We start from the raw sequence: 576,716 nt of genomic DNA, 5'->3' as shown, positions 1-576,716 counted from the left end.
CACCCCAGGTACTACATAGCTGTCAAAATGGTTTTTCTTAAGTGAAGATCAGTCCCTGTCATTCTCTTATTCAAAAAACTCCAGTTCTTCCCTACTACCTCTAGTATAAAATAAAAAGTCCTTTATAATCTTAATTCATCCCATATTTCCAGCTTCATTATATATTCCTGTACTCTATGATCCAATCAAACGTGCTTTGTCTCATTTTCTTATACATGGCACCCTACCTCTCTTCTTTGTGCCCTTATACTAGTTGTTCCTGAAACCTAGAATGTAACCATTTCTGAGCTCCACTTTCATGAATTAACTCTCTTCTTTCAAGATGCAGCTCAAATATTGCCTTCTGCATGATATCTTTCCTCTACCAGTTGCTAGTGCCCTTCTTTCTTTATTGCTTTGTTTTTGTTTGGTGCTTATCCTATTGATATTTATTAGGCACATATATATAATATATATGTAGTTTGTTTCTCCTGTTAAAGTATAAGCTCCCTGAGAGTAGAGATTATTTAATGCTTTGCTTTTGTATTCCAGGACCTAGCAGAATGAACGACACATAATAAGAAGATTATTAAATGCTTGTTAATTGATTAACAGATTGTCATTGGCCTCCACATATCTTGGATCATCAAGTATGCCAAGTATTTTTTGACTGAGGCTTTTCTTTTGGTCCTCTCATCATGGCAACTAATCTATGTCAGTCAACTTTCTGTATTACATCAGTTAGTTTTACTGTAATCAGTGTCTATGTCCTTTCTTACCTCTATACCATATTTTTTACATCATTAACTTATGTAAACAAGTCATGTTGGAGTTGCTTTAGGTACATCTCATTTCCTTTCCTCATTTTTATCCTGCCTTCTAATTTTGTTCTAACAGAGATATTTTCTTTGATAAGTTGGTGGGATGACAGTATGCAAAGATCTGATTTTGAAATGACTCCCACATTAGTAATGAGTCATTTCCTATCTGCTAAAATATAATAAATATATTTTATGGTATTACTCAGATATGGATGAAATTCAAAATCACTCAAACGAGTTCAGCCTAACCATCCCCACAAGAAAATCTGAGTAGATCAAAGAATGCCTACTATTCAATAATAATTGTCCTTACATACAACAAGAACAAACTGTAAAGTTTGTCTAAGAGTACATATACCTTGGACACACATTGTGAATAGACAATGAGTCTGGCCTAGAAATGAGCAAGAGAAAGGTAGTGGGCTCTATTGCCTTTTGGAAATTGCGAAATTCTTTTAATGGCTTCAAACTGCTCTCTGAAGCAAGATTTACCTTTTTTTAGTAGCTAGCCTGCATTAACATGGCCAACAGAGAGACAAAAAACTGTGTTAAACTGAACAAATGCAGTATTGTCATTGCTGAATATCTTCTGCATGCTATTATTAAGTAAACCTCTTCTTGCTAAGAGAACCAGTGTTTCATGACAACAATAATCTCTAAGGAACTAAAAATGAACACCAGTCAGTAGGCAGTGGAAAGGGGTAGGGCAGGCATGAGCAGACTGTAACACATAGAACTATATAGTAAATTCTGTAACTATATGTAATTCTAGAGAAACAAGATCTATATAGTAAAGGATATAAAATGCATGAGAAAAAAAAAATGGACTGATTTTGAAGAAAAGGAAGCAATAATTTATGAACATTCCCTGTGTGCCATTATTATTCTAGTGATGTCAGTATTAAAGTGAAAAAATCCTTCAGCCCATTAGATGGATCTCTGCAGTGAGTGGGAAGATAAAGACAAGAGTCCAATGAAAAAGGCAGATGTGAGTGAGTGGAGATCTGCATTGCTGGGGGCAATACCTGCACCAATGAGGTCACAGATCCATTTTAGAACTCAAATCCTCTTTTTTCCTAGTTATCTCTAGGGGCTTCTGAGAAGGCCTACAGTTTTGGGAAGTGAAACACAACACAGTCTTTGCAGTATATTTTTACCTGTTGTTCTTCCTTCTGTTTTTGAAGAGGACCAATGACATCATGAATCTTGACTTGAGGGTGAATTGGAGGGAAGCAGAGTTGCTCAAAGTCATCAGTCACACACTCTTTTTCTGAATCATTGAAGTCCAGAAGCAAGAAAAACATCAGGGAGTACTGGGGATGGTCCAGGATGCAGTGGATGACATTGGTGTCTTCCATGCCTTCCCAAGCTCTAAGCATTCCGCATGTGGTACCTGCTTTACTCTTCTCCATGGCCAGTGCAACAAACTATTCTCATATGCCCATTCTTCAAGGGGAAGTCTTTACATTCTTGGGTTAGACATCACCCTAACTCACCAAGTGATCTGAGGTCCATGAGCTCATTTACCAAGATAATTTTATTAGATGTGGCTAATGTCCATTCCTACCTGTATGCTTTTACTGGCCCAGTACAGTGTCTTTTTTGTAGTGTTTTTAAATTAATTTTTATTAAAGGTTTTTAATTTTCAAAACATATGCAAGGATAATATTTCAATATTAACCCTTGCAAAATCTTGTGTTCCAATTTCCCCCCACTTCCCCTCATCCCCTCCCCTATATGGCAAATAATACAATATATGTTAAACATGATAAAATATATTTTAAATCCAATATATGCATACATATTTATACAATTATCTTGCTACACAAGAAAAATCAAATAAAAAGAAAAAATGAAAAAAATAAAATAAAATGTAAGCAAGCAGCAACAAAAAAAGTGAAAAGCTATGTTGTGATTCACACTCGGTTCCCACAGTTCTCTCTGTGGGTGTAGATGACTCTCTTCATCACAAGATCATTAGAATTGGTCTGGATCATCTCATTGTTGAAAAGAGCCACATTCATCAGAATTGATCAACCTATAATCTTGTTGGTACTGTGTACAGTGATTGCTGGTTTTCCTCATTTCACTCTGTAATCATTCTGCTAATCATTTCTTATAGAGCAATAATATTCCATAACATTCATATACTATAACTTATTCAGCCATTCTCCAACTGATGGGCATGCACTCAGTTTCCAGTTTTTTGCCACTACAGAAAAGGGCTTCCACAAACATTTTTTGTACATATTGGTCCTTCCCTCCTTCAAGATCTCTTTGGGATATAATCCCAGGATCAAAGGGCATGCACAGTTTGACAGCCCTTTGGGCATAGTTTCAAACTGCTCTCCAGAATGGTTGGATCACTTCACAATTCTACCAACAATGTATCAGTGTCCCAGTTTTCCTGTATCCTCTCCAACAATTATCATTATCTTCTCCTGTCATCTTAGCCAATCTAAGAGGTGTGTAGTGGTATCTCTGAGTTTTAATTTGCATTTCTCTGACCAATAGTGATTTAGAGCATCTTTTCATATGACTAGAATTGGTTTTAATTTCTTCATCTTCATATTGCCTATTCATATCCTTCGACCATTTATCAATTGGAGAATGGCTTGAATTTTTATAATTTTGTGTCAATTCTCTATATATTTTAGAAATGAGGCCTTTATCAGAACCTTTGAATGTAAAAATGTTTTCCCAACTTATTGCTTTCCTTCTAATCTTATCTGCATTAGTTTTGCTTAGTATAGTACCTTTTAATACAGCATTATATAAAGTTCTTTTGCTATTGCCTTTGGATTAGCACATAGGCAGCTCCAAATTTAACAGTTCTTGATGAGGATCTATTGTTTGTCCTTTTTGAAAAGGACCGTGACATAAGGGAGGTGATGCCATGACATGCAAGTTAGTCAGATTTAAGTGGAGGGCTGGGCAAGGTCACCTGCTTCATTTTCTCCTCCAGACCCAACTGGGTCCAGTGGCAAAATGTAAAACAAGATGAGTGGAGATGGCCCTGGAGAGAGAGACCTTGCCCTTTTAAAGGTAAAGGTCTTTCCCAGGTTTAAGTTTGACTGAAGCAACACCCAATCAGTAATTAAACCTAGTTAAGAAATCAGGCAGAGAATGGTCTCTTTTATCTAATCAAAAACAAAACAGAACAAAAAATCCTGCAAAACCAAAAAACACACTCTGGGAGGGTAAAATCCTCAGGGTTTCTGGCCCAAATAGAAACAAATGCTATTTACATTTATTCTGGCCCAATCTGGCCCAAACAATGACAGAGTGGGCTTGTCTAGGGCCTATTATTGACCAATCAATGAGAATCAGGGTGATTTGGGTTTAAGGCATGGTTCTTAAGTAAGAACTCTAAATCCAAAGATATCTTGGGAGGTTTCAGTGATCTAAATTTATGTTCCTTTGGACAAGCATCTTCAGGTTAGGGTATGATGTACTATGTGAACATAAAGTAGGGAAGGGAAAAAAGAAAAAGAAAAGGAATAGAGTGTAACTTATTTCAAGACCAAATTTGCTTCTTTTCAACTTTTGTTCATTGCTGCCAGTTCTGACCTAAACAAAATAAGTGTAAGTCTTCCTATCTATGTGGACATAACAGCCCTTCCCATTTCTGAGGATGGCTATGAGGTTTCCTTAAATCTTTTTTTCTTCAAACTATATATTCCTAGTTCCTTCAATCAATCCTCATGTGATATGGATTCAGCAACATTCAGCATGCTGGCTGACATCCTCTAGACACTCTCCACACTATCAGTGGTGAGGCTGATACGAGTTACTTTAAGGTGATATGTATACCTGTTGATTTCCTCTGGATAAACTCATATTTGGAATGTCAATAATCAGATTAATGTTTATAAATGATGTAGAACTGACTCTTAACATTACTTGTCCATTTGCCATTGTGAGGAGTATGAGAATTTAGGTTTCTACAAATATTATCAAAACAGGATGAAAGGAGGGGTGAAGTATTTTTCTAAAATAGCTCTAACCTCTAACCACTATGCCCATGATGATTGTTGGAGAGAATGTGGGAAAACTGGGACACTAATACATTGTTGTTAGAGTTGTGAGCTGATCCAACTATTCTGGAGAGCAAATTGGAATTATGTCCAAAGGGTTATCAAAATGTGCATGTTCTTTGACTCATCGGTGTTTCTACTGGGATTATATCCCAAAGAGATCTTAAAGGAGAGAAAGGGATCCACGTGTGCAAAAATGTTTGTGGCAGCCCTTTCTGTAGTGACTAGAAACTGGAAACTGAATAGATGCCCATCAGTTGGAGACTGGCTGAATAAGTTATGGTATATGAACGCTATGGAATATCATTGTTCTATAAGAAATGATCAGCAGATGATTTCAGAAAGGCCTGGAGGGACTTACATGAACTGATGCTGAGTGAAATGAGTAGAACCAGGAGATCATTATACCGGCAACAAGAAGATTATACAATGATCAATTTTGATGGATGTAGCTCTTTTCAACAATGAGATCTATACCCAGAGAGAGGACTGTGGGAACTGAGTATGGATCACAACATAGCATTTTCACTCTTTTTGTTGTTGTTTGCTTGCATTTTATTTTCTTTCTCATTTTTTCCTTTTTGATTTGATTTTCCTTGTGCAGCAAGATAACTGTATAAATATGTATGCATATATTGGATTTAACATATATTTTACCATGTTTAACATATATTGGGTTATTTGCCATCTAGAGGAGGGCATGAGAGGAAGCAGGGTAAAAATTGGAACACAAGGTTTTGCAAGGATTAATGTTGAAAAATTATCCATGCATATGTTTTTAAAATAAAATGCTTTAATTAAAAAAAATAGCTCCAACTAATCACTGTATGAGTCAAAGAACTGGCTAAACAACAAAGTTCCTGACAAAGGAGTCCAGGCCTAAACTGGCCCAAACTGGCTAATATCAATGACAAGGCACAAGCTTTTTGCCATATGGAATGGGTGAATAAAGAGGATTATAAATCCAACCAATTGTAACTCAGATTGTAAATCTGACAAATTGTAACTCGGATTGTAAATCCAATTAGTTGTAACTTTGTAAATCCAACCAGTTGTAACTAACTCTAATTGTAAATCTGATCAATCCAAACCTTGAAGGGAGGTGTAAGGAACTGAGCTAATAATATACTCCTACTTCAGTATTCAATGTGTCTCATCTATCAGCACACCTACTTCTCATGAGAATCACTGAATAAAGGATTCTTCTCTTACTCTAGAAGTAACACTACTCTTGGACTAGCTTGCAACTAAGGAAGCAGTGAGCAGTGGTAGCTTGTCCTGGGCTGACTCCCCAACTCTGCTGAGTTACATGGAACCTTTTGATAACCCCATCATCATTGTAAAAGGAGAAGGAGGCCCATGAGACTATCACAACTTCTCTGGACCTCAGCTCTAAAATGAAGCGTTTGGACCTACCACTTTAAATCTGTGATCCTGTAGATAGCACAATGGATAGAATCCTGGATCTAGAGTCAGAAAGACCTGAATTCAAATGCAGCACCAGATACTTATTACCTGTATGACCCTGAATGAATCACTTAAACCTATTTCAGTTTCTTCATTTGCAAAGTGGGGATAATGATAGTACCTTCTTCCCAAGGCTGTGAAGATCAAATGAGATAATTGTGAAGTGCTTTGCAAATCTTAAAATTCTACAACTAGTTGTTATTGTTATTATTGTGGTTATGAATATCTGGTGACAGGGCTATTTTGTCTTTTTTTAAAAAATAGGTTCCTTGGCTAAAAGTCATTACGAAACGGCCAGTCTACGCATGATGAGCCTTTCTGGACTTAGTCTATTCCTCAGAAAGTAGTTGCTATAAATTTGTTGTTCTGTTGTTTCAGCCATGTCCAGTTCTTCATGACCCTACTTGAGGTTTTCTTGGCACAGATACAGGTTTGCCTTTTCCTTCTCCAATTTATTTTACAGATGAGGAAATGGAAGCAAACAGGGTGAAGTGACTTATCCAGGGTCACATAGCTGTGTCTGAGGTTGACTTTGAACTTGGCAATTTGAGTCTTCCTGACTTCAGGCCTAGCACTCTATTTACCTTGCCTAACTACACCTTATCTCCTATCTGCTACAGGTTCAGCCACACTGCTCTAATAACATATTATAGAAATGATCTCTGAAGGTAGAGTCTATAGGTTACCAACAGTCAGTGAATTTCTGAATAGATTTTTTTTAAATTGCCAAGAAAAGTCAATGTTTAAAAAAAACCCACAAATTACACTACTGTATTTAATGATACATTTAATTATCCTAAATTGTGAAGTACTTTAAGGTAATATTGTGGTTTACGTACACTGTTTCATCTGATCCTTCCTCTTTAAGGTTACTTTGTATTACAGAGAGCCAGATCTATCACATTGTTCAAAAACTATCTTATGAAGAACTTGCACAAAGCAACTGAAGTCAGAAGTGACATAAAGACACTCTCAAGTTCCCTCTAAACTACTTTGGAATCAGTTTTGAATGGGAAATGGGAAATACTAGCACAGGACCATCCAGTATGGCATATTCACATCAAAGAAAATAGTTACTGCTATAATTGCAGTAGTTAAAAAAAAAAGATAAAGAACCAAACCAAACAAAAAACACGAGATGCTCAAAGTTAGAGATATATCCATTCCAAATGTTCATGTGAACAGTTACTTATGCCCAACCTATGGTAGAACCTTGCAAACTTGTATTGTTCTGATGAGTCACAGTTGGATACATTATACATTGACCCCCACATAAAGGTGTAATTTTAGTCTTTCTCAGTATCGAAGGCCAACAATCAACCTTGTAGCTACTCTGTATCTTAGTTGAGATTCATTGTGCTCTGAGGTTATTACTCCTAGCAGTATATCTCTTACTCCATAAATGATTCAGAGAAGCAAAGAAACGTGTACATTGTTATAGAGCTAGTAAAGCAAGTCAGTAAGATTTGAACCCAAAATTTCCTGTCTTTATTATTTTACTTGGTGCTATCTCTCATTTCATTCTGCCAAGGGTGAGCACTATAAATGAGTGAGTGATTTTCCTATTGCATTGCAATACACCCTAAAAAATTTTTATGTGACCCAGGGTATATCGATATATAAAATAGACATACAAATCAAACATTTACTGATAATAAATCATAATTCTGCAACCTCTACATTCAGTTACAAGGTCTATATGGGGTCATGAACCAGTTTAAGAAATTGGAATTTAGGGATAAAGAACTATTGAATCAGGAACACCTGGGTTCAAATAATTGGCTGTAGGACCCTTAACAGTTCATTGAACCTCTTAGTGTCCCAGGTGACTCCTTATCACTATGTTCCAAAGAAAGTGTTTATCACCTTAATAAAGCAATAAGCCTTTTTCTAGAAAGTCCTAAATCCAATGACATCACAGGTTCAGTCCCTACCTTGGAAGTCTATAGCCAAAGTTATTCCCATGAGCCTCCATTCTAGGCAAAAACCCCAGGGCCCCATCAATAACCACTCCAATTTTTGGCACTGATCTTTTCCCAGGAAGATATTTTGTCCTATATCCTTCCTTTTACCTTAAAAAACAAAACCAAATAGAAGGGCTATTTCCTTCTGCATAATTTAGGTGAGTTCAGCTCTTCTATTTTGAAAGTCTTATTCCCAGAGTTTTCTTAGCCATAAACAACATCTTGACTGTACCAGAGAAGAGTCATTGTTCTTATAAAGTATCTCCTGATAAAGTCCCTTTGGCCATTGGAAGAGGAAAAAAAGTAATGGATGGTGAATGGGTTGCTGCTAGTTCCCCCCAAAGAGATTCTTTTTCTCCCTAAGAAAAGGCAAAGATGAAATCAAGAGGAAATATAGTGCCCAACTAGAGAGGTTTTTAATAAGGTGTTTCACTCAAAAGAGGCTTAAATGAGACAAGCAAAATTAATACCACAAATATACAAGGAACAGCATTAACAAAGTGAAATCCCTCTTGGGTCCCCATAGCCAATTCAGAGAACAGCTCTATGAAATATTGAAAACACACTCAAACATCGTAAACTAGGAGGAATGTATCAATAATTCACGCCAACAATAACCAGTGCTGAGGAGTAGAGCACAGGGGATTTAATAAGTCCAAGAGAATAATTATAGTTTCACAAGCCATTTAAGGGGAATTGGAATTTTAGTATGAACTAGAAAGGAAATGGAAGTCTGGATAATTCTTTCTATTAGAAAAATTCCAAAGGATGACACAAGACAGACTAGATTCATTCTTCCTTTGTTCTAATATAATTTGTCCCTCATGCCTAGGCAACTCCTTTCTCACCTCTTCCTCTTAGAATCCCCAAATTTTCTTCAAAGCTAAATTCAGTGTTGCCTTTTTTACATAGTATTATGAAAGTCTTAGTATAGTTTAAAACTTTATAAAGCTTAAAAACTGATATATATAGATATAGATATTTAAATATATATATATGTATATATATATATATATATATATATATTTAAATCACTCTGTATGTGTGTGTCTGGAGAGAGAGAGAGAGAGAGAGAGAGAGAGAGAGAGAGAGAGAGAGAGAGAGAATCTTATAACTGGGTATAGATTTAAGTTGTGTTTTTTTTTTTTTTTTTTTTTTTTTTTTACTGCAGTAAGACTTTTGGGATATCCTATATGAGCCCTTTCTTAATCCACTAAGCTGTTAGTACCTCCTCCTTTAAGTTATTCTGCCATAATTTACTTTGCCTATATTCTGCATTTATTTGTAGAATCATTTCTCTAATAGAATATAAATCCCTTGAGAGCAGGACTGTTTCATTTCTGTCATTGTACCCTATGTGCCTGGTTTGATAAATCACCCATGCTTGATAAATATCAATTTATTTTTTATCAGTTAAATGGATCATCATTATTATTACCATCTAATGTGTAATAATAGTAATAATAGCATGTGACATTTTATGGCATTTTAAGATTTTAAAATGCTTTTTTATATATTATCTCATTAGAACCTCATTAGTATCCTTATTATAAAGATAAGAAGAGATTACATAACTTATTCAAGGACATATAGATATGTAAGAGACTCAGTGGGAACCTGTTATTCTAAGTCTAGTAGTTTCCCATACTGCCTTGCACTGGGGCTTGTTTCTCATTGGGGAAAGTAGAATGCTCTCCTGAATAATTTTTTAATGGATTTTATCCATTTCCCTAAAGGTACACCAACTGGATCCTAGTATGTACTGTCAGATTCAGTAGATGCATTGGTGATGTAGCACTCTCTCTGGGTCATCTCTCTAAACTCCACTTGAATAGATTTATAGGGTGAATTCCCAAAGGAGGAATATTCTCACAGGTTCCAAGTGAATCTGTAGTCCTAAAAATATAGTTTGTGAAGACCCTATTGAGACCTTTGATAATAAGTCAGTAGAAACAATCAGCTCAAAGCAAAGGTATTTTCTAAGATGCCATGGCGGGGGTGGGGGGCGGGGGGGAGGAAACCCTTTCCCACAAAAAGCCTGACTCTTACAAAAATATATCAGGTATCAGGAAGAAGTGTAGGAATAAATTTAAAAGTACACAAGTAATGAGGCAAATATTTGGGAAATATATTTTACCCAAAGCAGTTCACACCTTTGGTACTTCTTATGTCCTCTATTTTCTTGTGATATCCCTCAATGCTTTTTTCTGGCTACAGAGCCTCAGCTGGACTCTGTGAGTCTCCTCCCTTTCACAGCTCAATTCTCAAGAATTAGTAGTCTCTCCTATGCCAAAGGTTATGATCCTTGAAATTGTTGCTCGCCTCTGAGTATGACTGAGTGTTTATGTGTATGTATCTCTGCTTCCTACTAGATATGGTGTCTCTCACATTGGGGAAATAGTTGTGGTACAAGACACAAAGGCACATTGAAGGGAGAAGGATCAAACTTCCATCTCTACCTCTTAGAAATAAAAAGCTGCTTCCTAAGCATCCACGTGTGCAAAATTGTTTATAAAAGCCTTTTTTGTAGTGGCAAAGACCTGGAAACTGAATGGATGCTCATCAATTGGAGAATAGTTGAATAAGTTATGATATATGAATGTTATGGAATATTATTATTCTATAAGAAATGATCAACAGGATAATTGCAGAGAGGCCTGGAGAGACTTACATGAACTAATGCTAAGTGAAGTAAGTAGAACTCAAACAACATTGTACGAACAACAGCAAGATTATACGATGATCAATTCTGATGAATGTGACTCTTTTCAGCAGGGAGGTGATTCAGGCCAGTTTCAATGATTTTGTGATGAAGAGAGCCATCTGCACTCAGAGAGAGGACTATGGGGACTGAGTGTGGACCACAACATTAGCATTTTCACTCTTTTTGTTGTTGTTTGCTTGCATTTTGTTTTTTCCCTCTCTTTTTCTTTTTGATCTGATTTTTATTGAGCAGCAAGATCATTGTGGAAGCATGTATAGAAGAATTGCACATGTTTAACATATTGGATTACTTGCTGTCTGAAATGGGGTGAAGAGAAAGGAGGGAGAAAAAAATAGAACACAAGCTTGTGCAAGGTGAATACTGAAAATTATCTATGCATATGTTTTGAAAATAAAAAGCTTTAATGAAATAAAATAAAAAGCTCTTTCCTGCTGTGAATGCTCTTTCAGGCTGGCTGGCTGAATTTTTTAAGGCTTATCAAAATTATGGCCAATCTTTCCACAGCCAATGGCAAGTGCCCCTTCTGTGCCAATCTGGGTAACTTTTTTCACACCCTGTAAAGAGTTTCCCGGGTATATGCACATTTTTTGCACATAACCTTTGTCATATACCATAATATGACAAAATTGGGGAAAGGAGGGATCATCCCCATTAGCTTCACTAATTTTTTTCCCTCTGTTTTTTATTCTTTGTTATAAGAAATGGTTTGCTGAGGAGAGGAAAAGTACATATTGAGAAATGAAAGTGATGTAAAAACAAAAGATATCAACAAAAGTCTTAAAATAATTTACGAAAGTTGTATTGTGAGGTGAAATATATAGTACCAAATAGAGAAAGGGCAAGTAGAAAGATTCTAAGGACAAATTTAACTGTTTTCACAATTTTGCCCAAGGTTGGTTCTGAAATTCATAGTAGTCTAAGCTATTTGTCTCTTTCATATAATAAGTACATAAGCAAAATGAAAAATGTCAGGACACCTAAGGACTTGTGGTTTTATGGAGTTGAACATGATGTAAATTTTATGTATGTATAGAGACATGAGTAAATGATAGAGTGTCAGCCTTAGGGTAAGGACAACCTGGGTTTAAATCTTCTCTCTGATTCTGAGTGACCCAGGGAGTCCAGATAACCTCTGTGTATTCCACTCAGTTGGCCACATTATTCGAATGTCCTCCCCTCAAGCTTTATAAAACCTTATCTGGGAACCTATTTCTATATTGTTTTCATTGTTACAGAGTAATACACACACACACACATATGTGTATATATATATATATATATATATATATATATATATATATATATCCAGTTCTTTTTTCCTTTTTGTTTTAAAGATTTGGTCTTCCCATCTTCTTAGGTTAGAAGTACAGGAGCTTATCCATGATTCCATCCTACTATTGATTAATGTAGGAATTCTGTTATATTCCATTTCCAACTTGGACCTTCTTTTAGAGGCTCATCATAATAACAACAAACTCAGTATAGACACCCAATTGGCATAACTCATTGCAACTCAGAACTCCCAAGCTCAAGAGATCTGTCAACCTCAGCATCCTCAGGAACTAGAATTACAAGGATTTACTGCTATGGTGGGTCATATTATAATAATGATAATATAAAAATAATAAGGCAGTCAGGGGTGTCATAGTGTATAGAGTATCAGTAGTCAGGAAAACCTGAATTCAAATATGGTCTCAGACACTTACTAGTTGTGTGACTCAGGGCAATTCATATAATCCTATTTATCTCAATTTCCTCATTTATAAAATGTGCTGGAGAAAGAAAAGGTAAACCACTCCCCAAAAACCTCTAAATGAAGTCATGAAGAGTCACACATGATCTATACAACTAACAAACAACAAATAATACTAATAAGGTTTGTAAATCTCATTTTAGCCTCTCAACAATATTAGGAGATAGGTGCCATTATTATTATTATTTTACAGGTGAAGAAACTGAGACAGTAGTTAAATGACTTGCCCAGAATCACAAGCCAGTAAATGTTTGAGGCCACATTTGAACTCAGGACTTGATGTGTTTGTTTTGGTAAGGAGAAGGACTATCTCATTATGTGAGAGAGAGGTAAAGAAGAAAACATGACAGATATTCCTCCAATTACTCTGTGATTTAGGGGTTCTTAAGTTTTCTGTGTGTCCTGAACTCCTCTGGCAGACTTGTGGAGCCTATGGACATCCTTCTGAAAAGAATGATCCTAAATACATAAAATCAAATATATATAGTATGCCAAAGAAAGTCACTTGTATTGAAATACAGTTACCAGAATATTTTAAAAAACAAGTTCACATAGTCTTAGCTGCCTGCAACATTAGAGACTAAATCATTTGCGCATGTAACCATAACTAAAGTAAACTTGAACTCGTTTTCTCATTTCTAAGTCTACATCTCAATCCACAAAACAATGTTATCACCTATTTTGCAGGTGTGCAATCAATGCTAGTAGATTGGAGTGGGTTACTAAGTAGACCTCAATTAGCCCACATTTTTACAAAGCTAAAAGGAAAATAGTCCCTACTGACCCTGTAGACGACCAATACCTTCTCACCAGAAGTTTAGCCAATTAGAGAAGCAATGTGGCAAAGGCAAATCATGAAAACGTTTACTGAGTTGTGGAAGGATCATGACCTTCACTAATAGAAATGATACCCAGAGGTGAATCATTCTACTGAAGTGTTGATTCAGAAGCATTGGTGGGTTAATAAAGGTCTAGTATGACTTCAAAGAAAAATGAAATAATTTTCAAACCTGTTTTAGCATTCATTATAGCACACTATGTTCTCAGCCTATTCCTGTATGTGTGTGTATATGTATGCACATGTATTTGTATATGTATACATGCATATATATGCACATATATGTCACAGACATATATAAATATATTTCCCAGAGTAATATACATATCTTCATATTTTCAAATTTATCTTTCTTGCCTTGAAAACTATTATTTTTTCAAATGGGGACATTTCTGCCGAGGATGCTATCCCTGTTTTCAACACACACACACATACACATACACATCCCTTTTCTATGAGAGATTTCAGAGAACTCTGTAGAAAAAGATGCCATAAGTACAGCACATATGTGTGTATCTATACACATATAAACATATCTGTAGCTAAACATATCTTTCTATATCTATGGATATAGCAGTCCATCAGTGCACAATTATTAAGCCTAGTTTTTGGACAACAGACAAATTGTGTTTATTCCCTGACCCATACATAAAGCATGTTCAGGTCTGCTGAAATAACTTAGACCCAGAACTTTTAATAATAGAAAAGACATTTGTTGAACCTAAAAGATGTTCAGGTCTTCCTAAATAGCCTAAATCTAAATGAATCTAGAATTTTTAATAATAAAATAAATATTTATTAAATACCTATTATGTATCAGGCACTGTGCTAAGAACTGGTAATATAAAATAGGCAAAAGATAGTGCCCACTCTCAAAGAGCTTATGATTTAAAGGGGAGAACACACATACACACACATATGTGAAGCATTAGCTCCCAACCAGACTACTCAATAAGATAGACTAACTTTCATCAGAGTTGGATAACAGAATTTACTGGAATAATAGAAAGGAAAAAACAGCTGGGGAGGCTGTTTTTCCTAGAGTGACATACACATCATCTTCATATTTTCAAATGTATCTTTTGCTTTGCAAACTATTATCTTTTCATATAGGGACATTTCTGCCAAGGATGCCATCCTTGTTTTCAATATACGACTTCTCATTAACTTTTCACAGTCCTTTTCTTAGCTGTTAAAATGCTGCTCTTATCCACACATTTACTTCTTTTGTCAGTTCCAGCCATGTGGAAACACCACAGAGACAAATGAACAGTTCTTTCTAGCCTATTCCCACCCAACACCTCAGTTCCACTCAGGATAAGAGGTCTTCCCTGTTCGGAAGAAGAGATACTTAGAAATCTTCCCTCCCCCTCCTGTGCACCTCTCCTCCGCCCCCCACATCTTCCAGTTCCAGGTACATTGGTTTCTGATGCTTTCAATACCCTGTCATACATTTACTGCACCGTCTGGCTGCTTGGACCATAACCAGTACCTGTTACAATTTGACAGGCAATTATCTCTCATATGGAGTCTGTGAGATCTCATCTCTGCAATCATAGTAAATGGCTTCAACTACTGTAGGGTGGTGTTTAAATCGTTTCAGGCCATAAAGAGTCAGCCAAGAATAAGGATAAAGGATATTGCCAAGTAGAACAACGTAATGGGCCTCAGATTCCACACACACTAATTGGGTTTAGAATTATAAGAGAAACAGGGTCAGAGAAATTAAATGATTATGTTCACATAGCTAGTAGGTATTCCATATGTGGAATCATCAGTTACAGTAAATGGTGAAGTTTTGAATGCTGTGGATAAATTCAGTTACCTTGGCAGTATACTTTCCAGGGTTATACACATTGATAATAAGGACTCACACATTGCCAGAGTTAGCTCAGTGTCTGGGAGGCTCTGAAGGAAAGTGTGGGAGAGGAGAGGGATTAGACTAACTACCAATCTGAAGTTCTATATAGCTCATTGTTGTCTGCCTGTGTAACCTGGACAATAAACCAACACCATGCCAGGAAACTGAACTGAGCTCCTTTGTCAAACTAAACTGCCAAGCATTACAACTCTACTGCAGAGAGCACAACTATCAGGCTGGCCAATTGTTTGAAGACCAAATATATGCTTGCAAAAAAAATTATTTTGTGGAGAAGTCCCACAGAGCAAGTGCTCACAAGGTGATAAGAAAAGGGATTCAAGGACACTCTCAAGGTCTCGCTTAAGAACTTTAATATTGATGGAGCCAAGATGGTGGAGAGTAGACAGGTCTTTGTCTGAGCTCTTCCTGGCTTCTCTCAGAATCAACACCAGATCAAGCTTCTGAATGAGTTTTGGAATTACAGAACCCACAAGTATTTGAAATGTAATAAATTTCTAGAAGAAGATATTTTGGAAGAACTTCAGAAGAAGTTTGTCTCAATCAGGCTGGGGTGGGTGCGAGGGGAGGTGGGCCAGTATAGGCACAGCACAGGGAAGCCCAGGGCAGAGAGGCCTTGGAAGAAATCTACTGGAAGGCCCTTAGTCAAAATACAGGGTTGTCTATTCTGTCCTGGTTCAGAAGTCAGTGGGTCAGCAGAGTAGCTGTGAGACCTCTAACACATCTACAGAAAATAAATAATGAGCCCCTGAACCCCCAGCATAACAAGAAGGACTTGTCTCCACCCACCCATCATGGCAGCATTGACTCCAGGGCTGCATGAAACCACTGTTTCCTGTAGAAGAAACTTGGGACAATCTCCCTTTTGCCCTAAGAGCAGACCTTAACCTTTAAAAATGAGCAAAAAAGCAAAAACAGCTCTGACTATTGATAGCTATAATGGAGACAAGGAAGCACAGATCTCAAATCTTGAGAACGCTAAAGGCAACACTTCTCTAGATGAAGCCTTAAAGGCTGATATGAAACTCAACTCAAAAGGCTCCCTTGGTAGAATTCAAAAAGGATTTTAAAAGAGAGTTAGAAGAAAATGAGGAAAGCAATTCAAAGCTTTGGAAAAAGGAAACATAGAAATTGAAGAAAATCATTCCTTAAAAAATAGATTTAGCAAAATGGAAAAAGAAAACAACTCCTTGAAAAACAGAATTGGTGAAATGGGGAAAAAAAATCCAATGAACAAAACTATTCATTTAGAAATTCAATTGGCCAAATGGAAAAGGAAATAAAAAAGCTAAAAAAATTCAGTAAAAATTAGAATTGAACAAATAAAAGTGAATAATATCAAAAATCAGTCAAACAAAACTAAAAAATGAAAAAAATAGAAGAAATTGTAAAACACCTCCTCAAAAGACCAAACTAAACCAAAACAAAACCAACAACTGAACTGGAAAATAGTTCCAGGAGAGACAATCTAAGAATTACTGGACTACTTGAAAACCATGATAAAAAAAAAAAAAAAAAAAAAAAAAGAGCCTTGACAACATCTTTTGAGAAATCATCAAGGAAAATTGCCCTGATGTCCTAGAACCAGAGGGCAAAATAGCCATTGAAAGAATCCACTGATCACCTCCTATAAGAGACCCCAAGGTCTCTCCTTGGGACTCCAAGGACTATTGTAGTTAAATTCTAGAATTATCAGATCAAGAGAAAATACTGCAAGTAGTCAGAAAGAAACAATTCAGATATGGAGGAGCCACAGCCAAGATTATCCATAACATAGCAGGTTCCACTTTAAAGTATCAAAGAGCCTGGAATAGGATATCCTGGGGGGGCAAAGGAGTTTGAATTTCAGTCAAGAATCAACTATCCAGCAAAATTAAGCATTATCTTTCAGGGGAAAAGATGGATATTCAATTAAATAGGAGCTTTTCATTTATTTTTGATGAAAAGACCAGAACTGAACAAAAAATTTGATCTTCAAATAAAGAATTCAAGAGAAGCATTAAAAAAGGGGGAAAAAAGGAAGAGAAAAATCTATATTTTTTAAAGGTTAAAATGTTTACATCCCTATATGGGAAGATGATATGTTTAACTTGAGAAATGTGTGTTAGTTAGGGATGTACTTAGAGGGTGCAGGTATAATTTGACTTTATTGTGATGATATAAAAAAGAAAGGAGGGGTGGAAAAGGCTCTAAATCACTATTTATCAGAGAAATGCAAATTAAGACAACTCTGAGGTACCATTACATACCTCTCAGATTGACTAAGATGACAGAAAAAGATAATGATAAATGTTGGAGATGATGTGAGAAAACTGGGACACTAATACATTGTTGGTGGAGTTGTGAACTTACCCAACCATTTTTTTAGAACAATTTGGAACTGTGCCCAAAGGGCTATTAAACTGTGCACACCCTTTTGTAGCAGTCTCTTTATTGGGCCTGTATCCCAAAGACATCATAAAAAAGGAAAAGGAGCCACATATGAAAAAATGTATGTAGCAGTTCTTTTTGTAGTGTCAAGGAACTGAAAACTGAGTGGATACCCATCAGCTGGAGAATGGCTGAATAAGTTATGGCATATGAATGTTATGGAATATTATTATTCTGTAAGAAATGACTAGCAGGATGATTTCAGAGAAGCCTGGAGGGACTTGCATGAATTGCTGATGCTAAGTGAAGTAAACAGAATCAGGGAGAACATTGTGCACAATAATAACAAGATTATGTGATGATCAATTTTGATGGATTTGGCTTTTTTCAACAATGAGATGATTCAGGACAATTCCAATAGACTTGTGATGGAGAGAACCATCCTGCATCTATAAAGAAGACCACAGGTACTGAATGTGGATCACAACATACTAATTTCCTTTTTTTGTTGTTGCTTCCTTTTTTCTTCCTCATTTTTTTCTTTTTGATCTTTCTTGTGTAGCAGAATAACTGTGGAAATATGTATAGAAGAATTGTACATGTTTAACATATATTGAATTACTTGCTGTCTAGGGGTGGAGGTGGGAGGGAAAAAATTTGGAGCACAAGGTTTTGCAAGAGTGAATGTTGAAAACTATTTGTGTAAATGTTTTGAAAATAAAAAAGCTATTTAAAAATTTTTAGAATTGATTGTATGACATGGGAAGACACTGGCACAGGACCATCCAGCATGGAATGCCTTCATCAGAGGTGCTATGCTCTGTGAGCTAAGCAGAATCAAATTAGCTCAGAAGAAACACAAGATACACAAAGTTAGAGAATCCACCCCAAATGTTCACAGGGACTATTTGTATCTGACTTGTGGCAAAGCATTCTGAGATCATATTGGTGTGATCAGTCATACTTGCACACACTTAACTGGATTCTAAAACATGTCACTTTTGTTCTCTTCAAGAATGAAGGACAACAACTAACCAGGTGTTAGGGGCCTTTGAATCTAGGTTTCATACTTTGTAGCTGTGTGACCTCTTACAATTCTTTGACCTAAGCCTCAGTTTCTGTGTAAAATGGAAGAAATTCTGTTCCATATATATATATATATATATATATATATATATATATATATATATAATTGTATCTACCTATCCTCAAAGGATTGCTGTGATTCTCAAGGAAGATAAAGTACTTTGCAAAATATAAAGTGCTATATAAATATCATTTATCATTATCATCATCTAGTCCAACCACTTCATTTTACAGTTGAAGAAACTGAAACCTGGAGGGGTAAAAGTGCCTAAGATCATATAGATAGCAGGTGGCAGGGTCCTGATTGGCCAAAAACTGAATGTGGAACTGAATGTGACAATATTCAATTGACCTAATTCATCCTTTCAAATATTGAAGATTTTTTGAAAATAAAATTTTGATATGTCCTGTTTTTATATCTATTTTTTTCTCTGTATTCTCCTCTCTTCTCCCCTCTTTATAGAGAACATTTTTCTTGACATATAACTGGGAAAAAATTCTATGTCAAAAAAACCTTTGACCATTTTATCAATTGGGAAATTGCAATTCTTTTGATAACTGTTCATATCCTTTGATATGACAGCCAGGATTAGGACATGCATAGACATTCTGTGTTGACCTACTATGTGATTGTATGCAGTCTTTTCTATTGCTTGTAAGGTTACAGCTAACTATCTTTAAACTGCCTATCTGAACATTATTATTTGATATTTTATCAGTTGTGTGCAACTCTTTCTGTTCCCACTCACGATTTTTTTGGAAGAGAAACTTTAGTGATTTTCCATTTCCTTCTCCCCCTCATTTTACAGAGGAGGAAACTGAGGTAAACAAGATTGAGTGATTTATCCAGTGTCATATGACTAGCAAATTTCTGAAGCCAGGTTTGAATTCAAGAAGAATTCTCTTGACTCCAAGTCTGGTACTGTGCCACCTAGATACTCTATCTAAACATAGGACTCTTCCCTAAAATCGGGGTAAAAATTGTTCACAGCATCAAGTGATACTCTGCTATAAAGGGGAAAAACCAGGGCCACTCCAGGGGCATCCTGGAGCCAGCTCAAACCAGTCATGAATTTTCTGAATATTCACACCTTGGACATATATCGATATGATAATACTGATGTATATACTGATCAAACCCTGATTTATTGTCTTGTTGATAATCTAGACTTTCAGAAAGTGAGGGAAAAAATAATAATGCAGATTATTATAATGCAGATTAAGAGAATCCTGGGTACATTCCCTCTCCTCAGCTGATTGTTAAATAATTGCTCCATCATTCCTTACCTGGTGGGTACCTTGATATTCAGTTCTGTGTCACTATAAAAAAAAAAGCTGTGAATATTTCCATATATATGGTATCTTCCTCTTAATTTCCACTCCTCCTTGTGGTTTTAGAAAAGCATTAAGAGCAGACCAAAAATATTTTCCTATTATGTTGGGGAAGAGGGGAGGGATTACAGTTTATCTCTCAGATATCTACGAACAGAAAGACCTATTATTTTTCACAAGTTGCTGGATTTATTGCCACAGACCACATTTGGCTATTATCTTTGCTTGGCTTCCCTTCTTGGGGATAGTTCTTCTTTCAAATCACTGCTTTTCTTATTGAATCTTCTTACTTTGTCACAGCAGACTCATATCTTGCTTTACATTTTACTTTAAATTGAACCAAATAATAATTTAAAAAAAAACCTCCCTGGAAATGATTGAAGAAACAAAACCCCATCTACAGGCATTTGTGAGTGAAATCAAAATTTCTTGACAAGTTATAGTGAATACTCCTGTCAATTGTGGAGTTTTTTGGCCTACATGAGCGGGCAAAAATAGAAACAGAACCATAACTAGGCTGAGGTCAATGAGAACTTTGTCCCAGGTTGGGGAATTAAACAGATATATTCTTTCAAGAGAGGTTGAGGTGGGGAGGGAAGAATGAGACCACTCTCTGGACAAAGGACAAGGAAGAAGAGTTTCAGACTCTAAGCAAGCTGGAAAACAACAATCTCTTTCTCTCTTTCTGGATCCCATAAAGAAATTAATTCCCAAATTGCCAGAGAAATTACCAATTACTGGTCATTTCTTCCTCCCTTTCCCAGGGCTTCCTCTTTCCTTCCATCTAGCTTCCCTCAATTAATACCTTAGTTAAAATTTTCTCTCAGACATTAATTCTGTAACCCTACATTTAATTCATTGTTCCTTAATTTCTTCATCTGTAAAATGGGGATTATAACACCTACCTCACAGGCTTATTTTGGAGATCACATGAGATGTGTTAAATATTTTGGAAACTTTTAAGTCCTATATAGATGCTAACTATAACCAGCATACATTTATTAAACACTACTCTATGCCAGACATTGTTCTAGACACTGGTAATGCAAAGGATGAAGCAATTTCTACTTGCATTGATATCATACCACCTTTCTTCTGCTTCTCTTTGGCAAGTACAGAAATTTTTTATCTTTGAGAATGAGTATTAATTCCAAGGCTACCTTTGCCCCTACACATTGTGTAGAAGGGACCCTTGCTGAATTTCATAGTTGAACGAAAAGAACCTGGGACCCCAGATCCCATGGGTTTAACAGGATGACTTCTGACGTTCTTTCTAGCTCTCAAAAGTCAATCCCCTATAATAGAGTCAAAAGAGTCAAACCACTATAGTAGCTAATTTTCCCTCTCTGATCTTATTTTTGCCATTTTCACATCATGACTTAGTTGTTTCATGTCACATTGACTCACTGTGTCCATAGTTGGCAACCATGTGATCTGAGATGCATGGTATGGGGATGAATCAAAGCTTTCTACTTGTTCATGCAGGTAAACATAGGCTAAAATGAAGAGTGAGGGAAGCCCCAAGTGAGGGAAAATAAGTGAAAGATTCCAGAAGATCCATCTACAATCAGTCCCCCTTGCAGGGGGACTCCTGGAAGGAGTTTCTTGAGAAAGAGATATTGTCTCTAGGAAGTCAACTCTATTCTCTTACATAGGTCATTAGGGACTGATTAGAGATGTGTCATTTATTCCAGGCTAGCTCCATCTTCCTCTACTATTCATGTCTGATGACCTGGTCCTGGCAACAGCTCAGGATCCCACAAAAGGCAATGACTCTTTCTAAATTGCCCTAATTGTCTCTACCTGGAAACAGTTCTGGTTTCAGATTTAGATTAAATTGTTTATTTGGAATGATCATATTCATGGGCCTGATATTTCAATTCCAATTGCAGTCATATAGAGTTTGTTTTCACATCTTGGACAGCAAATCCTCAAAACCTGAACTGCATCTTCTTTATTGCACATCAATTACATCCTGCCCTTGGTGCTCAATAGTCTACAAGAGGAAATTAACCAGGTCCTCTTTCCACAGAACTCTGTGGTTATCTCATCAGTCCACTAGGTGGTGCTTCATTATAACATTTTTGTTTTATCTGAAAGTGAAACTGACTGTCCAGCTTCATTCCTGTGAATAAAAGAGGAGAGTTTCTCTTCTACATATTTCATCTCAGAGATCACCTAACATGTCCACTACAGACTTAATTTCTCATTAACTACACAAAAGTGCTATCATAGACATATAAAAAAAATTTTAGGCGTTTAATTCCTGCCCTAATTCAAGTTGGTCCTTCCCTTCCTTTCCTTTCCTTTTTCCTTTTTCCTATCCTTTTTCTTTTCCTTTTTTCCTTTCCTTTCCTTTTTCCTTTCCTTTTCCTTTTCCTTTTCCTTTTCCTTTCCCTTTCCCTTTCCTTTTCCCTTTCCCTTTCCCTTTCCCTTCCTTTCCTTTCCTTTCTTTTCTCCTTTCCTTTCCTTTCCTTTCTCCTTTCCTTTCCTTTTTCCTTTCCTTAAAATGTAAGCAAATAAGTAAATACATTGTAATTGAGGGTGAAGATAGGAAGAGCCCTAATATGTTTCACAGAAGAAATAGCATCTGAAAACAGCCTTGAAGGATTCTAAAAAATAGTATTAAAGAGGAAAAATATATTCAATGAATGGCGGTCTACACGTCAGAAAAGTTTAGATAGGATGTGAAATCCTGAATTCATGGAAGTTGGTAGTTTTTCTTGGTGGGCTGCCTGGGATGACTTGAAGAACCATGTGGTCAGTCACAGGAGAATGGCAGAGTCCCTGATTTCAGTTCCCAGGGCAAAGGCATGAGCTGAAGCTTGTAATCATGGGAGGTACCACAGGGAATCAGAACATTTTTGGTAAGTGTTGCTAGGATTCCTGGTCCTGGTTCAGGAGTGGAAAGGAATACCTGATGTCAGGCTCTCATGTAGAGTTAAGAAAACAAAAGCATGAAAACCTAAACCTTGAGACATTATCCCCTATACTGCAAGACTAGAGATGAAACCTAACACAAAGTTATCAGCCAAGAAATAAGCTGCTTAGATAAGAAGTAAGCAAAAAAGAAAGAACTTAACCATAGATAGCTACTATGGTGATAGAGAAGATCTGGGAACAAACAGAAGAAGACAACCAAATCAAAACAGTTACTTCTACTTCAGAGAAAAATGTAAAATGGCCACAAGCCCCAAAAGACTTCTTGGAAGAATTTTAAAAGGACTTTAAAAATCAGAGAGGCTAGTGGATAGAGCATCAAAAACCTGAAGTCAGGTGACCTGAGTACAAATCTGGTCTCAAGACACAACACTTTCTAGCTGTGACTCTGAGCAAATCACTTAACCCCAATTGCCTCAGCAAAAAAAAAAATAAAAAAAATAAATAAATCAGAGAGGCTGAGGAAAAGTTAAAAGAAAAAAACAAGAGCAATGCTAGAAGATCAAGAAAATTATAAGAAGAAAAGCAACCAATTGGAAAAAAGAGAAATAAAAGCTTACAGAAGAAATTAAGTCCTTAAAAATTAGAATTGGACAAGAGGAAGCTAATAACTTTATAAGAAATAATAAAACAAAATTTAAAAAATGAAAATATATAGAAATATTAGAAAAACAACTGACCTAGAAAACAGATCAAGGAGAGACAATATAGAATCATTGAACTACCTGAGAGTTGTGATTTTAAGAGAGTTTAGACACTATACTGAAAATTGCTTTAAAGTTTTAGAACTGGAGGGTAAAATAGAAATTGAAAAAAAAATCCACTGATCACCATATGAAAGAGATCTCAAGATGAAAACTTACAGGAATATTATAGCTAAGTTTTGAAGCTCCTAGGTCAAAAAGAAAATACTACAAGCAACTAAAAAGAAACAATTTAAATACTATGAAGTTATAATCAGGGTAGCACAAGATTTAGCATCTTGTGTATTATAAGACCAAATGGCATGGAAACATGATATTCCAAAGAGAAAAAGAACTGGGTTTGCAACTAAGAATAACTTACCTAACAAAGCTGAGTATAATCCTGAATGGGAAAAATGGATACCATGAATTTCAGGTTATTTGTAAGGAAAATACCAGAACTGAGAGGAAAATTTGTCCTATAAGAATCAGTAGAAATATAAGAAGGTAAACAATGAAAGATCATTATAATGGCTTTAATAAAGCCAAACTATTTACTTCCCATATGGAAAAGTTATCTGTAATTCTTAAGAATATTATCATTAATAGGGTAGTATGAAACAACATACAAAAGAAAGAAGACTTGGGTTTAGTATAATGGGATCATCCTAAAAAGTAAAATTGAGTAGGGCGGGGTAAAACAGAGCAATTATCACATACAAATGATGTGTAAATGCAAGAACTATTACAGTGAAAAGCAGGAGAGGGTGGAGGACTGGTAGTGTCAGGACCTTATTCTCATCAGAACTGGGTTAAAGAGGAAATAGCATATACATCTAGAAAGGTTAAAAAAAAAAAAAAAACTTAATTTACAGAGAAATAAGGTGAGGGGATAGGATAAATGGAGGATTCTTAGAAGAGTGTAGAATAAGAAATGAGAGGGAAGGGAATAAAATAAAGGAAGGCAAGGGGAAGGGATAAGGGAAAATCCAGATTCTTTAAAGGGGTGTGATTAGGGAGGCAGTAGTCAGAAGCAAATTATATGTTTGAGGAGAAATAAAATAAAAATAGAAGGAGAAAAGGATAAACAAAGGAAAAAGGATATAGGGGAAATGCATAATAAATAATTTTAATTTTGAATGTGAAAGGTATAAACTTACCCATAAAACAGATGATAATAGGAAAGTGGTTTAAAAAGCAGAATCTAAGTTGTTTAGAAGAAACATATTTTTTTAAAATGGTACACATAAAGTAAAAACAAAGCACTAGAGTAGAACTTATGCTTCAGCTGATAAAAAAAAAAGATATCATGATCTCAGAAAAAGTTAAAGCTAAAATAATTAAAAGAAGAAATAGAGAAGCTACATTATGATAAAAGATATTATAATGAAGTAATAGCAATGCCTATGTGCACCAAATGCTATAGCATTCAAATTTTTAAAGGGAAAGATAAATAAATTACAGGTGGAAATAGATAGCAAAACTGTAATAGAGGAGAACTTCAATCTTCCCCTCTTAGGACCAGATAAATTTCACCCAAAAATAAGAGGTCAAGTAGATGAATAGAATCATAGATAAGCTAGATATGATAAAATATCTAGAGTTAGGGTTAGGATTAGAAAGGAATATATCTTTTTTTTTTTTTTTTACAAAAATTGACCATATATTAGAGCACATAAATGTTATAGTTAATGCAGAAAAGTAGAAATATTGGATACTTTTCAGAACATAATGCAAAACAATAATGCAGTAAGAGACAATGGAAACACAGATTAAAAACTAACCTAATCTTAAAGAATGAGTAGATTAAAGACAGTCATATAAATAATTAGTAAATTTACTAAAGATAATGGTAGTAATGAGACAATGTACCAAAACCTATGGGATGTGACAAAAGCAGTAATCAGAGAAAAATTTATAACTCTTAAGGACTTATATTAGTAAAATAGAAAGGGAGCAGATCAATGAATTGAAGGATTAAAAAAACTAGAAAATAAAATTTAAAAACCCCAGTTAAGCATCAAATTGGAAATCCTAAAAATTAAAGATGATATTGATAAAATTAAATGTAAGAAAAACATTTATTAATTAATAAAACTAAGAGTTGGCTTATATTGAAAAAAACACAATAAAAGAGATAAACCATTGGTTAATATGTATTTTTAAAGAGAAAAAAAACAAACTGCATCAAAAAATGAAAAAAGTGAATAAACCAAGAAATCTAAGTATTAGGAGTTATTAAGCTCAATGACATGCCAAATACTTACAAAAATACAAACTGCCTAGATTAACAGAAGAAGTAGGATATAAACCTATTTTAGAAAAAAGAAATTGAATAGGCCATAAGTGAGATTGCTAATAAAAAAGGATTAGGACCAGATGGGTTTAAAAGTGAATTCTACCAAGTATTAAAAATCAACTAATTCCAATATTAAATAGATGATTTGGAATAATAGACAAAGATGGAGTCCTAAACCTGAAAGAGAAAAAAACAAAACAAAAAAATTATAGACCAATTTCATTAATGAATATGGATACAAAAATAATTTTATTTAAAAATACTAGCTAGGAGATTATAATAATATATCACAAAGATTATACATTGAGACCAAGTGGGATAAATATACCAGAAAAGTAAAAATGGTTTAACATAAGGAAAATTATTAACATAATTGATTATATGAATAACAAAAGTAACAAAAATCATATAGGTTATCAATAGATTTAGGAAAAGCTTTGAAAACATAGCTATAAATGAATCTTTTCCTTAAAATGTTAAGAAGCATTTTCCCAAAACCATCAACAAGCATTATTTGCAATGAGCATAAACTAGAAGCATTCCCGATAAGATTAGGAATGAAATAAGAATGCTCATTATCACCAATATTATTTAGAAATCCTAGCAATAGTAATAAAAGAAGAAAAAAAAACTGAAGGAATCAGAATGGGCAATGGGGTAATAAAATTGTCTCTTTTTGAAGATGTCCTGATGACATACTTGTAAAATCCTTGAGATTCAACTGAAAAAATAGTCAAAACAATGAATAGGTTTAGCAAAATAACAGGATACAAAATAAACCCATGTAACTAATGCATTTCTATATGTCATTAACAAAACTCTATAAGACTAAATCATAAGGGATACTCAATTATAAATAATTGTAGACAGCATAAAATACCTAGGAGTATGCCTGCAAAGATAAAACCTGGAACTCCATGGACACTAATTATAAAAATACTTTTTATGCAAATGAAGTCAGATTTAAATAATTGGAGAAATATTGTTTATGGGTGGGCAGAGCCAATATAGTAGAAGTAACAATTCTATCCAAACTAATTTACTTATTTAATGCCATCCCAATTAAATTACCAATAATTTTTTTATTGAGATGGAAAAAATAATAGCAAAATTCATTTAGAAGAACAAAAGGTCAAGAAAGGAGTTAATGAAAAAATGTAAAGGAAGGAGGTTTTACAGTGCCAGATATTAAACTATATTATAAGCCAGTAATTATCAAAATTATCTGACTGGTTAAGAAGTACAAAAGTGAATCAATGAAACAGAGTTGACTTACAATAACCCAGTAGTAATTGATTATTGTAACCTTTTGTTTGACAAATGTAAAAATGTAAGCTTTGGGAGTATATACTATTTGGTAAAATAATAATAAAAATAATAATTGGTGGGAAAACTGGAAAGCAGTATGGCAGATATATTGGGTTTAAACCAATTACCTTACACCATCTCACCATAAAATGAAAATGACTACATGGCCTAGATATAAAAAGAGATATCGTAGAAAGCATTGTAAGATATAAAATTAATAATTTTGATTACACAAAATTTTAAAAGTTTTTATATCAATAAAAAGCAGCAGAAGAAATTTGGGGCAAAATTTTAATAGAGAAGTTTCTTGGACAAAGGTTTTATATCTCAAATACAGAGAGTACTTTGCCAAATTTTTAAGATTATTTGGCATTCCCCAACTGATAAATGGTGAAAGAAAATGAACAGGAAGTTCTGGGGTGAAGAAATCAAAGCTATATATAGTCATGTGAAAAAATCAATACTGGTTAGAGAAATGTAAATTAAAACAACTTGTCTAAAATGATAGGAGAAAAAGACCAATGTTGGAGGATATGTGGAAAAATTGAGACACTGATACATTGTTGGCATTGTTGTAAACTAATTCAACCATTTTGGAGAGCAATTTGAACTTATGCCCAAAGAGTTTTAAAACTGCATATACCCTTTTGAACCAGCAATAACACTATTAGACTTGTTTCCCCAAGTAATCAGAAAAAAGGAAAAGAATCTAAGTGGTCTAAAATATTTAAATCAGCTCTCTTTGTGGTGGCAAAAAACTGGAAGTTGGGGGGATGCCCATCAAATGGGGAATGGCTAAACAAATAGTGGTACATTATTATGCTATTAGAAATAAACTGGTTGATTCTAGAAAAACACGGAAAAACTTGTATGAAATAATGAAGAGTGAAATGAGCAGAATAAGAGAACATTGTTTATAGTAACAGCAATATTGTTTGAATAACTTAACTAAGTTATTTTGAATATTATAAATACTTGAATCAATTAAAAGATCTATAAAAGATGCTATCCCTTGCCAGAGAAAGAATTATAGAAGTATGCACAGTGCACATACACACACATACACACATATGTATATATGTGTGTGTGCGTGTGTGTGTGTGTGCATGCTAAATGATGAACTCAAGTGCAGGATGGGGAAGAAGAAATTTTGGACCTTAAAATGTAACAAAAAATTAAATTAAAAGAAAGAAAATCAATTTACAGCATAAAAATTAAAAGTTGTTATACATTTGGCCACCCTCCTGTACTATTCGGAATAATTCAGAATTTCAGAGATTATCATCTATGAAAGACTTCGTTATATTCACCATAGTGTTCTTAACTAAGACAGGAAAGTAGATTAAAACATTTTAGAAAAGAGTTGAAGCAAAGAGGTCTTTTTTAGCTTAAATTAATAAGATGAATTAACTAAAACACTTTATTCCCCAAGTATTTAGGTAAATCAATATTTGTGGTACAGAAGCTTAAATTTATATGACTATTTTCAAAAGTCCAACTGAGTACATCTTTTAACCATATTCTAATAACCCTGTTTCCACTTAAGGCTATACTAAATAGGACATTCTTGTTACTAGTTTTCTTTCTTAAAGAAGTGTTATTTGTATTCTATGCAAGGAACTGGTCATCTAGAGAGAGCAACAAATAACAAGGGGATCATAGGATCCTAAACTTAAGAGCTACAAATGACACTAAAGACAACTAGGTGGCACAGTGGATAGAGTTCTGGGCCTGAATACCTGGATTCAAATTTGACCTCAGATACTTATTTGTGTGATCTAAGGAAAGTCACTTAAATCTATGCCTCAGTTTCCTGAACTGCAAAATTAATAGCACCTATATCCTCAGGGTTCTTGTGAGGATCAAATGTGATAATGTTTGTAAAGTGCTTAGTATATTAATCAATAAACATTTAAGTACCTTCTATGTGTCAGACATTCAGGAAACTGAGGAACTGAGATGGACAAGTCACAAACTTTGCCTCAGTGTCTCCAGCTGTAGAATGAGGATAATAGCATGTTAAATCCTAGGGTTGTTATAAAGATAAAATGATATTTGTAAAGGACAGCACCTGCCATATCTGGGAACTTAATAAATCCTTTTTCCCTATCCCCTTTCCCTTATTCACATCATTTGCCTCCTTTGTTCCTACTCATGCACATGAATTAAATGGGAGAAAAACATGAAACCCAACTGTTTGGGTCCACTATAAATTGATGCTACGTAATCCACCTGGACATTCACTATATTGCAAGGCAATCCTACAACTCTTCCTTAATTTATTCCCTGTCACACTCGCTATAGAGCTGTTCCAAACCTCCTCTCCAAGTCTTTCCTTCTCTCTCATTCCCCTTTTCTCTCCCTCTTTGATTCTGTCTCCATCTTTCTCTCTTCTCTCTCACCTTTGTTTCTATTTCTCCCACTCTCTCCCCCCTCCTTTTACTCTCTCCTCCCTCCTTCTTTACTGATAACTTTCCATCATTGTTCAACAAAAACGTCTTTCATTTTAAATTTGCTCTTCTCTCCATCTCACATCCCTCTAACATTTCTTTCTTCATTCCAGTTTTTGATGTATTAGCCCTTCTGTTTGCCAAAGTCAATACGCCTATATTCACCCTTGATTCTATCCCCTCCTTTCTCCAGCAGATTGCCCTCAGCATCTTTCTCATTCTCTGTAATCTTAAGTTTCTCCCTATCTATTGATTCTTACCCAGTTACCTAAAAACAGGCCTATGTCTTCCTTATTGTTAAAAAAAATCAATCCTAACTAGATTCTGGTACGCCTGAAAGCTATCATTCCCTTCCAAGAAAAACTTAGAAAAACCATATAATCCCGAGTACCTCCTTTTCCTCTCCTCTTCCTCTCTTCTAAACCACTGCAATCTGGCTGACAAACTCACCATCAACATATTTGGTCTCTCCAAAGTTGCCAATAATCTCCTAATTGCCAAATTGAATAGCTTTTGCTCCATCTTTTCTTGACTTCTCTGCTGCATATGCTGTTAATCACCTTCTCAATACTCACTTTGGATTTTAATGTCTCTGTTCTCTCAGTTCTCTTACCTTTCTGAGCCTTCATTGTTTCTTTTCTGAATCTTCATTGATGTCATATCCATTTATTGTCTCCCAAGTTTTTTCTCTTTTCTAGCCTCTCTCCTGAGCTTCAGTCACTCATTATCAACTGCCTAATGTCTAATGACATTTTAGACAATATAGCCTATAGGTATCTGAAAATCATGTCCAAAACTGAACTCATTACCTTTTCTCTCAAACCTTTCCCTCCTCCCAATGTTCCTGTTACTATTAGAATACCACCATCCTCCTAGTCACCCAGGTTCCCAACCTCAGTGCTCTCCTTGACTTTGTTCTCTTAATCAACCTACACATTTAAATAGTTGCCAAATCTTATAATTTCTCTACATTTCATAATATCTATATGCGTGTATGTACTCCTCTCTCTCTCTCTCTCTCTCTCTCTCTCTCACTGAACCATCACACTAGTTCAGTTTCTAATCATTTCACCCCAATACTATTGCAGTTGTCTTCTAATTGGTCTCCCTGATTGAAGTGTTTGTCTTCAATCCATTGTCCATTCCGCTGCCAAAATAATTGGGTTTTGGCTAATTAAAAATGTTCCTTTCCCCCCCCCCCAGTTTATTTAACATGTTGAGTGACTGATGAGTTCCAAATTTTCTTTCTCCCTCCTTGCACCTACTGAGAAGGCAAGCAATATGATATTATATACATGAAGTCATATAAAACATATTTCTATATTAGCCCTGTTGCCAAAAAAACCCAAATCATAAACCAACAACAATAAAAAGCAAAACAAAAGCAAGAAAAATAAAGTGAAAGACAATTGCAAATGATCTGTGGTGAAAAATGCTATGCACCTCCAGAGAAAGAACTGATGAAGTCTGAGTATAGATTGAAGCATATTTTTTTCACTTTATTTTTCTTGCTTTTGTTTGGTTTTTGTTGCTTTTTGATGCTAATTACAACCTGGTCTCTACCAGTCCAGTCTTCCTAAATTCTATTAATAGTCACTTACTGTATGATCCAGTGGCCTACTTTTTCACGTATGATATATTGTTCATTTTTGTGCCTTAATGTTGGCTGTTCTCCACGTTTGGAATGTTCTCCTTCCTCACCTTAGTTTCCCAGGCTTCCTTCAAGACTCAGCCCCAAACCCTACCTTACAAAGGAGTCCTTAACATTACCAAGACCCATGCCCTTCTGTTTGTTCTTTTTATTTTTTTTAAGTCTTTTGATTTTACATGTCTCTTCAAATATTTTCTAAACTCCTAAAGAGTTGGGACTGTTATTGTCTCTCCTTTCATTTTTACGCATCATAAATGTTTTGTATTTCAGTGAAAACTCTTTAACAAGATAAAATTTTGTAGCAAACCGCTAAATTAGAGGATTGACCCATATACATTTCATTAGTAAGAAGATTAGTGATATACTTAAAACTATGCTCATATTTGTGTTTTACTTATGAACTATTTAGCAACTGTGGATATCACAAATGATTGAACATTTTCCAAGATCTTTAAGTCTTTTTTCTGATTATATTCTTCTAGACCTGGGTTTGAAACATTTATATGAAACAAGCCTATTGAAATCACTCATGGAGTTGTATATTTCCCAGAACTTACTTTCAATCATTTGTTAAACTTTGATGATTATCACTTTATAAAATAGTTTGAGATCTGATATGGCTAGACTACTTTCCTTCACATTTTTTTTTCCATTAATTCCCTTGGTATTCTTAACCTTTGGTTCTTCCAAATAAATTTTTCTATTTTTTTTCTAGCTCTACCAAATAATTTTTGGTAATTTGGTATGGCACTGAATAAATAAATTAATTTAGTTAGAATTGTCATTTTTATTAAATTGGCTCAGCTTACCCATGAGCAACTGATATTTCCCAGTTGTTTAGACCTGACTTTGTGTAAAGCATTTTGTAATTCTGTTCATGTAGTTCCTGAGTTTGTTTTGGCAGGTAGACTCCCAAGTATTGTTGACAGTTATTTTAAATTGAATTTCTTTTCCCAGTTCTTGCTGTGGGACTTTGTTGGAATTACATAGAAATATTGATCAATTGTGTGAGTTTATTAATTTGTTAAACTCTGAAGCAGTATTTGATCTTGCAAGATTTTAACATAGATATTGGTTATCATCTGGGCTTCTTCCCAAGTAAACTCTTCCCTTTTGCTTTTGCTTTTTCAAGATGCTTAAAAGAGGTTAAATATAGAGCTTACTTTTTGTTATTGGGAGAGTCCTGGTCAATGTTTACTAGGTACTCTTCCAAGTCCACATTCCCTGTCTGCCGTGGTAGTCACTATCTTCACTGTCTTCATCCTTCTCACCTACTCTTTCCTGATATTTTTCCTCTTCCTCTTGTGTGATTATAGTTTCATCCAAGCTAGAATATTCTTCATCAAAAGCATCTTCTTTTGGCAGATTTGTTGTTGAGGGTAATTCTGTAGCTCCCTGCAAAATAGTAAAGGAAACATGTCGAGAAAGATGCATCTTTGCAACTGCTTCAATGTCTTCTTTTAGCTCCTGAAGAAGTTCTGAGCTCTTTTTGTTTTCTTGCATTAAAGTCTGCCTCTTTTCTAATTCAAGTTCATCTGTGCTTTTCTTTTTTTTAAATGGGCTTAAAATGATGCTTTTCAACTTTGTTTCTGAATGAATTAGGCTTATTCTTCCTGGGATTTTATTGCTCTGTATTGGCTTTGCTTCTAGTGAAGCTGAGTCTAAGATCCATCTTTCTGATGTTTCTCCTTTAGATCCAGTGTTTTCACATACTAGTTCATCATTTCTTCCATCTATATATTCTGCAGAAATGTCTTTTTCTCTTGATGAAAAAGAAGGTAAAGGAGTCCTCTCCTCAGAAGGAAGGCTTTCCTTTTTTGTTTCAGCATCTTGAAGAATCAAACATGAATCTGGAGATTCCTGTTTCACTTCTATCAAGGATGGGTTCTTTTTAACTTCAAGTGTTTCGACAGGAAACTCACATGGAAGAGGTTGATCTTGCTTTTTTAAGGGCAATTCTGATGACTGAGAGAAATTTGATAAAGGTGGAGAATCACACTTCATAAATAAGGTATCACTGCCATCAGTATCACTAGAGTCAGTATTTTCTTTCACTTCTGTTTTCATGCGAAGAATTTGGTCTAAATACCTGGATTTTTCTTCCCATGTTTTCAAATTTCTGTATTCTTTTTTCATTCTGTCAAGCCTGTCCCGAGGTTGTTGCTGAAGTTTTTCAAGTCTTACGGGAGATGATGGGTGACTCTGTTTTTGTTGTGTCCCAACAGTAACATTCAAGTCTGGAGATAGGAACGCTGGATATTCTATTAGTTGTGGTGTGATAACATTTGTTAGAGGGTCTGTTCTTTCTACAGGTGGGGGGACGTGCATAAACATGGATGGCTGAATAAATTTCTGAAGTGGTTTTAACTGATGTGAAAAGCCATAACCAAAGTTTCCATAGGAAAACATAAACTCCACTTCAACCTTGCAGACAACCAGGTTTCTGATCTTCATAAAAAATTCTTCTGTGAAGCATCCTTTCTGAATTATTTCATAAAGATGTAAGCTAAAACTTCCCAACACTATAGGATATGCTTCCAAGTGACCAAATTTCATGAGTTCCAAATAAATCATATTCCTTCCATCATCTTGACGTCTTGGAACCTGTACAGAGAAGTATTTTACTTCTTCAAATTTAATTCCAGGTCTCCTTTCATTATTCTTCCAATTCAAGGAATGAGCTTTAGTGTATTTCATGATCTTGTTTACAGTGATGCGAATAAACACATTTGAGTAATACTGTAAGTTGATCCTAGATGAAAAATGTCGGCATCTCTTTATATGAACAGCCAGGCAGCCAACCACATCACCAAATGGAACCAAAGCTGGCATGTCCTGCACTGCCTCCAATTCTTTACTCTCACTCCCTTTAAGAGTTTTTCTTAGCATGTTCAACAGCTTTCGGCCTGTCCCCTCCTTGTTCCCATCTCTAGATGGATCAATCCTCGATGAGAATAGCCGAGTGGAGGAGGCCTGAGAGATGGAGTCCAAGTTTCTTGTTTCCATCATCTTGTCGTTAACCTGGGGTTCGCTCCTGCGAAGAAAAGGAACTCTGAACAGCGAGTGGATTTTGGTTCGCTGAGATTGATTAAGCTCAGAAAGCCTTTTTTCCATTTGGCTTGGCTCCATCCCGGTCCCTCCCACCCCGCGTCCCCTCAACCGACTGCAGCGGCTCGAGTCATTCTTAGTTACTGAAGTTGCGCTGGGGTACTTGGTACGAGGTGGGGAGGGGGAGGGGGGAGAAAGGGGGAGCTGGGAGTCTGCGCACACGCGCACGGCTAGCAGATTATTCCCCGTGGCTGGGGCTGGTGTGAGGGAGTCGTTTCTATAATACAATATCTGGCACATAGAACAAATAAATGCTGATTGATTTTTGGACTGAGAAGCATAACACTTGGTTTCTAATTCTGATTCTGGCTCTGATTTGTGTCCTATTATCCTATAAGGTCCACGGGGAAAGGGCTCTTGTCTTATTCTTCTTTGTAATTCCCACAGTGCCTTAAAGACTCCATAAATTTTTATTAATTTATGACTTTAGGCAAATTGTGTATCCTTGTATTTTTGTATAAATCCCTTGTATTTTATTTTTTGTTCCTAGTTTGTATGTAAGAGGGCCAGTTAGTCCCCATCTGAGATGATAAGGTATTAATATGTTAAGAAGGTATAACTGTTCCATAATTCTTCTTTGGAGTGTGAACATCTTTCTCAGACTGAATTAAAAGGAGACAATGTCTTTGAGTAAAAATTGACCACAATCCCAAGAATCAATAAAAATCTGAATTCAGTTAAGTCAAGGCCTAGAGCACCTTTGTGGAATGTGATCCTTGACTTCTACCAGAAAACTGCAGTGAGGCAGAGGCAGGGATTTCTCTGTTCTCCTTACCTTCTGTCAGCCATGGAGCCTGGCAATAATGTGCCCAATAGGAGATGTCCTATCTATCACTTCCACAGTTGTTCAGTTTGAGAGAGGATTCAAAACATAGTTGAGTGAACAGAGACTCTCCATGGAGACATGGGCACAGAGATGCAGCAGCTCTCAGGCAAAAAGTATATTCAATGACAGCAGTGAAGAGGGCCATCCTTAGATTCAAGGGAGAACGAACCCGGCAGTCAGGAACAAGCTACGAAGACTATAACTCCATGGGGAGAGAAAGGATATCAAGTGCTACAGGGATGGGCAACAGGCACCCTGAAGGCATGAAGTGCCTTGACCATATGTTGCATGTGAGGCCCATATGTGCTTATCACTGAACTCAACATTTGTGCTCACTCTTCTCATAGATGCTGTATGTACCTGTGGGAAAATGTGCTTCAAATTTGTGAGGAAAAGTTAAGGGGAAATGATTTGTAGCTACTACTTTTACAAGGTCACATTAACAAATATCTTTGCTTTGAGTTAATTGTGCCTACCAGTTATTCATCCGAAGCACACTGATGGTGACTCATGAACTACAGCTTTAGAAGTGTAGACTACTTATGTGCAAGCTACCTGTCACCTGAGAGGAGCAGACATCTTCTAGGATGAGAGGATTCAAGTTGAGGAAGTATCTTAGAAGGGATGCTATAAAACTAAATGGTTAAACTTAGTAATTTTTAAATTCCATCATAACTCAGCGATCCTATGAATGCCTTTGTTGTTGTTTTTGAGTACTGTGTGATTCTTCATGATGCCATAGTGCCATGAACCATGGGGTTTGCTTGGTAAAGATACTGGAATAGTTTATCATTTCTCTCTCCAATGGATTGGGGCAAGTCACTTAACTTGCCCAGGTAGTAAATGTCTGAAGCTAGATTTGAACTCAGGGCTTCCTAACTCCAAATCTTGCACCTATCCACTGTCTAGGTACCTTCCTATCAATGCTTAATAATACTTATATCATGGTTGATTCAAATCTGAGGCAGGATGAAATAATTTGGTGAACTAAACTTGCCTAGGGTTGACATACTAATACATGTGGAATAAAACGGGAGATCTTGGGTCGCTAACACTTAAGTTTCTCAGAAAATATGCAACAAATAGAATCAGAACCTAGATGACTCAATGGATAGAGTGCTGGGCCTAGAGTCAGAAAGAATCGATTTCAAATCTGAGGTCAGAGGCTTACTAGTTTGTGTGATCCTGAGCAATGCACTTAAATCTTTCTGTGCCTTAGTTTCCCTACCTATAACATGGGGATGGTAAATAGCATCTACTTCCTTCATAAGGTTGTTGTGAGGATCAAAAGAGTATTATTTGGAAAACACTCAGCATTGTCTCTGGCTTATAGTAATTACTCAATTAATACTTATTCCCTTCATTATACAGTTGCATTTAATTTTACTTTCTGTGAGAATGGTATTGATTAGAAAACCTGTTTTAAAACTCCATTTTTTGTCAAGAATATCAAGGGAGTGTGTGTGTGTGTGTGTGTGTGTGTGTGTGTGTGAAGGTAGTCTAGCAATACCAGATCTCAAACTGTATAACAAAGTGATGTATGCATTGCACTTTGCTCTAACTCATGGATCATGTGATTGCACGCAACCAATTGATTCCCAAATGAATGTTTCATCTATAACTAGTTGTTTCTGTTAAAATAAAATTTTACTATTTGTGATGTGATTCAATGCCTTCTGACCCTTTCTTTTTGAAGTATTCATGGTATAGCTAAGAGCATTTGGTATCTTTCATTTCTTAATCTCAAACCATATTTTCTTTCTTTATAGTTTTTAAAAATTTAATTTGAGAAATTCTGTACTTAACACTAAATAAAATAGACATTTCCATATACATCTAACAGAAGAGGAAAAACTGCAAGTCTCTATTATATAGAATTAGCTTTTAAGTATATGATATAAATTAAATATGTAATTTTAAAGACTGTTTTAACGTCATTCTTTCCTCTTTCCTTTCCCTTACCCACTTTCCTAAATCACACAACATATGTGTTAACTTTATTTGTGAAGGCAGCTAGGTAGCATCGCAGATAGGATGTTGACCCTGGAGTAAGGAAGCTTTGAGTATAAAACCAGCCTTAGATATTTAACTAGTTATATGACCCTAAAAAAGTTACTTAAAACTTTATCTGCCTCAACTTTCTCATACATAAAATGGGGATAACAGCACTTACTTTCCAGGTTTTTTGGTGAGGTTTTATATATGTAATTTCTATAATTAATAAATATAATATTTATGTTTTAATAATATATTCATAAATTACACATGTGTGTGCATATATATTTTAATAAATATGACCATATTTGTAAAGTGCTTTACAAGCCTTAAAATGCTACATAAATGTTATCTTTCATTACTATTATTATATTTCTCTCTCTTATTTAGCCCATCCATTTTGACTCTCAGAATAGGCCATCTGAGATTTATTCATTCCCTTCTTTAGAGCTCTTACTTCTTCAGAGTGATGAACACATTTCCCAATGAATGGGCAGCATTTCTGTAAGAGCCTGGTCAGTTCCATTAGAAGGAACTGGTTCCTTTCCAGAAGCACTATCTATCACTCTACTTCTTGCTCTGCTCCATGAACCAAATGCCATGGGAGTTCAGAAAAGGGAGTTTTGCAAAACAGAATAATTTGGGAAGGCTTCACATAGCAGCTAAAAAATTAATAGGCTTTGGAGAGGGGTAAAAAGGGTAAATAAGAATGGTCTGGACCTGCAAAGTATTCTGGGAATTTGGAGATATTTACTCATTTCCTGAGGCAAGGCTTTGGGAATGGGTGGAACTCAAAAGGAATGTCCAAGATAAAGAAGGGGGGAGCACACCTGGGAGGAGAGTGTGACTAAACTCCCCAACTGGTCGGGTTAGAATTAGAAAGCATTTATTTCAGAGAGCATAATCATAGAGCTATTCATATGTTCCATAACACTAGCTTTCTTGATGTTCATGGTACCCAACACTTCATCTCCTTATTGAATGGGACTGCCTGGATGAAGTTTTCTCAGTTTATGAGACGAGACCCTAAGTCACATGATCCCTATTCCCAGAGCTGGAAGATCAGGCCTTGGACTCTGGGTCCAAGAAGGACCCTGGGAAATCACATGATCTCTAAAAGGTCAGACAGAAAGTGATGTGACCTGTGGGAAGCCGACAATACTGGTGACCATTGGTTAATGATGGTTACATCCTTTTAGTCTGTCCAATGAAAAGGTTTGGGTCTTTTCCTTTTTAAATATCGACAAGCAGGAAGCTGGTTCAGGAGCACATGGCGGGAGCTGGGATGGCTCCTGGGTGTGTCTGGGCTTCTCCCTGCAGGGACTAAATAAATGCTTTCTCTTTGTACCTGAAGATGTCTCTGATTAGTTAATTTGGGGAAGGGAGTCTAACACCTGTTCCAGACAATATTTTTTACTGACACTCTCTCTCTCTCACTGCCCTCCTCCATGGCCCCTCACCCTTCCCTTCCTCTTGCCTTTTCCAGCTACTTTCAAAGCTTATTTCAAGTTTCAACTTTTTCTACAAACTATTCCCTGTCCCTCCACCTTCTGAGATTATTTCGTGGCACTTATGTATTCTGTGTGTGTACACACATGTGAATATGTATAAATATACATAAGTTATTTGCATGTTGCCTGCCCTATTTAAATTTGATGAGCTGTGTGATTATGAGTAAATCATAAATCTCACAGTTTCAGTTTTCTCATCTATAAAATAACAACACTAATAATGCTATTGCGATGTTTAAAGGAAACTTAGAGCACTCTTTAAATGCCAATTATTATTATTAATGAAAAGTAACATAACAAAATGGAGAGAACTTGCTTTAGATACCATTCTCACCTCTGACACTTTAATTAGCTTATGTGATCCTGTGCAAGCCATCTATCCTTTCAATGATCTAGGCAAATCCCTTAAGACAAGAAATTGCAGAGAAGATGCTGACCTGTACTGGTAGAAAGAGTGTCCTTATCTGGGAGTTGTTTATAGCAATGAAATCATAGATTAATACATGATGATGATGATGGTGCAGTTATTTGGATCTTTACCTCCTAAGAAATTTGAAATCTTTGGAACTATTTCTTGTAGCCCTGAGGGCTACATGTGTGGTTTTCTCTTGACAACAGACAAACTGCTTAAGAAATTACCTTTTCTCAGTAGAAGGTTAGATTTTTTAATTCTTTTGAGTTATCTATGAAGCAAGTCCTAAGACAAGTGCTATCAAGGAAATCCCCCATTCTCTAACTGGAGTTGGGATTCAGAATGACATAGTCTGAAACCTTCACTTTCCTTTTTCTAGAAGTTTGGAGGTCAAGAAGGCTCATACAATTTCAGAAATCAAAGTAGATGTCTACTGATTAAAGAATGGCTAAACAAAATGGAGTACATGAGTACAATTGAATGTTCCTGTACTATAAAAAATAGGGAATATGATGAATACTGAGAAGTTCAGAAAAATCTACATGAACCATTGCAGAATAAGTAAACAGAGCCAGTAAAATAATATATTCAGCAACATAAATGAGGAAGAATTTTAACAACAAAACAATCAAAACTGAATGCTGTTATAATGACCAAGTCAGGCATCAAAAAAGGAGATAATTCTCCCTCCTTTTTTGCAGAAGTTGGGAACCATGGATGGGGAACATTCAGTATGACACAGAATTTTTGGATATGTGGCCTAGTTTTTTTAAGTCTTTTTTTCTTCCTTTTAAAAAAGTTCCTTATTGCAAGAGATGGCTCTCAAAACAGGGTAAGGGATATTGTGGAAAATTTAAGTAATATAAAACCAAAATATATCATTAAAGATAATTTTTAAATATATTCTTCTAAAATTCAAGGTTTAACTTTCCACACAAAAAAAGTTAGAGCTAAACAACTGAAAGAATATCAAATACTCATGAGTAGGCCAAGCTAATATAATAAAAATGACAATTCTACCTAAATTATTCTACTTATTCCGTGCCATATCAAACTATCAAGAAATTACTTTATAGAGCTAGAAAAAAAAATAACAAAATCATCTGGAAGAACAAAGGTCAAGAATTTCAAGGAAATGAAGAAAAATGCTAATGAAGGTGGCTTAGTTGTACTAGACCTAAAACTATATTATAAAGGAGCAGTCATCAAAACCACTTGGTACTGGCTAAGAAATAGAGTAGTCCATAAGTGAAATAAGTTAGGTTCATAAGACACAATAGTCAATGACTTTAGTAATCTAGTGTTTGACAAATGCAAAGATTCCAGCTTCTGGAACAAAAACTATTTGACAAAAATTGTTGGGAACATTGGAAAATACTATGGCAGAAAGTAGGCATTGACCAACACTTAGGAACCTATATCTTATCTTAGGATAAGGTTGAAATGGGTTCATGATTTAGATGTAAAAAATGATACTGTAAGCAAATTAGAAGAACAAATAATAATCTATTTCTCAGATCTGTGGAGAAGGAAGAAATTTAAGGCCAAAGAAAAACTAGAGTACATTATGATATGCATAATAGATTATTTTGATTACATTAAGTTAAAAGGTTTTGTACAAACAATGCAGACAATATTAGAAGGGAAGCAGAAAACTGGAAAAAAAAACACTTTTAAATTCAAAGGTTCTGATAATGGTTCCATTTCTAAAACATATAGAGAATTGACTCAAAATTTCTAAGAGTATAAGCCATTCTCCAATTGATATATGGTCAAAGGATATGAGCAGACAATTTGCAGATAAAGAAATTGAAACCATTTCTAGTCATATGAAAAAGTGTTCTAAACCATTATTGATCAGAGAAATGCAAATTAAGACAACTCTGAGGAGTTGCCACATGCCTAAGATTGATTAAGATGACAGGAAAAAATAACAAAGAATGTTGGAGAGGATGTGGGAAAACTGGGGTGCTAATACATTTGTTGGTGGAGTTGTGAACTGATTAATGTTCAGAATTACCATTCTGGAGAGCAATTTGAAACTATGCCCAAAGGGCTATCAACTGTGCATATACCCTTTGATATTTCAGTGCCTCTACTCGGTCTGTAGCCCAAAGAGATCATAAAGAAAGGAAAGGGACCCACATGGGCAAGAAATGTTTGTGGCAGCTCTTTTCATAGTGGCAAGAAACTGGAAACTGAGTGGATGCCCATAAGTTGGAGAATGGCTGAATAATGAATGCTATGGAATATTATTGTTCTGTAATAAATGACCAGCAGGATGATTTCAGAAAGGCCTGGAGAGACTTACATGAACTGATGCTGAGTGAAGTGAGTAGAAGCAAGAGAACATTGTACACGGCAACAACAAGATTATACGATGATCAATTCTGATGGACGTGGCTCTCTTCAACAATGAGATGATTCAGACCAATTCCAATGATCTTGTGATGAAGAGAGCCGTCTGCATTCAGAGACAGGATTGTGGGGACTGAATGTGGATTACAACATAGCATTTTCACCTTTTTGTCATTGTTTGCTTACTTTTTGCTTTCTTTCTTTTTCCTTTTTGATATTTTTCTTGTGCAGCATGGGAAATATGTTTAGAGGGGAGGGGTTCGGGGGAAAGGAAAGAGAAAAATTTGGAACACAAGGTTTTACAAGGGTAAATGTTGAAAACTACCTTTGCATACATTTTGAAAACAAACAATATTATTAAAAAATAAAATTCAAGGTTTAGGGAAATCTCCTTTTGGGCTATATGTGAGTGAGTACATATTTACCTCTACTATGTTGCCTCTACCTCATGTTGGCCATAATTCTAAACTTCCTTTTTTATTCTCTATTCTCCATGAACCAGGTCTAATGAGTTTTCAGTCACCTATTCAATCATCTATCCAGCTATATTATAATTAAGGAGATTCCTTTTCTCCCTTACTTCTTAATTCCAACTTCCAATCTCTTGGCTAGTAAACAGTAACAAGGAAATGCAAAATTTTGTACTACATTAAACTATAAAGTCAATTAATTTAAGAAGACCTTGGAATACCAAGTTGCATCAGTTGATCCAGAATATATATAGTTAAATACTTAGGATGAAACTTTTTGTTTCAAAGTAAAACTATAATAATATCTGGTAGATTTGGTTCTTGGCAATTCAGTGATCCAATGCGAGCTCAATAAATTTGGATGGAAAACTCCATCTGCATCCAGAGAAATACCTATGAAGACTGAATATGAATCAAAGCCCATTATTTTCACCCTTTTTTCCCCTTTTTCATGGTTTTTCCCTTTTTTTCTGATTTTTCTCTCTCAACCTAACTCATATGAAACTCAAAAACTCATATGTAAAAAATGAAAGTACATATATAACCTTAAAAATAAATAAAATTACAATATCTGGTTATAATTATTTGTATTTAAAGTACATATATACAGATAGGAGAAAATATACTAAATTATTATTTTAAAAATATATTTGTTTTATTTGATATTTTCCCCAGTTACATTCAAAACAACAAAAAATTACATTTTTTTTTTTTTGAGTTTTAGATTCTCTCATCCCCAGTCACAATTAAGAAACCACTTGTGAAGTTATACAAAACATTTCCATAAAAGTCAAATTGTGAAAAAAATCATAGCTCTTCCACCCTAATGGAAATAAAAACCCTCAAAAAAAATTAAGGGTTTTTTGTTTTGTTTTGTTTTTTAGAGAGAGAGAATGCTTCAATCTGTATTCTGACATAATCAGTTTCTTCTCTGAGTATGGATAGGATTTTCATCATAAATTCTTCAGAGTAGTCATGGATGACTGAACTACTGAGAACAGCAGTCTTTGCAGCTGGTCATTCCAGAATATTGCTATTGTGTACAGTAATTTCACTTGACTTCATGGAGGATTTTCCAGGTTTTTTTTTTTTTTCCTGAGAGCAAAATAGATCAAGGAGAGATAATTTTAAAATTATTGGTTTACCTGAAAGTTATGATCAAAAAAAGAGCCTGGACATCATCTTTCAAGACATTATTAAAAAAAAAAAAAAAAAAAGACATTATCAAGGAAAACTGTTCTGATATTCTAAATCAGAGTAAAACAGAAATTAAAAGAATCTACTGATCATCTCCTAAAGAAGATCCCAAAATGAAAACTTCCAAAAATATTATAATTAAGTTCCAGAACTCTCAAATTCTGGAATTGCAAGCATCCAGAAACAATTCAAGTATGGTGGAACTATAGTCATGATAGCACAAGATTTAACAACTTCTACATTAAAGGACTGGAGGGATTGGTATATGATATTCTAGAGAGTAATGGAGATATGATTGCATCCAAGAATAATCTACCCAGCAAAACTGAGTATAATACTTCAGAGGAAAAAATGAGAAAGAGTGAAAGAGAAGATTTTCAAGCATTTGTGAAAATGCTATGGTAAGACCAGAGATGAATGGATGAAAAAGATTTTCAAATACAGGACTGTGAAGAGGCATAAGAAGGTAATCAGGAAAGTGATATGAAGGATCTTCATAAGGTTTATCTGTTTACATTCCCACGTGGGAGGATGATACTGGTAACTCATTAGAATTTTGTCATTATTATGAGTTAGAAGGAGTATATAGAGACAAAGAGCACAGGTAGGGGTTGAATATGAGGGGATAACATCTTTTTTTAAAATGATGAAATTAAGGGGAGAGGAATGTAATGGGAGAAAGAGAAAGAGAGAAGTGAAATGTTGCAAGTTATTTGCCATAAAAAAGAGACAAGAAAAAAGCTTTTATAGTGGAGGGGAAGAAAGGAAGGAGAGCTTGAGAGAATAAACCTTATTCTCATCAGAACTGACTCAAAGAGGAAAATATACTCAATAGGGATCTATCTTATCCTGCAGAAAAACAGGAGGGGAATGGGATATAAGAGTGAGAGAAAGGTGATAAAAGAGAGAGCATATTGGGAGATAGGTGATTAGTACCAAAACACTTGAGGGACACGATGAAAGGAGAGAGAATAAATGGGGGGAAATTACAGTTAGCAATAATAAGTGTAAAAAACATTTGAAGGAAGATTTTCTGATAAGACCTCATTTCTCAAATGTAGAAGGAACTGAGTCAAATTTATACAAAATAAAAGAGTCATGCCCAAGTTGATAAATGATCAGAAGATATGATCTGTGCTCAAAGGGCTATAAACTATTCATGCACATCCTTTGACTTAACACTACTACTTGACATAAATACCAAAAGAGATTTGAAAAAAAGAAAATTACTTATATATGTACACAAAAATATTCATAGCAACTTTCAGGGTAAAAAAAAAAATTGGAAATTGAGGAGATGACCATCAATTGGATGAAGGCTCTTCTAATGATAGAATATCATTGTTCTATAGGAAATGGTGAGTAGGATGCTCTCAGGAAAAAACTAACAAACCTGGAAAATCCTCCATGAAGTCAAGCAAAGTGAAATTACTGTACATAATAGCAATGTTCTAGAATGACCAGCTGCAAATGACTTTGCTATTCATAGAGCATCTTCTTATGCTTAGAAGGTGCTTCCCTTCTCTTGGAACTGAGTATCCAACAAAAATCAACTCAAGCATCATCTTCTGCTAGAGGCCATTGCAGTTAACACCCCACCCCAGCCCATTATTTTCTATTTTTATATTATATACTTTGGGTATAGTTTCTACTGTTTTTCAGCAAAGTACTGGTTTGGACTCCAAGGAATGGTACCCCACCCAAAATAAACTGATCATCTGAAATCTCATCTTCATGTTGATTAACTCAGGTTTGGATCCTCCACACCTCCTCCATCTCAACAACTTCCTCAGCCTTCTTTCCTTTCTGACTGGAGCGTAGAGCACCAAACTTTTCCCAAAGCTTTCCTTTATGCAAGAGAGGGATCTGGACCTCAGCCAGCTCTCTACTAATAATTTTGCTTAGTATGGACTGATGCCACACTGGCACGGCTGACATGGTGAGGTAGGAGACAAATTCCTTGCCTTTTACCACTAGTAAAGTTTATACCAAAAGCAGAGGAATAAACAAAGATGAAGCTGTATTTCATCCAGCCTAAAATTATATCAAGTGAAGTATATTCCCAAATCCCACTTACAGAGAAAGGGCATCTAGAAGCAGACTAATCAATTAAAGGGGCAAAATATTGCACTTAATCAAGTATTATGGATATGTTACCGGGCAGACTGTATATACTCAAATACTGGTGAGGAAAAATATGAAAAGATATCACCATTATAACATTTTGTTTTTGACAGAGAATTTGATGTAACAATGCTGAGATAAGATTTACAGAAGTTTCTATAAAAGTAAAACAATATGATTTTATTATGTTGATGAAGTCCCAGATGTTCTATTTTTCAATAAGTGAAAATAGACAAGTTTTAAAATATTGGTCTAACTTTATAAAGGCTGAGACAAATAGCTGAATTATTTGGAAACATATCTAGAATCTGCAAATTATCATAACTGAAAAATGTAGACAAAAATTTCTCACTTTTTGTATTTTTTTCACTTTAATCAAAAAAGATACACATTTCTGCACAGTGAAGAAAATATTCTGTAGGCAAATTGCATTTTTATTTTCTGATAAGAGCTGTATAGACAACTTTGTAGTCATTTAGTTAAATCAAAAATATATTAATAATACTCTTATTAAAATTATAGATTGGTAGATATAAAAGCCATCTATTTACAAACATTTCTATCAAATCACATATATTCTTATATTTACATTATGTGCCAATAATTGGAATGAAGAAAGGCCCATGTTTTGGCAAAAACAAAAATCCTCCCATCCAATCCCATACCTTTTTTAGGCAAGCCTCTAAAAAAAGATATTTTTACCAAATGACAACAATAAAAGAGTAAATGTATTTTATGAAAGTAAGCATTTTTCCTAACTTTGGTTCATGTCAGAATTAGACTCTTACCCATAGACTGACATTAGCAATACATGGGTAACATCATTTTGATTTCTTGTCCCTGACTTATTCAAAGTGAATATTGAAAAAAGAGAATCCTCTAAAACAAAGTACCTTTCCTAAGTTAAGATTTTAATATCCATCATGTCAAACATTAATCTCTCATAGATGGTAGGAAGAATTAAAGAAGAGAAAGAATGTACAATATATACCACTACAGAGGATTCCTGTTAGAAGCAATTCAATTGTTTTCTTCTCGTTCCAAGTTCTTTTTTGTTTCTGATTTTTCATCCATTAGATCTTTAAATCCCAGCTTTTCCAGTGATTCTTGTGCCATTAGCTGCCTAAAAAACAAACAAAAAAAGATTTTGAAAACTTTTAAACTTTAAAACTTTTCTGATATAGTGCCACAATTGGTTGTGTATTTGATGGATGTAGTTCCAAGCAATTTATAAAGCCTGATAAATGATGAGCGCCGGGTTGTAGTCAAATAAAACTCATGCTTTCTCCCTTTTCCATGTTACTTAACCTAGCAAATTAAGAGATTTTGCAAGTAGTTTTAGATCAGCTACTTCCCTGAATGTCTCTTGTGTTTCAAGTTTGAATTTATTATTTTGTGCTGTTTACTTATTTCAGTCATGTCCAATTCTTCACGATCCCATTTGGGGTTTTCTTGGCAAAGACACTACAATGGTTTGCCATTTCTTCTCCAGCTCATTTTACAGATGAGGAAACTGAGGGTCACACAGTTAGTAAATGAGGCCAAACTTGAATTCAGATCTTTCTTGACTCTTTAACCACAGCAAAGTGCTTTACATTATCTTATCTGAACCAATCCTATTAAATAGATACTACAGGATTGTAATCCCTATATTACTGATGAGGATGACAAGACATAAAACAGATAAGTGGCATACAGTCACACAGTTTATCACAGCTGAAGAAGGGGACCAGTGCACTCCCGACTCTAAGGAAGAATACAGTTCACTAGGGGTATAAGACACAATAGATAGATATAATTTGAAATACATTGTCTTAGAAAAATGATAAAGTGCTGTAGGACTTCTACTAGGGGAAATTGTGACTAAATGGGGAGATCAGGGAAGGCTGCCTGGAGTGACACTGACTTTAATGGGCTTTAATGGATAAACATAAATCAAACAAATAAAGAAGAAAAAATGTATTCTGGGGTAGAGAATAGCATAAGAAAGCCCATCAGAATAACAACTTCGGGTCTATCTAGGGGTTTGAATTGAATATATGACAGAATAACATCAAGATTTGGAGGCGATTGTGCCAGCCTGTGGAGATCCTTGTTAGGAGGCAAAGGAATCTGAACTTGGAAGATAACATAAGCCACTAGAGAGACATGACAGAATCTATATAAGATTGGTAAGAATTCAAAAAGGACACATGAAATCAGGAAAAGGTGAGAAAAGAAAACCTCTAACAAGACTGTTGTATGTATACAGAGTGGTAGTAGTGGGAGCTGGATTTAAAAGATGTTTCTCCTAGGGGAGGTTGTGACTACATGGGGAGACTAGGGAAGGCTGCTGAGGAGTCTAATTTATAAAAACAAGAGCATGCCCCAGTTGATAAATGTTCAAAGGATATGAAAAGGCAATTTTTAGAAGAAGAAATCAAAGCTACCTATTTTTGTTGTTGACTTGGTTTTTAGTCATGTTTGATTCTTCCTGACCCCATTTGGGGTTTTCTTGACAGAGATATATTGGAGTGGTTTGCCATTTGCTTCTTCAGCTCATTTTACAGATGAGAAAGCTGAGACAGTCAGAATTAAGTGACTTGCTCAGGGTCATAAAGCTAGTAAGTGTCCTGAGGACAGATTCAAACTTGGGTCTTCCTGCCTCCAGACCCAGCACTCCATCCACAGTACCACTTAGCTGCCCATATTTAAAATTCCAAGGACACTAGAAAAACCAGTCAATTAGTCAATAAACATCTATTAAATGCCTACAGTGCTCCAGGCCATGTGCTAACAGTCTTTTGTACAAGGATACTCCTCCCCCTTCAAGCTCAGAAAGCCTCACTAATAGGACTTTTTTTTTTCTTTTTGCCTGCAGCAATTCTACAAGACTGTTCACTAAAACATAAAGAGATGTGATTTGTTTGGTGGGCCATAATGCAATGAAATCATGGATTTTAGAAGTGTTGAAGAACTGCATCTAGAACCACACTTCAGAGCCCTGGTATATTTGATGTATTTAATACATTTATAGTAACAATGTGCATTTATGTAATGCTTTCAAACCATTTTCCTTATAAAAAAACCTTTGAGGAAGGCAGTATAAGGATTATCAGGTGTACTTAACAGATGAGGAAACGGGTTCTTGGGAGTGAAATGACTTGCTCAATGTCAAGTATGTCCTAAGTAGTTGTGTCAGGATTCAAACCCAGATCTTCAGACTCTCAGTCAGAGTGTTCTCCTATGTCACTGGATTTACAGCATAATTTTTTAAAGTGATTTATAATTGTGGACTTGTGGAACAGTCTGAAGGCTAAGGTCTAACTCTTGTCTTTGCCCCTTCCTAGCTTTGTGCAGCACAATGGAGATTTAGAAACCTGGTTCTAGCTTCTGAAAAGATCCATGTAAGAAAAGCATCAATCAGTCTGTGTAAATGTAAGCTATTATTTTTGGTTAGAGAAACAGTCCCTCATTTTAACATTGTTCCTATGAGAAAGGACTCTATAACTGCTTTATAAAATGGTTTCTATATATGCAGTAAGATTAAAAAGTTAGGAGTGCCTGGGCCAGGGAACTGCCCCAAAGTAACACAGCATGAGTTCTCACTGAAACAACTTTTAAAATTCAGGACTTCTTTCATCTCTTTTAAAATAAGTTACTACTTTCTTCTTCACATACCAAACAGTTTTAACTCTTAGTAGATCAAAACAAATTGTGTATTTTTAAGTATGGGAATAAGACAGAAACTTTCTGCCCACAATTTTCAAATCTTTTGTGCAGTCAGCATTTATTTTTTTTTGGTTGAGGCAATTGGGTTAAGTGACTTGCCCAGGGTCACATAGCTAGGAAGAGTTAAGTGTCTGAGACCAGATTTGAACTCAGGTCCTCCTGACATTAAGGCTGGTGCTCTATCCACAGTGTCACCAAGCTGCCCCGATGTCAGCATTTAAAAAAAAAAAAAAAACTATACATTAAAAAACCTGAATGACTGAAAGCACTGTCTACATTTGGAAAGCAAACATAATAAACTCCATCCCAAACTCCACATAATTCTATCATTCAATAAATGGTCTCAGGATTGTTAAGTATTCTTTAGTACAATTTAATACGATAATCCTCAATTTCACGGGCAAACAATTCAATAGCTGTGCACATTGGTTATGCCAAAGGTCCAGATTAGGTTCACTGCAATGAACTCCCAGGAGAAAATGCTCTAAGTGCAGAGATGTTAAAAGCTGACATGTACTTGCCTCTCCATTCTGCATTCCAAATATTCTTTTGATTCATTTCTACACAAAGCATTTTCAAAATTCTTAACACGAAGACACTTCATGAATTTGTCTTTAAAAGCTTTACATTCACCTGAAATAAAAAAAAAAAATCTCTTAAAAAATGAAAACCTGTTACCAAAAAATAAAATCATTACTTGTGAAAAATTTCTCCCAGCAACAAGTATATACAAAGCTGAAAAAATTACTTACAAATGTATTTGCTAAGATTAAAATTTTATTCATACTCAACTATTATTGAACACTCAAATTAGAATGCTAGTCACAAACATACATATTTTGGTAACATTTATAAAGCTCGTACTAAGTATAGTAGAAGGCTTCATTTTTCACTCAAAGCCATACTGCTACAAATTGTAATTTTTTATAATTAGCAAAAATAATTATGTATGTGTCATTTCTCCAAAGAACTGAAGTTCCTAATCTACCATTTTTGGGGCACGAGATCCCATAATTCAATCAATATAAAAATACTATAAATCTATACAAAGATAATGGTACATATCTTAGGTAATTACAATACATAATAATTTGTAAAGACTCGTTACAAAAAAGAAGTAAATATCACAAAATGAAGCAATGCCAAAATGAAAAGAGGTCTGCCTTCACTTTAGAGAAACTTAGAAGAAAAAAACTCCTGATAAAGTAGAGGTTATTTGCATTATAAAATGGATCACAGCACATTTCTATAGACACCAAGACTTAGTATATATTTATCTGATTTGTGTATAAATTTATGGTAATATATTCATTAAAATATTCATATTCAGAGACACAAAAAATTCTGATAACTGTCCAATAAATTATACAGAACTTGAAAAACTGATTTTCCTATCCTATTTTTATTAAATCTAATCTTGAGGAACTTGAAAAAAATTGCTTGGTATTAAAAGTAGGGGCTAATTTATACAAATTCTTTCTAATTCAACCTAAGTGACTTCTTCACTAAAAAAAATTATCCATTTCTACCAATATTCTAATAAATATTATTTTACTAGTTATAACCTCAAAATGCTTAATGAAAATACTAAAAATCCATTTTTAGAGCCCCTATATACATTATATTAGCTGTTTTTAAGATTCCATGAGTATGTATATATATGACAAAGGACAAGAGATGAGCTAAAAGGAATGGGCTGAAATCTGCATAGTGGAGGACCCAAAACAATCACAGTTCCAAGTATCAAAGTTTCAAAATATTTCTTAAAGGGAAGCTTGGCTGTTGATTTTTTTTTTAGAGTAAATCAGTAGTTTAAAAAAATATTTTTGGTCTGCCTTACTCATTCAGATAGCCTAATTAAATTCCTACTCATTTTATTCTTTTTTCAACAAATACTTTACATTGTCCACCATTCTAAATTATAGAATTTCTAACACAAAAAGTTAGCAAATTAAGACCAAGCTTTTTATATTCATATCCCCTCTTTGTATTTTTGGCTTAACTATAGGGAATAAATCAAAACAGTTCTTTTTAAAGGAATTGCAGATATTAAGTAAGTTTCCTAATCTGTTTAGAAAAAAAGACTAAAAATAACTAAAAGCTGACATTTAAAGTAGGTTATATGTATATAATATTTGCACCATGATATATGTGACCCTAGTAGCTTTTGTTGACAAGAAAAGATATCTTCCTAATCATTTTAAGAGAAAAAAGTGTGAATGTGACTTTTAGGAAGGTAGTCCCTTGTCTATCTTAAAGCTGAAATTTTGGTAAAATCTCAAATGCTTTAAAAACCTATCATAAAGTACTTGCTAAGCAGGACATCCCCAAAGTCTTATTAGTACACTAAGTCTTTTGAATACTGATTGTATCTTCTCTATAGTCTTCTAAAGTAGCATTTGTAAAACTGGAACTCTGGTTTACAGGCTTATGCAGCAATGAATAGAGGAATTCCATTAGCATATATTGAAACGGGTGATATTTCTCTAAAACATTAAATATAAAATTGGGTTAAAAGTACTCAAAACATTTTCCTCCATCATTGAGAAGAAATGAAATCTTTTATAATCCAAGATTTTTCCAACGCTGCCCCCTCTCACCTACCTACCTAAGAATTCCAGGACAATTAGGGGTTTTGTTAAGATATTTTAAGTTCAAAATTGTTCCCTGGATAAAGTAGTTTGGGACATAGAGTTGCAATGCACTTAATATTAAAAATGGTGTGTGTGTGTGTTGTGTGTGTGTGTGTGTGTGATAAGAAGAAACAGGTAATTAAAATTGTAACTACTCTTCACTGGGTTAAAGAGGAAGAAAGCCTAGATTATTCTTAAACTCTCCTTGGGTATACAGTATCTTCTTTATTTTATATCTGTTCATTTTAAGGCAACCAACCTCTGGGAAGGGGTAAGAGAAAAAATTGTGGCAAAGTAATAAGGGACAAAGATCTAGCTGAAAATTAAACAGGATAGAAATCACTTCACTCTCTGGACCACACTCCAGCACCCGCTGGGAACTGAAACTTTTGTGTGCCCCTTCCTTCTATCAGAGACTTTTTTTCCTTCTCAAATCCTCAGCATCCTTAAAGTGGATTGGAAGGTGGGGAAGAGGAGCTGTTAAGCAGCAGTCGTAGCTTTTGGAGGACCCCTCTTGCGAGGCTTAGTAAAGGACTGGGGTATTCAGGGTTGGAAGGGGAGAGGATAAGACAAAAGAAAAGGAAAGATGATGTAGGTAAAGAAAGGAGGGGAGGAAGGTCAAAGGGAGAAGAGGAGAAGGGGAAAGGGAGTAAGAGATGGGCTGAAGGAGAGAAAAGAGAAAGGGAAAGGAGAGAGGAAAGGGAGAGGGAGGAAAGAAGGTGGAAGGTACAAGGAGAATTGAGAAAAAGGGAGAGATGAAAAGTGGAATGAAAGAGAGAAGGGGGAGGGGCTAGGAGAAAGAAAGGAAAAGGAAAGGTGGGGAGAGAGAAGGAAAAGAAGAAATAGGATGAGGAAAGGGAGAGAAGAGGGAAGGGGAGGAACGAGGAGAAAGGAAGGGGGATAAGCGATGACTAGAGGGAAAGGACATAATGCAGGAGAATGGGAGAAAGGAAAAGGAGGAGGAAGCACAGTAGAGGGTATGGGAGAGAGGGGGAAAGAGAGGAGAAAAGAGAGAGGGGAACAGGAAGAGACGACAGGGAGAGAGAGGGAAAAAGGGAGAACAGAAGGAGCGGAGGGAGGAGGAAGAGAAGGGAAGAGAGGAAGAAGAGAAAGGGTGACAGGGAAGAGGATGGAGAAAGTCGAGAGAAGTGAGGGAAAATGACAGCAGCGGAGGGAGGGGGGGAGGGGGGGAGGAAAGGGGAGGGAACGGAAGCTGGGCCCTCAAACCACGCCCCCTCCCGCCAGCCGCCCCTCCCCCTACAGACCCTTCTTCCCCCACTACATCCGCTCCCCGCCGACCCCGGCGGCAGCATACTCACCGAAATGGTCCAGCGGGAAGCTGCCCTTCTCCGGGGGCCGGGGCTGGAAACTCTTGGTCCCGAAGTTCATGGCAGTAGACATGGCGGACAGCGGCTTCTTAGGCCAGGCCGGGAGGCCGTCCCGCCGACTGAGGAGCGCTGAGCGGATGATGGGCGGCACGCGGGCAACCGCAGCCGAGCGCAGAGATGATCGAGCCTGGCCAATCAGTACCTGCCGCCTTGTCCCCGCCTTTTCCAGGCCCCGCCCCGTTTGTCTGCCTTTTCCTTCCCACCGTTATTCTCGTTATTGTTTAGCTTCCTGGCTGCGGGGCGGGCGCGCGGGCGGCTGCTCTTGGGCGAAGTGCGCAGGAGCTTAGATTTAGCGGCCGTCTAGCTCACCCTCCCCGACTTATCGGTGAGGGAGCTCAGAGACAGGCTGGTCCGAAAGTCAGGTAACATGGACGTTTTATTGAGAAAGTGGGAGGAACTGGACGTTTCTGGCCAGAAGCGGCTCCTCCTTCCGATGGGAAGAGGGAAAACTAGGCCTGGCCGCAGAAAAGCTCCGTGCTCCCTCCCGAACATGGATTGGTCGCTTCCCTTAGAGTTACGTCATCCTAAACATGTCTCCCCTTCCCCCCCAATACATCCCACGTTTTATTAATAAGATGCTGGTTCTTACCCCCCCCCCCCCCCCCAACTAGATGCCCCTTCCCCCCCCCCCCCCCAAAAAAAAAAAAAAAAAAAAAAAGCTTTTTATTTTTAAAATACACGCAAAGATAACTTTTAACATTCCCCCTTGCAAAACTTTAGTGTTCCAGATTTCTCTCCCTCCCTTCCCTCCATCCCCAAGTCATCCAATATATGCTAAACTTGTCCAAATTTTCTGTACATGTTTCCACATTTATCATGTTGTACAAGAAAAATAAGATCAAAAAGGGAAAAAGCGAACAAAAAAGGTGGAAATACTATGTCGTGCTCCACATTCAGCCCCCACAATCCTCTGCGTGCCGACGCCTCTCTCTGTACAAGTCTATGGAAACTGGTCTAAACACGAGGTTCTAATTCTATCTGGGGTGTCAGCTTATATGCATAAGGCTTATTAATAAACAAGGTGCTTTCCCAGGTTCTTGACCCTGGTCATTTTAAACTAGTTTCTAGCCTAGATATATTTATCAAAAATTTGGAGCCAAAAGAAACTGGAAACAGAGAGGATGCCCATCAGTTGGAGATTGGCTGATTGGAGATTAGTTGGAGAAAAATTTGCAACACAAAAGCTTTGCAAGGGGGAATGTTAAAAATTATCTTTGATGCTATATGAATGTTATGGAATATTACTGTTCTGTAAGAAATGACCAACGGGATGATTTCAGAAAGGCCTGGAGAGACTTACACGAACTGATGATGAGTGAAATGAGCAGGACCAGGAGATCATTATATTCTTCAACAACAATACTATATGATGATCAATTCTGATGGGTGTGGCTCTTTTCAACAGTAAGATGATTCAGGCCAGTTCCAAAGATTCTACACCCAGAGAGAGGATTGTGGGAACCGAGTATGGTTCAGAACGTAACATTTTCACTTTTTGTTGTTGTTTGCTTGCATTTTATTTTTTTTCTCTTTTGATCTGATTTTTCTTGTTCAGAAAGATAATTGTATAAATATATATGCATGTATTATATCTAACGTATTTTACTATGTTTTATATATATTGGATTATTTGCCATCTAGGGGAAGGTGTGGGGGGAAAAGGAGGGGGACTTGGAACACAAGGTTTTGCAAGAATCAATATTGAAAATTTATCTATGCATATGTTTTGAAAATAAAAGGTTTTAATAAAAAAAATAAAAAATAAATGTGGAGCCAAGCAAGTTTCTTATTCTGAGAAAGCTCATTGGTCAGTGATAGTTATTATTTTGTATTATCTTGAGGCTTATAACATTCTGTGGAAATTTATCTGCTCAAGGGTTTGGAGGAATGGAAACAACCGTTCTAATTTTAAGTTGTCTCTCACAGAGGCTTGATCTCTAACTCAGTGTCTGTCACATACCTAAAAATCTAAAGTGAGATTTGAAATCAATTCTTTGTGATTCCTAGCCCCCAAAAGTAGATAGGATTCTACTTCTTTATTTGGGTTATCCACTCTTATCCCTAGTGCTTTCTTTTCAAAAGTTATCTTTCATTTAAATTCTATATAACTTTCATTCAACAACTTTTTGCATGTTTTTTCATCTGACTCTCCCAGAATGTGAGTTTCCTGAGGGCAGGTACCCTGTTTGTGACTTTCTTTGATTCCTCAGTGCTTAGCATGCACACATATATCCAGGTACCTAGTAGTAGACCCATTTAGGCAGCAGTGGATCCATTCCTAGCATTTATTAGTGGCCTTGGGCCACTTTGGGCCAGGCCTTGTGGACTTTGGAGACAGAGTTAGTAACAAAGACCTCTCAGAAGTACAGAATAGAATTGGATCTCAGCTGCCTAATCATATAATCCAAACTCAAAAAAACTTCTTCTGCAACATACCCTATGAATAGTCATTCCCCAGCTCCTCTATCATTCTTCCTCCCAACCCTTTATCCTTCATTTGAGCAGCTATGGTTACTAATCACCTATTATATATTAATGTGCTTGATATTAAGATTACAAAGAGTCCAAACATAATCTGTTCTCAAGAAGCTAACATTAATGGGAGAGACAACTAGTAAATATAAAGCAAGCTTATATAGAAGAAAAATGTAAAATAATCAGGAAGGTGCTAGAACTAAGAAGGATTGTGAAGTTTCTTGTAGTGGATAGGAAAAACCCTTAGTTTCCCAATTTCACTTTGAGACAACAATCATTATTTTATTTATCCTGCTAATATTAACTCTACTTTACAGAAGAAGAACTAAGGCAAATAGAGCCACCCTTACATAAATTAAAATCAAAAACTGTCAAGGTAAAAAGCAAAAAGATTTATTATGATCTCTAGAGAAAGGGCAACTCCCAATAGAGGGGAGTGCAAAGCACAAACTGAAAAACATAAGATTATATAGACCCTAACACAGAAATCCCCACCTTCTTCTAACCTTTTTTCCCCTTGGCTAGGGGAGTCCAGGCTTACTCCTAAAACCCAAATCCCTCTTTATGGTGCTAGGTATTTAAATGCTAATAAAAAGGTCAAAAGGAGGGAAATATTTATTTAAGATAATGGAACATAGTATAAAATATTTGGGAATCTACCTTCCAAGGGAAAGTCAAGAACTATGGTGAGCAAAACTACAAAACAGTTTCCACACAAATAAAATCAGATCTAAACAATTGGAAAAATATCAAGCGCTCTTGGGTGGGTCGAGTGAATATACCAAAGATAACAATATTACCTAAACTAATCTATTACTTAGTGCTATACCAATCAAACTTCTAAGAAACTATTTTTACTGAAATAAAATAAAATACAATAAATAAATAAAATAAAATACAAAAAATGAAATAAAATAAAATAAAAGGTAATGGAATACCTGCAGTTTTTAGCTATGACTCAACTTGTTATTGCATGGGTCTAGATTGAGTGACAGGTCTTCACTCAATTCATTCCATTCAGTATTTACACACACACACACACACACACACACACACACCCTATCTGGGTTTAAATTTGAACTCAGATCTTATCTGCAAATCACCGTCTATCCCCAGTGCCACTTAGCTCCTTTATAGTCCAAAAGAATTTCTGTGAGAGAGATGCCAGAGAGCCTAATAGCTAATATTTGTAAAGCTTTTGAGATTTTCTAGAGCTCTTGGTAAGCTAAGACATGGTGACATGATCCTTACTAGTTCTAACTAACACTATCTGTGTCTTTGGATCATTTTAGCTTTCTGAGACCTCAGTTTCTTCCCCTGTAAGATGAGGGGTTGGATTAAGTGAACTCCAAGTTTCTCTCCTACTTTAATCCATGATCCTATGATCCTGATTAGTTTGTAATTTTGGACAAATCACTTATTTTCCCAGGATATCTATTTCCTTCTCTGTAAAGTGAGAAGATTAAGCTAAAATAGATGATCTGTAAGGCTTGGGCAGTTCATGAACTGGGTTGTCTGAAAAATAAAATATTGTCTGAAAAATAAAAATCAACAGCTCACTTTTTGCTGATAAACAGTGGGTGGGATGTTTCTCTGGTATATAAAGGAAAGGGAGAAGTTGTTAAGATGGAAGATGCCCCAACAGTATTAAAGTTCTCAGGTCAATGTTGTGGGTATGGCAAAAGAATTTGCAAACTCAGTTTGTCTCCAAGTTAAGGGGCAAAGATTTATTCCACAGCTAACAGCAGGCTAAGTTCCAAAAAGAATTTAGCAAAGAACCACAAGCAAAAAGATAATTCTATAGGAAAAGAAAGATCAGGTTCTTCAAGTCACTAATATACAAATTTTATGACTTAAAGATTGAATTGAGGAGTAGTAGAGGTGGAGTTGCACCCTTAATGATTTCTATGGTTTAGAGGAAAAACTGAGGAGTGGTCTTAGAGGTGAAATTGAGCAGTATTGAGTTCTAGGGCTTAGAGGTGGAGTTGTACCCCACTATTGAATTTTGTGGGTTAGGTGGTCTCAGAAACTTTGTTATTACTGACCAACAGGTTGTTATCTAACAGCTAACGTTGTTCCTGGAACTACAGCAGTCCCAAGGCCAGGTAACCTTAGGGTTATTACTATATCCACCCTAGTAGCTACTCCACATCACAGTGAGTTCCAGGACAAGGTAATAAAAGAGAGAGAGAGCAAGCAAGAGAAGACCATCAGAAGTATATACAGCTCTCCTTAGGGTTAGGGACTATTTCCATTTTTGTTTTTATAACCTCAGTGCCTAGTATTGTGCCTAATACATAGTGGGTGTTTAATAAATGTTTATTAATTGAATTTGAAAGATATTGATCCTCAATTTGAAGACTGGGGATCAAAGCTTTAAAATTTTAATTTTAATTGTTATTGCTATCTTTTATTTTTATATTACCTTCATTTCCCACTCTCATCTCCTACCACATAGTTTCATCCCTTCAAAAAAAAAAAGAAATAAAAGAGAGAGGAAAAATCATTTCAATAAAATTAACCAGCACATCAATCCAGGCTAACAGTATGTAATGTTTCAAATCCATAGTCCCACACATCTCCAAAGAAGGGTCTGAAATCAATACTTTGTAGAGGTCCTAACTCCAAGCAGCTGCTAAGTCACCATGGGAGTGGGGCTAGAAAGGGAAGAGGTATTGTTTTTTGTTTGGAGAATGAATTTGCAGGACTCATATAAAACCACAAATGGAAAATGACACCTTGTCCTTATTATACAAACAACTGTTTTATACAGCTTGAAATAGGAGCGTGAGCATCCTCTGTTTTATTCATTAATATATTTCCGGGACTGTGAACAATAGATATTTTATTACAAAGCAAATACCATTTTTCCACTTGACTTCATTATATCACTTAGTAATAAAAGCCACAGCCCACTCCCCAAGTGGACCTAGATAGCACACCCAACTCCTCCTCTTCTCCACCTCTTCCTCTTTCTCATCCATTGGAATGATGAATGATGAACAATGCAATAGCCCTGCTCTATCTGAATTGTTTTAATGGAAATAGCTGCTTCTACAAAGCACTTCAGTTTATTTCGTGTCTAGGACTGAATTTTAATCTGTACATGGAAAAGAAACCTTGACAGAGGGTTGAGCTATGGATATGGATGTAAAACAACTTGTCTCCCAGAACTATGTAGTTTGTGATGTATATTATGTGTTTCTCTTTGCCCACCTCACCCACCATTCAGGACCTTAGCAGTTTGCATTATATTTCAGTCCATGTAAAGAATTTTTCTTTTTTTTTTTTTTTATCACATTCTATACCTACTACCTTCCACTTTCCACTAAAGAAAATTGTGCAATTTCTCATCTCTTCTCATGTTCAACATTGGCTATTATAACTTCTCAGAGAAACATTACTGAACTAATGTCATTAGTCATTGTATGTGAGCATTTCCAGCTTCAAAAACTTACTGTGTGTCTGTGGGACAAATCCCTTAATTTCTGCCTGCCTCAGTTTCCTCATCTATAAAATGGGGATAATAATAGCACCCATGATGCTATTGTATTGATCTAATTAAATGTTTATATAGTGCTTTGTGAATTTAAATGCATTATATAAATGCTAGATGTTATTTCTACCTCTGAGAATCTAATATTTTGGTGAAGTTTTCAGTAAATATTTTTTCACATAGGCTACAATGACGTGCCTCATCAGGTAATTCAATATATGTAAAACTGATAGAAGATTAAAATCACCTTTCTTGTTCAGTTGAATCCCTTTTTTCATGGCTCCATTTGGGGTTTTCTTGGCAAAGATCCTTGGAGTGGTTTACCATTTCCTTCTCCAACTCATTTTACAGATGAGAAAACTGAGGGATATAGGGTTATGTGACTTGCCCAGGGTCACAGATTTGAACTCAGGAAGATGAGTCTTCCCAGCTCCACACCCTGAGCTCTATTTACTTCACCACCTAGAATCAAACCTCTGTGGCAGCTCTTATTGAGGGTATAGCAAACCCACTCTAGTCTGGAATTATTTTTTTTCTTTTTTAGTTTGGACATCATTTAACAAGTGTGGTTATATTACTGGAAGAAAAGAAAAAAAATTTTGGTTTCCCATTTCACATCAGATTAAAGAATTAGGGAGGAGTAGAATAGGGCAACTGGATCTTTGTCTCAGGGAAAAACCTGGGATTTCTACCTTTTTTTCCCTTTAGGGACACAGTGTCCTGTTCTTGGTGAATTGGACCCAACACACACACCCTCTCAACTTCTACCCATTCACCACCCCTTCTCCAGACCAGTCCCTGTCTCATTTATGGAGTTCACTCAAAAGGCCAAAGTACTCCCTCTTGACCTGATGGAGAAAAGCAACTTTCACTGGCTAGAGAAGCAGATACTTTCACCAGGCCTGGTGGCCTCTTTAGGACCTTCTCCCATAGGGAGGAATGAGCTCAGGAGAGCTTTTGAGCTTCTGTTCTAGAGGAGCTAGACTTTCATTCTATCAGAAGTATAGAACTAGAAAAGGACCTTAGTCAAACATTTATTTAACTCTTACCATATGCCAGGTATTGTGCCAAAGGCTGGAGATACAGATATAAAAAGCTAAAGACTATTCTTGCCCTCAAGAAGCTTATAATCTAATAGAGGAAAACAAAATACAAAAAGAAGCTGAAAAGGGGGAAGGAAAAGGTAAACAAACTGAGGGAACAGGGTCAGAATGGTGGAGAAACAGGAAAGTCTCCAAGTAGTAAAGTTAGGTGAGAAATAGATTTCTGAGCTAGGCTTTCTCCTTAAATGAAGTTTGTATTTCATGGCTCTATCCTCCAAACAGAGAAGCACTGGTGGTGGGAGTACTGTGATAATGACAAAGGAAAGGAAATGGAGGATTGAAGAATTGAGGATGAGGAAAATGAGGACATTATAGATGAGGAAATTGAGACCCAATGAATTAAAATGATTTTCCAATAGTTATAGAAGTAGAAATTATCACAGGCAGAATATGAAACCAAGTTGTCTTTTTCCAGAGTGTTTTTTCTCTCATTTTCTGTCTTCTAGTATCCCTGTCTGTGTGTCTCTGCCTCTCTCTGTGCCCTTGTCTTTCTGTTTTTTTGTCTCTCTATCACTGTATTTGCTTCTCTTTCTCTTGTCCATCTATCTTTTTCTCTATATGTCCCTTTCTCTGTGTCTCTATCTCATCTACTTACCCATTAATCTGTATCTCGTCCTTTCTATCATTCTTTGTGTTTTGACATCCTCATTTCTCCATTGTTTCATCTCTATCTCTGTATGTCTTTCATTTTTCTCCCAATTCCCTTCTTCCCCAGTCTGTTTTTGTATTAGGTGAAAAAAATATCCTACTCAATCCATTCTATGAAAAGGGTTGCTCTCTTTAGTGGAAGGATTTGTTTGTCCTTGTTCTTTTGGTACTTCAAAGCCAAAGCAGTGCAAGGGGAGTGGTTTTATACTTTTTCATGGAATCATAAATTGTCACAGCTGAGAGGGAGCTTGGAGATCAGAAGTCTTTTCCTCTGCATTTTACATATTAGAAACCTGAATTCCATAGAGATAAAGGGTCACATTATGATTTAATAGCTGAGCTAGAAGCAGAACCCAAAGCCATGTGATTACTTGTTCCGTGTTCTTAATTCTCCACTTTATGAAACAAGCAAAATTTTGTTTTAAAAAAATTTATTGTCAAATTTATGATTTAAAAAGAAATAGTATTATATTCTTATTAATATAAAAAAACCTAAAAGTGTTTCTTCTGTCCACATGAATTCCATGTGCTTATTTTAACCAATTCCACGTTTTAAATTTCTCAATAACCTTCTTACGTAACTTTATACATATAGCTGAGTCCAAGTCATGGTGTATTCATTTTCTTTGATTTGTCCTATAATTTCATTGGTGTAATTTGCCTCATAGCAAAATACCCAAGTATGGTCAAAAATAAATAAAATATAATTGGAAAGTGCTTAGCAAAATAAATAAAAATACAACACACACATACACACAGAGATCATTTAAAAGAAAGACAATACTAACCCCTATCTTATTGCACTGTCCATTTCCCCATTGGCCTTGTACAAGAAGGGGTGTGGGGCGGAGGAAGGGAGGGACATTGCTGTCAGAAATACTTCCTGACTACAGATCAAACCTTATTAAAATGTAATTGGGAAATATTTAACAAAATAAAATGCAATAAAACAGAGATAATGTTCATTTGTGGTTTTCTAAGTCAATATGTGACTGTCAAAGTATAGATTTCTTATATTTTAGTGACTCCCAGCTTCTATTAGAGTTTGATATACATCACACAGACACATCCTGTGGTGTCCAGATAGCACACTTCAGAGAGAACCAGCAGGGCTCAAAATGCTAATTACCTTGCTCCTGCTTTGAAGAAGAAGTAGTGGCTGCTTTCCTGCTGAAAGAGAAAGGTCATAGATTTCCTTTTTTCCCTCCTTCCCTCCTATCCTTCCTTCTCTCCTTCTCTTCCTTCCTTTTTCCCCTCCCTCCTATTCTTCGTTTCCTTCCTCTCTTCTCTCCTTCCTTCCTTCCTTCCTTCCTTCCTTCCTTCCTTCCTTCCTCTCTCCCTTCCTTCTTTCTTTCTTTCCTTCTCTTCCTTCCTTCTTTCTTTCTTTCCTTCTCTTCCTTCCTTCCTTCCTTCTTTCTTTCTTTCCTTCTCTTCCTTCCTTCCTTCCTTCTTTCTTTCTTTCCTTCTCTTCCTTCCTTTCTCTACACACACACCAAACATTGCCATTCTGATTCTTATTTAATCTGGCTCCAGCAAAATATGTGTCATGATTGGGATAATAAATAAGCTGACAAATATTGAATGGGAAATATGCCTCGCCTGTATTTCAATCAATAAATATTAAGTGCTTATTCTGTGCTAAGTGGTGCTAAGTGCTTTATAAATATTATCTCATTTCATCCTTATGACAACCCTGGGAGGTAGATGCTGTTATTATCCCCATTTTACAGATGAAGAAACTGAGGCAAATAGAGGTGAAATGACATGCCTAGAGTCACACAACTAGTAAATGTTTGGGGTTGGATTTGAATTCCAGGCCCACCACTTTCTCTACCTACTAAGCCCCCTATATCAGTATATCACTCTCTTCCATATGTATGCAGATGCCATCATAATTGATAAAATACAAACTCATCTAAAAGTATTAATAAATACATAGTAGCTTTTCATCATTATGAATTTTCAATCAATGAATAATAATAGTGAGTGCCATTTCTATCGTGGGTGGGGGTGATTCATAAAGGTTTTTCACAGTAAAATGAGATTCTCATATTTAAAAGGGTGGGAATCATTACTCCATTTTTTAAATTTAATTTTTTAAAACTAAAAGTTTTATTTTTTTTCTTCTTCCTATGCCACCCTTTCTTCCTTTGGAAAAAACAAAAACAAGATTCTTATAACAAATATGCATAGTCAAGCCAAACAAATCCCACACTGGCTATGTCCAAAAAATTACATAATTCATTCTGCACCCCAAGTCCATCACCTCTATTAAGAGGTGTTAACATTCTTTATCCTTAGTCCTATGGGATTGTGTTTGGGCATTGTGATAATCTGAGTTCTTAAATCTTTCAAAGTTATTTGTCTTTACAAAACTGTTATTGTTCAAATAATTCTTCTGATTCTATTCACTTTATTCCCAATCTGTTAATACAAGTCTTTCCAGGTTTCTCTGAAACCATAATTTTCTCCATTTTTATGGCAAAAAAGGCTATTATATTTGTATTCCATAATCTGTTTAGCCATTTCACAATTGGTAGATACCCCTTTAGTTTCCTATACTTCACACTTAAAAATAAATCCTATAAAGAAACTAGAATTTCACTGAAATGCTATTCCTGTTATCAGGACTGATTTGTTATCTATCAGGCAACTGGACAGTTGAACCTAAGAATTAGAACTTGTATTATTTTTCTTTCCCCTTCTAGATTCTTTACTGTCTGAATAGGATTTGGATTTCAGAGTTCCTTATAATGAAATAATCTCAGAGCTCAATGTTCCATAGAGATGTCTTCATAGCACTGTGAGTATTTTTGGAAACTTTTAGATGTTAATATAAAAGGTCAGCCTACAAAAGTAGACAAAGACAACTCAGATGGCTACTTTGGATAATTTGGATCCAAATTATTCCCATCAATTGCTTGGAGGAATCTACATTTTTTGGGTAATCTGATCAACCATTCATTTCACTTTGACAGCAGAGACCCCTTTTAAGTCCCCAATTTAATAAATGTCAGTTTGCAAAGGGTAAAGGTTAGGGTTAGAAATGGAAATAGAAAGAAAATTAAGAATGGAACTAAGTTAGTCTGTCTACCTTCTGCACAACACTGACACGAAATAATGTGTTGTAATTTAAATTCCATGGAATTGCATCAAGTTCCATGGAAAATGTATTATTGTAGCCCAATTCAAACTAAAGAGGAGTTTCTTGTTTCTTTTTTCCTCCAAAATGCCTGGTTCTTTGTTGGACTACAAAATTCTCAATGATATATTAAGAGTTATTCCCAGCCTCGGCCTATCTACCTGCTTCTTGAACCCTTTTATTATTATTATTATTATTTTAATATCAGCTTCTTTCTTTTAGAGGTCAAGTTATCTATCAGCTTTTATGGAGGCCTCATAATATAATGAGAAAGAATTCTGAGTGAGAAAGCAAGACAAGCAGGTTCTGCTGCTAACTTATTGTGTGATCTTTAGCAAAGTTGTTTACCTTCTTTAGGTCTCGGTTTCTTCCCTGAAAAATGAAAGGGTCGAAATAAATGATCTCCGAAATCCCTTCTGGCCCTGTGATTCTTCAAGCAGAATTGTGGCAGCTCGATGAGAATACATTCAGTCATGTGCTTTGCTTTGTTTTTTCAAAATGTGAGGCCTTGGGATGTGGCCTAAAATCACCCAGAAGGCCACAAAACTGAGTGGACAGCTCAAAAATCTAATGTCTCCTTTCATGGCCTCAGGTAATACTCAGCAGAGGAGCACAGGCTTCTGGAAGAGCCTGGCATTTCTGGTAAATAGATCAGCCTATTACAAAGTCCTGAATTTATGGGCTTCAAAAGTCTGCCTGGCCCTGGAGGCTCTTGGTATTTTCAGCTACATCAGGCCCATAATGATCACACTGCAGCGTTGGGGCAGGAGGTTATGATAAATGGCTATTTTCCTATCCCATTTGTTTTTCGTACAATCACATCCATGCACCACCAGGTAGAGCCATGATTGCAAATGCCCGTTACTGCTGTGTCAGGCTAGGACTGTAAAATGCATGATTTATTCCTTTGATTTTTTACTCTTTAAGAACAACAAAAAAAAATTCTTTAAAGAGACTTATTTTACTTTTAAAATTACAGGTTATGAGCGACAGGTTCTGGAAGAGTTAGGAAAGCAAGAAAATATATATCCTCATCTTATGCTGGACTCTAGTCATCATAAATACTGAGATATAAGAGCAAGAGAACAGAGAAAAAAAGGGGAATGGTAAAGACTATCCAAATTCATTGTCAAAGAGGCCCAAGCTAATGCTACAGAATAGATGGGCTATAGACATTAGGAACCCAATCTCTAATTTTCCCAAATTGGACCACTCAAATTTGGCATAACTGGTTTGGAGAACTTTTGGGGGAAACAGTAATAACAGAAAATAAATACTTTAAATAAATCACTTCCATAAGACTACACAGACAAAATCTGATTTTCTTGAGTTGAGGGAGGGAGATGCTTTGCTGGACAATATACTAGCTTTTGTAGCAGACAGTTTAGTGGTAGGAAAAAGCTTAGGGGAGAACTTAAAATATTGGGGAACATCTGCTGAGTCCTTTCTGCTTCCTTATACCAGTAGCCTTCAAATATTTGATTGTACATGCATAATAGTAACACATTTTTGGAGCATTCATCTCCAATATACAAAAATATTTATTTATAAATGACCATATTTAGAGTCAGGAAGACCTCAGTTTGTAGAAAATGAGTGGATGGCATCAGTGGGGGAATGGCTGAATAAGCTATGGTATATGAATATAATGGAATATTATTGTTCTATAAGAAATGATGAGCAGGCTGATTTCAGAAAAGTCTGGAAAGACTAAGATGAACTGATGCTGAGTGAAGTGAGCAAAACCAAGAGAACATTATACACAATAACAATAAGATTATGTGCCAGTCAACTGTGATAGACTTGGCTCTTCTCAACAATGCAGTGATTCAAGGAAATGCTAATAGACTTCGGATAGAAAATGCCATACCCATCCCAAGAAAGAACTATGAAAACTGAATATGGATCAGAACAAAGTATTTTCACCTTTTGGGGAGGTTATTTTTGTTGTTTCTTGTTTTGTTTTTTTTCTTTCTCCTGGTTTTTTCCCTTTTGATTTGATTTTTCTTGCACAACATGACAAATATGGAAATGTATTTAAAAGATTTATACATATTTAACTTATATCAGATTGCTTATTGTCTTAGGGAGGGACAAGGTAAGGGAGAGAGAGGGGAAAATTTAGAACATAAAGTTTTATAAAAAATGAATGTTGAAAATGATATTTATTTACATGTAAATAAAATACTATTGAAAGTTTTTTTTTTTTTTTAAAAAAGGAAGACCTCAGTTCAAATACCACTTCAGATAGTTACTAGTCAAGTCACCTGACTTCTTTGGGCCTCAGTTTATTCATCTGGAAAATGAGGGTCTTGTAAGGTCTTGTCTAACTTTCAGTCTCTGATCCTAACCCTGAATTGTGATCATCATGGGGATGTCCTTCCCAAACCTATCAGCCACTGACATTGTGGGATTCAGGTAAGGGTTTTTAACCTTTTCTGAGTCACAGATACATTTAGCAGTCTTGTGAAGTCTATGGATGGTCTCCTTCTCAGAATAATGCTTTTATGTGCATTCAACAAAATACATAGAATTACAAAGGAAACCAATGATATTGAAATATTTTTATCAAAATATTAAAAAGGAAAACCAGTTCATTAACCTCAGATTAAGAACCCAGGTATTAAAGTATCTGGCACTGTTTGCAAAGAATGTGAGAAGAAAGACACTGAAAAGGAAGGAATAAAGATTTAGGTTTGGAGTGTGTGCAGTAGCCTTTATCCATATAGGAAACTCCAGGTATCCAGGTGTTTTGACCTTTTCAGCCTTACATGTAGGTGCTCTGTCCAAAAGACTAATGTTATGCCTCAGTTTCCCTGAATTGTTCTGCCTCAGTTTCCTCGGTGGCAACCCCCCTTCCTAGCCATTAGGACTGAGACAATTAAGGCTGCAGAGCTCTGGCCCCTCTGGCATTCCAAAGAGTCATAAAATTCCAGATGGCTTATCTCAAATACCTAGATGGCACCCCCTATCTTTTTAGTTTCAGACTTCCTGTTGTTATGCCACAGTCTCCTAGAACTGTTCTACTTCAGTTTCCCTGCATTCCCTGAATTATACCTCCATTTCTCTGAGTTAGTGTGCAACACCCCCTTTTTTTGTCCATTAGGGCTGTACTACCTCTTCTAAACATTCCAAAAGATAATACTATCTCAGATACTTAATTGACATCTTTTCTTCTGTTTTTTCAGACATCCTGTTTCTAGCCAGACACTTTCCTACCTCCCAGTTTGTAGTTTTCATCCCCATCCTGTCAGAATTTATGGTCCATCCCTGAAAATTCCTGCTGTTTGCTTCCTGCCTTTGTTTCTCTTCTCACTAGAGTCCTATTAAAAAAACCTTGGAGTCTCACATTCACCACTGGATTCTTGGAGATTGTAGTCTCATTCAGCCCTGGATCTAAATTATGGATCCATTTGGTCCCAGTAAATCTCTCCCTTTCAAATAAAATATAATAACTCTCTAGTCTCTATTTTGCCTCAGTTTCTAGGCATTACACTGTAAATTTTCATAAGATAAAATCTTGTGTTTTTGGAGGCTAGATTTTTTTTTCTTCTCTACTTATTGATTCTAACATTTTTCTAAACAATTAACTCTCATCTTTTGTGGTTTTCATTATGATTTCTTGAAATAAAGCTCTGAAAAACCAGGTTTTGATAAAGCTTAATGAAATTCAAATGGAGCTACTTGACTACTCTCAAACCCCAATCACTCTGGCTCTCACCGATCGGCCAGTAATGGGCCCTAGTCCAAGCCTCATTTTCTCATTATTTGGATTTTGATAGCTACCAGTGAATGTTAATTGTTTCTGTTCTGACCATAAACTTTAAGAGTCTTCTTCTTCCTGATTTTTTTTGTGAAGGCAAAGTCGGATATCTTTTACCTCAGTTCTTATCTAGCCTTTAAATACTGAATGGATATTGCCTCAGACAGACTGGGACCTGTGATAGACCTGAGCCATCACCAGTAATCCTGGCCTATGTCTTACCACTGGACTTTGTTGACTCTGAAGGAAGAGTGGGCTGATGCCTTTGCACACTCTGCCTCACTTAAATCTAATTCATTCTCAAATCAAGATATCATCCTTCTGATGTCATTATGGATCCTCTTCCAGAAGAAAGTATGAACAACAACAATCCCAAACACATCTCTTTCCTTCAAAGAGAATTGGATGGGCTATTGCACTGATAAGGACAATGATTGATGAGCTAACTCAAGTGTCTTTAGAGACATAACCTTTTAATTCCCAGTGGGGAAAACATTCCACCTCTCTAACTGAGAAATTCATCTGAGATCTATCTTACCCTCCTGGATAGGCAGTGGGTTGGGGAGAACAAATATAATTTGAAAATCAATTTTTGTTCAGTACATGGTGCTAGCTGCTGTATAACTAACAAATTGTTTTTCTTTCATCCTTTTATTTTCTTCCCTGCTACTGCATTATAGTTCCCTGATTAAAAAATAAAATAGTGGTCTCTAATTTTGCTTGGAATTTGTAAGTCAAATGAGTGGATATTGGAGTATGGATTGGGGGAGGGGGGAATTGGTCCATCCAAAATCAATTTTCCACTTGGGGATACAGTGAAAGACAAAAGAAAATTATGACCCTTAAAGAAATCATTGCAAGGCAATTAGGGTCAAGTGACTTGTTCAGGTTCACACAACTAGGAAGTATTAAATATCTGAGGCCATATTTGACCTTAGGTCCTTTTGACTCTAGGGCCAGTGTGTTGAGGGATGAGAAATGAGGAGTGAGAAATATCCTAACAGGGATGGGGATGGGGTTCCCAGGCTGGTGTTGCAGATTTTTACGAATTTTCGCAGTCCTGATCTTCAGGGGAGGTTTTTGGCCAAAAAAAAAAAAAAAAAAAAAAAAAATTCACACTGAGAAGTTATCTAGCAAGCTAGCTCCAAATAGGAATTGGCAAAGGTTTGGGATATATTAGCCTTCTATTGTTTGGGGCTAGAAAGAGATTAAGGGCTAATTTTCAAATCAATAAGGGTGGTGATTATTTCCCAGACCAAAGTGATTCTCAGATTAATTGGAGGTGGGAGATTCCCGGAACCAGGTAGGAAGATGAGGATCATTTTTAGGAATTTCCCCAGGCCAAGTGGCCCTTCCTCCACAAAGATCAGGGAGACACAGAGTCTTATTACAAGTGCTCTACTTATCCCACCATCTAGCTGCCACAAAGAGCTCTTACATTCTAAAGCAAATATGCAAAAATTTGCACAAAACATAAACAAGAATGTACAAATCAGTTATATACAGGAGAGGTTTGGAGATCCTCTTATGTAATGCCAGAGAAACTGAGGCAAGATAGAGATTAGAGAGTTTTAATATTTTATTTATTGGAGAGCTTAATTGATTGACTGGACAGGACTCTCATCTCAAAGTATCCAGTGGTGAATGTGAGTTCTCAATGACATATATACACACATGTCTCAGCTATAGGGGTAGACCAAGGGAAGGGTGGAATCAGAACAAGTAGTGGGAACTGACTATCAATCTGGTTCTGACAGGGTGGTGGGAGACACTAGATATTCTGGCAAATTGGGATAAAGAAGAACAATGACAGGATGGGAGGTAGGACCATAAAATCTTGATGACAAAAGGAGTTAGAAGCCAGGAAGTCTGAACTCCCCCTTATCTTGAGTCTCACATTGACAATTTATAACCTTAGAGCAAGTGGCCCTCAGGCTCAATGAATCCGAGGCAGGGTTTGCAACTAAGGGGATTGAGGCAGAACAATTAAGGAAACTGAGGCAGAACAATTTAGGGAAACTAAGGACAATTAGAAGAGAACTGTGGCAAAACATTTAGAGAAAGCCAGTAACACTAGGAAAGGCCTGGAAAGGTTTCTTGCAGAAGGTAGGATTTTACTTAAGATTTGAAAGAAGTCAGGGGAGCCAGCCGGTATAGAGGAGGAGGGAAATGGGAAATCCAGACCCATCTAGCACCTCAGGTGTTAATAATGTTTACTCTGGGAGTAGAAGCCATTCTTGGGCTCTGTTCAGCATTAGTCTTCCTAAACAGTTCAAGGTGATAAGCAGAAGTAGTACATAAAGATAGAGAGATTTCCAATCTGAAGCACCACAACCTGCTAGGCTGCAGTTGAACCTGACCTCAACAAGAGATGGAGTGAGGTTCTATTGATTCCTCTTATCTGTTTGTGAATACTTGAATTTTCCTTATACCTTCAATCCTTGGAATTTTTATGTCTGTCTATCTGTCTCTCTATGTCTCTTTCTCTGTGTGTCTCTGTCTCTCTCTTCTCTGTCTCTATGTCTCTCTGTCTCTCTATGTCTGTCTCTGTTTCTGTGTCTCTGTCTCTCTCTGTTTCTCTCTCTCTGTCTCTCTCTCTGTGTCTCTCTGTCTCTGTTTTTCTGTCTCTCTCTCTCTCTTTCTCCCCTCTCCCCTTCATACACACTTTACAGATAAATGGTGGAAGAGTGAGGGAGGCAACAGAGCCTGAAGCCTATTCTCTTTATTCTCCATTTCATATTACAGCTGAGAAATCAGCTACCTCTTATCCCTTGATTATATTTTTGCTGAGGCAATTGGGGTTAAGTGACTTGCCCAGGGTCACACAGCTAGGAAGTGTTAAGTGTCTGAGGTCAGATTTGAACTCGGGTCCCCCTGACTTCAGGATCAGTGCTCTATCCCCTGCACCATCTATCTGCCCCATTCTTTTTCTTATTGCACAGGTACAACTGTGCAACTCACTCTGTCCAACCCCATACAGAAACCTGGAGATGCTCCATGAGGCTCTTATTCATGGTCACTGTTCCAGGATGCTGAAAGTAAATGGACAGTGTATCACTGTATCAGCTGCTGTGGATGCTTAAGGAGCAGTCAGGTCATAGCTGCCTGGAGGGACTGACACTGGACTCAGAAAGGGGAAAGTTGTGAACTTAGACAGGAGAGGGAATAATGGGGCCATATGAGGAAAAGAGAGGATTTTGGTAGGTGTAGTTAAGGAGCCACTAGGTGGCTGGTACTGTGGATAGAGCGGCCTGGAATGGGAAGACTGAAATTCTGGCTCACTTGAATCGAATTCGTGCTAGAGTCAACATGTAACCCTGAAATGCCCTTAGTCCTTTTGAAGGACAAACATCAAGTGCTGGAAATTTAAATATGAGTAAAAAGAAAGAAGTCTCTGATTTCAAAGTTCTTGTTATCTATTGGGGGAAGACAGCACATAAAAGAAGAGCTGAAAAGGGTATCCACGGGGGCTTGGTGGTAAAGTCCAGAGAATGCAGAATGATGAGTTGGGGCCATTTATGGAGATTCTGAGAGGATTTCACCAATGATAAAAGGCAGCTGAAGCACAGTAGGCAAAGTGAAACACAGAAAGACTGGGACCTTTCTCAAAATAGCGGTTCCAACTCTAACTATCCAATGGAGAAAAGAATCTCAAGGTAGGAGAAACGAAAGATAAGTTGTTGCTGTTGTTATTATCATTACTCAGAACAAAACACTAAGAATCAGTGACCATGAATTTTAACTGATTCTGACTCTAGGTTGATATTTTCTCCCCTTTTATTAAAAATGAAGAATCGCAGACAGAAAAACAATTGAAATGGTAAGTTGCTGAGGAAAACTAAGCACAAATCAGATCCTTATCAATTAATTCCTCACTTAGAATTAAGTTTTCTGAACAAATGGTTTTCCAGCTGTTTCCTGCCCTCAATTCAACTTCAAAAAAGAAAAAATCTCTTTGAAAAAGTCTAAGCAATTTGTCAAAAACATAATACATAGTACAAACACAGAGTATGCTAGACAGTATCTTGAGAAAGTATAGGGGCCAGTTGCCAGGGCCAATCCTAGTGGGTATAGATAAGGTACAGGGCAAATCAAAGTTAGCATCAATTGTCTTTCATATCACAAGAGTCTAGAAAAATCTCTTCTTTGGAGGTAAGTAGTGGTTTCTGTTCCCACCTGATCATGATGTCCTTTTTGTATAACTTGTTACTTGATTCCGACTGAATTCTTATAAGATTAGATTTAGTTTCCTGGTAGGGTAGTCACCTCAATGATTAAAGAAATAAACACATTAAGAAATTAGATCTTTAGTTGAAAAACATCAATATAATCCACACATTCTGCACTGGATATGTTTCAGCTGGCTGTTTTCCAAAGGCATGGATGTGGATAACAGTTGAAGGCACCAGAGCCAAGGGGATTTGAACATACCTCCAACAGAGGTGAGGATCTTCCTATAAAGGTAGTGCCTTTGGCTCTCTCCACCTCCAGATGCCACAGTGCAGGAAAAGCTCATTGAAGGAAGATGACAGCATACAAGGTTTTGCTGCAGGATCTGACTATCTCATCTTTGGTCTATGGGGCACTAGGCTTGGTGGCTATCTTTTATTTGATAAGTTTGCTTGAGAGATACAAGAGCAAGTTGCCTCCTGGCCCTTTTCCCATGCCCTTTATAGGTAACCTGAATTTGGTGGATCTGAATAAGCTGTATCTATCCCTGACAGAGGTAGGGTTTTATATTTGTAAGAGGGGGTGGTGGTGGTGCTATACTTATGGATTATGGTACATTCCTATGAATAATCATATTTGGTAAATTGGCTTCTTCATCTTCAATATGTTTGTGGGTCAATGGTCTTTTGGGGTGGGTGGGCTGATATTCTCAAATATCATGGATTTAAAACAACAGAGAGGGTTAAGGTTAAACATGCAATGGACACACTCACAATTAAGAAACATCTACTTTCAAAAAAATTGGTAATTAATGCATTGTTAGAAGAATTATAACTGATCCAGTAATTCTGGAGAACAATTTGGAACCATGCCTATAAGGCTAGAAAACTGTGCATACCTTTTGATCGAGCAATACCATTACTATGTCTCAACCCCAAAGAGATCAAAGAAAAAGGACTTCTATGTATAAAAATATTTACATGAGGTTTTTTTTTTAATGGTAGCTAAGAATTGGAAATTGAAGGAATGTCCATCAATTGGGGAATGGCTGAACAACTTGTGATACATGATTGTGATGGAATACCTTTGTGCTATAAGAAATGATGAGCAGGATGGTTTCAGAAAAGCCTGACAAGACTTGTATGAATTAATGCAAAGTGAAGTGAGCAGAGCCAGGACATCTTTATACAGAGGAATAGCAATATTGGACAATGATCGATTGTGAATGACTTAGCTATTCTCAGCAATACAATGATATGAGACAATGCCAAAGGATTTATAATGAAAAATAATATCTACCTTTGGAGAAAGAATTTATGAAGTCTGAATGCAGATGGAAGCATTCTTTTTTTAATTAAAGCTTTTTATTTACAAAGCATATGCATGGGTAATTTTTCAACATTGACCCTTGCAAAGCTTTCTGTTCCAAATTATCCCCTTTTCTCCCCCACCCTGTCCCCTAGATGGCAGGTAGTCCAATACATGTTAAATATGTTAAAATATATGTTAAATCCAATATATGTATAAATATTTATATAGTTATCTTGCTGCACAAGAAAAATCAGATCAAGAAGAAAGAAAAAACTGGGAAAGAAAACAAAATGCAAGCAAACAACAGCAGAAAGAGTGAGAATGATATGTTGTGATCCACACTCAGTTCTGGGTGTAGATGGTTCTCTTTATCACAGAACAAGTAGAACTGGTTTGTATCCTCTCATTGTTGAAGAGAGCCACGTCCATCAGAATTGATCATTGCATAATCTTGCTGTTACCATGTACAATGATCTCCTAGTTCTGCTCATTTCACTCAGCATCAGTTTATGCAGGTCTCTCTAAGCCTCTCTGAAATCATCCTGCTGGTCATTTCTTATAGGACAATAATATTCACAAACATTCATATACCATAACTTACTCAGCCATTCTCCAATTGATGGGCATCCACTTTCCAGTTTCTTGCCACTACAAAGAGGGCTGCCACAAGCATTTTTGCACATGTGGGTCCCTTTCCTTCCTTTAAGATCTCTCTGGGATATAAGCCCAGTAGAAACACTGCTGGGTCAAAGGATATGCACAATTTGATAGCTCTTTGGGCATAGTTCCAAATTGCTCTCTAGAGCAATGGATCTGTTCACAGTCCACCAGCAATGTATCAGTGTCCCTGTTTTCCCACATCCCCTCCAACATTGGTAATTATCTTTTTCTGTCATCTTAGTCAATCTGACAGGTGTGTAGTGGTATCTCAGAGTTGTCTTAATTTGTATTTCTCTGATCAATAGTGATTTGGAGCACCTTTTCATATGACTACAAATAGTTTCAATTTCTTCATTTCCTTTGACTATTTATCAATTGGAGAATGGCTTGAACTATTATAAATTTGAATCAATTATATATTTTAGAAATGAGACCTTTATCAGAACCTTTGAATTAAAAATGTTTTTCCAGTTTATTGGGAAACATACTTTTTACTTTATTTTTCTTGTGTTTTTCTGTCCTTTTGCATCGTGACTAATAAGGAAATGTGTTTTACATGACTATACATGTATAATCTATTATCAAAGTGCTTGTCTATTAAAGGAGGAGAGGAAGAGAGAAGTTAGAACTTAAGCTATGATAAAAAAATGTTTAAATTACTTTTACATGTAACTAAGGAAAAATAAAATAAAAATTATTCTTTAAAATATATGACACAATCCAGAGAGAGGACCGTGGGAACTGAGTGTGGATCACAACATAGTATTTTTCACGTTTTTTGTTGTTGTTTGATTGCTTTTTGTTTTTTTCTCATTTTTTCCTTTTTGAGCTGATTTTTCTTGTGTAGCATGATAATTGTGGAAATATATATAGAAGAATTGCACATATTTAACATATATTAGATTACTTGCCATCTAAGGGAGAGGATGAGGGGAAGGGAGGGAAAAAAAGGAACACAAGGTTTTGCAAGGTGAATGTTGAAAATTTTTGAAAATAAAAAGCTTTAAAAAATTGTATTGATTAAAAAAGTAGCCTTGGAGTCAGGAGCACCTGAGTTCAAATCTGGCTTCAGTCATTTGACATTAGCTGTGTGGATAAGTTACTTACTTTAACATTAGCCCCCAAAACAAAGCATAAAAGTCATGAAGGCAAAAATAAATGAATTTTGTTGGTATAAAAAAATTTCAGGTGCAGAATACAAGTTCAGAAGCAATTTGGAGACAGAATTTACTGGTATTTGGATGTCATAAAGATGATTGTCATATCCTTCTCTACTCTTCTCTATTCTAACCCTAATTTCTCTAAGCATCCAAAAAACATGGAGATAATAAGGAAGGTGGAAAATCTAAGAAACAATAAAGGACAAGATATAGGAGGATTCTTGCATTTTTAATGTTCATAGAAATAAAAAGGTTGTGATTTATTTTTTTATTTGTCCTTTGTTCTCAACGATGACCGTGACATCAGGAAGGTGATATCTTGACATGGGTGTAAATAGATTTAAGTGAGGGAGGGTTTGTGCAAAGTTACCAGCCTCATTTTGTGATACGTATAGGGTTATTTTTAGTATAGGAGCCTAGCAGAACTCTAATTAGTAATTTTTGTTCCAGATAGAAAGCTCATTTGGAGTAGAGACACTGATGCTGATGGGCTGACTATTAACAAAGGAGGGATAGGCAGACATGGTTGGGGGATTGAGGAAGCATGAATGTAGACAAAGTTGCCAACCTGTAGAATGGGACCAGGAAGAGAGAAGTTCACCTGGTGTGTGTGTGTGTGTGTGTGTGTGTGTGTGTGTGTGAGAGAGAGAGAGAGAGAGAGAGAGAGAGAGAGAGAGAGAGAAAGAGAGACAGAGACAGAGAGACAGAGAGAAAGGGAGAGAGAGGAGGGAGAGAAAGAGAAAGGGGGGAGAGAGAGGGACAGGGGAGAGAGAAAGAGAGACAGACAGACAGAGAGAGAGACAGAGAGAGAGAGAAAGAGACAGAGAGGGGGAGAGAGAGAGAAGAGAGAGAGAGAGAGAGAGAGAGAGAGAGAGAGAGAGAAGGAGAGGGAGAGAAGAGAGAGAGGGGGAGAGAAAGAGTGGGAGATAGAGGGGGAGAGAGAAGAAGAGAAGGGGAGAGGGGAGAGGGGGAGAGAGAAAAGGAGAGAGAGCGAGAGGGGGAGAGGGGAATGGGGGAAGAGGAGGGAGAGAGAGAGAGAGAGACAGAGAGAGAGAGATGGAAATCACATCCCAGAAAGTGTGCTGTCAGCATTTTCTAATTGCCCTTGGACAAAACCCAAGTCATCTTGGCCTAGTTAAGGTTCTGGGGCACAGGATTATATTCCTAGGTGAGCAAAGAGTCAAGGCAAATCACATTGAATTTCAAAAGAACATTTTCCATGTCTCTTTGAAGCTGGACTCAACTTTAGGAAGAAAGAGTTGTTCTCTATATAGTATGATTAGAGAAACTCTTGGAAATGTCCCTTACCAAAAGTCTTTCCTTCATAGGTTTACTGCATATGCTTGAAATTCCCCTATTAGTGATTCTGTTGCTTTGGAAATTGAATTATCCTCCACTATTCCATCCTTAAAATGCAAATATATCTGTTGATGACTTAGTTCAAATCAATTCATCAAATCAATTTTCAAAGAGCCTTTTTTTATGGGAGACAAAGAAGAAATATCAGTGAAGTTTAGAGCATTGGGACATTATCTTTTTTTCCTTTTAATTCAACATACATTTATTGAGCACATTCTATGTCAAATACTATTTGGACATAGAAAAAATGGAATATTTATCACATAAACAGTTTTCTTTTCCTCCTAAGTCTGTTTGTTTTTCAATTAACAAGCATTTATTTTTTCTTTCTTCCATGACCTTCACTGGAGTAAAAATAAACAAATCAAACCTCTTATAACAAATATGCAATGTTAAAAAAAAAACTAATTCCCACATTGATTATGCCCAAAAACATATTTCTCATTCTGCATCTTGAATCTATCACCACTCTATTAGGAAATATAGGTGATATATTTTACAATGGTCCTTGAAATCATGGTTAGTCAATGCATTGATTAGAGTTCTTAAATCTTTCAAGTTTGTCTTTATAATGCTGAACAACAGCATTATAATCCAAGTCATTCTCCCAGATCTGGTCACTTTACCTGCATCAGCTCATACAAGTCTTTCCAGGTTTCTCTGGGATCGTCCCTTTGTTTCTTATAGCATAACAGTAGTCAGCTACATCATATACTATAATTTCTTTACTCATTCCCCAACTAGTGGGCATTTTCTAAGTTTCTGGCTCTTTGCTATTTCCAAAAGAGCTGCTAAAAATACCTTACAAATGTATACACATATATATTTATGTATACCTTTCCTCTTTCTCTGTTCTCTTTGGGTTGGAACCTACTAGTGCTATTATTGGACCAAAATATCATTATATATATATATATATATATATATATATATATATATATATATATATATATATAGTGACTTTTATGGCATAGTTCCGAGTTGTACCAGTTCACAGCTCCAACAGTATTTTAATGTATGTGAATACCTATAACCACTAAAATATTTGTCATTTTCCTTTTTTGGGCTATATTTGCCACTTTGAATGGTATAAGATGGAAACCTTTATTTTTATTTACCAGATATTTGAAGCAGATTTGGATTTGTTTTGCTTTGGTATGTCTATTGATAGTTCAAATGTCTTTTTTGACCATTTGTCAATGTGGGAATGGCTCTTTTCCTGATATATTTGAATAAATGTCTTACATAGTTCAGAAATGGACCTTTACCAGAAAAAAATTGTTGAAAAGACTTTTTCATTGTGAAACTATCTCACAACAGCATCTTTTAGGAGAGGGATCCTCTGAGAAAATAGAAGGTAATATCTAATAAGCCAATGGGAAGTACTAGAGGGAGGAACTAAATGCTAAAAACATCATTAGGAGGTGGAAGAGCAGAAAAAAAAACCCATGATCAGTTCAGTTTTTCCTTGTGTATTCTCCTTGTTAATCCTTTTTGTCTTCCATATATATTTTAGCTGTCCAAGACTTATGGGCAGGTATTCACTGTATACCTGGGTCCCAAGAAAAAAGTGGTACTTGTGGGTTATGATGTCATAAAGGATGCCTTTTTAAACCACAATGAAGAGTTTGGAAACAGGCCGGAAATCCCAATATTTAAAAAGATAGGGGAAGGACATGGTAATTCAGATTTCTTTTTTTTCCCCTTTTTTATCCTGGGTCCCGTCTAAAGGAAATCTTTTTTTTTCATATTTCTGTATCTTTCTTTCCTTCTTTTTTAATTTCTTTCTTCCTTTTTTTCTTTTTCTTTACTTCTTTCCTCCTCTCTCCCTTTTCCTCTCTCTCTCTATCTATCTATCTATCTATCACCTATCTAATTCCATTGCCTTCTTAAAGGTTCCCCAGCTCATTTACCTGGGTAACTTTCAGAAAACCTCTCACTTTTCCAGTGCTTAAAAGTTCTCAAAATATAGAATCATAGAATTATTGATTTTTTTTTCACTGAAAGAAATCTCAGAGGTCACCTAAATCAACTTCTAATTGTACCCTAACACTTAAAATTTAAAAAAAAAATAGATTATGGATATTCACAGTTTACACACAGTTTACAAACAGATTATTACAAACATATTAGCCTCCCAAGGTGACAGTATATTATTATCTTAATTTAAAATGAGGAAAGCGATGCTTAGAAAATTAAGTGACTTTGCCTTAGACACATGCCTAATGGGTGGAGTGATGGCATTTAATCCCAAATTAAGTGAGATTTCTGTCATTGGGTAATGAGAGTTTCTCTGAGTCTGCAACAGTGAATGACACATTTTATCCCAACTACAAGATCTTTCCATTGTGAATTTCACTTGCCATAATGTCATAATCATTTAGAGCTGAAAAGAACCTCAGAGATCATCCAATTCCTTCATTTTATAAGGGAGGAAATTTGGGAAAGGGGGAAGGGGAGTGACTTGGGTGAGGTCACAGCCAGTCTCAAAGCCAGGGCTAGGATTGTGGTCCCCTAATTAATCATCCTTTATTTTTTCCGATATGCTATTCTACTTCCCTTTCTAGTCTTCATCTCCCAGCTTCCTCCTTCTCCCTCCAAAATTCACACCCACTCCCACTGCATCTCCTACCCTCCATCCCCCACAAGAAGATAAAACTCCCAGAGTTCTGTTCCAATGACAGAAATGCCTTCTAAAGACCTAGCTCATACAAGCAGTTAGGATTTATTTTGTGTTGAGATTGAATCAGAGGCTGCATTTGGAAACATAATTTTATCTTTTGTTATGCTTTGTTGTTTTTAGGTGTTGTTTTTAGTAATGGAGAAACATGGAAAATGATGAGAAGATTTGCTTTACATAATCTTCGTGATTTTGGAATGGGGAAAAAACTCATAGAATACAAGATTCAAGATGAACTGCATTCCCTTGTTACATATTTTGGATCTCACAAAGGTTAGTATTGGGGGATCTGAAAATGAAATGATAGCAACCATAAATTGGACACATGAGTAAGGTTCAAGTTTCCCTCAATATTAAACTCAACTCCCAAAGGTAACCTTTTCTTTTAGGATCCAGAGTTTCTACCTCATGGGAATGTTTTCCACTAACACAGATCATAGCTTTGCATACTGCCTTTTCAGGTTGTGGTGAGATGAAAAAAATACTTATATTATGTCTAATCTCCTGGGAACATAATTATAGAATAGTCCTTGGTTCATAAGAACAGAATACAATGCTGAGTAAATACTCAGAACTTTTCTTGTTGGTGGTAGGACCATTATAGAGTTGTCCTCTTCTGTCATAGTCTTTGAGAATGCAACATCATCTCTATACCACAATGAGGAACTGGAATAAATCATTAGTAAGAGACAGATATATGTAGTAATAGAATTCTGAGCCTGGAACTGGGAAGTCTTGAGTTCAAATTTGACTTCAGACACTTACTAGCTATGTGATTTTGGGTACGTTACTTAACTTCAGCTTCCTCAACTGAAAAATGGGGATAACAATAGCTGCTGCCTCCCAGGGTTGTTGTGAGGATCAAATGAGATAATATTCACAAAAGGCACCTAATGGGTGATCTATAAATATTAGCTATTATTATTATTAAGACAATTCCTCACCATTATAAAGCACTTGACACTGTTTAAAATGGTTTTACATATATTTCATTTGATCCTCTCAACAATCTTGGGTGGTTGGTATGCCAGATTTTTACCTAGAACATGTGCAGCAAGTACTCAAGAGTACTTCTTGTCATTGGAGTAGTTGTCCAATGACAATGAGAAGATGTTGTTGTGAGAAAATGTACCCTTCACCATTGGAAACTCAAAGAAACTCACATGGTTCAATAACAGTACTGGAGAGAGTTCATACAGATGGAAGACAAGTTCTCTGGCATGAAGCCCCTATTAGCATAAAAACTGAAGTAGAAGCATTCCTGCAAGGATGCCATTGGTTGTTATACTCTTGAATTCTCCAACCTTGGAGCAAAGACCTTGTATCTCCACCCTAATTATGGTTCTGTTTTTATACCCATTTGACAGATAAGGGAACTGAGACTCAATTATTTGATTTAGCCAAGGTAACACAAATAGATATCAAAGATGGGACACAGGTCCTTTGTCTGCCTCTCTAATAATAAAAATCAGGAATTAAGGCATGATAGAATACTAATAAAAATCCAGTATATGACCTATGCTGCCAAACCTCAGAATTTAGAGTCTTGCTGGCTATAGCCAGCTGAAGCAAGAGCAGGGGAACTGAGGTATTGCTTTAAAAAAAAAAATCCTCCTGCATGGTTAAAAATTGGTGTGTGGGAAGAGTTTTTGGACCTAGGAGTATATTTTAGGTCACAAGATCATAGATCCAGAATTAAAAGAGACCTAAGAATACAGCTATTCCAAATGTTTATTTTGGCAATGAAGAAATAGAAGCTCAAAGTGGTTGAGTCAGTAGCCCAAGACGAAAAAGGTAGAAAGTATCAGAAGTGAGACTTGAAAACAGATCTTTTAGACTCTAGAATCAGGGCTCTTTCTCCTGTGCCATGCCCAAGAGAAGCTAAAGGGTAAAGTGCTGAAACTACTGGGTAGGAGGTATTATTTGCAAAATAGTTTCCTAGGCAGGGGACACAGTTTTCTGTTTTATTTTACAATTGATCATTTTCGCGGATTCAGTGGGTTGATACAATCCTATCTGACTTCTCAGGAAAGATGGACTACTCTGAGAAGTCACATCTTCTCTGGTCCAACTTTGTTACCAGCAGCTCAATGAGATGGTATGTAATGGCAATCATTAGTACTAGAAAGGACCTTAGGGATCATTAAGTCTTAGAATCACAGATTGGAACTAGAAGAGAAGTCAGCAAGTTCAAGGTCATATTTAAATTAATGTCTTTGGGCATTATTCTATCAAGATGGAAACCATAACTATGGTTTCAGAAACACCATGCTTTAAGTAAGGGATGTCTAACCCAAGTTATGTATCTCTATAAGTATATGAGAACTTTGCCAAAGGGATATAGGAAACATTTGGTAAATAATTATGCTATCCTATTGAAATATTCCAAAAGTCATAGTGATCATGAAAATCACATGTGAATAAACTAATAAACACAAACATTATGATAGTAAGAGAAGTATCACATGCCAAATAAAGGATTCTTTATGAAAATTAATAATTTTATTTTTTCATATGAGTACATGTATAATAAATCCTATAATTTATATCTTTTCATATGAAATAGGGGGTACAGCAAGGTCTTTTGGAAAGTCAACATGTAGAGGGAACTAATCAAAAAAGTTTGGGAACCCAGGCTCTGATTGGATGAAGCATTTGATTGCTAATCATCATATGTAATAGCTGGAAAATCCCCAAATTATCCTTTGTGTAATGCTGCTTTTGCTATGGAGAATGAGCCTAGGCTAAAACCTGCCTGACTTGTGTGAACTGAAAGGGTAGAGTCTGAATACCTGAGCTCCCAAGCATCATTAGAACTAGATGGGACCTTAGATTGCAGTTGTTGTTTGTCCTTCAGTCTGGATGAGGATTGTGGGATCAGGGAGATGATGCAATGACATGGAAGTGAATTGGATTTAAGTGAGGTAAGACTGGGCAAGGTCACCTACTTCACTTTCTCCTCCAGAGCCAACTGGATCTAGTGGTCAGAGACAGATCAGGACAACTGGAGATGGCCCCGGATGCAGTGGGAGACCTTGGTCTTTTTAAGCTCAGGTCTTTAATAGACTCTAGAAATCATCTAATCATTGAATCACAAAGAAGATCATCTTATTCAAGATCGCACCCAAGATGTTTCAGATATATCCATCAGATGACAGAATAATAGATTTAGAGTTAGAAGAGATCTAGTCAGAGGGATTAAACTTTCAAAATTCCCTAGTGCCTCCCAAATCACATTAAAATATAATGGAGAAATGTTTAACAAAATAAGTAGAAATACAATCCAACATAATATGTTAATTTGTGATTTTCTAAGTCATCATATAGTCTCTCAGGGACCATTTGTTTTTGAGTTTGACACTGAGTCCATTTCTCTCATTTTATACAAGAGGGAATACCAGAGAGGGAAAAATGGCTTACCCAAGGTCATATATTTAGTGAATGGCAAAGCCAAGATTCAAACCCAGATCTTCTGATTCTTAGTTAAAGGGACTTAGAGGATATTTGGTAAATTATTATTATATCATGTTATATTATAATGTATCATATATGTTATATAATTATGTATTTAGTAAATATGCAATATATTAGCATATATTATGTTATATATTTGGTGAATAATTATACTATTCTATAGAAATATTCTAAAAGTCACAGTGTATATACACATGTGTATAAATTGCTATCTTTCACAATTTTATTACAATAAGAATGGCAAATTAAGAAAAGTCTTTGTCAGATCCTTATCCCTATTGTTTAAATTAGTACTGAACATCTTACAATCTGATCCCTGTTCCTAACTCTTGGCCCATCCCTTAATTCTGATATTGATCTAGCACAACTATAATCCCAATGGAAAAAGAAATTCATCGAGCTCTTCTTCATGGTCATGAATACATAATCACATACATTATATCCAGTCTTGATAGGCTATGTTACAATTGTGTTCTCCTGGGGATCAAGAGGCAATGGAGGCAGTAATGATGAACTGGTAGAAATCAGTGAAAATTCATCCCTAGTGTTGGAGAAACCATTTAAACCCATGACCTATGGTGGGGCATGACTAATCTATCAGTTCTGATCATATGGGCTGGAGAATCTTTGTTATATAGATTGCCATTAAATCCTTTCAATTCTCAAATTTTGTAAATTCATTCTTCTAATCATGGCATCTTCTCTTTAATGGTTTGGGATGTAGGTAAACCCTTTGATACATCCATCATCCTGAAGCATGCTACTTCAAACATCATTTGCTCCATCCTTTTGGGCAAAAGATACGAATATGATGATTATGAATTTCAGTATTTATTGAAACTCTTGGACGAAAATGTCAAATTATGTGGCTCTTCCATGATTGAGGTAATTTTGTGTTGTCTTTCATACTTTTTTTCTTATTGTTCTTGTCTGGTGCTCAGTTTCCTAATTGTTCAATTAGTGTAATTCATGTGAAATGCTTTTACTTGTACCCTTATAGAATTCCAGGACAGCACCATGGCATAGCAGGAAAAGTTCTGGACTTGGAATGCCCAAAGACTTGAAGCTAAATTGTCTTTGTGATGTATTAGCCATAGGACCAGAAAAGTCATTTAATTTCTTTATTTGCTGACGTGTGAATTGGGAATAAATACATGTAATAGCCACTAGGTGGTGCAATGGATAGAGTACAAGAACTGGATTCAGGATTGCTCTTCAAGAGTTCAAATGTGGTCTCAGACATCAGTTGTGTGAGCCTGGACACGTCACTAAACTCTGTTTGCCTCAGTTTCTGCCTCTATAAAATGAGGCAGAGAAGGAAATTGAAAACCATTCAGTGTCTCTGCTGAGAAAATCCCAAGTGAGGTCTCAAATAGTTCCCTGTGACTGAAAAAACACTAAATGGCAAACAAACAAACAAAAAAACAAAACAAAACAAAACAAAACAAAAATACTCTGTAATGTCTGTTTATTTCATAAGGTTGTTGTTAGACTCAAATAATTTCTTTAACTTGGGAGATAATGTAGAAGGCATGTGTGATATCAAAGATTTATGGCTAAAAGGGACCTTAGAGATCACTGAATGCAATCTCTTCATTGTATAGATTAGTAAACTGAGGTCTTGAGAGGTAAGTGACTTAAGTAGAGATCATGCAGAACTCTAATGGCAGAACTACAATTTTACCCAGATTTTCTAACTTTCAAATCATTGCTCTGAGTTTTTCCTCCTTTTCCCCATTCCTTGGAAGAGAAAGGTGATTGTTGATTGGAAGAAAAAAAAAAACACTGCCTCTCCCAGAATGCTATGGGTCCAATGTGCATAGGAGAATACAGACTGCTGGCATCAAATAGAGATTTCTGGGAGCAAGAAGGCAAGTTGTGGTCACTTAGGGAATAGTGTCTGAAAGTAATGTTAGCCACTGGCTGAGGTATTGCTGGATCCATGTTTTGACTGTACAAATGCTCAAGGACTTGATAAATGGTGACCAGGCCTTTGAAAATACTATGAGGCAAGAATCAAGACTCAAAGGGGAACCTAGAGGCAGAAAGGGATGATGACCCTCAATTCTTTCTATTTGTAGAGATTTCCTTGTTATTATTGTGAGTTTATTCCTTGCTTTAGGACTTGGATCCAAGTTTCATTTGTTTCTTATCTGTTTTGTACCACAATCAAATGTTCCCAAGTACCCTGGTTGCTATGGTGTCTTGGTAGTTAATGTTCCCAGGAAAGAGTTCACATTAGGAACCAAAGCAATATTCTGATGTTCCCAGATCTGTCTGGGTGAGGGTCAAAACACAAGCCATAGAGATTATTTCTTGTTGAAAAGCTAAGACATGTAAGTTCATATCTGCACTGGGCCACAGGCTCTCCAAGAAGAAGCTGTAGCACGGCCAATGGCCATGTCCTGGTAAACCATTTCAGCAGAAGGTTTCAGCAATGAGGTTGAGGGTAATTGATAAGTCCATTGATGAGTTGGGAGGTGTCTCCTCTGGCGGAATGGATGGATGAGAACAATAGGTTCCAACAGCTGTGAAGATGGCAGAAGCAGGTGCTGTGGAGAGCTTGGGGCTTAGATATGAAAGAAGACCCTGGGCCTTCATGGCCAGTTGTTCTATCTTTTGTTCTGCCTCTGAACTTCAATGACTCTGGAATAGAGAAGGTGAGAATTCCAACTTTGTGCAACAGTGCTCCACTTGAATCTAGCTTCCATGCAAGCCAAGACATTACCCTGTCATGTTATGAGTCCTTCTTTAAAAACAAAGGATGAACAGCACCCAGCAATACAAGAGATGTCACCAGTTATTTCATCATTTCTTATGAAAAAGAGTGGTATAAATTGGAAATGCTATGTAAGTTCAAAAGAGAGAGAAATCCCTTTGGGAAGAGGATGATCCATGTAAGCTTCACATAGAAAGCATTTGAGTTGAGTGTGGTAGGATGGGTAAGATTTACAATAATTAGTCCATCAACAAGCATTCATAAGTACCAGCCTTATGTCAGGCACTATGCTAGGATCTGGAAATAAGTGAAATGGCTCCTTCCCTTCATGAGTTTACATCCTGGGGGAAAGGGGTGAAAAATAGAAAAGAGACAACATATCCACAGGTAAATATATACAAAATACAGGATGTTTTAAAAGTCTTATTGCATTTTAAAACTGTAAGGGCTTAAAATTTGCTAAGATTTTAGGGATATCCTGTATATGATTAATGGAAGATAATTTATAGAGAGGTGAGTATTGATGGGGAGCTGTTTGATCAGGAAAAACCTCTTCTGGAAGATGAGGTTTGAGTGAGGATTTGAAGGAAACTGAAGGATATATGGGCAAAAATGTAAACAGAATTTCAGGAAGGGAAAGCCTCATGCTCCCAGTGGACAAACAGCAAGGAGAATGTTTAGAAATAGCAGGTACTGCAGCTTTGGTAGGGTAGTGTATTCTCTTGGGACAATAAAAGGTGTACATCTGAGAAACTTGCATTTATGTAAACTTGAATATATGCTTCGGAAAACATATCTGAGTATGCCCAAGCATATTTTATTAGTCATTATCAAGGCCATCACTTCAAACACATATTGGTCTAATTAGATTCAAGAGAGATTTTTTTTTTAAGGAGAACATTAGTGGATATTTATTCTTAGTGCTTTCAAAAATGCTTTGTAAAAAAAAAAAAAAGATCATTAATAAGGGCTCATGTGGCTGGGTCATGTAAGTGGAGGAACACATAATAAAATGTGTTAAGGTAGGACTGTGAGGACTGTCAGCCCTTCTGTGAGGAGAAGGTACTTTTTGCAAAAAATATAAGCAGGTTTCATTCTGTTCTCCCAGATGGCAGTTATTAATCTATGGTAATCAGTATGCTTGCAATAACTATCTCTTTTCTCATTTTTTTCCCTGCCTAGCTATATAATTACTATCCTTTTCTGGGATTCATGATTGGAGCCCACAGGACAGTCTTACGGAATGTTCAAGAGATGAACAATTTCTTCCATAAACTATTTGAGAAACATACCCTCCATCTTAATATCAATCATTTAACTGGCTTTGTGGATTCCTTTTTGTTAAAACAGCAACAGGTTAGCATGGTTTCTGTCTTAATGAATCTTTCCATGACTCTCCAAGACTTTGAACTCTGTCAGATTTCTTGGCATATTTTCATACTGAGTTTCATAATGTTAATAATAACAACAATAAAATAGCTTCCATTTATATATCAATTTAATGTTTTCAATGAGCTATGCATACATTCAACAATTCCTATTTATTCCTATAAATAGCTGTTGCTATTTTCACCTTACAGATAAAGAAACTGAGTTTCAGAGAAGTTTAAGTGATTTTCTTGGTCATATAGTAAATATCCAAGACTGGACTTGGATCCAAGACTTTTCATATGGTGATTACATAATTACAGATTTATTACAGAATCTTTGAGTTGGAAGAGTTTTCTAAAGAGTTTTCATCTAGTCTAATTCAGAGAAGCAATCCCTTTTATGAAATTCTCTATAATTAGACATCCAGTCTCAGAGCTGACTACCTTCCAAGGTTTCCCGTTACTCCTTTAGACACCTCTCAGTAGTAGATTGACTTATTATTTCCTCCTTATTCATTCAGTTATTAATGAATAATAGAAACTGATGGAAATACAAATTGAAGAATTCTTGGCCCTAAAGAAGTACATTTTAGTTAGATAAGAAAATCTTACAATTTAGAACTAAAAAATTCCATGGAGACAATTTTCTCCAATTCCTTACACTGCCATAGGTTTGTAAACTTTTCAAATCATTGTCACATGGGATAAGTCATTTGACCCTTTTAAGAAATCCATTTGGTGGTTCCAATATTATTGTCCCCATTTATCAGATAAGAAAACAGTCCCCAGAAACTTCATAGCCCTGGGTGAAGGGGATAAATGTCCTCAGCTGCTGCATCTGGCCCGCGGGCCGTAGTTTGAGGACCCCTGAGAATTTATATTAATATCTATTAAAATTAAAAGTGTTTCCTATGTATTTTTTCCCCTGGAGAGCTTGTTACTAAACATTTGCCAACAGAATAACAATGAACAGTGACTATCAATGATGATGTATGTGTTGTAGGAAACCCAAAATCCAAAGACTGAATTTCATGAGAAGAACCTACTCTTTACTACAATGGATCTTTTTGGTGCTGGTTCAGAGACAACATCAACAACACTTTGCTGGGGCCTTCTTCTGATGATGAAATATCCTGAAGTTCAAAGTAAGAATCATAGAATGTTGTGGCAAGAAACAATCTTTTTTTATTATTATTATAGCTTTTTATTTACAAGTTATATGCATGGGTAATTTTTCAGCATTGACAATTGCCAAACCTTTTGTTCCAATTTTTCCCCTCCTTCCCCCCATCCCCTCCCCCAGATGGCAGGTTGACCAATACATGTTAAATATGTTAAAGTATAAATTAAATACAATATAAGTATACATGTCCAAACAGTTATTTTGTTGTACAAAAAGAATCGGACTTTGAAATAGTGTACTATTAGCCTGTGAAGGGAAACAAAAATATAGGGATTGGGAACTGTATGTAATGGTTCATAGTCATCTCCCAGAGTTCTTTCCCTGGGTGTAGCTGGTTCAATTCATTACTGCTCTATTGGAACTGATTTGGTTCATCTCATTACTGGAGATGGCCATGTCCATCAGAATTGATCATCATATAGTATCATATAGTATTGTTGTTGAAGTATATAATGATCTGGTCCTGCTCATTTCACTCAGCATCAGTTCATGTAGGTCTCTCCAGGCTTTTCTGAAATCATCCTGCTGGTCATTTCTTACAGAACAATAATATTCCATAACATTCATATACCACAGTTTATTCAGCCATTCTCCAATTGATGGGCATCCACTCAGTTTGCAGTTTCTGGCCACTACAAAGAGGGCTGCCACAAACATTCACAAGAAACAATCTTGAAATTCAGCTAGTCAAATTCCCTCATTTTATAAATTTATCACTTAAAAAGCAATCATTCATTCATTCAATTTGTGGTTTATTTGTGCATTTTTGGAGGCTAGATCTTTCTATCTTGCTTAAGCTATAAGTGCAGTGTCCACTATCCAAAATTGATTAGCATGGTAGCTTTAGTCTGCTCCATTTTTCCAACTCGGGTTGGTTTGTCCCTCCTTAGGCAGCCTGGAGTCCCAGCAGTGCTAAGGGCTCACACTAACTGACTTAGTACTGCTGTTGCCCCAAACTCCTGAGCTCAAGCAATCCACCAGACTTAGCCTTCCCCAGCAACAGGGATTACAGGAGGTGCTACCATACCCTATACAATAGATATTTTTTTAAGTGCATTGAAATATAGCAATACAAATGAAACAATCCTTGACTTCAAAGGTTTCATATTGTATTGGGGATGGGGTTAGGAGAGAGATGCACCATATACACTTATAAGCATTTATAAAATATATACAAATGATAGGGAAACAGGCTCAGAATGACCTATCTAAGGTTACAGACCTCATTAGTAGCAGAACTGGGAAATATGGTATAGAGGCTAGTGTAAGACTTGGAGTCAGCAAATTCTGTGTTTGAATCCCACCTCAGGTACTACCCATATGATCAACTTCTCTGAGTCTCACTTTTCTTATTTATAAAGTGAAGGGATTGATTCAATGACTTGAAAGTTCCCTTCTACTTTCAAATATATGGTTCTGACCCCTAGACAATGGCCCTTCCAATAAACTCCCATTATCTCAAGAGGTTCCTGTTCACTCCAAAAACCATAATTAATCAATCAATCAACATTTATTAAGTGCCTACTATGTCCCAGGGACTGTGCTCAGCTTTGGGGATAAAAAAAAAAAAGAGGTAAGACAGTTCCCCCCTTCATAATGTTAAAATACTTACAAAATAATTACATAATAAAAATGTAGTATCTGAATAAAAGGTTTGACAAAGAACAGGTATGCAGTCATGTCTGAATCTTCATGACCATATTTAGGATTTTCATGGCAGAGATTAGAGTGGTTCACTATTTCCCTCTCTAGGTCTTTTTACAGATGAGGAAACTGAGGCAAACAAGGTTAAGTGACTTGCCCAAGGTCACATAGCTAGTAAATGCTTGAGACCAGATTTGAACTCAGGGAGATGAGTAGTACTCTATTCACTGTGCCATCTAGTTGCCCTAGAAACAGGGTAAAAAATCCTATACAAATACAATATTTTGTTTTGTTACTTTTCCAGTTTGTATTTTCAGGCTTCTTAATCACTGGTTATATAATTCTATTGTTTCTGATTTTTCTATGCCATGGAGCTGCTTTTCTATTTTTTTTAGACCAATACTAGTAGTTTTAATAATAACTGCTTTGTGATATAATTTGAGGTCTGCATGTACTACTACCTTCCTTTCAGTCTTACCTCTCCACTTTTTTTTATTGTTTGTAACATTTTTTCAAGGAAGGGTCCAAGCTGAAATCAATAAAGTTATTAGTCTCAGACGAGATCCTCAGGTACAAGATCGAAAAAAAATGCCATACACGGAGGCAGTGATACATGAAATACAGAGATTTGCCGATATCGTGCCGATGGGTCTGTCCCACAGTACTACCACTGATGTAAAATTTCGGGGATATGTAATTCCTAAGGTGTGTATTGTTAGAAAGAAATTATGGGATTTGGTTCTTTGAAAGTGGGCCCTTCTATACTTGGATTCCTGATGTTGTCACTGAAGTTGTCAGTGGGAGACATTATTGATGTGGCCACTGGTTAGTTTTCAGTCTGTCAATGTTTTACATTTTATCAATGCATTTGAACCTTATGGAACTTCATAAGGTTGTTGTTATTGTTGTTCGTCTTTTGATACCGATGAGAACCAATGATATCATAAGTGTGAAGTTTTGACTTGCAAATAAATTGAATATGAGTGGGGCAGAGCCGTGCAAAACTGTCATCAGCCTTACTCTCTCCTCCAGAGTTATCAAAGTCCAGTGGCAAAGACAAAGGTCAAGAGAACAGGTGATGGCTTAGAATGCAGTGAATGACCACGGGTTAGAAGTAAACTTGGGCTGTGTGACCTTGGGAAAGTCATTTTACCCTAATTGTCTTGCAAAAACAAAATAAAAGAAGTAAATTTAGAAAGCTTATGGTTCCAGAATATCAGAATTAGAAAGAACCAGAGGTCATCTAATACTAGATGGGTTTGATAAAGAATGCCTTGAGAAGACTCTGTCCAAAATCCATTTGGTGACTTTTTATTCCTTCCTTCCCCTAGGTCTCCAAGGTGGGGAAAATTTACTGTCTGGCTTCAAAGGCAAGCCATCCTTATTTTGGGCAATGCTAATAGAGTTCTACCTTATAATGAATTGGAATCAGATTTTTTGACAGTTTTCATCTAATTTAGTTCCTAGTTCTGTCTTTTGAGGTCAAATAGAATAAATTCTTTTTGTTGTTGTTCAGTTATTTCAGTCATATCTGACTCTTGGGGACTTCATTAGGGATTTTCTTGGCAAAGATATCAAAGTAATTTGTCATTTTCTTCTACAGATAATTTTACAGATAAGAAAACTGAGGAAAACAGAGTTAAGTGACTTGACACAGCTAATAAGTGTCTGAGGATTTGAACTCAGCAAGATGAGTCTTCCTGACTCCAGGTTCATCTCTCTATCCACTTTGTGACCTAGCTGCCCTTTTTATTTTTACATCTTTCATTTTAAAATATATTTTCCTTCTCCTATCCAACAAGCCATTTCTTGTAATAAAGATTTTTCAAAGATAAACTAAGGCAGTTTGGGAAAACTGTGCAACATACCATGATAAACTTTTTTTTTGTTTTTTTTAAACTAATTTTTAATAATATTTTCCCAAATACATATAAAGGTGGTTTTCTTTTTTATAAAGAATTTTGTTTTTAAATACATGTAAAGATAGTTTTCAACATTTACCTTTGTAAAACCTTGTGTTCCAGATTTTTCTCTCTCCCCTTCCCCTGCCCAAGAAAGCAAGCAATCCAATATGGGTGAAACGTGCTATTCTCCTCAACATATATTTCATATTCATCATTTTATGCAAGAAAAATCAGATCAAAAAGGAAAAATTAGAAAGAAAGAAACAAGCAAACAACAACAAAAAATAAAAATACTATGCTCTGATCCACTTTCAGTCTCTATGTGCTCTGATCCATATTCATTCTCTATAGTTCTCTCTGTAGATATAGATGGCACTTTCCATCACAAGTTTATTGGAATTGCCTTGAATTACCTCGTTTTTGAAAATAGTCAAGTCCATCACAATTGATCATCACATAATCTTGTTGTTAATGTGTACAGTGTTCTCTTGGTTCTCCTCACTTCATTTAGCATCAGTGCATGTAAGTTAAAGACAGTTTTAAACATTTGTTTTTGTAAAACTTTGCTTTAAAATTTTCTTCCTCCCTCTCTTACCTCCTCTCTCCCCAAGACAGCAAGCAATCTGATATAGGCTAAATATGTGCAATCCTTCTAAACATATTTCCATGTCTATCATGTTGTGCAAGAAAAATTAGACCAAATGGGAAAAAAACATAAGAAACAAACAGAAATATGAAATACTATGTTTTGATCCACATTCAGTCTCCATATAGTTCTCTCTCTGGATGTGATTGGCATTTTACATCCCAAATTTGCCTTCAGTGATCTCATTGTTGAGAAGAGCCAAGTCCATCACAGTTGATCTCATGGTAAATTTTTTTAACTAAATTTTTGTGTGTGTGTGTGTGAGACAATTGGGGTTAAATTTCTTGCTCACATTCATACAGCTAGTAAGTGTAAAGTGTCTGAGGCTGGATTTGAACTCAGATCCTCCTGACTTCAGAGCAAGTGCTCTATTCACTGCCCCATATGATTAACTTTTAAAAAGATATTTTAAAAAAAATTTTTGCTGTCTTTTGTTTTTAAACAACAGTTATTTCTGGTATATTACCACCCCCTTTTCCCTTATAACAAAGCAAAAAAGTAAAGCAAATCCAACGGCCAGAGTGATCACATCTGATGATGAGTGTAATATTCTACTCCAACTGCACATAGAAGAGGTCTTCTACCTCTTGAGGAAAAAGAAGGGATGGAAATGTATTCAAAAGAAATATTTATCCATACTGGTAACAGTGTATGTTTCTGTAATGCCAGTCTCATTTCTCTCTTTTCAGGGAACAGAGGTGATTCCTCTGTTTACTTCTATCTTTAAGGACAAGACACTGTGGGAGACACCTCACAAGTTCAACCCTGCTCACTTTCTTGATGCTGCTGGAAATTTTGTCAAGAAAGACTGCTTCATTCCTTTTGGCTTAGGTAAAAAAAAAAAAAAAATCTAGTATAATGGCTGTAACAAATTATGGTTTAGGTATTTTAAAAGAGAACACTTTCCAAATATATTGTGGATCATGCATTGAGAGCTAGAAGTGATCTCAGAGGTTTTAAGCAATTTGCCTAAGCTCCCATAGGCAATATGTGACAGAGCTAGATATGTCTCCAGATGAGGAGCTTTCATCTATTCTACCATGTTATCTCCATTTTTATTCCTTCTGGCTTAGGTTTAAAAAAATCAAGGAAATTATTAAGATTTATAATTGTTGTCACAGATTATAGGATAGGTATTAAGAACACAGTACCTGGCGCAAAGTAGATGCTTAATAGATGGTTATTGATTGATTAATTAACTGAAGAGGGGACACTTTTCCCAAAGTACCGGTTATCAAATACCATCTAGCTACCTCTAAGTAGCATAAGAATTACTACCCTCATTTTACAGATGTGGAAACTAAGGCTCAGAAATATTAAGTTTTCTCAAAGATCACCTGGTACAAAATTTTCAGGGCCAGGCTCAGAACTCAGGATATTGGACTCCCAGGTCTTACTGACTTAGTCATACTGAAGATGCTCAGAGTTCCAACATTTTTTTTTATGAACATGCTTATTTTACTAGTATCAAACTTAAATAAAAGACTACAAAGGCTACAGTAACAAGGATCTTTAATAGACATAAAGAAATTGCAATTCAGAATACTGCACAGCACTAAAGTACTGGTAAAGAGGGGCAGAAGGATTTAAATTCACTTCCATAGGGAGGGAGTCTCATGGAAGGCACAGCCTCCCAAGGCTGTTGCATGAATTGTTTTGCAAAATAGTTTAAAGTCCATAGAGGAGACTGGGGAGATAAGGTAAGTAAGTGGTGAAATCTGGCCAAAACAGCAGATCCCAGATTCAACAACTGGGGATTTCCAAAGAAACCCATAGAAAACCACAGAACCAGTTTTAACTGATTTGGACCAACTTGGTCCTCAGTTTGTAGCTCTGGGCTTTGAGCAAGGTCCAGTTCATAGTTAGCTGCATTCAATGCTAGAAAATTTTCTTGCTGTTCTTTTAAAAAAGATATGTAATATATAATAGTGCAATTAGATGGATTGGAAACTGGTTGAAAATCTAGACCTAAAGAGTAGTTATTATAGGTCAATGTCAACTTGGAAAGAGTTCTTCAGTGGAATGTCCCAGAGATCTTTGCTAGTCCTTATGGCACTGATCATTTGTATTAATTACTTGGAAACATAACCAGTATGCTTACTAAATTTATAGATGATATTGGATGATAGTGTTAGAATTCAAGTTAGAATGTGCATTTACATTTTTAAAAAATCAACATCCCAAGTACATCCCCATGATAGATAACAACTTTTCTGAAAATTATTTGAGGGATTTAGTGGACTACAGACAACATAAGAACAGTGTCATATGGCATTAAAAATTGTCCATTAAGGAAATTTAGGTTGGATTGAGAGGCAAAACAATTGGGATTATAGAGATTATTTAATGGTATTAAGTATTATTTAAAAATACTATTTTACAGATAAGAAAATACAATCAGTGTTCAATAAAGTGTCTATTATGTGTAATAATAGACTGTCCTTAAGGCTCAGACAGGTAAAATGGGTTGCCCACAGCCACACAGTTTAGCAAATCATGGAGACAGGAATCAAAAGTGGGGTCTGTCTCCAAAGACAGGAATCAGTACACAACAGAACATTATGTATTTTATCTCCCCTCTTTACCCTTTTGCATAATCATTCTACACACACACACTTAGACACATACACAGATCCTAGAATACATTTATTCTTCATCTCTGCTTTGAACATTACTATTTTCCCTCAGTTAATAAATATTAAACACCTACTATGTGCCAGCCACTAAGCTAAGTAATGAGGATACCAAAAAAAAAAAAAAAAAAAAAAAAGGGAGCTAAAGGCAGGGAGCTCACAATCTCAAATATCACTTTTTATATGAAGCTTGGGGCCCCTGGGTGGCTTAGTGGCTACAGCAATGGACTTGCCGCCAACAAGTTGTTATTCAATGGTTCTTCAGTCATGTCCATATCTTTGTGACCCCACTTGGGTTTTTTTTTTTTTGACAAAAAATACTGGAGTGGTTTGTCTTTTTTTTTTTCAGCTCATTTTACAAATTACAGAAATCTGCTATAAAAAAAAGATAAGGTTATGACAATATCAAGATTGTCCCTTCAAGTGCATAAATAGCCAGGTTGCAGATTGCAGAGATAAAAACAGAAAAGAAAAGGAAGGGAATTTCCCAGCTCTGGTTTGTAGACATTTATGGCTTCAGTTCCCTAATTAGGGACTAAAATTGTAACTGTAATAATTTCACAATAAATTTTCAAATTATGGTAACTGCTAAAACTCATTAGCAGTCTTTGGAAATTTGTAGCTAGGATTAAGATGAAGTACAAAGAGCATACAGCTCTCTCCCTTTCCTGGAGAGTGATAGATTTATTGTTCTAATAGAAATTGTTTTAACTTATCTAGACAATAAGCAGAATTAAAGTCAATATGAAATAATTCAACAGAATTCAATTGTTTAGCTAAGTTAGTAGTAAAGTTATCTAAATTGAAATAGACTATTCAGTGAAATGTTAGACTAGAACCTAATTAAGAAATAAGATGAAATAAACTTAAGAAAAAACTTTAGAAAATAGTGAAGGTAAAGAAAGTGAGGAATCAGCTTATGTTAAAAAATTTTCTCATGTTGAAAATCTAATCAAAAGTCACCCAGCATAAATCCCTGCTTAATAATGAGTATAGTTGGGAAAGCTGTTTTTAGGCTTCATCTGTCTTCTCCACTCTTCTGAACTCCCTTTCTGTCTAACAGAAGTTTATTATGGGTTACAAAGTGCTCCCCTTCAAAGTTCTTCAAGGTAAAATGATCTTATGCATGCTAAGAGAACTTCTGCAGTGGGAACTCCATCAAGCCCATTTCACTATTTATATTGCCCCCTTCCTGGGGCCTGCCAAAATCTTTGCTTTCTTTTTCTGATTTTTCCATAGAAAAATAGTTTTCTAAGAGTGTCATGGTCTTTGAAAACATTCAGATTTTATGGAGGTCATTTGAGGACTGTCACCTCTAATGGACATGATAATGAGAGGCAGTCTTGATTAGAAAGTCCAGTCCCATAGCACCAATGATCCATTTATCTAGGATCTACTTCTTCAACTCTATTTTTATTTTATTTTAGCACGAGCAATTGAGAATAATCAAAAGTCTCATTTTTATCTGGCCAAATTTGCTTCTCTGAAACCATTTAGATCTTAACTGAGCTCTCCTGCTCCATTTTTGACATTCTCAGTTAACTGGGCATTTTCCCCTTATGCCAAGCTTTAAACAGATTGCCTAAGTGGGAGTGGACAGGAAATCTGTGCCAATTCCATATGGATGCCAGTATCCCCTTACCCTGTGAAAATCTAATGTTGGGTAAGACCATCTCCTTGCCTTGTAGCCGTCTAGTGTATTAGACAAGACCATCTACTTACCATTGTCATTTTTTTCTGTATATGCTGCTCCTTTTCTTTATGCACAAATAGGAAAGATTCAGTTTTTGGTTCAACATTTACTTCTTTATATCTTTGAAGAGTTTAATTTTCCAAGTATTTCATGGCTGACTAAGTACTTAGAGAGTCTACTCCAGCCCACAATCAGACAAAAATCTGAGCACCACCTATGGGGTTCAACAGTGGACTCTCAGTGATAGTCAGTGAGTGAAGGACCCCTTCAAGGTCACCAGGATTGTTAAAATAAATCTTAGTTTGGATCTTGCCCTTCTCTGTTAAGGCAAACTCGGTAAAACAAGACAAAATGAGTTTATTGGCATCCTGAGGCATCAAGCACTAGGTGTAGAGCTGCCTCCTTCCCCTACCTCTCAAAGACTACAGTAATAATGTACATTTGTACAGGATCCTTAACTCATCAAAGTGGTCCAAGGTAGAGTGGCAGGGAATTCAGACCATGCTCCAGCTTTTGCAGTGGGCATAGAATAATTGAGGTCAGTCAACTACAACAGACACAATTGCAACTTATTTTGGCATAAAACAGGAGCTGGGTTTAAAGAGGAGGATGGAAATGTTCCTAAGTGTCAAAGGCTTATTCTAGAGACCTAGAAAAGTGGATGGGGTTAATCCTATCTGCTAGGATCCGTCAGAGATCTACCCAGATTCTTGTGTGTTTCTTACACTATTAGGGCATAGGCTGGTGCAGAGTCAGGACATCTAGGTAATGGGCATCTATGACCTAGAAATTTATATAACACAAAATTTTCATATGAGCAGACTGAACAACCTATTAGAAAAATGACTCGGTTTTAGCTCTATCTCTATTCTAAACTGACTGTATGAACTTAACTAAGTCAATTAATCTCTAATTATCCCCATCTGTGAAATTAGGACAAAAAAATTTGGACCACATCAATGATTACATTGATATAGGTGTGGAATTTCCTTCAATTAATTATAAATCAATGCCTGTTCTGCAATTTATAGTCTTAAAAAATTTTCTAGGATATTGAAAGATTAGGCTTGAAGATTTTTGTGGCACTTTCTTCATAACAAGCCTTTGGAATAAGTATTTCCAGTATTATTATTTCCATTTTTTATTGTTCAGTTTTGTTTGGTTCTTTGTAACCCCATTTTGTTTTGTTTTTTTCAAAGAAACTGGAACGGCTTGCCATTTCTTTCTGTAGTTCATTTATAGATGAGGTAATGGAGGCAAACGGTTAAAGTGACCTATACAAAGTCACACAGCTATAAGTGTCTAAGGTCAGATTTGAACTCAGGAAGATAAATCTTCCTGACTCCAAGCCAATCATTCTACCACCTAGATATTTTCATAACATCTTACAATTTACATCCTCAAGGATCTTATAATCCAACAAATGACCTACTTCATTCCATTTTATCTGGAATCCATTAAAAAAAAAACCTATTACTCATTTATGATTAGGTTCTGTGCTAAACTTGTGTATCACACAAGTGATATACTCCCTGCCCTCAGGAATCAGAGGAAATTCGTATACATAGAAGTATATATGTATTACATATACAAACATACAAAATACAGGATGTCTCAAAAGTATTAATGTGCTTGTAAACTCGTTAAATACTGCACTAAAACTTTGGGGACATCATATATATATGTTTATATATACATATATATGTACACACACATACAACATTAATTTTTTAGAGGAGGGTGGTAGGTAGTATCAACTGAAGAGACAGGGAAAGACCTTAAGTAATCAGTGGTATCTGGGGGGCAGGGTATACAGCACTGACCCTAGAACAAGGAGGACCTCAAACACTTATTAGCTATGTAATCCTGAACAAGTCATTTAACCCCAATTACCTCCAAAAATAAAAATAAAAAGACACGATATCTGAATTGAGCATTGAAGTTAACTAAAAAGTAAGGGGTAGGGCTGAGGATAGAGCACTGCATCTAGCATCAGGAAGAACTGGGTTCAAATCCAGCCCCAGGCACCAGCTGTGTGATCCAGCACAGTCACTGAACTTTAGCTTTCCCATCTGTAAAATGGGGATAGCACCTATAATGAGATAACATTTATAAAATGCTTTACAATCCCTAAAGTGCTCTATAAATACTGGCTATTATTATTTCAGGACTCATTGATATAATACTTACCAGTCTGTTAATTCTTTCTTTATCCAGGGCGTCGAGTTTGCATTGGAGAATCCCTAGCCAGGATGGAACTCTTTCTGCTCTTCGTAGGCTTATTGCAGAAGTTTACATTTAAGCCTGCACCAGGGGTAGATCCAGCTGACCTTGACCTTACAGCTGAAGTGGGCCTCACCTTGACCCCCGTGCCTCACTTGGTCTGTGCTATCCCCTTGGAGGAAGTTCATGACTCTTAATGTGGGAGAGCAGCCGACTGGTCCTGTTCAGACCACTGCATCCAAGATGGTAGCCAAAGAAACCCAGATGGCTTTTGGTGATACATACACATTTCCTGCCTGGTCCACAAGAGCATCGCTATCACAGTTACATTTACTAAGCATTCATACCTGGTTACATGCTTGACCAAACAAATAATCCACCCATTTTCTGACCTTGAGAGATAGCCATCATCACATAAACATAATATTAAGCTTGGATAGTAAATAGTGGTCTTAGCTCAATGTTCTGCAGAGAAGTTGCTGTAGTTCAGTTATGTCCAGCTCTTTGTGACCTCATTTGGGTTTTCTTGCAAAGATACTAGAGTGGTTTGCTATTTCCTTCATTTTATAGATGAAGAAACTGAGGCAAATGAGGGGCACAAAATGAGGCAAATAAGGTTAGGGGACTTGCCCAGCTAGTAAGTCTCTGAGGTCACATTTGAACTCAAGAAGATGATGAGTGCTCCCAGCACTCTATCTTCTGAGCCATCTAACTGTCTTCTTGTTCTTATTCCAAGATTAGCTTCTAACCTGTCCTGAGACCTGTTATCGCCTATGATAGGATTAGCATTTCCCTGATGTATCTCCTTTTCTCCACTTATAACATGGAAAGACGCTTTTGAGACTTGATTGGCTTCATCTTCCCTGATGCACTTCCTTCTCTGCCTCCCTCTCCCCTCTCAGTAGGTCAGGAACAAAGCTGCCCCTTGAAACTTAATTGGTTCTCACTTCCCTGATGTAACTTTCCAATCAAATATACCAAAACTTCTTAAATAGTGGGTCATGGTCCAATGTGTAGTTGGGTTAACTGAATGTATGGGTTGTAACAAATTCGTTAACAGTAAAAGGTATCAAATATTCTGCTGAGATTTAATTCTTTTATGGAAAAATAAGCAAGCACATTCATCTCATTAATGTGCAAATTTATTTTCAACTTTAATAAATGGTAAAATTATATGCATATACCAAAGAATTATTTTGCAATAAATTTCTTTATGATTTATTATCAGAAAGTGATTTGTGTACCTATTTTCTGTATCTATATACCTGGGGTTGTATAAAAATTTCTTGGATGACAAGGGATCACAGGTAGAAAAAATTTAAGAAGCTCTGATCCACAGGCATAAAAGTCCCAGTTTCATGGAGTCTGAGTCTGTCAAATTTGACAGATGCATAAGATCATGAGTTCCCATATCCTAAAGATTTATAGACCAGATGTGTTTCCAGATGGAGGTAAGGAGTGGGATACTCTAGAAAAAGTAAGTGCCAGTAGCAACAAGATTATGTGATGATCAACTGTGATCAACTTGGCTTTTCTCAGCAATGCAGTGATTCAAGGCATTTTCAATAGATTCAGGATGGCAAATGCCATCTACATCCAGAGAGAGAACTGTGGAGACTGAATGTGCATCAAAGCATAGTATTGTCAACTTTTGTTTGTTTGTGTTCTTTCTCATTATTTTTTTCTTCTTTGGTCTGATTTTTCTTGCACAACATGACAAATATAAAAATCTGTTTAAAAGAGATGGCACATAAAAAATGGTGTCACTATGTTCTTGTATATTCCTTCTGGGTTTTTGTTGAGGTTTCTCAGTAGTGTCCAACTCTCTATGAGCCATTTGGGGTTTCCTTCTGTCTGAAATTTTCAAAATAAGTACATGAAGTCAATCATGGTTTCCATATACTACTACTACTACTACTACTACTACTACTACTACTACTACTACTACTACTACTACAACAACACACATCACACATATCAGTAAAAAGAGTAAAAAAATGCTTCAATTTTCATTCAGTTTTCATCAATTATCTCTCTGGAAGTGAATAGTATTTTTCATTCTAAGACCTTTGATATTTTCAAGGATCACTGTCTTGATCAGAGTAGCTAAGTCTTTCACGGTAGATCACCTTTACAATTTTGCTGTCCCGCATACAATGCTCTCCTGGTTCTGAAAACTCTACTTTGTATCAGTTCATATAAGTCCTTCTAGGTTTTTCTGAATCCATTGGGTTTGTCATTCATAAATACTTGAATAAATGATAATTTTTCTCAGCATGATTTAACTGGACCTGACCATACCACCATTCCCTGCAAGTAGAATTCAGTAGCCTGACATAGAATTTGGATGTATTTGAGGCAGTTAGTAGGCAGCACAGATGCTGCTCTACAATTTGGAATAGGCCATAAAATATGCTGATACTACTGAGTCTCTCCAAAGCTTTTACAGATGGCTTATTAAATAATTCTCCCAAGACAGGTAGATGACACTGTGGAGAGAGCACCAGCTCTAGAGTCAGGAGGCTCTGAGTTCAAATGTGACCTCAAATACTTAACACTTACTAGCTGTGTGCCCTTGGGCAAGTTACTTACGTCTAACTGTCTTACAATTATTGAAACAATAATTCTCCCTTCTTCAGGTAATCCATTGTCCAGAACCAGAACTTGGAATCCACAAGGACTCTTTTCAGTCTTAGAGACTTCTTTCTCACTGAGTCATTACCTTTTTGTTTTCCTCATCCAGAGATTTCTGGATTTCACAGAAGGAAGTATGAGGTGCCTATACTGCCCTTCAGACTTCTAGTACTACCTTGGGGTTTTACTTCACCCCAGACAAGAAGAAAGAACTAAAGATGCTCAAAAGAAATTAAAACAATGACATGTTCTCATGCCAGTTATCAGTCACTAATTACATCTAATCTTGCTTTTCCTCATTTTGTTAGGAAATAAATTCTTTTTTTCTACCTAAAAAAATTTTTATTTAATATTTTTATTTTCCCAATTATATGTAAAACAGCTTTTTTACATTTTTTAAAAATCTTTGAGTTCCAGATTCTTTTTTCCTCTTCCTCCTTATTAAGAAGGCATATGTAAAGTAATACAAAATATTTACATAAAAATCATGTTGTGAAAGGAAACAGATCTCCCCCCCCCAAAAAAAAAGCCCTTAAGAAAGATAAAATTTAAAAAAGAAAATGCTTCAATTTGTACTCAGAGACAATCTGTTTTTTCTCTGGGTATGGATAGCATTTTCATCATAAGTCCTTCAGAGCAGTCATACTTCATTGTATTGATGAGAATATCAAAGTCAATCATAACTGATCATCTCACAATATTGCTATTACTTTGTATACAGTCCATTTCACTTTGCTTCAGTTCATGGAAGACTTTCCAGGTTTTTCTGAAAGCATCCTGCTCATCATTTATGAAATAAACTCTTAATACTCCACTTTTGTGGGTGCTTCCAGATAAAAAGTCACTTTAGTTGGCTTTGACGCTTTTATACTTGAAAGCAATTTACCAAAAATATCTTTAAAATAATGACTTTCTTCTGTTTTTAAACTCATATTGCTAGCTCATGTTTGGTTCTTACTAACCAATTAATTTCTCTATACTTTTATGGATCAGTCATTCATTGAGCATTTATTAAGCATATACTATGTGTCAGACACTGTGATAAGCACTAAGGAGTCAAAGAAAAGCATAAAAACAGATCCTGCCCACCAGTAGCTGACAGTGTAATGGGAGAAACAGTATCCAAACAATTATATTTGAACAAACTGCATACAGGATAAAAAGAAAGTAATTCACAGAAGGAAGGGACTGGAATATGGGGGATCAAGTCTATAGATGGTGGAGTTTTAGTTACAATTTGAAAGAAGCCAAGAGGCAGAAATGAGGAGGGAGAGAAATCCAGGCATGGGAGAAAGTCACAGAAAATGCCCAGAGTGAGAGAGACTGAAAGTCTTGTTTGAAGAAAAAAAGAGTCCTGCGATTTGGGAGGGGGGTGGACAGTGTAAGGAACTGGAAAGACTGGAAAGGTGATGGGGCTAGGTTATAAAAGGTTTTGAATATGCCAAAAAGAGGGTTTTATATTTGATCTTGGAGGCCATGGAGAGCCACAGGGGATAGAGAAATGGGCTGGGAATCAGGAAAGCTCATCTTTGTGCTGTAGGGGTGAATTATGGGGTGACACTGTCAAATCTGTGCTTTAGGAAAATCATTTTTGGAGGCTGAATGGAAGATGGACTGGAATTAGGAGAAACTTATGAAAGAGACTCAACTTTTTGCATCTTTTCTTTTCCTGTATCAAGAAAGAGAAAAGGAATTAAAATCAGAGACAAGTGTATGCTTTGTTTCCCTCTCATGGCTTCTTTTCCAGTCAGGAATTTTTTTTTTCTTCCTCTGACCTGATTCTTCTGTTTAATTTTTGCTCGTTGATGACATCATTGGAAAACCAATTTCCATGGAATGCTGAAAATTACTTGTTAACTATCCCCAGGAGACCATCAGTTCTTTCTCAGCCTGCTACTAATTGTTCTAAAGGGATGAGACCCCTTTTCCAGAATGTATGATTTTTAAAAACAAGAACAGAACAGTTCTTAGTTTCTAAAGACAGTTGCAAAGTGTTTTTCCAGAACACATGAAAGAATTGAGTGATAATTTCAAAGAAAGTAGAAGTGCTTTGTAGCTGAATCTAAAATAACACAGCTGAATAAATCGTTCAGAATTTCCCACAAGCACTTCTGTTGATAAAGCCATACAATGTCTTGTTAATTTATGTCTGATCACAAAGTTGTGAAAGCTCTTGGGAGGAAGGAAGGAAGGAAGGAAGGAAGGAAGGAAGGAAGGAAGGAAGGAAGGAAGGAAGGAAGGAAGGAAGGGAAGGAAGGGAAGGAAGGGAAGGAAGGAAGGAAGGAAGGAAGGAAGGAAGGAAGGAAGGAGAAGGAGGGAAGGAGGGAAGGAAGGAAGGAAGGAAGGAAGGAAGGAAGGAAGGAAGGAAGGAAGGAAGGAAGGGAAGGAAAGGAAGGAAGGAAGGAAGGAAGGAAGGGAAGGAGGGAAGGAGGGAAGGAAGGAAGGAAGGAAGGAAGGAAGGAAGGAAGGAAGGAAGGAAGAAGGAAGGGAAGGAAGGGAAGGAAGGGAAGGAAGGAAAGGAAGGAAGGAAGGAAGGAAGGAAGGAAGGAAGGAAGGAAGGAAGGAAAGGAAGGAAGGAAGGAAAGGAAGGAAGGAAGGAAGGAAAGGTAGTTATTAAATTCTTGGTTCCAGCTTTTAGAAACTCATATTCTAATTGGCGGAGACCAACTACATCTGATGAAAAGGTACCAAGGTCTAGTGTATAGCAAAAAAAAATGGTTATATAATTTCTATCTGATGTTGAACATTGCCCAGGGCCAATGCCATAGGTGGCCAGAACTTTCTCTAGTCTACTGTGACTTTGGCTGCTAACGAGGCAGAGGCTCTACCACCTGCTGAGTCAGTGCCAGGTCACGTCTCTGTGAGGATGGCTTCCCAGGATTGTGGCTGTGGGAGCTGGATGCAGGGCAGATGGCACTGGGGGCACTAAAATTCCCATTTGAGTTCAGCTGCCTGTCAATGACAGTTGTTTTTGTGGTAGCATCCTTCCTACACTAGGATTGCATGCCTCAATGATGTAAGAATCTCATAGTTCTTACTTCAAAATCTAGAAGATCTGGTTTAGGTCCTGACTCTATCACATACCAGTTTCATGGTCTTGAACAAACTATTTTAAATATTTGAGTCAGTTTTTTAAAGCTATAGTCTTAGGAAAGGGGCAACTCTGCAATGACAGGGAGAATTTCCTCCTCTGGAAGTTCCCTTTACCAATAAAATTACAAGCCCAGTTACTATATATATGTGCAAAAAGTTGAGTCTCTTTCATAAAGTTTCTCCCAATTCCAGTCCATCTTCCATTCAGCCTCCAAAAATGATTTTCTTAAAGCACAGATATATATATATATAGATAGATAGATAGATAGATAGATATATTAGTTCTATTATACCCATTAATATAATACAAAATATATTATTTATATATACACACATATATACATATTTTGTTCAAATTGTTTTCAGTTATATCCAGTTCTTCACAACCCTATTTGGGTTTTGTTTTTTTGTTTTTGCAAAGATACTGGAATGGTTTGCCATTTCCCTTCTCCAGCTCATTTTATAGATGAAGAAACTGAGGCAAACAGGATTAAGTGACTTGTCCAGGGTCACACAACTGGTAAGTGTTTCAGGCCACATTTGAATTCAGGAAGATGAGTCTTTCTGACTGCATAATTGGCATTCTATCCATTGTACCCATCTAAATATAAAAATTAGGTTTTTGCATACAGGATGGATAAATATCTGATATGAAGTCTGGCCTACTCCTCTTTCAAGGGAGATTGTTATGTGCATCTTTGTGGGGAACAAGAAAAATAAAGCTGCGTCTGAGCCCTGATTCCTTCTACAAGAAGAGTATTAGGCTAGAATTCTTTCTATCCATCACACTCCAAATATTAGTAAACTTGGGGTACAATACTTTGAGGGGGTGGGATCAATGCTATTTTTCCTTAAATGACCAGTTTATCCCTCTCCTACTAAATTCTGGTTGCATAAAAGACCTTTCTGTTTAACTAGTCTTTAGGTTAGTTTAACTAACCTCTTTATCAAAGTAAACAATAAATAGAAGTTAGGGAAGGTACACATTGGAATAGGCCAAAGAATATATGTGGGAGAGAGATAAAATACCTCAGCTAAAGGTGAGAGAATTATCTCACCTGAGGAAAGTCACCTACTTTTAGCAACTCTAGGGTTACAAGTTGGGGTAGCTAAGTGATGCAATGGATAGGGTGTTAGGCCTGTGGTCAGTCTTCCTGAATTCAAATCTTCCTTTAGACACTTATTAACTGTGTGACAAGTCACTTAACTCTGCTTGTCTCAATTTTCTCATCTGTCAAATGAGCTGGATAAGGAAATGCCAAACTACTCTGGTATCTTTGCCAAGAAAACCCAAACGGGGTCATAAAGAGTTGGACATGACTAAAAAATGACTTAAAAACAAAAAGGGCTACAAGCACTGGAAATCAAGAGGCAGGCTGGGGTTTAGTTCCACATGGGTGCAGGTCCTGTCTGCTTTTCTCTCACAAAAGCTTCTCTTTAAGATTTCTGTCTCTAAAAAAGAAAATCCTTCTCTTCCCAGTGCAGTGTCTTGGCTCAGCATTCTCTCAATTAGAAATCACATCTTCCTCTGCTTACATAGAATTCCAGACAAAGGTCGGACCTTGCCAAGAAATGTTTTCAGGCTTAGGTGGCAGTAGAGTTACATATGTGTGAGTTTGTGTGTGTATGTATGCTTTCTCACTTCTTTTTGTCTCAATCTTGTGATTTATGTACATACACACTTATATATGTTTATAGGTATATAAGTAATACTTATATACCTATAAACATATATAAATATACATACTACTCATTTGAATGTTTATATAAGTATATATACATATACATTTGCAAGTTTATATATCTATCCCAGTATATGTATACATAAAAAGAATTATCCCTTCTACATTGTAGAGCTTGGGGAACAGTTACCATATAACCTGAAAAATCTGCATAAAATTTTTTGACCTTTCCTTCATACCAGAGAAGTCTGATTTTTTTTTTCTTTTATGGGGCATTTATAAAATCTGAGAAGATAAAAATATTTTAACATTATACACTACTATACATATATTTTATTCATTTCTGAGTTTCTAAACTTTTTCTTTGAGGTTGGCTGACCTTTATATGTCATCTGTGGCTTCTGCACAACTTCCTCCAAATTCTCATTATTTAATGGGAATTAATTCTTATATTCTTATGTCAACCTGTGATACATCAAAACTACAATGGGGAAAGACACAATGTGGAAGGAATAATTGTATATACCACATATACATATTATACATATGCACATTCCTAGTAGAAGGAAATGAACAACTAACTTTATTCCCTCTAGTGGTATGAGGGGCCACCAGACTTAATCATGTGCTTTGAACTGCTTCCTAAGACTTACTAAGTCTTAAATTTGCCCTTTCTCTGTGCCCTGTAAATCCTAAGCACAGTCATCTGACCTGATGTGATCCAAAGGATAGTCTGGGAAACCCTTGGCCATCCATCTGAACCCTTAGATTTCATCCATATTCTTTTATGTCTCCTTCAGAGTGAGCTTCTTGAGAATAGGACCAATCTCACCTTTCCTATTTTTATCCCTAGAGCTTAATACAGTGCTTGGCACTTTGAAAGTGCTTAATTCATTCATTCACTATTATAAAATATTTTTGTATATAGAGCATCATTTAGTCCTCATAGCACCATTCCAATGAGGTTGATTGTTCAACTATTCCTATTCCTATTTCACAAAAGAGAACTGAGGTCCAGAGAGCAAAAGTGAATTGCTCACGTATATTAGTTGTTCAATAGGGCTTCTGTCTTTCAGCTTGATTGATAGCAGAACTAATCATTCCATAAAGAGACTTCAAGTTGAATAGAGAGATATATACTGCAGCAAAATAAAAATGGACAGGAGTAAAAAGGAAGGGTTTGGATTTCAAGTTTTTTGGGGGTTTTTTTCTTTTTTGTTTTTAGCAACTGGAGAATTTTAGCTGAAGCTTATTGATCTGGCTGCCACTATGGCTTCAGGATCCAATCTGAAGGGATCTATCGTGTAAATGAACTTAGGAGCCATGGCTCGGCTTATGGAATCTTGCAAGAGCTGAGTCACTGTAGTGTTTCCAGGCCAATTTCATGGATAGGTGGAGATGGCCTTTATAAGTTGTTCTTTCAGGGATCTCAGCCAAGTCTTGATCCCCAACATAAGAGCAGACCCAGATGGGGACAAGACAGTTGTTCCCTCCTCCACTGTCATGAGGAGGAACAATTAGAAATGGTCTATCTAACCTTAGATGACAGAATCAGAAGCTATGGATGGAAGTTTTAATAAAGGACATTTAGGTTCAACAATGGGAAATCTTAACAATTAAATCTCTTCAAAAACATAACCTGGAGAATCAGGGGATCCTCCCCTTCTTGGAGAACTTTAAGCAAAAGTATATTTTAGGGAGGATTTTTTTTGGGAAGAGGCATTCTAATCAACATTTTTTCAATGGACAAAAACGAATTTTTTTCTTCTCCCACTATACCATTGGAGAAAAGAAAAGATTTATCAATCTTCTGGAATCATAATCATTTATTTCATTGATCAGAGTTGTTAAATCTTTCAATATTGTTTATTTTTACAATGCTGTTCTTTAATGTAACAAATTGTATAAATTGTTCTTGTTTTTGCTGACTTTGCTCTTTATCAATTGATACAAATCTTCCCAGTTTCACTGAAACTTGTGGGAGTTCCTTTTCATTTATGGATTGAATTCCCTTCCAACTATTCAATTTTTTTTTTTTTTGGCAAAGTCACTGGGGTTAAGTGACTTCTCCAAAGTCACACAGATAGTAAATGGTGTTAAGTGTCTGAAGTAAGATTTGAACATGGGTCCTCCTGACTTCAGGGCTAGTGCTCTATCCACTGCACCACCTAGCTGCCCCTACCCTATCATTTTATAATTGAGAAAACTAAGATCTGGACATGTGTACTAGGGTGGGTCTGAGTCAGACTAGTCCCCTAGTAGATTAAGTTTTCTGTGTGAATAAAACAAGGCATTTATAAATCACTCAACATTAATGAAAGGGGATTTATTTAGCCATTGCTGGGGAATGATGTTTAATAACTATTTGTATAGAGTTGATTTAGTTGGGTACAACTTCCCTGCTTCTGAGATGCCCCTGGAAGTCTCCCCAGCCAAGCATCAGAAAGTGATAGGAGTTCCTCATGTATGTTTTGTACTCAAGTGACATCAAGTAATTCTCTGCACTCAAATAAATGATGTCAAGCTCAAGCTTTTAGGTCTCCTTAGCCAATTAAGTCTCCAAAATGGCAGCAATTCTTTTTAAGGAAACCAGACTAACTTGCATAGAGGGGGGTTTAGGTTTTTGCTGCATTCAAATCACTTACATGTCATGGTATCACATCCCCAGTATCATGGTCCTCCTCGAGAATGAAGGATAAGCAACAAGTGATTTTCCCAAAGTCATACAGATAGTGTCAAATACAGGATGTCAACCCTACTGACTTGGCCCTTTTGTCAATCTGGTGACTACAAAGTTAGTTCATTTTTCATTGAACTGTGCTATCTGTTTATTTCTTGAGATTCCAGTATAAGAGTTGTGTCTTAAAATGCTACAAGCCTGAAGTATTGTTCCTCTGTTAAAATGTAATTTCCCTCTGTCTAGGTGAGTATTCAGTTCTTTACATTAGAGTGACAGCATGATCCATGCTTAGTAACCTAGCTAGATATATGGTGCGATTAAGGGATTAAAAATCAGTGTTTGGTAAAGGAGGGAGAAGAAGAGAGAGCATGTAAATACTATAAGCACCTTGGGACTGTATATTCCCAGGGCATTGTGGGTGGGAAAGAGTAAGAGAAGTTAAAGGGTTAGTAGTGAAAAGAGAAATTCTTAGAATAAAAGATAGAGTCTGGATAGTAGAAGGAGGAGTAACATATTTAGAATGAATGTAATTCTTTATCTTTAGCTCTCAAAGAGGACCAATGACATCAGGAGGGTGATGTCAAAGCAAAAAGCATATTTTTTTAAAAAAGAGAACAAAGTAGCTTGTACAGTTGTAGCCTTAAGGTTAGAAGGTAACCCTGCAATTACCCTCCTGGGTCCTGGAAACACTACAATTAGAGCTAGGAGGAGCTCTGGAGGCCAGAGAGTCAGTTCCCTTGTAGGGAAATTGAGGCTCATAAAGATGAACTGACTTGCTGAAGGTTACATAGGAGGTAAGTGTCAAAGGCAGGGTATGAACTTCAATAATGTACCCATTTTGCAGAAGACAGGTCTTTCCAGAGCCCAAAGAGGATAATTTCAGGACTACCTCCTAGCCTATAGGCTACAACTATACAATCTGCATTGTGCTCTTTAAAAAATATATACATATGCTTTTTGCTATGACATCACCCTCATGATGTTATCAGTCCTTTTTTAAGAACAAAGAATGAACAACATTCTTTCCAAATATTCTACTTCCTCTCCTACCTAGAGAGCAAAAACCAAGACTTGAGGTAAGAAATGATTTTTTAAAAGAACATTTTCAGTAGTATTTTATTTTTTCAAATACATGTAAAGATAATTTTCAACATTCAATTTTATAAGACTTTGTGTTCCAAATTTTTCTCTCTTCCTAACCTCCCCCCTCCCCAAGATAGAAAGCAATCTGATATAGGTTAAATATTTGCAGTCTTTTTAAATATATTTTTTTACATTTGTCATATTATCCAAGAAAAATCAGATCGAGGGGGAAGAAAAAAACGACCAAACAAAAAAAGGTGAAACTACAATGCTTCAATCTATATTCAGTCTCCAAATTTCTCTCTCTGGATGTGATTGGCATTTTGTATCCCAAGTCTATTGGAATTTCCTTGAATCACTGCATTGTTGAAAACAGCCGAGTCCATTATAGTTGATCATCACATAATCTTGTTACTGTGTATAGTGTTCTCGTGTTTCTGTTCACTTCAGTCAGTACCAGTTCATGCAAATATTTTGAGACTTTTCTGAAAACAGACCTACTCATCATTTCTTATAGAGCAATAATATTCCATAACATTCATTTATCACAATTTACCCAACCATTCTCCAATTGATGGGCATCCACTCATTTTCCATTTTCTTGCCACTACAAACAGGGCTGCCACAAACATTTTGGCACATACAGGTCCCTTTCCCTTATTTAGTATCTCTTTGGGATATAAGTCCAGTAGTAACACTGCTGGATCAGAGGGTATGCACACTTTTATAGCCTTTTGGGCATAGTTCCAAAGTGCTCTCAAGAATGGTTAGATCTTTTCACGATTCCACCAACAATGCATTAGTGTCCAAGTTTTCCAAGATCCCCTCCAATATTTATCATTATCTTTTCCTTTCATCTTAGCCAATCTGAGAGATCTATAGTGGTATCTCAGAGTTGAAGAAATGACTTTCTTTTAATTAACAAAATTTTCTAATGCAGGAAAGAGATATGGGGGAAACTCCAAGGAGAAATTTTGTCAATTTAAAATTTTCTCAAGGGCAACGTTTGTCAGAGGGAAAACTTGATTGCAAGATACCTTGACTACGAGGCCAGTTCTCTAATCACTAAATCTTGTTGCTTCAAATTATTCTTATTCTTGTTATTATTCTACATTTAAAAATGTTTTAGAATGTGCAAAGCACATATTTATTATCCCATCTGATCCCCACTACAACCCTGTGGGGCAGATGTGATTATCTCCATTTTATAGATGAAGTAATTCAGAGTGATTGATTGATTTGCCTAGATTCACAGAACAAGTAAGAGAATGACATAGGATGTCAAGGCAGTCTTCTCAATTGAAAGTCTATGGTTGAATTTTTAAAATTTAAAATTTTCAAAAGATTTATCGGGGGACAAATTCATACATTTCCAGTGAGGCATGAATTTACTACTGGTGAGTTCACAGAAGATGGGAATCGATTGCCCAATCAATCCTGGACAGAAGGCAGAGTTATAGAAAGTTGAAAATACGTGTTGAAAATCAAAATGTCTGATTTGAGCATTTAAAATACTCACAGAGAATAGTTGAAAAAAATTTACCACCAGTCTCTGCTGCCTGGCTGAAGTGGGCAACTATGAGAGCAGAATGTGGCAAATGCATTTGACATATTGTTAAGTTTTGCTGAATTCTTCCCCCCACCTTTCTTTTTAACCTTTTAACAACCAAGTGTTGGCTTATTGGAAAGAGAGATATTTTCAGAAATAAAGCTGATTCCATCTCTAGTTTGAGAACTGATACATTCAGAGAGCAGATTTTTTTTCTTTTTTCTTTTTTTTGGAAGGGTGGGAGGGGAGGACTGGTTAATATGAAAATATGTTTTTTTTCGTGATGTCATATTTGTTATGGGCTTGTATTTCTTGCCTTCTCAAGAGTTGGAGGAAAGGAAAGAATTTGGAACTAAAAATAAAATAATAGTGAATTTTAAAAAAGAAGAAATGATAGCAATATAAAAAGAAATATAAATAAATGTAGGAGTTAAAGAAAATTAATAGTATAAGGAAATGTCACACAGGGTCTCACCCTTTTAGAAGTAAAATTGTTAGTTGCCACTGAAATCGTGGTGGGTCAACCTGCTTTCAGAAGAACAGCCTCCCTTGCATAAATAAGCATAGTCCCTGTTTTAACAGTGAAGCAAGACCAGGTTTCTAGCTTTCAAAAGGTGTGGCTACCTCCTTAAAGGTAAACATTCTGACAAATTTTGAAGTAGCAAAGTTTCTCCTTCGAGTTTTCCTATATTTCTTTCTCACACCATTTTCAGTCATTTGGTAAAAGTATTATTAATTCCATTTTACAGATGAGTTAATTGAAGTTAGATGGGATGCTCAAAGTCCCACAATGAGGAAATGACATAGCTGAGCCTGGAGCCTTGTATATAGTGCTTTTCCCCCCACCAAACAATTCTTTGCTTTTGAATAAAAAAAATGATGTCTAATCAATGCAAATAACTGTTGCTGAAGCTTCAACTATGGAATTACATGTTATCTTCTTCCTTCTAGACTTTTTAATTATCATGTTAATGCAAAATTATTGGATTCTTCCCTTCTAGCTCCTCCTGGAACAAAGTTTGGAAGAAATATGGAAGCCCCAAGATTCTTGAAATCCATGGTATCAAATTCTCCTGTCTGTGGACACTCATTGAAAGTTTCCCTTGGAAACCTGACTTTGCACTTGTTGGAGATTCAGTCTGAGACATCTAAGAATGATTGATCTAGGTCCCAACTATATTTAATCATTCATACCACACAAAGCCTTCTGAATAAGGACAAATTCCTTTTTGTTTCAGTTAACAATATTGATAGACTTTGGTGAGCTGCCTTTCCCCTTTTAACTTTTGTTATAAGGCTTAAATATTCATTAAATATTTGTTTTTAAAAAAAGGAAATGTAGATGATGTAGCCCTTTGTTAACAAAGAACTTTATTTAACAAATGTTGAAAAACACCTACAATGCAGGGAGAGAAATTTGATCTGGGAGTCTGGAGATCTGGATTAGTTCTGTCATTTAATAACCAGAATCTTAGAGAGAACACTTCCCCTCTTTAATTCTCAAGGGAGATGGAGTCAGGATTTTCAGCCTTTCTCCATGTGCCATGACAAAGGGTAGCTAGGTAGTCCATAATGTACAGAGTACTTGGCCTGTAGTCAGGAAGACTCATCTTCCTAAGTTCAAATCCAGTTCTCAAGATGCTTACAAGCTTTGTATACCTGAGCAAGCCACTTAATTCTGTTGGTCTCAGTTTCCTCATCTGCACAATGAGGTGGAGAAGGAAATGCCAGCCCACTCCAGTGTCTTTGCCAAGAAAACTCCAAATGGGGTCATAAGGAATAGGATATGACTGGAAAACAACTAAAAATAACAGCAAAAAAAGTCATAGATCTCTTTGACAATCTAGTGAAACCTATAGTCCCCTTCAGAGAATATTTTAAATGCATAAATAAAATAGTAAGATTACAAAGATACTAATTATATTGAAATACAGTTATCAAGATTTAAAAAAAAAAGAACAACCACAAATTCCTCTTCGGAAACCCTGTTCTACATCAAAGTGGGGTTCAGAGGCCGTCTAGTTCAACCTCCTCATTCAAGAGATGAAAAAGTTAAGCCTTAGAGAGGCAGAAACAGGATTGGAAGCCCTGATGTTCTCTTTGAAGATTCAGTGCCCTTTCCCTTATTCCAAAGCTGTCTTCATACAAGTTTAGTTAATCTTCCAATACAAGACCAGTGGATATGACTGAGAAATATAAACAGAGGGGAACCCCAGGTGTAGGGGAACAACATGATTTGAGTGGACTAGAAACTCATAACTCGTGAATCTGATCAGAAGAACAAGGGGATTCACCAAGGAGGGGGAAAGCCTCCAAAACTCTGAACCTTTTGCACATGGGTTCATTTAAATCCATGAATCTGCTGAAAGTGTCAGCTGCAATATTCAGTGGCAGTCACATCCCACAGCATGTCAGGGCAAGGCAAGTTTAAAGCAGGACTGGCAGCTTCCAATGCCAAAAAGATAATCTTTTAATTTAGGCTATTATTTTGCCACGATGCTGTTATACCTTTTTTAGATACCACAGCCCCTCATCTCCACCCCCTTTCTACTTTTCCCAGATGTTAATGCTTTACAAGGTCAAAATTTGAGACAAGAAGCTACTGCTTCATAAAAACATAATCCACCCAAAGGCTTCTGGCTCTGGGAAGTAGATTCTTTCACCTTCCCTTCTTCACATAGATCCTCAGAAGAAAAGAATACTGTGATCTTAGTGTAAATGTCAGTTGTTATCATCTCTTCTGGATGAGGTCAAATAACAACAACAACAATAAACAATTAGCTTTTATTCAGTCTCTTAATCTCTGCTTGCCTCAGTTTCCTCATCTGAAAAAATAGAGAAAATTTTAGTCCCCCTATATCCCAGAGTTGTGGTGAGGATAAAATAAGATAATACACTTTGCCCATCTTAAATTGCTACATAATTACTGGTTATATTACAGTGTTTTAAGATTTGCAAAGCACCTTACATATGTAATCTCATTTGATTCTCCCAGCAATTCTGGGAAATAAGTGCTATTAATATCTTCATTTTACAGATGGGGAAGCTAAGGCTGATAGAGGTTAAGTGATTTTTCCAGAATTATAGAATTACCAAGTAACTGATTCAGAATCGGAATTCAGCTCTTCTTGATTCTTAATACATGAATCTATTTATTACATCAAACACTCAGCTGACCCTCAGGACCTAGATCCTCTTGCCTTTGGTCTGAATAAATGTCTTTCACGAATACTTAGAAAAAAGAGCAGGGGTACAGTTAGTAACATATATAGTCACTCTGAGCCCCCCCCCCAAAATCTGAGCCAATCAATTCATCCTCCATAGATGAGACTAATGGAATCATCCTCACAGGGGTAGGAATAGTTCAACCGAAGAGAGTCCTTAATCTTCTCAAGAGGTATCAATGGGCATATCCACACTCTAGAGGCAGATGCATTTAAAATCCCATATTGAGGATTGTTTCTGTTGTTGTTAAGTCATTTTTCAGTTGTGTCCAATTCTTTGTGACCTCATTTGGAGTTTTCTTGGCAGAGATAATTTGTAGTGCTTTGTTATTTCCTTTTCCAGCACATTTTGCAAATATGGAAATTGAGTCCAACAGCTAGATGACTTGCCCAGGGTCACACAACTAGTAAATGTCTTGAGATCAGATTTGAATTGGGTGAGGGGGAGAGGGGAGGAGAAAGACAGAGAGACAGAGATAGAGGCAGAGAATCTCATGCTAGAAGTGAGACTAGCATCACTGAATCATAGAGTGGATTAAGAGGAGGGATTAAGGTATAAGAAGTCTGGAAAGATAGGAAGTAGTCTGGTTTTATCATGCCTTAAAAGCCAAACAGAGGAGTTTTGATTTGGTCCTGAAGGAGATAGGGAACCAGCGGAGTTTACGGAATTAGACATGATGTGGTCAGACCTGCATTTTAAGAAGATCAAAGTCAAACTAATGGAATGCCATGCCCAGGGAAAAGTACCAATTTGTTAGGTATGTAGAGTGAATGAAAGAGAATAATATACAATAAGCCTGTAAAGACAGCTAAAAACCAGAATGTGAAGAGCTTTAAAAGCCAACCAGGGGAGGCTGCATTTTATAGAGGACCAAGAGGAAGCCACTGAAGTTTCTTGAGCAGGGAAGTGACATGGCCACTCTTGTGCTTTATTTCCATTTGGCTGCTTTGAGGGGAATGGTGGGCATGTAGTTGTCCTCACATATCTGCGGAGCTGTCATATGGAAAAAAGAACAGACATATTCTGTGTAGAATTAACCCAACGAGTAGAAACTTTATGTAGGTAGATTTTGGCTCATTACATGGCAAGATTTTCAAATGACTCATTAATGAGTAATCAGAATGGCTTGTTTCTATTTATGACCATTAGAAAAATTGCAAAGTTTCTGCTTTTTCCTGACAAAGAGAACCACTGGTGGTAGAGTTTGATGACAAAAACACATTTATTCTACAGTGTTTGCAAAGACTTAGCATGGTTTTTCTGTCATTAAAGCCTCAAAATTGCACTGATACTTTGTACTTAATGAAATTCCAGGCATTTACTAAAGTCCAAGAGAAGGAATTAAAAGCTCCAGTTCCCATGAACCTTTAGAATGATATCTGAGAGGGAGTTGTCTCAAGAACCATAAGACTTGGGCAATGTCTTTCTCTAAAGCAGTCACTCTAGGGCCTCCCTCAACCTCTAAGGTTGCATAAATCAACTATGTCTTTGGTAGAGTGTAGACTCTGGGCAGGTGTGAGCCTGTGCGCTGGAGTGCAATCCACCCAGACATCATAACTTCTTAAATAACCATAACCTATTAAATACCCTAAAGAATCTCTATATAAGGTCATAGACAGTACCTGAGATCTCCATTGGCCAAATGACTTAAAATACTTTTTCCATACTCACTCATTTTCACCCTTACTCAAGCAGCTATATTTTCCAATACAACTGCCAGACACATGTCATTCAGAATAACCGGTCAGGTGACCCATGAGATAAGCACATACTTCTGACTATTTGATCAAAAAGGAAGGATTTTTTTATATTTTTGTTTTTATATGTGGTGGGGAATTGGGCCAAATGATCTTTAAAGCCTCTTTCAGTTCTAAAATTCGGCAATTTCTTCCCTGACTTCTACCCTGATTAGACCTACAATTTCCAACTTCTATAGCTTCATTCAATATGCCCCAAAATCACCTAATTTGCCTTTAAACATTATAAATATCTTTCTTAACCTGTGGTATATTTTTGATCTTTTAAATTTTAATGATATGTTATTTTTTCAAAATACATGCAAAAATAGTTTTCAGCATTCACTTCTGTTCTAGATTTTTCTTCCTCTCTTCCTCTCTCCCCTTCTCCAAGACAGCAAGCAATCTGATGTAGGTTAAATGTGTGCAATTCTTCTAAACATATTTCCATATTCATCATGCTGAGCAAAAAAAAAAAAATCAGATCAAAAGGGGAAAAACACAAAAAAGGGGAAGAGAAGCAAACAAACAACAACAAAGAGGTGAAAATACTATGCTTTGATCCTGTGGTATATATTTTTTCATATGCAGTTACCCTTTTTATTGGCATCTCAGAACCCTAAAGTATTAAAAGGGATAGAATGCATTTAAGAAATATTGCTTGATCCAACTGCTTATTTTTAAACATGGGGAAATTGAAGTGCAGAAAGAAATGATTTTCCCAAAGTCACACTGCTAGTGACAGAGCTAAGAGACTCAGATTGGTATTCTGCCTAAAGCCTTTCCTTGTGCCCCTAATTTCTAGTGATCTCTCTACCAAATTACCCTTATATTGAACTGTGAAATCACTGAGTCTGAATTTTACTCATTGAAGCAATTGGATGGTGCAGTGGATAGAGCATTGAGCATGGTCAGCCTCAGATACTGTGTTTGGAGTGTTCAGGGAAGACTAGCACCTTTGGTGTGAGAAATTGCTGCTTCCTTTTCACACTTTTTAATCCATCTTTTTTCATTTTTTCACTCAACTCTCACCTGGGGCTCCAAGAAGCTGTAGCACATGCAATGGTCACACCCCAGTAAATTCTCTCTAACCAGTAAGCCTCAAAGTCACTAGCAAGGTAGTAGGGTGCTACTCCAAGTACATGAAGACTTCCCCTTGTGGAATGAGTAAATGAGATCAATTTGTTCCAAGGGCTAGGAAGGCAGCTAAAGGAGACACTTAGAGCTTGGCCAGACATTGAAGAGGCCAAGGTGATCCACTGGATCTGGGATATCACTGGTAGTCTTGATTTCAGTCTTGCCACTGGACTTGGATAACTCAGGAGGAGAGAGTAAATCTGATGACTTTGTGCAATTCTGCTTCACTTAAATCCAATTCACATATAAATCAAGATATCACCCACAATTCATTCTTTTTGAAAAGGAAAAATAAACAACAATGATGACAATAGCTGATATAAAAGTTTTTTATAAGCAAAACAAAGTTTTAAAAGGTATGCTTCAATCTGCATTTAGAATTCATCATTTTTCTCTTTGGAAATGGATAACGTTTTTATTATAAGAGCTTCAGAATTATCTGTAATCATTGTATTTCTGAGAATACCAAAGTCATTCCCAGCTGATCATTATACAGTAATGCTGTTTTCATATACAAAGTTCTTCTGGTTCTGCTCATTTCACTTTGCATCAGTTCATTTGTGTTTTTCTATTCTCATCCAGTTTTTCTGAGAGCATCTTATTTGTTTGTCTTTTTCCTCAATAGTATTTTATTTTTCCAAATTCATGTAAAGATAGTTATTTCAACATTCATTTATGTAAGATTTTGTGTTTCATATTTTTTCTCCCTCCCTCTCCCACTTCTACCCTTCTCAAGACATCAAACAATCTAATACAGGTTAACAAGTACAATCCTTCTAAACATATTTTCATATATAATTTTTTAAGTTTGCAAAACTTTTATATTCAGTACCTCATTTGAGAAGGGTGGACAACAATGGTGATAATAGCTGACATATCATTCTTTAAAGTTTGCAAAGCTTTCATATTCAGTATCTCATTTGAGATTTTCTTCTGAGAAGGACTAACAACAACAAACTAGCTACTAAAGTAAACCAGTTCCTAGGGAAAATCACTTCTCTCTGGGCCTCAGATTCCTCATCTGTAAAATAGGGATAATAATAGCACCTACCTCCTAGCATTATTGTGATAATCAAATTCAGATGAAGTGCTAAACTTGTTAAAGTCAAGATGTTAAACTAAATCCCACAGCCACATATACCAAGAACAATGAGAAGTGGTTAGCATAGTGCCTGGCATTTAATAAACATTAGTTTGTTTTTAATTAGTATTTATTAAATTTATATTTAAGCTGTTTATACAGGTATCCTCTAAATCCCTAGCACAATGTCATGTGATTAAGCTGATGTTTACACATGTGTGTTAAATTAAGTTTAAGTGGATGGGGGCTCTGGATCATTTTGAAATGTGCCTCTACACTTGGTATGTCCATCTGCACTCACGTCATGTGCCTCCTGGATTTGTCTCCATACCGGCTGTGCTCAGTGCCTCATCCAACACCTTGAATAGGCAGGGGTTTAATGAATCCCAGGTGCTGGGCCTGGCTGGCCCCTTTGTTTGCTCAGGGAGCACCTGGCAGGGACTCTGGCTGAAGGAAAGAAATAGCTGGTTATGGCTCAGCTCAGTTAATATTTTGATGTTCCAGTTCAATAGCTTTAATCAAGACGGTGATTGCAATAACAACTCACATTCCCTGAGTACTTTATTCTCAGATTAAAGAGATTTCATATTTCTGATCTCCTGTAATCCTTACAATGGCTTTATGAAGTTGGTATTGGCATCAGGAAAATTCAGAAATTTTAGGTCTGGGACGGACCCTAAGCATTCACCTAATGTAACTTGCACTATCTAAGTAAGCACATAGAGTGGTGAAGAAATTTATGACTCTGGAGTAGGAGGAGGTGGGTTCAAATCCTACTTCTGAGACTTAGAGTGTGACTCTTGGGCAAGCTGCAAACTCTATAAGTATATTTTCTAAATGTGTAAAATTTGAAAGTTAGACTTGATGGACCTTTCCAGTTCTAGATCTATGATCTGTTGAGCTTTGCCAGTATAAAAATGGGGAAATTGAGTTTTGGAGAGAGAAAGTAATCTGCTCAAATGCTCACCTAATGTTTAGAGGTTCTAAGTGATAAAGAATTTAGTGGCAAGGAAGGAATGTGTTTTGTGTTCAGTTTCACTTGTATCTGACTCTTTGAGATTTTCTTGGCAAAGATACTGAAGTCATTTGCCATTTTCTTCTCCAATTCATTTTACAGATGAGGAAACTGAGACAGACCAGGAGTGTGAAAAAGAGCTGATGGGAAGACACAGGACAGGAGATCTGAATTTGAATCCCTTGTCTGACACTAGCTGGCTGTGTGACTTCTTTCAATTTCAGTTTCCTCATTTGCAAAATGAGAATAAATAATACTTGCATGACCTACCAAATCAGGTTTTGTTTAGAAAATACTTAGCAAACCATAAAGGTTATTGCCTACATCTAGGTAGCAGAATGGTTAGAACAATGGATTTAGAATATTTCCTTGATGATAAAATTTAAGGTGGAAGATGTTTAACTGCCTCCCCTCAAAAGAGTCCCAAACACAACAAAACAAAAAACCATGAGAACAGATTTCTCAGGTTTCCAGGAGTCATTGAATCAGGAAAACCTGAGTTAAAATTGGTCCTCAAATACTTATTAGCGTATGACCCTGGGCAAGTCACTTAACCCTGTTTGCTTCAGTTCCTCATCTGTAAAGTGAGCTGAAGAAGAAAATGGCAAACTACTCAATTATCTCTGCCAAGAAAATGCAAAATGGGAGCCATAAAGGGTCAGACCGAAGGTAAAACAAGCATTATTCAAATTAACATCTTAGCTGACTTGATTGAAACAATGACCAAGTCCTGAATTGTAGCATTTGCTAATTTCCAGGATGTAAATGTTCATTCTGAAAATTTAACAATCAGCTCTAATGAGTCAGTTTGAACTGACTCTAGCATAGCCCTACAAACAACTACTTTCAAAAAGGGGGATTAGATGTATTCTCTTTAACTTTAGGGTGGCCAAGAACAATCCATGGGGAAAAGTAACAAAGAAGCATATTTTTGCTCTATAGAAGAAAGAGATTGCTAATAGTTAGCATTGTCCTCAAATGTGTTACTTTATAACCCACAAGTTATTTTCAGGCTGATTTTGGAGCGCCACTGGTTAGGGGTATTTTAGGACAGACTGCAAGGTTAGGAGGTAGGGCTTCACTTCTCAGGTCTTCTTCAACTTTAAAATTCTATAATTCTGGATTCCCTTTAACTTGAGCTGTCAGCTGCTATTTCCTTCTCTGTTAAGTTCTTCAATCATTTTTCAGTTATGTCTGACTCTTTGTGACTCTAACCTATTTTACAGATGAAGAAACTGAGGCAAATAGAGAGAAGTGACTTGTCCAGGGTCACACAGCTAGTAAATATCTGAGACTGAATTTTAACTCAGGAAGATGAGTCTTCCTGACTACAGTCCTGGTGTTCAATCTACTGTGCCATCTTTATATATAGTTACAGTTTTATATATTTAGTTATTGTTATATATAATTACAGTTACAGATTTTAAATATAGTTATATATAATTACAGTTATAGATTATATATACATAGTTACAGTTATAGATTTGGATCTTGAAGACACCCTACAGGTGTCTTTATGTCTACCTCAAGCACCTAATTTTATAGATAATAAAACTGAGAGCAAGAAAGTTTAAAAACTGGGCCAGCGTCATATAGTTAATACATGGTAGAAAAAGGATTTAAACCCAAACCCTATAATATTTCCTCCCATTAAACCAAACTGCTTTTCAAATACATAATAATAACATGTGCTTAGATTCCTTGATGATAAATTTAAGGTGGAATATGTTTAACTGCCTCCTCCCCAAAAAGCCCCCAATGCAACAAAACAAAAAACCATGAGAACAAATTTCTTGGGTTTCCAGGAGTCTTTAACAGCATCATTGTCAAGGTTGTCAAACTCTTATTTGACACAGGATCTGTGGGATTGAACCAGGGAGAAAACAGGTGAGCAGGTGAGTCTGTCATCTGGATGCGGTCCAAGAAACACCGGGACAAAAATCTCCTTAGGGCCAAACTAATAGCCAAGAAGCTGAGAGGGTAAGATACAGTCTGATGATTTTAAATAACAAAGGATATTAAGCTAAACCCTCTGAGAAAGTGGGGAAAGGAATGCTCGGGCAGGTGTAGGAAGAGGCTACTGGATGAATGTCCACATTCATGATTTATTGGAAGGCATCGTATTTAAAAACCAAGGACCATAATAGAGGCTGGTCACAAAATGATTAAGGAGCAGGCCCCAGGCTGGTCACCCCACATTCAATGTCTTAGTTACTAATTAGTCATTTATTCAAAAATCACTGTGATTAGCTGCAATGAGAAGGGGGGAAAATTTAATCTGAACTCTTGAAAAAGGCAGTCTAAGAAGCAATTATGGTTAATCTCTTTCACTAATTATTACCTTTAAATGGCTCTCATATTGAAAGAAGGGGCACAAATTAAGTTTACCAGTGCAGAGTTTAATCACATAATGATCCTGGGAATGTGGAAACCATATTAGTAATTCTACACCTGGCACCCTTTCCCCCTTGGCCCTCCAGATAATGAAACACAGAGATGAAAAAAGGTCCATCCTTGACTGTGGAAGATTTTCTAAAACTGAAAATGAATTGCTTTGCATACTCAGGGCATCTATGCCGTCAATGCTCAGGACAGAACTAGCAGATGTGTATCTTTGCTGCTGAAAATGACCTAAAGTTGGAAAGTAAATAGTTGAAGCCCTCATCACCTCTTGCCTGGACTATGAAATTATAATAGCCACCTATTTTTGATTTATCTGAAACATAATAGATTTTGCTCTACTGTTTTACTTAACTTTGTTTCCTGTGTGCTTCTTATTAAATAAAAAAATATTGGTGAATTCTGTTTTCTAATCCATTCTGATACCCTCTTTTGTTTCATTAGTGATTTTGTCCCATTTATGTTTACAATTTATGATCGTTTAAGTTGCATATTTCCCTCCATTCTAATTTATTGTGCTTTTGTCTCTTCTCTCTCTCCTTGTTTATAACAAACTTAATGAAAGAAAAAAATTATAATTCCAAGGATTGATGAAGAAGGATGTTACCTACCTCATGCCAAAACTGATGGACTAAATATGTAGAATGAGACACATTTTTGGACAAGCCAACATAGAAATTTTATGCTTTATTATGAATATTACATGGTTCCCTTCTCCTCTTCCTCCTCCCCCCCCCCCCGCTTTTCTTCAGTGGGTGAAAGAGGTAGAAGGGGGGAAAAAATCTTAATGCTTAATAACTGAAAAGAAACAATTAAAAAAGAAAAAAAGATTATGTTTAACATTTATGGTCTATAATTGAAGCAATCTGCTTGTACTTCATTGCCCAATTTCTCTAACCTTCACTTAACCTTCCAATTACAAGTTCTTATTCTTTTTTTTCTTTTTAATTTATTATCATCTGCTCTTAGATATTGTAGTCTGTTGTACTTATGACATATATAACTCAAAGATTCTACCCTGCCATTACCTGCCTTTTCCTTCTTCCTGTCCCTATTTTTTGTTGGTTTTAATGTATTTTTTACAACAAATTCTTTGTGTGTTTCTGTATGTGTATGTGTGTAAGTATATGGGTAAGAGTGTTCAATCCTCCTTTTCATGCAAAGATGAAAGTTGAGATGAAAGTGAGGTTTATGTGATGACCATTCTCCCACTCTTTCCTCCAGGTTGACACATTATTTTATTTCATATACCCAAATATTTAGGATGGTTAATTCCTTCTCCTTTGTCCTCTTTTCTTTTCTAGTATATTCCTTTTTACTTCCTTTTCTTTCTTCTGTTAAAGATAATCAAAATGGAACAAAACTAAGCATAGGCTTAACAACTCCTTCTATAATAATAATATATATATATATATATTGCTCCTACTTTGTGACAGGCACTGACAAAACACACCTTACAATTATTATCTCATTTGATTCTTACAACAACTCTGTTGTTGTTATTATCCTCATTTTACAGATGAGAAAATGAGCCAGAGTGTTAAACGACTTATGGGATGGGAGTGATAAGTATCAGAGATATAAGTCCAGTGCTAATATTCTTTAAAATATAATTACTGTATTCTATAGACCCTTCCACATCATTAATTTTTTAACCTTTTTAGTTTTCTCTTGATCTATACTTCTGCATTTCAAAGCTTTCATTCAACTCTTATTTTCATCAGAAATCCTTAAAAGTCCTCTATTGCAATAAAGGTCCACCTCCCCCTCTGTAGAGTTATATTCAATTTTGCAGGATAATTTGTTTTAGGTTGTAAACTTTATCTTTGGCCTTGTGGGAAAATCATATTCCATTATTCTTCTTCCTTATTGTGCTAACATACAGGTCTTGTGGGATCCAACTCTGATACACTAGTATTTGAATTATTTCTTACTGGCTGTTTGCAATATTTTTTATTTGACCTAGAAGCTTTGGAGTTTGGCTATCACATTCCTAAGAGTTTTAGTATTTTGTTAAGTGGTTGATTAGTAGAATTCTTTCTATTTAAACATTTCTCTCTGCTTCTAATAAATAGATCTGATAGTTTTCATTTATATTTTCTTGAAATATAGCATACAAGTTATTTATTTGGTTATAATTTTTAGTTAATCAGATGATTCTTAGATTATATCTCATATCTGTTTCATAGGTCAGTTGTTCTGATAGGAGATAATTTACATTTTCTATAAAATTTTCAAACTTTTTGTATTCTGATATTTCATCTTGTCTCATGCAATCATTGATTTCTGTTTTGTCCATTCTAATTTTGGGGTAGTCTATTTCTTAGTCTAAGCTATTAATTCTCCTTCCAAATGTTATATTTCAATTATAATCTCTTGCTTCATTCCTTCCCTTGGAGGAAGTTTACCCAAGCCCTTTTCTTTTCTGAGACTGCTTACAGTTGTGGTATTATTTTCTTATTCTGAGATTTCCTTTTGTATGATTTTAAATCTGTAATATTTCCTCATAATGTCTTATTCTAATGACTCATATCTATAGCCTCAGCTCTTGATTCAGAATATGCTTCCTTCTACAATCTTACAGCAAATGGGTCAACTCTGATTGGATCCTAACTTTCCCTTTCCTAGGTTCCTGCTACTGGCTTCCACTTCTCTTGTTGTGACTCTATTTAGTGTTTGGTAGGCTTCAAAGTTCTCATTGAGAACTCTGATGTCTGTCATCTTTCCCTGATTAGAGCACTAGGTTCCATTCTATCCTCCCTGAGTATTCTTTGACCAGGGCCGTGTCTTCTGGAGTCCCCCTTGGCTAGGTGAGTACTCTGGTTTACTATCCTTACTAAACAGGTAGTTTGGGGGCCTCTTGTTCTGTTTATATGCCTTTACACTGGCTATTTAAAGCAAGATCCCTCTTCCAGAGTCCATAGCCTTTGACTATTTGCTTATAATACTTAATAATTAGCCATTTTATAACACTTTCTGATTTGCAAAGAATTTTGCCTATAGTGTATAATTGCATCCTCCTAATAACTTTTTGAGGTATTATCTCCCTTTTTCAAATGAGGAAACATTTAGAATAGGTTAAAGAATCTGCGTAGGGTCATAAAAGTAAGGAAGTATCTGAGGTAGGAATGGAATTCAGACCTTCTCCACTTCCAAGTCCAGCAATCTATTCACTGGGCAATTAAGCTAGTTAGGTTGTTCAGTCTTATGTTGGATGAAGATTTTTACTGAAGTTTCTCTTTGTATTTTTTTTTGCTTGTTTTTTGATCATATGCTTTTTTAGATCATTGATGGATTAAAAGTAGCAGAGTTGGGCTCCTCTGCACCTTTCTTAAAGCCATTTAACAAATCCCAACAACCTTTTTAAAAATAAATTTTATTTAAAGAAGAAAAATAATAAAAAAGAAAAACAGAAAAGGAATACAAAACAAAATGAAACAAAACATGAGAACATTGTCATATGCTTAACAGAACGTGGTAACAATAACAGCTCAAGAAAGTATATATTTTAGTAGAAGAAATTATTTTTATAAATATAGAAGAAATTATATTTCTATAAGTGTCCATATTTACTTATAAATTGTTTTGTTCTCTGCTATGTACCATTTTTACTTTATTCTTTCCCTCCCTTTTATCCTCCCTACCACTCCCAAGCATGCTATAGTTAAGAAATGATATATTTATATACACATATGTACATATATATATATATGTATACACACACACACACACACACACACACACACACACATATCTTTCCTATCCCTGATGACTCTTTGCTTTAATTCTGTTCCTAACTTTTCTTACTATTACCTATCTTCCCCTCACCCATGTATCCCTTTCCTGTCTTCTTCCTGTATTCTTTACTTCCCCATCCACCCATCCCTCCTCCCTTATTTCTTTATAGATTTTGGAGGGTATTATACCCTTCATAATTTATATGTAGTGTTGTCTATTGAACCCATTTCCAATGTGAATAGGTTTTTAGAACTATGAGCCTTACTGCTCCCTCTAATACCTCTGTGCCTATTCTTCCTTTGCACCTCATTTGTATAATGCAATTACTTTTTTACCCAAACTCTGCCCCAGTCTTTCTTTTGAGCTGCCTTATTATTGATGTCAATCTTAAACATATGCTATACATTTCCCACGTTAAAAAAAAACCTATAAACAATTTGTCCATGTTGAGTTTCTTGAAATTGATCTTTGATATTGATGGCTTATATTAAATTATCTATTAAGTTTGGATTTGGTTGTAGAAAGTCCTGAAAATCTGCAAGTTCATTGAATGTCCATTTTTTTTCATTCAATATTATAGATAATTTTTCTGGATATGATAAATTCTCTCTGGGCAGGGAACTATTTTATGTTGCTCTTTGGGGAAGAAGATGTTTTTACTTCAGTGCCCTTCTCTGAAGATGACCCCCAATCTTCCCTGTTCCCATAGTAAGTTTCAATAGTATGTTCTTTCTTTTTTACTGGTTCATATTTTTTTTTAATAAGAGGTACTAGTGTAATCACCTCTCATTGTGGGGTGGGGGGATAGTGCCTCTGGCTTTAGCTCTTGTCTGACCTGAAACTCCAAACCAAGAGCTCCACTCTCCTGAAAGTGTCTGCAGCCAGCAATGTCCCTGTCACCCTGCTTCTGCATTCACAGGTGTGCTGGCTTCTTCTTGCCCAGAGCCATGGCTCTGCAACACAGCTGGATCTGGCATTCCTAATCAGCCACGGTTCCCTCAAGTCTTCCTAAACTCAGACCTCCGACTCCACAATCCATCCAGAAGGTGAAAGTTTCTGAGGTTCCTGCTGAGGCTCCAGCCACTCCCAGCTCACCCCAGGCTCTTCCCAGAATCCTCTAAATTACCAGACTTCTAACTGGTTCCCTGAATCAATTCCTTACTTATGTCAATCCATCCTTTATACAACTGACAAAATGATTTTCCTTAAAACACAGTTGTGACCACTGCTCTCTCCCATCTTGCTCCTTCAATAAACTTCAGTGGTTCCCTGTTACTTATGGCAGCACTTCTTAAATGTTTTCTGATTGTGACCTCTTTTTGCCAGAGGAATTTTTATGTGATTCTGTCTTGAATCTGAGCCAAAGTGTTTCTGGCAGTGTTCATGTATCTTCAGTGCAAAATTAGCATGTTGTATGTTCAGAACCAAAGCTGGAGTGAAGTTGTGCAATCCACCATGGGCAAGTGCTGCCAGAAACACCTTGAATTCATTTCACATTCGATTTTGAATTAATTTTTTGATCATTGCATTTAGAAACCTTTTGTTGTTACCACATTTTTGTTATCCCCACATTGTTATGTGACCCCTGCAAGTTGGGCCACAATCCATGGTAGAAGTTTTGACCTATTCTACTGGGTTTCTATCCCATAGATATCAAAAAAAAAAAAAAAAGGGAAAAAGACCCACATGTGCAAAAATGTTTGTAGCGGCAATTTTAGTAGTGGCAAGGAACTGGAAACTGAATAGACGCCTCTCAATTGGAGAATGGCTGAATAAATTATGGTGTATGAATATTATTGTTCTATAAAAAAAAATCAGCAAAATGATTTCAGAAAGGCCTGGAGAGACTTATATGAACTGATACTAAGTAAAGTGAGTAGAACCAAGAGAACATTACACATAACAATAACAAGATTATGTGATGATCAAATCTGATGGACATGGCTCTTTTCCACAATGAGGTGAGTAGGGCCAATTAAAAAAAAAAAAAAACAAACACTTGTGATGGAGAGAGCCATCTGCATTCAGAAAAAGAACTATGGGAACTTAATGTAGATCACAACATGGTATTTTCACTTTTTTTTTGTTTGCTTGCTTTCTTTCTTTCTCAATTTCTTTTTGATCTGATTTTTCTTGGACAGCATGATAGTGTGGAAATTTGTTTAGAAGAATTGCACATGTTTAACCTATATTGGATTACTTGCTGTGTAGAGGAGGAGAATGGGGAGAAGAAAGCGAGAAAAATTGGGGTGAATGTTGAAAACTATCTTTGCCCTCACTCTCTAATGGGCTTTCGAACTACACCCCTAATCTTATTGGGAAAACTTCTGGTTTATTCCTATTACACATAATGATTGTGGATGGTTTTAGATAGATACTACTTTCTCATATTTAAAAAAAAAACTTTATTTATTCCTGTGTTCTCTAATGTTTATTTTTTTTGAGTCAATTCTGATGACAGTAAGTTTCAAGCAATGCCTATCCTCACCCTCCATCTTTCCCACCATTGTAATAGATTTTTTGTACCTCTTAAAGTGAGATAATATAACCATTTTATTCCTTCCCTTTCTCTTCTTCCCTTTCTCTCCTTCCAGTGTAATTTTCTTTCTCACCCCTTAAGATTTTTTTTTGGATATCATCTCATCAAGGTCAACTTATATTAACATTCTCTCTCTATGTATATTCCTTCTAACTGCCCTAATAGTGATAAAGTTCTTAAGAGTTACAAGTTTAACCTTATTAAATATATTAGGTTTTCTCTTTCCTGCTTACCTTTTTTATGCTTCTCTTGAATCTTATATTTGAAAACAAGTTTTCTTTGTTGCTCTGATCTTTGAATCAGCATAGCTTGAAAGTCTTCTCTTTCATTGAATGTTCATCTTCCCCCCTGAATGATTATGCTCAGTTTTACTGGATAAGTGATTATTGATTGTAATTCTATCTTCTTTACCTTTTGGAATATCATATCCCTAGCCATCTGATCCTTTAATATAGAAGCTGCTAAATCTTGTGTGATCCTGACCCATAATCTTTGAATTGCTTCTTTCTGGCTATTTCCAATATTTTCTCCTTGATCTGGGAGTTCTAGAATCTGGCTATAAGGCTTTTTTTCATGTGATAGATTTAATAATGGAAAGGACATTAAAAAGTATTTTTGTGCAAAGAAAGATAAAGCTTTATAACTGCTGTGGTAGGAAGCCCAGGAAGTTGGCATAAAGGATGAACCTGATGTAGATTAAACAGATTGTGGTACATCAATGGAACAGAATATTACTATGCTGTAAGAAATTTTGATCATGAAGGACACAGAGAAACATGAAAAGATTTACATGAACTGAGGCAGACTAAAGTAAAGCAGAACTAAGAATACAGAACACATAATGACTACAATAATGTAAACTAAAATATCCCTCCCCCAAAAAAATCAAAAAGGAAAGTTGCAAAACTATAATGAACAAGAATTGCCCAAAAGAAGACATATGAGAAAACATTCCCACCCCATCCCTTAACAATTGGGAGGTACATTGAATGTTTGGGGGGATTTTAAAAATGTATTGATCCAATATGCTAGTTTTTTCCCTTTTTGTCTTTTAAATTACTATTTGTTATGGATAACTCTGGGAGGATGGAAGGAAAAACTACAGTGATGTCAAAAACCCAAAGACATCAATGAAAATTTAAAAAGAAAAATAATTAGGGTCAAGCTTAATTGGCTGCTATGAGTTTCATTCTTAATGGACAGCATAACAGCCAAATAAGTGTATATTTGTTTCTGGTCTGGTTTCTATTGTAAAAAAAAAATTGCTAGATAGATAAACTTTGCAATTCTCTGGCTTAATGAGAACAGCTATTTACAATAAGAACTAATGCTTTCTAAACACCTATTTAGGGGGAGGGTTAATTGAAAGAGCTATTTTCAGAAGATGATTTCCCCAGCTGAAGAGTGGTGAAGATCAACAGTCAAATAATGATCAGAGAAGCATTTTCATATGGTCCAGATGTTCCTGAATGAAACAAACATTAATAATATTATTAATACTTTAAAATTTAATATTCCCTCCCTCAATTACATGTAAAACTTTTTTTTGAGTTTCAAATTTTTTTATCCTCTCTTTCCTATTCTTTTCCATTGAGAAGGTAGGCAATTTGATATAGGTTATATATGTGCAGTCATGCAAAATAGATTTCCTTATTAGTCATGTCGGGAAAGAATACAGACAAAAAGCTCCAAGAAAAATAAAGAAAATAATACTTTCATCTGAATTCAGACTCCATTAATTCTTTCTTTGGAGACAGCATTTTTTTCCACTAAGTTCTTTAGAAATGTGTTGGATCATTGTATTGTTGAGAATAGCCAAGTCATTCACAGTTGATCATCATATACTATTGCTGTTACTGTGTACAATGTTTTCCTGGTTCTGCTCACTTCCCTTTGAATGAGTTCATACAAGTCTTTCTGATTGTTTCTGAGAGCATCCTGGCTCATCATTTTTACTGCATGATAGTATTCTATCACAATCATGTACAATAATTTGTTCTGTCATTACCCAATTGATGGAAATCACACTAATTTTCAATTCTTTGCCACCACTAAAAGAACTGCTAAAAATATTTTTTACATATAGGTCCTTTTCCTGTTTGGTTTTTTTTTTTTTTTTTACCTCTTGGGATATAGGCCTCTTAGTTGTATTGCTTGTTCAAAGGATATGCATGAATTTATAGCTTTTGGGGCATAGATGGAACTAATGTTAAAATCTTAAGTCTAGAGTTGTGCCCTAAGCCCAGGAACTTTCTTCATGTATTCCTATAAGTGTATGCCCACTCTTTACTATAGTTACAGAATGCACTGGTGGAAGAGTGTAACGTGGGTTTATATATGTATTATGTGTTTTGTCCTTTATGCATTCTCCTTAACATATTAGTGTATATAATTTTGCCTTTTTATTAAGTAAATAATTATGTTTCAGATCTAAGAGTGTCAAAAAGAGTGGCTGGTTGTATAGATAGAAAACATATCAGATAGGGAGCTTAAGAACTAAAGTAGTAAGTAGAGGAAGTTTATTTCCTCTCCACAGAGTTACCTGAAGGGACCCAAAAGAGTTTGAATGTAGCTGTGATGGTCCATCTCTGGGATCTTAGACCTGCTATTAGGAGAGCAGATTGGAGAAATCAGTCAAATCTTAAGAAAAGTGGGATGTCTAACTCCACTACGCTTAGATGAGAGATAAAGTTAGTTGCTAGTGATATAAGCATTCCCACTGTGACACATTATCTGGCATTACATTTTGAGTCATTGGAAGATTTATTGTTACTCATTCCTTTCAGTCATGTCTGACTCTTGGCAACCCCATTTGGGATTTTCTTGGCAGAGATACTGGGGTGATTTGCCATTTCCTTCTCCAGATTATTTTACAAATGAGAAAACTGTGGCAAACAGGGTGTTGTGACTTGCCTGGGGTCACACAGTTAATAGGTATCTGAGGTTGGATTTGAAATCAGGATTTCCTGATTTCAGGCCTGGTATTCTTTCTTCTGTGTCCCACCACATAGTAATAGATATGTTATTGGGAGATACCACCCACCTATTACTTTCTTTACAGAAGTGCAACACAGTCTCTAAATGTTGTTATTGGGTTTGTTTGTTTTTTTAACAATAGATTTAGAGTCTAAATTAGGATGACAAGAAAGTTTAATCGTAGACAAGTTAAAGCAATTGGGATTTTGCAGAGAGAAATAGATTTAGACACCATATTCTTAGTCACATACTTCAGTAACCAACCATATTATCTCATCCAGAAAAGGAAAAAGCAACATTCCAAGGAGACTACCCTGAAAGAAAGGTGTTTGACAGGGAAATTTAAATAAGGAGATTCTGGTGGACAGACAGATTGGAGCAAGAATGACCATCAAGGAAGTGGATTTCTTTGACAAAGAGAAGATCTAACTCAGTTTCAATTGATCAACGATGGACAGAAGCAGCTACACCCAAAGAAAGTACACTAGGAAATGAATGTAAACTGTTTGCATTTTTGTTCTTCTTCCCAGGTTATTTCTACCTTCTGAATCCAATTCTTCCTGTGCAACAAGAGAACTGTTTGGTTCTGCACACATATATTGTATCTAGGATATACTGTGACATATTTAACATGTATAGGACTGCTTGCCATCTGGGGGAGGGGGTGAAGGGAGGGAGGGGAAAAGTCAGAACAAAAGTGAGTGCAAGGGATAATGTTGTAAAAAAAATTACTCAGGCATAGGTTCTGTCAATAAAAAGTTATAATTTTAAAAATGCAAAAAAAAAAAAATGACCATCAATTCACATAAGTCTTTCAAGGTTTTTCTGAGAACATCCTGATCATCATTTCTTATTGCACAGTGAGGAGATAAGAAGAATCATCAATTATTATTATTAACTATAAGTATTATTGTTATTGACATCTATAAAGCAATTCAATATTCATAGAGCAATTTATTCACAAAGAAAATAAAATTTATTTTGAGTGTGCTTTGTATAGGCAGCTTAGCATGGTGGCTTGAGTGGGGCTCAGAGCTAAGAAGATATGATTTTTGTCCTGCCTTTGAAACATTCTAGCTCTATGACCTTGTGATCAAGTCATCTGAGGTTGGTGCTCACTCTCTAAGACTATAAGTTACAGAAAAGGAATGAATCTTAATTGATAGAAGGAGTTTTTTCATCTGAAAGTTCCTATACATAAAATCATAAAGTCCTGAACTCGGAGTCAGAAAGACCTAAGTGCAAATTCTACACCAGACATTAACTAGCTTTACCTTTGTCTGCCTTAGTTTCCTCATCTGTAAAATGGGGAAAATCTAGCACTAACCTCCCAGAGTTGTTGTGAGAACCAAATGAGATACAACATTTTACACATCTTAAGACATTCTATTTGTTATTGAGTTATTTTTATCCATGTCCAACTCTTTGTGACTCCATTTGAGGTTTTGTTCTCAAAGAAGTTGGCTTGTCATTTTTCTTTCTCCAGCTCATTTTACAGATGGGGAACTGAAGCAAATACGGTCAAGTGACATGTTCAGGTTCACCCAGCTAGTAGATCTGGAGTCATATTCGAACTCAGGTCCTCCTGACTCCAGGCCAGTGCTCTATCTACTACAACACCTAGCTGGCTTGTAAAGGTCTTTATAAATGCTACTTATTATTATAATTTTTATTGTTGTTGTTATCATCTCTATTTTGTATGAGAGGCAGGGCAACAAAGGAAATAGGGAACTGGGAATTCAGATTCTGACTTCAAGTCCTTTGTCTTTGTTTCTTCTTTCCTCCTTCTAATCCTCCCTCCCTCCTTCCTCCCTTCCTTCCCTCCCTCCTCTCTCTCTCCCTCTCTCCTTCCTTCCTCCTTCCTTCCTCTCTCCCTTCCCTCCCTCCCTCCCTCCCTCCTTCTTTCCTTCCTCCCTTCCTTCCTTCCCTCCCTCCCTCCCTCCCTCCTTCTTTCCTTCCTCCCTTCCTTCCTTCCCTCCCTCCCTCCCTCCCTCCTTCCTTCCTCCCTAATTCTCTGAATTTCAGAGAAAGCAATGATTATATCATCAGAAAAAATTCCTCCCCCAAAGCTCCCTACATCTATGAAATCATAGGCCCAGGAGAAGGGGAAAAGAAAATGTTGCATATATACTTATATAACAGTCTAGAATTTATAAAGCACATTAAGGTTTGGAGATTATTATACACTATGTTATCTCATTTAATCCTCACAATAATCCATTTGAGATAGGTATTATTATCCCCATTTTACAGATGTGAAAAAATTAGTCTGGGAGAGGTTAAATGGCTCATCCAATATCAAATAGCTAGTAATACCTAAGGCAGGACTGGATTTCAGATCTTTCTCCCATCAAGTCTGGCACTCTATCCACAATATCATTTTATATGTTTGCATATTATCTCTATATAGAATGTTTCTCTCTATAGCCCTTGAGGGCTGGGATCATTTCATTTTTATTTTGATATTCCCATTGTCTAATAGTTACTGACACATAGTAAGCATTTAATAAATGTTGTTAAATGAGTGATTGATTGACTTAGGAAAACTGGAAAGCAACAAAATACATGCCCCCTTAGGAATGTAGAGAATAAAGAAGGATTTAAGCAATCATAGAGCACTTATTATGTACCAGGCACTGTACTAAGTGCTTTACAAATATCTCATTTCATCTTCACAGCAATCCTGTGAGGTAGATACTGTTATTATCTCCATCTTAACAAGGGTTTTTTTAATTGCTTTATTTTTTCTGGTTATACAGGTATACTAACTTTTAAAATGCACATTTCTTTATGAATCATATTGGAAAGTCAGAACAAAAGGGAAAAACCATGCAAAAGAAATAAGAAGTGAACGTAGCATGTGTTGATTTACATTCAATCTTCATAGTCCTTTTCCTGGATGCAGATGGCATTTTCTCAGAGTTTATTGGGATTGCCTTGGATCATTGAATCACTTAGAAGAACCAAGTCTTTCATAGTTGATCTCCATCTTACAATTGAAGAAACTGAGGCAGACACAGATTAAGTGAGACCCTCAGGGACATATAACCAGTAAGTGTCTGAGACTGGATTTGAACTTGGGTCTTCTCCACTCAATCACTTAGCAGGAATAGTGTTTTGAGCTCACAATAAGACGATGAAAAGAATAGTTACCAAGCTCCCCTTTCTATTTTGGTGGGCAAATAGGCAATAGGTGTGGAAATACTTTTTCCTGTGAACTAGAGGGCACATTCTTTGTGTATGCCCACATTGCCCATTCACCCCTGTCTCTTGTCTAAAGCTCAGTTTCTCAGAGTCTTCATTCACCCACATACCACATTTGTAACTTTAAACCTTTTTGCTCCTGGTTATAGCTTGCAAACTGCTTATTCCACATTCTCCAAGGTGAGCAAAGAGGGTGGAGTGCTTCTGGCACTCCCAGGGAAGGCATATAAGTAAGCCTTGCACTCTGGGACAGATCGTGGTGGGACAGCCATCCTTGGGGCACCTCCCTTGCCCGCTCAACAGGCCTCCGTTAACCATGTCATTCCTTATTTTGTTCTTGTCAGACCCTGTTGGGATTGCTCTGCTGGGGGCTCTGCTCTTGGGGGGGCTGTTCTGCTTCCTCAGGAGACCCAAAGAGCCAGCTGGGAAGTGGCCTCCTGGGCCAACCCCCCTCCCTTTCATTGGGAACCTTCACTTGCTGGATCTCAGGAGGCAAGACAAGTCACTGATGAAGGTAGGACTGACTTCCCTCTCCAGGAACCAGTTCTTCTCTCAGGAAGATTCTTCACTCTAGGACTGGTGACCCCAGGACATCATTGTGTCTAGCTTCCTCCAGTCTAGTAGGAGTCAGACTGTGGTACTAAAGGGGTTTTGGGGGGAACACTGGCAATAACTTCCTACTATTCACTTCAACAAGTGTCTGCCAAGGGTATAGAGAATAACATATGAGACCCGGATGAGAGAACATTGTTAGCTGGGAGTAGATTTCAGAATGAAAGGGGACTTTACTTGACCCCTGATGGATCTGATTATCCAGAAACAAAAGGAAGAGGGGTGTCAGTATAGGACTCCCTATTGCCTCTTTTATAGTTGTTTAGTTATAGTTGTGTAGCTGTTTTAGTTGTTTAGTTGTCTGACTTCTTGATCCCATTTAGGTTTTCTTGGCAGAGATACTAGAGAGGTTTGCCATTTCCTTCTCCAGTTTATTTTACAGGTGAGCAAAGTGAGTTAAATAAGATTAAGCCCAGGGTCACACAGCTAGTAAGAGTCTGAGGCCAGATTTAAACCAGATCTTCCTGACTGTAGGGCCCACTGCAGCACCCAGCTGCCCACCCATTACCTCTAGAATCAAATATAAAATACTCTGTTTGGCATTTAAAGTTTTTCACAAGCTGGTCCCTTCCTAACTCTGAGGGTTTTTTTTTTTAACTGTATTCCTCTCTACACCTCTACAATCCTGTCACACTAATTTTTTGCTGTTTCTCCAGCTCTTGTCTAGTATTGCCTCTCAAAAAAAAAGTCAAGTTCAAGGTACTTGACTAAGTAGGTACTGAACTCAGGAGACCCCTGTAATTAATCATTTAGACCAAATCTTTTCTACAAATCTCTCTTCTTGCCATCTATTTCTCCTTCAAAGTATGACTCCATACTTATCAATCACTTTGACCTCTAGAAGCAGAAGAATATAAAAACATACTAATCCCTTCCACTCCTTTTAATTCTTTATTCCAGTTACCTGTGTTCCAGTTTTTCAAATGTCTACTATTCATTCATTTATTATTTTATTTATTCATTGATTTTTCTTTTTTCTTTTCTTCTTTCCTTATTTTCCTTCTTCCCTTCCTCCCTCCCTTCTTCCCTCCCTCCCTTTCTCCTTTCTTCCTTCCTTTCCTTTCTTTCTTCTTCCTTCCCTCCTTCCTTTCCTTTCTTTCTTCTTCCTTCTCTCCTTCCCTTCTTCCCTTTTTCCCTTCCCTGCTCCTCTCTGTTCCTTGAATTCTCATCGCACTTTGTAGCACATAGTAAATAAGTGCTTGAATGACTGACTGACATCATAATTCAGAAGGGATGCAGTACACAGTGCAGTGGAAAGCATGGGAGATTTGGAATTAGAGGACCTGAGTTCTGCCTCTAACACTTATTATCTCTGTGACCTTGGACAAGTCATTGAACTTCTCAAGACATCAGTTTCTTCACCTGTACAATGGGAAACTCAGACTAGCTTCCTCCTAAAGTCCTTTTCAACTCTGTCTATGAGTTTATTATAAACAAGAGTGTTAAGGGGAAAATGAGCACTTTAGGGAGGCAGGGGAATAAGTATTTATTAAGTACCTGTTGTGCCCCAAGTAATGTGCTAAGTACTTTTCTAAATTTTACTTGTTTTGATCTTACTGTTGAGTAGTCTGAATGAGAGAGCTTGTTTCTCAAATTTTGACTTGGATCACTTAAGCTGCTTGGTGCATTGTCTACTAATGGAGCACCCATTAGGAGAGCATGTCTTTCAAACTGGTTTCTGATAGCGGGAATGGATTTGCATTGAACTCTTTTCATCCTTTTATGTTTCCTTTGGTGATCTATAGCAATGAGGAGCTAACAGATGGCTTAACACCTATGTGTTATCAGTTTCCCCATCTGTAAAAGGAAGGGTTGAACTCAATGACCTCTGCATTGTCTTCTAGCTCTAAATCTATAATCCTTTGATCCTGTAATCCCTGGACATGCATGAGACCGGCCTTTTTGGCATATTCTCAACTAGTGACTCATGGTATCATTAGGCAAACCATTAAAATTTCTTATGACTTCTTTCCTTTATTTGATAGCATACATTTACAGAAAACTTTTCTTACAATAACCTTATGAGAGAAATACTGCAAATGTTATCTCTGTTTGACAAAGGAGGGTGAGGCATTGAAAGATTAAGATGTCTTGCTTAAGATCACAAAGCTAGTTAGGGTTTGCTCTGAAACTCAAAACAAAGCATTCCATTTCCAAGACTGGTACTCCTTCCACAGTACCATATTGATGATTAAGCATAGACTGCAATAAGACTACCAGATATTAGAACCCTCAGGCAATTCATTTTCTAGCTAATTTAAATTTCTGGTCAGTTGAGGGTCCAATAGAAAACTATTTCACCTTTGTTGAAAATGAAGATACTTGAACTGCCTTAGTGAATCAAGTGCAGTGGTTAGGGTTCAATCTTGTTGTGTTGATTGAGGGTCTCAGCAAACAGTTCAGGATTATTTATTCTAATTAATTCTGGACTAACTGAAACTGTAGAAAGTAAAAGACAAATAGATACTACATGGTCATTGCAAGAAATTGCAAAAAAAAAAAAAGTTTAGTTTTTCAACTATTGCTGAAAAATTACCCATGCATATATCTTGTAAATAAAAAACTATAATTAAAAAAAATGTTCAGTCATTTTAATCATGACTGATTCTTTGTAACCCCATTTGGAGTTTTCTTGGCAGAGATACTGGAATGGTTTGCCATTTTCTTCTGCATCTCATTTTATAGATGAGGGTTAAGTGACCCACCCAGAGTCACACAGTTAATACATGCCTGAGGCTAGATTTGAACTCAGAAGATGTCTTCTTTGACTCTAGGACCAGTACTATGGCATCATCTAGCCCACCCTTTGAAAAAATTATCATAGCTTTTAATCCAATGGTCTTACTATTGGGAATATAGTTTAAAAGTGCATCATAAACAAATAAACAAAAAAAAATCTCTCTCTTCAAAGATTTTCATAGCAGCATCAAACATGATTTAAAAAAAAAAAATCTACCACGGAAACAAGTTCAATGTTAGGAAAATGAATAGTTAAATAAATTGTGGCACATTGATATAATAGATTAATCTAAAGCAATCAGTCAATCAATAAGTATTTATTAAGCACCTACTACTATACGTCAGGTTTTGTGAAAGGTTCTCAGGATACAAATAATAAAGAAAGATCAACAAGTATGTAAAATAAAATGAAATCCTGAAAAGCTTTTATGAAAGAATTCAAAGTAAGGAAGAAAACAGATCCAAAAGAAGGGTCTACATGCCAAGTACTACCTGATAAAAGGAAAAATAAATGAGAATGAGTTGACAGAAACATCCTAATGCAAACTTAGTGGAAGAAATGGTTATATTACCCACATAAAATAATTCAAATGTAAATAGTTATGCAGCAAATTTAGTTGACTTCAGTGATGTTTGACAGTAAGCCTTTAATAGAGCATTTTTTTAAAATGCCAGGACCTGTGACTGAACATAGAAGGAAATGGTCTCTACCTGGGCAGATCAGCAACTGTTCTGTGATGCTATAGTCAATATGTCTCAATATTTGTATCTAGGTTTTCTGGATATTTGTTCCATCAGTAAGTCCCAACACCTTTTAATAAAGCATCTAACCAAGAGGAGCAGCTAGATGGCACAATGGATAGAGCATCAGCCTTAGAGTCAGAAAGATCTGAATTCAAATCTGGCCTCAGATACTTACTAGTTGTATGACGCTGGGCAAGTTTCCTCATCTGTAAAATAAGTTGGAGAAGGAAATAGCAAAGCATTCTAGTGTCTTTGCCAACTAAAACCCAAGTGGGGTCACAGAGAATCAGACAAGATTGAAATAATTGAACAACAACAACAAAAAAAAACTTGGCAATTTGCATTGGCTAGAGGAATTTGTAGATTTGACCATAATTAATAAACCTGTAATGTTCTGTTAGCTTTCTGTAGGTCTTGGGACCAGCCTTGGTCTCAGCAGAATAATCACCATGAGAATAGTCAGGAATAAAGTCTAAAGTCTTTATTATCTCCTTCACAGTCTGTCTCCTTCGCCTGGGGCCAGGCTAGCTTTCTGGAGGCCCTCCGGAATGGGTCTTGGTTTCAGTGGAGAATGCAGGAGGCAGGAAAGCCTCCAGGATAGTGGTCAAGTCTTCTCTGGCTGACTTTGTTCCATTTATATGCTCTATTACAATTACATCATTACAGTATACTGAGTATAAACCAATCATTATATCACTAGGGAACCATTATTTGTTATAAGATTAAATCAATCATACTGAACTAGAGAACTATTAATCACCATGCTAAACTAGATAACCATTGTCTTATCAATTCCACTGAGTTAACACCTTATAAGAATCAAGTATATTTCTCCAGAGTTCTGGGCCATTACATAAACCCTCTGGTTTGTCATTGGGTTGCAGCATCTGAGATCATATCTTGTCCTCAACACACACTTGTTGAGCTTCCATAGGTGACTTCCCCCCATCCTATCCCCCTAGGCAATGGACCCCTCAGGTCCCCCATACAGATAAAATCACAGGTTCAGCCCCTTGGCTCTGTCTCTTTTCCTTTTTCACAAATCATATGATCCAAAAGAAGGGGCACTCATATGTGTAGTGAGGAGGTCCATGTGTTGCAAAGGGGGCTTGTTGTGTATGGCCCCAAAAGAGGTAGAATAGACATCTCTAGTCTCTACTTCCTTGACCTTTCTCCAAGAGGGACTTTCATTCTTCCCAGGAGGGGAAACAAGAGGTTGGGGATGACGACCACCACCCTACTCTGCTCAGAGATCTGGGGTACTGGACTAGAAGTATACATAATTGTGTGATGTCTCCTTCATTAGATTGGGAGCACCCTGAAAAGAAACTTCTCCCCCCCCCCCTTTTTTTGTATCCTACATTGCCTGGTGCTTGTTAGCTTACCTTGAGAGAGGGAGCTCTTGGCCAACAGTAACAACATAATATAATGTCCTATTTCAATGATGTGCTTTAAAAAATAATTTAAAAATGTTAAGGTTATATATGCACATTCATCTTTCACATATTTCCATATGAGTCATGTTGGAAAAGAAAAATCAGAACAAAAGGGAAAAACCAGAAGAAAAAAATGGTGAAAATAATATGTGTTGATCTATATTCAGTCTCCATAGTTCTCTGTCTCTGGATGAGGATGGCATTTTCCAACCAAAGCTTATACGAATTTCTTGTATCACTGAATTGCTGAAAAGAACCAAGTCTATCGCAATCAATTTATATGCTTTTTTTTTTTAACCAATAGTAATCCATAAGACAATTATTCACTACAGTGGCATCTATAAGCCAAACATAAATTTTAATTTGGCTTAGATTGAATTTTGTGGCCTAGATTTTTGGGGGGTAATAGATTTATCCTTCTAATTATTTGTTAAATGTACTACCCAATATAAAAAGTAGTTTTCCTTAACTGAGCTCATATACACTGATGATGAATACAATGGCCTGGAAATCTGCTGGGTAGCAACAGGGTCTCATGGCCTAATTGATTTGACTTTAGATGAGATCAGTATGTCTCCAGAGTTGGCCCCAACACAGCAGATGTCTCAGAAATCCTCTTTTCCACTGATGATGGTAGCTCAACAGCAAAAAGTAGTAGTAGTATTCTTCTGCCAAGTCTTCTGCCTCTTTACCTGGGAAGAAGACACCAAAGGAGATGATGAGATTTGGTAAACCCTACTTGTCATTTTCTTCTCATTTCCTGTGACTATTCTCTCTGGGCTAAGAATGAAAGGAGGGACAAAAAAAGAGAGAATTAGAGAAAGTACCAGCTCAACAAGACTGACACCCTTTAATCCTTTTCTATCTCACCAGTCTCATCATTCTTCAAGGTGTATCCCATCACTCACACCCACATTCATACCTACACACACACACACACACACACACACACACACACATACACACACACACGTTGCCAGAGAAATCTTTCATCAACTTTTCTCTTGTTCCAAGAGAGAAATAGGTGCATGACTTGATTTAAATGGAATAAGAAACACCCAAGTGAGAAAACCGTCTAACAAGGCAGATTGGCACCTTCTCTGTGACTTAATCTTAGAAAGCTGCCTAGTGTGCCAAGAAAACAAGTGATTTATCTGAAATAATGCTCTAAATCACTACTATTAGAGGAATGCAAGTTAAAACACTTCACACCTATCAGATTGGCTAATATTCCAGAAAAAGGAAAGTGATAAATGTTGGAAAGGATGTGGGGAAAAAATGGAATATTAATGCATTATTGTTGGAGTTGTGAAGTGATCCAACCATTCTAAAGAGCAATTTGGAACTATATCCAAAGAGCAATCAAATTGTGCATAGTCTTTGATCTAGCAATGCCATTACTGGGTCTGTATCCCAAAGAGATTTTTTTAAAAGGAGAGGGAAGGACTTACTTGTAAAAAAATATATATATAACAGTTCTTTTTGTGGTGACAAAAAACTGGAAATTGAGAGGAGGTCCATCAATTGGGAATGGCCAAATAAATTGTGGGACATGATTGTAATGGAGTACCATTGTGCTATAAGAATTGACAAACAGGAAGATTTCATAAAAACTTGGAAACACTTAATTAAACTGATACAAATGAAAGGAACAGAACCAGGAGAAAGAACATTGTACTCAGTAACAGCAACATCACAGGATGATCAACTGTGAATGATTTACAATGATCCAAGACAATTCCAAGGGACTCATGAGGAAAAATGCTATTCACATCCAGAGAAAGAACTGATGGATTCTGAATGAAGACTGGAACATACTACTTTCACTTTTCAATGTGTTTTTTTTCCTTTTGTTCTGTTTGTTCTTTCACAACATGACTAATATGGCAATACATTTTATATGTTGTACACATATAACCTATATCGAATTGCTTACCATTTTAGAAAGGGGGAAGGAGAGGGAAGGAGAAAATTTGGAACTCAGTCTTTTTTAATGAATGTTAAAATTCATCTTTACATGTAATTGGAAAAAAGAAAATACTATTTTAAAAGAAATGGGGCGGGGCTTGCTCAGGATCAGACAAACAGTACATGTTAAGTTTTCTGGTTTCAACCCCAGCTTTCTATTTACCACGGACCACTAATTTCAGTCACCTCTTCATCTCTGAACATGAAATTCATCCATAACTAATTTTAAAACAGATATTCTGAAGCTGACCCTATTTAAAATGAGACAAGAAAATCACTTATGAGGTAGTGCAAAGATCACTGGGGGGGGGGGGGGGGGGGGGGGGCTCGCTTCCACCCCGGCCCCCGGCGATTGGGAGCCGCTCAGTCCCCGCCCCCAGCCCCGGTTGCCCCTCCTGCCTCCGAGGGACCGGCTTTGGCCCCAAGACTCAGTATTCTCATCTATGAAATTTGACTAGATAGACTAGAAACTAAGGTCTAATTTAACTACACCATTCTATATTACTCCACATGCCTTACATGCCACAAAGAGGAGAGAAACAGCTATCTTAGTGGAGAAAATGCTAGATTTGAAGTCAAATGACTTGGGTGCAAATCCCAGCTCTCCATTTAATACTTGTGTGATACAGGAAAGTCTCCTAATTTCTTTGTGCCTCAGTCTCCTTATCTGTAAAAACAAGAATATTGGATTTCAGAGGTGTCAAATTTGCAAACTTCTGCAAAACTCTGGAGTGTCACTGGAGCTAGAAAAAAATGTACTGGTTTATACACTTACGTGGTTTGTGAAAGACAATATCATGGGATGGAAGGGACCCTGACCCAAGAATCAAGGAACCCAGAATTGCCTAAGATGAAGGAGTTAGAAAATAGAGTCTCTATGGTAATTTCCAAATCTAATCTTTTGTGATGTTTTTTCAATGTGCACATTATTCCAGAAGAATCCTAGGGTTTAATAAGAGAAGACATTTATGTACGTGTATACTATGACTTAACCATATTTTTTTTCTTTTCACTGATGGCATGACCTTTGCTTCCTCTGCCCAGATTTCAGAGAAATATGGCCCCATCTTCACCGTTCACTTTGGTATCCAAAAGATGGTGGTACTGACTGGTTATGAGGCCGTGAAAGAGGCATTGGTCAACTCTGCTGAGGAGTTTGCTGACCGACCACCCATTCCTATATTCCAACGCATTCAGGAAGGCCAGGGTATGTGGTTCAGACAACACTGACCCTCAGTGGGTGTGGGGGAGATGGAAAGAAATGGAGAACCTGCCAGATGTACCTCCCCCCAACTCCAAGGGCCCACGTCAACCACGGCAGCTATTTCTTGAAATTTTGCCTTCATAATTTTGTATAGTATGGCCATGCAATTAAACATGTGCCACTCAGTCCTAGGAACATATATATATATATACACATATACATGCATATGTAGATGTGTGTGTGTGTGTGTGTGTGTGTGTGTGTGTGTGTTGTGAGTCTCAAGGAAATGAAAGACAAGGTTAAAAATAAATGGAAAGGAGCAGCCAGGTGGTGCAGTGGATAGAGCACCAGCCCTGAAGTCGGGAGGACCTGAGTTCATATTTCGTCTCAGACACTTAACACTTCCTAGCTGTGTGACCCTGGGCAAGTCACTTAGCCCCAATTACCTCAGCCCCCCAAAAATGGGGAAAAAATGATTCCATGTTCTTTTACAATACTATCTTGTGGTAATATCTTCTTCAAAGGGCTTTGAATATATATTACCTCATGTGATACTCATCAAACCCTTTGAGGCACTTAGTACAATAATAACAATAACAAAAACAATAACAACAAGACGTTTATATGGTATTTTAACATTTTCAAAATGAAGCAGAAACAAGGAAATATTATATTGACTATAGCAGTGGAAAGAATAATCAAAAATCCCTCAAACTTAATACAGCAATTATAATGACCAAACTCAACCCCAAAAAAGAGATATGAGAAGGCACCTTGTGGTAGGAACAATATCCTAACTCCTCCCTAAATCTAAACTACCAGGGGACTGACCAGAGTCAGGCCCAACCTAAAACATAGCCCCTTTCTTTTTTCATAGAGAAGGGGGACCATGGAGGGAGAGCCTCAAATAAACCCAAACAATGGTGATGTGTTGATTTCTCAATATTGTTTTTCTCCCTTTTTTCCTTTATCCTTTGTTCAAGGGGATGGCTCTCTGGACAGGGAAGGGATATGTTCAGATATAAAGGTAATGTAAGAACCAAAATATCAATAAAAATTTCTTTACTGAAGTCTACCAGGTGATTTATTTAAATCATTAAGTTTCAAACTTATCTTGTGAGATAGACTGCAACAATTATATTCTCCTCAATAGTTGTTGTGCTTCATTTTTGATGAGGACCAAAATGACATCACTTTTTGGAGACAAGGTTCAATGTATTTGACTGTACTCATCAGACCAACATGAGCTTGGAAGGCTTTATTATTACATGTCAGGCAGAAATAGTCCATGTCAACATTTGTAGAGTTATACTCTGCAGAGTCAGCTAGGTGATGGTGTGGTGGATAGAGCACTGGACCTGGAATCAGGCAGATCATCTGAATTCAAATCTTGGCTCTGATGCTTATTAGCTGTGTGACTCAAGGCAAATCACTTAATCTTTCTGCCTCAGTTTCCTTCTTTGTAAATTGAGGATAATAATAGCACTTGTCTCAAAGAGGCAGGCATTTTAAGGATCAAACTAGAGAGATAATATGTAGATTGGTTTGTAATTCTTAATGTATCATATAAAGCTAATAACTATTATTCTATATAGATGAGGAAATAGACACTCAGAAATGACAGCTATGAAGTCACATAGTAAGTCCTAGGATCAGAGAATAGGGTCTTCTGGATCCGGGGCTAGATGGATGCTTTCAAAGAAGTGTGTCTCAAGGTCATGGATCCTTTGTCTTTGAAGCCCTATTTTAACAATAATAGACTTTCAACTCTTGGTTAAATATGTGTGTGTACACACACACATACCCCCACACACACACCACACACACACACACACACACACACACACATGCACACACACACACACACACACACACACACACGGCTGCCTGTTTTGGCAGGAACTTTGAAGGGGACTGAGGTGATGAACCATTTCCAGTGAAGGAATAATTTGTAATACATTCATTCACCCCACAGGTATATTTTTCTCATCTGGAGAACTATGGAAAACAACTCGCAAATTCACCATGTCAAGCATGCATAACCTTGGGATGGGGAAAAAGCTTTTAGTGAAGAAGATTCTGGAAGAATTTAGTTTCCTGGCAGGATTGATAGAGTCTTTCAAAGGTGAGATATGATTCCAATTTTTTTTTTTTTAACTAAAGACCAGTTTGTCTGAGAACCTGAATTTGATACTCCAAAGATAACGTCTTGGGATCGTTGGGTTTGTTTGTTTTTTGCCTTTTCAGGTGAGCCTTTCAAATTGAAACTATTCAACATGGCACCAACCAATGTCACTTTTCTTCTGCTTTTTGGAGACCGATTTGATTATCAAGACCCAACATTTGTAACTTTATTAAGACTAATAGATGAAGTTATGGTTCTTCTGGGCTCTCCCTTCCTCCATGTGAGTAGCTTCCCTTCTCTTTTGTGCTAATGGTAAGCACTGCTAACAGTGCTTTAGCCAAATCTAATAAAGCTTTAATTAGCAATTAATACACAAGGGGCAAGATGAAGACAAGGGATAGCTCCACCTGGGTATTGGTGCCCTGAGATATCACCAGAGGGCAAGAGCAGAAGAAATATCCTTGGCTACTGCTTTCATAGGGGTGGGCTGGAAGAGGATGAAGCCTACAGAGACTCCTGCCTCCACTGTGCTTGTAGGGGATGGGCCAACAATTAGGACAATTAGGATGGCAATTAATGTTGTCAGTGCCCTTTAAATTTTCTACCCCAGTCACCCACTCAGGTAACAGCCCTAATATTTGTTTAGTCACTAGGCACAACATGTTGGACAACTCAATAGAATTTTCATTTGAGTCTTAAAGTTAAGACCAATAAAACTGAGAAATCATCAGAGACTATGATTAATGTTTACCCCCTCCTCCAGAATGTTTGTCTGTTTCCCTTCCCTTTGTCAGTCTGATTTTACTTCTCTTCTCCTCCTTTTGTCTATCCTCAGTATTTTTCTGCAGTATTTTCTTCCACTTTGAAAAATTTATTCTTAGATATGGATTTGATATCCTAAGAGCATAATTGAGAACTGAGAGGGTCCTAGGAATAATAAAATCATAAAATTACCTGTATGGCATTTATTTCAATTCACATCTGAATAACAAAGTCTCCTTCAACATCTCTGAGGAGTGAGTATTCAACCTTTGCTTAAAGAGTGAGCAGGAATCTGTTACCTCTTGAGCTAGGGCAATTTTCCACTTTGAGGTAGTTCTAATTTCTAGGAAATTTTTCCTACAAACAAATCTAAATATATTTATTTGTCACTACATTCTTTGGCTCCTAGTCCTGACATTAGAAGCCAAGCAGAGAGATTCTCTTCCCTATGACAGTCCTTGAATACTTCAATAAATCAATTGACAAGCATTTATTAAGCACCTGCTCTGTATAGGCAATGTGCTAGGCACTGGGGATACAATGACAAAAACAAAGCAATCCTTGCCTCCAAGAAACTTACCTTATATCAGAAGAAACAATGTGTTCTACCATCATGCTCCCTTTAAGGCTTCAAGCTAAATATCCCTATTTCTTCCAACTGAGTGATTTTACTCAAGATCTAAAATAGTAAGCAGCAAATTGTTTTGAATTTAAGGACTAGATATAGGACTTTCTTGCTTGTTACCAAGTTTGAACATGTGTGTGTGTGTGTGTGTGTGTGTGTGTGTGAAGAGGGAGGGTTCTGTGAGTAGATACAGGAATCAGGAAGTTCTAATATAGAGAACCAATGGTCTCTAGTTCACTCCAGGACTGTGAGTTGTAATTAGATAGCACACTACAAGGGCAGATGTTAAACAGGTTTTATTCCCTTTAATTATTCCCCCCAGAATAGGGTGGGTACATTCACTGGCTATTCACTTACTTATTGACTTTTCCTTCACCCTTGTTTTCCTTTCATTTTTTTAAAAAAGGAAACATTTGGTTTTTACATCACCTCCTTTCCTAATATAGTCCTCTCTCCTACTCAGAAAGCCAACCCTAATAACAAATAAAAAAGAATAAGGAAAAAAAAAAACAGTTCAACAAAATAAATATATAAACACAAGTCCAACATGTAGATTCAATGTGTGCAATGTTCCTCAGCTATAGTCTTCCACCTCTATAAACTAGACTCACCGTCTTTCTCATTCATGCAATATTTTTTGATCAGTTCTATGGAACGTACTATAGTTAATCAACAATATTGTTTATTATGTTCTAGGAGTTGTGTTAAGTGCTTGGGATACACAGAAAGGCAAAAATAATTCCTGTCCTTAAGCCCATAACTAATGGGGAAGATAACCTGTAACTAGATACATGGATGATACAGTATAAATGGAAGGGAGTCTCAGAAGGCATTAGCAGGTGTGGGGATTCGGAAAGGCCTTCTGATCATTCAAGGTTACTCCCTGCCTCCTTCGCTGCTCCTAAAGGCATCATGCCATTTTATAAACTACATATCCTATCTTGCCAACTCCTGATCTCCTCTGCATCATATAGTTAAGCCCACTTTGCCTTTATTTCTAAATCAGTAGACATTCTCTCCAGTATATAAAACTGAGTTGGCATAGTAGTAGACAGCTGGAAGAGGAATTGAAAAGGGCAAAAAGCCCTTTGGTTTTCACACCAAACTAAACATCTGAATATTTGAAAATTTCTGAATGAGACAATAGAACTTTTTGTCTTGCATCTGGGTATTTGACACCACATGGAAATATTCTCAGATACAGAGAATAAATTACACACAATTAGGGAACTTTTCTTGAACTTCATGGAAAAGATGCATGGACTAGGAGTTACGAGATTTGGATTCTAGTCTCTCATCTGTCATTTAATAGATGTACGACTTTGGGCAAGCCATGTCACTTGTCTGGACCTGGCTTCAGTTTCCTCATTTGAAAAATGAAAGGATTGGGCTCTATGATCTCCAAAGCTCTTTCCTGGTCTCACATTCTCTGAAATCTCTAGACAGAATACCATTGCATATATGTTATTTTTAATTTATTTCCCTTAATTTTGAAATATTTCTATTGTTTTTGTTTTTACAGAAGATTTATTTCTAAATGAATTCTTCTCTCTTCCCTACCCAGAGAGCCATTGTATTGTTACAAATAATAAAAAAGGTGAAAAATGAGTTCATCAAAACAAATCAGTTCAGTAATTAAACCCAAAAGTATGTGCAGTGTCTCACCCATAACCCCTGATCTCTGCAAAGAAAGGAGGAGGTAACAAATGTTTGTTGATGACTCATTGATTGATAGAAATGCCTTTCCTTGTATATATTTTCAAGTGGTAAATTATCAGATTTAATCCCAAATATCTAGCACTACTTTTTCCCAAATAGTTCAAAAAAACAAAAAATTAAATTAAAAAGGTAAAAATAAGAAATAAACTCTCCCCGTTTAAGGGCATGGAACTTCTCAAATAAATAAGTCTATCATTATTTATTTCTGATCAACATTTTATGAATGATTGTAGTCATGCTCACTTAACTCCCAACTTAATTCACTCTCTGGAATACTCTACCTCCTAACCAGGAACTTTGGCCCCATGGAGCATGCCTCCATGCCCTGGAATCTGCTCTCCTTTATTTCAAGAGTGATTTTCACTCCCAGATCAACTCACTTTCTGACTGCTCTACCTCTTACCCAATAACCGTAATCCACATGGGTAATCATCCCAGAACTGCCTTTCCAGCTCCCTTTTATGTTTTGATTTATCTTATTAGAATATAAGCTCTTGAGAGTAAGGGGCACATTGTTTTACTTCATTTGCATTCCTAATACTTAGCACAGTGCTTGGAACATAGTAAGCCCTTAATAAATGCTCTGTCTGTCTGTCCTTCTGTCCAGCCATCCATTCATCTATCCACCTCTCCATCTATCCATCCATTCATCTATTATATATATATACATATATATATTTAATATATTGATAATAAAGTGACTTAAAAAATAGAGAGTTGGTCTCTGATTTGGGAAAACTTGGGTTCAAATCCTGCCTTAGATACACACTGATTGTGTGACCCTGACAACCTCTTGGTGCTCCAAGCCACTCTGATACTATAAACTGCAGAAAAGTGGTTTACTTTGGTAAAGGAAGTTCTTTACCTGTTGTTGCCTATCCCTATAAAATCATGTCAGAGCTTTTCACAACCCCTGCCCATTCCCCTTCCCCCTACCCCAATAGCTACTTTATCTTCAAGCTCCATATTTTTCATTGTTCTTTCATTTCTTCTCTTTACACCCAGTAGATGTTAATTAGGTATTAAAGATTTTTAGGCACTAACCAGAGAGCTCCGGTCTTTCCCTAGACTGTTGTTTCATTTGTAAAAACCACCCAGAAATTTGGGGTAGAAAGGAAGAGGGAAAGGTTAAAGCAGTACTAGGGAAAAGCAGATAGCTACTACGTTAGCCCCTGAATATCAGCATAAAGAGAATTTCCCATCTATCTGTCAGTGGCTTTATGGTTTAGCATCCTAGACTCTATCTGTTTTTCCTTATGGATTTATTAGTGTTTTTTCTCCTTTAAAACTAGCTATTTAACTTCTACCCTTTCCTTGGATGGCTCTTCAAACCCCACAAAACAATCCTAGTAAAAATAGAAGAGGTGCGAGTCATTATAAGGAACTACATGGAGGCAAGTAAACAGCACATCCCTGGAGGATATGTCACCAGCTACACTGATGCCTTGATGCAGAAGCAGAGTGAGGTAATGATATTGTACCCTTCAGCATAGCTGAGAAGGACCCTCAAGATCACCTAGTCCAATCCTCATTTTATAGGCTAGGAACCAAAGATCCAAGGGGTGGTAGAACCTTTATTAGAAGCCAGGTTTCCTTAGTCCATTGTTTCTCTTATGACATTTCTAGTAATTTATACTTTTTAAAGGAGTCTGATCTCATATTTAACTAGTAGGTCTCCCCTAGATTGTTCTCAAGGACCACATCCAATTAATTATATGAAATAACTGGGCAAGATATAAATATCTATCTTTTTATGATATTTACATGTAGTTTGGTTTTGTATATTTGTATAACTATTGTATAATTGTATAATCTATTCTCACATAAAATGACCTTCAAGGGGAAGGGGGGTTAAGCACTAACATTGTAGCAAGAGGATCTTAGTTCAAATCCCATCTCTGATGCTTACTATTCCTGTGATTTCTGGATTAATAACAACAACAATAATAATCACTACTAACATTTATAATATATACACTATATACTAGTAATTATTTATATAATAATATAATATAATATAACTACTAGCATATGTAAATAGTACTATATATATGTATGTGTGTGTGTGTGTATATATATATATATAAAATCTCATTTAATCCTTGTAATAGCACTAGGAGGTAGATGCTGTTGTTAGTCAACAGATGAGGTAACTGAGGCTCAGATAAATTAAGTGCTTTGCCCAACTAATCTCTAAGGGAGGATATGAAGCTGATTCTTCTTGATTGTAAATCTAGTTCATTATCTACAAGGCTGCAAGGTGGCTTTGGGGTTCTTTTCCAGCTCAATACTATGATCCTAAAAAATATAAAATTGTTTTGTTCATACTCTTGTTCTGAAGCTTTGTGGTGTTTTCCTTCCTTGTGCATTCTTACCCTTCTGGTGCAGACCCAAATGTCCAGCTCTTGAGTACAATGCCAAATTCAGGGCCATGCTCATTCATGTATAATGATTTCCTGGTTCTGCTCATTTCACTCAGCATCAGTTCATGTTAAGTCTCTTCAGACCTCTCCAAGATCATCCTGCTAATCATTTTTTTATAGAACAATAATATTCCATAACATTCATATACACACATACGGCTTATTCAGCCATTCTCCAACTGATGGGCATTCACTCAGTTTCCACTACAAAAAAGGGCTGCCACAACATTTTTGCACATGTGGGTCTCTTTCCCAAAGAAATGGAATGTATTTGAGTTTGATTTTTCTGAAGGCAGTTTGAAGGCAAGTTGAATGACTTGCCCAGGGTCACACAGCTAGTAAGTGTTAAGTGTCTGAAGTCGGATTTAAACTCAGGTCTTCCTGACTTTAAGGCCAGTGCTTTATCCATGATGCTATCTAGCTGCCCACCATGCTTATTCATGAGGGCAGTATGAGAAGAAGCTGGGGAGCCTTCAAGACAGTGCTGACCCCCTGCCATCCCAGAGCAATGGCCTGGAGAAATTGCTTGTGACACTGACCAAGGTCTCTTGTTTTTGAAGGAACCAAAGACGGAGACCTATTTCTCAGATGCAAACATTGTCGCCTCCATCCTTGACTTGGTGATGGCTGGCACTGAGACAACATCTACCTCTTTGCAGTGGGCCATCCTATTTATGGCCAAATACCCAGAAGTTCAGGGTGAGTCTCTCTTTCAACCTAAAAAAGCTTCTCACCAAAAAGCTTCTCTTTCTAGCTAAACAGGCTGGAGGGGAAGCTTTGCTAAGTGACTTTTTGGAGGACCTCAGATTACTACCAAGATGCTTGTTAGCCCAAAGCTCAAGTGAACTAATTTATAAGGTAATTTGTGCTCTATAGCTAGTTTTCCCTACATGTTGCTCTTGGTGTCCTTTCTAAGACTTGATAGTCAACCAAATGGCATTATTTATTTAGTGAATTATTACTGTTTGCAAAAGCCCTGAGAGCCAGGGATCTAACTCCCTAGGTGAGCACCACACAACAAGAAAGAAAGAAAGAAAGAAAGAAAGAAAGAAAGAAAGAAAGAAAGAAAGAAAGAAAGAAAGAAAGAAAGAAAGAGAAAGAAAGAAAGAAAGAAAGAAAGAAAGAAAAAAGGAAGGAAGGAAGGAAGGAAGGAAGGAAGGAAGGAAGGAAGGAAGGAAGGAAGGAAGGAAGGAAGGAAGGAAGGAAGGGAGGAAGGGAATAGACAAAATCTTTAACCCATATCTCACAGTTAAAGCTATGGGCCATCAATGATACTGAAACTACGAGTACACTGACTATGAAGATCTTTGATTTGACTTGTACGTAGTACCCACCCAAGATTTGACTCCCGGTCAGTTCTGACTGGGAAGGGAGGAAGGAAGGAAGGAAGGAAGGAAGGAAGGAAGGAAGGAAGGAAGGAAGGAAGGAAGGGAGGGAGGAAAAGAAAGAAGGAAGGAAGGGAGAGAGGGAGGGAGGGAGAGAGGGAGGGAGGAGGGAAGACAGGTCTCATGCATGTACAAAGTGGGACTTGATCTGAACCTTAAAGGGACCTAGGATTTACAAAAGCCTCAGGTGAGAAGGGAAAGCCTTCTAGCCATAGTAGGTGCCTTGTAAAGGCACAAAGATGACAGATGAAATGTTATACATAAAGGAAGAGCAAGGAGACCAACTTCGCTAGAATGTAGAGTACATGAAAGAGGGTAATAGGAAATTATTCTAGAACGATAAATTAGCCCCAGATGGTAAAAAGCTTTAAATATCAAACTGGGAAATTTGTATTTGATCTTAGAGGTAGCAGGGAATTACCGAATCTACTTGAATAGGGGAATGACATATTCGAACCTCTGATACTCACTCTCTCCCTCCTAACAATGAAATGGGATGTTTATCAGGTAAATCATTCATTATTTTTAGAAGCTCAGTAATCCATAGATCTAACTGCCCCTAGAATAAACCCCCATCACACACCCTCTTCACCTCCCCCACAAAATTTAAAAACTGCTACAAAGTGGAGGTGGTAAATAACAATGTTGTAATAATAGGTAACTCCAAGTAAAGTGTTGCCACTATCATCAGCATCAGAGCTGCTCAGAGCTCATCTGGGATATAGAAAAGCAGGTAATACTAAAGGTGGAGGGGGAAGGGAAAATACTACAGTAGTACTAGGAGCTCAATAGAGAGAGACTCAAGGAGATGGACATGGAGAAGAAGGCAGCTTAGTGAACTGGTTCTAAATCAAATACAAATTATGAGACAATGTCAAAGAATGGAAAGAAGAGTGAATTTTGAGTTAGAGAACCTGGGTTCAAATTCAGACTCTTACTTATTGCTTGTGAGATTTTGAACAGGTTATTTCATTCTCTGGGCATTGTTTTCTTTCTGTAAAATAAAGTGGTTGGATTAAACTATATTTAAACTCTCTTTCGTTTCTAAGTTATATGATTTATCTATTATAATTATATTATATAATTATATCATTAAGTTTTCTGTGATCATATATTTATGTATACATTTATTCAACCTATAAGCTCTGTCCATGAATCCTCACCATCTCTTTGATGGAAGATAGAACTCTTCCCTAATGCCACTGATCTTTTCTTCTTCCTTCCTCTCTCCCTCCCTTCCTTCTCCTTCTCTTCCTATCTTCCTCCCTCTCTCCCTTCATTTTATTCTTTCCTCCTTTTCCTCTCCCCTCTTTCTTCTTTTCTTCCTGTCTTCCTTCCTTTTTCACTTTCTTGCTATCTCTTTTCCATCTCTCTCTTCTTCCTTCACTTTCTTCTTTCCTCCTTTCTACTATCTTTTTTCTTTTCTCCCTGTCTTTCTTCTTCCTTCTCTCCCTTTTTCCTTCACATTCTTCCTCCCTTCCTTCCCCTCCTCTCCTTCTTCTTTTCTCCCTGTCTTCCTTCCTTCTTTCTTCTTCTCTCCTTTTTCCCCTTCCCTTTTTCTTTCACTTTCTTTTCTCCTTTATTCCTTCCCCTTTCTTCATCTGCTTTTCCTCTTCCTTCTCTCTTTCCCCTTCACTTTCTTTCTTCCTCCTTTTCCTCCCTCCCTTTTTTCTTCACTTTTTTCTTTCTTTCTTTATCCCTCCCCCTTTCTTTGTCTCTTCCTGTCTTCCTTCTTCCTTTTCTCCCTTCTTCCTTCACTGTCCCTGCTCTCAAGGATCTCACCATCTAAGGGAGAATACAATGTGCAAAGACAAACATAAAAAATGGGTAGTGTAAATAGGAGTTAATCTCAGAAGAAATGCATTAGCACTAGGTATGTGTGCTTGTGTGTGTAAATGGGAAGAAAAGGAAAGATAACTTCAAGAAAGTGAAATTTGAGCTGAGTCTTAAAGGAAATAGGAAAGCCCAGAAGAAGAGAACTGAGAATTTCAGGCTTGGGGGAGGGAGCTGCCCAGTGAAAATACATATATTTAGGAGATGGAGAGTCCTGTACAAGGAATAGCAATAAGTGCAATACATCTCGATTGTATAATGTATATATGGAGACTAAGGTATAAGAAGACTAGAAATATAGGAAGAGCCAGGTTATGAAAGATTTCAAAAACCCAACAGAATTTTGTATATTTGATGCTGGAGGTAATTGGGAGTCACTGGAGTTTTTGAGTAGGGGGTGACAAGATCAAATCTGTACTTTAAATAGATCACTTTGAAAGCTGAAAGGAGGATATATTGAAGTGGAGTAAGACTTAAACCAGTGACTTTCATGATAGTCTGGGAGTGAAGAGATGATTCCCTACACAAAGAAATTAGTGATGTGATTAGTGTAAAAAATAACTCCATTGGATTTGGGAGGGATGAAGTTAAAATGTTTTAATTAACCAATTGTCAAGGTGGGCATTCTATAGAATAGGAACCCTTGGAATCAATATCTTTTTTATAACCAAAACACATCTCTCTCTTGAAGCCGCATTGGCTGAATACCAGAGATCACAACCTATCAGGAGTAATTTCCCCACACACACACATACACACACAAATAAATGTGAATCTTCACCTCTGATAAAATCATTACTTCTCTCTTGGCATTCACCACATCCATATAGATGTAATTCAATCCTTCTCCTGATTCTCTATTGGCTGAATACTATGCTATTTGAAAAGTTTACTTTTCCCAAGAGAATCTAAATCTCCTCTTTTGATTACATCATTACATTCCTCCCCCCCAGTGGTTCTCCACCTCTTATTACATTTACAACTGTTTCTTATTCTAAATCTCCACCCCATTACATTCCCTTTTCCTTTTCAATTCTGAATTTCCCACCCTTGATTTCATTTTCCTTTAATTATTTTTTATTTTTTTTTGTTCCATATCCTAGTCTCCATTTCTTAGGTTCCAATTTTATTTTTCTAATTTGTTTCATTTCTGTTTTTCTCTAATTCAATTTCTGTAACTTTGGAAACTAAAATCTCATCCAGTTTTTCACATTAGGGACAGGAAACATCGACAGAAGATGGCAAGGTAGATTGGGAATGTAGAAAGAACAAGACTTGGCAACGGATTGGATATGTGGGGTGAATGTGAGGAGTTGAAGCTGACTTTGAGGTTGTGGGTCTGGGTGACTAGGATGATGGAAGAAACCAACAAGGAAGTTGGGAAGGGAAGGAAAGGGTTGGGGGAGACAATAATGAGTTCTGAACCAAGTGTTGTTTGTAACATGAAATTGGCAGAGTTTTTCCTTCAAACTCATCTGAATCCTCAAGATGATCATGAACTCATTATTGTGAGGAACTCCTAATGCAGAAATCCTTCACTGATACAGATCATCAATTCATGAGTGACTTCTAATAATAACTAGAATTTACATAGCACCTTAAGGTTTGCAAAGCATCTTACCTATGAGAGAAGTAGATACCATTACTACCCCCACCTTATTGAAAAGGAAACTGAGGCTAGGGGACATAAAGTTAATTGCCCAGAATCATGTATTTGAGTAGGTGTCTGGGGCCACATTTGAATCTAGATCTTTCTGACTCCAGGCCCAGCATTCTATCAACTGGGTCATCTAGCTCTTAAGTGTTGCCTAGAGTCCTAAGAGATTTCACACTGCCTAATAGTTGGCACTGGGATAACTTGAAGGTTTACAAAGATAAAGTCAATCTGATTTGCAAGACATTATGTTATCTCATTTGATCCTCAAAACATGTCTGTAAAAATGCTGTCTGACTGATAGAAATCTGGCCTCAGAGCCAGGAACACCTGGGCTCAGGTGCTACTGTAACAGATGCACTTGGATGAAAAACAGCACCTGGTGCTAGGGAATTTCCCCCTAGAAGTCTGAATTTCCAATGTCACCGAAAAGTCATTTAACCTTGGTGCCCTAAGAATCTTAGTTATCAAACAATTAATGATCTGCCTTGGTAGAGGGATTTTCCAAATCAATTAAATCACACTTCTGTATCCAAATGGCTTGATCCTGTGACTTTATTACTACAGACACTATTCTCTCCACTTAAAATGCTGAAATTAAATTTTATTGTCCTTCAGTCCTGTTCCACTCTTAGTGACTCCTCAAGGGTTTTCTTGACAAAGATACTGGCGTGCTTTGTCATTTTCTTCTCCAGTTCATTTTACAGATGAGGAAACTAAGGCAAATAAGGGAAATGACTTATCCAGGGCCACACAACTAGTAAGCATCTGAGGTCGAATTTGAACTCAGATCTTTTTTGACTCCAGGCCTTTTTACTTTATAACATAACTATCCAGAAGGTTAAATAGCTTGCATATAATCACATGACTCATAGCTATTGAAAATAGGATTTGAATACAGGTTTTCCTAACTTTAATGCTACCTTCTTTCCATTATATCACATTTCAAATGCCTACTCTATTACCTGGCTTACATAGATTCATCATGTTGAGGTTGGGAAGGGGACCCCAAAAGTTTGGAGTCACAGACTCATGTCTTGAGGCATCTCAAAAGAATTTGCAGACTTGAACCCATTTCCTAGTCAAGGGGCAAAGTTTTATTGTAATTGTAATGCCATTACAAGGGGGCTAAGTTCCAAAAGAAATTAGCAAAGTCCTAAGAGAAAGGAGACTTCTTTATACAGCTTTCTATCATTGCATGCTAATTCTATAGTCCAGAGGAGTGGTCTTCAGAATTTGGTAATCACTGACCAACAGATTATCTATCCAACAGTCAGCAATGAACTGAGGAGTGATCTGTTCACTATTGTCTCAGGAGTTTGATCTGTGAGACTATCCTGAGGCCAGAAGCTATCTGACTGAGGGATGGTCTATTCAGAATCAGACAGATTGGGTATGGGAGTTTCCCGAGGAAGATTCCAAAGCCAGAAGATTTAGGATTTAGGATTACTGACCTATTGTTATAAAAGAAGTCCCCCTAAAATCAGGGGACCACAAAATCATTGTTGTCTCCCCTAGAAACTATATTACATCACTCATAAATACTTGTTGTTTTATTTCCTTTCCTACGTATTTTAATCCTATTCCTTCTAATTCTAGTCCCATAAGGAACTGGGAGTAGACAGTGAATTGCTCGTTACTCTCAATATTAGATGAAAATGTGACTTAAAAAAACTATTATCTTATCAAGTAATCAATCAATAAACATTTATTAAGTAACTAGAACACAGTAGGCACTTAATTTTTATTTTATTGACTGATTATTTAATAAAAAGGAAATAGATTTTTTTTAAAAATCACTTTTATTCAATATTAAGGGCAGTGATCATTTCAAAAATCTATTTATTAAGTGTCTACTATTTTCTAGGTGGGGCAGCTAGGTAACTTAGTGGTAAAGTATTGGGTCTAGAGTTAGAAAGAATTCATCTTCATGAGTTCAAATCTGCCTTCAAACACTTACTGTATCTCTGGGTAAATCACATAATTCTATTTGCTTCAGTTTTCCTATCTGTAAAATGAACTGAAGAAAGAAATAGCAAATTACTCTAGTATATCTACCAGGAAAACCCACTAGGGTCATGAAGAGTCAGATATGGCTGAAAATGCAACATATTCTAAATCTGGACCAAGTATTTGGGATATAAAAGTAGGCAAAAATCAATACCTGTCCTCAAGGAGCTTACAATCTTATGAGGGAGACAACATGCAAACAAATATATACAAAGCAAACTATAGTTAGAATAAATCAGCAATAATAATAGAAGAAAGGCACCAGAATTAAGAAGGCATGTAGAAGGCTTCCAATAAAATATGGAATTTTAACTGGTACTTGAAGGAAGCCAGGGCGGTCAATAGAGCAGAAGAGGAAGAACATTCTAAGCATAGGGGACAATCAGGAGAAATGCCCCAAACTGGAAAGATGGAGTATCTTTTACATATATGTGTGTATATACAGACATATATACACATATATAATATATAATAGCTATTTATTTTTCCAAATACATGCAAAGAATTATTTCAACATTCACCTTTGCAAAACCTTGTGTTCCAAATTTTTCTCCCTCCTCCCATTTCCCCTTCCCTTAAAAAAAGGAGTAATCCAATATAGGTTAAACATGTGCAATTCTTCTAAATATATTTCCACATTCATCATGATGTGCAAGAAAAATCAGATCAAAAGGGGAAAAAAGAAAACATGAAAAAGAAAAATAAATAAGCAAACAACAACAACCATCAAAAAAAAAAAGTGAAAATAATATGCTTTGATCCACATTTAGTCTCCATAGTTCTCTCTCTGGATTTGGATGGCTTTCTACCACAAATCTATTAGAATTTCCCTGAATCATCTCATTACTGAAAAGAGCCAAGTCAAAAGACGGAGTATCCTGGCATACTTGAAAGATAGAGTTCTATTGGATAGAAGAAAATGTTAGGGAGTAATTAAAGGATAAAAAGACTGGAAAGGTAGAAAGGGACTAGGTTATGAAGAGCTTTGAATACCAGAATATTTTGTATTTGATTCTGGAGGTGATAGGGAAGCAGGGAGTTTATTGAGTAGGGAGGTGACACTTATCTAAATTAGTTTAAATGCCAGCTTAGATAGCCAGATGCCAACTGGTTTGAATTGAAGGCATGTTGTACTAAGTGAAGTTCTCTGTCTCCATTTCTCATATCTTTACATGGATGGGAATTTGAGCCAAGAAGCCCATCAGACTAAATTCTTTGCATCTTTCCTTTAGCCAAAGTACAAGAGGAGCTGGACCGAGTCCTTGGACCAAGGAGGCTGCCTGAGTATGAAGACCAAAAGGCACTGCCTTACACTAATGCTGTAATTCATGAAATTCAGAGATTCGTTACCCTTCTTCCCCATGTCCCTCATTCCATGTCAGTGGACACCCATTTCCGAGGGTACTTTCTCCCCAAGGTAAACTTTTCCTGAAATCATGAATTTATTCTATGTTTTGACTGAAGAATTTACATTTGTGAGGTCATTATTAGACCACTGATCTTTGTCAGAAAGACCTGAGTTCAAAGCCAGCCTCAGGTTCTTGAGCTTGAAGAGCCATCTGGCCCAGTTAACTGTCTCATCTAGCAGATGAGGAAACAGACTCAGAGAAATTAAGTGAGAGATCAATGTCATCTAATTCCAGAGCCCTTCTTTCCACTGTATCTCACTATGACTTGAGTTTTTGTTAAATTCAGAGACCTTCTGAAAGAGTTTTTGAGATTATTCAAATATTTGTTGAACATAGACTTAGATTATTAGGTGAAGACTTCATCCACTTAATGATACATGTGAGATGGACCTGGCTCAGGGACAAGAAGATCCTGGCTCACTATAAATGTTTAATAAATCCTTAATGACTCATTGACCAGCTGAGTAGCTGACATTAGGCCCTAGATTAGTGACATGGAGATTAACTACTGAACATTTTAACTCCCAGGATCTCTTAGCAGACTTGAGGAATTCCTTTCTACCCTTTTCTGAAGTTTCTAGCAGTATGTGTGGGTTTAGAGAATGTGAATGAATTTTAATAACAGCAAAATAATTTTAATATTAGTCTGACCAGAATTTGGAAAGTTAATCAATTGAGGGGAAAAACAAACACCAGATGGTGTGCTGTATAATTTAGCAGAGTTGGGTTCAAGGGGGCTCCCAAAGCACTTGTTGATTACTATATTGATTCTAAATTCTACCAAAAATTATTTTTGCATTGTCTGTCTCAATTTAATGTTCATTTGTGTGAATAAGTCAATAAGGAAGTTTTTATTAAGCATTTACTATGTGCTTGGAGCAGCTAGGTGAATATAGAGCTATAGCTGTTTGACACAAGGCAAGTCACTTCACTCTGATGGCCTTGGTTCTTCATCTGTAAAATCAGCTGGAGAAGGAAATGGTAAACCACTCGAGTATATTTGCCAAGAAAATACTAAATGGGGTCATGACTGAAAAACAATTTCATACCAACATATTTCAGGTATTGGGCTAGATTTTGAGTTAAATGAGAAGCAGCCAAAGTATTGTCTCCCTCTTTTATTATCAAGTGAAGAACATTAAGATTCATATCCAACCTATCCCATAGAGAAATCTTAGGCCAGATATTAGTCTGGGGAACTAAGACACCAAGGGTTCTCATGGGTCAGGAGAAGAAAATGGGAAGGGGAGAGGAGGATAGATTATCCTGTGCTGATTCAGAGATCCATCACTTTACTAATGGTGAACTCCCAAAAGGAGGAGGAAGGTGAAGATAGGGAAGGGAAGGTAGAGCAGAGGCTAGGTTCTGCCCTGAATAATGACATGTTGCCATTTGGGGGGGATCTAGTCCCATTTGTGTATGACATTTCTGACCACTATAAGACTGGAATATGCTTTGGGATGAGTTAGAGTATACTCTTAGGAAATGGTGGGCAAGGTGGTCCACAGCTATAGACCATGAAGATGCTGTTTTGTACTTCCTCCATATCCCTACCGGAGCTTAGCGCATGACAACACATAGTGGGCACCTAAGTGACACCACAGTGCACTGAGTGCTGTGCCTGGAGTCAGAAAGATTCAGCTTCCTGAGTTCAAATGCAACCTCCGACATTTGTTGTCTATGTGAACCTGGGAAAGTCACTTAACTTTGTTTTCCTCAGTTTCCTCTTCTGTAAAATGAGCTGGAGAAGAAATGGCAGAATACTATTCCAGTATCTTTGCCAAGAGAACCCCAAATGGGGTCACAAAGAGTCAGACATGACTAAAATGATGAACAGCAACAAACATGTAATGGATGCTCAGTACATAGTCAGTGATGGATGATTGAACTGTATCATATACATGGGAGTGCAGAGAGTGACTCCTCTAGATTCACATTTTCTGTCTTGCTCATTTCAAACTCAGCCAACCACCTGTCAATTTGTTGCCCAATGGTTGACTTGCTTGTTACAAATGAACATTTGCAAATATACATTGCTACAAAGGACACAGAAGGCCCTCCTTATTTATATTAGATTCCAGAGTCTAGACTCAAAACATTTGTTTCTGTATAGAATGTAAGCATCTTGAGAGCAGACACTGTATCATTTCGTATTTGCATCGTAGCACTTAGCAGTGTACCCAATGTAAAGTAAGCACTTAATAAATGCTTGTTGAAAAGGTTCTTCTCAGAGCACTCATTTTTTCAAAGCCCTTTCAATTTTTCTGATATCATCAGAGAAAAAAAAATCCACAATTAGTTTCCAATGGTTTTTAAGACTTCCTAAATTTCCCTTTTGAGAAGTAGATAATGGATTCTGAACCAGATTTAGAGTAAATAGGAGCAGAATTTAAGAACCTGTTTTGGATATGTACTAGCTTTGCCTATGGGCAAGTCATTTAATTACTAGGTGTTCCAGGAAAATCTCCAAGACAATAAATTATAAATGCATTGCTGGTTTGCATGGGTAGAGGGAATTATCTAACATCAATTAAATCACAGCCTTCCACAAAGCCAAAAGCCACCTCATCCTAGTTTATACACTCAGACTTGTATTCAATCACAAAAGATAACCATATCATCTACTCCTCTGACAATCCCATGGAGCATTATACATATAATAATAAAATAACTACATTAAAAAAAATTCATTGATTTTTTAAATTAACAAATGTTTCTTCAAAATTAATTTTTATTTCCCAATATCCCCTACATTGTACAAATAAAAAAACCTAAAAAATAAAATCCTTAATATGTAACTCATTGATCCAGAAAAACAAATTTCCACATTAGCCAAGTCAAAAGTCTCCTTCAGCATTTTAAGTTCATTACCTCTCTGGCAGGAAGTTTTATCTTTATTCTTTTGAATTCATGGTTAACCATTGAGTTGATCAGTTTTAAATCTTTCTAATGAGCAGCTAAGTGGCATAGTAGGGAGAATGCCCAGCCTGTGTCAGGAGGACCTGAGTTCAAATTTGGTCTTGGACACTATGTGATCCTTTGCAAGCCACTTGATCCAGATTGTCCTCCACCTCCTGCCCCAAATAAAGTCTTTCCAAGATGTTTTTCTCTAGAATTTATAATTATATACATTATTCTTCCAGCTCTGCTCACTTCTCTCTGCATCAGTTCATAGAAGTCTTTCCAGTTTCCTCTGAAATGGCTGATGTCATAATTTCTTATGATATAGTAGTATTTCATTACATTCATATGCCTCAATTTGTTTAACCATTCCACAATAGGAGAATATCCTTTTACTTTCTAATTCTGGACCACCATGAATAGAGCTGATATAAATGTTGTTTTACATCTAGATTTTTTTCTGCTTTCTTTGATCTATTTAGGACTATTTGGGGGAAATGAGGTTTTAGGAACTATTTTGAGATTTGAATCTCTTTGAAAGTAGCTGTTTTGGGATCTTTTTAGCACCATTAGTGGTATGATGAAGTCAGAGGGTATACCCAGTTTGCCTACTTAGCTCTGGGCTCGAAGCCTTCCTCAGCCATTAGCAGCCAGTACCATACTCCAGGAAAAGTATCCTGTTCTGCACTAATGAACAGGAGGCATTGGATATTTGAAATTTCAAATTCTGAATTCAGACACAAGGAGGATTTCCTCTTCCCAAGAGACTTCTCATCTCTATTTGTCATGATAAATCATAAAAAATCTGATCCTGAGATCAAAGGAATTTGTTATGGGAAAAAAGTAAGAGATAGCACCCCATTAAAATTCTGGCTCTATCACTTACTACTTGTGTGACTTTGGGGGAACTCATTTCCTTTCTCTAGCTTTCAGTTTCCTCTGAAATGATGGGGTAGGACTAAATGGCCCTGTCCACTTTAGATCTACAATATTATGCTTGAGAAACATTTATATCACATAAAGGTCAAGTCAGAATTTTTGAGGCTGTGAGGAGCAATTAAGAGGATAGACAGGCTTTGGGTAATGATAGCTGGCACTTTAAGATTTACAAAATATATTATTAATATTATCCTCACAACAACTCTGGGAGGCTAGTTCTATTACTATTTTATATATGAGGAAACTGAGATAACCTAAAGCTAAGTGACTACAAGTCCTGTCTTCTATCCATTGTAAAATCTAATTGCTACTAATGATAGTGGGTAATAAGAAGGGAGAAGAGTCAATTTAATCAAACAAACAGTTATTAAATATCTTTTTATGGCAAGCCACTGTGCTAGGTGCTGGGGACACAAAAACAAAGTGCAAAATTGTTCTTTCCTTCAAGGAATTTATATTCTGTCGGAGGGTGCAAAGAAAAAAAATATTATATCAATTTGGGAATAGTTGAACAAGTTGTGGTATGTGATTATGATGGAATATTATTATGTTGTAAGAAATGACAAGCAGGATTGTTTCAGAAAAATCTTGGAAATATTTTCACAAACTTATGCAAAGTTAAGTGAGCAGAACCAGGAGAACATTGCACACAGTAACTACAACATTTTATGATAAAGAATTATAAATGACTTAGCTTTTCTTAGCAATACAATGATTCAAGACAATCCCAAAGGACTCACTATGAAAAATTCTATCCACTTCCAGAGAAAGAACTACTGTTGTCTGAATATAAACTGAAGCATACTATTTCTCTCTGTCTCTCTGTCTCTATCTCTACTTCCCCTCCTTCCTTCCTTCCTTCCTTCCTCCTTCCCTCACTCCTTCTCTCCCTTTCTTGCTCCCTTCCTCTCTCCCTTTCTTCCAGGGTTATTGTGAGAATCCTATTTCTAGTAGGAGTTACTGTTGGTTAGTCTTTTTCGGTCATATTTGACTCTTTGTGACCCCATGTGTAGTTTTCTTGGTAAAGATGCTGGAGTAGTTTGTCATTTCCTTCTCCAGCTCATTTTACAAATGAGGAAACTGAGGCAAAAGTATTAAATGACTTGCCCAGAGTCACATAGCTAGTAAGTGTCTGAGGTCAGATTTGAAGTCAGGAAAATAAGTCTTCTTTATTACATTCCCTGAATCCTATAGAATACTTTGCAAACCTTAAAGTGATAAATAAATATTAGCTATTATTAATTTTGTTAAGTTCAAAGTGTTTCATTTACCCATGTTCCATCCCCATCCATCTTCTAGGGCACTGCTGTAATTCCTTTGCTTACTTCTGTACTTCTTGATAAGACTCAGTGGAAGACCCCAAATGAATTCAACCCCAGCCATTTCTTGGATGCTGATGGGAACTTTGTGAAGAAGGCAGCTTTTCTTCCCTTCTCCATTGGTAAGGATCACAATTCATGTCTTTTCATGCCATTTACTACATACTTCTGTATACTTTTGGGTACTGGTTTTAGAATCAAAGAACTTAAGGTGGAATCTCTGCTTGACTACTTGCTAACTGTATGGCCAGATTATTTTTTCTCTCTGAGCTTTAGTTTCCTCACCTGTAAAATGAAGGGCTTGGCCCAGATGAACTTGAGAAGATCTCACAGCTCTTCTCATGCTATCCTTATGATTTAAGAGGATAAATGGCATTATCCCTATTTTATGGATGAAGAAACTGAGGCACAGAAAAATGAAGGAAATCTAAGTATGCCAGGTTTTCACACTCCAAACCAGTGTTTTTTCCACTAAAATAAGTTATTCCCATTCAATAAATATTTATTAAGTGCCAATTATTTGCAAAGCATGGAAGACACTGAAGGTGCAAGCAGCCCAAAGAGATATTAATATTCTGGGAGGCTGGAGGAAGTTGAAACATAGAGGAATAAGGCACAAGAAAAACTGAGGAATCAGAGGAGGCTCCCTGGAAGAAATGATCAAAATCTTACATTGGAAGAATTGTAAATTAATAAGTTTATTTTGAATTCTTTCCTCTTCCTCCCTTTTTGAGAATCTCCTTCCTGTTTTGGAATCCATTTCATCCCATCCCTAAACCCCCACACCTACAATGATAAGTCCCTCTACTATGTCAACCACCCAGAATTTGACCTTCACCTGCCTTCCCACTGACCTGACCTGATCCCATTCCCTCCATTCTATCATATTCTATTAAAATGGCTAATCTGATTAATTAATTTGTGCCAAAGTACTTGTGGAAATCAGTTACACTGTTCCCTCCTCCCAAAGAAATCAGACATAGCAAGGGTCATAGAGATCATTTAGTCCCATCTCTATTTCACTAATTGGAGTAGGACAAAGGGAAAGTGAATAAATATTATAGTACTTACTATTTGCCACTGTACTATGCACTTTGAAGAAAAATAAAACAAATATTATCTCATTTGATCCTAATAATAATCACCCTCTGGAGAAACGTTCTTATTATCCCTATTTTGTGGTTCAGTTATTTTCAATTCTTTTGACCTCATTTAGGGTTTTCTTAAAAAAAGATACTGGAATGGTTTGCCATTTCCTTCTCCAGCTCATTTTCCTGCTGAGGAAACAAGGCAAAATAAGTGTCTGAAGCCAGATTTGAACTCAGCTTTTGCTGCCCCCAAGTCCAGTGCCCTATCCACTATACCTTTAGCTGTTTCAAAAAGGTACACAAGAAGTGAAGTGGCTTATTCCTTTAGCATCCAAGTCTCCAGACTTTAAGTCTTTCCTCTAGATATTCTATGTTTCCTTTTCCTTTTCCAGTCTGCTTATTTTGAAAAGCATCTTTAGTTCAGTGGTAGGGATTTCAGATAAAATAGTAACAAATTCTTATATCCAGAGAGAATTTGGGTGTGGGAGGAAAGGGGATAAGTGGAAAGCACAAAATATAGTATGCTCTTGGGGCAGTAATTCCAGAAGTGAAGGAGGAGATCCGTCCTCAGACTGTGTAGTCCATCCTCCAGAGCATAGAGTAGATCCCTGGAAGAAGGGACCCAGAAGTGAGAGAAGGAAGGTTTCTGAAGAATTCTAGAAAAGAAACCCTAGAAGGAGTGATCTCAGGTTGAAGAAAGGAGAAGGAGCTGTCTTCTGGGAATGAGATTGGGGGCTAGGGGAATTACATCCCCTAGATTTTGGTACCCAAGGGCAAAGTCATGGTCTCCCCCCCACCATAATTAAAGCTCTGATCTCGGGCACTAGAGAAGACTGGGACCTGCAAAAAATGGTAGGGTTGGGTAGGGAAGGGACAAGGGAATTACACACCCCTACCCTTTCTGAGTACAGTAGGACCTCTAGGAATGAAGTTTTTTGTTTTTGTTTTTTTGTAGGCCGCCGTGTTTGTATAGGGGAGAGTCTAGCCAAGATGGAGATGTTTCTATTCTTTGTGAGCCTGCTTCAGAGATTCACTTTCCACCCACCCCCAGGCATCAAAGAGTCTGACCTAGACATCAGCCCTGAGGCAACCTTCACCATGAGACCTCAGCCTCAGAATGTGTGTGCAGTGCCAAGGTCCTAAGGAATGACCACAGGCCATTGTGGGAATGGAATCCTCTCAGATTAAATGGCAGACAAAACACAAGCCAGTGGGAGCCTCACTTGGTGGCAGAACTGTGCATAGGTTCAAATGTGTCTTTGACATCCTCAAATCTCTCTGTTTTGGGGTCTCTGCTTCCCTTGGTAGTAACCTTCTTTTTTACCCTCCTGATTTATAGCTAGTTACTCCAGTGTCCTTTTGATTTCTACCTTTATTCCTATCAAAACCTCCCAAGAAGCTGAAACCAATTTATATTAAGCCTAAACAGTTTAAAATGTAACATTCTCTGTCCCTCCTTCTCTTACCAAGGGGTCTGGATTTTAAAACAAGATCTTAGCTTAAACTAGTAAAGCCCCAGTGTTGACCTTTATATTAGCCAGTTGGGGTGAAGTAGGGTGGTATACATTAATGCTATTGCTAAGATTTAAAAAATTATATCAAAAAATAGAGTCAAAAGTGGACATCCCTAATTTTTTTTTTAAAAAAGGAAACACTTTTAATATTGCCTTTATTATATATTAGCTTGTGGTTTAAAAACATTTTTTATATTTTGTTAAGGAAAGATCCTACTATTCCAGTTTTTAACAAAAATGACTGTTGTATTTTGTGAGAAAAATCTATATCTGACCTGATAACAAACTATTTTTCTCTTATTTATATTTATATTAGCCAGTGAGGCAAAGAAAAGGGAGGTCTTATGGTAATTCCTGAAATGCTACCAAACAATAATGACTGTCTGCTCTGCCTATGTAAAAACTGATCCTAGAAACCATTTATCCTGGTTTCAAAATTCTTAACTAAATTTTAAACAATTTAGTATTTAAAAATTTTCAATACCTATGATGTAAAATGCACTATACAGAGCCCTGGGGATAAATAGATGATAGATAGATAGATGATTGATATAGAAAGAAAGAAAGGAAGGAAGGAAGGAAGGAAGGAAGGAAGGAAGAAAAAGAAAAAAGAATGTTATGATGTGATAACTGTATAGATAGATGGTTAGATGGATGATAAGAGCATATTAGCTCAGGCATTGTGCTAAAATGTTGGGGATCCAAATAAAAGTAAATATTACAATCTCTACTCTCAATCTTACATTCTAGTGCTGTAAGACAACGAATAAAGGGAAGGAAGTGAAAATGGCTAGAAAATGGGTGTGGAGACCTGATTCTATGAAAGACAAGGAGAGAACACACTTATCAGAGCCTATCACTGTAAAAGAGAGAAGGAGGAGGAGAAAGAAGAGGAGAAGGAAAAGTGGGAAAAGGAGGAGGAGGAGAAGGAGATGATGATGATGATGATGATGATGATGATGATGATGATGATGATAAAGGCAAAGGAACAATTCAGACAGTGCTAAGAAATGTGCTGCAGAGAAAGATCAAAGTGTAGTCTTTAAAAAATTTTATATCATGAAACTTAAAAATCAATAACAAATATAAATAATCAAACATGAAATAAGGATTAAAATCTTAAACAAAATCCTTAGAATTTAACAAAATAGAAACTAGCAAATTTAGCAAACAACAACAAAAACCATGTGCCAGGCATCCTTTTTCAAGCCCTTTTTGTGACTCCCTTTATGCTACACCTAGACACATGTATGACTAGAAAGTCATAGGGAATGATTGCTTGGGAATGACTGCATCTTTCTCCCTCTCTCCTTCTCACTCTTACTCCCATCCTCTTTTCTCTTCTTTTTCTTTCTCTTCTCTTTCTTTCATTCTCTCTCTCTTTCCCTACCATCTGTCTCCCTCCTGCCTTCTTTCCCTCTTTCCCTATCCTTTCTGTCTCTGTTTCTGTCTCTCTTTTCTTTCTTGAGCTATAAGAACATCCATCCCTCCACTTTTCCATGAATAACTAATCACAGAAGTTAATATTTGAAGGTTCCTACTGAAAGTGTCACCTAATAAGCCTAATTCAGGTCTTACTTGACATTAACTTGATCTCTATGTTCTGCTAGGTCAGGGTTGATGAAAGAAGCATTAGAAACAAAGATCTAATTATTTCCCTAAAGTGAAAGTGTGAGTCAAAAAGGCCACAAACTAAGAGAGATTTTATTTGATTAATAGTCTATTGTTGTTCATCCTTCATTTTTGAAAAGGAATGATATCACAGAGTGATGTTTTCACTTCTGCAAAAATTGGACATAGGTGAGACAGAATTGCATAATGTCATTATGCAACTTACTCTCTCTTCCAGAGTTGTTAAAATCCAGTGGGGCGACATGTTAGGATTACTAGCAATAGCCTAGGTTGCAGTGGATGATGTTGGGGTCTTTGATGTCTGGCCAAGCTCTAAGCTTTCCACTATAACTGCTTCATGGTCACTGGAACAAATAGTTTTCACCTACCCATTCTGCCAGGAGAAGTCTCCAAGGTGACACTGTCTATTCTCAACACCGAGTGAAAAGCTTAGGAGAAATTGAGCTGAGAGGGAATACTGATTGTCATGCAGTAAACTCCTATTATCTAATACTCACCTTTTATTTTAGCCATACATTCACCCATATTCTTGATACAATGATAAGGATAGTGCCAGTGTCCTTCTGTGGCGTATGAGATTCATGAAACCCTAATAAAAATAAAAATAGCAGCTAGCATTTATCCAATGCTTGCTATGTGCTAACTACTTTATAATTATTGTATCATTGGCTCCTTACAACAACTCTGGGATCCGAATTGTTAACACCTGATGTCTTAATCATTTTTTGGTTTTTGCCTTCTTTAAAGTTATTAGTGCCTATACATAAATGATTGCGTGTTTTAATTTCCCTACAAGAAGAATATCTGATATTTTCAGATATCTTTCAGGGACCTGTAAATATCTTACATTCAATTATCTTTCCTATCCCTCTGCTGCCCTTTTACTATTTACTAGTGAGGGTACTACCATCCTACCAGCCATCCAGGTGCCTCCCTCGGCTTTTGCTCTTTCTCACCCATTATAGCTAATCTGTGGCCAAGTTCTATCGATCCTACATGTGTAACTTCTCTTATATGTTTCCCCTTCTATCCTCTGACACTGATGCCACCTTGGTACAATTCTGCATGATCTTACACCTAGACAATTTCTAAAGCCTGCTGATGCATCTGCCTCCATCAAACTTTTTCCTGGTCCATCCTCCACTGCCAAGATGCTGGAGATAGAAAGAATTGAAAATACTTTCTACCTTCAAACAACTTACATTTTATTTGGAAAGCATATACAATCGCTGCTTATAGTCCTAGTGGCACCTCTTTGCTACAAAGTGATTCTCTATTCTAGAATCAATTAGACTTAATTCAGTTCTAAGGAAGCCTGTCCTTAAAGAGAAATTATCAGGCTTTCTTCCTAGCTCATTATGGCCCCACTTAAAATTATTCTAGGAAAATCTCCTTAAACTTACATATGGCTCATGTCTCAGGTCTCTCTAAAATGATTAAAAGGTACCCTTCTGGAAAAGTTATATAATGTAAAAAGAAGTAGATATCAAATATAGAATAGTATTTATTTTTTCCACTATTAAAAAATACCTGAACCACAAAAAACTCTAGTACCATTGCCAAGAAACCCCCAGAATGGGGTCACAAAAAATCAAATATAACTGAAATGACTGAACAATAACAAAAGCAAAAATAAACATGCAAACACCCTCCAACACCTGGGGAACAAAATCCTTCCCTTACACACCTCAGTCTCAGGAGAGGGATTAGTCTAGATTCACATTAACAAATATATGCAACATGAAATAGTAACCCATAACTGTTATATACTTTCTTAGGAAGAAAGTCTCCTGAAATACTCAGAGGCCAGCTGAATATACATATTTCATTTTTGCTTCAGATCTTCACTATTGATTGCCTCAAGATCTATAAATTCTGATCAGTTAAACATACATAACTCATTTTAGAGTTGATGTCTGTCTTCTCTGAGAATGGGTACAAGTGCAGGAACTTGCTGTCAACACCTGGACTTCTCAATGACTGTGGAGCTCTCAAGGTCACAAGATGCCCACCCAAACTGGGAACACTCCTCTTTGGATGACTTTTCAGTCTCCTGTGCTGAGTAAACAGAAGTTGCTACGGGTCTTGGCCAACACATATACTCATGGCTTTGTGCATATGACCACTTTAGTTGTTTCTGGAGAGAGGAATAAAAGAGAGATACTCTCCCTTCTCTCCCTGGAGCTCCAAGGCTGTTTAAGTTCTGAGAAACACTTTTCAAAATGATAAAGAGAGAACAAGAGCAGAAGTTGTTTCTCTTTCTAAGCCCATTGAGTAGGCAGCACTTTCTGCTCAGTCATCAATCATCTTTGACATAATTCAAAGTAATGGGGACCACGGAGACCAGCTAGGAGTCTCTGGTTACCCATATATGTTAGCAAGGACTCAGGGTGAGGTCTATTCCCAAGCATACTCCACGGATGGCTCCCACAGGCCCAGGAGTTTGTTTTTAACTTATCTTCATTATGTATAAATGTGGCAAATTATACAAAAATAAAGACAATGGAGCTTGAGGTGTGGGGAAGGAAGGGACCAGCAGCTCTGGGAAGAAGCAGGGAAGACTTCATGGGGAAGGTTATACTTGAATTGAGTGTTGGAGAAAACTAAAGATTCTAAGAAATAGAGATGAGAAGGGTGCGCACATTTTAGGTATGGGGAGTATGCAAAGGTTAAAAAAATTATAATTTTTTGTGTATGAGGAACAGTAAGAAAGGGGCTGTAGAATATGCAGAAGGGAATAATGTTTAATAAGGTTGAACAAGAAAGTCATAATGCCAACCAGGGGTTTTTTTGGTCCTAGAGGCAATAACGAGCTATTGCATTTTATTGAAAAGGAGAATGAAAAGATTTGATCAGTGCTTTGGCATCTATATGAAGGATAGATTAGAGAAAAGATTTGAAATAAAGAGAAAATTGGGAGACTACCTGCCATTTTAATCCTCTTAATTTAATCTGGAGGCAGGGTTGGATGGATCCACTCCTCTGTCCTAGTTTGCAGTATTAATAGAATACTCTATTATTAGTGCTCTGTTAAATGTTTAACAATTAGCCTTCCCCCCCAAAAAAAATATTCACAATACACTTTTAAGTTTAATTGGCATTTTCTCCATAATTTCAAATCTAGTAAATCAAGTCCTGAATTGTAATAATTGTCAATTTCTGATTTATAAATGCTCACGTGGAAAATTTAACAAGTGTTTTCCTGAGCTTCGCAAAGCTGGCTCCAGCTCAACTCTGATTATCCTAAAATATTCCAGTACCTCACTCCAGTGAGAGCTTTCCCCATCCCTGGTGGATAACAGGGCTCCAGACAGAAAAGGTTTTGGCCACTGGAGGGCACCAATCATCACAGTTTTCTGGTCTACCGGAGCTGGAGACTGAAACAATTAGGCTGCTCTCAAGATCCCCCAATCCCAGTTTCCCTCTGCCTCCCCTCCCCCATGTCATTTTTTACCCAGGTGATGTCAGCTTCAGATGACTATCCAGGGCAATCCTGGAAAGGAAAAGAAGTTTAAAAGCTTATGCTCCCACAGGGTCATGACCATTTCTATGACTTCTCAAAGACTTTCCACCCCATTATAGTACAGGTTGGGGGCGGGCACAGTAGGAGTGCAGTGATTCCATGTTGATTTTATTTGAAAAATGAAACTCTGGCTCAGGACCTGGTGAGAGAAGGTGGGATTCATACCCCAACCTTCAGAGGTCATACTCAATAGGCAATTTCTTCCCAGACAGAATGTTTTAGGTCACACCAAGGGGAGCCTCTCATTAAAAAAATAATAATAATAAAATACATATTTATTGATGCATTTTGTTTTTATATCAGAGTCAGATCCAGATAGATCACTCTCATCAGCAGCTGACCTTCACTTGTGACAAGGAAAAACAGTTCATCAGAACAATGGATGCAATAACCACATTAACAGCATATATGATATTTTTGCCCACAAGGCACCCTACCAATGTGTCATAAGGGTCTGCTTTGGATCTGGAAAGTACATCGGTGCCTGTCTAATCCAACTTCCCCATTTTACAGATGAGGAAACTGAGATCCAAGTGACTTGTCCATTACACAAATAGTGCAAGTGGTACCAATGAAACTTGAATCCAAGACCTCTGCAAATCTAAGTCTTTTTTTTTTTTCCCCATCCTAAAATGCTGCTAAAGAGGAAGGGATCTTTTATTATTTATTCTCTGCTGACAAAATTGGTTGTTGCAATTACTCAGAATATTTCTACTTTTACACTTACATTATTTACACTATTTATATATTTATATTAGTGTGGCCACTGTGTATATCATTCTCTTGGTTCTGATTTTTTTTCTTTGCACCAGTTTATATAATATTTTCCATGATTTGGGGGGAATTCCTTATGATCTTGTTACAGCAGTATAATTCTTTTTTTTTTAATTGTTTCAAAAATTCTAAAAAAAGGTTTAGAATTTTGAACTTAAGAGCCAAATAAAATGATCATTTTCATATATATGTATATATACAAATGTATACATATATTATGAATATAAATACATGTATACATAAACATTATATACCTATATATACATATACATATATATTTTTAATAGTATTTTATTTTCCCAAATACATGCAAAGATAATTTTCAACATTTACTTTTGCAAAACCTTGTGTTCCACCCTTTTTTCCTTCACATATACATATGGGTGTATACATATATACATCCATATGTATATATAGGCGGCTAGGTGGTAGAGTGGGTGCCAGACCAGGCCTATCATCAAGAAGACTCATCTCCTTGAGTTCAAATCTGGCTTCAGCCATTTACTGTGTGATTGTGGGCAAGTCACTTACCCCTATTCTCCTCAGTTTCTTCATCTGTAAAATGAGGTAGAGAAGGAAAGGGAAAATCACTTTAGTTACTTTGCCAAGAAAACCCCAAATAGGATCACAAAGAATCAGACATTACTGGAAATGACTTAACTACAAATATGTATACATATATATATATATATATATATATATATATATATGTGATACATATGTATATATATATGTATATGAAAAAAAGAATTGTATATAAAACAGCAAACCTCTTGCATGCATCTTTTAAATCTCTTACATTGCTTTTATTTTAAAATATATAATAAAATCAATGTGTTCTGCTTTGTCCAACAATATTCCATGACATTCAATATTAGTTGTTTTGGTCATTCCCCAATATATAAACATTCACTTTTTTTGTGCATGTGAGGCAATTGGGGTTGAGTGACTTGCCCAGGGTCACACAGCCAGAAAGTGTTAAGTGTGTGAGGCCAGATTTGAACTCAGGTTCTCCTGACTTCAGGGCCAGTGCTCTATCCACTGCACTAACTGCCCCAAAATTCACACTTTAATATTTAAAGAGAAGAAAATGAGAAACCAAAGACATACAAAATACAAGTGAAGAGCAGATTTGAATTCAGGTCCTAAGAACCCTAATTAAGTATTCCTTCTTGTTTTTTTACCACAGTGCTTATAGACAAACACAAAGTCACAGACATAACTTTAGAGTTTGAAGGAATTTTCGAAGTCACTGAGTCTGATCCCCTCATTTTTCAAATAAGGAAAGTGAAGCACAGAAATGCCAATGACTTGCCCAGGCAGGATTGGAACTCGGGACTTCCTTACAGTGATCTATTAAACAATAAAACAAGGCGGTATAAGAAAGGGAGTCTCAAGTCTCAAATTCTCCAAAAGAAGAGAATTGGAGGCGAAATGAGCAAAAAGAGAGACTGGGAAAGAAAGAAATAGAAACAGAAGGAAAGGGAGGACAGATGATAATAAAGCAAAGTCTCCCAACAATCTCATCAGGTGCTTCTCAGTTGAATCCTAAGGATGCTGAAGTAGGGAAAAAAATCATCGGGAATAATCTGCTTTGGGGTTGGAGGGCAGAATCTAAATTGGGCAGCATCGTTCTGCTAAGAATAGCAGGGACTACACACGGATCTCTGGGAGGTACACGTTTCCTGAATTACGGAAGCCTCTCACGTTCACCACTAAGTGGCGCTCAGTCCACAAAAATGAATAAGGCTCCGATTATAAGCAGGAGGGTGGTCTTTCCAGTGACAGCTATAATCTTGAGTGAGAAATCTATTGATTACCCAACACTGGGGGTTGGTTATTCTCCAGTCCTACCATAAACTCTCTTAAGACCCGGTTGCTGTCCAGCATAAACACACTGAACCCATTTGACAAAAGTCACAATTATATCCCTACAAGAGACTCAAATCAAAGCTGTTTATTAAGTGTTAGAACCGTAGAGTAATACCTTAAATTCATGAAGAGTTATATTTTTCCAAAGATCCTTTCTTATTTAATTTAATTTTTTCTTTAAATTACATGTAAACAAAAAATTTTAACACTTTAAAATTTTTTTTTGAGTTCAGAATTCTCTCACTCCCTCCTTTTTCCCCTCCTTGAGAAGGCAAGCAATTTAATATAGATTATACATGTGCAGTCATGTAAAACATTGCCATATTAGTCATGCTACAAAAGAAAGCACAGACTAAAAATCCAAGAATAATAGAGATTTTTTTAGGCTTCAATCTGCATTCAGACTCTTATCAGTTCTTTCAGAGAAGCTTCCTGAACATCACTATAACAGCTCGGTGGAAAAAGTGTTGGTTCTGAAAGCAGAGAACTTCGCCCTGAATTCTAGTTCTATTTTTATGATCTTGGGGAAACTATTTATCCTTTATGGGGATTCAGTTTCCTCAGTTTCCTCTCTATAAAATGAGCAGGTTGGACTAAGTCTCTGAATTCTTTCAAGATTAGAAGGCAAGTAACATTTTTACCTTCAAATGACAGACCAAAAAGCTGAAGTGTATGTCCAGTGACCAAATGCCTCTTGTTTCAGCCTTTGAAAAGGGCAAATTGGAAAATGGCAAAAGGATAGCAAGAGAACTTAGGATCTTAACATCTCCTTCTAAATGAGTAATAAAATGTCCCTCCCCAGAAAAACAAAATTACCTGAAAATAAAACAAAAATAAACAAAAAACAAACAAAAAAACCCTCTCAAATGGAAAGTGTTTCATGTAAAAGGAAAAGAACCAATCAAAGGTACTAGCTAACAAAAATTTAAAAGATCTACCATAAGAATCAAGGCAATTCCAGTACACTTTGATGGAAAGTGCCATCTACATTCAGAGGTGACTGAATGTGGTTTAAAGTAGAAAATAGTAACAGAAAAACAACAACAACCCAGAAATGCCCAATACTGGCATTTCCTACAGACAGTGGGAAATAGGCTTATTGATGTTGTTTTTCACCCTTTATTACCCAAGAGGAGCAATGACATCACAGGGTGATATGTTGACTTTCTTGTGAATTGGAGCTGAGTGAGATAGAGTTGCACAAAGTTATGAGCCTCACTCTCTCTTCCAGAGTCATTAGGGTCCAGTGATGGAACCAGAAGTCAAGGCAACTAGAGATGGCTCAGTAGGCAGTGAATGATCTTGGAGTCTTTGATGTTTGACCAGAGAGACCAAAGACTCCATAGAACCTACTTCAGTTGCCTTTATGGCCCCGGAAACAAATTGTTCTCATCTGTCTGTTCTGCGGAGAGGGGGGGTGGGAGGGGAGGAGGGGAGAGAAGGGGTCAGTCTTCACACCCTTGGTGTAGACATCTCCCTAACTCATCAATAGGTCTGAGGTCAGGCAATTATCTTCAGCCTGGTTTATTAGTAGTCTTATTAATACTTGACTATTGGAGCCTGTAGAGGTTGATTCAATTGATCTCAAAAACAATTTAAATTTATGCCAGAGTTCATTAAACTATGCTTTGATCCCATTATCCCCCTTCTAGGTATATGCTGAAGACCTCACGTATATCAACCTAGTCATAATAGCACATTTTGTGGTAGCAAAAGGAAAACTGAAGGGAAGACACAAAAAGAGAGCTAAACTGAATCAATAAACCATGTCCATAAACCACTGTGAAATGATCTTGCAACACATCAGTTTGGATAAGAATGATGAAATGAGAAATGATGAAATGAAAAGATGAGGAAACTGAGACCAGGGTGGTAAAGTGATGATGTACCGCACAGATAATTATTGTCATGGTGAAGACTAGATCTCAGCTCTTTCCTTCTCTTTCTTGTATACTGTGTGTCTGTTTCCATCTCTCTCTATCTCTGTTTGTCTCTCTATCCCTTTCTCTCTCTCTGTTTCTCTATGTGTATGTGTTTGTCTCTGTCCCTCTTTTTCTATCTCCATCTGTTTTTCTGTCCCTCTCTGTTTCTCTGTTTGTATGCGTCTTTCACTCTCTTTCTGTCTCTCTTCCTCTGTCTCTGTCTCTCTCTTTCATAATTTTTTATTTAAAGGTTTTCTATTCTTCATACTTACCCTATTGGCTAAGATGACAGGAAAAGATAATGATAAATGTTGAAGAGAATGTGAGAAAACTGGAACACTAATGGAGTTGTGAACTGACCCAGCCATTTTAGAAAAAAAATTTCCATCAAACAAAAATCCTTCTCTACCTTCCCCTCTCATCTCCTCCTTGCCCCAAACTGTTTTGAGACATAAATAAACAAAATATATTCTCACGTTGTCTATGTCCAAAAAAGTCTCTATCTGTATTCTGAGTCTGTCACTATGTGAATAATGTTTTATTATGAGTAGTTGATTATGGCATTATTCATAATTTCTAAGTTTTTCAAAGTTGTTTCTCCTTTTTCTGATTACTCAGCATCAGTTGCTATGTCTTCTTAGCTTTCCTTTTTCATCATTTCTTTCTTCTTTTTTAATCTCAGGTCTCTTGGCTCTTAATTAAGGTCACTTTCCATTATCTTGGCCTGTCATGGAAAGTTCCTAGGAGGATCCGAGTATCCCTGGCTCATGTCTTGTTTGATCCACTGACTACAAGCTCTTACCTGATGTCCTCCTTGCCTAAATCTTGAAAGATACCCTGAAATTCCATCTGCTGTATGATAACCAATCTTCCTACAGCCTTACTAGAGACAGATGTAACTGAGAATTGTTACATCTGGAGCAAATTTAGTTGGAGAAAGAGGAACCAACAATCTGAACATGAGGGAATTTGTGCTAGGAGATGGGTTAGCTATTCCCCCCACCCAACCCCAGAGCCTAACACTTATTCCCATAAAGTTTAGTAGAGGAGGAAAGTTGGGAGAGAGGGGCAAACCAGCCCCGTGACAGTTACACCACACAGGAGAGTAACGGGGACCAGGAAGCCTATGCAGAGAAAGTATATCCTCTCCCCTACCCCCTACAAGGCAACACCCTGGAACAAAGCCCTATTCGCACCATTCTAGTTACAACTATGACTGACTGGACCCAACTTAGAAAGAGACCTCAGAACAATGATGGCAAAGAGGTCCTGGGGGACCACAGTCTGCTATCTGGGTGGTTTGGCTTACACGGGCTTGGCCACACATGTTGCAATTGGTTGGTAACTCACTTTTTCACCATCCAAGTTTTATTTTCACAAAAGGGAGTTGGCTATTTTAGGGGAGGAATGGGGCATCTTAAGAAATGTCTCAGTGACTTTCTGACTTCTGGATATTTTGTACCTTTTCAGTGTTCATCTTGAGATGTTAGGAACTGGACTACTTTCCTTCAGACTCATTCCTGATACCTAACTTTAGGCTGCTGTCCCAAGGGCTAGAGATGGAATAGTTTTACTTGGCACATTAGGAGCTAGGGACTGGGCAATTAGAGGGGAAAGGAAAACTTTAGGCCACTGGGAGTCAAAGTGCCAAGCCAATGCTGGCTCCTGGGCTTGGGAACGAATGAGGACCCTGAGGCCGAATGAAAAGGATGTGTTCTTAAGTTGGTTTGTCCCTGTCAGCGCAAGTGGCTACTGAGATCCTGAGAAACCGCCCTGGAGAGAATTTAATGAGAGCCTGGATGTCTATATGGAGTGTAGTCTTATGTTTGGGTCCTTGTGGCTTCTCTCTCTGCCACATGAGAGGGGGCTTTGTGGCCCTCCCGACCTCCCGTAAGGGCCAAGTGTTTCCTAATTGCTATCTGCAGACGCTAGAAGAATAGACTCTTTGCCATTTGGAACCAAATATCCTTGAATTTCAATTGACATTTTTTTCCTCTTCTTGGCCTCCCTTTGATGATAGGGAATATTGTGTTTCTCATTTCTTAAGGCTGGTCTTGGCTTTTTTCCCACATGTTTCTTCCCTCCTCCTCTTTGTTATTTGACTGTGGGTCTATTTGGGGCTTTGAAAAATGAAGTTTGACATGATTTCCAAAGTGGAACCAAGCCTACAGTGACTCTGTGCTAGAGAGCGGAGTGTTAGAGAGAAGGATGGATGGAGAAGCTGCCCTTCCTCTGGGAGGAGTGATCACTGGGATTCTGAAACCGAACAGTGAATGGTCCCAACCTCCTGCTGAGGTGAAAAAGCATCCTGCCAGGGAAAGCTGGGACTGCCAAGCCATGTTACGTGGAAAATGGTGTCTGCCAGCAGAATGAGTCCTGCTCCCTCACTGGCAAGGAGCAGGCAGAGGTCGACCCCACCTAGGCTTGTGCTGGAAAGTTTCTCTTGCCACTCCTTCAAGACAGTTCCAGTTGTATCAGTGGTACCTCTCCACAGTCAAAAAGCCTCTCAGGCCACAGGGCCCACCATTCCCAAGAGCTCCCCCCGTCTACGGTCCTTGGGACAACTAGGAGACCAGGAACGGCTCCAAATGTCTCCCCAGACACTTCTCAGGTTTAGACTTGCTTCGATCTGGTTGTAAAACCCACACAGGGCAACCTCTTTTAGATCCACTCTTAAACACGGCCAATTACTGTAAATTATAATGTCTGGGATAGAAGGTCTTGTAAAGCTTGACTCTGTGGTCACCCTTGAGGCTCAGTGGCTTCCTTCCCCACAATAATTCCTTAGGCTCCTGGACAGTCTGTGCTGCTCAAAGAGTTGTGTGGTTTCTCTATCCTGCCAGTGAGGAGAGTCCATCTGGCACCTTGAGGTCACGGGGAGTCCCTTGGGCTCTGCCCTCTGAGTTCTTTGCCTGCAGAGCTTCTTGTCCTCTCAGATTGGGATTAGTCTGATCTTTGGGGGAAAGAGCACATTCTCCAGAGAGGGAGAAACCACATACACTGTGGGAGGAAATATGATTCAAAAGACATTCATTAAGCACCTACTCTGTGTAAGACATTAGTAATAGATAAACTAACCAAAAAGTCCCTGCCCTCAGGGAGCTAGCTTCCTTTTTACTGAAAGACATGTTATATTATAATATAAGTAAAGATATGGGGGAAATTAAGTCTATATAAAAACAAAATCCAATAAAATGTATTTTAAAAGCAAATATAATAAAAGGTAAGGAGTAGCATAGGGAAAGGAAAAAGCCAGACTCTAGGAAAATTTTGAGGCAGGAGAGAATGTGTTTCATTGAGAAGTTCAAGGAAGGTTTCACAGAGAAGGTGGTGTCTGAAATGGGCCTTGAAGGAAAAAAGAATGCTAAAAGACAGATAAGTAGGGGTGCATTATATTTGTTTTAAATAATGTTTTTATTTTTAACCAGAAAACTTCAGTTTCAGAAAGTGCTTTTTTCTATCACCATTTAAAACATGATTTCAATCTTGTCCCATATTCTTAATCAATACACCAAAGGTCACTCAATTAATAAGCACTTATTAAGTACCTACTATATACTAATACATTACTATGTGCATAGTGCCAAGGATACAGAAAAAAACAAAAAGATAGTTCCTTTTTTTAAGGAGCTCACATTAAAAAAAATACAATATATATACATATACATATATATTTCTAATTATATATAAAAACAAATTTTAACATTTATTCAAAAAAATTGAATTCTAAATTTTCTCTCTCCCTTTCCTACCCCCTTTTTTAGATAATAAGTAATTTGATATAGGATATTTATGTGCAGTCATTTGAAACATTTCCATTTAGCCAAGTTGTAAAAGGAAAAAACAACAGACCAAAAAGAAAAAACCACATGGACATGAAAACAAATAAAGGGAAAATAGTATGCTTCAATCTTCATTCAGACTCCATAGTTCTTTCTTTGAATGTGGCCAGCATTTTCCACCATGAATCCTTTGGAACTGTCTTGGGTCATTTTATTTCTGAGAAAAGCAAAGTCTTAATTGATCATCATACAATGTTACATTCTTGTATAGAATGTTCTCCCAGTTCTTATTTTATTTTGCATTAGTTCATGTAAGTCTTTCCAGGTTTTTCTGAAATTTACAGGCTCATCATTTCTTATAGCACAATAGTATTCTGTTACATACCACAACTTGTTCATCCATTCCTCAAATAATGGGCATGATGGGATGCATTCTGGGAGAATGGATGGAGGTAGAATATGGCTTATTTAATCTGAGAAAACTGCCAATAGTCCCAGTTTGATTAGAACACTGAATACATGAAGAGTGAGGTGATGAGAGAAATAAGCATTAAGGATTTTTACTATGTGTATAATATATAGTACTTTATAGTTGTTTTAAAGATCTTTTCTTCTTTTCTCCCTCTCTCTCCCTTGTTTTTCTTTCTTCCTTCCTTCTTTCCTTCCTTCCTTCCTTCCTTTCTCCCTCCCTCCCTTCCTTCCTTTCTTCCATCTTTCCTCCCTCTCTTCCTCCCACCCTCCTTTTCTTCTTTCCCTCCCTGCCTCCCTCCCTTCCTCTCTCCCTCTTTCCTCCCTCTCTCCCTCCCTCCCTCCCTCTCTCCCTCCTTCCTTCCTTCCTTCCTTCCTTCCTTCCTTCCTTCCTTCCTTCCTTCCTTCCTTCCTCCTTTCTAAGTCATCTTTTCTCCAGTCTAAAGAGCATGAATTCCTTTAACCAATTCTCAGATGGCATTAACCTTAGTCTTTCATCCTTCAGCTTGCTCTCCTCTGGATCCTCTGTAACAGTGGTTCTTAATTTGGTGTTCTTGAACTTATTTTTAAAATATAAGATATTTTGACTATTAGCAATACCCAAATTAATTATTAACTATTAGTTAATTGGTACAAATGAACTATTAAAGAACATATCAAGAAAGATACTGTATCCTGAAAAAGAACTGATAAATATATATAGAATATATATATTTATATATATAAATATACATTTATATATATAAATTCTTAAAATTATTCTATATATAGATAATATATATAGAATAATTTTACACACACACACACATATATTTGTTTGTGTCTAATTATAGCAATTTCTAAGGTAGGGTGGGAGGAAGGGAAGAAAAAAAGAAAAAAAAGAAATTTCATGAAAATTTTATTTTATATTTAAAAGAAATAATGAATTGTACATAAGAGATTTGCAGTTTTGTGTGCAATCATATTTTTATTATATTATTTTATGGAAATGCTTGTTTTATTTCACAAATTAAAAAAGAAAATAAATAAATTGGGTTATACATATATGTATATACATATATTTATATACACATGTATCTATAATATATACATATAATCTAAATTAAGCAATGCATTATACATAATATATTTATATGTGTGTATATATGCACATATAAAACATATACATATATAATGTATTGCTTGATTTAAAATATATAAAAACATATAAGTGTATATATTATATAAATATATAAAATATAGTTATATATATAAATATAAATATTATATATGTGAATTTTTTTTTACTTTGTAGTTCTATGTGTTTTATTTTGGGATTGAAAGACATTCTTTTAAGAAGGTGAATGAAATTGCCACAGAGGTCCCTGACACACAAAAAGGTGAAGAATTCCTGTACAACTTAGTTTTTATACAACCATCCTTTTAAAAATAAAATACCCAGAATGCCATAACACTTCAACTATGGTATGCCCAGCGAGAGCACAGTGATAGTCTCACTTCATTGCTCTTGGACTCTAGTGTGGGCTGTGCCTTTCTGAATAACATAACATTAACTTTCCGATCTGTTTCTTCTCTTGAAGAATTTTAAGCTTCTTGAGGATAGGAACTATGTCATTTCTATATTTGTGTCCTCACTGACTAGCAGAGTGCTTGGTTTAATAAATGTTCATTGATATTACACTGCTGACTCACATACACTGAAAATTCCTGCACACATATTCAAAGGAAATCCAGGAAAGAGCAATTCTGTGGAAGCTCAAAGAGGAGAAAATAGCCAGGAGGAGAGGGGTAAGTAAGCACTGAAAATTGAAGAAAGAGCAAAGTAGGATGAGAACTGAGAGGAAGATGTCCAATGTCATAATGGAGGAAGAGAGGAAGGGAGGGAGGGAATGAGAAGGAAAGAGACAGAGACAGAGGGAGATACAGAGACAGAGAGAGATAGAGAAAAGAGAGACAGAGAGAAAAGAGAGAGAGAGAGAGAGAGAGAGAGAGAGAGAGAGAGAGAGAGAGAGAGAGAGAAAGAGAGAGAGAGCAAAGAAGGGAGGGAGGGAAGGAGAGAAATCATTGGTGACCTTTAAGGAAGTAGAGGAAAGTCAGATAGCAAGGAACTAAGGAATAAATGGATGGAGAGAAAGAAGGGGCAGAATGTCGCTGACCTTTCTCGGAGTTCAGTAATGAAAGGGAGAGGAGGGAGCCTTCCTGGAGAGAGTGGAAGGCTTTCCTTCCTTTCCTCTACCTCCTACTAGTTCTTTCAATGTCTCAGTGTCTATGGGGAAAAGCAGAATCATGCTCAGTGTGATCCAGATGGCAGTTCTGAGTTTTCCTGGTTCTTTTAAATCCTCTCCCCATTCCCCACAAATCAAGCTCATGATATAGAAGCAGTCACTCTGCTTCATCCCTAGTAGTTGTACATTATAATAGGTCTCCCTGTTGCCAAGGAAGACTGGGTAAAGGCTTTTCCATCACTATAAGAGCTGAAGGTGCCCCCACAAGCCAAATGCATCCTCCCTTTCATAAGGAGACTATGACAAAGTTTTTGCTTCATTTTCGTTCTGAGTCAATTTATTCAACTACCTTCTGTGGGTAGGAGGAAATATTTCTTCTCTTGACGTCTTTTGAGTTGACTCTAAAAAAGACTTTAAGGCTACAAAAGAAAAACATTAATAAATTCAAAGATTCACATGAATTAAAGGAGATGTTTCCCTGCACCTCTGTAGGTCCATCCTTTGCCTTGTTTGGGGGTAGGGAGGAACCGGGGTTCCTGCTACTTCCTACAGCCTCTTCACTATAGTCTCAATCTCAAATCTTCCTCATACCCCCTTTTTAGTATCCCTTTCCCTATTAGAATGTAAATTTTTTGAGGGCAAGAACTGCCTTCTTTGCTTTTAGAGACAGATATATCCTCAGCTCTAAATACTTAATAACTTATTTCATAACTATTTCTCTGTTATAGAGTTAGATTTTCAATCAACAAACTATTTGAAAATCTACTATGCAATAGGCAATGTGGGAGACAGAAATATAAATGAACAATTGTACATGCATACACACATCATACATATTCCCTCTGGAAGCACCTCTGTTCTCCAAACATATCTCTGAAAATGAATCTCGTTCTCTACCCTTACTCACACCTCTCCAGATAATTTTTTTTAAAAAAACCCACAAAATAAACAAAAAACGATGTTCTATGAATAAAACCACATTTCAAAATTACAAAAAAAAACCCCAACCCAAACACCCAAATATATGTGTCTACATACCATACATGTGTGTGTACACACATGCATCCACAATACACCCACAGATATATACATGTACACGCTTGTGTGTATATACCATGTAGTATACATGCATGTGTTGCACACATACATGCATATGTAACACGCACATATATTCCCTCTGAAAGCACTTCCATTCGCTATTTTCCCACCTCTGTAGAAATGAATCTTGTAGAGAACTCTCTACCCCAACCATATTTCTCCAGGTAATAATAAAAAAATTCTCTCACTATAAATAAGAGGACATTTCAAACTTGCTTTAAAATTTTATATATACATACTATATACACACAAGTTTAGACATGCATGCACAGACATGTGTATGCACGTGCAATGTCATGCATTTGTACAATACACACATGTGCATGTGTGTACACACACATACCTGGCCCCAGCCTGAAATGTAACACCTCTCTGGAAGAAGTTAAGGCAAGTAACCAGTAGAAATGTCCCTGGCCTTCCAGGCTCACTCATAAACCTCCTTGGGGTGACTTTGAGAAAGAGAATGCTAGAGCTGATGGCCTACGAGATTGACCAGAGCTAGTCATGGGAGTACAATACAAGTTCCTAAAGGACAGGGGTCTTGTTTTATTTATATTGGTATCTCCCCTAGAATTTCCATATTGCATTAAGCAGAGGGCATATGGGAATGAATGGATAAACTAATTGGTTTACTGCATAGCATAGGATTGAAAGCCTTCAAATGCCAAGCCAAAAAACAATTCTGGCACCCAGGGAAAGGTTCATCAAATCAACTTTTCAAGACAAATTGAGTTAGTGGAGGAGTTATCTAAGGACACAGAACTCTGCGGGCAGAGAGTCTGAGACATTGTCCTGTGGAATTGAGGCAGAGACTTGTAGGAAAATGGTCTCGTGGGCAGAGGCCCTAAGGTACAATAAAGTCATGGCCAGAGGAAGGGGATAAGTAGAGTTAAGCTTGCCTGGGGAAGTGAAAGGCTGCCAGCTAACTTCTAGTTCTAGCTAATTGTACTTGCTAGATAAGTGCTAAGTTCAATAGTTGCTATAGTGTGATAAAGCAGTTCAACAGATGTCTTAAGTTCCCTGAAACAAAGTCCTGATGACCTGGCCCTAGCTATATCTCCGATATATACATACACATGTATGGATGGAAATACACACATACAAGCCTCCCCTACTTTCCTGCAAAAAACTCTGGATTGTCATAGATATCATAAATTATGTCATTACACATGCACATTCTATTAGGTCCTCAGACTTTCAGAGGTCTCTACTAAAGTTCATATAGCCCAGAGAGGCTAGGTACATTAGCTTTCATAGTTATCACTTTACTGGGAGTTCAGTTTATCATGTTGATTTTTCAGTTTTAACAGCTAGCTAATACTAAGACCCTGAGGGAATGGGACACAGCAAAAGCACATTTGTTTAGTTTTTGTTTTTTTTTAATTGAAGAATGGAGTTTGGGTGTTTGTGTGTATGTGTGTGTGTTTGTGTGTGAGAGAGAGAGACAGGAGGAGAGAGAGAGAGAGAGAGACAGACAGACAGACAGACAAAGAGAGAGACAGAGACAAAGACAGAGAGATAGAGATAGAGAGACAGAAAAAGAGAGGAAGAGGGAGGGTGGGGAGTAAGAGATGATAAAGAGCAAGACTTGGCTCACTAAAAGAGCAGACAGTGAGACAAGGACAAAGTTCAACAATGCTATAGTTTTACTGAGGGTCCCACCCAATGTAGCCGAGCTTAGGTTCTTTCCCAAGAGGTTGGGCAACAGAAAGGAGCAATTCAAATGTTTCCTAAGTAGCAGACCCATTGTCCAAGATTAGTTTTGTGAGCTAATAAAACACAGGATAATTGTTAAGAAAGGGGAAGTAGGAGAGGGCAAGGAACTTGCCTGAAATCTAACTATGGTTTCCTAAAGTCTAATCCTATAGAGGTCTCAAAAAGATCTCAGTAGTTGGCCATATAACTTGGAGTTGTGAGATGCTGTTGCTCTTCCACAAATGCTTCTTCTATAGGATGGGCTTACCTTTACAGATTAAGCTGGATTACTACCCCATCCCACTCCCTGAAAAATAAATAAATAAAATTTGCCTTCAGGACTCAGAATCCTAATGTCTTCATGCCGAATCCCATTTGGCATGAAATACTCATCATAGTGCTCTCTCAAACAACTCTTTAATTTTATTTTTTGGTTGATATTTTTTGTTTTCACATTTTTATTTCCCAGTCTATCCTTCCCCTCTCCTCTATCCAGAGCCACCCTTTGCAACAAAGAATAAAAACCAGAGAAATAAGAAATCCAGCACAACCACAAAGTCTGACTATATATTTATTATATATAGTGTTCTATGTCCATATTACCTATTTCTTCAAAGAAAGGAGGGTGGTGCATTCTCCTCATGGTACCCAAGTTTGAGCATTGTAAGCCAACTATCTAGTACAGTGGATAGAGCACTAGGCCCTGGAGTTAAGAAGACACTTCTTCCTGTGTTCAAATCCAACCTGGGTAAATTACTTAACTCTGTTTGCCTCAATTTTCTCATCTAAAAAATGAGCTAGAGAAGGAAATGACAACCCACTTTTTGCCAAAGAAAACCCCAAACAGGGTCATGAAGAGTAGGATGTGATTGAACAATGACCAACCAATTGGTCATTATAAACTTTTTTTTTAAGCACATTTATTTAGTTGGGTTTTTTTTTAATTGAAGAATGGTGTTTGGGTGTGTATGTGTGTTTGTGTGTGTGTATGTGTTATTATCAAAACACATTTTTTTGTTTTGTTTTTTATTTTTATTTTTTGCTGGGGTAATTGGGGTTAAGTGACTTGCCCAGGGTCACACAGCCAGGAAGTGTTAAGTGTCTGAGGTCACATTTGAATTCAGATCCTCCTGACTTCAGGATTGGTGCTTTATCCACTGTGCCACCTACTTGCCCCATTTCATTTATTTTTATTTTTAATTCTTGGTTAACTTTTAAGTTCTGAACTGTCTCCCTCCCTTTCTTCCTACCCTGCTCTAGAAAAGGCCACCATTTGACACACATACATATACATTATACACACATGCATATGTATGTATATGTGTGTATACCTACATGAACAATCATACTGTGTATCCTTCTATTTATCAGTTCTTTCTCTGGAGGTGAAGAGCATTTTCCTTCATGGGTCATTTGTAGTTGATTTGAGTATCAGCAACAATAACAAAATTAACCAACAAATATTTATTAAAATCATATCATGTGCCAGACACTTGGTACAAATGCACCATGAATTCATGCATGCTCTCTCCAATGCCCAGAACCAATTCTTTGATAAGTGCATGAGAAATCAAATACAATAAACAGCCTGAGAGATTCTAGACAAAGGAATCATCTCTGTCTGGGGAACCTGGGAAGGTGTCATGGAAGAGTCATTTCAGTCATATCTGACCCTTAATGATCCCAGTTGGGGTTTTCTCGGCAAAGACACTGGAGTTGTTTGCTACTTCCTTCTCCAATTTATTTTACAGATGAGAAAACTGAGGCAAACAGGATTAAGTGACTTGCTCAGGGACACACAGTATGTATCTAGGGCCACATTTGAACTTGGGTCTTCCAGATTCCAGACTAAGTGCTTTATCCATTATGTCACCTAGCTGCCCTTGTTGGTTAATTAACTGATCCTAATTTGTATTAGGGATTTTCACAAGCTGATAGGATTTAGAGATAATTTATCCTCCCCGCCACACTGTAAACTCTGTGAGGGCAAGGATAATTTTCTTTTGTCATCAAGACTTGGCATCTTATCTCATAGTGGTAGAATTAAATTATTCTGAATTATACAGATGAGAGAACATAGGGACACAATCTCTTCAGTATGTTATTTATTTATTTATAGGATCATAGATTTCAAGCTGGAAAGGAGCTTCAAGGTAATCTAGTTCAAAGTCCTCTTTTTGCAGATGAAGAAACTGAGCCTGAGAGAGACTGTGACTTAAGTGCTCAGAGGCCAGGACATTGGGTAGATTTTTCCAGTAGTTTTATTATTGCCTTTCTTTCTCCAATGACAGATCCTTTTCAAGGACCCAGGGGCAGGTGTCTGATCGCCCCAGCCCTTATTACTCTATGTAGGGCAAACCCAATAAGATGTAGCACCTTCAGCCACATCTCTGGGAACTCTGCCATAAATCAGGACCTGCAGGTAGTTACAGAACCATCCAAGAGAAGGTTTCCCACCCTCCCAGTTCACTTGCCGTTAACTCCCACTCTCTCATCCACCTTTCTTTCCCCGAGAATCATCCCTGAGGAGAGAAAGCCCAAATGCAGAGGGTGTACAGCTTAGCAGTGGGTCAAAAGTTTAATTTGCCTATTAAGCAATTTTATGAGGTCTATGGAATTGGCTGCCAATTCAATGAGGCAAATAGAGGTTGATAAATATAGCTTTTTTGCCTGGAGTGGGATTGAAAGGGGCGAGGGTGAAGGGAAGGAAAAAGCATCTATACAAACAAAGCTGATAAAAATAACTTCAAGAATGAATTGTTCTTTAAAGTGAACACATGCTCAGATTCCCTCTGTTCTTTTTTCTCTTGTATATTCTCTCCAGGTGACAAAACTGGGATGAGATGAAACTGGATCCCTTCAGGGACATTATATCTCCAAATGATTCTGAGGTAGCGAAGAGCAATAAGTTTGGGAATCACAAGACCTGGATTCTGCTGCTAAATCCACTGAAATTTAGTGGATTAAATCTCTAATCCACTGAATGGAGAGAAAATCACTCCAATTCTCTCTCTTTGGGCCTCAGTTCCTTTACCTATAAAGTGAGGGCCTTGACTAGACCTAAAATTTTGACAGTCCTTAAGATTCTAGGAGTTAAGAGAGTCAGCATGGGATACTGAAAGCCAGCCTCATCATCAGGAAATACCTGGTTTAATTCCTGCTCTGACATATACTGGCTGTGTGACTATGACCAAAACACTAATCCTAGGCAACCATCTTTTTTTTTGTTGTTTGTTTTTAAGTTAAAACACGTACAATCATATTAAACATATTTCCAAAATGTTTAGAAGAATTGCATATATTTAACCTATGTTGGATTACTTGTTTTGGGGAGGTAGAAAAATTTGGAACAAAAAGTTTTGAAAAGGTGAATGTTGAAAACTATCTTTGCATATATTTGGAAAAATAAATACTATTTTTAAAAAGAAAAAACATATTTCCACATTAATTATGTTGTGAAAGAAGAATCAAAGCAAAAGGGAAAAAAATGACAAGACAGGGGAAAAAATGAAAATAATATACTTCTATCTACATTCAGATTCTTTCTCTGAGTTTGAATAGAATTTTCCAAAGTGAATCACTTGGGATTGTCTTATTCATTGTATTGCTGAGAAGAGTTAAGTCTATCAAAATTGATCATTGAACATGTTGCTGTTAATGTGTACAGTGTTCTGATTTTACTCACTTCACTAGGCATCAGTTGTTGTAAATCTTTCTAGGTTTTTCCGAAATCTGCCTACTTATCCTTTCTTATACACAGTAGGATTCCATTACATTCACATACCATAAGTTATTCACCCATTCCCCACTTGATGGGCATCCTCTCAATGTCCAATTCTTTGCCACTACAAAAAGAGCTGCTACAAACATTTTTGTACATGCGAGCCCTTTTCCCTTTCTCTAATCTCTGGGATACAGACCTAACTGTGGCTTTGCCAAATCAAAAGGTAAGCAGTTTGATTTCCCTTTGGGCATAGTTCCAAATTGCTCTCCAGAATAGCTGGATCAGTTCACAACTCCACCAACAATGCATCGGTGTTCCAATTTTCCCATATCCTCTCCAACAATTATCATTTTCCATTTCTGTCATATTAACTAACCTGATAGGTATGAGGTGGTACCTCAGAATTATTTTAATTTGCATTTTTCTAATCACAGGGCAGCCTTCTTAAGACTATTTCAGAGAAAGTGCTGATCTATTTTGGAAAAATGAATGCTCACCAGGGGTTCCCTACACTAGCAAAACCACAGGCTCTGTCAAGAAAAAAAAAAGTTCTATGAACCTCCAGGCTGGAAGTAGCTTGGGTTATGGGGAATGAGTAGGGACGCATAGCAAGATGATGGAGTAGGGGGGAGCCAGCTGATAAGAATGATTTCTTTCCTTCTTCCCAATTCTGGCTTCCTCTTCCCACCTCACTCCATTCTTTTTAGGCCCAGGTTCCCACAGGTGTTTATCTTTTCTTATAACTCAAGTCTACTTGAGTCTACTAGTTTAGCCTCTTAGACACCCCCATGTGTGTGTGTGTGTGTGTGTGTGTACAAAAACATAAAAACTGGAGTGGATCAATCACTCAATATTTATTGAATGTTTGCTATGTGTCAGACACTATGCTAAGCATTGAGAATACCAAAGTCCATGTCTCCAAGGTCGTTATCAAAGGCTTTTCACGTTAGAGCATTTTGGATTGATCCTGGAGGCAGCAGGAAGTGGAGCGTATTGGGTAGGGGTGTGTGTGACCTGATTGAACCTGTACCTGCAGAAAATCACTTTAGTGGCTGAGTGCAGGGAGAAGACACTTGAAACAGACAGACACCCGCGCCCCAGCCATGCCCAGCTGGGAGGTGATGAGGGCTGAGCTGGAATGGGAAAGGAGAAAAGGGGGTGGTTAGAAAGGCGAAATTGTCAACAGATTGTTGGTATGGAAGGGTGGCAAGAGATTGGATGTGGGGGGCGGAATAGGAGTGCAGGATGACTTCTAGGTTGTGAATCTGAGGGACAGTAACAGGAAAAGTCAGAGGTGGGTGAAGGGTGGGTGAAGTGAAGAAGTAAAGATAACGAGCCCTACACTGACCGTGTTGCGCGTTAAATGACTGCTGGAAATCAGTTTGAGATGTCTGAAAAAAAGAGAAGTGAGATTGGAGGCCAGCAGGCAATTTGGGGCAGGAAAAGTAGATTTTAGAATCATCAGCACAAATGGTAGTTAAATCCATGGGAGCTGTTGAGATCACCAAGTAAAGGACTAGAGAGGGAGAAGAAAAGAGAGCCCAGGACCGGCCCTGAGGGACACCTGTGGATAGAGGCTGTGAAGGGATCCAGCAAAGGGGACCTGATAGGAGAATAACCACTGTGTGATCAGTAGTGTCATAGGCTGCCGAGAGGTCAAGGAGAATAGGAATGGGGGAAAGGCCTTTGCATTGGAAAAGTAATCTCCGCCTATGTGCACAGACATCTGGCCCCAGTACTGATCCTACTCTTTGTGGTTTTCCCACTTCATTCTCCCCCCTGGCCTTGGAGAGATCTATTTCTACTTTAGGTATGTCAAGAACATTCTATGCTCTAAAAAGCTGCCCATTTGAGCATATTTTGTGCAGCTCAGCACATCTCTGGAAACAATTGTTTAAGTTACTATAGATTTCATACCACGATACACCAGGGCCTGTCTTACTCTTTTTTTTTTTTCCCTTTTCAAATAAAGTAATATGATATAATAAAATGCAGAGGGCTGTTTCATGCCAAATTGCTCCACAGATGGTTACTTTCTACTGTGATTTTTTATTTAAATACCACAAAGACGTGAAACCCCCAACACTCTCGAGCCCAGCCTGAAACAGAGGTGAAATTCTGAAGTTAACTCTTCTGGTGCCCTTTGCTGAGAAGACCTGGGTGATTACACAAACCTGGCTTCTGGTTGGAGCCTGTCTTCACAGGTCATGGATACTCTTTGCACCTGCTTGTCGATCTCATCATCCCAGATCTTAGTCTTCTGGGCAAAGCACCACATGTAGAGTCAATAAGACTTTCATATCTGATTGTAGACACTCAAATAACTATGTGAGCCTGAGCAAGTCATTTAACTTGTCTGTCTCAGTCTCTGAAGCTTTAAAATAGAGACGATACTATCTCCTATCTCCTAAGGTTGCTGTGATGATCAAATGAGATAAGAAACTTTAAAATACTAAGGAAATACTAGTGAGAAGCTAAGTAGCAGAAAGAAGAACCAAGAGCATTTATAAGAGGATGTGGTTTTTAAAAACAGAACAGAAAGTCCTTCCCAGGTTCTTTTGCTGTCACAGCAAGAATTTCTACTTCTTCTCTTCTCCTTTTGGCCAAAAGACACTCCTGGTCAAAATGGAAGTACTCCTTGGGGGGGGGAGGGGGCAAAGCAGAGCATTATGTTTTTAAGTTTCCTACAAACAGTTTCATGTGAATTAGTTTAAAGTTGCTTTCTGAGCATCAGGAAGCTGACAGCTGGAAGACAGGGAGACAGGCAGAGGAGTGTGGGGTTATGGTGAAGCTGGAGTCTGAGCTTAGGAACACCAGGCATAGCTGGAAGTGGAAAAATCCCAGAATCTTAGAGTTGGAATTTATAGTCCTTCATGACTTGGTTTCCAGGCTTATTACACATAATTCTCCTCACAGCACTTCGTGGTCCAACCACATTAGCTCTCTTGCTATTCACCACACTGCCTTTGCCTGGACTGTGTCCTCCATGCCTGGAACTCACATCTTCCTCACTTCTGCCTCTTAAAATCTCGTTTCCTGCAAGATGTGTTTCATCACCACCTATTTTTATATTTGGGGTTTTTAACCCGGTATTTTGATAATTATAGTTTAGTATAATTGGATTTCTTTGTAATCCCATAATTCTAAGCAGGAGCCCATAGTTCTCCCCTGCCAGAGGAGTCCAAGATACGACAAAAGTTGAGAATCCATGATTTATACACAGTCTTACCTGGGTATCCCCCACAGTTTCTAAAGCCCCTCTTCTCAAAATGGTCTTGTAGCCAATAGATTTAGAACATGCTTATATGTGGACCTGTATTTTCTCCTGATAGAATGTAAGCTCTTTGAGGACAGGGACCATCCCCAGCATGTAACACAGTCACTCTGAATTCCTTGAAAGCAGAAACTGTCTTGCTTTTCTTTGTATCTTAAGCACTTAGAACAGCATATTTTAAGCACTTAAATATTTATTAAATGACTAACTGACAAATCATAACCACTTAATAAATGTTTATTGATTGACTGATCTGCTGGAAGAGACCTTAGAGACCATTCAAATCAATGTATTCTTTTTTTTAGGGGCCTAGAATAGAGAAGCACTGTGCTAAGTACTTTATAGATATGGTATCACTTCATCTTCACAGCAACTCTGGCAAGTAAGTGCTATTATATAGCATCTTATAGATAGGGAAACTGAGGCAGAGTATGTCACACAAATAGTATCTGAGGCAAGATTTAAATTCAGGTACTCCTGATTTCCTAGCTAGCTGGGGCAATGGATACAGCATCATTTCTTAAATTAGAGAGACTTATCTTCCTGAATTCAAATCTGGCTTTAGATACTGTGCGACTCTGTCACAACCCTGTTTGCTTCGGTTTCCTTGTCCATAAAATAAGGATATTAGTAATAACTATATCCCAAAGTTGTTGTGAAGATGAAATGAGACCATTTCTGTAAAATCTGTTTGCCTCAGTTTCCTCATCTGTAAAGGGAGCTTGAGAAGGAAATGACAAAGCATTTCAGGATCTTTGCCAAGAAGACCCCAAATGGAGTTTTGAAGAGTCGGGACAAGCCTGAAAAAATGACTAAATAACAACTTCCTGATTCAAGGCTCAGAGCGCTTTTCACTGCATCAACTCATTGGCTGCCTCTGTCTCAGCACCAGCATCACGACTACCTCCAAGAAAAGTGCCGTGTTGGATCTTAAACTGCTAGCTGCCCAGAGAGACTAGTAGTAATAGTTCCATTATGAGTAATAAATATTACCTATTACAGTTTGCAAAGTGCTTTCACATGTATTTTGTGCCTCAGTTCTCATGAGAACCCTGGGAGGTAGATTTTGTAAGCCTTATTTTCATAGGTGAAGAAACTGAGATGCTGAGAAGTTCCTCAGGTCCCATACTGGTTAAAGACAGGGCTCGGCTACAATTCCCCCTGCCTTCTTCATATTACCACACAGGCTCTGAAACTCAGCACAGGCACCCTATCTGACTCCTTAAGAATAAGGGAAGGGAAAAGGGGGTAGAAGATCCCCTGATTTGGGTATAACCCAGAATGGCACCTTGTCCTGACCTCATATGTAGCCCTTTCAGTCCAAAGGGACTTGACTTCCAATTCTAAGTACTGTGATTTCATTTCCCAGGGATGTTATCTCTGCAGCCAAAAGGAAAAGGTAGGTTTTGAGAGCTGGGCTCATCCAGGTCCTAGCACAACACCAGGACATCCTACATTTCATTTTCCCAGGGCAAGGAGAGAAAGATCAAATACATGTGGTTTCAGTCACTTCAGTGTCTCCCTATCTCAACCACTGTAGAAGATATATGATTCCTCGTTGCTGTAGTCATTGGTTTTTGTGCCTGCTGTACTTGGATAGGCAGGATAGAAAAATTAACAGGCTGGAGGGGTACCTAAGTAGCATAGTATAAAGTAGAGATAAGACCCATCTTGGTGGGTTCAATCTCAGATACTTCCTAGGGTGTGTGATCTTGGACAAGTCATTTCACCCTATTTGTCTCAGTTCCCCATTTGTAAAGTGAGCCATAGAAGGAAATGGCAAACCAATATTGTTGGAATCTTTACAAAGTGTTAAGCCATTGGAGTTGATAGAGACAATAATTATCTAATTTAGCATGGTTCAATATGATTGATTTGATCTTAGAAAGAGATATTTTGGGCCAGAACTTGAAACAAGGTACTAAGTACAACTGATGGAAACAATGCTTGTGTTCATACCTTTAGCGAGCTCATAAGTATCTAAGTACTCAATGGAGTTCACACGTTTGGGAGTTCAGGCTTAGTATGGCTTAGTCCGAATTCACACCTTTCTTAGGGCCAGAGAGCACTCTGGGAGATAATCCAGAATCCCTCTCCCTCCAGAAGGCAGAGTTAACCTTTGGGAGATCACATATATAGGGAGCTCTTGGAGCTTGGAGTTAGTTTTTCTTGTGGGACTGACTTGAGTTAGTTACTTGAGGAGTTACTAGAAACTCTGGGAGCTTGAGAGAGATTTACTTGGAGTCTGAGAGAGCTCTTGAAAGCCTACAAGCCCTATCTTCGAGGCAAGAGATTTATCGTATCTTCTACCTTGGTGCTGGCGGAAGCTGAAGAAAGCAGAGGCAGAAGCCAAGGACAAAGCTGCAAGAGCTCAAGCAGAGAGACAGGTCTCTGGACTAACTGGGCTAATTTGGAAGAAGAAATAAACGTTTGCATTTTTACCAACTGGCTGCATTTTGGAGTAATTATTGATTGTAACTGTAACTAAGGCTGCCTCCAGAAAACCTTCACACAATATCTCAGAGAAAATTCCAAATGGCATCGTGAAGAGTCAGACATGACTAAAAAACAAACAATAAACAACAACTCTGCCAATTTGGAGACCTTGGCAAGTCATCTCCTTGGAGCGCCTCTGTTTCCAATTTGTGTAAATGGAAGTGTCTGGATTAGATGCTCTTTTAAGGTCTTTCTCAATTCTAATTATCTATGATTCTATATTTTTCATGTATCCACCATTTATTATCTGTCATTTTTTTTGTTCATGTCTGATTCTTCATGACCCCATTTGAGGTTTTCTTGGCAAAGATACCAGAATGATTTGCCATTTCTTTCTTCAGTTCATTTATAGATGGGGAAACTGAGGCAAACAGGGTGATGGGATTTGTCCAGAGTCACACAGGCCAGATTTGAATTCACGGGAATTATTCTTCCTAACTCCAGGCTCAGCACTCTGTGCACTATGGTGTCTGGGTGGATAACCTTGGGTAAATTAAATTATTTCCTTTAAGCCTCAGTTACCTCTTCTTGAAAATGAAGGAACCGGATTATACATGACCATTAAGGTAATTTCTAATTCTCCATCTGTGATGCTATGTGGGTGAGTGTGAGCAGGTCCATGGATGCTCTCAGAGTCTTGATTTTCTTCATCAGCTTGGACTAGTTTGACTTCTAATCCTTCTAATTCTGGGTCCTGTGATTTCCATTTCTTATGATATTGTCTTCATCCAACCACTGCTAGGGAAAAAGAATTAGATTGATTTTTTAATTCACACTTCTCCAGGTAAAGTTTGTATTATCTGCAACAAATTCTCAATCTCCAGATCTTTTCCTTTAATTAATAGGTTTCAGGTCAGTTTCTTCCACCATCCTATTGGTATGTGCTCAGGAAGAGTGTAAATTCATTTTAATTAATCTCAACAAATATGTATAATGCTCCTATTATGTGTTAGAGAAACAGAATGGGATAGTAGTTAGAGAGATCCATGATGACCTGGGTGCAGGAGTCACCTCTGACCCATTCTGGTGAAGTGACTTAAGCTGAAGGCAACTCTCTTAAGACTGTAAGAAGAGAAGAGCATGGTAGAGGGAACTTTCCACTGGAAAAGAAACAAGAACTTAATAAGCTCCTACTATGTGATATGCACTGTGATATTTGTTTTTGTTGCTTAGTTGTTGAGTCATGTCTGACTCTTCATGACTTCATTTGAAGTTTTCTTGGCAGAGACACTGGAGTGGTTTTCCATTTCCTTCTCCAGCTCATTTTACAGATGAGGAAACTGAGACAAACAAGTCCGGGATTACTCAGCTATTAAGTGTTTGGTGCCTTATTTGAATTCAAGTCTTCCTAATGTTGGTATTCTATTCACTGTGCCACCTAGCTGCCCCATCTATTTTACTAAAAACTTTACAAATATCATCTTATTAGATCTTATAACAACCCTTCAAGGTAGAAACTATTATTATCTCCATTTTGCAAATGGCGAAACTGAGGCAAATAGCAATTAAGTGACTTGCCACATAACTAATGAGTATCTGAGGTTGAATTTGAACTCAGTTCTTTCTAACTCCAAGACTAGTGCCCTATCTACTGCTTCACCTAGCTTTCATCGGCATAGAGCCCTTCTTTTCCAGTCAATGTTTAGCAAATTGTTGAAATGGTGGCTAATCTCACCTTTTGCCTGTTGTACTATTGCATGGACCCCAGGGCACTGCCAGCACTCAAGCTCATTTATTTATAGCAGTGCTGGGGGTGCCAAGGGATGGATTATAGGTGGTATGCCCCCATTGCCCTCTGAATGCCAACTCATGAGGCTTTATTTTTTCCCTGTCCTCCTAAAGGACAATGAATGTCCCATTACTACATCTCAGATGCTGACAGCTTTGTGGAACAGCTCTGAGCCCACTTATCACCCAGCAGGCCAGCATGAAGACTGAACCAATGCTTGCACACAGTAAGTGTTTCAGAAACATTTGCCGAATGAATTAACAAGAAGGCAATAAGGTCAGAATTTGGATAACATTTCTTTGGAGTTTGATTTTTTCCCTCCTTGTTTTGTATTGGCCTTTGCTTGGATTTTGTTGCAGGAGCCTTCCAATGGGTCTCCTGGGCTCCAACAAGACCTCTTCCAATCCATCCTGAACACAATTTCTGGCTTGGAGCACAGCTCTGATCATACCATCCTCCCATTAAAAATCCGAAATTTCTCAAAAGAGAGCCCATGTCTCAGGCATTGAGTCCAAACTCAGTCTTTACATTTTGCTTTTATCTCCTACTACCTTCTAACCTGACTTGATGATTCACCATTTCCAAAATTTGTCCTGTTCTTTCTTGTATTGGTTAATATGCTGGAAATCCATTTTGGTGCTCCCCTGACCAAGATTCTCTGTTTGCTTAGATCCTACTTATCCTTCAAGATCTAGCTCAAATCTCATTTTCTGTAGTATGTCTTCACTGATTCCTCCACTCAAAAATCATCTTTTCTTCCCTGGAATCCTCATATCATCTTCTTTGTATCGACCTCCTCCATGCACTGATTAAGGTTTGTTTATTATAACTCTGTCTGTTTTATACCTCCTATACTAGATTGTGAGCATCCCGAGGGCAGGATGTATCTTATCTCTGTACCTCCCCAAGGATTCAGCACAATGTTTTGTTTTGTAAGTGAATGAATTTGTTTTCCAAGCCAGAAACGAACTCCATTAGCCTTTTGTCCATCTTTTATGAGACTTTCATATTCTATCTTGCATTTTAATTATTTCTGTACATAACTTCCAATAATTAAGGACAGAGACCATACATATCCTCTTTGTGGCTGAGGAGAATATGTTGGGGAGATATATTGCAGGCACAAGGGATAGCCTTGTGTTGAATTGACTGGCTAACACATAAAAATTTTTTTTAATTGAAGCTTTTTATTTTGAAAACATAGGTAATCATTTCAAAATATATTTTCAAAACAGTTTCAATGATTTTGAGACAGATAGGCTGGAGAAGATGCAGGGATGAATGAGGCTCTCCTCATTGGCCACAAGGAGAAAATGAAGACAGAACAGTCGGGTGACTCCTGCTTCCTCCCCCCTTCTTTTCTGTGAGGTCCCACAATTCATTGCCTTCAACAATACCATACTGTGACCAAAAAGCCTTCATGGGAGCTGTAAACATCTCTGCAGTGATGCTAAGGAAAGAGTCTGCATTGTTCATGCCAGAATTCATTCAAACCCACCTTCCGGGCCTCCCACTCCTGTGCTTTCATGTGCCCCCACACAGAAGCTTTACTCACTGCAGCACACAACCTCCTAAAGTTATTATTATTATTATTATTATTATTATCATTACAGTTATCATTCAAGACCAAGGCACTCACCAGGGGAAAAAAAAAGTCTTACAAAAACCATTGCTGACTGGGGACCAAGAATTTCTTGTCTCTCCTTCCTAGTTTATAGGAAAACTTTACTTTACTATGCTCATTTGTGACAAGGGATTTCTTTTTCTTTTCTTTACCCCCCATTCCAATGGAGGGCAGGTGGGTGGAAGAGAAAAATAGATTTTTGTAAATTGGAAAACAATTAAAATTAAAAAAAAAAAAAGAATGTAATCTCACCACCAACTCACATTTCTGTTTAGCCCTTTATGTTTTGCAGAACTCACAACCACCCCAGGGATAGTGAAAGTATTGTGATTCTCCATTTTGTAGGGAAGAAATTGATGTCCAAGGTCACATAGCAAATAAGTGTTGGGGGTGGATTTTGAATTCAACTATCTTGACTCCAAGATCAGTACACTTTCTCAATTTGTTTCCCAAAGGAACCAGCCAACAACTGGCACGATCTTTTACATGGCAGATACTTCTTGATGTGTGCCAGATTAAAGTTTTTGGACTCAACAGATCAGGAGTCTATGCTAATTAGCATGGAGATTATTATACATGACTTCTGCCCTGAAAGAGTTTACAATTTATCTGGGAAGGTAAAATGATACACATGGAACAATTTTACTTCAACAAACATTTGTCAAGTTTTTGCTATGTGTAAGGCATTGAGCAAACAATACAGAACAGTATGTCATTCAATAGGTAAAGGGTATGTGTGCATGTATATATTATGAATAGGTAGCTCAAGAGGAAGCACTCATAGATTATCTCTAGAATCTTGCCCACCCCTTTCCAGAGAAGACTGAAACTTCTGCATTGAGGGGCACAGAAGGACAAGAATCTGACTATAGAGTTTGAGGAGGTTGGAAGCTCTCTCAGTCTCTGAGAGGGACGTTGCTGCTCTTGTTGTCCAGTTGTTCACATCCTGATCCTTTGTGATCCCATGGACCATAACATGCTAATATTGTCCATAGGGTTTTCTTGGCAATGAAACTGGAGTGGTTTGCTATTTCTTAGTGACTTGCCCACAGTTACATAGTTGGTATCTGAAGCTGCATTTGAATGCAGGTTTTCCTGAATCCAGGCATGGGATTCTATCGATCGAGCTGCCTACCTGCCTCTTAAATAGTGCTGAGTACAAGGGCATGATTTTTAGGTTCAAAATAAAAGCCAATAGCTTCTCTGATCATTCTTAATGATGCCCCGAGCTTATATTGACTGGCTTTATACTCTCACACTTAATGTTGCTTACAGAAAAGACCATAATAAATAGTGAAAAGTAAGTAGATTCATTTATTCAAGTAGATAGCAAACAGAAATAGCAGAAATCTAATCTACTCTAAAAACAGATTACAGTATATTAGAAAGTATACAGAAATGGGAAATAAATTTTCCCATTGGAGTGATATATTTCAGCTCAAATCAAAAGAAATAGCCTGATTTCACCAAAAAGGAAGTTCTTTAAAGTTACTGTGTGAGCAAAATAGAAATTAGGGACATATTAAGGATCCAGCTTTCCTTGCATCTCTATTTCTTTCAAAGTCTTTCTCTCTAAATGTCTGGATTTCGTCTCAGAGAGACCTTGGAATCATACATGTCCTTTTTCTATAAGAAGAAGAAAAAAAAGAATGCTTCTCCTCTTCAAAGGTCTCAAACCGACTTCTCCTCTCACAAAGTTGGTGTCTCTCTCTTTGTTTCTCTTGTTCAGGGTCACACAGCTAGTATGTATCAAATGTATGGTTGGATTTGAAATCAGGTTCTCCTGATTCCAGGGGTCAGAGCTTTATCCACTGTGTCAGTTGGCTATACCTCAATCTTATCAATTTGTTTTTCAAAACAAACTAAAACAAAAGGCCTGTTTCATTTAAAGTCTTCTTTTTTTGTCCTTCTTTATAGAATGAAATATTTGTATTTGTTAATTATTAATTTTATAATAAAAACATAAAAAAGTAAAACAAACAAAAAAGATCACTCAAAGTTAATGTATTATAAGAAGGCCTTACAGAGAGATATGACCTGTACTGGCTCACTCTAATCTCCCTATTCCATGAACTCCAATAGCTCCCTATTACTTCCAAGATCAAATATAAGATTCTTTGTTTAACATATGAAGGCTCTTAACTACCTGATCCCTTCTTCCTATTTTAGTCATCTTGCATTATAGTCTTGCCTACACACTCAATGATAAAGCCATACTGGTTTACTTGGTTCTTCCCAAATGATTGTCCATGTCTCATCTTTGTATCTTTGCACTGTCTGCACACACACACACACACACACACACACACATCCTCGGCCTACAGTGCATCCAACTATCACTTCTATGCAGAGGAACCCAGCTCATTAATCTCTCCTCAATCAATACCTGTTAGATATCTCCAATTAGATATTCCATAGGCATCTCACACTGAATATATCCAAAAGAAAAGCCATTATCCTTCTCATCAAACTCATCAAGAGGAGTGCCTCTTCCTAACCTCTCTTTTTTTCTGTTATTGTTGTTTAGTCATGCCTTACTCTTTGCATCTCCATTTGGAGTTTTCTTGGCAAAGATACTGGGGTGGTTTGCCATTTCCTTCTCAAGATCATTTTACAGATGAGGAAACTGAGGCAAGTAGGGTTAAGTGACTTGCCCTAGTCCCTGTTAGTAAGTGTCTGAGATCACATTTGAACTCAGGTCCTCCTGATTCCAGAGATGGGGGTTCTAACCACTGTGCCATTTGGCTGTCTATTTCTTTCCAGAGTACCACTGTCCTCATAGTCATCCAGGTTCCCAACCTTGGGACCATTCCTGTCTCATTCCTCACATCCAGTCAATTGCTAAGTCATGTCAATTCCAGCTCTATCTCTCCTCCATCCTCTTTCTCTTCACCCACACAGGATACCCCTCCAGTTCAGGATTTCTCTTCTTTCCCGGCTACTGTGGCAGCCCCTGAATTTCCCTCTCTGCTTCTCCAGAAGGTATGATCATGCAACTGCCCTGCTCAAGTGGTTCCTTTTTGTCCTGATAAAATAAAAATTCCTCCAGTTTCAAAGTTCTTCACTATCTAGGAGTTGCTCAGCTTTCCAGGCTCATTACTGCACATTCATGTGTTCTACATTACAGTCACACTGGACCACTTGTTGCCCACTGTACACAGCACTCCATATTCCATGTCTGTGCAGAAGCTGAACCTCTGCTTGGAAGGCATTCCCTTCTCACTGTCAGTCAACTTGTGAAATTTCTAGCTTCCTCCAAGGTTCAGTTCAAGTGTCACCTCTTCCAGAAAGGCCTTCCTGATTCCTAAGATGCTAGTGATCTGCCAAAGAAAAGACTTTATTTAATTTTCTGCATACATACATACATCCATACACCCCCAGCAGGGACCGAATCATATGTGTGTGTGTGTGTGTGTGTGTGTGTGTGTGTCCCAAGCACAGTGACTGACCTCAAAGTTCTTTCTAGCTCTAAGAACTATAACTCCAGAAACAATTAAGGCCCCTGCTGGCACCAGAAATAACTTACCAGGGCAGCTACCTGGTCTGGAGACCTTACAAAGCAGCTTCAGGGGCTGTTCCAGGAAACCTGAAGATTAGTGCAAATTGGTCAAGAACACTTTGGATGGCTGAAATGTACAATTAAAAAAAAGTGGAATCCCAGTCTTTGTGTTTCTAACATATCTTATATGAATATAGACTCATGGGTCTTGGGGCCCCAAATGGCTTAACAAAAGAAAAGAAAAGAAAGTAGGAATTCAAATAAAATGTGATGCTCCAATCCAGAGCACTGGGATCCTGCTTCTTCAGGTTAAAGATGGTTGAAGCATCAACGCTTCAAAGAGCTGGGGGGGAAGGGAGGAAGAGGAGAGAAGTTCAGCTTTGTGGGTCTGACAGGTTATTTCTTTACTTCTCTGAAAAGTGAATGTACTCTCTTTAGTGGACTTCAGAGTAGGGATTCATGCTATTTCTGCATCATGGACCTCTCTGGCAGTCTGGTGAAGCTTTTAGGCTAATTTCTCAGAAGAATTTTTTTAAATGCATGAAATAAAATACGGATTATAGAAGCAACCAACTGTTTTTTGAACATTATATTTATGTTAATTGTGGATTTAATTCACTGCAATTTGATTTTGTTAATATTACAAATACTTTTCAAATACATTTATCAAAATCGTTTTTAAAAGGAGTTAAAGGACCCCAGCTAAAGGATCCTTGCTTTAGAGAACATTTTGGGAACCCATTGTGATCCATATTAAGCCAGGAGAAGCCACAGACATTCATAGGGTTGTAGTTCTAGAACTAGAAGGTCCTTAATGGTTCTCTAGCCCAATTGTTTTTCCCCACTCATGACCTTTTTTCCCCTGAGAAATCTTCATGCAACCCCAGGTACACAGGTATATAAAACAGGTATGCAAATCAAATATTTACTAATAATAAGCCATAAAGAAAATTATTTTAAAACAATTCTTTGGTATACATATAATTTTACCATTTATTAAAGAGGAAAGCAAATTTGCATACTAATGAGATAGATTTGTTTATTTATTCTTACATAAAGAATTAAATCTTGGCAGAATATTTGATACTGCTGGAAGCAGAGCATTCAGAAACCTTTTACCGTTGACAAAATTTTTGTGAGCCCCACATTCAGTTATGTGACCCCAGATAGGATTGTGACCTACCGTTTAGTAGGCTTTAATCTAGATCCAGCCTCTCCATGTTAGAGATGGGGAAAGTGAAGCCCAAGCAAGTGATACGACCTCTCCAAAGTACCTGAGGGAGGATTTGAACCCAAGAGTTCTGACTACAGGGCCAACACTCTTTCTATAGAAAAAGTTGTGTATGATGGCCTCAATGGATGCTCTAGTCTTTGTTGTTACAAAAGTAAAACAAGGAAGTGGGAAATAAAATCTTTAAAAACTCTGAGTGGGGGAAGGGAGAAGGAATAACAGCAAATTTCTTCTACTGGGTGGGGAAGAAAACAGTTTGTCTGGAGCTATGAGAATAATCTAGCGTCTCCCGTCAAGCGTTGATGCACCAAGTCTGTATTTGATTTCAGTTTTGGCTTCCAGGGGTGATGCATGTGCCTTGCATTATTCCTCCTAAGTAAATTAAAAACAAAGCCACACACGGTCTCCAAACCATAAGCAAATTTTCCAGAACGAACAAACAACACACAACTGTTTTACACGGCTCTCAGCCTAGATTGGTCTATTTACGAAGAGACATTCTTCTGTAAATTGAAAATATGAAGTTAAATATAACCTAAACAAACGTACATAGAGACAAAGCCAAATTCACTCCAGCAAAACAGAGGGAGCACATGGCCAAAATAAGTCAAAGGCATTCATTTTTCAAAGATGGTTTTCACTAAAAAAAAAAATCCAGAGCTATTTGGAAGTAGTGCAAGGCTTTTCTTCCCATCTCCCACCCCTATTCCCAAAGAATCTCCTAAAAGAGTGAACAGTTTTCAAACCAATAGATACTTGGATTATTGAAATATTACAGTATTGACTAGAAGATAAGGTGATGTGTGTTGAACATAAGACACCTTATTTTTCTGATTTTCACACCAAAATCCCAACCCCCACTACTTGAGCCTGAAAACAGTTTTTCTGTGTTAAAATCCCTTTCACAAAATTGCAATCTCCATTTCTGATTTCATGTTATCCCTTGCAATGGCCCTCTGGTGCCAACCTGACCACAGCTTCTGGCTCTCCACCCCCACAGTATACTTAGGAATACCTCCCTCCAGCAAGGCAAAGGTGGTTTATAGGTTACACAGAAGCCAACACAACTGGTTGCTTTAGTCAACAACTGGCTGATTCAGTCATGGGAGGTGGGGGCAGGGAAGAGGGAGGCCAGGATGGTTGTTAGGCTGAATTATGTCGTCTGACTAAATCGACTGTGGGACTAAAAAGACTGGTTAGTCTATTCCTGTATTCCTGATGGAGACTTTCCTAACTTTGGCTCCTATTGGTGGGGTTTTCCCTGGTGCCTGCTTGTCTCCCCTTTTGCCTCTCTCCCTCTGTCTCTCCCTTGACCCCCAGCTTCTTAATTTCCATTCCTGCCCAATGCCCTAAGTCCCCTGAGGAAGGAGTCATTCCTGGCTGCTTTCCCTAAAGCTAAAGAGCAGCAGTCTCTGCATCAAAGAGAATCTGATTACTTCAGTAGCAAAACCATCCAATTTATGATGAAGTTGATTTTTAAAGGCCTTGAATTCTAAGCTGGGGCAGAGGGAGGTGCCAGGCCTAATTTTCAGTTGCCTTCATGGTCAGATAATAATACCATAAATCTAGATCTGGAAGGGACTCCAGAGGCATCTGCTCCAACCCCTTTGTTTTATAGATAAGAAAACTAGTTTTTTCTAATCTAGTGACGTTAAGTAAGTTAGGTGGTAAGTGTCAGAGACAGGATTTGAACCCAAACTTTTACTGGGCAAGTCATTTAATTGTATTTACCCCAGTTTCCCCATCTATAAAATGAGTTGGAAAAGGAAAATTGGCTCCAGGATCTTTGCCAAGAAGACCCCAAATGGGATCATGGAAGGTTGAACACGACTGAAATAAATGAATCTCTGATTCCAGAGTCAGTGCTCTTTTAAGTGTACCAGAAGTTGGGCGTGACAGAGAGACCTGGTCTAATCACTTCATTTTGTAGAAGAGAGCAGTTGCATGATTTATTCAAGGCCACACAGGAAGTATCCAAGAAGAGATTTAAGCTCAGATCCTCTGACTCCTGAGGCAGTATCTCAGTTGAGAACAGCAGACTTGTAGAATTTCATAACAGGAAATATAATTTTATGAAGGGGAAAGGAATAAGCATTTATATAGTGTTTAATATGCACCAGGCACTGTGCTAAGGTTTTTAAAAATAGTATCTCTTTGACCCTTACAATAGCCTTAGGATATAGATGCTAATATTATCCCCATTTTACAACTGAAGAAACTCAGGCAAACAGAAATTAGGACTTACCCAGTATCACATCACTATTAAGTGTCCGAGGCCACATTTGAACTCAGGACTACCTGACTCCAAGCCCAGCATTCTGTTCACTGCACACTCAATTATGTCCTTTCTTGTTCTGAAATTGTACAAATCTGCTATGTCCAACTCTCATACTGCCTCTGGAGTCAACAGGTCTGGATTCAAATCCCTCTTTTGATATTCCTTGCCTACATAAGCTTGGGCAAGAAATCTAACTTTCTGGGTCTGTTTTCTTTTTTGTAAAACAAGGGGTCTGAACTAGGTCCTTTCCTGTTCTGAAATAGTACCATTCTGCTATGTTCATTTGGGGTCCAATGAAAACTGATAAACGGGAAAGCTAAGTAACTTCTCTTATTGTACATTAGAAAAAATCATTCCCAGGCAAGGAAACATTTGACCTCAAGGACTGAATGAGAAGTGATCTGCTCTTGCAATGCAACCCCAATAGCTAGGCGTGATTCCAACTAGAAATCTGTGGGAGAGAAATTGCTGGGCCCAAAAATTGCCAAGACAACACATATTTCTTGGGTGCTGTGTGCCCAGCATGCTGTGCACTCAGGAAGTAGAAGAAAGACAGTGACTATCTTTGAGGAGATTTACAGTCCAGCTGAGGTAGGAAAGACAGGTAATGTGAGGGATGGCAGTCATTGGAAGATATCTGTGAAGTGGGGGATGTAACAGTTGTATCATTTATTTCACAGGTTTTTTTTTTTTTTTTTTTCTTTCTATCCCCAGCACATAGCACAATGCCTTGCATATAGTAGGTCCTTAATAATGTCTACTGAATTGAATTCATTATGTTGGGAAAAGGCTGAAGATTGGTTGTATTCTTATTTATTTTGTCAATTGTCGTTTGTTCACTTATTCAATACATAATAAGCACCTACTATGGTGCTCTGATAAAATCGGAAAAACAAAAATACTTTGCAAACTTTAAAGTACCATGTAAATATGAGTTATTACTTTTATTTATTTATTTTAGTAGAAAGCTGTCAAAGAACAAGGACAGCATCTTTTCCCATCCTATAAGTTTCCAAATTAAAATTAGTCTCCATAGGATGGTATTAGATAGAGCCCAGTAGAGAGATAGTCAGCCAGGCCTGCAGTCAGGGAGAGTTGATTTCAAATCTCTATCTAGACAGTTATTACCTGGGCAAGTCACTTCTCTGTTTCCGTTTCCTCAATTATAAAATGGAGAAAATAGTACCTCTCAGGGTTATCGTTGAGGATCAAATGAGATATCTGTCAAAGTGTTTAACACAATGCCTTGCATATAGAAAGTTCTCCAAAATGCTATCCCCTTTCCCCTTCCCATTCAATGGAGGATTCCCATTTATTTACTAATGTCAAGGTTCTTGTGACATGAAACTATTGGATATTATACCTGACTTCATTTTTTAAAAGACTTAAAAGTGTGTATATACTTTAAGTTAATTAAAATTAATTTTGAGAATTTTTTTGGGGGGAGGATTTAATAATAATTCTAAATAATAAAGTAGGACTGAAAATCACTGCCTTTTTTGGGGTGAGAGGGAAGAAATTCTAGGGACAAGTTCTCTTTTCCTCAGAATCACTCTGCACCCTTCATTTTTCCTCACTGCTAATATTCAATCAACAATCAAGTTTCTATTCATTTAATCATATCCATTCCCTTCTTTCCACTCATGTGCCTGCTACCTCTGCCCCAGTTCAGACCCTTATCACCTCTGGTATTTAAACTTTTATTCTCTCCCTTCTTCAGTCTGTCTTCCATACAGGTTTCAAAATGTTTTTTCCAAATATAGTTCTGACTGTGTTACTCCCTGTGAGACATTTCAGCAACTCCAAACTTGGTCCAGAATAAAATACGAACTCTGATTAGTATTTACAGTCTATCATGATCAAACTCTTGTTTAAAATTTATTTTGCATCATTCCTCATTCATTTTATGTTCCCACCCAAATGGCCTATTTGTCATTTTCCCATGTAGGAAAACTTCATCTGCCACCTTTCTGCTTCTCATACTCTGTTTCTGCTGTTTCTCATACTCATTATGTCTGTCCTTGTCCCTGGCATCATCAAATCCCCAGCTCCTTACAAGATAGCTTAGGGGCAACCACCTGCACAAAGGTTTTTATGAGTCTTCTCTTCCTTGATGTTCACCCTCCTCAGAAGTATGTTATAAAATTCCTTGAGGGCAGGGCTTTTTTTTATTATTATTATTTTCTTTTTTCTCTCCCAATGCCTGGCACATACTAACTGCTACATACATGTTAGCTATTGTTATCATTCATCATCAGGGGAGATTAAATGTATATAAATAGCTATAAGTGACAATGTGATGAATGCTGTAAGAAGCATTTAAAGACAGTTTTCTGAGAGATCAAATTCAGTAGAGTTGTAGGAACAGAAGAGACTGTAAGAATTTTAAGAGTGAAGGACTGGTGAGGAAGTAGAGGCAGCAAGTGTAGGTGACTTTTTCAAGAAGTTTCTTTTACGGTGAAAGGAAGAAGAAAGAGAAGATCGGAACTTAGTGGGAAAACAAGGTTAAAGCTCATATGAAATAAGCCAAGGTGCCCAATAATTTCTTAATGGTACATGAATGTGATAAAGCATTATTGTTCTGTAAGAAATGAGGAAATAGATGATTTCAAAGACATGGAAAGATATAATGAAATGCCATAAGTCTAATATGTTAGAATAATTTATATTGTAACTTTAATATTATGAAAATGAACTCTTAGAGGATTTTTATAAACCAATGAAGAATGAATTCAGGAAAATAATTTGGATGATAATAATAAAATGGCCAAAAAAAATCCAACTTTGAAAGCTGTGTGAACCATAATGGATACAACAACCATTTCAGAAGACTAATGACATTTGATTCATACTGTTATTCAGTCGTTCTAGTCACATCTGACTCTTCGTGACCCTATTTGGGATTTTCTTGGCAAGGATATTGGAATGCTTTGCCATTTCTTTTTCCAGCTCATTCTACAGATGAGGAAACTGAGGCAAACAGTATTAGATGATTTGCCTAGTCACATAGCTAGTAAATATCTAATCTTGAACTTGAACTCAGGAAGATGAGTTTTTCTGACCTCAGGCCTGGGACTCTCTCTACTGTGTCACTTAGCTGCCTTAAGTCAATTGCTATAGTCCATCAGCATCCTCCAAATCTAATTTTTCCAGCCAAAATATCTAGTTTTATCCAGTATTCATAAAATCAATTTTCTGAATCTAAATGTAACATGACATTTATCCTTATTAGATTTTAAGGGACATTCGACATCCATTTTTGTACACACACACACACACACAAAAGACGTAAAGAATAATCTTGTAACCAGTAAACCAGCTTCCATTCCCTTAATTCGACAAGTTACTAATTATTTGCTGTGTGGCATGGAACTGCTTAACCATCCAAATGTGTTTTTTTTTTCCCTTCAGAAGGTTTTGCTTTCAATTGGCAGCAGTGATGGAAACACCACTTGTGATTCTAGGATCTTGTTTCTTGATCAATACTTCCTAATGTATAACAACAGTTTCTAAATTCCTTTTGACTGTATGTCTGTGGGAATCATCAAAAAGTGGGCAGAAGTTCAGTACTTAGGAAACTCTGTCATCTCTTGGATGCATGCTCCAGAAGGACACCACTCCTCTTTCTAAAAATCAGGTAAAAAAAAAAATAGCTGTTTCAAAATACTCCAGAAAAGGGTCACCAATCATAACTCTACAATGACCCTTTCTTAGCTGATCTTTACTAGATAATCTCTCACTTCATGATAAATTTTAGCCTGTTAGCTACATTGTATAGAAGGAAAAAAACACACATTAAATCACATTAACTGATTTCCATTAAAGTGTTTTAATGGAAACATTAACAATAGCCACTTAATCTTCAACTAGAACTATCTAATTCCTTTCTAGACTATTCCCTTCAAAGGTTGAAAAGATCAAAATTTCAATCCTTTTTTTAAAAAATAGTATTTTATTTTTCCAATTTTATGTAAAAACAATATTTAGCATTTGCTTTTAAAAATAAAAAATTGAGTTCCAAATTATTTCCCTCTGTCTCTCACCACCTTCTCTCTAAGATGGTTAGCAATTTAATATAGATTATATATATACAATCATGTAAAACATATTTCCATATTAAACATGTTATGAAAGAAGAAACAGAGCAAAAGAAACATGAAAAAAAATTTAAAAATGAAAATATGCTTTTATGTACATTCAAACTCCATCAGTTCTTCCTCTGGATGTGGTCAGTATTTTCCACTATAAGTCCTTTGGAATTATTGTGTGTGTGTGTGGGGGGGAGGGTGGCACTGAGTCAAGATGACAGAGAACAGACATGGCTTTATCTGATCTTCTAGTGTCCCTCAGATCAAGAGGGACTCTTGATCTCACTAGATCAAGCCTCTGAACTGGTTTTGGAGTAACAGAACCCACAGATATTTGGAGTGTAACAAATTTCGAACAGAAGACATTTGGGAAGAACTTCAAAAAAGATCTGTATCACTTAGACAAAGGGGGAGGCGGCCAAGCACAGCTCTGTGCAGGGAGCCAGGGTGTTGCAGTTTCCATACTGGAGAATCTACTGGGAGGCTATTGGCTATTCTGTCCTGGTTACAAGCCAGTGAATCAGCAGATTAGCTGTGAGGCATCCACTGCAAATGCAAAAGGCAAATAGTGAGCCTCTAAACCTTAGAAAAACAAGAAGGGATCTGGCCACCTCTACCCAGTACAAAAGTCAGTCAACAGCACTGGCTCCAGGGCAACCTAAAGTGGCTGTTGCCTGTGGAGAAAGTTTGGGACAATTTTACCTTTGTTCTAAGAGCAGACTTCAACCTTTAAAAAAAAATGAACAAAAAAGCAAAAAGAACTGACTTCAATGGAGAAAGAGAAAAGCAGACCTCAAACCCTGAGGATCATTTCCAGAAGAAGCCCTGTTGGTCCCCATCTCACAAGACTCTTTTGGAAGAATTCAAAAAGGATCTTAAAGGAGAGTTAGAAGGAAAATTGGGAAAGGAAATGAGAACTTTACAAGAGATTTTGAAAAAGGAAAAACAAATTATCTGAAGAAAGCTTTTTAAAAAATACATTTGATGAAATGGAAAAAGCATATAACTCCTTACAAAATTAGATATGAAAAAGAAATCAATTCGTTGAAAAAACAGAATTTGTGAAATGGGAAAAAAAATGCAATGAACAAAATACCTCATTTAAAAGTTCAATTGGCCAAATGTAAAAGGAATCATGGGTCATTGTATTGCTGAGAAGAGCCAAGTCATTCATAGTTGATCATCCTTCAATGCTGCTGTTATTGGGTACAATGTTTTCCAGATTCTACTCACTTCACTCAACATCAGTTCACCTAAGTCTTTCCAGATTTTTCTGAAATCTGCAAGCTCATAATTTCTTATGGTACAATGGTAATCCACTACATATGCTACAATTTATTCAGCCATTCCATTCAATTAATATCCCAATTGATGGACATTCTCTCAATTTCCAATTTTTTTGCTACCACAAAAAGAGATGCTTTAAGGACTTTTGTATATGTTAGGCCTTTCCTCTTTTTGTGATCTCTTTAGACTACAAACATACATTTAGGAATAGTATTGTTAGATCAAAGGGGAAGTGCAGTTTGCCCTTTGGTCATAATTCCAAATTGCTCTCCAGAATAGTTGGATCAGTTCACAAAATTATTAAGTGTGTTACCGTGACCCAGTTTTTCCACATTCTCTTCAACATTTATCATTTTCCTTTCATCATCTTAGCCAATCAGAGCGGTGAGGTGGCACTTCAGAGTTGTTTTAATTTGCATTTCTCTAATCAATAGCTTTAATTTCTTCATCGGAAAACTGCCTATTCATATCCTTTGACCATTTATCAACTGGGGAATGACTTGTATTCTCATAAATTTGACTCAGTTTTCTATATATTTGAGAACAAGACCTCTATAAGAGGCATTTACTGCAAAGAGTGTTTTCCCAGCCTTCTGTTTTCCTTTTAATCTTGAATTATTGGTTTTGTTTGATATGATCAAAATTACCCATTTTACATTTTATTATGCTCTCTATCTCTTGTTTGGTCATAACTTCTTGCTTTCTCCATAGTTAATCTTTTCTAAATGAAGAAGAGGGTACCATCCCTGAGTACGTCAGAACCAATCAAGGGTACCACCCCTGAGTAGGTCAGAACCAATCATTTATGTAAATTAGAGGTATTCTTGTTCAAAGTCTGGTTTCCATTCTTTTTTTTTTTTTTTTTTTAATTTTTTAATAGCCTTTTATTTACAGGATATATGAATGGGTAACTTTACAGCATTAACATTTGCCAAACCTCTTGTTCCAACTTTTCACCTCTTACCCCCCCACGCCCTCCCCTAGATGGCAGGATGACCCTGGTTTCCATTCTTAATTCCTACTCCACAAGATGCATTTATTTCTGCAAGACTAGTGTATTTTGTGTGGATGGTAAACATATTTTCTTTAAGGTTATTTCATTTTACTTTTCTTCTTGGAAATTGTCCTTCACGTGTATTTATATTCTCATTGTTCTCTCTTGTTTCTTTGGTGAAACTTGCCATTGCAAATTCAAGTTTTTCTATTCTGTCAATTATTTTTGCTGTACAGGCCACAGATTCTGTTCTCATAATTCTCATTTTTCTTTTAAACCACTTAGGAACTACATGTTGGGGTGCCTTGTTCTCCTAAAATTCCACAAGATCTGTCTCATCAGATGTTGGATCATTTCTAATATTCTGTTTGTTTTGCAGTATTTATTTGTAGGTGCCTGAACTCATTTATTGGATCTGGAGGCCCTATTTCCTTCTGCTGTTATCTTCCCTGTTGATTTACCTGCTTATACTCAAGGTCTTTCAGTTTTCTTTTTCCTGAGATATTTAATAATTTATCTTTCCCTCCTTGTTTTTCCCTATTACTCATTTTCTGATTCCTTCCCCTCTGATGGTGATTTCCTTGAGGGCTGGATCTCAAATTGTCTTAGCCTCCTCCCCTGCTGGGTAATTCAGCTAGATCTATGCTTAAGTGAACTTTGGAAGGATAGAACTGGCCCCAGTTGGAATGTGAGCTCTTTTTCTCAGGCTCAGGGAAGTGCTCACTCCTTTCCCATATTGTTCAGTCCTCTGGCCCAGTAGTTCAGAGTGCAGGCCCTCTGGCAATTCTACAACAGGGAGGATCTTTCATTAGAAGTTTGATTATCAGAAGTTCTTGGAGAAGGATGGGGTCCTTTTTAAGCCCAGGCATAAGTTTAGTTCCATTCTCTCTGTTCTCCTATTCTCTTGTTGAAATCTTTTGCAGTACAGAATGCTTCTAAGCCCCAGCAAAACTCTGTAGCTTGGAGCCCAGCTCTCCAGTGCACTGTAAAGAAAGAAAGGAAAATTGGGATGGGGGACTGAGTTTGTTACAAACCGATGGGTCAAGTCCTTAGGTTCAGCTAATACAGCTTTGGTGGTAATGGTACAGTGAGGAGTAAGAGAGGAGACACTATCTGAGAACGAAGTAGGTATCAGTTCATGAATTTTTAAAAACCTTCTTTGAGTTTCAGCTTTTCTAAACTATAGAAAGAGTTGAAGTTACTTTAACTTTAGTGCATTATTTTCCTTGAGAGGTCATAAGGAAAAGTACAAATGTCAAACTCTCCATCTTCATCATGTGACCTACAAGTCATTTACATAAAAAGCTGTTTGATTTTTTTTTTTAAGTAGATTTCCATAATTGATTTGGTGTAGTTTATCTTAAGTAGAATGGATTTGTTTTTGGAACAAATTAGATTTGTATCTTTCTCCAGAAATGTTCAGTGGTTCAAAAGCCTGTAGAGATCAAGGATGCAAAGCATTCTCGGAGTTGACAAAGCTGGAAAATGGGGTGAGGAAATGATCAAAATGAAAGGGAAAAAAGGGTAAAGAAGTATGAAAGCAGAAAAGTAATGAGATTGTGCAAGATCTCAAGTCTGAGATCTTTAAGGGGGCATAATTCTGAATAACAAGGACATTTAAAGTTTAGAAATGGTGATGAGTAGTTGCATATTTAGGGGAAAGTGGTGCTGCAAAAATTTTACAAAGCAAAATCATCTCCTAGGTCACAAGCATCACAATACTGTAACTGACTCCTTACTACAATCCAACAAGAGGTCATTCAGTCCATATTCTGATTTTTTTTTTAAGCTTTTGCACTACTTTTCAAAGTAGAGAACATGATTTACTTATGAGAGAAGCTCCCTTTGTTTCACATGAGATAGAAAGCATTAAATTATCTACACAAGGAGAAATGGGCTTTTGAAAGATTAAAGAAAGGTGAATTAAACCCACCTCTTATCTGGTCACAACCCATAACTTCACTTTTGTAGGCAAGTCAAGCCAATGTGTTTTTACTTCACCATCTACTGTTCTATACAGATATATTCTGTGAAGAATGTGAAAGATAAAAGTTTACTGAACTGTGTCTTACAAGAATTTAAACTCTTGAAGAGTAGGGATTAGGAACACCTAATCTGCATCTCCAGAGATTATGAGCATCCTGCACATTGCAGGGATTCAGAAGATGAAGTTGAACAAAATGCTTGTCTTCAAACAGCCTGCGGTTTTTTGGGGCTGAGAGAGATTACTAATTCATGAAACTATGTGAGACAGTAGCAAGTGCTAGTTTCTGTGGGATAGACTTTCAGTAGTACAGCAATGAAAACAAGAAAGACATCATTGTAACCTGTAGTATTTTGGAAGCATTTGTGGAGAAATTGGGACTTTAAGTAGAGAAAAAGGAGATCAATGGAGTTCTGGAAAGAACTGTAAGATAGGATGCAGAGGCTATAAGATAGGATGCTCGGAGCACAAATTCCTCAAAGAATTACACATTTCAATCTACAAAGATATTAGAAGTTTAACAAATGCTTGTTGATAGACTGATTAATAGATGAAGATGTTTTTCTCTGTTGAGTGGATAGGGAAGCTTTTGGAAGAGACTAGAAAGGACTTGGATAGAAAGGGGATAAATATAGGTGCACAAGAGAAATAGTTGATTCTCAGTTATCTCCTAGTGGTTTATGCTGAATAAATCTTTAATCCCACACTGGCATGTCTCTATTATTTGGCACAGTACTAGGTCTATCCTTCCCAATTTCATTTGATGTATGCTCAGGCTTTACATTTGAGCATTAAGCTTGAGAAAAACTTAAATAAAAAAAATTAGTTTTTAAATCCCATAATCCCATAATAAAACCAAAGTCTATAACCAATTGTTGGATTGCATATGTTTTGGATTATTTGTACCTCCTATGGTAGACAGGAATCATTAGGAGCTGGTTGCAATGGCAACAATTTGAGCTTTGGAGAAGAAGCAGGTATGACAAAGGTATAATGATAATGTTAATCTGGAGAATCTATGGAAATATGGTGAAATCATGGAAAGTCAGCTGCTCTCATTGAAGCTATAGAGAATACACATATTCTCTCTCTTACTTGCTTTTTCTGTCTCTTCTCTTTCTCTCTCTCTTATACACACACATTCTCTCTTTCTCTCTTTCTTAGAAAGAGAGAGAAAGAGCACATTTAACACCCCCCCCCACAAGATTTCCCACCAAGAATTAAGAAAAAGTCTGTCTCCAGGATGGATTTAAAGTCTGCTGAAAACAGATGCCCACAAGGCAACCCAGGCTTCCCTAAGAATTCACTCTCACAGACCATATGCTCCCTGCCTGGGTGACAAAGACAAGCAGGTGGGAAGCAAGCATCCTCTGATACTGTCAGCAGACGGCATCTCTGTGCTGATGGGAGGCTGCATTACACGCCAGCTCTGAAGAGGGAATGTGCAGATCTGGAGCTGCCATATGGATTCCTGAGCCGTCCCTGATCTTGGTTCCTAGGAAGTCTCACTCCTTGGTACTGTGCCGGAGTTTATAACTGGGTGGAGGGAGAGGGCCTAAGGGCTTTTTGCCATCAATTAAAAACATACCCCTCATCCCCTATTAGAAGATGTTGAACATGAAGTCATAAAGAGACCCTAAATTTGAGAATCTCCTATCATTATTACATTGATCCCCATAAAAAAAAAATTCCACATGGTAAAGGGATGGGGAACACATGACCAGATTTTTGTTAAGAGCCCATGTAGTATTTGCATGAAAATAAAGGTAAAATGGCTACTGAAGACCAAAAGGAGATGGGGAGGTAGTTGGAAGAGGAGGACATAATCTGGTGTCAACCAATATTTCTTTAATTCTTTCTTAAAGCTTTTTATTTTTTCATCATATCTACTTCAATTATACTGCTCTGCTATATCTGGGGAACTTTCCTTGTAACAGACATTTTAGAAGAAAAAAAGGCCATCCCAGTAAAAAGCCACATCTGATGGCATATACAGCATCCCACATCCACAGTGCCCTCCCTACTTCTCCGATGAAAGAAGGAAAGTGTATTTTCTCATCTCTTTTCTCAGATGCCAGGCTTGCTCATTATAATTAGCGAGGGTTCAGTTTTGACCATATCACTGTCATCGTAGATACTGTTTCACTGGTTTTGCTGACATCACTCTGCAATAGTTCATGAGTCTTCCCAGACTGCTCTGAATGCTTTCATTATTTTTGATGGAATAATACTAATCAATTGCATGCACAATTACAATGTATCTAGCTATTCCCCAATCAATAGGTTATTACCTTTTATTTTTAATTTCTGCCCTCCTCCTCCTCTTTCCCCCAGTCCCCAGCCCCATATGCTGCTTTGGATATTTTGCTCTATGTAGTACCTATATAGTACTTTCAGTTCTATCTTTGCCTTCCTTAGGATATATACCTAGCAGTAGGATCTCTGAGACAAACAGTATGGTGATCATTTTAGTCCCCTTTTCAGTGTAACATATTTTTATCCTATACTCACATATTTTGTAAACATGACACTCTGGTCAAATCAGACTGGAGTTATTTCTTCCACACCATGGCACCCCCACGATCTAGAAACATCTTAAATTTCTTGACCCTTCCTTCATACCTGAGAAGTCTGCATTTTTTTCTTTTATGGGGTGTTTACAATGCCTTATTATAAAATTTGTGTTGCTATTATAAACACTATACATGTATTTTATGCACATCTAAGTTTCCAAACTTTTTCTTTGTCATTTGTTGACCTTTAAGTACCATCTGGGGCTTCCACAAAACTCCCCCCAAAATCTCCATTTAACTTTTTATGCCAATCTGTAATATACGACAATAGGGAAAGTTGTGCTGTAGAAGGAATAACTATACTCTCCTTTCCCCAAACATATTTTCCAGGCCCCTTGCTTTTTGCTCCCACTGTTCTTAGTGTTTGGCACATCCTCCCCTCATTTCTCTACCACTTGGAACCCACAAATGTCATCTCCTATACTGAAGTCAGTCTCTGACCTCCTCAGCTGAAATTGGCTTCATCTTCCCCCTCTCTGAAATCTCACAGCACCCTCGTTAGACCCCTCTGATGTAGGTACTGATGATATTTCATTGTACATTGTATTGAAATATCTACATACTTTGTCTCCCCCACTTAGTTTTGTGAAAACACCAACCATGTTTCTTCACTAACACAACAGGGACGACAAAGCTGGTATTAAATAGCTCATAGGGTTGTGCTGAAGAAGGTGCTTTGTGAACAGAGATGAACGACTATGATTTTTGTATTGCCTCGAGACTTAGTATAGGGCCTTCTATAGAACCAGATAATAACAGTGATAACCACAGCTGACATTAAGGTTTATGAAGCACTTTAAAGTCTTATATGTTTGTCACCAATAACTCAATGAGGGTGCTAGTCATGTCCTTCTAGCTCAGAGGAGGAAAATAAGAGTTGAGGAGACTTTTACTCAAGTGTCAGGAAGGATGAAAATGCAGGTCCTTCCTTAATACCAAATAAAGTACTTATGTAAAAAAAAAATATATATATATATATATATTTTTAGAAAAAACTAGATCTGGCAAAGGGAAGGGGGAAGGGAAGAAAGTGAAGAGAGCAGAGCAGATTTTACCCAAGGGCATGCTGGTTTGATTTTGCTATACAAACACTTGGTTACCATGTTCTCCCGGCCTGACATCAGCCATTGTATCTTGGCTTCCTATTCGATTAAATTCCATTATAGTTACCCTAGTTGTAACAACACATCTTGTATCACTCAGAAGGCTTGGCTCGTGATCACCATGATTTAAAGAGGGTGTGATATATAAGCTCCTTTTGGAAGAGTTAAGTATATTTTACTCCCCTACCCCCACTTCTTTCTTTAAAACAAAACAAAACAAAACAAAACAAAACAAAACAACTCATAGTATTTCATGTCTGGGAAGGCTGTCAAAGCCCAGCCAAGCATTGTAACTGCCAAATCCTTTAAGAATCAGGTTGGCAGGACTGGCGAGGAACAAGTGGTCAATTAGTACTGTTATTCAAGTCAGATCTTCAACCCCAGGAACTCCTGGTGGTAATTAATGTTTTTGTTTTTCTTTCAAGAAGGATTTGGGGACATTCTTCCTTGGAGATGACCACAATTCATAGAGATGTCACAGCCATGGAGTACAAATTAACTCCATCCAAAGGCAATTACACAAGGCAAATGAAAAAATGAAATGGAACAAGCAGTAAAATGAGAGTTAATAGCACAATGGCCAGGCTTTGTTTTTATTAAAAATAAGGCCAACCCATTCCATTTTCTGCCCATCCAGGTACACAATTTGGCTGATTTGCAGCACCCCTTCCCTCCCCCCATTTCCCCTCCACTCCAGTGCTTGCACTGTAACCAAGCAACAAGTGTTGTGGAAAGCTGGAAAATGAGGAGATAAAACTAGAGACACTCCATAGCTCTGAGATCCCTTGCTGAACTCAAGACAGGTTACTACCAAAAAACCCAATTCATTACCCTCTACTTGTGGGATACACAGATCCCAACAATATGCATATGCTGCTGACAGTGATGGATTACAGCTGGCAGGGTAAAGGCTGTGTTCTGTATCCATTTGTGAAAACCATTCCTTTGTAAAACACACACACACATACACACACACTGATTTTCCCTCTTTCTGTCTCTCCTTTCTCCCTTCCCCCGCCTTCTCAAACTTGGGCTTTGGAGACCCTTCTAAAACCAAGGATTTGGATCTCTTTATATCATTTCAAGGTGATAATACTCTGATCTAGGAACATTTAAAAAAACACAAAAGGACCATTTTTTTCTATATCCCCGATAAGATCAAATCACATCAGAAAGAGATCATCAGACATAACCAAAGCTTGTATCTAGAAATAGAAATAATAGGTTTGAACAACAAAGCCTTCTTTACCTTCTCCAGATAATTTGCCTGGGAGAAGGTCAGACGCTGAAATTTAGAAAAAACACTCTGTTGTGTGTGCATGCACATGTGCACACACATCCATATACATTCAGGTGAGAGAAGGGGAGAGTCATCTTTTCCTGAGATTTTGGGAAGACAACTTTTCTTCTGCTGGAGGAGCTGCAGAGATGTGGGCTTGTTCTCTTTTAGGAAAGCAGCTGCAGGATTTGCCGGATTCTTTCACTCTTCTCTAGTAAGCTTGAATCTTCAGGCTCTGTATTATCCAGTTTCTTCATGAGCGTTTCAGCTTTCTGCACTGTCACCTCTCGGGCCCTTCCTTTCAGACCCTCCAGATAGTCCAGCAGAATGGAGAAATGCTTATCTGGGACCTTTGATGGGGAAAGACAAATGGAAAAGAAAACAAAAAAATTCAGTGGAAGTTTAAAAAAAAAAAAAAAAGATCTATTTTAGATGGGGATGAGAAAGTGGTGGAGAGAGAGCATGGCCTCAGCGGATGTGGATATTCAAAGGAAGAGAAGCAAATCACTAACAGGGAACACCATGTTCTCTACAAGTTATAAGAGGGGCTCGAAGGTTCGCTTGTTCTGGGAAAATATGCTAAGCCCAGAGAAATCAACTGCTGCAGCTGAGTGCACTCCTGTGCGGCTGAGTGACACTTCAGACCACGAGCTCCCCAAGTCAGAGACACAGTGGCTTGAAGGCAGCCTTGCAAGCCAACCAACACCTCATCAAATTTAACTCTGTGTGGCAGGACGTGATAATACCAATCCTGGCAGAGGGCCGAGTGGCTATTCTGGACAGAGCTGTCCATGTGCAATGTTCACAGTCAGTCTGAAAAACAACTTAGATTTTAAGTCATATGGAAACCATTCCCAGAATTCATCTAGGCCGGCTCCATTCCATAGACTTAAGTATAACATGCCTGAAATGAATGATGCCTTAATGGCCCCCATGCCTTCTGTTTTCCTTTCCCTTGATTTCTATTCTATCCTCTTGCTCTTTTCACAAATAGGTGAGAGAAGGGTTTAAAAAAAAAAGTTAGTTTTTGTGCTCAGAGGGGCTCTTACTTAAGGCTTAAGTCACTCAACCCCAGAATCAGAAATGGAACTGTATGGTTCTGAAAACTGTGGGTTCGTGATGTGGGATAATGTGGGAGGGAGCTGGACTTTGCAGTGGATAGCAGATTGGATCTGGAGCCAGGAAGACTTGAGTTCAAACGCTGTCTTAGACACTTAGTAGCTGTGTGATCCTGGTTAAGTGACTTAACCTTCCTCAGCTTCAGTTTCCTTATCTGTAAAATGGGATAATTGAAAACATCTATCTCATAGGAGTTTTTGTGAGACTCAAATCAACTATTATCTTTAAAGTACTATAATATATAAACTATTATTAGCGGTTCTAAGAATGGACGTCTTCTTCCTGTTGGGGGAAATAGCTGTAGCATCTCTAATTTATTCTTCATATGGTAAGAGACTTTCTGGTTCTATACCATCTGTGGCAGCTGACTTGGGGCTGAGCAGGGGACAATGTAGCTAGAGGCTGCAAGAAACTGTTTTTCAGAAATAACCTCATACTGATTCCCTACTAAATCAATTAGAACCACTAGTGGTGGAAGTCCAAACTTAAAATCAAGGTTTTAGGAGGCATCATCAACAGTTGGATGTGATGCAGGGTATAGTGAGTACAGACAAAAAACATGGGCAAAAATGGGGATTTCTGGGCACTTACTGGCTGGGGTGACAACAAGACATAGAAAAGTCACAGTTTAGGGAAAAGACCACTCCAGAATTAGAATTAAGATGCCAACAATGTAAGGAACCAGAGACTGGAGATTTAAAAAAAAAAAAAAAAAAAAAAGAATGGTGGGAAAAGTCAGCAGGGAGGGACAAGAAGGAGAAAACAATTGAACAGCTAGACTGAAAGAGATTACTGAGAAGAAAATGCAAACCTGTCAGCCTTGGGACACCAGGTTGACATTTATGGATATATTAATTTTATTTGCTAGCTCTTTATTTTAGTGTCTCTGTAGGGATCATGTCTGCATACAGCAGAGTAGGAATAGGAAAGGAAACTTTACGAAGTGTCCCTCTGGTCTCCACCACAATGCTAACCCTGGGCACCTATAGCAACACTTTATAACACAGAAACGTGAGAGGGCCAGTGTGGCAATAAAACACACACACACACACACACACACACACACACACACACACACACACACCACCCACCCTGGATGGAATGTTTAGACTCAGCAGAACCTGTATGTTTTTGCAGCCTTGGCACAAATGCCTGTAATTCCATCCCACCTCCTAGTTATCTGACTTTGGTTTGGAATACTACCTCATCCTGTGAAACAATATTGAATATTCCACCATTCAGATGAGAAACTTTTACATGCACACAAAGCAAGGCAATGCTCTTGCCTTGAACACACTAAGAGAACAACCATTGAGACACTGACTAAACTTACTGATCTGAAGTTGAGACCTGGCTTTTCAATCAAAATATCCTGCCTATGATTTTTGAGTTCATCCCAAGCCACTACCCTGGGAGCATCTGCATTAGCCAATCTGATGTCTGATGAAATGTTCTGCATTAAATGTAAGCTGCTTGATACTTTAAAATGATGACTATTTTAAACAATCAAGAAGCCACAGAATCTTGGAATGGATGGCATCTGGAAGATGGAGGCTTCCATGTTTGCTCTTCAGTGCTTGCTTACAGAGCACCTACTAGACTTTTCTGTCCTGTGCTAGGAACTGTAGGTATAATGAGTCAAGTAGGAGCAGTGATCTTTATCCTTGAGGAACTCACTAAGCAATAAGAGACTTAATTGGGTGCTAAATTGTTATTAGACTGTATAAGGAATTCTGAGAAACCTGAAAGTAGGGACCAGAGTAGTCAAAGAAAGCTTCAGAGATAGAACCTGATTTGAGTCTTAAAGAATGGGCAGGGGACAGCTAGGTGGCACAGTGGATAGAGAACCAGCCCTGAAGTCAGGAGGACCCGAGTCCAAATCTGATCTCAGACATTTAACACTTCCTGGCTATGTGACCCTGGGAAAGTCATTTAACCCCAATTGCTCAGGGGGAAAAAAAAAGAATGGTCAGGATTTCAAGAAGTATCTAGTCATCCACACATTATTGACCATCAACAAATACTTGCTACAATTCAAGTACAGGAACATGAATAAAGGTTTGGAGATAGGAGTGAGCATTGCGCATGGGACTGGGGAAAGGGAGTGATGGTTTATGCTATTTTTGTGGGTCTTACATTTTTCATCTTTCTCTTCTGGCCCAATAAAGCCCTTTTAGATGTAACCTAACTGGCAACACAAATGAATTTTGAGAACCCGGGGACAAGGGCAGGGGTGAAGGACAAAACAGAGTGAAGGGGTAATTGCTGGAGTTGATACAAAGTCCAAGGTGACAATAATGGCTTTTGTCTCGGGAATCGAGAACCTGACCTTCCACTTTCAGCTACAATGATGTTCAAGGACCATTCACTCTCAAGAATGCTGCCTGAACCAACAGCCTGTTGCCACATCACAGGGATATAGCTGGAAATTACTTTTTTGGAGTGGGTTTAGCTTTCATAAAAGGGTAGCAGGATTGGTGAAGACAGAATGTGTTTGGAGCCCAGCAATGCAATGGGCCTCAATTTCAAGTTCATTTTAGTGTGAGAGTTTTGTAGAGAAGAAAATCTTTTATGGGGGAAAAAAACTGACAATCCTGTATCTTTTCAATCCAGAGTTGAACAAAACCAAAAGCTCTTATTTATTTTGCAGGATGGAAGCAGCTGAATGTTTACTATGGGAATGAAAGCAATCCATGGGCAAAGCAGAGAAGTCTGTTTGTTCTCTTCTGTCTTTCCCCCAAAGGAAAAGATGCTCTTAGTCACTGTCTAATTACCAAAGATCCTTGGGTCAGGAAAGATTTCAAAAATAAATTAAGAGTGCAAAGATCACAATTAACAGCAACTTCAAGCACAAGTGATTCTCAATTTCAAAGGAAAGAAATCTTTGGAAAGGACAAGCATTAGTCACCATTTTTTACCTTGGTTCCCAAGGTATGCCCAAATAAAGGCACATTAGTAAACTATGTTTAATGGGATTTGAAATATCACATCTCTTATCTATCATAGGGAGAGCCAATGGACATTTATTACAAAGAGAAACAAACGTCTAAGAATTTGGTGCTTCATTTTTTTCTTCATTGGTATTCTTCTACCTTTTGCATTTAATTTTTTTTAATTTTAAATTTGTGTCTACCCTGTGCAGCTTGGCAATAGGAATCTAGAATCATAGTTATAAACTATGCTTAACCATTTTGAGACAGCATTCTGGGATTGTTTTCCTGGGGGTTTGACGTCATCCTTCTGGATCCCATCTGAATTTTTTCAGGTCAAAATACACACCTGTTCAAGATAACAACAGAGGGTCCAACTAATAATTGAGTAACTTGATCCATTAAGTAAGTTTGAAGCAGACTGGAGGTCAGGGTGACTATTCAGTACAAATGTTCTCCCTGAAGGAAGGCCTAGAGCAACTTACAAAATATTCATATATACTGTTATGCTATGAAACAGGAAACATGTTTCCCCCTGGCAAAAAAAAAAACAACAAACAAACCAGGAAAAGGAAATGATGGCAAGTAAATGTGAAAGAAATGCAGTGCAATTTAGCAGTGGAAAACCCATGGGCAAGGTTTAAAAAGATGGAGAAAATGAAGTAATTTCATGTAATCATGTTGCATGAATTTCATATCATGAAATAAACATAGTTCTGTGTCATTAGCATAATCTGTGCATTTTCACTACCACAAGATGCCATTTAAAAAAAAGTTTCCAAGTACTTAGGTCATACTTGATATTTGTGGAGTCTAGCATCTCTTTTATGAAACTGGCCCAAATCATAAGCATTGACTGAGCAAGGAAGTTGTTCAGCAACAACATGGAGGAAAATGAACCCATGAAAGCAGTAGTTCTTCACCACAAAATGAGAAGACCCGCTTGGCTCAAAATTAAATCCTTAAATCCTATACACATTTGAAAATGTTGGAACTCCACTTCTTTTGTAAGCCTGGCTTCCTTGGTATCACTGGGAAAAACATCCAGTTAAACTTGGAAGCTGATGGTCAGTACTACTGGCAAAGGTGGAAATTTTGGATCTTTTGAGACTATCTCAGCTGCCTCAGTTTCTGCTGTATTATGTGGCTATAATTAGCAATCTAAGCACTGAGGAAGAGCTGAGCCGAGATGTGCCAGGTGTTGCTGAAGCAGTCATGGGGCCAGGCAGAATTCAGAGGGTGCAGGTGTGAGAGAGTAGGAACAGAAGTGGATTTGGGGAAAAGGAAGGAAGGAAATATTTATTAAATATCTACAATGTGCCAAGACTATGCTAAGAACTTTACAAATATTATCTCATTGGATTCTTTCAACAACCCTGGAAAGGTACAATTATTATCCTCATTTTACAGCTGAGGAAATTGAGGTAGACAGTAGTTAAATGACATGCTCAGGGTCACAGATTTAGTGAATGAGGTTGGATTTGAGCTCAGGTCTTTCTTACTTCAGACCTAGCACTCCATCCACTGTGCCATCTAGCTGCCTATTCAAGATCATTCCTGTTATATAAATGCCAACATATTATCAAGTATTAATACCCAAACAATTTTTAAGGGAAAGGAGAGTGATATAGTGGGTAGAATAAGCAGTGAATTGGGAGTGAGGAATCTTTGACTTTAGTTCCACTAATAGTCTATATGACTTTGGGCAAATCATTTTACCTCTCTGGGCCTCAAATTCTTGTCCATAAAATGAGGACACAGGATTATAGCTCCTGACAGCCTAGGAGGTAGATGCTGTTGTTACCACTATCTAGCAGATGAGGAAATGGGGTCTCTCTAGCACCTACGATGTTCTACAATGCTAAATGGAAAGAAGACAAGGATTGTCTTTTAACAAGTGCTTTCTCTCCTTTGAAGACTGAGTGTTTATGAGTTCAGCATTGCGAACCACAAGATTCTGGAAAGCACAATTATATGGAGTGAGGAATATGGAATCTGGAGTGTGTAGTGAGCACACTGGCATGTGACTTTTGAGCAAGTCCTCTTTCTGGGAAAGAGCTTCATCATCTATAAAATGAAGAACAGTTGGATAAGATAATCTCCAAGACCCCTTCTAACTCTCAAGATCTTATGCTAAGTCCCATATCTGCTCTATCTGACAAGCAATATTGCCACTATTTTATAGATAGAGGGAGTAGGATTTTCCAAAGACATGGGGAAACAGCATTGTCAACTCCACAACAAAGACCTTTTTGAAAACTGGAAGCCCAGTTTCAATACAAACCTTATTGCTGTCATACATATGAAGCAGGAGCCAGGTCTGCCTTGTCTTCTGAAACTTCCATTCCTCACGCTTATTGGCCCAACTAAGAAAAAAATGACAGACAAAAGAGAATCAGGTATTGATTTAAACTATGCACAGAAGATATTGTTTCCAGAAGTTGGGAGGCAAGTTCATGTTGTTCTTGGAGGGAAGAATTTGGCATATTGCTTCCTGGGAGACAGAACCCCATTTATCTTGGAGAATTACCTATGGTTAGGCTTTTGTCCAGTTTTTCCTCACCTAAATCTAACCAAGACAAAACCGTTCTTTGTGTAAATCCCTAAAAACAAACAAGGGCTAAGAAATACCTGAATCCCATATATACTAAAATATTCAAAGCAATACTCTTTGTGGCAAAAAAGCAGCCTGGGCTAGTGGCTGGAAAACTGGTCTTGGGGTCAGGAAGTCCTGCTCAGTTTAACTCGCATCTTTGATACAACGTGGGCTGTATGATTCTGAGAAAGTCATTTTTTAAAATTAAAGCTTTTTATTTTCAAAACATATGCATGGATAATTCTTCAACATTAATCCTTGCAAAACCTTGTGTTCCAATTTTTCCCTAGATGGCAAGTAGTCCAATATATGTTAAACATGGTAGATATACATGTTAAATGGCTGCATATGCATACATATTTATACCATTATCTTGCTGAACAAGAAAAAATCAAATCAAACTGAAAAAAAGGAGAAAGAAAATAAGATGCAAGCAAATAACAATAAAAAGAGTAAAAATACTATGTTGTAATCCGCACTCAGTTCCTGCAGTCCTCTCTCTGTCCTCTCTTCATCACAAGATCATTAGAACTGTTCTGAATCATTCTGAGAAAGTCATTTCATCTCTTAATGTACCCACAAAACTGTCTAAGACTAAACTGCTGAAAATGTACTTAATCCGCATTACTGAAGTGATTTCTTTATTAGGCCCAGTCTGCTTGCAAAGGCCTGGGATAAAAGTGGGTAGTTGCACTAAAAGTGAGTTCAGTAAGCAATAATGTGAAACAGAAAAACATGGGAAGATTTGTACAAATTGAAGTTGAATGAAGTAAATGGAACCAGAAGAATCCTATACAAGATGATTGTAATAATATCAATGAAAAGAACACAAAAAAGAAACCATATTCTAAGAAAGGGCAATGACTAATCTTAATTCTAGAGAATCAATAATGAAATATATCTTCCCACTTTTTTTTTTAATTAAAGCTTTTTATTTTCAAAATACATGCATGGTGTTTCAAATACCCCACTCCCATCATCCCCTCCCCTAGATGGCAAGTAATCTATGTTAAACATGTTAAAAATATATGTTAAATGCAATATAGGCATATATATATATATACCATTATCTTGCTGCACAAAAAGATAAAAAAATTAGAAAGAAAATAAAATTCAAGCAAACCACAATAAAAAGGAGGAGAATGTTATGTTTTGATCCACCCTCAGTCCCCACAATTCTCCTTGGGTGTAGATGGCTCTCATCATCACAGGTCTATTGGAACTGGCCTGAAACATCTCATTGTTGAAAAGAGCCATGTCCATCAGAATTGATCATCGTATAATCTTCTTGTTGCCATGTCTCCTGGTTCTGCTTATTTCACTTAGCATCAGTTCAAGTAAGTCTCTGAACCTCTCTGAAATCATCCTGCTGATTGTTTCTTATAGAACAATAATATTCCATAACATTCATATGCTATAACTTATTCAGCCATCCTCCAATTGATGGGCATCCATTCACTTTCCAGTTTTTTTTTTTTTTCACTTTCTACTACAAAAAGGGCTGCCACAAACAGTTTTGCTCATGTGGGTCCTTTTCCCTCCTTTATGATTCTTTGAGATATAAACCCAGTAGAAACACGGCTAGATCAAATAGTATGCACAGTTTTATAGCCCTTTGGGAATATTTCAAAATTGCTCACCAGAATGGTTGGATCCATTCACAATTCCACCAACAATGTATCAGTGTCCCAGTTTTCCCACATCTCCTCCAACATTCATCATTATCTTTTCCTGTCATCTTAGCAAGTCTGAGAGGTATATAGTGGTATCTTAGAGTTATCTTAATTTGCATTTCTCTGATCAATAGTGATTTAGAACACCTTTTATATGACTAGAAATGGTTTCAATTTCTTCATTTGAAAATTGTTCATATCCTTTGGCCATTTATCAATTGGAGAATGACTTGAATTCTTATAAATTTGAGTCAATTCTCTCTATATTTTAGAAATGAGGCTTTTATCAGAATCCTTGAATGTAAAAATGTTTTCCCAGTTTATTTCTTCCCTTCTAATCCTGTCTGCATTAGTTTTGTTTGTACAAAAAATTTTAAATTTAATAAAATCAAAATGACCTATTTTATGTTCAATAATGATCTCCAGTTCTTCTTTGGTCACAAATTCCTGCCTTCTCCACAGATTTGAGAGGTAAACAAACGATCCTATGTTCTTTTAATTTGCTTATAATATCACTCTTTATGTCTAAATCATGAACCCATTTAGATCTTATCTTGGTATGTGGTGTTAGGTGTGGGTCAAGCCCTAATTTCTTCCATACTAATTTCCAATTTTTCCAGCAGTTTTTGTCAAATAGTGAATTCTTATCCCAAAGCTAGAGCCTTTGGGTTTGTCAAACACTAGATTGCTATAGTTATTGCCTATTTTGTCCTGTGAACCTAACCTATTCCACTGATCGACTACTCTATTTCTTAGTCAGTACCAAATGGTTTTGATAACCACTGCTTTATAATATAGTTTTAGGTCTGCCACAACTAGGCTACCTTCATTTGCATTTTTTTCATTAATTCCCTTGAAATTCTTGACCTATTCTTCCAGATGAACTTTGTTATTTTTTCTAAATCTGTAAAATAATTTCTTGGGTGTTTGATTGATATGGCACTAAATAAGTAGATTAATTTAGGTAGTATTGTCATTTATATTATATTTGCTCAACCTATCTATGAGCACTTGATATTTTTCCAGCTGATGAAATCTGACTTTATTTGTGTGAAAAGTGTTTTATAACTGTGTTCATATAGTTCCTGACTTTGCCTTGGCAGACAGACTCCAAAATATTTTATATTATCAACAGTTATTTTAAATGGAATGTCGCTTTGTATCTCTTGCTGCTGGACTTTGTTGGTAACATATAAAAATGCTAATGATTTATGTGAATTTATTTTGTATCCTGCAACTTTACTAAAGTTATTGTGGATTATTTCTAATAGCTTTTTAGTAGAATCTCTGGGGTTCTCTAAGTATACCATCATATCATCTACAAAGAGTGATAATTTGGTTTCCTCATTAGCTACTCTAATTCCTTTAATCTCTTTTTCTTCTCTTATTCCCAAAGCTAACATTTTTAATACAATATTAAATAGAAATGGTCATACTGGGCAACCTTGTTTCACCCCTGGTTTATTGGTAATAATTCTAGTTTGTTGGTGCTTGCTGATGGTTTTAAATAGATGCTACTGATCATTTTAAGGAAAACACTATTTATTCCTATACTCTCTAGTGTTTTTAATAGGAATGGGTGTTGGATTTTATCAAATGCTTTTTCTGCATCAATTATTGAGATAATCATATGATTTTTTAGTTTGGTTATTGTTATAGTCACAATTATGCGAATAGTTTTCCTAATATTGAACTAGCCCTGCATTCCTGGTATAAATCCTACTTGGTGATGTGTATTATCCTAGAGAGGACTTTCTGTTATCTCTTTGCTAATATTTTATTTAAGAATTTTGCATCAATATTCATAAGGAAAATTGGTCTATAATTTTTTTTTCTGTTTTGACCTACCTGATTTAGGTATCAACATCATATCTGTGTTATAAAAGGAATTTGGTAGGACTCTTTCCCTATTTTTTCAAATCGTTTGTATAATACTGGAAGTAGTAGTAGTTTAAATGTTTGGAAGAATTCACATGTAAATCCATCTGGCCCTGGAGATTTTTTCTTAGGGAGTTGATTAATAGCTTGTTCTATTTCTTTTTCTAAAATGGGACTATTTAAGTAATTTATTTCCTCTTCTGTTAATCTGGGCAATCTATATTTTTGTAGGTATTCTTTCATTTCACTTAGATTATCAAATGCAAAATAACTTCTCATTGCTCTAATTTCCTCTTCATTAGTGAAAAGTTCTCCCCTTTCATTTTTGATACTAACAATTTTATTTTCTTCTTTCCTTTTTCCAATCAAATTAACTAAAGGTTTATCTATTTTGTTGATTTTTTTCATAAAACCAACTTTTAGTTTTATTTATTAATTCAACAGTTTTCTTTCAGTTTTATTAATCTCTCCTTTTATTTTCAGAATTTCCAATCTGGCATTTACTTGGGGGTTTTTAATTTGTTCTTTTTTTAGCTTTTTTAATTGCATGCCCAATTCATTGTTCTTCCCTTTCTCTACTTTAAGCAAGTAAGCATCTAGAGATCATAAAAGTTCCCCTAAGAATTGCTTTGGCTGCATCCCATAAATGTTGGCATGTTATCTCATTATTGTCATTCTCTTGGATGAAATTATCAATTGTGTCTAGAATTTGTTGTTTCACCCACTCATTCTTTAGGATCAGATTATTTAGTTTCCAATTAATTTTTGGTCTATATTCCCTGGCCCTTTATTACATGTAATTTCTATTGCATCATGATCTGAAAAAGATACATTTATTATTTCTGCCTTTCCACATTTGATTTTGAGGTTTTTATGCCCTAATATATGGCCAATTTTTGTGTAGGTTCTATGAACCAGCAAGAAAAATGTATACTACTTTCTGTCTCCATTCAATTTTCTCCAAAGGTCTATCACACCTAACTTTTCTAAAATTCTATTTATCTCCTTAACTTCTTTCTTATTTATTTTGTGATTTAATTTATTTAGTTCGGAGAGAGTAAGGTTGAGATCCCTCCTACTATAAGTTTTGCTGTCTGATTCTTATTGCAGCTCTCTTAACTTCTCCTCTAGGAATTTGGATGCTACACCACTTGGTACATATATGTTTAGTATTGATATTACTTCATTATCTATGGTACCTTTAAGTAGGATGTAGTTTCCTTTCTTATCTCTTTTAATTAGATCAATTTTTGCTTTTGCTTGATCTGAGATCAGGATGGCTACCCCTGCTTTTTTTTATTTCAGCTGAAGCATAATAGATTCTGCTCCAGCCTTCTTACCTTTACTCTATAGTATCACTCTGCTTTAAATGGGTTTCTTGTAAACAACAAATAGTGGAATTTGGGCTTTTAATCCAGTCTGCTATCCACAGCTTCCCACTTTCCACAAAGAGTTGTGGAACACAGAACCAGAAGGTGTTTGCTGTGTGTGTGTGTGTGTGTACACAGATATAGCTCATTTTACTGGGTTTCATAGATGTTGCATTATTTTACAAATTGAAGGTCTGTTGAAATCCTATGTTGAGCAAGTCTATTGGTACCATTCTTCTAACAGCATGTGCTCACATCATGTCTCTGTTTCACATTTTGGTAATTCTCAGAATATTCCAAACTTTTAAATTATTTTATCTTTTATGGTGATCTGATCAGTGATCTTTGCCATTACTATTGTAATTAGTTTGGGATGCCATAAACCACACCCATATAAAATGATGAACATAAGTGATAAATGATATGTGTTCTGACTGCTCCATGGACTGTTTATTTGCCTATCTCTTTCCCTTTCCTCAGGCCTCCCTATTCCCTGAGACATGACAATATCAAAGAATAATACATAAACTTAGTTAATAAAACAGCAGTAGGGTTTGAGATGACTATTTCCAATTTTGAAAGGAGTTCTAAGGTAGGTAAAATGTCATCAAATAACATCATATACTACAGAGAAATCTTTCATGAAAGGAAGAGTCAATCAAAGTGGCAAACTTCATTGTTATATTATTTTAGGAAATTGCCACAGCTATCCCCAACTTTAAACAACTACAACCCTGATCAGACAGCCATCAACATCAAGGCAAAACTCTTCTTCAGAAAAGATTAGGGCTTGCTGAAGGTTCAGATGATGGGTAGCATTTTTTAGCAATGAAGTATTTTTTAATTAAGGTATATAGATTGGAGGGTTTTTTTTTTTAAGATGTAATACTATTGTACATTTAAACTATAGTATAGTATAAACATAACTTTTATACAAACTGGAAAACCAAAAATTTTGTGACTCGCTTTATTGTGATATTCACTTCATTGTGATGGTCTGAAGCCAAATCCACAATATCTCTGATGTATACGTGTATAGTTTTTTTTAAGCATATATAAAGTATATGTGTGTATATAAATAATATAGTCTTCTATCTAAAACATTTTAAGTTGATATTGTAATCAGACCTAACAATTTTCTCTCTACAAACACACACCCTAATTGGGTCACTATATCAGTTTTGAAAAGTTATTTTTCATTGTTACAAAGAGATAAGATGGGCAAGAGAAGAAAAGACATATCTGGAACTAACTATGCTATAAACACAAAATTCATTAAAATAAAACAAACAAAAAAAAAATTTCACACACACACAAAACACACACAGTCATTCCCCAATAGAAAAGCAGTCATATGACATGAATAGTTTTCAAAACAACTCATGACCATACAAAAATGCATTCCAAATCACTAATAGAAAAATGCAAATTAAATCAACTCTGAGGTTTTACTTCCTAACATGCAAATTGGAAAAACATTTTTAAAAGGTGGGAACTGTCAATATGTAGGAAGCTAGATATACTAATAATTGTTGGTGAATCTGTGAAATAGTTTTGCCATTCTGTATTTCAATTTGGAATGAAACAAGAAAAGTGACTAACTTCTCTTTGATTCAGTTATCTTCTTTCTAAGCATATACCCCAAGGAAGTTAAAGACAGAAACAAAGGTTTAATCATATGCTAAAGTATTCTTCAGAACTCTTCATTGTGGCAAAGAACTAGAAAAAAAGAAGCTGTCCATTTATTGGAAAATGATGGTTGGAAAAAAAAAATCCCTCAAGTTGTATGAATATAATAGAATATTATTGTGTGGTTAAAAAATAAATAGTAGAAATTCATAGAAATTTGGGAAAATGTATATGGACTGATGTAGAATAAAATAAACAGAACCAAGAGAATATCAGGCATGATGATTGCAACAATGTAAATGAAAATACGATTAAAAGGAAGTGAAACTCTTAATAATTGAAAAACCCATTAAAGTTTTAGAGAACAGATAATAATATATAATTTTTCTTTCATAGCAGAAATGGGAGGGACTACTAGGACAGAATATTGTATACACTGTCAGACAAGTTTAATGCATCAGATGCTTTGCTTAATTGCTTTTTATTTTTTTATTTTTTTGTCTGTAGAGATGGTTCCATCTGATGAGGGGTGGATGGGTAATGACTATGATACAAAGACATACAGCATAAACAAATTTTAAAAAGGAATCAAATGAAAAAAGAATGGAAGCATTTTTATAACTGAAGAAAACTAAACAAATATAAAGCATTATAAGAGCGCAGAATCTGCAAGTATAGACTTTGTGGCTCATTCAATCTGTAAAGTGCTGAGCAAAATTAAGACATTAACACACAGAATACAAATGATTAATTTCTTCTTTCATATATGAAAATGTGAAGGCTAGGCTATTCTTCGTAAGTTAAATACTTTCAAATTAGCTCAACAAACATTTTTTGAAAAAAAATTGTTTCTTATCTTAGTATTGTGTCCTTTTGTATTTAAATTAAATGCTAGGAATTAAATGAAGGGAGCTGAATTATATATCTCCCTAGGCCCTCTTCTACACAGCAAGCCATCCCCTGTAATAAAGATTTTTTAAAAAGCAGTTCAGTAAAATTAGCCAACACATTGATTATGGCCAAAGGCAAATTCAGTATTCCATACTCCTAGCCTCTGAACCCTGTACTTTCTCAACTTTCCTTTAGGCTGAACTTGGTTATTATAATTACCCAATATTTAGTGTTGTGGATTTTTTGTTTGTTTGTTTGGGTATTGTTGTTCTTTCTATTTACTTATGTGTAGTTATCAAGAATAATATTTTCCTGCTTGGACTTAGTTCACCAAGCTCTGATTGATAAAATAACTTCCTACTCTAGACCAGAGTCCAAATCTGAGACCAGGCTAGAGGTTACACATAGTACAGGATTTTCAATAAGGCCAATTAAAAAGATTGCTTAACTTTGTCTATCACAATAGTGTAGTGATTGTGACATGTTCTATTGCCAGAACTTCAATATCACTGTTCAAAACCTGGGTTGATTTTTGGATCTGGATGGGAAGGAAAACATGGCAGCTCAAAGGGAGAAGGTGAGGTATATAACTGGTGAGAAGATTATCTCTTTTAGAGGCTGAAGCTGGACTGTAAACTTTTTCTCCAGATGCCACAAGACCCAACCCGATCAGATGAAATATTAGCTTTTTTCCTTTTTATCTTTGTGCTGAAAAAGAAAGGGATTTGGTTTGAAGTTATCTTTCTTTCTGTTTGTTTTTATAAAGATCAGTTATCTTCATTCTCCATCAAATATAAACTTCATATTTTTTTATGTTGCAGAAATATCATACACTTACATTACATTACATACATACAATTTGTTTAGCCATTTCCCAAACAATGGACGCCTAATCTATTTCTAGTTCTTTTTTGCCTACAAAAAATTGTTGCTATGAATATTTTAGGGGTATATGAGATCTTCCTTTCAGTCTATGACTGCATAATGAATATATATATGTATACACACACACACACATATTCCAGAATGGCTGGACCAATGAAAAACAGTCTTCTGGCAGCTCGTCAACAAACATGTATTAAGAACCTATTCTGTGTAACAATTTAGCTGGGCATTGGGAATAGACAAAAACAAGACACTTCTTGCCCTCAAGAAGCTTACATTCTACTAAGGGAATACAACCTATTCACAGATATTCTTGCCTCTGAGGCTTACCAACCATGCAAGCTTTGTCACTTAACTTAACCTGGGCCATAGCTTCTTTACCTGACAATGATCCTAAGTAAATATAAGATAGTAAGGAGAGGGAGAGGAGTAGAGAGAAGAGGGAAGGATAAGGGAAAGAGAGGGGGAGAGAGGGAGGAGAGGAAAAGAGAGAGAGAAAGAGATGAAGAGAAAGGGAGACAGACACAGAGAAAGAGAGAGAACCAATAATGGGGAAAGGCTTTTGTAGGAGGAAGTGTTAGTTTTGGCTGAATGGAAGGAAGAAAATTGTTCTAAGCAGTATGGGTGAAGCAATGGTCTTCAGGCATGGAAGGAGGTGGGGGATGAAGTGCTAAATTCAGGGAAGTGCAGATGGCTGGAACTTAGGATGTGTGAAGGAGAGTTATGTAAAATAAATATGGAAAAGCAGGATAGAGATGACTGTGGAGAGCTCTAAGTCCTTGGGAGAGGAGGCTGTATTGTTTTCATGGACACAATAAAAAGCCATGGAGGATTTCTGAGCAGAAAGTAACATGGTTAGACATGTACCTTGGGAGCATCTCTTTTTTTTTTTTTTTTTTTTTATAATAACTTTTTATTGACAGAACCCATGCCAGGATAATTTTTTACAACATTATCCCTTGCACTCACTTATGTTCCAATTTCTTCCCCTCTCTCCCTCCACCCCCTTCCCTAGGTGGCAAGCAGTCCTATATATGTTGAATATGTTGCAGTATATCCTAGATACAATATATGTGCGCAGAACCAAACAGTTCTTTTGTTGCACAGGGAGAATTGGATTCAGAAGGTAAAAATAACCTGGGTAGAAAAACAAAAATGCAAATAGTTCTTTCTTTGGGTGTAGCTGCTTCTGTCCATCCTTGATCAATTGAAACTGAATTAGGTCTCTTTGTCAAAGAAATCCACTTCCATCAGAATACATCTTCATACAGTATCGTTGTTGACATATATAATGATCTCCTGGTTCTGCTCATTTCACTTAGCATCAGTTCATCTAAGTCTTTCCAATCCTCTCTGTATTCATCCTTCTGGTCATTTCTTACAGAACAATAATATTCCATAACATTCATATACCACAATTTACCCAACTATTCTCCAATTGAAGGGCATCCATTCATTTTCCAGTTTCTAGCCACTACAAACAGGGCTGCCACAAACATTTTGGTACATACAGGTCCCTTTTCCTTCTCCTTGGGGTATATATATTCTCCTTGGGGTATCTTGGTACATACAGGTCCCTTTTCCTTCTCCTTGGGGTATATATTCTCCTTGGGGTATAAGCCCAGTAGTAGCACTGCTGGGTCAAAGGGTATGCACAGTTTGATAACTTTTTGGGCATAATTCCAGATTGGGGAGCATCTCTTTGGGCAGTGATGAAGAAGCCACACACTCACTCAATCTCCCTTGTGACCAGTAGCGCCTCCTATTAGCAATTTGACTACCCAGCATTAATGGTATTGACTGTGGGCATGGAAAATAACAAATAGCTTATGCTAGATGGGGGGACCTGAAGTCTAGTCTTGCTGCCAAGGGAAGCTCTCTCTATCTCCAGACAGTACTGCCTTCTCATCTTATTTAAGAACAATTCTAAACTGGAAGACGAAAGGAAAAATTTATGTACACTTAGTACAATACTCTAAGAGAATTATTAGTATGTATTAAGGGGGGATATTTTTGAGACTATTGAGATATTCCATTCTATGGTAGAGTCTAGAGAGACTATTCTAGTCTCTCATTTCTGCCATAAAATAAGAAATGGTGGGAAATCATATTTGATATAACGATAGTGAAGGAGACCATGTTCTAAGTAGGTCTATGGAGTAGACATGGAAATGACAGTTGTTGCCCATGACTCTTTTCCCTTTTGAAGGAACCATATACATAAGAATGTATGATGTGTACTATACCTTTTCTTTGAACAATGAATGGATTCTGTGTTAGTGTATGTATTTTTGTGTGTGTGATGCTTTAAAAAAAGGCTCACATTCAATCTAGATATATGGAAAAGGTGACATATTAAAGATTTAGGCCTGCTGGGGCAAAAGTATTTACTTTTCAGAGGAGTGAAATATACTTTTCTTTTAAAGTAGGTCCCACTATGAGGATAAAGATTTTCATTAAGAAGAGGAAGAGAGATGGGATAGAGAAAGAACAGCAAAGCAGGAAGACAGTAAAGGAGAAATAGAATGAAGAAAGGTGAATGTGGTAGAGTAAGAAAGAACATTATCAATAATTTTAGCAGAGTACACCAGTGAGGAATTCCCTTTTGTGTATTGATTGGACAAGATGGCCACTGAGGTCCCTTCCAACTTTCAGTTCCATGCTTCTATTACTAATGTTTCTACCTGGTCTTACTTATTGGCCTCATATGGCATCACTATCCTACCTAAACAATAGTGTCTGAAATAACACTAAGAATCGTTTTTCTGGGGGGAAGTATTTTTCTTTGCGATCCCTTTTAATTTTTCTTTCTTTCTTTTTTTTTTTTTTTTTTTAATTTTAATCCCAGAAGGACTATAAGTAATCAGTGACATAAAACATTTTCCTTGAAAGGAGGAAGTTGGGGAAGAGTGAACACTTGGGAATTCTAGGAGGATTGGGAGCATGGAAAAAGAGGTATTGATTGAGTGTGGATCACAACATAGCATTTCCACTCTTTCTGTTATTGTTTGCTTGCATTTTTGTTTTCCTTCTCAGGTTTTTTTCTTTCTTTCTAAATCTGATTTTTCTTGTGCAGCAAGATAACTGTATAAATATGTATACATATATTGGATTTAACATATTTAACATGTATTGTACTACCTGTCATCTAGGGAAGAGGGGAAGGGGAAGGAGGGGAAAATTTGGAACAGAAGGTTTTGCAAGGGTTAGTGTTGAAAAATTATCCATGCATATGTTTTGTAAATAAAAAGTTATAATAATAAAAAAGAGGAATTGATATAGTGGTGGGAGAGTTCAGGTAGAAAGAAATACCACCATAGGAAAGAGAGGTGAAGGAAAAGTATATCCTTTAGAATTCTGTCTGACATTGGCCCTGCTTGTGCTATGAGATAATGACTGTGGCTCTCACTTTTCCAGCAAATTTACCCTGACAACCCAAATCTGCTGTAAGCTTAAAGCATGACTATAGACATAGCTTAAACAGCTTTGAGCATCCTGAAGCCAAACCACCCACATATTCAAGGTAGGTATTCCAAACCGGTCAAGAAAAAGTTCAAGTGTATCCAGGGGAAACAGAAAGACCAAGCCACTACATTTTTTTACTGGAATTCATTCCCTGAGGCCCCAGCAAAAAACCTGCCAGCAAAAAAAAAAAAAAAAAAAAAAGTAAATCTTTTATTTTAGCTTCGAGGATTTCCAATCTCAGCAGTCAAAGGGGCAATTGGCAGCAGATCTGCTTCAGAGCTTTCTCTGGAAAGGCTCAGTGGAAATCTACTACAGAAAGTTGAAAATTACAGAGAGAAAAAAAGATTCCTAGTCATGAGAGGGTAGCATATATTAGGAAAGAAAACATTCAGATCATGAAGACCCCCCAAAAAGACTCTAAATCAAATCTACAACTTAAAAAGAAAGTCATTTGGTGTCATCTTGGGTCACTCCAGGCAAACAAGTTCAAAGCATTAAACAAATATTAAAACTTGGACTAAGACCATTTGTGCTGGTATGCTGGCATGGATTGTTAACCAAATGGATAATTTTTCAACCAAAGTTGGGAATCAGATGTAAAAATAAAATTCAAAGGGAAGAAACCAGATTCAGAAGATCCCACTAAACAACCTCTAAATCATCTGAAGTGCCAGTGAAATGTTTCTTATAAAAAGAACAGTGCTGAGGAGGATTCCTTAATCCAATATTATTATTTGGCAACATGATTGCATGTGAGATATTCTATGCTCAGCTTGCTAGTAAATTCAACTTGGCATCTAGAGAGCATGAAAAAAGAACAAAAATTGAGGAAGCGAGAAGTACCAGCTAATCAAACATTTATAAAAATGTTTACTATATGTTTGGCACTATGGATACAAAGACAAAATGTAAAAATATAAAGTCCCTGTCTTCAGGGAGCTTAAATTCTGCTGTGGGAAACAGCATGTGGACATATATAAATTTAAATTAGAAATGCAAAGAAAATGCCAAGTAATTGGGAGAGAAGGTAAGGTATTAGTAGTCATTAAGAGAATTAGGAGAGATCTGAACATGAGATGTGAGAAAACTTAGGTATTCTAAAACACTGAGATAAGAGAGGAGGAGATATAGTCCAGGCAAAAATACAAGACAATGAAAATGCATACAGATGGGAGAAGTTACTTGTTAGGAATATTTGGAAGAATGGTTTGCCTGGGTCACAGGATGCATGGAGTGTTGTTGTTTGTCCCTCCTTCTCGGAGAGAACCATGGCATCAGGGAGATGATGCTATGACATGCACGTGACTTGGATTTAAGTGAGGGAGAGCTGGGCAAGATCACCTGCTTTGCTTTCCCCTCCAAAACCATCTGGGAAGAGAAGAAGCCCCAGGGTTTCTGGACAAAACAAAAACTGCTATTTACATTTACTCTGAGGCAATCAGGGCCAGAATGATTTGGGTTTAAAGTATGGTCCTTAAGAAAATAATCAAAGCTGTGAACTCCAAAATATTTAGAAAAGGAGGGAAGGAGAGAGAGAGAGGGACAGAAGGAGGGAGAAAGAGAGGGAGGGAGGGAGGGAGGAAGGAAGGAAGGAAGGAAGGAAGGAAGGAAGGAAGGAAGGAAGGAAGAAAGGAAGGAAGGAAGGGGCGTGTTGCCTTGTCCTCAGTGGGGTAAGTTCCTCCTCACAGAAATCATGTCTCTCTTTTTTTCCCCCTGAGGCAATTGGGGTTAAGTGATTTGTCCAGGGTCACACAACCAGGAAATGTTAAGTATCTGAGGCCAGATTTGAACTCAAGTCCTCTTGCTTTATCCACTGCACCATCTAGCTGCCCCTGTCTTTCATTCTTGAAGACAACTATGACATTAGAGAGGAGACACCATGATATGCAAGTGATTTGAATAAGTGAGGGAGGGCTGTGCAAGGTCATCTACTCTACTCTCCCTTCAAGAACCCATTAGTGCAGTATCACAGGATGCATGTAGGGCAAAATGAGATCAGAAAGGTTAAAACCAATTTGTGATGGGTCACTTAAAGTGTCAATCAGAGGAGTTTGTGTTTGATTCTAGAGGTAATAAGGAGCCACTGGAGTTCACTGAGCAAGGAAGTAACTGTTAAAATAACAGTGAGTAGTGACAGTAGTGAGGAGAGACTTGAGGAAAGGAGACTGATTAGGAGGCTATTGCTGTAGTCTAGGAGAGAGGTGATGATGACCTGAATTGAGGGTGGTGCCTGTGAGTAGAAATAAAGGGATAAACATATGAGCTCTTTGGGAGAGAGTCTCATATTTGGACCAATGGACTTCATCAGCACGGCACTGTCCTTTGAGGCCAAGAGAGATATCTTGGCTATAAGAAGGCTAGCAAAGACAAAGGCAACAGGCTGACTCAGAAACAAATGAACACTTTAGGAAGATGCCAATAAAATCTTCCAAGTCTTTAAAAAACCACACCGAACTACATGAGGCTGTAGACAAACAAATATAATGGTATCTGTTATCCTAGGTGCATTCTGCTATACTCCTTTTTGTCCTTTTCTTCGAGTAATAACCTGTTTACTTTGAGAGATGCTTGAGAATCTAAAAAAAGAGAAAAAGCATGATTAAAAAAGGAGAGAGTACTGGATGTATGTGAACTAGTAGTAGGAAGGAAAACCTCATGAGTTAGGAAGTTTAGGAAAGGGATGATGAGTATCCAGATTCTAACCTTTGCTGTATGATTTTGACTGGTATCAACAACATATATTATTATCTCATCCTCATTTTCTTGATGGTAGTCAGAAAAAAAATTGTCCTAGGACAAATTATTATTGTACTTTTATTCTTTTATACTTAATATTCTATGGACTACTACACATGTAGACAAATTAATTGGGTTTTTTTTTTTTGTGGTTTAATAAAATGATTAGATTTAAATGTGTAAGCTCATCCTTCATAGGCTGACCAAAAGAAACATTCATATAACTCCAGTAGCAGAACAGTTAACAGAGATGATACAAACTTGTTCTTGTTCACAGAGAAATTGGATTTTTCTGCATAATGAATTATATTTAATATTTATATTCCATATAATTTGAAATTATTTAGCAGAGCAACATTTGCTATTGGAAACATTCTTAAGTTTTTATGGATCAATGTTATCTTCGAGTGATTGTGGGCAACAACAGTTCAGTTTATGAGAATGTTCTAGACAGAGTAATAGTTATTGTTCTCAAGTATATATATATATACGTATATGTATATGTATATATATATATATACGTATATGTATATATATATATATATATATGTATATGTATATGTATATATATATATATATATATATTTTTTTTTTTTTTTTTTTTTTGCTGAGGCAATTGGGGTTAAGTCACTTGCCCAGAGTCACACAGCTAAGAAGTATTAAGTGTCTGAAACCATATTTGAACTTAGGTAACTCCTGACTTCAGGGCTAGTGTTCTATCCACTGTGTCACCTGGCTGCCCTTTTAAGTATATTTTTGAGGATTATACTTGCAACAAGGGGATTTGTCACCTGTCAGTCCATGAAAGAGAGTGAGCTTCTAAAATAAAATTCTGGATAGCAGGCCAAGTCTTATTATTACATTCAGTTAGTGCTAAACTTTTGAACTTACAATTATGTTTTATGTTTTCTACCAATTCATTTTATAATTTGCAATGATTGTTATTTTTTAAAGAATAACCTCCTTAAAGGCTTCATTTCCAAAGTATATAGAGAATTGACTCTCTAATTTATAGGAAATCAAACCATTCTCCAAATGATAAATGATCAAAGGATATGAACAGACAATTTTCAGATGACGAAATGGAAACTATTTTTAGCCATATGAAAAGATGCTCCAAATCATTATTAATCAAAGAAATGCAAATTAAGACAACTCCGAGATACCATTACACACCTCTTAGATTGGCTAGAATGACAGGAAAAGATGTGGGAAAACTGGGACACTGATGCATTGTTGGTGGAACTGTGAACGAATCTAACCAGTCTGGAGAGCAATTTGGAACTATGCTCAAAAAGTTATCAAACTGTATATATCCTTTGATCCAGCAGTATTACTACTGGACTTTTATCCCAAAGAGATCTTAAAGAAGGGAAAGGGACCTGTATATGCAAAAATGTTTGTGGCAGCCCTCTTTGTAGTGGCTAGAAAAAGGAAATTAAATGGATGCCCATCAATTGGAGAATGGCTGAATAAATTGTGGTATATGAATGTTATAGAATATTATTGTTTTATAAAAAATGAACAGCAAGATGATTTCAGAAAGGCTTGGAGAGACTTAGATGAATTGATGTTGAGTGAAATGAGCAGGACCAGGAGATCATTATATACTTCAACAACAATATTATATGATGATCAATTCTGATGGACATGGCTCTCTTCAACAATGAGATGAACCAAAACAGTTCCATTTGTTCAACAATGAAGAGAACCAGCTGGACCCAGTGAAAGAACTCTGGGAAATGAATATGAACCACAACATAACATTTCCACTCCCTCTGTTTTTGTCTGCCTTCATTTTTTATTTCCTTCTCAGGTTAATTTTACTTTATGTCTAAGTCCGATTTTTCTTGTGCAACAAAATAACTGTATGTATATGTATATATATATATATATATATATATATATATATATATATATATATATATATATATTGTATTTAACATATACTTTAATATATTTAACATGTATGGGACTGCCTGCCATCTAGGAGAGGGAGTGAGGGGAAGGAAGGGAAAGGTTGAAAAAGAGGTTTTTGCAAAGGTCAGTGCTGAAAAATTACCCATGCATATATCTTGTAAATAAAAAGCTATAATAAAAAAAAAAGAAAAAAATAACCTCCTTATAATTTCTAGTGGTGGCCATTTGCCTTTAAATAGCTATCATAGACCCTTCTGTTTCCATATATATACTTTTGTATTAGTTATTTATTTGTTTAGTTATTTGTTTGATTTTTGGAGGGTCAATATATCGTTGACTAATTTCATGAGGATATTGTCCATGGAGGGCCTTTTGATTCTAGTCTTGGATCTTAGCCACTTGGCAGTCTTCATAGAGAAGCAAACCACTTTTGACAAATATAATGATGTGTCCTTGTGAACCTTAACTCCATGGAGTTTTGTTTGTTCACAAGGTATTCCTGTAGATTCCTGCTTTTTGGTGAAGAAGTGTTAATCTGTTTATCCTTTTTTGTTCTTTAAATTTACTTTATTTTCAATTCATGGAACAAAACAAGCATTTCTATAACGCAGAACGATAAAAAAGATGATTACATATGAAACTGCAAGTCTATCAAGTCCAAATTGCTATTCCCTTCAAATGTATAACAAAGTTATTATGTAAATTTCTTTTTTTTTCTTATTTTTCCATCTCTTCTCCCCTTGCCCCTAGAAAGTACTACTATTAGATACAAATAATCACAGAAAGATGGCTAGACATAGATATAAAATTATTCTATACATACTTGTATTTGTTAGTTCTTTCTCTGGATACAGATAGCAACTTTCTTCATATGTCTGTGTGTTTGTGTGTGGGTGCATGTGCATGCATGTATGGTTACCTTCTATCTGCTCTACATGCATGCATTTATGCGTTCATTACATAGTTACTTTCCATCTATTTGGTATATATGCACACATATGCATATATATGTATATTTATATAGGTTTGTGCATGTAGAATATATATACATATGTATGTGACTATATGTACATACATACATATATGCAAGAGTATACATATAGAGTAGATGGAAGGTAGCCCCATAGTGGGGAGACCTGGTATGATATAAACATCATGCTTGGGAAAATTTTCCCAGATGAGATATAAGCTCAATATTAAGGAAGCCAGATGGAGATGAACATTTCAGAAAAAAGTGACAGATGAGGTAATAGAGGCACTGCCTATAAATGGCTTTCTCTAGGTGTTGAGCTGAGAAAGGGAGGAGAGACATAGGATGATGGGAAGTGAAGATGAGAGATCAAATTAAGGGTTTTTTTTAAGGATGGAGAAAAGACATGGTTCTGTTAATATAATAAAGGAATAAAGAGGGAGACAGAAGATAAGGGTGGGGGGGAGATAATAAATCTATTGCAGAAGACAGAAAGGGATAGGATCAAGAGTACATGGCAGATTGGCCTTGGCAAGAATAAGCCCACCTCTTTACCTGATATCAGAGTTAAGAAGATAGGAAAAGATTTCTGAGTGTTATAAGATAGAAGTAAGGGAAAGGGGCCTTTTAGTGAATGACTTCCATTTTATTGTTGTTGCTTTGGTGAAGTATGAGAAGTCCTCCACTAGGAGTTCAGGGAGGGTACCAGGAAAGGATTAAGGAAAGATAATGAAAGTTTGGAACTGCCACTGTGGAAAGCAGGAGAGTAAATTAATCAGAGAGAAGTAGGAGGATTTCCTTGTTTCTGTTGAAGATAACCCAGTTGAGATAAGATAACATAAATGTTAGTAGACACATAAGTATAATTTTGTGATTTCCTTTAGCTCTGTTCAGTAGTATTTAAATAATTGCAAAGAAAGCAGATAGTGATAAGTTATTCAGGACTGGAAGTTGGCAAAAAGTGATAGGACAACAGAGCAAAGGACTTGAGAGGTAGAGGGAATGGATGTCATAGCAAGGATGAAGAACAAGGTGAGAAGCCTTAAAGGTTAGGAAAAGACAGAATGATCCAAGATTGTGATGAGATAAGGGAATTTCAGAGTTAATGACCACAGAAATAGAATATGTGAAAATGATGGCAAAATCAGGGGTATAATCTCAATGTGTAGCTGGAGTAAAGGAGTATAGTTAAGGGAAATGAGTAGATGAGGAAAAGGAAAAATAGAGTGACTGAAGTTGCATGAGTATGTTGAAGGATATAATGTTGAAATTCCTTGGTTATAAGAGTAGAAGTTAGTGTGGAGAAATTAAAAAGTCAGGTGCTGAACTCATTGGTGAGAAAATGAACCTAGAGGAGTCAATAGGTAATGGCCATTAGGATTTAGATTGGGGGATACATTTGGATAGTGGGAAACTCAAAGAAGAAAAGGTTGCTGAGTGGCAATGGGGAACACTGAGTCCAAGAAATAGGAGACATGGCAGCAAGGATGTTACTAACCTACAACTAAGGATTTGAGATGATTTTTTTCATTGCCAAAGATGAATTTGTGCTGAGTTGCCCACAATCTCTGGATGTGTTTTCCCCAATGATCAGAGGTAAACGCACTCACAAGACTGAAAGTTGGAATTAATACAGTCTGTGATCATGAAACTGAGAGAGAATGACAAGCCACCGTGGGAGAATGGTTACACATCTATAACCAAACATTCTCACCAAAGATAGATATTCAGAAAATTAATGGCTAGCCTCTGAAATGTCTCTTCTACCATTCTCAGAATAATCAAATATCACGTCACAACTCCTTTTCCTTGACCTCTAATGACTTTTCACTATCTGCTAAAAACAAATCAAACTTCTTTCTAAAGTCCCCAACAGTCTGGAGCTATCCTGCCTTTCCAGTTATCTCTCAATACCCCTTATGGTACCTTTCCCACATCCTTGCCTCTGCCCACTTCTCCCTAAGTCTAAAAATGTACTTCTACTAACTCTGTCCGTTAAAAATCCTACTCTCCCTTTAAGACTCAGCTCAAATGCCAGCTCCTCCATTAAATTTTTCCTGATTCTGAGTTGGAAATGATCTTTCCTTTCTCTCTCTTTTTCTTATACATACGTCTTAATTTGTTTATTTTTTTAAAAGTGAGACAATTGGAATTATGTGACTTGCTCAGGGTCACACAACTAGTAAGTGTCATGTCTGAGGCTGGATTTGTATTCAGGTTATCCTAAGTACAGGGCTAGTGCTCTATTCACTGCTCCATCTAGCTGTCCCTTTAATTTGTTTTATAATATTTTGTTTATGGATCCTACACTCCCCTTACTAGATAATCAGCACTCTGAGGGCAGGAACTGTTTTATTTAATGTTTTTTACTTCCACAAAGACAAAGCTTTGCACAGAGTAGTTTAAATATTTATCTAATTTAAAGAATGCTCCAAAACTCTAAATGTTATTTATAATGCTTCCTTCCAGGGTTACTTTCTCTATTCGATAACCACAATAATTAAAGATCAGATATTATTTCTTTCACCATAAAATAGAGGAATAAAACCCTATTCTGAGGAATTGGTTAGCTCTGACTCAAGAAAATACTTTAAGCTCTCCAAATAATTTGTTGTTCTTGTGGAGTGGGGAAAGCTGGCTCTGTGATTTCATTGAAATTGGGAACATTCAATGAAAAATTTCTCCTATCAATAAAAATGGGTACCTGCTTTGCAACTTCTAGTCTTAAATGATTTGCACAGAACCAAATAATCAATGAATTTCAGTAGTGGGATTTGAACTCAATCCTTGTAGACTCTGAGGCTAGTTCACTATTTAAGAAGTCACTTTGGGTCAGCTAGCTGGTACAGTGGATAGAGTGCCAGCCCTGAAGTCAGGAGGACCTGAGTTCAAATCAAAATTAAGTCAGACATGCAACACTTCCTAGCTGTGTGACCCTGGGCAAGTCACTTAACCCACAATTGCCTCATCAAAAAAAAAAAAAAAAGAAAAGAATAAGGCATATCCTTTCATTGTCAAATTACAGTCATGGGAGGCAACTAGATGGTGCTCTGGTCCTAGAGTCAGGAAGACTTGAGTTCAAATTTGACTCAGACACTTAAGACTTCCTAGCTGAGTGACCTTGGGCAAGTCACTTAATCCCAATTGCCTGAGCCAAAAAAAAAAAAAAAAAAGTCACTTTGCTTCTGAGCATAGGACAATGACGATAGAGGACTCTTTCCCTGAATATTTTGATATAAGATGTAAACTGAATTACTTTTGTACCCAGAGTTATCTGATAAGATTAGGAGCCACTATCTGCTCCACAAAACACAAATCTGGGCAATATCAGGCACACATTAATAGATACTAATGAAAAGAATTGAAAGAAGTTGTTATGCCCCAGTTCTCAGTCTCCCTAATTATCCTGACCCAGTCTTGACTCAGTTTCCCAGTTTCAGTCAAAGCTCAGTCCTGCAAAATCTCCCCTCCCTCTTTATCAGAATATTTGATAAGGATAAAAGGTCTTATGTTTTAGAACATCAGAATGCCTCTCCCCATCCCAAGCTATTAGAATATCAGATGCTGTCTTATCAAGATGCCTCTCCCAATGTTCTGGGGTGCCTCCCCCTGAATATGTCATCTCATCTCCAGAGGCTCACCCCATCCTGTCAGAATCCCATTCTCACTTCAGCACCCTGACTCCACCCCTGTCTCCTTCTACCCCTGTATCTGAGCCACATGTATATATATCATTGAGAACTCTGATTGTTTGCTGGATTCTTGGAGACAATAGTCTCATTCAGCCCTGGGACCAACCCATGGATCCATTTGGTTCCAGTAAATCTCTCCCTTTTAAATAAATTATTAAATACTCTCTAATCTCTATCTTGCTCAGTTTCTCCAGCATTACAAAGTGATGATGGTGATACACAACACAAACTCGTAAAACAAAACAAAACAAAACAAAACAGAAAAGAGTTTCAACTAAATCCTACATCATTTGTGTTTTCTGCCTGTGTTTGTGCCTGAAGCTGGTTCTTTAATATATCACCCAGCTGCTAGGCAATTAGTTCTCTGTATACAGTTACTGTTTATATATTTTTATAAGCTTGCGCTGATTGAAAAAACATGTGGCTGACAAAAATTTAATGAATATTTGACTCTTGTTGAATAGATGTTGTTACATTTGGTTTTTGTAAGGAGGTAATTCTATAAGAATCTTCCATGTTTCCATTTAAAGAGCTGACAATGAAATCCATTCCATCAAGTTTGAGATAAAGACCTGATTTTACATTTATATATAAATATATATATATAAAATCTGAAAATGTATGTGTGTGTGTGTGTGTGTGTGTGTGTGTGTGTGTGTGTGAAAGAGACAGAGAGAGAGAGAGAGAGAGAGAGAGAGAGAGAGAGAGAGAAACAGAGAGAGAGGGAGGAGGAGAGAGGGAGGAAGAGACAAAGGGAGGGAGAGAAGGAAGGAGGGAGGATAGAGTGAAAAGAGTCAATGGGACATATAGCTGGGGATGTGGGGAGGGAATTTATAAGGTAGTGAAACCTGCTAGAAAGAGTAATTTCTGAGCTTCTTGCAAATCTCTATTTACAATAGACAAGCAATCAGATTTTAATAAGATCCTCTTTTAGACATTGTGAATTATTTTAAGGCAAAAATGTATATTCTCCACAGCACCAAGCATAGAACCCTATAGAAATTAGGTATCTGTTAATAATACCTGCTGAATGAAAGAATACACCCAAAAATGAAGACATGATGCACTATGCTGAACAACTTTTAAAGTCTTACCATCTATTATAATGATAATATAGGTGAAAAGGAGTCTGGTGAGGAATGAAATACAAAAGATGTCAAAGTCAGAAGATCATGCCTTGAAGTGATGTTGCTGTCATTATTGACATCTGTATTAACAGCAGTGATTACTGTTTATATTTTACATAGTATTTAACGGCTTTAAAGGGTTCAAGGATTGATTCACCTTCTTAAGACATCAGGAGCTAGAGAAGCCTGTCTCACTTGAACCTGTTCTGTATTTTTTCCCACAATCACAAAAGAAAACATTTTTTAAAAGTTTTTTAGCTTCATGGCTCTTCATTGTCAGCAAATAGACTTCACTGGAGAAAATCTGATCATCTCAGTTTACTGAACAAAAACTGGTTCAGCCACTGTGCCTGAAGATAGAACATTGAGGGGGAAAACTGGCGGAATCCCGGGAGGATTCTGTATCTACTACCATAACGACTATAATTAGGGAACATTTCACTCATCACTGCTAAAGAATGGTAAAGATATACTATAATTCCATCCAATTTCTACTTCCAACTAGCCTGTTTTCCCCAATTCTTTTTTTCCTGTTCCATTCATTTTCTTCTTTTAGCTCTGACTTGCTACATAAAAACAGTTAACATTCATTTTTTATGAGATGTTCCAGAAATCCCCCTGTCCCTGTCTCCCAACATGTGTGCAGAAACAAAACTTGTTTATTTCCATGGCCTTTTTTTATGCCTTCATTTTGAATAAGCTAGAAATCAAATGAAAATTAAGGAAGCAATAAAATGAAGAAAATCACCTTTTCTTCCAAGTTCATACGACTTAGAGCTTTTTATACCTACCTGTAAAATATTTTATTATTTTGGACACATATTGCTTTGATACCTCATTTGGGATTCATCTGGGCATTCTGTCTATACTGATTTGCCAAATATGAGTTTTGCAGTGGTAGGAACAACACAGCTGAAATTCTTAAGGAGGAAAAGGAGCTAACATAATTGAAGACATATTTTCTATAAAGAAATTGATAGAATTTAATGAAACATACCTACACCCTTACTCATCTAGAATCTTGTAGTCACATGGCCACATAAAGAGTTTATGGTACAGCTTATAAAAACCAAGACAAACCCTATCAAGAATACCACATATGCTTAAATAGACGCACCTACATTCATGCTAAAAATCTCAGGTTGCACATATTTACACAGGGGAAATCTAGGTCAGCTTATATGCAGGTCAAATATGGTAAAGAAAAAAAATCTTCCTAAAACAACAAATAAATTGAGGAACACTGATAGAGATGAAGAATGTGGCAGGGCAAAATGCAGGAGGCCAGGAAAATCTCAAGAGGATAGAGATCAGAGGCCAAGATTTGAGATATGCACGGGGAAGAAATTTCATTAGCTGCAAAGTCCTCAGGCTTTCTATCCATTTGAATCTCTGAGGCCATTAAGTAGCTTCATAGCAGTCCTGTGGGGAGGAAGGATATTTAAAAACCCTTCCAGCTACACATTGTTCCATCATCTACATTGCTATTAATGGTAGAACTCTCAATCCAACATGCACTGGTGGGTGCATTATCAGGTCATAATCTGCAAAAGATGTGATGCAAAGAGCACTCCTTCAGTAAACCTTTGCATCCAACAAGACATTCTTTCTTGCCTAAGAATGTGTCCAGGCGCTTGGCTGGCTGGCTGGAAGACTGGAAGGATAAGAAGTCAGTAAAAGAATGAGGAAAGAGGAGGAGATGAGTTGAGTTGCAAAATCTTAGAAAACAAATGTCTATTTAATAAGAGGAGACTATAGAATATGAGGAGAAAGAGAGTGGTTTTTTTTTTTTTTTTTAAATAATCAATAAACCTCGTATGTGCCTAATACACCATTAGGAATTTAGATTTTCAAAAGAAGTACAGTTCCTGCACATGATAAATTTAGAATCTTGTTAGGGAGAAAGTCTAATAAGCTGAGGGAAGCAGCAGGCCTTCTCCATCTGGAGACCATTTCTCTAACCCATAATTTTTATCACCATCTACAACAATGCAGTAATCTCAGTAGAAGATTAGATACTTTGCTGCTGCTGCCACTTATCAATCCATCCATTCATCTATTCACCCACCTATTCATTTAACAAATATTTATTTATTTATTTATATTATTATTAGAGCTTTTTATTTACAAGATATATGCATGGGTAATTTTACAGCATTGACAATTGCCAAACCTTTTGTTCCAATTTTTCCCCTCCTTCCCCCCTTCCTCTCCCCCAGATGTCAGGTTGACCAATACATGTTAAATATTTAACAAATATTTATTAAACATTTCCTATGTATAGGGCACTAGATTAGTAACTGGGGAGATAGAAAGTTTAGAGAAGACAACCTCATTCCTCTCACAGAGCTTATAGGAGAAGATTATAAACACAGTAATAACAGTTATATACTAATTTTTATCTTATTGTTGTTTTGTCCTTCATTCTTGAAGAGGACCATAATATCAGTGAAGTGACCATGACATGCAAGTAAACTGGATCTAAGTGAGGGAGGCCTGTGCAGGGTCACCTGCCTCACTTTCCCCTCCAGCGCCATCTGAGTCCAGCAAGATAGATCAGGTTGACTGAAGATGGCCCTGGATGCTGTGGGAGATCTTGGCCTTTTTAAACAAAGGCTTTTAACTGGTATAAACACAGAAGAATGTTCAAAATATAAAGAGAATAAAGCCAAATACAAAGTCGTAAAATACAAGATATTTTGAGAAGGAGGGTGCCAACAATGTGTGTGTGTGCATACAGGCACTCATGTATCTTGGACATGTAAGTCTTCTTTATCCCTTCCCTAATGTGGATATTGGTGTCCTATATAATCACTCATTTGGAAAGACTCTTCCAGTTGGATAAAATAGACTAGATTAAAATAGGCAGGAGAAACTGATCAAGTCTCTCATTTTAAAAATGCACACACCAAGCGTCTTCATTCAGATTTCTGCAGTGAATGGTTTAAATTTAGATACTCTCTTCCTAGTGGCACAACATTCAGAAAAAATCCAATTAAAAACATACAATTTTGGAACAATATTACAGTGTCCCTGCTAACTATCACAAGGGACATGTTATTTCCCTTAAATAATGTCTTGAAAATGGAAGAAAATTAGTAATAAAAAGATCCATATAGAAAGGCAGAGAAAAGGAAAGACACCTAATGAGCAGAATCCTCCAATCAGCATAAGGAATCAGGCTATCCCTAAGCATCATGGAGAGTCAGGGTGAGGCAAGAGTCAGTTAAAGATAAAACCACGGGGATCAAGCCCAGCAATTAGCTCTAAACAAAGATAAAGATGCCAAAGACCAAAATCAGCTGGCAGGAATTAAGGACCTGGGAAATACACAGGAGTCAAAGAAGAGAGTCATAATATCATAAGAATGGCAGGAAAACAGAAGTGAGGAACTCCTGAGGAGATACCTTAACTCAATATTTTGGTCTACTCTCTTTGAAATACTGGTGCCAAATACAATGTGAACAAATTGTAGAGAGAGACTACTAGTGGACCTAGATTCTAAACTCTGCTGTCACTTATTAGTTGTGTGACTTTACGTGAGCTGTTCCCTCTTTCCTAAGCTTATTTTATTTTTTTTCATCTGTAAAATGGTGAGGGGACCATTAGACTAAATTTTGTCTAAGGTTCCTTCCAGCTCTGACATTTTACAATTCCTATTGTCCCCATCTAGAAAAGCAAGCACTAAATAAAGAAAAATGGAGCTGCTCAATTTTTGTCAGAGAAGTTATCAAATTCTTGAATCACTGTCTTGTTTTTGGCAACTTCAAAGGAGCTGGCTGCACTATCTATGGTCTAAAAACAACTTTTAATATATTATTCCACCTGCTTTAGGTGGGAGAGTTTGGCTAGAAATTTATATGAGAGTAAAATTTTTTTTAAAAAAGGTTTTGGATGCTTTCTCTTAGCAATAAGGTAAATAACCAGGAGGGTAAAAAAATTAAAATTTGCAGCACTGTAAATAAGAAAAAGTTAAAAGTTAAAGCAGAATGAAGAAAAACAGGTGTAAATTAAAAAGTAACAACAAAGTTTATGTGAAGAAGTACCACATTGGACATAGATGTTTGTATTTTATTAACTCTTTTTCTATGTATATTGTGGCTTTCTTTAAGAATATATTCAATTGTTAGTAATTAATGTCTATGAAATATCTATACTATCCATCTTTTAGCAATATGTTTTACTAAAAAGTAACAGTGAATTATATGCTTCACTAGGTTATTTATGCCTTTGAAAAGCCATTCTAATGGGAAAGTCACTCATCTAATCATATACCTGATACCATTTATTTATTTTTTATTTGGTAAGCAAGTTCTTGAACTATAGCCATGGTGACTAGGAGGAAGTAATCCCTCTTAAAAACCTATAAAATGATGGCCAAGGTTATACCTCCATTTGCCTTTTTTCTTCATTCCTGCTCCTAAGGCTTTTTCTATATTTTGAAAAATCTGAAAAATTTCTTCTGCCTCTCCTTTTCATAAGTGCTTTGAAACTTTCCCATTGTCTCTATGGCTCTTTTTAAAATCTCTTCTCTTCCATGAAGTCACCTTTATTTCACCAAGTGAGGAAGTTACCTTCCTTTTACACCAACCTTGTTTGAATACTCTAACTTGCTACCCCAAATATGCATTTATCACTAATATCACAATGGAAATACTCACAAAATTTGTTTCCATGAAACATTTCTTATTTTACCTATTTACCTTATTTTACCAAAAGCCTCCAGGCTTTTCAAACTAAAGTTGTTTGCTTCATTTGATAAATTTTGTATAGATAGAGACTAGATCTATTTAAGAATGCCACTGTCCCTTCCAGTGTTTACTAGATGACCATTTGTCAGGAATGATACAGGAGTTTCTTCTTCATGTTGGGATTGAATAAGATGAACTCTAACCTTAAGATCCCTTCCGGGATTCTAAGTTATTCTTGCTTTATTTTACAATTATCCTTTCTACACTGCAATGGGGTGGATGGGGGAAAGGACATGGCACCCCCACAATGTGAAAAATGCACACAAAATTTCCTCCCTTTGTACGGTAGAAGTCTCATTTTTTTCTTTTTCCCTTACTGGGTGTTTATGGTACCTTATTATAAAATTTGGGTTGATATTATATAACCTACACACACACACACACACACACACACACACACCACTGCCTTTCTGAGTTTCCAAACTTTTTTCTGTTTTGTCTGTCGACCTTCGAGTGTCATCTGTGATTTCCACAAAACTCCCTGAAAATTCCCATTTAATTTCTTATGCTGGTTCATGATATATCAAAACTATAATAGGGGAAGTTGTAATGTAGAAGGGATAACCATATTACAACCATTTAGCACAATTAGGAATCTAAAATCAAATTCCCTAGATTGTCCCCAGTCAAGTATATGTAATATATGTGTGTATGTGTATATCTATCTATCTATCTATCTATCTATGCATATATAAATACATGTACATATATACACATATGTGCATATACAAATACATACACATACAAACACCTACACATAAACAGAGATATATATGTATTACTGCTAAAATGACCAAAGGAAATTATGCAGATCAATGAATGATTTTGTTGCCTCAATTGAGAGCTCAGAGTACTTTGGGACCCTGGAAAGTAACTCTTCTGAGGTGGGGTGGGGAAAGGGGAGTTTTCAAAAATTCTATGTAAAGGAATAAGAATTGGAGATCAGGTGGAGATGGAAGTTGAGGCTGAATGCCTATTATGTGTTAGCATCATTACATGGATAAATAAATACAAAGCAATTACAAATTAAATATGAAACTATGAGAAGGGATGAGAATTAGTGAAGGCTTTGTTTGCCCTGGCTATTCCACCAGTCTTGAATCTAGCCTTTCCTTACCTTCCTAGGTTCATTCAAAGCCCACCCAACTCAAGTATTATTTCCTACATGAGGCTTTTCCTGATCCTCACCTCCAGCTACGAGTGCCTCTCCTCCAAAAAACTGCCTTGTATTGATTTTGTTTGTACCCTGCATATATAACTACCTACATAGTATCAGTCTTAATAGACTTGCCCTCCTTGAGGGCAGGGCTTATTTTATCTATGTCTTTCCAGCATCTGGCACATAGTAGGTCCTTAGGAAATGTTCACTGGCTGATTAATAACTGCATTCTAGTTGTTCAGATTTTCTGTGGAGGTGGCACTTCAGGTTTAAGGAAGTTTGGGACAAGCCAGATTGCTGTAGCACTTTGATAAGACTGGCAAATGCTTTACTTACTACAACACTGGGAAATAGGGATTGTAAATACTATTAACCCCATTTTACATAGGAAACTACAAGGTAAAGTAACTTGCATACAATGTTACAACTCCTAAGCAAGATTCATATTCAAGGCTCCTGATGTCAAGGCCAGCAGCCTAGCTACTTCACCATTACATGGTTCAAAGGACAGAACACTATTCCTAGAATCAGGAAGACCTGAATTCAAATTCACCCACAGACACATGGAATATGAAATTAATTCTGGTTAAGGACTTCAGGGCTCCTGATCCTCACCAATTATGGTGACTGATTACATTTGCTGAGAGGTTCCTTTAAAAGACTCATGAACATATGAACGGCAGCTACAAATAATTTGCAAAATTCTTGATACCACTAATAATCTATTCTGTCTGTACATATAAAGAAGGGACAGGGGAGGAGACCATCCTAAAGGAAGGAAAAGGATAAAAAGGGTTAAAAAAAATCCTTCTTTCCCCCTTTTCCCTGCTTCTTCTGGAATGTCATGTCACAGACTAAAATAGTCTGGCTCCATAAAATTATGGTGGGGGCTGTAATGACCAGCCAGATGTATTATACTAAAATAGAACCTTTCTGGTCCTGACTCATCCTTGCTTGGGGTATCTCATTTACAATGTTTGAAGATAATCAAACACACAGAATGCAACATTTAAAGCCTGACACTTTGGGAAATTGACCAGAGTTCCTGTCTTTGGGTGATGTGTCTGAATTGGCAACAATTCCTTAGGAAAGAAGTGATACTCTTCCTTTTGTTGGGGCTAATTTTCATTATAAATGTGTGGGGAGGGAACAGATTCATTAAAGACCCAGCCTAATTTTAGCTTAAAAAATAAGGGGATAGATCTCTCTTTTTTTTTTTTTCTTTTGCCCTTCTCCCCCTTAAAAAAAAGCAAATGAAGAAGGGCCCTCAAATGGTACATGCATGCATCAGGTAAAAAAAACCAAAAACAACCTCATCCCTCAAGATGGCACAGGATGAACAATTTACTGAAGTCAAATACAGTGAATTGCTAGCAGCAGAAAAACAAAACATGTATTTGTACTCAATGGAATGGAATGTGAAGGGTAATCATCCTCTAAGAGTTACAAAACTCAGAATAGCCCCGCAAGTAAAATGCAGTTTTCTTGAGGGCAAAGACAATTTCATTTTTGCCTCTTTACCCCAAGCACTTAGTGCAATGTCCTGTACAAAGTAAGCATTTTGTTAAAATTGAAGCAAGAGTTCATATCCCAGCTGTGACCTCCCCTCCCCAGCTCAGTTTTTTCATCATAAACTGTAGAGTGCTCTAGTAACTACCAGAGCACTGGGCTTGTGGTTGACACAACTCAAAAGAGAATTTTGTTTGTATTATCTTTACAAACCACCAACTGTTGTTTGTAGTTGGGAAGGCCTGAGCCCAAATCTAGTCTCAGATACTCCTTAAATACCTTCTCTGATAATCCCATTTGGAAGTGGCCCATCCCTTTCTGTCCTGATAAAGGATAGGAGGCAACAGAATACTAGACCAGAAGTCAAAAATCCAACTTCAGATCCAACCTCAGATACTCTCTGGCTATCTGACTCTAGACAACTTTGTGTCTTGGTTTCCTCATCTGTAAAGTGGAGAAAATAATAGCTTCTACCTTCCAGGATTATGAGGATAATAAATTTGTAAAGTTTTCTGCAAATCTTAAATAGGAGTGTGTGTGTATGTATACACACACACACACACACACACACACACACATATATATGTATGTATATAGGTATACACACATGTATATGGGGGTATAAAGATATAAACATATATGTACATACTAGCTACTACTATTATTAGTAGCAATATTGTAGGGATTGATTTTCAAAATCCCGTCTAGCTTTAAAATTTTATTATTCTTTCCTCATCCCCATAGATGAACCAAATGACCCTCTCAGTAATCTAAGGGTTGCAAAAAATAAAAAAAAACGAAAACCCATCCCATTGTGATGATGGGCAAAAAAAAAAAAAAAAAATGCCTAGTAATGGAAAGGAAAGGAGATTCATCCTCTGGAAAAGGTTGAGGAATTTGGAGTCATTATGAAGTGTTTCAGAGAATCCTCAATAGAAACAAGTGGTTAGTAAGTACCAGCTGTATACAAGGCAATGTGCTGGGTACTGTGTGAGCTATAAAGCTATAAAGAAATCTTTTCCCTTAATGAACCTCATTTTAGGTAGACAGAAGTTGTAACATCAACTTGGTAAATCAGATTTATCTTTCTACTATTGTTACTGCCACAGTTATCCCCCCATTACTATTGTTACCACTATCACTGTAACAACCACTACTATTACTGTTATTTCTGCTATTGCTACTATTATGGCTCTTACCACTGTTACTGCTATTGTTACTATTACAACCAATGTTACCATTATTATTAATGTTATGATTATTGCTATTATCATTGCTATTATTACCACATTGCTTGTTTGTAACGGCGGTTACCACCTTTATAGTGGCTGCTACTACTACCATTTCTGGTATTGTTTTTCCTACTGTTACCATTATTAACAACTATTGTCACTACTACTACTAATACTGCTACTTTTCTGTCATTGTTACCATTATTACTGCTGATATTATTGCTACCATTACTGCTACTGCTACTTTCTTGTCTGGAAATTCTAAATTTTCAAAATACTTCTCCATCTATTTTCTCAGTTGATCATTACAACTCTGTGCAAAGTCTTTTGACCCCACACTCTTAGGTTCTTTCTGACCATGAGACATATCTTTCTACCTTATAAAATGGGAATTTGTAATATTCCATATAGTGAATTAATAATTTAATTGACACAACTCAAAAGGGAATTATAATGGGAATGCTGTTGTTTATATTATCATAGTAGAAAATAATTTAGGATTATTTTTTTCAAAAAAATTGAAATATGAAGCTGGTTATAGTACAGAAGATACTGATGGAAGGACCTGGATTTCAAATCTCATTTCTGCACTAGTTGTGTGACCCCCAAGTAAATCACAACCTTTTAAGTGTCTCACAAAACTCCTCAAGCTCTCTGAATTCACAAATGGGCTGCAGTTTGTATAGGTGGAAGAAATGCCCTATAGCTGGAGTTGCTCACACTGAGGATATTACAGATTATTCATGTATTCACATATTTGCTAGCTATACAAAGCTATTTATTCCTTTGTATATTCATAGGTTTGGGAAGGGACCTAGAAGGGACCTGTAAAGATTTTACAGATGAAAAAACAAGCTCAGAGAGGTTAAAAAAAATCACCCTACATCATACAGATGTAATAAATAGCAAAGACAGGATTTGAATACAGATCTTCTAACTACAAAGCCTCTACCCTCTATCCCTGCACTACACTGACTTCCATAGTGAAAGTCTCATTGTTATTAATTTGTCAATCACTGAGCCTTCAAGTTATCTTTTCTTAAGGTTAAAGTTATAGCTGTCTTGGAGAACTGATGCTTATCCCTGATTCCTATTCATTAATGGAACCATAAGATTTTGAAGATTTGCTTTTTGTGGGTTTGTTTCCTTTGTTTAATCTCAGTTCAGGGATTGTATCATCTGAACATTGAATTTCTGTGCTGTGTAAAAATGCAAAAGTTGTTGGTAGCTTTAAAATCAAGACCAAAAAGGAAAAAAAAAACATTTTGAGATTTTGCCATCTGTCTGTCATGTCTACTTTCTTTAATAGTCATTTTGATAAAGGAAAAATAGTGTTGGAATAGAATTAGTTGGAAACCTATTTACTGTTAAGGAATTTGTCTAAAGACAAACATGAATTAATATCCACAAATAGGAAATTAGTTAATCACACACTGAAGTTTACCTTAAAAAAATAAAAAGTACTTTTAAAATGCTAAACCTGTGGTATAGATAATATAGATATCCTTATTATTACAGTTGAAGGAAAAAATTTGGAAAAAGTCGAGTGACTTGACCTGTAGAATAAAGCTAATGAGGGACAGATGTAGTTCTCTCTCCTATTTAACATGTTAGTATATATTTTTATTTTCAAGTGAAATAATACATAATAGAACATATATGTAATCTCCTTAGTTTGTTATACTTATTCCTATGCCTTTCAAAATGAGACAAGATGATTGAATTTTTAAAAATACACATGGATGTGGTAGAAGTTCAGGAAAAAGTAAGTAGAAATAGCTTATAGTTCATGTTTCTCTCTTTCATTTCTTCTATGTCCATATTTACTGGTTTTAGAGGAGTTTTTTGGTTTTGTTTTTAATTTGTATTTTTTACAAATGGCAAGGATTGTATTCCTGAAAATATTTTTATATATGTAAAAATTCTCATTTTATTCACTGTGCATCAATTGTACCTTTTAATAAGCAAATGTAAAATTTAATAATAAAGATGATTAGTTTTTTAAAAATACATGAATCTCATTTATGACAGATGTTAACCACAGAAATAATTTTGTTCAACAATCCTCTAAGAATCAACATTGATTGAGGCATGAAATAGAAGTAGATGCTTGCTAGAGATGTTTTCTAAGATAGTTAAGGATGTCCTGTACAAAAGATGAACTAGAATTGGGATTCTCTAAAGTCTATCAGATATTCCTATTTCAGAGGAAATTAACTTGATTCCATCAAGCCCTGGGCTTTCTTAATGTAATCCTCCATCAGTGAAAAGAAGCCTAGTAATTCACACAGAAAAGACCAAGTGGATGAAGAATGCATACTGATTATGTCATACAACTGAATGGGCAACTGAGTTGATCTACTGATCCTTATATGTAAATCAGGTACTATAAATGAACAAGAAATTGATCCCATAATCAGGAGATCAGGTGAAATCACATTAAGGGGACATTATGCTTTTAGTTATCTTAAAACACTCCCCAATGCAAAGAATAATTGGAAATCGAATTTTTTTTTTTTTTTTTTGCTGAGGCAATTGGGATTAAGTGACTTGCCCAGGGTCACACAACGAGGAAGTATTAAGTGTCTGAGATTAGATTTGAACTCAGGTCCTCTTGACTTCAGGGCTGGTACTCTATCCACTGAGCTACCTAGCTGCCTCTGGAAACAGAATCTTAACTAGGATGGGATGAAGGGAACACTGAATTTAAATGTCTAGGGCATTAAATTTAAATGACCCTGATGGCATTTATTATAGATCTTCAGCAACACAGAAAAACCAAAGCCTAATAATACCTATTTAGCAAGAATAAGTAGTTGAAATAGGAAGTTACTAGATGGTGAGCTAAACTTCCTATACACATTGTGGCTTCCTTAGTAATAGCACTATGTCATTGTTCTGGAATATCTGTTTCTTTCCCACTCAGGGCAATCAACTAGTCAATAAACATTTACTAAGGGCCTACAGTGTGCCAGGCACTGTGCTAAATGCTGGGAATAATAAGCAAGGCAAAAGATGCTCCCTATCTTCAAGAAGCTACAGTCTAATGGGGAAAGACACATAAACAGGAGAGGAAAAGCAAGGGTGGGAAAAGAGAATGGATACCCAGTGTAGGGTATGATGAAATCCTGAATCCAGATAGAAATGATGGGGTGACTGACCTGGGGCCTCCTCCTTAAGGATCTGGGAGGAACTCTTAGGAACACTTTCTACTTACCCCAATCAATGGGAGCTAGGAGCCCAGGGAGTGGTACTTCTTTGCTTCTCCTCAATTTCCCCTTAACTTAGGGTGCCTTTGGAGCCTCTTGACTTGAGCACAAGTTTGTGGTCCAAACTCTCAGGACAAAAATTCCTAGTTAATGGCTCCAGTGGAAATAAGCAAGCTGTGACATATTACTGATAATAACCCACATGGTGTAAAAGATATCTTATAACAAGAAAGGGTAAGATAGCCCTGTAGTGTGAGAATGAGGCACGACAGATGGATGCCCTCGTATCCATGGAACATTAAGTGAACCAGAAGGAAGCCTCCAGTGCAGTAAATAGAACCGATATTGAGTATTTACAGAAATACATGGGCATAAAAACCAGACAAGGGAGAGCTGAGTTGAGATCTGCTCTAATGAAGGAAATACCTAACTGAGATCACATTCATTAAATTATTATAATATGAAAGCTTGATGCACTTTGTATTTACTAGGAAGGGATAATTTTGCCCCCAATTTTGTCCTAGAATGACACGTTAGCCAATCAGTGAGCAATTATTTTTAATTGCTTACTATGTGTCAGATACTCGGGATACACATTCAAATCCAAATTATCAAAGAATATGGACTTACACTAATAAATGATTTTTAAAAAATACAACCATAAAACTCCAAATAGATCCTTATTAGTTGGCTATTTATCTGCACTCTGTTTATTCATGTTAGCCAAGTTTATCAGCATAGGGGTTTTCCCTTTTTCTTCTATTTTTCTATTAAAATTGAATCCAAAACTTCATCACCTATATTTAGGAAAATTCATCCTGTGGTCTTATCCCTGGGGTTTGGGAGCTCCCACTGGGCCTATAAGTTAGTTGCTAGGGAAGAGGTAGTACCTCTTTCCACAGGCTGATTTTCATTAAAGTTGTGTGGGGTGTGGGATTAAGTCCATTAAAGATCCTGCTTAACTTGGAAAAATAATGAACTGCTTCATATGTTTGCTATTTTAACTCTATTTGGGAGGCAGTGACAGTTCCCTAGAGTTAAATGATTAATAACTGCTGTCCTTTTTTACTTTATAAAATTAAATCTTGGCTGGCTGGTCTGTATTGCTCATAGAGACATTTTTGAATGTTTGAATTGGGTTGGCAACTTTTTACACTTTTCTGAAGTGAGACAGCTGTGATAATTATTCAAGAGGGACCTTCCCCCCCTCTGCCTGCTCCCCATCCCCAACTAGGTTATTCTGATTTAGTAGTTCTTATCATAGGTGATGCGATTTCCTGATTGAGTTATTCTGTCAAAGTTTCTCCTGTCTTAGTTTTCAAATTATTCAATGCCCAATACTTGACTCACCAGGCAGAAGAATCACAATTACTATGAGAAGGAAGCTTTGAGTACATGAATCTTGGGGGGTAGGAAGGGACTTTATTCTGTATCAAAAAAAGGAGTTTGTTAAGTGACTGGATAGACAGTCACTTCATGACTTTTTACCTTCATTCTTTCTTAAGTGTCACAGGCATGCAGAATCCAAAGAGTTCACAAGTAGGACTGTGTCCTACTTAGATGCCATTGTACAGCACTACAGACCAGAAAGTACTTACTAAAAGCTTACTGAGTGAATGTAGAAAAAAAATTTTTTGTGTGTTGGGCGCATTCTGACTATTAGAAACATAAATACAAGTAAGCTAGAGTCCTTGCCCCAAGGAAAGGACATTCTAATAGAGAAAGACAACAAAGAGAAGGCAGTGGTGGCCAGAGAGGACAGGAAAGTCAGAAGGAATGGTGACTAGGATCAAAGGGCACTTAATTGATACAGCCTAATATTCATTGAGCACCTATATGTACTATATAAGCTCTACTTCAGCTACAAAGTATAAGATACAGATTCTGTCTTTGAGGATCTTACCATCTAATGAAGGAAATGTGCACCAAAGGAATAACGTGAAAATGCAATGAGAGGTATAGAAAGTGCTGAGGGAATTCAAAGGAGAAAGAATGTAATTTCTGGCAAGTGGGAAGTGGAAGGAAAAATAATTGGATGGGGTGGGGGGGAGGAGGAGGGAAGAAATACCATTGAACCTGAGTCTCACGAATGGGCAGAAATGGACTAGAGAAAACAAAATGGAGGAAGATAGATCAACATCTTCATCAAGTTGTTGATACCCAAGCCCTCAACTTAATTTTTTTTCAGATCTTTATTTTTATTTTTATTTGGAATTGTTAGGAACAAAGCCACATTGGTCATCGAATGAAAAGATATGCTGTCTCTGCCCTTCAGAGGCATGAAACTTGATGCACAGCCAAGAATGTGTCAGGAGCGTGGAAGAATATAACCCACAAGAACTATTCTTTGCAGAAAAAGCTTCAAGAAGAGATATTTTTGTGTTTTTTAATTTAATTAAATTATTATTATTTATTTTCTTTCAGGGCAGGATGCAGAGTTGGATGGGAGGTCTAACAATATGAGTTTGAGTTGTGGGTTTGACATTTATTAGCCTTGTGACTTTGGGTAAGTAATTTATCCTTTCTCTAAGTCTCAGTTTTTCTCTCTATAAATGGGGACAATGATAGCTAAATCATACAACCAATTTCTTTGCATTTATTAAACACGTGTGTGCCAGCCACTGTGCTAAGCTGGGAATACAAAGAAGAGCAAAGGATAGTTTCGGCTTTCAAGGAACTCATAGTCTAATGGGGAGGGGAGAGATCATATGAACTCCCCTATTTACAAAATAAATGGGGAGTAATCAACAGAAGTAAAGCACTAGAAATAAGAGGGATAGAGAAAGGCTTCTTGTAACAGGTAGTATTTTATCTGGGACTTGAAGGACGCCAAAAAAAGAAAGAGGCAGGGATGAGGAGGGATACAGTTAGTGTTGCCACAGTCAGGAGATGGAGTGCCTGTGTGGTACAAGCAAGGAGCCCAGCATCACTGGGTGTCCAATTACACGCTAAGGAGTTTTAGGAAGATTGAAGAGATAGATAGGGAACAGCCAAGTTTTGAAAGGCTTTCAGTGCCCAAAAGAGGATTTGCTATTTGATCCAGAGGTGACAAAGAGCCCAACCAGCAGGCTCCTGCAGTGGTCCAGATGAGAGGTAACAAAGGCTTACATCAGGTAGGTAGCAGTGAGAGAGGGCAGGAATAACTCAAAAGCTAGAAGAAACTCTCTCATTTTACAGATGAGGAAATTGAGGCCCAGGGATCAAACTGACCTTCTCTCCAAAGTCACAGAATTATTAAACTGAGACTTGAAATCATGTTTCCCCATTCCCATTCCAGTATTTTGCCTAATACTTTATTTAGAAGTAGCTGAATGGTGCAGTAGAGAGAATGCTCAGTTCAGAGTCAGGAAAACCTGAGTTTCAGATCCCTCCTAAGACACTTTATGTGACCGGATAACTCACTCAAATGCTGGTTATCTTAGTTTCCCTATCTGTAAAATGGGGATCATAACAGCATCTAACTTATAGGTTGTTGTGAATAATAATAGTACAGTGCTTAGTTGGCATAGTACCCAGCACATAGTAAGTGCTAACTATTATTATTATTTAGTTAACTTTTTTTTTAAATGAAGAACATGCTTGGTAAACTAAAGTGCTATATATATATATATATATATATATATATATATATATATATAGTAACTATTTTGTTAGTGGAATGCAAGACAGAATTCCACATTGAACCAGCCTGGGAATGAGGTTCCAACAGGGTTGTCAAATAAAGCTTAGTGGGAGAGAAGGACAAAGTAAATATGGGTCAGCAAGATCTTTTAATAGGCAAACAGATTTTTCAATGAACACAAACCAAAAAACAGATTAAAAGTAATAATTGGTGACAACTTTCAGTCAAGCAGAGAGCAAATTTTCAATTTCCTGCAACTTGTCTATAATTTGGAAGTTTTAAAGAAAAAATGAAGAACAGTATTAAGCACAGAAATTTGATCCATTTTCTCTAAAATATTTATAAGCAGCAAACACCTGCTAAATATGTATATATGTGTATATATATATATATATATATATATATATATATATATATTGTGTGTGTGTGTGTGTGTGTGTGTGTGTGTATGTGTGTTAATCTCTCAATGGAAGGCTCATATAGCAAGGGTCATGGTTGCACTTTGGAGAATTTTTTTTTTTTTACAGCTGTTTTTATTTTAGATGAGCATAGCAGCTAGGCCAATTGAAATAACTAAATTCTTCAAAAATCAACACATCCCACTTATTGTATAGCCCCAGCATTAAGGATTTCAAAGGGTTTTCATGGATCATCTTCTTTGAGCTTCACAATAATCTTGAAAGGAAGGCACTCCAGCTATTATAATCCTCACTTTATAGATGAGGGAAACCGAGTTGAGTACAGATTGATTAAAAAAGAGCCCAGTATCTGCGTTGATGATTCCAATCATTTTTCTCTTACCCTGCCAAATTTTCACTTTTGCTACAAAATCAAAGCTAAAATGAGTGAATAACCTAGGTTCAGAATCACTCAAGGACTGAGAAAGCACCTACTCTATGTGGTACACCTAATCATTAGAAATGCTAATAGCTCTTTCCCAAAATATAATGATAGTAATAAGTAGACATTTATATAGCACATTGTTCTTGTTGCTGTTCAGTCCTATTCAACTCTTTGTGACCTCATAGATACTGTTCATGAGGAAGGGAGGGCAAGTGTTTCTTGTTAAAAATAATGGAGTAGCTTGCCATTTCTTTCTCTGGTGATTTAGGGGAAAAAAATATCAAATGCCTGGGATGTTTTTTCTCCTTTCTCCTTGTTCAGGATCACACAGCTTGTAAGTGTCTGGGGCCACATTTGAACTCAGGTCTTCCTGACTCTAAGCCCAATGCTCTATCCACTGTACCACCTAGTTGCCTCTTTTACAGCACCTACTATGTGCAAAAATCTCATAAATTTTCTGCTTGGGAGAATTGAGAATCCAGTCTGGTTCTTTCAGTCAACTTTCATGATTAAACACTGTACTTACAGGATAGTAACTTGTATGCTAGCCTATTTAAGAATGGCATGGATCAATGGAAAACTCATGGAACTGGGAATCAGGATAACTGAGTCTGTGTCCTGGCTCTGCCACTTACTACTGGTATGACTCTGATTTTGAGTGGTTTTACTTATAAAATGGAAAGGTTGTACTTGATGATCTCTAGAATATTATACTCTTTCAATCTAAGAACCCATGGTCCATCTAACTATCAATAACCTAGAAATGATTGAAAATAACTGGCATGTAGAACATAGTGCTATTTCTGAGGTTCAGTTGAAAAGATCCACCATGTAAAAATCAAACAATCAAATATTTCTAGAGTGCTTCATATCTGCTTTTGGAGAGGAATGTGTTAACGAAAAATCCGGTGGTTGTAGCTAAGCATAAGCATAATATGAGCATGTAGTATGATGCAGCTGCTAAAAGAAAGAACCCAATCTTAGACTGTATTTATGAAAATACAGAGTCAAACTCATGAGAAATAATGGCCCTGGATAGTTGACTAGTTAGATCATACCTGTAGTACTCTGTCCAATTCTGAACACTACTTTTTTTTTTTGGCTGAGGCAAGTGGGGTTAAGTGACTTACTCAGGGTCACCCAGCTAGGAAGTGTTATGTGTCTAAGGCCACATATGAACTCAGGTCCTCCTGACTTCAGGGCTGGTGTGAACACTACATTTTAAAAAGAACTTAGATAAACTAGAATAAGTCTAGACAAAGGTGATCAAGATGGTTAGGGGCTAGGAAACCAGCCCCAAACTGAAAATGTTTAGTTTATGGAATAGAAGACTAAAGAGAGAAAGTTAGCCATCTTCAAGTATTGGGTTGTTAGACAGAAAATGAAAGGGATTTTTCCCATCTTGCTCTATGAGACAGAACTAAGGCAAAACTTGTCAAGAGGCAGACTGTGATTTAATATGAAAAATAACTTTTGAACTTCAACTATCCAATGGGCTAGGTTGATTGCTTGCTGAGGGAGCTCTCCAGCTTTAAAGGCATACAAAGCAGAAGTTGAAAGATGATTTATCAGGGATGCAAAATAAAGACTTGCTGTAAATTTTGTGGGAGGTCAAAAAAGATGACCTTTATGATTCTCTGAAATCAGTTAGAGGGATCATAGATCATAGGTTTTGAGCTGGAAGGAATCTTAGAAGTTATAAGTAAGTGCTTTATCAAAACTAAGATAAAATACCAGGAGTAGAGAGGATTGTTATTATATGTCATTAAGTGACTGATTTCCCTTGGTGTCTATTGCCACATCTGAGATTGTTTCAGGACCACTCAGGGTGGTTTACAAGAAAGTGGATTTCGTGAACTTATCTATGAAATTGTTTTAAATTCTTTGTAGTACTACTGAATTTGGTGTGCATACACAACACAGAAAAACTCTATCTTAAAACTGGCATTTGAATATGACTTGCTGATTTTCTCTCATGTTACACAGGCAGTCACTATACTTACTTATATTTATAAAGCTCTTTCCTCAGAACAAAACCCAGAGTTAGGTTATATAAGTATTATGACCATGCCCACTTTATGGATCAGGAAACTGAAGTCTTAACAGAAGTGACTAGTCCTGGGACATAAAGCTATTATTATCAGCCCTAACTGACAATGAATTGTACACAGTTCATTTTATGGATATTTGTATAGTTATAATAAAAGATTAGTGGTTTACCCTAGAAGCCAAATGGCTTAAAAACCAGAAGGCCTTTGGCAGTACATATTTAACAGTTCACCTTTGTGAATGATTGGGTTCTATTGTTTTCTCTACAGAGACAGTTTGGACTCCTTGGGCCTGAATAAATATTGTAACAGCTTTGCTTCCCACTGACATCAGAGGAAGAATGAGTGCTGGACTGTGGGGGGTATCCAAGTAAATCACTCTGCAGAGAAGTCTGTTTTTATGGAAATGCCCTTTGAGATTTGTCCTCTTGACCTCTCATAAAAATTAAGCTAAAGCTTCACAAAGGAAAGTGAATTAATAGCAAACTGTAAATATGGATTATGTTTCCTTTTACCTTCTTGCCCAAAGAATACCCTGTCTAAACACTGGACAAAGAATTTTATTTTTGTTTTTAAACCTATAAACCAAAGATGACAAACGCTAAGAAAGCTGAGAATATTCATTCTATTTGACATAGTAACTTTCATACAGGCTCTTACTTGTATACTTTGATGGGACTGATTTTGTCCGATGTTTTTCTGAGAGCTTTAGTCAAGGCCAGCTCTAACAGGTGCAATAAAATAAGCCAAATTAGCTGGTCACATGACTTGAGATCTGTGAAAGACTTTAGATATCATCTATTAGAAAAGGTTTTATGGGGATAACTATCTTTTACACTGGGAAAAATACTTCTTCCCACCCCCCTTCCCAGTTGCTGAGTTTTAGCTAAATTTCAGCCTCCCCCTGGAAAGTCATCTTGTCTCTCAGTTTCTCCATCTGTACACTGGGAGAATGATTCATATTCCCTCTGACCTCACAAATCCAGAGCGAGGATGAAGGTATTTGTGAAGGTGTTCTGAGGAGTCAGCTAGTCAAAAGCATGGATGAAGCCAGTGATCAATTATACTGTGTGCTTGGTCCAGTACAGGATGCTCTCAGGGTTTATACAGGAAGTGAAATTGAGTTCCTGCCCTGAGGGATCTTACACTCATTATTGGATGACACTGTGTAACAAAGGTTGAGAAAAGTAATAAACTAGCAGCATCACCCTTACCAAGCTTCCCACGGGCAAATTATTGTAGAATTCCCAAAGTGAAAAGGTGACTTTATTTCTGACTGGAACTTATTAACAAAGAAGTAATTATCACCTCTGATTTAAAGGTCACTCACATGGGTGCTTATGAGGCTCATACATCAGAAGGATTGATTATTTCTGGAATAATAATTAGCACCAGGGAAACCACAGGAAGTTCACAGTTGGGTTCAGAAAAGAAGCCAAAAATTTGGATTAGCACCACAAAAAAGGTTTGAACTTCTTTGGCTCTGAAATCGCCTCATGAAATGTATGGAATTTCCTGATTTGAGTCTCTAGAAATGACATTTAGGGGTTATAACTTGCAGTAAAAATGAAGGAAACATAGGGGAAACACAGCTTGAGTGCTTTTTGAATAAAAAACAATCCAAAGTAAAGAGCTGGAATAGGGATAAGATGACCAAAGCTTTGTTTTGGGGTGTTGAATTTCAAGGGAAGTGATGACAAAAATAATCACTTAAATATCAAAAAATAACTAGTTTAAATAGTTCTTTCTCCCTCCTTTCCCAGCAATGACCTTTTAGCAATGGGCTTCACATTGTTCCCTACTCATAGGGTTAACCCAGTGGCCCATTCACAAGGGTCAAATTCCCAGAGGCTTCTCTGTCTCTCCTAAATGTAAGGGTGCTGTCTTAGGATCTTCCCCATAGTCCTCACCTATAGGAGGGCATCTTTCATGCCCATTGCCCAAAGCATGATTTGTGGTGCTTTCTCTGGGTGAAAAAAAAGTATTAATTATGGCTCTCCTTCAGCGTTGGGTCACATTGGTTTTTGATTTCCTCTGAAGTTCTGTATTGAACTCTTAGAAACTTGCCTATTTAAGATTTCCCCTTCTCCTGGGTCACACACTCAGACTCTGAGTTGAAAGGGATCTCAGCCATCATGTACTATAGCCACTGCAGTGATACAAACCTCCCATTGCACCTGCTCTCTCCCTAAAACCAGCAGAAATCCTCACCAGAAATATAGCAGAAATCCTCATAAGAAAATGAGGTCATTCATTTGCCTCAAACTTCTTCCTCTTCACTAGGGCTCACCTCATAATCCCCCCCTCATCCAACACCTTTACACAAATAATTCCATTCCTTCTCATTTTCTCCAGCAAATTCTCCAGAAATTATCATTTCCTCTCCCACTGATCTTCAGCTTCTTCCTAATTTTTGGCTTCTTCCTTAGAGCCCTATCCTTCAAAAGTCCCTAAGATTCTTATCATCTCTCAAGCTAGCCTCCTATTTCTCCTTCCTTTCTCAGGGAAACTTTTTCAAAAAGCTGCCAGTTCTTTATATTCAGTTCCTGATCATTTGCTCTCTTTCCTTTGCAATCTGGCTTCTGATAGCATCATTCAGCTAAGTTCTCCTAAATTAGCAATGAATTCTTAAATTTGGGGGGGGGGGTAAAATTTTGAATTTAAATACCAAAAAGTGGGTGTATACACACACACACACACACACACACACACATACACATAGCTCAACACAGACAAAAAAAGGATTCTACAGTAAATTATATATTTTATATAGATAAATAGCTCTATGAGAACTATTAAAAAAAGCATATGGATTTATATATACATATGTAATTCTATAGATTATTTTATGTTATATAGAGAATTTAATTTATAAGTATAAAGAGTATTCTACACATTACTTTCAAAACTATCCTGTTTGTGCTTCCTTCTGAATTTCATTGTTTTCTCTTCTGTACATTTAAACAATGCATCACTTTTACTAATCCCTACTCCCCAATTAACAGAGCAGGAAAAGAGGTAGGAAAATTTAACAAATAAGCATAGTCAAGTAAAATGAATCCACATAGTGGCAGTGTCTGCTTTTCATGTCCATCACCTTGCTGTCAGGAGATTATGGGTAACATGCTTCAAGAACCTCTTGAAAGACAAATCTTTGAGTTATTTTTCTTAAACATGTCTTTGTAGAAATTGTTCTGCTAGTTCTTTTTACCTCATTATCAGTTCATACTATCCATGAATCTCTGAAATTGTCTTTTTCATAATTTCTTATGATATAATAATATCCTATTATATTTATATACCACAGTTTGTTCAGTTAATCCCCACATGTCTAAGAGGTACTAAAGCATTCTCTTAGATTCTATTTCTTTTCTAACCCTGTGTCTTTCCTATCCCATATTTAAACACTCTTCCCTCCCAACCTTTGGAATCAGGAAGTTTGTTCTATTCATGATTCTTCACTCTTCAGTATTACTCCCTATCTTAACCCCTTCCCTCCACTCAGGATTGCTTCCCTGTTGAGCTGGATGTTGTATCTATATCAAATTGTGTGTGTTTTTTATTCATTTTTTGTTATTGTTCATTTCAGACAAGAGAATGAAGTTTATTTAATATCCAATTCTCCATCTCTTCTTTCATATTTGTATATTCTCAAATACCTCAAAGAGGAGATTAAGGAAATTCTAACTATTTTTCCTTTCTATATGATTGTATTCCTATTTTCTCTTTAGCCTCTTTAACCTTCTAAACAGATTTCTTGAAGTAGTTTCTTCTTCTTCTTCTTCTTCCTCTTCTTCCTCTTCTTCCTCTTCCTCTTCTTCTTCCTCTTCCTCTTCTTCTTTCTTTTTCTTCTTCTTCTTCCTCTTCTTCTTTCTTTTTCTTCTTCTTCCTTCTTCTTCTTCTTCTTCTTCTTCTGTTTTAGGAATCCTATATCTTTTTGACCTGTTTTCCAGACCAGTTGCTTTTTATGTCAGATCTTATATTTTTTTTCTATTTTTTCCCAATCTTTTGATTTTGTCATTTCATGTAATCATTGATTTTTGAATGGTCTAGTCTAGTGTTCTTGTATATGGTTTACCACATTCTCTTCTAAGCTACTTATTCAATCTCCAATTTGTTCCTACAGAGCTTTTATTTCATTTCTTTTAGTTCTGGTTTAATTTTCTCTAAGTAATTATGTAGTCCTTATGAAAAACCCATCTTTTTTGTGTATATATCACTGCTTGTAGTTATACAGAATGTGTTAAATAATGGATTATGTTTTCTTTAATTGGCTCATCTGTAAAGCTTTATGCCTAAACCAAGTTTTGCCCCTTGTTAAACTTATGAGTGGGGTGGTTTTCCTTGCTTGGTCTTTTCCTTGGTTCCTATGCTAATCTCTACCTCCCAGGGTTCAGCCCCTCTGAAGATCTTAAAATTTAGAGCACTGGGTCTTTAGGACCTTCTCTGACTTCTCAGCTCAGAGTGTTAGGAACCTCAGGGTCCCTGGGACTAGGATGTTCCAGTTTGAACACTATAGCACCAGCTCATCGCTAATGGGTCCCAAAGTTCTTCAGCATTTCCAGGATCTCTGCCTAGGGCCTCTTGACCATCCTGGAATTTTCTAGTTGTTCTTGATGCCTCTGAAAAAAGAGCATTGTAGAGTATATATGTCTCTTATTGCTGGATATGCTGGGACACTACCCTGTGTTGGCATTGGCTTTACTGGTGAAGGCTCTGGATGACTTTTTATGAAGCAATGGGGCAGAGTAATATATTTAATCTAATTCTTAAGTCATTCAGTCTGATATAAATTTAAGAATTTTGCTGGAGTAGCTCTGTAGGGGTTAAGTTGTTTGCTCCTCCTTTAAGGCAGCCATCTTGGCCAGAATTCTGGCAAATAATACTCTTTTCTTAACTACATTTTTCTTGCCATTCCTGAAGCATTTAGCACTGGTTGTTCTTCCATCTCCTTTGGCTGGTTCATTATCTCTATAATGCATCCCAAATGTGGGTATGGCCTATTCTCTGTTCTTTTCTCTATATATGGCCTATTCTCTGTTCTTTAATATATATATACAATGCTTTTTTATTTGGCTACCTCACTAGCTTCCATGGGTTTAAATGTGATCTCTATGAATGACCCCCCCCCCACATACTCCCCCCATTGCTGCAGTAATAATTTTTCTCCAAAGTTTCAATCACATATCTTAAACTGACAGTTGGACATTTTGATCTGGATGTTTCATGAATCATGTCCAGAACAGACTTCATTTCTCATTCCAAACTCATGCTCTTCCAAGGTTTACAGTTTATATCAAGAATACTTCCTTCTGGGAAGGTCTTTATGACCAAAGCAGAACTAGAGCTCATTACTGATCACAAAATAGAAAATTTCAATTATACCAAACTGAAAAGTTTTTGTACAAACAAAACTAATGCAGACAAGATTAGAAGGGAAGCAATAAACTGGGAAAATATTTTTACAGTCAAAGGTTCTGATAAAGGCCTCATTTCCAAAATATATAGAGAATTAACTCTAATTTATAAAAAATCAAGCCATTCTCCAATTGAAAAATGGTCAAAGGATATGAACAGACAATTCTCAGATGAAGAAATTGAAACTATTTCTAGTCATATGAAAAGATGCTCCAAGTCATTATTAATCAGAGAAATGCAAATTAAGACAACTCTAAGATACCACTACACACCTGTCAGATTGGCTAAGATGACAGGAAAAAATAATGATGATTGTTGGAGGGGATGCGGGAAAACTGGGACATTGATGCATTGTTGGTGGAGTTGTGAACGAATCCAACCATTTTGGAGAGTAGTTTGGAACTATGCTCAAAAAGTTATCAAACTGTGCATACCCTTTGATCCAGCAGTGTTACTACTGGGATTATATCCCAAAGAGATTATAAAGAAGGGAAAGGGACCTGTATGTGCACGAATGTTTGTGGCAGCCCTTTTTGTAGTGGCTAGAAACTGGAAACTGAATGGATGTCCATCAGTTGGAGAATGGCTGAATAAATTGTGGTATATGAAAATTATGGAATATTACTGTTCTGTAAGAAATGACCAACAGGATGATTTCAGAAAGGCCTGGAGAGACTTACACGAACTGATGCTGAGTGAAATGAGCAGGACCAGGAGATCATTATATACTTCAACAACAATACTAGATGATGACCAGTTCTGATGGATCAGGCCATCCTCAGCAACGAGATCAACCAAATCATTTCTAATGGAGCAGTAATGAACTGAGCTAGCTATGCCCAGAAAAATAACTCTGGGAGATGACTAAAAACCATTACATTAAATTCCCAATCCCTATATTTATGCACACATGCATTTTTGATTTCCTTCACAAGCTAATTGTACAATAATTCAGAGTCTGATTCTTTTTGTACAGCAAAATAATGTTTTGGTCATGTATACTTATTGTGTATCTAAGTTATATTTTAATATATTTAACATCTACTGGTCATCCTGCCATCTAGGGGAGGGGGTGGGGGGGGTAAGAGGTGAAAAATTGGAACAAGAGGTTTGGCAATTGTTAATGCTGTAAAGTTACCCATGTATAAATTCTGTAAATAAAAGGCTATTAAATAAAAAAATACTTCCTTCTTTATAGTTAGTTACTTAAGTTCACAGCATTGGAGTCTTTCTTGACTCCTCATTCCCTTTTACCCCACATATCCACTCAGTTACCAAGTCTTTTCATTTCTACCTCTGTCCCTTTCTCTCTACTCACACATCCAACAGCATGCTTACCGTAAGAACCTCATCTAGGCTCTTGCAAAAGCGTTTTAACTTGACTCTCTGTTGGAGTCTTTCTTCACTCCAATCTATTCCTTTAATTGCTAAAATGATTTTCTAATCATGTACTTCCTCTACTTAATAAAATTTAGTGGCTCATGATTAAAAATAGGATTAAATATAAACTCTATTTGAGATAGAGAACTCTTTGTAAGCTGCCCCTACATACTTTGTTAACTATATGATATATAAGTCCATCACATACATTGTGGAAAAGTCAAATTGGCCTTCAGTCCATCCTCGACATGTAACATTCCCTCTTTGCCCAGACTTTGCTTGTTCCCCTAGCCTAGAATGCATCCCCTCCTCATCTTTGCTTAGTTCCCCATTTTCCCTCAGACTCAGCCCAAATGTTACCTTCTAGTTTCTAGAACCTCCCTTCCCCCTTATTTTGTATATACTTTTTCATGTACATGATCTTTCCCTTGATGCAATGAAAACTCTCTGAGGGTTGGCAATCTTATTTTCATCTTTGCATTTCTAGTGTCTAGTATGGTGCCTGTTACATTTTATGATCTTAATAAATACCGTTTGATAGATAATTGCAGGAAATCCCTTCAAAACATGACCATTTCAGTGACTATTCAGCCTTCCCATATGTGATCGCTTGCCTAAACAATGTGTTGTATGCTGTTTTCCTGATCTGACTCTTGACTGTAGTTTCAATTGGCTTGTCTTCTTAGCATCCATGACTCAATGGTTATAATGGAAACTTAGTCTAAACTAGGGGATTGTATTTGGATTATCCAGTATTTGGAAGGAATAGCTTTTTTAAATGGAGCAATCCATTTCCAAGAATGAAAAACAATTGAAATTACAAATGACTTTCCCTATTCAATATATTCTCCATGAAACCCACTCCCCAACTCACAGGTAGCACTTCCTGGTGAAAACATACACTCTAATAATGTTTACCCAAGTCCTTCCTTTCCAGACCTCCAGTGTATTAGTTTAACCATTCTGCTTTGCAAGCTAGCCTAACGTAGTGGGAGGTCTCCTTCTCTTTTGAGTATTTATACAATGTATGACAAGTATATACATGGCAGAGGGGCCAGGGAGGTCTATGTCAGCTTACATAGCAAGATGTTGTACTCTCTGTAAATACAAGTTGTATTGTATGTAAATACATGGGAGTATAATCTCTCCCAGATATCCAGATTTTCCTACATCTGGATGAAACTGGGCTCCAAATTGATACATATACTATGAATCATAAAATCAGTTTATTAGGGCAGGAAAGGACTCTTAAAGATCATGCAAGCCAACCCCATTCATTTATATTTACTTGGACCCAAAGAGAGGAGAGCAATCATTAGCATTGGGAATAGTGTAAAAATCTCGGGCAACTACCTCAGGCCCAGACTCTTTGGTCATATATTTAGTATCCACATTATAGTAAACAACATTTGTGGACTGGAAAAAAAGAATGAAATCTGTGGTGACCATGATGTCAAGAAATAATATATATTAATTTATCACACCTGTGTTCTGAGAGAAGATACAAACTATCTCATCCCTTAATGAATTTTGATTAAAATCAAATACTACCTTAATTTTTGGCAAGTCAGCATTACAGATAGAATAATAGAAAATGAGACTTGTCTGCTAGAATGTCTTGATTGGCATTTCTTAGTTTGATGGCAGAAGTCACTGATGGTGTCAAGATGTCACCATAGTGACAAAGAAGAAATTGATAAATCATGTTTTGAAAAGCAAACAGATCACATCAATTCAAAACCCAAGTGAAAATTATTTTTAGCAAAGCACTTTTTTAGCACTTCCTAGAAATTGCTCTATTTATTGTTGCAGGTAATTGGTGACATAATTAAGCTTTAGAACAGAAGTTCTAAACTGGGGGTAGGGGACTGTGAATTTATTTTAAAAAATATTTTGATAAATATTTCAGTATAATAGAATATCTATCAATTATTAATAGACAGATAATAACTAATAGAAAATCCTAAGGTTTTTACTTTTTGCATTTAAAAATGTTATTCTGAAATGGACTTCCCTACATTTGGCAAAAAGGCCCATGATACAAAAAGATTAAGACTCCCTGATCTTAAGTCCAAAGCAAGGAATGATTTAGCTGATGTTGATGAAAAAATCTGAACTAGGACATCTGGCTAGAATTCTTTTCATTACACTCTTCTGACTTGAGATTAAATTAATAAGTTCAGTCAGGTAAAACATGTAGGATGAAAAACACCATATATATTTTCAATTGGTGTGATAGAGAAAGTGAAAGAGAGAGAAAGAGAAAGAGAAAGATTCAGAGAGAGATACAGAGAGAGAGAAACACACACACAGAGAGAAAGAGAAATAGAGAGAGAGAGAGAGAGAGAGAGAGAGAGAGAGAAAGGGAGAGAATTTTCTCATAGATGTACATATACACAGAAAATGTGTTGCTCTCTGGGCATGATTAAGTCCTAGTTGAAATAAAAGTGAGCTTCATCTTTCACATAAGATATATATTTGAAACATGGCATAAATTGAATGTGACTATAAATGGAGTAGATAGGAAGTTGGCTATTTAAAGGAAGACTTTTTTTTTTTAATAACTTTTTATTGACAGAACCCATGCCAGGGTAATTTTTTGCAATATTATCCCTTGCACTCACTTCTGTTCTGACTTTTCCCCTCCCTCCCTCCATCCCCTCCCCTAGATGGCAAGCAGTCCTATACATGTTAAATAGGTTACAGTATATCTTAGATACAATATATGTGTGCAGAACCGAACAGTTCTCTTGTCTCACAGGGAGAATTGGATTCAGAAGGTAGAAATAACCCGAGAAGAAAAACAAAAATGCAAACAGTTTACATTCATTTCCCAGTGTTCTTTCTTTGGGTGTAGCTGCTTCTGTCCATCATTGATCAATTGAAACTGAGTTAGATCTCTGTCGAAGAAATCCACTTCCATCAGAATACATCCTCATACAGTATTGTTGTTGAGGTATATAATGATCTCCTGGTTTTTCTCATTTCACTTAGCATCAGTTCATGTAAGTCTCTCCAAGCCTCTCTGTATTCATTCTGCTGGTCATTTCTTACAGAACAATAATATTCCATAACATTTATGTACCTCAATTTACCCAACCATTCTCCAATTGATGGACATCCATTCATTTTCCAATTTCTAGCCACTACAAACAGGGCTGCCACAAACATTTTGGCACATACAGGTCCCTTTCCCTTCTTTAGTATCTCTTTGGAGTATAAGCCCAGTAGTAAGTAGCACTGCTGGGTCAAAGGGTATGCGCAGTTTGATAACTTTTTGAGCATAATTCCAGAATGCTCTCCAGAATGGTTGGATTCATTCACAACTCCACCAACAATACATCAGTGTCCCAGTTTTCCTGCATCCCCTGCAACGTTCATCATTATTTTTTCCTGTCATCTTAGCCAATCTGATAGGTGTGTAGTGGTATCTCAGAGTTGTCTTAATTTGCATCTCTCTAATCAATAGTGATTTGGAACACTCTTTCATATGAGTGGTAATAGTTTCAATTTCATCATCTGAAAATTGTCTGTTCATATCCTTTGACCATTTATCAGTTGGAAAATGGCTTGATTTCTTATAAATAAGAGTCAATTCTATATATATTTTGGAAATGAGGCCTTTATCAGAAACTTTAACTGTGAAGATGTTTTCCCAGTTTGTTGCTTCCCTTCTAATCTTGTCTGCATTAGTTTTGTTTGTACAAAGGCTTTTTAATTGGATGTAATCAAAATTTTCTATTTTGTGATCAATAATGGTCTCTAGTTCATCTTTGGTCACAAATTTCTTCCTCCTCCACAAGTCCGAGAGATAAACTATCCTATGTTCCTCTAATTTATTTATAATCTCATTCTTTATGCTTAAATCATGGACCCATTTTGATCTTATCTTGGTATACGGTGTTAAGTGTGGGTCCATGCCTAATTTCTGCCATACTAATTTCCAATTATCCCAGCAGTTTTTGTCAAATAATGAATTCTTATCCCAAAAGTTAGGATCTTTGGGTTTGTCAAACACTAGATTGCTATCGTTGACTATTTTGTCTTGTGAACCTAACCTATTCCACTGATCAACTAATTTATTTCTTAGCCAATACTGAATGGTTTTGGTGACTGCTGCTTTATGATATAGTTTTAGATCAGGTACAGCTAGGCCACCTTCATTTGATTTTTTTTTTTCATTAATTCCCTTGAGATTCTCGATCTTTTGTTCTTCCATATGAATTTTGTTGTTATTTTTTCTAGATCATTAAAATATTTTCTTGGAAGTCTGATTGGTATAGCACTAAATAAATAGATTAGTTTAGGGAGTATTGTCATCTTTATTATACTCGCTTGGCCTATTCAGGAGCACTTAATATTTTTCCAATTATTTAAATCTGACTTTATTTGTGTGGAAAGTTTTTTGTAATTTTGCTCATCTAATACCTGACTTTCCTTTGGTAGATAGATTCCCAAATATTTTATGCTGTTGACAGTTATTTTGAATGGAATTTCTTTTTGTATCTCTTGTTGTTGAATTTTGTTAGTGATGTATAAAAATGATGATGATTTATGGGGATTTATTTTGTATCCTGCAACTTTGCTAAAGTTGTGAATTATTTCTAATAGCTTTTTAGTAGAATCTCTGGGTTCTCTAAGTATACCATCATATCATCTGCAAAGAATGATAGTTTGGTTTCCTCATTGCCTACTCTAATTCAATTTAAAGGAAGACTTTGAGGAATCTTTTTGCAAGTGGAAGGAAGAGGCAACATGATGTAATGAACAAGGAACTGATATAGAAACTCTGAGTTCCATCTCTGCCACTACCAGTTAGCCAACAAATATGTATCAAATGCCTATGTGCTAGGGAGACAAGTAGAAAGGAAGAAATCATTCCTGCTAAAAAAGAAGTTTACATTCTAATGGAAAGAGAAGGCAGAATAGATTTAAAAGTACATATATAAATATATACAGCATGTATGTAAAGTGAACAAAAGCAAATATATGCAGGGTAGTTTGGAAGGTAAGGCACTAGCAATTGGAAGGATCAGAAAAGGCTCCATCTGAGTAAGGGTGTATTAGAGATTCATAAGGCTATATTTGCACTTAAAGAAAATTACTTTGATAAGCATTTAGGACAGAATATAGCATAAGTGAGAAACTTCAGGAAGCAAGACCAATGGGAAGATTATTATAATCCGTGGGTGGTGATCAGACCATGAGCTAAGGTGATAGCTGTATGAAGAGAGAAGAGTTTGCATAAAATGTAAAAGTAGAAATAGTGAGAATCGACAATTGATGGGTATATAGAGTGAAGGACTGAAAAAAGTTATGGATAATGCTAAGGCTATGAATGTAGAAGTCCAGGAATATGGAAGTGCTTTTGACAGATACAGGGAAGTTTGTAGGAGGGGGAGGTTTGGGGAAAAAGATAATGCATTCACTTTTAGATCTGTTGGGTTTGTTAAGTTTCCTAGACATACATTTTAAAATGTACAATAGGGGAATCTAGCTCTGTAACCAGTCCTCTCTCCCTTCTCTTTTCTCATCTTCCTTCCTCTTCTTTTCATGTAATTTCCCCTTTTTTCTGAGAGGTAGTATGAAATAGTGAGGGGCAGCTGACCTCAGAGTTGAAAGTTCAGGTACTATTGCCTCTTATACAGAATGGCTGGGTGACTCTGGGTAGGTAATTCACTTAAGCTCCCAGAGTTCTAGTCAACTCCCTAAGAATATATGTCTTGTTGGGTAGAAGATCAAAGAAGGAAGAAGACAGTTGCTCAGGTTAAGTGGGACAGTGATAAATGATAGCAGAGGGAAGGAGAAAATATTAAAAAAAATACTGATCTTTGAAACAGAAAAGTCTGAATAAAAAGGGCTAATGGGGATCTGATATCCAAGATAAGAAAGGAAAGTGAGAAAGGCCAAGCTCATCACCTGGCCCAGATACTCTATATCTGAGGGTATTGAAAAAATTATCAAGGAAGTATTACTGAGTTACAGCCAGTGATCTAAGAAAGAATGGGGAGAATGAGAGGTCCTGAAGGACAGGAGAAGATCAAACATATATTATGTTTTCCTGACTTAATTCTCAAACAAGGTCAGAGAATGGAGTTTGAAAACTCTAGGCCATTGACTTGACTGATTCCTAGGAAAAATCTAGAATAGAGGTGAGCAAACTATGAGTTAAAAATGGTTTTCTTGTTTTAAGAATAATAAGGCTTCATTTAAAAACATAAAAACCATTCTTAGCTGGAGCCAAATGCACTAGAATTTGCTGACTCATGTTCTCGAATATATTATTAAAGTGTATTTAGGTGTTTGTGGCAGCCCTGTTTGTAGTGGCTAGAAACTGGAAAATGAATGGATGCCCATCAATTGGAGAATGGTTGGGTAAATTGTGGTACATGAATGTTATGGAATATTATTGTTCTGTAAGAAATGACCAGCAGGATGAATACAAAGAGGCTTGGAGAGACTTACATGAACTGATGCTAAGTAAAATGAGCAGAACCAGGAGATCATTATATACCTCAACAACGATACTGTATGAGGATGTATTCTGATGGAAGTGGAAGTGACAAAGAGATCTAACTCAGTTTCAACTGATCAATGATGGACAGAAGCAGCTACACCCAAAGAAAGAACACTGGGAAATGAATGTAAACTGCTTTCATTTTTGTTTTTCTTCTCGGGTTATTTCTACCTTCTGAATCCAATTCTCCCTGTGCAACAAGAGAACTGTTCGGTTCTGCACACATATCTTGTATCTATACTGTGACACATTTAACATGTATAGAACTGCTTGCCATCTGGGGGAGGGGATGGAGGAAGGGAGGGGAAAAGTCAGAACAGAAGTGAGTGCAAGGGATAATGTTGTAAAAAATTACCCTGGTATGGGTTCTGTCAATAAAAAGTTATAATTATTTTTTTTTAAAAAAGTGATATTTAGGAAAGATCTTGAAAAGAAGTGATAATGAGACTGTATGATCCATGAAACTTTAAAAAGTCCATAGAGAAATAAGACTAGTTTTATTATTACTGTGTCAATTTTAATATATACTGTAAAAGATCATAATTTATATACAATCTTTTTTTGGTATTTTGTTTATTGAAATATTCATTAATCATGCTGGTTGATATTTGGGAAATTCACAATAAAAAAGAAATTAACCTGTTTAAAAAAAAAAGGAGAAAACAAAAAACTCTTAAAAGAAAAACAAAGAACTAGTCTGATTTCATATAGATGAGGTCTCATCAAATTAACCTTATTTTATTTTGTGATGTTTTACTAAGTCAACTTATTTATCAACCAAGAAGCATTTATTATTATATGTCAGGCTGTTGGAATCCTAGTGTCAACTCAACTTGAAACAAGGTGAAAACTCAAGGGAGATGTCAGAATCCTGGTGTTAACTCAATGGAATTGATACAGTGCTTATTGGTTCACATCTTAGAGCAAATCCTTACAAGGTGATAAGTTGCTAATACTGATAGACAATAATGCTTGTGTTCACACCTTTAGAGAGCTCATAAGTATTTAAGTACTCAATGGGTTCACACACTTGGGAGATTTCAGTGTTTAGTATGAGATATCCAAATTCACACCTCAAATAGACTTCAAACTATTAATGACATTAGTATTTCATATATTTGGATGGTACAAGAGACAAAAAGGTAACAAGACAGTACTACAGCGGCACTTAATTTGGCTAGTGAAGCAGGGCCCAGCTCCAAGGTGTCAATCAAAAGACAGATGGGGCATGATAGCAGCTGAGGTTACACCCAGAGAGTCTTTAGAAATTCAGGACTCTGATGTCATCAACCAACAGAAAAGCAATCAGGATTACAATTGGGGAGAATACAGGCCTTTTAACCAAACAGGGCAGTATTCAGTGCAAATAGACAGTTGGGGAGAATATAGACCTTTTAACCCAATAGGGCAGTGTCCAATGCAAACAGCTCCAATGTAATTACCAGATGATGAGGAGAAATCCCCAAAGTGGTAAATAGAAGGGAATTAGATAGGTTAACTGCTTGGGGAAGAGGGTTTGCTTATATCTCCACAGGTGGAGAAGGAATCAGATGGATGCCAATGAACTGTATTCGCCTTGTCCATCAGAGAGAAACAGAAAAGGAGAAAAAACTTCAAACAAAGGAGAAGATTTAAGAAACATCTGATACTGAAGGAGCATGGCTGACAATGAGACTGTTAAAATAACTTAAATCTTCAGGAATCATTGGATTTCCTAACACAAGATGAGACTGTTTCAAGTTCTTGAAAAACCAGCAAGAATCACTGGATTCCTTGAGATGAAAAATTGTTGATGAGACTATTGCAATACTTCAGAGCTTACAGAAATCACTGGATTCTTGGCACATGAACTAATGGACAATGGTTTCCTTTGGGACTATTTTTGGGACTTATGGACATGTATAATTCTGTATGTATGTTATGAAAAATTGTTTACTTAAAAGCTTACAGGAATTATTAGATTCGTGGCACATGAACTAATGGACAATGGGTTCCTTTTGGACTATTTCTAAGACTTATGGACATGTGTAAATTCTTCATGTTGATTCATGTTATTTGTTAACATTACTACTAGCCTGTGTTAATATTGCTATGTGCTTATGTAATTATGTGTAATGACTCCCATATTGATGGATTTATGTATACCTTATTTCATACTTGTTTCAAGTGAGCCCTTCTAGAAACCTGTTAATCTGATTTGATTTTCTATTTCCTTTGGTGTTTTCATCTCCCTTCCTGAGATGTCAGGGAGGGCGTGACCACCTTCTTTTTATGGTGTTTTCACTCCTTTTTTGAGCAGTCAGGGAAGGCGTGATCACCTTTTTGGGGTTCTCACCTCCTTGAGAAGTCAGGGAGGTTATGACCGCCTATGTTCTAAATCAAAAGAAAGGGGGAGATGTTGGAATCCTAGTGTCAATTCAACTTGAAACAAGGTGAAAACTCAAGGGAGATGTCAGAATCCTGGTGTTAACTCAATGGAATTGATACAGTGCTTATTGGTTCATACCTTAGAGCAAATCCTTACAAGGTGATAAGTTGCTAATACTGATAGACAATAATGCTTGTGTTCACACCTTTAGAGAGCTCATAAGTATGGGAGTTTGGGAGATTTCAGGGTTTAGTATGAGATATCCAAATTCACACCTCCCTTGAAGCTCTTAGGGCCAGAGAGCATGCTGGGAGATATCCCACAATCCCACTCTTGGAGAGGAGCATAAATAGAGCTTCAGTGAGCCACTCGAGGGTCTTACCCTTGATGTAAGGAAACTCTTCCCAATAATTAGAGCGATAACAAAGTGTAATATTAACAGGCTGTTTTGGAAGGTGGTGGGCTCTCATTGACTGGGGTTAGAGAGGAGCATTCTGGGAGGAAGCCCATAAGCCCTCTCTCCGAGGCAAGAGAGATTCATTTTCATCTTCCACCTTGGTGCTGGCTGGAGGCTGAAGGAACAGAGGCAGAAACAAAGGACAAAGCTGCAAGAGCTCTTAGAACCAAGGACAGAGAGAGGCCTCTGAGCTAACCGGGCCCAAGGAAAGAGACAAGACTTGAAAGGAGAAAATAAATGTTCGCATTTTATCAGCTGGCTGCAATGTGGGTGATTATTTACTTTTAACTGAAAGGAAGGCTGCTTCCAGAAAACCTCCCCAAGAAACCTTCTCCCAGAGAGAACTCTTATTTTTTTTAAAGAACAAGAACACCACATCAGGCACAGTGTGAACCACTGGGGATGCAAATACAATAAGTGAAATTATCATTTTGAGGGGAATATTAAGGAAATTTATAAGTATATGCAGAATAAATATAAAAGATAATAAATACATATAAATACAAAGTAACTGAGGATAAAGTAGTTTTAGAGGGAGCGTATTGACAGGTGTGGCTTATTATCAGAAAAGTCTTCATTTAAAAGATAATACTTGGGACAAAAGGGATTCTATGAGGTATATAGGAGGAGGGAATGGGTTCCAGATAATATGGGGAATATCATAGCCATTCCAAAGGCATAGAAATGGGAGATAAGGGAAATGAAAGGTCACATGTGAGGCCCGTTTAGCTGAATTGTAAAGTGTGGGAGGCTAATAATGTCCAATGAAGTCAGAAAGATGGGTTGGGGCCTAATCGTGAAGCATTTTAAAAGACAGAGGAGTGTATATTTGAATACAGAGGCAAGTGTATATTTGAATAAAGAGTATTGAGTGGAATAGTGACAGAAATGTACTTATCTCAATTCAAACAAAGGAAAATTCCTGTGACAGCAATGTGAAGAACAGATCAAAGTTGGAAGAGATCAGAGGCAGAAAGAGAGCAATTAGAAGCCTGTTGCAATATTGTAAGTAAGAGGTGATAACTTTGATAGTAGCTGTGTGAGGAGAGAGAAAAGATTGTGAAGGTGAGAGTTGTAGAAATAAAAATTAGGTATTGTTAAAGATATAATTAACTTCTATTTAATAGTCTCCCATGAACAATATAGAGAAATATGGCCTAGATAACAGTACATTTAAGCAGATCTGAGAATGGTTGAATAGTAGGATCCAAAGAGCAAGTCATTAATGGTTCAAAGTCAAATCATAAGGAAGTTTTCAGTATAGAATCTAAGGAATCTATATGTTTGGCTCAGTAAAACCACCTCAGCAGATGGGATAAACCAAGTTGAAGATGACCAATATTCCTATACTAAAATAAAGTAAACTACATTATCATGAAGAATATAAAGTTTTTAGTACAACTTTATGGTAACCTAATATTGTTTTAAAGTCAATTGTTATATATATATATATATATATATGTGTGTGTGTGTGTGTGTGTGTGTGTGTGTGTGTGTGTATTTATATATTTAAGTGATTTGCCCAGGGTCACAAAGCTAGGAAGCGTTAAATACCTGAGACCATATTTGAACTCCAAGTCCTCCTGACTTCAGGGTTGGTGCTCAATCCACTGCACCACTTAGCTGCCCCAGAAACCTGATAGTCTTAGGGTATAATATCCAGGACTTGGGAAACTGTATTACCTCTCTCCTCTGAAGAGATAGTATCTACCTGTATCCAGTAAGGAGTACCACACTGATTATCTGGAGAATGTCTACAGCAGGAGGATGGTGAAGAACCTTAAAACCAAAGCCACACAAAATCAGTTGAAGGAACTTGGGTTATTTAGCCTGGAGAAGATTTGGTGGGAAGGGAGAGGCATGATGATGTTTGTAAAAATCTGTAGAGTTTTCATGTGGAAGAAGGATTGTTGTTTTCAGTCTTTTGCAGTAATTTCCAACTCTTCCTGACCCCATTTGGGATTTTCTTGGCAATGATACTAAAGAGGTTTGCCATTTCCTTCTCCGGTTCATTTTACAGATGAGAAAACTGAAGCAAAGAGGTTAAGTGACTTGCCTGGGATCACACAGCTAATAAGTGTCTGAGGCCAGATTTGAATTCTGATTTTCCTAAGTTCAGCCCTGCTTTTCTATCCACTGTGCCACCATACTGCCTCCAGAAAAGGGATTGGATTTGTTTGGCCTCAGTATATAGTAGTATTGGGAGCAATAAATGGAAGTTAAGGAGAAAAATTAAGACTTGATGTAAGGAAACTCTTCCCAATAATTAGAGCGATAACAAAGTGTAATATTAACAGGCTGTTTTGGAAGGTGGTGGGCTCTCATTTCTCCTAGAACTGTCTAGGTAACCACTTGTTCAGGATTTTAGGGCGGGGATTCTGGGTCAGATACAACAGACTAGACACACTCTGAGATCCATTCCAAGAAATTTAATGAAATAAGACTAATGCTAAAACTACAAAGAGAATTTAGTTTGTCTTTGATAATTCCAAAAGTACTTCAGTATCTTGCTGTGCCTTGGCATCATTATTATGAAAAGCCATCATCATTGTATTCCACAGTAGATGTGTTGAAGTGCTGGTTAAAAATTAATTGCTAGGATGTCAGATTATTTACTACCTCCTATCCCCCATGTCCCATTCTAGAATTTGTGGTATGCATGTGGCATTAAACATATCTGCTTACCTCCACTTAGGCTAATACTAGGAACATGCTACACATATTTCCTATCCTGCCCTTCCTTCCCATTCTTAACTCATGGTCTCCTCTCTGCCTATCCTATATCTATGCATTTTTCAAAGTTAAATCAAATTTTACTCTTCCATTAAGAATTCTTCCCTCTAGCTCTCACTTCCTTTTCCTCTCAATTCCTTTTGCTCTTCTAGGCTTTTCTACACAATAAGCACTTAATTATACACTGTCATATTATTTGATAGTTATTTCCTGTTCACTTATGGTGTCTCTCCAGCTAGACAATAAATTCCTTAAGAACAGGAATCACAGCTAACATTATTTCCTTTTCCCCCAAGGCACTGAGCATAACTAAGCATACAATCAGTACTAAACAAATACCTGTTGGTTGCTTAATTAGGGAGAGGCCTTTCCTATTCAGGCTGATAAATACAGGATGCTCTCACATTTGGTATCAGCAAATTAGGATATGGGATATTTCATTTAAAGAAAAAAAATTAGAATTCCTGGGAACTAACAATAGAAAATATCTTTCTATACACAGAAAAACATTTTTGGACATCTCTGGAAAAATATCTTTTTAAAAAGTAATTTAGTAGTCAGTAATGTTGTGGAATTTAGCAGTCTTTATTAACTATTAAGAAGGGGACAGCTAAGTGGTGCAGTGGATAGAACACTAGCCCTGAAGTGAGAAGGACCTGAGTTCAAATTGTTGTGCCACAGTTCTCTTTTATTGTTCTGACTCAGTTTCCCTAATTGTCCTGACTCAGTTTCCCTAAATTGTCCTCCCTCCGTTTCCCTGAATTGTTCTGCCTCAGTTCCTAATTGTTCTGCAACACTACCCTGCCCTCCTAATCATGATGATCCAGATAAGGAAAAAGACCTTCTATCTTAGACATCATGACCCCAGCCCTTCCCTACTTATCAGAATGCCTTGGGGCGGCTGTAGATCAGTGTTCTTGGCCTGGAGAGGCTGGCCCTCGGGATTTTTTTCCCCAGAGTCTTCAGGGAAAGAGAGCAGTTTTCAGGTGCAGCCACACCCAACAGTAGACACTGTTGGCCACTGGAGAGTAAGTTTGGATGTTTTAGGACATATTCTGATCTGTTTATCTGTTCTGCTGTCTGTGTTAGTATCTGGATTCTCAGAATAATAATATGCCAATGGTAATTAAATTCTGAGAAGGATATCATTCCAGTATGCTGGATGAGCCCCTCTAGTTTGGGTGTCTTCTAAGACATGTCTGGTCTGATCTGATTCTGAGTGTCTTTTTGGGCACTATCTGGTTATATATGTTAAATGTTTTGTTTAATGTTGTAACTGTGCACTCTGTGTTCTGTGTGACCTATCTGTCTGTCTTGTTGGTTAAAGAGCTCTGCTAAAGGTTTAAGAACAATGATTAACAACTGGTCATTTCAATATTGCAACTATAGAGAATTTGCTTGTGATTTTAAACTTTTGAACTTATTGCACTAATTTGTAAGGATTTTAAAACTGGCACCTGGGTTTTTCCTTGAAGCAGATTAAAATTCAGGCTTGGGTTGGGCTGGGTTGGGCAGATAGGGCCTCTGGAGGACAAAGGAGTTTATGCTAATTGCTTTGGGACTTGGAGAAAGGTTTTTGGAGAACTAGTGAAGGAAAAAAAAAACAACATATTCTTTTGGGTAGTTTTTAAATTGTGGGAAATAATTTTACTGTTGCCTATGCAGGCTAGATTAGATTATCTTTGAGTATAAAATCTTAAGAACAATGGCTTGTTAAAGAGAAGTTCTGTTAATTTTCCTGAAAGGGTCCTGTGCCTCTACTTTAGTAAAGTTTGTTACTTTCTGAAACATTTTGGGTGATTTGTTAACATTGTAAATTATCCTTTAAATCCAGTTCTGCTGGACATGGAGTTTTATGGAATCATTTAGCTATCCACTGTATTGTGAATCTTAATAGTTTTGAAAGCAATTTAGGAGAGGCTAGAAGGAAAATTTGCATGTGGAAAAAAAGATTGGGGGAAGTAAGGAAAAATGGGATCTTTTGTCTTCAAAGGTGAAGATTGAACCCACCCACTCCATCCCCACTGCTGTCTGCTACTTTAAAAGTTGTAGGGTTGGGAATTGGTTAAAGTATATAGCAAGAGGGAAAGAAGAAGTTGAGTAGAGGATAGGGAAGCATGGTGGAGTCAGAAATGCCACCTGGAATAGGGGAAGGGCGGAAGGGAGGCCATGTGAAATCCCCTTCCCCCAATTAAGCCTGATATGGAAGAGCAGCCACATGGGATCCTCTCCTTCCTTTCCCCCACCCCTCATCCCCACACTAAGTGTGTTCCAGTTTGGCTTTGGCAAATGATTTCAAGACATAGGCTGGCTTTTAAGTTAATTGACTGAATATTTGTTTCTTTTGATACATAATGGTTTCCTTGTTTAAGGTAACCTTGTTAAAGGTTAAGGTCATAAATGATAACCGATATATAAGAAGTGACAAAACAGATTTTATCAAGGAACTATATGATTGGAAAAGAAGGTGGGTCAGCCATGTAACATAAGCAGAAGCTAATATCAACTGGTGGTCTTCACTGTGATACTACTCTCTCTCTATGAACACACATACACACAAAACTTCATTTCTTCCCTTTCCACTTAAATATAAGAACCTGAGCCCTTCCTGAATATGTTCTTTTCTTGTTCCCCCTCCCCTGCCCCAGACTCAGATCACAAATGTATATTTGTCATGTCTTGGTAATCACAACTCCCCTAATAAGAATATTGCCTCATGGGCTTGATGACCCAGAACAACTTATTAGACAAGAGATTTGCTGCCTATGCGTGGTTCTAGAACCCATTCTCAGTTACCCAACACAGAATTAATTCCGAATAGTGGAATTCTGTCATCCTCCTTTCAATATTCAATACCTGTTTCCCACACACAATGCCATGGATATTCTCTCTCTCCTCTCCCTCTCCCTCTCCCTCTCCCTCTCCCTCTCCCTCTCCCTCTCCCTCTCCCTCTCCCTCTCCCTCTCCCCTCCTCTCCCTCTCCTCTCCCTCTCCCTCCCTCCTCTCCCTCTCCTCTCCCTCCTCCCTCTCCCTCTCCTCTCCCTCTCCTCCTCCCTCTCCCTCTCCCTCTCCCTCTCCCTCTCCCTCCTCCCTCTCCTCTCCCTCTCCCTCTCCCTCTCCTCTCCCTCTCCCTCTCCCTCTCTCCCTCTCCCTCTCCCTCTCCTCTCCCTCTCCCTCTCTCCTCTCCCTCTCCCTCTCTCCTCCTCTCTCTCCTCTCCCTCTCCTCTCTCCTCTCCTTCCTTCCTTCCCTTCCTCTCTCCTTTCCCTCTCCCTCTCCTCGCACTCTCTTTCGCTTCTCCTCTATCTTCTTTCTTCCTTCCATTCTCCTCTCTTTCCTCATCCTCAATCATGCTCTCTTCACTCTAATGTTATCTGCCTCTGATCCAATCTGTCATATCGAGTAATCCTTAATTTCTGCCAATACTTTCCATCTCAAGTGATATGTCTTTCAACATGGGTGGGCCTCGATCTGCTAATGATTGACATTTGATAATGACAAATGATATCCAGAGGAGATGTGGTAAGTCATGGACACTAATACATAGTTGTGGAGTCTATGAAGTAATCATGTTTTAGAAATACGATCAGCATGACTCAGATCTGATCCAAAGAGATCATAAGAGAAAGACTACATGTACAAATGATTCTAGCAGGATGTAGTGCAAGAATACTGGAACTGAATGGTACACCTAATGGAATGTGATATATGTATAGGAATGTGATCATTATACTGTTTTGAAGCAATGACTCGATCAGACTGATGTTCAGAACCTGAATGTCTGTATCCCATAAGATGACTATATATGGAGCAGAACTAAGAGAACACTGTACAGAGTAACAATAATTTTATGTGATGAACTTGGCTCTTTTCAACAATGAGGTAATTCAAGGCAATTCTAATAGACTTGGGATGCAAAGTGTTATTTGCATCCAGAGAGAGAGAACTATGGAGACTATGTGGATCAAAGTGTAGTATTTTTACCTTTTTGTTGTTGCTATTTGTTTGTTTTCTTTTCAATCTCATTTTTCTTGTGAAGCATGATGAATATATATGTGTACCATCTGGACTAGCTCTCTAGAGGATCTCAGTACCAGCCTGAGTCCTTGGTCTTAGAGGAGGAGTGATGAGGCAGGGGACCCACATGGATGGTCAAATATGGAGTCCATTTATTTCAAGTTCTCTCAGCCTTAAATATCTTAGTAGATTATATCACTACAGCACACTAAGCATGTGCTAACTATAGTATAATTACATCACTATAGCAAACTGTGCATGTGCTAATTATAAGCACCTTGCTATTATGTAGATGCCTCTTTAATGCAAGTATCTCTGCTTCAAGTAGAACAAAGGTTGTCATACCCCCTGACTTCTTAGGAAGGCTGAGCCATCCCCAAGGGAAGATAAGAGCTGAACCAAACATTGTCAGTAAGGTTCCCTCTGGGCTGAAGGGTTTTATACTTCACTTAGAGTTCCCCCCTTGTCTGTGGCCCTCTAAAATATGAAAATATGTTTAGAAGAATTGCACATGTTTAACTTATACTAAATTGCTTGCTGCCTTGGGGAGGAGGGAGAAGAAGGAGAAAATTTTGGAACACAAGACTTTGCAAGGGTGAATGTTGAAAACTATCTTTGCATGTATTTGGAAAAATAAAAATAAAATACTATCAAAAAAAAATAAGGGGCTGCTAGCTAGATGGCACAATGGATAGAGCACTGGCTCTGGAGTTAGGAGGACCTGCGTTCAAATTTGCTTTCAGACATTTAACATTTACTATATGTGTGACCCTGGGCAAGTCACTTAACCCCACATGCCTCTCAAAAAACAAAACAAAAAATAAAATAAAATAAAATGAGGGTGGATAGAGATTATTGCGTCTAGCTGCCTGAAGATTATGTCTTTCCCACTAGTTGTTTGCCTCTGCTTTGGAGTCTATGGTTTTATACCTTGGAACTTACAAAATTTATAAGGACTGAAAGGAAGGCCTTCCAGGTTATATCATTTATGGAAGATAAATGACTAACTTTTTTTTTTTTTTGAGAAAAGTATCAAGGTACAATTATTTCATTTTGCAAAAGTATGTTTTTGAATTTTTTAAAATTAAAGCTTTTAATTTATGTAACATATGTAATTTTCCAACATTGACCCTTGTAAAACTTTCTGTTCCAAATTTTCCCCTCCTTCCCCCCATTTCCTCCCCTAAATAGCAGATAGTCCAATACATATAACTTACATTTATATAGCATTTTAAAGATTGCAATTACAAATATCTCATTAAGATGACTTAATCTTAATGTCATTAAGATTAATGACATCAATGACAACTAAGATGACAGAACTTGTAATTTTCTGATTTCATATTTGAATTTAGGTGTTCCTAACTCTAGTTTCAGTGCTTTCTATCTACAATTCTACCTAACTGCACAAGAATTACCCAAGATGAAAATGTATTCATTTCATCACAATTTGCCCCAGAAGATTGTATCAGGAATGCCCAAATAAATGAGATTAAAAAAATATACCAGAGTATATTTCATTGTTGTCTTTTCCCCAATCTATACTGCATACTATCATATTCATCTTCCTAAGCAATATTTCCAGTTCATTAGCCTTCAATAAGTCTCTGCTGCATCCAAAACAGCCTGGTATTTGAGCATCTCCTTGATTACTGATGTTACCCATTTTTCAGCTGATCTGGATGGATTATTTGAAGGTTTCCCAAAAGAACAGAGCACACCTTGCCTTCTTTGTTCTTTTGAAGGAATGGTTCCTCTCTATTTTTTCTAACCTTTGAAATCCTATTCATCCTTCAAGGTCCAGATTAAAAGGCATTTCCTTCACGATACTTTCTTTGATAATCCCATTTGGAAGTGAACTATCCCTCCTCTGCATGGATATAGGAATAAAGTGACATAATAGATAGAGCATTGGACCTGGATTTGTGAAGGCCTGACTTCAAATTTAGCCTCAATAACTAGCTGGCTTTATTAGCTTTGTGACATTAGGCAAGTTAACCACTGTCTGCCTCAGTTTACCCAACTGTAAAATGAAAATCACAATAGCACTTGCCTCTCAGGATGGTTGTGAAGATCAAATGTGAAGATCAAATCACTTTGCAAACTTTAAATCTCTATATAAATGCTAGGCATTATTATTTTATAGCACTCTATTGTACAATGCCTTGTCTTATAAAGTCCTTGAGGGAAAGAGTTGCATATTGTATAACTGCATCCTGCACAGTGTCTGGCAAAATCTTTTGTACACACTCGGTGTTTGATAAACATTTGTTGAGTAAATCAACAACCAATAATAGGAGTGAAACTGAAGGTTTAGGCAGGGAAAGCAGGGCGTACAGTTGTGGGAGCAATATCACATTATTTCTTCCTATTTGAGGAGTAAAATACCTGTAAAAATTTGGAGTTATATTAGTAGAGATGGAGCATGGGAGCAGAAAACTTTTTTTCTTTTCATGAGGGATACACAATCTATTGTTCAGAATAGAGGAAGCTGAAAAGGAAAAATAACCAAATGATTAAAGATAACTCACTAAGAGCTGAAGTATAAATGCTCATGTGGGGGAAAAAGTTTAATTATTATGACTCTTTTTCAATTAATTGTTATTTGCTTGATGTTTAAGGCTTCTGGCACCAAAACAAATTCTGAATTGTTTTAAAAAAAAAAAAAATAGCCACAGGATTCAAATGAGCTTCATTTTACAGACTAATGGCAAGTTTCTTTTAAAATATGTATGCAAGGCATCTTGCTAACTGAGTTTTAAATTTAGGCTTACAGCTTTTCAATTACTCTGAAGACACTTCAGTCTATACTGATAAATCAGTCAGTCCCACATTTCAGTTCTAGGGTCATATTATTAAACATGGATTGCATCTATTCCTAAAATGAAACACTGGTCCTGGTGACACCATCCATCCAGTTTAATATGAAGTGGTATGAACCTTTCCAAGTTAATACTTCTCTTTTCCTTTGTTACTTGAGAAAAAAAAAATTAAGAATTATACTGGAGTGTGAAGCACTCTCCTAAATTTAATACTATCCCTTTAAAGTGATCAGAGTCCCTTTAAAGTGAAATCAAGATGATATCAATAGCTAATGTTTACATAGCACTACTATGTGTCAGGCAGTGTGTTAAGTGTTTGGCAATTATCATTTCATTGAATCAACGGTGGGAGGCAGGTTCTGTCATACCACCAATTTACAGATAAGGAAACTGAGGCAAATATATGAAATGACTTGCCTGGGGACATATAATTAGTAATTATCTGAGGTCATATTTGAACTCAGCTCTTTCTGCCTCAAGGCTGGGTGCTCTGTTCACTAAGCCACTTAGATGCCCCAAGATCTATGTTAAAAGGTTCACCATTCAGTGAGAATAGATTGCAAGCCCATCTCACCCAGTAGCCTGCCTCCTTATCTCTTCCCTAATTCATTCCAATTTCCCCATTTTTTTTTTGGGGGGGGGGAGGGCGGATATTTTACCACAAAGGCAATGTGAGTCTAGACAACCTTGGTTCACACCCAGCCTCTGAAACATCAATTGTAAATGATCCTGACAAGTCATTTTACTCTCTGATCATCCCAGGTAAATCTTAAGAAGGAGACAGAGAGAGGCAGGGGGGTGGAGGAGGTGGGAGTGGGGGTGGGGGTGGGGGGAGGAAGAGAAGAGGAGGGAGGGAGAGAAGGAGGGAGATTTATAGAAAGAGACAGACAGAGGGGGGGAAGGGAGAGACAGAGAGATAGAGACAGAGAAATAAAGAGAGAGATACAGAGGGAGAGAGAAAATGTCTATGTTGGTGTATTGAGGGGTAGAGAAAAAGAAAAGTGTGCTCCATGCCCAAGTCAATATGTTTTCTATACCTATAGGAATTAGCAAGTAATAGTCATAGATCTAGGAGCTGATTGGAGCTTCTTCAATGGGTGTCAACAATCAATCAAAAAACCAACTTGGCCAAGTACCATTAACTAGTATCGGGAAAGAACAACTGCTTCACTTTCATACTCAAAAATTATTAATAAACTTAGCTTGAAACCTTGATAAGAGAGGAAAAGCTACTTTTCTCTAAATTTTAGTCATTGTTCTTAATGTACACTTTCAGCTTTAAATATATATATATATATATATATACATACATATATATAAAATAAAACACATATCCTCTCACCTTAGAAGAAGGCTGCTTTCACAAAGAACATTACATCATTTGTTACAAAAATGGGAGTATGTTACAAACAACTGCAGTTCCTGGAGATTACCAAAAGTTTGCATGAGGCTTTGGCTTTGTCCATGGTAGAATTGATTAAGTTCTTAGAAATAATTATTTGGGGCAATTTGCAAGGCAAATTATTAGCCCTCAATCACTCTCTACTCTTCCTATTTCTTCAAATTAACTTCCCCCATCCATTTGATCCCAGGCTCCTTCTTCACATCAAGTTAAGAAAACGTTAGGGCAAGGAAGAGGCCATTGGGATGATCTTTTGCCAGCCATTTTACAGACAAGGGTGAAGAAATCTGCCCACAGTCTACAGGTAGCAAACATCAGCATTAGATTTCCTTAATCTGAATTCATGGAACACAAATGTGGCATTATGCTTGTTTCTCCTCCATCACATTGGAAGCTTTCTGGGGTCAGAAACCTGCTAACACAGAGCTCTACGCACAGGAAGCATTTCCCTAGCCCTGCCTGTTCTTCAGGCAGTAACATTCAGTTTCTCTTTGGGAAGACATGAAGAAACTTGACATGTGAAACTTCAAAGTTTTTGCTGTCTTTTTTTCACCAAGATGGTGGAAGGATACTCCAACCCTTAATGACAGCCAGGTCTTCTGCCCTCTTCCTTTCCTACCTCTGCAACCTCTTTTACCTAATTTTTGTTGTCAATCAAAACACTTAAAGATGTGAGCCAAATCAAGGATGGGGGCAGATTATCTTGAGATCTCTTTGTACCAAGGCAAGCAAACTTTGTCCACATGCATTCTAAGTGTCTGACTACTTATGTCCTGCATAAAGGACATGATAGCCAAAGGGTGCCTCAGGAAAGCCACACTGCAAACACTACTGACTTACTAACATCACTTTGGCTATAATGGCTTTTTTTTAGGATCCTGTTGAAGCTTAAGAGCACAGGATCATGGATCTTCTTGGTATAGTAGTATATAGAACTGGCAAGTGATTGATGGAATGAATAAATGGATGAATTGTGAAAACTATTTACTGTATTAAGAACTTCTTATGAGCCAAGTATCAAGAGTTGAGTTTACAAACACGAAAGGGAAGAGAGTCTTTGCTCTCATTGCTTTTATTGCAGTAATTCTCAAATCCTTTTGATTTCAGGACTCCTTTACAGTCTTGAAAATTATTGATGATACCAAAGGTTTTTTGTTTATGTGGGCGATATCTACTGACAGCTACCATATTAGGTCACTTTGAAAAGTTTAAAAAGTATTAATTCATTAAAAATAACTATAATCTACTATATTTACATAAATATTAATTCTAATGAAAAATAGCTGCATTTTTCTAAAATAATATAAAAATTAATGCAAAGAGTAGCACTGTTTTACATATTTTTCCAAATCTTTTTAATGTCTTGTTTAACAGAAGACAGCTGGATTCTCTTATCTGCTGCTTTCAATTTATTATAATATATTGTTATGATTAAAGTATATGAAGAAAATTCAGTCTTACACAGAAATGTATTTGGAAAGGGGTAGAGTATTTTAATAGCAAATAACATTTTAGTATTATTATAAAAAAAGTTTTAACTTCAAGGATCCACTGAAAAGATTTTAGGAGACTCTATGAATTTACTGAACAACATTTTGAGAATTGCTTTTCTGATGTACCACAATAAGAATGCTAGCCAAAGAGTGTCATTTTGGTTTGGTAGGTTACAGGGATAGTGAATGTAGTCAAGTGGGAGTACTCTTTCTAGTGACAATGGCAACATTGGTTTGATTTTGATTCCAGAAAAGGTAAAAGAGGAAGCAGAAAGTGAAGAGAGACCTGCTCAACAACAGTGTGACTGGTGAGAAGTTGGTCTGAAAGGAAAGTAGAATATCTGTGGCTGGTGAAAATACAGTGAACCATGGAAAGCACCCAACAATGGGGGTGAGGGTGAAAGGAATCCCAGAGCTAAAAAGGTTAAGTTCTAAAGTACATGGCCTCTAATCCTTATGACTGAAAAAATAAAATGAGTATGATATAGTGACCAAATTGCTCAAAAAAATCTTCTGTTTGAGTGCTGCATTTTAGTGTTCTCCCTCCAAAAATTACCTTATATCCTTTCTGCATTTTATTTTATATATACTTATATATGGACATGGGGTATCCTGATAGTAAGCTTCTTGGGGGCTGGTCTTTTGCTTTTGAATCCTCATCACTTAGCAGAGTACCTGGTATATAGTAGACTTTTAATAAATGCTTGCTTGCTTTACTGAAATTTATCAATGATAACAATATTACTAATATGAAGAACAAAAGTCATTGACATTTGTTTAATGTTATAGGTTTACATAAATCAATACATCCGATTCTAACAATAACCTTATGAGTAGCTCCATCATTATCTTCATTTATAGATAAAGAAATGGAGTCTAGCAAGTTGGTCAATGTCATTTTCTTATAGCCAGAAAGCAACACAAGCAGAAGGTCAATTAGGGCTTTCTGGGTCCAACTCTAATGAGCTTCTGAGACCACCATAGCTCAGTGCCTCATTTTGATGTTGCTGATCCATGAATCAAAGTTCATAGCCTAACCTCCAACAGAGTACCTGGGCAAGTGGGAGGGATTTTGGTTCAGTTTAAGAAAAAACTTCCTAAAAGTTAGAATGCTTCAGCAATAAATAGGGCTGGCTCTTGTTTTATTTATTTTTTCTTTCTTGTTTTTTTTTTTTTTCTCTTTCAATCTAATTTTTCTTGTGCAGCATGATAAATATGGAAATATGTTTACAAGAATTTCACATGTTTAACCTATATAAGATTGCTTGCTGTCTAGAGGAGAGGGAGAGGAAGAAAATTTTCAAACCTAAGGTTTTGCAAAGATAAATGTTGAAAATTATCTTTGTGTGTATTTGGAAAAATAAAATAATATTTAAAAAATTTTTTTAAAAAAAGGCAAGCTTCCAAAGTGACAAACTTCCCATCACTGGAAGTGTTTAGGCTGAGGTTTGGAAGACCACCTGTTATGGGACATATAAGTGGGAATGTCTAGCAGCCACTAGAGTTATAGATGGAAAAATAGCTGTCAGGTTCCAGATAATTAGTGCCCTTTGTTTTGGGACTGGGATATTTGGGGAGCTTTGTTTGGTTTGGTTTGAACCCTTGATGTAAGCAGGTGGTGATCTAGGGCCAGTGTGGCCATGAGTGTAGACTACATAGTTCGTTGCTTAAGCCTGCCAAAATGGCCCAGGGCTTCCAGCTTATGCCAGGGGTTGAAGTCAAATTGAACCAGGTGCCAGATTAATACACAAATCCAAAAAATCCACTCACCCATAATATATATAGATATATGTGTGTGTGTGTGTATATATATATATATATATATATATATATAAATAGATATGTGTATATGTACATATACATTTCTTTTAAACTAGACTGAAATGTTTAAATTTTTTTTCTAACATCTATCTAGCAAATTATTCTAAATTAGAACTAAATTAAGGTATTTTCTAGAACTACTGAAACTGGAATCAAACTGTAATTTCAGAATATTCTGTAACTAGGATCTGAACCAAATGGATATTTCATTCATTTTTGAATCCTTTTATACACAAACCTAATATAGCCTAAACTCCTGATTCTCTTTCTAGTACATCTAGAATCCCTGCTGTTCCTGCTGAGAGTTGTCTAGATACCTCATTCCATGGGAAGTAGTAAGTGGCCTAAACACAAAGCAGGTTAGGTGATGGTTTAGTGGGAATATAATCCTGGGCTAGAAATCAAGGGTTCTCTGAACATTGGTAATGCATGGTTCTAATCCATTGGTTTTGATAAGACCCCTTTCTCTTTTCTCTTTCACTACTACTATGATTATTTCTCCTCCTCCTTCTCCTTTTCCTTCTCTTTCTCTTCCTCCTCCTCTTCCTTCTCCTCTTTCTGCTCTCCTCTTTCTCCTTGTCCTTTCCTCTTCCTCCTCTTTCCCCTCCTCTTCCTCCTCCTTCCCCTCCTCTTCCTTCTTCTCCTCCTCCCTTCTTTCTCCTCTTCCTCCTTCTCCTTTTCCCCCATTCTTTCTCCTCCTCCTCTCTTTCTATAATGACTTTTTTTCTTACAAAGACTGATTTCCCATGACATTTTCTAGATAGACAAAAGAAAAATGTGTTGGAAGGCAATGAATTAGTGAAGAAGAGCACTATACCGGGAGTCAGGAGACTTGGGATCCAGTCCTAACATTACCTTCAATGATAAATTACTTTTCAATAGGACAGTTTTCTGATCTTATAAAGAAAGAAAGCTTATCTAGGGACACATGGTCAGTCTAAGGTCTCATCTGGTTCTAACATTCTATACCTCATGCAAGAATTCTGCAAATACTACTAATAAAGGAATAATCATTTGTAATGAGATTTCCCATTCTATGTGGCAGAACATGTTACACCACAGAGGGAAAGAACCTCAGCCACCCCATCAAGAAGTCACTAATCCTACTAAAATAACAAGCTAGCAACAGCTGCACCATAGTCCATAGGCAGGACAATCCGAGGTTATGAAAACATTGGCATAAGCCCAGGAGCTGTTCTTCATGTCAGTAGCTGCCAAAATTCAGAAAACAGGATCTAGAAGTGTGGCTGTATTTAGTAGGGCTCAGGCTACTTGTAGGGAGTGGGAAAGACAGCAAAAAATGATGACAATATTATTTTTTAAGATAAGTACATGAATAGACTAGCCTGCAAATAATATCCAGGATAACAAAAATATGGTAGAATTTAGATAGGGATTGAATACATTTTGAGGGGAAGAGGTCTATGAAAGGGAGAGATGAGGAAGTAATTTTTAAAAGAGTTTTTTTCTTTGCCTCCATTCCAAAGCCAAGTATAATTAATTTGGGGATTAATCAATACTACTCTTCCCTCAGTCAGAATGGATAATCAAGAATCGACCACAATATCAAATTTCTTTGCAAATGGTGCTTATATAACTTAGCTACTGGCATGGGTTCTTGTATAGTTAGGAAAATGAAAAGGGCTATGTAAAGTTATTTCTTGATGTTTAAGAGAAGTTCAGCTTGTGGTAGAATAAAAATTTATAACTTGGAAATTCATAAAAGCTGGTGGAGTACCTACACTATCTACTCCAGGGGGAGTAAAGTTAATTTGATGGAATGAAGACAGTTTTCAAGTTGAAAAGAACAGGCAAGGATCAGGATCGCTGCTGCTACCACAGTTCATAGATCATAAATGTAGAGCTGGAAGGAAATGAGGCAAGGAGGAACTAAATGACTTATCTAAAGTCCCACAAGTAGTAAGTAGCTAGGGAGCACATTTGAAATCTAGGTCCTCTGACTTAACATTTTTTTCCTTTAACTTAACATTCTTTCCTTTGTACTATATTTTACCATACTGTCTCATCTACACAAAGGCAATTTGAAAATTGGCCACAGAATAGTATTCAACAAATAGGTACAAATTCAGAGAAACTGAAGAGCATGGAACTCAGATAAAAGCAGTACAAAAGTACAATGTTGCAACCATTTATCTAATGCTGATTAGATATGCAATGAAATTAGATTCTTCAGAATCTTAATTAGATTCTTCAGAAGTAAACTGCCCAGTTTGGAATTAAATTACAAATTTAATCAAAATGTCTATATTTGACATAGTGATCTTTGATAGATAGTCTTTGATAGAAAGTACCCATATACACCAAAATATTCATATAAATATTTTTGTTGTTTTTAACAAATAAGTAGGAGAGAAGTAGTTGGTACTTGCCAGTTTCTAAGTGACTAAATGGATTCTCACATGAACATAATGGAATATTATTTCTAGAAGAAATAATTAATATGAAGAATTGAACAAAAAGTGATAAGATGTATGAACTCATGTAGAGTGAAGACTGCAGAACCAGGAATACAATATGTACAATTACTTTAACTATAAAAAAAGAAAGAAAATCAAAATGAAACAGTAATTATAATGACCAAGCTTGGTTCTAGAGAAGAATTAGGAAAATAAATGTACCTTTTTCTTTTCACTGGACAGGTGAGGGACTATGAATAAGAAATGTTAAATTTGCAGTTAGAAAAGATCAATATATTGCTTCATTTTGGCAAACTCTATGTTATGTGTGTTTATTTTTAAACCTTTGCTACAAGTAAAGCCCTCCTATGTAGAGGAAGGAGGGAGGAATATATTCAGAAAAGAATTTGATTTAAAAAAAAAAATCCAATTAAGACTTAGAAGGTATAAAGATGACAATACTACCTAAACTAATGTATTTATTTAGTGCTATACCAATCAGACTCCCAAAAAACTATTTTAATGACCTACAAAAAATAACAACAAAGTTCATATGGAAAAACAAAAGGTCAAGAATTTCAAGGGAATTAATGAAAAAAAAAAATCAAATGAAGGTGATCTAGCTATACCAGATTTAAAATTATATTATAAAGCAGCGGTTACCAAAACCATTTGGTATTGGCTAAGAAATAGACTAGTTGATCAATAGAATAGGTTAGGTTCAAAGGACAAAACAGCCAATAACTTTAATAATCTAGTGTTTGGCAAACCCAAAGACCCTAGTTTTGGGGATAAGAACTCACTATTTGACAAAAATTGCTAGGAAAATTGGAAATTAGTATGGCAGAAACTAAGCATTGACCCACACTTATTAACACCGTACACCAAGATAAGGTCAAAATGGGTTCAGGACCTAGGCATAAAGAATGAAATCATAAATAAATTGGAAGAGCATAGGATAGTTTACTTCTCAGACCTGTGGAAGAGGAAGGAATTTATGACCTAAGAAGAACTAGAGATCATTAACTAGAGATCATTATTGAATACAAAATAGAAAATTTTGATTATATCAAATTGAAAAGTTTTTGTACAAACAAAACTAATGTAGGCAAGATTAGAAGGGAAGCAATAAACTGGGAAAACATTTTTATAGTTAAAGGTTCTGATAAAGGCCTCATTTCCAAAATATATAGAGAACTGACTCTAATTTATAAGAAATCAAGCCATTCTCCAAGTGATAAATGGTCAAAGGAAATGGACAGACAATTCTCAGATGAAGAAATTGAAACTATTTCTAGCCCTATGAAAAGATGCTCCAAGTCATTATTAATCAGAGAAATGCAAATTAAGACAACTCTGAGATACCACTACACACATATTGGCTAGAATGACAGGGAAAGATAATGCGGAATGTTGGAGGGGATGTGGGAAAACAGGGACACTAATACACTGTTGGTGGAATTGTGAACATATCTAGCTATTCTGGAGAGCAATTTGGAACTATGCTCAAAAATTTATCAAACTGTGCATACCCTTTGATCCAGCAGTGTTTACTACTAGATATAGAATAGGTTATTTATTCAGAAAATAATTTGATTTAAAAAAAAATCCAATTAAGACTTGGAAGGTCTTATAAGGAAAGCAGTCCCATAAGGACTGCTTATATCCCAAAGAGATACTAAAGAAGGGAAAGGGACCTGTATGTGCCAAAATGTTTGTGGCAGCCCTGTTTGTAGTGGCTAGAAGCTGGAAAATGAATGGATGCCTATCAATTGGAGAATGGCTGAATAAATTGTGGTATATGAATATTATGGAATATTATTGTTCTGTAAGAAATGACCAGCAGGATGAATACAGAGAGTCTTGGAGAGACTTACATGAATTGATGCTAAGTGATATGAGCAGAACCAGGAGATCATTATATACTTCAACAACGATACTGTATGAAGATGCATTCTGATGGAAGTGGACTTTTTTGACAAAGAGAAGATTTGACTCACTTTCAATGGATCAATGATGGATAAAAGCAGCTACATCCAAAGAAATAACACTGGGAAATGGGAGGGGGTGGAGGAAGGGAGGGGAAAAGTCGGAACAGAAGTGAGTGCAAGGGATAATGTTGTAAAAAATTACCCAGGCATGGGTTCTGTCAATAAAAAGTTATAATTATAAAATAAAATAAAAAAAAAAAAAGACTTCGAAGGTAACCTTTCCAAGATGTTGAGTCTTGTTATAGGTAAGATGGGATACATATAAGTGAATAGTCAAATCCCTAGGAAATAGATTAACAAATCTTGACTTGGAGCTGAGAAGGTAGGTTCTGGGGCTGAAGTGAAAATACAAATAAATAAAAAAAGCCAGATCAAGTGGTACAATGGTATTTGCAGAACACAAAAACAAAAAGGATCAAGACTACTAAAGATTCTGGTTGTTAGAGTAAGGGTTCTGGACTGTGTGGAGTCCTTACCAGACTGGGAAGCCAAAATGCAAGGAATTTCAGGGCTCTGATTAGGCATTCCAAAAATTCCTTTATTCTCTCTCTTTTTTTTTAAAATCACTATTTAATCAATAATGATGAACTATAATAGCTATGGATTGTCTGACAAGCTCCCTCTGAACTTGGTCATCTCACAGCGCCCAGACAAAGGTAACTGAAGCTTATTTCTTCAAGAGTCAATAATTTTTATGAATTGTTTTGGACAGAAGTTTTCCTAAGGTATATTTACACACTTCCTTGCCTTTGTAAATAGAGTATGTAATTTTTTCTTGATGACTGAGAATTACTGGGGTCCTCAGGACCTCAATACAACAGGGTTCTCAGGGATCCCAGGAGATGAAGGGAACTGGGGTTGCTAAGAACAGAGTGCTCCTATTATGAGTGGCTGTAGGCCATTGTGCTCTGTGAGTTCTTACATCTGTTCTTAGAACTTCTTTGTCTCCTGCCCAATATCTGTCCCCTCTCAATTTCTTGCTTGAGAGAACTAACTAACTGAGCTTGCTAGAATCATGTTTAATGTAAGAGTAAGGAGGATCTAAGAGGTTTCTCTTAGGAACAAAGAGGATTAATTTTCTCACAGCGATTATGGCAACTCAGGGTCCCCTTTCTCTTTGTTACTGCTTTTTCTTGACTATGATCTAGTTGAGATTTATTGAGGTTTCTGGATATTAATTGAAGAATAAGCAGGTATCATTGAATTTACTACATCATAGGAAAAATAATTTCCAAAAAAAGATGAGAAAATGGTAGTAGTCATTAGCAGTGGTAGTTAGTGGTTAGCAGGAGGGAAGAGAACAAGGGGGAGGGAAATAAGAATCTATTAAGTGTCTAGTATGTTTATAAGCATTTATTAAGTGTCTAGTATGTTTCAAGCACTATGCTAAGAGTTTTTATAAATATTATCTCATTTTATCCTCACAACAACCTTGCAAGGTAGGTGCTTTGATTATTCCCATTTAAAGTCAAGATTAAGTGACTTGTTCAGAGTCACACAACTAATAGTTTGAGGCTGAACTCAAGTCTTCTTGACTCCAGGCTCAGCACTCTATCCACTGTACCACCAGTTGCCTCCATATTTGTACTACTGAAACTATTGTGGTTGTTATTTGTCCTTCATTCTGTAAGAAGACCATGACATCAGAGAGGTGGTATCATGACATGCAAGTGAACTGGATTTAAGTACAAGGCCACCTGCCTCACTTTCCCCTCAAGAGCCATCTGGGTCCAGTGGCTAGACATAGATCAGGATGACTGAAGAGGGTCCTGGATGCAGTAGGAGACCTTGGCCTTTTTAAGCTAAGACCTTCACCAGGTCTCAGTTTGACTAAGGCCACAGTACCATTACCAGAAAATTATCATGTAAACCTTAAAATGCTATGTAAATGAATTTTTAAGATGAGAAGCTTAGTGCAATAGTTAGAGAGTTAAATTTTGATTATATAGGGATGCCAAAGATGGGGAATACCACTCCCAGGAAATACATAAGAGAGTAATAGCCTGTAAAAGGGGAATATTTTTTTAAAAAGGAAATTGATGGGTGGTATGAAATTCTAGATTATACAGATAATCTCCATGATCATATAGGGATGTCAAAGATGGGGAATACTACTCCCAGAAAATAGATAAGAGAATAATAGCCTGTAAAAGAGGAATTTTTTTTTAAAGGAAATAATTCTTAATTATACAGTCTTGAAAACCTTCTTTGTGGATGATGGCTTTTTAAGGGACTTCAAATGGTCCAACCACCTAGTAATTGTAGGACTGAAGTTCACAAAAGCAGAAGGAACAATAGTTAATTATAGTGTTCTCTAATATCTGACTTTATTAAATATAGGGTACCTTGTTTAAATAATATGACAGTCATGATTATTAAAGGACATGACTAAAACCAGGAGATTGAAAGGTAAAGGCTCAGCAAGTCTCCTGTTCCCAGCTTGTCTAAAAATACAGAAATGATGAAATAAGCACTGGTTGGTAAGATATTCTCTCTCTCTCTCTCTCTCTCTCTCTCTCTCTCTCTCTCTCTCTCTCTCTCTCTCTCTCTCCTTCCTTCCCTCCCTCTCCCTCTCCCTCTCCCTCTCCCTCTCCCTCTCCCTCCCTCCCGTCACAGCTGAATGTTATTTCCATTTAATATATTGTTTCATTTCCTGGATTTTATTTCACCAAAGAAAATCCCTCATCTCTTCAGAGGAAATGATGAGGAGGGGAGGGGGGGGAAGAGTGAGAGAGAGAAGGAAAGAGAGAGAGAGAGAGAAAGGAAAGAAGACAGAGAGAAGGAGGGAGGGGGAGAGAGAGAGAGAGAAGGAAAAAGAGAGAGAAAGAGAGAGAAGGAGATAGAGAGAGAGGAAAGGAGAGAGAAGGAAAGAGAGAGAGAAGAAAAGAGAGAGAGGAGATAGAGAGAAAGAGAAGGAAAGGAGAGAGAAGGAAAGAGAGAGAGAGAGAGAGAGAGAGAGAGAGAAAGGAGAGAGAAGGAAAGAGAGAAAGAGAGAGAGAGAGTTAAGTAAATGTTTTATTTTAGGGAGTTAGATCAAAGGGAAGGGAATCTCAAAAGTTACAGTTAACAGATCACATGACTGAGTGGCACAGTGAACAGAGTGCCAGGCCTGGAGTCAAAAAGATCTTATTTCAAATTTGGCCTTGTTTGGGACAAAAAGACCTACCCAATTTGACCACTACAGAGATCACTCATAGAAAGCAGAATTATTTATTAGAATCTCGAGAAGCGGACCCCATCCTGGTCTGCAAGCAAAATTTCACAGCAGGATAGGGCCAGAGCCTTGAAAATGCTTACAGCTTTTATACATTTCAGGCAAAGAACCTCCAAAATCCCACCCTCTATATGTTGTGATTGGTCACATAAGTCTACTGTTCCCCTAGTTGGTCAATGGAATGTGGTAGACAAGGTGATATACAGCTTCTTCGGCCGCGTAGTCCAGGCCTTATCTAAAATCATGTGACTCCGGAGAAGCTGAAACTGAGGCCTATAAGGCTTGATCTACTTTGGAATCTGTAAGTTCTTCACCTTTTCCCACACAGCCTCATATAGCTAATATATGACCCTGGGCAGGTCTCTTCACCTGAAGGTCTGCTTCAGTTCCTTGTCTGTAAAGTTAGCTGGAGAAGGAAAAGACAAAAACCCCTACAGTATCTCTGCCAAGAAACCCCCAAAGGAAGTCACAAAAAATTGGACATGACTAAAGTAACTAAAAAGAAGATCACAAATATTTGTCAGTGTAGAGCAGTACATTCCCATCCTATGAACTATTTCTAAATTATAACAGAACTGCTGCCCATCCTTTTCCCTTCTCCCCTCTATGATCTGAAGCAGCAGCATGCCAGGATTTGATTGTTAAATTCAGAATTGCTGTGTGAAAGAGCCAAGAAAGATGGGGTGTTCTGCTGTTTCTCTTTTCAGGGTTTGTGAGAATCAGAAAACATTCTGGTATTTTGGAGCTCTTCTAGTCCAGTTACCTCATTCTAGAAAATAAGGAAACTGAGGCACAAAGAAAAGAAGGAGCTTGCCCAAAGTCACAATGCAAAGGGAAGGATCTCAAATAGGATTCAGTTCTGACAATTCATGCTGTTTTTCCAGATGATGTCCATGGAACCTGCTGAAGTGGAGATTTTGCACAAGGCAGCCCAGAATGCTAAATCTTATGCTCTGGGTAGATATTTCCAAAGCTTTGGTTTGCCTTGAGGAAGAGGCATCCCTTCCTCATTGCTGAGTATAATGCGTGACACAAAGTAGGGACTCTAGACATACTTGTGAACTGGTGACTCCTAGATGCTCACTGGAATGCAGGCCCTTTTTCTTCCTGCTTTTATGCATTTTTTTGAGCTATCACTTACACATGGACAACCTTCCCTTAATGAGGGATCCAGAAATTTGGTGCCTTATTATGTGATGTCTGTAGCACTAATAAGAGACTCTTCTCATTCAAAATGATGTTTTAAAGATCCCTAGGAACAAAGCTCTATTAACACTGCCTGATTCCTAATCAGTGCTACCTCTTCCCATTCCCAAATGCCACTGACTGAAGATATGGGGGATGCAGCAGGGCAAGGGATCAGTGATGTAAACCCTTCTATCCCACATCCTCAGTCTGCTATTTAAATTTCTCTACAGCTTGTCTCCAGCCCACTTATTTCCTATTACATCCCATCCTGAAGTCTAAGTTTGATCTCAGACAAACTAGATTAAAAGCTGTTCCCCAGACTTGATATTCCATCATTTACCTCTGTCCATTCCCATAAATCATCTCTAACATACTAGGAATGTAAATCTTCAATGTCTTTCTTCTCTTCTCAGAATTTTTAATCTTCCTTCAAGGTAGAGCTTAGAAATTACTTTCTACTTCCTCACTCCCACTTGCAGCTGCTAGTGTGCTCTCCTTCCTATTTGCTAATTATCTAAGGGAAGTCTTGTAAATATGGTGATTCTCATTTTACATATAAGGAAACTGAGGCTCAACTAGGCAAAGGGACTTGTCCAGGATCATAAAACTAGTACTTATCAGGAGGAGAAATTTGGTTCCAGGTCTACCTGACTTCAAATCCAGGGCTCTGTTCTCAAAACTTATTGGTCTTACCACACTTCAGGAACATTAAGCATTGTACTACATTGCAGCAGAGTTCTTCAGGTTTAGTTAAGATGTAAAGGCATGTTTGCTCTTTAGACTACTATGCTTTTTGAAGTTTTCTTTTAGGATTTTTTTTAACGTCAGTCACATCTCACTGCTGTCAGCACCTCTATCTCTATTATCCCTTCTCCTATCTTCTTTTAATGTCTGGCTGGCTCCTGTCTTCTTTCGGCTGAGGAATCAGATGCCCAAGCTTGTTATGAGGTTTGTAAAACTTAAAGTGAATAGGCCCTGAGTTAAGGACCAAAAGGCTCCTTTATGAGGAAAATAATAGGAGTAGAAACACTGCCTGTGACATCAGCTTTGGCTAGGCCCCTTCTTTGCTCTCGGCTCCTTTCCAGAAGGCTGAAGGATTGCCAGAGAAGTGACCTCAGGATAAGTGAGGTGTTATTGTACAAAAATCTGAGGTATGATTACTATTACTGGCCAAGCATGGATTTTTTCAGACACACCCTCACAGATGGTTAATCAGGGACATTAACATTAGCACTCTCTCCAAAAAGTCGGGACAACAGATTTTCTTCACAACTGCTACTAAAAAGCCTGACAATACCAGGGGAGAGGAATCCAACCTAAATTGCTCAAAAGTTCCATTTCTACTCTAAAGGACTCTTGGTTCTTTATTTTCTTGTTTGGATGACTCTACTAAGATCTTTGAAGGTCAACAATGCCGTCTTTATTTTGTATAGTCTCCCCTTCCATGATTAGGTCAAAGAAGTTTCCTTGGGCGGGAAGGATTAATTCCTCTCCGTGAATTCAGAAGCTGGAACAGTGTGTGCTAACTCTGTAATCCCACAGAGAACAACATATTTGGCTCCTAATAACTAACACTTAGTACTACCAAGAAAATGTGCTATGCTGGCAACCTTTATACCCAATAGCTCTTAAACTAAAGACAACAGTTAGTGATCTTGGCTAACTTTTCTTTCCTGTTCTTTTTTAAAACTAAATTTAATTTTTAATTTATGGAATAAAACAAGCATTTCCATAACACAGAACAATACAAAAAGATATAAATGTAATTGTAAATGAAATTGCAAATATACTATGCACAAAGTTGCGTATAATACTGAATCTAAAAAATGGGCATTTGATGAACTGAAAGACTTTAGGGGATTTGTAACAAAAAGACCAGAATTCATTGGAAAATTCAATATTAAAAATCCAAACGAACATAAGGAAACTATAAAAGACTAATTATAAGGTACTGATTAAGTTCAAGCTGTTTACTTATGATATATGAAAATGTTACTAGTAATTATTACTTATTATTAGTAACGGTATTCTTAAAACTGTTATCATTACTGAGGTGGTTTGAAGGTGATTCCAAAAAGAAAACAGATAGGAAAAAGTTAAAAGGAGAAATTATCTTATCATGTAAATTTCTTTTCTTTCTTCCTTCCGTCTGTCCCATCTTAGACATGGTAGATATGGCTACCATTAGACACAAAAAGGAAGAACTAATATAGAGGAAGCTAGTATAGGCTGCTAAGACTAGACTCTCATCTGGGTTGAAGAGGAAACAACATATATATCTGAAGAGGTTTAGAAGTCTTCTGAATCTTAAGAGAGAAAAGAAAACTAGGGGGTAGGAGGAGGGAGGAACTTTCCCTATTCTTTCTGAAGATTCAGGATAGCACATTTTTTTCTTTCTTGACATAGTAGGATCCTATGTTGGGAGGAGCTGCAAAGGGCTCTTTGGAGCTAGATGTTTAGAAATTCAAGATTATAATCAGGAGCACCAATCAGTTCCGTGGAAATTCAGAAGAGGTGAACTGAGGTTCCTTCTCCAATCTTTCCCCAACTAAGAAGTGCTCATTGGGTACATAATCTCTCCCCCACTGGTATGAGGGAACAGGCTTCTTTTATTATATTTTAATAGCATTTTACTTGCAAATACACACAAAGATAGTTTTCAATATACACCTTTGCAAAACCTTGAGTTCCAAAATTTTCTACCTCTCTCCCTCCTTCCCCAAGACAGCAAGCAATCTGATATAGGTTAAAAATGTAAGATTTTTCTAAACATATTTCCATATTCATTATGCTGCACAAGAAAAATCAGATCAAAAGGGGGGGGGGGGGGAAACGGGAAAGAAAAAAAAAAACAAGCAAACAAACCATAGCAAAAAAAAAAAAGTATGGAAATATTATGCTTTAATCTACATTTAGTCTCCTGGTACTTTCCATTCTAAATCTATTGGATTGCCTTGAATCACTTCATTCTTGAAAACAGCCAAGTCCATTACAGTTGATTAGCACATAATTTTGTTTTACTGTGTATAATGCATTGTCTCTTGGTTCTGCTCCCTTCACTTAGCATCAGTTCATGTAATTCTTTCCAGGCTTTTCAGAAATCAGCCTGTTCATCATTTCTTATAGAACAATAACATTCATTACATTCAAAAACCATAATGTACTCAGCCATTCTCCAATTGATGGGCATCCACTCAATTTTTAGTTCCTTAACACTACAAAAAAAGGCTGCTACAAACATTTTTTGTACTTGTGGGTCTTATTCCCTCTCTTGTAATTGCCTTGAACACAGCCAGATAATCTATCTCATCCTTAAAAACAAACAAAATCCTTCACTTGAATTTATCATCCACTACAATTCTATTTCTTAACAGTGATTTCTAATCATCTATCAAGTTCTAAATTTATCTCTCTAGAAAGAGTTGTCTACACTTATTTCTTCTATATCCTCATTTTTTTTTTAATTTAATAGCCTTTTATTTACAGGTTATATGTATGGGTAACTTAACAGCATTAACAATTGCCAAACCTCTTGTTCCAGTTTTTCACCTCTTACCCCCCACCCCCTCCCCCAGATGGCAGGATGATCAGTAGATGTTAAATATATTAAAATATAAATTAGATACACAATAAGTATACATGACCAAACCGTTATTTTGCTGTACAAAAAGAATCAGACTCTGAAATATTGTACAATTAGCTTGTGAAGGAAATCAAAAATGCAGGTAGGCATAAATATAGGGATTGGGAATTCAATGTAATGGTTTTTAGTCATCTCCCAGAGTTCTTTCTCTGGGTATAGCTGGTTCAGTTCATTACTGCTCTATTGGAAATGATTTGGTTGATCTCATTGCTGAGGATGGCCAGGTCCATCAGAACTGGTCATCATATAGTATTGTTGTTGAAGTATATAATGATCTCCTGGTCCTGCTCATTTCACTCAGCATCAGTTCGTGTAAGTCTCTCCAGGCCTTTCTGAAATCATCCTGTTGGTCATTTCTTACAGAACAATAATATTCCATAATATTCATATACCACAATTTATTCAGCCATTCTCCAACTGATGGGCATCCACTCAGTTTCCAGTTTCTAGCCACTACAAAGAGGGCTGCCACAAACATTCATGCACATACAGGTCCCTTTCCCTTCTTTATGATCTCTTTGGGATATAAGTCCAGTAGTAACACTGCTGGTATATCCTCATCTTTTACTCATTTCAATCTCACCACTCTGTTGAAAATGCTTTTGGGGTTAGTCCCTCAAATGTTAAATCCAATGGCCTTTTCTAAATTCCCATTCTACCTGTTCTCTCTGTATTTTTCAAAAGTTAACCATTCTATCTAACATATATTTCAACATATTTAATATGTATTGGCCTACCTGGCAGCTAGGGGAGGGGATGGGGAGGAGGAGGAAAAATTTGGAACAAAAGGTTATGCAAGGGTCAATGTTGGAAAAATTACCTATGCATATGCTTTGTAAATAAAAAGTTAACCACTCCTATGTGTCTACTGACTACTCACGTCTCTTGGCTTCCAGGACTATATCTCTCAGTTTTCCTTCTTCTTGTCTTATTCCCAGATCTCAATGTTCCTTGCTGGATCATCATCCCACTAAGTGTGTATATCACCCATCCCTATTTCCTATTGGGATTCTCTGTGTTCTTTTCTCTTCATCCTCTCGCCTGTGTTTTCATTTGTTTCGATCAAATCAATAAATATCTCCACAAAAATTCATTTCCAGGTCTGGCTATCCAGTCCTAGTCACTTTCTTGAATTCTAATACTGCATTGCCAAATTATTATTAAACATCTTGTAGGAATTTCTTTTTTTCTTTTCTTTTTCATTTAAGGATTAAAATAGGAATTTCCATAACATAGTACAATAAAAAGGATTATTGCACAGGAAACTGCAAATCTACTATGCACAATTTGTTATTCCTTTCAAATATACAACAAATAATCACGTAAATTTCTTTTCTTTCTTCCTTCCCTCTATCCCATCTTAGACATGGTAGAGATGGCTACCATTAGACACAAATAGATATATGTATGTAAAATTATTCTGTACATGCTTCTATTTATAAGTTCTTTTCCTGGATACAGATATCATCTTTATATATCCTTTATAGTTAATCGGGTATTTATGATAGACAAGACAACTTATTCAAAGTCATTTTTAAAACAATATTACTGTTACTGTATACCATGCTTTTTTGGCTCTGCTCATTTTGCTCTTCATTATTTCATGCAAGTCTTTTCATGGTTTTCTATAATCATTGAACTCATTACTTTTTTTTATAGCACAGTAATATTCCATCACAATCATATACCACAACTTGTCTAGATATTCCCCAATTAATGGGTATCTCTACAATTTCCAGTTCTTTGACACTACATAGAGAGCTGCTATAAACATTTTAGAACATATAAGGTATTCCTTTTTCCATAATTATCTTTGGAAACTGACTAAGTAGTGATATTGCCGAGTCAAAGTGAATAAGTGGTTTAATAACTCTTTGGACATAAATCCAGATTGCTCTCCAAAATGGTTGGATCAGTTCAGATTTCATCAACAATGAATTAGTCTCCCAAATTCAGCATGTCCAAAATGGATTTCAATATCTCTCTTACATAAATTTATCACTCCTACCTCTCAGGGTCTTTCTTAATCACTAAGTTCCACAAACTTGATCTATGTTTCCTTTTTCTCCTTGACCACCAAATTTTGTCAATTCTACCTCCACAACTTTCTATTACAAACTTTATATCTGTATCGCTAGCTTAGCAGAGCTTGAACTTGTGTAGGTGCTTAATGAACTGATAAGTTCTCTACATTCACATTTTGCCTTAGGTCCTCATTAACTTTCATTTATATCAACTTCCTAATAAACTCCTTTCTCCAATTTTTTCTACACTTAACCACCCAATAAATATTTCTAAAATGCACCTCTGATCATGTTATGTTCCTGCTCAAGAGACCAGTATTTCTTTTTGGGAGGGGAAGAGGGAAGAAAGGGGAGGACAGTGAGGTAATTGGAGTTGTGCCTTGCCCAGAGTAATACAGTTGGTAAGTGTTAAATATCTGAAAATCATATTTAATCAGGTATTCAACTCCTAGGCCAGTACTCTATCCACTGCCCCATCTAGCTGCCCCAAGGACTACTTCTTTAAGAGAAAAAGCAGTAAGTTTTTCTCCTTTTTTCCCCATCTATTCCAAACTCTGCTAATGTTTTTTTTCTGAGATTACTCAGAAATATACTATACATGGATCTTGAATGTACAGTATTGCTTGCATATTATTTCCTCCATTAGAATGTGAACTCCTTAAAGGCAGGAACTATGTTTTTAAAAGCTTTTTTTTTTTTTTTTTTTTTTGCATACCTAGCACTTAGTACAGTGAACTATATATAAGCATTTAATAATGGCATCTGGGTTCTCTTTTACTAGTCCTCACTTACTTGTGTTTTAACTCTCTAATCATCATTTTCTTTTTTTTGTTCCATCCTTTCCAGCCCAAAGATTAGTCTTCTTGACAGAAAGAACAAAAGCAAAATTAAGAATTAATGAGCATTGTCTTCTCTTTGTAAACACTGGGATTACACATTAAGGTATGGATCTATTTTTTTTTTTAATCTACTTTTCCTAGTATACCTAAACAAATAAACAAAACCCCTATGGTTGTCCTTCATATTTCCAGCAAGCTTCAGGCTTATTCTAAGCTTTAGGTTTCCTGAGATGCTTCTTCCAGTATTAATCCTTCATCACATGACCTTGCTGCTACCTTAAAAAATATCCAAGTTGACTAGTGGGTTCCTTACACATCGATATGCATTTCTTTAAACAATTCCTCTCTTCCCTCCTTACTGGCAATATCACAGTTTCACTCTCAAGGGCTAACTTTGCTGACAAGAATTTCTTCCACCTTTTGAGGGATGAAATTATCATTAAAGCAAATCAAGAAAAGTTTGGTTGTTCTGTTTAGGTCAGAAAGAGAATTCTAGAAATCCAGAATTCTATAATGTAGAAAACTGAAGTTCCCCTAAATGACTCTATCAAGCCTTTCTGTCAGGTCTCTAGATTGTTTCCTGAGCTTTCCATTTCTTTCTAGTCCAAGGGTTTGTAATAATTCCATGGCAATATACCTTCTGTTTTGGCCTCTATTAATTTTTATCCAAAAAGCTCTCCATGACATTTCCTATTCTGCTTTCTATTTCCTTACCTAAGTATGATTTTTAAATAGGTAATGCTCCCATCTTTCTCCTCAATTATTCTTCCTCCCCATATCTTTTAACTATTTTTGCTTCTTTTGATTAAGTTATACCCTTTAAGATATAGTCTAATCATAGATTTCATGCCACCAAGTCTCAGTGATATTTAATAGGTCAAATCTTTTCCCTCTGCATTAGGATCTCTAATTAGTCTTGCTTGTTAGCCATATGTTCTGCATTTGTGTATAGACATTTGAAAGCACAGATTTTATTATTCGCTTTTTTGTTAGATTTTGGGAGTTAGTTCATGGGAGAACTCTGGATGTCTCTACTATTCTTATATTCAGCTGCTATCGATGGCATCTAAATTGGTGGATATATCTACATCTTAGTTATATATAATTTTCTTCCCTTCTCTTCCTTTTCAACTAACAGCACTGTTTAGATTTGTAAGACTCCTAGTAAATATTTTAACAGTCATTGTTAGGTGTACACCATCCTTGAGAGGATGAGATGAATCCCTGCTTCCCCAAGGTTATCCCAGTGTAAGAAAAGTATAATCCAGAGCAGGTCCAACTGCTTGAGAGACTTTGAGTCTCTCAGTGATGCTATGTCTATCTGTCTGTCATCTGAGAACCCAAATAGCTATATTTCAAAGGTTAGCTGCAGGGTTATTGATTTTTTCAGAGGCAGCAATTCTCAAAGACTTACTATGAAAATTAGGGGCTGTAATCTCCATGAGTGGAGGGAGTAAATCCACTGATGAAATAATTAGCACAGTGTCTCGCACATAATAAATGCTATAGAAATACTAGTTGCCATTATTATAAGTATTATTCTTAAGCTATTATTAGATACAAATGACTGTTTTTGGTTAATAAAAATATTCAATTAATCAAAATCTTTGGTTTTCAGAATGCAAGTGAATGTGTATAATAAAATAAGGAAGGGAAATCCAAGAGCTCCTTAAGGTGTCAAGTATATCTTGATTAAGCAAAAGTACCCCCATACTCAGGCTTACAAGGGAATCAAAAGTATGAGGGGAGTGAGAGGAAAGACAAGTGGAAATATGAATACCAAATCAATTCCATTGATATGCAAATCAATGAACAGCACAGCTAATTGAGCCAGGATTCTAAAGGGTATAATTTCAGCATCCATGTGGATGTCACTAAAAGTTATTGGTTAAATGCTTCTTCTGTTTCATGATTTACCAAGCACTTTAAAAATACATCATCTCATTTAATCTTGAAACCTATGAAGTAGTCTAAGTGTTATCATACAGTAAAAGAACCAAGGTTTGAAGAGGGTAAATGATTTCATTGACCTAACTTTCACAGTCACCACTGACAAAAGGACACTTTAATTGAGTAATAAAATAAAATAAATTCTTCCAAATGCAAATCAAAAATCATCTTCCTATTATTTTCTCAGGGTCAAAATCTCAGCTATTGGTGTTCTGCTTCTCTAATCCAAGATATCAGTTGATCTGCTTTTATTTCATAATGAATGTCAAGCAAAAGGAACACACTTGTCCCTAGTTGAGAATATCATTATTTTCTTTCATCTTCATAGAGAGTAAAGTGGTAAATCACTGGATTTCTTAGATGAAAGGAAAAAGGAGTAAGATTAAGAGAAAAAGGGACAGGAGAAAAAAAGGAGAAAGGAACGACCCATCACTTAATCTGCCAAAATTTTGTGTTCCCAGGCAGAACTTTCACAAACAGCTGATTAAGATGGTTTCTGAGAATGGAATTTGGATTTCTGGACCAGAGATTAAAATACAGGAATGATAGGCTTGTGGTTAGGGACAATGTGCACCTAACAAAGATTGTTTAGAATATATTTGCTGGGAGAAAAAAGGGAGATAGAGAAAAAGGAGAGGAGAAAAAGAGAGAGTGAGGAAGTAAAAGAAAGAACAGAAAGAGCAACATTAACAGCTTGGAAGAATCAGGAATATGTCTCCTATACTAGGTGACATCTGAACTAAGCTCTAATGGAAACTAGAAAATCCTGTTTTCTGGAATGAGAATTTTTTTTACCTCTTGAGATTACCATTGGGTAGGAAATAAAAACAAAATCACTACTAACAAGTCTAAACAATCCCTTATTTTCTGCCCTTGTTTGGGACAAATGACCTTATTTAATTGGAAAAGAGATTAAATTAACAATGTTTTTCTTTTCACCACAGCCCAGGTTTACCGTTTTTCATAAGCATCCAAAAAGCACAAAGCTGTTAGCTTAGTTAACATCAAACCTTTGCCAGGATCTGGAAACATCCACAACAGTCCCCTTCCTCTGTCTCTGATTATAAATACTCAGTTCTAAAATTACACATACTCTGCAACTTAACATACAATCTCTCTCTGATGTGAAACTTCCTAATAATCCAGTATCTTCTAGGTTAAGTTAAATGCAAGTCTGTGATCTCCAGTCATGGAAAAAGTTAGAGCAATGCCATCTGTATTAAGACTTTAGGACAGGGTCATTGCTTATTATGCAGACTTTCCCTGGGCTCTGTGCCATCTTTTAAAGATCTTAGAGACAGCTAAGACATGTGAAGCCATTTCAGGTAAACCTGGGTTGGACTATCCTATTCAAACCAGCCAGCTGGAATGAAACAATATACTGTATTTAGCAATGACCAGAAGGAAATTTTTCAAGAAGCTAGGCTGGTTTCTCTAGTTTGGGACCTTCAAGTAGGTCTCTGTCTCGATGAAATGAAGGGATGATGAAGACTCTTACCTAGTGAGATAGTCTAAGGCCAACTCGGCTCCAGAGGGTTTCTCAGGGTTTTCTTTTACAACACGTATCCCTGCTTCCCGAAGCTGTTTCTTTTGTTCTTTCTTTCGTTCCTTCTTCAGTTTTCTTTCCAGGGTTCTCATTTCCTCTGTAGTCAGTTCCTGCTCATCTTGCTTTTCCTCATCACTTGCTGCATCCATCTGAAAATAACCCCAAAAAACCCTATGTTGGTTTCAGAGAAGAAAAGGAAATTCACACAATAAACGTTTTAAAAGAAATAACTTACATAGTTCCCTGGAACTTTGTTCATCCGAGAGCAGAGATCACTGAAAAAAAACCACAGGCACTTTTGTGCCACTCGGCAGTGGTCAATGATAAAAAGTAAGCTCTGCCAATATATTTGTAGCAGAACTTTTTGGAGAAGCAAAAACTGGAAACAAAGTAAGGAAATACTGACTGGGGAATGGCTGGCAAGTTGTGAACATCGTGTTGCAATAAATGACAAATGTGAGCAACAGGAAGGCTTATGTGAACCAATGCAAAGGGAATGAAACAGAGCAAGGAAAATGAGAATTGCAATGATTACAAACTCATATGAAAACAATAAAACAAAACTGGAAGCTGTCTAGTTATATTGACCAAGTTTGAATCTGAAGGAGATCTATGAGAATTTACTTTCCTCCCTTTTTTGAAGAGGTAGGGGATGATAAGGTGGTCATTATGCTCAGTAGTTTTATTGACTTATTTTAAAAAAAATTTTTTTTAATTTCTATGATAAGGGATGGTTCTTGGAGGCAGAAGGGATATAATAGGAGATGTAAATGATATTAAAACAAAAATAATTTTACGGAGTATAAATATTCACATGTTAATTTACACTTGACAGCACAGTTACCTTTCTCCACTATCAGAGGCACTAGTTCCATTCAATAAATAATTATTTAGGGCCTACAGTGTTAGACATTAGGGGGAGATACATAGTTTAGAGAAAACATGATTCCCTACTCTCATAAATATAACAGTCTTGGAGACAATAAACTCTATACCTGGAAACTAACTACAAGGGTTCGACTTTATTTGGCTTTCTACCTCTTATTCTAAGAATAATAATCAAATCAACCTGACCATTCCTGGAGTGGATATGCCCCATGAGTCCACTCACAATTCCAGTGACTTTCCAAACCAAAACATCTCTCTGGCCACCATTCTCTCATATATATTATCTTCCCCTATTAAAACATAAGCTTCATAAGTGTGGGTACTGTCATAATTTTAAAAATTCATATACCCAGTGCTTAGCATAGTGCCTGGTGTATAATTAATACTTAATACTTATCCATTCATTCATGTGACCTGAATATCAAAGGCTATTATGACAATTTAAATCTTTAAAAATGAAAAAAAAAATCTTGAATTCTCAATCATGTAGGCAAGAATCATGAGGAAAGTTAAGGAGCAGCCCTAGCTGCCGTATAATGAGTTTTCACAATCCAGTCACTAATCTTTTTCCTCTTTACTTTGCTAAAAAGAGATGGGTATCCTACAGTGAAAAGGCAAGATGTATATGGATGGGAGGAGAGGGGAGGAAGTATTGAGCAGTGCTTCCTTCTTCCCCTTTCTAAGTCCTTCCCCCCCACCCCCACCCCCAGTGATGCTATGGCCTTCTTTAGTTCCAAAGAAAACTGAATTTATGTATCATCCACAATGCATGTGCAACATTAAGTGGAATAATTGTCATTCAGTCTGCATTTTAAACAGAGAAAGAAGGAGAGATGGGAGGAAATAAGAGGGGGATAGAGGGAGAGAGAAAAGAGAGGGGAGGAGAGAGGGAAAGATACCTGAGAAACAGAGGCAAAGAGCATTCGTTGCTTAACCCAGTGTAATGTCTCTGTAGTGGTAGAGTTGCAAACACAGGAGGGAAGAAAATTTTAGACAGATTATCTAGCTTTGCAAACTCTCAACAGTCTGTTAAATCTCAGGCTGGAGATAAAGGTAAGGGGCGACTCTTTGATATGTTATTGTAATGGAGTAAAAGAATTTTCATTTAGAAAGCAGTAACATTCAAACCAAAGCTGCTGAGTGAAGGGGTGAAAAACCATAACAATAATCAACAAAAATCCAAACTAACCCAAACCACAAACACTTCATTCCCCTTAGCTTTTCAAAGATTATTCCAAGAGCTGCTTATATAATGCAAGTTTACCTATTCTTTTCTCTACAACTCTTTGAGGTGGTGAGTAGAAGCATTATTTCCATTTTATAGATAAAGGAAATGAGGCTCAGAGGATTTAAATGCCTTGCCTAAAATCACTTAAATTTAAGAGCAAGGAATCAAACTCTGGATTGATTCCTACACATCAACTCCTTCTACCTTATTACACATTCTTCATAGAATTTAACCATCCATTTAATTGAGGTTGGGGAAATGATAAAGTAAATATGTTTACTATTTGCCCATGAGCTTGTACATAAAAGGCCCAATAGCAAAAGACTGCACTGGCAAAAAATAGTTACTCTATATTTCTAGTCAAAGCATTGTTAGTTACCTTCCTTGCCCCCACACATTCCTCCTATTATTTGAAAACTCTAACCCTCCCTCCAATGACTCTAATAAAAACAAAACAAGTTGCTTCTCTGCCTCCTCTCCTCTTCATTTTGCTTCCCCTTTTTGACTCTTCCCCATCAAGTCCCCTCATAAAATGCCAATCCCTTGACAACTTTTGTCTCATGCTTAACAACTTTGCCTCTTTTGGATCATCTGAAACAAAAGAAAGCTGCTCTCCCCCATTCCTTCCCAACTCCCCTCCCCTTTTTCTTTCTTAAAAATGGGAGTTTAGCTTGTTAAACAGGGGTTCTGAATCTGGGATCTGTGAATTAAAAAAATATTTTGATAATTGTATTTCAATATAAATAATTTCCTTTGTAATTCTAGGAGTTTTCTTTGATGCATTTAAAAACATTTTCCTAAGAAAGGATCCAAAGGCTTTACTAATTTTCCCAAGGGTCATAAGACCAGAAAAGCTTAAGGACTCGTGAGTTACGAGAATTCAGCATTGCTCTCAAGGTAAATTCCAACTTCCTCAAATGTGTTGAATTATGGTGTGTTTGCAATGAAACACACAGCAATTCTTGTCTTCCAACATGACAACACCTTCCCTTCAAGTAAGAGATCATGTCAACACCAAAGACCATGCTTTCTCTTATCACTACCAAGTATAACAGTTAGGATAGTATATACACTGTTACTGAAAGCAATATTGGCATCTTAATGTATGAAGGATGTGCTGTATTTATAGCCAAAATGATCATCCTTAACGAAAAATATCTCAGGCTATGTGAAAAATGTATTTCAGAACAAAGTTATGTTACTATTATTCCAATGCATCTGCAATGCTTTTCTTGTAGAAAGATACTGACTGAAATCCCAGATCCCTCATGCAGATATGCCAGATTCTGTTCTAACCCCATAACTTTAGATATATATAAGTATATGAAAATTAGAGACTACACTTTGCAAGAGCTGGGATCTCATTATGATATAGTCAGTCCTTCCAATGGTGCAGATCATAACTCACTTCTTATCCTGTGAGTTCTTATCTATGTCCTAAGTAATTCCTCTACAAAGGGTTTCCACATATTAGTCTTTCCACTAGATCCCTCAGCATTGCACGAATACCAATGGTAAACCTGAGTTATTCAATGATTATCTTTCTTTTTAAAAAATATGGAATGCTTCATGAATTTGCATACCTCTTTCTTCAGGGGTCATGCTAATTTTCTCTGTATTGTTCCAATTTTAGTATATGTGCTACCAAAGCAAGCACCCAATGATTATCTTTTGATCTTGCTGCAAAACTGGTCCATTTTCCTTTCCAGTCATAAATCTTTCTGGTGACACCCTATATATTCCATTTTTTCCTTTGGTAATGTGCTGCAGGGCAGTTAGTTGACACAATGACTCTGGGCTTGGAATCAGTTAGACTCAGCTTCATGAGTTCAAATCTAACCTCAGATACTTACTAGCTATATGACCCTGGGCAAGTCACCCCACCCTATTTGCCTCAGTTATACACTAGAGAAAGAAATGGCAAACCAGTCCAGTATCTTCAAAAAGGAGTCATGAAGAATTGGACATAATTGAAATAATGTCAACAACAACAACAAAAAATTGCTGCCTATTCACACCAATCATGATGTGCCTTCCTCCTCATTTACCTTTTGGGAGACATGTAACTTTAATTTTTTCAGAGGTGATGATGTTCCTGACTCTTGGCCACTTAGCATTGATGGAAGAAAATTGATATTTAAAAGGGAGCCTATTATTACAGAAAGAAGTGAGGGATTGTTAAAAGCACGTGAAATTTTTCAAAGGAAGATCTGTCTATCAAACTGTTGTCTAATTCTGAACTAAAATCACTGTGATCAGTATCTGTCTAACAGATATGAAGAGATGAACTGCCTATGTAGCGTGTCCATTCAATTATAACCTATATTCCTGGTATTTTTCATCTACTTTATTTTTCTTATATGGAAAGCTAGATCAAATTCTTTTAAGTGATAGATATGGATCTCATTTGGCAGACTCTGATATATTCTTGGATTTGATGCAATGGTGTTTTATGATAAGAAATTTTAAGAAGTCCATAGCTTTATTAAAAATAATCAACAAAACTACAGAAATCAAAAGTTGGGGCAAAGGGTAGGAAAAATAGGTAGCCAGTTAGATTAAAAATGTATGGTAAAAAGGAAGATGCATGAAGCATAAAAAGGAACCTTCTTCTTAATATTACTTTTATAAAAATGTTTGCTTTGAAGGCAGAAAACTTGGTTTTGAATCCTAGCTTTAACACTTTCTAGTATGATCTTGAGAAATGGTCACTTAATCTTTCTGAATCTTAAATTTCTTTTCTCTTGCATAAATGGCAGGGAATTGGAATGGGTGATCTTTAAGGTATTTTCTAACACATGATGCTAGAAAAATGTGTTCTCTTGATACACAGGCATAAATAATAGGCAAGTTACATGTATTACAGTGAAAGCTTAAAGTCTCTGGTGCCTAACAGGAGGTGTGTGTAATTTCCAAACTTTGTCTAATTGGTTGGGGCTTACAAATACCCAGTCCTGCCTCCTCCCTCCCCCATGAATAGAATCACATCTGCTTATTTGCTTAGCCTGATATCATGCAGAGATTTCATCATTTCTCTCAATCTGAAGACTAAAGTCAAGTTTAAAAATCAAGGCTGGATCATGTAAATGTGGGAGGCAGAGAGAACTTGAACTGAGTGCTGTGGGTATATATAATTGATTTAAATCAATACCTAGGCTGGGCCAATATTTTGATTTTTTAAAGAAAAAATCCTGATCAGATCAGATAGGACTGAAGTAGAGGCAGACCCAGGTGTCATCTAAGGTAAGGAGAAAGGGTGCTTCCAACAGGTTATACAACTGAGGTTCCTACACATTAGTCTTTCCTTTCTTTTCTCTATTTAGCACCCTCTTTCTTTCTCTCTCTCTCTCTCTCTCTCTCTCTCTCTCTCTCTCTCTCTCTCTCTCTCACCAGTGTTCAAAAGTTCCTCTCCAAATCCAAGGACCTATATTACATCCAAGGTCCATGGAACATATGTACACTTGGTTTCTATGATCTGTTCTGTGCTTCAATATAAGTCTGTCCAAATCTATGAAATTCAAGCTATTGATTATCATCAGCCTTATGATTTAGGGCTCCAAGAACATAAGTGATGATTTTTTTGTCTATCTGGTACCAAACTTTGGTACTAAGTGCCAAAGTCTCCTCTAAACATAACATGGCTTTTACCAAGAAGACATAATCCTCAGAAAAAGATTTTTATCCCTGAATTATCAATCAGTGATATATCTGATTATGTGTAGAGAATAATGTGAAAGGTCCCCAAAAGATTTCAAGGAATGTATGGTAGCTGAAATTCTATGACTACTATTATTTATCTTTGTGTTAATGAGACTACAAATCTGTAATACTCACTAAAGTGTTGTTTTTGTTTTTGTTTTTAACTTTTTGGGGGATTGGCAGAATGTAATTTCTTTTGGGGGGCACAGAGAAAGTACCAATACTTTAAAAATATTCTTTTTAATAAACCACGCAATTCTAATTCAGGCGAAAGTTGAATTTCTTACCAAAAAGGTTCATGTTCATTTGGCCATAATGAAATTCCTTAAAAAGGACTATGTGTTTCCCATTTCTTGTCTAGTTACAGGATCAGTTTTATAAATATATCTTCTACAACTCTTTTTCATTTCTGTAAACTGACAGCTAATTTTTCAATTAGGCAACATTCAATGTGGCTTAATTTAGAATGTTTTAGAGGAAAATGGTACCTTTTTTTTTTTTTTTTTTTAAGTCAAAACTATAGTACAGACAGGCAGTTTTGGATAGGACTTTTATTCCAGTGGGATAATAAAAACTGCCAGAAGAACTTTTACTGTAATACATTTTTCCATTTTTGTTGTGTCAATCATATCTGACTCTTCAAGGCTCCATTTGGCGTTTTGTTGGCAAAGGTACTGGAGTAGTTTGCCATTTCCTTCTCCAGCTTGTTTTACAAATAAGGAAACTGAAGCAAACAGTAAAGTGACTTGCCCAGGGTCACACAGATTTGAATTCAGGAAGATGAGTCTTCCTAACTTCAGGTCCAGCACTTTATCCATTGCTCAATCTATCTGTCCTAGTCCATCTTACACTTGTCTAAATTTGGTTAAGCCCCATTGCCATTGATTATGTTATATGTAAAACATTCCCCTGTCCTAGGAATGTTTTAAAATACAAATATGATCCTCAGGAGAGAAGAACTTAATACAGCAAAAAAAAAGTAAATTTTTCAGGTCTCTTTCCTCTACAAAGAGAAAAAGGGGTAAGACAGAATACTGAAGAATGGGAACAAAGTCAATGCTGAGGAAAATGGGATCAGAAGGGAGTGGATAATATACCAATTTTATGATGTTAGAGTTGGTCTTATTCCTACTCTCCACAAGGCATAGTTATTTTAGGTATCTATCATTTTTCTCCCCTTCTCAGAAAAAATGTTTTTAAAAGAATGAAATAAAACAAATAGGATTTAAAGAAAATCAAATATTGTGAAATAATATTTTAAAAAATAAATGTTCACATATCTATTTTTATCTATCTATCATCTATACATTTTAAAGTACAGAGGTTAAGAAGTCCTGATTAAGAATTAAAAGGGATCTTAGAGAAGGGATTATCTAATCCAACATTCTTAAATTAAAAGTAAAGAAACTAAGGTCCAAGTCACATAGGTACTAAACAGCAGAGTCAGGATTCCAACTGACTTCTCTCAGTTCAGAGATCTTGCTACTGTACTTGGCTGCTGCTTTTTTCCTTGGTTCCTTTGAATTCTGGGTTGCTGGCCAAGATCCCTTTGGGAACCAGGACATTAATCATTTTAGTTCATTTATTTCCAGAAAGTCCCATCATAATTGATGTGGGCTTTTTTCTATAAGTGGACAGTAATTGCTGTAATTGATTTGGCTAAAGATGGCTGCCTGACTAAATTTCCCCTTACCATTCTCCCCCAAAGGAAAAAAATGCCAATTCTGTGCCCTCTCAGTCTATAAAATGCTGTTGTACTTATTATATATATATATATATATATATATATATATATATATATATATATAAAGAGAGAGAGAGAGAGAGAGAGAGAACGCATTAATGGGACGGGTTGAGGATAGATGAAGGGTTATTATTCACTGATAAAAATCTAAGATCAAATGGGACTTCTTTTGCCAACATTATTTTGTCATGAAAATATTACTCTGCTCACTCAATTTTTTTCTGCTTCATAAGGCCACATTTTTGTCTGTTTGAAATTGTATATGTTATATATGTATACATTTATGTTTCTATGTACTTCAATCTAATCTGACATGCAGTACTTTGCCCTTACAAAGCAGAAAAATGAGAGGCCCATATTATATCTAAGTGATTCCTTGTTTTCCAAAAAGATTCACTATAGGGTTTTCTCTTGAGATTCACAGACTTCCAAAGTAGATTTCAGGGGGTCCATGAATTTAAGTTGGGGGGAAAAATTATATATATATATATATATATATATATAACTTTCACTGACTTTTGGTTTATTTTATTTTATGTAATCCTAAGGATTCCATTTTATGAATTTAAAATATTATTCTGAGAAGGGCCCTAATGTTAAGACCTCTTTTAAATATAAGGGTGTTCTCTTTACACATCCATTTCTCCAAGGTATAAAATTGTGCAATACGAAAAGGAATAAAATAAAAGATTCAGAATCCAATTATAGATTGAAATTTTTAAAAATATTAAATGCTTACTATGTACATGACACAATATGCTAAGGTTTCAGACCAAAATAAAGATAATAGTGCATGCTCTTAAGGGATTAACATTCTACTTCAATGGTCCTAGAGGTTCCCTCCATATTTTCATTTCTATGATTCTAGGTAATTTAATAAACTGGATGTTAGGAGGGTTGGACTGTAATCCTGACTCTGCTACTTGGTAGACCTCTTCAAGTTAGTTTCCTCAATTGTCAGGGTTTCTTCTAGGCCTAATGCTGTCATTTGATAAAAAGGAGGGGGTTCTCAAGATCTCTTCCAGTTCTCATATTCTAGCAGTAATACTGCTGCTCACAATTAAGGGCAAAGACATAACAAGTTGTTCATTGGATGATGTCTGCATCCTGTACCAGAAATATTTCTCCAACGTTCAATTTTCATCAGGTATATTGAGTCACAATGTGATGGTAATAAACATTGCAAGTTAGCCTCACACTCTCTTGAAGATGTAGTTTCTCAATTTCTACTTGAAGAGTAGCGATTTTTCCTTTTCCTCAAGTCTTGAGATTACTTGTGTAAGAATAAAGATCCTGAATAGAGGTGAATCATTCAATTTTCATGTAGTACAATTTCCTAAGATTGTTTAGATAAGAAAATAGGGATACAAGAAGTTTAGGGAACTTGCTGGGGTTTACAAAGCCAGGGGGCAGAACTGGATCTGGAACCAAAATCTGTCACTCTGGTTAGGAAGGAAAGTTTTTAGTTATGCCAGCAGTTCCTAAACTTTGTGAGGACTTGTGGCATAGTGGATAGTGAAGAATTAAATTTCATCCGAGTTTATGCTTTGAATATTCTCTATACTTAAAAAAAACCACAACCCTGCATATACTTAAAATATGCATATAACTATGTATGTGTAATTATAAGTAATATTTCTTGCCTCCTCAATGGGTGAGGGAGGAAGAGAATTTGGAACTCAAAGTAAAATTTTTAAAAATATAATGTCTATGTTTTTAATATTGCCTGGTTTTTTTTTTTAACTTCATATGTATAATGGGTATCATATTTCTTGCCTTCTCAATGTATAGGGGAGAGTGGGAGAAAAGGAGTGAATTTGGAATAAATTTTTTTTTGGAAATTTTAGAATAAATAATTTTTTTAAATTGTCTTTCTTGTACTATTTTCCATCACTCTAAAGAAAATATGGATTAAGTACCACTGGCAATGGACAGTTCATGCCATAGTTCTTTCATGGGACCATGGAACCAAAAGAAAAAAAAAAATTAATTGTCTTGTTTTTACTATTTTCCATCACTCTAAAGAAAACATGGATTGAGTACCACTGGCAATGGCCAGTTCATGCCATAGCTCTTTCATGAGACCATGACCAAAGGGGTACAATCCACCCAGCAAATATGCTAAAAATGACAGTATGGGGTAGGGAGGGGAGGTTCCCTAGAGCAGGATTAGTTTCCATGTGGGGTTTGGCTTAACAAAGAATCTTATCCTAGTGGTTCTGGATGCCAGTCATACCAGAATGACCATGTGATAGGGAATGCCTTCCCATCAGAGCACTACTTCATGGCACAAACACTATTGCAGTGAGGAGTTTTTGTATAATTGGACCTCCAGCACATCTGTCATCTAGACAGATCACATGTGATGGAGTAAGCCCAGAACTATTTTCATTGTTGCTTTTTCTTTTTTTTTAAACTGATATGCCTTTCTGGAACTGAGGGAAGATAGAGAGGTGGAGATCATGATAATTAGGATGAAGAAGAAAAATGCCTTCTTAAAGAAGACTTAAAATAGGATAGACATCAATGCATTGTAGAGATAGAGCAGGATAGGTTCTACTGAGACTGAGGCAACACCGAGCTGACAGCAAAGCATTGTTTTCTTCAAAAGGCAATCTGGACTCTTCAAGCAACACCAAATCAGACGTATGGCAAGATGATGCTATCACCCTGGCCCTCTGAACATTTTTCCCTCCACAAATTCCTCTACTCTCAAGTCATTAAGCATTTTTAGGGGTGGTAGACACAGTGCCTCTAAGTATAAATCATCTTGGGACCTTCAGGCAGACATACTCTTGTTATTAAAGTTAGTCTGGTCTTCATCAGAGATCCATCAACTAATTCATCCAGGCTCTTATTGCTGGTGCCTTTTCTTTAAGATTAGCTCCAATTTATCCTACCTAAAACCAATGTTTGCATGTTATCTTCTTTATTAGGTTGTGATCTCCTTGAAAATAGGAGTATTATTATTTTTATTATTTGGTTTCTTTGTATCCTCAACACAGTTAACTGAAATACAGCAGGTGCTTAATAAATGCTTCTTGCCCTTGACTTGATAAATGTATAAATAGCCTTGGAATCCAAGGAGCTCAGGCCATCACTACTATTACCAACATTCCAATTTTTAAAAGGATCCATCTTGCTGTTTTTGACATAAGCATCTTTAAGGGTGAAGCAACAGGAAATGGGAATGAATTCTGGAAACCTACAAATACAGTTGTAACATCTAGGTGGATGAATGGCAAATGGCTAGTCTACTTTGAAGCTCTGGGGTTTCAATCACCCCAAAGTGGAAGTTGCCACTGCATTTTCTCATCAACATATCATATTGTTTCAGGATGTTACCAATTCCCCTTGCCAAACCCATTCCTGTTCTCAAGTTACACTTCCCTGGGGTTCAAAGTGGCCCAACATTTTTGTTTTGAGTTGGGTGTGGCTTTTGTTATTGTCTTCCTTAATTCTTCCCTTCCTCCATCCAGGCCTCCCCTCCTCCATAGCAGGAAAGCATTCATAGGGAATCTCAGTCCCTCTGAGGAATACTACAACACTTCTATAGGTGTACTATAGAGGGACTGAGGGACTAGTTCAGAGAGCTAGCTGGTCCATGGGCAACACTAAGACTCTTTGTGTTCCAGGAGTCCAATTAGTTTCACAGTCCCACTCAGCATCAGAACACATGGGGAGAGACTTCAGGGAAAAAGGCCAAAGCCAGGAAGGATGGGAAGGAAGGAGAAAGTCTGTCAAAGGGACCACCCAATATCAAGGGTAGGGTGGGGAAGGAAATGTCACAGTTTGACTCAAGAGACAAGACTGTAGGATTACCCTAATTACAAAGTGTTTATAAAGTTTATATGCATCCTTAACAGTGAATAAATTTGGCTGAACATATGACAAATTTAAGTTACAATTCATAATAAATGCACTTTAAAACAATACAGCTCAGATATGCAGTTTCAACTTAACCATCATCATTGGAGATATATCACTCAGTCCAATTTTCCATCTTGTTCCCCATTCCCCATTCGTAGCTTATCAAGTCTCTATGTTCTCATAAAGAATGAGGTTTTAATGACCAAATAACAATTTTGACTTAAGTGCCACTTTCATATGTAGATCCCAAGTTTTTTAAGTTTAAGATTGCATAAAAACTTTTAAATAGTTTACTGAACACAGAATTCTTAAAAGTGTAGGAGTGGAATAAAAAGCTATGAAGACATCAATCCCTTGGATTTGGGAAGCTGAACTATCCAGCGGATGATTTAAAACAGCAAGGAAAAATACCAACAATTTATAGCTTTTTTAAATGATGCATCTTGACAACTCCTAAGTCATCACTAATGATTGCAAGCCAGTAGTTGGTTACTTGACTCTAGTCCCAGTATGCAGAAGGCATTATGGGACAGAAAAGAGGTCAAAAGGAAAGTTATAAGTGCAAAGGAAAGGCAATGACTGGAACTTTAGTTAAATTGACCTTATCACTAAACTAGATTTGGATTCATTTACAGGCTAGATTAACAAATGGAAAAAATAATTCTCTCTTCCTTTCTCCGTGCCCACCCCCGTCTCCATCCTCCTCCCTGTTTTCTCTTCTTCCTCCTTCCCCTCCGCCTCTTTCCATTTCTTTCTAAGTCTCCCCTTCTCTCCAATCTTCCCCTCCTCCTCCTCTCTCCAATCTCTCTCCCCTATTTGAGAGGAGAGCTAGCTTTTCCTCTTCTCCATTTCCACTGAGGATAAAACAAAGGAATGGATTCAAATTACAGCAGAAAGGACTCCTGGGTTGGCTATCAGGAAGAATTGCCTGCTCTGAAGCCTCTGACTGAAAAGCAAACAGGATCCTTTTCTGAAGAATTTTTTAAAGACTAAAAAAATAGAAAAAATAATCTGTCTGAAATAGTAAGTTTTGATAATTTCTCCTGGAAGCAGGGGGATAGACTAAATGATTAAATAGTGCCTTTTTATAAACAGCCCCATGAGTCTATGTAATTTCAAACCCATCAAATCCTCTAGGATCTGGGCCCTTTTCCAATCAATTAGGAAAAGAAAACTACAATGGCAGTGGTAGGTCATGTATGAAGAATACTCTGACCAAGGTTATCACCAACATCAATAACAACACAAACATTTGTTAAATACCACCATAGGCAAAGAGCAGTACCTCCCAACACAGAGATTAAGTTTGAATTATCTGAAAGTTATCACTATCAAGGTTTACTCCTTATGATGAATTTATGATTCTTATTTCTCTAAAGTATTTCTAAAGCTTAGCACCAAAAAAACAGTCAATACAAATAAAAAGAAAGTTTTAAATTTCACTATTATGCCAAGTAAACTTAAAAATCAAAGTAAACATTTTCCCAGCAATATAAGCTGTTCTGCAGTTAGAAAAGTCTTTAAAATTGTACTTCAAAGTTCATAAAAACAGTTCAATCTTTATTGGTTTTTAGGCCAATAAAAATATTGCCTATCATTCACTGATATTTTGAAAATATAAGCTCTTGTCTCCCCTTCTCCCCAAAAGATCACCCCTCCAGCACTGGGGACACTGAAGACAGTTCATTGACTAAAAATGTTTTTAAGATGATACTTTGTGCAGAGAAATAAAATAAACTTATATTGCTTTAGAAAAATCTAACTGTTTAATAAAAACTAACTTGTACTACTACTACAACTGCTGGCAAGAGACATTGAAAAGAAATTACATTAACTTGATTTGGAAAGGTTTCTATAGACTCAACTCAGGCAGAAAAACCTCAAACGAGTTCTGCAGGAAGCCAGATTTAAATGAGAACAAGCCTTTGTATCTTTCAGATCCAGGAAAGGGGCCTTTCAACTATTGTCTATACACCGGGAAAAAGTGTATCTGGACACCCAGAAATGTTCATATACACAAATATAAAAATTTCCACATACCAAAGAAATCCTGGATTTAAACTTGGATTCTCTTGATGTCTAACATTTCTAGATGCCAGTTCTCTGTGATTTTGTTAATGTTAAGAACTTATACTAATTATGTCAAATAAAAAACTTTTTTTTAAAGTGGAAGTAGGTATAAGGAAGACTAGGGAATGAGTTTGTAAAAATATTGTTACATTTTAAGGAATGGAAACATGAGGAGGAACTGTTTTGCAGAATATTCCTCCTCCCTCTGGTGAATTGCTTTCAAAAGGAACCTAATGTAACTATTAGTATCTCACATACTTGAGTGGCATTTCACTCCTTAATATTTTCCTAATTCTTTCTTTAGTGATTTTTACAATGAATGCAAATGTGGATAAAACAGGGATACCTATTATAGTGGGGTTTAGTTACTTGGGGGGAAGGGGACTTGAGAATCAGGAAAAGGAGAATCTACTGATATTTACACTTCCCTGGTTCCTATGCTCTACTTTGGCTCCTGTCATTAAACAATCAATTTAAGGATTAAGGCAAGGCTTTGACCTGTGTATGCAATGTCTGTTTTATGGCCACAGCAAACACATGTAACAATCCTTAGCATTTCTGGAAAGGAGCCGAGTTGTGTTTGTAACTAACCTAATTCCCCCCTTTTTTAGGGCTCTGAGAATGAAAAGCCAGTTTCAATTCAGCCACAATTCAATCCAAGCAAACATTTATGCAGGGCTTATTATGTGCAGAGCACATACTTCATTGGAGGGGGGTAGGGAAGTGGGATTGGATCAGGTCTCAAAACTGAGGATATTAAAAAAATAAAAAGTTATTTCTGAATACTTTGAAAAGTGTGTGTGGGGGGGGTGTCGATGGGGGAGAGTCTAATTTCCACAAACTTCTTAAAGATCTCATTAAAGGAAAAAAATAAAGCCTACTGAGCGAATGTTTGTTTATAACTGTACTAGTTTGGGGGGGATGGGAGTGGGGGGGGAGAGAGAGAGAGAAAAACAGAAGGAGAGAGAGAGAAAAGGGAGAGAGGGAGAGGTAAGTCAGGGAGTAAGATATTTTGAAATCCTTTCTGTAGCAAAGGAAAGAAAAAAAAAGGTGGTGGTGGTGGTGGGAGGGGGAGCAAGCAACGGGCTGGGGCTCTTCCAGGGAAAGAAGGACCACAGAGAGTCGGCAGGTTGCCAGGCAAGCTCAGCAGCACGACCAGAGTGCATTGAGTTTCTTTAATGAAAGCCAGGAAAGAACACATTACACAGTGTTTCTTCTGAGAGCAAGCTAGCCCCCAGTGATTGGAATCAATAAAAACACTAGGCTCGGGGCCCAGTGGGGGAGAGAGGAGATCTCGACAACAGGCGTTGAATGTGCTTTCCACTTTCTCCCTCCCCTCAAAGTTAAACTTTGACGATCCACTGGACAGAACAACTTTTCACTCTGCAAGCAAGCGGTGAGATTCCTGTGAGCAGGAGCAGAGGGGGGAACACTGGGCTTCTCCTTGCCGAGCCTCTGGACCCCGGAGCTTGTTTCCAGAAGAGCTGGCGGCGGCGGCGGCGGCGGCTGGGGCGGCAGGGAGAAAGGAGGAAGGGGTGGTCTCGGAAACGGGAATCCTGTGCCGGGAAAGCGCCCACCCGACAAGTGCATCCCTCCCTCTCCCCTCTTTCTGGGGCCGAGCACGGATGCATTTTCTATCAGGACAATGCTAAGAGGAGGAGGAAAAAGAGAAGGGAGGAGACGGAACCGAACATGGGAGCTGCTTCAGCCAAGAATACACATACTGCATAGCATGTCAGTCCCCCCCGGGAGGTTCCTGGAGCTGCCGGACGGAGCGTGCTGAAATTCTAAGGTCAGCCCTCTGCGGCGCACGCGTTCTGCAACATTTCAACACACATGTTGGATGGGAGTGAGGGACCCGATAGCAAGTTAATTATTAGGTAAGTCCAGGCTGTTTTTCATATTGCTGCCTGTCAGCGCCGAAGTGCGCAGTACTGGCTTTCAAAAGTCGCCTTCCATTTAGACACCCCTGCCTCAAGTTTTCTTAGGGTTTATGCGTATAGATTTGGAGATTATTCAAATCTGTTGCGCTTGTCCCCCTCCTCGGGCATTTAACTCACAGCATCCTTCTCCACTACTGCCTTCTTTTAGTGCTCACAGAGTTTAGATAAGAATTTTGGGTTGTTGGTAATTTTTTCCCCCTCAGATGGACTAAAGAAATTCTCTTTATTTATGACAACGTAAGGTCAGACCACTACATAACTCCACCCCCCCAGCTACTAGTAATTGTAGCTTCTTTGGACTTTGAGGTCTCTTGTTGGCTCTTTCAATTGTGCAACATCAGATCCCACATGTTGAAGCTGAAAAACGACTAACAGCGAATTTTCTAATGTGGTACATATGCTAGATGGGTTTGTCTGAATGCAGATATAATTAGCAAAGCACGTCATGGCTAATCTACGACCAAAAAAAATATTATGAATGAAAATAAGTTAAAAGCGCCTCCTACTAAAACTGCACCCATGGTAGAGTTATTTTAAAGTTATTTTTAAAAAGTAGCTTGTAAGCCCTAAATATTGCACGGGACTTCGAATTGTCAAGTTAAAGGGAGAACCATCTTTAGGGAGAAATGTAGTGAGAAAACAAGAAGGCACTAATAGTATTCAGCGGTCAGCTGTGGAACGGAATTATCAAGAGCTCTGTTCACATGTTATTGTTTTCCTTGTAGTGCTTGCAACAGAGGCACAGGATACATGTAAAGGGCTGAATTTTAACACTAGTTCTGTGTGGCTTCCCATAAGGAATTGTGAGAAATGTCTTAGGAGGGAAGCTGCACTTTTAAATCATCCTAGCATTCTTAGATTAGGAAAACAATATAAACACCACATTACTATTTCCAGAAATACCCTCCCCTTATACACATGCACACACCAATTTTGATGCATTTTCTACCCACAGATTCTCCACATGGAAACCTATGAATTATTGCAAAACCAGATGAGGCCAAGGAGTTCTGAATTATCTGGGTGGACCATAATTATGTGGGTTGATCTATCTGGATGGTATTTAGAGAAACTCTAGTTTTTAAAAGAGGTCATTAGGCATGATTATGTATTTCAGGTTTTGCAGTTTTATAAATGAGAACAGAAAGGAATCTTGGAGGCTGTATGGTCTAGCACCACCATGTTACAGATAAGGGAAGTGAGGTATTGAGAAATTAAATGACTTCTGCTCTGTTCTACCCTTTGGTAGTATCTGAAGTAGCATTTGACTCCAGAGTCAGTACTCTTTCCACTGTACAAGGATGCTTAACTATGATTTTATTTTATTTTTTTCACGAATTCAGAGAAATTATGAAAGGCCTTGTAGGGTCTAAAAACATTGCAGATTAGTATTTTAGATTAATACTTCCCCTTTCCTCTAGTGCTTCCAATCCCAACAGTTCCCCAGTGAATATTTTCTCCCTTTTGCTATGCTCTTTTGAGTTCAGGATCTTTAAAAAAGGCACCAACTATATCCAATTTATTCTCAGTATTCTCTGAAAGCCATTGCTCATTCCCTGCTCATCCTTCCTCCCACCTCTAGTCATCATATTCAGATTAGTCTCCATAAAACAGAGTGAGTGAAGCAATAGTTCTTGAGCCACCATCCTTGTGACATGAGCAGATGAGTGGTTCAACCCAGAGTGGGTGGTAATGGTGGGAGGACCGTAGGGAGGTAAGAAAAGACTCACTATGGTTAATATTTGACTGCCTCCTCCTCAGAGCCACTCCCTGAAGAGAGATGCCTGCATAGGTCACTTCCTAAGACTACTATTCCTTGTGCTTAGGTCAAGTCCCACTAAAGGTGACAGATGACCAAGATCTTTTAGATGGTGATGATGTTTAGCTTATATTTCAGCTTCCGATGCTGAAAACATGAAAACTGAGCTCTGGGACTAGATGAGCTGAGGGTCACTAATGTGTCAGAGGTGGTTGCCTGACAGAAGGTAACAGGTGGTCCCTGACCAGCTGAGCAAATACATTGCCTTTGCTGATAACCTTTCACAAAAGACTGAACCTGTGGTTTCTCTTAAGAGCTTAGGGCAAAGGAAAATCCTTTGGCTATTCTTTTGTCTACTTTATCTTCATCTTCTTCAATCTCCTTATACATATACCTGTGCATACCCTTATCCCTTCTGCAGCATCTTTGGAGTCCTGCCTCTATGATTTAACTTCCAGAAATATTCATCAAGTAAGGAACTATGTTAGGTCCTAGTGATAGGTAAATCAAAAATGAAATAGTTCCTGCCTTCAAGGAGCTTTGTAGTCTTTCCACACTATGGTACATAGGTCCTGGTCTTGATTTCACATTTGTGGTTGCCATTTGAGTAGACAGGAGCAGGACACAGGAGAGAAAATGCTGCATTTGGCACTCTGAGAGAAATTCTAACCTGCATCTCAAATAGATCCCGGACAAATAACATCAAAAGGAGTGAACTAGAATTCTCTCACAATTGCTCTGGTTGGTTATGTCCCAGATTACAAGCTCTCTGAACATGATCTGCAACTCTGAAAAAGATCTGTATTAATCAGTCTTTTAAACACACATCTACATACACACATGCACACATGCACGCAGGCACGCACACACAGACAAAAAATATTAACATCAACAAAGCAGAGCAAATGCTGGATAGAATTAAATTTAGATCACTCCTCAAAAGTTACTAAAGACAAATAAATACCCACAGAACAACCAATGGTATAGAGAAAGGAATAAATTAAGGAGGCTGAGTCAAAGAGTAGGGAGGGGACCTCAAGGTTTATTAAGGAAGAAACTACAATCTAGAGAGATTAAGCAATTTGCCAAACATTGAGCAACTGGAAGTGACAAAGCCAGGAAATGAATCCTAATGTCTCTTAAATCTATTGCTTTCCATATACCCAATATAGTTACTTTCTTCTTTCATTGGTTAGCCTCTGAGGGATGCAATGACTAATTGTCCAGCATTTATTTTATACAGATGGTGCTTAAAATGCTAGTTGGTGGGTATTTGTGATTTCCTCAGGATGAGTGAGATGAGCTTTAGCAGAGGCAGTCTGGGGGAATCACTGTGAGGACTTAGCCACTTGTGACCTCATGGTATTTCTTCCTGATCAGTTTTAGGCCCAGCTTATCTTTTCATCGTGCTTGTCCAAGAATTATATTTTTGTTATTCAATGATTTCAGTCAGGTCCATCTCTGACTCTCCTTGAATTTGGAGTGGTTTGCCATTTCCTTCTCCAGCTCATTTCACAGGTTGAGGAAACTGAGACAAACAGGGTTAAGTGATTTGCCTAAATCACACAGTTAGTAATCTGAAGTCAGATTAGAGTTCAGGGAGATGAGTCTTTCTGACTCCAAGTCCAATGCTCTATCCTCTGTGCTACCTAGCTGCCCACAGAAATACATACTGATACAAGCTATCATCCAGATACATCGAAGGCAACAAAAAGTAATGACGGAACATCACACTTGAATACCCTAGGCAAGTCACTTAATTTCTATGTGCCTTTGTTTCATCATTTGTAGAATTATTGGACATTAAATTTGATGACTTCTAAGAGCTCCTCCAGTTTTACATCTATAATCTTAGGTCATTAAAGTAGTTAAAATACAAAACACTTGTTTAAAAGCAAAAAAAAAAAAATATATATATATATATATATATATATATATATATATATATACACACACACACACTTTTCACAAGCTTCCCCCACCCTGAAAAGCAGATGATATAGAGACAGCCTGCTATTAATGAATTAATGCACAACCACCAGCACATTCCCAGACAGTAAGGAACTAGAGGAAATGGGATATTGGGAAAGTCTTTCTTAATGGAGGGAGGAGGTAGTGAAAGACATTGAGAAGGTGCCAGAGCAAGGAAGGAATGTTGCAGAGGGGAATTTAGGGGCCATTTTGAAAGCACTAAGGACACAAAGGGAGGAGAAAAGGAAAGCAGAAGGAATACTCATTTGTCCATTGGCAATATTTTCTTGTTCCTAACTTGAGCTTGGAGCCTTGTCTCCCTTTCCCCCCCAAGCAGTATGCAACCTCTTCTTCTGTATAGAATCTATTCACACCTTTGCTGTATTTCATCTGTCAGAAAGGCAGAAGTCCATAACATGAATAGCTTTGATAGCCAAGTTTGGGTAATTCATCATGGGAAAGTCAATCAACTCCATACTTACAGATTTATAATCTTCCATACTTACAGATTTCCTTCTGTCGATATGCCCTGTATAGTGGTGTCAAACTCCGTAAGGATCTCTGAGATTGGGTACATAGTGACTTAGTAAACTACATAGTGACACAGCAAACTACATAGTGACACCATCTATATGCTATTGTGTTATTATTTATTTTGTTAAATATTTCCCAATTACATTTTTTTCCTGGTTCTGACAGCACCAGGAAGTGTTTAACATCCCTGTCCTACGAAACAATGCTTTAGATCTCAGCACCAGGTTTAAAATATCAGACCCAAATTCCATCATACAGTTCTGTTCCTATGAAAATAACTTCCCCCTAGAATGAGGTTCTGACTAGTATCATCTATTTGTGGAAATGCTATATGACATTCTGCAGGTATATCTATAGTTATCTTGCTTACTGTTTTGGTTTTATATGTTCCGATCCTAAAAAGTGTTAAAGATCTGTTGCTCAAAATCTGACTGTTCTTTGATTTCCATTGCCACCTTCTTCTGTTGTGTAGCTTGAAAGTATGTGCAGGAGGAGGAATTGGAAGATCTGAGGGTACAGGTCTAGATCTGCCAATATTATTCTTAATTTTCTGGTGTTCTGCTACTCCACCTGAATCTGTGATGGGGGTAGTGATTTCAGCCTCACCCAGCTCCTAGGAGTGCTGTGAGAACCCAGTGCAAAAGTTGCTGTAAAAGGGCTATAAAGGCTTTGCATGTAAGAAAGTGAAGTATCACTATTCTTCATTAATCTTTCAAAAGGAAGGGAGGAAAATTGGGTCAGATGGCTTAATATTTCTCTGGGACTGATGTGTAGTGTGGAACCAGGATTATAGATAAGTGATAGTTTTCTTTAGCATCTGTGTGCCCTCCTGGTCCTGGACAAGGAAGGTCAAGAAAACTAAAGGCTAATATCAATTGTAGATCTAAAATGGAAAACTGATAGCTGCCAAGCAAAAATTACTCAGATACTTTTTGAAGCAGTACAGACCATATCAGAGAAGCTTTCAAAGTCGCTGGAAAATTACAAGGCCCAAAAAGTAATTTCATCATCCTTCAGTTCTCCCACACCTCATGCAATATCTGTAAGCTTTCCATATTGATTTTAAACCTGTCAAAGTTACTTGTTGCTCCCTCCTCTCCTTTTTTAAACAGAGCCTCACAGATCCATCAATGTTTTGTTGCTAAAAGTAACTCACAGGTATAACAGCTTATCCTGTAGCCATAAATCAGGGCCATCTGACATCAGATGTCTCTCTAAATAAGAGCAAGTTTTTTTTTGTTTTTTTTTAGTTATCCAGGAGAAGTCTGAGTTCAGAAATGCATTCTTTTTGGCTGGAATAGGTTTGGGATTTTTTAGCTGCTATTTTGTGTAAATGACTATATATGAAAGTTATATAAAATAAACATGGAAAATTTTCCTCAGTTAACCAGAAAGCCTACAGAGGCCTGAATTATTTCTGTGTTTCTATGTTACTTCATTCTATAGGGCAAACGGGGTCTGTGTTGGTAATCTAAGCAAAGTAAATAAAAACCAAACCAAACAATATTCTGCGCCTTCCTAATTTTGAAGTTGAGTAATATCATTCCTACCTCTGTCTCACAATTCCTCCAATGAACCTGGTTCTGGACAGGTCTTCTATATTAGAACTTAAGTACCCAATTTTTCAGTTTCTTAGAAGACCACATAAATAGCCCAAAGCAATGAAAAGAGCACTGGTTGGGAGACCAAAGACCTGGGTTCAAATATGATACTTAGTCCCTTTGTAACCATGGTAATGCCACTCACTACCCAGGGCCTCAGAGTCATTTACAAAGTGAAAGGGCTGAATTCCATTGTCTCTGAAGTTCTTTCCAGTTTTTGATCCATGATTCCTGCTCATCCAATGGACCTGAATGGACTGCCTGGTCTTTTATTCTTTCTAGTAGAAAACTGATTTTTCTGTGTAGAGAGTCATAGACAGTGGGGGAACTTTGAGTGAGGTATAAGACCCTTCAGCCCAGAGGGAACCTGCTGACAATGTCTGGTTCGGCTACCCATCACCCCTAAAGGCTCTTGGCCTTCCTGAGAAGTCAGGGGGCAGTGACAACCTGTGTGGAGATTGAAGCAGAGTGATACTGGGTGGCAAACTATGATACCAGGTGGCAAACTAAGTACAATAGCAAGTTATGTGGTCCTACGTGCTCAGTGCTTCCCATTATAAAAAGGGGAAAGTCCTTGAAATAAACGGACTCCATTTTTCCCACCCTCCTCAAGAGTCTCGCCTCATCACTTCTCCACTAAGATGGTATATTTTAATCACCCCAGCATGGCGGCTCTAGAAAGCAGGTCATAACATTTCTGGATTTATTTTTCCAGGAGAAAGCTTGTCACAATATCAAGATTGGCATTTTAGATAGTATCTTTCTGAAATAATCTTGGCATATATGGAGCCCAGCTTGGGTCAGTAGTCCTGTCTATGGTTGTTGAGGTCAGAGTGCCTTAGTCTCCCCACAGGTTGCTTTTATTAAGTTGGGTTCCCCTCTCTAGGCGTGTGCCTCCTGCTCTCAATGCTGAGCTCCATCTGAAATGAACTGAGGCTCTGTGTGTACAGAGAAGGAGACTAAATGGGAATGCGGAGAATGGAGCCCATTGTCTTTCAGAAGGATCCCAGGCAGAAAGATAAAGAGCTCCACTCAAAATGAAGTCTTAAGGAAAAAAAAAGTCTCCTGCCCTCTTTGCCTGAAATGCCCTTTTCCAACAAGAAAGTCTTGCCTTGGTCCTTCTGAGCCAGGAAGACTGGAAAAACATAGAAACCTACTTTGTGACACAGGTGGTCCCTGTTCCAGGTAGATAATATTGGGCAACCAACAATACTTATTGTACTTGCAGAAAGAGACCATAGCACCAAACATTTTTAGAACTTCAGGATAATCTTAATGACAGAATGATTTAATGGAAAGATTGGGAACTGAGAGGCCTAGGTCCCTATTACTGTTTAAAATTCTGGGCATGTCAGTGCGCCTGTCTTTGCTTGTTTTTTCTCATCTCTACAATGGGAGGGAAGGGGTGGGGAGGAGGAAGAATGAGACAAAAAGTATCAATCAAATAGACAAATTTTAAAAAAATAATAGAATTGATACTACTCATTTTAGGTTTCCAAAGTTCTCTTCACCTTTAGCCCATTTCACCCTCACAACAAAGCTGTGAGGTAGGAAGTACATGTATTAATATTCCCATTTTACAGACAAAGAAACTGAAGCTCAGAAATTAAATTACTTTTTCATTAAGTGACTGCTTGAGGCAATGAAATTTACAGTGTATAAAGTACTGGGCCTGAAATCAGGAAAATCTGAGTTCAAATGCAGCCTCAAGATACTAGCTATGTGATCTTGGGCAAATTACAACTTAAACAGTTTGCCTCAGTTTTCTCAATTGTAAAATAGGGATAATAACATAAAATAGCAATTCCCTTGCAAGGCTGTTGTGAGAATCAAATGAGGTAATATTTATAAAGCACTTAAGTATAGTGACTGGTATGAAGTAAATGTTTAATAAATGCTTATTTCCTTCTTTGACTTGATTCAAAATATATCCCTACTTTCCCCTAGGAAAAAAGTAGGGGGAAGTATAATATCCCCATTTTTGTGGATGAGGATATTGAAGAAGCATAGAAGTGAATGATTTTACTGGTAGTTTTCCTTTTCTGTAGACTCTTCCCCCCTTCCCCTGAAATGGAAACACTTTGAGGGCGGTCCTCATTTTCAATTTTGACTCTATCCTAAGCACTGTGCCTTATACACAATAGAGAATTCATAAATGTTTGCTGAATTAAATAGAAGTTGGGGAGCAAGTGTAGGGGAAACGTAGTGAATTCTATGATCTCTTCAGCTACTCAAATGTCTTTTCCCTCTCCCCATCAAAATTATCTAGTATATATTTTGTATATGCTGCTCTAAATAGGTTGTCCCCAAAGTCTTAGTATAGTTTTAATTTTTAATAACTACTCTGAGACAAAAAACCTTTAAGATAGTGCATATAGGTGGTTTTGAAAATGGTTAGGTGATTGAGTCTAAACAATAGTTATTATGGTCCAATGGTTTCCAAAAATAAGCTTTCCAAGTAGAAAATGGGGAGATGTGAATAGACAAGCAAATCACATGACAAAGATCTGGGGAGTTAAGAGAGTGATATGGCAGACAAAAAAAAAAAAAGAAAAGTTAATCTTATCTTAGTTTGCATCAAGAGAGATATAGCCTCCAGAAATAAGAAATGATAGGATCTTTGTACTCTTTCCTTGCCATCAGACCACATTTGGAATGTTATATCCAGTTCTGGGTGCCACATTTAGGAAAGACATTGAGGCCTTCCCTGGCTTCCTTTTCATACTAACTAAAATCCTATCTTCTACAAGAGGCTTTCCCTAATCCTTCTTGAATGCCAGTGTTTTTCTCTCTTTTAATTCCTATTTATTTTGCACATAGCTTGCTTTGTATATACTTGTTTGCATACTTTCTCCCCCAATTAGACTTTTTGCCTCTTTTTGCATCTCTAGCACTCAGCACAGCAGTACATAGTAGGTTCTTAATAATATTGATTCTTAAGACAATCCCAGGAGATATGGGCTATTATTTTCTCCAGTTTATGGATGAAGAAACTGATATTGGGAGAGACTGACTTGCCCAGAGTAATATAATGTCTGAGGCTAGATTTGAACTCAGGCCTGCCTGATTCCAGGTATAATGCTTTAACCACTATATTTCTAATCAGGCATATCTGCTAAATCACATTATCCCTGAAAGTCCTTAGAAGGAGGCCAGAGTCTATGTCTTCTGATTCTTTTGTATCTCTCTTGCTTCAGTCTTCTCTTACCCATCTCTCATAACTAGTTCAGGATTCTGGCATACAATGGCATTGAATGTTTCAATGAATAACTTTTTTTTTTAAGGTTCCTCTCTACTATAAGCAAACGTGATGATTGAGAATCTATGTTTTTATTTATTTTAAAACAAAACAGATAACCTGGTTGATGGTTTGCTTGCTTTATGAAAAAACATTTTTTAATTTAAAAAAATTAGGAGTTGCTTGGGCATCATGTAAACAGAGCTTCTTAAACTGTGACCCCTTTTCACCTGAGAGATTTTTACACAAGCCCAGGTACATAGGAATATAAAATAAATATGCAAATCAAAAATTTATTGATAATAAATCATAATTTTGCCTACCTGTACATTAAATTACATGCCCCTATCTGGGGTTATGACAAAGCTTTAAGAAGCTTTGATGGAAAACAAAGTTCACTTTTAGAGAGATTTCTTTTCCACAGGAATACTCTCCTAGTGGTGGGACAATTGGACATGATGCATCCTATCCAAGCACTCCAATATCTCAGTTAAGCACTGGCCAAGAAGGACAGAGTATGTCCTGCAACTACTTCTCTTCTAACCTCATATTGAGAAGAAAACCCAAGCAGAAAAAAAGTTAAGTGACATGAATGAAAGATACAGGCAATTCCAAGGAAAAGAATTCTAAAAAGATGTCCCCCTCTTCCTTCCTTTGGTGGTCTTTGTCTCCAATCAGTAAGCCCCTCTATTTCTTCTCCATTTCACACCCCCCTTCCCAAATAGAGTTTCACAATAGGACTGGGTGAAATTACATCCTAATGATTACTGGCTAGATCATAACAACTTCATGTGGTTCATACCAGAAGAATATGGACTGAAAAAGAGATATTTCTGAAAGGTCAATCCAGAAGAATACTGAATTTGGAGTCAGAACCCCTGTGTTCAAATACTTAATACCACACTTGTCGTGTGGACAAGTGACTTAAGCTCTCTAGGTTTCTGTAAAGGAGGAGGAGTGAGTAGCATTAAGGTCACCATTAAAATAACAGTATCCTAATTTTACACCCTCTAATCACAAAAAAATCATAAAGGAAAAAAATAGTGATGAATCTTGTGAAAGGCACAACCTTGCTATGGAAACAGTGGAAACTTTAGCTATCTCATGTGTTCTGGTAAAAGAATTCCACGTGGAGGCAGCATGACCGAGTAAGACAGAAGTCAGCAAGTCAGCTGTTTTTTCTTTTGTTTTTTTCCCCTGGACTTCACTTCCTCCTGGATGTAACTGTTCAAACGGGTTACTTTTTAAAAGGTTCTGCTGTTTGCATTTGATTTAATTACTCTTTCTGCTGTTTTTATATAATATGTAAAAGTCCAAACTCCTCATTTCCTTAAAGACCCTTCACATTCCACACCATTTCTGGCAGCAGGTGTTGATAATGCTGTGTTGGAAAAGGAGCGGAGGCTGGGGGGGTGGGGAGGAATGGAGGGAAGACTGGACACTGGTCTGGGTCATTGGGCCACTGCCATTGTTTGTGGGAAGTTAGGGCTCGATGAAGCTTCCTTCAGCTTTCCCAGCCTGCAGATTTAGGAAGTTGTTTGGACAACAGTGTCAGAGAAGACTGTCTGAATGAACTCTGCCATCTTTGTATGAGTTTCTCTCCTCCCTCTTATCTCTGCTGCCTTGCCTCTCCCTTCCACCCCCAACCCAAACTGTCTGTTGCTATGCTGGTTACCCACTTAAGATGACAGAAAGTCTGAAAAAGGAGGAAAGAGATGAATAGCTTATCAAGAACCAAAGGAAGTGGTGACTAGAGGGAGAAAACACAAGACTCTGATGCTGTTTCTCAGAGGACAATGCAAAACTTTGTGTATGTTAAGTTCTTGCTACCTAAAAAATATAAAATGTGCTTTGAGTTGACAGGTTTATGGCTCCAAATAGTTTTGTAAGCAAAATCCAAACTCATGAGCTGGACTGGACTCTTAAATCATTCAACAATAGCTGCATAGAAACCCAACAACCACTGACCCAGAGACTGTGATGAGCTTCATCAGAAACTTTGAGAAAGAAAAAATTTCTATTGGCTGACAGTTCCAGAACTTTCTGAACCAAATCTGACCGATTCTGGTCCCAAACCCAAATCTGAGTCACCATCTCCAATATGGATTTTGTTATGTTTTAATTTTATATACACACAACATACACACACACACACACACACACACACACACAGTGAGCATACAAGGTGAGTCTCAAGTATCAAGCCAAAGAATGAGTTCAAACAGAGGACAGATGTTAAGCAACTCTCCAGGGCCACTGAAGTGGCATAGATACCTCGGTAAGGAATGTTAGAAAGATCCAATTCCTTTGTACTAATCAAGAAAGCTCCAATCTCCTGCAGCTTATACAAAACTGAAGCATTTGAGGGTGTCCAGCTAATAAATCCACAGTATCAGAATAGATTTCACAGAAACATTTTCCTAACTGGTGGGTACAGGTGAGTTTTAGGAAATAGCTTATAAAAACATAAACTTCCAAATCTTATATATATTCCATTACTGAAGATAAGAAGCCAGTCTATATATATATGGTGTAGATTCCTGCACCAACCAATGACCCTTTATCTAATGAAGGTTTTGAAGTAATAACATTAAAAAAAATAAAAGCAGGATACTTAAACAGGCTTAATAAAAATGTTGCCACTTATCTCCTCTCCTCTACCACGCCCAGAACCATAAAATTCTGTAGAATTCTGTTATTTATGTGACTTTTATGAAGATTTGGTCTACATATTAGGAGAATTGCTAAAGAGTATATAAAAGCTTTATTCTTATAAATCAAAGATTATCTCACATACTCTCCCTGCCATCCATGACCTTTATTTTACAGATGGAGAAAAGCAAAGAAAGTAAATAAATGAATGACATACCTAAAGTTATATAGATAGATAGTGGCAGAGTTGAGCTCAGAACCCAGGGCTCCTGACTCTCAGTAATCATACTACAGTGCCTCCTTACACCCCATTTTGACAAAAAAAAAAATTCTCTAGATAACTAAGGATATACATGCATACATATAAAGTATAAAAAGAACATTAATAATAATGAAGCTTTAAATTTAATTAGATTCTATCTCTCATCTTCTCTTATGGAAACTATCACTCTGTAAATGTAGGAGGCATAGATAGATGTTGTACTCTGATTATAACTCTTGTTAATTAACTAAGATATATGACTTAACTTCTCTCCCACCTAGTTAGTAGAGACAATGCAAGTATGTAATGATGATGACAACTAAAGGAAGAGATCTGATGGCTTTTGTTTTCCTCTCAAGAGAAAAAAGGAAAGTAAGGAAGGTCCTCAAAAATTAGATCTGCTGGGTCTTAAATGTTTGTTTGTTTTTTTTTTTTTTTTCATTTAATTACTCCAAGTTTCTATTTCCTTGGGGTGATCTACTTTGGCACTCACATCCCCATTTCCTGAATCATAGTGTTTAACAATTCAGCACAAATTTGGACCTCCTGCCCATACCAAGCAGTAGGGCTAATCACAGAATCAACTGCAACATTAGCCAGGAAAAAAGGATGCCAGGAGCATCAATTTTCTTGGAGCAAACAATATTCTTCCTGCCCCACGTCACAAGTCTATGTGCTGTTTTTCTATTTGTCAATCCCTAGAATGTCTTTCTGTCACTTCTCCAACATGTGGTTGATAAAGGATAGACGTAACAGCAGCCAGACATGATCATTTCTTCTGCTAAAGGAAAACACTTGGCATTCTGGGAACAAGTATCCATGCAACCAAATGCAGGAACTGGAGGCATCTAAACACAGTAATTGACCACAGAAATGAGATCAAAGGAAATCTCTCTTTCCTGAGGAGAAAGCAGAGCACATCAAAGTAAACTATAGTTTTTTGAAAACAATCTTCCTCTAAGTTCTAAACCTCAGGAAAAGGAAGTTCATGTGGAAAGAACAGTATTGTCCTAAAATAAACTCATCCTCCGTTTCATTTACCTGCATTCTCCCCTCCCCCGCCCCCAGTACTTGATAAGCACAAGTATAAAAGTAACTATAACAGTTCCAAATTGCTTTCTAATATTAGAGAGGGAAGGCTACCTGGTTAGAAGATAGAGAGCTGGCCTCCAAACTGGGAAGACTCAAGTTCAAAGCCTGCTTCTGATATATATTTGTTATGGAACCTGGCTATGTAAGTCATTTAACCTCTCAATACTCTAGGTATTTATCTCTAGGAACAAACAGCAAGATAAGAAGGACTTTTAGCTCCTTATACCAATGGAATCACACATTCATTTCCTATCACTGTCTGTCAAATTATAGCCCCTTATAAATAAAGTGTTAATTTATTGAAGATCTACATACTTAGCTACCATAGTTTTCTCATCATGGTTGAATTCTGAAGTAGCAATAAATATGGGCCATGTAGAGCACCTCTCAATCCAAATGGGGAACACCTTAGGTGATTATGAAGCTTTAGGGAAAAAGATAAAGACTAGAAAGTGGATGGGTGTTATGTCCTAGGTGTTCAGCACACTGCTCAAGGATGTTATCCAACTAATTCTATTAAATGTATCTGAAAACAGCAACTTTGATTTAGGTTTTGATCAAGAGTAAACACTTCCTATCACTAGACACAGAGCTAAGCCAATACTAATAAATTCCACTATCCACTTCACTCCGGACATTGTTTCAAGACACATTCTCCACTGCTTGGACTTTGAATGCCTTTTGAAAACATACTGAAATGTGTAATTGCAGGCATTTGGATGAGAGTTCAATTTATGAATTCAGCACATTATTGTAGAAATTTCTCATATGTCCTATTCCTTCAGAGTTCTGTCTATTTAAGGATGAGATTTAATTAGGCTTTCATTATGTAGATTATTAAAACTGGAGATGATAATTTGAGGTGGGGCAAATACATAGAATTTGGAATATCAGTACACAGAGCAATTAATATTTTTTATGAAAAATAATAGTACAAAGGGAATATTTTTCATAATGAGGCTTTAATCAAAAGTAGAAAGTGTTTTCAAGAATTAATTCAAGATTAATAATGCTGAATGTTCAGGTTTAAATTCTAACATTTTTAAAATGTTATATTAACTTTTTTCTTCTTCCAAAGCTAATTCAATATTTGAACAGTTAAGCTAACGTTTGAGGGATTTTTAATTGGTTACTTATTACTTTATAGAGAATATAGCTAATGAAATGTGTTTTTTTTTTAAATTTCCATTTAGTTTTGAGACACTGGTTAAAAGCAAAAATTATCTTTAAAAATTTATACATTAATGCAATTCATAAACTTGCTAAGTCAACAAGTAAAAAATTTTGAGCCTCTGTTTCCCAAAAAAGGCAAACTCATCCCATAAGAGATGGATATGAGAGAAAGAAGTATACCTATCTCTTGCCTATCATTAATAATGAGGACAGAGCAGGCTAAAAGAGGGAGTGAGGAGAATCAGTACCATATAATGCAAATTACAGATAACCCATTTGGCAATTTTTTGTCTGCAAATGCAACAGATCATAGTTTATAAGACTTTTAAGGCTGAAAAAGTCATTAGAGACCACCTAGCCCAATATCTTAATTGTTTAAAAAAGCAATAAAAATGTGATATAAATACCAACTTCATTTCTTCCTACTCCCTTCCTAGTCAAACAAAAATAATTCCTATATTAGTCATGTTCCCCCAAAATGCCTGATGACTGGTTATTCTAATGCTATCAACAAAATTATTTTTTAAATACCCACATGTATAAGTGATTTCTGTATGAATGCTTTAGGTTGATAGTGTATTGTTAGGTAATTAGTGTTATGTTAATAATGAGTGATAATGGCTAAAGTGAAATGGGTTTTACCTTTCCCTGTAATATATACATTTGCATTTTAAGAGATAACTTTAAAATTAAAGCTTTAACCCAAAAGAATAACCATGAGCTTTATTTAAGGTAATAGGACTTATAGAACAGATATTTGGGGGAAGAAAAAAGGGGACTTCAGGTATTCCTCAAAGCATGCTACATGGTTGGATGTGTATTCTAACTAACTCTATTTCTGTGATATCTTTTGTATTCTAGTATGTAATCTGAGTGGACTGATTGATATTCTTGCCATCTTTGTTATATCTGGTAGCAACCAGTAAATTAAATACTGGTTGGCAAGTACATATTTCTGATGGAGTTTTCACTGTTTATATTTTGATTTCAGTCCCTATTTAGCAGACAGAGCATTGGTTCAGGTTGGTCAATCAGAAGCTCTTAATTTCCAGCTATCCGTGTTCAGGTTCTTATATTAATACTCTTCTTTAAAATGTTTGCAGACTTAGCTGGTGGTAGCAACTGCCTATTCCCTCTTCAAATCACAGAGAGAGTTCAGGCCTGAAAATATGGCCTATGTGGTAAAACCTGAATTGAGTATTGTGTTCTTTATGTAAAATGGCTATTCTCAAAGATAAAGTAAATCCTTCAGTAACAAAAGTTCTGAACAGGCTACAATTAATTTGTCAGGGCTGCCTTGAAAACAGCAGGCTTTATAAATGCTGCTTTTTTTTTTTTTTTTAAACCATGTTGCATAAATTAGTACCAAAGTCTGGATGTAATTAACACCTAAACAGACCACAAAACCATTTTGGTTATTATAGTGACAGCGAGTTATTATGTTTGCTAGCTGGTGCTGAATTTCAGGAAAACGGGTTACCTCCCCTGCTTTCCAAATATTTAAAATTCTAGTTAAAAAATCCCAAAGTTGAGATCAAGTACACACATACATTTCTATGTATTCAGATAGAACACATATATGAAACAATCTATATTTGTGTGAACCAACTTAATGTGCAGACACAGCTACACTAAATGACAATATTGCAATATTTGGGAATGGATTGGTCTTAAAGAAAACAATAGTCTGTGATGTTAAGAAAGACTGCGGAGGCATATTACAGAAACTAGAGGACATAAAAATCTACACAGAAGGAAAGAAAGGCAAATAAAAGGCGCATTAACCCTACAGCATGGGTTCCCAAATTCAGATATCCAACCCCAAACTTTTCAAGGTAACAAGGTGGAAAGCTGGCAGATAATTATATCATCCTATTGAATTCTTTTAGAAACTTTGAATTGACTTCCAGTCAATGATATTACAATATTTTGAGTGTATTCTTAGAGAAAAAAAAAATATTCTCTATATTTTTTACTACATGTATATACTTGATTAACTTTAAAATTAATTTCCTATCATGTTAAATAGGCAGCGGAAAGGTTTTCTTTAAAAGTCAAGGAGGAGGGAGGGGGCAGCTAAGTGGTGTGGTGGACAGAGCACCATCCCTGAAATCAGGAAGACCTGGGTTCAAATATGACCTCAGACACTTAACACTTCCTAGCTGTGTGACCCTGGGCAAGTCACTTAACTCCAATTGCCTCAGCAAAAAAAAAAAAAAAAATTTAGAGAGTGAAAAAAAGGTTGAGAAACCCTGCCCTACATCCTCAAAATCATAGGCGTACATGAAACTATCTCTCAATAAAATGAAATTAATCTCTCAGAAAAGATGCTGTAAGCATACTTAACAAACGAATGATCCAAAAACAATTATTCCCATATTTATCTTTAAAATAACAGCAACAACAAGTTAAGCACGTTGTTATATAAATAATGTAAACACCAACACTGACAAAGAGCAACCAGAAATCTAGAAACTTATCACCTGTATGTCAGGCCTTGCTTAAACTCTGTAGCACTGTCCTAGAACAAAGCAAACTGGACCAAAGAGTAAAGCTCAGTTGTTCACTGACTGCCAAGGTATCAGTTTGCAAGATAAGGGGAAAGAAACATTAACCATTTTGTACTTTAACTAAAATCTGCCATTTGATGGGTGGCATTCCGGACAAAAGGCTCTTTTGTCCTCCTCCACAGTTGGTCACACAGACGTGAAGAATTCTTCAACCATGAAAAATGTACTGATGAGTATGAATCTATTTACACTGCTCCATTGACAGAGAAACTCACCTGGTTTTAATGACCAGTCAAATGAAACAAGAGAGAGAGACAGAGACAGAGACACAGAGACACACAGAGAGACAGAGACATAGGGAGAGATAATAGAGTTTTCCACTGAGTAAGACTTCATCAAATATTTGTTATGGAATCCTTTAAGTTCGGGGATTCTCAATTATTTTTTTCTGTGATGAGAAATTAACCTATTCTTCATCTTAATGTAATGATTTTGGGGATGATGGTGGTAGGGATTATACTAACAAGGGCTTTCTGGCTAGTCCCCAATTATCTGCAGAAAATTAACAAAGGGAACATGACAGCATGCTTCAGTCATGTCTTTAGCATGCAGATATTTGTAATGCCAATAAGCACAAGGGTGATGTCCCCCTCCTGGGGATCATGGTTATCTAACAGTTACCTTAAGTTAGCATTGCACATGGCTTTTGGCCACAATGCTGGGGTGAGTGGTCAGAGGTTATGTCCCTCAGTGACCTTCTGTGCTCTAACTTCTAAAAAAACAAAACAAAACAAAGGCCTTGGAAAAACACTCCTTTTGCATAAGGGCAAGTTGGATCTGACACCTCCACTTTCTTCAAGCTATTTATCACAGTCACGATTAAGATATTTTTAAATGCCAGTTCACTATGGACGAACTATAGTCTATTGTACATCTTAACCCAATCAGGTCTGGACAAATCACTTTACTCTCAAGAATCTTGGATTCTTCCTTTATAAAATGAGAGATTTGGATCACCAACTATAAAAATTAATGATTTATGATGATATTATTAATATGGAGAATTAGATTAACTATTGCTGTTTCACAAATACAATATTAATTTGGGGGAGAGGTTCATTGGGAAAGATCGTGATTCTTTATGATATTGAAATGATTTATGTTGTAGAACATTCACAATCTAAAATGAAATATTAGAGCAAAATGAAAAGATCTGAAAGGTAAAGGGACAGATTTGGGTCTCTCTTGTCATACCTGATTTAAAAACTCAATAATAGAGACATGCATTTTATGATTGTACTTGACATTTCCAGGAGAGATCATATCAGCAAAAGACAATATCAGTTTAATATATAATATACCTAATAGATCCACATTTTATTTTAAGATATTTTAAATAATTTATTACATATGAAGGTTTTAAATATCTTTTGTTAAGGAACATAGTCAACACTGCTGGGCTTTGGGCTAGACATTGCTCACATGGCATATATACAACTGGATCTACTATATCACATCACACAATTTGTCATTTATTTCCACATTGTTACATATGGTTTTCTTAATGTTTTTATTAATTAATTCAACAAATATTTATTAAATAACTACTGCATATAAAGTACTGGGTTAGCCACTGAGGGAGAAATAATTCTGATAAGGATGGTTCTTGGATTACGGAGTTTAAAGTTCAGTTGGTATTTGAGAGACAGATATAGATAGCTGTAATATTCATTATCATATGTTAAGTGCTTACATTAAAATGCTTCCTGGAAAAAAGGGAAAAGGAATATTTATATAGCACTTACTATGCACTGGACATTGTCCTAAGTACTTTACAAATATTCTTTGCTTCTCACTAGAAGCACATACGGGAGGGGAGGCTCTATCTATCTAATCCATCCATATATCCATCCATCTATTTTTGCTATTATTTATCTTTATTTTACAGTTGAGGAAACTGAGGCAAACAGAGCTTGAAGTGCCGTGTTTAGGGTGACACAACTAATAAGAATCCGAGGCAGGATATGAACTCAGGTTTTCTGACTCCAGGACCAAGCACTCTCTTCACAGCTCTATTTAGCCTGCCTCCAGTTAAAAACCATTACTTTAGGAGAACAAGGAAAAGCTTTATGGAGGAGGTGGCGAATGAGTTGTTTTAAAGCAGTAATGTCTAACTCAAACAGAAGCAGACAGGCTGCTTATTGATTTCAAAAACATACAAATTAACATTATCTATGTTGTATTGTATTTCTATTTATTTTGTTAAACATTTTCCCATTACATTTTAATCTGATTCAGAAAGCAGAGGGGAGTTTTGACAGAGGCCAGCAGGCCTCCAGTTTGACATCTCTGTTTTTTAAAATGGGGGGGAGGGGATTTGATAGCAAGATGGAGAAAGCAATTCATTACAGGCACAGATCATACAATAAGACTATAAAATTCCTAAAGCAGGAGCTAAGTCTTTTTTTTCCAGCAAACCCCTTCCTAACAAGATTTGTTACATTGATATCAGCACACAGGTAAAGATACTACTCAAATCAAAGGGAGTCACACTTGAAGATATTTATCACCAATAAAGAGTAAAAGAAGGACTTCAGCATCCCAATTCAGGAAGGCCTCTATAATCTGTTTTAACCCCCAGCATGTTAAGTGTGAAAGGAATGGAGCCCTGATACATTCATTCCATGCTTACACCTTTGTGGAGCAGCTTTGTTTATCCACATGTAGAAAAACACAATCTTCCCTAATTCAATTTCAGGCATATGGACACTGTCTAATGATTTATAATACACTGCATTAAAAGAAAATTATTATTACTCTTGGGCCAACACTGCAAACTGGAAGCCATTCTGCATTCTGTATTGTCAAATAGCTGAACGGGAAATGTCACAGTTATGATTTCTAGGCACAAGTGATAATTGGATTGGAAGGCAAAGTTCAAGAAAACAGTAAAGCTCTTGTGTATTAACAGAAGGTTTGTTCTGCTCTGCAGCTTGCCAGCCAAGGCTATTTCCTTCCTAAATATTAAAATTCTAATCTGCCATCATTTCATCTGCAGAAATGTATGACTAACTAGGAACTGAAAGCTACATTTTTTTTTTCTAAGCTAGAAACTCAAATCTAGCAGGCTGATGGACAGCATAAGCATCTCTGAGGCGAATACTAAGTATAAAAAGTTGCAAATGAGTCAGGAATTAACATTTAGAAAATAGAAAATTTCTTCTCAGCAACTTACAAAAAATTAGCTGACAGCAGTTTCTGGGTTTGCATTGCTGATTTAGTCATTTTAATGAAAGAATCTGGTTCTTTATGTTCTAGGAACAAATTACAAACCTGCTAAGATGTCCTATTCAACAGATACAGGCCTGAAATGATGATATAGGGTTTAAAATAAGCGAAGGATTGCCTATGGTATATATCTTACATAAGAAATTTCTAACACTTTTTCCTTGCAAAAAAAATTTCCTTGTAATAATGAAAAGATTTTCCAAATATACTTTCATACAGATCTAATCTAGAAGTCTCAATTTTAATTTGCTTTCAGATTTTGCATTCAGTTGGCATAAAAATATGATGGTCACTTTGGTATCAAGTGATCGTCCTAGGGAAAAAGCAATTTCTTAATGCAATGCTGCTCTTTCACATTAATAGATGCATCAATGGGTAAGGGTCTCATCCAAAGCCATTCCCTTTCCTCACTCCCTCCAAGCCATACCACTTTCAGGGAAAGGCAGTAGTGTCAAATGACACAGATAAATTTGCTCCACTGGGTTCTGCTCTCCTCTAGCTCAGGAATCTATTATACAATCCTTTCTCATTCTGTGTCTAATGAAAAGAGAGCCACAGTGTTGTGGAAAGAGAATTGCTCTAAGATTCAAGAGACCCAAACTTTAATCTTGCACTGAAGTTCTAGCTTCCTCTGGATCCAGCTAAGTGACTTTAGAAAAATCTGTAAATGGAGACCAACAATCCCTTTCTCATATCAGCTTCTACATTCTATCTCCACTTGCCTAATGACAATTGCTTGAACTCAGTGCTGTTGCTCATGCCTAGAAGGTCTTCTTTCTCTACTCCTCCAAATCTACTCCACCAAATCCTTTTTTTTTCCCATTAAGTCTCACTTCCCTGTTTTCTGCCTCCTCTTCCTCCACCCAGTTATGAATATTCTCATCCCCCTTAATTCATCTTGCATTTGCTATCTTGTAAGAGTGGGGGCAAATCTCACCTCTATCACTTATTACCTAAACAACCTCAGGGCTTCGTATTGCATTCTGCATACAATTAGAGTTGGAATAAATGCCATATAGGATAGTTGACATCCTATCTCAAGGGTTTATTGAGAGCAAAGCACTCTATAAATCATGGCACAGTAGGCAGAGTCAGGAAGACCCATGACCATGTCGTGCTCCTACTACTGTGACTCTCAGCAGCTCACAACTTCTCAGCACTGTCTAAAAATTGCAAAAAAAGACTATAAATTCCACAGCAATGAATCAAATCAGTCAATGAGCACTTATTAAATGCTTATTATATGACAGGCACTGTGCTAAAATGCTGGAGATACAGAGAAAAAAAAATGAAGAGTTCCTGCCTCCAAAGAATATATATAAATGTGGAAGAAACAGACAGATATGTGCAAGATACAGTCAAATTAATCTTCAAGGACAAGGCATTAGCAATAGGTGCTGATCAGTATTGGTTGAATTTCCTGATCAAAAGTTCTCTACCTTAGAAAAGGCAGAGGTCCAGATATCCCATCCCCTTCATCCCTAAAAAAAGTATTCTATAAATGTGATTCAGGATCCAGAACAGGGTAGGTTAAACTCCAACCTCCTCCGAAAAGGTATAGTTATTTAGATAACAAAAAAGATTTCATTCTCAGGTCACCTTCATGGCTTGAACTTCAAGAATAGAGTGTTAAGGGTTGCAACATATATAGTCTACATATATGCGTAAAAGTTCTAAGTAACATTTATATTCAGGTAGAATAGTAGGTTGTAGAACTACAAGGAGGTTGTAGAAAATGAATTTCTTCAATAGAATTCAGTATCATCAAGTCAATACTGTTAATTAAGATACAGACTACATGTGAGGGGAAAATGACAACTTGGGAAAGATCTTAATATCTCATTTTACTAAAAATTAACTACAATTGTGTGTCCCCTCACAATTAGGAGGAAAGGGCTTTTGGGATTCTGACTGTTCTTCACTATGCCAGGGGAACAAATTTACTTGGTTAGCACTCCAAAAGTGAAAACATCATATCTTACTTATTGCCTGAAGAGTTATTTCATCTATATATTTTAGCAGCTGAAGTCTGAATAAATAATGGGGGATACATCTTCTTCTTAGTGGATTTCTGTTATACATATCACCAGAAAGATATTTAACCTACAATCAAATGGTTTAATACCAGAAACATATTTGAAATATCCTTCAATTTAATTCAATAAAAATAAATTAGGCACCTACTACATGTGATAAATGATCATGACTCCCATGCTCCCAAAATGTTTGCTCTCAGTGAACAAACTTGGGTGCCATCTTGACTTTTATTCCTATCACCTTAAACACAACAGCCAGACAAAATAGTTGAGATTAGCAAAGCAATCATCTATATTGCAGGGGGAAATTACTTTATTGAAGCAATTTTGTAAAGCCAGTGATAAGAACAGAACTAGACTTATAACTAAATTAAAATTTTCTCCAGTACAGTCTTTCCTTCTCTCTCTCTCTCTCTCTCTCACACACACACACACACACACACACACACACACACATGCACTTCATTTACAGTGGTTCAGTGCACTGACCTCTGCATTTCAGGGCTGTCAGTTCTAATCAGAGCATGAATGGTACCAATTGAGTTACTGAAATAACACCAATAGAACAAAACCTCAACAAAACAAGACCAAAAAATCTCTTGGCTTGGCTGAACCAAAATGCAACTAATGGTAGCTAAAATGTCTAAAATACAAAGGGACACATTCATTTTTGCTTTTACAGGACATGTCATGCCAGGTCCTGACTCCATCTCATTTATTCTTATCATTAGATATCACTGAAAATAAGTCAAGAATCTGCTTATTTTCATTTTAGCTTCACTTTTTATGCCTAAATTCAGAAATATGGAGATAAGGGCCATTTTATACAGATTAGTAAGTTTCAAAATGATTTAAGACAAGAAAGGAAAATAGAGACACTACTGTGGTGTTTCATCCTTTAGAGTCAGTCCATAAAAATGAGAGAAGAAACAAAAGTCTAGAGATGCTCTTCTTTATTTTTTTGGCATTAAATTCCCATATTCTCTAGATTACATCCTGAATCTGGGCCATTAGGAAAGCTAATATCTATGTAGAGCTGTCAAATCCCTCTCCCTGCCCTATTACAACAATCTACCACTTGCCAAGATACCAGTCCTTTAGCTTGGTCCTACCTGTATGAAAGGTAATTGTGCAATACGCAATACAGAAGTAGCCATCCCTCTATCAAAATAACTCCAAGGTATCTTTCTGTGCTCCCCAGTCCTGTTGTCTTGTTTATTGTTATTTTTTTAAAGCACATGTTCCCTAAGGGATCAAACAATTGTCTTTTTTTTTTTTTTTTAAGTGGGGCATGTAAAATAGCTCATAAATCATCTAGTAAAAAGTGATGAATGAATAACTATAAGGACTAAAGCTGACATAGGGAGCGTGTCAGAAGCCAGTGTGTTGGGAAGAGGTGTGGTTCCTTTTCAGGATTAAGTCACTTCTAAGAGTCCAGCCAAGCACACTTTATTCCTTTAAGTCATCCATTCATCTATTCAAGTAAAACTCAAAGAGAACTCAGAGCTGACCAAGACCATGATGTTCTCTGAAATATAAAGGAGCACACCAGTGAGACTCTTCTATCCATGTAGCTGAGTCTGATGGTGCTCATCTGCACTTGCTGTTTGAGATGCTTCTTAGTTACTGTTCTCAGTTTCCTTCAGATTCATTCAGGCATTTAATAAGCACCTATTAAGTGCCAAGGACTGTTTTAGCAGGGAATATAGACAAAAAAATGAGACTGTTCCTGCCCTCAAAGAGGGCATTTGATCAGGGAAAAACCAATGCATACAAAATACAAATTAATTAGTTGAGGGGCATCGAACTGGGAGAGGGTGTGATTTAGGATAGATTTTCTATAGGAAGTGCTACTACCTACCAGGAAGCTAAGGATTCTATGACTAGAAGCTAAAGGGAAGAGTTCATTTCTGACAAAGAACAAAATCTATGCAAAGGGTAAGAGAGGAGATGAGATGTTGTGAATGGAGAAGAGGCATGAGAAGGTTGTGCCAACTGGACTATGAGGAGGGAATAATATACAATAAGTCTGGAAAAGAAGCCTGGAGCCAGACTCTGGAGACTGATGTTGAACTGACTGAAAAAGAGAAGTGAAGGAGAGGAAACAGTTGAAAATGACTTTATGGATGTGAGCCTGGGTGATGGGAAGGAACATAAAGAGGAAATTTAGGAAGAGGAAAAGGTTGAGTGTTAAAATTTGAGAAACATTTCTATTTGGACATTCTGTGTTTGAGATGCTTAAGGAATATGGAGTTAGCGATACACAATTGGTGTGAACCAAGACCAGTTGGTGAATATAGGAGTTAGGTCCAGAAAAGAGACTGACTGAACGCATACATACAAACAGAAAGGTAAACAGATAATAAATAATTGAGTCCAAGAGAAAATAAAATATAAAATCCCCAAGAGAGTGTAGAAAGAAAAAAAGAGTTGGAGTCCTGGGGTATATTTTCATATAGGAGGAGAGACAAATATCCTCCAGGAAACTAAGAAAGAAAGACTTAATAGACAGGAAGAGAATCCTAACAAAGTAGAGTCACAAAAACCCAGGGAGAAAAGAGGGCCTAGGAAAAGAGGGTGATCTATTGAGTTAAATTAGAGGTCAAGGATAAACACTGATAAAAGGCCCTCAGACCTGCCAATGAACAGATTACTGGAAAGAGAAATTGAGTGATAAAATCAGAAGTCAGGCTGCAGAGGCTGAGAAGGAAGTAGAAGGTAAGACAGTGGAGGTAACAGTATCAGAAGCTTTTTTTTTTTTTTTTTTTTTTCTAGGAGTTAGGCAGGGAAAAAGGGAGAGAGAAGCTCAATAGAGATGATTCAACATGTTGAAGCAGCAGTAGGGGAGAATCCAGTGACTAAGAAGAGACTAAAAAGCCAGGGAGAGATAAAAGAGTCAATCTCCTGGAAGAGGTCCAAAGGGATAGAATAAGGCAGACACAGAGAAGTAGGCATCCAGAAGGAAAAGGAAGAGCCATCTCTTCCTCGAAGGGTAAAACAAAACAGGGAGAGAGTAGAGAATGACATTGAAATGATAGCTGGAAGAAGTGAGAGAGCTCTCAATGGAGAGCCTCAGATTTTTCAGTGAAGTGTTTGGTAAAGTCCTTTGCCAAAGGGAAAGGGTCTTCCCTTTGCCAAAGGGAAGGGAAGAGTCTGAGGAGAGAAGAGTTTGTTAAGGCCCAAATGCCAAGGGGTATAAAAATACAGCAACTAATGAAAAGTGAAGCGGTGAGAGCCCATTTGAGAATACAGAATATGTTTTAGTGTACTAAGGACATTTGGCACATTTGTGGGAGTGAAAGTAGATAGCAGCATTAATTCAGGGATGGGATTTAGAAAGGGAAGACTGGAAATAGGACAAGTTGGGCAAGAGACTTTAGGAAAGAGAACAATAATGAAGTTGAACTGGCCAACTACAGGTCAAGATTTCAAAAGGAGGATGGTGAGAGTAGACTAGGGCAGAGATGAGAAAGGAAGTGAAATGATTGAAGGCTGAATTGAAGACAGGGAATTGATGGGAGGGCATTGTCCAATAGAGGTATAACAGAATTATGAACTAAAGAAGGAACACTGGTGGAGGATGATGAGATCAAGGGTACGACCATCACTATGGGTGGCTGAGAAGGAGTGAAGATCCCAAGTAGGGGAATTAAGAAGGCTACTTAACTTGGAAGTTATGATGCTGTAGGGAACATTGACATATAAACTTAAAATTCCAAGTATAGGGCCCTGGCTGGGATGAAGAAACTACAAACTAAATTCTGAACTCTGGGAGAAAGGTCATTACCTTGAGAGAGATAGCAAATAGGCTATGATATACATTGATATAGTAAGTCTTGGAAGAGAGATTGTGGAGAGGTAATGGCAAAGGAAAAGCTTAGAAGTGAAATTTATGTTGCTTTGTGCATTTTGTGGCTTGATGATTTATTTACTTGTGTTGATGTCCCCTTCAATCTCAAGGGCAGAGACCTTCACCCTTCAATCATATCTCCCCTGTTGTGCTGACTACATTGTGAGCATTCAACAAATGCTGGCTGAGTCATTTCTGTCAGGATACTCTAGGGAAAACTGTTCCCTCAAGAAGAACTGTCCCCTAGCCACGTGAAGCTGACCTATCAGATGTTCTTCTATTATGCAGAAAGAATGAAATCACCATCTTTCTAGCCCTTCATCCTAATTAAGAGAATCTTCTCTCTGGCTTTATTTCATTTTGTTCCCATTTCCTTGCAGTTAATACATACGATGAGATCAGTCTTCTTTGTAGGTTTACTCAAATACTGGCCTTTGTATTTGACAATGAAGGTAACTGAAGATAACTAACGTTCAGGGGATTTCAGCCTGAGGGAAAAAAAGCATCTACTCTGAAACATTTCTGTTTACACACACTGGCTAGAAAGGAGAGGGAGAAAAACAATGAAACAAATCCAGTATGAACCTCTACAAATTCAAACATGCTATCTCCCCCACTTTAGAATGAAACTCGAGGGCAAGGACCATGCATTTGCCTTTCTTTGTATCTGCAAGATACAAACAGTAGAAATGGGATGTTAGAGGACTAATACTTCCAGGGTAAGGGCTTGCTCAGGTGTGGAAATCTAAATCTCCAAATAGTTCATTATTTTAAATGTGACTTAGCTGTGGACAAAAAAATAAAAAATAAAAATAAAAACAAAACAAAAACCCTGGTCATTTGGTAGAATTAAAAGGTTTAAAAAATCCCAACAACATTAACCATAGAGATAGTTTGGAGGCTGCCAGGTGAGAGTATATGAAGGAAGAGAAGTCAGGATAAAGAAAAAATTAAGTCTGACTAACGTATGCAACTTTTGTTGAGTGAATTAGATACTCAGGTTTTGGTGACAAAAGACCTCTTTCTACTAGCAAAAGGAGAAGTATACTATAAAATAAAAGCTAGTTTACTTAGAGTTCTATCAATCAAAAATATTTATTAATTTCTATGGCCATGGGAAACATATTTCAGATGAAGATCTTAAAATACAAAGATAGTAAAATTCCCTCTGAGTCATCAAAGAAGAATAATGTTTGTATAATCTTGGTGCTAAGTTTAACGGTTTTTTCCTAAATCATATTCTAATGTACAAATAGAAAAATGACCATATTTGGGATGCAATGTCCTTTTAAAACTTCAGCCCTGCTACTTGGCATTCTGTGTGAACTCGGCCAAGTCCCTGAACCTTTGTGGGAGTTTCCTCAAGTCTTAAATAAGGGGGATTAACTAGCTGGCTTCCTCTCCAGCTTTAAATTCTGTGATTTATTAACCTTATGCATATAGCTTATTAACCAGAAGATACAAGTGCCCTAATCAAGCAGTATAACTGAGAACATGCTCTTATAAAACACAATGATGCTTTTTGTAAATCAGAGATTTTTCACTTTTTCACGTGACAGATCCCTTTGGCAGTGTAGTGAAGCCTATGGACCCCTTTTCACAATAAAATTTTTAAATTTCTACAATGAAATGCATAGAATTACAAAGGAAACCAATTACATTGCAATGCACTTATCAAAACGAACTTCGATTAAATCATCAGTCTTGCTTTTTACATCAAGCTATGGACATTTCAAAGAACTCTTGCAAATAAGTAAAATCCTGCTTTGCTTTGCAAGCATGAAAAAGATTTCATCTTTTAAAAAATATAATTTCAGAACAGAAATTGGGAGGTGGAGATAAGTGTCAAGAGATATGTAGGAGAAAGGTAGGAGATATATTGGAGATACTGGTGGCCAGTTTCCATGAGCTTGAACATGGGATATGGGAGATATGAGACTTTGGGGGGAAGAAAAGGGGAAATAGTTAGATGACAGAGTGTAACTGTGGGAACTTCTGCAGAAGAAAGAGTGTGATGTTAGACAAAGTCCAACCTGCCAGCTCTGGACAGCTGTTCACGTGGAAATGAAAGATCCCAGGAGAGTATTCAAAGACAGGAAAACTCTGGTCTCCTTGCCAACACACACGTCTTCTTTTCATGCCCCTGCAGATTAATTGGCCCCAAAGCCAACCTGGACAGAAGTAGAATGCTACTGCCACATAATGGCTGCTAATTTGTTTACATCCATTTACACAAATAACTTACTGTCTAACTTAAGTTAGGTGGCCACAGAATCACACTGTAGATATCAAATACTTTGTCTGAGGAAGTTTGATCACATTGAGGTCTATTACACTGAAGCATGTCCCTCAAGGCCTCAGACACCCAAGCACCTGACATCCCCACACTGCTTTTACTGTGGTGTGATTACTGAAATGATCACGCCAGCACTTTGTTCTGCCCCATAAGGTACTGATAGACTTGGGGACACAAATCATAAAAAACCAATATAAGGTAACAGGGAGGGGGGGAATCCTCATTCTAGGTAGGAGAGTAAAAATTAGCAGACACAGAAAGAAATCACTTTCAAATTGCTTAGAGAAGAGTCAGCATAGTTACATGATACATGGGATGTAACAGGCAGTTCCCAATTTACAAATTAGTTTTATTTCCAAAGTTTCTTTTAAGTTAATTTATTTGTTATTCACAGCAACAATATTATCCATAGCAATAAAAATGCTAATAGTATAGTAACACTGTTATCCTCAATGTTAAGAAATGGTATCAGAACTATATAGTAATAGCTCCTGTTGTAGTTGTTCAGACAAAATCTTAGTTCAAAATTCGAATCCCATGAACTGATAAACCAATTCCAGTCTTAAGTAGATCTATGCCATTCACCCAAGGAAAGACTTTTCCTTTCTCCTATTAATTAGACAATTCTTGTCTCCTACAATGGAGAAGGGGGAAAAAACACAAACATTTGTCTCCATAATTTCTCTAAGAGTTGGCTGCAATAGATTAAGTTTGCAAGGTAATGCAAACAGCTTGATTATTCTCCAAAGAAAGTTCACAATGACAGTTGAGTTACAGACTGAGCAAAGGAAACACCTCTCTTTTACAGTGATATGGACACAACCTGGAGACACAGGATAACAGCTGAACAGGGTAGAAAAGGACTGGAGCCAGTCAGTAGCTTTATGGTTTCTTGTACTCAAGACTCCATTTGTCTGGTGGAAAGAATAGTTCTCTGCACTGAAATGACTCTGCCCCCTCTTTCTTTGAATTCCAGCCCTGAATAAACTTAGCCGCCATTATGTTTTTTGATCCAGGACAACAGGACCTCTATTTCTCTAGAAGTGAATCAATCCAGGCTTATCTGAATGCAGGGTTGGACTGAGGTTAACAGAATGCCTCAGGGCCTTTGTGTATGTGCCCTTGGGGGAACATGCAATTTCCCCAAGTATGGGGAAAGTTGCAGTGACCTGCCATTCCTGGAAACTTTGCCCAATGGCCTGATATCCTGGGAATGTGGCCAGTCTTCAATGTGAAGGCACCACTCAGCTGGATGGACATTTCTAACAAAAAAGCTCACCTCATAAATTGCTAGTAAACTGTGCTATCCTTACAGATGGGGAGGAAAGATCAACCTTGTACAACAGCTCGGGCTGGCAGCCATCAATAAAGCATGATGGTAAGGAGTCCTCCAAAGGTTTCACCAATCCTTCTCCCAAACCCCTCAAATGCTTCCCCCATCTACTCACTGATGACAGAAATTCCAGTTAGAGTCTCATTCCTTTAGCGTAACAAAAATATCCTTGGGAGTAATAACACTTTACTCTGCAATCTATCATTTCTATGTCAGTGTGACTGGGTTTCAAATATTCCATAAGACAATAGAAAGAGAAAAAGAGAAGGGGTGTGTATGTGAGCATACGTATAAGACAGAAAGAGACAAAGAGACAAAGAGAGCTAGATAGACAGACAGAGACGGAGACAAAGAGAAAGACAGAGCAAGAAAGGGAGAGAGAGAGAAAGAGAGAGAGAGAGAGAGAGAGAGAGAGAGAGAGAGAGAGAGAGAGAGAGAGAGAAAGAGAGAGAGAGCACAAAAACTTGGAGGATGAGAATATTGGGTGTGATATGCCATAATATATAAAAGAGGTCCCACAAACAAAGTAAAGGTTGAAAAATCGAGTGGCAATGGGCACAAGGATCACAGAATCATAATGGCCTTATATTTCTCTTTCTCTTTTTTATTTTTTACTGTACTGTTTTATCCCCCCCCCCCTTTTTTTTTTAACTATACTATTTATTTTCCCCACAAAGCTTCAGAAACAAAGAAACATGCAAGACATTGTTTTTAGGTCTGTTTGAACTATGGACATCCAGGTATTGTTCTCCAATTCCTAAGATCCAAGGACAGGGTGTGTATGTGTATAAATACACGCCTACTTGGGTACACTGATTAGCTAACTGCTAATTATTTATGGAAATGGCAGCAATCTTATGATGCTTTGGATAAAGCACAGGAGTAGAAAGCCTTAATTTGTAGTCGGCTGGGTAAACACATAAGGAATACCTGAATTTTAACAAGAAGTTCCTTCTTTCTAATCTTCCAGAATCCATCAATAAAAAGGGAGCAACCTTTGGAAACTACTCTCCTGAGGCAATCTTGTTAGAAATTTGAAGGAAGGGATTTGGTGAATACTGGTTTTAAATGAAAGTGTTAGATAATCCCTGCCTAACAAAATATATGAATGATGAAAAACATAACCTACTAGAATTAACACACACACCCATACACAATTGAAGGGGTTTTACTCTCCTCAAGCTAACTGGAGCTTTGACCCAGCTGCCTTGAATTACACAAGTGTAAGGACTTAATTTACTGCAGCATGGCTCAAATTTGAAGTGGACTAATGGGCCTTAATACTGGACAAGGAAATTGAGTGTGTCATGACATCTCATAAAAGGTCTATTTTGTCAACCTATCAAATTAGGTTCTTGGACACTTGATATAGGAAGAAGTCAGGCAGAGGAAAAAAGGCTTTCTATTTACTACTATCAAGGGATAAAAATATGAGATCTGCCCAAAATGAAGAAGTAACAGAAGTTAGAACTTCCAGCTGAAGAAGGAAAGGATACTCAAAACATTTTCAGGTTACTTCACTAGGTATTATAAACTATCTATTTGGAATGAATGGGAAAGCATATAGCTTTAATTTTTAAAAAAAAGTATAACCCAGGCTGAAATTACATAGATGACTATTTGGGTGGAGAAAGGTTCAGAAGGCACACAAGAATCCTAAAGTGCTACCTTTGGACTATGACTAAGAAATTTTATATACTTTAAAAAAAATCTCAGTAAGAAACATTCTGGTTCTTTGGATTCTAGATAATGGGGGGGGGGGGAGCGGGGAGGGGAGGAAGTTCATGGATTATTTAAATTAGAGAACTTGATGACCAAAAAAATTAGTCACTATTCAGACTTGCTGGGCATCAGGGCAGGTCAGACTAAGAATATCTGGGATCTAAAACTGTTTAGACTTACACAGAATGTAGGCAGGTGGTGAGGTTGGAGGGAAAATGACAAGTTATTATGAAAATTTACTTACATTGGATGACAGCAAGACATGTTGAGATAATGTTAGAAGTATTTGAGAACAAGGTGGACATTAAGGCAAAAAAGGTAGTTAACAACAGGTAGATGTCCTTCTACCTAGAGAAGCATGAATGGCATCTGGTGACTCTAACAGCATGTAGCAAAAACCCAGATATAGCAGATGAGTTTCAATGGCAAACTGCCAGTAAGTAAGAGGCCTGTCGAGAGTCACTAAAATTGCAAGACAGAAAAGCAGGTAAGGAAGAATTAAGCAGGTATCCATGAGCCGAATCCTAGCATAGAAGGTGGGAGTCTTGGCCACATTGAAAAGGGCAAGAAATCAATATTAAACCTTTACCATAAATAAGAGTGCCAAAAATCAAGGGTAATGCTGAGCCAATGAAGCTACAGATACAAGGGTCTTTATGCTTCCCTTTGGTAGGAACTACATTTGATACCCTAACCCGGGATGGAGCTTACATGGGTTCAGCTGAGGAGAATATCAGATGGGAAATGAGTGGGGAGTCAGATGGGTCATTCATTACATGAACTGTATCTGGAAGGATGACTGTGCAATATAAAGAGGGGAATGAAAAGAATTAGGGGTCAGGGGGTCTAAAATGAATACTGGCTCTTCTATTTACTATTTAGGTGATAAGTGATTTGATCTCTCTCATTTTTCTCCTTCTGTAAAATGAAGAGGATTGATTAAATAACCACTGTTTCTTTCCATTCTAATGATAGGATCCTGAGTACTTTTGTACCCTAAAATTTTCATCTACTTAAAAAATGTTAACTGGTAAATCTTTTGACTGAAAACATGATGATTTTTTTTTTCTATTGTTCCTTAAATCCTTACACCAGGAGAACACAATATTTGCCAGACACTATCTAGAACCCAGAAAAGAAGCTAATTCCTACAAGGAAGCAGCCAAACTGTAAAGAACTGTAATTTCCCTAAAGTCATTTACCCTTCATCATTTTACAGTCCAGTACTGGTCATATGAAAGGCCTAAAATGCCTTCCTTCTTCACTACCACTCCCTTAAATTTCTAGGAAAAGCATTTCTTATGCTCCTTAGTTTAGTATTTAGAGCTTTCTTGATCTTCAGTTGATCTTGTATTTGTTTTTTCAAATTTATTTGTTGTTTAGTTTTTACAATTTTATAGCATCTAGTCCAGAACCTTTTTTTTAATTATTATTTTAGGCACTTAAAAAACAAACTTGTTACAGTGAAGTGAATCTCATCCTTTAAGATTCATAAAGCTTTTTTCACATCAATCCTGCAAAAAAGGTATAGGACAAGTATCATTTTTCCCATTTTACAATGAGAAAACTGAAGTTCCATAAGGTCAAATTTATATTTATACTGCTAAAGATTGTCTAAGGTAGGATCTGAATCCAGATTTCCTGATTACAAATCTAATATTCTTCCTAACGTACATATAAGTGTCTTAAAAGAAATGATAAAGTTTGTTATCTTTAGGACCTATGAAGTTAATATGTGTGTGGGATATTACTGGAAGTAAGGGAGGGAACTAAATCTTGGGTAAAAATGATTATATCGTTTCAGGCTAACAGCTGTTGGGGCTAGGAGGAGAAGAGAAATACTGGACAGAAGCCATATTCCTAACAGATATGAATGTGCTTGAGGATCTAGAGAACTTTAAAGCAAAGAAAAACACAAACATCTAACTCTAAATCAGGAAATAAACAAAATTAGTAGGGGTCGGCTATAGAATTCTTTGACAACCATTTGCTAACTTGCAATTTTTAAATGAAACTGAATTCATTAAAGTTTTCATTAAAAGAAAAACAAGAACAAAAATCTAGGCTCCTTCTCTCTCATTTTTATAGTATCCAAGCTTCATATTTTCAGAACTCCAAAAAAAGGTGTCAGCTCAAAAGGGACATTAGGAATGAAAATCACAAGTACTTACAGATGTCCCCAAGAACCTGCCACAAATTCCCCCCACATAGGAACAACTTGATGTGCTAGTTGTAAGATTTTCAAGAGGGCTTTCTGTGGGGGGAAAGAGGATGTCTGAAATCCTGCTGTGGGTTCATTTCCTTTGGGTCTTTTGATAGAATCCACATCTTTTATGCATGTGTGACAACAGGGAAGCTTATCTGCCTGGTAGCTCTGATAGGTGGATATTGTCCATATGGTCAATAGTATTATCCAAGTCATCATCCAGATATGGTCAGAGAGACTGGCCTTAACATAGTCATTGTTTGAATATGATCAGATAGAGCAAACCTAGCATGGTCATCACCATACAGGATCTAATAAGACCACAGAATCTAAGATTTAGAGAAATGCTGGGCATTATCAAATTTAGCAACCTTATTTTATAGATGAGAAACCTGAGATCCAGAAAATTAAATGTTTGGGCCAAAATCACACAAGGCAGAGGTCAGAGGAAGGGAATAGCACTTACTAAGTGCCTATTATGTGCCAAGCACTTTGTAAACATGATCTCATTTGATCCTCACAACAAACCTGGAAGGTAAGTGTTCTTATTATCCCCATTTCACAGATGAGAAAACTGAGGCAACCTGCCCAGAGTCACCTAGCTAATAAATGTCTAAGGTCACATTTGAACTCAGATCTTTCTGACTCTAGGCCCAGTATGACACCTAGATGCCTAAAAGGAATACATGGCAGAGGTGGAATTCAAACCTAAGTTGATTTACTACTTCATTGATTAAACCCATTTTTTGGCCTTCCGTGTTAGTTCGAGCTATCAAATATTTATATTGCAAATGATGGACTAATTCCTTTTTTTTTTTCTGTTCAAGTATCTTTTATTCTCCCCTGTATTTCTCTGTATGCTAACCTATCTCTCCAGTCTTCTTCTACCTCCTGTGAAGTTTTTTTTTTTTTTTTTTTTTTTTTTTTTTTTTTTTTTTTTAATTTTAATAGCCTTTTATTTACAGGTTATATGTATGGGTAACTTTACAGCATTGACAGTTGCCAAACCTCTTGTTCCAATTTTTCCCCTCCTTCCCCCCACTCCCTCCCCTAGATGGCAGGACGACCAGTAGATGTTAAATATACTAAAATATAAATTAGGTACACAATAAGTATACATGATCAAACCATTATTTTGCTGTACAAAAAGAATCGGATTCTGAAATATTGTACAATTAGCCTGTGAATGAAATAAAAAATGCAGGTGGGCAAAAATATAGGGACTGGGAATTCAATGTAATGGTTTTTAGTTATTTCCCAGAGTTCTTTTGCTAGGTGTAGCTGGTTCAGTTCATTACTGCTCCATTGGAACTGATTTGGTTCATCTCATTGCTGAGAATGGCCAGGTGATGGACTAATTCCTAATGAAAGTTAATCTCTCAATACTATTCTTCAAGATATCTGCTCACTTTACGCAAATTTTCTTTTGACAAACATCCTTTGTTCTTCTGAGATAAGTTACAGATAATCTGTTCTCCAAGAATCCTAACCTCTTAATAGTACCTTGGAAACAGGAGGAATTTTACCTACAGGAAATGAATTTCAATAAATGTGTTTGTGATAAGAAGACAAATAATAAAGAAAACATCTATACTGTGTTTTTGAGAAAGAATTATGAAGTTGGCTGTCCTGCCACCTCCCTGAGGTGTCAATCCTCTAGTTCCCACCTTTCTCATACCAAGAGCACATTAGACAAATCCAGTCTCTACCCACACTGAGATGGCTATGCAGTGAGTGACACACTTCTCAAGACCTTTGAATTTCTCGAAAGAGTAACTAGGGGCTAGTAAAATGTTTAGTGCCCATAGATAGACGCCATGGCACATTCATTTGTCTCCTTTATTCCCCACAAGTTTCCTTTGTGACACAATAATCAAAGGGCTTAATAAGTGGTATAACAATTAACTTTTCAGTTCAAAAAAAAAAAAAAAATCCTCTGGTTAACCCTACAATTCATGTAGATTATCCTACAATTTCTGTAATGGAAAAGAGAGATACAAAAAAAGCATAAAGCCAACACACCCACATGCTTCCCACCCCCTATAACTCTATCCTTGCAAAACAATCACAAAACAGAAGCTGAATGTTTACAGAGAAGTTATTTTTATATCCATTTACTAAAGAGCCTCCTTAGCCACAAGCCTAAGGCCTGGGGCCCCAAGGCCCTCTTCAGAATGGAAACTTTCTGGAGCAGGACTCCTTACCAATTTCCAGGACCAGGCATGTTTTTCATTAGCATATACAGTGTTATAATAAATGATGCACTTCCCTTTCCACTTTACGATTCTTAAGCACGCGACAATTTTGGCCAGAATGTTTTCGATTACATGAAACAGGCTTCATGGTTACTAACCTAAAGGTATGGAATGAGGGAAAAATTAGGGAATAGTGTGGAGGGGGCAAGGAAGATGAGAGAGGGTACAAATAAAGCAAAGTTATTGAGAGCAGGAGGGTGGTTTAAAATGAGTTCCTGGGCTACCCTTGTCACTCTAGGACACAGGTCTTCTGTTCCTAAGCATGACTTTGGCTCATGAGGGCAAGAGATAAGTTGAATTCGATTATTGGCCCCACAAAACACACATCTATAAAAGAAACAATGTCAACCACAGCACTGCTAATGCCTCCTGATACTACCACCTTTTGTTTTCTAAAATAGCGACTCCCCCTAAAAATTTCTACAACGTAAGAAAAGCATAGTATCATATCTGATGTTATTTTATAGTAGTGTGTGTATAATCTTCTTCCCAAATAAGTTTGATGCCTGGGGATCTAGTAGTTCAAGCTTCTAAAAAAGAAAGTGAGCTATAGTAAAGGGGGAGTTTTGTCCTGGAAAAAAATATTAAATGAACATCTTTATCCAGGTGAAAATCAAGAGAAAATGAACACCAAAAGCAGTCTTGAAAGGAACTAGAAGTCACAAAAAGGCTGTATGTAAAATAAAGGGTCTGTGTGGAAGAGGGGAGGCAATTAAGACTGTAAAAAGGAAATGTTAATTGTATGTCTGGTTTTAGCAACAGCTGAGGAAACCATCTTCTAATTCCATAGTAACTCTCAACTCCCACAGACCATCCCTGAAACTGAGAATGGAGGGCCCACAAAGTATCTGAGATCTCCCCAATTTCCCATACCCAGCAGACTTAGTTGCCAGCATTAGTTCCAGTCGTGCTGACTTTATCAACAAGAACAACTTAACACAGTCATAGACACAAATACCTGAAGACAAGAACACAATGTATCAGAATGGTGACAGAAAAGAATTCAGTTTTGAGATGCAATGGAAAATGATCTGAGATTCAGGAGACTGGAGTCTATTTCTGGATCTACCATTAACTAGTTATGTGACCATATGCTAGTTGTTCAATACCTCAGAATCTCAGTTTCTCTTTTTATGAAATGAAATGAATCTTCTAGTCCTTTCTAATCCTATAATTCTATAATTCTATAGTTCTATAATTCTATAATTCAAATTAGAGGTGAAAAATAATGTTATGGTTTAATCCATAAGAAGAGTCTTCAAAAAAGTAAGAGATCTTTATACAACATGCTTAACTGACCTTTTGGGAGCTGACATGAAAAATGACCTCTAACCTTTAGTATCATTTTTAGAAACAATTTATTGAATGTTTGAAGAGATCACTCTTCTAATACACTTAGGAATTTATTATGTTCTTAATTCCAAATTTTTTAAGTTTTTGCCTTTTCAATTCCTACTACAAGTACTATGAAGGAAAACCTTAAAGAAGTTGATAGCTAGTTACTCATTTATCTTGTGATAATGAGCTGATTCAAACTAGATGATCTCTTTCAAAACATAAATTATTCTTAACTCTCACACCCCACCCCTAAAATGAGGCAGTAAATTCTGTGAATGGAAAAACTGTATTTTAGTCCCTTGTACCTCTTCCAACAACATCCACAGTGCATTCCAAATAGTAGGCCCTCAATAGATGTTTATTCAATTGATACACTTGAGTCTATGGTTTTTAAGTTACATAACAAACTAAAAACACAAGCCCAGAAACTCTACCACTATTAACTGTGGATTAAGCACTAATTCATTTATTCCATCTTCCCTTTCTTCCTTCATTGAAGGAACAACTAGAAAGCACCTATGGTGTATAAGTCCTGGGATAGATATTTGAGGAAATAAAAAAAGTTTAGATAAGAATGTCAACTGTCACCATGTCTAGTAGAATTGATCCTAGTAGAAGACATATATATACACACACACAATTAATTATAGCACATCTGTAATAGCAAAACACCATGTGAAATCTGAATGGGAAGATCACCAGTGATGGTGGAGGGAATGGGATCCAATGATGAACTTCTGTTAATAACATAACTTCTAAAAGTGACATACACACCACAGAGAAGAAAACCACAAGTCTGTGGTTCATTAGAAGGTGTGAAGCCAAAGACATAAAAAGAAGGAACACTGGCTCCAGAAATAGAGACTGTAACTTAGAGGGAACGTCCTTCCTCAAGGACGTCAAACCTAGTCAGCAAACACTGAATAGGTGCTAAGAACTGGGCTGAGTACTGAAGATACAAAGATTGGCCAAAAAACAAAAAAACCCAAAAGCAAATAAACACCCAATTCTCTAAGAGTTATTAGTTAATAGGGAGATGGCATGTAAATGATTATGTACAAATAAGACATATACAGGATAAAGTGGCCATGATCTAGGAGGGAAGGCTATGTTTGAGGACTGGGAAAAGGTTTCTTGAGGAGTGGAAAATTTGAGTGGAGACTTTAAGGAAGCCAAGGAGAGATGAAGAGGGAGGGAATGCCTGCGAATGAAGAGGCATGGGATGCCTATGAAGATGCTTGGACTTGGAATACATAGTGTCATGTTTGAAGATTAGTATTCAGGCCAGTGTCAGTGGATCTCAGAGTACCTACAGGGGAATAAAATGTAAAACTGGAAAGTCTGGAAGGGATGAGTATAGGGAAAAACAGACCCAGATTGCTAGGTGTGCTGATATTCCTACCAGGAGAGGATAAGAAAGTTTGAGTTTCTCAACCATCAGAAAAGACAAAGCTTGGATTTCCCCTCTTCCCCTCAGATAAACCCATAGAGTTTGGAGTTAAGAGAGAGATAAGAGAAAGGAGGGAGGAAGCTAACTTTTCTCTGTTATCCCTGCCTCTGTCTGTGTGGGGTGGGAGAATGGGAGGGCACATGTGTGCCTTTCAGCTCTTGTCTCTGTTAGGGAGAAGAAGAAGAAAAAAAAAAAAAAAAAAAAAGCAAAGCCCATTATTCCCAAAGCAAGAAGCAGCTAAATAGAAACAGCAGAATCTGCCTTTATTCTTCAGTGTTTATTATTTCCTTTCATACTTCAGAATATATAGTTATCACTGTCAGTTTCTACTAACCATTGTAGGTGGAATTATTCTTTGTTCCATCATTATCTCTTTCTATTTCAGCCTGATCTTACAAATATTTGTTTCTTTTCTACATACTGGATTAAGATAGTAACATAAAGGTCAGAAAAATTAGGTATCTTCTGCAAGGACAAGAACTTACTTTGGAAGGGAAACACACATTGGCAATAGAGGGTATTTGTAGATTATGGTTTTGTGGTCTATATCATTCATCTTGTGTTTATTTTTTATATTTTTTTTAAAATGTTAAGTCATGTAAAACAGTCATGGTGCAAAAAAAAAAAATCAATAAAAAGCAAGAACAAAGAAAGTGAAAAAAGCATACTTCAATTTGCACTCAGTGTTCATCAGTCCTCTCTCCGGAGAAGGGTAACATTTTTAATCATGAGTCCTTTGTAATTGTCATAGATAATTATATTAATCAGGATAGCTAAGCCTTCCACAACTGATCACTGTTAAAAAAAAATTGCTGTTACATGTACAACAGCATGGTTCTTTCTGCTCACTTCATTTTGCAACAATCCATATACACCTTTCCAGGTTTTTCTTAAATCATCCTGTTTGTCATTTCTTATACCACAACAGTATTCCATCATAATCATATACCACAAAGTGTTCAGCCATTTCCTATTGATAGGCTCAACGTCCTATACTTTGCCCCCCTCAAAAAGTTGCTGTGTTTTTGTACATATATGTCTTTTTCCTTTTGCTTTGACCTTTTTGACTTAGACTTTTTAGTGGTATTGCTGGGTCAAAGATTATGCAGTTTTATTATCCTTTGAGCATACTTCCAAATTGTTCTCCAGAATGGACAGACCTGTTCATAATTTCACTAGTAGTGTTCCAATTTTTTCCATCTCTTCCTACATTTTCATTTTTTATTTCTATCATACTAGCCAATCTGTTAAATGGGAGGTAGAACCTCAGAATTATCTTAATTGCATTTCTCTAATCAATGGTAAATTAGAATCTTTACATATACTTACTGACACTTTGATTTCTTCTGAAAACTTTCTTTTCATACCCTTTGATCATTTATCAATCGAGAAATGACTCTTATTTTTATAAATTTGATTCCATTCCCGATATATTTGAGAGAAGTGGCCTGTATCAGAAAAAAACTGCTGTAAAATGTGACAATGAAAAAATGAAATTCCAAGGCATTATCACTATCAGAAACCATGAAGTCAGAATTAAGTTCAAAATAAAAATCGCATGCTTAGCTTCAGAAATCTTGAGTTTGAAACAACAATGGGATATTCAATATAGATGTGGCTGTGGATCATGATACAAATCAGAGGTGGTAGTTAGAGGTGTAAGTGTATGTATGGATTCCTCATACACTGGCTTTTACATTTAAACCACCAATAAGCCTAAGTCTCTTGGGTCAATTAAGTCTAGAGGATAATTTTGATATTTTTTAACCTGCATGAGGTATGCCGTAGGTAAAACTAGACCAGCTTATATTTAAAAAAAAAAAAAAAAAAAAACTTTAGTAGATATTGTAGCTATCACAAATGTCCCATAGGTAATTGGATCTGTGAGTCAAGAAGTTGTAAGAAAGATCAGGTGTAAAGATGTTATTGTGGTCCTCTATATTGGCAGTATAGAAACTGTGGGAATGAACAAGTTTGCCATGTGAAGGTGTATGCCACATCAAGGAATTAAGAACAGGATGAGGAAACAGAGAAAGAATTGCTAGAAAAATAAGGAAAAATATGGTGTCTCTGAAGCCAATAGAGTATATTCTCCAGTAGAAAAAGGTGGTCAAATAGTACCAAGTGCTGCAGAGATAAGGAGAATGAGGATTTAAAAAAGGCCATCCATCTACCAATTAAGGTACCTATTATCATTAATAATATTTGAGAAAATTTTTTCAAAGGGCAGAAACTAGATTATTAGAGGTTAAGAAAAGAATAGACACTAAGCCATCGTTTATTGACAAGAAGTTTAGCTGTTGAGGCAAGATGGGATGGTAGGTAGATGAGCAGAAATGGCTAAGAGGAAGTCTCTTGTTATTATGACTGGGGAAAACTGAAAATGTTTTCAGAGAAATGTTAAGAAATAAGTATCAAGGGAGAGGTAAAAGAAGGGGGAATGGCTGCTGGAGAAACAGGATCCTAGGAGAAGTGAGAAAGAAGGAGATTAAGGCACTAGCTTCACTGAATTTTTTGATTACAGGAGGAGAAAGTGAAGACTGACACTAAGAAATGTTGATGAAGGAAACAAAGGTGTAAAAGGACATTATATTGGATGGCTGATATTTTCTTAGCAAAGTAGAAGAGCAGGTCATTTGCTCTAAGCATGGGGAGGGGCAAGAGTTCAGTTGGGTAAGGAAGAAAAGGGATTAAAGTTTTGGGATTTGTTCCGGATTGGAATGAATTAGAACACCAATAAGCGTAAAGGAAGATGATTGAGCCTAACTGGAGCTCATAGAGCTATATATCCAATTTTTGTAAAAATTATTTTTTATTGTGGAAATATGTTTAGAAGAATTGCACATATTTAACCTATATTGGATTACTTACTGGGAGGGGGGGAGAGGAAGGGGAAGAAAGGGAAGGAAGGAGAAAAATTTGTTTTTTTTTTTTTTTTTTTTTATTAAAGCTTTTTATTTTCAAAACATATGATGTATAGGTAATTTTCAACATTCACCTTTGCAAAAATCTTGTGTTTTAAAACATTTCCCCCCTTCCCCCCACTCCCTCCCCTAAATGGCCAGTAATTCAATATATGTTAAACATGTACTATTCTTCTATACACATTTCCACAATTATCATGCTGTACAAGGAAAATCAAATCAAAAAGGAAAAAATGAGCAAGAAAACAAAATGCAAGCAAACAATAAAAAGAGTAAAAATATGTTGTGATCCATACTCAGTCTCCATAGGCCTCTCTCTGGGAGCAGATGGCTCTCTCCATCACAAGACCATTGGAACTAGCCTGAATCACCTCGCTGTTGAAAAGAACTACATCCATCAGTATTGATCAACTTATAATCTTGCTGTTGCTGTGTATAATGTTTTTCTGGTTCTATTCATTTCACTTAGCATGAGTTCATGTAAGTCAGGAGAAAAATGTATATTTTGTAAGGGTGAATGTTAAATTTTTGCATGTATTTTGAAAAATAAAAGGCTATTATTATAATTTTTAAAAATTTATTAAACAGAGACAAAAATACTCTTACATTGAAGGAGAAATGAAAAAGAGAACAAATGAATTAGAACCACTTTATAACAACTAATCCTGTGTAGTTAGTTCCCCATTTTTCCTGAAGTTGCACTAGCTGTGGAAAGCGCCTCAGTGCTACAGGAATGTGAATTTATCTTGATCAGTGAAACACCTAAAGTTGGCCCCTGTCCAAACTAAAGTTTCTTAATCTATAGGATCTTCTCTTTGGGCTTTTCTACTAATGAGCAAGGAAACAGGATTTCAGGAGAATGACTCAAAAGTATTTAGAAGCCCTCAACTGTTAATTCCCCCAAAACATTAATTCACATTCGTTTTGGTACTATATTTTAATTCAGTATAATCCTATAACTCTACCCCCAAAGATAAACTTACAGGGAAGCCCAGATTTGGAAAAAAGTGGCTTAATTTTTTTTGTCCTGAAAGGAATTCAGTTAAACCTTCCTCCTTCCCCTAGGATCACTTGCTCTTTAGCCATTGCAGGCATTCAAGTCGCTAAAGGGGAAAAGAAAGTGAACCCTGAATGGGCAAAGTCCTATTTGTATGTCATTGGACAAATTCAGCAAATATTAACTGAAACCTGAAGCAGGTGTCTGTCCAGGTCTGAATTCACCTGAGAAAAACCCTGCAGTACTTCAGCTGTGCATTTTAAAAGTATGTGCTAGAAGAATAATTAAATAGAACTTGTTAGAGAGAAAAATGGAATACTCTGGAGTGTTGGAGGTCAGAGTTTTGGCTTGGACTCACATTCATGCAAGCTTGCTATTTATTAACAGGAAAAATGGCATTCTTGAAATGTTGAGGCTTTTAATGTATTATTTAGTGATGGGACCCAATAGAAATAAAATAAAATAATGAAGAAAAGTACTGACAACAACAAAAAAGAGACTTCTTTATTTCTGCTCTAGTCTCTGCCTATTCCAGTTCTTCCTTCATGGGAATAAAACCAAAATCCCCTAAACTTCTTCTTTCTTAGGTACACCTAGATACCATAATAGTACTGACACACAGTAGGAACTTAATGATGGCTGAAACAAGCTAGTAAATATAAATTCTGTCTCATTATTTTTGTTTACTATTTTTTGCTTGCAAATTAACTGGGCCAAATTGCCTGATGGCTTTGTTCCGAACTAGGATAAAATTTTCGACCACTTCCCTGCCAGATGATTTCAGCAATTATTTTTAGATGGTTCCTTGCTTTCTGAAGGCAGGCACTTTTGTTATTCACACCATTGTGCTTTCTTTCCTGGCATTTCCTAGGCAGGTTTTGGCTCTATGGAAGATTAGTGTTAGAAGAATGTCCTCCCTTACCTCCCCCTCCCCCCCAAAAAATATCTAAGTATGACTGTTAAAAGGAAGTTGGACCATTAGTGAGGAGGGAGAATGAGAGAGAAGACAATAAGCAGCCTATATGCTATGCTAGTGCCCTTAAGATATTTCAAGTGCAAGGCAGCAGTTCCTGGTACTTTGGGTGGCTCTCCTGGAGAATGTGCCGAGATGTGAAAGAGAATCCCACAGACTAGGAAGGCATGAAGGAGTTATAATCTGTGCCTATGAAGGGGTTGCATACACTAATGAAATCAGAGCTCTATCAAGCTCTGGAGGGGAAAGTGAGGCAGGTGACTTTGTCCAGCCCTCCCTCACTTAAATCCATTTTACTTGAATGTCATGGCCAAGAACAAAGGGCAAACAACAATAACAACAAGGTCTATCAAAGTATCTAAACAAGCAAACTGGAAAATATGCTCCAGGAAAAAAAAATTTGGAAACTATCAATGGGGGCCTATTGATTCTCTAATTTTATTTATTTCCTATCATTTTGGATTGTCTTTCCATTCATTTCCAGCTAGCTTCTTTTTCTGCTTTCCTTTTCCTGTCCAGGGATAGGAACTATCCTTTTTGTTCTTAACTGGAAAAAAGAGGTAAGAAAACCTCATATTCCAGGTCAAGGGAGAGCAATAATGGAACATTTATCTTTGTGACAACCTTGTTACTGGAAATGAAATGAATGTGAATCAAATATCTTAAAATAGAGACAGAAATGAATATGCCCATCTGAATGGGAAAGTATGACCAATCACATCTTCAATTAATATTACATCGGCATAATAATATTTAAAAACACATGCATATGACAAAATGCTTTTGTGGATAGAGAGAAGTAACTGGAACAACACTTATACAGCACATTTCTCTTGGAAAGGATTCATCACCAATAAAAACAAACAAGTGATTCAACTTTCTAAGAATAAGCCACTCCTCCATTGATAAATGGTCTAAGAATATGGACATACAGTTCTCAAGGGAAGAAATTCAAGTTATCCATAGGCATGTGGGAAAAAAATGCTAAGTCACTAATAACTTGAGGTTCTGTGGTGCAACTTCGTATCTATCAGATGTCCAAGATGATCAAAAATAAAAACAAAAATAAAAAGCCCAAAGACACATATCAGAGTGGCTACTAGAAAACAGATACATTATTGGCAGACTTGTCAATGAGTCCAACTCCTCTGGAAAGCAAGATGGAATTATTTATGTAAATTAATCCACTAATTTTAATAGGGCTCACCTAGGGGCAACAGGCATACCACTATAACTTAATTGATTCTTAAAGCTTTGCTCTGTCCATTATTCATTATGTAACAAAGCAAAGCTTTTATTTTCTCAAGACCTTAGTTCTGCCATCTATAAATATGATGAATTTAGCTAATGGATCATCTGGCTTAAGTCTTAGTTTCTTTACCTGTAAAGTGGCAATGAATATTTTTATAATCTACCTTGAAAAGTTGCTATGAGTCAAATACTTTGTAAACTCTAAGGTGCTATATAGATCTGAGCTGCTGTAATTACAAAACGCAAAGTCTATTAAAAATGAAATGAGAGGGCTGAACTGGATGATCTCTTACATCTCTCTTCAAATTCTAAAATCTTCCCTCTAAAATTATTCCCTGGAAAGTTGGTGAACCATTCATCTCAATTTCATTGAAATTATCTCACTGTAGTCTTGAATTTACCAGTGTACTGAAACTGTCCTGATTCATATTAATTTTGGAGGCTGACTTAAATTAGGTAAAGTATGAATTATAGAGTATTTTGCAAAGAAAATTTGGTTTTCTTCTTTTAAAGTTATACAATAACTTGAGGCTTTAAAAATACATTGCCTAGTAAGCAATTTGATATCTGATTCAATAAATGTTAAGAATTATTTGTAATAGCATATCAATTATATAAAAATGAAGTCTCTCAAGGTGAATTAAATAATGTTTCTTAGAATAATTTAAACATCTCCCCTCATCGCATAACTTAATGTCTACTATTAATTTGCTTAGCAAAACCTTTTTCATGGATATAGTATAAAGCTGCATAATCTTGCCTAGTCTTTGTCTGAATAAGCACAAATTTCAAACAAGTAACATTAAATGGCTTGTTGAGGTGAAAATTAGATGGAAGCCCAGCATGAGTTCCTCACAAACTTAGGACCAACCTTTCCCAATATATCCATTTCTCCGACTAATTTTGCTGAGATGCCCATTCTATGCACTTTACTTTAGAATTCATTTAAAAATATCAATTAGATAAAAATCACAAGGATAAAAAATAGCTACTTCTGGACAATGCAGTGAGATGTCTTCCTTTGCTACAATCTGGCTAAATTGGTCTCTTTTTGCATGGTGCATAAAAAATTCCTAAAGACACAAAAGAAAATGTCAAAGTTCCATGATGTATATTAATAAAAGATAATTCACATATCAAATGTACAAATCAGGTCGAATAAAACCATTCAGGAGAGAGTACAACTGCTACACTTTGAGTTTATATGAATTTCAACCTGATCCTTCTTTTATAATGGTTTAAATCATAACTTCTACCTTAAATTTTAATCACTGGACTACACCAAACTAAAAATATCCCTAAAGATGCCAAGCTTTTTGGTGAGAACTGATTTAACTCAAACTTCTTGGCTTGAACTGAGTCAGCTGGTCTTTTCTCTGTTTCACTCCCCATAGTCACTCTTACTAAATATAACATCTGTCAATCTTCCCATACACTTCCACTTTCCTACTGGGCCTGGAACTTGGGCTTCAGAAACCAGGCCAGAGACTACATTTGGAACCAATGTCCCACTATCCCTCTATAAAGTCAACCCCAAGCTTAACTTTCCCTGGAGAGCAGTCTGGTATACCTAAAAACAGAAATAGAATTAGAATGAGAGGATTCAATTTCGGTCCTGATTCTCTCATTTACTACCTGTGTGACTGTAGGAAAGTAACCACATCTCACTGGACCTCAGTTTCCTCATTTGCAAAATGATGAGACTAGAATAGATGACCTCTAAAGTCCCTTCCAACTCAAGTGGTCCTGTAAACTGGACATCTGCCAGGCAGGCTGTGAGCTAATCCATGCCTTGAGCAGAAGTGATAGCTAAGTTTCAACAGAAATGGGGGACTGCTGCCTAGTGCCCTGGAAACAGGGAAATCTGCCCAACCTGATTTGGGAATTTTGGTCTTTTCTTTTACTATATCTTTCCTTTCTAAGTACACTGACCTCCCCAAAATATACAGTTTCCCTCATACAGGGAAAGAATGAGCTGAGGGTCTAAATAATGTGAATAGGCATTGGCATCCATCATGTTCAGATATCTGTGATTTAATTTATTGCTTTTTTAAAAATAGTATTTTATTTTTTCCAAATACATGCAAAGATAGTTTTCAACATTCACCTTTATAAAACGATGGATTCCAAATTTTTCTCCTTTTCCCCACCCCTCTCAAGACAGCAAGCAATCCAATATGGGTTAAACATGTACAATTCTTCTAAACGTATTTCCATATTCATCAAGCTGCACGAGAAAAATCAGATCAAAAGGGAAAAAAACATAAGAAAAAAAATAAGCAAACAAAGAAACAAGAAGAAGGAGGTGAAAATATTATGTTTTGATCCACATTTAATCTCTATAGTTTTTTTTCTGGATGCAAATGGCACTTTTCCACCAAATTTCTCCTGAAATTGCCTTGAATGTGATTTAATTTATTTTAAAAAATGATTCATAGATAGAACCAGAATAGCCAATTATCTGACATACTCAATGTCTGCTTAGAATGAGTTAGAAACTCTACATTTTCAATAATCAAAATGCTGATTAGAAAGTCAAAATATTTTTCATCTCAATTATTTCATTTTAATAGATCCTATATAAAGTTTAACCACAGTAGATCCAGCTGAGTTGTCTTACACATATCTATTGCCTCTACTTGCATCTTGAAAAAATCACAAGAACAAGGATAATCTTGTTACCAGATGAACCTTCAAAAGAAATCAGAGATAAACTCTCTAAAGCAGAGTTCTTAGCCTTTTTTGTGCCAAAGATTCCTTCTCAGAATAATACTGTTGCTGGTTTTTTAAGTCTGTAATTGGAAAGCCTAAATTTCATTTGAAGGGGGGGGGGGAAGGGGTAGTGCAATTATTTTTCTCTATAACTTCACGGATCTCCAAGAAAACTCTGTTTAAGGTTAAGAACCTCTGTTTAAACTCAAGTCAGGAATACTGTTCCCCCCTAATTCATGAAATGCTAAGAGCACAGATACTTATTCTGTTTCTGGTCAAAGCACAAACCCACCAAGGACTTGTCTCCACTGAACTAGGAATTTATAGTTTTTTGATTTTCAGGAAAAATTTCCTTAAGAGCAATTGCTGTTTGAAATCACTTAAGCTTGAAGCAAGAACCTTTCTAATTTAGCACACTGTAGTTAATGAATCAGAGCAGAATACAGCAGTAGTCCAGAATAAGCCAGGTGATAGTAAAAAGGTTATAAAATAAATGAACTTTCAATTCTAGCACCCAGTACAAAAGATGAAGACTTAGTAGGCTATACATGTATAAAGAAAAAGAAAAGATAAAAGTTCTCTCCTCTCAATATTTTCCCAACCCTTTCTTCCTGCTGTTCCCATACTTCCTCCTGACATATCTGTGACTTCATTGATGTGAGGAGTTGATTGATGAAGTCCATCCATGCCTTCTCCTTCTGATAAATTCTTCTCTCTATCTTTCCATAAACCTTTTTTCTCTTCTTTGTTTCCCCATAAAACTTCAACAGAAAATTTTCCCAGTCCACTAGAGCTCTTCCTCTAGCTCTTTTAATAGGTTGTATATACAGAAGGATGTCAGAACTTGCCCTGAACCAGTTGCACTGGACCTGGGTTAGCACAAATCTAGTAAGTGCTATGTAAATGTTAACTGTTGTTATTGGTATTGATAAGCTTTGTAGAGGAACAGTGGACCAGTCAATGAACATTTATTAAATTCCTACAGTGGACAGAATGCTGAACATAAGAATTAAGACTCAGGTTTGCATAATACTCTTGACATTCCTAGATCTGTGTCATGGGCAAATCACTAAACTATCTACAGATGCCTGCTCGTCTGTAAAATTAAGATTATTTTTTAAAATGGAGATAATACCTGTAGTACCTAATTCAAGAGGTTGTTTATAAGGTTTGAATGAAATAATATATTTAAAGTGCCTTGTAAAACTTGAATCAAAAACTGGCAAAACTTGACAGAATATAAATGTTAACAGAATCTTTACTTATACTTGGCACAGTGCTTGACACAAAGTAGACATATTTATTAAATGTTTGTTGATTAAAGAGAAACACCAGTTTTTCTACCAATAGGATAACCAAGAGATGCTGCCTTCTAAGCAGACAATTCCTGACACATTTACATTCATTGAATGTCATGGATTCTCTCTTGCTACTACTTCATGGAGGCATAGGTAGGCAATTTGGTACTCAACAATCTATCCACCTATCATTATTTACTGTGTGTATTACAGAAACCCAGAAAACTATGTTGGGCAATAGGGAGGATATAAAAATTGCAGAAAAAACAATTCCTACCCTAAGAGATCTTATGCTTTTTTGAGAAAACAAGACCTACTCAACTTATACTTTTTAAACATTTTTTATGTTTACTCATACATATTCTGCCCTGACCCTCTCGCTCCATAAAGTATAGGCTTCTTGTGGGCAGAGACCATTTTGCCTTTATGCTAGAATGTGTGGTATAGACTGTAACTGTCATACAACTTTGGGAGATGACATAGAATGAAATGTAGGATTTGGGGAAAGAAAAGAAGGGATCTAGACACAAAGACAAATAATCGCCATACCCACATTTTCTGTCTTACACAGAAATCTCTACTTTAGGCACAACACTCAAGTTGGCAATTCATTCCCTTTTCCAGTTAACCCAGCTGGGTTTTCTGGAACAGAACAGAATGGTTACCCGCCTACTGAGTATTACACACTTCCTTATAAGTCAAATGGAAAGCACTGGTGATCTAAACAGAATTTAGGGAACTAGTCACATATAAATATAGCCATTTATATAAAAAGGAAAAAAAAATATTCATTTTCATATAACTACATATACAAATAACTTAAGAATTAACTTCATCAATCAAGAATAAAGGGAATCCCCTGTGCAACAAGAGAAATGTTCGATTCTGCACATATATATTGTATCTAGGATATACTGTGACATATTTAACATGTATAGATAGGACTGCTTGCCACCTGGGGGGAGAAGGGGCAGGGAGGGAGGGGAAAAATCGGAACAGAAGTGAGTGCAAGGGATAATGTTGTAAAAAATTACCCTGGCATGGGTTCTGTCAATAAAAAGTTATAATTATTAAGAAAAAAAAAGAAAAAAGAAAAAAAAAAGGATAAAGGGAATCCACAGTTTATAAAATAATTATTGCCAAAAACTGATGCAAGACCTGCTGAAAAGAGGCACTTTCAGCTAAGTACTAACAGTGGACAAAACTATTTTGGTTTCACCTCACACACATACTTCTCTTCTCTTTTCCCTCCTCCACAGTCCATCCCCTCCCCAAATAGAGATCAAATGAAAATAGGTCCTTCTGTGGGCCAAGTGTGGGAGATACTCAAGTTTCTGGCCATTAAGTCTGAGTTCACTGGGTATGATACATGGTGGGATCTTATCAGCTGCTATGACAGTAAAACCAGAAACTCAGAGCAAAGAAAACTCTTAATATAGAAATAAACAAGAAAGATGTGAAGGTTTTCTTTAATTTCTTGGGAGGGAAAGGAAGGAGGAGAACCTCTTCTTTTTTTGTCTTTCTCATCTACAAATTGCTTTTTCCAGTCAAACAGCAGGTCACGTAACAGTGATGATAGCTGCAATGTTGTATGAAAGAATGTAGAGGCAGGTACCCAGAACTCCTCTTCAGTTAGTTCAGGAGCCCTGGCAAACTGTGGGATTGAGGGTCTTTGGAGGGGAAGGAAGACCAGAAGCTATATTATTAGATGAACACTGAGGCAGCTTGTGATAATGAACTCTCCTAACATTTATATAGCACTTACTACATGTCAGGCATTGACTGTCACAACCCTAGAAAGTATATGCTGTTATTGGCATTTCCATTTTACACAGGAGGAGAACAGATTTTTAAGTGACTTGCCCAGGATCACACAGCTACTAAGTGTCTAAGATTTGAACTAGGGAAGATGAGGCTTCCTGCTTCCAGACCAATATTCAATTTATTACATTACTAGCTTTTCTCCTCTTTACCTTCTTAAGCACTGAAAACTAGAATGAACTTGCAAAAAATGTAAAAATCATATTGATTTTCATTTTCATTCATCTTTATTTAGTTAAGTCAGGAAACCAATTATAGACCCCTGTCTTCCTACTTGTCGTTTTATTACAGTTAGTAAGTACAATGAACACTGAAGACCTAGATACAATGCTACATATTTTTGGAGAATTATTTACATTTCAGAGCTATAAAACTCTTATCTTCCCCTGACTGAACGGAAGTTTTCTTTGAAAACTCAACTTAATATACACACAAATGGATTTTTCCCATTTTCCCTCTATTGTTTATTCACCTCCCTAAGGAAAAGGCTTTTTCATACTGATAAAACTGTACAAGGGGGTCTAAAGTTAATTCTCTTGTTTCCTTTGAAAGATAATAAAGGCATCTCGAATTTCCCCAAATCTGAAATGACAGCTAGGCAATTGCCACTGTTTTGTATCTTGAGTGCAGATATATTACGTTTAGGACACAGAAGATAATAGTCCCTGCTCCTATCCTGACTAAATACTATTAAAACTTCTCAAAACATCTTAGCATCCACAGTCCAAAGCAATCATTTCACATTATGATAGGAGTATCTGAGGTGTTGCCCTCAGGCTGGTTTATAAATTAAAGAGCAGTCAGATAAGTTTAGTGATACTTTTTCATCCACTTTAGTCAGGAAGGGCAGTCTCAGGAAGACAGTTGGAATAAGGTGGTAATTTAGCTTCTGGGGGAAAAAGAGGGCTTGATAATGCCACCCAAGCACCATCAAAAGGAGGTCTACTCCCACCCCTTCATGATACCTTGGATGCTTATTTTAGTCCACCTGTGAAAACATATCCCTTTTTGTCTCCTTCCAAGTTCCTAGGATCATAGACTTTTGAGTTAGAAAGGACTCTACATCTTTTTTTGGGGGAGGGGGTGCAGAGAATACATTGTGTTTTTATTTTTTATGATTTTCAATAGTATTTTATTTTTTCAAATCCATGTAAAGATTGTTTTCAACATTCATTTTTGTAAGACATTATGTTCCAAATTTTTCTCTCTCCCTCTTTTACCTCCCCTTTCCCAAAGACAGCAAATAATCTGATATAAGTTAAATATGTGCAATTCTTTTAAACATATTTCCATGTTTGTCATGTTGTGCAAGAAAAATCAGATCAAAAAAAGGAAAAAGCCATGAGAAAGATGAAAATATTATGCTTCGATCCATATTCAGTCTCCATAGTTCTCTCTCTGGATGCAGATGATTTTTTCCATCCCGCGTTTATTGAAATTGCCTTGAATCACCTCATTGTTGAAGAGAGCCATGTCATCAGGATTAATCATCACATAATCTTCTTGTTCTGTTCACTTCACTCAGCATCAGTTCATTTAAGTCTTTCCAGGCTTTTCTGAAATCATCCTGTTCATCATTTCTTTTAGAACAAGAATATTCCATTACATTTCCATATCTTAAGTTATTCAGTTATTTTCCAAATTGATGGGCATCCATTCAATTTCCAGTTCCTTGTCATCACAAAAAGGGCTGCTACAAACATTTTTGCATATGTGGGATCCAAGATCATTCTAACCTCATTTCAACTGCTATTTTGAACACCTGTGTGAAGCCGGGATAAAATCAAGACATTATTTGTCTTATATGTTATTAAGAAATCCTAATATATTATTAGTCAGTCCTCAATATCTCCATTACTTGACCCACAGCATAAGTCCTGAAAATTCTGCACTTTGAACTATAATGTTGTTTAGTCATTAAGTCATGTCTGACTTTTCATGACCCCATGGACCTTCCTTCTTCCACCAGATCCTTCCATCCTTCACTATCTCTCAAAGTCTGTCCAAATTCATGTTCATGTTTCCATGACACTATCTATCCATCTCATTCTCTGCCATCTTCTTCTCCTTTTGCCTTCAATCTTTCCCAAGATTATACTCTTTTCCAAGGAGTCCCATCTTTTCTTTATGTGATCAAAGTTTATAACTTCCAGTAAATAGTGTGTTTATTTAAGTATTGACTGATCTCCAAAATACTCTCAAAAGTCTTCTCCAGCACCACAATTTGGAAATGTCAATTCTGCAGTGCTCAGCTTTCCTTATAGTCCACTCTTAACAGCCATAAATTACTACTGGAAAAAACCATACTCTGACAATTGTTGTTGGCAAGATGACGTCTATGCTGTTTAGTATGCTGTCGAGATTTGCCATAGTTTTTCTTCCAAGGAGCAAGAGTCTTTTAATTGCATATTCTTTGAGTCCAAGAACATAAAATCTGACACTTCTTCCATTTCTTCTCCCTCTATTTGTCAGGAAGTGATGGGGTCAGTTGTCAAGATTTTGGTTTTTTTTTAGTGTTAAGTTTTAACTTTTATAGTCTCCTGTTGCACCCTTATGAAGAAGCTTCTTAATTCCTCTTCACTTTCTGCCAACAGAATGACACTGGCTGCATGTCTGAGATTACTGGTTATTTTTCTCAGCAACCCTAATCCCAGCTGTTAATCCATCCAAACTGGAATTTCACATGATGTACTCTGCATATATGTTAAATAAATAAGGTGATAATATATAGCCTTGTCATATTCTATGTCCAATCTTAAAACAAACAGTTTTCCACGTTCAGATCTAACTGTACTTCTTGATCTGAATTACAGTTCCTCAGGAGACAAGAGGTCCTGGTACTCCCATCTTTTTGAGTACTTGCCACATTTTGAACTTAATACTTCACAGCAAATGAAGTATAAAAGGAAGAGGAGGGTAGTGCTGGTCTCTGGTTCTTAATCTTTTCCAAATATTCTGAGATTACAAAGAGTTTCTTCCAAATTCAGTACCTTATCCCTCCCTATTAGGGAGTTGCCACTCATTTCACACCCCATTCTCGTACTGATGACACTGGAGGGCAATCCATTTGGGGCACTGATAATTCAAGTTGTTAAATATTTACTGAATATCTTTAAAGTGCCCAGGTGCAAAATGTGATGCAAAAGAATACTGGTAGAAAATTAAAAAAAAAAAAATACAAATTCCCTTTGAGAGCCAAAAAACTTTTTAAAAAAAGACAAAAGATGCTTCAAAATGAAAAATAATTTCATTGCTATGATCCTTTATATATAGTGAAGGTTTTTTGGGTACATTTAATATAGGATTCAATTTATAGAAAATTGGTTCACATACACCTTGCCAAGGATATATGTATTATATAATGCATGAGTTGAGAAAATACTAAAGAATTTTAAATATAAGAAAATCAAGTATAACTCCAACTAATATCACTTGCTTCCATGAAAACACTTTGTTAGAAAAGTACCATGAGGCTGTTAGCTACACAGAAATGCTATTATAAACAGATCATGCAGGCTTCATAACTCTGGAGTGGAGTTTGATTATAATTCCTTAACAATGACACTACAGAATAATCTCTCTGAAGGAAATTTTATAGACACTATAGCTTTTATTGTGCTCTAGCCCTTATACCTTAAAGAGTCCAATAAGCCAATGAATCTGTGCAATTATTACACACTGAAATCAAGGAAACTTGCATACCACTATTACTCTTCCATTACCTTGCACTATATAGAGCTGCTCACTGGAATAAAATAGCCTATGCTATATCAAATGCAGGGCACTGATGTGATATATATGTGCAAATTATCATTCTGATGCAGTAGTCCTGAGACAATTACCCATCTTCTGGAACAGAATAGATGTAAAAATGAAGGATTTCACATTCAAAAGTGTCCAGGGGTGCACATTTAAATTTTAAATTAGAGTGAATGGTCCTAACCTAATAGTAACAACAATAAACACTACCTGTCAGTCCCCATACCTAAGTACTGAGAATATAAATATGTGTGTAGGAGAACACAGCCACAGCTCTCATGCTAAGAGATGAATGTATAAAAATTCTTTTAAATTTGTTAGTGCAACACTTTGCAAAGTGCCTAACACAGAGTAAGTAATATGTTTTTTAATGACTAATGGTGCTTTAGAAATTTCAGTAACATATAATTTGCTACCAAGGAGAACATGATTCCCTCAAGAAGCTCTATCTGTGGCTCCAAACTGTATTTTAATCAGCCTCATACATGGTATCCTGTCTTGTGCTGTGGAAGGAGAGTAGACATGGATATGTAGTGAAGAGGTAAGAACACTGATACAAGAGCCAGGAGGTGGAAATTCTTACCCCAGATTTGCTATTAATCAGGCACTTAACATCCTTGTATCTCAGTTTCTTCAACTGTAAAAATGGGAGGAAGGTAGGATATCTAAGGTCGCAACCTTAAAATCTTATGGTTAAAAAGCAAACAACTGTCCTAAGATTAAAAAAAAAAAAGAAACTAAAAGAGTTAGGATTTTTATTATTATTATTTAGCATATTTACATTACGTTTAGATTCACAGGATTATCACACATTTTAGGCTGGAAAGGATCTGAGAAGTTCAAATGTTCTACCTCTCAATTTTATAGATAAGGAAACTGAAGCTCACTAGGATCACTCAGCTAGTAAAGGGCAAAGTCAGATTTCAACCCCAGGTTTTCTGATTTCATATCTAGCATTCTTTCTACTTCTAATCCCCCCCCCCCAAAAAAAAAAATCTGATTACTCCCATGTACTTATTTTAAATAAGCCAAGACTTAAGCCACTAATAAATTAGTTATCTTTGACCATATTATTCAACTCCCAAATGAGCTTGCATTCTGTATAATTCTGAATCATGAAACAGAAGTAGCAGCTGAACCAGAATGTGGTATAGAGGGACTGGGGAGAAAGGAGGCCCATTCTTTTAACCTTTTTCAAATATCTCATTATCACAATAGTAACACAATTAGAAACCGGTTTTCACATTGCAGAATCAGCTCACAAAGGCCATACTTAAACAAAAGAAAGCTAGGGATGGCTCCCAAAATAGCAAGCAAACCATGGTGTGGGGGAAGATAGAGGGTGGATGTGGGAGGCACAAATTCAGGGGCTTATTTCCACTTGCAAAAAAAAACCCAAAACCCTGTAATATAGAAACAGGGACATTCACCATTCAATCGTCTTGATCCAAAATGAAGGCTAATTAAAATGATATGAATCATTGAAATAGGAAGAATCATCTATGTTTAGGTATAGCAGAAACAACAGAATTGGATGACTTGTAAAATCTTACTAATATTGGTGAGGACTAAAAAGGTTTGAAAAGCAGACATTTTTATCATTCAAGTGCTGTCCATGGCCTTTTGAGACATTTCAGATGCCTGTATGGTAAAGTACTCCATCTAATAAAGGTCATGGTAAACCAATTTTCCTCATTTTTAGCTACCATCCTGTTTGCATATGTGTAGACATTTTGTCTTAACATTTACAGGCTTTTTTAGCTCCTCTTAAAACAATAACACCATTCATTTAACTCAGAGAAACAAATGGGTGCTTTAAAAAAAATACAGATCTAGCAAAAATGTCCATAACTAGCCACACAGGCAAGCAGCCTCAAGGCAATGATCAGGCCCCAAGATTAATGCCCCTTAAACTCTCCCTGTCTTAATCACTTAGAGATATCACGACTGAGGGCTTGTTTTTGTAATACACTCAGCCAATGAAAGCAGACAGCTAAGGCTTAGAGGATTAAGGGTATGAGTGTAAGGGAGGGGAAGGGGGGAGTCACGTGTGTACACAGACAGAGTTCAGCCTGGCTCACAAACCTTTGGGCACTAGGCTCGGCATACTTTTTGGTAAGCTGTGATAACCTCTGTGGAGAAGCAAAGACATTGCAGCCTGATTGGACTTAAATGTCGAGGTGACTGGAAGACAAAATGTGTCCTCCTGCTATCAAGTAAAACCCCAGGGTGGCATTTATTGGGTGAGTATTCCCTCCTTTCATCCCTCTCCCCCCAAAAACACATTGCAATTGCAGCTTATACTCTTGATCTGTAAAATTCAGTTGCTATTATCTCGCATCCAGTAGGTTGAGTGAGAAAATAACTGGTTCTTTCAGATAGCTTCCCTTACATATATACTACATATATGTATACATGTGTATACACATATATACCGTCTTATTATAATGGACTGTCATTAAGTTTTCTGATGGGAGACTGTATGTAGCTTTGATCTAAAGGTTATCAACCTTCTTTCCTCTTCGTGCCACAGTTGTTAAATGTTAACTGCTACTGTTTCTTTAGGAATTAGTATGATTATCATGAAAGGTTTCTTCTTCAAGGGTCTTTCTTGTGAGTAATTCATAGTTGATGTGTCCATCCTTTTATTATAATTTTTTAAATCCTGAATCTTAGGGAGTAACTTTGGAAGGATGATGTGGTATTTATTGGCTTCCTGAAGCAAAAAGAAAGAATTTGTTCTGAAGAGACAAGCAAATTTATTTCAAAGAAAAGTGTGGTGGTCTATAATACACAACCATCATATCATACTTGCAACAGATATTTAGTGTTTTTTACTATTGGAGAAAATGTTAAATCGGTCATCCTTCATTAACTAATTCTAATCCAGGTAATTAAATTATCAAGAGGGCAATTCATTCTGAACCTGAAGTACATCCTTAATGGAAGATACACTTATAAGAGGACTTCTCCCTACTTAAAAATTCTAAAATTGATCTTAAATGAGAAGTCCTAAATCTACCTAACAGTTGGACAGAGTGACAAAAAGCTCTCCTACCTTGTATGTGGAATTCTCTGTAAGTGTACCTTTCGTGAGGAAAAAAAATCAAAAGGAACAGAAACCAAAAAGGAAGTGAAACGACTGGTTTAATAGCTCTTACAGAACATGTAAGCCATGGATTTGAGACTACCTTTTTTAGAACTGGCATAATTCTTGATTTTAGCTGGAGACAGAGCTAAGAATTCTTGAATTTAGGACAAATTAATTTGGGAAGTAGGGTGAGAATAACAGTAGATGGACAGATTGCAGTGGATCCAGCTGTGCTGGGAAAAGGGACAGCCTATCATTTCCTTCTTCTCTAGCCCATAACTCTATTTTTTTCTTCCTTTCCAAGGGTCCACTTTTTCCAAAGGGGAATAATCTGGCAGTCCTTTAAGGAACAAGGATGGTGCTCTTCAGACCTCTTGCAGGGCAGGGGAGAAGTAAATTCCCTTTCTAGTATCAGGAAAAAATAGGCATCCCATCCTACTAATAGCTCTGAGCTTCTCAATCCATTGTCCAAATCCATTGATTTCCATTTTCATTTCCAAATCCATTTCCATGATTTCCATTTCCAAATCCAATATCCAAATGGACATTTTCTTGGAACAAAAAGTTTACATTTGTCTTTTAGCACAAAAAGTTTCCTGATGTGGTAGAAAAAAGTTCTTAGGAAGAATGTAAAAGTCATTTAGCAGTGAGTGGTAGGTCATAAGCACATCTGAAGCTATGAGAGAAGATGGTAAATTTTATCAGTTATTTATGACAGTAGGCATATGTGTTTTTAGGCTAGGATGGAAAAACTGATTAGACCTGTTTCATAATTCATGTGCAAGATACTTGCATTATACATAGGCTATATATATGTACCATGCTAGCAGCAATATGTCTTTATAACTGACAGGGGAGGGGTACAACTGTGCTAATTTTTAGTGTGTATATATCCACGTGTGTAAAACTATTCCCAAGGGGAAAAGCTAAGCACTTCTGGAAGCTGCATTTACTCTCTCAGGCCACACGAGTACCATGTGGTATATTCAAGCAGTAATTGACTAAATGGTCATTTAATTACACCATCAGACCACTAAATAGTACCCTTGCGGCCTAAGAGAGTTAATGTAGCTTCCCCAAATGTCTGACTTACCTCAAGGGAGCAATTAACTCACTGAAAGAATCTGGTCCACTCTGGATATCAGAACAGGAAAAAAAAAAAAAAAAAATATATATATATATATATATATATATATATATATATATATATATATATATATATTTAACCACTGTTTAATATGATTCTTCCCTGTTTGCTGACTCCCAGAATTCCTTGATATATTTAAGCCAGGGTTTTCACTCTGACCATTTCCTTGTCCTATTTGATCCCCCGACAAAGTCATTAGATTGCATTTGTGAAAGCTTGATCACAAGCATAGGATTATATGACTTCAATTTGGGAATAAGCCAGACAAGAAGGCAATCCAGGAGGGAGAAAGGTAGAATTTTAACTTGGAGGAGGAATCATGTTTCTTTTATCTGAATTGCCAAAATCTGGGACTGATGAAGGCAAAGTTCAGTATCAGTAGATTGAATTAGTCTGTGTTGAGGAGTCTACATGTAAAAAACAAAAACAAAACTTCAATAACAGAGAAGGGAATACAGTAAAATAAATCAAGTGTCATGTGCATTCATTTTGTATAGGAGCACCCCATTACTCCCTTTCCACCCACATATTCCAAAGTGAAAGCGTCCAAGTGTTTTCCATTTTTTAAATTAACCTAGTGAAACCCAGGGAAACAACTGTTTCTATTGGACCAAATGTGAAAAGTAAAAATAACCTTGCTAGTTTTCCTTTCCCAAGAATTATCAATTCCATATTACCTTATGTCTTTAAGATTAGACCATCACCATACCCTGCCAGAGATGGCAAACTCATGTCACAACAGCTGGGACTGAAGCTTCTAGCTATTCTCATCAGAATCCCTGTGACTTTCCTAGGAAGTCAGTCTAAGCTGGACTAAGACTGCAAACTCTCAAGAGGAGGTCTTAGAAACCAAAGAACAAAGCACCAATGGAGAAATCGGTATTTAGTAAACACTGTCCTTAGTTCCAAAGGAGTGTCCTTTGGTCAACTGGTCTAAGGCAGTCTGACTAATTGGCAAGAGAACTCCACAAACTTTGGTTACTCAAGGGTTATTTTTAAATTTGTTTCCATGGAACCACACCAGGGTAGTGTGGTTCAATAGAAACAACATGAAACTAAAACTTGCTAGACTGTGACTCTGATATAACTAGTATGATTGAGCAATAGCTTTCTTTTTCTGAGCCTCAGTTTCCTCATCTGTAAAACAGGGAGATTGGATGATAAACTCAAAGGCCTTTTCCAGCTCTAAGTTATGAGCCCACATCCCAGGTGAGTTTCAGTCTTATTTCACAGTTTGGAAATGGAAAAAGCAGAATGTCATTAAACCAAAACAATTTAGATACTTAATGAGTCATACATCATTACACTGAAGGCACTGTATACAAGATGTAAATCAGCACAAGTTAGCATTCTATATTAAGAAGCTGTATGAAAGCAACAACTTATCAGCCTTTCCAAAGAATCTGTCTTAGTGATGTATGTTAATTGAGGCTAAAGCCTCCACCCTTTATTACAAAAGTAAACAAACATGTAATGGTAACTTTTTAAATTATTCTTGCTCATTCCAAGACACTTGTTTGGAATTATTTTGGAGTTGAAGTCTATTAAATAATATTAATTCCATAAAAAGATCTGAAAAACTTAATTTGCAAAGTATTTTATTCATAATAGCTCCTTTGCTTGCCTAACACAGTACCAGGCACATAGTGTTTGGTGACTGAGTTAATCAGCAATTATTTATTAAGCACTTGCAGGATGTTAGGCACTAAGCTAAGCCATGGTTATACAAAGAAAGATTCTGTTAAATTCAGACCAAACACATTTATTAAGCATCTAGTATTTGCAAAGTACTATGAATCACAACTTCATCTTTCCCCCTAAGTGTATAAAGTTTAAGCCATCTTTAAGAGTGATTAAACTATAAACATGGTTAAATCATAAACACCAAATTACTGTGAAACTAGAAACAATATCAAACTAAATCTTACTAGACTGTCACTCGGATATAATTACTATAATTGAGCAACAGCTTTCTCTTTCTGAGCCTCAGTTTCTTCATCTATAAAACAGAGACTGGATGTGATAAACTCAAAGGCCTTTTCCAGTTCTCAATCTATGAGCATATGCTAATCACTACGAAACTAATCACAATGAAAAAAACAAACAAACCACACATTGGAATCCTAAGGTCAACTTGTTTTTTACATTTAAAACCATTCTTTGATTGAAGATAAAAAACAGGCAAGGGATTGGCTTTTAATCTTGGTCTGTTGTTTGCTCATCTCTGAATTAGATGACCTCATCTATTCCTTTTCTACATCTAAAGTCTAGGATCTAGCAAGGCAGTTACATGGTGTCCTGGGTAGACTGCTGCATCTGGAATCAGGAAGACTTGAATTCAAATTCTACCTCAGACACTGATTAGATACTTAATGTGACCCTAAACAAGTCATTTTACTGCTTTCAGCCTCAGTTTCCTCATTCTCATCAATCTCACAGGGTTGTTTTGAGAATAAAATGAGATAATTTATATAAAGGCTTCAAGAACCTTAAAGTGTTAAATAAAAGGTAGTTTTTACATATATGTGTGTATACATGAAACATGCTTCGTAATAATTTATGTGTCCTATAAATGTCCAGAGAGTTCTCTTTGGTATAGGATCATTTCTCATTTAGCCTACTGATAAAGATAAAATCATAAGGTTTCAGCAAAATTGACTGAATTATCTTTGTAGCAAGGAAGCACAAATCTCTGATTGATTCTCTATCATGCCTCCTAAGATTGAGATTCCTGAACCTTCTCAGGATGCCAAGTCTATTCTCACCCTCCTCTAACAAATGACCTTTCCTCTCATTTTACTGACAAGACTGAAGTCATCCCCATTAGCTCCTTCAGTTATCCGTCTCCATAATTGAGGACAATTGCAATAAAATGCATTATGGATCTTCAAGAAATTAGATGACCTGGGTTCACATTTTGCTTCTTTCACTTATCATTTGTGCGATGCTAGGCAAATAATAATTTAATTTCTTTGAATTCAGTTTCTCATTTGTAAAACAAAAAGTTGATCTAGATGTCTTTTAAGGTCCTTTTTAACCGTGTATCTATGCTTCTATGATCATTCTGAGAATGAGGTGATTAGAGTTCTCTTCCTTGCCAAAGCTAAACCTTTCAAGTATGCTTTGGATCCCATTCACTCCATGATGGGTTTTCATCTATCATTTTCTTCATTCACTCTCTTCAATCTCTCTCTTTCTTGCTCTAGACTCTGTTTACAAACCCTGCTTAGGTCTCAGCAGCCTTAAAAACAAAAAACTCTCTCTTCTGCCTTGCTACTTGCTCAAACTATTTGCCCCTCTTTTTTCTTATTGAAAATGACTGTACTCTCTACTTTCTACCTCAACATCTTCAATATCCATTCACCACTCAACCCCTCCAATCCAGTTCCCCCTTTACCAGCTTATGAAATTGTTCTTAAAGGGTTACCAAAACCTTTTTTATTTTAGTCAAACCTCCACAACTTTTCTCAAGACCTCCTGCAACACCTGATACTGACAGCCACACCACACCCTCTGGTATTTTCTCCTTTCACAGCTTCCAAAGAGCTTTCCTATTCCTTTTTCCTTCATGATTTAAAATTCCTCCTCCAATCTCTATGTGGGTACGTGAGGACACATTTAGATCTTTGTCCTCCACCCTACTGTGTGTTTCCTAAAAAGGTTCTCCCTTGTAGAGCTCATCATTTGATGCTTAAAACATTAGCTATCTTTGACTTTTCCATCTCCATTTCTCACATCCAAAAAAAAAAAAAAATTGTAGAGAGGAAGGAAATGCAGCAAATAAAGTGCTGGACTCAGAAAATCTGAGTTCAAATTCGGCTTCAGACACTTTATTAGCTGTGTGATCCTGGACAAGTTACTTAGGTGGTGTATGGGGTTTTGGGTGTTCAAGAGGACTACTACCTCAGGTGTGAGGGCTTGTTGAGCCCTTTTCAGGGATTTTTATCTATCTTTAGTAAGCACCTTCACCCAAATCTTACAGTGGCCATACCCCAGTAAGCAATCTCAGCAGATGGGCTAACTCAGGTTGAAAGTATCTGATAGACCTCAAACCAGTTGGTGAATTAAGAGGAATGCCAATCCCAAGCATATGTGAAGACTTTCCATGATTGAATAAGTGGATGAGAATTTGTTCCAGTGGCCATGATTGCGTTAAAACAGGTGCTATGGAGTACTTAGAGCATCCAAGATGCCAAGGTCATTCACTGTACCCCAAGCCATCATTGGTTGCCTTGACTTTTGTCCTGCCACTGGATTTTGATGACTCAGGAAGAGAAAGTGGGGCTGAAAATTTTGTGCAATTCTGCCTTGCTTAAAACCAACACATGTGTAAGTAAGGACATCACCCACGATGTCACTGGCCTTCTTCAGAAACAAAGGATCAACAACAGCTTAACCTATATTTGTCTCATTATCAACTATAAAGTGGAGATAATAATACCCCCTATCTACTAGAGTTGTGAGGATCAAATGAGATAATATTTGTAAAGTGCTTAGCATAGTGCCTAGCAAGCTCTACAAATGTTAGATATTATTTCCTATGAATTCTACACATATTCTGTCATATCTGTCTAGTCTCTCACCACTCAACTCAGACCCTTACACCTCTCATCTGTACTATTATAGTAAGATTTCTAATTGATCTGTCTTCAGTCTTTTCTCTCTCCAATTCATCCTTCATGTAGCTATCAAAGTAATTTTTTTCTATCCAACTATATCAATGCTTTATTCAACAGCCTTCAAGGGTTCTACATTGCTTGTAGAGAACAAAATAAAACCTTTTAGCTTGGCATTTAAGGCTATCCATAATCTGTCATTAATTTACCTTTTCAGATTTATTTCAAAAATACTTTACTTTCTATCAAGCATATTATATTGTTGCTAAGCAGAACTTGTTTTTGAGTTTCTGCACATTTGCCTAGGTCAATGTTCTATGCCTGAAAAGTTCTCCTTCCTCATTTCTGACAACTGAAATCCTCTTCCTTCAAAGTCATACCAAAGAGCTACCTCTTACACAAAGGCTTCCCTTATTCCCCAAGCTGATCTCTCCATTCTCAAATTTTTCTACACTATTTTTAATGGATCTCTCCTTCAATCTTCAACATATTCTATTCTACCTAGTACAATACTGATGTGTGTAATGAAAGCTCTCATTTATATAGCATTTTATACAGTGTTTTGAGTGACTTTCCCCTCCCCCCTTAGAATTTAAGCTTCTTCAGGGTAGGGACCTTGTCATATGACATTCCTAAATTCTCACAGGATAATAATGCCTTGCCCAAGGGTACTCCCTAATAAAAGTTGGCTGAATTAACAACTGCAGATTGAGACCTAAATCCAGGATCCTAGCCACTATTTAGCCCATCTATGAAGAAAGAATTCATGGTATTTTTTGAGTTGCTCACACAATTGGTGGATTTCAAGCCATTTCCATTATATATTCCTTTTTTGATCCTTGGATTTTATCATAGTTTATTTGGTTGTCTGTAGTCATTATTCTCAGGGAAGTTCTTTATCAGATCTGATTTTTCCTGAATTTGATTTACCAGAACATATATTATCAACCCTGCTATACTTAGGAAATAATAAATTTAAATAAATGGTTCTATCCTTACTCAAGTAATAAACTAGAATATCTGAACTAATGCATACAGCTTAAGACTGTTTAGTTCTACAAGTTGGAGACTTCATAGGTAAATAATGTACATCATCATGGGGAGAGAATTCTATTAATCTGGAGCTAAATTTCAGGTATTATATGCGGTTCTGAAATGTCACTTATATTTTTGAGGTTCATTTTCAAAGACACATAACAAATAAGATTTCGAGACTCTAGAGTGTTTTTTTCTTCTCACAATTTCAGTTTTCTTCAAAAGCAATGAATATATGCTAAAGAAACAAACACATGTATTCTAACTTTAAACTAGAAAAAAAATATATATATACATATAAACCTTCACTTTCTCTATTAAAACACTAGCCTGTAACACAAATATTCTAAAGGATAGGAAAGCTATTGAAAACTCTTTAAGTATCACAAGAAGGGCTTAATGTTACTAATAGAATATAAACTTTGGTACATATTACTATTAACATTCACTCTCTCCTGGTTACTTCACTGCTGTTTCTTCTCTTGCCCACCCTCCCCCCTCTCAAATTAAACTGAATGTTTATACTTTGCCTTTAACTTGTGCTCATGCTGCTTCATCAACCCATTTTTCTCCTTCATGAGTTTTCTCATTTGTTTCAGATAATCATAAAAGTTAAATGGACCAAACTTCCTTCTATCATATGATAATCAAAAGTTAAAAAAAAAAAAGTTTTGAAATAAAGTATAGGGATTCTTATCTAGACTTTAAAAATATGTGATATGATAGCGTAAGGGGCTCTTTGTAAATTCTATTTGGGACTAAATTCTACAGAAAAACCACATGGCATGTACCTTCAACCACAAACAACACCATGAAAGTAAAGCTTTGCTCAGAAATGCCTTGAGATATAAAAATAGAAGGTAGAGCAGAGATCAAGCCAACATCCTTTTTGTATCCTGTGTTATTACATAGTACATGGCTTCTGTTATAACCCAGAAAGTCTTTAAGCAGATAGATCAGCAGATAGTTGTTTTCCAACTATATTTCCAACTATTATCAAGACAGTTCTTAAAAAACAGGCTTCTCCCCCCCCCCCCCCCCCCCCCCCCCCCCCCCCCCCCCCCCCCCCCCCCCCCCCCCCCCCCCCCCCCCCCCCCTTTTTACTGCCTTTTAGCATGGAAAAAAACTGCCTGGGACAGTGACAGCCATTATCCCACTAAATTGAGCAGGCAGTAGAAACTCTCATTTTTGCCACAGGGCCTTCCTGATCATCATGGGGGAAAGGGTGACTTCATTAATGACATCATCTTTTCACCTGCCACCAAGTGTTAAAAGTCTGCTTTCACACTCTCTGACCCAACCATACCATAACAGGACTCCCTCAGATCAGTGAGCAAAGACATGGTTCTGTTTGTGTTGCTGGTTTGCCTGGAAACCTTTATTCTGCTGCTGATCATTCCTAGAGCGTAGTTACCATCTAGCCCTCTAATTCTGAGCCTACTTCACCATGGGAGATTCTGCTACAGACTGTGAAATGTATAGCTGCTGAGTCACTGGGTCAGCCCTCACTTATTTTATTGATAGGAAATTGCATAGGGCTGGATGGTGGCTTCCAGGAAAACCACTATTTCTGTTGGCAGGGATTGGTGCCTTTTAAGGTTGATGCCAAAGTTCAGAGGGACTTCTGCCCTAAGAATCTAAGCAGTGGTCAATACCAGAAGTAAAATCTCACTGTTTTTTTTTTCCCCCTTAAGAACTATTGTTTCTTAAGGATGAAGACTGGTACTATTTCATTGTGTGAAAATTGGGGTGTCACAAACCAAATTATGATCTAAATACTCTGAGATCACCTTTATGTCTTAATATTAATCCATAATCCTGAGAAATGGGGCCTTAATGTTTTATACCCCTAGAGCACAGAACAAATGATCATGAAGGAAGCAAAAGTTTAGAAGGGAAACTAAAAACATTATTCAGAAGAGTGGAGCAGGGCAACTCATTTTATGCAAAACTGGCTCTTCTCTCACTTTTTCTAAGCTACAAAAGAATACTCATTCATTCTGGAAGGAGCTGTTCCTGGTCTAGTAACGATGTCCTTATTCAAAGCCACGGCCAAATCAGCGTAATTGTAGGGAATTCTTGATCACTAGTTCATAATGTAGATAAAGCAAAAACAATTCAAACAAATAAACTCACCTGGATTCAACTCCTGCTTCTGACATACTGACCTTGGGGAAAAGTCACTTGAAGTAACTAAGACTTTTTGGATTTGGATGCTGACCCCCATAAATAAAGGGAGTTCCTGTATGCCAATGAAACCATAGATCCAGCCTCATCTCTGTTCTTGGCTCAAGAATTAATTGAATTCAATTAACATTTATTAAGTCCCTACCATGTGCCAGGCACTCTGGTACAGAGGATGCAGAAAGAGGCAAAAGGCAGACATTGCTCTTAAAGCGCTTACAATCTAATGGGGGAGACAATAGACAAAAAAAGGGATGCATAGGGAATAATTAAAAGAGGGAAAGTCCTGAAACCAAGGCTTTCTATAGGCTTTCTTATACTTGGGACTTTGGATTTGGTGACAAATTATCAAATGCTTCATAGAAGAAGCTGACTGAAAAACCAGTGACTTCTCTTTAGAAATGGAACTGGGTTCCACAAATGGGCATGTAAACCAGAAGACTTTACAATGAGTATTCAATGAGGTAAACAAATTAAAAATAATAACACCTTATCCTTCCTTGTAGCCTATCATCCAAGGAGCTAAAAGTACCCACTAAACATTAATTAGGTATCACTCCACCCTTGTGGAGGCAGCTGGCTTATTATTATACTTATTTTACAGGGAGGCAGAAAGAGGTTGAGTGATTTGCCTAAGGTCACCCTACAAGTCAGTGGCAAAGCCCAGATTAGAATGCCAGTGTTCCATATTGGCTGGTTCTGAAGGTACCACAAATATGGCAGTCATGCGGTTCTTGATAGGTCTCACTATTCTATGACACTTGGCCTAGTTCTAAAATGCTTCATATTCATCCTTTAAGTAACTCAAAGTACTAAAGTTATTGGGCACAGCTTAGGTAGCCCAGTGGTTAGAAAGCTAGGCCTAGAGTTAGGAAGATTCATCTTCCTGAGTTCAAATCTGAGCAATTTTACCGTCTATCTCAGTTTCCTCATCTGTAAAATGAGCTGGAGAGGAAATGGCAAACTATTCCAGTATCTTTGCCAACAAAGACCCAAATGGGGTCATAAAGCATTGGACATAATTGAAATGATTGAACAACTTTCTGGGATCCCTGGACCCTCTTCTTGCCTACATGATCACAACTTCCCCTTTGTCTCTCCAAACTTCTCCTTCTCTCTCTCTCCCTTCCCCCCTCTCTCTAAACTTCCCTCTCCTCCCCCCCACTCCTCCTCGCACACAGAGCATCAGCTGTACAGACTGAACTGGTTCCTATTAAAAATTCAGATTCTGACCCATACCTTCACACAGGTCAACCCTTATCCCCAGGCTGCTCTCAATAGTCAAAGCTTTCTCTAGCCTGCTGCTTAAGCAGCTGCTAAAGGGAGTGACCAATAGACCATTAGCAGCTGCTTAAATAGCAGGGTATAGGGAGGAAAGTTGTCTATTGAAAGCCAAGGTGGAGAGAATTCAGCTGACTATATACCTAGGATAGATATATGGATAGATAGATAAACAGATAAACAGACAGACAATGTGTGTGCACTCTGTATACCAGTATAATGTGTTTATATAGCTATCTCTGTCTACCTATCTCAAATTCAATCTGAGTGCATTTTCAAAATTAACTTTAAAAAGATAAAACATACACAGAAATTTGAGAAATTTCCTTAAAGGAACTTCGTGGGTCCAGGTTAAAAAAAAATCATACGATTAGAGACAGAAAAGTTACACACACACAGAGACACAGAGACACACACACACACACACCCCAGACTGAACCTGTGGTTTTAATAGTATATCTAATTCTCAGATGAGAAAATTCCCTATGGTGGTATAAATCTGTCATATATATATAGTCTCGGAGAGTTACCTTTACCCTAAGATCTAGGTTCTAGAGCACTGAGAAGGAAAGGGCCTTACTAAATGACATATTTTGTATCTATAAGATGCAGGCCTTGAACTCAAGGCTTCCTCGCTTTGAGACTGGATCTTCCTCTATCACTGGCAGGCTGACTCTTGTAATACAGGGATAATTCTCTCATTTTTTCAGAGGAAGAAACAGGCCTGGAAAAAGATGACAGCCTGGGTCACAAAGGTAGCAAATGCTAAAAACAGGTCCAGATGTTTTTCTGGTGTTTTTTACCACTAGGTTACCTGGCCTCCCCTGTCATTACTTTTGCTGTTAGCATTATAATGGCATTAATAACAGCCAATATTTATATACTACTTTAAGACTTGTAAAGAGATTTAGATATTATATGTAGATATAGTGAGAGAAAAGGAGAAGGGAGCATATGTATATACTCTAATTTGATCCATGTAACAACCTTATGAAGTAGATGCTATCATTATCCCCATTTTACAGGTGAGGAAACCAAGAAAGAGAGATTATGTGATTTGCCTAATGTCATACAGGCTCTCTGTCCTTGATTTGGGAGCATCATTTTATCAATTTTTTTTAAAAGATCAACTTCTTTACCAAAATAATCTCTCACACTGATTTCTCATATATCCCTCTTTATATCTTTAATAGGTTCTCTACTCTTTATTTCCTATGCCCTTCATCCTTTTTGTATGTTCTCCCATAATAGTCCTAGATGGCTACAAGAACTTTCTCCTAAAAATTTTTCCAATGCCTCAGGCTCCAAGAGACAAAGTCAACTTACATTTTGCGTGATTTCACTGATCAAATATTACATCTAATTCTGTAACCTACACAGCTCCTGAAATATCATTAGGACTTGGTAAATATGATTACTGCAATTACTAACACCACCACCACCATCACCATCTCATGTCAGATCTCCATGTCTGGGTTTCTGGTTTCATCTTCATGCTCTGTATCTTAATTAGCATTTTCAAATATTAGTCATCCTGGAGGACCTTCCTTATCATTGGATCACAGACTTACAGCTATAAAGGACCTTGGAGGTCATCTCTCCCAACCCTCTTATTTCACAAATGAGGAAATTGAGGTCCAGAAATGCTAAATTACTTGTTCAAATCATTACACATTCAGTAATTCCCAGAGCTGGGGTTCAAACCCAAATCACTCAATTCTTTTTAAAGGTCATGAGGTGCTGCCAAATAGTCATTCCCTACCACATTTTCTGAAGCAGGGACATAGTAAGATTTAAAGGATTTGGGGATGGTGTGTGTGTTTGTGTGTGAGATAAATTATGTCATCATGTTGTACATGACGCTGCATTTCTGGGGTAACATGAGTAACTTTCAAATTAGAAGCAAAGGAACATTTTATTGTGTGTTAACATAGTAGATATTGGCTCCATGTTAAATGCAGTCCACAAATCAAAAAAGAAATTATCCTCAGTCCTTGAATAGAGAAACAATCTGGTGAGATTGACTAATTCCAGATTATTAGCTCAGGCCAGGGTTGAAGGGAAACAAGAGTTGGACATGAATGCATGTATGCCTACAAGCATTTGATTGGATGTTCTTCTAGATACCTGAATAATGGCACGTGGACAGTTTTTTTTCAAATTTGACAGTGGGCTGCTCTTCCATTCCTCTTCTGTGGGACAGGTGCTAAATCCCCTTTCTCAAATTAACTAATGAGAGACATCTTCAGATACAAAGAGAAAACATTTATTTAATCCCTGCAGGGAGAGAGGCCCAGACACACATCTGGGAGCCATGTGCTCCTAAATCTGGCCAGCGGGAAGTAGGATGCCTAGTTAAATAGGAAAAGTTCCAAGCCTTTTAATTGGATAGACTAAAAGGACGTAACCATCCTTGACCAATGTTGTCTGCTTCCTATGGGTCACGTCACTTCCTGTGGGTCTGGCTGTTAGAGACCACATGGCTCCCTGCAACCCAGGGTTCAAGACTGGGAATAGGAATTATGTGATTTAGTCTCAATACTGAGAAAGCTTCATCCAATCAGTCCCATTCACTCCCATGAATACTTGGGCCTCCTATAGTCCTTCGCAGTCCATAAAGTTGAAATGAATGCTAGGGAAAAGGAAAGGGTTAGCAGAAAAGTCTGACACAAATTTGGAATGAGGAGAAGAGGATGAAGGAATAGGATGAGTAAGGGCACATTTAAATAATGCTGCTTCCTGATCTGTGCATCTAGCTGCCAGACAGTGGACTTTTCCCCTGCTGGGAATGTCTCCTATTGTGACAAAGCCTACATGCTAGAGTAGCAGTGTGATATGGTAGCTAGAGGACTGGCTTTGAGGTCAGGAAGACTTGAATTTAAATCCTGACTTAGACACTTACTAATGTCTAACTAACCTCTCAGTCTCAGATTGCTTATCTGTAAAAAAGGGGATAATACCAATGTCTGGTATTATATCATGATCAAGTGAGTCAGTATAGGTAAAGCTCTTCCCAGACCTATAAGCATTATATAAATGCCAGTAATCATTTTTATGTTAGGAAAGCCTAGGGGGTTTTTTGGTCCTGATAAGAAGTTTCATTCTGTGCTGGGTACTTCCAGATATTTATCCTCATGTAGCCATGTAGCCAAGGGGGAAGCAAAGGGTTTCAGCTTCTTCTTCAGTGAGGGCCTCTCTTTTCTCTCCAGTTCATGTCTCTGTGAAGTGCGCCACAGCCTTGAGAGAGAACAACAAGCCTGCTCAAAACTCAGCTCAGGTGTCCCTTCCTCAAAGCCTTTCCTGGTCCACCTAAGGGTTAGTGCTTTCTTATCTATGCATGTGATGCATTTGCTACAAAATGGAAGCTTCTGGAGGTTGTGTCTTTATAGCCCTGCTTGCTAGCAGAGTTTCTTTCATATAGCAGAAATATGATAAACATCTGTTGGATAGAATTGAATTGGAGATTCTATCAACACAAGTAATTTATCTATCTCCAAGTTCCTTTTTCTACCTTACAAAAGTGAGCAAGACAAAGAAAGAAATCAAAATGCATAGGAATGGGAACTTTTGGAATGCAAATGATTACTCTAAGATATCTCATTCTGTTATTCATTTGTTTGGTGTTAACCCACTAAGATTAGGTGATTATTTCGTAAGAACATATCAGTGGGTTGCCAGGTCACCTGTGCTAATCTTCCATCAAATCAAGAGAGCAGATGGCTCCTGTTTCACTGGTTCAAGTTCAGGCATCTTGCCTGGTCAAACCAGATGTTGGCCCTATCATTGATGTCAAAATAACAGGTTTGGGGAACACATTCTGGAGATTAGATCTAACCTCTTGAAAAAGGCAGAATTTTTTCCATGACTAAAGCCAGTAATATCCTAGTTTTAATCTAAAGAATTCCTGCATTATAATGGAAGTGACTCATCTACCCACAGTAGGAAATTTAATTCTCTAATCACTCTTGTGTTTAAGATGGGAGAAAACATTTCTTTAGATGTTATGTTTGTATTCTGGCATTACTCTAATTCCATATGCCATCTCACTATACAGAACCCAACTAGCCTGGAGAGAGCCTTTTATTCAGTGTCCCACCTCACACAGACTCATATCCAATCCCAGTGCAGTTCCTTGAGCTTAACTTGAGTGGGATGACCATATTCTTTTGGTAGATAATACTAATGCTTTATAGGAATGCGATTGTCTTTTTTTCCAGTTTTGACAACATTATCAATTGATATTGCATTCACCTAGGTATTATGGAATATTAATTTGTTTGGAAACTTCAAGCATCTTTTTCTTAAATGTTTACTTAAAATTTTATTTTAAAAATAAATTAAAATGTTTGTATAAATGTACTTCCCCTCAAAAAAAAAAGTTTAATTCATACATTTTGTTTTGACACTATAATCACTTCCCATTAATACCTTTCTTTACTTATCCAACTCCCTCCCATAAGAGTAGTAAACAATGCTACTGTGACCATGCTTATATGTATATGTCTATATTAATGCATACATGCCACACAAATATATATGCACGTATATATGAATGTATTCTCTAACATGTGTGTAATATATTTACATATAATATACCGTGTGTGTAATATATTTTTTCTGTATACACATGTAATACATATACATATCCAACACACATGCACACATATAATCTGTACCCACAGTCTACTACCTGTTCACAAAAAAGATCTAAATTTGTCTTTTAGTGCTGTCTTCATTAATGATATTACTGTTAATCATTCTCCTGGGTGTGCTTTCTTCATAGAGTGTGTTTTTATTAATTAAACTGACATTACTGCAACAGTGCTCCTTGAGGAATCTATGCTAGAAAGCAAAAGAAAACTTTTTTTTTTTTTTTTTTGGACATTTAAGACCCTTGCTTCTTGACTTTCTCTGAAATAAACATGGAAGCTTTGAAAAGGGCAGAGCATGGAAGTGAACTCCTCTCATGTGTTTTGGCCACTGTCACTTTTCTTCCACTCCTATTCTTTCCTTTCTCCTTTATTTACACATTATATCCTCTGACACAGGGACATATTTCTTCTTAATGATCACTTGGTTACTCTACAGAATAATGCCAGTGAATCAAGGCTTTCAAACCAAAGACACCTTTCTCCCCACCACCACCCCCCACATGCATCATGAAGACATAAAAAATATATGATGGACAGCTTTTCTTCCAAACCTCAGAACTGACTGGCGAGATCATGGGCCTTCAGGAAAGGGCCACAGACTAAAGTTCGTTTTTTTAATCACAAATAGCTTGCAATGTTCCTGAAATTCCTGGAAGTATTCCAAATGAAAATAATACAATACACACTTAAGTGCCTTACTATGTGAGGTGCTAGGGAATACAAAAAGTTGGAATATGGCAAGGTCACTGCTTCACAGAAGTGTCAGTCTAGTAGTGGAAAAAGAAATCTGTGGTACACAACATTATATAATGTATTAAGAGATTTATTTTTTACATGCCTGGTAGCATTCCAGATATTGATAAACAAGGAAAATCAAGACATCTTCAGCTTCCAAAAGTTGTAAAATATCCATACATATAGATAACAGTCATATATGGTTTGGAAGTTTGCAGTGCTTTTTACAAACATTATCTCATGACAGTACTATGATGTACATAATGCATATGGTCAAACAACTGGGAAGTACCAAAAGCAGTATTTGGATTTAATTTGCTCCTGACTTTATAAGTCTTACACAATTTTCAAGCCATCTTTGCTTAACTTAAATTTATTAAAAGATAAATACTAATATAGTTATTTATCAATACAGTTCTGGTACAGATTTTTCATGGCTGATTTGAAATCTACATCCCTGTCCTATAAGCCATGGTAGGCAACTGAATAATAAAATAACCACAAACATCATCAAAATTCAACTTCTTGTTTGGAAATGGTTTTTTTAGTTCCCCAAATAATTAGAACAAATACATTATGTGCCCTTAAAAATGATGTTAAAATGAAGAGAGCCAGTAGCCATGACATCATATGAATAAGGAAAGAAAACCGTGACCAGATTTTATTTCACGTGATAATTTCCCTCCAATTAAGTTGTTCTTGGAAAAAGATAGAACAATTCTGTTCTTGTAATTCCTTCTGCTCTACTTCCCTGGGAGCCATATATTAACAATCTAAGCAGCTTTTATCTAAAGGAGACTGACTAAAGAGGACAGGCACTAAAAAAAGACATCTGCCAAATCACCATTCAGCAAGTTTGATAAGTTATATAGCATTAACACTAAAAGGATGAGGGCAGATTACCTACAGTTTAGTTTGCATTAGTACCACGTACATACACCCCAAAGCTACTTAACTGTTTTCTGATTTCACTTCTGATTCTAAGCTTCCTACAGTCAGTCCCTTTTATCCACCTTGTGACTGGAGCCACTGGTTTGGAACAAACACGTTTGTCACAGAATTGAGACTTAAAGGGACCATGAAGAGTCTTTAGTTTAGCACCCTCATTTTACAGTTGAAGACCTTGAGGCCCTGGAAAGTTAAAAGACTTAAGCAAAGTCACACAGCTAGGAGTCAGGACCCAAAATTTGAATCCAGATCCTCTCAGGGACAGTTTGTGCTAGCTCGCTATCAGACTTTTCCTCTGTGACAACTTCACAATGAAACCCAGTTAACCTGTCCATTCAGTTTATCTCCTCAAAATCAAAAATTCCACTCTCAAACATGCTTCCTATCACTCTGAACTATTAGGAAACCATGACTATAAGATTCTTCCCAAGTCCTTCTGCCAAGTCAATGAAAAATGGTCAAGCCTTTTCCCCTTTGCGACTGAGCAGCAACTCCCACATGGAAGGAGAGAAACAGTTGGCTGAACCCTAAAGCCAACCTCAGTCCTCTAGGAAGCCCTAAGTCTAACGAATCGAAAGCAAGAGGATTTGGCTATGTTTAATTGTACAATCCACTCTCTTCACAAGCAGCACAACCTCTCATTTGTTGCAACTGGCTGTAAACAGAGAGAGGGAGGGGCCATTGATGCCTGCCAAATGAAGCAGAAACTTTGTGAGTAATTTACTAGAGGAAAAACAAACTCTGTCTCTCTCTCTCTCTCACACACACACACACACACACACACACGAAACATCATGCTGCATGTCCACTGCTGATAGGGAGGCAGTAGGGTTTCCTTCCAGAGGAAAAACACAGAGCAGATCTTTTCTGTCAGCTTCCTCCTTCTGACTGATTCCGGACTAAATGGTACAGAGGAATGTATGGCGTGAACTGAAGGTAAGAGTTTCTCCGTGGGGCTATGAGAGTGCAGATGTACAAAAAGCTGCCCTGGGTGATGAGAAGGAAAATTGACATGAGTGTTGCAAAGCAGACACTCTCCAAAACTAAGTGATTCTGACTAAAATGTGTGTTTCTGATGTAGTCAAACTGAAGGGGAGTCCAAATATCAGGAGAGCAGGGAATGGCAGGAAGGAACTGGGGTCAGGGAGTGAGGAGGGAAGAAGGGGAAGCAAATGAAATACAATTTTTCACAAAAAGGGTATGTGTCTTATTCAGGGTATGTGTCTCATGCAGCTGCTAAGACAAATGATTCTATTTCAACAATTTAAAAAATGTACATGATACACATTGCTTCCCATCCCTGTAAGTCAGACCATGTAGCTTTTGATCATGCCTAAAAGCACTTTCTCTGCAGGTTTGTATCTAATTCTCATCTTTTTGTTTCATATATGGTATGTAAAGGACTCAAAAATTAGTACATATAAACAGGTGTTCATAAAAATGTTGAGTTTGCACAAGGAAGTCGTCATACTGTAATTTGATGATGGTAGCTGAACAGAACCTCACAGAACAATAAGTTTCAATTTTGGAAACAATCATACACAATGGAATGAAAACCGCATCATTTCGTGAACAAAGAGACCTATCAAGGGCTGATAATATTCTGCTAGGAAAAAAAGGGTAAAAGAATAATGTAAAAGCTTTGCAAAGTTAAATCATTTAAAAAGTACAGCAAACACTTGTACTTTCTACTTCCACTAGTTTTCACAGTCAGATACATTTTTTTAGGGAAGGGGGACATATCCTTTCTGTAAGGGGAAGGAGAAACTTTAAAAATTCAAAGAGGAAACGACAATTTTAAAGACAGCATTTAAACTGCATATTAGGACTGTAGTCATCTGGCATGTTGAACTGGAATGGGCTGGAGGTGGAAAAAGAGGAAGAAGAGAGGGGAAGGAAATGCACAGGAAGTTAGCTAAAAGACCTTGGAGGGGGAGGGTTAGGAAAATCACAATTAAGATAACCAAGCTTTCTTTCAATGAGTGCTACAAGAGAGTTCTAGGAAAAGAGCAAGACTAAGGAACTAAAAAATCAGCTATTTTACTTTATGGATTTGAATAACATTTTTATTCCTAATAGTAGATATTTCTTTTTAAGTGATGTGAGAGATGCATGCATGTTGCTCAAGCAGAGAAACAATATACCATTAAGATAGAGTAGAGGTTAAATTTTATGCATACTTTATTACACAAATTGAAATCAATCTGATTTATTCACTGTCTCATGTTATTGAGTGTCAATCTCTGGGTTACAAAACATTATTGCATATTTCACTTTTCCATCTGTTACCTCCCAGTACAGCTTACTTAAAGCACTTTAATACCTTAGTGTAAAATTTTAGGTTTTGTTTTTTTTAATTCTCTTAGCTAGCTGAAGACATTTGTTTAAATTCTGTCTTTGACACTTAACTGCTATATGATCATGGACATGTAAGCCACTTAGCCTCAAGAAACTATTTTAGGTTAATTTAATTTATAGAAGGGTTGGTATCTACAAAAGAATACTCACCACTCAATTGTTTTTATTTGTGTTATACATCAATTTTGTATTGAAGTAATCATGCTAATATTGGTAGTTTTGCTTGCTTGGTGTTGGCAAATTGAATTTTGTTTTATACTTGTTTTGACTGAGAAACCAAAAAGAGATAAAGGAGTTAACTTTCTATCTTGAAAGCACAAAGTTTAAGGTCACAGATTCATTTTAAATGTGTTCAGAGAGGTTATGGGATTTATCTGAAGACCTAAAGGTTGCCAAAAGAAGAGCTGACAGTTCAATTTGGGTCCTCTAACATCAACCCCACTATTTTTCCCATTACAGATACCATAAAATACACTGAGACTATGATTCTTCCAAAGAGTCTGAACAATTTTGAAGTCCACGCTATTTTGGGAAATGAGATTTCTACATGTAATGGTTCCAGAGACTATATTTCTGCTTTTAAGCACTTATGTGCTTCCAAAAAACATATACTTGCTGGAAGGGCGATAAAATTTTGTGTCATATAAAGCAAGAATCCCCCAACTAGGTCATTCATGATTTTGAAACTTTGCCTGGCAAATCTCTGAGGCAGAATGATGTTGATTTGGCCTCATTGGACAAGGTTCACAGGGATTCTCAAAAGAAAAATCTACTCTCCATACCTGTAAGAAAATCACTTATAGAACCATACACCCCTTTCCCTAATCCCTATCCCAACTAGCAGTGATTATAAGAAATAAATCATAAGTAGCTTAAAAGTTAGAGACTGTTATATATCACTAACACTATATAGTTTAGCATTTATATCAATGATTAGGCATCAAATTATAGTCATCAGATCAGTAGATACATAGTTGGGATAGCTGACACAATGAATGTCAGTGTAAGGAACCACAAGAACAGATTAGAGCAATAGGCTGAATCTAACAAGTTGAAATTCAATAGCAATAAATGAAGTCTTACACTTGTATTTGAAAAACAACTTCATAAGAATAAAAAGGGGAAAGACATAATTAGGCAGCAGTTGTTCTGAAGAAGCCATGGGGATTTTAGTGGACTGTAAACAAAATGATCATCAGTGTGATATAGCAGCCCCCCTTTGGCTGCATTAAGGAGGACATGGACAAGGAGGACTATTCATAGCCACACTGTACACTGCTACCATCAGACCTCATGTGGAATACACTGTGCTTAGTTCTGAGTACGATGGTTTAAGAAAGATACCAGTAAGCTAGAGTGTTCAGAAGAGAACAACCAAGATGGTGATTAGCATCATAAAAAGGATTTGGGGATGTTTGCCTGAAGAAGTGGATATAGTAACTGTCTTTAAGTACTTGAAAATCAACTGTCATTAAGATATATTTTATTTATTAGATTTATTTTATTTGGCCCCAGAAGGGAAGAATCAGGTGGTATATGTGGAAGCTACAGATAGACAAGTTTAGGATTGATATCATGATAACTTCCTAATATTTGAAGTCATCCAAAAATAGAATAGTGGGGAGTTCCCCTTACTGGGAGATTTTTGAGCAGAGGAGTTGGTGAGCATATTTATTGTAGGGATTCTTTTCGTCTATATATTGAACTTAGTCCTTTCTAACTCTTAAGTTCTGTGATTGTGTGATCATAGATACATGGTATTACAAATATTAAGAGAATGCATAGAAAATCTCTATACTAAATTATTCCAATCAGACAGATATGACAAGGAACAGATCAAGGCAAATTGGAAACTGAGAAGGGAATAAAGATGCTCACCTAAGTCACTATGAATCACAAGATATTTATAGGACCATAACTATGGGACAGATCGGGGTTTTAGGCTAGCTAATGACACTGTGGTAGAAGCAGCAAGGTGGTGCAGTGAATGAAGTGCTGGGCCTGGAGTCAGGATAACTCATCTTCCTAGCTAAATGACTCTGGACAAGTCATTTAACCCTATTTATCTCAAGTTTCTTCTGCAAAATGAGTTAGAGCAGGAAATGACAACCACCCCAGTAACTTTGCCAATGAAAGTACAAATAGACTGAAGATATGGTCACAAAGAGTTGACTGAGCTATTGCAAGGCAATGGAAGGCAAGATTGAAGGTTGTTACAAAGAAGAATTTCGTGGTCTAACAGAATTATATCTGAAAAATATCTGAAAGATCTCAGGGTTATCTAGTCCAATTCCTTCATCTTACAAAGAAAACGAGGCCTAAGAGTCCTCTCGACAGCAGTGTCAGAAGCAGGATCTGAACTCAAGTCCTAGCTATCAACATTCTTTCCACTGTACCACAGAGACTCTCCTATTCTGATGGAGTGAAGGATATTTTCCCCATTCCTCACTCACCCACCTCTTGGCTATAAGGCAAAGGCAAGGCTGTCTTGCCAGAAGCACAACTTTTCTGATGGGAAAAATCTACCCCTGCCCTAAAAGACTACTTAGAAACATTGTAAAAGAGATGAAGTGCAAGGCCTTCACTTTGTTTTCTGTTCCTGGAAATGACTCTGTCAGGCACTGCCTCACCCATTCTAAGCAGTTGGGGTAGCACCCATCCCCTGACTGAGAGGTAGGAAAAGGCCTGAAGCAGTCTTTTAAAAACTTACGGTTGAGCATCCTGAATGAATTATCCATTACTCAGATTTCATTCAGAAATTACATTAGAGAGACTCACCATGGCCAGTAAAATTATTACATCATAAAATTTCTGGTCATAACCAGCCCTATTTGGGGCTAATAAGACAGCAGTCATTTTGATGGTTTATTACCCTTCCATGAAAAACACACAAGGAAAGAGACTGAATCCTCAAGAGACTCTTCCTTTTGAAATGTGGCACTGGCTTGCTGTTGTTTTTGTGATAGTTAGAGGCACGTGGCTTCTCTTCTAGCCCTGCCATCCCAGATGTCTAAGATACGCCTAGGGACAATACATCTGGAGATGTGTTACAAACTAATTTGCTTTTACTTCTTTCTTCACAGAACAGCTGGAAGTCATCAGAAAAACCACTGCTGATTGGTTCACTATGTGGAGCTGCGACACTTTCAATGATACCCAGAACAGTGAGGACCAACTCCTCTGCCATGATTTCCACCTCATCCTCTCCGTCTTCTCTCTCCTCTACCTCATCATCTGCTTCCCGATTGGCCTTTGCTACAATGCCCTGCTGGTCCTGGTCAATCTGTACAACAAGGCTACGATGACTATGCCTGATGTTTACTTTGTGAACATTGCCATTGCTGGCCTCATAATTAATGCTGTTGCACCAATATACCTTCTAGGACCGACTACCACCAAGTGGGCCATCTGGAGCTTTAACAGTGAAGTTTATATCACGCTGCTGATTTTGTTTAATGTTTCCTCTCTGGTCATCATGTATTCAACCACCTTGCTCAGTCTGGATTATTACATTGAGCGAGCTCTACCCCGGACTTACATGTCTAGTGTGTATAACACTAAGCATGTCTGTGGGTTCATTTGGGGAGGGGCAATGCTTACAAGCTTTTCCTCTCTGCTGTTCTACATCTGTAGCCATGTGTCCACGAAGCTCATCGAGTGCTCCAAGATGCAAAACAAGGAGGCAGCTGACGCTATCATGGTGTTTATTGGGTATGTTGTTCCAGCCATTGCTGTACTTTATGCACTTGTGTTGATTTTACGAATACGGAAGGAGGACACACCCCTGGATCATGATACTGGAAGACTGGACCCTTCTGTACACAGGCTTCTGATTGCCACAGTGTGCACCCAGTTTGTGCTGTGGACCCCTTACTACCTAACTCTCCTGGTGAACACATTCCTTGTCTCACAAGGAAAACTCATGGATGAGCACTACATGAGGATACTGCATTTCATCAAAGATTTGTCAAAGTTCTTAGCTTTCTCGAGCAGTTTTGTGATGCCGCTTCTCTACCGTTACATCAACAAAAATTTTCCTGGCAAGCTACGCCGACTGGTTAAAAAATTGCACTGTGGGCATCAGAGGTGCTCTCATGACCGAGCAACAGTACAGCAGGTGATGACGTAGGCTACGAGGAGCTTGTGGAGTTGCGAGCATTGCAGAATTTCCACATCCAGGTCGTAGCGCAATCCTGTGGCTTCTTACTTTGTTGGAAGCTCTTCACATGGATACTGGAAGGGGGCTGCTATTCTTACTGACCAAGAGACGCTTGTTCTAACAAAGCTGGCACAGCAATACTAACAGAAACCTCAGGCAGGTTAGACAAGCTGGCATTTGAGAGCACTTTCAAAGCATTGAGTCAGTAAGCTTGAGTTCTGCATTTCTTCCCAGTTTTAATAATCCTGGGTAGAGAAATGACTAAAAGGTAAAGTGGAGTCTTGATTGGATATAAAGCACTTTGTTATCTGTCCAAGGAAAGGGCAATGCTATGTTTTTCTTCCTTAGAAAAATAGATGCAATAATTCTAAATGGAATAGTCTTAGTACTTTTCTTGACATGCCCTATGTATCTTTACCAGGATGGTCAAACTCTGGCCAAGGTAATACTGATCATAAGAATAGGCTGTCCAAACAGTCTGAAATGAAATATAAGCTATATTATTATTAACTTATCTGTTTCTTTCCCTTAAAATGTGTGCATTTTGAGATCTCTGTCATTGAAGTAATTTACTCATTTTAAACCTTTTCTAAATTAGGGTTTTTCTAATGAAGTAATAAGAATCTGGAAATCCAGTATTTATACTTTGCTTGATTATATTGTGAAAATACTTGATTCTTCACTATTTTTCTTGATTTTTTTGAAGCAAAAGCACAGATATTTACTATAAATCCACTAAGTATTAAAGTGAAGGAAATAAGTCAGAATGATGGTGGAATATAGTTTTTTTTTTAATTAAAAAACCAAAACCAACTACCTAAGGTCCACATGTTCATGAAACTCAGTTGTCATTGTCTCTTTCCTTTTAGCAAGTTGTATTAAATATTGCATAGGAAAAGCTTATGGCACTTATGCCACAGTGATATTACTAAAACTTCTTAAAATGAGTAAGAATAAATAAATATATATATATATATATATATATATATATATATATATATATATATACATATATATACATATGTATGTATGTATGCCTGGTTATAAGCTGTGGAATAATCTAAGAGTATTAAAGGAATTGTTAATTCTTACACATCATAACATACTTAATATTCTTCTCACTATCGTGGGGACAGTATGTAGGGCTGATTTTCAGACTTCTAATTCTCAATCACTACTAAGTTAGTTTCCAAGTCCAAAGATATAAGAAAAATGGAATGAAAAGAAAATATAAAACTCTAAAATATGATTGATTGAGTTGGAGTGTACTATATAAAAGAAATGTGAAGATCTATTCTGGTAAATTGTAGCATAATCTTGCAGGAAGGAGGACAGAATGTCTGAACAACTACACAAGAACGAACAATATGACTTCTTAAGCTGTCCCTGACACTTTATAATGATTAAAAATTTACATTTGCAACACTCCTCCTTATTTATTTGAATTGAAAGGTAACCTAAGATAGACTTACTACTAATCAGAAATGACCATAGAAAAGTGAAAGCAATTTATATATTAAAGATAAGGTAAATACAAAGAAAATCCACATGTGTGAATTACTTTTTGAAATGAACATTTGTGAAAGGAACACTCAGCGCCACTGAGGACCCTAGGTTTAGAGCTGGAAAGAACTCAGAGGTTATCTAATCCAATTACTTCTCTTCCTCCTCCCATCATCCCCCACATTTTAAAGATGAGGAAACTGAGGGCCAAAGAGGTTATGCCTTGCCTGAGGTCACATAGGTAGCAAATGGCAGGATCTGATTGACAATGACAAGAAAACAGCAATGTAATTTTATTGTGTGAACAAATCATCACTCACCCGTCCACTAGTTAAGCCTTACATAAAGCTCAGTCAAAATCTTTTTGCATCATTCAATCTTCCCTCCCACAGAAAGGAAAAAAACAAACAAACAGATGCTGACCACTAACTTAGTCCTCTAGTCCTTTATACTCTCCTGACATCATTCCTCTTCATTCAATTATTATCAGGTCTACTCTAACCCCACAACTCAACCTTTTCTGACCCAGTCCTTTAGGAGAACTTGGGCATTAGGCTGTATCACTACAAACTATTATTTTTCCCTTCAAGATCTCGCCTAACTCCAATGCCCAAAAAATTACTATGGTGTTAAATTTTGCGAATAAAAGTCATTAGCTAGATCAGTCTCTTTCAAGAGTCTCAGGTTTTAAAATTATGTAAAACAGCAAATCTGACTTCTTTCCCAACCTATTCCAGGCCCACTTTGTCAGACTTAGAAAATTGAATTGAATCTTCTTTTTTCAGAGAGAAAGATTACTGAATTAGAGTATGTGGCTTTCTCCAATGGTATATAACAATAGAAAAAGAAAATTAGTTACTAAGGAAGAACTGCATTTCACTAACATCTTGGTCAGTATATTGCAATAGCATCATTTTAAATGTAAACATAGGCAGATATATTAAAATCCTTTAACTCTCTCCCTAAGTGTCTCCAAGTTCCCATTTGAACCCATCCATTTGACATCTGATTTCTAATCATTTCATTGTAGGAAAGAGGAAAAAGGTAAGGAAGTGATTAGCTGTTTTTTTCTTTCTTTAAAGCAGAGGTCATTTTAAAAAATTTTCATGAACCCTTTTGGTAATCTAGAGAAATCTCCTCAGAATAATATTTTTTCAGTGCATAGCATAAAATAAAGAGAATTACAAAGAAAATCAAATATAATGAAATTGAGTTATCAAAATATATCATATAAAAAAAAAAAAAAGTTCACAGATGCCAAACGAAGAATCTCTATTTTAAAGGCTCTTTCTAGTTTCATGTTCTTTGAACCTTGATTTTTTTATTTTTAATATGGAAGAGCTCCAGAAAGAAGGCTATGAACTCTTCTTTTACGAAGGCAGAGGCCTATAATCATGAATGATCCCAGAATGGACTCCACAGAAAGTGGTCTTCCCCAAACTCACAAGTTTGCCCTTCAATCAAATTTTCCACCTCAATTTCTCAACCATTAACAGACTTCCTATGCAAATTACAGGATTTTCACTACATGCATTATTTCCACCTACTTGAAAGAATAATATTTTTGGATAGTCTCTTCCTTACAGCCTGTTTGCCCTATCATCTTCCCATATATAAGCTGTACAGTCTGGATAATTCCAAACGCACCCTTTTCCTGTCCTCTACCTTATCCCAACCTAAGTGATATTGTTAGCTCTAACATATCATGTTCATTATCCAGGTCATCACTCCCAACTTTTAAACCAATAACCTCAGCAACATCCTAACTTGGATGGAGAGATTAATGCAATGCTGGGAGTTAGACCAGTGCTTTTCTTTGATCACAAAGGTGACTGACATTAGGAACATTCACAATTATAAACTGCATCTTGAGAATATAGCTTCATGAAAGTTGGTTTTAAGCACTCTTTTTTTTTTTTTTTTTTTTTGGTAGCCCATTCTACTACTTATTCCACATCCCTGGAGAATCTCACTCCATCATTTTGCAAAAGTAAACCTTCTGTCCCATTTCTTAATCTCTCTCTGTTCTTTTCTTTTCCACTGAGAGCAGGTCCCCTGCTGTTATGCTTCACACACCACCAGTCTTTTATCAGCCCTCTCCAGATTTGAAGACATCTTTTACTGTTAATTCTAACATACTGCATAATTTTGTTTTCACATCTCATTGGCGAATCTATTTTCTTGTGGTTTCCTCTCTAAATTCATCTTTGATGCAACCTAGCTGATTTGCATTTTTCTTGCCTCAGCTGTATTTTTTATTTCTGACATTTCAGCTATATTGCCATAAAGGAAAAGGATCTTAAGTTGTTGAGGGGGAAAAAGGGTTAGAGGGAAGAACATGTTTTGGAAAATTCAAGGTGAACTGTGAATTTAAACATATTTCTTCCAATTGCTTTATAAGACCCACAGGATCACATTTTTAGTCTTATGTTTTGGTGGCACTTGCTGACAAAACTTTTTGCTTATAATCTTGCAGTTGCTGATTTTCCTACTAGTGATTCTGTATTTATTAATGGTTAGAGAGTCCATGTTTTTAAAAAATCTTTCTTACTTTGCAGTTATTTATGCAAAGTAAATTTAATCTTAAATTTAATCCATCAATACTACAGATTTTTAAAACTGGTTAGCACCAGCCTATGAATGAAGTATATGAAATTCCTATACAAGCATGCATGTATGAGAATACAAAGTCACGTGTAATTTAGAAGCAGTAATCATGGAAGAATCAACCATCGTTTATAGCAAAGAAGGTATGATCATATGTTGAGTTTTTAAAATAGATGCTAAAAATCAGTCATAAGAATCAAAGCCTTCCCATCTCAAACCTGAGCTTCCCTGATTTTTCTGTAAATATGAGCCAATCTCTTTAGGACCCATATAAGTACTGTATATATATACAAAGAGGAAAAACCTACTGATGTACAGAGGCACATGTGAAGAATCTGTTTATTAAGTTATTTTCTAAAAAATGAGATATGTTTATTACTCTTTAACATTAACATTTTTGAATGCTTAAAGTGTATTTTATGTGTTTCTATGTGTGTATGCTGTATGAGAAAATCATCACAGAAAGTGCCATTATTAACAGTATTTTCCCCTCTACAGATTTAAATTTAGATATATTTTGTGTTGATTTACTCCTTTGTAGTTCTTCCACTTGGACAGATGTCTTTATGTAAAATAAATAAATAAATAAATAAAGTCATTTAAGTTTATCATACCTCTGTGATTCCTATAGCTGAATGGTTAAGATCTTTATCAGCTTTAGACTGATGAAGCTTTCAATTTGAATACTTGCTTGATAAAGCAAACAGGGAAACTTTAGAAGGGGGCAGGGAAGAAGAAGGTAATAGGTTAGCTAGCTAAAAAGCATCCTTATTGCTGCTCTATTAAAAAATATTTTTTTCCAAATAATAAAAATTATTTATTGAACACAATTTCAAGACAAGAGAATTAAACTCAATTTCAACATATCCACCAAAAAGCATAATGTAAGGAACAGTCATGATTTGGGATTAGTTCTTTAATCTTGTTGCAATTAGACAATAATTAGTTGTACAATATTTTGAATATATAGAAACAGATTTTTGAACCTCTAGGGCTATGTTGATAAACTAATATTTACTGAATGTCTATTATATACTGTAATGGGAGAGGTCCAATTGGTAGCACCATCTCATAAACAGGACTTTGTATGGAGTCCATATTATGCACTCAAAAGAAATTATTTGTATAGTTTCTCCTCAATTTGCTTGAGATACAAAGGTAGGTTATTCCAGTGAAATGAAATTAAAATATAATGCATTAATCTGCAGCTATATAGAATCATAGATTAATATTATACTAAGCGAATAATCCTTACCTTCAAGGAGTTTATAAAAATATAACAAGCAAGAGATATCAGTAAGTCATCAAGTCTTCAAATAAATGATACAGATAATAGATGCTTTAGAAGTTCTGAGGAGAGTTCTCCTTATCATAGTGGTATAGAAGAATTGTATCCATGAGGATATGAATAGGCTGGGGAGTAGGGGATGATATACCATGCTTATACAAAGAAATGCCTATAGTATACAAAGAACAGGAAGCTTAGGAATGAAGTACTTTCCTAAGGATTAGGAAAGAAGACAGAGATGGAGAAGGGGGGGAGGGAGAGAGAGAGAGAGGGAGAGGAAGAAGGAAAGGGAAAGGGAGAGGGGGAGAGGAAAAGGGAGAAGAAAAGAGAAAGAGAGAGGGAGAGGGAGAGGGAAAGGAAGAGGAAAAGAGAGAAGGAGAGGGAGAGGGAAAGGGAGAGCACATCAGGATAAGATCAGACGAGAGAAATTAGAAACTCAAGCTTTAGATTTTATTCCTTACACAGCATTGAGACACTGAAAGCTTAGGGTCCAAAACCAATTAACAATCAATGAGTCAATAAATATTTATGACAGGTACTGTGCCAGATACTAGGGATAAAAATACAAAGAATTAAACCATTATGATTCTCAATGAGCTAATATTCTTATAACAGGCTAGATGAGGGCATATAAAACCATATATACCATACATATAAAATGAATAAACAAAATATATACAACAGAGTTAAATGCAGGGTAGTTTGAGAGGGAGGGCACTAGTAACTGGGGAGATAATGAAGGGCTTCACACAGAAAAGTGGCTTCACATTGAAGGCAGACTCATCATTACTTTGTTCTTAGGAAGATTAATCTGTTGCCAGTAAGTGTAACAGGACAATAGATATAGGGAGATTAGTTATCTTTTGCAGTAATCTAGGCATGAAGTGATGGGATGGGAAGAAAAGCTATAAGAATTACCTGAAGGAAAAGTTAACAACTATATTTCTCTACTTTTCTGTCCCCTAAAATGGGACATCTTTTTTCTAACAGGGATGCTGGTAAGGTGCATGTAAAATTCTTAGAAGGAAAATACAATAGTAAGAGACTCATCTTCTCTTCTGGCTAGTAGAATACAGTGGGGCTGATCACACCAGCATGAACTTGGAGATAGCCAGTTTCATTCTCTGATATTTGTATTTGTATGAATTTTCTAAGAATGTAATGCCTAGAGCTAAGCAAATACACACACACACACACACACACACACACACACACACTCATTTTTGCCAGAAATAAACTTACCAGAAGTTTTGGGTGGGAGACTTCCAAAGATCAACATTCAAGGAAATTATGTGGATGACTCATTGGGCAGAATTCAGGCCTTGTGTCAGTAGTAAACCAATTCCAATGAATAATTCAAAAGGACAAGGTATGTGTCAGGGAATTAAGGGGATGAAGAGGGACATTACATAAAATTAGAAATAAGACATAAAACCATTTCTTAAGATACAGCATGCTGGGTACCAGTTCTTGAAAACCACAAACCAAAGTCCTCAAAATCCAACAACATTCTCAACAGTTTCAAGAATCAGATAACTATAATGTGTTGAAAAACAATTGCAAGTTGCTCTCATTTATAGTGTCATATGGGAGAACATCCATAGAACACTCTCATTCTCATTCTTAAAAGGACATTAAGCATGGAATGTTATGTCATGACATGTAATAATTACAATGGTTACTATAATATCCTAGTAATCAAAAAATACTTGAATAAAAAAAGAGTCCTGGACTAATAATGAAAAGACTTGAGATTCTGTCTTTGCCCTGCTACATAGTAACTAAAAAATCTCAGGAAAATTCCAGTTGCCTCAGTTTCTCTTTGTCATCTTTAAGATGACATGGATGGACTAAATGATCTCTAAGGTCTCTTCCAGCTCTAAAATTTACCAACTTATAAGTCTATAACTTTAGTAAATAAATGAATGTTTCTGTCATATAGGAATGATTGGTTATATAATAATGTGATATGTGACTGATCTATATATGTATATGTTTTTATGGGTAGATAAGATATTCACTAACAATTTAGGTGGTCAAGCTCAAGTATTAGGTTTCCATTTACAGTTATCCCTTCAATACTGCAACTTTCTCCATCACAATTTTGATATATCATGGGCTGGAATAATGAATTAAATGAATTTTTAGATAGTTTTGCAAAAGCCAAAGATAGCACATGAAGGCCAGCAGACAACCAAAAAAAAAGTTTAAAAAGTCAGAAATATATAAACATATGTATAGTATTATATAGTATCAACATATCTTATCTTTTAATACTATAATAATTCAGATCATCTCTGATATAAAGAGAGGGCCAAAATATTTTATACAAATTTTCCAGATCATAAGGCATCATGTTTCTCACCCCTGCAACGTGGAAGGGATAACTGCATGTATAAATGCGTAAATGCATGTAAATATTTTTGTTGTTGCTGCTTAGTTACTCCAGTAAGTACAATGCTTCATGATCCTATTTGGGGTTTTCTGGGCAAAGATACTGGAGTGGCTTGGTATTTCCTTCTCCAACTCATGACTTGTCCAGGATCACACAGCTAGTAAGTACCAAAGGCCAGGTGTGAACTCAGATTTTTCTGACTCTAGGCCTAGAAGTTCTATTCATTTAGTCAACCATAAATATTTTACATTCCTGTCAAATAAATTGAATAACCCTAGTAAAGGGCTAACCAACTGCTTCATGCTTTTGTGGAGAGATATGCAACTTTCTTTATGTCCAGCAAAGTCATTTCAGCTCCACTGAGTGAAAGGGACCATAGGAGTCCCTAAATGTTCTTCTTATGGACTTGGTTAGATATGATACGGCTGAAAAAGAATAAACTAATATTACACAATGAAAATGATACTATTCATATGCTAAGTCTCATTTTTGAGGTGAAGAAACTGAAACCTAGAAAGGTAAAAATGACTTGTGCAAAGACACAGGGATAGTTCAAATACTTTGGATTTGGAGTAAGATCATATTTGATGCTTTTTAGGAAAGTCCCTATGGATCTCAATTTCCTTGTCTGTTAAATGTTGGGGTTGATATAGGTGATTTGAAAATGCTATGGTCTTGTAAAGTATAATTTAATCTAGGAGTTCTATGTTCTCAATGAAGAGCTGGGGGAAAAAATACCCACAAACAAAATGGACAAACTTGTTTTATGAGCTCCATCTTGTGGCTATGAACTGAACTGAACTTTCCTGGCCACATCATTTCCTCATAAATTATTAGCATAAAATCCTAGTCAATGTGGCTTGCAGAACAAGGAGTTACAGAATGTACAGATGACAAACAAGTCTAAAAAAGGATAAATGATAATTACATTTTTATCAAGGAACAGTTAGCCTATAACATTATTTAAAATAGAGAGAAGGAGAGAAAGGAGAGAAAATTATCAACACGATATAACAATTTTTATTTGGTCAAACTCTTCTACAAATTAATACCTGATTACTGCTGAAATGAATGAGGAAAGGAAGGGAATAAGTACTTTTACAGAGCCTACTATATGCCAGGCATTGTGGTGAGCACGTTTTCAAACAAATATTTCATTTGATCCTCACAACTCTGAAAAATTGGTGCTATTATTATCTCTAATTTACAGCTAAGGAACTGAGGCAAACAAATTAAGTGACTTGCCCAAGGTCACATAGCTAATATGTGTTTGAGAATATTTCTGATTTCTGAAGTCAGGTCTTCCAGACTCCAGCCCAGTGCTCCATTTACTGTGCCACCTCACTACTTCAATATAAGGCACACTGTTCCCTTAATCACATTTTCCCATAACAAAAGCAGATAAGTACATTGGCACAGCAATTTAACTCTTAATTTTAGACATCTCCACTAGGATTTTCCCAAAGGCCTCAAGTATATTTGGATGAAAAATTAAATCATACGCATACAATTTATGTAAGTTTACATGAAATGGATAGTGTGTTCCCTAGACACACAGAGTTCAATCAAGAGGAGTGAGAAAGCCCAGAAATATCTTCAAAGGCCAGTTTGGAGAAAACTGCTATCTATATATACTTTCTCTTTACTTTTTTTTTTTTTTTTTCTGAGGTAAATGGGTTAAGTGACTTGCCCAGAATTACACAGTTAGGAAAGTGTTAAGTGTCTGAGGTCAAATTTGAACTCACATCCTTCTGACTTCAGGGCTGGTGCTCTATCCACTGCGCCACCTAGCTGCTCCTTTCTCTTTGTTTTCTATTCTGCTCTCTTCAATTCCACACACATAAATCATTCAATTTTTTAAAAACACACAATTTTGACATCATAGGACAATCCTGATAACATAAAGCTAAAGGTCTTTTGTACAAACAAGATCAATGAAGGCAAAATTAGAAGAGAAATAATTAACAATGAAAAAAATTATAGCAAATTGCCCTGATACAAGTTTGATGTCTAAGATACATAGGGAAATGTTGCAAATATATAAGAATAAACACCATTCCCCAATAGACAAAATGATCAAGCACTATTAACAGAAAATTCTCAAAAGAAATATAAATATATAAATATAAATTTTCCATATCACTAAGAGCAAAAGAAATGTAAATTAAAATAAACCCTAATGTTCTACCTTATACCTAGAAGATTGGCAAAGATGATGATGAAAAAGGAAAGTAATATCATATATAATTTGTTTTTAACGTAGAGATAGTAAATATTCTTCATCTACACTTTTACAAAATAAGGAAACTAAAGCTCAAAGATTAAATGACTTAAATGCTCAAAGAATGGATGATTGCCTTCTTATGACGTGGAATTCTTGTCATTCTATAAGTTCTTCAGAGCAGGTCCACTCAATATGAGGATTCTTTTTCCTTCAGCTCTCTTGTCATTTATACAGACACCTCTGAAACACAAAGACCCCAGATACTAGTTTTCTACCCCTTTTGACTGGCCCACCTCCTTTTCTGGTATTCTATCTTGGATGACTCTTTTGCATTGCTTCTCCCGAATTGTTCTTCAATCTTAATACACTGCAGCTGCCCCACACCCACCATGTGTGTCTCCATCACTCTCCCAGCAAGTCCTAGCTTTCAATCACCCACAACTAAAGTGCATAGATCAGGATTCATGAATCATCACTTCTTTTTCTTTTTTTTTTTAGGGTTGTTCCTAACAACCTCCTTTAAAAAAAAAAAAAATCAGAGTACTAATTGCTTTATTTGAATAACTGTCCTAGTTGTCCTTAATGTTCGTTCCTCTTCCAAACCTCCCCAAACTCTTTCTGTGCTCTTCTCTAGTGATTCACTATGGTCTGGAGCCACGAACACTTAGATCGAACTGGTGGAAATGTTCAGTTTGGGAAGCAGCATTTTGTTCCCTAAGTATTCCCTGCAGACTCTCTGAAGCAGTTCCATGAAGCTGTCCCATGTCACAGTATTTTCACAGAAATACATTTCCAAGAGTAATATAAATTAATGGAAAGGGACAATCTACAAGTGAATAATAACAACTTTGATCACTAAGGCAAAGGAGCTCACCAAAAACAAGCCCCCAACTACAGAGAAGCATTTTCACTAGCCTAGAGTTTGTTCAAGATAATATTTATTTCACATTTAAAAGAAATAGTCAAAAAAAGTAGAGATAAATGATCCAGTGGCATTTTGGACAGAAAACTCCTAAAAAATTTAGAAAAAACAGAAGAAAAATGCTGATATGGTTAAAAATTGAACATATACACATTTAATACTGCCAATAATGTTATCTCCGCAATCTAATTCATTTGTTGCAACACAACAAAATGATTAAGATTTCTTCAAAAAGCAAATTCCAAAATTTACTTAAGAAATTCCTTCCTACACTATGTATTTCTTACACATATAATTGAAGCACAGAAATTTTTAAAAATTATTTCAGAAATTACAACCAAAATAAATGACACAAAATTGGCTAGATCCTCCCTCTTGTGGTCAACATGCAGTAAAGTTTTTGAGACAACCACAGATGTCATAGATGTAAGGTTCAAAGTTAATAAACAAACAGGAAGAAGATGGCTGGACATATAGGGGGGTTCGAACCAGAGGGGTTATTGACAAGACATCTCCCTGAGGTAGCTAAAGTATCAATGGAGGCTCTGGCAGAGATTTTAGATACTTTCTGTGAGGAGTCACTGTGAAGAACAAGAGCTCCAGAGTCAAAGTGAACATCCAACTAGATTAGGATAAAGAGAAGCATACTGTGCACTTCATAACTGTTCCAAGACCTTTACATTAAGTTCCACAGACACTGGGCTTATTTAACCATTATCTTTTTGTGCTCAGAGGACCAATTGCTCTCTGCTTCCATTCATTCAAATCCAATTCAAATCATCTCAATTCAATCATGATTTATTTAGCATCTATTGTTAGATACTATTATTTATTATTAGATTATAAGATTTTTAGATACAATATACACACTTGTTCTACATGGTAAGTGAAATACTAACAAACTTAATACAAGCTTTGATCTCTGCCCTTATGTCTACTAAGGAGTTATAACATTAAAAAATTAGTATAAATTAACACATGGCAAACACATCAAAAAAGGATATGGCTTCCTCTAAGTCCCAATTAAAATCTCATTATCTATGGGAAGCCTTCCCTAAACCCTTTTAATTCTTTTAATTGTTATTTTCTATTTATTCTCTATATAACTTGTTTTGTAAAAATGCTTGTATATTGTCTCCTCCATTAGACTATAAACTTTTTGAAGGGCATGGACTGTCCTTTGACTCTTTTTGCATCCTACATGCTTAGCATAGTATATAGTAGATGATTAATAAATGTTTATTGATTGATGGATATAAGCAAAATGATGTGAGGTCTGAGGAGGGAAACGGTCTCTAACAACTGGAGAAATAGAAGAGGCTCCACAAAAAAAAAAAAAAAAATAGTGAGCTTTAAAGGATGGAGAGCAATTCAACAGGCAGAAATGGAGTTAATAGTTAATTAGTTAAGAGTAAGTACTTAATAAATGTTGATGGATTGACTATTTCAAATTCAATAATCAGCCTGAGCAAAGGTGTGGAAACTGGAGAGTGGGAAGATTATACACAACATTAAAGCTTTCCCCTAACTAGAATATCTAAATCAGAACGGGGCAGAGAGAATCAAGCAGTCAGTTAATGAATACTTATTAAATGCCTACTAGAAGAAAGTATAGAAAAGGGAGATTTGCAGAGTTATCAATCAAGAATTGATATTTGATAGCTCAAATAGGAAACAACATTACACACTCAATATGGGTATATAATATGGGTATAAAAACCTATCTTACCCTGCAGAAAATAAGAAAAGGAAAGGGATACAAGAAGGGGGTAGGGTGATAGAAGAGAGGGAACGTTGGAGGAGGGCTGGTCAGAAGCAAGACACTTTTGAGGAGGGACAGGGTGAAAGGAAAGAAAAAATAGAATAAACAGGAAGGATATACAGTTAGCAATAATAATTATGAAAAAAACTGAAGTAAATCTCTCTGATGAAGGCCTCATTTCTCAAATGTATAGGAAACTGAATTAAATTTATAAGAAAAAAAGAGCCATTCTTCAATTGATAAACGATCAAAAGATATGATCTATGCTCAAAGAGTTATAAATTCATGCATATCCTTTGACCTAACAATACTACTATTAGGCATGAATCTCAAAAGGGATTTTTTAAAAAGGAAAAGAGTTTTTGTGTATAAAAATATTTTTAGCAGCTTTTTTCTTAAGACAAAGATTTGGAAATTGAGGGGATGTCCATCAACTGAGGAATCGCTGAATAGATTGTGGTATATGATTATGAAGGCATATTATTGTTGTGTAAGAAATTATGATAACATATAAAGATAACAGGATGCTATCCAAAAATCCTGGAAAGTCATCCATGAATTCAAGCAAAGTGAACACAGTAATAGCAAAGTTGAGGGATGTTCAGCTGTGAATGATTTTGCTATTCTCAGCAATATAATGATCCAAGTCTACTCTAAGGGAGTTTATGATAAAAAATGCTATCCATACCCAGAAAAAGAATTGTATTTGAATACAGACTGAAACATACTTTTTTAAAAAACTCTGATTTCTTGAGAAAATTTTTTGGGGGGGAGGGAAGTAGGAGAGATCTATGTTTTCTTTGCAACATGACTTTTATGGAAATATTTTACATGCATGGGCCTTCTCAATGTATGTGTGTGGGAAGAGTGTGGAGAGGAAAGAAGAGAATCTGGAATTCAAAATTTAAAAAAAACTAATGTAAAAATTATCTTACATGTAATGGGGAAAATAAAAATATTAAAACAAAAAGAGTTGGCAATTGATTGTATATGATATAAATGAGAAAAAAGTGAAAGCTCAGTGAAATCTATTGAATGTCTGCTCTGTGCAAATATTCACACACAAAAGAAACAAACTTCTATAAAACATAATCCCTGTTCAAAAAGCAAAGGGAGAGGGAGAGAGAAACTCCTGCTATGCCAGATTCTAATATAATAAAGCTTCTCCTCACCCTCCTTCATTCTATGATGTGAAATATACCACTTGAGGGGGTGAACCTGACCAAGAAACTTGTATCTATCCTGGCTGGTTTGCCTCTTGACCAAGGAGGAACAGACTAATCCATACTTTCCTTTTAATAGAACACCCTAATCCTCAGCCCCTGATTGCCCTCCCTCTCTCTAATTGAGAAGACAGGTGCCCCTCCCATATCATTTCTCATCTACCTGTTCTTCTTGGCCTTCTTCATAGTCTTTATAATCTCATCACCCTAAAAGATCACTTAAACACACTCTTCTCCAGTCTTGGGACCTTTCCCTCTTTTGCTGGAGAAGGTGAAGGGTGAATATAGAACTCCTACCAGATCTTCCATTTAAGTAAGGTACCCAGAGCCACTTTCATGTTCCTCAGCCAGAGGTATCCTCCACCACCTATTTTCAGCTTTTTTTAATGTGTGTAGTCTTTCCCCATTAGATTGTGAGCTCTTTGAAGCCAGGGACTGGACCGTCTTTTGCCTTTAGTTGTATCTCTAGAGCATAATGTTTGACACATAGTGTTTAATAAATATTTACTGACTGATTAAAAATAGTCTGTTACCTAATAACTAAAACTAAAAAACTAGCAAAAACTGGAGACTAAAATCTAGTAAAAGGTTAATAACTTTAAAGGACTTGCTGATATGGGTTGGTTTACACTAGAAAAAGAAAAAGAAAAAACTAGATCAATGAAAAATTCCCATTACACAATCAAACAAGTATTTATAAAGTATTAATTACTAATCATAGGTAATATATTAATAAATACTAGATCTTAATGCCAAGGATACAACAAAATAAATGAATCCAGTCCTACCCTTTAAAGTTCTTGATTTCCTTTATGGGCCTGTCAAACTATCCTAGAACATTCAAAAGCCACACAGATAACCTGGAGGCAAAAATAAGCATCATCATATAATTCAGTGAACAAGAAATGTGAAATTGCTGTAACTTTAGTGGCAAAATAAATAAATAAATCAAGTCAAAATGACTGAATTGAGTGCAGCTGTGAGCATCTGGTTCGGTTGTATCTGGCAACTCTTGAATCATAACCTAGCAGAAACATTCTATTCCAAACAGCAGCAAAAAAGCCTGGACTGAGGCTAAGGCTTAATAAACTAATATAATCAGCTTAATCTTTTTTTTTCCTTTTTTCAATTAAGTAGCAACATTAGAGAAAAGAAAATCAAAAGGAAGTCATATCATGATAGGCAGCCCTCTCGTTACATCGTATTAAAAGGTTAGCCAATTTGTTTTGCTTGACTATATACGTAACAGGGGTTTTGTTTACCTTTCTCAGTTAGGAAGGAGAGAGTTTTGTCAAGAGGAAAAGATAGCAGATTTTTGCTGATTGAAAAAGATTTAATTAAAAAATATATTTTTAAGTAGGTTAGCCCAACACAGCTGTCCTCTTCCCCTTAAGCCTCATTACACAATTACCTATTTTGAGCACAAATAGCAAATCTGAATCATGCATACTTCCTCCTAGTTGCCATAGATGGACAGCTGTGTCCTAAGGACACAATGAAGGAACTTTTAAATTACTCAGCTCCCAGGTCTTCCCATTTTTAGGATCCAAGGATGCTTGGATTATAATGACAGTAATAATAATGATTATAATAATAATAGCAAACAGTTATATAGCACTTAATATATGTGCCAGGCATTATGCTGAGCATTTTACAGCTCTTATCTGATTTGATCCTCACAATAACCCAGAAAGGTTGGTGCTATTAATATTCCCACTTTACAGATGGGGACACTGAGGTACATAGAGGCTCAGTGACTTGAGAAGGTCATTCATTTAATAAAGAGTTTTAGGCCAAAAGCAAATTTGTGTCTTCTTGACTCCAGGTCCAGTGCTCCATCCACCTAGATATTTTCAGGATCCCTTTCATGTCCCTTTCAGGAAAAAGCTCAGCATCTTCTCAGTTTGTTACTCAAAGCAGGAAAGTACAGTGAGGCATGCCCAGCCTGGAGTTTCATAAGCCCAGGTTTAAATCCTGGCTCCACTACTTAAGAGCTGTATGAATTCCAGTGAGTCACTAAACTCTTTGGACTTCCAATACTTCATGGACAAAATGAAGACGCTAGAGTAGGTGATTTCTGAGGTCCTTTGAGGACAGATCTATGAGATAAAGATAAAATCTATGATCTTATTTATTATCCCTACTGCAGTATATGAGCAATGAGAGCAACCTTTTATATCAGTTGCCTTATAAGGAGCATGGCTACCAACTTACTGACATGGACTCATTTATTGAGACAACACTATATGGAGGTTGCCACCCCACAGGGACAGGAACTTAGGAAACCTGAATGCCAACTGGCTAGCTTCCCAACCAAACAACCACCCACTTTTAGATCCTGAACTCAGTGTCCACAGAGGGCACCTCGTTGTGGTCCAAAATAGCTGCAGTGAAACACTTAAGCACTGACTTCTGTATCCCCACAATGGACAAGACCAAAGTTTACAAGGTAAATACATCCCAAAATAGATGGGAATTAGAGATGTTTGGAAAAGCATCAGCACTTTTGGCTCCTCAAAGTTCCAGATTTTAAAATACTCAGGCACTAAATGATTTGGCCACGTAAGCATAAATAACTTTATATCTGCTATATTGAGAATATCAAGGAATCATCATGGTGTAGCCTAATGGTCTCAAAAATTTTAATTGCAACCCTATCACTAAAGAAAAAAATGGTGAACATATATTCCAGATGTGTGCATCAGCATCTATTTATAAGTTGTCTAGAAAGTGTGGTATAGTGAAGACAGCTAGGTTCAAGCCCTGCCTCACAGATTTCAATTCCCTATTCCTGTCTAAGATACATACACATATTAATGCACTAATAAGCACATATATTATGAAACTTACCAAAAAAGAGTTAAAATGATGCCACATAAAGAACTGAAAATTAAGTGGATGCCCATCAATTGGGGAACAACTAAACAAGTTGTAGTACATGACCACTACTATTGTAAGAAATGACCAGCAGGCTGATTTCAGAAAAACCTGGAGAGACTTACATGAACTGATGTGAGTGAAGTGAGTAGAATCAGGAGATCATTATACACTGTAACAGCAAGATTGTGTGATCAGCTATGACCTTCTCAGCAATGCAATTATCCAAGACAATTCCAAGGGACTCTTCACAAAAAATGCTGACTACATCCAGGGAAGGAACTATGGAGTGTGAAGTAGATTGAAGCATACTATTTTCACTGCTTTTTTTTTTTCTTTACTGTGGTTTTTCCCTTTTGTTCTGAGTCTTCTTTCACACGACTAATGTGGAAACCTATTTAACATGATTGAATATGTTTAACCTGTATCAGATTGCTTGCTAACTTGGGGAAGAGGGAAGGGAGGGAAGGAAAAAAAATTTAAACTCAAAATCTCACAAAGACAATACCGAAAACTATCTATATATGCAATTAATTGGGGAAAAAATACTATTAAGTTAAACAATAAAAGGATACCACCAAGATGAAATAAAATTTGATTCTAGAATCAATAAGGAACTACTAGAAGAAGAAGAGTGCCATGGTCAGACTCACGCATTTGGAAAACTACCTTGGGGGCAGCTAGATGGTACAGTGGATAGAACAATGGTCTTGAGGCCAAGAGGATCTGAGTTCAAATTCGGCCTCAAGCACTTAAAACTTACTGTGTGATCCTGAGTAAGAAAGTCACTTTACCCCAGTGGCTTCACCATACCAGAAAAAAAAAAAATCACTTGGCAGCTGTGTGAAGGATGGATTAAAAACAGAAAAAAACAAACAAACAAAAAAACTTGAGGCAGACAGCCCATGAAGGAGGCAAAATAAACAAGACTTGCCAACTAACTGAACAGATCCGGGAGACCAGTATAAGTGAGGAGTCAGGGATGACACATCAAGGTTATCACTGGATAAGTGGAAGGACAGTGGTACCCTAGACAGTCATGAGGAAATGTAGAAGAGGGATGGAATGGAGGGAGGGGTAGAGACAATACAATGAGATGTGAAATAAAAATCACAAGTCCACTGATGCCTGATCATAATGTATGACTATTTTCTCTCCTTCTCCCTAATTAAAAAGATAAAGAAAACCTCATAACAAATATGCATAGTTAAACAAAACAAATCCCTCCATTGGTGATATATATAGATATGAAAATGTCATGTTCTACACCCTGAGTACATTACCTCTCTGTCACTTCATGTATTCTCTGGAATCATGCTTGGTCACTACATTGATCAGAGTTCTTATGGTTTTCAGCATTGTTTTTACATCAATTTTACTGTATAAATTGTCTTTATAGCATTGTTGTTTTTGTTCGAATTATTTTCCTGGCTTTGCTAACCAGTTAATACAAGTCTTTCCAAGTTTTTCTGAAAATGTCTTCATCTTCATGTCTTACAGTAGAATAATTAAGTATTCTATTATATTCAAAAACCACAGTTTGTTCAGTGATTTCCCAATTGACAACTTGTTTCCAGTTCTTTGCTGCTATATATTTTTAAAGATACTCGTCCTTTTCCCCTTGCTTTATCATTTTTTAGGTACAGACCTAAAAGGGGTATTTAGATAGATAAAAGGGTATGCACAGTTTTGTGGCTTTGGGGAGCACAATTCCAAATTGTTTTCAAAATTGAGAAGACCAATTTTATAGCTCCATCAACAATACATTACTGTGCCTGTTTGTAGGAATGCCTTTGTTTGGAGAAAAGAGTGGGGGTGAGAGAAGTTACTTAAATATTAAATAGTCTAGATGTTGCCTAGGGATTTTCCTCAGAGAGTGAAAGTGATAGAAAGGTAGCCTCTGTTAAAATACAAGAACCTTAGTGACAGGCCAGACTAGTATCAGAATTAACACCTTAATTATCCACTAACAACATATGAACAGTGAGAAAGAGGCATAGGTACATAGGGATGGGAGAGACAGAAGTGGGAGGGAACCACAGTCAAGCCACCTACTTTCCAACTCTGCTTCCAACTGGCACTGGCCACCCATCTCAAAACATCTCACACTGCCAACCTCACTGATCTATCATTTAGCATTACCATCAAAAACTGCATCAGTGTGGATAGGGGTCTGGGGGAGGCACACAGAAGAAGTCAATTCCTTGGCATTCACTGGATAAGCTGTCCTCAGTTTTATTATTTCTGCTTTCTGTATGGATTGTCAATAGCCTCAAAACTCTCCTCTACTTTCCTCTCAGCTTATTCTTAATGCTCTTTAGCACCCTCCAATAAGACCCAGATGAGGCCATAGGTGTCCATCCAATCTGCTTCCACAACAGCTTCAGTTTTTTAAAAATGACATCAGGAAAAACCCTGCAAATGATGTTTCTGTAGCATAGCAGCTAAGGAAAGTGTCAAATGAAAAGAAAATTGGGGGGATGGAGGAGGGGACCAGAATGATTATTGAAAGGTAAAGCAAATTAAAGCTTTTGTGGGTTTTTTGTTTTTTGTCCTTTTGTATTTTATTTTATGCAATAAGTTTCTCTCTCTCTCTCTCTCTCTCTCTCTCTCTCTCTCCCATCCCAAATTATGACTTTATCAGTATATCAGACTATATCAGTATAGGAACTCTGGTTATGGCAATTTCCTCCATCAGCAACATAAGTGGGACACTGAAATTTTTTTAATACTTTTTTTATTATAGATTTTTATTTACAAGATATATAAATGGTAATTTTTCAGCACTGACTCTTGCAAAATCTTTTGTTCCAATTTTTCTCCTCCTTCCCCCACCCCTTCTCCCAGATGGCAGGTTGGCCAATACGTGTTAAATATGTTTAAGTATAAGTTAAATATAATATATATATACATGTCCAAACAGTTATTTTGCTGCACAAAAAGAATCAGACTTTGAAATAGTGTACAATTAACCTAGGAAGGAAATCAAAAATGCAGGTGGAGAAAAACAGAGGGATTAGGGATTCTATGTAGTGGTTCACAGTCATATCCCAGAGTTCTTTCACTGGGTGTAGCTGGTTCAATTCATTACTGCTCTATTGGAACTGATTTGGTTCATCTCATTGCTGGAGATGGCCAGGTCCATCAGAATTGATCATCATATAGTCTTGTTGTTGAAGTATGTAATGATCTCCTGCTCCTGCTCATTTCACTCAACATCAATTCATGTAAGTCTCTCGAGGTCTTTCTGAAATCATCCTGCTGGTCATTTCTTACAGAACATCAATATTCCATAATATGCATATACATTTATTCAGCTATTCTCCATTTGATGGGCATCCACTCAATTTCCAGTTTCTGGCCACTACAAAGTGGATTGCCGCAAATATTCTTGCATATACAGGTCCCTTTCCCTTCTTTAAGATCTCTTTGGAACACTGCTGGATCAAAGGGTATGCACAGTTTGATAACTTTTTGAGCATAGTTCCAAATTGCTCTCCAGAATGGCTGGATGTATTCACAATTCCACCAACAATGTATCAGTGTCCCAGTTTTCCAATATCCCCTCCAACATTCCGCATTATCTTTCCCTGTCATTCTAGCCAGTCTGACAGGTGTGTAGTGGTATCTCAGAGTTGTCTTAATTTGCATTTCTCTGATTAATAATGACTTGGAGCATCTTTTCATATGACTAGAAATAGTTTCAATTTCTTTGTCTGAGAATTGTCTGTTGAAATCCTTTTACCATTTATCAGTTGGAGAAATGGCTTGATTTCTTATATATTAGAGTCAATTCTCTATATATTTTGGAAATGAGGCCTTTATCAGAACCTTTGACTGTAAAAATGTTTTCCCAGTTTATTGCTTCCCTTCTAATCTTGTCTGCATTAGTTTTATTTGTACAAAAACTTTTTAATTTGATATAATCAAAATTTTTTATTTTGTGATCAGTAATGATCTCTAGTTCTTTGGTTATAAATTCTTTTCTTCTCCACAGGTCTGAGAGGTAAACTATCCTATGTTGTTGGAATCCTTACAAAGTGTTAACTCATTAGAGTTGATAGAGACAATAATTATCTAATTTAGCATGGTTCAGTATGATTGATCTGATATTACAAGGAGATGTTATGGGCCAGAAGAAACAAGGTACTAAGTGGAACTGAGAGAAACAATGCTTGTGTTCACACCTTTAGAGTGCTCATATAAGCCAGAAGCTCTTAGGGCCAGAGAGCACTCTGGGAGGAAACCCATAATCCCACTCTCAGATCCCACAATCCCACTCTCAGAGAAGGAATCAACCTTTTACACCCAGAATAAATAGTTTCAGTGAGCCAGTCAGGGCAGTTCAGGAGAAGCCCTCTCTTGGAGGCTCAACCAGATTCATTCATCCCACCTTGATGGCTGGCCTCCTGCACTTCTCCTACTGAGACCAAGGCTGGTCTGAAAGGCTCTCCAGAAAGCTGCCCAGCCCCAGGCAGGGAGACAAGACTCAGAAGGAGCACTCTGGGAGATTGAGAGCCAGAAGCCCTCTCTTGGAGGCAAGAGAGATTTATTCCATTTTCCACCTTTGTGCTGGCTGGAGGCTGAAGGACAAATCTTTGGATATGGAGACATTCGGAGGGAGCTCTTGGAACCCAGCAGAGAGATAGGCCACCAAGAAAACTAACCAGGCTATTTTGGAGGAAGCAATAAAAGATCTGAACTTTTAACACCTGGCTGCATTTGGGTAATTATTGATCTGAACTGATTCCAAGGCTCCCTCCAGAAAACCTCCCCAAGAAACCTGCTCCCAGAGAGAACCATCTTATATTATATAAAAGAAGAGAACACCATACTATGTTCTTCTAATTTATTTATAACCTTATTCTTTATGCCTATGTATTGAACCCATTTTGACCTTATCTTGGTGTACAGTGTTAAGTGTGGGTTAATGCCTAGTTTCTGCCATACTAATTTCCAATTTTTCCAGCAGTTTTTGTCAAACAGTAAATTTTTATCCCAAAAGCTGGGGTCTTGGGGTTTGTCAAATACTAGGTTATTAAAGTTATTGACTATTTTGTCCTTTGAACCCAACCTATTCCCACTGATCAACTAGTCTACTTCTTAGCCAATACCAAATGGTTTTGATAACCACTGCTTTATAATATAATTTTAGATCTGGTACAGCTAGGACACCTTCATTTGATTTTTTTTTTCATTAGTTCCCTTGAAATTCTTGACCTTTTGTTTTTCCATATGAACTTTGTTGTTATTTTTTCTAGGTCATTAAAATAGTTTTTTGGGAGTCTGATTGGTATAGCACTAAATAAATAGATTAGTTAGGTAGTATTATCATCTTTATTATATTTGCTCGCCCTATCCAAGAGCATTTAATATTTTTCCAATTGGTTAGATCTGACTTCATTTGTGTAGAAAGTGTTTTGTAGTTTTGCTCATATAGTTTCTGATTTTTCCCTTGGCAGACAGGACACTGAAACGTTCAGTGATTTGCCAGTAGTATATGTCAGAGGTAAGAACTTGACCCCATCTTCCTAACTTCAAGGCTAGCCCACTCTCCACTATACCATACTGCCTCCACTATACCATACTGCCTATCATGTCATGGATATGATCCCCAGACATAACTCTGATTCATTTCAAGAACCATTTATTGTGTTAGACACAGATGCTTGAAAGATGAGGGGATGAGAGTTAGAGTGGGGAATACCATCCCAGAGGGCAGAATTAAAACTGGTACAAGTCACAAAAAGGTATATTTCAACATAACATAAGGGAAAGTAACCTAGCAGTGAGAGCTAGCCAAAAATGTAGTGCATTTTTTCAGAAAGGTCTTGAGTTCTCTTACTCTAAGGCTTTAAATAAAGGTTAAGACTGGAGTACTTAACAGGTAGATATAATGTAGAGGGAATTCTTTTACACAAGTAGAATAGACAAGTTGGTCCCTTCTAATTCTGAGATTATGGAGCCATTATAAATGAATAGCAGAGCCTAAATACCTCATGCAAAAACATGATGAATAAATGTGATCAATTCTTTTATTGACTCTGCCAAGGAAAACCTATGAACTATTTTTTTTTTTTTCTGCAGTGTCTTGAGTGTATTCAGGGCCTTATTCTACTTTAATATGGGCTAAATTAAGGAAAAACATGTGACATACATTCAGCCCAATGATATATTGACCCTCATCCCTACCCTCATGCCTGAAATTTTATCCCCTCTCATCTCCATCTCCTAGCTTCCCTCGAGTTTCAAGTAAAATCCTGCCTTTTCAAGAATCTCTTTCCAGACATTGTCCTTCCCAGTCCCCAATGCTAGCATTATCCCTCTGTGATTATCTCCAACTGATCCAGGATGTATCTTATTTGTCACTTGTTGTTTGCATATTGTCTTTCTTCACTTTTATTCCCGCATTAAGCTGTGAGCTCTTTGAAGGCAGGGTCTGTTTCTTTGCCCTTCTGGTTACACCCAGTGCTTAGCACAGCACTTGGCGTTTAGACGGGGGCTTAAGAAACACTCAATGACCTGAATCTCTAACTGCCAGTACAACTGCCAGCTTGGCACTATTTGATAATCTCTTGTTCTCTAATTATGTTAAGTCTTATCTTCCTAACCAGACTATGATGAATTCAAACGGGCAGGGATATATAGCACAATGTTCCTCCAGAAAAACTATTCTGATGCTTCCTTGGTTCCCCAGAACTCAGCACACAATAGACACTTAATAAATGTTTATTGAATTGAACAGAATTGAATCATGAAAGTGGCCTTTGGTTCTTGAGGACTCTGCCAGCAGAAAGCAGACTCTGTCCAGTAAGGCTGTGCTAGAAAAGCTAGGTAGTACAAAGTGGAGAGGTACTCTGGGCCAGCCTAGGAGAGTCCAAAGAGATTGGCTCCTGAATAATAAATTTTTTCAGCCAGAGCAATTAATGAGAGCAAATCATTCAAATGGAGCAGGACTACACAACTTCACTGATGTAAGGGGCACCCACATCAACAAAACAGCTCCTAGAAGTGCCAAGAAAGTGGAGGGCTGATTTTACAATTTAAGTTTTGTCTTCATATCTCTAGTTTCTAGAATATTAAGAATTTTTAAGATTTTTTTTTCCTGAAGTGATAAACGCCTTGTTAGGAAACTCCCTCCAGGAATACCTACCAACAACTTCTCTGAAACTTCTAGGCTTTGAGATCTGAGGTAATTTGGAAAGATTAGCTGACTTGTTCAGGGTCGAAGAGCCTGAATATGTTCCTTGGGAGATCTGTACACAGGTCTTACTGACTCTGAGACACATAGTCTCTTTCCTACTCCTGTGGTCTCCCTATTAGGAGCTTTAAAAAAATGTTTAAATTGTTTAATTGTGTGGGAGAGAGGCAAAGCTAAGATGGCAGAGTAAAAGCCTGATCTGTTCCCAAACTCCTCCAAATTCCTTTAAATAATGACTCCAAGCAAATTTTAGAGTGCCAGAACCCACACAAAGACAGAGTGGAATAACTTAAAAAGTTAGCAAGAAAGACCTGTTGCACCAGGATGGGGGTCCAGTACAGTGCCAGCACATCCCTGGTCAGGAACCAGCAAAGCAGGAGCAGGCCTTGGACCTCTTATTCAGCAGAAATTCTGGCGGTTTTGTGACCTCAGACACCCAGAGACACCAGAGACAACTTGGAAAGTCAGCAGGAAAGGTTTGTCTCGCTAGTGTGAAACGGCCTTGGAAAAGTAGCAAAACAGGAGCAGGCTGGTGTTGGCAGCTGCAGCGCAGCTTCCAGAGGCTTTGGCCCACAGGAGGTCTCTCTCCCATCCCTGAGGAAGGACTCTGTCTCTTTATCACACTAGAAGTTACAGCCATAATTAAGTGGGGACCCTCCTCACAGTTCTAGGGCAGCAAAGAGTGCCTGTGGTTGGTTCTTTAGAAGGATCTCTGAAAACAGCTGCACAAAATCCTTGAAGCTTGAGATATTACACTCTCCACTCTGGAAATAGGGCCCTACTTTAACAAAAAGTTAAAAATCGATTAATAATCTGGGTAAATGAGCAAACAACAGAAAAAGATTCTGACCACAAAAAGCTACTATGAGTGACAAGGAAGATCAAAAGAAGATAACAAAATCAAAGTCCCTGCATCCATAGCTTCCAAGAAAAGTAAGAATTGGCCTCAGGCCATGGAGCTCAAAATGGATTTTGAAAAGAGAGGTAGAAGAAAAACTGGGAAGAAAAATGAGAATGATACAAAAGGAAACACAAAAAACTAACAAGGATAAGAATGCCTTAAAAAGCAAAATTGGTCAAAAGGGAAAGTAGATAGCTTTTACTCACTGAAGAAAACAATTCCTAGAAAATTAGAATTGAGCAAATGGAAGCTAATGACTTTATGAGAAATCAAGAAACAATAAAACAAATCTAAAAGAATGGAAAAAAAAATAAGGTAAAATATCTCTTTGGAAAAACAAATGATCTAAAAAATAGATCCAGGAGAGATAATTTAAAAATCATTGGTCTACTTGAAAGCCATGATCAAAAAAAAAAAAGAAAAATCTACACATCATCTTAAAAGAAATTATCAAGGAAAACTGTCCTAATATTCTAGAAACACTGAGTAAAATAGAAATTGAAAGAATCCACTTTTCACGAATGAAAGAGATTCCAAGAAAACTACCAGGAATATTATAGCCAAATTCCAGAACTCCCAGATCAAGGAGAAAATATTGCAACATCCAGAAAGAAACAATTCAAGTATAGTGAGGCCATAGCCAGGATAACATAAGATTTAGTAACTACTATATTAAAGCAATGGAGGGCTCAGAATATGTTATGGAAAGCAATGGAACTAGGATCACAATCAAGAATCACCTACCCAGCAAAACTTAGTATAATGAATGAATCAGGGAAAAAGGAGGACTTTCAATGAAATAATGGAATTTCAAGAATTCATGATGAAGAGACTAGAACTTAATAGAAAATTTGATTTTCAAATAAAAGACTCAGGAGACGCATAAGGAGGTAATCAACAAAGGGAAATCATAAGGGACATAGTGTTTATCTGTTTACAATCCTATATTGGAACTTTCTCATTATTATGACAGTAAGAAGGAGTATATACAGAGGGCACAAGTGTGAGTTGAATATGAAGGGATATTATCTAAATAAAAATTATGGGGTGAGAGGAATGTACTGGGAGAAAGGGAAATGGAGAGGTGGAATGGCATAAATTATTTGTCATAAAAGAGGCATGAAAAAACTTTTACAATGGAAGGAAAGAGGGAAAAGGGAAGGGGAGTGAACCTTATTCTCATTAGAATTGGCTCAAAGAGGAAAGAATATACTCTCAGTATATAGATAGATAGATAGATAGATCTATATAAATCTATCTTATCTTGTAGGAAAATAGGAAGGAAAGGGGATACGAGAAGGGAGGAGGGTGATAGAAGAGGATGGCATTTGGGAGAAGGGGGTAGTCAAAAGCATAATATTTTTGAGGAAAAAGAGGGTGAAAGGAAAGATAGAATATAATAAGTGGGAAAGGGGAATACAGTTAGAAATACTAATTGTGAAAAGATTTTTGAAAAGTAAATTTCTTTGATGAAGGCCCCTTTTCTCAAATACATAGAGAATTGAGTCAAATTTATAAAAAATGAGCTATTCCCCAAATGATAAATGATCAAAAGATATGGACTATGCCCAAAGGGCTATAAAATCATACATATCCTTTGGCCTAATAATACTACTATGAGGCATGAATCCCAAAAGAGATTAAAGAAAAAATTGTGTACTTGTCACCTAATAAATATTTGTTGATTCATTATAAATTAATACTTCTTGTATTGAATTATATCATGTGAGCTATTAAATACATGGAGTAATTGACTGATTAATGGAATACTATGAATTTCTTTGTATAAAGAAGAAAATGAAATTTTTGATTTATTTGTACATATAAATTTTTATCCACAGGTTTTCTTCTCTACAAATAGGTAGGTAAACTGACTATTCGATTATTAGACCTTCCTTCCTTAGTCTAATAAGCATATCTTCTGCCAAATTTGTCCTAAAACTCAACAATATTATAGGGTTTGGGGAAGTTACTGGAGAAATATAAAAATATGCTACTTTTTACTTTTTATATTTCTCCAGTAACTTCCCCAAACCCTATAATTTTGATTTATTTGTACATATAAGTTTTTATCCACAGATTTTCTTCTCTATAAATAGGTAGCATATATTTCTACACTAGCAGAAACAAACCGAGCACCCTTTGACCTAACTGAAGGAGATTCCGAACTAGTGTCTGGATTCAACGTAGAATATGCTGCTGGCTCCTTTGCTATATTTTTCCTAGCAGAGTACGCAAACATTATTGCTATATACTTGCTTCTTTTTTGAAAGCACCTTCATAAACATTATCTCTTGGCATCAAAACAGCCAGTCCCTTCCCTTTACAAAACATAAATCAGGAAATCTACTGCAGGAATATCAATAATCAGTTTTTACTACATATAGTACCTTGGAATCAAAGAGACTGGGAAGCATAGTTATCTAATTCTACTTTCTAATCTTTTTTTTCTTTCAGTTAACAAGCATTTATTTTCTTTATATCCTGCTAGAGGGAATACAGTCCCTATAAGAAATATTTATAGCCAAGCAAAATAAACCCCTATATTGGCCTCATCCAAAATATTCTGTATGCTTAGCTTATCACTTCTCGTTTAATAAAAGAGGATCAAGTCATAGAAATAACAGAAATCAGATATGAAAGGAATCAGGGGAAACTTTACAGAAATGTGGCTGGGGAAGGTAATATCTGGGGATTCAGAATGGAGGATACTCAGTGTGCTTTTTTTAAATTGCTACAGCTCTAATTCATTAGAGGTACTACTATAACTCTTGGAAACAGTAAGAAAGGGTGTAATTAAAAACAAATGGGTAGACAACCATTTTGTGAGCAACACTGGAAAACTCCATGGCTAAGAAACAAAGACAATCACACTTTTGCCTTTCCAGGAGACAGTAAGGGAGATCAATCACTGCATACACATGGAGTACATGAGTTTTCACTTGGCAGAATCAAACCTGTGGCCTAGAGAGGTGCCTTATCCTGGGGTTCTACTGTAGTTGTCTTGTAGCCCCTTCTTCATGATCAGTACATTTGGACACTCTACAAGCTCAGGTTTTGAAGACCAAAGTGACACCAGGAGATGGATTGTCTTCAATGACAGTAAGAAAAAAGGGAAAAGGTTGCTAGAGAGAATGAATTCTGTGCTATGATACAAGCAAAGCAGAGGTGTAGTATGCCTGCAACATTTTTTTTTGCTTCAAGTACACAGAACATGAGAAAATGAAAAGGAGGAAATGAGCATCAAAGTGGTATGAAGTCATGAACTTTTGCTCCTGCATTAGCAAATGCCCTTGGAGTGACCGCTGAGGAAAGGAGGATGTAACCAGGACAGCAAAAAAAAAAAAAAAAAAAAAAAAGTAATGCAGAGTTAGAAGTAAAATCCATTAATTCATCAGATATTTATTGTGAGAAATGCATCACTTTACAAACCTGAGTTTTGAAGGGCTAGATGTGCAAGAAGATATGGTTTCCCCCCCTCCACGCACTCTTTGCAATTTATGTAGCCATCATGAAATGATATCTCAATGTGATATCATGGGCCTCCATGTTTGGAATGCATTCCTTTCTCATCTCTAACTTTCAGAATCCCTAGCTTCTTTTAGAACTCAGCTTAAATGTCACCTCCTGAATGAGACCTTTCCAAGCTTTCCACAGATACTACTGCTTCCCTGGACAATTGTCTTTACATTTCTTTTCTTTTTTTTTCTTTTTAAGAAAATCTTTTTATTTTCAAAATATATGTATGGATAATTTTTAACATTCATTCTTGCAAAGTCTTGTGCTCAAAATTTTTTCCCTCTTTTCCCCCCATCTCCTCTCCTAGACAGCAAGTAATACAATATATGTTAAAACGTGCAATTTTTCTATAAATATTTCCATAAATATCATGCTACACAAGAAAAATCAGATCAAAAAGGGAAAAAATGAGAAGAAGAGAGGAGAAAAGAAAAGAGGAGAAAATAGGAGAGAAGAGAAGAGGAGAGGAGAGAAAAAAATCAGCAAACCTGATAAATATATTTAAAAAGTCTGAAACTACAGATATGCATTGGCTACCTCTGCAAAGGTGTAAAGGAAGTTGTCTTTTCATAATTCTCCTGAGGCCCAAAGCCTGTCCTTTATAATTTGGCAATGTTCATTTTTTTCATTGTTTTGTTGTTTTTTCCATTTACATTGTGGTAGTTGCTGTATATATCGTTTTCTGGACTCTTCTTACTTCAATGTGTATTAGTTTCCACAATTTTTCCCCACTATCAAATCTGCTGTTTCTTATACCACAGCAAAAATCGCATTCATGTGCCACAATTTGTTAGTCATTTCTCTAAAGATGGATTTATACTTTTTTCCAATTCTTTGCTACCACAAAAAATAGTGCTATAAATATTTTGGTGCTTAAAGGGATTTCCTTCTTATTAATGATCTCTGTGGAGTATATGACTACTAGTCAAACTACTGGGTCAAGGGGTGGAGATACTTTGGCCACTTTATTTATATAATTTCAAACTGCTTTGTAATCATTCATAGCTCTATTCACAATATACTAGTATGTGTATATTTCCATAATCCCTCCAACACTGATGATTCTCCCCTTTTGTCATCCGTCAATTTGCTAAATATGAGTTGTTTTGATTTATATTTTTTCTGCCATAAGTGAATTGAATCACTTTCATATGGTTATTAAATTGCAGACTATTATTAATAGTCTGCAATTCTTTTGAATTTGATTTAAATTTAATTTAAGTTTTTCAGATTTTTTTGGTCTGATGAGCTATAGGATCCCAACATAGTGTTATCATTTTGGTCCTCTTCAAGAAATAAGGACAACCAACCAAATAACCAACTAATAGTTTGCAATTTTTTTGAGAACTATTTACCCATATCCTTTGATCACTTATCTATTAAGGAATGGTTTGGTTTTATGCATATATATGCATTATATATTAAATATATAACATGTTAAATATGATATAACATTCTACATGTTATATATAAAGAATAGATTTTCTTTATTATATATGCATGTAGACTATATGTATATATATATAAAATATTTATCTATATATCTTTTTTTATCAGATACAAATATAAAAATTTATACGTATATTTGTTAGTTTTCTATATATCTTGAATACCAATCCTTTATCTGAGAAATTTGACAAAATTGTTTTTCCTCCATTCAACTACTTCCCTTCTTATCCTATATGAATTTTGTTTGTAGAAGCTTTTCAATTTCATATAATCAAAATTATTTATTTTATCTTTTGTAAATTTTCCTTTATTACTTTTTCAGTTAGAAATACAACTCTTTACCATAGCTGTGAAAAGCATATGAACTGCTTTTCTTCTCATTTAATGATAAATTTATGTAAATATTTTTACTATCAAAGTCACATATACATTAATAATTTATTGTGTAATAAGTCACAAGATATTGATCTGTGCTTAATTTCTATCAAATTGTTTTCAGATTTTCCTAGTGGTTTTTGTCAAATAGATAGGGGTTTTGTAAGCAATTTATGTTTTGGGGTTTATCAAATACTGACTTGAGTTCTCTGCATTTACTTAGTACATATTTTGGAAATACTGTTTTGTATAAACTCTTAAGTATAAATGTTTTTCCCTGTAGAATATAAACTTGATGAGTACTTGTGATGACCGCATATTTTAAAATCAGCCAGAGTCAGGAATTCAGGTTAAGGGAAAATCTTCAATCTTTATTCTCAGTAGAGGTGAAGAAGGATCGGAGGTGAAGAGGGATCGGAAGTGAAAGGGGGATCACAATCGCAATGTGTACAGCTGCAACAAGAAGCCAGCCAGCAGTCTCTCCCCGCCTCTCCTCCTGCCCCTCTGCCTCTACCCACCAAAATCATCATTTCCTATACAACACATCAGGACTTGCACAGAGAGTGGGTGGGGGCCATTCCTTCTCCAAGCATATATATTAATAGAGTATGGTCCAATTACTATTTAGCCTCATGTGCTTGGGACCTCAGTGCATCAACTCGAGCTTCAGCCCATTACAATAACTGGGACTCTTTCATTTATGTATTTATAACTCCCAGAACTTAGTATAGTGCCTAGCAGGTAGTAGGTACTTAATGGATGCTTATTTTTTGGAAATGAAGCGATGCTTAACTGTGCATATACTTTGCGTTACAACTATTAAATCTATTCCCAAAGAGTTCAAAGAAAGAAAAAAGTTCCACACGCACAAATATTTATATTGGCAAAGAACTGATTGGGGGGGAGAGGGCATACCCAGAACTTGGAGAATGGTTGATGGGACATCAATGTATTGTGATATTTTTGTGCTCTAAGAAACAAAAAAGGGGGCAGAACCAAGATGACAGAGAGTAGATAGGATATGGCCTGAGCTCTCCTCAGTTTCCCTCAGAATCAAAACTAGAACAAGCCTCTGAATGGATTTTGGAGCAATAGAATCCACAAACATTCAGAGTGATAATTTTCCAGCTTAAGATATCTTGGAAAGACTTCAGGAAAGGGAATCCAGCAGGAGGTTCTTAGCCAAAACACAGCAGCATCGGCTACTCTGTCCTGGATAAGAAGGCCATAAAATCAGCAGAACAGCTGTGAAGACTCCATCCAACACAACTACAGAAAGCAAATTGTGAGCTCCTAATCCCTAACAAATGGGGGAAGCCCCAGTGAAGTCAGTGAGAAGCCCCTGTTACCCTGTAGAGGAAGCTTGGGACAATATCCCTACCCTAAAAGCAGACCTCAATCTGTAAAAATAAGCAAGAAAACAAAAAAAGAGTTCTAACCATAGAGAGACACAATAGAGGAAGATAAGAACATAAACCCAAGAAAAGGACAGCAAAGGCAAAAATGCCTTGAGGTAAAGCATCAAAGGGGAATATGAAATGGTCTCCAGTTCAAAAGGCTCTCTTAGAAGAGTTCAAAAAGGATCTTAAAAGAGAGATAGGGAAAAAAAAAAAGGGAAAAGAAATGAGAGCTATACAGGGGAGTTATAAAAATTTGGGGGGGAAAAGCCAACACTTTGGAAAAGGAAGCACAGAAAACAACTCCTTAAAAAATAAATTTGGTGAAATGGGGGGAAAAAAACACATACACACACACGTGCGCACACACACAGAGAAAAAAATTCCTTAAAAAGTAAATTTGGCAAATGAAAAAAAAAAAACTCCTTAAAAATAGAATTGGCAAAATGGAAAAAAATCTACTGAACAAAACATTTGCTTTAGAAGTACAATTGATCAAATACAAAAGAAAATAAAAAAGTTAATTGAAGAAAACAATTCACTAAAATTTTAAATTGGACAAATAGTATCTAACTGAGTCATTCACTTCCAAGAATCAGTCAAACAAATTCAAAAAAATGAAAAAATAGAAGAAAATGTAAAATACTTCATTAGAAATAGAGATTCAGAGAACCTTGGGAAGAGTTGTATGAATTGAGTTAAGGTAAAATGAGTTGAATCGGGAACAATTTATATAACAACAACATTGTAAAGAATGATTTTTGAAGACTTCTCAATGCAGTGAGCCACTATGATTTCAGAAGAGTGATGATAAGGATGATAACCATCTCCTGACAGAGAGGTGATGGACTAAAGATGTAGACTTAGATAAACATTTTTGGATATGATCAGTGGGACAATCTCTTTTGCTTGACTAATATTTGTTACAATGCCTTTGTTTTGTTTTTCCAGAATATAAAATGAGTGATTGGAGGGGAAAAAATAAATGCTTGATAATTGAAATAAAATAAAATTTAATTACAAATAAAAAAGTAATAGATGTTTGTTGATTGATTGACCCAATAAACATATTAACATGAGTATAGGTGACCAATATGTAAGCTCCTGACAAAGAGAGAAAAGAATACTCCTTGAACCCTGACATAAGATGAAATTCAGAAGATACAGGAAAAACTGTTTCTTCTATCCTTCCTACCTAGGTTTGCTAGGAAATACCGGCTTGGTAGTTTAAAGTAGAACTCCACGGAGTCTGTAGGACTGAGGCTGTCCATCTGCCTGTAGAATAATCATTGAACAGATGGAAGAAAATTTTAAAGCCCTTTCTTGACATCCTAGAGAAAATCAGCCAAATCATTCACTCAGGCTTCCCAAGAGGAGGCAGCTGGAAACAATGTGGTTTTCTCAGATTAACGGAAAAGCTATGGGTCAGAGGGGTGAGAGAGCATGTAGGCCAGCCAGCTCTGTCTGTCTTCCAGAAACTCTTAAATATGCCTTTGAGGCTGAGAGAACTTGGAGTGAAAGGACAATTTTTGCTAAGTCAGTGCTGCTAAGTGAAAGAAAACACAATATTATGTTGCATTTGAAGATCTTTGTTGCATACACCCAGGCAAATGTGGTATTTGTGAAATGGAGGATCTTTTGGCTAATATCTACAGGGCTATTCCTGCCACAACAATTCATTTCAATGTGACAGATCCACATTACCTAAAATACAACAAAAATACCAGGCGTCCTCTATGGCCTAAGCACCTTGTGGAAAAGAGTACTGCCATTTTGCAGATGAGGAGGCTGAAGCTCAGCAGAAAGTTGACTTGACCAACACCATACAGCTGAAAAGATTCTGACTGAAGTGTTTTTCATTCTCGTTCTACATCTAATACAGTTTCATTATATAGCTTCTCTTCCATTAGTACATGTACAATTGGAGGAATACTGTTATTCCTACAACCTCTGTTTTCCATATTATCCTTAACAGCCTCCTAAGAAGAAGGGGATATATTTTGTAAAGCTGCAGAACTAAGTCCAACTTGCAGAAATGATGGGGAGGAAGATTTTGGATCAGTGGTGAAATAATTTTTCTAATTATTAGAACTATCCAGAAAGGCCATTTTGTGGGGAACTAATCTCCAAGTCAAGAGAAGAGTTCAAGAAAAAGGATGGATAAGATTCAATCTATTAGGGGTAAAGATTTTTGTATCACACTATGACTGGACTAGATTTACTTTTTGAACTTTAGAGATTCTACAACCAAGCCCTAAACTATAGAGTTGGAAGGTTTTCTTACAGAAGACACAGGAGACACAGGAAGCTGAAGCAGAAACCTGAGCTGATTCAGGAATACCGCCAGCCTGTTTGCCTATGTTTCTGATCATGTCCCTATTTGAGAAAACAGACAATTAAGAATATAGTAAGTAAGAGGATAGTAGTATAAAGAAGAAGACAGCACTACGATCTCAGAAATTTTGTATTCCAATATGCTGGGCCAGATATGTCAAACTACCAGGACCAGAATAATAAAATATAACTGGGGAAGGTAGAGCCTCGATGATGGAGTGAAGGCAGGAACTCCACTGAACTTTCCCCTAAATCCCTCTAAAATACCTTTAAAAAATAACTCTAAACAAATTTTAGGATACCAGAACCCACAAAAAGGGGAACAATTTGCCAGCTAAGGATGGCTTGGAAGGATGATAGGAGGGTCTGTTGCACAGGGTGGATCTGGAGTGCAACTGGAAAACAGGCCAGCAAGTCAGGGACAAGTCTTGTGGCCTGTGAATCCACTGAGCTTTCTAGATCTCTCAAGCCTCTCAGATTCCAAGCATGAATCAGAGAGTCAGCAGGAAAGGTTTGTCACCTTTAGAGTCTAAGGGAGCCCCTGCAAATGCGGAGCAGGCTTTGGGAGGCACGGAATCAACAGCAGCTACTGCAGAGCAGTGTCTCCCAGAGACCTCAGCCCATGGGAATGAGGGCCAAAGGCTAGTCAGAGGAAGATTACAGAGGCCTTTTTGCAGGCACTGAAACAGGACTTTTGTTTTGCCCACACTCATAACTGTATAGCAGTGCTGGTTCACAGTAGAAGTTCCTGAAAATAGCTGCACAACACTCCTGACACTTGGGTCATTCTACCTTCTATCCTGGAAACAGAGCCTTACTTTAACAAAGAGTTAAAAGCCAAGTAACGTGAGCAAACAACAACAAAAAATTCTGACCACAGAAAGTTACTCTGATGACAAGGAAGATCAAAATACACATTCAGATGAACATAAAGTCAAAGTTTCTATATCCAAAGCCTCCAAGAAAAATATTAAATGGTTTCAGGCCAAGGAGGAGCTACAAATGGATTCTGAAAACCAAGTAAGAGGGATAGAGGAATAATTGGGAAGAGAAATGAGAGTGATGCAAAAAGCTAAAGTGGAGAATACCTTAAAATATAATTGGGAAATGTCTAACAAAATAAATAAATTACAATAAAACATATATAATATTAATTTGTGGTCTTCTTTCTTCGACAAAAAGAAGATCTAATTCAGTTTCAATTGATCAATGCTTGACAGAAGCAGCTACACCCAAAGAAAGTACACTGAGAAATGAATGTAAACTGTTTGCATTTTTGTTTTTCTTTCCCGGTTATTTTTACCTTCTGAATCCAGCTCTTCCTGTGCAACAAGAGAACTGTTTGGTTCTGCATACATATATTGTATCTAGGATATACTAGGATATTGTATCTAGGATAGGATACATATTTAACATGTATAGGACTGCTTGCCATCTAGGGGAGGGGATGGAGGGAGGGAGGGGAAAAGTCAGAACAGATGTGAGTGCAAGGGATAATGTTGTTAAAAAAAAAATTATCCAGGCATGGGTTCTGTCAATAAAAAGTTATAATTATTTAAAAAAAAAATTGTGGTCTTCTAAGTCAACGGGACATGCAGGGATTCATTTCTATTTAAAGTTCACTACTTCTATGCTAACCCAATACAACAGGAAAGGAAACAGAATCACAGGTGGTTAATAATTAAAAGGTCTTACAGAGGCCACCTACTCCATTTATTCACTAGTTAAAGAAAGTGAAACTCAGAGAGCTGAAATGATTTCTTCAAAGTCACACAGCTAGTTAGTGTCATAAAGACCTGATCACAGAACCCTTTATGAAATGCTTGATCCCATACAATAAGCCATACATTTTATGTGAGAACCAAGACACAAGGAGGGACTCAAAATGAGTATAGATTGGAAGACTCTTGTAAGCCATACAAAAATGATAACTACATGAATTACAAAACGTCAGTAGCACATCAAGAGGCACACATAAATAGTTAAAATGTTTCATTTATTGATCTGATATAGAATTCCAAAGAATTGACCTAAGATTCTCTAGTATGTTTGTAATCCCAACTCTACCACTAACTCACTGTGTGATCCTGAAAAAAAATTCCTTTGCCTCTGAACATCACTTCCCTCATCTGTAAAGGGGCTGGATAATTTGATCTACAAAGTCCCGTGGCCCTCAGTTTCCTCATTTCCAAAATGAAGGTGTTGAAGTAGATCATCTTTCAGGTTCCTTCTTGCTCTAAAATTCTATTACTATGAAATTTGATTACTACACCCTTCTGAGAAAATGTGTGACAATAACTATGCACAGCCTTCATTCACCTCTTAGGGAAAGCTCTGTTCTCCATCTAATAGAGACTAAATAAATTAGGGAAACTAAAAATCAGCTTAAATTAAACAGATGCATCAAAATAAAATGGCAATAAGAAAAGGACACTGAGCAAGTTTCATTTTAGCCAGGCTTTCACCAACCCTTTATCAAAGAGGAGAGAAATTATTAATGCATTAGGCTAAGGAAGTGCTGGGAACATCGAATAAGCTGATTTGCCAATGTGAGGAGAAGGCCAGGTTGGGAGTTGGAAACCAACCATTTCCAGAGCAAAGAGACAATTCCTGCATTTTTGGCTAAGAATGCTAATCTGTTCTGGCCTACGGTGTGTCACAATCTTTGAACTCTTGATTTATACTCCAAATTTGGGCTTTCTCGCTCAGCCAAACTGGGCAAGGTGATTAAGATATTTAATAAATGTTCCTGAATTGATTGAATCCTAAAATACTTTTCCACAATGATAAGTTACATAGGGCCTAAACATTTCTAGGTTTGCAGGAAATGGAGAAAGGCATTTGGATCTGAGCTCTTTACTTAGGAGGCTCCAAGAAGTTCCTATAACCAGAAGCTGATCACATTTAGGGGGGAAAAAAATCTCGAGCTGGGAACCCTCTTCAATTCCCAATCTCAGAAAAAATTAGGATTAATACCTGGGTATTTGATTTGGCCCACTGATGAACTTTCTACCCATTTTCATTTCAGAAAAGATTCTACAGTAGGTTACAAGGGAGATAGCATGGTTGCTTTCCTAGGAAAAAGTAAAAAGCCAAAGCAAGCTTGAGGCTGGAAGTCTGGACACTTGTGTTTGCTTCTCTGGTTAGGTACCAACAAGCTGTGTCACCTTGGACATCTCACAACTCCTCTTGGCCTCCATTTCTGAACTTTGTAAAATCAGGGAGTGAAAACAGATGATCTCTTAAGGTCCCTTCTAGTTCTAAAATTCAACAGCAATTATTTTCCTTCTCTTAACTCTGGGTGCCACAACCTAGAGAAAAATAACTAATCCTGCCTAAGCCCTAAGGTTGAGTTAGCCAGGAAGAAAATCTTTCACACTTATGTCTCTTGTCATTTTATAGTTGGGTTTTTATACCCCTTGGTAAATGCTGCCAATATCTGCAAATAGTCTAATTTAAAGATGAAACCCAAAGGGAATCAATGACATTCCTTCTAAGACAGGAAATGATATCCTTCTAACACATCTATTTTGTTTAAGCTAGTTTCTGATGATTTAATTCTATGGCATAGGAAGAGGAAAAATTGCATGTGACTTGGACTCACATGCAATGTGAATCTTGTTCCTCAATATTCTCTAATGTCTTGAGCTCTAGTCCTTTATCACTGTGGACATTTTGAATAAAATGGACATTTGTGTTTATTAGAAATTTAAAAAAAAATGTTTTGTAGGCATTTCAAGTTCACAATGTCCAAAAGAGAACTTTTTAATTTTTCCCCAGTAGGTTATTCAGGCAGACTTTGATACACAGGACTGATAATGAGAGGGAAAACAGATCAAAAGGTAAATAAAAGTAGATTCTCCCTTTCATCAAGATTTCCTAGCAAGGGTCCTCAAACTACGGGGTCAGATGTGGCAGCTGAAGACGTTTATCCCCCTCACCCAGGGCTATGAAGTTTCTTTATTTAAAGGCCCACAAAACAAAGTTTTTGTTTTTACTATAGTCTGGCCCTCCAACAGTCTGAGGGACAGTGAACTGGCCCCCTATTTAAAAAGTTTGAGGACCCCTGCTTGGGAGTGATATGAGTATAGATAGGTTTCTTAACCACAACTGAAGGATCAGTCTGATCCTCCAGACTCTCACTGGAATAAGCCCATCTCTCATGTTCATTATCTCGTTACTTGTTTCAAGAGTTGATTTTTACCCTCAGGTGCACACTTCTCCCCCACCTTTCCAAAGGTTTCACTGGGTAAGGCCTCTTATAACTGAGAGGACAAACAAGTCCTTTTTGTAGATTATTTGCTAGTGTAGATAATAAAATTGATTATAATTTACCCAAAAATTATTTTTACTTGACCCTAATCTAACCTTCATATACCTGAAAATTTTTAACTCATATACCTGAATTTTTAAAATTTTTAACCTTCATACCTGAAATTTTTTTTAACAAACAGATCTGACTCTCGCTCCCCTAACCTATAAACCTCACTGGTTCCCTATTACCTTTAGGGTCAAACATAAATCCTATAGTTTTCTACAATTTCTTTTTACATGTCTTATTATACATTACTCCTTTTCATGCAACTTTTATGTTCAGCCAAATTGGCTTTCTCACTGTTCCTTATACATGATGTTCCATCTCCTACCTCTTTGCCTGTAGGTCAGCAGTTCCTATACCTGGAATATACTCCTTCCTCACATCTCCCTCACCTAGTTTCCTTAACACTTAGTGCAAGGGCCACTTTCTAAATGGAGCCTTTCCTGATGTGAGATACTAGTGCCTCCCCATATTTACAAGCATCACCACACACATATAAAAATCACCATTTATTTATGCATCTTCCCCAAATAGGCTTATTAAACTCCTAGAAGGAAATGGATACATATTTCATTCTTACCTTTGTATCCCTTCCACAATATAGAGCAGATAGAAGGCACTTAATAAATAGTTGTTGAATGATGGAGAATTTAAGTGGTCTGGAGGCTGATAAATTATAAAAAAACAAAAAACAAACAAACAAAAAAAAAACAATGTTTCTTAGCAATTGAGGCTGGTCCTTGGCAAAATAGGTCTCTCTTGTTACTTTCCTCCCTCTTTAGATTCCCCTCTTTTCCTTCCTTCCCTCTTTCTTTTTTTTTTACCATATACTTGTTATGGGCCAGAACTTTGAACATGAAAACAAAGGATTCTTACAAGGTACTAAGTCAGTGGAATTGACAGAGACAATAGTTATCTAATTTAGCATGGTTCAGTATGACTGATTTAATCCTACAAGGAGATGTTATGGGCTAGAACTTGAAACAAGGCACTAAGTGGGATTGAGGAGACAATGGTTAAATCTAGTTTAACATTGATTTAATCCTACGACAAATAATGGTTTCCTAGTGATATTATTGATTGGTTTGTACTTAGTGTGGAGCATATAAGGGAGAAGCTCTTGGGGCCAAAAAAGACAAGCGCACTAGAAGCTCTCAGAGGCTGAGACAGATTCATTACATCGTCCACCTTTGTGGTGGCTACAGGCTGAAGCACAAACTTTTGCAGATTCGGAGAGATTCAGAGGGCAGAGAAGGAGGCAGGAATTTAAGCCCACAGAACCAAGGAGAGAGATAGGACTATAAGAAAGCTAACCGGGCCCCAGGAAAGGAGACAAGACTGAAAGAGACAATAAAGGATTTGGACTTTAATCCCTGGCTACTCGTGGGGTGATTACTGAACTGAAACAAAGGCTGCTCCCAGAGACCCCAAGAAAACTGCAACAGAGAACATTACATTTTAGAGAGAACATTACATATACTTGTGTAATTTAATATTGTCTCTTGGCCCCCTCATTGCTCTGAATATTGCCAAATCTTCATTCATCCTAATCCCCCCCCCCCCGTAGAAGTTACCCAGTCTTCTGAGCTGAATTTACCAGATAATAAATAGCTAATAGAATCATATGATATAGTGATCTGTCTTAAGATGATAAAAGCTATTCCCGCCTTCATCCCATCCAGGCAAAAACGCCTCAATGGAGACGTCTTGACCCAAGAATGAGTCACTGGGATTTTCAGGCACTTCAGCAATCTAGTAGTGGATATGTTTCTGAATAGTAGCAAAGACTTTTGATGATTTCTCTAGTCATCATAAATGTCTACTCTGTCCACATGATATTATGTTCAGTGGAGAGTGAGCTCTAGACTCTAGATTCCAGAGTATAGAATAAAGCTGCTTTTATTTTGAATAAAGACAGAGCTAGAAAAATCTAAGTGATATTAAATGAGAACATATGAAAGTATTTTCTTTTGCTTCTACAGGTTTGGGATACAATTTTTTATTTTCAAGGTTTGCTGTGTCATTGTGGGTGTGGGGGAACTAGATCTTATTTTAAGCAATAGGACTATTAAAATTCAGCTACAGAGGCTGGCTAGACTCTGGGTGGAGCTGTTATGTGAAGGGGCCAAGTTGTGGAATCTAAGGGAGGAACAACCGGAATGCCCCAGCCATTCAACAGTGTACACACACACACACACACACACACACACACTGTACTTTCTTGTTCTAGGATACCAAAATACCTTACTACGTAGATTGATTTGAATTTTAAGTCATGTGACAAAACCATGCTATTTAAAATGCAGTGTGTGTGGTTTGAACGTCTTAAGACTGAATTCATGCTTTCCTTGCATAACTGTAGATTTCTGTAGTCTGTAGCCTACCCAGACTTAAGTTCATACACAGCAACTGAAGAAGGTGACAAGTATTTAGACAGCAGGCAAAGACTATAGCTACTTTTGAAACAGAAGCTTTTCTTCCAGAAGTTGTCGTCCTTGGACCAGGATTCAGTGGGGAAAACTTACAGTTTCAGGAGTAAAGCAGTCTGTAGCTGAGGTAAGTGCTTAACTTTGTTTAGCTTTGTTTTGATCTGTAAAACTTTGGTCCTGCCAACAAGAACAATCCTGCTTTCAATTTTAGTTTACCCTCCTCCTTCTGATTTACAATGTTTTAGCTGTCTAGGAGACCAATGCAATTTCACATCTGTGGGAAGTTTCTCTCTCTTAAAATGAAGTTTATTTATAACATTGGCTAGCTCTAGGGACCAACTGAGAGTGGGTGCACTCCTCCATATTCACACACACACACACACACACACACACACACACACACACATCCATACACAAACACAAGAGAATAGTGGAAAGAGAATTGAGTCTGGAGTCTGATGTAAGAATAGAACTGTTCCAGCTTACATGTGTCACTCTGAGCAAGTTACTTAACATCTCTCTAGTCTCTGTTTCCTCCTTTATAAAAATTTTCTTTAAAAAAGACTAAAAAGAAAAATAAGATTGATTAGCTAAATGATCTATGAGTTCCTTTCCAGCAGGACAGCCTATGATTCTTTCTCTCACATACAAGCAGGCAACCAAAGACCTTTATTTTCCTAGAGTTCAGAATTGAGATCACTGATTAGATGGCTCAGGCCTTCTTCATTTAAGCAAGATTAGTGGTTCTCATCACAGCTGTCTCCCAGAGATGAAGGAAATGTTATTACTGAAAGGAAACAGGACAGTTCAATGAATTACTGTTGTTGGAGGAGTTTCATCCAGAAATTTAAATTCAGAAGAAAACAATGAACTTTTAATAGCAGGAGCATCTGAAATGTATTTGTTTTGGAGGAACGTGAGACCTGAAAGTAAAAAATTTCTCTAGCTATTAGGAAGAAGGGGAGAAATGGGATTGGGGGGTAAGGGGAAGAGCATGGAGAGAGGAAAAGTTTTAGGTAGCAGAGAAGGGTACAACTGGAATTATATAAAAGCATGAAAGATATTGGTGCTTTCAGACTAGAGGACAATGGCATACTCTTGGTTAGATATCCATCTGAATTTTAGGTTAATTTTTTTTTTAAGTCCAGATTCTTAAATCTGATACACAAAGATGGCATTATATGTAGGCAGCAGCCATTTAGAATGATTTGAGAGATTGGGAAAGGCAGTTTCCAAAAGTAGACTTCCTCTTTCCCTTACCCCATTCAAAATCCACAGTTTCAAGAAATTTACCATAAGTTATTCATTCCTTTGGAGTCTCAAGAGAACTTTTAAAATATAAATATTCATCAAATCTTAGCATTTTAACAGAAACTAAAGTTTAATACTTTCCTTGCTTTCATCTCCGAGGAGATGCAAAACAGTAAGCTTAAAACACAGGGCCCAGAGAGGGTTGATAGAAATGTTACTAACTACTTCACAATACTAATGGGAATCTTAAATACACCAAATCTCCATTGACTTTCCACCATTTTTTCCTCAGTCATACAAAAACAGCTCTCTTAAAGATTATTAGTGATTTTTATACTAGCTAAATTCCTAACCTGTTTCCCTCATCATCAGTACTCTTCCTGAGATGAACTTTCTACAGCTTTTGATAATCTGTCCTCTCTCTTGGCTGCAGCTTCCTCCCCCCCTCGCACTCCTCCCTCCCTTCCCTCCCCCATTATCTTCTGACCTGTCTGAAAATTCCTTCGTTGGATCATCACCTATCTCCTTCCTTTCCCCCTATCTCCAGACCAACCATCCCAAGCAAATGGTTGCCAAAAAAGTTCTTTGCTGGGCCTTCTTCCTGTCTCTTTATACTCTTCCCCCTTGGAAAATTCATTTATTCTCAAAGATTCAATAATTATGTCTTTGTAGATGAATCCTAAGTCTATATATCTAGCCATAATCTTTCTTTTAAATTCCAGTCCTCCATCTCCAAATGATTTCTGAACATACCCAGTGAGTCAAAGTATTTTGTTTCCAATTTATACTTGGATATAGCCTGTTTGCGTGTATAATATCTTTCCATTAGACAGTGAGCTCCACTTTTTTTTTTGTTGTTTTTCTTGATATTCCCAGAACTCAGCACAATGCCTGGCACATGGTAGTTACATAAATCTTTGATTGACTACTGGCAGCCATGAAAACAACTATCCAGAAACAGGTTAAATTAAGGATATATGGGGGGGGGGGGGGAACAACAGAGGAAAGATACAAAAATTAAAGGGGATTGGAAAAAGCTTCCTGTAGAAGGTGAGATTTTAGATAAGACTTGAAAGAAGCCCAAAAAAACTAGGAGGTAGAGATAAGAAGGGGAGCATAACAGGCATAGAACAGTCAATGAAAATATCTGTAGTTGGGAAGGCAGTGTCACTGGATTGCAGAATGTAAGAAGATCAGAAAGGTTGGAAACTACAAGGAACAGCTTATGAAAGGATTTGAAGGCTAAATAGGAGATTTTATATTTGATCTTGGGGGGAGCAAATGAAATTAACTAACAGTGAAAATGGAGGAGTGAAAGGGAGGTGAGGGGTGAAGCGTGTGACATTGACAGACTGGTACTTTGGAAAAATCACTTTGACAGAGGAGAGGAGAATAGACTAAAGTGGGGAAAAGACTTGGGGCATGCAGACCCTTTCACAGCACACCAATCTGTTAGGATATTATAATAGTCAAGGCTTAAAGTGATACACCAGGGCAGAGGCAATGTCAGAGGAGAGAAGGGAGCATATGCAAATATGTCTCACTTGTTTCAAGATTTTTCAGGGTCTAAAGAATCAGGAAGCCTGATTCCTCTGACACATATTGCTGACCCTGTGATCCCTAAGTAAATTCCTACGGAGCTCTCTTAGGTTGCATTGGTAGGACTCTGATGAGAGTTGACTGGGGGACAATCTGTGGTATGGACAAAAAGAGACAGTGAGTTAGGAAAGTTATCCCAGAGATCTTAGAAGTAAATGTATGAATTAGATTGGACTTTGAACAGCAGATTTAACCATTGCCTCATGTTTTTAATTCCCCTTCTGGGATAAGAATAATTTCTTTACTTAATTTACATATGAATTTTCATTATTACTAACTAAAGACTTTTTAGTCTACTTTATCATATTGTTTTGTATGACTGCCAATTAGTATAGAGGTGAAATTTTTGTGAAAATTTAATTTCTCAAACTAAATCACTTGAAAAACTTATTTGTATAAGAATTTAAAGAATTTTTAACCCTATCTCTTTATTTGCATTATCTCTATAAAAAGGAAACATTTTACAGTTTTAAAATTCTAAAATAATCTATATTTTTTTGCACCATCAAAGGGTTCTTACTAGCTACTGCCCAAAATAAATCAACATAGAGTGCAGACATACAAGTAAACTATAATTCATTTATACTCTTAAGAGTGTGACACATACCATCAATAGATGATGAACATGTGTATCTCACAATTCCCTAGATAATATTTCTTCATTCTTCCCTCCACAACTATGTGAAAGAGTAAAAGCTAGAAAGCAACAAAAGAAGTCAATAAGCATGTGTTAAGGTCCTACTACTGCTTTATAAGATAAGGTAATCCATAAATAAATGAGGGGGAAGGGAGTTTTTGAGAGAGATTTTGCTGAGACATCATATGGGGAGAAAAAGGATGGGATGGCAATATTGAACAAAATGGAGTTAATTATATCAACTCAACAGATAATTTTCAGTTCTTAAAAAAAAAAAAAATTCCTCCTAACATCAAACCCAATCTAAACTCCAAACCAATCTCATTGTCTTTTTCCCCCCAAATCTGCCCCTCTTTCCAACTTCCCGGTTTCTGGCAAAACTACCACTATAAGAGTACTTAGAAACAGAAAGTTCAAAATACACTTTAGATACCTAGTAGTCACATGGCTGTGGCCAAACCACAATCTTTCTGAATCTCTGCTTCTTCTTTCATAAATGATATGAACAGCATCTATCTCACAGAGTTATTTGAGGATCAAATGAGAAAATGCATTACACACCTCTCTCCTTCTCTCTCCTCTCTCTCTCTCTCTCTCTCTCTCTCTCTCTCTCTCTCTCTCTCTCTCTCTCTCTCTCTCTTTCTCCTTCTCTTTCTCTCTCTTCTCACTATCTCTGTTTCTCTCTTCTCTCTGTTTCTTTGTCTGTCTGTTTTTCTTCTCTGTTTCTCTGTCTGTCTGCCTCTGTCTCTCTCTCTCATGAAAAATGCAATACAGCTCCAGAAAAAGAACTGATGGAGTCAAAACACAGATCAAAACACACTATTTTTCATCTATTTTTGTGGGGGTTTTTAGGGGATCCGTTTTCTTTCATAACATGACAAATAAAGAAATGTGTTTTGCATGACTGCATATTATAACCTATGTAAAATTGCTTATCATGGGCAGGGGGGAGAATCTGGAACTCAAAATTTTAAAAAATAAATGTTAAAAACTGTTTTACACGCAATTAGAAAAAATAAAATATCATTTAATTTTTTCTTTAAAAAAGGTAAAGATTCTACCTTTATAGCATCTCTTACCTCGCCTGTTTTCTCTCTATTCTCATCCTTGCCATCATAGTCTAGTTCAGGGCCTTATCACCTTTCAAAAAAGACTATCATAGCAGTTTCCAAATTGGTCTCCTGCCTCCAGCACCTTTCCATATTCCAAATTCTTCTTCATATAACATTTTCCTAAGGTATAGAGCTACAAATTTCCCTGCACAAAAATACCTTCAGTGGCTCCCTAATGCCTGTAAGGTAAAATATAAACTTCTCTTAGTCTAGCATTTAAAGGTCTCTACAACTCTCAGTCTTTGCCTTTACGGGGCATTTAATGTCTGCCGCAACATGTTCTCTGTGTATGTACAAACCATATCCTCTCCCTGCAATATTCTCCTTCATCTCTGCCTTTCAGAATTCTTATGCTCCCCTTTCAAGGCTCACCTTAAATACTAAATAAACCCCTTTGGTGAGGTCTGATCATCTAGGCTATTAGAGCTCTCTCCTTACTCAAATATCCATAATTTCTGTAATCTAGTCTCTTCTTTAGCTCTTCACTGCCTCTCCTTTATTATACTTATCTACATTTATGTAGTAGCCCCCTGCAGAATATAAACTACCCGAGGACAGGGTCTAATTTATTCTTTGTATCCCCAAGGCTTACTCATAATAGATGCATAATAATAAATATTCATTACTGAAATAAGTACAGCTAGGCCTGACAGATCTAAGATTAAGTGAAAGTTTTGGCTTCTCTCTAGATTTGAGGGGGAGAGAAGAGTGGGGAGGGTTAAAATGCTGCTTGTTTTGTTTCCTGGTACATAGAAAGGGAGTTTTGAAACATTTTAAGGTAACTGCTTCAGGATTTTCAGACAAACTGTAGTTTTGTGAAAGCTGGACAACAACTCTGGCCAATTTGATTTGAATTGTTAAAAGGCCTCTTTGGGGTTTTCTATTCCCACTCGTTTTCCTTTTCTCCTTTCTGAGGTTCTTGCCTGATTTTTTCTGAAGATAACTGAGTTCATTAGAAATAAGAGAGAAGCAGGCTCTAGAATTAGAATTTACATTCTTAACCAGAGGGTCCAGGGCTAAGCCAGGTTAGAGCTAAGTGGTCAAGTAAACCCCATTTCCCACCCTGCAATGGTAATCACAATATAAGTGTATTTAGAAGGACAGAGCTATTGCAGAGAAAAAAAAATGGAAGCAGGGAATGCAAAATGAAGCATAATTTTTTCACCTTTTTAAAAAATCTGAATCTTCTTATACAAAATTAATAATATGGAAATGTTTTACATGATTATACATATAAACTATATCAGATAGCTTACTTTCTCAGTGAGGAGAGAAAGGAGGGAAGGGTGGAGGGATAAAATCTGAAATTCAAAATTTTAAAAAAAAGTTTAAAACTGTTTTAACATGTAATTGAAGAAAGAAAAAAAATTTATTACTAGGTTTTGTTTGTTTTTTTTTTTTTTTTGCTGAGGCAGTTGAGGTTAAGTGACTTGCCCAGGGTCACATAGCTACGAAGTGTTAAAGTGTCTGAGACTAGATTTGAACTCAAGTCCTCCTGACTTCAGGGCTGGTGCTCTATCCACTGTGACATCTGCCTCAAAAAAAATTATTAAAAAAAAAGAACAGATACAATATATATACTCTAAAGTTTTCACAAATCATGCTGGTAAATAGATTCCCCCCCCCCCCCCATTAAAGTTATATTGGTAGGAATTCCATTGACCAAAATGAGACTGATGGCACATGCATAAATAGAAAAGGAGGTGAAGTGATCAAGTAGTCAAGTGATTGAGAGAAAGTTTTGGTGCTACATTGATACCCCCAAAATGTTAAAAGAGCCAAAACAAGGCTTTCAATGAGTGTGTGGGATTTATTTATTTATATTTATAATAATAATAACAACCAACATTTTTAAAGTCTGCAAAGTGCTCTACTCTTTTGATCCTCAAAATAATCCCTGTGCAGTAGGTGCCAAATATAAATAAATAAATAAACAGGAAAAAAAAAATTGGGGGGGTGAGGAAACTAAGACTGAGAGAGAAGGTTAAGTGACTTGCCCAGAGTCACACAGCCAGTAAATGTCGAAGGCAAGTCTTCCAGACTCTACTTCTAACCATCTGCCACCTAGCTCACTAATTTTTTTTATTATAGCTTTTTATATACAAAACATATCCATGGGTAATTTTTCAACATTGACCCTTGCAAAAACTTCTGTTTCAACTTTTCCCCTCCCCAGATGGCAGGTAATCCCATAACATATTTTTTTTAATATGTTAAAATATATGTTAAATACAATATATGTATACATATTTATACAGTTATCTTATTACACAAGAAAGACTGGATTTAGAAAGAAGGTAAAAATAACCTGAGGGAAAAAAACCAAAAATGCAAATAAGCAATAACAGAAAGAATGGAAATGTTATGCTGTGGTCCATACTCATTTCCCAGTGTTCTTTCTCTGGGTGTAGCTGGTTCTGTTCATTACAGATCAATTGGAACTGATTTGGATCCTCTCATTATTGAAGAGAGTCATGTCCATCTGAACTGATCCTCATGTAGTATTGTTGTTGAAGTGTATAATGACCTCCTGGTTCTGCTCATTTCACTCAGCATCAGCTCATGTAAATTCTCCAGGCCTTTCTGAAATCATCCTGCTGGTCATTTCTTATAGAACAATAATATTCCATAACATTCATATACCACAACTTATTCAGCCATTCTCCAATTGGTGGGCATCCATTCAATTTTCAGTTTTTAGCCACAAAAGGCTAAAAAGCCCTGCCACAAACATTAGCTCCCTAAAATTTAAGGAAAAGTATAGATAGAGCAGTCTGGAATATGAATTGAAAGCCTACAATCTGTGAAGGCAGTAATCTATCTTTAAACAACAATAGCTTTTTATTTTTAAAATATATACAAAGATAGTTTTCAACATTCACACTATCAAGGAGTTCTTAATCCATCTCTAAGTATGTAATTTAACAATTTCCAATTAATCTCCAATTTGCAAAAACTCTAAACTCTTGAACTTTTATGTCCTCTACTTTCTCATATCCTCTTCTAAGCTTTTATTTTACTAATAATCTAGAAGCATACATTTGACTATAGTGTTAAAAAAAGGAATCCTGGATTAAATCTTGTTAAAGAGAGCATTAACAAAGCTAAGCATTAATGTGACACTAAATGTCAAACACTGTGTAAAGGTATTTATAAATAGGTACTCTTATTATCTCCATTTTGCAGATGAGAAAAATGGGGCAAATGGAGGTTAAGTGATTTACTTAGAATCATTAGATTATTAAGTCTTTTGAAGGCAGGGGCTGCCTTTCTTTTATTAACTGTGTGCCCATCACTTAGCATACTGTCAGACACAGTGAGTGCTTAATAAATGCCTACTGAATTTTATTGGATTGGTCACCCAACTACTAAGTGACCAAAGATTAAATCTGAACCCAGGTCTTCCTGGGTGCAGGCTGAACACTCTATCCACTGCAAAGAGAATTTCTTTGTAATGAAAACAAGCATGTCCTGATTTATTTGGACTGAAAATGGAGGTTATTTTTTGAATAGGAATTTTTTTGTATCAACTAGAAAACAACACACACAAATGTACATACATAGACACAGACAGACAGACAGACAGACACACACACACACACACACACACACACACAACTCAGTAGGTCATATACACCTATCATCTAGTTCCATCCAAAGAAGTAGTCATCTAGTCTTTGCTTGAAGACTAAAGCCAGACCTCTTTTACTAATCTCTCCCAAGAGCAAATAATTTTTGGACAGCTCAAATTGTTAAGAAACTTTCCTCAGCCCAATTAGTTCAAGGAACTTTTCTCCCCCCATCACCTTTCCCCATTTTCTACCCTTTGAGAGCAGGTCTAATCCCTCTTCTAAAAACTTATTCAAATATCTGAAGTCAACACAATTTCTCTTCCTCACCCCATTCCTCAAACCTTTCAAAGGCTAACCAGGCTTAGGACTCTACCATCTTTGCCATCTAACTGCCTTTATACTGAAATTCAGTTATCAAAATATTAATTTTTTTAAAAAATTCATATACTCCAGGTTAGGAATTCTTGCTCTAAATATAAACAGGAGTACAAGAAGTAAAACATCACCATTAAGTGTATTCAGCAAATCTTGTATGAATTCCTCATTTACTTTATAAGGCTCAGTTTAGGAAAAAAAAAAAAAAGAAGTGAAAAAGAAAAGTGAAGTGAATGTACTACAAGCATAAAAATTGGAAGGAACTTCTAGAGGTCATTTAGAACAACTTTCTCATTCAAGAAATGAGGAAATGAGAGGTGTTAAGACCCCTCCAACAGGACATGTTGGGCTGTGCTCAAAATTTAAGCAGGCATTCTACACCATGTGCCACCTCTAGGCAGGGATCCTTCCCAAGGCAGCTCCCCATAGGGACATAAGGAGTCAGTCTGCATTTCTTAAATTTAAAAGTTGTTCTCAGTGCTTTTTAGCTAACAAGGTGGCACAACCAGAACTCTCAGATGTAGATTCAGTGGGATGGGGGAAGCAAGCTAATTTTTATATAAATAGTCAACTTGAGTAGACAAGCATAGGCAAACTTTCCAGTCCATGTGTTTGTGAATAAAAGGCTAATGCTAGTCCCCCTTCTCTCTATGATTAGGTAATCTTAGTTTATCCTGTTTATATTTTATTTGTATATAATTTTTTACACATGACCTCCCCATTAGACTGTGAGTTCCCTAAGAGCTCAGCTAAGATTCTTTGTATTTCCAGCACAATAGCACAATGCCTGGGACATAGTAGGTACTTAATGAATAATTTTTGATTTGACTAACCTTGGAGCTGGGGAAAACATGAGATAAATGTGTCTTATACAATGGATAGACTTGAAAATAGGAGGAAGAGGTTGTGGCCCATGAATGGATCCTTCTGAATTCAGGGGGATAATAAAAGTTTACACCAAGATTTTGTACTCTGTCCAATTTTCTGTGAATCTCAGATTATTAATATTAGTAAAAATAAATTTGTTTTGGGCAACAAGATGGCTCAGTGGATAAAGTGCCAAGAAAACTCCATCTTCCTAAGTTCAAATCTGGCCTCAGACACTTACATAACTGTGTGACCCTGGGCAAGTCATGTAACCATATTGGCTATAGTTTCCTCATCCACTCTAAGTGGTTTGCCATTTCCTTCTCCACTTCAAGAAAACACCAAATGAGGTCACAAAGAATTGGATACAACTGAAAATGAATGAACAAGAAGAAAGTTTCTTGGGTATGTGGGGCTTATTTGAGGGAATGGATGTAAAGAAGAAATAATATTTTCATTCTTTTATATTTGTTAAACAACAGTCAAGTGGTTGGGGATATTTAGATCTTCCAAAAGGAGGAATCTGGTCTATCCCATAAGACAGTACTTAGGATTCAGCTCAGTGCCCATCTATCCTTTTAAGTTGTGCAATACCAGCCAGCTGCATTCCATCTTGGTAGCTCTGTTTGTTTAAATAATGACTAAAAAAACAAGTCTACCCTATAGGAGTCCTGTGTATATTCCAAAATTCTCTATTCCTCACACCAAGTATGGCAACCATCACTACTGTCTAGAGGAAAAAACAGGTGCTAAGGGCATATTTAGACCCTAAACAAGATTTCTCTCTCTCTCTCTCTCTCTCTCTCTCTCTCTCTCTCTCTCTCTCTCTCTGTATGTTTCTCTCTCTCTCTCTCTCTTTCTCTCTTCCCCCTACCCCCACCTCAGTGCACGCATGCGCGCGCGCGCACACACACACACACACACACACACACAGAGTTTATTGATTATAGTTATATAAAACTATAATATCGACCCAATGTCAGTCTTAGAAGACTTTTTATATTTCTATTCTCTTGGGCAAGATTACTTAATACATATGAAGAAACACAATTGAAACTGTCTCTTTAGCTTCAATGCTGATGCTGGAATTATTTTGATGTGAGGCAAAGAAAGAGGAAAGGGGAGGAGAGAAGGGGCCTAAATAGGTTGACAATATCTCTTAAACATTAAATGAAAATATTATATACATCATTCCACAGAAGCAGTATAAATACATGAAAGTTTTAAATGTGATCCTTTGAAGTGAGGTCATTTAGTTCAGAGAGATAGAGATAGAGATATGGACATATACAAAATTCAAAATAAGGGTAAAGTGTGTGTGGCTGGTTCCTGTGGTTACTTTCAAAATACCATCTTAATATCAGTACCAAGGTCAGATCCCAATGTTTTGTCATCCAACATATCAAAACACTAATCAGCTCTATCCCTGCTCTGGGTATGGCAGTTTTCCAGATAAAAACCATTTTAATTAACTAGAAAGTTCCTAGACTGTCCCTGGACAATGAGCCAACCACAAAAGCTATGAAGTACAAAATAAGACTGATTCCATGTAAGAAAATCTGACACAGTTACTCAACTTGGCATAAAGTTTGGAAGAGCTGAGTAGGCAGAAATGGAAACATTAATAGAGCCTGAAGAAGCTATAACAGTTCACTTCTCCCAGGGAAAAGAGATAATGACAAAAGAAAGAAAACATAAATTTCTTTGTGCTGAGGCAAGAAAAGAATTAAACAAGAAAAACATCCTCAAACAAAGAACCTTTTATCCCTTCTGTATCTATAGGAAGAAAATAGGATTGATTGATTCCATGACATTTGATAAGTTTCAAGCCATATATACTGCCTATATCTTAAATCAAAGAATGTTAGATCTAGAAGAGACTTCATAAGTAATGCATTTGAATGTCTAAATTTTATAGAAGTCTAAGAAGAAGTAATTTGCCCCCAAATCACATAGCTCAAAAAATAGCAGAGTTGGGACCACTCCCTAGATCTCAAGACTCCATTACAAATAAAAGAGAATTTATCAATAATTTTGTTTCACATAGATCTTGCCAGCTCAGCTTACATAGTACAGTAATTATAGTACTCATTTTTAAAAATTCACCTATTACATATATGCACTTACTTTAAAATACATCAGGTTTTGTAGTTGCAAAGAACCCTAAATAAAAATGATTATTCTTAGTCAAAGTAAACTAGGAATACATGAGTCTCCAAATTCTCTTGTAGAGTTGCTGACTTAAATGTTTATGGCAAAGAAGTCTTTGCCAGGAATGGGGGAAAATGTCTAAGAACCTCTGCTTTATAGACATTATAGTAAAAGGAACAGTTCTTGCCCTCAAGGAGCTTACAGTCTAGTAAGGAAATTGATGCAGACATAAAACAAAAAGAGTTTAACTCTGACAATATATAAAACTAGATGCAAAATAGTGTGGTATAACTCAAGCATATATAAGGGATTAGAACTGCAATGTAGTATAGCAGAAAAAGGCAGGAATTTAATAAGAGGTCTTGTTTCTAGTCCCAGCTCTGCCACTAAGGAGATGTGTTCTTCCTGGGCAAGTTACTTTATCATTGTTGCCCCACGGTGTCCCTATCTTTAAAATAAAGACTCGGGTTTAAATTATTTCTAAATCTTTTCCAATTCCAGAAAAATTTTTATTAATCCTATGGATCTATTATCCTCAGTAATGGAAGTAGTTGGGTTTGGCAAGAAAGTCTTGATGAAGGCAGTAAATTTGTACAAAGGTCTGGGAAGTAATTATAAGATTATAATATATCAAATTGAGGAGTAAGGTCTTTTTGGAAAGAGGGCAAAAGCATGATAAAGATACAGAAATAGTAATGCAAAATGCAAATAATATTTGTAGTAATGGAAAAGTAACTAAAACAAGGGAAAGAGAAGAAAAAGAGAAGTCATAGAAAATAAGGAAGAATTGGTAAAGTAGGACAATTAGGTCAGGCTAAGTAAGGGCTTTCCATTTGGGGAAACAGAGCAATTATTTGTGCTTATAAAAGGGAATCAATATCCTTATACTTTTAAAAAAGAAAACTATGGAGAATACAAGGAAAAAGCTAGATACCACTAAATATATCTACCAAGTCACACACACAGATAATGCACTTCTTTAGTCACTTCATCTACAAGAGAGATAATTGAAAAGATGCTGCCTCATGGCTTGCCCGATCCTGTATGGAGAGTAACAAGAGGGATGGGGGGAGGGATATAACAAGATAGATGTTCTAGCACTAGTACACCAACCCACCAATCAAAATCCACCTAATCAGTATAATTTCCATAATAACTCCAAAATTAAATAGTAACATCACTGAGAGACCATTTAACTCAAGTAGTCAAAAGCTATTAAGAGAGCTCAGGATTCCAATGATGAGCTGGTTTGATCAATTAAAATACCAAACTCTTCCAGGGCAACGATGCTCCAAGTTCACATGGATAAGCTGACTTCCAGTAACTCATGATTTACCACCAAGTCCCAGATATGTGGGCCAATATTAAGCCAAACTTGGAATCACTATGGAAACAGGGATGTCTCAGAGGCCTGGGGGTCACTTTTTCCACAGGGACTCAAAGGGATCAACCCATCTCTTCCTTATCCTACTTCCTAAAAAAAAATCATAGTAAATAAAAGGTAAGGAGAGTTTATATAACAGTAGATTCTTTGAATCATACCTTTTCCACATATAGTCTATGAAATAATAATAATAGTTAACCTTATAGAGGGCTTACTATGTGCCAGGCACTGTACTAAGTACTTCAGAATTATTATCACATTTGAAATAACAAGGGCAAGGATACAAAAGTTACAGAAGAGTTTAGGCCAGCCTAAGAGGAAATAGCTCTGGAAGCCATACACACAGGGCTGCTCTACACCAGGCAGCTTGGAAAGAGAAGTCTCCTCCCTCTGCCTACCGCCTGTCTGGCCAGTCTCCCTCCTCTCCTTGCTGGATCCCAGCACGGGCTGTCACTGAGCTCTCACCCCTACAGGTTCCGCCTTCACCTCCCCAGGCTTATCTGACCTTGCTCTTCTTCACGCCCTCTCCATGGCCTCCTGCACGGCGCCCCTATGCCACCCTCCAGCCTGCCAGGAAGCTCTTTCCCCTTCTTCTTAGCAGCCCTCATTTCCTTCAGTTCCAGCACCCCCTTTCCCGAGGCCTTGTATGCCTGCCAACCCAACCTATCAGGGCACTGTTGCCTTCAATGCTTTCTACTTTGTTCATACCTTGTTTATTTTTCAGGGGATCAAAACATCACAGAATCATAGATGTAGAGTCAGAAGGGCCCTCAGCAGGCACCCATCAACCCCCTCATTCTTTACATGAAGAGACTGAAATCCAGGGAAGTTAAAAGACTTTCTTAAAGTCACACAGACAGAGATGGAATTTGAAGCCCGGCCCACTGACTGCAGCCAGTGTGCCTCCTGTTGTCTCTCCAATAAAATAGATGCTCTTGGAGGGCAGAGGCTGTCTCACTTGCTCCTTGGCAGTCTTTAATAAATGCTATGTGGCATAGCCGATAGAATGCTAGAGTTCAAATCTGACCTCGGGGACTTACCAGCTCTATGACTGTGGGAAAGTCACTAGAAAGTGACTTTTCTCCTCTGTAAAATGGGGATCAGAATAGCACCTGCCTCCCCAGGGTTTTTGTAAGGATCAAATGAGATAATAATTGTAAGGCACTTAGCACAGTAAGCACTATGTAAATGTTGATGTTTAGTCATTTTCAATTGTGTCTAACTGATCTTTTTGAAGGCCTGGAGTGGTTTGTCATTTCCTTCTCCAGCTCATTTTACAGATGAATAAACTGAGGCAAACAGAGTTAGGTAACTTGTCCAGGGTCACACAGCTAAGACCCATCTGAGGCCAAATTTGAACTCAAGCTCAGCACTTAATCGACATCAACACCTAGCTACCCCAATATAAATGTTAGGTATTGTTATGATGATGATCAAATGATTGATATAACTTCTACTTTGCTTCCAGTTTTCTTCAGCACAATTTAGAATATTAGAGTATTTATAATAATTCAATGCCATAGTTGGCATTCATAAATTCAACTCAAAATTTTCTTTATGGAAAAGAGAAAAGGCACATACAACAGAATGGATGACTAAAGGCCACTTCTATTTGGTTCTGGAATACAATCAAGGACACATGTTTAGAGGAAACATTTGGACACAATTGGCTCATCCTCATTTAGCCCTGCCTAAAATCAGAAGCCCTGAACCTGGTTGTGTAAAAGTAGGGAACAGACTGGAGGTAGCTCCAGATACTCCACAAAACACAAAACTAAAATGTAACATGATCTATTTCCTCAATCAAAGGATTTTGACAGCCTCTGGCTATTAAAAACAAAACAAAACAAAACATTTATTCTCAAGCATCCAATGAGAAATAGCCCAGATAGTCCCAAACAATCCAAATTTAACATCTCATGGCCTTTATCCATTCTGATTAGAATAATTTTATTTTCTACCCATGGTAAATGTTCAAAAGATTTTCTTTCCATTTTGCCTTAAAGAAAAATTCAAAAATTTCTTCTCAGGACAATCCAGACTCTTAATTTTCAAGTCATGCTAGAATCATACACGGTGATTACTCAGTACTTTATTCACTGGAAAACAGTTGATACTGAAATTATATATATATAAACTATGGTCCTTAAAAAAAAGAAAGTTTGGGACATACCTGAGAAATTTCTGTATCCAATGGGTCTGAGGATATCTGGAAAAGAGAGAAAAGGGGAATTATTAATTCAATTTTTTAAGTATTAATGTATTATATTAATAAAAGATTGGTAAATAGATATAGGTAGTAGGAGTACATTTTTCCACCAAAATTAAACTAAATTTAAACATGACTAATGGCAATACAGGACACAAGTCCTGGGAGAACAAACCAAGATTAGGGACTAACTCTGGGATGATTACTTGTAAGGAATGCCACTCTTGGTAAGGAATTGCATTTACTAAAGCAGATCAGTACACAATTTTAAATAGTTGCTTGAAGCATTGAGGAGTTCAGTGACTTTCCAGGGTCACACAAGCAGTATGGGTCAGAGGCAGCACATGACACCCTGCCCTCCCCAGTCTTTGCTCCACAGGAAGCTCAGTGCTCTCTACTACATCATGCTTCCTCTCTAAATCTAGGTTAATATTCAATTTTTGACCTTCCCTGCTCCCAAATTCGCTATTCTGCTTCACTGAAAAAGCTAACATACTGGCTTATTTCGCACCTTTGTGAACATTAAGTTTTCAAAAAAGAAACTACAGGCAACTTCAGTTCAAATTAGAGAGACTCAGAAGAGTTGTAGCTTTTTCTCTGGGAGCTGACACCAATCTTGTGTAACTTAAAATTACCTGTAACTATGGCAGGATAGCTTCACCAGTGTTTTGGATGAGAAATTAAGGACTGATCCATTAATAGAAGTTTGCTGATGCTGAATTTCAAACAGTTTTATAGGATCTAAAGCTAGAAGGGACCTCATAGATCATTTTATTTCAACCCTGAATTTTAAAGAGGATAATCCAAGGTCCTTGGTTGTTCAAGTCCTTTGCCCAACATCAGCACTGAGAGAAAGAAGCAGAGTTAAGACCCGAAACTGGCTTTTCTTACTTCAAATCCAAGCCTCTTTTCACTACCACACTCTCCTTCAACTTCTCCTTCTAATTTTGAGAAAACAATTTTTAAAATTTACCACATATAAGAAATTGTGTTAGATGTCAGCGTACTACAAAAGTTGTTAAGACAAGTAAGAGCCTATTTTAGTACAAAAAACATTGGATTTGAAGTCAGAGAGTCTGGTTCCCAAATTTCTTATAACAAAGAACCATCTTTTGTCATTTTCTACAAGTCACTTCTTTGGGCCTCAATTTCCACATGTTTACATTGTGGAGGTATGGGGAGATCTTGTGTAAATTTTCTTTCAGTTAGAAAGTCATATCATCAAAGATTTAAGGATGAAACAAATCTTAAAGAGCATCTAAATCATTATTCATTTAGTAAAAGAGGAAACTAAGACACAGAGAGATTAAATGGTTTGTTCACAGTCACACAAAGACAAAGTGGCAAAGCTAAGATCTGAACCCAAATACACTGACTTTCTTTCCAGTTCACTACATTGATCCTAAGTCCCAAAGAAGAGTTCCAAAAAGTACTTGAACGATATTGGTATAAGTGTACAGCCTCTCAAAAAAGACCAGTTTGAAAGGGACAAGATTCATTAAAATAGACAAGTTGTAGGATATATGGACTCCCTCTGCCCCCTCCCAAAAACAACAATCACATTATTTTATAGTAAATGTATGTTTCAAATAAAATATGCATTCTTTATAGCAAATAAAATTCTGTAATCTGCAATGACTCTACTTCTTAGAGATATTTATTTATTACACAAAGCATAGGCAAACTACTATTTTTCAGTTATACCCACCAAGCCTTCAGGTATTCTATTAAAGTTATATCTCTGAATTTATGGCCTTCAATTTTCTTTGAATAAATAGCAATTATATCTTGCAATACAGCCTACAATTTAGTTAAAAGAAAAAGAGAAGCCATTTTGTATGGAAACAGAATTATTAAAGTGATACATGATGGGACCATTATAGCTAACAGTCTGTCAACACTGTCAGTGAAACCTCTAACTTTGAGAATTTACAACTTAGCAGTAAAAATGTACTCCAGGCTGAAAAGAAATAAATCAGATTTCAATCCAATGGAGATTATTTTTTAAAATATGATGCCTGCTATGGCCACACTGTGAAATTTTTTATAATTTCCATAGGAGAATTTTTTAAAGTTTAAAATACATGAGTTCCAAAATATGAAACAATAATACTCAAATTCAGAACTAAATAGATCAGAGACTAAGAATCAAATCTTATAATAATTATTCTTTGTTTTATGGTTTTGTCTTTGGAATTTGGGCAATGTTTTTAATAATATAGCATATAAAACTACATTTAGAATAAATTATAGACTTAAGGAAGGCAAAAAAAATTCTTTGGTGGGAAAAGGAATCAGGAAGTTACTGAAAAAAAGCTCATTATCATTTTGATTTATGACTCAAATCTTGGAGAGTATCAGATCTATATCTTCACCAGGGATAGTCTAAGAAGGTGGACAGGAAAGGAAAACTATCACTTGTCATACATTCTTAGTTTTGAATATGAATATTATAAATATTCTAAAGTGTACCATCTCTTCTCCTGAGGACTTTTTATTGATCCTTGAGGATTACTGAACCTGAGGATCCTAGCAAACATGAAGGAGCTGGAATGTATGTTTATGTATGTAGGAGGGCATGTTTATACCTGATAGAGCAGTTGATACTTTTATGGGTGAATGTACACACACACATACACACACACACACACACACACACACACACACACACAGATACATGGAACACAGGCAAGGAGAAAAAGAAGATCCTCTGATCAAATCTCATTCTATTCATTGGAAGTAGATTTGTGTCAACTAAGTACTCTCCTGTGACATATGAGGAAGGTGCTGTATGTTGATTATTCACACATTAATTATTTAATTGACTCAATAATTTACTGAGATTAGCCTCAGTGAATGGAAATGCTAATGGAAGGGAAGGCATTTAGATGAATGAACATTTGAGTACATGATGCACAAGAGGAAAGAAAGAGGAGGACTTATAAAAAACAAGTGCCATGGAGGGATATTGGAGGGTCAGAAGAACATATTTTGCCTAATATGCAAATTTTTTATCTTTTGCTCCTGCTTTTTAAAATAGGTATTGAGAATTCTACTTCTACTAGAAACCTATAGAATCTGCCCCCAAAGAATGCTCCAGGTTTCCTGAAACTTGCTGTCAAAAACCCCAAGACCTTTCAAAATTATGATTAACCTATTATGGTCAATCATGAACCCTTGGTAATTGAGGCAATCACAGATCTTTTCTGGATGTTTCTTTTACAGATTGTGACTTTGTTTTCCTCAAGCCCTTCCTCAGAAGATGGTCTCACAGAACATGACATGGATAAAATATCCAAGCCAAGAACTCATTAAGATTGAAGATATCATATGGTCACAGAACATCATATCAAGATTTATGCACATCTACTTTGCACTCTTTGTCCCAACAAGTCTGGTTGCCGGCACATTCAACCTGATCACCTTCATTAAGGGGCACTCTCAGCTAGGAAAACTGGACCTGTACCTCTTGGACCTGACTGTGACAAACCTTCTGATAACCCTGTTTTCATTCACTGCCATCACTAGACCAGATTACATACCAACCACCAACCTGAGCTGTGGGGTACTCTCTTTTTTCTTCAACATTTGTTATTTCAATGCGCAGTATATTCAGATTGCCATGTTCTACACGTTCCTGTTCCAGGATTATTTGCCCTGTCTGAGGGCGGCAATCCTGATCCAGAAGCCACTGGGACACTTGGGCCTTGTCTTTGCCTGTGCTTTCAGCAGCTCCCTGGGAGGCGCGATCCTTCTGGGCACAGCTAGTTCTTTATCCGACAGTGCCCTGTGCCAGGTTGACCCGTTGGCAGCCTGGCCCGAATACGAGATTGTCAAGTTCAGCCTGGGTTTTGGGTTGGCGCTAAGTATCGAGGTGGTTTTCTTCATCCTCCTCATTGGGAAGCTGGCACGAAGAAGAGCCCGTCCACAGAAGGATGACGCACGCGCTCACCTGATCATACTGACCATCACCCTCATCATGTTTGCTTGCCGCCTCTTCTACAACATTATGCTACTCAACAGGGCCAGGCTCAAACTTGGGAGGGATAATGGCTCTCCCAGAGATGAGCTCATCATGAATATTGCAGAGCTGGTCCTGTTTGGTGAGAGTTGTGCTGACAGCCTGGCCGTTCTCTTTCTTCATAACCCATGCAAGGTAGCCTTAATCCAAAGCCTACGAAATCTAACCAAACGGTGTAGGAAGGAAGAAGAGATCCACCACAGCATTTCCATCTAGAGTGGAATCTAAAATGCATCAGAATCACTGCATGGTAGAGAAGGGCATCAACATAAAGAGGTGGACACTCAGCCTTTTAAGAGAGCACAAGCTATCTGCTGAAACTCCAAATTTGCACTGCAAGATCAAACAGGCAGGATTTGATGTCTTGGAAAGAGACTATAGGAATTTTGTCACTATTGGATTCCAGATCATCCACAAATATTCCTAAATACCAAAAAGCACCTTCATCTATATCAAAAATCATAATGGAAGGCAGCCAGTCTTTTAGAAGTAAAACTGATAGAGATATCCAAATATATTCAATAAATGCAGGCCAGAATATATTTAGATATTTAAGCAATATTTTATATTCCCAGACAACTGGAATTAAGTGTCTTGCGCAGGGTCACACAGCTAGTAAGTATTAAGAGTCTAAGCAGGTCCTTAAGTCCTCCTGACTTCAGGTTTAATGCTCTATCCACCACACTATCTAGCTGACCCCCTCTCCCAAGTTTTTTTAAAATATAGTATTCAAGGTTAGTTTCAAAGGACAAAAAGCCAATAACTTTAAAAATCTAGTGTTTGACAAACCCCAGTTTTGGGGATAAGAACTCACTATCTGACAAAAATTGCTGGGAAAATTAGAAATTAGTATGGCAGAAACTAGGCATTGACCCACACTTAACACTGCACATCAAGAAAAGCTCAAAATGGGTTCATGACCTAGGCATACAGAATGAGATTATAAATAAATTGGAAGAACATAAGATAGTTTATCTCTCAGACCTATAGAAGAAGAAGGAATTTGTGACCAAAGAAGAACTAGAGATCATTATTGATCACAAAATAGAAAAATTTTATTATATCAAATTGAAAAGTTTTTGTACAAACAAAACTAATGCAGACAAGATTAGAAGGGAAGCAATAAACTGGGAAAACATTTTTACAGTCAAAGGTTCTGATAAAGGCCTCATTTCCAAAACATATAGAGAATTGACTTTAATTTATAAGAAATCAAGCCATTCTCCAATTGATAAATGGTCAAAAGATATGAACAGACAATTCTTAGACGAAGAAACTGAAACTATTTTTAGCCACATGAAAAGATGCTCCAAGTTAATCAGAGAAATGCAAATTAAGACAACTCTGAGATACCACTACATACCTGTCAGATTGGCTAGAATGACACGGAAAGATAATGCAGAATGTTGGAGGGGATGTGGGAAAACAGGGACACTAATACATTGTTGGTGGAATTGTGAATGCTTCCAACCATTCTGGAAAGTGATTTGGAACTATGCTCAAAAAGTTATTAAACTGTGCATACCCTTTGATCCAGCAGTGTTTCTACTGGACTTATATCCCAAAAAAATCTTAAAGAAGGGAAAGGGACCTCTATGTGCAAGAATGTTTGTGGCAGCCCTGTTTGTAGTGGCCAGAAACTGGAAAGTGAGTGGATGCCCATCAATTGAAGAATGGCTGAATAAATTGTGGTATATGAATATTATGGAATATTATTGTTTGGTAAGAAATGCTGGAGAGACTTACACGAACTGATGCTGAGTGAAATGACAGGACCAGGAGATCATTATATACTTCAACAACGATATTGTATGATGATCAATTCTGATGGACATGGCCATCTCCAGAAATGAGATGACCCAAATCAGTTCCAATAGAACAGTAATGAATTGAACCAGCTACACCCAGCGAAAGAACTCTCTAGGAAATGACTATAAACCATTACATAGAATTCCCAAGCCCTATATTTTTGTCTGCCTGCATTTTTTATTTCCTCCACAGGCTAACAGTACATTATTTCAAAGTCTGATTCTTTTTGTACAGCAAAATAACTGTTTGGACATGTATACTTATTTAGTATTTAATTTATGCTTTAACATATTTAACATGTATTGGTCAACCTGCCATCTGGGGGAGGGGATGGGGGGAAGAAGGGGGAAAATTGGAACAAAAGATTTGGCAATTGTCAATGCTGTAAAATTACCCCATGCATATAACATGTAAATAAAAAGGTATAATAAAAATAAATAAATAAATATAAATAAAATAAAATATACCATTCATTGCAACTCAATATGGAAACACAGAAGTAAAATACATTGCTTTATTGCTATAGTAAAAACTAGTTCTTCAGAGTAGCTGAATAAATTTGACATTAGCCAGAGAAACCTAGCTAAAAATAAAATAAGGGTTTTGGAGGTTTTTGGATATAAATAGAATAGCATTCTATTTATAATAAATATAATAAACTAAGATTAAAAAGTTATCATACTAAATGATCAAAGGATATGAACAGACAATTTTCAGATGATGAAATTAAAAGTATTTCTACTCATATGAAAAGATGTTTCAAATCATTATTGATCAGAGAAATGCAAATTAAGACAACTCTGAGATACCACTACACACCTGACAGACTGGCTAAGATGACAGGAAAAAATATTGATGACTGTTGGAGGAGATGCAGGAAAACTGGGACACTGATGCATTGTTGGTGAAGTTGTGAACGAATCCAACCATTTTGGAAAGCTATTTGGAACTATGCTCAAAAAATTATCAAACTGTGCATACCCTTCCACCCAGCAGTGTTTCTACTAGGCTTATACCCCAAAGAGATAAATAAGGGAAAGAGCCCTGTATGTGCAAAAATGTTTGTGGCAGCCCTTTGTGTAGTGGCAAGAAACTGGAAATTGAGTGGATGCCCATTAATTGGAGAATGGTTGAGTAAATTGTGGTATATGAATGTTATGGAATATTATTGTTCTGCAAGAAATGACCAGCAGGATGAATACAGAGAGGCTTGGAGAGACTTATATGAACTGATGCTAAGTGAAATGAACAGAACCAGGAGATCATTGTACATTTCAACAACAATATTATATGAGGATCAATTCTACTGGAAGTGTCTATCTTCAACAATGACAGGATCCAATTCAGTTCCAATTGACCAGTGATGAACAGAACCAGCTACACCCAGTGAAAGAACACTGGGAAACGAGTGTGGGCTGCTTACATTTTTGTTTTTCTTCCCAGGTTATTTTTACCTTTCTAAATCCAATGTCCCTTGTGCAACAAGAGAACTGTATAAATATGTACACATATATTGTATCTAAGATATACTTTAACATGTTTAACATGTATGAGACTGCTTGCCATCTAGGGGAGGGGTTAGAGGGAAGAAAGGGAAAAGTTAGGACAGAAGTGTTTGCAAGGGACAATATTGAAAAATTACCCATGCATATATTCTGTCAATAAAAAGCTATAATAATATAAAAAAAAGTTAGCACATATTTAAAAGTGATTTTTATGGTGCTGATACAGTGATGACAATTGGACAATGTTCTGTTTCTTCTAATATGTTACAGTACAATGAAAAGTCTATTGGGACTGAGGATAACAAGGTTCTGGTCCCTAACCTCAGAGACTGAGGTTTTCAATTTATTTTCAATTCAAGATTTTCCTATCTTGCAAGATTATTGCAAAGATCAAATGAGAGCACAAATGTACAAGTGCTTTGGAAAGCATAAAGCAGATATACAAATGCATGGTATATTTATTATGAACAGTTCAAGGTTAGCTTGGACATGGGAAGGAAAACTAATGAAATTAATGCCCTGAACTCTACTGTATTACTTTATTATTATTAGCTGTAAATCCAAGAATAATTCTTGATACCAGTGGTTTACATGCAAAATATGTTATCAAAATAATTTCTCTTAAGTTAAAGAATGTGTATTAACCCACCAAATAAATTTTGTGAGGAATGAATAAAAAATACATGTTTAAAAAAATAAGAACTCTACTTCATTCATTGCCAAATACTCATATTATTCCTAGTGGATGATAAACATTTGCTAGATTTTGTAAAGAACACAAAAGTGAATCAAAATGGTTCCTGGCCTCATGAGATTTCCAATCTACTGGAGAGAATGAATAACATGTCAATAAAAATTACCATGAGATAATACAGATCTCTCCATCCTAGTAGATCAGGTAAAAATTAAGGAGGAAGAAAAGGCATTTAAGCTGTATTTTGAAGATGTGAGAACATTACCAGGCAGAGATGGCAACAAGACACATTAAAAGGTAAAACTTGTTTTTCTTTTTTATTCAACTTTATATTATTTTCAGTTCCAAATTCTCTTTCTTCCTCTTTCTCCCTCCCCCATCCATTGAGAAGGCAAGAAAAAAAATCATTACAAATATGTGTAGACAAGCAAAACACATGAGGTAGGAGAAAAACGCATGAATAAAAAAGCTGAAGTGGGAAAAGATGAGACATTTGACAAACAATGAACAGCTCAGTTTGTGGAAAACTTAGGGGTCATGTCAACATATGGCAGGAGTTTGTAACCAGAGGTTAATGACCTTTTAAAAAAGATATTTTAATAAATTTATTCCAATGTCATTTGTTTTCTTTTTAATCCTATTTTTAAAATTTATGCATTTAAAAATACTTTTCTGAGAAGGAACCCCTAAACTTCATCAGACTGACAAGTGGGCCAAGATACAAAAAATGCTTAAGATCTCTTGACAGGGATAGGGCTAGAAATGTAAATTGGATATCAGTTATCAAGTTAGGCAGTGTGAATTAAGATACTGAAGATTTCATAGGAATTAATGCTCTAAGGGTTCTATAGGAAAATTAAGCTTGTGGTAATATAGTGGATAATTGAAGTGGTAGACATTAGTAGTTATGAGGGAGAGGAATGTAAAAAATAACTATCAGAAGGAATAGTCTGGGCATGAGGCAATATAGACTGGACTTAGGATGGGGATAGAAATAAAAAGGTTGGAATAGAAATCACAAGCCCATGGAAACTGACTGGAAGTTGAGAAATAAAAAGGAAAAATTTCGGAAGTTCCAAGTTTGATACCATTAACAGCAACTGGGTCAAGAGAAAGATCTACTTTAGGAAAGATATTAATTCAGTTATAGATTACCGAATCTGAGGTCTCAGAGGCAGAGCAGGTAGATTGAAAAATTAGGTTAGTGCATAGGATAGGTGAAGGAAGGATCTAAGAACATATGGACTAAAGTAATAAAATCTAAGGAGAGAAGGTATCAAGACTAAGGACAGAATATCTCCACTTAGGAGAAGAAAAGAAAAGAAACACTAATTCCAATCTCTTATTATTACAAAAAGGGGATACAGAATCATTTTAGGAGCAAAATATTCAAGGGGACATAAAACTGTATCATCAGGACTAGATCTAATCCAAGTCAGAAATCACTGGAGGGAAGACACATCCAAAGAAAAACTGTTTGAACTCCAGGGAGGCAAGGAGTGCATAGTATGATCTCAGAGATCCTGAGAACACTTTAAACTATACTAGAAGAAGAAAGTAGGAGGGCTTACTATAAGGTCTAGAATCAAATATATAGTCAGAAGGAAGTAATCTAGAATCTTAGATGACTACGTTCAGTACAAAGACATCTGTCATCACTACACAGATGAATTATAGGACCAACAATTTCTATATTTTGTTTATCCTTACAGCTTTCTAAAATTTAATAAATAAAAGGATGCTATGAATTACTGATCACTTTAAAAAAAAATATTAGAAGTAGCACGGTATCGTGTGTTTGGAGAACTGGTCTCGGGACCAGCCCATCAAGTCTTAGTTTCTATGCAGATTGGCTATATTATGTATCTTGAGTCACTTAACACTCAAGTGTTCTAAACCAGGAGTATCAAATTCAAGTAAGGATCCCTCCAGCCCACATAGTGACTCAGAAAGCCACAAATTAAGATTATCCATGTGGTATTGTATATTTATTTATTTATTAAATATTTCCCAATTGCAGTTTTTTCTGGCCTCGTGTAGGCCAGCCTTCCAGTGTGACACTTCTGTTCTAAGCAACTTTTTAAGTACCAAGATTTCTTCATGGAGAGAATTCCCTATAAAAGAAAAGTTATAATTCAGTTTCTAACCTTATTTTTTTAATATGAAAGGATAATATATTTTATTTATTTTTATTAAAACTTTTTATTTTCCAAAACATATGCATGGATAATTTTCAACATTCACCCTTGGAAAATCTTGCATCCTCCAATTTTTCCCTCCCTTCCCCCCACTCCCTCCCCAAAATGGCAAATGATCCAATATATGTTAAACATGTACAACTCTTCTATACATATTTCCAAAATTATCATGCTACACAAGAAAAATCAGCTAAAAAAAGAAAAAATAAGAAAACAAAACGCAAGCAAAGAATAAAAATACTATGTTGTGATCCACACTCACTCCTCACAGTCCTTTCTCTGGGTGCAGATGGTTCTCTTCATCACAAGATCATTGGAACTGGCCTGAATCATCTCATTGTTCAAAAGAGCCACATCATCAGAATTGATCATCATATAATCTTGCTGTTGCCCTGTACAATGATCTCCTAGTTCTGCTCACTTCACTTAGTATTAGTTCATATAAGTCTTTCCAAGTCTTTCTAAAATCATCCTACTGATCATTTCATACAGAACAATAATATTCCATAACATTCATATACTATAACTTATTCAGCCATTCTCCAATTGATGGGTATCCACTCAGTTTCCAATTTCCTGCCACTACAAAAAGGGCTGCCACAAACATTTTTGGACATGTGGGTCCCTTTCCCTCCTTTATGATCTCTTTGGGATACAAGCCCAGTAGAAACACTGCTGGAGCTAAAGGTATGGACAGTCTAACCTTTTTTTTTTTTTTTTAAATTATACTATTATTTTCAGATTATTAGTCAATCACAAATACAATTCCCCCCAACAATTCCCTTATTATTACTAAGGAAAATCAGGGCTAAATGATGAGACATATAGTTCCAATTTAGTTGGAAGAAAAGAAGCAATAATCCCACTATATTTTGCTCTGGTTTGAAGACTGGTATCATTAGACTAATGATTATATATCAGGACTATTATGTGATTCTTATTTTTTTCCTCATTAATATTTTATTTTTTTAAATGTATGTAAAGATAGTTTTCAACATTCATTTTTGTAAAACTGTGTTCCAAAATTTTCTTTTTCCCTCCTCAGACAGCAAGCAATTTACAATTTAAACATATTTCCATATTTGTCATATTATGCAAGAAAAATCAGATCAAAAGAAAAAAAACACGAGAAAGAAAAACAAAAAGATGAAACTACTATGCTTTGATTCACATTCAATCTCTCTTTCTAGATGCAGATGCTCTTTCCATTACAAGTCTATTGGAATTGCCTTGAATCACTGCATTGTTGAGAAGAGCTATGTCCATTAGAATTGATCATCACATAATCTTGTGAACAATGTTTGTTCTCTTGGTTCGACTCACTTCACTTAGCAACAGCTCATGTAAGTCTCTTCAGACCTCTCTGAAATCATCCTGCTGATCAGTTTTTATAGAACAATAATATTCCATAACATTCACATACCAGAACTTATTCAGCTATTCCCCAACTGATGGGCATCCACTCAGTTTCCAGTTCCTTGCCATTACAAAAAGGGCTGGTGTTATGTGACTCTTTTAGAGGGAGACATTAACAAACAGTGCACCCAGGAAGAGCACCACAATGGTGAGAGGGCTAGATGAAGGAAATGAGACTTTAACAGTGAAGAACAGAAGACTGAGGAAAAAGAATGACATGTCTTCAAACAATTGAAGGGTCCAAGATCCAGAGCAGAGAATTAGAATCTAGATGTAAAAGTTACAGAAAAATGGGAAGTTTTTCCTTATATTAAGTCAAAATCTATTTCTGAATTTCTATACCTTTGTTCTAGTTGTCTGCTCTGGACCTTGGACCTTTCAGCTTTTTGAAGACTGTTTCCAATCTTTCCTACCAGAAATTCTCAAAAATAGAATAAATTGCTTGTGGTCTTTAGGAGTGAGTGCCCCATGATCAGAGATGTTCAATCAGAGGCTGGGAATAAACACACTGATAATATTGTTGATTAGATGACCTCCATGGTCCTTTAAAATTTGAGGATCCTATTTGAGGTGAGTGTTTTTATTTTTTAAACAGTATTTTCTTTTTCCAAAAACACGTAGAGATAGTTTTCAACATTCATTCTTGTAAGACTTTATATTCCAGATTCTTCTTCCCTTCCTTATCTTCTCCCTCTCCAAGATAGTAGGCAATGCGATGTAGGTTAAATATGTGCAATCCTTTTAAACATATTTCCAAATCTGTCATGTTGTATAAGAAAAAATCGGATCAAAAGAGAAAAAACCCATGAGAAAGTGAAAAAAAGCAAACAATAATTAAAAAAAATATATGAAAACACTATACTTTGATCCCCATTCAGTTGCCATAGTTTTCCCTCTAGATACAGATGGCATTTTTCATCCCAAGTGTAATGGAATTGCCTTGAATCATAAAATTAATATTTTCAACCTCTTGATACACAATGAGCCTCAAAACCAGGCACTGGCTTAAAGTTGTCCTAATGACCTAAACAGGGCCTTACCTGCCTTATGTACCTAGGAGACAAACTGCTATAATTTGAAGAGGTTGGGGAATGTATCTTACCTCTCCCAGCAATCACTAACAAAAAGTTTAATCTACAGAATTGTGGTTTTAGAACAGACATTAGTGGTCAACTAGTTTAATCCCTTCATTTTACAGATAAGGAAACTGAAGCTCAGAGTGGAAATAACATCTTCCCCAAAGTCATGCAAAAGTTAAATAGCAGAACATGGAATCAAACCCATTCTAATTCCAAGCCAATATTTTTCTCTCCTACACCACTCTGCCTCCCTGGGATCTGAAATCCAATTGTTAGATGTTCCTTGAAGAAAAAACAACTCTCCCTACCTGCCCCCTTCCCTTCCCCCCGCCAAAAAAGAGCAAAGAGTATGAAGAGAAAGTGAGACTTTTTCAGTCTTGTTTAGGGTCTCCTCTTCAATCAAAGGATCATTTGCATCTAGTCCCCCATAGCTCGCTCACCTGTCAAAATTCAGAGAAAAGAACACATTCTACATTTACTGCTTGATCTGCACTGACCTTTTTGTTCTTCATGTAATCAAAATCTATCTTGTGATCATAGCTAAGTATCAAAAATGTTATAACATGAATTAGACAGAGTGAGAAAATAAAGGAATAAGCTAAGACATCGATGTATCCTAGGAACAGACAGAAAACAAGACTTTAAGACAACAGTTTGAGAAATCAAAGATCCAGCAGGACCTGAACTTGGAAATTTAACAAATGAAGCCAGGAAATTCAACCCTTTCTGTTGCACAGTGACTGGCATATAGTAGGTGCTTAATAAATATTAATGATTTTATTCCTCATAGAAAAATCTTTCGGATAGGATTCATAAACAGAAAAAAAGTCTTTGAGTCTAAATTTATCACCTAGCAACATCTCAGGGAACAATGTACTCATTTTAATTCAATTAGCTAAAATCCAGTGATAAGGATCTACTGACAGCTACAACTGGGCATTCTATGACTAGTTTTTTAAGCCATCATTTAGCTGAAGAAAGGACCCAAAGATATGCTAACTGTACACTAAATGCTAAGACAAGGGTGTCCCAGCCAAACAAGGACTTGGCTAGATGCTTGTTGGTCCCTCTTAGCTCTAACTTTGTTTCCTACCATATCTGGTACACCTTTCTTGTGAGCCTCTACTCATTCTTAGGAATCATCTCCTTCCTATATGTCCTATAGGACTGATAATTCCAGGACTCTGACGGTGTAATGCTGGAGAAACTGAGCAAGATAGAGATTAGAGAGTATTTAATAATTTATTTAATGGAGGGACATACTGGGACCAAATGGATCCATGGTTTGGTCCAGGGCTGAATGAGACTATTATCTCCAAGAATCCAGCAGTGAATGTGAGATACGAGATTCTTTTATAGGGTAACAAGAAGGATGACATATTGGGGGAGGCGCCTGGATGGGGATGACCTAATGGGGGGAGGCACCTAGGATGACATAATGGAGATACTGGAGAAGCTCCTGATATTCTAATGATGTCTAAAATGGATAAAGACCTTTATCCCATCAAACATTAAGAGGGAATAATTATAGCCTAAACTTGAAAGGGGTCCTCAAACTTTTTAAATAGGGGGCCAGTTCACTGTCCCTCAGACTGTTGGGAGGGCCGGACTGTAGTAAAAACAAAAACTTTGTTCTGTGGGCCTTTAAATAAAGAAACTTCATAGCCCTGGGTGAGGGGGATAATCGTCCTCAGCAGCAGTCCTCAGCTGCCGCATCTGGCCCGAAGGCCATAGTTTAAGGTCCCCTAGAGGTCTAAGATATAAGACCTTTATCCTATCAAACATTAAGAGGGAATGGTTATAACCTGAGGCAGAGTAACTGAATAGGACAACTGGGTCAGGACATTAAAAGGGAACCAGATATGATATATCAATAGGAACAAGAAATAAAACTTTGGATGCCAAAGGGAGATGTCTGATGAAGCACCTGTCCGTGTAAATGAGTGAAAATCAGATGGGGAAAAGGTTGGGACAATAGGTCTGAAATCAAACAGACAATCCCAAAGCTGGACATTTCTTTGGAGGAATTATGCCAGGAAAGTCTTATAAGGGATGGTACCTTTGACTCCGAGTTGAGTCAAATCTGGAATTGTGGTACCCAGCTAGTGAGGAAATAATAATGAATGTAATCAATGTGGCAAGACTTTCAGCCGGGAGACATATCTTACTCGGTACAGGAAAATTCGTATGGGAGAGAAACTTTATGAATGTCAAGGCCTTTTGCTGGAAGATAGACCTCATTTGACATCAGATTCTCCATACTGTGAAAGATCTTAAGAATGTAATGAATATGGGAAGACTTTCTGCCTGACTACAGCTCTTAATATGCATTGAAGAATTCATATTGGAGAGAAACCTTATTAGTGTAATGAATGTTGTAAGGCCTTGCACAAAAAAGGTAGGGAATAGCAGGCTCCAATTTTCTAAGCACCTTCTATCTTCAAAGCATTCTAATCACAAATTGGCTGCTATCCATTGAAAACTTGTCTAACTTATATAGCCATGCACCAATATAGGATTTCTCCAACATGCACCAACTTTCTATTGCTTCATCTATTCTGGAAACCATTTTATAATTGTGTCAAAAGGTTATACACACATGTCTATATATACATAGAGACATATACATGCATATATATGTACACTTATACATATACATTCATACATGTGTGCATCTCCTTTGTATATAAACCTTAAAAAAATCAAACCAAAACTTTTACAGGAACAAAAAAATGAACACAAAATCGATGACTATCAACTAAGGAACAACAAAACAAAATTGTAAAATGAACGTAAGGGTACATTATTAGGCCATAAGAATTCAGAGGGAGCAACTAGGTGGAGCAGTGGATAGAGCACTGAGTTGAAGTCAGGAGAATCTGAATTCAAATCCAGACTCAGTGGCTCAGTTTCTCCTGCATTACACTGATACAGGGTTCATGAACGCTGACAATGATTCTGGCAACAGCACTACTGAATTTCCTTCCATTTGTGCTCAGCACATATATATAACTAACCCCTCTTTTTACTGGTATTCTCTCAAGAAAAGAAAAATAAGTCAGCATATTGATATAGGGAAGTGTAATCAACCTGAAATCCCAATGAGATCTCAGGCAGTCTTCCACTGGTGCCCACACTGAGAAGCCAACAGACATTTTTCTCAAGTTACTGTTATTAAAATAAAAATGAGAGTAAGTGGGAAAGTCAGTGTATACTGTAGTTTCAAGAAAGATATATGTTAACATATAATGTTCCATAGCAATGAGGTAGCTAGGATTGTTTAATCTTAACCATTCGTTTTGTAGATGAGGAAATTATTGTTGTTCATTTATTTTAATTGTATCTGACTCTTCATGACCCCATTTGGGGTTTTCTGATTTGGTTTGTCTTTTCCTTCTCCAGCTTATTTTACAGATGAGGAAACTGAGGCAAACAGGGTTAAGTGACTTGCCCAAGGTCACATAGCTAGAAAGTGTGAAGTGTTGGATTTAAGGTCAGATTTAAACTCAGGAACATGAGTCTGCCCAAAGAAACTAAGGTATTTAAAATTACACAGAAAGTGATAGAACCAGAACTTGGCTTTCTTATTTCCATTTATAATCACATGCTGTAATACTCATTGTACTCTACCATATCTGTCCCTTAGGTCTAAGATTTAGGCGTGCAGGGGTCCTCAAACTATGGCCCGTGGGCCAGATGCGGCAGCTGAGGATGTTTATCCTCCTCACCCAGGGCTATGAAGTTTCTTTATTTAAAGGCCCACAAAACAAAGTTTTTGTTTTTACTATAGTCCGGCCCTCTAACAGTCTTAGGGACAGTGAACTGGCCCCCTATTTAAAAAGTTTGAGGACCTCTGATAGGGCAGAAAAACCGGATTCTATAATTCTGGAGGACAAGACCCAATGAAGGCAAATTTCATTTATTATTATGAGGTCTCCTATCTGGAAGAAATAGCTGATGTCAGGAAAAATCCTAGCAACCATCAAGGGGAGTCAGTTTGTCTAAGAGGTCAGTAAAACCAATACCAGTAATACTGGTCTTTTATGGCAGCTATAAAATACTCGTCTGTAGGTAAATGTGGATTTGCTTTTAATACTATCAAAAGGGGGCAAAGACATAATGGTGAATAAGAAAGTAAATCATTCCCACCCTTTTAAATTTCTTTTTCATGACCTGAATTTTGTATAATTATAAAAACCAAACTTGGCCTGGAAGAGCTGAAAAAACAGACAATTCTTTCCTCTTGAAAAAAGTGGGGAATCATAGGTGTAAAAAATACTAGATATGCTGCAAACCACGATTAATATGTTGTTTGGTTTGTTGAACTGACATTTATTCTGCCTCTCTTAAAATCTGACATAAGGAATAACCCAATGTATAGGGAAGGGAATATATAAATATTAAAGAAAAAAGATACAAAAGCAAAAGTTATCAATTAAAAAATTTCTTTTAAAACATCCTTTTTGTGAAAGAAAGAACTAACGGATAAAATTTTAGATCTGCCATCCTTATTAGACTAATCTGAGAAAAGCAAGGGTGTAAATAAAGTATATCAATTATTTTATTTACCACATAAATGCTTGTTGATTTCTGTATATACACAGAAGAAATCTTCAAAGATGGCAATTAGAGACTAATTGTTTCTTACCACAAAAGAGAGTCCACTACTGTTCTGATAAAAGCCCAACACCAATTAAAATGGCGTTTAGTTTTAAGTGCTAAGCACAAACAGGAAGGAAATTCAGTAGTGTTGCTGCCAGAACACCCTTCAACTTAGCCCACTTGTTTCCAGGCTTGGCAGAACAAATGGTCATAATTAGAGATTCCACTGTATTTGGCAGAGATTGATATCCTGGGTGGTTCTGAAGAAAGCAACATAGGCTCAAACCATTCTATTCCAAAATAAACATAGACTATATTCATGTGGGACACAGTTTCAATATTTAGCAAAATATGAGATGGAATAAAGATGGGATAAGGCCTGATTCTGAGTGGCAAGGGAATATTTTTCAGAAATAAAGTGTTTTTTGGAGAAAAAAAAAAAAGATGCCAATCAACTAGGGAATGGATGAGCAAAGTGTGGTGTTGGATAAATAAAATGTGCAAGTGAATAAACAAAATAAATATAATGGAATATTACTGTGCTATTAAAAAATTGCTGACCATGATGAATAGAGAAGTATGGAAAGATTTGGCTGAACTGATGCAAAGAGAAATAAGAGGCAAGAAAACAACATGTAACAGTTTCACTAGAACAACCAGCACAAAACAATCAAAAATGAACACTGAGAAATTAAAAAACCAAGGTTGGCCTCCCACACACAAACACACAAAAATCCTTTGCAAATATTGGAAAGAGGCTGGGGGTGGGGGGAATCCTTTGGGTATGGAACATTGTATTTATGGTCAGATTTTTTTTTCATGTATTCATTAGTTTTTTTTATTTTTTTCCCCCTCTTCTAGCCTTCTGTCTTTGGAAGAAATTATTTTGTTATAAGGGATGATCCTCTGCAAGGGGAAAGGGGGAGAGAAAGAAGAAAGGATACAAAGGGAAATTTAAGTGTAAACAAAAGATATAAAATAAAATTTTTTAAAAGATTATTTTCCTCTAATGTACACCTTCTACAAATCAGAAAGAAGATCATAGATTTAAAGCAAAAGAGGAATCTTGAAGGTTAACTGATCAATTCTGTTCCCACCCCCACTCTCTTCTTAGCCAAGGAAACTTGAGTTCCAAGGTGGCTTGCTCAAGGTTACACAGATAGCAGGGAATAAAAATAGGATTTTTAACTTAGTTCTCTCTACTGCACTAAGCTGCTTCCCATTAGGAAGAAAGTATTTTGCAAATAAGCAATTCTTTTTTGTAAGGACTTCATCTCTACAGAAGCAAGCCCTCTAGTAATAGCTCTCCTGAGGATTCTTCTCATTTATCCAATCCAATCTCAATTTAACCCTTGTTTATACCCCTTATCAGTCTGAAACAGACCACACAATCAGATGGTCAATTAATATTGACTGAGTGCCTATTGTGGGCTAAGCACTAGGTGCTAAGTGCTGAGGATACCCCCCCAAAAAAAATATCACAAAAAGGTCCCTGCTCTCAAAGAACTCACAGTCTAACTGAGGTGATAAGATGCAAAAAACTGCATACAAATAAGCTATATATAGGATAAACTGAAAATCATCAACGGGGGAAGGAGGGATTCAGAAAGGATTCCTGTGAGTGACAGAATTTTAACTGGGACTTGAAGAAATCCAGGAAAGCCAGAAAGTGGAAATAAAGAGAAAGTGTTCCACACATGAGGGGGGAGGGAGAAAGAAAGGAAGGAGGTAGTATGGAGGGAGAGAGAGGAAATCAGCCAATGAAAATTACCAGTCTTTTTGGAGGAACAGCAAGGAGGGCAGTATCGCTGGCAGGGCAGAGCACTGGGTTGGGAGAGATGTGAGAAGACTGAGAGTAGGGGGGGGGGGGGGGGGGAGAAGACGAGTTACAGAGGATTTTGAATGACAAACTGAAGATTTTATATTTGATTCTAGATGTAATAGAGAGCCACTAGAATTAACTGGGTAGTGAGGTGAGATGTTCAGACCTGAAATCTAAGATCACCTTGACAGCTGAGTGGAGGATGGTGTGCAGTGCAGAAAGCCTCAAGTCATGCAGACCGCAGTAGGCTTTTACAGTGGTCCAGGAGTGAGGGGATGAGAGTCTGCATGAGTGGGGCAGCACCAGATGAAAGAAGAGGGCACATACAAGGAACATTATGAAAATAAAATCAACAGACCCTGCCAACAGATTAGATAAAGAGAGTGAGAAATGATGAGACACCAAGGAAGACAAGCCTGGGTGACTGAAAAGATGGTGGTACCTTCAATAGTAACAGCAAAGTTAGGAATTGGGGAGGATTTGGGGAGAAAGATAATGAGTTCTGTTTGGGACATGTTGAGTTTCAGATGTCCATGGCACAAAAATGTCCCATTAATTGGCAGGTGGAGATTCAAGACAGATCAGAAAATTTGCTAGCCCATTAATATTTTCCATAAATTTCCCTTTCCACAAAGAGATGCCATTCAGCTCCAGTCCTGTTTCATAATTCTAGAGACAGTAAACTGAATGATGTCAGCATTCATTCCTATTTACCTTAAATAAATAGTGATTTGCACTCATAAGTGGCTACAGTCACTTCTTAATTACTTATTAGTAGAAATCTACTTTAAAGTTTTGCTTTGTTTTTGTTTTTACTGGACCTGTGATTATACTGGAGGAGGCAACTCCTTCCACCAATGCAGGCCTCACCTGCTCTACAATTTAAGAAGTTAAGTGTTTTGCTTGGGGTCACAAAACCAGTATGGCTATTTGCTCGCTCCTTCCTTCCTTCCTTCCTTCCTTCCTTCCTTCCTTCCTTCCTTCCTTCCTTCCTTCCTTCCTTCCTTCCTTCCTTCCATTGGCATTCTTTATCCACTTGGTCAGGCTAAATTCTTTTGAGTAATTATGAATCTCTTCCCAAAGAGCCCACAAAACTAATGATTATAATTATTTGCATTACAAAAGAATTCCCTTTTTAAATAAGAATATTTCTCAAAGGGTTCTTTTAAACAGTGACCAACTTATACACTTAAAATGATTCAATTGACACAAATTTTTTTTTTTAAAGCATGTTGAAGTGAAAAAAGCACTGAACTTAGAATGAGAAGAAATAGAAATCTTTCCTACTATGTGACCTTGGGCAAGACATGTAATTTTCCTGGGTTTCAACTTCCTGATCTACAAAAAGAGAGAAATCAGACAGATAACTTTTTAGATTTCTTCTATCCTTAATAGTCTGATAATGCCAGAAACACTTTATTGCATATCTCAGGGTGCACCTGTAATATTATACCAACATTACTCACAACTATGGAAATGGAAAAATCTGCAAGGTAATAATAATGGTCAGAAACTATTAAAAACTTTAGAACAAAATATTCTTAAAATACAATTATATGCTTTACTGTGTAAAGCAATTTCTTCAAAACATATGTGCAATATCTGTTTTTAAGTAACATAGCTGTTCAAAAAGTTGGCAAATTTTTTTTTTTAAATAGCAAGAGGAATTTGGACTTTCTCATGACTGCTTGCAAAATGGTTTTTCAGGCATTTTTAAACACTAAAATGATCTAATGTTCAAAACTGTCCCAAAAAATGGCCCAAATCAAATGTGCTTCATATTATACATTGAATTTTTATTTAAAAATTAATAACTGGATTTAATATTTTATTAATATGAATAAATAATAAGATTTTGTGACAAGATATAGTATGTGTTCTATATGTGATATAACATAATATGTAGGCATATTTTATGTATGTGTGGAAGAGATATATACACATATAAATGTATAAGGTCATAAAATTTAAGTGCTAGGAGGTATTTTAGAGAGCATCTAATTTTTCTTCATCATCAAAAAGAATATATTAAGTTCTTCCTATGTGCTAAGCATTGCAAAAAGTGCTAGGGATACAGAGAAAATGAGAACCATGGTTTCTGTCCTCAAGAAGAGAGAGATGATATGCAATGAACTGTGAACAAAAAAAGATATACAGAGTGTAAACAGGGAATGGTACTGGCAGTGAGTGTGACTAGGAAAAGTCTTTCATGGAAAGGAGGATTTGAGTTGAATCTTGAAAGAAGCCAGGAAGAAAAGGTGAGCAAGGAAAATTCTAAGCATGGGATAAGAGCCACCAAAAAGGAAGAGAGTAGATAGGTATAGCATAGAGAGATGGAAGTTCTTTATAAGGATCAGCAAGAAGCTGTTGTCACTGTGTCATCAAGTACTTAGAAGAAAATAAGGAAGAAGACTGAAAAGGAGGCTGTCAGAACTTGATATTTGATTCTGGAGGTAGCAGTGAGCCATGACCTTTGCAGCAAAGAAGATGGCCTGGTGGAGGGGGGGAAGAGGAGAGGTGGGGTAGGCTGGCAGGAAAATCTGCTACTGGGTCACTTCAATGACTCCGCCATGAGATGATGAAGTCTGAGCCAATGTAATGTCTCTATCAGCTGAGAAAAGGGGGCCCAGAAAGGAGAGGCTGTGGTGCTATGAGAATAATGAGTCTATGGGAGGTACTTGTAACTAAAGAGTTGAGGCTGACAAGGAGGTTGTGATCTTGTAAGATGGCAGGATCTTAGACATGAAACTTAACACTTGAACTTATGAAGTTGTTTCATCTTATATTCCATCTTATATTTATTATACAATGAGATCTTTTATGACTGGGAGGATCTCAGAGGTATCTCCAACATTAAAAGGGATCTAGGAATAGGGGAATGCTTGGGAGGAAATACAACAAACTGTTTGGAATACGTTGTGTTTGAGATGTCTACAGAACATATTCAATCGGCATTTGGTGAGTAATTCAAGAGAGGTATTAAGACTAGATAAATAGATTTGAGATTTAACAGCAAAAAATCGATTATTGAATCTGTGGAAGCTAAAAATTCACTAAGCCAGATGGTACTGAGCAGGGATTCTGAAACTTTTTCTACCTGTGACCTCTTTTCACCCAAGAAATTTTTACATGATCCCAGGTATATGGTCATATAAAAATAATAGATATGCAAATCAAGCGTATTTAAAAAATCTTAATTTTGCAACCCCTACATTCTATTATATAATTCCATATGGTATAAAGCATATAATATTCTGATAACTGTTTCAAATTAATTGGTTTCTTTGGAACTCTAAATATTTTAGGTTAGTCACTTAAAGGGGTCTAAAATACAAAAAGGTTAAGAACTCCCAGTATAGCAATAAGAAAAAGCAAGAAAACTGAGGCACAGAGAAGTTAAATGATTTGCCTAAGGTCACAAAGTCAGGGGAGTGTAGTCAACATCTGAACCTAAGTCCTCTGTAAACCCAAGGTTCTACTATGCTACCCTAACTCTCCAGTACACTATATACATGTGAATATGTTGATGTGTTTAAGTCACAGGGATCCTCAAACTATGGACAGCGGGCCAGATGCAGCAGCTGAGGACGTTTATCCCCCTCACTCAGGGTTATGAAGTTTCTTTATTTAAAGACCCACAAAACAAAGTTTTTGTTTTTACTATAGTCCGACCCTCCAACAGTCTGAGAGACAGTGAACTGGCCCCCTATTTTAAAAAGTTTGAGGACCCCTGGTTTAAGAAGTCTCAAATCTTTTTAAACTTGAACTCACAAAGTTTTATGTTCCATTCTCAAGACTAGCCAGTAGAGCGAGTTGTGCAGGTATAAGGACTGGACCTGTAATGCTATAGGAATTCTAAGGTGCAAAATCTGCATCTTCTTGTGCCAATCAGCACTCCTCTTCTTGGTTCTGAGATCTAGCTCACTAGTTACCATACCACAAGGCTGCTCAGGAGAAGACTACATGGAACAAACATCCAAGGAAGCATAAAGGGAGAAGGATGTGGAAAATCAGAATCGTTACATATGGGAAGTTAGATGGAACCTTGAAGATTTTGTCCTCCAACCTGTACTTGAACAAAAACACTCTTTTACAAAATACTGGATGAGCAATCCTGCTGTGTGGTATAGGAGATACTGTTATGGCTTGGAGTCAAGAAGACCTGAGTTCCAAACCTACATCAGAGACTCAAGAACAGGCAAATTACCCAGTTTCTCAGAGCTTCATCATTCTCCACTTATAAAGGGAGGAAAACACTTATCAGAAATGAGGGTTATAAGGTTAAAATGAGACAATGTCTGTGAAATACATTGTAAAATTAAAAAATACTCTAAGTCAGATGGTGAAGATGATGATGGTGATGGTGATGGTGATAATGTTCTACATGAAACATTTTGGTAAAGTGAAACTACTAACTTCCAGGGTAACCCACTCCCAATCTGGACAGCTCTAATTGTTAGGAAGTTTTTGCCTCTTGGGTCCCTTTCATTTTCTCCTGTTTGTTCCCATTTTTGTCACCTGTAGCCAAATAGATTAAGTCTAATTCCCTTCCATCCAGCACCTCCTCCAATAGGTGTCCCTGCTATGATTTTTCTTATCCAGGTTCCTTCCACAGGTTTTAGCATCACTGAGTACTATAACTGTGTGTGTGTGTGTGTGAGAAAGTGTACACATATACATGTACTTTAAGCATATATACATATGTCTGTATGTATAAAAGTAATTATATGATGCATTGGCTAGAGTGCCACTCCTGGAGTCAGGAATATCTGAGCTCAAATCCCATCTCAGATACTTTTAGACATGAGACCCTGGAAAAGTCACTTAACCCTATCTGCCTCAATTTCCTCATCAGTAAAATGAATTGGAGAAGGAAATGGCAAAGCACTTCAGTATCTTTGCCAAGAAAATTCCAGATAGTGCCTTGAAGAGTTAGACATAACTGAAATGGCTGAATGACACATATATCAAATTTAAATATAATACATATTAAATTTGTGTATGTAATTACATTTATATTTTGCCAATGTTTTATGCTTGGAAAATAGCTTTTCTCCTGTACTCTTCATCAATGCTGTGACAAACTGCATTATTAAATCTGTACAATTAAAGATTTCATAATCTCATAACTGCACGGTTTTAAAGATATAACCATAATTTAACTCAAATCAAAAAGCCGAGAAAGAAGGATGGAAAAGAGGTGGAGGATAGAAATAGTACAAATTATAGCTAAATATTAAAATTAAGCAGTTGCCTATAGGCTATTTGACTTGGCTTAGTCGATGAACTAAATGAGCCTTTAAGATTTCATGTCAAGGAATTCCAACCATAAAATTTCTTGATATAATATTCTAAAATCCTATGGGGGTTTTCCCTTCCTGTCTGACAAAGTTTGAACTGCTTCTTTCCCCAGGATTCCATCAACCAGTAGGTGGGGTACTGAGAAATGTCAGCTCAATCCTTTTAGAGATGAGACAAACAAGCCTATTTAGACATACTGGCTATTTCTGAAGCAAAACTGATTCTCTAACTGTATAATGCTATTTAAAATGCTTCTTAACAGTTCTGGATAAAGGAAGGGAGGTGTGGGGGAAGAAAAGTGTTGTAAATGTGTCAGGTTGGTTGTTCTAAGCAAATATCATTATAGAACAGACCAAGGATTCAACTGAAAATGAAATGAGATGATGTGAGGGAGTCCGAAATTATTTGTTAATTTGGGTAGTGAAACTACTTTGATCAATTTACATGTGATTTCCCAAAGATTAATCTTTTTTTGCTATAGTATGAGATTAAATTTTCTATATAGACCCAAACTACTATCTAAACAGATAAGATCATTTGAAGTGTACATTTAAAATCAGATACAAACATAAATATTTAAATTTAAACAAATAATGATAAATATAAAATAATTCTATAAAGGACAAGTGGCATTCAATTCAACACGTACTTAATTAAGTATCTATTAAATACTGGACCGTGTGCTTGAAAGTGAGGACATGCAGACAATTACAAAACTGTCCCTGCCTCCAAGAAGTTTATATTCTATTGACAGGAACAATATGTATACATGCTAATTTCTATGTATGAAATATATACAGAGGAGATACAAAGCAATGTCAGAAAAAGTGGAAGCACCCTAATAACTAGGATGGGGGATAAAAAAGATCTTGAATATGGGTTATATTTATAGATGCCCAAAAGGAGGCTGGAGATGGAGGAGAACATTCCAAACAGTAGGAGTGGGGGTGGGGGTGGGAGTAGTTTATACCTAAGCTTTGAAGGTAGGAAATATAAAGTCCTGTACTCTGAACAACAGCAGACCAGTTTGGCTAGAATAAGGAATGTGAAAGGAAGTAGGATAATGTCAGCCTTTATAAAAAAAAATGGAAGAAACAATTCAGAAGCAACTAGGAGCCATGGAAGCTTCTTGAGGATGAGAATACGACGATCAGATCGGTGCTTTAGGAATACCAGTCTAGCAAATGTGTTGGAGATGGATTAGGGAGTGGAAAAACTGATGGAAAGAAAACCAATTTACAGCACTCCAGGCAGGGAGTACTAACAGCCTGAAGTAGGGTGGAGGCTGTTGGAGTTTAATATTGTATAAGTAGAGGGATGGTTAAGTATTTAGGAAAGGGAAATTAACTGGAAACTCACTTTTAAAATGCCTAACTAATTTTAATTAGGTATTTAAATTTGTTGCTAGAAATATAAAAAATAAACTTCTATGAATACACTATGTTTAAAAAAAAAAAACCAGCAGAAAAATGGTTAATTTTAGCCTTAAAAGGAAGCCTGTTCAGCACCACTTCAGCTGAACACAAATTAGAAGGACCCTGGGAAATCTATAAAGCCCTGTTTTGTTGCCAAGGACAGGCAGCAAGATCTGCATCTGCTGTCAAGAACAATGACAGTCACTTACTCAGGGTAATGCTTTTAACCAGGTTTCAATAGTGGTGTGGTGCTCTTCTTCTACCTACTTGCTGCTACTGAATTATTCAACAGGTAGCATCCAATACAGCCAATTTATCATTCCAACCACTTTCCAGAAAAGTTAAGCCAGCATCTTGTTCCTGTCCCAGCCTAGGTGAACAAACTAATCCTGGAAAGGTACCCAAAAGTACAGACCATGAAGACAAAGGGAGTCTGCTTTGAACAAACACATGTATCGGATGGATTACTGTACTTCCTCAGGTAAAGCTCAATTCTGAGTGTCCTTTGTAAAAGTAAATGTTTCTTTGGATGCTTTTCCAAAAGATTTGTGTTTGTGTGTAAAATGAATATACTTTCCTCTGGTTTGATTTTTTAATTGCTTGTTAGACAACCCTCCCCCTTTATTACTTCAGGAATCGGTATTTCCTCTTGGTATAGTTAACATTTTCGATGGGAGAGAGGCTACCTAAAATTCCAGGCATGTACAGCAATGTGAATGATAAAAGCAAAACTTTGCTCTGTAGAGAGAAATTTTCTTGACTTGCTGACAGTAAATAAAGGTTTGCACTAAGGTAATTTTTATAAAGCATGCCATAAATAAAATTACAAAGCAGTATGGCATATTTCATTCAAGGAACAATATATCACACTTCCAGGAAATAGGATTACAAAGACTGTAGGCTGTATTATAGTACTTTACTCACTCTTTCAATAAAAAAGCTTGCCAACTATCAAAAATAATAGGTTGATTAATATTGTTTTTGAAAGAAATAGATCAAGCAAATGCAAATCAATGTCAGAAATTACCAGGTTAATGGAGCTGATAAAGATCTGGTCTAATTTCTCCTGAACTGCGCAACCAGTAGAGATTTGAAACATAAATAATTTGATATGAAATTTTAAAACAGCCATGAAGGTTTATATATTTATAATATGCTGTCAATTTTTATGGGAATATTGGTATAGTAATAAATTTAATACTTGATTTATTTTTATTTTCACTTAATTATCATAAAACTAATACTAATTTGAGAATCCAAAGGCTCTAAATATATTAAAATAATAATTCTTTTTTTTTCAGAATGTATATTTAGCAAATATGGGTATGAGAACAAATGAAATCCTTAAAGAATTTGCAAAGAAATTTCTTCTGGAACAAAATCTAAAATCTTTCAAATGTTTAAAAAGAACAAGAAATTTTTTTAGTTTTGAAAATGAAACTAAATGCAAAAAATATTTTTTAAATATTGTGACCAGAATGCAAGTGCAGAAGTTATAGTCTTATTCTTAGTTCAAACAAGGATTATCTACCCAAGAATGAATAAAGATAGAAAAATAACACCTAATAAAGACAAATTTATGTGACACACTAAGTCAATAGATGTTTATTAACATAAGCCAAACAAAGGCTGTTGAATATTTTGAAATAACAATCCAAGCTTACCAATACACAGCTAGTCACAAATAGTATAGTTATCCTTAAGCTGTAGGAAAATTAATCTCAACCCAATTTTGGAAAATCTCAATTGAGTAAGGAATGTCCAAAAAAATTTCTCACAACAAAATAAGTTAATTTAATTTACTTTAAATTTAAAAATAAGCATTTCCCATATAACTTTGGAAAATAGTTATAAAATCAAATGATAATATACTAAAACAAAAATTCTGATAATCATCATTTAGACCTAAATTGATAAACTAATCCCCAAAACTAGTGTAGTTTTTAAACTAAAAAAAGTATTTCATTCTTAAGAAACTTAGGGAAAAACACAAGCTTTAAAATGTAGCTAAATGAGGATAAGTATACAAGAAGCATCTAACCATGTTATGTGACAGATGAGTGCTATTAAAAAGCCATTTACAAGAAAGCATACTTACTGGTTTAAAAATGGCATTATAAGGCACAATTACTTTTAGTGACCTGACTTGCTAATGGCATTTCATTTTTAAATTATTAGAATTAACTTGTTTTATTTTTTTTTAAGTTCTTCAAGGTCAAATTTACTTCATTCTGTATGATAAAACTCCACTGTTTCAGTTTCAGCACAGCACCTCATAGTCAAAAAGCAAAATCTTCTCCATATTCTGTTGAAAAAGAAACTAAAATGTAAAAGGTTTAATTTTGTTTCATGTTAAATTCCCTAGCTATGCTATCTTATCCTTAATAAAAGTTGGTTTTTTTCCCTTTCCCATTCTCTTTGATTCACCACCAGCTGATTAAACCAAGTTAATTTCCTCTGCCTGTGGTAGTAGTTTTCCTAAGGTTTTCCTACTCAAATAGTCATGCTCTTTAACAAGCATACTATTTTGGCTATAAAAACAAAGGAATAAGTTGCATAAAAGAAAGATGAATCACTTTAACTGACTCTTTTCCAGCTCAGATTAAGCAGCATTTCAAGTCTGTAAGGAAAAAAAGACCACATTTGCTTCATAATCCTTCAGCACACTTTCAATATAAACCATCTTTCCAACATAATATGACAAAAAGCTCTGGTCTTTGTTTAACTTTCTGTGTCATACACTGTTCTAGACTCAACTGGCTAGCAGCAAACCATTCCTTTAAGAGAAGTACACTGGTATTTAAACCAAGCTTTAGTTAGAGATGAGAAGGTAACATTTTTCTATTTACTTCTCCCAGGTTTCCATATAGTCAAGAAACGTCAAATGACAATGACATCTAAAAATTACACAAGAAGATAACACCATGAAGAAAAATTAAGGATTCCATAATTACCTTTAAAATTAAAAACAGCCAGAACAACCATCTATGGGATTCCAGCTTTAAAGGCTTTCCAATTTAAAGCCTACTATCTCATCCATTTTTCCCTTATTTGGTAACCAATGAATGACCTTTTTGCAACCAGTAAACTCAAAAACCTGGAAAGATTACTTATGACAAGATTCCCCTGACTTTACTCAATACTGACTATTCTCAGCCCGGAGACAGGTTTTATTTTCCTTCTGAAGATGCATCAGATATATCTAATACTCAAAACAGACTTTCCTGAAGCTTTTGGAAGGAAAGTCATAAAAATTTAGCTTGTACTGAGCATTTACAACCAGAACAGCAATACTTATGTAATCTGTCACAAGAGCCTTTACCATGGAGGTTTATTATGCAGGTACCCTGTCACCTGGGGATTACAACAATACATCCTTTAAACTTAACAGATCACACCTGCTCAATGAAACTGACCCTTTCCAACGAACCAACGACCAATATGAACACCAACAGTATGTCATTGGTCTCTTCCTTTCATGTCTCTACACGATCTTCCTCTTCCCCATTGGCTTTGTAGGAAACATTCTCATACTGGTTGTGAACATCAGCTTTCGTGAAAAGATGACAATCCCTGACCTGTACTTTATCAACTTGGCAGCGGCAGACCTCATCCTGGTGGCTGACTCCTTGATAGAAGTATTTAACCTTGATGAGAAGTACTACGACATAACAATCCTCTGCACCTTCATGTCTCTGTTCCTGCAAATTAACATGTACAGCAGCATTTTCTTTCTCACGTGGATGAGCTTTGACCGATACATCGCCCTAGCAAAGGTCATGAGATCCAGCCTATTTCGCACCAAACACCACGCGCGGCTGAGCTGCGGCCTCATCTGGATGGCCTCCATCTCTGCTACCCTGGTGCCTTTCACAGCTGTCCATTTGCAGCACACAGAAGAGGTGTGCTTCTGCTTTGCCGATGTGAAAGAAATCCAGTGGCTCGAGATTACCTTGGGGTTCATTATTCCCTTTGCCATCATTGGTCTCTGTTACTCACTCATTGTCCGAGTGCTCATCAAGGCTCACAAGCACCGGAGCCTGCGCTTGCGGAGGCAGAAGGCCCTCCGAATGATTGTTGCCGTGGTCCTGGTTTTCTTTATCTGCTGGCTACCTGAAAACGTCTTCATTAGCGTACACCTCTTGCAGAGAAAGGAGCCAGCTATTTCTTCATGCAAACAGTCTTTTCGCCACGCCTACCCTTTAACTGGCCACATAGTTAATTTAGCAGCTTTTTCAAACAGCTGCTTAAACCCACTTATCTACAGCTTTCTTGGGGAAACCTTTAGAGAAAAACTGAGGCTGTACATTGAACAGAAAAGCAACTTGTCAGCCCTAAATCGTTTCTGTCATGCTGCCCTCAAGTCAGTCATCCCTGAGAGCAGTGAGCAGACAGAAGTAAAATTTAGCAGTGCTGTGTAAATAGACAATTGTGAATTTTTTTCATCAATGTAGAACAAAATGGTGTGCCACTAACAAATGCATATATAGCTAGGAAAGGGGAAAAACACAAATATTTCTTTTCGTCTCATAGGTTTCTGACGTCTAGATCAGTAGTTCCCATTTAGTGGCTTGGGAACTTCTGAGTTCTTAATGATGTTCCAAGGAGTTCATAATTCTTCAGTGGCACCTAAAACATTAAATAATTGTAGAATATTATGAGAAGAATATTAAAATTACTCTGGGGTTCACAACAAATGATTTTTGTTGAAAGGGGTTCCTGGGGCAAAAAAAATTTAGGAGTGGTGGTGTATAAATTTTGGACAAGTTTACTTGATTATAATTGGGGTTACTAAAGAACACGCCCTAAAAAGCTCTCTCTAATTGCATATGGTTTATAGACAGCCTTAGTGATAAGTAAAGATAAACATCATGGCATGTTTTCCTATAGCAAAGAAGAATCAACACATGACAAAATCATAATGTTTTGCTACTCTTCACATGGACTCTCATTCCTCCCTTTAAGAGAAAACTGCCAAAACAGCAAGTGGGAAAATTTAGGTTTATTAAGAAGTTTCTGTGGAGATGTAGCTCTTTAAATGGAAACTTAGCCTACTGAGAATAAATCTGCCACTTTATGTAATGAACACGAAGACTTCTGGCTAAAGTCTGTTTGAAATATTCTAAATTTGATGTCATGGTGGAAAATCAAGTTCCATGATTTATAATCTACTGCTACATACTTTGACACATGACTACTGCTACAGTGAGACACAATGCTAGACACATTTAAATACCGTAATCTCTCTTAGAGGGGCCATCAGTTCTAAAATACATGATCCCATTTTGCTAACCACCTTATTCATAGATAAGTCACAGTCACCTGTGTATACTAGATTTGCATTAAGGATGAACTTTCTCCTTAAATAACATACCTGCTATTCTCATGTTAATCTGATCTGAGTTGCTGACTTCTTCAATGTATGTTTACAATAATCTTGGCATTTAGAAGAATGTGGAATGAAATTGAAAGAGCTGTTATGGAGTTTATCATAGCTATCAGAAACTGTAATATCATGGCATTTCTGGTTTAATAATGCAATAATAATGTTAATTAAAATAATAATGATGATGATAATGTAGATGACTCATTAAAATGTTCAATGTCTAATGCGTATCACCCAGTTTCTTCATTTACATGAAAAACAGCTAATATGTATGTGTGTATATACATGTATATAATTTTATGTATATATTTAAATTTTAAGGTTTTAAAAGAGATGGCCTCACAAAAACCCTGCAAAGTAAATCGTGCAAGTGTTATCCCCACTTTACAGATAAGAAAACTGAGAGGGTAAAATGCTGGACATAATCATACAACCAATATGGTATAGCCTTTTTGCAATTTAGCAGAGGAAAACTGAAGTATGAACTGGGGAAATGGAAACACCACATAGCAATAAACCAGGATTTCACTGCAAGAGGACTCAGAGGGAGTTTACTATTTTAACTAATGATTCTTTATAATTAGGTGTTAAACTGAGCCATTTCTGTTCTACAAAAAAGTAAAGTGCAAATTTCCCCCCCAAACCCATCTTTCCCTGTTTTCAAGCTCTGTGCCACATTATCCTGATACTTCTCAGTTCAGTTAAAAATACAAACAAACAAATATAGATTTGACAAGATTGTGGCTGAGAAATTACTGGTGAATTGATGGCCCATAGAATCTTTATAATTCAACAAGTCTGTTTCCTTCTTTTAATTCTTCTTGTATAGGGTTTTATATAATCCATGGGCTTGAGGTAAATAAAATAATATACAATTAAAGCTTTTAGATATGAGAAAATAGTATATAAATAGAGAGAAAGAGAGATAAATCAATGTACATAAATACAGATATGGATACAGAGAAATAGGTATAGAGAAGAAGAGATTTTTTAAAAAACAAAAAAACAAAAAACAAGACAGACTCTTGAGGCGAAACATGGATAAAGGATCCAGCAAAGGAGATCAAGAAGCAATAGTCAGGCAGGTAATAAGAATCAGAAGAAACTTTGTCATGAAAACAGAGGGAGGAGGGATTTAACAAGAGGACAGTGGTATCCAATGCTATAGAAAAATGAAGAATGCCAAAAGGACTGTGAGAAGTCATCAGATTTAGTAGTTAATAAACAGAAAGAGACGTTTCAGTGGAGTGGGAAGGTCAAAAGCCAGACTGAGAAGCGTACAAGAGGAGAGGAAATGCAGACAAGAAGTGTAGACAGCTTTTGCTAGGAATTTGTGTAAAAATATGAGCCTCCCATCTCTTTTTAAAGGCCAGGATACAGCTTAAATGTGACTTAGGATTTGAAGCATGAATTTAAGAAGTTAAAGCAACTGGAGAACTTTTCCAGGAAATAGATGGAAAGACCCCTCCTTTTTTGCTACATTTCCCTCAAAAGTCACCTAATAGAAAAGTAAACATCACATTAATATTTTTCAAAGCAGTTAAAAACAAGTCCTAAAAATGGCCTTCCTGCTATATATTTTGATAGCCTCATAAAGAGTACCAACGTGAGCCACATGCACTTGGTAATGGCATGCACCCCTACAAAAGGAAATTGTAAAAACAGAAGAACTCTAAAGTTATCATCACAGAAATTCCACTTTGATGAGTAAGGAATTGTTCATTGATTTATTATGGTCCAGCACTGAAAGGGTCTCTCCTGAGAAAGGGAGATATAAAATTCTCTCTCTGCCCTTGCTTTCTACCCACAGATTCAGGGCGCCATGTTCATCCACAATAGAGGTAGCTATGAAAATCTGATCATCTCAACTATGGGCCCCACTTTATGAACTAGGGGAAGAGAACCATTAGTGAGGCTTCTGTTGGGTCAGGGCAGACATCTCCAGGGAAGATCATCATGGAGGTAAGTGGAAAGCAATACTTCACTTGAATAAAATACAATGACTATGGAGGCAGTCAACAAGGAGATGCTAGGCAGACAGGAGATGAGGTGGTAGAGGGGCACCATGGGGAAGAGAAAGGGAAGGAAAGGGACACCAGGAATTATTTATGTAATAGCTGACTGAATGGGACCACTTGAGTTTCCTGGGCTCATAACAGGTGGAGTACTCAAGAAGCAGGAGTTTGTGGAGTGCATTTTTCTAGGGGTTTGGTGGTGGGAGATAGAACAACTTTTTTATCTATGCTGTCTTGGGCTTATTAGTTCATTAACAGACCAATATCATCCCAAAGTTATCGACACTAACTTATAGTCAGTTCATTCACATTCCATTTTGCATGTGTGTTTACAGACCCAAGAGCTATTACATTAAGGCCTAGCTAGCTTTCCCAAATTTAGCACATAGTCTTAGAATCTGGCCTCAGCTAATTTACAGGGCAGTTGCTATTGGTTCCTATGCTCCCATAATTTATGGAAGTATTTTTAAGTGACTTTTATGTTCCCCTTTATAGTCTTACTTCCTACTATTGTTATTTTACACTGGCTACTGATATATTTACTATAGTAAGTAAAAAGGGGGTTGAGGGGAGGGGTGATCCCAGGGACCAGAACAAAATACAATTTCAACACATGTACAATTGGTAACAAGAACACTTTGCAACCTGTGGTCACAAATAAAAACTATTAGTGGATGCTTCCATCAGCACTTTTTATACTCAAACCAAAGAATCAGAAGAGGGAGTGGAATTTTTTATGGTTCAGAATTTGCAAAATTGTTTAAAGATGACCAGATCTATGATTCTTTGAGGGAGACTAGACTATCAAAAGAAAGCAACTAACCCTGCTCAGCTGGAAGAAATGAACAGAAAGACAAGGAGAATTAGAATGGAGTTGGATGACCAACAGCCTGCTTCCAACACTGAGAAAAATCAGAAGGCATTTCCCATTCAAATCACCTCTCAAGCTATGAATAAATGTGTCACTCCCAATTGAGTTCTGAAAATAAACTTTAAGATATCACTTCATAACACAGAAGGCATTCAAAAAATAATTGGTTGAGCTGATTCTTCATTGGAATAAAAATAAGGTGTTCTGTTCTAGGATCTCCCAGTCCTAGTAGAAGGGAGTGGAGATTGTTTTTTGTTTTATTTTTAATTCAAAGATGCATTTCTCCTTACCAAAGAGAATGAACAAGATATGAACATTCTGCAGCATGTATCCCAAAAAGCAAAAATTTACCTTGAATCTTCCAATTTTTTATAAGTACCATCTACCAATTACAGAGCTTCAAAGTTGTTTTTAAGCTTGAATAATTATTTATTAGGATACCTGAACCAATAATAAAAATGGAGGCCATACAGAGCACAAATAAAAAGTTAACTGAAGTTCAATTCATCAGTTTCATTTAGGTCAAACCTTTTCATTCATAATTGATTGAAGCCCAGATTCTCTACAAGTCTAGTCCCAAATCATTGATTGCCTATTAGACATTTCCAACTAGATGTCCAGTCAGCATTTCACACTCAAACACATTATCATACTCCCTAAACTCATTCCATTTCCTATTTTTGAGCCATCTACCATTCTTCCAGGCACCCAAACTTAAGAGTCTCCTTGACTCTTCTGCTTCTCTCTAAATACCTTCTTCCCCATAGCCAGTCACCAAATCTTGCTGATTTTACCTCCTCAACACAGCATATCTCTGTGTTCGTTGATCTCTCCACCTCAAGTCTCCCCTACCCCCAACTCCATTCTAATTCAACCTCTACATAGTAGCCAAATGGCTATTCTTAAAGCATTTAGGTCTTAAAGACCTAAAAAATAGGTCTGATTGTGTTACACCTCTGCTCAGAAAGTTCCAGGATAAAATACAAACTCCTCTGACTTGGAAAGTTCATCACAATCCAGCCTCACTAGCTTATCACACATTCTTCTTCTTCATGCATTCTGTACTCTGGCTAAAATGGTGTATTTACTATCCCTCATACATAACTTTCCATTTACCACCTTAAAGCATTCATTGGCCCCCAAAGGCCATTCCTCAGGCTTGGAATGCACTCTCTTCTTCCCCATCTCATAGAATCTCTCATGACTCATCTCAAGAGCTCCATCCTTCAAACAACAAGTGCATCCCTTTACTTTTTTTAAAATTTATTTATTTATTTTATTATAACTTTTTATTGACAGAGCCCATGCCTGGGTAATTTTTTTTACAACAATATCCCTTGCACTCACTTCTGTTCCGACTTTTCCCCTCCCTCCCTTCTACAAGTTAAATATATCACAGTGTATCCTAGTGTATCCCTTTACTTTACATTACTTCTCTCCCTCCCCAGGTTTTAATGCCCTGCCCTAACCCCACAGAAATGTATTAATTGTGTATATGTGATATTATATATACACATACATTATACGTATGTCTATGTATGCATATGTACATGTGTGTGTAGTTTGCATTTAATTATCTATGTACATGTTATTTCTTTTCAGGAGATTGAAAGGACTTGTTTCATTTTCTTTGTGTCTCCAGAAAGTGGTATAATGTCTGGTAATAGTAGGTGCTTAATAAATGCTTTTATAGTGGATAAAGAATCTTCAAGTATTCTAATATTAACAAAACTATACCCTAACACTAGCTTGTCTTTTCAAATTTCCCCAGTACTTCATAAAATTCTAAACAACTAGAATTCATATCCCCATATCCTTATTCATTATCCCAGAAACTGATTTATGAAATTCAATTTCAGTTTTAAGTAAAGTTTTTCTCCATTTATTTTTAATTTAAAAGCATTTCAAAAGGGTACACAGGATAATTAGTTTTCTACTGCAGGAAAAAAAATAAAGCATGCTCTAATAAGCAGAATATAGAACAAAATTTTAATTAGAAAAACTTAAAAATGAATTCTGGAGAGTAACTGCTGGAATTAACATGGCCTAAATCTTTCATTTTCAGGAAGTGCTTTCAATCACTGCTAAAATCAAGAAGAGTGGCGAAGCAATCTAAAAAGGGAATCTTCTAGGCAATATTGGGGGATGTAAATTAAACTGTGCATGATTATTTGAAGGTACCCAATTCAAGTCTACCAATCATTTTTAATAAGAAAAACATAAATCATAAGAAGAAAAAAGATAAAACTACATGAAAAGATAATTATAGGAGGCTTCAATATTATGATATATAAATACACATGCTGTACTTCTCTCTGAATTTAAACTTTTCAGGGAAGGAGATCTACATGTTACCTATGGCAGCTAACAAGTAGGAATGCTTAGGTATACTTGATGTTCAATAATTTAAAAGACCTATAAATTAATTTGTAGTGTTATTCCTTTCACCAGTGAAGATTATAATACCGCTACATTAATAAATGGATTTTATGAGCTGCCACAGTCAAAAATTTCATTTTCATTACCATAAATCTCATGGTAAGGAGTTTCACCAAAATTAGCTGGACTGAAACAAAAATGGCAGCTTTAGTCTATCACTGGTTTCATAAGTGAAAACTCCCTGCTTGGTAGGACCTAACAGAACTTGCTCTCCACCACTCCCACTTTTAAAAAATCAGGATTTCCACTCTGGAGAGCTATTTGGAACTATGTCCAAAGAGCTATCAAACTGTGCATACCCTTTGATCCAGAAGTGTCTCTACTGGGACATCTGTGTCCCAAAGAGATCATAAAGGAGAGAAAGGGACCCACATGTGCAAGAAATGCTTGTACCTGCTTTATTTGTGGTAGGAACTGAAAACTGAGTGGATGCCCATCAGTTGGAGAATGGCTGAATAAGTTATTGTATGTTATGGAATGTTATGGAATATGGAATGTTATGGAATATATTATTGTTCCATAAGAAATGATCAGCAGCATGATTTCAAAAAAGCCTAGAAAGACTTACATGAATGATACTAAGTGAAATGAGCAAAACCAGGATTTTATTGTACACAGCAACAGCAAGATTATATGATGATCAGTTCTGAGGGATGTGCCTTTTCTCAACAATGAAATAATTCAGGTCAGTTTCAATGATCTTGTAATGAAGAGAGCCATCTACACCCAGACTGTGGAGACTGAATGTGGATCACAACTACTAGCTTCACTCTTTTTGTTGTTGTTTGCTTGCATTTTGTTTTCTTTATCATTTTTTTCCCTTTTTGATCTGATTTTTCTTGTGCAGCAAGATAATTGTGGAAATATGTATAGAAGAATTGCATATATTTAATATATGTTGGATTATTTGCTGTTTAGGGGAGGGGATGGAGGAAGGGAGGGAAGAAATTTGGAACACAAGGTTTTGCAAAAGTGAATGTTGTATACTTTAACATATTTAACATGTATTAGACTACCTGCTATCTAGAGGAGGTGCGGGGGGTGGGGGGGAGGAGAAAAGTTGGAACAGAAAGCTTTGCAAGGGTCAATGCTAAAAAATTACCCATGCACATATCTTGTAAATAAAAAACTATGATTAAAAAAAAGTGAATGTTGAAAATTATCCATACATATATTTTGGAAATAAAAGGCTTTTTAAAAAATCAGGATTGCATCCATATCACAATAAAGCATCAGTGGAGTACTTCAGTGACATTCAATGTTCCAATATTAGGTAAAAAAATATTCATAACAAAGAAATTTCCCACAAATGTCCCAAAGGAGGGGAAAAATCTGAAAATATGTTAATATTTGAATAAATTCATATACCCATTTAAATAAATTCTCAGGTGAATGAAATTACAGTAGCAGGATACTTTGCCTTACAAATATTGGTACACATAAAGAAAACCCTATTCAATTTCAAGAGATCATTAGTGACTTGGCAGAAATAAGTCACTGACTAATCTAGATTCAGTTTCTGGAACATAAGTACTTCAACCCTCAAAAAAGCTCCAAAAAAGTAAATAAAAATAAAATCAATGTGATTCATCGGCTGGCAGTGACTAGCACTACTACTTGTGACAGTGTGTGCAGATTAATCATGAAAGATTTGTGACAGCCTCATTCACCCAAAGTACTTTCTAATATATGGAGATCACAATATAGGCCTAAAAAAAGCTATATGAGAAGATAGATAACTTCCTCCCTCTTCCTTGCAGAAGTGAGGGATTCCCCTTGAGGATCTCTAAACATAATTATATATAATGCCAGGCTTTTTTGATATGTTGGATTAATCTCAAATTTTTTTCTTTTTCATTATGGGAAAGAATTTTTAGGATCTGGGGGTGGGGGAAGGTGTATTGGGAAATGCAGGTAATATAAAGTAAAAAGTCATTAAAATTTTATTTTGTAGAAACTGAGTAAATGCCCATCAATTGGGAAATGGCTGAATAAGTTATGGTATATGAATGTAATGGAATATTACTGTTCTATAAGAAATGATCAGCAGGATGATTTCAGAAAAGCTTGGAGAGACTTACATGAACTGATGCTAAGTGAAGTGAGTAGAATCAAAAAAATATTGTACACAGCAAGAAGACTATGTGATGATCAATTGTGATGGACTTGGCTCTTTCCAACAATGAGGTAATTCAGCCAATTGTGATGGAGAAAACTATCTACATCCAGAGAGAGGCCTGTGGGGACTGAATGTACATCACAACATAGTATTTTCATATTTATTGTAGTCGTTTACTTGATTGATTTTTTCCTGTTTTTTTTTCCCCTTTTTGATCTGATTTTTCTTGTGCGGCATGATAAATGTGGAAATATGTTCAGAAGAATTTCACATGTTTAATTTATGTTGTGTTACTTGATGTCTAGGAGAACAGGAAGGTGGGGCAGAAGGGAAAAAAAAATATGGAACACAAGGTTTAGCAGGGATGAATATTAAAAACTATCTACATGTATTTTGAAAAATTAAAAAGCTATTATTAAAAAAAAAAAGTTTTATTTTAGAAAAAGAAGTACAGGAACATCCAGAACCCAAAAATGCTGTAGAGACAAGGAGGGAAGGAGAGGAGTTGAAGAGGATTTATGGGTAAAGAATATTCTAACTGCCAAAGAAGAGGGAGGAAGTATCTTCTCACATAGCATTCTTTGCAGAAGTAGGGGATTTCTTGTGAGGAACTCTATACACAATTATATATAGTGCCATTATTCTTTTTATGCTAATATTCTCTTTGGTCTTTTTATCTCTAACACTTAGTACAATACTTAGTGCTTAATAAATGCTTATTGACTGAGTAAAGCAGAAAGATCAGGGAAATTTGGGGGAAAAGTTAAGGCAAAAAAGTTCAATTTCATACCCCCCAAGTTGATAAAACCATTAATAATGTTTGACTCATACAATAATTTCTTGCCATTGATATTTCAGAAAAGCAGAACTCTATCATACAAATTTTCTCACCAAATACTCACTGATATTGCACAGAACACTGGGACTCCAAAGAAAGCAGTTTGGGAAAAGCAGACTGAGAGACCTTTTTCCCCCTTTGTTTATTAGTGTGACCATTAAACTTCTTGGACACATATCATCTGCATGACACTTCTGTGTCCTCTCCTCTCTCTCCCTTCCCCCTTCCTTTCCCAGCTCCGTTCTGAGAAACCATAAAGAATTCCCAGCTACTGCTCATGCTATGTCTGTTGATGAGTAAGTCCAGTGAACTTCAACCTCTGGAGCTTTTAATATGCCACCATTCAAAAATGCCCAAGAATGGGGAGGGGGGGGGAGGAAGAGGATGGGGGCGGAGGGAGAAGAGGCTAAAGGAGAATATTCAATGTTTTGAGATACTCTTTACAAAAGCAGAATTTTAATAAACTAAATGCTGCCATTCACTTAATTTGGTCATGATTAGTTCATAGAGAGCCAGGGTTGGCTTCCTAATTTTCTTTTCACTTAATAAGTCACTGTTTAGTTACATCAAGGTAACCTGATCTTTTTACACCCCTCCCTTCTGCCCCCATTCTTTGCCCCTTTTAGAGCAACACAAACACATGAGTATTTCATACACTCATACTTATGTACTTTGAGCTATGCGTGTTGTCAAAAAATGCATTAGTGCATGGGGGAAAAGTTATGTTACCTGGAAACAAAAAAGCAATTTAAAAGGCTTTATTTTACAGCATTGTTGCCAAAAATTATTAAAGCAATCTCTGGTCTCAGGTTTCACACAAATGCATGTATCTATAATAGGGATGCAGAGAGTCTGGGTAGCCTAAGTAACAGACTAAAATTGAGGGGGGTCAATGATGATTTATATAATTACTGGATCATAGTTAGGAGAGATTTGAGGGATGATCTAGTAGAACTCTCCTCATTTTAAAGAGGAGGGTAAATAACTTCCCCAAGTATCACTGCCAGTAGTCTTAACTAATAAGTAGCTGGACATGAATCTCTCAATATAAACACAATGCTTTTTCAATCATTCCATGTTGCCTCTTCTACATACTGATCACATTCTGTGTTCAGCTGTAGATAGCAGTCTGACCTCCCCACCACACTGTAAATTCCTCAAGGGTTAAGGTTATGCTGTATTCACCTTTGGATCTGCCTCTGTACCAAGCACAGTGCCTTTTATGCAGGTGCCCAATATGTGATAGAATTGAAAAGCTGAGAGTTAGGGGACGCAAAGCATACAATCTATAGAAAACGTTTCTCTTACATAATTCTTTTAAAAAAACAAAGAATAAAAAGTCAGCTGTGCTCACTTAATCTGATTACTGCCATTGTCCAGTGGGTGGGGAATTGAATACTGGACCAAATGTTTTGTGGCTAAAGGAAAAGAAAACAAAAGTGAATGAAAATCTGCAGACTTTTCCAAGTCACTTATACTTGGGAGGACTCAATTTGAAACTTATCATAAGAAATCTCATGTAGGAAGAAGCTGGAACTTTCCCAGCTTTTTTTTTTTTTTTTTAATGTGCCCAAAGTTAACCAACTAGAATAATTTTGTTGATCATGAAAACCATTTAGAATATATATATAGAGAGAATATATGTATACATAGTTGAATTAATCGTTTTTTTTTTTTTAATTCCCATTTCTTTTTTCCCTTCTCTCAAAACTTCATGGCTTTCTAAAGTTTTGAGAGTTTTTGTGTAAAGAATATACAACCATTTCAAAGTAAATGAGCACAACTAAATGTAACAACACAAAAGAAATTAATAAAAAGAAAAGCTCTTATTCTTTAATAAGAAACTCATCTCTTAGAAGAAACCAGATTATGAAGTTAGAGATAGAATTGGGCCCAGAATCAGAGAGACCCGAGTTCAAATATAGCCTCAGACATTTGACCCTAGACAGGTTACTTAACCACTGTTTCCCTCAGTTTCCTCATCTGCAAAATGGGTACAATAACAGCACCTAACCAATACCCCAAAATTAAAATGAGAGCTATGATGAGAGCAAAAAAGGAATAAACTAAGACAAGATTTCTAGGTAAAATAACAATTTATTAACAGTGCAATTAGATTGTTAATAAAGTGGGTTTTTCCAGTCATCTCAGCAAAGGCTCCCACCACCAAAAAGATCAAAAAGCCTCTCTTTATTGAGAAGCTTAAAAGGAGGAGTTCTGGATGGTTAGGGAATGTCATAATTGGCTAGGGATAGGAAAAGTGGGTCGGCCTTTTGGAGTGGATGATCATGTCTTTCTCTAGCAATTAAAGGTTGACTGCTTTATGCGACCCAGCTGCCCTTAGCGATCTTGGCTAGAAAAACAAAACCATCTCAATATGATTTTCCCCACCCCTAGCAGACTGAATCACTCCTGTTTTTTGGCAAGAGGACAGAAGAACAGGAGGCTTGTCCCCCCAGAGTTCCTAGCTCAGTCCTCTCTTTATCTATAATAGAGACAAGGGTCCCACTTAAAACTTGTTAGGAAGGGATTGTACCCCAGAGCTAGGAGTGATCACATTACTTCAATTATGCTGGTGAGCTTGACTGTGAGTAGAGTGACAAAATGAGGAAAAGGATGGATTACAGAGTAACATTAATTATTAAATGATACAGCATATTAATTTTCCTCAGAATCAAATAAGATAATAATTGTAAATCACTTAGCAGAGTGCCTAGCATAGAATAAACACTACATAAATGTAAAGTTTTATTATAAAGGTCAGGCTTCACTTATTTCATTGGAATACTGTGAAAATAATACATGAATCAAAATTCGAGACAAATTCAAAATTATAAATAATACTACTTTAAAAAAACTATTCAAGTTAATAGGGATAAGCACAGCACTTATGATTTCACTGATATAAGTCCTCAATAACATATCCTGATACTAAAATGTAAGTCAGCACCTTTTTTTGCAATTTAAGAATTTCTCTAGACTTATTGTTCAATGGTCTCCAACTCTTCATGAGCCTATTTGGGGTTTTCTTGGCAAAGATACTATAGTGGTTTGCCATTTCCTTCTTCAGCTCATTTAATGGATGAGGAAACTGAGGCAAATAGGGTTAAGTGACTTGTCCAAGGTCATACCACCAGTGTCTGAGGCTGCATTTGAACTCAAGAAGGTGAGTCTCAATGACCCCAGAGCCAGAACTCTATCCAATGTGACACCTATCTATTCCTCTGTGCCTTTTTCTGGCTCTAAGAGGTCAAGCCCTGAGACACTCATCCAGTTATGTGTCAGATGGGACCTATACCCAGGACTTCTAATTAACATTATTAGTAATAATAGATCAAGTACAAATAGGACATCTCACAACATTAGTTGGGGAATATGACTATCATCCATCTAGAAAGACTCTTGAAAAAACTAAATAAAAAAAGCTAGGCAGTGCCTATCAATAGGAGGGACAGGCTAAGGTAGATGAATGTAATAGAATACTAATGATGAAATTATTGGTCTTAGAGAAAGCTGTAAAGATGTGTGGGAAATGGGCAAAACGAAGAAAATGTACACTCTACCAACAATATTTTTTAAATGACCAGCTTTGGAAGATTGAAGAACTCAAATTAACCCAATGGCCAGTTATGATTCCAGAGGAAGGGTAATGAAGATTACCTCCCCCCTCCCACCCACCCCATTCCCCCCACACAACAGGTGAAGAGTTAATATGCAGAATACATTTTTCAACATGGCCAAAATGAGAATTAATTTTGCTGGATTATGTATATTTGTTTCAAGATCTTTTTTTTTTTTTTTAGTAACTCTCCCCTCCCCCCAGGGGTGGGGGGCTGGGTGGGAAGGAGAGAAAGTAAATGATTAATTGAAAGAAAATGTAATTAAATTTTTAAAAATCTAAATGAAGTGGATATGTTGTCACCAATATTGTAAGAGATTAAAAAAAAAAAAAAGCTATTTTTAAAAATGACAAATCCGGCTTCAACTACAGTCTGAAGTATAATTAGGTCAGATGTAAGGGTGAATTTTGTGACAATGAGGGTTATTACATATAGAAAGGGATAATAATAGAGACTATAACATCTCTATTTCTAGATGGCTTGCAAAACAGAATAGTATCTCAGATGGCTGTTAACTATTTAGGAGGCAATGTAAATGTACCAGGGCAAAAGGCTGCAAGTCAAAATATCCTAGTTTTTGCCAAGCTTGGTTGGGTGACCCTGGGTTAGGAATTAAACTTCTCTCTTTTGACTTCCTCATTTATAAAATGAAGGGGGTTTTGACTAAATGATCAGATGGTTTCACTTCCTCTTTAATTTCATACAATTCCATTACTTCTAACTCTATGCAGCTAATAAAACAAAACTAACTTAATGAAATGCAATAAATGATAATAGTACAAATTCTTCCCAGAAATAGAACTTTCATATCTGTAAGGTCCTTACAAGTTTGCAATTCATAAACTTCGGAATCAATTAGATGACATAAAGCTACCATCAATTTTTACTTATACAAGCTTTTATACATCTTCAAAAAAAACTAAAAAGTCCTTGGGGGCAAGATCTTTGGGGGATTTGAGGGAGAATTGTTTAATCTCTGTTTAGCAGAGCCTATCATAGAGCCAGAAACACAGTGGGAATTTGATAAATATGTGATAAAGATTCTAGGCAGGCAAACCTTTAGTAAGCATTACACTGGGCCACCCTTTTATTTAAGAGGCTTTCCCAAGGTTCTCAAATTGTTGATTTCAGAATTATTCTTAGCTGATGGCTATTTTTGTCTTAGGCTTCTTAGTAAGCATTTAATGTTACATTACTTTTAACTTTTTAGTGATTCAAAAAGAACAAGGATTGAATTCTATCTCAGAAATCACCAATTCTTGCTTATCCTTTGGGAGAACCTTAGCAATACATTACATAATGTCTTGGGGCTTTAAAAGAAGGCTCCGGCTCTTTTCCATTTATACATTGCTACTGATACAATTTCCCATCATTACAGTATAACATCGTCATGGTAATCATGTATCATATGCTGCCTCCCTTGATACTTGGGTCATAGCCATAGACGGCTCTGCTTCAGACCTGGCAGAGTATCAGAAATAAATGGTTCAGGCTTTTCCTAAGCCTCCACTAAAAGAAACTGAGCTAATCCTGACTGTTTTGTGTTAAGGATATGCAACACTTCTTGATACTACATAGGCATTCTAATTCATGAGGGAGCTACTTTTCTAAGGTTCAGAATGAAGTAAAGTGAAGAACAACTGAAGGCTGCAAGACTGTAACATCTGAAGTTCCACTATAAGGAGTTCCACTATGAACATGCATGGAATTTTCATGTGTTTCATGGAGAAGTAATGATTTTAACCTATTACATGCTAATTACTTTGCTAAAGTCTAGATCTGATTTTTCATTCAATCTTTGAAACACCTTACACTCTCAAAAGAATCACAATAAATTTCAATGTAAACACAATACAAGATTAAAGCGATAAAAATTCTGTAAATAGTAAAGCTGTAGAAAAACAATATTAATTTCCCTCCAATATGCACATATAAATAACCTAAAAGTGAAGAAAATAAACACTTAGGTGAAGGGCATCAAATGACTAGTTTCATTCTTCAACTTCCTGTTCTCTCCTAAATCCTTCTCAATAAATGTATACACATCAAGCACACAGGCATAGCAGTTGGTTATTCATTGTTTTATGAAGATGGGGATAAAGGAAGAAAAAAATAAAGTCCTTGACCTCAAATGATGCTACATTTTAAAGGGCTTAAATCTTTGGGAGAGACAAGCACATTCTCTCATCTGATGACATGAAAAATTCCAATATAATGTAAATCTCAGGAGGTTTGGATAGCTTGACTATGCTGGCTATAGGGGGAAATCTGGAGCAAGTAAAAAAGTTTAATATGGATTATGCTTATTTATGACCATATATAAAATTATTTTGTTTCATTATGCATGCTAAACTTAAATCTCTAGATCTAAACTTGCAATTATCATCGCAAGAAAAGTTGCCAAACAAATATATTTCATGTTTTTAATAAACCAAAGAGTGATTTTCCCTAACAACTGCCAGCAAACTTTTAGAAAAAGAGAAAAAAATACAAACTATATCCTTTTGAAAAATGTGTGTATAAGTGAGGGTGGGGTTTAACCTAAATGAAAGCTGAAAGCCTAGACATGAATAAGAACACCAACTGTATGACTTCAATGGAGAAAAAAGTGCAGCAAGTCTTCCTCCCATCAAAAGATGGGCAGAGTAAAAAGAAATACACAAATGGGCATAAATAGAAGAATGTGAATGTGTGTATGTGTGCTGGGGGTTGGGAGGAGAGAAAGAGAACAAAAAGAGCAGAGAGACCAGAAAGAGAAATTTATCCTTACTTTGAATTTAAATTAATATGCCTTTTTCTGGTCATAACAAAGTCCATTAAGTTACCTAGATCATCCCCTAAAAATGTTCATCATGTAAATAAACATTTCATAATTCATATTTAAGACAAGCCAAATTTAGGACAACTGGTCTTTTGTGGTGATGTGGGTCATGGTCTTTTGGTCTGTCCTTCCTCAGCTTTCCCTACTGAATACTAATAAGATATTCTGGATTCTACTATCTCATTAAATCCCATGGGCAGCTTCTGCAAAGTCATTTATTTTGTCTTAGGATTTATCCCTAAATTACAGAACCAGTAAATTGCAAAAAATAAACTGCCAACCATTCCACCATGAATCCACCAAGTCCCTTCACTTCATATTTTCTTTCATTAGTTCTCTCCAATATGTGATATTTTGAAAGAATTGAGACCACAAAGTAATCAGTCATGCAGACTAAACTATCACCTACTATAGGAGTTCTTTAAACATGTTTTGCACAACAGACCCCTTGACAGTGTGGTAAAGCCTATGGACCTCTTCTCAGAAAAAATATTTGTAAAATAAAATAAAATCCAATAGAAGCCAACCATGCCAAAATATTTAAGAAAATGTTGGGGGGAGGCTCAAGGGGAAGCCACATGGACCCCAGGATTAAGAAATCCTGATATATTAAAAATGAAAATGAGTTTTTTTCAAAAATAGAAGGATAGTCATTTAAAGCTTCTTTTGTAGTATGAGGAGTCAAAAGAAGTTTTTGGACAGAGGAAAAAAATATCCAGGTTCCAATCCAAGTTCAGCCATTAATGTGATTTTGGGGTCTTCTGGACTTCATTTTCCTACTCTACAAGTGAGGCAATTGGATTAGATCCCTGGCTCCCAGTTTTAATATGAAGAGCCTTTTTTTTACACCAAAAAATTTCAGATCCCCAAATGATAATAGTATACTATAAATATTAACTGTTGAAAAAATATTACAAAACAACTCTGAATTTAAAAACTTTTAAATATAAATTTTCTTCATCAAAACAGCATCTATATTTATCTGAAAATTATAATACATATTGGCAAAATGTTATTTAATCAGTCTACAAAACATTTGTTTATTATATTGAGTCATTTAATGAGATCAGTCCTTCAATAAATCTACAATTCTCAGAGGGGATCAATTCAATTCAATGAAAGCATTTATTTATTATGCATCTACTACATGTAGGACATTGTGCTAGCTATTGGGAATGAAAAGACAAAATCTAAACAATCCTTACCCCTCAAGGAACTTATGTTCTAATAGGATGTACTGGAATCAGTGCCAATTGGCTTGAGAGAGCAAATGCTATAAATCAGGGCAATATATTGTTTTGTTGATTTATATACTTAAGAAAGTCATAGAGAAATGTTGATAATGCTTATTAAATGTGTTGTATGCACTCCTCCCCGCTCCCCCACCCAACCAGCGTTAAACATTCACCAGCATACTCTTGGATACAACAGTAACACAAAGACATAAATACGAGTAAACAAAGTAAATTGTAAATGAGGGGGGACAGTACTAACAAATAAGATTAGGAAAAGTTTCCTGAGGGAGGTGGTACCTGAATTGAGCCTCAAAGAGAGCTGGGGATTATAAGTGTTGGAGGCCAGCAGTTCCATGATCTTGTGATGGAGAGAACCATCTGCACCCAGAGAGAGGACTGTGGGAAGTGAGAGTGGTTCACAACATAGTATTTTCAACTTTTTTTATTGTTGTTGTTGGCTTGCTTTTTTTTTTTTCCTCCTTTTTGATCTGATTTTTCTTCTGCAGCATAATAAATGTGGAAATATATATAGAAGAAATTACACATGTTTAACATAGATTACTTGCTGTCTAGGGGAGAGGTGAGGGGAGAAAGGGAGAAAAATTTGGAATACAAGGTTTTGCAAGTGTGAATGTTTTGAAAATAAATAAGAAGTCACTGAAGCTTTCCTGTACAGAGATGGGACAAGGTTAAACCTATTATATGGAGGACAGTTTAGAGAGAGGAAAGGAATTCAACTAGGAGGTTACTACAGTAATCCAGGAAAAAAATTAATTAAGAGTCAGAACTAGGCTGGTGGTGGTGAGAGAAGTGGAGAAAAGGGGACAGAAGTACAGATGCTCTGAAGGTAGAAGTAATTAATCTATAAATCTTTGCCCAGGCATTATGTTCAGTTTTAGGGATACAAGAAGACAAAAGACTGTCCCCGCCCTCAAGGAGTTCTTCTCATCATCACTCAACTAGAATACTTAAATGGCATATGAACAATTCTGTCTATATCCAATCTTTTGATCTTTATCTGAACCGCTACCTATTTGCCAAATCACTATCCTTAAAGCTAACCTAGCCTGTCGCTGTCAAAATTTATTTAATTTGTATATATTTTACATTTACTTAGCTATGCACAAGCTTTCTAATGTAGTCTTTGAGGGCATGGGCTAATTATTTTGTTTATATTTGGAATAATCTTGGACCCTAAAAAAATAATCTCTAAGGTTTCTTTCAACTGTGCAATTGATTCATCACCACTTACATGGTATTCTCTATCGTATCCTCAAAGACAGAAGGTGGGATCAGTTACTTTTTATTTGTTCTGTCTCCTAGTCCAAATATTTCTTCGATTATATTCAACTTTCTAATTGCTTGAGCAAAATACTCCCTCACTTGACCCAGTAACAACCATTATATATCTAGTTTCAAATACAAAGCAACTTCCTTGATTTAATTTATTTAAATATTAAACAACCATTTGCCATCGGAGCTATTAAATTATGGGAAATTTCCAATTTTAAAATATCCTGTTTTGGATCAAAAGATGGTTTGGGAAAATAAGACCAGGCACCGAGAAGAAATGATAGACCCATTGTTTTTATTTATTCCTTTCAAAACACAAAGGCAACAACAAAAAAAAAAAAACCCACCTCACTTTAAATGTATGGAGGCAACTTTAACCTCTATAATTTGTCACAAATTCTAGTGCCTATTTTAGACATTTAAGAGACAACTAAATCAACAAATGCAGCAAACACAGAACAATCATATCCTTAGAAACCATTAACAAACTCTGCATATTCTTTAACAAGACAGATTTTTTAACTTAGTTACATTTTCTATTTCAATTCAGGTAAGTTTTATTGAATGCCTATTTAATGTTATTTATTCATTCATTTATTCAAAATTCATTTATGTTTAACCCAAGGAAATCATCATTAGGCATATCCCAAAGACAGAGGGAAAGGAATCTCAAAGATGTTCTTTAAAATGTTTTTATCATCACTTTTTGTTGTAATAAATAACTAGAAACAAAGTAGGTGTCCATCAGTTAGAGAAAGATTGTATAAAGATCATTGCATTGTAAGAGAAATGCGATGGATTCACAAAAACTGGGGAAGACTTTTATAACCTAATGTAGAGTGAAGTAAGCAGAACCCGGGGAACAATCTACAGACAATTACTAGAATAATGTAGAGAAGAACAACCTCAGTAGACTTCAGAAATCAGATAAATCTATTGATCATGATTTCAAAAAGGGCAAAAAGTAAGAGAGGTACAGAATAAGATAGACTTTCAAATATGGCCAATGCACCCAATTTGTTTTGTTTAACTATATGTAATCTATTAAAAGGTAGGATGAGTTTAGGATTAGTGACAGAAGAGCAAAAAGGAAGGAAAGCACATCAATAATGTATTAAAGTAATACAAAAAAGAAAAAAACTTCAAAAAGTTTAAACAGAATTTTTATTATGTTATTAAATACTTTTTAAAAGATGCATGCAAAGAGGCAGCTAGTTGATGCAGTGGATAGAACACCAGCCCTGAAGTCAAGAAGACCTGAGTTCAAATATAGCCTCAGACATGTCCTAGCTGTGTGATCCTGGGCAAGTCACTTAATCCCAATTGCCTCAGGGAAAAAAAAGTGCATGTAACAAGTCCACTTTTCTACACGATGTTATTTTTAATTCTTTATATATTAGAATATTATTAGAATTAGAATTAAGCCCACAATAAAAATGAAGAAATTAAAGGAGCCTTATTAGGTACTTGCAAATAAACATGTAATAATGGAGTGCTGAGGTGGAGAAAATGCAAAAATAAATAAACTGTTCTTGTCTTCAGGGAGATAGTAATTTAGAGCATGTAAGCACTTTCAGAGTAGAAATTGATTTTTTTTTTTTTTTGTATCTCTAGTAAACACTGGACTATATAGTGTATACAGTTTCTGGCACTTTTGAAAAATGCTTGTTGCTTGACTTATTTTTAACAAAGAGAGATTAAGACTGCCAGAGTTTTATATTTAATCCATTTAGGAATATTCTGACAAATTATTTAAGAGGGATAAATGTAACATAAATACACCCATCTATCTCTAGCTGAACCTATTATAAATAGTATCAAGTTCAGAATAACAAAAGTAGGATCAAGTAGGTATTGTGTTAAATTCACTACAAACAGTGGTCTTCAAATTATTCATATTTAACACTTGCTTGTTGACTTGAATTGAAAGAATATTGACTGTGTGACATGGTATGTGGGCACAAAGGAACATATGGTCAATGACTAGTCAGAATAGAAACTTTGCCCTTTGGTCATGGCTAACAAAACAAACAAACAACCAAAAAACCCAGTTTTATTTAGATGAAAACATCAAAACAGTAGAAACAACTATTACTAAAAATCACTGTGCCCCTGGCCTGCACATTGGACTAGTCAACATTCAATCTGAACTTACTTTTTATTTCAAATTATTAGTGAACTTTTTTGAGTAAAATTCATAACAGAAGAATTTATATATCTCCTGAGCGGGCAAAGATGATTTTTTACTCACAAATTTTCTTTGTCCTTAAGTTTGATGCCAAAAACTTATATATTATAACAAACAAGCAAACAAAAAAGTATGTTTATCTCATTAGTATGCAAATTTGATTTCATTTTCATAAATGGTAAAATATGTATACCAAAGAATTGTTTTAAAATAAATTTCTTTATGATTTATTATTAGTAAATGTTTGATTTGTATACTTATTTTATATACCTTGTGGATCACACAAAAATTTCTCCAGCAAAAAGGCATCATGAGTTGAAGAAGTTTAAGAAGCCTTACTTTATATCAATGAAATCATATATCATAGGTCCAGAGCAAAAGTAAGACAAAAGGAAATAAAAACAAAACAAAATCCCTACATATACTCATGTCAAAATATAAATGAACTCCAATGTTATCTTTTTCTCCAGGAAAATCAGCTTATTAAACAACTGGCTGACCATGGTTTCTGGTTGTAAAATTAAACTGAAAAATATCTGTGAATTTAAACTACTGTCATTACTGATAATTATCACAAGAAAACCTGATGTTTCCATATCAAGATTTGAAAATTACAAATATTATTTCATTTGAATATCACATTAACTTAATGAGGTAGGTACTATAGTTATCATTAACCATTTTTTACAGATGAGGAAACAGATTCAGAAAGGGTTAAATAAGTGATGCTTATGTAGCTAAGTAGGCTTAGATGGAATATTTAAACCCCACTCTTCCTGATGCCAAAAATGGCACTTTATCCATCACTCCACAACAAAAGACCTACGTAAATCAAAACATTCTTAACTGTAAAAATTGCCTTTCATAGCTAAAATGTACATAAAAGATTAATTGATAAATTGGCTGTTTTTTTCTGTTTCTGTCAGGAGATCAAATTAGAATTTAATGAATATATAACAAAACAAGATAATGTGCTAAAATGCTGAATAGTACATATGGCTTTGTAAAGGATAGGAAGTGGGGACAGAAAAAATATTAGTATGGCTCTTGCCATAGTAAAAGGATTCATGATTGGGGTACTAACATTGGGCTTAGAAATGATGTGAAAAATTCAGCCTAACAGAAAGTATGAGGGAGAATATTTCCAATATGGAACATAAACTGAGTCCTAAAAGGACTGAACATGGTCATCAGGCCAAGTGATATGTTATGGCACAGAGGGGGCAGGGCAGAGGTTAGAAGCATAGTAAAGAATAGGGTGTGTGTGAACGTCATCTTACATTTTACACCTTTACTATTTCTTTCTCCTTCACTCCTGTCTCAAGTGAAGAAGTGCTGATCACTATCAATGCAGTTTTTCTTCTCCCAGTATTCCTCCTACCTACTGAACCTGTCTTTCTCAATCACAAATCTCACAATAATCACAGATGTCCCCTAAGGCTCTGTCTTGGATCTTCTCCTTCTCCCTCCATACTACTAGACCTATATATCCAATCCTAACAGTTTTCCTAGGTTTCAGTCTCTCTCATTTCACAAAAAGCTTTTTTTGGAAATCTCAAACTGGATATATAGTAGTCAAGTCAAACTCAACCTGTCAAAATAGAATTCAGTTTTTTTCCCAGTCAAATTCTTCCCTCTTCTCTCATTCTTATCATTGTCACAGGTAGAACTGGACTGTTCTTTCAGTTACCTAAGCTTACAACCTGAGTGTCATCCTCAGCTCCTTACTTATACTCAACACACCTATACAGTGTATTGCCAAGACTTGGCACTTTATTTTATCATTAACATCTTTTACCATCATCTCCAGGTCCTTATTTCTTCTCACCTAGAATACTGCAAGAACTTTCTATATGGTATCTCCGATTCATCTCTCCCAAACTATAATCTACTCAACTGCCAAAGTGATTTCTCTAAAAGCAGCAGTCTGACCATATATGTCTCTGTCTCTGGCTTTCTGTTTATCTCTCTGTCTATCTCTCCCTTTCTTCTTCTCCCCCTCCCCTCTCTGTCTCTGAATCTCTGACTCTGTGTATGTCTCTCTCTCTGTCACACACACACACACACACACACACACACACACACACACACATTTCAATAACCTCTAGTGATTCCCTGTTATCTCCAAAATCAAACATAAAATTTAGTTTGGCTTTTAAAGCTCTTCATAATCTGGCCTTTTCCTACTTTTCCAGGATTCTTACAACCTACTTTCTACCATAGACTAATTCAGCTATGTTGGTCTGTCTACAATTTTTTATACACTACATTCATCTTAATACTCTATGCCTTTTTGCTGGCTGATTCCCATGCATGGAATGATATTCTCCTCTATTCTACCTTCTTTTGGACTTCCCTTCAAGAATCAGCTCAAATTTAGAACTAAGCCCAAAGGGCTATAAAACTATGCATACCCTTTAATCTAGCAGTTCTGTATCCCAAAGAGATCATAAAAGAGGGGAAAGGACCCACATGTGCAAAAATGTTTGTGGCAGCCCTTTTTGTGGTGGAAAGAAACTGGAAACTGAGTAGATGTTTATCAGTTGGGAATAGCTGAATAAGTTGTGGTATATGAAGGTCATGGAATATTATTGTTCTATAAGAAATGATCAGCAGACTGGTTTCAGAAAAGCCTGAAAGGAACTACATGAACTAAAGCTGAGTGAGGTCAGCAGAACTAAGAGAACATCCTACACAGTAACAACCAGATTATGGGATAATCAACTGTGATCAACTTGGCTCTTCTTAACAATGCAGTGATTCAAGGTATTCCAATTTGGGATGGAAAATGTCAAAAGAATCCCAAGAGAGAACTATGGAGACTGAAAGTGGATCGAAGCACAGTATTTTTCACCTTTTTGTTTTTTCTTTTTCTCATTTTCCCCCTTTTGGTCTGATTTTTCTTACACAATATGACAAATATGGGAAAATGTTTAATTTTAATTTAAAAACTTAATTTAAATTTAAATTTAAAATTTTAATTTTAATTGCCTGTATTTAACCTATATCAAATTGCCTGCTGTCTTGGGGAGGGGGGAAGTACAGAAGGGAGGAAGAAAAATTTAGAACACAAAAGTTTTACAAAAATGAATGTTGAAAACTAGCTTTATATGTATTTGGAAAAATAAAATAGTACTGGAAAAAAGTTAAAAAAAAAAAAAAGAATTTATATCCCACTTTAACTGCAAAAGATCTTTTTCTTTCTCACTCATTGCTTTTCCCCTGCAGTTGCCTACCTCTTAGACTACATATGTCTTGTATATACGCGGTTTTCATGATGTGTCCTCCCATTGACAGAGGAGCTCCTTGAGGGAAGAGACTCTATGTTGTGGTTGTTGTTGTTTTTATAGCTTTTTATTTACAAGTTATATGCATGGGTAATTTTACAGCACTGACAACTGCCAAACCTTTTGTTCCAATTTTCCCCCTCTTTCTCCCCACCCCCTTCCCTAGATGGCAGGTTGACCAATATGTTAAAGTATAAATTAAATACAAAATAAGTATATATGTCCAGTTATTTTGCTGTACAAAAAGAGTCAGACTCTGAAATAGTGTACAATTAGTCTGTGAAGGAAATCAAAAATGCAGGCGGACAAAAATATAGGGATTGGGAATTCAATGTAATGGTTTTTAGTCATCTCCCAGAGTTCTTTTGCTGTAGCTGGTTCAGTTCATTACTGCTCCATTGGAACTGATTTAGTTCATCTCATTGCTGAAGATAACCAGGTCCATCAGAATTGATCATCATACAGTATTGTTGTTGAAGTATTTAATCATCTCCTGGTCCTGCTCATTTCACTCAGCATCAGTTCATGTGAGCCTCTCCAGGCCTTTCTGAAATCATCCTGCTGATCATTTCTTACCGAACAATAATATTCCATAACATTCATATACCACAATTTATTCAGCCATTCTCCAATTGATGGGCATCCACTCAGTTTCCAGTTTCTGGACATTACAAAGAGGGCTGCCACAAACATTCTTGCACATATAGATTTCTTTCCCTTTAAAATATCTTTGGTATATAAGCCCAGTAGTAACACTGCTGGATCTAAAGGTACGCACAGTTTTTTGCTTTTATTTTCCTAAGAATTAAGAGTACTTTTACATAGTAAGTGCTTAAAAAAATACTTATAGACTGAATGGATGGCATAGTACCTTTGAGTGGCTTCTTTTATATCTGCTTTTTTGTCACTTTATTTGACAAATGAGACAAGCCCTGATTAACCCTGACTAACTCATCTATTGTGCATTTTGGTTTCTCTTATGAAATCTTACAGCCCCGTCTCTGCTTTAGCATTTTGCTTTGTGAACATTCACAGTATCTTAGAAGTCTCTGTAATCCTTTAAAAAAAAAAATTGGACTCTAGCCAGAGTCCTCTAGGCTAGCCACAACACACTAAGAATTCTAGAATACTCCTAAAATGTGGTTCTTTTCCATCTGAACACAGAGGGTGGAGGAGGAAGGGGGGAGCTACTACCTAGGAGAGCAGACAGCTTCACCTTAGGACTTTGCTAATTGCTAATAAGAAATTGCTAATAAGCCTGAATATGCTTCTCTTTAACCTATACATTGCTGACTTTGCTTCAGTCCTCCACAGCCAGTTTCTGTCTCTGCCTGTTTCTTTCTCTCTATAAGTCTGTTTTTGTCTCTCTCTCTGTCTATCTCTGTGTTTATCTCCCTGTCTCTCTCCTCCCTCCTCACCCCCCCTCAACTATTGAAATATCAACTTTCCCCTCCCCTAGAGCATCTCTATCCACCCCCATTCCTACCTCTCTCAAAAAATATCCTTTCAACATCCAAGTCATCTTTCAGCTTGACAAAAACTTCCTAAAAATATGACTCCCAGAACTAAAAACATCTGGCCAATACCACTCATTTCTGCCTCCTGGTTTCCAAGGCCTTCCAAGGTAGTTTGACCAGGCAGCACACAGCAGGAAAAGGCCACCCTGATACACCCAAGATAACGTGAACCAATAAGGTTATCCACTCCAAATGCTGACCTAGTTCATTAAAATCAAAGCCTCCACTCCTCCTGCCCCGGCTATTTCTATTACTTTTTTTTTGGGGGGGGGGCAAGTCATACCAAATTCAAAACCTGAGGGCTCTTTGATAATTCTCCTTGACAAAACCTATAATGGTTCCCCAATGTCTACTGAATAGCCTATATTTCTTACCACAGCATTCAAATCCCTTCACAATCTGGGATCACAATTTGTAAGAAATGACCAGCAGGATGAATACAGAGAGACTTGGAGAGACTTACATGAACTGATGTTAAGTGAAATGAGTAGAACCAGGAGATCATTATACACTTCAACAACGATACCGTATGAGGATGTATTCTGATGGAAGTGGATTTCTTCGACAGTGAGAAGATCCAATTCAGTTCCAATTGATCAATGATGGACAGAAGCAGCTACACCCAGAGAAGGAACACTGGGAAATGAGTATAAACTGTTTGCATTTTTTTTCTTCCTAGGTTATTTTTACCTTCTGAATCCAACTCTTCCCGTGCAACAAGAGAACTGTATGGATCTGCACACATATATTGTATCTAGGATATACTTTAACATATTTAACATGTATAAGACTGCCTGCCATGTGGGGGAGGGGATGGAGGGAGGGAAGGGAAAAGTCGGAACGGAAGTGAGTGCAAGGGATAATATTGTAAAAAAATTACCCATGCATATGTTCTGTCAATAAAAAGCTATAAAAAGAAAAAAAAAGGAAAAAAAATAAATATTCTCTTCCACTGTTCCCATACATGAACCCAATACTTCAACTAAATTTAACAATTTACTTAGTTTCTTAAACATATCTTGTAGTTTTTCACTTTTCATTTGCTAATGAGATTTCTTACATCCCTTTCCTTAGAGCCTCCTTGGCTTAGCCTCACTTCCTCCAAGAAGCCTTCTATAATCATCTGGGTTAAAAAAAAAAAAAGCTTTCTTCACCCTCTAAATCCCTATTCATTTTGTTCACACCACTCATATGTCACTATTAACAAAACACTTTGAATTGTACTTTGCATCATATTTCTTTGTATGTTCTCATTGTTGTTCAGTCATGTCCAGCTCTTCATGACCCCATTTGGAATTTTTTTGGCAAAGATACTGGAGTGGTTTGCATTTCCTTCTTCAGTACATGTTTTTAATTCTCCTACTAAACTATAATCTCTCTGAGGGAACTGTCTTATACTTCCATTCCCATTTAGCACCTCTTCTATTTAATTATTTTGTTTTGTTTAAATCACACATTCTTGATCTACTTTGACTCTGCTTGTAAGGGTTAGAATGCAAAATTTAAATAGTTCTATTTTGCTCCTTTTTAGCAGCTATGGTAATATCTCTGAAGGGAAAAAAAAATGAAACTCATGGTTAATAGGTTTCCATATTATATGTAGATTAATTTCTCAGAACCTTCTTTTCTGAACTGCTATTGCACTTCCTGTCTGCATCGCCCCTTTTGACCAGATTATATACTGTCATATTGTTTTCTAATTGTTTCATGTTGTTGTCTGCCAAACTCAACTACAAACACAAGGTCAGGGACTACATGTAATATATATATATATATATATATATATATATATATATATATATATATATATATATTATGTATATTATATATATGTGTGTATATATGTATATGCATGTCTATATCTATCTATATACACATAAATTTATATGTGTAAATATATTTGTATGATTATATACGTTATTTCTTTTGCACCATTTACAATGTCTAGAATAATGCTGGGCATAGAACAAAAGGTCAATACTGTCTGATCCCCCAAAAACTTGTGGATGCCTAAATATATCTATCAAGTCAGGATGTAATAAGAGAGACCTGAGTTCAAATTCAGATTTTGGAATTTATTTGCTATATATTCATGAAAGTTAAGCCTCTATTTTCTCAACAGCAATATGGGATTTTAGAGACTCATATTAGATAATTTATATGAAGCAGTTCATAAATCTTAAAAACCCCAGCTATATAGATGTCAACTAGTGCTATTATCATTAAATAAATTGATACACAAAGAACACATAGGCATAACTAAATATATTTCCCCCTAAGAAACATATCACTAAGAGAATATACCTGAAAAGAAGTGACAGTTCAGTTAGTATGGAAAAAGGATTATGAAACTCCATTAAGTAGTAACAAAAAGTAATAAGTTTACACAATATACTGTTTATATTCCAAACAGTGGGAGACGTGAGATTTGTGCCTGGGAAAACCATCTTCAAAGTAACAACTGTTTTCCCAGCTGTGAATACTTCATCCTGGGAAATCTTTTCATACCATTACAAAAATAATTTTCAAAGAATTGTAAAACTATTCAGTCTACTCTGTGCCTATTGGTATTCGAGGGAGGGAAAAAGTACTTTTCTGAGCCCATTGTCTGATTAACCAGAGACTGATATTTCATATGACTACTACTGATTGCTATAATGAAATCAACGTGCAATAATAAATAAATATGATGTCAATTTACTTAGCAAAATAGAATGTATTTGGGATGCTCTCTCTAAATAGGAAAGGAAAATACTTTTTGCAATATGCACAAAGACAGGTCAACGTGTACCTGGTTTAGTGGTTGCTGTTTCTTTAATTTGAGCAGCCACTATGAAAAAAAAATGCAAAATAAATAACAATAAAAGTGCAAGCCGCCCCAAAAGGAAAAAATTTAAATCCTAAATAAGGTGTTAACTCGCACTATCAAACAGTCATACAAGGAAAGCTTTCTATCACAAGCTAGTCCCAACATTAAGCAGTCAGCCTTAGATAGTAACCAAATAGTATCCAGATCCAAGGCAAAGGAAAAAACTTGTAGGCCTAGGAGAAAAACGAACCCAGCAGATATGAATTTTAGGTCTTCTTTTATTATCTACTAAGTAATCTCAGGCAAAGTACTTAATAATTCTATATTTCATTGCTTTATGTATCAATAAATGTAATGACAATAGCACTACCCCAAATTTCCCTGACAGTTGTCATGGATAAATGTAAAAGTGCTTTGAATTCTTCAGAAGAAAGATGTCTCCAGAAAGGCTGTCAGGTCTGTCACGGATAAAGAATCCATGACTATCATCCCTCTTCTCTAGTATTCTAGCCAAGTGACAACGGCCAAGTCAACTAACTTTTATGTGCCCCAGACAATATTTTCAGACCATAAATTGCAAAATAATTGCAGATCATCAAGGATAGAGGAAGACCTAAGATTTTCCTCCAAAGAAATTATTAGTCCAATTTTTTTTTAATGGGGAGGGGGAAGAGGTGTTATATAAATTAACAATGGGGAATTAATCCATTCAGGTCTGGAGCTTCTGCAAGGGAACTGAATGGTCCTGAATGCTAAGTGAGTGCAAACTAACCTAGCCCACCATATGTATCTTAACTACTTCCAGAACAAACTATTCTTCATATCCTCTCTAACTTTCCATTTGTACCATCTTGCCATGTATTCTACTTCTACATATACTCCCTATTCCTCCCAATTTTGCCTTTAAGCCTGATAATCAAAGCAATACTTCTCTGCTTTTGAAAAGAATGGGCTTAATTAATCTAATAATGCCTTGTGGCTCATTTCAAGATGATCTTATCACAGAGATCATTATCTCTGTGATGCCCAAAGTCCCCTCCTTGGCTACTGTTCCCCTTCTTGTAGTCTGCATTAGAGTTTAAGTTCCTTGAAGTTAGGGAGTATCTCACTTCTGTACCTGTATTCCTAACTGTGTGAAACAAATACTTTTTCTTTATTCGCTGACTTTTTTTTGGGGGGGGAGATGGGGTAAGAGAAAGGGTATGATGGACTAAAGAAGGTCAGATTAGAGTGCTTTTATTAAGGAACCCTATCAATTCGGGTTGGCACCATCCCTTCACCTTTCAGTTTTAGAAATCAGCCTGGGCTGCTAAGAGGGTCACTGTCCAGGATGAGCTACTTCATATTAGGGGCAAGACCTGAATTGGGCACTCATGCTTAATCTTCTTTGACAATTCAAAGTCTGTTTAATAATAATAACAGCTACCATCTATATAAAGCATATTACGTGCCAGGCACCATGCTAAACTCTTTATTATTTCATTTGATTTTCACAACTCTGGGAAGTAGATAATAGAGCTGAGGAAACAGAAGCAGATAGTGGTCAAGTAAATTTATCCAATGTCACCCAGCTAATACTTGTGTCTGAGGCCAAATTTGAACTTGATCTTTGGGACTGCAGGTCCAGCACTTTGTCCAAAGTGACATATAGCTGTTTCAATCTCAGGATTACCCATGCATTATTAACTAGTATTCTTCTAATAACAAAATTGCAAGAGCATTTAGTATTTGCATGTAATCATGATTACTTTTATTCAGGATTCTTCACAACACACCCTAAGAAGCCAGTATTGTTAACTTCTTTTTAAAGGTAAGGAGAAAGGTACAACTTGTCCAAACTTCAGCAAGAATGCCAGAATTAGAATAAAGGCCCTAAGGTTCTCACCTGTTGCTTAGCTACTGATCCATATTGGCTCCAAGGATGCTTGGAACAATCTGTGCTAATGTGGATGGAGTGGAATAATTAAATCTGAAACCCTGCATAAGGAAACCAATATCTTCCTGGCTAGAATCACTTTTAATTTCATCTGCTCCTAAGAAATGCTCACTCTTGAGAAAAAAATAGGTCAACTGGTCTTTCCTTAGGCCTCTTCTTTGAAGTTTCCATTTACTTTAGGAGGATAAAGGAAAGGATGAGAACCTGAAAAGTTCTTTGTTCTCATTACACAGCCAATGCAGCCTTCACATCTAGAATATAAATGATAATACCTTATTACATAAAGCATTTTATAATTTATCAAGTGTTTTCCCACACAATGATCTCATTCATTCTTCACAGTAACCCAATAAGGAAAGCAGGATAAGTATTATTACCATTTTACAGATGAAAAAAAAATGAATATCAGGATAATCAGATTTGTCCAAAGACAAAGAGCTCCTAGCAAGCGACAGAGCTGGACCTAGATCCCAGGATTTCTGGCAAGGGTCAATGGTAAACAGTCTTGGAGAGATGTATTTGAGGCTTCCATCTGAAGAAACAGATGTCCCATTCATTCCTGCACTGGCACTCTTCTTCCCCACTCCTTCACATTTAGAGAGATGGGGAAGAGAAGGAAGGATTTTACTTCTTCAGTTATTACGAATCAGACACTGTCCCTAACACTAGTCTATGCTGTTGTTCAGTCATGTCAGACTCTTCCTGACCTCATTTGGGGTTTTCTTGGCAAAAATATTGGAGTGGTTTGCCATTTTCTTCTCCAGGTCATTTTACAGATGAGCAAACTGAGGCAATCAAGGTTAAGTAACTTGCCCAGGGTCACACAGCTAAGAAGTGTCTGGGGTCAGATTTGGACTTGAGTCCAGACTCAGCAGTTTATCCATTATTCCACTTCACCACCCTCCCAACACTGGTACCCACAAATAAGCTCGACAATACCCCTTCCTTCAGGTCATTTACAACCTGGGACTTCTGACAACATTATCATATAATGATTTTACTTCCAAACTACAGAATGATAGGTTTGGAGCTCAAAGAAATCTCAGGTCATCTAGTCAACCCACCTCATTTTACAGTGGAGAAATCTCAAAGTTAGAGAGATTGAGGATTTGTCCAAAGTCATTCAAACATTAAATAGCAAAGAAAGGATTTGAATCAAGGCACTCTGACTCCAGATATAAATACCTCCTATGCTGAACTATGATGCTTGCTTTTTAGGGTTCCAATATGTATCAGAAAGACTGTTACAAAAAGATTTTACTTTCAGTCACTTTTCCCATCCTGGTCTTCTATTTTTAAAAAAGAACATAGAAAAAAAAAACACTCCATCACTCTGAAAACCTTTTAGAAAAATGAAAATAAAACAATCTTCTCTACCAATTGGTCCCTTTTCCATTTAAGATATTTCCCATCCTAATGCTGGACAAACACATCTCTCTTATGCTTGGCTCACGGAAAAGTCCTAAGGAAGCTCTTTTGAGTTTTTTTACTAGAAGATCCCATGCAGAAATCTGAAAACATTATTCTTCCACCATATCCTCTTTCCTTTGAATACAGGATTTTCTTCTCCCATATTTCTGATGCAGAAGCCAAAGTTTATTTAGCATTCTGAAGATATCATCTATCTGATGATTGTGTGTCAGGGCCAAGTCAAGTCTGAAGGAGATACTGCATACTGATTTATACAATTAAGGAAAACTTGTATGACGAAGGTAGGATGCCAGTCCCTTCTACTTCTTCTTTCCATCCTATTCCATCCTATCTCACTATGGCCACAGTGACCTCAATGGCCCTAAAATACTATTTTATTCTCTGAGCTAAATAACTAGTGAAAGATCTTAAAACTTCCCACCTAGAAAACTGACAGATGACAAAAGGGGGATATAACTTCACAGAGAATCTTCTTACTTTCTGGCTCCTGGCTAACTTGCTGGGGTAGGCCATTAAAAACAGAGCAATTGTTCCTCATGAATTCTCTGAATCTGTCAGCAAAATGAGAGAATGGGTTTTCTCTCTCATGCACACTGAATTTGCTTTTTTTCTTTAAATAAGAATTGAGACAAAAGTGTAGCCTAGCTGAGGGATGGAAATTGTACCTCCCCTTTGCTAGTATCTTCAAAAAGCTTTGAGACTTCAAGATATCACACTGGACTTGAATGACCTCAAAATAACTCTACTTGCCAAAGAAAGTATTTCTTATTGTGACCTGCTGAGCATTACACACCAGGAAGCTACCCACTTACCCATCCAACTGCTACCTTTGCTTTTGATCACAATAAATCTTTGTCTTAAGCAAGACACAAAACCAACCAGTAATTCCAAAACAACTCAAATACGACACAGATCCACAGATGCTGCATTTGTACCCCCTATCTGCTAGGCACAAAACCTGGGTGTTGCTTACAATTAATAATAATAATGAAAGTAATGAAGACAAAGGGAACAATGATAATGAAAAAAAATCTGTATTTGAATTTAGAGAAAATTGTTAAAGCTCTCACAGTAAACTTCATATATTTTATAAATGTAATTTTATGTGATTATTTTTTAGTGTATATTTATTTGTATTTTTTTTCCTTTCAAAGATACTCCATTTATGGGAAGAAGTATGGATTATAATCAAAACTAATATGATATATCCCTGCAATTTCAAACTCACCTCAAGAGAAAATAGTACTTTACTGCTGAATATAAGAAAACCAGGTTTATGATCTCTGAAAGGAGATTTTTAAAAAGGGGGAGGAGGGGATATTAATTAAATCAAAGCAAAATATATTGGAAGACTTCTAAGAAAAAATGCTAGCAAAAACAGTTTAGTGAAACATCTGCCAGTGAAAAATCAACAGAGTCAACTAGAAACTGAGGATTAACAACCAAAACAAGAACAATAATAATAGCTAATATTTATAAAGTGCTTATTATGTGCCAGGCATCTTGTGAAGAGCTTTATAATTGTTGATCTTGGTATATAAGTGCTATCATTATTCCCATTTTACAGATGAGGTAGCAGAGGCAGACAGAGATTAAGTGACTTACTCAGGGTCACACAGCAAGTGTGCATGAGGCTGGTTTTAAACTCAGGTCTTCCAACTGAATGGATGTCCATCAGTTGGAGAATGGCTGAATAAATTGTGATATATGAATATTATGGAATATTACTGTTCTGTAAGAAATGACCAACAGGATGATTTCAGAAAGGCCTGGAGAGACTTACTAACTGGATGCTGAGTGAAATGAGCAGGACCAGGAGATCATTATATACTTCCAACAACAATACTATATGATGACCAGTTCTGATGGACCAGGCCATCCTCAGCAACGAATCAACCAAATCATTTCCAATGGAGCAGAATGAACTGAACCAGCTATCCAGAAAAAGAACCTGGAGATGACTAAAACCATTACATTGAATTCCAATCCCTATATTTATGCACACCTGCATTTTGATTTCTTCACAAGCTAATTGTACAATATTTCAGAGTCTGATTCTTTTTGTACAGCAAAATAACGTTTTGTCATGTATACTTATTGTTATCTAATTTATATTTTAATATTTTAAATCACTGGTCATCCCCATCTAGGGAGGGGTGGGGGGTAAGAGGTGAAAAATTGGAACAAGAGGTTTGGCAGTTGTTAATGCTGTAAAGTTACCCATGCATATATCCTGTAAATAAAAGGCTATTAAATAAAATAAATAAATAAATAAACAAACAAACAAACAAACTCAGGTCTTCCAGATTCTAGACCAGTGGTTCTCAAACTCTTTTTCTCAGTATCTTTACGGTATTAACAACTATTGAGAATATGTCCAAAGAGTTTTTGTTTATATGGGTTACATAATAGATATTTATCATAAATAGGAAAAAAAACTAATTTTGAATTTATAGAACCTCTGAAAGGATTTCAGAGACCCTCCAGGATTCACTGCACCACACTTTGAGAACCACTGTTCTAGACCATTTGTTCTACCCAGATACCACTTATGATCTTGTCTCCTCAGAACAGCAGATCCTGCAAAGCACAACTAACACTAGAAATCATAATCTTTTGCATGGTTACATGTGGGAGGGAAGAGAATTAAGTGGTGAAATTGTAAAACACTCCATGTCAAAAAGTCAAGTTTTGGCTTCTCCTGAGCACACACAGACTCTGGTAAAGAGAGAGGCCAGTCCACCATAGATTCCATCCTTCTGCTCTCATCATGCTCTTTGGACTTGTCCTTTGCCAGCTGATACCTATACATAAGACAGCCTAACCCAAACCATGGACAACTTAGTGTTTGCATCAGAAGGAGACACAGAACCTATTGCTGAAGAAGATTAATATAAAATTAAGCAAATTTTAAAAAGGGAGGGGGGGGAGAGAGAGAGAGAGAGAGAAAGAGAAAGAGAGAGTAGGGTTGGGGGAGAAAGGGGGGGGGAGAAAGGGAGAGAGACAGAGACAGAGAGAATTTGTCATAGAGGAAAACATGCTTTATGAGACCTCCTTGGTCCAAACCACTTTCCTGACTGTAACTGCCTTTAGACCATCACTTCCTCTAACCTTTGTACTATGTCATAGCTCCTCTGGTCAAAATTATAGATTCCTTTTTATAATAATGTTTGTAAATGTAAAACAAAACACATAGAGACAAAAGAAATCAATTATGCTGAAACAAAATTATCAAAAAACAAGAAAACAACAGGAAAAAAACCCAAAAAAAAACAAGTTTGTGACTGTTCAGTTAGGCCTACTTAAGGACTTGCCTGATAATTTGAAGGAAGAGGCCTGCCTGGCTGACTCCACTTCTATATTTTCCAAGGCTCCTAGCTCTGATACTAGCTACAGTCAACTGTCATGGTTGCCAATCCCTCCATCACCTCAGTCTTCTGTCCCCACCACTAACAACTGGTCTGGTTGTCTTGAAATGGGTAACACCTCCCATGAAGTTTGAAATTCACTGACAGAAAAAAACCTACTTTTGGTCTAGCAAGAAATTGTTTTGCTTCTTACTCTTTGCTGAGAAATAGGCCTTAAAGAAGAACCATCTACCTCATTCACGCCTCCTCCACATGACTATAACTTAACTAGGAAGGAATATTTTGGGTTAATTAGTGTTGGAACAGAACAGCAGACTTAAGTTAACACATGGGCTGAAGCAGGCAGAGAAGAAATATGCTGTTGAGGGTCACCCAGACAAGCTGGGCCAAGACTTGGGCTAAATATTTAGCACTGGAAGTTCAATTCAAAGAAATAAAACCCAAAATTCTCTCTGACTGACTCTAGTGGCAATTAAAGTATTAGATGAGTGAGGGGGTGAGGGGGAAGTGGATCTTGTTTTCTTTGGCTCTGACAAAGGAGCATTTCATTTTTGAGGCAGTGGCAGGAGTTGGTTAGTCTCCAAGACTTCAGTAGTCCTTCAAGATTTGATGAGTGGACAGGGAAAACACATTTCATAAGGGTTGAGAAAAAGCTTCTGTATAATTCAGCACATCCCCAGTATCAAGCAAATGACTGAAAGTCAAAATGGATAAAGATAAGGCCATTTGTAACAGATTTCAGTTACTGAGCAAAATAATCAAAAAGAGAGTGCAAGATGGGATAGGACAGCTGGTAGGCCTTCCAATAAAGCATTCAGGAAGTAGATGGTATTTCTAGTACAGCCTCGTCCTAAATGGATGCCCAAATTGCCCAATAATAGAATTTCAAGCTAGAAAAGACTATATCATTTTTTAATCTCCTCATTTTTCAGAGGACAATGAGATCCAGAGAAATCAAAGTAATTTATCCAAAAATGATACAGCGAGTAAATACGGGAAGATTTTAATCCAGGAATATGGTTCCAAATTCAACTCTCTACTGTATTACAGTATTGAGGCAAGATTAGATTACAACTAACAAGCGACCAAGGCAAGAATTTCCAGAGATGAGAAACCATTGCTATTCTCTGCTAGTCTAAAAAAACATAAACTAAAACAAAAACAATCCCTACTCCTACCCAATCCCAGCTCCTAGCACAGAGGCAAGGCCATTCTCCTCAAGGAGACCATATGTCCCATGGTTATATGTTCCAGAATCACATTATTGATATTTCACAAGTACTATAACAAGATGCTGAGATGACAGTTTTTTTTTTATTCCTCCTTACAGTTATAATTTTTCCTCTACTAAACAGCTCCAATTTATCCTATCTATAGCTTGTTTATACATAGTTGTTTGATTGTTGTCTCCCACATTAAAATATGAGTTCCTTGAAATAAGGGACTGTTTTTTACTTTATTTTTCTATGCTCAGAACTTTGCACAGTACCTGACACATAGTAAATGCTAAATAAATACTTACTGATGGAATGACTAACAAGTGGAGCAAATAGGTACCTTGCCAAAATCGGGCATCATAGGTGATCCTTGCTACACATATTTTTTGATTTCGCTTTCCTTTTCATGCTTTTCATCCACCATGACCAAATCCCTTAGAAAAATTCCACTTCCTACTTTTATCTTACTTCTCTTTCCAAGGACCTTGGCTTACAGCAATTAAAAATCTGGATTCCTATGCCCATCAATTGGAGAATGGTTGAATAAATTGTGGTATATGAATGTTATGAAATATTATTGTTCTGTAAGAAATGACCAGCAGGACGAATACAGAGAGGATTGGTGAGACTTACATGAACTGATGCTGAGCGAAATGAGCAGAACCAGGAGATCATTATATACCTCAACAACAATACTGTATGAGGATGTATTCTGATGGAAGTGGATTTCTTCAAAAAAGAGAAAATCTAACTTAGTTTCAATTGATCAAGGATGGACAGAAGCAACTATACCCAAAAAAAGAACACTAGGAAATGAATGTAAACTGCTTGCATTTTTGTTCTTCTTCCTGGGTTATTTATACCTTCTAAATCCTATTCTCCCTGAGCAACAAGAGAACTGTTTGGTTCTGCACACATATATTGTATCCAAGATCTACTGTAACCTATTTAACATGTATAGGACTGCTTGCCATCTGGGGGAGAGGGTGGAGGGAGGGAGGGGAAAAATCGGAACAGAAGTGAGTGCAAGGGATAATGTTGTAAAAAATTACCCTGGCATGGGTTCTGTCAATAAAAAGTTATTTAAAATAAATAAATAAATAAATAAAATAAAATAAAAAATCTGGATTCCTCCATAAAAGGGAGGTAGAGGCTACTGGGAGCAGGAGAGAAAGACATGGATGTCACATCTCTGGAATTAATTCCATACCATTTTTATAGAATAACAAGTATTGCCCTCTGAAAGAAACATAGGCAGGCTGGCATGAGCAGGATACCATCTATAGAACAGATCCAAGGTCATACCTGATTGTATTGTTTATCTTCCAATAAATGAGGGAGGGAAAGAATTAAGAACTGAAAACAAAAATAAATTATATTTTAAAAGGTTATACCTGATCTCTAAGTAGGTTGGATTCCCTAGTCTATGCTAAACTAAATATATATTTGCAGATCAAATATTTCCTTGTTGAACACAGTTGTTACTGCTCTTTTTTTTTAAACTTTTTTTTAATTAGTCTTCCATCCTGCAGTACCCATGGCAACCTTCTCTATTGGCAGTGATGAAACATGGCCCTCATTTATTTCCCACAATAAACCCAGAGAACTGCCAAACATCCTAGTGCTGGCAGCCAATTTGCTCATATAAAAGTACACTGAGGTTTTCTGGTTCCCTTGCTTCAATTAAAGTGTAATCAGTAAGCTGCTGCTCTCATCAAAGGAGAAATCAGGCATTTTGGGCAAATAAGACATGCATGTCAGTAGGTTGTCGGAGAGACCAAGTCTTCTCTACATCAAGGTAGAGAGGTTAATGTACTGTAGGTGGAACAAATAGGGATAGATTGACTCATTCATTCAACAGCTCTAGAGTTATTACCTACTCCATGCAAGGCCCTATGTTAGATACTGAAGGAGAGAGAAAAATAATTAAGACACAATTCCTTCTCTCATGGAATTTAAAAGTGGGGAAGAAAAGGAGAAGTGGCAATATAGGTTCAAATATACCCTAAGTAGAAGCAGATGGAGGGAAATCTTTGTATTATTATTATTATTATTATTATTATTAGGCCAGACTTGTGGTTTCATTGATGTAGAGAACCTAGTGAAAAACCTGCTCTACCCATGTACATCTGCAGATGTAATTTCTAAGATGTGGGGCCCTGACAGATTAGATTCACCCTGGGTCATATAGCTAGTGAGCTGGTAAGATAAAATGTTGAACAAGTAAGATAAGATGCTGTAAAACATTTTGCAAACTTTAAGATAGTATGTGTTGGTTATTACTATATCTGAGACCAAGACTGAAATCAGGTCTTCCTAATTTTGAGGCTTGGTCTCTCCCCACCAAAGCAATGACACCAAATTCAAATAGAAACCTATCCCTGCTGCCTCATACTGATTTTTTAAAAAAGTAAGTGGTCAAAGGATTTGAAGAAAAACTTTTAAAAGAAAATATCAACTATCCATAATCATCTGAGAAAAAAAAAACATCTAAAATGACTAACTCAACGAAATTTAAATTAAGCAACCTTAATGTATTGAAAGAGTACTAAATTAGAGTCAGAGAACCTAGATTCTATGCTGCCTCTGACATTATCTATATGACTACTGGCAAATTTCTGAACCCTCTCTAGGACTGTCTTTTAATCCTTAAAATGAAGGAGGAAGGAGTGATTTGGATTTCAAAGCTATGATCACCTCAAACCCATCAAGCAAGCAAGGATGGGAAAAGAATGAAAAAGCTCCTTGTTGGAAGGGCTGTGGGAAGAGAAGCAATGTATTCCCAGCTGGTGGAGCTGTGAGTGAATTGGCTCAACTTTTCTGGAAAACAATTTGGAATTATGCAAGCAAAGTTACCCAATTATTTATGCCCTTTGACCCAGAGATTCAACTACTAGAACTATACCCCAGGGAGGTGACTGACAACAAGAAAACACCCATATGTACAAAAAACATTCACAGCAGCATTATTTGTGATAACAACAACCAGAAAACAAAACTATAAACAAAACATACACCCTCAACAGTTGGGGAATGGTCAAGTAAACTGAGGTGTATGAGTACTAGGGGAATATTACTATTATGAGAGAAATGAAAGAAATGGAGAATTAAGAGAAACCTGGAAGTCTTGTATGAAATCACATAAACTAAAGAAAACAGAACTAAAAGAACAGTATACATCATTTAAAATTATGTAAGTAAAGTCAACATGGGGAAGCAACAAAGTACTAGCCAAAAATAAGACAACAAACATTTCTGAAGGGCCTACTATGTGCCTAGCACTAGGGAAACAAAGACAAAAATAGTCCCTACCCTCAAGGAGCCTTCCATTCTGGTGGAGGAGACAACATGTAAACAAATATATGCTAAGTGATTAGATACATAAAAGATATATACAGGTTATGAAAGAGATGTGTATGTATAAGATATATAATAGCATATAAAGTAGAGCTCCCTATTTCCCCAAAAGTAAAATACGTGAAAGATTTTGTGTTTACTCTTCTCCCAATTAAATTGTATTATCCGCAACCTATATCCTTCATCTTAAACTCATTGAAGACAGAGGCTGCTTTGTTTTTATGTTTGTATCTTCAGTGCTTGCCACAGTGCCTAGCATTTAATTGCTACTTAAATAAATATGTATTGATCCATATGAGAAAAAGTATAGGGAAGATGAGCTGGTTTAGGTTACCAACGTACATATACCCAATAAATTCCAAGTGAATAAGGGACCTGAATATTAAAAGTCACAACATAACAAATTATAAGAGAATAAGATTTTAAGGTTACAATTGGGGGAGAGTTCTAAACCAAACACAAAATAGAAAAGATCACAAGAAGATACAGAAATTTCAGGTATGTGAAATCTAAATACTTTTGTACAAATAAAATTCATGTAGCTAGAATAAGAAATGAACTTTTATGATTGAAGAAAAAAAATCTTAGCATCCATATATCTTATAATGAGATGTTTATATAGGCTTACGTGTGTGTGTGTGTGTGTGTGTGTGTGTGTGTGTGTGTGTATAAGACATATAGGCAACTAACACAAATATATAAAACCAAGAATTATTCCTCAATGGATAAGTAGCTAAATATTATGAATAAATTTAAAGAATATTTATAAATTATTAACAAGTATATGAAAGACTGTACCAAACCATCAATTATAAAAAAACAGATTTAAAAAATGTACCTTTCTCCCTTCTTTGCAAAAGGTAAGAGACGATGGAGATGGAACAGTGAATGTAACAAAAAATTAGGTTGATTGGGGATATTTTTGGTTACTTTTGCTAAATTTCTTTTCCTCCCTCCTTTCCCTTATTATTTTTTTTATTACAAGTAAGGAGAAAGAAAGGATATATATTTGAGAATCAAGATTTTTTTTAAATCATTAAGTTTTTTCAAATCTTTATTGAATGAATGAGAATGAATGGACATATACTTTGTTACCAGAAGTTTACCCTCAGAAGTATAACCAATTAGGCCAGCTCTCCCAAAACCTGAATTCAAGTGGTATTCAAGAAGTCAGGAGTATTTCTGCCCTCCTTCTCCTCATCTTCTCAGCAAACCCAAATGCCTTCAGTTACTTTATCTTTCTCCTATAATGAGGCAGCCCTTCTCTTTGACAAGACAAATCCCTCTGTACATGCACAAGTCATCCCACTCTATCCCATCTTCTCCAGCAGATTTACCCCACTAAAATCCCTATTCTCACACTTCTCTTCAATCTTTCTTCTCAAAAGGCAGCAAAGTAACACAGGGAATGGAGTCCTGGGCCTGGAGTCAAGAAGACCAGGGTTCAAATGCAGCATCAGACACTGTAGTTATGTGACCTTGAGGAAGTTAATAATTTGTTTGTCTCAATTTCATCAACTGTAAAATAGGAATAATAATAGCACCTACTTTGCAAGATTGTTGTGAGAATCAAATGAGATACTTGTAAAACGTGCTTAGCACACACAGGGCTTGGTACATAGGATATAAATGCTATATGAATGCTTAATCCCTTTCTCTTAATCTCCACCCTCACATCTCCAACGACTTTTGGAACATCACAGAGACATATTAAATTCAACATTTCAAATTGACCCCACTATCTTCTCCCCAGGTTCTCCCCCTTCCTAACTTCCCTTTATGCTTCAATTTCTCCAACTGCAAAATGAAGGGGCTATACTAATTTATCTCTAGGATTTAAAGATCTCAAAACTCCAAATTTACAAACTCATGACAGATTACCAACTTGCATGTCAGTCAAATACTTATCAAAAATTTCCAGTCCAAAGTAATTCACAGATTTGCTACACTCTATGGGATACAGTAAAGAGAGGGAGGAAGGAAGAAAAGGAAAGAAAGAAAAAGAGGTGGGAGGGGGAAAGGAGAGAGAATGCCATAAGGAGACTCCTGTTCATTTATGAGATTGATTACATGGCCTCTAGGTCCCATCCAATTCTGTCAAATGAAACAATAGAAAGGAAGAAAGAAAAAACTGATTCTGAAAGTCATGTCTTTAATCCAAAAGTTCTTAACATGGAATCTATGAACTTCCTTTTTTTTTTTTTTAAATAAATTATTAACTGTATTTGAGTATAATTGAGTTTCCTTTGTAATTTCAAACTCCACTTTATTTATTTATTTATTTTTATTAAACACATCCTTTACTGATCACAATACAAAAAAAATTACAGTAAACAAAGGACCACTGAAAAAGTATTTATTGGAGATTAATTTAATGCTAAAGAATTGGTGGGTTAAAGAATAAAAAAATAAAAATGATTGATAATTTCATTAAAATTAATTAATTATTTAAATGTAACATATCCAAATTTTTTTTTCCTTATCACAGGCTGCCATCATCATAGTCTAAGTTTCCATTACCTTCAAGTTTGAATGGCGGCAATAGTGACCTTACTTGCCTTTGCTTCTTTACTCTTTCCCCCCATTAATTCCTCTTTATTACACTGCTATATTAAACCTACTAACTATATTAAATCTACTTAATGTTTTCATCCTAGAACTGGCACAAAATTAGAACTCAAGAGATATTTCTAGACTGTCATCTACTGGCTCAAAAATTAAGTGACTTCTTATTGTCTGGGTCCCTGGAGCCAAGTCACATTGGGCTTTGTGAGGATAAGGAAGAGTTGGGAAGACTAGGACAGGCACCTGGGAGCATCTAGATTGTCTCAAGACTATCTTTTGCTTTAAAAGAAAAGTGACATCAAGAAGGAATCTTTAACTAGAACTGATTATAAGTCAAGGATGAAGAGAGAGGCCAAAACTCCTTAGTGAACTCTACATTGTCCTCCTCTCTTGAATCCGACCCCCTTTATCATATCACCAATTATATCCAGACATGTATGAGTCACAGTTCACTCACCATCCATCTTGTTTTCTGTATATTGGTCTGTGTCTTGTCTCCCCTATTAGACTATATGCTCCTTAAGGACAGAGTGTGTACAGATTTGATCCTGGCCTCTTGGATTCATAGCCACTTCTTTATTTCCTGGTTAGGAAAGCAATCCAGCAAGTTATATCAGACACCTATCTTACCTTTCCATCCCAAACTCCTTATGACCTGGTTGGTCAACCTAAGACCGTATACAGACTATCAAATAAAACATGAAGCTAGATACCCCAGAATATAAGAAGCTTGCTCTGACCTAAAAGTGCAGGAAATCCTCATGAGAGAAAGTACAGACTTCCTCCTAGTTTAATTAGCAAGTAGTGCTAATAATCTTTCCTGGCAACAATTGGAGGAAAATGACCAACAGAAAGGCAATTCTATTGGATAAATCAGGAAGATGTTAGAGTATAGGCAAAGAATCCTAGACATTGTCCAAAGAAATACAACCCCAGAACAAATTACCAAGTTTCCTGCCTTAAGCCCTAACTTTACACATGAATTTCCTTTTATTTATATATATATTGTACCACACGGTTGAATTTGACCTCATTATGTGCCAACTAGTTGCCCCCAAGGAAAATATGGTAACTAGTCTTCAAATATTCAAATACTTGAAGGACTCTCATGTGAAAGAAGGATTCAAATTGTTATGCTTGGCCCTTGGGGACAGGGGGCCAATAGAAGTCACATAGAAAGCAGATTTCTAATCCATATAAGGAAAAACTTTATCTAAAAGTGGAAAGAATGAGCTTCTTAGAATACAGTAAAGTTCCATGTTACTGAAGGATCTTCAGAAGATGGATCACTACCTGTCATCAGGATCAGAGATTTAGGACTGAACAGAACCTCAAAGATCAAACTATGATGGACTTGGGTCTTTTCAACAATGAGGTGATTCCAGGCAATTCCAAAAGGCTTGTAATGGAAAGTGCCATCCAGTTCCAGAGAGAAAACTATGAAGATTGAACATGGATCAAAGCATAGAATTTTCACTTTTTGTTGTTGTTTGTTTGCTTGGGTTTTTTTTTTTTTTTTTTCACTCTTGTGTTTTGTTTTTTTCTCCTTTTTATCTGATTTGCCTTGTGCAGCATGTTTAAAAGACTTGCTCATGTTTAATCTATATTGAATTGCTTCCTGTTTGGGGGAAAGTTGGAGGCAGAGAAAGAAGGAGGAAAACTTGGAACACAAGATTTTGCAAAAGTGAGTGTTAAAAACAAACTTTGCAAGTATCTGGAAAAATGAATACTATTAAAAACAAATTTTAAAAGAACCTCAAAGATCAGAGAAGAAACTTGAAGCCCAGAGCTTAAGTTTTAAATAGGAGAGCCAGGTTCTCAAATGCAGGGCCTCTGGCTCCAAATCCCAAGCTTTCTCCAGTAAACTATGATCTCCAAAGATAAGTATTTTCTTTACTACACATCACAGGAAACTTAATTGATATTCAATCTTGAAAAATATTTTTGTTTCCTCAAATGCAGTAAGCTATAAAATTCCTTAAAGTAAGGGTAATATATTCCTTTGCATTTAGGAATGCATGTTAGGAATATTTATTTGGTCAAATGAATTAACACAGAGTTTCCTAAACCTCAAAGCATTACACAAACAGTTGCTATGATGATGATGATGATAAGGATGCTAATGCTGATGACAGGTACTGATTTTAAGTCACTTATACAAGACAGTTCCAATGTGGAGTCCTACTTATCAACTGAAGAATGCTAAGTTACTTCCATGTGCATTAATTCTGCTCATATTAATCTTATGAAGAAGGGAGTAAGCTCTCTGGAGCTGGAAAATACAACGTTGATAAGTTAAGAAACTGGCCCAAGGTCATAAAGAGATCATGGGTTGCCAATTCCTGACTCAATAAAGGCTAGAAGAAAGCTCTCACTCTAGTCCTTAAATCTAATTGAATGCTGATCTCCCATAATACAAGGGAGTGAAGGGAAGAATGAATAGAGAAGGCACTAAACACTATAGGAAACAGTGGGAATATCTACTTCACGTGAAGCATCTGACTGAATAACCTAAACCCTTAGATCCCAAGAATGAATAATTAATAATTTATTAATTAAAATAATTATGATTATTTATTGGTTTAGTAATTATATTAATAATTATCTTTGGGAGGAATCACAGAACATTGGTCAGCCTTAAATAAGCTTAAAAAACAGTTTAAGGGAGGTCTGAGCTTTATGACATATGCCAACTTTAAAACACCCCTTGGGAAAAAAAAGTTCTTTGTTAATCAGCTATCAGTCAGTTCAAGACCCACTTCTAATATAACTGGCCATGAAACATCAGACTAAATGCAGACTTGCCTCTACAGCATCTCTAAGGATGATGTCTGCCAAACTATTTTTCAGTCTCTTCTGTGACCTAACTGATGGTGGTAGAGTTCAGAATATTTGACCCAAGAACAAGCACAGATTTGACCATGCAATCCTCTAATAAATAAACTCGAGCGGTCCCCTACTACCTTCAGGATCAAAAATAAAATCCTCTGTTTGGCATTCAAAGTCACTCCTAACTGTCTCCTCAGCTTTTCAGTCATGCTCCTTACTGGATACCAAGTGCTTGGTGCTCTTACACCTTATTTCCCAGCAGTGACAAACTGGCCTCCTGGCTGTTCCTCTCACAAGACACTCCATATCTAGATTCTGGGCATTTTCTCTGGCTGATCCTCATGCCTAGAATGTTCCCTTTCTTCATCTCTAGTTTCTTTGGCTTTTTTCAAATCCTAATTAAAAAACTTTCCTAAACTCCCTTAATCTAGTGTCTTCTTGCTACTGATTACCTCCAATTTATCCTGCATGCATCATTAGTACATAGTTTTTCCCCCTATTAGATTGCAAGCTCCTTGAGGATAGAGGCTGGTCTTTCATCCTCCTTTGTTTTCTAAGCACTTAGCACAGAGTCCAGCACATAAGCCCTTAAAATAAATGCTTATCAACTGACTAATTAGGATCAAGAAAGCTTTCTCTTCTTCCCTATCCCAAGGATTTAAAAGTCAGTATAGCCATGGTCTATGATACTACAAGAACAAAAATCAGATTACAGACTTTTAATGGAACCACTTCACAATATCCAATTACAGGGGAGAAAATGCTGCCATTTTAGTAAAGAAGAATGACTTTGTCATTGTTAAATTTTATGAAACTATGCCTTATAGAACTGAACTTTTCCAGTTCTGGAATTCCTGCCCTAGGGTTCTGCTATTGATTGATTGATCAGTTCTAGTCCTAGTCATACTTCAATTTTACCAATCTCCCTGCCCAGCTCCAATCTCCCAAAACTCCCCCCATCCACTTACTCACCCAACAACCTTTTTCCAGGTCTAGAATAATACATGTTTAAACTCATCCTGGATTGCCATTGGAATGATACCATTGACATATGTCAATCTGTCTCCCTATGGCTCCATAGTAACTTTCCAAACCAGAATATCTTTCTCTGACCACTATTCCCCAATTAATGTTGACTTCTTCTATTAAGATATAAGCTTTTTAAATGAAGAGAATGTATTATCTTTTGTATTTGTATCCTCAGAGTTTAGCACAGTATTTTGAATATACTAACTACATAGTAAATGGTTTTTCATGATAAACATCTATTGTTTCCAAAAACCCAAAGTTAAACAGAAAAGATCAAAAGGACTAAAAAATGGTATTTCCCTCATCTTGTACTTTTAAGTTAAGACCACTAAGAATAGTGACCCTGAGCTTGAATAGCTGATAGCTGCCTAACTTAAAAGAAGGAAAATAAGCAGATAAAAAAATCAATGCAATGCAATAATTACTTTAAAAGGTCTACTTGTAGCACCAAACACTGCTTTGGTTTAGGGTTTGAGGGAATCACATTTCACACAAAGAATGATAATGCAATGTTAAATCTAACTTCATAAGACATATTTCAAGCCTGTCTCCTTAGGTTTATCATTGAAATCAATTTAAAATTTACAATTCAGGTATATGTATTACAAATGTAGTGCTGCTGGACAGTATAAATCACCCAAACATCAAGGAAGTCATAAACCTACCTAATCACTATTCCTGTTCCATTAAACACCTAACCAAATAAACAAAAACAAACATAAGAATTCCATTTCAGCAGGTTATCATAGTTTTTAAGGGAATTTTATAAGAATATATATCTCCCATCTGAGAAGAAGCATAAACTAGTAGAAAGGGAACAGGTCTTAGAATGTACCTAGCTTCCTTTAGGTCGATGATTAGCTTTTGAATAAATCATTGGTCTTTTTCAAAATTGTCTTCAAAGAACATTGAAACATCAATATGGCATTTCACATATTATACTAGTTGGGCAGCTAAGTGGGGCAGTAGATAAGACTTCGAGGCCTAGAGTTAGGAAAACTCCTCCTGAGGTTAAATATGACCTCAGACACTCACTAGCTGTGTGACCCTGAACAAGTTACTTAACTCTATTGCCTCAGTTTTCTCATCTGTAAAATGAACTGGAAAAGGAAAGGGCAAATCACTCTAGTATTTTTACCAAGAAAACCATAAATGGGGTCACAAAGCCTCAGACATGGCTGAAAAGAAAAACAAAAAATATTGAAAAAAGGAGCTGGGATTTAAATATATATGTATATATGTTGTCATTTCTAATGAAGGTCATATGGTGTAAAGAAAAAGATAATAAATCAGGAATCTGAACTCTGTTACTACCTTTTCTTACTTGTAAAATGTAATTGTTTCTCAAAGATCCCTTCTAGCTCTAAAAGTGGATGACTTTCTGTGATATTATCTATCTCCTAGATACATACAATCCCATGCAAATCACTTAATCCTATTTGCCTTAGTTTCCACATTTGTAAAATGAGCTGGAGAAGGCAATGGCAAAGAAAACCCTAAATGGGGTGAGGAGGGGTCAGACAGGACTGAAACAACTCAACAACAATACTCACCTACCTTTCTAATTATCGTCCTTTGGAACCTCTGATTATAGGTGGAAAGCTGTAGCTAAATTTATGACAAACTGCTAAATTTTGTATTTACACAAAACATAAAGATAAAAAAACAGGGAATTGAAAAATTCCCGCCCCATAGGAAAGAAATGCTCAGACATTTTGCTCAGCTTAAGACTATTAAGGCAAGCACTGATTCTGTTCTCCAACAGCTTGCATCTGCCTAAAGTAAGAAAGGAAATAACAATAGAGGAAAGATCATTTAAATATAATTTTTCACCCCAAGACAATTGGGGTTAAGTGACTTGCCCAGGGTCACACAGATAGGAAGTGTTAAGTGTCTGAGGCCACATTTGAACTCAGGTCCTCCTGACTTCAGAGATGGTGCTCTATCCACTACACCAACTAGCTGCCCCTTAAATATACTTTTAAAAATTAAATTATACATAAAGTGATTCTTAAGGTTATTTTGTGTTCAAAAGTGTGACCCTAGTGAATTTTCCAGATGGCTGAAGCTTGTCAACCTTTTATTTTTGTTTTTATTTTAACCTCATGGATAGAAATCTTTATAAGATGCATTACAAAATTTTTTAAAATCAAATGTATTAAATATTTCACCATCTTCTTAAACATAATTTAACCTTTCAATGACTCAGAATCATCATTAAGAGCATTAATTACTGTGATAAACTAACAATGGGTTGTCTCTAGGGGTTTCAAATATTTCCAGAGTTGTCTGTGCCTACACCAGACAGCAATCTAAATTTGTGTTCACTTTTTGTGATTTAGTTTTAGTCTCATAAGACTAGATTTTCTTAAAGAAGGGAAAAGGATCCACATGTACAAAAATATTTATAGCAATCCTTTAGGTAGTGGCAAGGAACTGGAAACTGAGTGGATGCCTATCAGTTGGAGAATGGCATATGAATGTAATAGAATATTATTGTTCCATAAAAATGACAAGTAGGCTAATTTCAGAAAAGCCTTGAAAGATTTTACATTAAGCTGATGCTAAATAAATCGAGCAGAACCAAGAGAACATTATATACAGTAACAAGATTATGTGATGATCAATTTTTTAACAATGAGGTGATTGATTTAAGGCAATTCCAATAGATTTATGGTGGAAAGTGATATCCACATCCAGACAGAGAGAACTATGGAGAGACTGATTGTGGATCAAAGCATAGGATTTCCCCCCTTTATTTTGCTGTGTGTTTTTCTTTCTTGCCTTTCTTTCTTTCTTCTTCTTCTTTTTTTTTTTTTTTTTTTGGTTGGATGTCTTAAGGAAGGGGGAGCTAAGAGGAAGTGGGAAAAAAATTTGGAATGCAGGGTTTTTGCAAAGGTGAATGTTGAAAACTGTTTTTTCAGGGGCAGCTAGGTAGCACAGTGAATACAGCACTGGCCCTGAAATCAGGAGGAACTGAGTTCAAATATAGCCTCAGACACTTAACACTTTGGGCAAGTCACATAAGCCCCAAATGTCTTGGGTGGGGGGGGGTTAAAAGAAAGAATACTATCTTTGCATCTATTTGAAAAATAAAATGCTGTTACGTATATGAAAGTCAGTCAATAAATATTTATTAAATAACAAAAAGACTCAGATCTAGAACTAAAAGGGATCTCAGAGGCTACCCAGTTCAACCATCTCATTTTACAGGAAAGGAAAATGAAGCCTAAATCACACACAGGTAGTCACTATCAAAGGTAGGATTCAAACCCAGATCCTGTGACTCTATAACTAGTACTATCTTCACTATGTTATCTCTTCCTTTTTTATTGTTGTCCATAACTTTTGCTCTTGATGTGTTTATATTTAACAACCTTATCTTATCTCCTTTCAAATCAGGATAAACCATATAACCCTATTTGTTAGCACTAAATGTAAAATAATTGTCAACAAACACTGAGTGAGGATCTAAGGGGCTCCATCAAAGGCTACTCTGTGACTTCTGCTTTGAGTATTTGGAAAGCATTTTTGTTATATGGTTTTCAGTTGGGCTCAGGATAGTGGATAACTAAGAGTATCAGACATAGGACTTCCAGATAAATGAGGTGCTACTATATTTTTTTTTAACTTCTAGTCAAAATACAAGAAAAGTCTTTAACTTCCTTTTTTCAAAGCAGTAATTATTTTCCTCTGATACTGAAAACAGATCTGGCAAGAACACTTTGTACTTCTTAATGCTTTTTAAACATAAACATTAATAAAGATAAATTGATAGACAGCTCAGCATTTAAATAGTTATAAAGTGGAAAGCAAAGCAATAGAAGGGAAAAAACAACAGTAAGAAAAATAATTCAAGTTTCCAGGGAGCTGCTATAAATACCAGCAAACAATTACCCTTAATGATTTAATTACAAAAAAATCCACTGTCAGTGGGTACTTGAGATATAACATACCAATTGCATGACATGTTTTGTCTTTGAACAAGCTCTAGACAATAAAGTTCAAAGACTGTTTAAAATCATCAATTATAAAATAAATATAGCCTTAATATACTGATATCATCTCTGATTTTCAAGATTAACATGTCCTCCCCTCCCTCAAGGGGGGGGAGAAGGGGGAAGCCACACAACTCACAACCAAAAAAATTCAACTAATGCAACACACTTATAAGTTAAAGAACTTCATCTTATTTCCACCAAGATAACAATTCATGACTTCAAGAATATGGGTAGATCACAGCCCTTTTCCAACTTGCTATAGTAACTTTTGAAAGCACAAAGATGGGAGCTAGAAACTGAATTTAATATTTCACTGATAGTTAAAACTCGAGATAAGCAAACTTCTACCAATAAAGGTCTGCATCTTCCCTGAAACTTACTAAGAGTTACATAGAACACAAAGAGATTAAATGGCCTGCCCAGGATGATATAACCAATTTGTGTCAAAGACAGCATTGGAATCCTGGTTTTCCCGCCTTGGAAATTGGCTCTCTGTTCATAACACCATACAGTGTGTGTGTGTGTGTGTGTGTGTATGTGTGTGCATGCACACATGCATATATATAGATATAGATTTGTGAAGTAGGTTTAAAAAACTATAGCCTAAATATAATATTTACCAGTAACATGTTATTTGTTATTTTTTTTTTGGAAAGCAAAAGTAGTTAAAGAAAAAAATTACTTGTCACTGAGCACTCCAGACTATCACATGGAACAAGTCTGGTCAACAAATTTAAGTTTTTCTTACTATCAACAGTTTGAGTTTGCAAAGCAGATGCCAAAAAAGAGCTGGGCATATTCCTTATATGGTGCTCAACAAAACTAACATTACAGACATAGCTAAGCCACCCACTGGCTCAAACAATTCTCAGGCCTGTTATGTTAAGTGGTGTTCCAGGCAAATGTCTTTTAAGGTCTCTGATTGCTACTCTTGTCTTCAATGTAGTAACTAGTACAAGAAACAGTTCTAAGAGCAACTAAACACAATCTTCTCTGCCTTCCATTCCAATGCTAAAATTTACTTGTATCATAGTTGCTCCTATTACCACGGTACTATACCAATTTCTATTTAAATTTGGAAATGGAAAGAGGAGGAAAAGGGTAAAGAAAATAAATAAGAACTGCATCCCCTAAAAAGGGATGCGGGATTGAGAAGACCTCTTTAAGGCCTAAGGGTTCATCTTCCTAACTATTCCTTTTAAAAATAAGTGAAAAGAAGGAAGAAATTTTGTATACAAAAATATATGAAAAAGAAAACATGGCAGAATGAGAAGAAATATATCCCTACTACATCAAAAGAACAAGAAAATCACCCAATTCAGCAGATATTACAATGTCAAAAAAAAAAAAAAAAAAAAAGAAAAACAAACATAAAAAGATACAAGGAAATTCTTAAACAAAAAAAACTTTCCCTTTTGTTTTGATTTTTCTTTCAACATGATTCATAAGGAAATGTATTTTTAAATTTTTAATAATGGTTTTTTTTATTTTCAAAATTTAGCAGTTTTCAGCATTCACCCATGCAAAACTTTGTGTTCTAAATTTTTCTCCCTTCCTTCTCTCTCCCCCTTTCCTTGACAACAAATAATCCAATATAGGTTAAACATGTACAATTTTTCTAAACATAAGGAAATAAATTTTTTTTAAAGAATGTACATATATAACTAGGAAAAATTTTAAATTTAAAAAAAAGAACTAAGACGGCACTGATTATTTCCTTGAGCTTCTCATATCTGAGCCCTTAAGTCTCTAGGCTGCACCAATAGCTGGCACAAAGCCCTCTGTGGTGCTGCAACCATGCTGAGAGGGTTACCATCCAATTTCCCACTAACAATTTGAAAATTTGTCACTATTTTTAACTTTTGTACTAACTGATGTAAAACCATAAGGCATGAGCATTACTCAAAAACTTGATGGAGACTAGCTCCAGACAGATCATATCCCATGTTATCTCTACCCTTTCCTGAGACTTCTACTGGTTATAAGAAATTACTTTTAAGACATCTCACTAGGATTTTATTCAATGCCCATGAACGTTTTCTTTTCTCCTTGGGTATAGGGATTAATTTATGGCAAAATCATTCATAAACTGTCATGTTTAAAGGCAGTTACCCTCTAAATGAATTAAAACAATTGATTAATTTCTACTTATTTCTTTCTATGTACCCCAAAAGTAAACTTGATTGATTTGGCAAAACTTTTCACATTCCTAAGTAAATCTATCAATTATAAAAACACAAGGTTACTCTTGTTCAAATATATATGTATGTATAAAGAAAAAATCAGTCTAGCATTCTGAAAAGCAAAGAAAATCAGCTGAGACTCAAAATGAAAATCTACAAAGCTGATCCTAAGCACCAAAGAAAATGACTGAATTTGAATCATTCCTTCAAAAGAGCACAGGATATTCAATATGAAAACTAACCAAAACAGAAAAAAGGTAAATGTTCTTTTCAGGTAGAAATCTCATTACTAAGAAATGAAATGTTTGTTTTCATGTAGCTAAAACTCAAAAATACTATATGATGAGATCTTGGGTATCAAAGTGGGCATTAGCAAAGAAAGCCAGAAGTAGTGATAAGATTATAATGCTCCCAAAGATTATAAAGGCTTCCCAAAGGAAGGGCTCAATGGGATCATCTGACTTAAATATTATTAAGTTTGTTCTTAAGTAAATCATTTATTCAATTGGACTTTCAATTACAGTCCCACTCCAGTGGGGGTCTCTAGAAACCCTACCATTACTTATCCAATCAGAAAGTCAAGTAATCCCTTTTCCCTACTAACTAGGTTAGTCTGCTAAACTCCTCTATGGATTTAGCCTGCCAATCAATGGCATACCCCTACTTCATGGCATATTACCTTTAAAGGGGTCTTCTTTCTGGTTAATAGTGAGTTCTACCAGGGAATTTGTTAACTCCTTTACTTTCTAACTCATGGTGTTAATTCACACAATAAAGGGCATTCCTTTGTACTTGAGATAGATGTTTATACATGATTGCTCCGTGTTGAAAACAGAATTTCTATTATGCTAGTTTTATTTAATATTCTTTCTACAATCAATTACTCTCCCCAAGCTTTTATATTTACCACTCCCTATTTTATCTCTTCATTATGCATGATGATTAGGAATATGAATTTCTTTTTTGGTTCTCTTTAAAAAAACTCACTGAAAAACATGTAAAGAGGCACTGACAATATCATTGTTTATTTGCACTAAGGTACAAAATATATATAAAGAAAAAATCAAGATGAAAAGTAGGAGAAATGAATTAATATTTCACAAAAAAATTCATTTCTATATTGTCAGGATTATTTGTTGGGGAATGATATAAAAGACTTTCCTTTAGTTAGAAAGAAGAGAAAATGGAATGGGATAAGGAGCAGGAAAAGTCTGGGCCACCTAAAAGGAGAGGTAAATCCAACTACTTCAATTTCTCCTCTTGCCTTTAAGAAGGGAAATAATGATGAAATATGGAGGGGCAGATCACAGAAGGAGGATCATGAAATCATAAATTGGGATTGAAAGGACTTCAGAAAAGCCTCCATATCTAATAAAAAAAAAACCACCTCATTTTACAGATTAAGAAACAGAGATACGTACATAATTGCTTTGACCAAGGCCACATAAATAGTGACACAGCTGCAATTTGAATCAGGTTGTCTAGTTTGAATCAGTGTTGTTTCCAATGAGAACTAGGTCCTATAAACAAGTAGGGAATGCTATAATATTATCTCATCAAATGACTCAGTTCAGGGGAGAAAGGGCTTCCTGGTGACTGGGGGGGTTGGATTCAAAAGCTGCTGGAAGGGAAACTTAAGGATAGTTTGTTTCTCCAAGCTTAGGTACATCCATTTTAATAATACCTTCTAGTGGGGGGAGGAGGGAGGGAGAAAGTAAGTAGGAACTCAAGGTGCTAAGGATATAGTTTGAAGAAAGCTAAACATGGAATCATGGGTTCAAAGGGAGATTATAGTGTGAAATGAAAAGGAGAAACCCCTCTTCCTACACTCAGGTTATAAAACAATTTCCACTGTACCCATGTATTACCTCAAAAAGAAATTCCTAGAAAGAAAAAAAAGGAGTAAGAGAGTGTATGGAATGAAAACATTTCTTGGAAAGTTATTACAAATTAATCTAAAGGAAATGAAAAGAATGGATGAGGGGAGGGGAGAAAAATCAAGATTAGGTACCACAATTTTATCTGAGCTGAGAAAGAAAAAAAATAATAATAATTCCAGGAACTTGGAGAAGAGAAATAAAAGGAAGAAGATAAGGTGAAAATTTATTGATGAGCAGGAGGCAAGAATGGAGGCTCCACCTTCACTCCCATAAAAAGTTATTGAAAGAGATAAAGGTCCCAGCCAAGGTACAAATGTCCAATTCACCTTGGGATGACTGAGGTTTTCCCCTACATCCAGCAAGGTCCAACCATCATCCCACCCCAGAAAGAGAAGTCGAGTCATAAAATGATATAGGGAATTTTCAAATCTGACTGTGGAGGAAGAAGCAGGGAGAAAGAAGACATATCCCCTAGACAAGGAGGGAGATAAGTGCTGGGAAAGGACCAGAGGGAGGATGTTTAGGTTCCCAGAATAGGCCTCCAGTCATCTGCCTTCAATGGACAAGTAGTTATTTTTGTACTAGCTGAAATTGATCAGGTGACATCAGGAAAGTTCTAGGGAATAAGATTATATCTGGAAGTGGGGTAAGCTCTACTCAAAATCCCATATTGAGAAAGACTGGCAAACCAGTTTTGAGACTTTGTCCCCAAAATAAATAATTAATAACAGGTTGGGAGTAGGAGGGAGGAGATCTCTAAGACAAAGGTGGAGGCAAATTATAACCTTTAATTTGAATCAATTGGGAGGACTTTGTATTAACATTAAGGAGGTGGGAAAATGAAAGAGGTGCCCGGCCTCTATCTAAGATGCATCTCCAAAAGGCCAAGGTTTCCACACATGCCTGGTTTCCTCACAGTCTGACTAAAAGAAAAAAAAAAGAAAAAAAAGTGATTTTTAAAAAACTGAATAAAGAGAAAATTGAAAACAAAAAGACAATAGAACTGATGAACAAAACTAAGATTTAGATTTTTTAAAAGGACCTCTTCAAAAAAAAAAAATCAATAAACCATTAGCTAACCTGATCAAGAAAAAAAAAGAAAATCAAATTATCGATATAAAAAATGAACAGAGTGAATTTCATAAGAGGGAAAAGAGAATTAACCAGAAACTACCATATGTAACTGTATGCCAGCAAAACTGAAAATTTAAATGAATGAATAAATAAATATAAAATATATTGAATAATTTTATATGTTTACCTACTTATATCTAATGGTAGCTATCTCTAGGGTGATTAGAAGGGGAGAAGAAAAAGAGAAAGAAAAAATGTATATGATAACTTTATTATATATTTAAAAGGAATAGCAAGTTGTATATCACAGATTTGTAATTTCACGTGCAATTTTATTTTTATTACAATGTTATAAAATGTGTGTTTTATTCCATAAATGAAAAAATAAAATAAGATTTCAAAAATCTAAAACAATACCCAAATTAACAACAACAAAAAAAGATACTTAACCCATTCCCAGAAAGAAACTGAGCAAGCCATAAATGAAATGCTAAAGGGGGAAAAAAAACCTGTCAGATTGATTAATTTCATTTATTAAAACAATAATTCAAGAGCATTTAATAGCTATACTAAAAAGAAAAAGAAAGAGAGAATATTTTATCAAGCTATTTTTATAAAACAAATATGGTCCTGATCCCCATACCAGGGATAAATAAAGCAAAGACAAATGTAGATCAATTGAACTAAATTTTAATGAAATATTGATGAAAATAAATAACACTATTGTAATTATAAATAGTAAAATACTCAGAAAATAATTCACTATGACCATGTTGGATTCATCAAAAATGCAACACCCATTTGATTTAGGAAAAAATTAGCAAAATCATATTATTTTTCAATAGATGCCAAAAAAAAAGTTTTAATAAAATAGAAGACAGTTCCATGTTAAAAACCAAAATTAGCATAGGCAGGGGAAAGCCCCTTTTTAATATGATCAAAAGCACATATCTAAAACTAAGAGCTAGTTATTTTGTTGCAAAGGACAAACAATAGAAGTTTTCTCAGTAAAAAAAAAACAGGGGTAAAGCAAGAATTTCCTTCTTCCCCCATTCCTTGGCATAGTTCTGGAAATGCTTAATAAAAAGAACAAAATGAAAACAAGAACAGTTAATGGCATAAACATCAAAGAAGTATAAAAATCATCTTTATTTCCAAATGATATGATCGGTTCTTAGAAAGCTGTAGAGAAGCAGCAAGGAAACCAATTAAAACAAGTTAAAGTGTAGATTACAAAATACATGAAAATCACTAGCATTTCAATACTGTATTAATAAAAACAATGAGAATTTTTTTAAATAACTACAAAATCCATAAAATATTACCAAAGTTAACTTACCGAGAGACATGCAAGATTTATATAAATAAAACAGCAAAACACTCTTTATGAAATAAAAAAAACACTTAAATAATGATAGAAATACTTATTATTTCCGATGGGTCAGATCAATAATAAAAAAAGACCACCTTAAATTAACTTAATCATTTAATTTAGTAAGCACTCATTATGTGCCAGGTGCAATACTAAGTACAGGAATTTGTAAATGTAATGTAATGCCATCAAATTACCAAATTGTAAAACTAGCCAAAAACAAAAAATAACAATTCATTAGGAGGAACAGAGGATCCATAATTTTAAGGGAAATAATGAAAACATATGCAAAGAAAAGAGAGATAACATTCAGACCTCAAATTTTATTATAATTTTGTCAATTTGGCAATAATGAAATAGTGCAATAAGCAAGATATGCAAGAAATAGAAGTTTCTAAAACTTGCCCAGTATTTAGTCAACCTTTAAAAAATAAATTAGTAAGAGGATTAGACTCCCTTTTGAGAAAAATTGCTAGAAAGTCTCTCTACCCTCATATTCTTGGTAAAATAATGAACAAAGTTAGATGAGAAAAAAATTAATCATTTCCTTCAATTATTTTAAAACATATACTTAAAAAAAAAATGTCCTATATTGTATTGCTTGCCATCTAGGGGAAGGGGAAAGGAGGAAGGAGGAGAAAATTTGGAACACAAGGTTATGCAAGGATCAATGTTGAAAAATTATCTGTGCAAATGTTTTGAAAATAAAAAGCTTTAATAAACAAATAAATAGAAATTAAAAATTGATGTTTCATAGGGTTATTCAGTCTGCCAAAGGGATCCATCATGTAAAAAAAAAAAAAAAGGTTAAAAACATTTGAAACAAAGGAGACACTGGAAATATAATCTAGTGTATGAGGAAATGTTAAAAGGGTCAGTAACATTGGACTACAGAGAGTAGATGGGCTTTCAAAGCCAAACAGAGGTAATGAGGAACCATCACTGTTTCCCAGGTAGAGAAGTGACATAGTCAGACTTTGTGCATAAGGAAAATCACTTTGGCGTCTGCAAGGAGGATGGATGGGAACAGAAAAGACTTGAAGAGTGAAGCTAAAAAGCAACTATTGTATTAGTTCATAACTGATGAAGCCCTGAGTGTGTGAATGGAGAGACAGAGGTGGTAGAATGATCTGGCAGGTTTTGGATATTTAGGGTGAGAATGAGGAAAAGAGGATGACATTTATAACCCAGGTGGCTGGGAAGACGAAGGTGATCTCAACAGAAATAGAGATCTTCCGAAGAAGAAGGGATTTGGGTTGAAAAATAAGTTTTTAGGTTAAATTTAAGAAGATGCCCACTGATCAATTTCCAAATGGCAGGTCAGGTGCAGGATAAGAGCCCAGTAGTGACAAGTAGACCAGAGATACAGAATTGGGAGTCATCTCCACAGACATATGATGAATGAAGTGGACCTGATGAGGCCACCGAGAGTGTTCAGAAAGAAGGAACCTGTATAACACTAGCTATTAGAGGGCATAGCATGGGTGACAAGCCAGCAAAGGAGACTGAAGGGAGTGATCGGCTTAGTGGGAAGCTAACCCAGAGAGAAGAGCGTCACAAATCCCTGGAGACTGTCTAGGAAAAGGTGGTCCATGGTGTTAAATGCTTTGGAAAGGTGAAGACGCGTGAAGATTGAGAAAATGTCATCACATATGACAAACAAAATGTCACTGATAAGTTTGGACACAATTCCCCTTGAATGATGAGACTGGAAGCCAGACTTCAAGGAACTGAGAAATGACTCAGAGAAAAGAAGGTAGATATAATAATTGCAGTCTGTCCTTAAATGTAGTCAGTATGTCGGGTGGTTTTACTTTTCTTTTGTTATGAAGCTGTATTCAGTATTGAGGGAGGAGCAGGAAAAGAAATGAAAAGAGTCCCAGAAATGATGTAATAATAATAAATTTAGAGATTATGATATCTTACTTGGTGCTCACAATAACCCTGTGAAACAGTTACTATTAGCAACCCCATTTTACAAATAAGGAAACTAAAAACAAGATAGGTTAAATGTGCTTGGGAACACATTACTAATTAGAGGCCAAGGCAAGACTTGAACTAAAGTCTTCCTGCCAAAGACAAAAGATATTAATAAAATTTTTAAATAAAATATCTTAAGAGCTAAGGCAAATGGTAAGAATCTTCTGACTTTTTTAGTCTTACTAGTCTGCAAAAAAAATAAAAACAAATTTATTCCTCAAAAAAACAATTTGTTGATTTCAACTTATCAAGAGAGTTGGTTGAATGAAAATCTTAAGGGAATAAAGCTCCAAGATTTCTAATATTTTTCCTCAAAAACACCTCAAGACTTTCAGAATACAGAATGAAAAACTAGTCTTACATTCTAATGAAGACTTTGTGAAATAATTGACCCAGCTGTCTGGCTGTCTGGAAATCACTGTTTGGAAATATCTCTTTTTGGGGATGTCATGAAAATACTGTCTTCTGCCATCACTTCTTCCTTCCACCCTATCACTACCACCAATCATTAGACCCTGTGCTTTTAGTTAACACAATGAAAACTGAATAAAGAGATGTTTAGTGAACTGGGGGAGATGAGAAAGGAAGGCTGATGGGATTTCCTAAGGAGAAACCCACAAGGAAAGAGGAATCATATAGGAAAACTGTGCACAATAAAAAGGTGGAAGGCAATTGTCTCTGAATAATTTAAAAAATTTTTGTAAAACCATAAGCCAAAGGGAAAAGAAGGTAACATTAAAGTGTGAACTCTAACTCTATCAAGTGCCCAGAGAGAAAGGAAGAAAATTCTATCACTTGATACCATGAACAATCTTGAGCTATATTCTGTGGGAAGTACTTCAATATGAGCACCCAGGGAATGGACTAGATGACCTGAAGAGTCTTCTCCATGATTAAATTTCTGGGAAGGCTACAGTATAAAGGCCAATGGGAAGGGACAGTATCTTCTCTGTCGTCCACTCTGGATTTAGAAGGTTCCTCAAGAAGACATTGGGGGATCTGTGAATCACAGAAGTGAGCTCACAAAGAGCTAAGTTCATAGCAGTAATTTTCCACATCATTCCTATCTGGTGGACAGGGAATACTGTTTTCCGGACCTCTTAAATCTGATCTCCTACATAAATATTTGCACTTACTTTATTCTTTTTTCCTTAAACAACAATTTTAATAGAGAAATCTGCCTTTTTAAACAACTTCCCCAGAGAATCAGAAATGCTAATAAGAATTGCTCTCCCTAAATAAAACCTCATTTCATTTTGTAAGGAAGAATCTCACTTCCATTTTACTAAAGTCTGGTTTTTAGTCCTTAAGAAAAAATTTAACTAAAACCAAAACACTCAAACCAGAGGCCCTCTCCTAGTTCATATCATCTTCCTCAAACGAAAATCAATAAGAAAATTCATCCAAGAACATCCAAGATGTTGGCCCTCTGGGAAAGAGCACCTTAAAGGAAACATAATGAAGTAGCAGTTCTGATTGAAAGTAGTTGCTGACACCTTCTGGCCAGTAAGCATCTCCACAGGCTGCAGGAAACAAACTTTCTTTTTCCATCATGACACTGAAATGAATCCAAATGTACTCCCACATGGTTTCCAAATGCTATATCAAATTGTATCCTCACTGCACCTATATTCCTCTATCTATTTCCCAAAATCTCACTTTTAAAGGTTATAACCTTTTTATAACTCTCTTAACATAGGTTAACAGCTACATACAAGAATATTCTTGGACTAAGGTAGGCTGACACCAAATGCTACTGCAATATTACCATTCCTCTTCTACCTTCTAAAGAAATTTTTTTCCTCCCAAGTATGTGGACTTAATAGTAATAGTGATTGGATTGGGAAGAAGTAATCATAAATAAACACGGGTTGAAAATATGATGCTTTTCACTAAATTATTTGGCAGGGTATATAAATGGCAAATCTGCCAGCAAAGATAGGGGAAAGAGACTAATGATGAAAAGAAAGGCAGAAAATTTTATGGAGGAATGAGTGAGGTGAATAAAGGTCATAGAATCATTATTTTAGACTTAAAAAACATTGATCACTTAATCCAACTCATGAAATCTTTTAGCTTAAGGGACTTAAACACCCACGGTTACACAAATATTCTAGAGCAGAATTATTCAAACATAGATTCTCTGACATTCATAAAGAAACTTGTTCTAAAGAAACTAGATTACACTGCAACATAAGATATATAACTAACTTCAGTGACCCCTAACTGGGAATAGTATGAAATGCTACCTACTTCCTAATAAAGTGATGGACTCAGAATGCAAATTGAGATTTTTTTTTTCCTTTTTCATCCAGCCAGTGTGGGAATTTGCTTTATTTAACTATACATATCAAAAAGAGATTTATTTTTTCCCATTTTCAATTTGTGGGGTACAGAAGGGAGGAAATTGGGAAAGAGAGTGTGGATCTGAAAAGAAAAAATGTGTTAAATACACGAAATTTAAAAAGGAAATTGTACACTATTTTCATCTTTTTGTTTTTTCTTTTTCTTTCTCATGGTTTTTCCCTTTTATTCTGATTTTCTTTTACATCACTAATATGGAAATATGTTTAAAAAGATATATACATATATAACCTATATAAGATTTCTAGCCGTTTTGGAGAGGGGGGAGTTAAGAGAGGAAATGAGAAAAAAATTTGGAATTCATAATCTTACAAAAATGAATGCTGAATACTCTCTTTATATGGAATTAGAAAAATAAAATACTATCAAGAAAAAAATAAGGGAAGTTATTTGTACTTTTAATTCGCTAGATTTTTAAGACAAAAAACTCAATGTAATAAAATAAAAATAAGTAAATAAATAAAAAGGTGTGGGGAGGAGAATCAGAGAACAAAGTGGCTCCATAGAGCAGTTTCGACCTGCTACCGCTGGGGTAGATGAGAAAGTGAAAATCAACTAGAAATGAAACTCAAAACAGCCTAAATTAAGAGACTTGAATCTGCAGGTTATGCCTAGTTCATAGCCTCAAAAAACATAGAGCTAAAAGGGAACTTAAAGATTACCAAGCTCAAAAGCATCAAGACTAAAATCAGATTAAAATGTAATTTAACAAATAAATAAAAATACAATAGGAAATAAAAATTATGTCTAGTTTTATATAAATCAATAAGTTTCCCCTTTCCACTTCTGTGCTCCCATTCTACCACTAAGGATTCATTTATTTTTGAGACTCTCAACATTGATCCAGACCAATTTCCTCATTTTTACATGTGAATGGGGTCCTGCGAGGGGAAGCAAGGTCTAAGGTCACACAGCTATTTAATAATAGAATAAGCACTAGATTCTCAGTTTCACACTCCTATTCCAATGCTCTTTCTGTTACAACACACTGACTCTAATTTGGTCATCATTTGAACTTTTACATATGAATAAAATACTTCTTCACTTAAACTAACCAGTAATAAATTTGTTGTGACAGATATTGTTGTGATAGAGGCAGGCACTAACAGAAGTTAGTTATAGAAGTTTATATATATATGTATATATATATATATAGAGAGAGAGAGAGAGAGAGAGAGAGAGAGTTATAGAAGAAACTCTAAGATTCCTAAAGCACTAAATCCGATTAATATTGTGATCCCAAGAATACAATTTTGTAGAGGAAAAAAAAGCAACCTTCTCCATTCTCTTGGTGATAGTGACTACAAATTATCCTTTTGGTGAAATGTCAAGAACCTTCTTGGAAGGTGCCCTGAACCCATCTTGTCACAACAATCCCCACTGTGCTACTGCTTGCATGCAAATCTCAGCCACAAAAATCCTTTGGAATCACAACTCACTATCTCCTCCCTGCTCTGGTTATGGTCACAGAGATGTTACAGCAGCAAGACAGGTAATAAATTTCCACAGTCTGAAGAATTCTAAATCAGTGTTGTGAGTTTTAAGTGTTTCCTAAAATTCTGAATTTCCTTTCCTTTGCTCTATGGCCAAACTTACTTTTTTGTCAGTCCCTGAGTAAAAACAAAAAGCTTTAAGAAATTGGAAAATACAGCCAAGCAGATCTGGTGCAGAGCCAGGAAAAATAAACAGCAGAACCAACCGAACAAGCCATGTGCACAATGTGCAGTATCCTCCACTCATACCTTGACACTCAACTTCTTCTTCTTTAGGGGCTTCTCTCCTTCCACTAACTCCTTGAATTTCCTTTTCTTTTTCTCTGACACCTCAGACCTTTTCTTCTTTTGCTCTGGCATCCTGTAACAAAGAAAAAAGTGCATAGTTCATACATTTAAAAATAGTTCTTGGACCATGTATTTTGAGGAAATGGAAAAATAATTACAACTTCCCTGACTCTCCTCAAAACTCACTCCAAATTCAGTCTCTGAAATCGCCTTCCATTCACTGGATCTATATATTGTCTGTGTGTGTGTGTGTGTGTGTGTGTGTGTGTGTTGGCACATTCTACCCCCCCATTAAAGGGCTAGCACATCGAGGGCAGGGACTGAATTATTAGCTTTCTTTGTATTCCTTTCACTTGGAGTAATTTCCAGTGTACAGTAGGGGCATAATAAATGCTCAATGACTAAAGCCACTGCAATTATCCAGGTAATTAGAGATGAGGGCTTGAACTAGAGGAGTGGCTGTGTTAAGTTGAGAGGGGGAACTGCCAAAGAAACACTGGAGGAGGAACAGTTAAGACCTGGCAAGTAACTGAATATGTGTCTTAAGAGAAAGTGAGAAGTTAAGGATGGATTTAAGGTTGTAAATGGGAAGGGGATAAAGGTTGGAGGTGGAAGGATAGTATCTTCCACTGTAGAAAAGAAATTTGGAAGGGTGGGCTTGGGGACAATGATGTATTATTTTTGATAGATTAAGTTTGAGATGCAGTTTGAGTCTCAGTTTGAGACCGAGATTTCAGTCAATTACCTAGAGATAACAATTGAGAATAGATTAAATCAGAGTGTAGAGGAAAAGGATCCAGATGGAGCCTGGAGAGAGAAGTTGATATATTTGATGACCTACAAAGAGAAACATAGAAGGAATATGCAGATTGATAGAAGGGAAACCAAGAAAGACCAGTGTAAAAAAGTGATGTTTGAGATGGTTAGTTTTGGAGAAAGTCAGTTTTTTTGGCTTTTTTTTTTCTTTTTTTGACTGAAGTCAGAAGTTATAGTAATCAGAGGGTGATGTAAGAAAAGGTGTCAAATAGTTGCTGTTATGGGACAGTTATTTTGGATATGTATAAAAGAGATACAATTATGGAGAATTAAAAGGAATATCTTGATGCAATGAGGGCCCTGTTGCAATGAAATAAAATTTTGTAGGGAGACTATCACATGACTTCCTCTGAACAGCACACAAGTGAAATTTTTAAAAATAATAACACCAAAGAGTATAAATATAGAGCATTCTAGGCAGGAATGGCATCTGGAGAAGTAACCAAGGGACTCAAAAGTAAAAGACAATGTCATATTGAAATGGCTAATTTGTAGGGGGAAGATTGGTAAGAGCAAAAAGTAAAAGCAGAAGTGAGATGACTGATAGGAGGGATATGGACCAGAGTTCAAGATGAATGCTAAAATAAAAATAAATTTAAAAAAAAAGGAATATCAATGAAACATTTAAAATACACAGAATAGAATAGAATTAAGTTAAGAAGTATTCATAAGGCCAGCAAGACAATATTGTACTACCATGATTAGTTTGGTTTTTTACATAAATACACACACACACACACACACACACACACACACAGTGGGATGGTGGATAAGTGCACAGGGCCTCGAGTCAAAAGACCTGAATTCAAATATGAACTCAGACCCTGAACACTTCCTAGCTGTGTGACCCTGGACAAGTTACTTAACCCCAACTGCTCACCAAAAACCAACAATCAGGCATACACAGCTGCATAATAATCACAGCTTCATATACAATCCTCAATTTTTGGCCTTCTTTATATTTTTAAATTTTAATGTTTGATGATTTTCACCTCATAGTGACTTTCCTATATGGGGAATTGTCAGATAAGGCAACTACCTTTCCCAATACAGGCTGATAATCTGAGTCTTAAAGAGTTACCTAGAACACTGAGAAGTAACTCACCCACAGTTTAAAAAAAAAAGAAAAGAAAAGAAAAGAAAGAAAAAAAAGTCTTCATGTATTTGGGAGCAGGACTTAAAACCAGGTCTTCCTGGCTAAGAATCTGAGCCTCTAGATAACACTGCCTCTTCTAGTCCATCATAATTTTAAAATACATATGTATGAAGTTTACAAAATCCCTTGGCATATGTTATAGACTCACAACAACACTTAGAGATGGATACTATTTGTGGGCAGAGGAAAAATGAGGCTCAGAGAGATAAAAGGATTTACCCATCGTAAGTGCCAAAGGTGGCATCTGAACCTAGGCCCTCTTATACTTGGGTGTAGCCCTTTAAACACTATGCCATGTTCTCTCTCTCTTTTGACTCCTCTGAAACATTAGTGACCCATCCCTCTTTTGAGAGAGATTCAATCTTTTCTCTGGATTTTCTGGACGCTGGTCTCATGGTTCTCCTCCTACTTGACTCATCCTCTGTGGCCTCTTCTGAAGGATTCCAACCCCTTAACCCAGAACTATGACCTGGATGTGGGCTTGTGTGGGCACTCTTGCTCTTGCACACTCTCTCTCTCTCTGTCTCTCTTCCTTTCTCTCTCTCCTTCCCTCTCCATCTCTTTTTCTCTGTCACTTACCATCTCCCTGTCTCTCTCTTAATTTCCTTACCCCCAGCAATAAACTCATCAATTCCCATGGATTCAACCATAACCTCTCTTAAAAAAAAAAAATACATATATATTTTTTATTTTTTAATGAAATAATAGTTTTTATTTATTTATTTTTTGTTTTTTTATTGAAGCTTTTTATTTTCAAAAGATATGCAAAGATTTTTTAACACTGACCTCTGCAAAACTTGTGTTTCAATTCCCCCCCCCCCCACCTTTCCCCTATCCCCTTCCCCAGATGGCAAGTAATCCAATATGTTAAACATGGTAAAAATATATGTAAACTCAATAAAGGCATACATATTTGTAAAATTATCTTACTGTACAAGAAGAATCAGATCAAAAAGGAAAAAGAAATGAGAAAAAAACAAAATGCAAACAAACAACAAAAAAAGTAAAAACACAATGTTGTGACCCACACTCTGTTCTCACAGCTCTCTCTCTGGGTGTAGATAGATGGTCACAAGACCATTAGAACTAGCCTCAATCATCTCATTGTTGAGAAGCCACATCTATCAGAATTGATCATCATATAATCTTGTTGTTGCCATTCAACCATAATCTCTATGCATTTAAGACATTAAAACGTTGGGCATTCATTTCTCTTCTGAGATGATGATGGCTTACAATACCAGTTTCCTATTGGCTGCCTTTATCTGAATGTCACATAGGCCTCTCAAACTAAGTCCAACTAAAATCTAAACCTCTACCGAACTTCTCCATTACTGCTGAGGCAACCACCATCCTCCTAAGTGGCCCAGATCCCAAACTCAATGTCAGCCTCAGATTCCACACCATATAACCAATCAGTGGTCAAACTTACCTTCTCTCCAATCACACACTCACCATCCTAATTCAGGTCTATCCCCCCTTGCCTAGCCTATACTCCCTATCGGTCTCCCTGGCCAAATCTCTCTCCATTTTAACACAATCTGATTATGTCAGCCCCTATACTCCAGTGGCTCCCTATTATTCTAAAATAAAATATAAGCTCCAGTTGATTATTTATAACACTCCATTTCCCAACTCTGTGCCTTGGTAACAGCCATCTCCCATGTCTGAAGCCCTCATTCACCTTCTCACTTCCATTTCTTAGAATCTCTAGCTTCAAGACTCTGTGCAAATCCTACCTTTTGAAGGAAAAGGCCTTTTTTAGATCATATTTTGTCTTTCTATCCCCATCATAACTGAAAACACTTAATAATGTTTAACTGTGACCTTTTCTCGTTCCACTCCCACCATCTCCATCCTAATTCAGGTAAACATCTCTTCAAACAAAATAACAATTTTTGTCTCCTAACTCATCTTCCTGCCTTCAAACCATCCATCAACCGGCTGCCTGAGAAATCTTCCTAATTACTGCTCCAATAGAGACAATTCTCTATTGAAAAGCCTCTAATACCTAGCTAGTGCCTACTGAATAATGTATCAATTCCTGTTGCTGTCATTCTATAATCTGGCTCCTAGAACAGGTCCTCCCAAATCAGGTGGCCCCCTTTGCTAGGGACTTTGAAAATCCTCCAGGTGAAAGGCATCTCTTTCTCCTCGGTGCTCTCAGAGGACGTTGCCTCATCTTAGATTTCTGCGTCTATCTCACTCCATCTGGTACCAGGGTTATTTGCTTGGACAGATGCTTTTGCCCCCTATTTGAATCACAGACCTAGAGGGAGAAGAAGTGATCTTGGAGGCCCTCCATTTTATAGAAAAGGAAACTGAGGTTGAGAAAGGTTAAGTATTCAAGGTGAGGGAGACAAGAAAGACCATTTCAGAGGAGAGGACTATTGTGTAGAGGGCAAAGCCAAGTGACCAGTTTGCATGTAAGGCCTTTCTTGATTTCCCCCAGAAGTCAATGTCCTCTTTCATGTCTCCCCCAGTATTAGTCCAGACAAGCATATATATTTTTATGGTTATATTTTAATACAATATGTGCCATATGTAATATTGTATGTAGCATTATATGTAATACAATGTGCCTATAATTGTGTTATAGGGTCCCATAATATATAAGTTCCAAATGTATTCTTCATTTAAATATAAAAGTTCACACCTCAAAAAGAAAGTGAACAGGGTACAGGAAACTTTCAAACCTATGGCCAGGGGGGATATTCTTAACCAAACAAGAAATACAGTAAAACATAAAAGAACCTATAGATAATTTTGTTTACAGAAAATTGAAAAGGTTTTGCAAAAACAAAATCAGTGCCACTAAGACTAAAGGTCGCAATGGCGGGGTGAGGAATCTGTGTCACAAATTATCAGTTAATGTCTTAATGTCACATACAGTCATTAACAGAAATATATAAGACCATCTGGCATTCCCTAATGGATAAGTGATCAAAATTTATGAACACTTCAATGAATTTCTAACTATTAAGAATCAAATGAGGGACAGCTACACGATGTAGTAGATAGAACACTAGCTCTGGAGTCAGGAGAACTGAATTCAAATTCAGCTTCAGACACTAAATATTTTCTAGCTGTGTGACCCTGAGGGCAAATGACTTAATCCCAATTGCAAAAGAAAGAAAGAAAAAAAGGAAGGAAGAAAAAAAGAAAGAAATGTAATATAAACTCAAAAGACAATAAAAAGGAGAATTGAGGTTTGTTTTTTTTTTTTTAATGTTGGCTTAGAATTACTAGTTAAGAACAAACATATGAAATCTCAAGTCCCAGGTTAATAGATAATAACTAGCATGTATCTAACTCTTTAAGAATTACAAAGTTCTTTAAAAATATTATCTCATTTTATTTTCCCCAAACTTTGGTAAATAGGAACTCATCCTCATTTTACAGATGAGAAAGCTGAGGACCATAAAAATTGACTTGGCCAAGTTAATAAAGTAAGTAAATATTTGAGATAGAATATGAACCCAGATTTTCCCAATTCCAGTTCGTAAGAGCTCTACATACCTACTGTGTCCTTTGCTTCCTTATTATTGGTGCTTTTTTTTTTTTTAATCCAGTAATTATGGGAATAGGTAGACTACAGTGAGATCTCTAGAGTTTGTGACCCCAAGCTGGTCCAAAGATCAAAAGGGTTTTATAATCCATACTACATATATGAAGAGAATTTCCAGTTTTCTTTCCCTGGGGCTGCCTCCTTCCATACTAAGGCACTCCAAATGAAAAAAGGAGGACTCTTAAAAACTTACCAGGATCATCATACAATTCCCACATTATGATAACATCATGATACCAGTAAGTACATTTCTTTCAGGTTCCTAAGGCAATGGGAATTCTAAAACTGAAGCGAATGGTGTAAGGAAGGAGTGCTGCCAGAAAAACATAGCTTTTGAGTCTTTGAGTCAAGGTTCTGGAGGAGAGAAGTAGGAAAAGTATGGAGAGATGGAGAGCAGAGGGAGGTAGAGGATGGAAGGAGGAAAGAGCTAAAGGCAAAGGATAAGTTCTCCAGAGTGAATAAAGCCATTCTGAAGAGTTGGTGCAACACTACTATGATGAAATTTGCCTTATTCTCCTGTTGCCTTCTCTTCCACAGTTCTGAGCATGTTTCAGACCCACAGGGTCTAGAAAGTTAAAACATTCCTCTCCTCCCAATTCTAAATATAAACACAAACACATACATAAATATCACTGCATTTTTCCTGCCAGAAACTGTCACCAACTATGTTGAGAAGTTCATCCATTTCTATATATTTCTTCCTCTTTCTTCCTAAAAAGAAAAACATTACTTCTCATATCCTCAATTCAAACCCACAGAAATACCAAGGAGATATCCAGAGTTTCTTAAGCTCTCAAAGCTGTTTCCAAATGTAACAAGTGTAAAAAAAAAAAAAATTGTACCAGTCAACAAGTATGTATTGAGTCTATTGTGTGGTGAAGTGGGGAGAGTGCCAAGGTTAGCATCAGGAAGATTTCTTCTTGAGTTCAAATTCTGCCTCAGATATTTACTAGCTGTGTGATCCTGGGCAAGTCACTTAACCCTATTTGCCTCAGTTTCCTCATCTGTAAAATTAATTGGAGAAGGAAATGGCAAACCATTCTAGTATCTTTACCAAAAAAAACTCAAAAAAAAGTCAGGTATAAATGAGCAACAGGTGCCAGGTAGTTTGCTATCTATTTTAAGTGTAAAAAGGGTATTATGTCAATCATTCAATAAGTATCATTATGTATCAGGCACACTGTACTATCTATCGTACCATCTTTCTCTTTCATAGACATATATCTATATAGTACCATACTATACTTGAACTATATATAAAAATCTATATGAAAAAAATATATTAAAAAATAAAAATATATAAAAATATATTTTAAAAAATATATAATATATATAAATATATAAAAATATATTTAATATATATATAAATATATAAAAATATATTTTAAAAAATATATAATATATATAAATATATAAAAAATAAAAAATATATAAAAATCTATATGAAGAACAGAGACAGAAAAAGAAAGAAAGAGAAGAGAGAAAAGAGAGAGGGGGAGGGAGGAATGGAATGAGAGCAAGAGAATGTATAAAGCACAATAGTACAATGACTATCACATAATAGGACAAAAACATAAGAATATAATTATACATAATCCTTATATAATACATATCACCATCATAGTATATTTGAGGTGTAAAATGGATATAATATCAACCAGACAACAAGTATATATTAAGCGTCCATCATGTTTCAGGTACTGTGCTAGTCACCAGGGATACAAAACCCCCAAAAAAAAATATGAAAGAAGCATACCTTTTAAAGGGGGGGAAACAAGCCCATACAGAAATAAACACAGCATGAATATAAATACTCACATATGTGTACATACATAGCATGTGTGTAAACTCCAAGTAAATTGAAGCTAATTTGGGAAGGAGGGCACTAGCAGGAAAGGCTGCCCGAATTTGGGGCGCCTGGCTGCCTGCCCCTGCAACACTTACTTCTTCAGGATAATCTGATAATTAAACGAAATAACGGAGACGAGTCATCCGCCTTAGAGTGCCCGGCACGCAACAGACGCGCGAGACTCAGAGAATCGTCGCTAGCAAGTTCAAGCAGCAAACGATCCAAGCAAAAAGGAACCCGGATCCGGGCTTTTGCCGACTATTTTTCCGGGGATTGGCAGTCCCTACGCTGTTTACCGATGGGGAAGCTGGGGTCTGCACACAGCACGCGCCTGATGATGCCTCACGCTGAAGGGTGTTGTAAAGGCACAGACCGCAGGCCCCGGTGGCCGGGCACAGCCCGAGGCTCTGCCCCGTCCCCTCCACGCCACACTTCGCAAGCACCCCTCCAACACCCAGGCTAGCGATTCCCGGGCCCTCGCGTCGGAGGCGCGCCCCTGCCGCCGTCCCGAGCCCCGGCCGAGGAAATGGGCCAGACCCCGGCGGCCAACGCTCCAGTACCGCCGCCTGTCACCTCACCTGCACGTGGAACGCTCGCTCTCAGGAACTCGCAACCTCTGAACTGGAGAGATTCCTCCACAGGGAACCGCTGGCCCCACCCCCTGATCCCGCCCCTGGAACTTGCCGTATTCCCATTGGAGTAGGCTTAAGACTGTTAACTCTACATCCAATAGCAAATAGGGGACCCAAGATGAAGCCACTTAACCCCACCCCTTTCCCCTCCCTCTTCCTTGCCTAGCGGCGCTGAGGGATAGTCGTCATCTCTAGGCGCCGACGGTTGCTAAGAGAACCGTCGGTTGCTAGTGCCGCCGGTCGCTACTGTGGACCAGTTCCCAAGTAGTCGGTTGAATCCTCTCGGGATCGCGTCAGCACTCCTCAGGCAGGTAGGAAGGCCGAGTTGTTTTTGTGTTTGCTTTTTGCTTTCTGTCGTCCCAGACTGAGACGCCGCAGCTCGCCTTCCCTGCCTCAGTCGGCCCCGTCCGAACAATAAGCACAAGAAAAAGCTGTTCCCTGGGGCCCAAGTCCTTTGGGTGGGTGAGGCCGGCGGGCCCCTGTGTTCCCCGACCCGACTCATAACCTGCGCAGCGGCCTGAGGGGCGAAGGCCCGGAAAAGGAGAGGGCCAGCTTCGGGTCCGAGCACGCCGCAGGGGAAGGCAGCGTCCAGGGGCCCGCGGGCTGTCTCTGGGAGGCCCCGGAGGCTCGAGAGCGAGGATGGATGCGAGCAGCACGTGGCAAACATTAAGTCGTAAGAGAAGTGCCGGCTCACTGTTATTTATCACTCATATTATAACCCTATTAACATGATGTTTGTTCAGTCGTGTCCGACTCGGTCCCATTTGGGGTTTTCTTGCAAAAATGCTGAAAAGTAGTTTACCACATCCTTCTGCTCATCTTACAGATAAGGAAACTGAGACGACTAAGAGTGTCTTAGAGTAGATATGAACAGCTAGTGAGAGACCAGATTTGAACTCGGAAGAATAGTTTTCCTTACTCCGGAACTGGCATTCAACTTTGCCACCTCGATGCTCTGTTTACTAATATTTATTACTAAATATATTATATTTATAAATTATTATTATAATTATATTTATTTATAAATAGATTCATGTATTTATATTTATTTATATATAAATATTATTATGCATTTTCATATATTATATATAATATATAAATATAAATATATATTAACATATAATTATATAATTATTATGCATAATATGTCATATATATTTATAATATATAATTATATATAATTATTAATATTATATATAATATATATTTATTTACATAATATAATTATATTTATTATATTAATATTAATTATAATATATAAATAGTACTAACAAATGCTATCAATATTAAATATTATTAAATATCATTACAATTGTGGCATTAATTTGTCCAACTTATTAATATAATCAGCAATCATTATCATTATTATCGCGCAGCAGCCCAAGTCTGGTAATGATACTTATTTCCCGAGCCTTTTGCCTCCCCATGACTCAAGCAATATATTCATACAAAGGTGTGCTGGTAAAATGTTTCCAAACTGCCTTGGAGGTAGGCGGCAGGCAAGGTTAATGTATGTATATACACTTTTATGTTTAATCTGCTTAATCTTAATAATTATGCCCACATAAACAGTAAATCACCAAGCCCCGATTTATATTGGATTCAGATTTTGGTCATGGTAATGCTCTCTGATCAGGTTAGAGCAAGCTGTGTCCTCCCTGAACCAAACCAAATCACTTCCAACTTGGATAACTTCCAAAATGTATTCTCCCTTTTTCAGTGCTTATCAGCAGATCCTCAGTCCAATAGCCTTCCTGTGACTTGTCTAATAAAGTGGCAGTTACCCCTCCACACACAATTTTGTAGCTGAGGCTAGCATACCCACTGAATCACTACCTTTTTTAGGAAGCTCTTCTGATAACGCTCATTTCACTTTAGATCACTTCATGTAAGTCTTTTTTCTGAAATCATTCAGCTTGTCATTTGTTACAACTCAATAATATTCCATCACTTGGTTTAGTCATTGCCTAATTTATGGAGATTTCCAAATCTTAGCCACCACATAAAGAGCTGCTATAATTTTGTACAAATACAAATTTTACCCCCTTTGTTTCAATATAACCCTTTGGGCATAGTTTGCTTTCCATAACGGTTGGATCAGTTCACAGCATTACCAACAATGCATTCGTGTCCCAGTTTTCCCATATCCCTTCTAACATTCATCAATTTCCCAATTGGATGGGTGAGGTGGTACCTCAGATTTTAATTTGCATCAATAGCAATTTGGACATTTTTTAAAACTATATATAAAGTGGCATTTTTCAGACAAAGAAACCAAAGCTACTTTATTTTAAGCATTTATCAAACTTGACTCACTTCTCTATTTGAGAAGATACTTGTGAAAGATACAAGAGATAAACTTGTGAAAATTTGTTTTCTGCTTTCCTCTTAATTTTGGTTGCATGTTATATTTGTGCAAGAACTTTTGAAATTTTACATAATCAAAATTGTTTTATGCCCTATATTTTCTTTGGTATTATGGCTTACTTTTGAATTGTCTTTCATTAAATTTGGGATGTGACAGTGTCTCATTCACCAAATCAAGAGATAAAATGGGCAATTATTGTATGAATAAGCCTTATCTTGTCTTTGCTTACTGTCATGTTAAGCAAATAGTACCTACTCAATTAAATTTAATTTTAGATTTAGATGTCAAACCTAGTGTTAAGTCAAACTCACAGTCAAGCATCACTACTAATTCTAAAATTATATATTGACTTGTTCATTGAGAGCTATAAATTCTCCTGCTTTCCAAACATGCAAACCAGCCTAATTAGATTCTTAATTTAAGATCATGAGTATGAACCTTCCAGTGATTATTTCTCAGGCCATTAAAATTTTGTAATTTTTGATAGAAACAGTTCAAAACTCTTCAAAAGCAATTATGATTCATAATAGATATTTTGAATTAGCCTTAGGAATCATCTAATCTAATGGTTCTCAAAGTCTAAATAGATTTGGGACACTTGGGATTCCACGAAACCTTTTCTTGGGTAGTCCATGAAGTCAAAATTATTTTCATAATACCAAGATGCTTTAATTTCTAAAATGCTAAATATTAATGAACATCACAAACAAAAGCTCTTAGAGACAATAGTCAGTAATTTTTTTAGAGTCGTAAGACCAAAGTTTCAGAACTTCTGATCTAGTCTTATTACTTCAACATAATTTGGGGAAAGGTTTTAAGGAATTACCACTGTTTCTCAAATATTGTTTTGTGTACTGGCCTCAAAAAGTAATACTTTTTTTTAATCCAATTAAGGATATTTAAAGGAAAGGGCAGCACTAATTTTAAAAGGAAAATGGCTTACCTGCACCTCACTGACCTTGCATGTTCTAAGGAGGTGACATTTTTAAAGATGGGACACATTCCAAATACAAACTAGAAACACTAAAGCTTCATAAGTGGTCCCAAACCATCACTGTCTCCTTCCACATTTTCTTAAGCCTGCTAGACTGCATCCAAATCTTAGTCCAGCATTTTTAAAAATTATGTGACCTAATAATTTTGCCCAAGTTTTATGCTATTTGGGAACATAGTTGTATAATTAAATAAAATATTATTTATGAACATTTCTCAAAGGATTCTTATGGATCAAAACCTGACATCTTGTGGACAATATTGGTTTCACATCTGTAAATGCATTGTATTCAGCAGGAGTTAAAAAAAACAAAACTCATGGGATCAACATTCAAAGAATAATAGTAACAACTTATGTTTTAGGGTCTAGACAGACCAAAATCCAAACACATGTTATCTGATTTTTCCAGTAATAATTAATATTAGACTCATACACATCCTTTTAGTGGAAGTTAAACCTTTCAAACATTCCTGATTCATAGGAAATTTTTCTATAAGTACATCATCTAATTTTACTAGTGGTTCATTGGGGAAAAAGAAAAACGCATTCCTTATATGACATCATCATTACTCATACCAAAATATGGTTCTTTAAATTCAAAGTATAGTTACCTTCACTCATATGCACTATAAATATAGACTGAAAATTGTACATTAAATAGCCTGATTGGAGATGGATGGAGGGGAAGCTTGGTCAAGACATAAGTTACACTAGAACAAATACAAAGCTGCAAGTTGAACAACTCCAGAAGAAAAAACTAAAAAAGGCAACTGTACAGTATCAGTAGCATGGTTGTGAACTGAACAATCAGAAAGTGATGTTCTCCACTTGTGGTAAAGATTACATCTCAGAATAAGTGAACATACATTCAGTAGAAAATAATGATTTCATTTACAGGCTTTAGTGGATTTTTGAAACCATTCCATAGCTCCAAATAAATCAATTTGCAGAGCTCTGTAAAGTAAACTTTTATGGCTTAATGAATTATCTACCTGTAGAATACTTGCAATAAAAATTGACATGAGATTTCACTGTCTATTTAACAAAACAAACATTTTGGTATTGGACCAGATCATAGTCACCAATATCCTTGTATTATAGAATTACCCTCAAGTTCATAAAATTCATCCATATTGACTAGTAAAGGCCCTAAATATCTTAGTTTCACAAAGAGGAAGTTCTATAAAGTCTTCCACAAAGACAGGTATAACAAACATCTTGTTAAAGTTTTTTTGCCCCTTTCTGTATTATTTACTATTACTTTTATATTCTTATAGGCTCTTCAGAAAAAAATTTTTCACTACTTGAAAGACCCATGCCCATCCACACATATACCAACACCTTAAATATTTTGGGGAAATATTTAAGGAATGACTTCATATTTAAGCATTTCTAAATCAAATTCTAGAAAAACAAAAGCAGAAAGATGTTTTCTCCATGTGTTAATGAATGAATTAATAGGAACCCGCCAGTTTATTCAAATACTTGTGTACAAAGAGTTCTTAGTACTTTAGCTGAAGAGCAAATTATAAGACAAAGGCACCAGAAACAATTAGCTATTTATGGCATTTAAAATTTTAATTTTAAATTTAAGTTATAATCAAAATGAGAATAAGTTATGAATTAGTTACAATTAAAATGTTTAAATGTACCAAGTTACAATTTAAAGGCACTTCTGTTTCTAAGGAGAACTGATGCAGTTGATTGCATGACTTAATTTAAAACAAAATTTTAATTAAAAGTTTCAGTTATCCCTGAGAAACATTAAGAAAATGTTTTCAGATAAAAGTTAAAAGGAAATAACTTAGATTTTGTGGGAAAGCCCACATTACTTTAAATTATATAAAAATGCACAGAATCGTTCCTTGCCAGGTGATAAAGACTGGGAATGTCAAATGATCATCAACTCTTTTGTTTCCCTCTGAAAAAAAGAACAGGAAGAAATTAAGAAATTTCCTTTTTACGTATTTTTCTGTAACTAGTATCTGAACTAGAAGTGGAAAGGTTGTCACATAAAGTATACATAAAGGCCATGTAAGAAACACATCCACAATTTATACTTAAAAACTTAACACTGCTCAATTAAGTCTTGTGCTGTATTAGAGATTAGAACAGCATTTATAATGGAGTTCAAAAGAACTGAAAGGTTAACTATCTATTACAAGAATGAAGCTAGACAATTCTTTAAGTTATATTCAACTGGGGCATGTAATTTAAGATGTATACTATTAATTACATTAAAAATGTGTTAAGATTTTCTCAATAACACGGCCAAACCACCAGGTTTTTGTTTTTTTTTTGTTCAGAATATTAACTCCAAGATAACGTATAATTTTAAATATAACTAATACCTTAATCGCTGAGCTAGCCAACTGGAAGATAATTTGTTTGAAGCTCCAGATGATTCAGAAGCTCTCATTATAGCTGCACACCTATAAGGAAAGGTTAGATTAACATTCATGAAACCTATTCACTTGTGAACCTAATAAAGCTTATTCAATTATCTATCTAGCTACAGCATCTAACACTGAACTTTTAAGTATAAGGAATATTTACAGCACAAGAAAATTAAAGACATGGGAGATGAATTGGTTGTTTAAAGCTCTCTACATCTCCCAGTCCTAGGCAAACAAAACATAATTTCCACTCACCTTATGGGAAATTTCACCACCTGTAAAATAAGGAATGGGTGGCCACACAAACCCTCTTTCTCTTCCCTCACATGCCATCAGATTAGCTCAGGTTCTTTTACCACTGGCCTAAGCTTGTCTTCCAATTTCAATCCATCTTCCAGAGCCACAAAAATTTTCATAAAAACCTGATCATGTCACCCTACATTCAACTTTAGTGGTTCCCTAGTATTTCTAGGATCAAATATGCCTCCTCTCCCCCCTAATTTAGCATTTAAAGTTCTTTGCCATCTTTCCTGCAAACTGGAGGCAAGCCAAACTCCCATATTCTGCACTATTTGTGCATACCTTTCTCACCTCTTAAAGATTCAGCTAAAGATCACTTTCAAAGGGTAAATGGCATGACCCAGTCAGCTATGATTTACTTTGTAAATATTTTGGGGGGGATAAATTTTGTAAATGTTTTGTAAATAAATTTGTAAATACAGAGGTTGTCTCACTCTTAAAATGTATGCCAAGAGCAAGGACTTTTGTGTTTAAATCCCTAGCACATAGTATGTCCATGCTTATTAAATATTTTTTCTTCTAGCCAAAAAAGATTGAGTGCTATTTTTGAATCCAATTGTTCACTGTCCAAGAATGCTAATCTCTACCTGTAATTTTCTTGGGTGCAAAAAAACTTCCAGTGAAAAAATTCCCTTAACTATTCTGCAACTATTTAGTCTTAGGAAGCTGGGAAAACACCAGTGGACTTTATTATTGGACCACAGATCTAACAAAATGAGATTCTAATGAGAAGTAGACAATCTAGAACTTTAAAAGAGGAAAGACTATTTGTTTCAACAAGACAAAAATTAGAACTTGTCAATTGTCTTGATAATCTGCCTTTGTATATAACTATAAATACAAACCATGATTTGTATATAACCATAGTAAAGCCATCACAGAAAGCTTCTGTAGTTGCCCAGGTTCATATAGCTACTAAGTTAAAGAGGCAAATCTGAATCCAGATCTTCGTAGGCCAATTTCTCTATCCACCCGCTATGTCAGGTACATTATTGATCTCCAAATCACTATAGCCACTACTGTCAAACTAATAGAGTGATTTTAGTATTACTGGTTCTATACTATCAATAATCAGTCACTTGATGCTTAAGTGTATCTCAGGTCAATAAATATTTTGATATTTGTTAGTAGCCCCACCCCCCCCTTTTTTAATCCTGGAATAACTGAAACCAGATTTTTACCCTCCTCTGGAGATGGGATGGTCAATATGTTTGCAGTTATGATCCAAAGGATGCCTGTGCTTAATACAAAAATTGTCATTACACTGGTCACAAAGCAGCTCAAACATTTCTTTCTTCTTGCACCCCTCCTTTGAGCACCGGTGTACGAAAATCTAAAAACCAAAAAAATGAAAATTGAGTCACTTATTAATAATAAGACTAAATTAGGAGGTCTAACAAGCAACAAGACATCTACTTAAAACTACACATATAATATTCTACTATAACAGGAATGAGATAATTAAATTCTACAATTAAGTACCCAAATTGGAAACTAAGATAAAACAGTGATTTTAGGGTCATTAAATACTGTCAAAACCCCCAAAATTAGTATGACTATTCATTCCTAGCTTTAAGTTATCTGCAATGGTAAAAGATGAGTGCAAAAGAAAATCTAAGGATAAAATTGAGGTAATATAATGTTGAATATTTTTTCCCAGCTAAATTATCAAACCATTGATTTCACTTACCTTTTTCTCCCCAGCTGGGTTATATTTACAGTCTTTATCCATATGTTGTCCAACCACAACATCTGCGGTTTCTCCCCGTCCTACTGGAACAGGGACATGACAAAGTGGACATACTGGGACCCGAACATCCTAAAAAACAGCTAATGTAAGATTGATAATCCTCAAGTTCTAAAGATAATATAGCTTGACAAAGGATAGAAATGTGAACTTGTCCAGATTCTGTTTCCAGTTGGTATGCAACTACATTAAATTTGCATGTAACTAATGTATAAGGTAATTAATGAAAACTGAATTTGAATTACTTCGAAATGCTTACAGGGCCAATCAAAAAATAACTAGGGAACATTATGAAATGCAAAATGAATAATTTTGATTAAATAAAAAAAGGTTTTGTATGAACAAAACCAATGCAACCAAGAGTAGATGGGAAGTAGAAAGCTAGGGGAAAAAATGTTTATATGCAGTGGCCTCTTTTCTAAAACATATAAAGAACACAAGCATTCTCCATTTGAAAAATGGTCAAAGGATATGAACATTTTTCAGACAATGAAATTAAAGTCATTTCTAGTCAGGAAAAAATCCTCTAAATCACTGTTGTTTAAAACGCAAATTAAAAAACGATTCTGAAGTACCACTTCACACCCCTCATTGGCTAAGAGAGGAAAAGATAATGATGAATGTTGGAGGAGATTTGGGAAAACTTAAACATAGATGCATTTTTGGTGGAGTTGTGACCCAACCATTCTGAAGAGCACTTTGGAACTATAACCAAAGGGCTATAAGACTGCAAACTTTTTGATCAAGCAGTGTCTCTACTGAGTTTGTATCCCAAAGAGATCATAAAAAAGGAAA

The 576,716-nt window shown here is 36.5% G+C and overlaps 9 protein-coding genes, 1 long non-coding RNA gene and 1 other non-coding gene across 13 annotated transcripts in view; 5 read left to right on the top strand and 6 right to left on the bottom strand.

Moving 5' to 3' along the window:
• Window positions 1-32,629: 32,629 nt before the first annotated feature.
• LOC100928098 (C2 calcium-dependent domain-containing protein 6-like) lies at window positions 32,630-34,945 on the bottom strand. Its single transcript, XM_031941432.1, has one exon. The coding sequence runs from the start codon at window positions 34,928-34,930 to the stop codon at window positions 32,780-32,782; it is 2,151 nt and encodes a 716-aa protein (XP_031797292.1). The 5' UTR covers window positions 34,931-34,945; the 3' UTR covers window positions 32,630-32,779.
• Window positions 34,946-45,941: 10,996 nt separating this feature from the next.
• On the bottom strand, window positions 45,942-53,697 carry LOC100925762 (cytochrome c oxidase assembly protein COX19). The gene is made up of 3 exons (XM_031941426.1): window positions 53,247-53,697; window positions 49,816-49,927; window positions 45,942-46,706 (listed from the first exon to the last, which is right to left on the bottom strand). The coding sequence occupies exons 1-3, from the start codon at window positions 53,326-53,328 to the stop codon at window positions 46,604-46,606; spliced, it is 297 nt and encodes a 98-aa protein (XP_031797286.1). The 5' UTR covers window positions 53,329-53,697; the 3' UTR covers window positions 45,942-46,603.
• LOC111719330 (cytochrome P450 2K1-like) lies at window positions 53,327-99,309 on the top strand. The gene is made up of 9 exons (XM_031943564.1): window positions 53,327-53,494; window positions 78,119-78,281; window positions 79,406-79,555; window positions 83,481-83,641; window positions 86,658-86,831; window positions 87,849-87,990; window positions 90,190-90,377; window positions 92,912-93,053; window positions 98,766-99,309. The coding sequence occupies exons 1-9, from the start codon at window positions 53,327-53,329 to the stop codon at window positions 98,966-98,968; spliced, it is 1,491 nt and encodes a 496-aa protein (XP_031799424.1). The 3' UTR covers window positions 98,969-99,309.
• Window positions 99,310-134,811: 35,502 nt separating this feature from the next.
• Window positions 134,812-166,825, top strand: LOC100928873 (cytochrome P450 2W1). Its single transcript, XM_031949419.1, has 9 exons — window positions 134,812-135,057; window positions 143,087-143,249; window positions 145,222-145,371; window positions 145,494-145,651; window positions 149,770-149,943; window positions 151,461-151,599; window positions 159,015-159,199; window positions 164,331-164,472; window positions 166,394-166,825. The coding sequence occupies exons 1-9, from the start codon at window positions 134,860-134,862 to the stop codon at window positions 166,579-166,581; spliced, it is 1,497 nt and encodes a 498-aa protein (XP_031805279.1). The 5' UTR covers window positions 134,812-134,859; the 3' UTR covers window positions 166,582-166,825.
• Window positions 166,826-218,386: 51,561 nt separating this feature from the next.
• Window positions 218,387-568,783, bottom strand: C1H7orf50 (chromosome 1 C7orf50 homolog). Its single transcript, XM_031943517.1, has 7 exons — window positions 568,335-568,783; window positions 567,781-568,050; window positions 560,057-560,168; window positions 467,393-467,428; window positions 315,551-315,747; window positions 225,440-225,521; window positions 218,387-219,456 (listed from the first exon to the last, which is right to left on the bottom strand). The coding sequence occupies exons 1-7, from the start codon at window positions 568,781-568,783 to the stop codon at window positions 219,274-219,276; spliced, it is 1,329 nt and encodes a 442-aa protein (XP_031799377.1). The 3' UTR covers window positions 218,387-219,273.
• LOC111719332 lies at window positions 319,266-319,371 on the bottom strand. The gene has a single exon (XR_002769512.1). It is a non-coding gene; the product is annotated as a U6 spliceosomal RNA (small nuclear RNA).
• Window positions 330,612-411,884, top strand: GPR146 (G protein-coupled receptor 146). 3 transcript variants are annotated; one of them, XM_012542800.3, is made up of 2 exons: window positions 330,612-330,977; window positions 410,472-411,884. In XM_012542800.3, exon 2 carries the CDS (start codon window positions 410,516-410,518, stop codon window positions 411,515-411,517), a length of 1,002 nt encoding a protein of 333 aa, XP_012398254.1. In that variant the 5' UTR covers window positions 330,612-330,977; window positions 410,472-410,515; the 3' UTR covers window positions 411,518-411,884. The 3 variants fall into 3 exon arrangements, with proteins under 3 accessions (XP_012398254.1, XP_031797256.1, XP_003761549.1); XM_031941396.1 differs by lacking the exon at window positions 330,612-330,977 and adding an exon at window positions 387,448-387,584; XM_003761501.4 differs by lacking the exon at window positions 330,612-330,977 and adding an exon at window positions 405,698-405,966.
• On the bottom strand, window positions 387,996-397,598 carry LOC116419724. Its single transcript, XR_004230008.1, has 2 exons — window positions 396,486-397,598; window positions 387,996-389,108 (listed from the first exon to the last, which is right to left on the bottom strand). It is a non-coding gene; the product is annotated as an uncharacterized LOC116419724 (long non-coding RNA).
• Window positions 451,932-472,241, top strand: LOC100929389. The gene is made up of 2 exons (XM_003761511.4): window positions 451,932-452,398; window positions 470,654-472,241. The coding sequence occupies exon 2, from the start codon at window positions 470,691-470,693 to the stop codon at window positions 471,663-471,665; it is 975 nt and encodes a 324-aa protein (XP_003761559.2). The 5' UTR covers window positions 451,932-452,398; window positions 470,654-470,690; the 3' UTR covers window positions 471,666-472,241.
• GPER1 (G protein-coupled estrogen receptor 1) lies at window positions 496,413-497,779 on the top strand. Its single transcript, XM_003761502.2, has one exon. It carries the CDS (start codon window positions 496,614-496,616, stop codon window positions 497,709-497,711), a length of 1,098 nt encoding a protein of 365 aa, XP_003761550.1. The 5' UTR covers window positions 496,413-496,613; the 3' UTR covers window positions 497,712-497,779.
• A 4,354-nt stretch (window positions 568,784-573,137) lies between the features above and the next one.
• Window positions 573,138-576,716, bottom strand: part of ZFAND2A (zinc finger AN1-type containing 2A) — a 7,296-nt gene continuing 3,717 nt past the window's right edge. The window contains exons 4-7 of the mRNA XM_031941409.1: window positions 575,865-575,993; window positions 575,356-575,507; window positions 573,830-573,910; window positions 573,138-573,399 (exon numbers count right to left, since the gene is read on the bottom strand). Of these exons, the coding sequence (XP_031797269.1) occupies window positions 573,381-573,399; window positions 573,830-573,910; window positions 575,356-575,507; window positions 575,865-575,993 (381 nt within the window). The 3' untranslated portion in view covers window positions 573,138-573,380. The remainder of the gene's footprint in view (window positions 573,400-573,829; window positions 573,911-575,355; window positions 575,508-575,864; window positions 575,994-576,716) is intronic.

This window comes from Sarcophilus harrisii, chromosome 1, assembly GCF_902635505.1.
Source record: "Sarcophilus harrisii chromosome 1, mSarHar1.11, whole genome shotgun sequence".
Lineage (NCBI taxonomy): Eukaryota > Metazoa > Chordata > Mammalia > Dasyuromorphia > Dasyuridae > Sarcophilus > Sarcophilus harrisii.
The sequence above is the reverse complement of the archived record's forward strand: the minus strand, read 5'-3'. Positions and strand labels throughout refer to the sequence as shown.

What these genes read in the sequence shown, in the direction of transcription:
- LOC100928873 (XM_031949419.1), top strand. Translation starts at nt 134,860, where the DNA reads ATGTCATTCCTTATTTTGTTCTTGTCAGACCCTGTTGGGATTGCTCTG. An exon ending in ATTGATAGAGTCTTTCAAAG is followed by an intron (nt 145,372 to 145,493) that starts GTGAGATATGAT and finishes TTGCCTTTTCAG; the next exon opens with GTGAGCCTTTCAAATTGAAA. An exon ending in CAAATACCCAGAAGTTCAGG is followed by an intron (nt 151,600 to 159,014) that starts GTGAGTCTCTCT and finishes TCTTTCCTTTAG; the next exon opens with CCAAAGTACAAGAGGAGCTG.
- LOC111719330 (XM_031943564.1), top strand. Translation starts at nt 53,327, where the DNA reads ATGGCGGACAGCGGCTTCTTAGGCCAGGCCGGGAGGCCGTCCCGCCGA. An exon ending in ATATTTTGGATCTCACAAAG is followed by an intron (nt 79,556 to 83,480) that starts GTTAGTATTGGG and finishes TTTGGGATGTAG; the next exon opens with GTAAACCCTTTGATACATCC. An exon ending in GTGGCTCTTCCATGATTGAG is followed by an intron (nt 83,642 to 86,657) that starts GTAATTTTGTGT and finishes TTCCCTGCCTAG; the next exon opens with CTATATAATTACTATCCTTT.
- GPR146 (XM_012542800.3), top strand. Translation starts at nt 410,516, where the DNA reads ATGTGGAGCTGCGACACTTTCAATGATACCCAGAACAGTGAGGACCAA.
- LOC100928098 (XM_031941432.1), bottom strand. Translation starts at nt 34,930, where the DNA reads ATGTGCCAGATATTGTATTATAGAAACGACTCCCTCACACCAGCCCCA.
- LOC100925762 (XM_031941426.1), bottom strand. Translation starts at nt 53,328, where the DNA reads ATGTCTACTGCCATGAACTTCGGGACCAAGAGTTTCCAGCCCCGGCCC. An exon ending in CTTCCCGCTGGACCATTTCG is followed by an intron (nt 49,928 to 53,246) that starts GTGAGTATGCTG and finishes TTTTTATTTCAG; the next exon opens with GTGAATGTAAAGCTTTTAAA. An exon ending in TTGGAATGCAGAATGGAGAG is followed by an intron (nt 46,707 to 49,815) that starts GCAAGTACATGT and finishes TTTGTTTTTTAG; the next exon opens with GCAGCTAATGGCACAAGAAT.
- C1H7orf50 (XM_031943517.1), bottom strand. Translation starts at nt 568,783, where the DNA reads ATGTTTGCCACGTGCTGCTCGCATCCATCCTCGCTCTCGAGCCTCCGG. An exon ending in GCCTTAGACTATCTCACTAG is followed by an intron (nt 225,522 to 315,550) that starts GTAAGAGTCTTC and finishes TTTTTTTCTTAG; the next exon opens with TTGGGCCAATAAGCGTGAGG. An exon ending in ATATGTATGACAGCAATAAG is followed by an intron (nt 219,457 to 225,439) that starts GTTTGTATTGAA and finishes TCCCCATCAAAG; the next exon opens with GTCCCAGATAAGCATTTCTC.
- GPER1 (XM_003761502.2), top strand. Translation starts at nt 496,614, where the DNA reads ATGGAGGTTTATTATGCAGGTACCCTGTCACCTGGGGATTACAACAAT.
- LOC100929389 (XM_003761511.4), top strand. Translation starts at nt 470,691, where the DNA reads ATGGTCTCACAGAACATGACATGGATAAAATATCCAAGCCAAGAACTC.